The sequence below is a fragment of the Lineus longissimus genome, chromosome 16, assembly GCF_910592395.1.
Source record: "Lineus longissimus chromosome 16, tnLinLong1.2, whole genome shotgun sequence".
In the NCBI taxonomy this organism is placed as follows: domain Eukaryota; kingdom Metazoa; phylum Nemertea; class Pilidiophora; order Heteronemertea; family Lineidae; genus Lineus; species Lineus longissimus.
Window position 1 is genome coordinate 53,417 of NC_088323.1, and position 576,716 is coordinate 630,132.

At 42.4% G+C, this 576,716-nt stretch overlaps 27 protein-coding genes, 1 long non-coding RNA gene and 1 other non-coding gene across 62 annotated transcripts; 14 read left to right on the forward strand and 15 right to left on the reverse strand.

The window, feature by feature from the left end:
- Window positions 1–1,170: 1,170 nt before the first annotated feature.
- LOC135500444 (coiled-coil domain-containing protein 93-like) lies at window positions 1,171–11,389 on the reverse strand. 3 transcript variants are annotated; one of them, XM_064791923.1, is made up of 16 exons: window positions 11,274–11,389; window positions 10,583–10,903; window positions 9,631–9,884; window positions 9,421–9,454; window positions 8,890–8,982; window positions 8,455–8,502; window positions 7,993–8,079; window positions 7,704–7,718; window positions 5,515–5,634; window positions 5,187–5,249; window positions 4,835–4,990; window positions 4,088–4,343; window positions 3,581–3,701; window positions 2,429–2,513; window positions 2,041–2,154; window positions 1,171–1,701 (listed from the first exon to the last, which is right to left on the reverse strand). In XM_064791923.1, the coding sequence occupies exons 1-16, from the start codon at window positions 11,358–11,360 to the stop codon at window positions 1,648–1,650; spliced, it is 1,908 nt and encodes a 635-aa protein (XP_064647993.1). In that variant the 5' UTR covers window positions 11,361–11,389; the 3' UTR covers window positions 1,171–1,647. The 3 variants fall into 3 exon arrangements, with proteins under 3 accessions (XP_064647993.1, XP_064647995.1, XP_064647994.1); XM_064791925.1 differs by lacking the exon at window positions 8,455–8,502; XM_064791924.1 differs by lacking the exon at window positions 7,704–7,718.
- Window positions 11,390–13,797: 2,408 nt separating this feature from the next.
- Window positions 13,798–17,508, reverse strand: LOC135500640 (biogenesis of lysosome-related organelles complex 1 subunit 1-like). Of its 2 annotated transcripts, XM_064792206.1 has the most exons (6): window positions 17,186–17,508; window positions 16,794–16,866; window positions 16,503–16,635; window positions 16,124–16,208; window positions 15,706–15,733; window positions 13,798–14,573 (listed from the first exon to the last, which is right to left on the reverse strand). In XM_064792206.1, the coding sequence occupies exons 1-6, from the start codon at window positions 17,244–17,246 to the stop codon at window positions 14,468–14,470; spliced, it is 486 nt and encodes a 161-aa protein (XP_064648276.1). In that variant the 5' UTR covers window positions 17,247–17,508; the 3' UTR covers window positions 13,798–14,467. The 2 variants fall into 2 exon arrangements, with proteins under 2 accessions (XP_064648276.1, XP_064648277.1); XM_064792207.1 differs by lacking the exon at window positions 15,706–15,733 and having other exon boundaries at window positions 17,186–17,493.
- A 161-nt stretch (window positions 17,509–17,669) lies between these two features.
- Window positions 17,670–57,307, forward strand: LOC135500828 (integrin alpha-PS1-like). Of its 5 annotated transcripts, XM_064792483.1 has the most exons (22): window positions 17,670–17,862; window positions 34,578–34,702; window positions 37,225–37,304; window positions 37,649–37,846; window positions 38,095–38,266; window positions 38,585–38,883; window positions 39,583–39,724; window positions 39,851–39,939; window positions 40,111–40,391; window positions 42,725–42,917; window positions 43,212–43,364; window positions 43,683–43,765; window positions 44,016–44,030; window positions 46,171–46,315; window positions 46,707–47,051; window positions 47,354–47,536; window positions 48,330–48,359; window positions 49,923–49,949; window positions 50,870–51,139; window positions 52,307–52,411; window positions 52,863–52,988; window positions 53,137–57,307. In XM_064792483.1, the coding sequence occupies exons 1-22, from the start codon at window positions 17,678–17,680 to the stop codon at window positions 53,254–53,256; spliced, it is 3,366 nt and encodes a 1,121-aa protein (XP_064648553.1). In that variant the 5' UTR covers window positions 17,670–17,677; the 3' UTR covers window positions 53,257–57,307. The 5 variants fall into 5 exon arrangements, with proteins under 5 accessions (XP_064648553.1, XP_064648555.1, XP_064648556.1 ...); XM_064792485.1 differs by lacking the exon at window positions 49,923–49,949; XM_064792486.1 differs by lacking the exon at window positions 48,330–48,359.
- A 1,613-nt stretch (window positions 57,308–58,920) lies between these two features.
- Window positions 58,921–64,922, reverse strand: LOC135500426 (transformer-2 protein homolog alpha-like). 5 transcript variants are annotated; one of them, XR_010449449.1, is made up of 8 exons: window positions 64,775–64,922; window positions 63,842–63,859; window positions 63,341–63,436; window positions 62,710–62,912; window positions 62,254–62,521; window positions 61,765–62,002; window positions 61,022–61,146; window positions 58,921–59,947 (listed from the first exon to the last, which is right to left on the reverse strand). XR_010449449.1 is itself a non-coding variant. In XM_064791886.1 (7 exons), the coding sequence occupies exons 1-7, from the start codon at window positions 64,799–64,801 to the stop codon at window positions 61,136–61,138; spliced, it is 861 nt and encodes a 286-aa protein (XP_064647956.1). In that variant the 5' UTR covers window positions 64,802–64,922; the 3' UTR covers window positions 59,954–61,135. The 5 variants fall into 5 exon arrangements, 4 of the variants coding, with proteins under 4 accessions (XP_064647956.1, XP_064647957.1, XP_064647958.1 ...); XM_064791886.1 differs by lacking the exon at window positions 58,921–59,947 and having other exon boundaries at window positions 59,954–61,146; XM_064791887.1 differs by lacking the exons at window positions 58,921–59,947; window positions 63,842–63,859 and having other exon boundaries at window positions 59,954–61,146.
- An 885-nt stretch (window positions 64,923–65,807) lies between these two features.
- LOC135500255 (little elongation complex subunit 2-like) lies at window positions 65,808–75,975 on the forward strand. Its single transcript, XM_064791586.1, has 14 exons — window positions 65,808–65,996; window positions 66,218–66,860; window positions 67,395–67,514; window positions 67,784–67,927; window positions 68,089–68,226; window positions 68,457–68,616; window positions 69,753–71,295; window positions 71,962–72,482; window positions 72,718–72,869; window positions 73,103–73,232; window positions 73,846–73,930; window positions 74,262–74,312; window positions 74,497–74,580; window positions 74,720–75,975. The coding sequence occupies exons 1-14, from the start codon at window positions 65,965–65,967 to the stop codon at window positions 74,961–74,963; spliced, it is 4,047 nt and encodes a 1,348-aa protein (XP_064647656.1). The 5' UTR covers window positions 65,808–65,964; the 3' UTR covers window positions 74,964–75,975.
- Window positions 75,976–76,061: 86 nt separating this feature from the next.
- On the reverse strand, window positions 76,062–81,867 carry LOC135500256 (aladin-like). Of its 3 annotated transcripts, none has more exons than XM_064791589.1 (12): window positions 81,814–81,867; window positions 81,159–81,289; window positions 80,673–80,800; window positions 80,370–80,558; window positions 80,015–80,173; window positions 79,625–79,829; window positions 79,164–79,288; window positions 78,811–79,056; window positions 78,395–78,462; window positions 78,099–78,171; window positions 77,320–77,404; window positions 76,062–76,500 (listed from the first exon to the last, which is right to left on the reverse strand). In XM_064791589.1, the coding sequence occupies exons 2-12, from the start codon at window positions 81,264–81,266 to the stop codon at window positions 76,336–76,338; spliced, it is 1,551 nt and encodes a 516-aa protein (XP_064647659.1). In that variant the 5' UTR covers window positions 81,267–81,289; window positions 81,814–81,867; the 3' UTR covers window positions 76,062–76,335. The 3 variants fall into 3 exon arrangements, with proteins under 3 accessions (XP_064647659.1, XP_064647657.1, XP_064647658.1); XM_064791587.1 differs by having other exon boundaries at window positions 81,147–81,289; XM_064791588.1 differs by lacking the exon at window positions 81,814–81,867 and adding an exon at window positions 81,621–81,643 and having other exon boundaries at window positions 81,147–81,289.
- Window positions 81,868–85,609: 3,742 nt separating this feature from the next.
- Window positions 85,610–106,244, forward strand: LOC135500882 (phosphatidylinositol 5-phosphate 4-kinase type-2 alpha-like). 6 transcript variants are annotated; one of them, XM_064792573.1, is made up of 10 exons: window positions 85,610–85,925; window positions 89,433–89,530; window positions 91,099–91,195; window positions 91,560–91,712; window positions 92,014–92,160; window positions 92,666–92,728; window positions 97,001–97,039; window positions 102,289–102,402; window positions 102,700–102,955; window positions 103,230–106,244. In XM_064792573.1, the coding sequence occupies exons 1-10, from the start codon at window positions 85,806–85,808 to the stop codon at window positions 103,412–103,414; spliced, it is 1,272 nt and encodes a 423-aa protein (XP_064648643.1). In that variant the 5' UTR covers window positions 85,610–85,805; the 3' UTR covers window positions 103,415–106,244. The 6 variants fall into 6 exon arrangements, with proteins under 6 accessions (XP_064648643.1, XP_064648644.1, XP_064648645.1 ...); XM_064792574.1 differs by lacking the exon at window positions 92,666–92,728 and adding an exon at window positions 94,371–94,403; XM_064792575.1 differs by lacking the exon at window positions 97,001–97,039.
- A 92-nt stretch (window positions 106,245–106,336) lies between these two features.
- LOC135500883 (protein Abitram-like) lies at window positions 106,337–108,841 on the reverse strand. The gene is made up of 5 exons (XM_064792579.1): window positions 108,724–108,841; window positions 108,300–108,351; window positions 108,010–108,139; window positions 107,613–107,759; window positions 106,337–107,406 (listed from the first exon to the last, which is right to left on the reverse strand). The coding sequence occupies exons 1-5, from the start codon at window positions 108,830–108,832 to the stop codon at window positions 107,227–107,229; spliced, it is 618 nt and encodes a 205-aa protein (XP_064648649.1). The 5' UTR covers window positions 108,833–108,841; the 3' UTR covers window positions 106,337–107,226.
- Window positions 108,842–109,048: 207 nt separating this feature from the next.
- LOC135500642 (uncharacterized) lies at window positions 109,049–122,339 on the forward strand. The gene is made up of 12 exons (XM_064792209.1): window positions 109,049–109,163; window positions 109,575–109,695; window positions 110,205–110,293; window positions 110,410–110,519; window positions 110,736–110,863; window positions 111,283–111,421; window positions 117,568–117,689; window positions 117,941–117,976; window positions 118,484–118,549; window positions 118,927–119,082; window positions 119,466–120,701; window positions 121,088–122,339. The coding sequence occupies exons 2-12, from the start codon at window positions 109,585–109,587 to the stop codon at window positions 121,166–121,168; spliced, it is 2,274 nt and encodes a 757-aa protein (XP_064648279.1). The 5' UTR covers window positions 109,049–109,163; window positions 109,575–109,584; the 3' UTR covers window positions 121,169–122,339.
- A 1,413-nt stretch (window positions 122,340–123,752) lies between these two features.
- Window positions 123,753–140,437, forward strand: LOC135500303 (sorting nexin-13-like). Of its 3 annotated transcripts, XM_064791688.1 has the most exons (22): window positions 123,753–123,877; window positions 124,062–124,180; window positions 124,343–124,535; window positions 124,682–124,919; window positions 125,207–125,314; window positions 125,615–125,703; window positions 125,942–126,025; window positions 126,313–126,454; window positions 126,714–126,826; window positions 127,420–127,815; window positions 128,051–128,189; window positions 128,353–128,387; window positions 128,995–129,033; window positions 130,131–130,248; window positions 130,747–130,895; window positions 131,711–131,815; window positions 132,041–132,151; window positions 132,489–132,500; window positions 135,203–135,361; window positions 135,669–135,892; window positions 136,793–136,974; window positions 137,638–140,437. In XM_064791688.1, exons 2-22 carry the CDS (start codon window positions 124,062–124,064, stop codon window positions 137,910–137,912), a joined length of 3,030 nt encoding a protein of 1,009 aa, XP_064647758.1. In that variant the 5' UTR covers window positions 123,753–123,877; the 3' UTR covers window positions 137,913–140,437. The 3 variants fall into 3 exon arrangements, with proteins under 3 accessions (XP_064647758.1, XP_064647759.1, XP_064647760.1); XM_064791689.1 differs by lacking the exon at window positions 132,489–132,500; XM_064791690.1 differs by lacking the exon at window positions 128,995–129,033.
- Window positions 140,438–141,014: 577 nt separating this feature from the next.
- Window positions 141,015–145,855, forward strand: LOC135500328 (transmembrane protein 180-like). 2 transcript variants are annotated; one of them, XM_064791724.1, is made up of 5 exons: window positions 141,015–141,110; window positions 142,287–143,421; window positions 143,689–143,843; window positions 144,100–144,183; window positions 144,716–145,855. In XM_064791724.1, the coding sequence occupies exons 2-5, from the start codon at window positions 142,480–142,482 to the stop codon at window positions 145,005–145,007; spliced, it is 1,473 nt and encodes a 490-aa protein (XP_064647794.1). In that variant the 5' UTR covers window positions 141,015–141,110; window positions 142,287–142,479; the 3' UTR covers window positions 145,008–145,855. The 2 variants fall into 2 exon arrangements, with proteins under 2 accessions (XP_064647794.1, XP_064647795.1); XM_064791725.1 differs by lacking the exon at window positions 141,015–141,110 and adding an exon at window positions 141,880–141,898.
- A 661-nt stretch (window positions 145,856–146,516) lies between these two features.
- On the reverse strand, window positions 146,517–149,853 carry LOC135500720 (kelch-like protein 10). Its single transcript, XM_064792352.1, has 7 exons — window positions 149,302–149,853; window positions 148,821–149,052; window positions 148,362–148,509; window positions 147,950–148,119; window positions 147,336–147,607; window positions 146,971–147,062; window positions 146,517–146,657 (listed from the first exon to the last, which is right to left on the reverse strand). Exons 1-7 carry the CDS (start codon window positions 149,836–149,838, stop codon window positions 146,540–146,542), a joined length of 1,569 nt encoding a protein of 522 aa, XP_064648422.1. The 5' UTR covers window positions 149,839–149,853; the 3' UTR covers window positions 146,517–146,539.
- A 5,723-nt stretch (window positions 149,854–155,576) lies between these two features.
- LOC135500416 (uncharacterized) lies at window positions 155,577–161,252 on the forward strand. The gene is made up of 4 exons (XR_010449442.1): window positions 155,577–155,741; window positions 155,848–155,927; window positions 158,261–160,264; window positions 160,508–161,252. It is a non-coding gene; the product is annotated as an uncharacterized LOC135500416 (long non-coding RNA).
- Window positions 161,253–164,069: 2,817 nt separating this feature from the next.
- Window positions 164,070–168,225, reverse strand: LOC135500695 (leucine-rich repeat-containing protein 4C-like). Of its 3 annotated transcripts, none has more exons than XM_064792309.1 (2): window positions 168,074–168,225; window positions 164,070–166,295 (listed from the first exon to the last, which is right to left on the reverse strand). In XM_064792309.1, the coding sequence occupies exon 2, from the start codon at window positions 166,254–166,256 to the stop codon at window positions 164,778–164,780; it is 1,479 nt and encodes a 492-aa protein (XP_064648379.1). In that variant the 5' UTR covers window positions 166,257–166,295; window positions 168,074–168,225; the 3' UTR covers window positions 164,070–164,777. The 3 variants fall into 3 exon arrangements, with proteins under 3 accessions (XP_064648379.1, XP_064648380.1, XP_064648381.1); XM_064792310.1 differs by having other exon boundaries at window positions 168,104–168,212; XM_064792311.1 differs by lacking the exon at window positions 168,074–168,225 and adding an exon at window positions 167,527–167,671.
- Window positions 168,226–169,001: 776 nt separating this feature from the next.
- Window positions 169,002–169,073, reverse strand: Trnaq-uug (transfer RNA glutamine (anticodon UUG)). The gene has a single exon. It is a non-coding gene; the product is annotated as a tRNA-Gln (tRNA).
- Window positions 169,074–172,082: 3,009 nt separating this feature from the next.
- On the reverse strand, window positions 172,083–176,197 carry LOC135500311 (solute carrier family 40 member 1-like). Its single transcript, XM_064791700.1, has 8 exons — window positions 175,788–176,197; window positions 175,393–175,448; window positions 174,892–175,051; window positions 174,463–174,705; window positions 174,005–174,205; window positions 173,457–173,729; window positions 172,723–173,199; window positions 172,083–172,553 (listed from the first exon to the last, which is right to left on the reverse strand). The coding sequence occupies exons 1-8, from the start codon at window positions 175,993–175,995 to the stop codon at window positions 172,255–172,257; spliced, it is 1,917 nt and encodes a 638-aa protein (XP_064647770.1). The 5' UTR covers window positions 175,996–176,197; the 3' UTR covers window positions 172,083–172,254.
- A 589-nt stretch (window positions 176,198–176,786) lies between these two features.
- LOC135500685 (uncharacterized) lies at window positions 176,787–184,741 on the forward strand. Of its 2 annotated transcripts, none has more exons than XM_064792296.1 (5): window positions 176,787–177,137; window positions 182,489–182,629; window positions 183,073–183,351; window positions 183,859–183,942; window positions 184,037–184,741. In XM_064792296.1, exons 1-5 carry the CDS (start codon window positions 177,069–177,071, stop codon window positions 184,181–184,183), a joined length of 720 nt encoding a protein of 239 aa, XP_064648366.1. In that variant the 5' UTR covers window positions 176,787–177,068; the 3' UTR covers window positions 184,184–184,741. The 2 variants fall into 2 exon arrangements, with proteins under 2 accessions (XP_064648366.1, XP_064648365.1); XM_064792295.1 differs by lacking the exon at window positions 176,787–177,137 and adding an exon at window positions 181,559–182,044.
- Window positions 177,905–181,290, reverse strand: LOC135500684 (uncharacterized). The gene is made up of 7 exons (XM_064792294.1): window positions 181,154–181,290; window positions 180,501–180,585; window positions 179,598–180,301; window positions 179,216–179,423; window positions 178,880–179,061; window positions 178,616–178,756; window positions 177,905–178,228 (listed from the first exon to the last, which is right to left on the reverse strand). The coding sequence occupies exons 1-7, from the start codon at window positions 181,193–181,195 to the stop codon at window positions 178,196–178,198; spliced, it is 1,395 nt and encodes a 464-aa protein (XP_064648364.1). The 5' UTR covers window positions 181,196–181,290; the 3' UTR covers window positions 177,905–178,195.
- A 1,858-nt stretch (window positions 184,742–186,599) lies between the features above and the next one.
- On the forward strand, window positions 186,600–192,193 carry LOC135500314 (dnaJ homolog subfamily C member 1-like). Its single transcript, XM_064791702.1, has 10 exons — window positions 186,600–186,754; window positions 187,070–187,218; window positions 187,611–187,782; window positions 188,254–188,385; window positions 188,822–188,990; window positions 189,286–189,419; window positions 189,667–189,786; window positions 190,047–190,110; window positions 190,376–190,773; window positions 191,051–192,193. Exons 1-10 carry the CDS (start codon window positions 186,602–186,604, stop codon window positions 191,123–191,125), a joined length of 1,566 nt encoding a protein of 521 aa, XP_064647772.1. The 5' UTR covers window positions 186,600–186,601; the 3' UTR covers window positions 191,126–192,193.
- A 3,112-nt stretch (window positions 192,194–195,305) lies between these two features.
- LOC135500540 (mucin-5AC-like) lies at window positions 195,306–238,172 on the forward strand. Of its 5 annotated transcripts, XM_064792063.1 has the most exons (62): window positions 195,306–195,429; window positions 195,845–195,955; window positions 199,833–199,973; window positions 201,647–201,681; window positions 202,310–202,330; window positions 202,627–202,699; window positions 203,479–203,600; window positions 203,963–204,058; window positions 204,325–204,516; window positions 204,944–205,012; window positions 205,282–205,497; window positions 205,833–206,028; window positions 206,326–206,459; window positions 206,923–207,035; window positions 207,402–207,561; window positions 207,890–208,121; window positions 208,611–208,956; window positions 209,264–209,570; window positions 209,888–210,058; window positions 210,296–210,533; window positions 210,761–211,042; window positions 211,514–211,761; window positions 212,076–212,272; window positions 212,525–212,632; window positions 212,824–212,960; window positions 213,392–213,537; window positions 213,852–214,137; window positions 214,471–214,868; window positions 215,449–215,898; window positions 216,121–216,306; window positions 216,768–216,943; window positions 217,260–217,656; window positions 218,118–218,293; window positions 218,617–219,576; window positions 219,881–219,989; window positions 220,326–220,715; window positions 221,166–221,353; window positions 221,871–222,023; window positions 222,286–222,430; window positions 222,663–222,713; window positions 222,872–224,026; window positions 224,384–224,516; window positions 224,879–225,118; window positions 226,107–226,981; window positions 227,555–227,587; window positions 227,827–228,062; window positions 228,582–228,759; window positions 229,127–229,342; window positions 229,846–229,959; window positions 230,814–231,067; window positions 231,390–231,501; window positions 231,737–231,955; window positions 232,490–232,542; window positions 232,721–232,778; window positions 233,047–233,108; window positions 233,444–233,560; window positions 233,749–233,853; window positions 234,328–234,462; window positions 234,682–234,816; window positions 235,027–235,198; window positions 235,588–235,746; window positions 236,199–238,172. In XM_064792063.1, exons 2-62 carry the CDS (start codon window positions 195,894–195,896, stop codon window positions 236,417–236,419), a joined length of 13,089 nt encoding a protein of 4,362 aa, XP_064648133.1. In that variant the 5' UTR covers window positions 195,306–195,429; window positions 195,845–195,893; the 3' UTR covers window positions 236,420–238,172. The 5 variants fall into 5 exon arrangements, with proteins under 5 accessions (XP_064648133.1, XP_064648134.1, XP_064648138.1 ...); XM_064792064.1 differs by lacking the exon at window positions 229,846–229,959; XM_064792068.1 differs by lacking the exon at window positions 204,325–204,516.
- Window positions 238,173–238,715: 543 nt separating this feature from the next.
- LOC135500193 (uncharacterized) lies at window positions 238,716–435,362 on the reverse strand. Of its 3 annotated transcripts, none has more exons than XM_064791446.1 (10): window positions 435,275–435,362; window positions 268,436–268,690; window positions 264,770–264,868; window positions 263,832–264,070; window positions 262,868–263,006; window positions 262,413–262,588; window positions 257,867–258,017; window positions 255,955–255,990; window positions 254,287–254,343; window positions 238,716–252,945 (listed from the first exon to the last, which is right to left on the reverse strand). In XM_064791446.1, the coding sequence occupies exons 1-10, from the start codon at window positions 435,330–435,332 to the stop codon at window positions 252,851–252,853; spliced, it is 1,305 nt and encodes a 434-aa protein (XP_064647516.1). In that variant the 5' UTR covers window positions 435,333–435,362; the 3' UTR covers window positions 238,716–252,850. The 3 variants fall into 3 exon arrangements, with proteins under 3 accessions (XP_064647516.1, XP_064647515.1, XP_064647517.1); XM_064791445.1 differs by lacking the exon at window positions 435,275–435,362 and adding an exon at window positions 361,981–362,074; XM_064791447.1 differs by lacking the exons at window positions 255,955–255,990; window positions 435,275–435,362 and adding an exon at window positions 361,981–362,074.
- A 45,434-nt stretch (window positions 435,363–480,796) lies between these two features.
- LOC135500315 (uncharacterized) lies at window positions 480,797–510,510 on the forward strand. 3 transcript variants are annotated; one of them, XM_064791703.1, is made up of 6 exons: window positions 480,797–480,998; window positions 506,018–506,083; window positions 508,425–508,584; window positions 508,966–509,102; window positions 509,324–509,474; window positions 510,058–510,510. In XM_064791703.1, exons 2-6 carry the CDS (start codon window positions 506,035–506,037, stop codon window positions 510,488–510,490), a joined length of 930 nt encoding a protein of 309 aa, XP_064647773.1. In that variant the 5' UTR covers window positions 480,797–480,998; window positions 506,018–506,034; the 3' UTR covers window positions 510,491–510,510. The 3 variants fall into 3 exon arrangements, with proteins under 3 accessions (XP_064647773.1, XP_064647774.1, XP_064647775.1); XM_064791704.1 differs by lacking the exon at window positions 480,797–480,998 and adding an exon at window positions 500,074–500,161; XM_064791705.1 differs by lacking the exon at window positions 480,797–480,998 and adding an exon at window positions 502,026–502,328.
- A 3,891-nt stretch (window positions 510,511–514,401) lies between these two features.
- LOC135500574 (uncharacterized) lies at window positions 514,402–520,510 on the reverse strand. 2 transcript variants are annotated; one of them, XM_064792114.1, is made up of 12 exons: window positions 520,332–520,510; window positions 519,278–519,392; window positions 518,702–518,802; window positions 518,463–518,608; window positions 517,854–518,015; window positions 517,374–517,504; window positions 516,958–517,060; window positions 516,447–516,578; window positions 516,168–516,253; window positions 515,728–515,814; window positions 515,294–515,386; window positions 514,410–514,537 (listed from the first exon to the last, which is right to left on the reverse strand). In XM_064792114.1, exons 2-12 carry the CDS (start codon window positions 519,346–519,348, stop codon window positions 514,423–514,425), a joined length of 1,227 nt encoding a protein of 408 aa, XP_064648184.1. In that variant the 5' UTR covers window positions 519,349–519,392; window positions 520,332–520,510; the 3' UTR covers window positions 514,410–514,422. The 2 variants fall into 2 exon arrangements, with proteins under 2 accessions (XP_064648185.1, XP_064648184.1); XM_064792115.1 differs by lacking the exon at window positions 515,294–515,386 and having other exon boundaries at window positions 514,402–514,537; window positions 520,332–520,509.
- Window positions 520,511–524,878: 4,368 nt separating this feature from the next.
- On the forward strand, window positions 524,879–532,467 carry LOC135500299 (uncharacterized). The gene is made up of 10 exons (XM_064791684.1): window positions 524,879–524,896; window positions 525,508–525,643; window positions 525,904–526,121; window positions 526,371–526,555; window positions 527,096–527,250; window positions 527,497–530,825; window positions 531,016–531,176; window positions 531,349–531,423; window positions 531,636–531,727; window positions 531,974–532,467. The coding sequence occupies exons 1-10, from the start codon at window positions 524,879–524,881 to the stop codon at window positions 532,003–532,005; spliced, it is 4,401 nt and encodes a 1,466-aa protein (XP_064647754.1). The 3' UTR covers window positions 532,006–532,467.
- Window positions 532,468–533,298: 831 nt separating this feature from the next.
- LOC135500543 (large ribosomal subunit protein eL27-like) lies at window positions 533,299–535,114 on the reverse strand. The gene is made up of 5 exons (XM_064792077.1): window positions 535,078–535,114; window positions 534,568–534,651; window positions 534,137–534,306; window positions 533,779–533,889; window positions 533,299–533,406 (listed from the first exon to the last, which is right to left on the reverse strand). The coding sequence occupies exons 2-5, from the start codon at window positions 534,646–534,648 to the stop codon at window positions 533,358–533,360; spliced, it is 411 nt and encodes a 136-aa protein (XP_064648147.1). The 5' UTR covers window positions 534,649–534,651; window positions 535,078–535,114; the 3' UTR covers window positions 533,299–533,357.
- Window positions 535,115–535,340: 226 nt separating this feature from the next.
- On the forward strand, window positions 535,341–539,020 carry LOC135500555 (snRNA-activating protein complex subunit 1-like). The gene is made up of 9 exons (XM_064792087.1): window positions 535,341–535,614; window positions 535,944–536,072; window positions 536,294–536,434; window positions 536,605–536,709; window positions 536,930–537,051; window positions 537,248–537,371; window positions 537,525–537,672; window positions 537,962–538,045; window positions 538,369–539,020. The coding sequence occupies exons 1-9, from the start codon at window positions 535,414–535,416 to the stop codon at window positions 538,836–538,838; spliced, it is 1,524 nt and encodes a 507-aa protein (XP_064648157.1). The 5' UTR covers window positions 535,341–535,413; the 3' UTR covers window positions 538,839–539,020.
- A 498-nt stretch (window positions 539,021–539,518) lies between these two features.
- Window positions 539,519–546,536, reverse strand: LOC135500602 (proton-coupled zinc antiporter SLC30A9, mitochondrial-like). Its single transcript, XM_064792153.1, has 15 exons — window positions 546,234–546,536; window positions 544,985–545,559; window positions 544,283–544,585; window positions 543,937–544,054; window positions 543,630–543,805; window positions 543,333–543,421; window positions 543,120–543,178; window positions 542,775–542,877; window positions 542,353–542,544; window positions 542,060–542,099; window positions 541,690–541,761; window positions 540,933–541,143; window positions 540,553–540,745; window positions 540,217–540,330; window positions 539,519–540,076 (listed from the first exon to the last, which is right to left on the reverse strand). Exons 2-15 carry the CDS (start codon window positions 545,100–545,102, stop codon window positions 540,032–540,034), a joined length of 1,833 nt encoding a protein of 610 aa, XP_064648223.1. The 5' UTR covers window positions 545,103–545,559; window positions 546,234–546,536; the 3' UTR covers window positions 539,519–540,031.
- A 1,604-nt stretch (window positions 546,537–548,140) lies between these two features.
- Window positions 548,141–554,931, reverse strand: LOC135500771 (solute carrier family 23 member 1-like). The gene is made up of 14 exons (XM_064792421.1): window positions 554,875–554,931; window positions 554,585–554,674; window positions 554,262–554,419; window positions 553,422–553,510; window positions 553,052–553,155; window positions 552,553–552,734; window positions 552,011–552,131; window positions 551,478–551,634; window positions 550,905–551,054; window positions 550,375–550,478; window positions 549,854–549,983; window positions 549,404–549,547; window positions 549,055–549,150; window positions 548,141–548,852 (listed from the first exon to the last, which is right to left on the reverse strand). The coding sequence occupies exons 1-14, from the start codon at window positions 554,929–554,931 to the stop codon at window positions 548,518–548,520; spliced, it is 1,917 nt and encodes a 638-aa protein (XP_064648491.1). The 3' UTR covers window positions 548,141–548,517.
- Window positions 554,932–555,636: 705 nt separating this feature from the next.
- Window positions 555,637–565,143, forward strand: LOC135500522 (metalloprotease mig-17-like). The gene is made up of 12 exons (XM_064792043.1): window positions 555,637–555,801; window positions 559,777–559,949; window positions 560,226–560,291; window positions 560,741–560,873; window positions 561,246–561,445; window positions 561,856–561,933; window positions 562,264–562,424; window positions 562,641–562,793; window positions 563,167–563,322; window positions 563,697–563,832; window positions 564,127–564,298; window positions 564,627–565,143. The coding sequence occupies exons 1-12, from the start codon at window positions 555,726–555,728 to the stop codon at window positions 564,764–564,766; spliced, it is 1,644 nt and encodes a 547-aa protein (XP_064648113.1). The 5' UTR covers window positions 555,637–555,725; the 3' UTR covers window positions 564,767–565,143.
- Window positions 565,144–576,716: the final 11,573 nt, after the last annotated feature.

The window sequence follows — 576,716 nt, forward strand, 5'->3', positions numbered from 1 at the left end:
TTAGAAAACTTGCCGTTTTAGGCAGATTTGCGATGATTGAAACAATACATTAGGGGGCCTACCTCATAATTCATGTACTCGAACGCCCGGAATCGGTATGTGCTGGAGTTTGAAAAGTTTGGGTGCGGGGTATGATAATGATGATAATGAAAATGTTTACATCTGTACATGGATGATTAGATAACAAGACAGAGCAGAGCAGCCAAGACTGATGTGGCCTGGCTGTGACTGTCTCATCGCTCTCATCATGTTGGCAACACGGTGGAGCAGCCAGGACTGATTCGCCTGGCTGTGACTGTCTCCTCTCTCTCACCATGTTGACAACTTGGCAGAGAAGCAAAGACTGATGTGGCCTGGCTGTGACTGTCTCATCTCTCTCATCATGCTGTCAACGACGCTGGAGCGGCCAGGACTGATGCGGCCTGGCTGTGACCGTCTCATCTCTCTCGCCATGCTGTCAACACGGTGGAGCAGCCAGGGATTCGGCCTGGCTGTTACTGTCTCATCTCTCTCACCATGTTGACAACTTGGCAGAGCAGCAAAGACTGATTCGGCCTGGCTGTGACTTCATCATCTCTCTCACCATGTTAACAACTTGGCAGAGCAGCCAAGACTGATGTGGCCTGGCTGTGACCGTCTCATCTCTCTCATCATGTTGTCAACACGGTGGAGCGGCCAGGACTGATTCGGCCTGGCTGTGACTTCCTCATCTCTCTCACCATGTTGGCAACTTGGCAGAGCAGCCAAGACTGATTTGACCTGGCTGTGACTGTCTCATCTCTCTCACCATATTAACAACTAGGCAGTGCGGCGGAGACTGATGCAGCCTGGCTGTGACCGTCTCATATGACCTCCCTAGTAATATTCAAAATGTGAACTCCATCACAGCATTTACGACACTACTCAAGGTCAACCTCTTCCATGAACATCATCAACATTGAATTATTGTGAAGCACCTTTGAACGGCCCAATAAAGGACTGATTCGGGCGCCATACAAATGTGGTTGATAGATTGGTTGAATAGCAAGACTTGTGTAACAATCTAGAAATGGGTTGTGAAGAACTTGACACAGAATTTTTAACAAATAATAAATGTCCTCACACTGGCACCAGTTCACAGCCAGATCAGCTTCATGAAGAAACCAGAAACAAAAGTAACAACCAACTACATCTTTTGCAAACCAGCCATATTCTACTGATAAGGATATAGAATGTCACATCCATAACATGATAGCGTCTAACAGTCTCCATCAAACATGGCATCAAGACACCTGATGACAAGAATCCAAAAGTACATTGAGCATTTTCTCAATTTTCCAGTTCAAAGAGCACTGTTCATGATATTTTGTCATTTCATGCCCTCCATTTCTATAACCTGTAATTCCCTCATGTCGTCCGAATGTTAGGGGTATTATCATTTCTCTTTCATTGGAATCATGACGATGATTTACATACATGGTGTTATTATTTCGTCTGACGTTAGAAGTAGTAGAAGAGTTACAAGGCAAATTTAGTATGATTTGGACCATTCTATGTTTTGGGTTGACATGGCAGAGCCATGCCGCAACCGACTGAAATCTCTCGCCCAACATCTTCGACTAGTTCCCTGGAATGTACCAGGTTCAAGCAAGATCGCGGAAATGTTCATTAAGAGCCTCGTGTCTGCAGCTGGTTCAGAATCATCTCATTTTTTCGACATTCCTGAAAGAAACCAAAAACACATTTGGATAACATAGGAAAGTTAGGAATTCAAGTCAAAGACCTTGTGTTTGTAAAGTGACTGACAACAGCTCTCTCACTTGATTGAATGTTTTCTTTTCATACTCGGTGAATATTTGGCTAATTTTTAGCTTTCTTGAGAACAACCCTGACTACACAGAGTTACCATTGCTGCTATGTCTCAATACGACAAACTGTTGTTGACTGAACAGGAAGGACACCTCATTACAGTGACTGAATTAAATAAGAAACACAGCTGATCAGATCAAGTTGACTTTACAGAGAGGGTGGCCACAACTGAGCACATTCAACTGCATTTACCTCTTTGAATTCCTTGACTGTCTTGAAGTAAAGCCTCTGTTTCTCGACCAGATCTAGATGCTGATCGTTCAACGCATCTCTCCTCATTTTCTCATCTTGCTTCTTTTTCTCCACCTGCAACAAGAGGTCAAGGTCACGCTTCGTCACACTCAGCAAGGTCAAATGTCAAGATTGGAAAAAGGAGAGAGCATGGAAACAAAACAAAAAAACACCTTTAGGACATACACCAGTTCTGTTAAAGGCCTACACTGTTCCTGTACAAGTATTTTTCCATGGTGTCACTTTATGTGGTGTGTTTATCTTGCACCTGCCAACACACTTATAGTCAACAGTAAACAATGACTCAACCATGCTGCCTACATCAAGTTCTGCTTGTTCAACTCGTTACCTTGATTCTGTTTTGTTTGATACCTTCGACGATCTGTTCAAACTGCTTCAGAAACTGTTCCTTGTTGGCAGCAGATGACATCGCTCTGTAAACCAATACAACAAACTATGAGTAAAACACAACCTTCGAGGGCCCGCCAACACTCGAGGACTCCACCAACGTTCAGGGGCTACACCAACCCTCAAGGGCTACACCAACCTTCGAAGGCTCCACCAACGTTCGGGGGCTACACCAACCCTCAAGGGCTACACCAACGTACGGGGGCTCTACCAACCCTCGAGGGCTATACCAACCCTTGAGGGCTCCACCAACACTCGAGGACTCCACCAACGTTCGGGGGCTACACCAACCCTTGAGGGCTACACCAACCTTCGAAGGCTCCACCAACGTTCGGGTGCTACACCAACCCTTGAGGGCTACACCAACCTTCGAAGGCTCCACCAACGTTCGGGGGCTACACCAACCCTTGAGGGCTACATCAACCTTCGAAGGCTCCACCAACGTTCAGGGGCTACACCAACCCTCAAGGGCTACACCAACCTTCGAAGGCTCCACCAACGTTCGGGGGCTACACCAACCCTCAAGGGCTACACCAACGTACGGGGGCTCTACCAACCCTCGAGGGCTATACCAACCCTTGAGGGCTCCACCAACCCTCGAGGGCTCCACCAACGTTCGGGGGCTACACCAACCCTTGAGGGCTACACCAACCTTCGAAGGCTCCACCAACATTCGGGGGCTACACCAACCCTTGAGGGCTACACCAACCCTCGAGGGCTCCACCAACGTTCGGGGGCTACACCAACCCTCAGGGGCTACACCAACCCTCGAGGGCTCCACCAACGTTCGGGGGCTACACCAACCCTCCAGGGCTACACCAACCTTCGAAGGCTCCACCAACATTCGGGGGCTACACCAACCCTCCAGGGCTACACCAACCTTCGCGGGCTACACCAACCCTCGAGGGCTACACCAACCCTCAAAGGCTCCAAGCTTTAACAACCAGGCCCAGGTGTATGATGCAGTGTTATGCAATCCTGTTAATATCAAAGTGTCTTACGGTATAACTTATCTATTAAGGACACCATCGGTACTAACAAGTACTGTCCTTAATAGAGAGGTGTTCGCTAAGGGTGGTTCCACTGTACTTACTGTGTGAAGTTATCGTGTATGGAGTTGAGCAGGTTGACCTCTTTGTTCAGGTAGAGCTTGGTGTCAGCCAGCGTGTTGTACAGAGTGTAGAACTGCTTCGTCTCTTTGTGGGTGGCAGCAACTGAAAATGGACGATATCTTGATAAAACTCTCCATGTTGAAACATTAGACCCACACCAAAGTTAGTATGATTTCCCACACCGAAGTTAGTATGATTCACCACACAAAGTTTGTATCATTGATGTCTTAGGGTACCCCAAGCTCTGGGCATTTCAGCTGTAGTTGTGTGCCTTGGTTCCACGTCAATATGGCTGGTGCGTTTCATTTTTAGTCTGGTTTTATTGCAGAGTTTCTATCTCCTAGTATGGCTGCCATTGCCCGGCTATTACATTAGACCTCAGTGTTATCACCCCAAGACTGGTTGCCTACCAAGGCAAAGGAGGCCAGTCTCTCTCCAGATCCTTAGTTAACAATATGACATGTGTCATCAAGGAGTTCTGGACAAACCTTGGTTGTAGAGCTCGACGAATCTCCGCTGGTACTGACTCAACTCTGCTCGTGACGGCACCTCATCTATCTTACGCTGGAGAGCAGAGATCTCCCGCGTTTTCCTTGCCAGCAGCAGCCGTATCTTATGGAGCTTCTCCTTGTCTGCCTGGTATTGTTTCTCAATGAGTTGACTTCTCTCCATGTCCTCCGATGATTCATCATCCGTCCCAGCCTTTAACTTCTCAATGTTCTCCTGAAGGCGCGCCATCTCTTCCTGAAAACACAAGACAGACACTGCTGACTCCTATTGACACACCTGGAGTTGATACATAACTGACCAGCTGCCTGAACTGCTGTCGGTCTCCACAAAGGTGATCAGGGATTGTCTGAGAGAAGCCCCTTCACCCAGAGCCAGCCTAGAACAGACATAACCGCTCTCACCTTGTAGAGCCCCTTCACCCAGAGCCAGCCTAGAACAGACATAACCGCTCTCACCTTGTAGAGCCCCTTCACCCAGAGACAGCCCAGAACAGACATAACCGCTCTCACCTTGTAGAGCCCCTTCACCCAGAGACAGCCCAGAACAGACATAACCGCTCTCACCTTGTAGAGCCCCTTCACCCAGAGACAGCCCAGAACAGACATAACCGCTCTCACCTTGTAGAGCCCCTTCACCCAGAGACAGCCCAGAACAGACATAACCGCTCTCACCTTGTAGAGCCCCTTCACCCAGAGCCAGCCTAGAACAGACTTAACCGCTCTCACCTTGCAGTGTGCCTTGAACTGGTATTCCTGTTTCTTGAGGTTCTCATTCATAGCCACCAGAGAACGTAACTTCTGCAGGATTCCTTGGTTTTCTTCCGTCTCCATTTGATTCAACACCTCCATTTCATTGTCGATTCTTGCACCGTAAGCTTGAGCCTGTAGTATGAAATTTAGAAAACTGTAGAATGAAATGAGTCACATGGTAGTGATCTAGTAGTTCAAAGGCAACATAGACTGTTGTTATGAAGTCATTGGTCTACTCTGTGCGGGTACTTGACCTTCATGACTGAGGTTATCAAACACTCCTAGAGAGATGTTCATTCATGGTTGACAACAATGACAGCCTACTCACCTCTTCCAGTTTCTGCTGCATCTCAACGTACGTCTTGTGAAGGTCGGCATGTTTGCTCTGGATCTGGAAGAGATGCAGTTATGAACATTAATGAGGCATGAATTAATCTCCTTTAACAGAGAAGAGGTAATCGCAATGTATCCTAGACATTGAGGTAAATCTTCCCTGGAAGACAACAGGGCTGACCCCAAGGTCAATTATGCACTGAGAGCTCTCTGGGAATAAGATAGCAGTAGAATAGGTCAGTTCAATGCAACAGGCCACTGTTTGCCAATAGGCCTAAACGCCTGACTGTGGGTTCCAGCACATTGTGTACTTGTCACTGTACCTGTTCCATCTTGGTGTTCTGCTGTGCGATCTGCTTGTTCATAGCATTGACCGTCCTCTTGTGTTGTTGAGCTCCACTCAGCTTGGATTCTCTCTCAATCGACCCCTCCAGCTCAGCATGCTGTCAAAAGAATTGTCATCAGACCTTTAGCAAGCAAGCGATGAAGCAACACTCAGATAAGCTAACTGTGCACTCACCAACTCCTCTCCCTAAACATCACAGTCATTCAACGATACAGCACCAACTCCTCTCCCTAAACATCACAGTCATTCAACATCACAGCACCAACTCCTCTCCCTAAACATCACAGTCATTCAACGATACAGCACCAACTCCTCTCCCTAAACATCACAGTCATTCAACGATACAGCACCAACTCCTCTCCCTAAACATCACAGTCATTCAACGATACAGCACCAACTCCTCTCCCTAAACATCACAGTCATTCAACGATACAGCACTAACTCCTCTCCCTAAACATCACAGTCATTCAACGATACAGCACCAACTCCTCTCCCCAAAACATCACAGTCATTCAACGTCACAGCACCAACTCCTCTCCCTAAACATCACAGTCATTCAACGATACAGCACCAACTCCTCTCCCTAAACATCACAGTCATTCAACGATACAGCACCAACTCCTCTCCCTAAACATCACAGTCATTCAACGTCACAGCACGAACTCCTCTCCCTAAACATCACAGTCATTCAACGATACAGCACCAACTCCTCTCACTAAACATCACAGTCATTCAACGATACAGCACCAACTCCTCTCCCTAAACATCACAGTCATTCAACGATACAGCACCAACTCCTCTCCCTAAACATCACAGTCATTCAACAATACAGCACCAACTTCTCTCCCTAAACATCACAGTCATTCAACGATACAGTACCAACTCCTCTCCCTAAACATCACAGTCATTCAACGATACAGCACCAACTCCTCTCCCTAAACATCACAGTCATTCAACGATACAGCACCAACTCCTCTCCCTAAACATCACAGTCATTCAACGATACAGCACCAACTCCTCTCCCTAAACATCACAGTCATTCAACGATACAGCACCAACTCCTCTCCCTAAACATCACAGTCATTCAACGTCACAGCACGAACTCCTCTCCCTAAACATCACAGTCATTCAACGATACAGCACCAACTCCTCTCCCTAAACATCACAGTCATTCAACGATACAGCACCAACTCCTCTCCCTAAACATCACAGTCATTCCACAATAAAGCAAAGTACTACAGAACAGTGAGAGATGCCCAACTGATATATCTCCCGATGTTGTCGCATACCAACCCTTTTTAACCACATGTGACAACTTCAAAGATGTCTTTCATTTGTTCATCTTGGGGGGTTTTCTGTACAATAGGTAGAAAGAAACTTCAAACAAACATTGCTGTTGTGGACTTATGTTACGTATTTCAATTTCAAGCTACCACTTTGGCTTTGATAATGACATCATGGGATGGTTGAAATCATGGAGGGAAGAAAAGCTTCTTCAGGGAATGATCATGTCTTCATATTCAATGTGCAGCCAACAACATGTTAGAGTACGACACCTATCCCTAACTAGCTACATAGCTGTCACAGGCTTCTTTGAGAGATCTCTTGATGGTTACATTTCACTTGTTACTAATTGATAAGACGAGGCAATGGTCAACTATATTTATGTTAGAGAAAAGAAGACTGTTACATGCACCAATAACCACATGATCATCCTGCAATAAAGTGGTCAGGATAGGAGAACCTACCTACTCGTCATATTGAAAATAAAAGGTAGCTAAATTATGTGCTTCATTACTATCGTTTGAAAAAAGTACAGTTAATAAGAGAAACAGCCAGAGTAACAATGCACCTGTCACCAAACAATAAACAAGGGTTAACATGTAAAAATGGAAAATAGATGCAAAACAAAAGTGACATTGATTATTGTAGAGTTGAGATTAAGTGCAGCTTTGTGTGAACCGAGAACTTATTCCTTTGTCAGAGTGTTATAGATGACCCCCCCCCCCCCCCCGGAAGGCTCAATACCCTGTTTAATCATGTAGACCACCTCCCCAAAGTTCAGGAGATGAGCTCCAAACTGGCAGCAGAAACGATGGGTCACATAGGAATAAGCTCAGTATAACTCAGCAACAACACTTATTGAAAGAACACGTTGAACATTACCTGAACCTCTGTACGCTGAAAGAACATGTCTTGAATATTGAAAACAGTAGATGTTCAAAGGCTGTAGTGGCAAACACTTCATCAAATGCCTCTGTCATTTAATCATGACCACAGCTTGAATCCAAAAGACGAAAAGTGAAAACAGACATGATGACCACTCATGCGTGATCCTCATGATCAATAAAAAGTTAATTCAACCAAAACATCAATACTTGTCCAGAGTAAAGTAAATAATGGTAACCTACTATTTAAAAGTCATGGTTCCAACAGAGAGAGAAAGACCACCTACCTTGTCCGCATATTCTGAAGCGATCTGGTGGATCTCCTGTGATTGCATTCCGACGATCGATCCTACAGCACTTGCTGTCAGTTTACCCTGTAGAGAAACAGTGAACCAAAGTGAAAGTGTCTCTTCTTCCCAGCAAATACTCTCTTCATCTGCCAGATCAATGAAAGCCAAGTCACATACACCTATTCTCTACGAAAGAATCTCTGGTGGTATCACTGTTAAACAAACTACTAAATTTTGAAGACTGATTACGTGCAACAATAGTCTTACCCAAGCTTTCATGCAAACAGAAATATGCAAATGGGATAAAAACTGGCAACAAAAGACAATCAAGAGGCAGCTATTTATTGGAGAAACTTTCCCCCAGAAATCTTGGCAATGATTTCAAGGGACTCAATTCAAATCAGTCCAGTTTCCCTTCAGATGGTAGCGCCCCCTCGGCTGATAAAGGTACTAACTCACCTCAGTGCCGGCTGCCGCCATGCCACTCATCAGAGCTTTGATTCGACGCTAAGAAGCCAAAACAAAACACAGGTATAAAGATGCACAAACACCAGAAGACTTCAAGATCATACTACAACAAGGATACTACAGAGGTGTAAATGAATCGTCCATTGCAACTCAATAACTAACTCATCACTAATAAAGCAAAAAAGGAGACTTGATCACAGCAGCTGACAGATAAAAACAAACGCCATAATCTTCTCCCTGAAATCAAATCATGAAATCAACAAAGGTCTGGGCTGAAACGGCCATCTCGAATACTGCCATCGATGGATGAGTGGACGTCATCGTAAATCCATCACAAAAGCTTTTCGTCCCAGACAGTTTTCTGTAAAACGGAAATAGAAATGAGACTTTCAGGGCTGAGCAGGTAATATGAAATGTGAGTTTCACCTCTTCTTCTTGTCTTATCTCCCCTTCCAACACATCATCCTCCTGTCCACCAACACCGCCAGCAGCAGCCTTCTTTGCAGCAGATTTATCATCCTGAAAAGAGGCAAACACATTTCAAAATCAGGATTATGCCTGAGCCTCTTGGTAGAGTGGTTAGTGCACTTGACTGACAATCAGTCGTCTGGACACAATCTTTCACCAGTGCCAGCTGATTAAGGTCAACTAATGTACATGCACTGAAGAGAAACCTTGGGGTGATTTGCAAAAAGAAGGGGATTCTCCTTCTCCTTTTCTTCCATTGCTAGTCTGGTCTAGACCAAGCAGCACCACTTGGCCACAGAGCGGGAAGAGTACAGCAGTAAGACTCACTACATGAGGAAGGGGTGCCAGAGCATCAGCCTTTGCCATTACTCCTCTCAGGCATCAACAAATCAACCAACAGGATGCAAAGTAAACTTGCATTTGTTCACGCTTGTTTGAGATTTGTTCATGGTTGAAAGACTTAATTTCTTATAAAGATTGTTGCTTTACCTCTGTCTTCAACTCACGACTGTAACCATGGCGCCTGAAGAGAGAACAAGACTGTTCCATTACGTCTGTTTAACTCGGGCAACATCCAAAGTCAACAAATATTTAAATATCAATCCACTTGCATGACTGGCTGGACCATGCAAGACGTCACAATCAACAGAGCATCAGAGCTGGGGAGTGAGAGGCTGGGATAGTGAACTCATGACTGACCTTCCATATTCTAGTAGCGTGGACTGCACCCTACTCTCTTCCTCCAGCAAGCTAGCAGTGTGAGTTCGACGGTACTTTCTGGTTGGTTTGTACAAATCCTTCACTGCAGACAGAGATGCGACTGATTTGTCCTTGATTTCCTTGAAGATGTCATCCTCAGGCATACTGTGATTCTTGTTGAACTGTGAGACAGAAAACGCTCGGATGTAGTCACCCATTTCCTCACGCGTCTCAATTGCCTTCTTCACCAGCCACTGAAATCACAAAGGGTGGGCGAGTGTAAACCGAGTATGTAATGACAGTCCAGAGAACTCTTAAGTTGGACACCCTCTCTGGTATAAAGACATGTCTTCTCTCGGCGCTCGTCAGCAGTTCAATCAAATACATAGTCCAGTCTGGTTTATAAAGTCAACGATTTGACATTGTTGCATCATCCGGAAACAGATGAAAACTGATTGACTTACCTGCACCACAGGGTAGATGTATGAAAACTGATTGACTTACCTGCACCACAGGGTAGATGTATGAAAACTGATTGACTTACCTGCACCACAGGGTAGATGTGGATGAAAACTGATTGACTTACCTGCACCACAGGGTAGATGTATGAAAACTGATTGACTTACCTGCACCACAGGGTAGATGTATGAAAACTGATTGACTTACCTGCACCACAGGGTAGATGTATGAAAACTGATTGACTTACCTGCACCACAGGGTAGATGTATGAAAACTGATTGACTTACCTGCACCACAGGGTAGATGTATGAAAACTGATTGACTTACCTGCACCACAGGGTAGATGTATGAAAACTGATTGACTTACCTGCACCACAGGGTAGATGTGGATGAAAACTGATTGACTTACCTGCACCACAGGGTAGATGTGGATGAAAACTGATTGACTTACCTGCACCACAGGGTAGATGTAGATGAAAACTGATTGACTTACCTGCACCACAGGGTAGATGTGGATGAAATCTAAACCCTGGATCTGATGCGGCTCAATTCGGTGCGGACACTTCATTCTTGGCAGAACTGCCACAATCTTTTCAGTCAGTGCAATCTTCTGACCGATTGTAGAATTCTCCTGAAAGAGCAAGTCTACGTCCAAGTCGTAACTACACGTGGTGATACACCAAGTCATGCCTCCAACCACTTTGTCGAAAGGGGACAAGCCTTTGATACGAGCGCGGAAGTAGCCGGCCGCCAACAGCAGTTCGATCGTCTGAACGAGTTTGATGTTCTGTTCTTCATCTTCTCGGCTCTCTGCCTGAAACAGCAAGAAAAATAGAATCGTTTCAGTCCCTCTCCTTCCACAACATCCAACGCCAGCGGCGGGCACTTCCAAGTCAAGACACAGCCCGGTTGTAACTTTGTTGATGCTGCTTGCTTTGTTACGTAAATGCAAGTCATCTAGGCCACTAGTATCTCAGTTTTATATTTGAAGTAAATACATAATACATGTAATATTCACGCATTGTTCATAGTGACAGGAAGATGAGTATTCAGTAGAGTATAAGCCTGTCTCAGGAAGGAAGTGTGCAAGATAAGATTAACGTCCAGCATTAAATACTTGTAATAACTTGCTCAACCTGCATTATCCGAATTGAGATGACAGACATCTGCCAGACAATGATTACCTCCACTAGGTTTCCATCAGCATCATAAACAGTGGTCAACTGTGACCCTCTGCGAGACCTGCCTTCCAAAACACTCCCACTAGCCATTTTCAGTAGGTGGCAGACCGTCAACTGCTGCCATCTGGATCCAAAATTAGAACTGACAAGGAAGTGTTACCCCGGCATCCGGTCGTTTCGCCCCCAGTCGTTTCGCACCTATCGAATTAGATTCGCGCTCACGACCGACAGTGACTGTTACCATAGTGACTGTTGCAATAGTGAGACAGCCACTTCGATTAGGCTGGTCACTCGGACTAGGGGTCTCGGAGTAACTCTAGTAACACCATGTTGACAACTTGGCAGAGCAGCCAAGACTGATGTGGCCTGGTTGTGACTGTCTCATCTCTCTCATCATGTTACGGTGGAGCAGCCAGGACTGATTCGGCCTGGCTGTGACTGTCTCATCTCTCTCACCATGTTGACAACTTAGCAGAGCAGCCAATTAGACTGATTTGGCCTGGCTGTGACTGTCTCATCTCTCTCGCCATATCAACAACTAGGCAGTGCGGCGAAGACTGATGCGGCCTGGTTGTGACTGTCTCATCACTCTCATTATGTGGTCAACACGGTGGAGCAGCCAGGACTGATTCGGCTTGGCTGTGACTATCTCATCTCTCTCACCATGTTGACAACTTGGCAGAGCAGCCAAGACTGATGTGGCCTGGCTGTGACTGCCTCATCTCTCTCACCATGTAGACAACTTGGCAGAGCAGCCAAGACTGATGTGGCCTGGCTGTGACTGCCTCATCTCTCTCACCATGTTGACAACTTGGCAGAGCAGCCAAGACTGATGTGGCCTGGCTGTGACTGCCTCATCTCTCTCACCATGTTGACAACTTGGCAGAGCAGCCAGGACTGATTTGGCCTGGCTGTGACTGCCTCATCTCTCTCACCATGTTGACAACTTGGCAGAGCAGCCAAGACTGATGTGGCCTGGCTGTGACTGCCTCATCTCTCTCACCATGTTGACAACTTGGCAGAGCAGCAAAGACTGATTCGGCCTGGCTGTGACTGCCTCATCTCTCTCACCATGTTGACAACTTGGCAGAGCAGCCAAGACTGATGTGGCCTGGCTGTGACTGCCTCATCTCTCTCACCATGTTGACAACTTGGCAGAGCAGCCAAGACTGATGTGGCCTGGCTGTGACTGCCTCATCTCTCTCACCATGTTGACAACTTGGCAGAGCAGCCAAGACTGATTCGGCCTGGCTGTGACTTCCTCATCTCTCTCACCATGTTGACAACTTGGTAGAGCAGCCAAGACTGATTTGGCCTGTCTGTGACTGTCTCATCTCTCTCATCATGTTGTCACCACGGTGGAGCAGCCAGGACTGTCAAACAGTTGTGTGAGCTCACTAGAGCTTGCATAATAGCATAAAACGATATATATATAACCGTCATCGGATGCGCATCCGATATGCCACGAGATCCTTCACCGTCAATTCCTTTACCGTCATTGGATTAATGCCACCAGTCAATTCCTTTACCGTCATTGGATAGATGCCACCAGATTTTGAGACTTTGTAAAGGTTAATTTTGGGGATACGACCAATGCATGCAAGCACCGTGCTAAATCTGAATTCACCATGGTGAATTCAATATTTAGCATGGTGAAATCAGAATTATAACAGCTGCTATCATCAGCTTGGTTGTGACAGGTTCTCGGAGGAGTGAAGTCGGCTCGTAACTACTATTCAGATATGGAACATTGTAGCAGCTACTGTCGTCAGATTCGTTGTGACATGGTCTCTACAGGGAGACGAGTGAATCATTTTGGTGACCAGTATTCAGGCCATGGACATCGTGATAGCAACTGCAATCAAACTGGTTGTGACATGGTCTCTACAAGGAGACGAGTGAATTGTTTTGGTGACCAGTATTCAGGCCATGGACATCGTGATAGCAACTGCAGACTGGTTGTGACATGGTCTCTACAGGGAGACGAGTGAATCATTTTGGTGACCAGTATTAAGTCCATGGACATCGTGGTAGCAACTGCAATCAGACTGGTTGTGACATGGTCTCTACAAGGAGACGAGTGAATTGTTTTGGTGACCAGTATTCAGGCCATGGACATCGTGGTAGCAACTGCAATCAGACTGGTTGTGACATGGTCTCTACAGGGAGACGAGTGAATCATTTTGGTGACCAGTATTCAGGCAATGGACATCGTGATAGCAACTGCAATCAAACTGGTTGTGACATGGTCTCTGCAAGGAGACGAGTGAATCGTTTTGGGGACCAGTATTCAGGCCATGGACATCGTGATAGCAACTGCAATCAGACTGGTTGTGACATGGTCTCTACAAGGAGGAGAGTGAATCGTTTTGGGGACCAGTATTCAGGCCACGGACATTGTGACAGACACTGCCATCAGATTGGTTGTGATGGGGGTCTCCACAGGAATCATTGGGAAGGTGGAATATCCATCACTGTGAAGGTCATCATGAGAGTGTTGATGAACAAAATCACCCAAAAACAGGAATAATGGAACACAAATTTGTGACCCGTCACAGCAAAACCAGGCGCTTGTCGCACAGAAGATGAGCCTAAATGACACCTGCAGATAATGGAAGTAATTGATGTGCACATATTTCACAAAAGGCAAACAATAGAGAAATGAACAGACAGTCCGTCTCAACCTGTCAAGCTCAGAGCGACATGCGCCTGGTTTTGCTGTGATGGGTCACATTTATGCAAGTAAATCGATCAATATGGCAAAATTCCACTATTTACAACTAATTCATGTACAAATTTTGATTTGACAGTTCTCTTTAAACAAAGAAATGAAAATAACTGAAGAATGCACGAGTCAATGTGCACAGACTTGAATAGAGCTTTGTCAAGCTTGATAATATCACCAGTGCCAGAGGCAGTATTAAAGTATTACAGAGGTGCAAACACCGAGGACTCTCTCTCCACACATCACATTATCCATTGATGTGGGACTTGGTGAACTCAGTCAATGACTTGAAAGCCTTGGAAACGCACACAGGGTACCATTCGTCTTCAGTGCCTGATGAGTCTAACTACTGTAGTTTGAAGTGGCTCCTCAAGGGAGGAGAACAACTTGCTGTTACATCACAACTTGTACTCCTATGTTTATGAATGATGAAGTCCTCCCAGTAATGTCTTTAATCATGGCACCATGGTGATCACCAAGAATCTCTTGATCTTGATGGCCGATTCAGCGATCCTGGGGGTAGTATCGATGGCTCCAGCAGCGCTGATTGAGGCCGCCCGTACGTTGTTACGGCTCGCCTGCAAAGAATACAACAACATCAATGTTTTCCAGTCACCAGTTAACAGTAGTCCAATATATCTTTAGAGGTTGGCAACTTTAACCATTCTGATTGATTAGTATGTAACAGGGATAAAAATATCATAGAGATCGACCTGATCAAGACAAAATATTTGATCATCACACACTAGATGAAGAAAAGGGCATGAGAACATCCATGAACTTAATACCAATCTCACGATCTCTGGTACAAGCCTTCACGATCTCTGGTACAAGCCTTCACGATCTCTGGTACAAGCCTTCACGATCTCTGGCACAAGCCTTCACGATCTCTGGCACAAGCCTTCACGATCTCTGGTACAAGCCTTCACGATCTCTGGTACAAGCCTTCACGATCTCTGGTACAAGCCTTCAAAGGAAAATCGGTTCACTTTTTCTGACTGAGGAAGAAAACACAGGATGTGTTTTCAACCCGTTTGGTAAAAATACAACAGCACACAGAAAGAAACATAAGACCACATACATGTGAACTGGAAATACAATTCACTCGTGTCTCAGAGTAATGCACATTTCCAAGAATGGGCACTAAAACCTAGGAGTTTGGTGAAAAAAAGAAGCATACTGTCAATAAGACAAAACTGTGCTCCAATAAAAAGACAAGAGCAACTTAAATGAATACAATGACACACCGAGGACACACAGGATTACATACCACTGCTGTTCAGCTGGATGGGGGCATGCAGGATCACGAGAAAACAATTATTATCTTGGCACAGAGTTCTCAAATTCTAATTCAAGACAACAAGAGTAGTTCTGAGGAGCCGATATTAAAGTTTCCTCTCTTACACTGTTAAGCATGCAAACATGTTACAACTTGCGTATTTCTGGGGGCATCAGAAAGTACCATAGATGCTACTTTTGTTGATGTTCCTTTTCTGTGCAATAAAGCAGCATTTCAGTAATGCCCATTACTGATAAAGAAGGGAAGCAACAACATCAAGAGCTATGTTCTATATCACTGCAGAGAATCAGTTAGAAGTGAACAAAGGATTCTAAAGACACGTAAGAGCTTTCCCCAAAGCTTATAGACAAACAGAACCCCTCTTCAACAAATAACTGATTCTGCCACTCAACAACATTTAACTCCACCACCTTGGTTTTTCAGTGGCCAGAAAGCTTCCTGGAAATACAAACTGATTAGTTCAAACATCACGTCTTCTCTGAAAGTGACACAAGAGATTAGTTAGTTAGTCTCCAACTTCTCCTTGTTACCAGGAAGAATAGACGACCACCAACCATGCTGTTAAAGCAGACATTTTGGGCCAATGATAGAATGTGCTATTAAGAAGGGCAATGAACTAACTAGTTAACAGTAGGCATGGTAGGGCTGGAACATTTGATTCATAGACAAGGGAGATGCCTTCACCACAAGATTACAATGACCAGCCTGCTGACCAAGTTACAATAGTTTACCTGGTAATCAATGCTGGCTTGCCAGGCATCATAGTTCCAAGACAGCTCTTGGTTTACAATTGTTATTTTGTTTCTTGAGAGATCATTCAGTACAAACCTTTGTATGAGAACTCAAGAGCGCTTGATATTGTCCTCATGTCCGTTTCTATACTTCTTGCCCAGTTTTCTACATCACCAATTTCCTGAAAAGTAGTTCCAATACAAAACTGAAGGGCAGCTTATTATAGTAGAGTTTTTAATCTGGAGCCATTTTCAGATTTAATTTAACCATGATTTCAAAACTGATCAAATCTCATGTGAGGCTGATTGTTGCAGACTTTTGACTCATCCAAACAAATCAAGGTTATCATTCAATTTCAGTTTCACATTTCAAGTGGCGTGCGAAAGTGATTGAATCTCATTTCTTTGCTCAATCCACAGAGTTGGCGTGCCATCCTAGTCACTATCCTTCTCCAACAAACCCCTCTAAAGCTTACTTTTAACGACTGGTTGAATTCTTCCACTAACTTCAACCACTGTGTTGTTTGTTTGGCGAAGTGAGCTGCATTTGCCTGTAAAATCTTGGTTTCCGTGTCCAGCTTTTTTTGATTGACATACGCTTGAGCAACCCTGAAAATACAAGACGAAAGTCTCAAAACAAGAAAATTTGGTTTCAACGATAGAACTTCCATCTAATTCAAAGACCAATCTGTTGTTACTCATCATTATTTGTAACCTTTAATACTGAAGCTTTAAGTTTTCAGTTTAAGAGAGTAAGAGTCACAAACCCTGAGTTAAGATGGTCAACCAAGGCATGTGTCAATGATGTCACTGCTGTAGTTACTTCTTTTTTCTTCTTTTCTGGAAAAAGGATGGAATACAATGAGTTGGATGCATACATTTGTTAAAGCCATTGAATACCCCATATCATGTGCCCGTTAGGCGGCCTATTGATAGAGATTGCTCAAAATCGAAAAGAATCAATCATCAGCCTGATGAGGGGAATGAGCAGTCAATAAGCAGATTGCGTCTTCTCTAGAACATGACCTATTGCTTCTTATAATTATAAAGCCACCGAGCAGCTCATGACAGCTTTATGGCATTGCTGATGATGATGATGACTGATGTTGATGAGAGAGGACGAGTCTATGAGAGAGTATTAATAACAGACTGGACCCACCTTGGCTTTCTTTTCTGGCCGACTGTTTGGCCTGGTGGCCTTTTACCAAACTTGATAACATTTCTGAAACTTGGTCTGAGGGTTAACAGCAAAACATCTTTTCTTAGAGATTTTAAATTTGTATTTTTTTTGTTTTTTCTGATTTCAAAGGCAAGAACATGAAGACATGGCTTGGAAAACTGGAAGAAGCACTCAAGCAATCTGAACCAGGAAGTGACTTGCAACACCTCGGGACTATCTTAAAAACATCCGTGAAAGAATATAGTTTCAATTCTGTTTATCCAAATGTTTGGCATGAATTACACCTAAAACACTCCTTGAAATCAACAGAATCAAGCTAATTAAGAGAGATGATTAATCAATGAGCTATATTTCTAGTTAAATAGGTAGCTTTAGCCAATTAATTATTTGTATTCATCCGCGCATCCTCGTCCTCACTATTGGACTTCCCCCGGCACGAGAATGGCAGTGAATGCGGGTTGCATCCCAAACATGGCGGACGTGAAGAATTTAGGTGGACTTTTGCTCCAAATAATCTACTTTTCCACCGGATTACTCGCTTTTAATTTGGACACAAATATTCCAATCGTTAAGAAAAGTAATTCTCCGGGTGACTACTTTGGATTTTCCGTCGCCCAGCATCAAATTCCTTCTCAAGGAGCCGTCACCGGCAGTGTGTAAGTTTGTTTTAACTTCGGAATAACTAATATCGGAGTCATATGTGCATGTAGATGTAGGCCTAGTATGTTGTGTATTGTAGTGCATGTTGTACATTGTCGAGGCCCCATGCTTGATCATCTCATCTTATTTGCACAAAATTCGAATTTCAAAACATACATTTATTTGTACAACATAGGCCTAGGCCTATATGCCAGCTGCTAAATAAATTTGTCTTTTTTCGCTAAATTCAAAATTATGTGCAATGTTATCTCAACTGTGACCTGTGGTAACTTTTCTCATTTTTTCCATTTGTTATTTATGACTACTTCAGTAATTTAAGTTCCTGTTGAAGCTGACACTAGTACCACTGAAAAAACTAAAGTGTTACAAAAATGGAGCATTGGGGAAAAAGCAGCCCGCCGCATAGCCAGCCCAACTAGGACTCGCTCAGAATTTCTCATCTTCAGCGAAACCGAGACTGAAATATTCACATTGTGTTCAACTGCATTCATTTCTCATTAAATTCATCAGTTACCGATGTATGCCTTAGAGGGGGCAGAATGGCACTGTTGAGACAAGAAGCCTCTCCCACAGCCCCAGGAATATTGGATAGAACGGCACTGTACTGGGTCCCAGTAATAAATATTGCCTCAAGGACATATGATATTGTTCTGGGACTTCTGTAAGATTAGTTTTCTCCGCCAAACCCAAAACTGAAGGATCAACAACCTGTGTTTAGTCAGAACTTTGTAAGTAACCACTGTACGCCTTAGAGGGGGCAGAATGGTACTGTTTAGACAAGAAGCCTCTCCCACAGCCCCAGGAATATTGGATAGAACGGCACTGTACTGGGTCCCAATAATAAATATTGCCATAAAGACATATGATATTGTTTTGGGACTTATGTAAGATTAGTTTTCTCCGCCAAACCCAAAACTGAATTGGATTAACACCTTGTGTTTATTGGCTTAACATATGCAAACACTTCCTAATGAACCCCCTACAGGAGACAAGTGGCTCTTTGTCTCCCCGACTTTGACACCCTCCTGCGAACATATCAATAGATCAGCCAGCGGTCCTTGGTGTCGCCGCGTGGGTTGACTATGCCCATTGAACTTGTTTGCATATGCCAGGAACCCACTATCTGACATCCATAACAGTAATATTCCCTATTCAAACTGTTACAGTCGGGTGCTACACCACAGTCGGGATAGTGGGGCCAAATATATTTAAAACTTACATTATCCGTTTTAAACATAGGTTGATATTCTTTTAATTTTATAACATCATTTAAATGTAACCCATATTTCACCAATGATTAGCTCTCTGCCAAACCAAAAACTGAAGGATTGGAATCTTGTGTTTATTGGCTAACAAATGGAAACACTTCAAGTGGACCCCCTGAAACACTATTAAATAAATATTTATTGCATTGGCAAAATTGTAGACAAAATGTTTTGTGAAAAATTAGAAAATGGCATCATGTTCTAGTCTTCTATTCTGTAGAATTTGTTTGGAAGGTGTGATTGTGAACTGAGAAGGTATTGAAAAGATGGCATGTTGCAACAGTGCAGATGACAGTAAGTATTTACCGGTAGATAAAACATGCTTACATGTGAGGTGTAACCACTGAGGGTAGGGCTGTAGTGTCCCTCTCCACTAAAACTGGGCTCTGATTTTCAAACACACCCAGTCTCTGTGCAAGCAAAGTTAGGAATGATTCAAACCAGTTTCTGCCAGTTAATCCTGGTCATGTGACTCATGCTCATGACCTTTATTCTCTAATCTGGCTTTGTATTGTCTTGGTCTCACTGCAGTACTTATAGCTTCACTGTGTGAGCAAGTATGTCTGATTGCTTGTAACAATCAATAAGGGTTTAGGTGACACTCACTTGGGGACCGTCTCAAGATGTGTTGAGGTGAAGGGGGTGAAGATGTTTTCACTCCTGAGCGATCTTCCCTCAGCCTTTCAGTACAAGGTGCAAAGGTACATGTAATTGATAGGCCTGGAAAGTGACTAGTTCAGTATCTGATACCACGGCAACATATTTGACCTAAACTTCATTGACCAATCATGAAAGCTAGCTTGAATTGAAGGGTCTGTCTCCATACTGGCCAGTCTGACTGTTTCATATAGTCATAATAGTGGAGAGTGTTGTAAGCTTTGATTGGTGAATGTAAAGAGAAGCATGTCTGGTCCTGTCAAACATCAGATGGTCACTTTCTCTTGAGGAAAGATAACAAAGTGGTTATTAGTGACTGTGGTCACACACTTCAGCTCTCAGTTTTGCAGTGCTCTCATTCAAAAAGTTGAATTTGGGTGTGAATCGTCTTCCTGGCAGAGCTGGGAATTCAATGGTTTAGGGATACTCATGTAACTCATTATTTCAGGCTAATGGATTATCATAAATGCCATTAGCATTACTCCTGGTTTACTCATCTTATATGTTGGTTTGAACACATCTGAGATGGTTTATAATGGTTTCCTCAGCAGGTATGGGGAGGGTGGGTGAGTTACTGAGTAATAACACAGGTCGCCAGGTAAAGCCAAGATGATCACCTGCCTCTGCCAGTACATTAGTATCTTGGTGTACAACAGGCCGACATGTAACAAGCACTATCACCAATTTTCAATTCAGTTCTAGTTGACAGAATCAAAAGAATTATTGGCAGAATCATCATGTAGAACTTGTTTTCATCAAAGCTATACCCTGGTTGGTGTTATATGTGGAGATTGTCCATTGTCATTGTTCAATGGTCTCTTTATTGGAGGATTATGTTACGTCATCTAGCTCACCTTTAACAATGATGTGCAATCATGCAGAATCGTATGTGTAGTGTCTGTGGTTACTTTCCAAAACCTGACTTATTTGGGGCTCAATAGTACACCAAATGCAGAGGAAGACTTTATTTTGTATTTATTTACACAAGTCACAGACTTACATGTTTGAATAAAAATAAGCTGTTACTGTCAGTATCGGCCAGAGGCCACCTAAAACTCCTACTTGTCAAGATATGGGAGTGCTCTGTTAGCTTTGATAAGATCGTATCCTGTTGTATTCAGAGAAAGGTAACAATTCATTTGAAGTGAAATATGATCTGAGTTGTTGAATCTCTGTCATCTCATTATAAACCTATTACACAGTATTGATTATCATTATCCTGTTTGCCTACAGGTGATTCCTGGTTGGTGCCTCCATGTGTTGTTGAAGGAAGATGCCACATGAACCTTCTATGTTCACCAAGACTGCTGCACCATCAGTCTGCAGAAGTCTCACATGTGATCGCGGACAACATACATAAAGTGTCCTCTTTCTCATCAAATGTGTTGGTTTCGCTCCACCCAAAACCACCAGCATTCAAATCAAAGTGAAAACCACCAGGTTTGATTGAGAAGACAAGGTGGCAACAGGTGTGACATGTTCAGTATGGAAGATTTCAAACTAATAAGCTGCGTAATGATTCTCGCTCTCATTCTCAGTTCACAGCATGGCCTGGTTTGCTCGTTCAGGTCTAACATGTCTGACATGTCTGCAAGGGTTCACTCATCCCTGGGCAGACGGTTCACTCATCCCTGAGCAGGCGGTTCACTCATCCCTGGGCAGGCGGTTCACTCATCCCTGGGCAGACGGTTCACTCATCCCTGGGCAGACGGTTCATCATCCCTGGGCAGACGGTTCACTCATCCCTGGGCAGACGGTTCACTCATCCCTGGGCAGACGGTTCATCATCCCTGGGCAGACGGTTCACTCATCCCTGGGCAGACGGTTCATCATCCCTGGGCAGACGGTTCATCATCCCTGGGCAAACGGTTCACTTATCCCTGGGCAGACGGTTCACTCATCCCATGGCAGGCGGTTCACTCATCCCTGGGCAGACGGTTCATCATCTCTGGGCAGGTGGTTCACTCATCCCTGGGCAGACGGTTCATCATCCCTGGGCAGGCGGTTCACTCATCCCTGGGCAGACGGTTCATCATCCCTGGGCAGGCGGTTCACTCATCCCTGGGCAGACGGTTCATCATCCCTGGGCAGACGGTTCATCATCTCTGGGCAGACGGTTCACTCATCCCTGGGCAGACGGTTCATCATCCCTGGGCAGACGGTTAATCATCCCTGGGCAAACGGTTCACTTATCCCTGGGCAGACGGTTCACTCATCCCATGGCAGGCGGTTCACTCATCCCTGGGCAGATGGTTCATCATCTCTGGGCAGGCGGTTCACTCATCCCTTGGCAGACGGTTCATCCCTGGGCAGGCGGTTCACTCATCCCTGGGCAGACGGTTCATCATCCCTGGGCAGGCGGTTCACTCATCCCTGGGCAGACGGTTCATCATCCCTGGGCAGACGGTTCATCATCTCTGGGCAGACGGTTCATCATCCCTGGGCAAACGGTTCACTTATCCCTGGGCAGACGGTTCACTCATCCCATGGCAGGCGGTTCACTCATCCCTGGGCAGACGGTTCATCATCCCTGGGCAGGCGGTTCACTCATCTCTGGGCAGACGGTTCATCATCCCTGGGCAGGCGGTTCACTCATCCCTGGGCAGACGGTTCATCATCCCTGGGCAGACGGTTCATCATCTCTGGGCAGGCGGTTCACTCATCCCTGGGCAGACGGTTCATCATCCCTGGGCAGGCGGTTCACTCATCCCTGGGCAGACGGTTCATCATCCCTGGGCAGGCGGTTCACTCATCCCTGGGCAGACGGTTCATCATTCCTGGGCAGGCGGTTCACTCATCCCTGGGCAGACGGTTCATCATCTCTGGGCAGGCGGTTCACTCATCCATGTCATCCCTGGGCAGACGGTTCATCATCCCTGGGCAGGCGGTTCACTCATCCCTGGGCAGACGGTTCATCATCCCTTGGCAGGCAGTTCATCATCTTTGGGCAGGTTTGATGCACTGGAGGTTTCATTATGAATGGACTGGTTCAGTAATGGGAAATCTTTCTTACAGCTTGGATTTGCAAGCTTTGTATACATTCTCCACACATGTTAGATTTGCCTTTTTCTGCCAGAGTAGGCCAACATGTCATGCAGTACAAGCATATTTCACCACTTGTCAATGATCATGATGACAGAGAATTTTAATAACAGGACAAGAATGCTAGATTGAGTCATTACCACTCTGGCCGAGACAATTATTTTGACCTGATACATGCATCCGTAATGAATACCCCAGTTAGAAAAAGCTTGGTCAAGTACTAAGTAGTCATTCAGTAGACATGGCCCAGATAGGCCTGCTTCAAATTGGTGCCGAAATCAAATGCAGCAACTCTTTCTGTCTCAAAGATGGGGAGAACTTGTTGGTGAAAGAATGAGAAGGGCGAGTTACTCCACCATCATTTAATCATCCAGCAATGTGATCCCGCCAAGTCCCTCTTTCACTCAATTCAACGAGTAGCAGAAATGTCCACTTGTGAAGCAAACCACATTTATCTGTCAACGTTTGAAGAGCTATAAAGTACATTGCAGCACCATCCCCTCTCGGGTGTAATAATGAACCTTGTAAATAGAGTCAATGGATATTGATGGAGGTAATGAATCTGACTCATGCGTTGGTATCGCGAGATCAGGCTTAGATCAAATCTCGATGAATATTTCCATGTAAGATTCATATCTGTCTTGTTATAATGAGACCAGAGGATGCTCAAAACCAAGTGAGAAGTTGTGTCTTTAGTTATCTTGGACTCATTACTTTACTTACATTCAGACACACATCTTATTGACCATGTAGTTGGGTTCAGGGCTGCATCCCCAACCATCAAACAGTAGTCGGGCAGCTGAGCTGTTCAGAACAACTCTGGTGAACACTTTTCAAAAAATACTTGTGTATGTGTTGCCAGTTAAAAAAAATGAATTTCAATGATGAAGCTCTTTAACTAGCTCATTGGTCCAACTTATGTTGGATCACACAAGTCTAACCTCACAACCACCTGTCCCGAGGTGGTCAACAACAGCCATATTATGTCATAGTTTATATTGATTTCTAAAGTTCCTTGTCTGATGGTGTAACAATTGGATCAACCTGAGATTAGGCTGATACATGAGACATGTGAGATGTGCCAGTAACCCTTCAGCTGAGACTTGTTGTGACAGCCGGGCCAATGTCACCACATCGCTTGAGAACATGTTGCCAATGGTTGGACTTCATTTGAAGGCTTAGTTCATTTGTGAAACTGATTCAGTCCCGTTGATCCAAGTGTGAGGCGTCAAACTCAATTGACCCGAGCTACTTCATTCCTTTTGTCTGAATGGATTTACATTGTGTTGGTGTTTAGCTAGCCAAGCTATTACAGTGCAATTCTTGACAATGAATTCACTCTTGTCATTTAAGGTCCTATTGTGTCAGTATTAAATGGCAGTTCACTTATAATGAAAGTGTGTTTTGGCCACTCCTGAGGCCTAATGACTACAATCATGTATGAGACAAAAGTCTATATGAAAAATGTTAAGAATGAAAATGACCGGACTGCTAATATTGTTTTGCCAGCCTGGTGGGCAACTTTGCCACTCTCTGATGGCTGTTGGTGTAAAGATAATAGAGTTGATGGAGTGAAATCATGGTGAAATGAGAAGCAGAGCTTGTCAGACTTGTCAGGGTGGCTGACATCATCGGTCTAACATCATTGGCTCTGCCTCCACTATTTGGCTGATCCTCGTTTGAATGCCTCCGAATGTACTATTGACATGTACTCTTACAATACATCCCTCGAAATGCAACCGAATGACTATAAGGGTCAGCTGGCAGTTGGTGATGATTCAAAGTCTTGTGGTCCATACTTGACTCATTTTTTGAAGCAATTGAAAGTTTGTGAGACTGCATGCAGTGCATTGACCACTGCTTACACTGCTTAAGTTGAGATTTTATTGCCACACCCATAGTGCGATTGGAATCTTTGGAAAGCAATCCTTGGCACCTTCACCCACAGGAAAGTGCAGGGTTGCCCCAGAGCACTTCTCCGTATTCCACCATACATGCCCTTGTTAGGTGCCATGCCTGCTCTTCAATTCTCCCTTATGGCTTTCTAAGTTCTAGGTCATTAGAGTAGGCCCTGAATTCCAACCAAAATAGCAGTAAATGTTTAACTTAGCCTGACATTTTGTTTTCATTCTTTGGTAACACTTTCCTCAAGTGTCATCAGACCCCCAATAAGTTTGTGTGTGTCTTGGGCTTCTCTGTGTGCCCTTGGTTAACATTCAGATCTCAATCAGCAGTTATGCCTTGTTTCGTCCTTTTGTAGTAAATTGTAGGAAAAGCAAGGATCCTTCATTGGCGTCTTTTTTGTGAGGACGGTCAAGGTTGTGATGGGGGATATGTCATTCAGACCTCAATGATGAGGTAAAGCCTTGTTTTACTGCCCTTTTATAGGACAAGCAAGGAGCCATCGTTGGCCAACTTGATTGTGAGGATAGTTGAGGTGGGGATTGGTCACTCTACTCCTTGAGACGTTGAGTTGGAGCCATCGTTGGCCAACTTGATTGTGAGGATAGTTGAGGTGGGGATTGGTCACTCTACTCCTTGAGACGTTGAGTTGGCCCAAGAACAGCAACATACCAAGTGACTCCATTCCAACCGCTTGTGATACGACTGACTCCCCGCTCCCAATCACATTGTTCCTCCTTTCTCAACTGGCTCAATATCGTTGATAACTTATGTGAAAGGAGGTCGACCCCTCCATGGAGAGATATCTGTTGGAACCCGATGGGGTGCGGGAATCTTGCTGAGCATGCCTTCAAACAATCCTGGTCTTTCTGTTTGATAACGGCCATAATGGTGGTAAGATAATGTGGGCAGAGGTTAGTCAGTGTGCCATTCTTAGAAAACTGAGAAAAAATTTACGTCTACACTCATAGACTACCTTCGATTTGAAAACTTGCCCACATTGCTTGACTAACAGAGGTGTGTTGGTGTGTTTGGCTTATTATCTGCAGTGTATTTTGCGCATGAAGAGAGTTCATTCATCGGCTAGGCTTACAGTTGAGACGAACAGTTCACCTATTTCTCACAACGACACAGCAAACATTTCCACTGCATAGTCATACTCAGACAGAAAAAACTTCCACTTTCTTATTGATGCTATGGTATGCTAATATCATCCAGCCGAGGCTATCATCATTACCGATATCATCGTAACCGCTTCTGATGTTGCATTATCGTAATTTATCAATAATCGTGGCGATGTCTGGCTTGGAAAGGTATGCAAACATGGCCTCATTCCAGAGGAGGCTTCTGAAGCGCTTGCCTAATGGTCAAATACAAACTTCATCACTTCCTTCATTCTTGTGGATGCTGCGGGATTCTGTATGGAGCATTCTTTCTGTTCTCAGTTGTAGGCCTATCTATTTTACTTGTCTATGGTCAGGTATATTGACTTCACCTACAGATGCTCTACTTTTCTGGGTGCTTGCAACATACAGCCAGATCTTTGCAAGCCCCGAAGCCTGCAATATGGGGTGCTTGCAACATACAGCCAGAGCTTTGCAAGCCCCGAAGCCTGCAATATGGGGTGCTTGCAACATACAGCCAGAGCTTTGCAAGCCCCAAAGCCTGCAATATAGGGTGCCAGTGAGATAGGTGGCTACCGTTACTTTGGAGAAGTGATTTGGCCCAAGTCGTTAAGTGTACTTGACCTTGATCAGTCAGCTGTCAGAGTGAGGCTGAATATGGTCACCTCAGGGACGGCATTGCTCCACACTCGTGAGTTCTGTATCACATGAGCCAAATCGATCCAACACCAGTTGAATTCATAAACGAGGACTTTGGAATAAACTAACTAACAAAAGCGCACCATGTCTGGCAAGTTTTATCAAAGAGGAGACAAACGAAGTGTCATCTCTTTCAGATATAACATCTTGTGATAGACACAGTGACCTGTGAAGCCCTATTGTGGTGTGTTCAAATCGTTAAGTGTTGAGATATCAAGCTGTTTATGATGTCTGCTCCTTTGTGTTCAACAGTGGCATTCTTGAGGTTCTCAATCCTGACATCAGCCAGGAATAGTTCACCCCTGGATACTGCCAAGGCAAGATGACTGATTCTCTTCAGGGCAGTGTGACCTGCAATTGTTAATGCTGGAGTTACGGGTAATACTGGCCAGAGGCTATTTGATGTTGTGTTGGGCTTGTGGCATCGTGTGGTGTGGTTCGATACCTGTCGGAAACCACCCAACATGTGACCTTTGGCCAGTCACTTTGTAATAGTTGCGTCATTGAATGAGATGTGATGGTGTTGCAGAAGTTCAACCTTACATCGCTCATATGTCTTGACCGTTCATATCTCTTGACAATGACAAGTGTCAGGGATTGAATCGCTGGACTCCTGCAGGGAGCAATATAACCCAGGAACAATGGTAGAAAGAGTTGACTCATTTCTCTGACATCGGCACAAAGGACCTGGTGAATATTAGATGCTGAACCAACATGGTGGTCTTACGCTTAGTGGCAAGGACCGTAATACTATTTGAATGTTGCACATCGCCAGATAGAGCATGGCAGAAGGTGTACCACTCTGTACCAAATGCCTCTCCTTTTGCCACGATTCATCATCTGTTGATGAAATCTTTACTCCGCCCAAACAACTGATTTAGTCGTGACTGGAAAGTAATAACATGTTCTATAAGAATAAGTGAACAAGAAGAAAGCTCAGCCAGTCTCTGGTTGCGATAATGATGTTGGTTTGGACCCGTTCCTGCATACCTAACCTATGATTTCCTACATAAACTGAATGAGTTTAGACAAGCCTTGAAATCGGATCCCTTGCAATGAATAATGTAAGAAATCAACAACCAGCGAACCTGCCTTACAAGCCACAGCTGTGGCTGGAGGGAATTGCTATGCAACCGAGTTGGATTTGAGGTGAAGAGTGTCAGCCCATGATGCTATGTGCGAGCGGTAGCCTTCCGATACTAAAGCAAGAGGGGGGAAAATGTTCCATGGTTGTGTGGAACTTGAAGTGAGCAATCGCATGCTGATCACAGTGGAAGCTCATATATCACCCGGCCTCAAACTTAACAAGGTTTCGTATTGTTGATGTGAATTAGTTCAGTAAAGTGGAACAGTTTTGTCATGTTTATACTCTTTAATAAAATGATAGAACTGCATGCAGCATTGTTTGTGCTTCATATAACTGACGGGGAGATGGATGGGACGGTGAGGAGGGATGAGGCGGAGAGGAGGGATGGGGCGGAGAGGAGGGATGAGGCGGAGAGGAGGGATGGGGCGGAGAGGAGGGATGAGGCGGAGAGGAGGGATGAGGCGGAGAGGAGGGATGGGACGGTGAGGAGGGATGAGGCGGAGAGGAGGGATGAGGCGGAGAGGAGGGATGAGGCGGAGAGGAGGGATGAGGCGGAGAGGAGGGATGAGGCGGAGAGGAGGGATGAGGCGGAGAGGAGGGATGAGGCGGAGAGGAGGGATGGGATGGTGAGGAGGGATGAGGCGGAGAGGAGGGATGAGGTGGAGAGGAGGGATGAGGCGTAGAGGAGGGATGAGGCAAGAGGAGGGATGGGGCAACTGATAGCAGATGTGACAAACAGTGGAAATGGCGGTCACTAAACACTATCAATCAAATGGCACTATTTATCACCAGTATTTACTAACAATGTTACAGCCAGGGGTGTGGCGCCATGCTGCTCATGGTCATCCTCCATAACTCACATCTGATGTTGTAAGAGTTGATAACGACCTTTCTCTATTCGTGTCGATGACTTGATTTGCATGTGTGATTCCGATGAGGGAGGATATTATTCAAATGATTGCGATCAGTTCATGATTATGGTGATATCAGGACATGCAGGAAGATATCCATGCTCCTCCAGTCAAACGTAAAACGACAGCCAACATGTTGACATAGTTTGGACTTTTGTCATCTGGTGGTACTAACATCCTGTGATGGCTGCGAGAGAGCCAGCCATTCTTATCTCTGCCTTGTCTCTTGTTCCTGAAGGCAATCGTCTGAGTTCTGAGTCGATGTTGATCTGATGCGATCGTTAGCCAGTGGACTCGCATGGCTTGGCCACAAAAGTCTCCATGAAGTCACATTCAACACCAAATCATTGATTGAAGCTACATTTGAAATGGATGTGTCGTAGGATTGAAGTGGTCGGCCAACACAGGAAGTGCTCTGCAAGCATGGCCAATGTCAGTATCATAAAAGGATGATAAACTCAGTAGATAAAAATGATAGAAAGATACTCTGGACATACGCATGGTTCCAGACCTCCATCTGAAGATGGCTGCTGGTATGGATGGTGCTGGCACACAGAGCCAGGGATGTCAACATTCATGTTCAACCTGGTCAGTACCAGTACATGGGCCAGGGGACCAAGGGCTAGGGTACCAGTAGAGTGGTCATAGTTTAATTTCAAATGGGTCTCAGTCTTGATGGAATATTTTTCGATCTTCCATTACTTGACCAGTTTCCATCCTCATCATGCTGGGTTTAAATCACTCTAAATAACATGAATAGAAATCAAATGACCATCCAATGTTCAATGTCCAAGCCAATTACTGGTGTATATGATGGTTTAATCAGTGTGTGCCCTATCATATCTATAGGTTACCGCTGCGCTGAAACGAGTGTGCATACATTGTTCATGTGCAGTTTGAGGCAGCATGTCAGGCGTGCGTCAGTATGCCTTCAGTTGAGGAAGAGATTGTGACTTGACGCAGAGTATGATCTGCCCTCAACACTCTCTCACTAACCTATGCATGCTCCATGCTCAGGATGGCTTCCAGCACAGATCAATCATGGTTTGACCCTGAATGATCTGCCTGCAACAAGTGAACCCATCCTCCACTACATCTCTCTCAGGTGAAAATCAGCTGGGTGCCCATACCTCTCGTTCAAGCAAGTATCGCCCAAGGTCTAAACCATAAAGAGTAGATCACGTACATGTTTCATGGAGAAGTCAGTGGAATGGTTTCACTTATAGAGGAGCCCAAAGAAGATGCATTGGCGTGTAACCTTCTAGTTGTTTACTATCTGATGTAGGGCTTGTGGGAGGAGCATGTGGATGGTCAATGATGACTCTGACTTGATGTAGGGCTAGTGGGAGGAGCATGTGGATGGTCAATGATGACTCTGTGGGAGGAGCATGTGGATGGTCAATGATGACTCTGACTTGATGTAGGGCTAGTGGGAGGAGCATGTGGATGGTCAATGATGACTCTGACTTGATGTAGGGCTAGTGGGAGGAGCATGTGGATGGTCAATGATGACTCTGACTTGATGTAGGGCTAGTGGGAGGAGCATGTGGATGGTCAATGATGACTCTGACTTGATGTAGGGCTAGTGGGAGGAGCATGTGGATGGTCAATGATGACTCTGACTTGATGTAGGGCTAGTGGGAGGAGCATGTGGATGGTCAATGATGACTCTGACTTGATGTAGGGCTAGTGGGAGGAGCATGTGGATGGTCAATGATGACTCTGATGTAGGGCTAGTGGGAGGAGCATGTGGATGGTCAATGATGACTCTGACTTGATGTAGGGGCTAGTGGGAGGAGCATGTGGATGGTCAATGATGACTCTGATGTAGGGCTAGTGGGAGGAGCATGTGGATGGTCAATGATGACTCTGACTTGATGTAGGGCTAGTGGGAGGAGCATGTGGATGGTCAATGATGACTCTGATGTAGGGCTAGTGGGAGGAGCATGTGGATGGTCAATGATGACTCTGATGTAGGGCTAGTGGGAGGAGCATGTGGATGGTCAATGATGACTCTGATGTAGGGCTAGTGGGAGGAGCATGTGGATGGTCAATGATGACTCTGACTTGATGTCAAACTTTGTGATCATGCTTAGGGTGCATTGACAGTCATCGTCATTGCCGACAGATGGTTCAAAATGGTGATTATATATCTCATCAAAATATTCATAGAACCCATTATGGTCCAAATCCCAACCTAGATAGCTGGTGTATTGATTTTGTGTGCTGCAAAAAGAGCATCTTTATTGTCTGCGGTCAGCGTTGAACAACCTAAAATGAGGTCAACCGCTCTGTCAGAATACAATGCCATCCCGCCCCCATGGTATACAACCACTCAGATAATGTCATTATTGAAAAATAATCCCTTCCAAAAAAGCTTTTGTCCTCGAGCAAAGACACTCTGCATGACTTCTGCTAGCTTGGGAAGCCTTCATGAATAAAAAACATGTCAACGTTTGTTGGACAAAAAGTATGCCACATCATATAGAAGCTTTGTAACTGCATCAGTCCCTCCCTGTGGAGCTGTGAATAACACTCAGACAGTTCAATAACCAACGGTTTTTCTCTCTCGAAAACGTGTGGAAAGCTTTCTTTATTTGCGAGTTGGTGTCAGAGTGTCTCTCTGCGGGTTGCTCTGTTGCTGGGTAGAAGAACTGCAATGCTCTGCTTTGTGAAATATCCAAGTTCTCTATGAGTAATTGAGTAACAAACGGCATGTTTTTATGTCCCAGTGCTGGTTGAGCACATGATTGCTGTTTTCATATAATAGCAACTGTTTTTATGTCAGTCCCTGCAGTTAACCCAATAACTGTAGAGTTTACATGTAAAACATGCATAGATGAGGCGGCTACTGGCCAACGACCACCACAAAGCTCTTGGGCCCCTTAATGGTGGAACTCTCTAGGACAGCCAACCTCTTGGCCCCTTAATGGTGGAACTCTAGGACAGCCAACCTCTCGGGCCCCTTAATGGTGGAACTCTCTAGGACAGCCAACCTCTTGGGCCCCTTAATGGTGGAACTCTCTAGGACAGCCAACCTCTTGGGCCCCTTAATGGTGGAACTCTCTAGGACAGCCAACCTCTTGGGCCCCTTAATGGTGGAACTCTCTAGGACAGCCAACCTCTTGGCCCCTTAATGGTGGAACTCTAGGACAGCCAACCTCTTGGCCCCTTAATGGTGGAACTCTCTAGGACAGCCAACCTCTTGGGCCCCTTAATGGTGGAACTCTCTTGGACAGCCAACCTCTTGGCCCCTTAATGGTGGAACTCTCTAGGACAGCCAACCTCTTGGGCCCCTTAATGGTGGAACTCTCTTGGACAGCCAACCTCTTGGCCCCTTAATGGTGGAACTCTCTAGGACAGCCAACCTCTTGGGCCCCTTAATGGTGGAACTCTCTTGGACAGCCAACCTCTTGGCCCCTTAATGGTGGAACTCTCTAGGACAGCCAACCTCGTGGGCCCCTTAATGGTGGAACTCTCTAGGACAGCCAACCTCTTGGGCCCCTTAATGGTGGAACTCTCTAGGACAGCCGACTTCCCAAATCGAGCTGACTGTCTAGTTACCTCATGTTTCTAAAACTTGCTAAGTTTCTTTTGGTTTAAAAAAGAATCGACATGAATGAAGCCCTACAACACACACCACAAGTTATGATCAGTGCTTTGGGCCTACATGTAGAGCATAGCTAACAGCCAGTATGTGACTTGAAGTGTGTCTAATTGGCCCATGAGTAGGCCTATTGTGACACAAGGACAGCCAACAAGACGGAAGCAATTAATGCTAATTAGGCTGACATTGAAACTCATCTGAGAGAATATGCTCTATAAGTGGCAATGAATTACAACTACTATTCTCAGAACAGTTATCTTGACCCTTGGCTAGAATACTTCTGGCTTAGAAAGCTTCTGGGAGCATTTGAGAGTTTGTCATGATGTCTGATGAGTTGTTGGGCTACATGTTTGATCATTCCAGGAGCGCTGCACTAAGTCAGCAACCTTCTGGGAAAAGGCTTTGCCTCATGTTTGATGATGTGGTGGACTTGCTCAGTGGCAGAAACAGAAACCGAACACTGTGTTTACTGAGTAAACAAAAGACTTGCATGCTCCTCAAGAAATCAGATGAAAAAAACTCTAGGGGAAGGTTTGGGAGGCGTGTAGTTTACGTTGCTTGTGGTGCATAGGTATGCAGCCTATCTGAGGAGGATGCAATGGCAGGCTGCCCATAACTAGCAAAAGCCTCTCCTTTGAAGGCACCCGGTAATAATGGGTGTAATACTGACCTGACCTTGAGCACGGTAAAAAAAGATGCCTGCAGGCAGTTTACTGAAACTCATTGACCCCATTGACAACTCATGGCTCCATGAATAAGATATAGGCCTACACTTGGCCTAACTGATGAAGATAAAGGGATGTTATTGATGTGTCTGTCTGGGGTGTGTAAAAGACCCCTCTTACTGTACTCATGGGTGAACTGTATCTACTCAGTTGCCAGACAGGAACTTGATGTTGCTACTCTTCTAATGGAGATATTCCGGGTAAATTCCTCCACTGAATCATTTCACAGGAATGTGTAGCAGTGTTTAATTGGTGCTGTGATGGCCAGCATGTGCACATGGAATCATTAACCCCATCAGACTATGACATCTCTTTGGAGGAATGGTCTTTTTGGGACACCAAGATCATGTTATTGGGATTTTCATCAACCATTATTCTACCAAGATTTGAAATGTTTTGCATTGTGAATTTGACAACATCAGCCCTTTGAAAGTCTTACCCAGCCTTCTTCCAACCAACCTGATTTTTCAGCAGAGAGGCACATTACTTCCATCATCATCAGGAGGAAACAAGTACTCGTTGCCATCGTTATAACCTTGACACAATAAGATAACTGTGCCTTCCAGCATGTTCAAGTTGAAATGTCTCATCTCACTATCGGTGAAAGAGAGATTTGAAAATCTATATTTTGCTTTTCAACCTGTAGTCTCTGGTATTGAGTATACAGTATTCCATGGTTGAATCAAGTATGTGTACATGATGGATGTAATTACTATCAGTCTAAACTCAAGCTGACAAGTACCATATGAAATGTGGCGGGCGCACTGATGGAGATTGCCTTGATAAATGGAGCAGAGTTCACTGTGGCTTTTAGGTCACTGATAGACCAACAGAGACTGTTTGAGGGTTAGAGCTCCCCTGATAAAACATTCTGCAGAGACTCTAGTACGGGAGTTCCCTGGCCAGATCAAACTTGCCCACATAACCAGCCTAATGGAGACTACAAACAACTCGACTTTATCAACAGACCGGGTGTGACTGTCGAGCGAATGGGACAGATTACAGGGGTTTGGGATGGGGCTCCTTATCGCAGATGTTCAGGACTTGTCCTCAAGAGAACCCTGTGACTGCCTGGGTATGCCCTGATAGCTGGTGGGGGGGACCTACTGGATTGGCACCTAGATGTGTCGTCCCAGCTGTAAGGTGGCACCTACCATGCACCCTCGCCACAACCCCTCCCCACTTGAGTAAAAGGGAAACGGGTTGGTGACTGGTATGGCTATTTGAGTTGTAGACTTTGCGGAAGTTGTGGGAGTGAAGTGTATCTGATTCTCAAGTGGTGCTTGAGGTGCACTCGTCATGAACCAGGTATCTTCACGGAAGTGACTGTTAACCCATTTTATAATGAAATTAGTTACAAACTCACTGATTATGTTTCCTTCTTACTTTTTCCAGTAGGTCAAATGGAATCAACTGTGGCATGTGGTGGCCAACTGAAATATCCCATGATAGACTGAAACCCCTTGGAGTGACACTTATATTAGAAGAAGGCTAACCCCTTGAGGCATTATGCCTGATGGCCACCTCAACCAAGACCAGCACAGAGTCTCTGCCTGGCTAATAGACCATGTCCTGCCATGGCTCATCAACGTGTCCGCTCCTCAAACAACTCCACATCTTGACATGAGGTCATGTTTTCTTGCTGTTTTCACAATCAAAGCTAATCAAGATGATCTCTTTCTTATTTTGCAGACTTCTAGTTGGTGCTCCAAAGTCTGATTTGGTTGGTGGTCCAGTGCGGAATACAGGCGTGGTCTATCGATGTCCGGTGACTACATTAACAGCAGACTGTACCCAGTTACGAATAGATGCTGAGCGTAAGTTCACCATGTCTGCTCATGTCAGAAGTCGTCCAAGAAAAGACCGACTATCAGATCCATGTCTCTGTTCACAATGTCACATCCTTCATGTCCTATAGTACACACCCATCATGCCCTTGTGGTAAGCACTGAATGTGTTTGGACGTGAACACTTGGTGTATTGTTCACAATGTCACATCCTACATGTCCTATAGTACACACCCATCATGCCCTTGTGGTAAGCACTGAATGTGTTTGGACGTGAACACTTGGTGTATTGTTCACAATGTCACATCCTTCATGTCCTATAGTACACACCCATCATGCCCTTGTGGTAAGCACTGAATGTGTTTGGACGTGAACACTTGGTGTATTGTTCACAATGTCACATCCTACATGTCCTATAGTACACACCCATCATGCCCTTGTGGTAAGCACTGAATGTGTTTGGACGTGAACACTTGGTGTATTGTTCACAATGTCACATCCTTCATGTCCTATAGTACACACCCATCATGCCCTTGTGGTAAGCACTGAATGTGTTTGGACGTGAACACTTGGTGTATTGTTCATAATGTCACATCCTTCATGTCCTATAGTACACACCCATCATGCCCTTGTGGTAAGCACTGAATGTGTTTGGACGTGAACACTTGGTGTATTGTTCACAATGTCACATCCTTCATGTCCTATAGTACACACCCATCATGCCCTTGTGGTAAGCACTGAATGTGTTTGGACGTGAACACTTGGTGTATTGTTCACAATGTCACATCCTACATGTCCTATAGTACACACCCATCATGCCCTTGTGGTAAGCACTGAATGTGTTTGGACGTGAACACTTGGTGTATTGTTCACAATGTCACATCCTTCATGTCCTATAGTACACACCCATCATGCCCTTGTGGTAAGCACTGAATGTGTTTGGACGTGAACACTTGGTGTATTGTTCACAATGTCACATCCTACATGTCCTATAGTACACACCCATCATGCCCTTGTGGTAAGCACTGAATGTGTTTGGACGTGAACACTTGGTGTAAGCTTGTAAGAGACTTAAGTCTTCTGTGATGTATGCTGTTGATGTTGTGTCACTAGGCATTGGTGAGCTTTCTGGCACTTGGTGTTCTCAACCATTGGCTCATGAATGGAAAAATGAATTTCAAAATTGTGCGACAACATTTTGGCCGTCTTTAACATAACTTGTCATTATTTCATAGAATATGATGGTAGAGGAACTACAGAAGGTAGGGTAACGACAGTCAGTCGTTCACACGATTCATGTGTGGGATATTTTCAAAGAGAAGGACTGGAAAACAATCACAGGAGATGTTTGATTTTCTGTCCTTCCCTTGTGTGTTTGGCCTCTTTTTCAACTGATGAAATCAGAGGGGATTCGTCACTTGAGCTTGCCATTCTGAACTTGCCTACGCTGCAACCTCTGGGATGCAACAAAAAGTGACCATGTTTTAGCACATTTCCCCAACCAGTCTTTTGAAAAAGAGGCCTGATGTGTCCTTCATCCAGATCGATACCTAATCATCACCAAGTGCTTTTGATTTGATTATCTGTATTATTGTATCTTCATTCACGAAAAATGTGTTCATTTAAAACATGTTACTTGTTTCTGTTAGTGTGTTGAGTGTGTCGTAACAGTCAGGTCATGCTCTGTGACTGGTCACGTGTAGGTATTGAAGTCGACTGATCCCGGTACAAAACTTGTTGTTTAGACAGATTGTTTGATTGTCCATAATATCACTTCACACTCAATGAGACTATTGCACTGCAAACTAATCTCCAGTTTGAATTTGATGTTCTGTCTAGATCTTCCTAGCACTAGATCGGTAAAGGAGAACTGAAAACCTGATGATAGCCCCAAACAATGAGCACACTCTTGTATCATCCAGTGCCAGGTTCAGTAGCCCCAAACAATGAGCACACTCTTGTATCATCCAGTGCCAGGTTCAGTAGCCCCAAACAATGAGTACACTCTTGTATCATCCAGTGCCAGGTTCAGTAGCCCCAAACAGTGAGCACACTCTTGTATCATCCAGTGCCAGGTTCAGTAGCCCCAAACAGTGAGCACACTCTTGTATCATCCAGTGCCAGGTTCAGTAGCCCCAAACAATGAGCACACTCTTGTATCATCCAGTGCCAGGTTCAGTAGATGGAGTTGGTATATGCCACCATTCCATTGGGATCTTGGAACAGTTGAAAGAGCTGCCATTATGTGGTGGAAGAGCTCACACTTCAACCTGGCTTGCTTCTGTGTACTCATGTACCTACTTGGCTAAAAGATACTCTTACCAGCAACACATGGAACTGACGAAATGATGGCGACTTAGAGTTGATGCAATGGCAGAACATGTAAAAGAGAGTCAAGACTTTGAGTGGCCTCATGGTACAACAGAGTTCAGGCTTCTGCAGTTGTTTGTAAAAGGTGGAAAGTTAGTTGGTGCGAAATTCAACCCAGCTGCCACGAAATGGATGTGGACAGATCGTTGGATGATATAATCATTTCAAACTTTTGATTTCAGCGCCATTAGATGGAGAGGATAAAGAGGATGAATGGCTGGGTGTGACGGTAAAAAGTCAGGGGCCGGGCAAAAAAGTCTTGGTGAGTGGGGAGTCGTGTTTGTGGGTCAAAAGCATTGCATGAATAACATGGTTTGAATGTGTGAAAAGCCTGGTGAACAAAGCTGAATTGAGTCGAGACAGCAAGAGGTTTTTAGCTCATGAAAGGATTGGGGTGAGCTGTAAACTGCACAGTTTGAACAATTGATGTTTAAACAAAAGGTTATGAGTGTTATTACCTTGTCATATAATCAGTGATGATGATATATCAGATGTTTTATGGCATGTAATTTGATCGAACAACAGATAACTCATTAAAGTAATGACTTTTGGAGATCATTGTTATATGAGACAATGATTACTAAATGTGACTTTTCTCTATTGCAGGCGTGTGCCCATCGATATAAACATATAGGACCAAGTCGTACTGACATCCAGTTTATATGGGGTCTTGGTTTATGTTACACGTTATATAACACATTAGATGAGGACTCAGTCCACAATCCGTGCAGTGGACGCTCAGTGGTCAGTGGCCATGAGGAGTTTGGAGTCTGCCAGGCTGGTACTAGCGGATTTCTTACCGATGTAAGCCTGGTTGTTATTTAACCTTAAAGGGGCATGTGAAATAGAACTAATTCCTATGTATTGAACTTTGAAGTCCTATAAATATCACTTTTTATTTCACCCTCAGTATATTTAGGCCATCTTAAAAGGCATACCTCATGTGTCCCGCTAACTACAGGCCATGTCCATGGTAGCCAAAAACAATGGCATGTTTTAAAGTTTTTGATTGATATAATAGCTGCCATTTATTAACAATTCATTTATTTTAGGATGATCGTATTCTTATTGGGGCACCTGGGCCTTACAACTGGCGAGGTGCTATCTTCAAAAATTCTATTGAAGACAACCTCAATGCTGACACCTGGTGGTATAAAAGCACACTACAAAACCAAAAACGGGCGACCGATCTTCCCCCTCCTGTTGATATTTACTCGTATCTCGGTAAGTCAGAGAGTGAGCATGTCGATTGTCTCATAGACGACGCTGTAATCAGACACTAAGTTGACATTTCAAGTCGAGTACAGGAGTTGTAATGAAACCAGGTCTCCACTCACCAAACCCTTGGATTGACAGTCGATTGCCTGACCCAGTACGCCACTGTGCTCAACACGATATCATAGCCTATTGCTTGCAGGTTAGACTGAATGTAGAAACTGTAGGCCATAATGTGCATGTAGTACTTTCTTGCTGCTGATATTGCAGTGAGTGTGGGAAACATCTCTGTTGAGCTATGTTTGAAAGAAGCTTTCTTTCTTGCAGGTTACTCAGTGACAGCCGGTAAATTCCTAAACAATGAGATGACGTACGCGTCAGGGTCGCCACGCGCCAACGAGACTGGCCGTGTTGTCTTATTCACCGAGAACAAAGTGCCCAAGTATCTTAAGTTTGAGCCGCAGCATATCCTTAAAGGCGAGCAGTTTGGGTCGTACTTCGGGGCAGAGGTTCTCTCGATTGATGTCAACAATGATGGACTCCTTGATCTGGTGATTGGAGCTCCGTTTTATCATGGCACTCGTGTTGGTGGCAAGATCTACATCTATATGAACTCATTGCCTCAGGTAAGCTGGTAAACGCTTTTGTGGATGTTCGTGTTGATATCTTGGTCATGAGCTACAAGCCTGTGCAGAAAGATACAACCTTAGTTAGGCTGTTGATGTCATGGTCATGAGCTACAAGCCTGTGCAGAAAGATACAACCTTAGTTAGGCTGTTGATGTCATGGTCATGAGCTACAAGCCTGTGCAGAAAGATACAACCTTAGTTAGGCTGTTGATGTCTGGTCATGAGCTATAAGCCTGTGCAGAAAGATACAACCTTAGTTAGGCTGTTGATGTCATGGTCATGAGCTACAAGCCTGTGCAGAAAGATACAACCTTAGTTAGGCTGTTGATGTCATGGTCATGAGCTACAAGCCTGTGCAGAAAGATACAACCTTAGTTAGGCTGTTGATGTCATGGTCATGAGCTACAAGCCTGTGCAGAAAGATACAACCTCAGTTAGGCTGTTGATGTCCATGATTTCAAATAGCTGAAGAAAGAGGGGGCTTGGATTTAAGGGATTCCAAGTGGGCTCCAAATGGGGATGGTTTAATAGGGGGCTCCACATGGGATGGTTTGGTCCAAACTCTTTTTCTCTTGTGTCATTGTGCATCGTGTGAGTTGAGTTTCTAGCACCATACGTATCGACCCAGTGACTCTGGGAGAGGTCAGTGTTTATTGCCTTATGTTGATATCTGATTGTTTGTATGTTCTCGTTCAGGGCATCACAGACAAGACAGTGCCGGTCGAGATCACCAGCCGCAACATGAATGAGAAGGAGTGTATGGAACTTGGCTGTGAGCACGCTCGGTTTGGATTCTCACTGGCCAACCTGGGAGACTTGAACAGGGATGGATATGATGGTGAGGTCACAACCGGGTTTTGTTTTCAGGAAAAGTGCTTAAACAATTGAATTCTATCGGATGAGAGAACTCTGGTGTTTTAGTAGTTTTGTAAGATTGTCTTAAATGGACATTGATTTCTTTCAGACCTTGCTGTTGGCGCCCCCTATGAGGGGAATGGAACAGTGTATATCTTCAATGGTGGAAAAGATGGCATCAATACAGAATACTCACAGGTTAGTTTGCATGAGACCTCAGAGCTGAGTGGGAAGTGGGAACGTCTGCCAGTTGACGCCAGTTGATGCGTGGATTAGATCCAGGTATAGACAACTTCTTTTACCAGTGCTGCTCAGTCACCCACAACCCTAACCAACCATCCAACCAACCAGTATTTCTTCCCTTTGCAGAGGATCCCAGCCTCCAGCATCCAAGGTCCCTCGGACCTGAAGACGTTTGGTTACTCACTCTCAGGTGGACAGGACATGGACCACAATGGCTACCCAGATCTGTTAGTCGGTGCGTACGAATCAAATCATGCCCTTCTCCTCCGGGCGCGACCAGTCGTGAACATTTTCTCTGAGTTTAAGACGTCTCCCAAGATGGTCAACCCAAAGCAGGAGACGTGTGCGGCTGGTATCTGCTTCAAGATGGAGCTGTGTTTCAGGTTTACGGCTGAACCGAAGAACAAGTAAGTTATACTCTTCACCACCAGGGGGATATTATCTTCAGTTTGTTCTTATGAATGAGCATATTGTAATGAAGACTTGCGGAGGGATATCTTTCTTCTGTGTTGACTTTGCTTTGTGTGTCAAGTTTATTTGACTTTCCTTTTTGAATGGAATGACCTCCTTCACATACCTATTCCACATCTTCCTGCATGATCGCTTCCACTAGACTCCCTTAGGTTGTCCATGTTCTGGGCAGTCACTCGGGCCTGACCTCATGATGTTACACGACTTGTCCCATTACTGTATATATTCATGTCACTTTGTTGTATAAGTTTGGTTTCTGAACTATCGGAGAACGTACAGGATGCCGGAAATGACGTCATTACAAATTGGCCCACCTTCATGATGGTCAAACTGATCCAATGGGTCACACTTCATCATGGTGAAGTGTAAGGTGTCGACGTCATGGTGAAGTGTAAGGTGTCGAGGTCATGGTGAAGTGTAAGGTGTTGACGTCATGGTGAAGTGTAAGGTGTTGACGTCATGGTGAAGTGTAAGGTGTCGACGTCATGGTGAAGTGTAAGGTGTCGACGTCATGGTGAAGTGTAAGGTGTCGACGTCATGGTGAAGTGTAAGGTGTCGACGTCATGGTGAAGTGTAAGATGGTGACGTCATGGTGAAGTGTAAGGTGTCGACGTCATGGTGAGGTGTAAGGTGTCGACGTCATGGTGAGGTGTAAGGTGTCGACGTCATGGTGAAGTGTAAGGTGTCGACGTCATGGTGAAGTGTAAGATGGTGACGTCATGGTGAAGTGTAAGATGGTGACATCAACCAGAAGTCACGTTACTGCACAAGCTCTATCGTTTTGCTGGCTCTTATTCTGAACCACCCTGTATGATACACGTTGCATGGTTTAATGCACCACGCATGACGTCTGCTTGTGATTGGCTGACCTTGTTTTCTTTCTCTTTCTCCGTCATCTAGTCAATCTGGGTTTGTATTCGACTAAGCTTTCTACCCACCTCCTGCATGCTTATAGAAGCAGGCTGCGTTTCTTCCAAATACACCAGTCATTGTCTCACTTTAACATCCACAACTCCTAAGATTTCTGATAAATATTCGTCTTCAGTAAATACACCGATATTGACCTCCCTCGGTTTAAGAAGTTGTATTTGAAGGAAGCTACAGTCAATTCTGATGCATACATTCAACAAACTTGCTGTGGATATCCAGGTGGCTGGGTTAACTTGGATACAGACAGAATGTCGTGTCGAGGATGAACTCATGAAGTTATTGCCATAGGCTGGCAGCTTGTTTGTTGGATGTATGCTCTCCACCTCATGCCATATCATAGTTGCCCTGTCACTGTCGCAACTCCATCATCTATTACAGAGAATAAAGCCATTCATTATATTTAACCTGTTCATTTTGTTGACCTTGGTTGACGGGCTTATAACACTCATGTGGTACCTCATTAATGCCTTGTTCTCAGCTGGTGAGAGATTGGTTAGTATCTCCATGCAAGTGGGCTCTTGCTTTTTGGGGGGGATTCTCAATGCTAGACTGTCAAGTATAACCACTACATGTAGTAATACGTCTCTATTCTTAAGGCCTGAGAATGGTCTCTTCAAGCATCCCAGCTAACTGTAACAGTTGCCAGTTTGTGTCAGCTACACCTAATAAGCTCTTGTTATAATTCCTTGGGTCTTTTAGCAGCTAAACTCTATCCTAACTTGACATAAACTAAGGTCATTGTTGAAACATACAGGAGGAGTGTGGTGAAGATTTATAGAAATGTAATATGTCTGCCTGTATTTGTCATCCCCCTCCCCCATGCACAAGCACACACCCTGGAAGAAACTCACAGATACAGCCACAGGGGCTAGTCTAAGTAATGTTGAGATTGGGTCCCCCCACAAGCCAACACATGAGCATGAAGGCCCCCCCCCCCCCCCCGAATCTAGGGAATCAGTCTCACTCCATTAATGGTTGCACTTATAATGTTACAGAGGTGGTGGGACCACTCATTTCATACACACAGGTTATGCTGATCGCAACCATATATTTATTCAACATGATGTGAATCTGTTTTCCTACTTCAAACTCTGATGACTTCCAGCCATTGGTTTGATATCACCTTGTTTTATAAGCAGTTGAGTTTAACCTGTCGGCATGCTGTCACATCCATTCAGCTAATCCCAGTGAGAATGATTGCCCTATCTTCTAGAACCCCCTTCCCATAAAACCTACATGTAAGGAAACAGTCAGTATCCAAAGGTAAGCAAGGAAACAACCTAAAAGTTGACAAATATTTGAAACTTTAACCTCATCTTTGAACTGTTTTTGTTTTCAGATTTGCAGCAGTAAGGCCCACCATACATTACACAGTGATCGCTGAGAGATACGAAGGTGGCTTTTCATTCTCCCGTGTCATGTTCAAACAGGCACAGGATAATGAGAAACGCTACCAGGTGTCTGGAACGCTTCAACTCTTCACCCAAGATCGCAACATGAAGAAATGTATCAACGAGGAGGCTTTCATTGATGTGAGTTGTACTAGGAACACCCTAACTTACCACCAAGAGCTGCTCGAACACGGGCACACCCCTCCCTCAATCCTCAGGGCTCTTCTATCATGAGTAACAGGGAGTTTTAAGAATGATCTATTCAGCGCCTGTTAAACCACCTCCTGATTTCAACTGTAACCATTGTTTACATCTGACATCTCCTGACCTCCCCAGCACCCTGACAACCTGTTATGACGTAACACTGACATCTCCTGACCTCCCCAGCACCCTGACAACCTGTTATGACGTAACACACATTTTGATGTTTTTCAGCCGGCAACAAAGGATCTGTTGAACCCTATCAACTTCATGATCACGTACGGCTTGGAAGAGAAGATCCCACCCCCACTCATCCCCGGACAACCACTCCCTGAGATCAATGACTACCCTACATATAACTCCAAGGATGCCACACAGATGTACATGGTATGTTGTCCTGCATGCTATAAGTTTACATAGGTGGGTTTATATACACCAGTCAAATGTCTCTGACTTGAGATTCTGCCTCAGAAAGAGTCCATCGCCAGCTACTGTTCATTCTTGGGAGGTGCTTGCTTGTGTAGGCACCAGGTATATTCAAAGGACAAATACATTCATGACTTTCTCCAGGGAGGTGCTTGCTTGTGTAGGCACCAGGTATATTCAAAGGACAAATACATTCATGACTTTCTCCAGGGAGGTGCTTGCTTGTGTAGGCACCAGGTATATTCAAAGGACAAATACATTCATGACTTTCTCTTTCAGCTTGACTTTGAGAAGAACTGTGGCAAAGACAATGTGTGCCGGAGTGACCTTGAGGTGACGTACAGCATTGACAACCTGGAAAGGTAAGTGTACTACTTTTATGAGCATCTCCTCTTATAAAATATATAATGATATATACACATATAATGATATATAAAATCTGCTAAAAGTGATAAGGTGGAGGTCAGTGGATTAGACTGAAACTTTGACCATTGTTGAAACTTTGACCAGTGTCAGCCATTTCCATGGCTGGCACTGATACTGACATAAAAGGCAACGAAAGGCAAGTTTTCATGTTGACTAATTCCATGTTGTTGACATATTTCATTGCAGGCTTGATTTCGCACGGTATGTAACTAAGATGTTATGCATTTGCTGCAAGTAGACAGGGTGGTGGTGATTGTACCGTGTGCCTTGTGTTTATGCTGGGGGCGGATACCTTCATAGCTTTAAGACCACCTCGTACCACACTCTAACTTTTCTAGTGTTGGTTACCAGTGCTTTTAGATGGAAGGTGCCATGTTTTTCCTTTGTTACGAGAGAATATTTACCAGGGAGGGTTACAACATTGACACTGAATGCAGTGAGGAATCTCTTCCACCTCCATGTGTCTCCCGTGCACAATCAGTCCCATTCTGCATGGAAGCCAAAATGATCTTTCTTTTCTTAAGAAGCTTTATTGGACAATACAGCAAACACTCCTTCTTATTTCTCTCTTCAGTTGGCCTCGTCCACAATGAAAGCACTTTCTCTGTTTTCTCTTACTCTCCGTTTTACTTGGGACCTCTGTTTAAGACCTGACTTGCCGTGTTCCATTCTCTCCTTTGTACATTGCACCAGTCTCTTCAGCATTGACCATCCCGACATTTGTTCAATGCCTCGACAATCTTCAGCCCATACCTCCCACCCCAAGTTGCCCCAGACAATCTTCAGCCCATACCTCCCACCCCAAGTTGCCCCAGACAATCTTCAACCCATACCTCCCACCCCAAGTTGCCCCAGACAATCTTCAACCCATACCTCCCACCCCAAGTTGCCCCAGACAATCTTCAGCCCATACCTCCCACCCCAAGTTGCCCCAGACAATCTTCACCCCATACCTCCCACCCCAAGTTGCCCCAGACAATCTTCAGCCCATACCTCCCACCCCAAGTTGCCCCAGACAATCTTCAGCCCATACCTCCCACCCCAAGTTGCCCCAGACAATCTTCAGCCCATACCTCCCACCCCAAGTTGCCCCAGACAATCTTCAGCCCATACCTCCCACCCCAAGTTGCCCCAGACAATCTTCAGCCCATACCTCCCACCCCAAGTTGCCCTGCCTCTCACAAGTCTCACCTTATGATTCTATGATTGGTTACTCGGACGATAAAGCCAAAGATAACTTGTGGCCCATCTCTGTCTGATCCCAGGTACAGGTGCTATCAAAGTACACAACAGTTACAGTGTGACAGTTGGTCCGTTATTCTCCTTCCCCAGACCTGTCACATCCCCAGTGACAGGTACTATAGGATGTAAGGTACACTACCATGTGACAAGCACAGTTGGTCCGTTATTCTCCTTCCCCAGACCTGTCACATCCCCAGTGACAGGTACTATAGGATGTAAGGTACACTACCATGTGACAAGCACAGTTGGTCCGTTATTCTCCTTCCCCAGACCTGTCACATCCCCAGTGACAGGTACTACAGGATGTAAGGTACACTGCTGTGTGACAAGCACAGTTGGTCCGTTATTCTCCTTCCCCAGACCTGTCACATCCCCAGTGACAGGTACTATAGGATGTAAGGTACACTACCATGTGACAAGCACAGTTGGTCCGTTATTCTCCTTCCCCAGACCTGTCACATCCCCAGTGACAGGTACTATAGGATGTAAGGTACACTACCATGTGACAAGCACAGTTGGTCCGTTATTCTCCTTCCCCAGACCTGTCACATCCCCAGTGACAGGTACTATAGGATGTAAGGTACACTACTGTGTGACAAGCACAGTTGGTCCGTTATTCTCCTTCCCCAGACCTGTCACATCCCCAGTGACAGGTACTATAGGATGTAAGGTACACTACCATGTGACAAGCACAGTTGGTCCGTTATTCTCCTTCCCCAGACCTGTCACATCCCCAGTGACAGGTACTATAGGATGTAAGGTACACTACTGTGTGACAAGCACAGTTGGTCCGTTATTCTCCTTCCCCAGACCTGTCACATCCCCAGTGACAGGTACTATAGGATGTAAGGTACACTACCATGTGACAAGCACAGTTGGTCCGTTATTCTCCCTCCCCAGACCTGTCACATCCCCAGTGACAGGTACTATAGGATGTAAGGTACACTACTGTGTGACATCACAGTTGGTCCGTTATTCTCCTTCCCCAGACCTGTCACATCCCCAGTGACAGGTACTATAGGATAGAGTGAAGGGTACACGACCGTGTGACAAGCACACACATGTTACTCTGTCCTGACTTGACTCTGTCTCCTTTCAGTGAAGGACCTAACAAGTACGTGCTGAGTCTGGGTGAACACTCTGAGGTTACCTTGAGATTCCATGTGAAGAATCGTAAGGAGGATGCCCACGCTGCTGAGTTCCATCTTTGGCATCCGAGGGAATTCAAATACAGACTTAGCACGGTGAGTGATCTCCTTGTTCTATACTGTGCTAGATAACCAGTTGTGGGTAGGAGGCTGTTGTTGGTGTGGCATCAGCACATGGTCTGCAGGTCATTCGTGCTAGATAACCAGTTGTGGGTAGGAGGCTGTTGTTGGTGTGGCATCAGCACATGGTCTACAGGTCAAACTGGCTGACTTCAACAGGAAATATAATTGTCTTAATGAACATCTCTGTAAACTTGATTAAGACTTGGTCGGTTTGATTCATTTGGTCATCTGTATTCAAGACACCTATGTTCTGCCTATCGAGTCTGTGTTACTTTTCTTTACCTTTGAAATGTTTTGGAAGAGATTGAAAAACCGATAAGTTTTTCTATGGTTAAACATGCATGTTGTCTTTGACTATTTCCAGGATATTGTCTGCAATACTGTCGAAAATGTAAAGCATTACTTACTCTGTAACCTTGGCAACCCAATGAATTCTGGGAAAAGCAAGGATTTTGGCATCACGTTCTACACGTACAGTGTGACAAACTCTGAGAAGGATCTGCCGTTCAACTTCACCGTCAATACAACTAGTACCGATGTGAATAGTAACATTCAGATGTCCATGTCGATCAGAGTGGTGGTCAGGACTGATATCCTTATCAGGGGTGGCTCATCCCCCGAGCAGGTCTTCTATGGCGGAGAGGTGAAGGGAGAGAGTGCCATCAGGATTGAGAAGGAGATTGGTAGCCCCCTCGTCCACAGCTACGAGGTAAGCTAGTGTGCAGTTAGTCATCTTGTTAAACTCCAGTCACATCACTGTGTCACTGCTCTATAAACATGAGTTGATGAGCGGGAGTCTGCTGGCTATTCAGTTACTGAAAGCTCTCGGCATGTCGTGACCTTATGGACGAGCCTCAAGGATAGGTTTGGGTGGTTTTTTATGGTAAATGATCGCATCATTTTGTGTATTTGAAAGGCCTGATCTGAATGGTTTGGTGTTCATGCTGTGGTTAGTTATGTTTGCTGAATACAATGATAGAGAACATCTAAGGATGTGTCCTTTTGTTTCAGGTGATCAACACTGGTCCTGGTACCGTACCGAGCTCCTCAGTGGATATCTTCTGGCCGTATGAAGTAGAGAATGGCTTAGACCAAGGCAAACATCTTCTCTACCTCATGCAAGAGCCACAGGTTGAGGGTGCTGATGGTCGCTGTATCATGCAGGAAGGCCAGGTTAACCCTCTCGGAATAGCTGTAAGTAGTTCATTCTCTGCGTAGCTCTATCTGGTTTCAAACAACACCAGTTTCAATATAGGGAAATGCTCATGAACGTCCTTGACCTGTGGTAAAGTCAGAAGGTTAGAAAAGTGGAATAGATACCGGTGTATTGACTGCACTGGACAGTTTGTTTCTGTCTGTCTGTTTAATGAGGCCTAACAAATCATCCTGACAAATTATCCTGCAAAGTATCCGGCTTGTCATTTTTCTCCTAATTGAACACAATGTGGAGGATATCAATTTTGTTTTTAAAATGACCTACAAAGTGTTTGTTTGTTGAGTGATTATTTGTGACAATGTTTGGTGTCAATAACAACAGCATATTCTTGGTCTGTTTGATATAATTCTCTAAACCACCAGCTTTCCTAACCTTATCCTGGCTGTTACAATCATGCTTTTAAATCCAATTCTTGCTTTTGTTCATCAGTTGAGTAAGTCATTCATCAGTTGCTTTCAGGTTCATCGTCACGACCTCAACCTTGGGAAGGTGGCACAGGTCATAAAGAAAGAGGCCATCTACCATGCTCTCCACATAAATGAAAGCTTCCTATTTCACTGAATGCCTTTTGGAAATGAAAATCTTTAGTCCTTGGTACTTTTAGTTGATCGTACTTGCATCTATAGATATGATGCTACCTGTAGCACCAACATGAAGTCACTGACTGACGTTACTTCAGACAGCCAGCCCAGTTTGATCCATGCCATCTTCCCCGCGTTTCTTAGCATGATTCATAATAATAATGATGATTTTTGCTTGATGCTGCGGCAGATTAACGAACAGCTGATGCTGAAGCCTAGTGTAAGTGATCTATCCAATGCCACCATCGTGTCTGTCTTGTTTGGTTCACGGGTCAAGATGAGGTGTCCACGATGTCACAGTACCCATCTGTGAGACTTACCCAAGTGTTAGCTCAACAAATATCATCTCCTTCCGTAAATATCATAACAATAGTAACATTCTGATTCAATGCCAACATTATTGCTAAGGCTGATGAAGTGGCCAGGCCGAGGCCGTCTGGACGCAGACTACTAAGAAACTGCTATTGGGTATTGTCTTGTGGACACCTTGAAGTGAATACCTCATCTTGACGTGCCTACCTCCTCATCATGGACACTGTATTCCAACCTTGAATGTCCTTCAAACGAAAAGTGACTGCTGCCAGTTTCTTATCCTCTGTTAAAACTCATCCCACAAGAACTAATGTGAGGTTACTGCAATCAGCTACTGACAGTGACGTGTCTCTCATATGACTTCATGGTTGGAAAATCTTTAGCTTGCTGCAATGACCTGAGGATTGCACATCTTGCAGGTCAATGAGCTGAGGATTGCACATCTTGCAGGTCAATGAGCTGAGGATTGCACATCTTGCAGGTCAATGAGCTGAGGATTGCACATCTTGCAGGTCAATGAGCTGAGGATTGCACACCTTGCAGGTCAATGAGCTGAGGATTGCACATCTTGCAGGTCAATGAGCTGAGGATTGCACATCTTGCAGGTCAATGAGCTGAGGATTGCACATCTTGCAGGTCAATGAGCTGAGGATTGCACATCTTGCAGGTCAATGAGCTGAGGATTGCACATCTTGCAGGTCATTGCAGCACTTCTTATGTGTTTGTTCCCCTTGTCTTCTCATAACCCATTTTATGTTTAATAGCTGTCACTTTATGTTATAACTAGAATCTGTTGATGGCCTCATGCTGAAGGGTTTTGAGGGCCTCATGCTGAAGGGTTTTGAGGGCCTCATGCTGAAGGGTTTTGAGGGCAAGGCATGAAGTACTGACATGGGCGCCAAGGTAGAAATGTTGTCATTGGTTATAAGTCTGCAATTAAGACATTCTAATATCCTTGTTATCATGTTATCGATGGGCTGCCAGGTCATGTTGGCCTTTTGTCAAGTCAAATAAGCAATATTGAAAGCGAAGGCAATGAATCAGCATGAGGCCTGCTGTTAGCAGTATGTTGTTGTGTCCTTGCCAGGTGGAGGGGTCAACACTAACCTGGCTCTTTATGTTGGAGCTCCCCTCCTCTCACGCACGACTCAGGCGAACGAGTTTACAATCCCCAATAGCGGCCTAAAAATAGGTCATCAATTGACGAAATAGGAGCCATTGTTCAATGGTTTTACAGTTGAATGTGATCAAACTACGTCATTTCCGATTGGGGATTGTAAATTTTAACCGGCTCAGGCCTTGAGAACTAAGATTCACACTGTGTTTGTACCCTGTATCTTGAATGCTGTGTTGATCAGCAGTAGAAAAGTAACAATGTTTCATGGCCAACTGAGTTTTCTTGGGGACTATCTCACAAGCCACTCACTGTTGAGGTGCTTATTAACCTATTCCACTCTGATTACACACACAGCGGTACACACCAGATAATGTAGCACAGGTAATGTGGTGAAGTGTCCTCATTACAGCATCCCACAGGTTACTGGTGGTGGGCAGTAACAAAGTTGATATAGCAGATTCACTTGGTTGACACCAAGGCCTTTCTCTTGGCTTGTTGTTAAGCTGTTGCTCAAATCCCCTAAGTGACTGAGTTAGATGAGAAGGTTTGTCAGGTAGGGCCGCATGTCTTTGGGACCATTCCTGTCGAGCCAGACTGCAATCTCTCAGGCAGTTCAGCTGTCACTCAAACCCCCACTGGCCACGTTACTCATTGTTGAATCATAAGTGCTACTCTCACCCAAGCCTGGTGCTGGTGTGTCCATCACAGTGTATCATGTCAGCTGCCTGCAGGGTTCTGATGGAACTATAGGAGAATGTCCGCTTGACTTAGTAATGCTGTTTATCTTGGTTTCTTTTGCTATCATTCCTGGTGTTAAGTGTGAAACGATTAGCCAATAGTGTGATTAGAACTTTCAAAGTTGGATTTAGTTTTTTGTTGTTGTTTTTATGCTTCTTTATTTGTGTCATCTTGGTGGAGTTTAGACCTCATTTGCTCCTGGCATGTTTTAACTTCCAAATGCATGCACTTATTGTAGACGATGTGATGTTGATTGCTTGGTCAAGGTTACTTTGTGGCCGAGTTTCTAGATGCTTGGCTGTATTGTGTGGCAGTGGTCCCCTAAACTAGAAATAAGTTACATCTTTGAAGATCTGATGAGTATAGCTAGCTATGAAAGAGTTGGCCATTCATGTGGCTGGCTCATTGCCATGGGACAGTAGTGAAGTCACCAGGATCATCCCAGATTTTCCTCCATATTACGGCCATTCATGGAATGCCATACTCCACCTTAATCAAGTCATTTAACTTCCCAACTGTTACCTATTTCCTCCTTTAATCTTTGCCTTCTGAAACGTTTCCAGTCGAAAGTGGTCACCAATACCTCATCCCCAGCCTACACTCTGGCCGATGGCAAGTCAAGGAAGAAACGTGCCGTTGTCATTGAACCAGTGGAGGTTGTTGGACCCGGTGGCAAGAAGATGATGGTGGTAACACTTGACTGTGATCAGCGCTCAGCAGGATATAGCACAGCTAAATGTTTCAAGTTTACGTGCCAGATAGGCACGCTGTTAAAAAATAAGCGGGCAGTTATTCGGATTAGAGCGAGACTGTGGAATGCTACTTTTATAGAGGTAAGGATGAATTAGGTCTAGACCTATGGTCAACGTTGCTACTGTACAACTCATGTAAGGTTTCCAAGTGATTAGCCAGCTCAAGAGTTACATCAGAAACCTTGGCTGTTTCCAAGTCTTCCTATTTGGCCTTCAGAGCTACATTTGGTGAAAGCTGTGTAACCAATCCCACCCAACCTCAAGCTTAGTGGAGTCCTCTCAGTGATTGAACGTCTCACCCAACCTCGAGCTTGGTGGAGTCCTCTCAGTGAGTGAATGTCCCACCCAACCTCAAGCTTGGTGGAGTCCTCTCAGTGAGTGAATGTCCCACCCAACCTCAAGCTTGGTGGAGTCCTCTCAGTGAGTGAACGTCTCACCCAACCTCAAGCTTGGTGGAGTCCTCTCAGTGAGTGAATGTCCCACCCAACCTCAAGCTTGGTGGAGTCCTCTCAGTGAGTGAACGTCTCACCCAACCTCAAGCTTGGTGGAGTCCTCTCAGTGAGTGAACGTCTCACCCAACCTCAAGCTTGGTGGAGTCCTCTCAGTGAGTGAACGTCTCACCCAACCTCAAGCTTGGTGGAGTCCTCTCAGTGAGTGAACGTCTCACCCAACCTCGAGCTTGGTGGAGTCCTCTCAGTGAGTGAACGTCTCACCCAACCTCAAGCTTGGTGGAGTCCTCTCAGTGAGTGAACGTCCCACCCAACCTCAAGCTTGGTGGAGTCCTCTCAGTGAGTGAACGTGTTAGTGGCAACAAGACGCCCAGTGTTGGAGGGGTATATGGAATGAATAAGAAACACAGACATAGTGTTCCCTGAAGTAAACAGCTTGTGTGTTGGAGGGGTATATGGAATGAATAAGAAACACAGACATAGTGTTCCCTGAAGTAAACAGCTTGTGTGTTGGAGGGGTATATGGAATGAATAAGAAACACAGACATAGTGTTCCCTGAAGTAAACAGCTTGTGTGTTGGAGGGGTATATGGAATGAATAAGAAACACAGACATAGTGTTCCCTGAAGTAAACAGCTTGTGTGTTGGAGGGGTATATGGAATGAATAAGAAACACAGATATAGTGTTCCCTGAAGTAAACAGCTTGTGTGTTTCACTCACCATGGTAAAGGCTCACTCCCCATGGTAAAGGCCAATGAAGGATCACTTTCTCTCTAACTCATTTTCCCTTTCCCACAGGATTACCCAAATGTGGACTCCGTGCGAATTTTATCCAAAGCTCAAGTCAAGTTAGATCCCAAGGATAACATTCAACAGGAGAAGGAGTCTAATGATTTAGCTTATGTGAGTAGAGCTCAACAGTCTTCAAAAGTTTAGGTCTAGGATTTGGTCAGTATGTTGCTGTGCATGTTCTAAGAACGGAAAGCTTAAAGGAAGTGGGAAGGGACAGAAAGGACAGTCGTGTTTGATTTCACTTCCAGCCAATATTGGCTTTTATATGGTCAGTTTGACTCAGTCTTAGGTTGAGTGGATGTCACATATTCAGCTGTGGCCTTCACATCATGACCCCCAGACTGAATCATTCTCCGTTGTCCTCCCACCAGAGTGAAGTCTTGGAGGTGAAAAAAAATATTTGGACTTAGACATTTTTTCATCTTTCAGTCAGTTCCAAAAAAAAATTTCACAAAAATTTTCAAAGTCAGAAAAGTTTCTGGACTGATGATGTTTTCTTGCCCAGCCATTGATCTAAGGAATCCTCTTGTGCCATACTTAGTTATGTTTTCACTACTTGCAGGCATTAACGGTAGCATACCCCGAGAGGAAGGAAGCTGCCAAGGAACAGGTGCCGTTATGGATCATCATCGTGGCTGCCATCGGTGGCGTCTTATTACTCCTCTTACTCATACTCATACTCTGGCTGGTAAGTCTTTCTCTGCCGCGTGGCCTGTTAGCATGGTGACTCTCTCCCCACAGCTAAGGCTTCTATGGGTAGATTCTTAATTTGCAGGATGTAAGATCTTTCTCATTCTTGTTGTTGCCCAACTAAATGATCTCTCCGTCTCTTCCAGCTTGGTTTCTTCAAGAGGAAGACTCCAGGTGAAGACGTGGATGATTTGGATGGACCGATGCATGAAGTCACCGTCTCAAAGAAAAATAAATACAATGATCATAGTGATGGTTACAATTAACACCGGCAGCTCAGAGGATAAGAAAATCTCAACTCTTTCAATTATTATGAATGTTGTAGCCAGGCAATGTACAGGCTGAGGATGGCTCTGGTTACAGGGTATAGTAGGAGGCTTGATATCAATTAAAAAACCTTTTGGACATCTGTAATCTAAATTCTTCTTTTCAATTAAAAACCCCGCAACAGACTGATTGTCGTAGTCATCCTCAGCCACTAAAGATCCTGTTTACTCATGCCATTACTGTAATCGTTAAAGGATGCAGAAGTGATTTTAGAAAGTGGCGTTACGATGTGGCTTCAAATAGAGTAGAAGCGCCACCTATGTCAAGGTTCTAGCCCCTGGGGAATCAGGCAATCAAAGGATAAGAGTTGACCAAACAAAAATCTCAGTTTTCAGTAGAATTGTTTTAAACAGTAAATCTCTAGTCGGAGGGTATCGTGTAAATATGAAGGCCAACTAGGAAATCACTCGCTCTCAGTGATGGTCATTCTGCCATAGCAGACCTTAGGGGTGATTCTTAGGGACTTTGATTGAGGGTATTCAAGGCCACCTGTGGGAGGATGGTGATGACATTGGGAGAACTGATTTTAAACTTGTAAATGATGCAATAGTTGTAATCAAGGGGATTCAGGATTGCAATTTCTGATGAGAATTTTTATCATGGGGGGGGGGTGGGGTTAATGGGTTTATTCTTGTAATTATGATGATTTTAATGAGCATTACGTTACTGCAGTAATGTCATACCAGTTTGTGTCTTTGGGTAAACAATGCTGGTGCCACTATGAATATTACTGCTTGGTAGGTGAGTTCAGGGTATTGAGTGAACATGCCAATCTCACCGAGATATCATGGACGTTAGATGGGTGCCACAGGCAATGCCAAGTTCTGTGAAAATGTTTGTCGAGGAATCTTTCAAGACTATTTAAATATTGAATCAACATTTATAGACATATGATAACGCAATGTAGTCAGTGCCACATTCCCAAATAGGGGGCGCCTCTAGTTGATCTATTTATAGACATTTGCTAGTAAAATAATTGACAAAATAGCATTAGTGCTTTTACTAGGAAATATTTTAGTGCTAATTAATTACATATGATGTGGGAATATAAATATTTTCATTAACGTGTGGTCTATTGTGGTGCAGAAATGTCATGGGCATTTGGTCTGAAATTGGCAGCCAGAATCTGTCCATGAAATAGTATTTTAGTTCTAAAAAGGCATCCATTGGTCTCTCCTGGTGTTGTAAACGTATCCTCGTGTCTACGGTGAATTGTATGTAAATTAATGCAAATGACTTTGCTGCTGATTTTTCTACTTCTGTCTTCGGCCTCCTTCACTAGTTATGCAAATGCACCAAACTGCACCAACATTCTGTCCCGTTATTGAGAGTCCATTTAGGGTAGCACTTTGCCATTTTTCTCATACACATATTTTGGTGGTATATTATTCTCCACAGTTTTTCTGGTAAATTCTTTGGTAAGCTAATCAGTATTCTACTATGTGTCTCAGTGTCAAGTTCATATTGCCCTTTATTGGCCAATTTATCAACAGATCACATGCCTATGTCTTTAGACCACATGCCCATGATACGTGACATGCAAGTTTTTTAAACGTCTGATTCTACTTTGAAACTGTAATGTTTGAATGCATTTATAATAAACGTGTACATTATCTCACTAAACACTGTATATTTTAATCGCATATAAAGACACCACTAACGTCTGTGTACATATTCATTGATGACACTGATATGATCTGTCTGATATTGAGATCTTTTATCACCGAATCTCTTAGTCAAGTGTTATCATACAAGATGCCTTCCTAGGCCCGTTGGGTCTTTAACAATTAAGAGTTGAATTCACTTCCTTCCTGATCAGCGCCTCTGCTGGTTGAGCTCGGTTGTGTGGCAACAAAATGGCCGACTTCTTGTGTCAGTTGATGATTCTGTCGTAATGTCAGACGCCTCAATGAAATCAACAGGGGCTGATTCCATAACTCTGTGATGTTCAGCCAGTCGACCACAAGAGGCGCTCATCTAGAAAGAGGTTTCTTGGTGATTTCACACTGTATAAAACATGCACTTAGGTTATCCAATATTGAATGTCTGATTTGAAGGCAACTCATGTCTCTTCAGTCAGTAGAGTAGTTGCCTGTGTTAAAGGGGCAATATAAACTGGGGCTAGGAGACCCATTGTTGGCCTCCAAGTGTGCTGGACACTCGGTCTGGGTGGACTTGGTGAAAGAAGTGTTCCTCTTTCAAGAGTCACATTATATAAGACCCGGCCACCCGGCACCGACGATCATTTGGCCCTTCATTTATATCATCATAAAGACCCAACTCCACATGTCCCGCTGCGTATGCGCGAGGCCTTTGTTATTTTATGCCACATAGTTACATTTGTCATGATACGCAGTGTGAGACACTAATGTGGAGGAAGGCCTATTGTCTATGTCGATTCACTCTCATTTTCATAACTCTTGTTCATGTTTCAACTCTTCTGCTCACTGGCATGATGGTTTTCCGTCGAGTCTTGTGGCGCCATCTGTTAAGGTGCAAGAGAAACACTTCGGTGACACGTACGTGGAGAGACTGTAGTGACGTCAACCACAGACTCTCTGACTTATTTTGACCTGATATCATCTCCACAGGCACTCTGCCAATCTAACTTGGTCTTGTGAGATCCATTTGATCCAAAGTGGCAAAGATATACACTGCACTGATCACCAACCTGGGCTGATCTGAAGTGACCATCTCGTCCACTCTCGTCTCCTGTCAGAAGAGTTGATGGATGAAAACAGTCCATGCAACTGATCTCTTTATTGTAAGCTTTATATGTCGCTGTCATTTTATAATATTCATCAGGAGATTTTGATAATAGACTATTACGCCATTGGTTAGAGCCTGCTGAAGTCGTAGGTGGTTGTGAATGTTGCTGGCCTTGCTCCCTTTTGAAAGTCTCATGTTTGACAAGGAATGAATGAGCCTGCATGGCCACTCTGTGTTAATGGTGCTTAACCTCAGACAAGGCTGGTAGATCTTCACACCATCTGTGACAAAGCTATTTGTAATGCTGTTGACCCTTTTCTATCCACGTACAACGGCAATAACCGATACTCAGTATTCTCATCAAATTCTTCCAAAGATATAACTTCTATTTATTGGCAAGTTCCTTGTGTATTTTAGAGACATGATTATATGACACGTTACTAATATTACTGTTTGTAATTGTTGCCAAAGTGAGATATCAAAGTTGTGATTGACTGTACCAACGGGTGTGGTAAAGAAATGAGAAGGTTGCTGAATACCTTACCCCGTACACAGAAACGACGGTGTCCTGAAATAGCCTTTGGTAGACGGTGTAAGAGTAATAAGTTACCCTTGGTGGTCGATCGTAATTGCCTCCAGATGATGTTTTTGGAATATATCTCACTTCGTGTGACATATTTGTAATGGCACATTTGTTATTGAGAAATTCACTTGATTCGTTTTTTCCTCATATACATTACAGAACTATCTACATATAAGGTACGGTGCTACTTAGTGTGTTAGCCGTGTTAAGTACATTTACACAGCTGGAAGCAAACATTACATATGCAGTGTCCTATACAAGGATTGTAAGCCATCGGAAATCATTGCTGTTTTCAGATTGTTCATGCACAAGAGAGAGTCAGGTGTTGGTTTGGGAGTTGGTTATGCTTATCTTAGTCTTCTCCCTTTGGTGGGGAAGCAGTGCATCCACGTGGAATCCACTCTCATTGGCTGATTTATATATATGATCAGTACAAGCTACATGTACACAAGTCCTTCCCAAAGCATTCAATCACGTCCTAAGGAAGCTTCTTCGGAGGGATATTGATGCAAGATATCCAACATGACGTTTCCTGGCTTGTAGAAATGATTACTATCGAACCAAAGAGACCACGGGATGAGTCAATTTTGTAAATTGAGTCGATTAGTTTTTTTGTATTTTTATTACTCATGCTTTGTTATATGAATGTAGTAAACTTGTGATTTCGAAAAATAAATATTTATAACTATAACTATAAATGCCTCTCGGATCAAAATAGTGACTGTAGCCAGACTCTACAACATCTCCATTGACTGTCACCAGGCAAACACTAGTTGTCCTCATCAGTAATCACTGTCACCAGGCAAACACTGTAGTTGTCCTCCTCATCAGTAATTACTGTCACCAGGCAAACACAGTAGTTGTCCTCCTCATCAGTAATTACTGTCACCAGGCAAACACTGTAGTTGTCCTCATCAGTAATCACTGTCACCAGGCAAACACTAGTTGTCCTCATCAGTAATCAGTGTCACCAGGCAAACACTGTAGTTGTCCTCCTCATCAGTAATCACTTCTTCACCTTCTTCTCAGTATTTCACTTTTAAACAACACTTATATAACACTCTATCTATCATTTGCCTCCTTCACAGTTACAACAGGCTCCAACATCTTGAGCAAGGCATTTACAAGTCCTGTTCGCTTCAAAGACTAGTCAACTCAAAGGAATTTACAAACACTATTGATGGGTAAGATTTTGTGACTCAAGTTCTTGCACTATCCATGGCAAACTAATGCAAGTCCTAAGGTTTTTGCCATTATCAAACGCCTGCAAATATACATAATTCAGGAAGAAGCTCACCACATCTTCCACATTTACTTGGACAGCATTGCACAACTCTTGGTGATCCGGAGTAACATGACATTCTTGTCCTGCCAAATACTTCGAAATACCATGAACCACTCTGCATTTTGAACTGAAATTGGCACACAGTATCTTCAGATACCCAAGGCGGACATTGTTCACTTCCGTCACCTGCTTCAGAGAGACAAGGAGCTTGAATGTCTCGGTCGTCTTGTGCTCCAACAATGGCTGCGGAAGTCCCAGCCATCATGCCAACTGGAAAAGTGATGTGTCAATCTCGGCCATTATAGAGCTCAACAGGTGAAACATCCCAGCCCAGTTATTGTAAAGTTGTCCTTGCTGTCACAGGAGTAGACATCCATGGTGGATGTGAAGGGAGGGGACATTGTGAAGATTTCGTTACTGTGACACGAGTGGACATCCACAGAGGATGCAGGGGACAGATACCCAATCTGGTTGTTGTCCTCGTGTGAAGGGACATCCAAAGAGGATGCGAGTTGTCTTTGCTGTCAGTGAATGGTGGTTGTGAAGGCAGGGGACTATCTCCCAACCAGATTGTTGTCCTGGCTGTCACATGAAGGCACCTCTATGGTGGTTGTGAAGGCAGGGGACAATCTCCCAACCAGATTGTTGTCCTGGTCGTCACATAAAGGCACCTCTATAGTGGATGTGACGCGGTTATCACATCAATGAATATCGCCAGTTGGTGTGAAGTAAGGACAGTTCAACAACCGTCAGGAGATATATGAAACTCAAACTGTCACAACCATTTACACTCGGCCCATCAGTGCACAACTGAATTCCTTCGAAACTGCATGGTCTGACAATTTGAGCACCTGGCCCAATGGTGGATTTCCCACGATGGAGACCAGGTTCTTCCTGCCTGGCACCGCTATAGACTCGGTTACAATCCTAATGTTGAATACATGTTCCTTGGAGTAGAAGTGTTTCACCATTCTTTAGAGTCCAGAGTAATGCTATCACAATAACTAATGCTACAAATTGTTCCAGATTTATCTTTATTCACTTGCAATAAATCAGCGATACAAGTTAATCGAGGAGTTCTTCAGGAATGCAATTGTTCTTCCAGGCCACGAATGCAGATGGATGTTAGCTTGGAGATCACTTCACCTGTTCCTTTGGAGCTGATGGCCACAACAACACGATCAACAGGTCAGCTTGCAGCCTCATTTTCTAAACATATCTTGAATACTTACCTGGGCGTGTTTAACGTTTGTCAGCTGTTTCCACGAGAGTCAACTGTTTATGGATATAACACATTACACAATGCCCACTTTAAATGAAGCGTGGGATTAAACCTAACTACCAGATACGATTGTAACTGCTATAAGCTCATGTATAGGAATACTTTTTTATAAGGGACAGCCACATTGTGAATGTCGCAGACATATATTATGGGGATGGCTGGTGGCAACCATGATTGTTAGGTGTTGGGAGGACATTGTTTTCAAACTACTTTGGGAGCACATGACGGAGGAAACCTGGAAACTTAGGCCCCCTACAAACGCAGACAATATTTGAAATTAGCAGTTGTAAAACGGCTAAAAGTGACAGTTATATACCTGAATCCAACTCCAAGAGGTAAACAATGGCCTACACATGATCAACTCCAGCAACTCAAAGGAAACACTTTCCAAGTGTAAAGGTACTGTTTTTATGTATTGAATATTAATACCAACTTTCTATGCTGTTACTCCACCAACATTTCATATCAGACTAAGATTTGTAACAATTTGATAAGACACCTTTATACCGACTAAATGTCATAAACTTAACATATTCAACAGACCAACGATATAGGCCATTGTTTACTCTCTGAGCAGAAATCTTCTTTCTTCAAACTTCAATCTCGAACTCTCCTCTTCTATCTTCAAAAAACTCATTTTCTTTCTTCAAAACCCTCATTTTCTCTCTTCAAACTTCATTTCTTCAAAAACTTCAAACTTCACTTTCTTCCAACCTCACTTCTTCAAAACTTCATTTTCTTTCTTCAAAACTTCATTTTCTTTCTTCAAGCCTTGATAACGACAAAGAATAAGATTAGAATGATGAAGAGAAAGAACAAAAGATCACGTGTGACAATGACTTGATGTTTTATTAGCAATTAATACATTCACTCTCGTCTACATCATGATCTATCTGCACTACTTGTAAACTAACGAATGATGACAATGGTACAGTTCATTGTAAAGTTAATATTGAAATACCTCAAGCAATTATGGGTCCCTCTGAGAACATTTCAAAAGAAGCCTTGAATACATTAACAAGCAGCTACAGACATAGGCAATGCATGAAGGCAGAGGTCAGTGAAACTCGACCAAAACCAAACTCTTTACAGCTTGTTTGATATGAATGAAGAACCAAAAACTGGACTTGAAGCATGAATAAAAGTAACATGGTCGGCCAATGTCTTGAATGGCTTGCCACAGATGATATGACTGACAAACTTTTCTGGAATGCAGAATTAGGCGCTGGTATCGATTTTGACTCAGCCTAATGGTTTTCCAGCTTGTGAAGTAAAGAAAGTGCCCACGTCATATATTTCATCATGAACCAACATTTAAAAAAAACAGAGGTTAAATCAAAGCATAGAAAGGCACAGAGTGTGCAAACTACTGTAAAGGCACAAAGTCTTCTCATACTAGAAGATGATAATGCCATAGTTACAATCTATACAACACTATACAATAAGCAGCAGAGAGGTTGGATCCAGCCCCTTCCAAACTGGTACAAGCTAACAGAGACCTAAAAGTTACAAGGGTAAAAATGCTACTGATTTCATGTTACTTGAATGATGAGGCAGAGTTTATCATTGACCATCTCTCAGTATCATGAAACCAGTCACTTAGGAAAGATGGTAAAGAAATGATGAATATACTGGTATACTGCAAATACACTGCACTGTCAAGAGATTAGACGACAAGTGGTTTTCTTTGATGTGTTCCAGGTCAGAAAGACAACAACTAAAGTGTGCATGGATCTGTCATTTTAGTGATTAGAAATGGAAGAAAAATAGTCTTGAAGAAGAATGAAATATTTACAATATTGTCCCAATTGAGTGCATTATGTAATGATTGACTGCGACACTGACCTACACTGATCCAATGTGCTGCTGAAGATCAGTGACCTTCACTCATCAACAACACTCTCGTTCAAACATCAGCAATGTATCGTATCGGTGATAGAGGGCGCTGTTGTCACAAACTCAATAGCGGCCTGAAAGAACAAGAGATCTCATTGAATATTTATTCCCAACAGAGATGAGGGGATACAAATGATACTGTAACATTTTGTGGCAGGTTATTAGCCCCTGCAGTGCCGACTGTAAGCCATATAACTGTGCTGTGGCAGGTCATTTGCCCCTGCACGGCAGCAGTGCCGACTAAGCCATATAACTGTGCTGTGGCAGGTCATTTGCCCCTGCACTGCCGACTGTAAGCCATATAACTGTGCTGTGGCAGGTCATTTGCCCCTGCACAGCAGCAATGCCGACTAAGCCATATAACTGTGCTGTGGCAGGTCATTTGCCCCTGCACGGCAGCAGTGCCGACTGTAAGCCATATAACTGTGCTGTGGCAGGTCATTTGCCCCTGCACAGCAGCAGTGCCGACTGTAAGCCATATAACGGTGCTGTGGCAGGTCACTTGCCCCTGCACGGCAGCAGTGCCGACTGTAAGCCATATAACGGTGCTGTGGCAGGTCATTTGCCCCTGCACGGCTGCAGTGCCGACTGTAAGCCATATAACTGTGCTGATCTATTTTGCACAATAGTCTGCCCATGCATTATCTTCTACGGCTCGGCTGCATCCAGTCGTTACAATAAACACTACTCACGTGGTGAATAAGAGCGTGACCTTGACCTTGAATACCTCCGTCTGCTGCCCCGGTATCCTCTCTCTTTATAAGGCGATGGCGAGCGCCCTCTATCACCTCGATATCGACTGCTGTAACCACTGCCTGTGGGTTTACCAAGGTATATGCCAGGGGTGGGCGTATGAGCACGCTCAGTGATGGAGAAATCAACTCGAATACGTCGACCGTCGATTTCTTGACCATTACATCTTTCTTTCGCCTGAAATAGTGTTTATAATTGATACATAAAATCTCTACTTATTTTTGTCAATTCAATCTCTATATTCCCCAAATCAGCTTCACATAATTGGCTCTGGCGTTTAACGACTGATGGCATTGAGATGTTTCAGCCTCTTCTTTCTTCCAGAAAGATTTCCCATCCACCAGTAAAGGTGATCTTGGTTACTGGGTGGTGCAAGTATGGTTGTTGCTTTTCTGGGCCACCCTTTATAGCTCAAGTAGATCGCTTACCTCAACTGCATCTGCAGTGTTTTTGAAATATACGAATGCAAATCCTCGTGACCTGCCCGTCTGATGATCGTAAACGACCTGCACCTCATCAATCGGTCCGTAGCGATTCAACACCTCCCTCAAGTCTTTCTCCTGGGTGTACAAGCTCAGGCCAAACACACCGATACATCGACTCTGCTCTGGTTCATCTCGTTTACCAACATGGCGGCGTCTGTTTGACATCGGTGATCGGCTCCGACTTCTATAGTAACCACCTCGGCGTCGGTCACTGAAATGATTCACAAAATTGATCAACATGCAAACTTAATCATTGCAACAGCCTTGATCAGCATAGCCAGGCAGATTGTGTAGCTTTCCAGTTCCACTTTGCTGTCAGCTTAATAGTTCCAATGGTTCAATGACCCCACACATCATTCAAAGAACCAAAATGGCCAAGACAGAAATGAATGCACTTACTGGTACGATGAACGGTACCTAGGACTCCTTGATCTCGACCTGGAGCGAGATCGCGAATAACGTCGACTGTAACCATGACCGTAGCTACGTGACCTTGACCTGCTGTATGATCTACGATATGACCTTGACCTTGAACGACTGTAGCGTGGAGATCTGGATCGAGATCTCTCAGATCTTGGACTGTGGGTATGAGATCGCTTTTCCTGCAAAGAAAAGGGTCACCACGGTTGCTAAAGATGTAACAATTTCATGGCGTAGTGGTCTGTTCTACCGAGGTCATTTTTGCCCATTAGCCCCCTCGTGCAATGTAAGTTGTAACATTGGTTTGAACAGTTAACAAGTTATTACTATTACTAGTAGCACTAAATTGCCCTAATTTTAACCATATATAGTAATAGTAATGGAGGGATTCAGCCATGACGCAATGAAGTACAAAATTGCCGCCATAACTTAGTTTATTCAAACACGTAGTTTGACTGTTGTGTTTTATGTGGAATAAGCAAATAACCTTTTGGAGAACAGAACACTAGAAATGTCTTAAAAGTAGAACTGTCGAATCAAAAAATGAACTTTAAATAACAAAGCAAAATATAAACCATGCCATGCTGAGATCATATTATCACTACTTAACTGTTATACTATCATTGATCTCAGGCCTTTCCTTTTTAATTCGTGACATATCAGGCTTTACATCTTCAAGGGAGCTATTTTTGGTATCCCATGCCCGCTGAAAATCACAAGTCGAAACTAACCAAATTAGATTTTCTGTAAACTAGCCATTTTAGGCAAATTGTTCAAGTTTTACTCATGCCAGGAAGGCCACCCCACCTCAAACACAACTTCCAGCATGTCGGCACACCTACCATGCCTACATTCGCCTGAAACACTGTCATATAGATTAACATGATTCAAATGTATTGTGTAGTTTTAATTAGAAGTAAACTGGCAGAACAATAGCAAGTGATTTTGGGATGTTAAAGGAACCCTGATATTCCCTGGGTGTCGCACTATTGAGATCCAAACCAAGAAAACCCAATAATAAACGAGCTAAGCTGTTAGAATGTGGAGGGTAACAACCCTACCAACTCCCACCTGCATGACCAACAGTTTAACACAACCACCACTCACTTACCTTTCGAACCATTTCGTCCTGAAAGTTTACAATGACAATGCCAAATGAAGAGTTTGAAGAAAGTGCCCCTCCAGACCCACACAGCACAGGATTCGAGGCCAATGTCGATAAATAAATTGAATATTGTCATTGCGGGTTAGGTTTAGTTAGCTCTTCCGGGTCCCAAATCCCCAGTTCAGCCAATCCCTTCCTGATAAACAAATTCGGAACGAGTTTAGAATCCCCGATCACACCCCAAAAAAAGGTCATCGGTTGACTAACCAAGCACCACTGTGCAATGGATTTATAGTTGAATGCGATCAAACTACGTCATTTCCGATCGGGGATTCTAAAGTTTAGCCACAAATTCTTGTGTCCAAGTAAACACTCAATGTAATGTTAAATGTACAGTGCCCGATATGGACAAAAGGTTCCACACGGGCCACATGGCCTGGATGGCAATGTACACTTCCACCTGGAACCAAGAATTTGTTTATCAACTGTCAACAAGGGTATGGCCTAAACTGGGGGAGCAGACCGAAACGAGTTTACAATCCCAATTCACAGCCCAAAAACAGGTCATCAGTTGCCAAAAGAAGCGCCACTGTTCAATGGATTTACTTAAATGCCATCAAACTACGTCCTTTCCAATTGGGGATTGTAAATTTGAGCCATTACGCCATTGCATTACTAGACCAAACAATTTCTGTATGGCAAAGACATACCTCATCTGGCTCTAGGACAAACGCGTTTGTAGGTTTATGAATTATTTTACATGCGGCGCTCCATATTTATGCCATGCACTATCCAATACACATTACAATGTATTGGTCCTTACCGTCCATGGTACGGTGTGGAGGACACATACTAGGCAAATCAATGAAAAGAAACCACATAATTCACACGGACTCTCCGCACTTAATGCAAAATGTTTGGGTTATAACTATTCTTTACCTCTCGATAGTCTTCTCTATCACTCATTTTATACGGTTCAACTCTCACTGCGTGGTAAATAATCGGTTTTGAATGGAAAAGAACTGGACGAAACGACAAGTTTTACACTCCAGCGTCAATCCGCAATTTCCCTAAGTTCCGATGTGGCTCCCCATCATCAATTGACCAATCAGCGTGGATCGCATCGGAAAGTAGTACATTCAGATATCAATGCGTGGTCTCACTGTCCAGTAGGGGTACGAACTGCGCAATCAGAATGTAGTTCCTCTGATATCATGAAGTAAAGTAGTTTCTGGCGAACATTCTGATGAACTGTCAACCTCATATGGAAACCGGCGTGATTTTGGGGATCCAATTAACCCACTGAGCCAAGAAACGCGGTGGACGCGTGAAATTAAGACAATTATATTGCCAATTGGGCACATCCTGAGAGTATCGGGTGTTCTTAGCGCTAGATCCTACGTCCCGCACTGTGGTGAGAGAGCAACGAATTCTAAAATTTCTGATATTCTCAGGATGATTGGGCCGGACAATCACGGAAAACCCCAAATATTATACATTTCTTCCTGAATAATTCTTACAGTGACCATTCTCCCGTGAAAGACAGTTGCTTACGCTACACAAAAAAATTCAAAAAATCGAGGGTCAACCATTGAACTTATGAGATATGTTGAATTTTGCACAAATCAGCGTAAAACGCACCAACTGGCACTTGACGGCATTTCAACACGGGGCCGACGCACATCCCAAGTTCAGTGTACACATACGTCGGCAACAACAGTAAAATGCGTAGTTTCTTGGTAGCCACCTATTGGGTAGCACTTCAGGTTTTTCCCAAAACAACTGCTAAATTAACACTTGCGTACTGTGAGAACCAAGAAATCAATGATCTTTTAGGAACTTTGGCTAGGGCTTGCCTGCGCATGAATGCCTTGTTGTCATGGTTGTGCACCGCCTCGCCAATCTCCGTACATAGACAGCGCATGCGCTGTGTTTGGAGATTGAGTGAGTATTTGGTCACGTGAGGGAAAGCCTGAGCGTGATCATCACCCAATTCTTCGCCCACGTGTATTTGTTTTTTTTGGTCAAAATTCGTCATAAAATCTTTTGTCCTGGGTCGTTCAAATGATGACATATTCTTGATTCTCAATTTATGGCCCACTTGATACACAACGCTGAATTAGATAGAAATGGGCGACGAATGGTCTCAAGGAATCAATTGGTAATTTTTGGTCAAAATTATATGGCGTGCCATATCAGCAATATAAATGATCAATCATATTGGCAAACAAGAGAAAAACTGACTGCTGATTACTAAGATTCCGCTAATTGACATGAAGGTGATCTTATTGGCCTCTTTGATGACGGACTAAGTCCTGCTTCTATTTCAGCCATAAACCGAGGTCAAGTGGGTTTTTCCTCCTAATCTCATATTTTCTCCAGGTTTCAGTACATGGCGAGTTCATCGTGTGGGAAGAACTTCTTCTTCTCTAAAAGCAGTTTCGATCAGTATTCGGCCAAAAAAAGTTTTGAAGAATCTTTGGATGAAAGGATTGCTGATATCACCAAATATAAATCGAACGAACCTGTTGAACAGAATGATGCAAAGTTTCCTGAACCTGTTTGTGCAGCCAGTCATTGCAGTGACACCCATGAATTACCAAAGACAAAAGAGACTTGCAAATGGAATCCAGCTGAAAGTGCCCCCAAAAGTGCCCTCCATGAGAAAAAAGGTGGTCTGCCTCCAGAGAAAAAAGTGTTTTCCCCTCCTGAGAAAAAAGGTGTTACCAAGGAGTCGGATCAGGATGCTGTTAGCTGGAAGCAGCATCGACTCAAGATAACTACCAGGCCAGACTTGGATAAGCCGGGATCAAGACAGACGAGACCAGACATGAATGTCATTTCAGAAACACCCTTCAAGTATTCATACTTGGCTCCTCTGAAGAATCCCCGGATACCATATCCAAGGGAGTCCAGCCTCACTCATGAAGAACACAAGAGATACCTTGAGCTGTTCACACATTTTGTGGCCTATGTACCAAGTAATCCGACTCCAGCAGAAATCAAAGATATTCTCATTTTCAAAGTAAGTATGAATCTATTCCTGCTTTTAGTTTCTATCATCCTTCATTAGTACACGGTATTGTAGTGGAGTTTTGATGGGAAACAGCCAGGGTCACCAAAGGGAGTCCCGGAGGCAGTTATTGGAATGAAACGTTGAGCAACTTGAAAAACTCAAGGAAGGACCATGAAGGATCAAACTTCTGTTTGTTTTTGAAAGATGAGAATTGAGGAAAGGCTATTATTAACTCGTTCATGACAGCCTAACTGTTGTTTCATGAGAAGCTATTGAGTGTATTCATAATATCAAATGGTCATCAAGCTTCTACTGATGAGATATATAGTGTATCAAGCTTCTACTGATGAGATATATAGTGTATCAAGCTTCTACTGATGAGATATATAGTGTATCAAGCTTCTACTGATGAGATATATCGTGTATCAAGCTTCTACTGATGAGATATATAGTGTATCAAGCTTCTACTGATGAGATATATAGTGTATCAAGCTTCTACTGATGAGATATATAGTGTAGGCCTGATGTTCTCTGTTGATACAGGAGCTTCAGATGAAGGTTGGTGCTGAGCAAGAAGAGTTCATGAAGTATCTGGAGGAGGCAGCGGACAAGTGTATTGAAGACTATGTTCACATTCAGCCAGAGGCGCGAGAATTTAGTGAGGTGGGTTTGGTTTTACCTGCTGGCTCGCACATTCCGGATTCAAGCTCAACCTATCTGGAGAGCATCACATGTCTGAGTTGCATATATTCAGCTCTCAGGGATGGAATCTATATTTGGCCATCTCTGTCAGCTAGATATCCATTTGCTCTTGGGTGATGAGAAGAAAGTAGGTGCCTTGCTCAAGGACACATGATGTCCCAATTATGAGCGCGGTGCTCTAACCGCTATGCTACTGATCTTCCCAATCTATGAACGGCTCTCCATTACAGGCACTTCTGACAACAAGATTGAAGCGCTCCTCTCACTATCCTCGTCTTTACTTCCCCTCGGAGACGATATCACTCCAACTGAAGAGACCATTTGATGCCTCCACTGCTCCGGTCCTATCATGTCAAGCAACACTTCTCCAACTGGTAAGTCATATGACTTCTTCAGTAGTATCCAGTGGCCTACTTACTTTTGTGGTAGTTTCTATGAAACCATCTGCTCCTGAAAGAGAAGGGTCAAGGGAAAGAGAAGGATCAAGGGAATTATGTGTGATCCTGTTAACTATTTAACTTCACCTTGTTTGCAGGGTCCAACACCTAAAGTGGTCCTGCCCACGATCTCACACCAGACAAAGCCGAAAGCTTCTCTTGAGTATGACAAGTTATGTAAACGATATCCACCGAGGGAACTCAGCGAGGGAAAGACAAAGGCATGGAGCAAGGAGGTAGGTAATGATATCAGAATCATACTGGACAAGTTTATTATAAACGGTGTTGATCGCGTTTGTTGACTAGCTTCTATACCAATTGGGCTTACTCAAAGTAAGGCTGTTTTAACAGCTTGGGCTATGTTTGATGTCGGACACCTTCATCTACCACCCCTCCCCCAATCCCCCCCGACCTGTACATTTATTAATGAGATAATTGATCTTCCCCTCCTGGCCTCATATTACAGGATCTGAGCTCTGATGTGAATGCCGAGAAACTCGCAATACAATATGGCGCGGATGTTGTCCTGTCAGCAGGTGGCGTGACTTGCATCATGAACAATCATGGCCCGGCGTACGAACGGGATTGGGAGATACCAATTGTCATCAAGGAATATGTTGTTGATGGTAAGTTTTCGCGGGTTGAATTGTTGTTGTTCCACAACTCTAAGTCTCTTTCATTACCTGTCCACTCATTATAGTATGTTTGACAATCACGTTGTCGCTTTCAGGGTCACTTCCACCTCTCATTAAAGAATTCCACTGTCCCGTCAGAAATAACCCTTGTCTGGAAGTGGAGATTATAGAGTTTTGAGATTACAATATAACAGTATTATTGTACTGGACCTGCCTCAGTGTGTACCCACTCGACCTGCCTCAGTGTGTACCCACTCGACCTGCCTCAGTGTGTGCACACTCGACCTGCCTCAGTGTGTACCCACTCGACCTGCCTCAGTGTGTACCCACTCGACCTGCCTCAGTGTGTACCCACTCGACCTGCCTCAGTGTGTACCCACTCGACCTGCCTCAGTGTGTACCCACTCGACCTGCCTCAGTGTGTACCCACTCGACCTGCCTCAGTGTGTACCCACTCGACCTGCCTCAGTGTGTACCCACTCGACCTGCCTCAGTGTGTACCCACTCGACCTGCCTCAGTGTGTACCCACTCGACCTGCCTCAGTGTGTACCCACTCGACCTGCCTCAGTGTGTACCCACTCGACCTGCCTCAGTGTGTACCCACTCGACCTGCCTCAGTGTGTACCCACTCGACCTGCCTCAGTGTGTACCCACTCGACCTGCATCAGTGTGTACCCACTCGACCTGCCTCAGTGTGTACCCACTCGACCTGCCTCAGTGTGTACCCACTCGACCTGCCTCAGTGTGTACCCACTCGACCTGCCTCAGTGTGTACCCACTCGACCTGCCTCAGTGTGTACCCACTCGACCTGCCTCAGTGTGTACCCACTCGACCTGCCTCAGTGTGTACCCACTCGACCTGCCTCAGTGTGTACCCACTCGACCTGCCTCAGTGTGTACCCACTCGACCTGCATCAGTGTGTACCCACTCGACCTGCCTCAGTGTGTACCCACTCGACCTGCCTCAGTGTGTACCCACTCGACCTGCCTCAGTGTGTACCCACTCGACCTGCATCAGTGTGTACCCACTCGACCTGCCTCAGTGTGTACCCACTCGACCTGCCTCAGTGTGTACCCACTCGACCTGCATCAGTATTTGTATCATATCCATGATTTCTCTTTTCAGAAAATGGCAAGAAAGTTCCAAGGAAAGTTGTATTCATTGATAAACCATTAGTCCCCAAGACTGTGTGTGCTAGATACTTGAATACACTCTACCATAAATACGCTCTGAAGGCTACACTGATACATCAACAGAGCAAACCACCGGCCAAGTTTAGAACAAAGGGAAAAGATGTTGAAAGAAGTAAAGACAATCCTGACATGCCTGATAATTACGAGGCGCTGGAGTCGTACGCCATCGAAGACCTCGAGACGTTTGGGACAGATAAAATCAACATTGGTTCAAAACCGACAAGTGTAAAGGAAGTGAAGAAAGATCAAGTTGATTTAAAAAATCTGGCGAGGACATTGTTTTGTGGGAGATCAGGGTCAGGGAGTGAGAGGGGGAAAGTTGGTGGGGATATTGATCCTTTGTCAGGTAGGAACAGCTGTGAGGAAGGAGCCATGGAACTTGGTCCCTCAGTGACCCCGCATGCCGGTGTGGACCAGGTGGTTACTGATCAGGGTGGTGTAACCAAAGAAGGTGCTGATCATGATTCTCCACAGAGTCCAGACATGGAGTCTCCGCAGAGCCCGGAATCTAAACACAATGATTCACCACAGAGTCCCGATTCTAGGTGTATCGAGTCTCCTACGAGTCCTACCTCACATGACCAAGCTGTGGTTGATCTGGACAGACGATCTCCCCTAAGTCCTTCTGCTGAAGCTCCATTGAGCTCACGAGACTTGTTCTTGTCTGCTCCCAGGATCATCCCTGTGGAGAGAATAGAGAGTGAGACTAAAAAGACATTGAGAGGCACAGAGGTGTTTCTTGGTGAGGGTTCAGGGGCTCAAGGAAGGGATGCCACGTCAGAAACTGATGGCAATCTTGTTGTTCTGGATGACAATGAGAAAACTGATGTGTCTTTGAGCAGAGCAGATGAGAACAAGGCTAAAGGTAGAAAATGCCCAGTACGGAGATCATTGCGAGGGAGCAATGTTGATATTAATCTGTGTGTGGGAACGAAAGCTTTTGTTGAAGATGGCAGTAGTGAGGAGAGTCCAATGAGAAGAGCTCGACAGAGTACACAGAGCTCACCTGCTAAAGGTGAAACAAATGTGTCAAGGGTAGCAGATACAGAGAGTGACGAGGATCTTGGTTTAGTTATGGATGTAGAATCTGAAGATAATGCTAGTCCACCTCGACGACAGACACGCCAAAGGGCTAGGAGGAGGAGGAGATCACGGAACAATGATGGTCTTTTAGACAGCAGTGACATTCATTCAAGTGCTGTTACAGATGAACTTGAAACACGACCAAGAATTACTCGATCAACATCAGCTGTTGATATGAAATCTTCTGCTACTGGGTCAAGGTCACTGAGATGTCGTGCGCATGATAACAGTGATGAAGCTGTGACTACAGTTACGTCACCGATGGCTAAAGGTAGAGTAACGAGAGGCAGGCAGTCCCCAGTGTCGACTTCTGAGATGGAATGTGGTCTCCTCTCGTCTGGTAAGAAGAGACAGTCTGTTGCAGATCATGGCAGGGAGATTCCAAATAAACGGTAGGTTTTTTCTCAAAAATGCAAAAAAATAATTTTTCTGTATTTTTTGTTTTTTCATGAAAATTTAAGAAATTATTTTTTGTCGATTAATTTTTTTTTAATTCTGAAAAAAAGTCCAAAAATATTTTTATCAAAAAAGCATTTTTACACGTTTCTCTGTATTTCTTGTTTTTTCATGAAAATTTGAGTAATGATTATTTTTGACAAAAAAACATCCGACAGCGAATTTATTTTCACATGCCTGAAAATTTGAGAAATTATTTTTTGTCAAAAATAATTCAATTGGTAAAAAAAACATATTCCTGTAACACTGCTCAAACCACTTCAAAATTGCTTTTTCCAGTAAAATATTTCTTATCCCTAAGTTAGGGTTTAGTTTGAGACATGGTGTCAAACATTTGATGTCTTTCTCGGTGTGCCAGAAATGCATTACCCACAAAATAACATTTTATCATCTTAGTATTTCGCCCCATACCTAACCCTAACCCAAAGTGCTTGAAGGTTATCCCACATCAGGCTGAGAAGCGGAACCCCGAGTGCTTAGGGTCGGCACCTTATTTAGGATTTGGGTTACAAGTGGCTGATGTATTTCCACTTAAAGCTGGCTGCTGCAGCCTGGCTGTGCTCTTTAAGATTTCTCGCTGAAAACCTGTCACCTTCTTGCAGGTCGACTAGGAATTCTGGCCAGGGTCTACCACCAACACCACCTCTTGATCTTCCTCAGCCCAGAAAGAGAGGACGACCCAGGAAACACACACAAGAGACACCCACAAAACAATCACATGGTGTTATGGAGGAGATAATCCATATGCAGGTCGGAAATGAAAAGTCGGCTGCAGATATTATGAGCTCTGATGAGACCAAGGGTCCTGGGATGCCTCCTGAGGGTAGGAAGCTGTTACCTCATGTTACCATGATTACACATTATGATGATGTTGCCTTGGAAATGGATAATAACTCTGTAGGAGAGAAGTCAGTTGATGAGCGTGTAATTGGGTCAAGATCTGAGAGGGATGGTGCCGAGAATAAACCAGAGAGTTCAATGACCTTGCACATTACAACAAAAGGTCAAGAGAATGTCAAAATCAATAAGAAGGTGAAATCTGAAAACTCTTCAACAACATTGGACGCCATCTTGAATCTCCAGCAGCAGATGCTGCGGCCCGGAGAGAAGATGAATCAAGAAGGTGAGTAAACAGACTTGGTTATAAGGAAGAAGATCGCAATCAACAATTGAAGTGACCTTAACTTGTTTTAGTGTACAACACCTTTTGCCCAATAAACCATGTTGATTTGCGGTCACATTAGTCATGAGATTTCATATGAGACGGTGGATGGATCAGAACTATCCACCATCAAGTGTTGAAAGTCGATGTTCCGAGGGTTTTTTTTCTGATGACTCGTCTATATACTTGATTCAAGCTCAACAGAGAGACAGACAGACATCAGTCCAGCAAACGCGGCCGTGTTCCCAGGATAATAATGCCACCTACAGGTTGTGGTCACTGGCTGATCTGAACTTGATCATCCGTACGAGTGATCATGGTTTCCTGAGAGACCCATCCTCCCTCAAGGTTTGTCTTTGTCACCATCAGTAACTCTTCTCTTGACACACTCTGTCATCTCTATATGTGACTCCATCAAACACATCTACAGACATCTGATCAAGGTTCATATCAAAGATCATAGCAAGGCACGAGATAAATGTTTGGCAACAATAACTCTTGTTATCATATACCCTAAATGCACAAGCTAGGATGCAATCTGTCATGCAAAAAGCCCCTCGAGCAGTATTCTTATTCTCCAGGCAAAACCAGTGTATCTCTTCCCAAAGATGGAATACCAGCCGATGTTTGGAGTCGAGCAAGTTACCGTCAGTGAACAGGCCAAGATGTGGACGTCAGCATTCTTACGTCTCAACTGTAACATTATCAGAGGTGAGGTGTGGCGTATGTTTATCTCTGGTGAGGTGTGGCGTATGTTAATCTCTGGTGAGGTGTGGCGTATGTTTATCTCTGGTGAGGTGTGGCGTATGTTTATCTCTGGTGAGGTGTGGCGTATGTTTATCTCTGGTGAGGTGTGGCGTATGTTTATCTTTGGTGAGGTGTGGCGTATGTTTATCTCTGGTGAGGTGTGGCGTATGTTAATCTCTGGTGAGGTGTGGCGTATGTTTATCTTTGGTGAGGTGTGGCGTATGTTTATCTCTGGAGGTCTTTCTATTAGGGTCTGAGTGAAGTCAGTCTTGATACTGTAGTATTGCTTTCTAGTCACCTGTGTTTGTGTAAGTATTTCACCGTGTCTTTGCATGCAACTCATATTCTGTAGAGAGACTCCAAGCAGTCAAGAAGCTACTCCTGCAACACACACAACAGAGCTGTGATCAGACTCATTCAATTGACAGTTGGACACCTCAACCACTGTGCTCCCAATATCTTGTCATAACAGATGTTTCCTTCAAAATGAAGCGAGTTGAGTGCATGTGGGCTGTAAGTTAGCTCATTATTCACTCTTTAGACCATCTTCATCTACTTCATTCTGTTTCCATTGCAGCACGTATTTGTGCATTCACGTCAGAGATCATGATGCTCGAGGATGTGGAGCCCTCCAAGATCTTGCCCCCGAGGGGGATGTTTGAGTAAGTAGTGGCTCATATCTACATCACCTTGAGACTCACCAAGCCTTGTTATCGTGGGAGATGTCAGCAAACTCCACAACAAGATGACATTGTGAATCTGTGGGAATCTGACTGAAAGGAGATGACGGTGTCTTTGTATGCTCTCCTACAGGGTTGTCATGTTCTCCACACACAACATATCTGGCCAAATATGCATCTTCACTTTAAATTTCGAATGCTGGGATGGTAGGGTGTGGGGGCCTGGTGGTAACAAAGGTGTTCCCCATGTTTGGAACAATGCACTTGTCACCCTGTGCACGTGGATCTAATATTGTTCCCGATATCTTTCCAGACCAGGTGTAGCCATGCAGAAGTTACATACGGTATTGGACAAGGTTGTGTCGTGAGTATCACATTGAAGATTGTGGTTTGACATGAAGACACCCCCCCAGTCAATCTACATAGTTACTTGTGGAAGGGAGGGGATGGTAAATGATTATATGAGGTCATAGGCTCCTCACCGTATTCCTCCCCTAACCCCTGAGGATATTCATGTCTTCTTTAGTTCTGTTTTCCTCTCTCTCCAGACTGCCCCCTGGTGTGCACATCTTGAAGCATTCACCCGGAGAATCACACGCCCAGATTCTACAACATATTCTCTCTAAAAAAAGGTAAGAATGTTTGTCTGTCATATGTATCAGACTCTCATTCGCTCGTGGACTTTGTTTGGAATCACTCTGTCGGATTAGACTGTAAACAGCCTTGTCATCATCATGTCATAATAGAAATTATTTCAATGTCTACTTTCAGTGGTTCATACGACCTTCACCAGTCATACATCATCGGTGATCTCCATGATGACGACGATCCTGTCAAATGGGTACCGCTCGATCCAAATGTTATCCTGCCGTTTCATCGCTGGTTGTATAGGATTCCTGCCACCTTCAAACCAAAAGGAGGCCTCATCAACTTCTCAACGAAGAAATACGATAATACTCTCGGCAAAGTGGTCAAGAAGATGAAGAAATCAAGGGGAAAGAAGAAGAAACAGTGATTGGTTTTCTGGTGAATAGAGACAATAATCATGAGAGAACAAGGTGGATTTTCATATAGTATATCTGAAAAAATGGATGCCAGATATTTTGTGAGTGAATTGACTGCCCTCTGTAAATGCTGCTGCGTTACTCTTGTGGTTAAACCTATTGTACATTATACATGTAAGGAAGGATGAAACTATCATGTTGTGAAAAACTGACATCTGTGAATGAAGCTTTTCTGTGGTCACTTACGACTATCTCTTTTGTTCAAATTACATGCAGATACTAGGACCGGTCCACCCAGGTGCTACATGGTATGTGGACTGGCAGCTGATGTTCCTATCTAGGTAGGGTAGATACCTTGATCAGAGACTTTGGTCACTCACTAGCATGTCAACATACTGTTGTTGAGCAAGCAATGAACTGCATAGCAGTGTGGTGTCATTTTCCTGTTTGAATATGAGGCTCATTTGTGATTGGATGCCAGCCTGGTCCTTGGCCACTATACACTCACTTGCACCTTTAGTTTGCCATTTCTATTTCATATTTGATTGAAGAATTGGCTCGCTTGCTTATCAATATAGATGCAGTGCATGCCACACCTGCCAACCCAATCACAAAACCTGCACTGAAATATGAAACTTGCCCAACAAAGGAATGTCTTCATGGAATGACTGGGCTTGGTCGGAACATTGGAGCCGTTGGTCATGTGTGGTCAGACATCCCTGCTGTCTTCCATCATGTCACAACCTGATGTGCTCTGATGAGACATCCCTGCTGTCTTCCATCATGTCACAACCTGATGTGCTCTGATGAGACATCCCTGCTGTCTTCCATCATGTCACAACCTGATGTGCTCTGATGAGACATTCCTGCTGTCTTCCATCATGTCACAACCTGATGTGCTCTGATGAGACATTCCTGCTGTCTTCCATCATGTCACAAGCTGATGTGCTCTGATGAGACAGTCCTGCTGTCTTCCATCATGTCACAACCTGATGTGCTCTGATGAGACAGTCCTAGTGTCCTATATGTTGTTTGTTGAACAGAAGAATTAATATAGATTTGTACAAAATGAGTCTCTTTAATTCTTAGAATAGATTCAAAAGAAAACAATACAGATAGGAAACCAGGTTGAGATGAAGAACAAGAGTGGTTTACCCACTATGCTTTCCAAATATTCAACAATGTCATGGTCTGGGACGTTTATTTACAAAGCCACATCTCCAGTTCAGCTGCCTACATCATACTTGCTCACTGGCCTTCATGATTGTCAATTTCGTGAAGTCCTGCTCGTAATTCTGCAGTGCCTCTCAAAGTCCTGCAGTGACTCTGAGTAGAGTGATTATTCAGTACCTCTCAATCCTGTAGAGACTCCGAGTAGAGTGATCATACAGTACCTCTCTCAAAGTCCTGCAGTGACTCTGAGTAGAGTGATTTACTATGACCATGTCCACTGAATCCGTTATCAAGATAAATGTTATTATGCAGATGGATTCCTCGTTCAGAGACGAAATAGAGCGGGATGAAAGACACTCGTCCACTGGACCAAACCTGGAACCATAAGAACACTTGATTAGAGATTCACAGTTAAAATGGTATGTATGTTTCCTGGTGATTCCCACCCTTTCATTGATTGGCACACTAGTCTAGCCAATCAATTGTATGGTGGTGATGAGATCACTGATTGGCACACTAGTCTAGCCAATCAATTGTATGGTTGTGATGAGATCACTGATTGGCACACTAGTCTAGCCAATCAATTGTATGGTTGTGATGAGACTATGACATCAAGTACAAATACCCCTGAAAATGGAAGGGCAAAGTGAATCGTGGCCTCCGATGCTCATGAGACAGGTTACATTTATTGGCCAACACATGTCCTAAACACTAAAATCCCTACCGCCAAGCCCATCAATACATGCTTACTGTAAAACTGGCAAGAAACTGTCCTGGCTTTCTAGATGAGTGCATCACTTTCATATCAATATGGTCCACTATAACATGGTGCAATCTGACGGCTCCTGACTGAGTTAACAGTATTCAGCAGTATAGACTTACCAGTCAAGACGGCTCCTGACTGAGTTAACAGTATTCAGCAATATAGACTAACCAGTCAAGACGGCTCCTGACTGAGTTAACAGTATTCAGCAATATAGACTTACCAGTCAAGACGGCTCCTGACTGAGTTAACAGTATTCAGCAATATAGACTTACCAGTCAAGACGGCTCCTGACTGAGTTAACAGTATTCAGCAATATAGACTTACCAGTCAAGACGGCTCCTGACTGAGTTAACAGTATTCAGCAATATAGACTTACCAGTCAAGACGGCTCCTGACTGAGTTAACAGCATTCAGCAGTATAGACTTACCACAGTCAAGACAGCACCATGAGCAAATCTCGGTTGGAATGAAATCACATTTGGGATCTCGCCGACCTGACCTTGGACAAAACCACTAAAAAAAGAAGGCATAAATGTGAGGAGAATATTTGGGATGTTTGAAAAGAAAAAGACCTTTGTTTAGATGTCTTTGCACTGAGAAATGAGCTCAACTGGACTTGTACACACTTGATTGAAATAGGTTTGGGTGGCAACGTTTGACTTTGAATTTACTGAGTAACAAGTAACAAGCATACTGAGTAACAAGCATACTGAGTAACAAGCATACTGAGTAACAAGCATACTGAGTAACAAGCATACTGAGTAACAAGCATACTGAGTAACAAGCATACTGAGTAACAAGCATACTGAGTAACAAGCATACTGAGTAACAAGCATACTGAGTAACAAGCATACTGAGTAACAAGCATACTGAGTAACAAGCATACTGAGTAACAAGCATACTGAGTAACAAGCATACTGAGTAACAAGCATACTGAGTAACAAGCATACTGAGTAACAAGCATACTGAGTAACAAGCATACTGAGTAACAAGCATACTGAGTAACAAGCATACTGAGTAACAAGCATACTGAGTAACGAGCATACTGAGTAACAAGCATACTGAGTAACAAGCATACTGAGTAACAAACATACTATGTGGAAGAGAAATGTTTGCTTGTTTGTAACTTTGCTGAAGCTGACAGACCAGAACGAGCTACTGTCTTCACCAAGGTGAATTATATGAAGAGAGATGAGTGCATACTAACCACGGCACAACCTCCAGCACTGGGTGAAGTTTGGTTCGGAATACCAACACCAACTCTGGACTGCCAGTATTCTCTGAAACCAAAAACAAATAAGATTCATTGTCTGCATCTCATTTGAAGAATAATGGAAAAATACTTTGTACATCTTCTCTCCTATACACTATGTACAATGGACCTTAAACTATTGTATCCGACATTATCCTTCCTAAAAGAACAGACAAAAGACCCCCAAAACTGATTTGATGCTGCCTGAGGCAATGTTGTGTCACATGAATTAATGTTGGAAACATCGTTACCTTTGAAATGCACAGCTAACCTTTCGCCAGTAGGATCCCAACACAACGACTGCACCTGCCCTCCAAATCTAGAAACAGAAAAACAAATCCGATGGAAATACATCGCAAGACTTTCTTGGCAAATTTACTAGAGGTCATTCCTCAACGTCAGTCAGGTGACAGCGGCCTCTTCACCATGACATCAGACTAAAATCTATCAGAGCATGTCTTATCACACCGAATCTTTGGTGGTGAAGTGGTTGGGCTACTAACACGATAGTGGTTAAGGGAATTTGGCACGGTTAGAGGGGATAAATCAGATACCATGGTTACAGTAGCAACATCAGTTACAGTTGTGACGAGGGGTACATGTACCACTGAGCCACTGGTAGCCTGGTCAGGAGTTGTTTATACTTACTAATGAGTGTTCAACTTACCTCACTGTTTCATCACCCAGATCCATCACCACTTCTTCCAAATTGATACTAGCGATAGCCATCTTTGACCCACCAATCACAAAGCTCTTCTCATTCACCGCCTTGCCAAATGTAAGGGAGTATATGATAGGTTCCTTTGCTGTGGCAAAGAGTAGGACTGAACTGTCAGGACTCCAGCAAGCAGTCTGACATTGACCGATTAGTTTTGACCAGCGTTCACACGTCCAACTTTGGCAGTCCCAAACCCTAAAAGACAAAGAGACATCAATACAGCTTGACAGACAAGCACCAACTAGATCCATGCAACCTATAAGTAATCAGGTCAATGAAGAGAATCAAATGTTATACCCCACCTGAACATTGAAGAAGGTGTAGCAGCAAACAGTTTGCCTCCATCTGGTGACCAGTGCAGTAAACTAACACCTCCTCCACCAAGGCGACATAATGGTACACACGTCTCTAGACCAACATCCCAAACCTAGATGGAAGAATAAGACAGCTTGTGATGGTCATCTAAACAGGAAAGAACTGGATTTCAACAAAGATAGGTCATTTACACAATGGTTTTGTACACCTTTCACAACAAGAAACTTCCCAGCAAGATGGTCAAGATTGGCAACTGTCAGCTTAGCTTGAGGAAACCAGCCACTTAGAAGGACATCACACAGGTCTTGTGTATGCGAAGAAGAAAAACGATCACTGTTTGCTGATTTCTGGTTGAAACAACGAAGCAGTCCATGTGTGTGGTAACATGTATAAGATGGATGGTCTCAGCTAGGCGTAGGTTAATCTTGCAAAAGTGGCCTGCACTCACCATCATAGATGTATCTGCTGGCGAAGCTGATATCAAAGCGCCACCTTTAGGACACCAGGCAATTGATGTGATCGGACAATGGCCGCTGTGACTGAGGACTTGAACTGATCCAGTCGATGGTCTAGTTGACAGCGACATTGGGTCGACATGCCAGATCAGGATGCAGGTTTGGCAGGCGACAGCAAGAATAGACGAGGAAAATGGTCTGAAAAAGGAAGACAAAACACTGAAGACAAAAAATGCCTCTTATTCTCCACAGATCCAGCTTTCATTTACATTACAGAAGACACAAAAGATTCCTAGGCAGCGAGTTAATGAAAGATTCTACATTTTCAACAGCAGATACACCCAATCGCCACAAATATCTAATTTTAACGAGAGATACATTACCTCCAAGCCAAATCTGCCACTCCTTTCTGTAGCTTATGTTTGAGTAATGGAACTATGTCGGATTTCTGTCGATAAACTCGGATGGAATTGTCTTGTAGGCAGACGGCGTACTTGACCGTGGTGGAATGCCAGGCAAATACACGAATGGGACTGTTTCTCCTGAAGGAGAATTATTGAGGAGTGTTACGGCAACACCACTGGTGATCAGAGAACAGGTTGCAGAAGTTCTGCTGCCAATTCAGCCTCTCTCTTTTTTGCTAGGCAGATTGGCAATTAGGCAATAACAGACCAATCAAAAGTGGATCCTGTCGTCTTATCTTGGAATACAACTACAAAAATAACTCCTCCAACTTACCAGTCTAAGTTCCTCGAGAACTCTGCAATCATATCTTCCTGGGACATGGTGAGATGGGGGAAGAGTGAGCCATGAAGTGAGCTGCTCCATCTGACCAGAGCCAGGAGACGAAGTGATATCTTGGACACCATGTTTCCTTGTTTATGATTGGAGAATTCTTCCAAGACACCTGCTATGCCATGTTCATACCTGGAATAAGAATGACAAGTCATTGGATTTACCTGCACAATCATCATTTGCATTTTTTCCACTTTCAACTGGCACAATAGCCATTCTAGGGAAGGGATCATCTTCAAATCTTACCAGGCATGCAGTGTCCTCTTCCATAAAGTTTCATTGTGCTCAATGAATGCCATCCGCGCAGACTCCTTTGAAAGATTTGGGCGAGCCAACATCTCTCTTGAGACTTGGAATTGTGGGTAATCAAGGCCCTGAAGATGAATACGAGTGTTTTGTATTAGTTTGCTCATCATAAGATCTGAGAAGAAGAAGAAGGGCTAGGAGCTGGATATTAAAGATGTTGAGCCGACATCCACTAAGTTAGTCTAACTCAAGCAAATATTCCAATATCAGTTTGTCTTCCAGCCACAGCTCCACTCGACTGGGAACCAGCTTACAGCATACTATTTTCCTACCAGAAACCAATATGCCAATGATAAAGAACTGAAAAAAGTTGCTGATTTGTGCAGCATTTTGGAATTCTTATTTTGCTAATATTACGACAATGGCATATGACAACTACATTGGTTTCTCCAACTAATACCTATCTGTGCGCACCTGCATACTGACCACGGCCACTGCTTCCTCTGCCGTTACAGTGACAAGCTCTCCATTTCTCTCACACGCCGTCACAAAACCAGGCGGTGGGGGAGCATTGAAGCTACCTAGTAGAGACATCCTGTACAATCAGATTTCAACACCTGAAAAACACATCAATGCTACTGTAAGTGTAGGTCATTTTGAAATCTTATGTAGACAAATACAGTATTGACCATGACAAACGGTTTCAAGCCCAAACTCAAATTTGCTCATTTCTCAATCGGCCCCTCTTTAGTCTTTCCTCCGAATCTGATGATGGGGGGGGGGCGAGGGGGTTGATCCAGCAGCGGACATTTGTCTTGACTCTTGCTTGGCCCTGCTACAGCTTAAAGTCCTGTGGTACAGCCTAGAAGCAGTGTCATCATTGGCGAAATGGACCAAAGTTTGTGAGGAGCTGAGTTTCGTCCAAAAATAGATCTGTTTACACACTACCGCAATGGCGTATTGCAGGTACACGTCAACGGGTCATTGATTGTCGGACGTCAGTTCGCCAAGAAAAACCAAAGGAATCGAAGGATTCATTGAACTCATCAACACATCATTAGTTTTCAGTGAAGTGCAACTGTATTCCTAGGTAGGCCTAAATCACTTTGGTATATAGAGAGTAAGATTACAATTAACTCACGTTAAAGTTTGAGTTCCGGGGAGGTAGCGTTGTCAGTACGTTGGTTTAGGGGCGCAATAACCTAGCTTATAGCGAGCAATTAGTACACTAAGATTTCAGTGATTAACATAATAGTTGCAAGTATTTGGCATTTTAGACTCGTAATTCGTGCTATAATAACTACGTTGTAAACATAATGCTCAAAATTGATTCATGAAAAAGTTGTTAGGGCAATATCAAGCAAGCAGTAATGGAAAAAAGTGTAATTCCATTAACTGAATATTGTTTTTAGACACTATAACATTTTAGGCCTACTTTTCCGTAAACCACGAGAACAATGTATGTGAAAAAAACAACACATATAAGTGAGGCGCCGAGTATACAGTAATTGTAAGGTAAAGAAAAGCTCGGTCTCTAAAGTCTGGAGGTCCGGAGTCCGTAACTGTGACGGTCACGAGAGTGATTTGTCCTTACGGATAGATCGAGAGGGCGGTTTGGGGTTCCGCCGACGGTGCTCGCATGCATTAGTCGTATCCCCGAAACCTTTACAACGCGAACAAAGCTCGTGGCATCCATGACGGTATAGGAATTGACGGTGAGGTAACAAAAAAACTCGTGGCATATCGGATGCGCATCCGATGACGGTAAAGAAATTGACGGTAAAGGATCTCGTGGCATATCGGATGCGCATCCGAAGACGGTAAGGGAATTGACGGTGAAGGATCTCGTGGCATATCGGATGCGCATCCGATGACGGTAAAGAAATTGACGGTAAAGGATCTCGTGGCATATCGGATGCGCATCCGAAGACGGTAAGGGAATTGACGGTGAAGGATCTCGTGGCGTATCGGATCCGAAGACGGTAAGGGAATTGACGGTGAAGGATCTCGTGGCATATCGGATGCGCATCCGAAGACGGTAAGGGAATTGACGGTGAAGGATCTCGTGGCATATCGGATCCGAAGATGGTAAGGGAATTGACGGTGAAGGATCTCGTGGCATATCGGATGCGCATCCGATGACGGTTTTATATACATATATATTATATAAATTTTAGTTTTACACTATTATGTAAGTGCAAGCTCTAGTGAGCTCACACAACTGTTTGACAGTCCTGGCTCCTCCATCGTGCTGACAACATGTCACAGCCAGGCAAAATAAGTCTTGGCTGCTCTGCCAAGTTGTCAACATGGCGAGAGAGATGAGGAAGTCACAGCCAGGCCGAATCAGTCCTGGCTGCTCCACCGTGTTGACAACATGATGAGAGTGATGAGACAGTCACAGCCAGGCCGCATCAATCTTCGCCGCACTGCCTAGTTGTTAATATGGCGAGAGAGATGAGACAGTCACAGCCAGGTCAAATCAGTCTCGGCTGCTCTTCCAAGTTGTCTACATGGTGAGAGAGATGAGACAGTCACAGCCAGGCCAAATCAGTCTTGGCTGCTCTGCCAAGTTGTCTACATGGTGAGAGAGATGAGACTGTCACAGCCAGGCCGAATCAGTCCTGGCTTCTCCACCGTGTTGACAACATGATCATGAGAGAGATGAGATAATCACAGCCACAGTACTTCGATCGTTTCTCCTCCGCACGTGCTAGGACGTGTCTGTCGGAGCAGACAGCTATCTCGATGATTAGGACCTCCTTTTCCTTCTGATCGAAGACGCCGAGCATGTCGGGGTGCCACTGTTTTATACTATAGCCGGGCCCGTGGGGGCTAGCGAGTCCCAGAGCAATCTCAGCATCTTTCCAGAGTACGAGTGGTCATTGGAACCGGCTTCTCGAGATCATATACCGATGGTATCCATCAACATGTGTCTCCTTGACTTCTGGTTCAACTGCTGATCATCACGTGGATGTTCTAACAATCCAGCATGTCCAGGGAGTTATCCAATACGATCTGAATCTCAATCTTTCGCAAGGAGACACTCTATGTAATATAACGACAGTACCGGTACCACTGCAGGTGCCTGCGATGGCTGCATGGGAGGATAGGTCATGTCCCATACATCAACAATCGGTGATTCTCAATTTGGTCACCATGGCATGCATGCATATCTTAGAATTAATTAACTATGTTGCATATATACATGGCTGTAATAGCTAAATAGTCAAAATTAGCAAAGATATGCACATGTCAGTGTGCTACGAGTATTAGGTCAGCAGGCGTTCGTCTATTACGCGATCACGACTACTTCAAATACCTTGAGCAGAGAAACGAAAGTTTGATACCTAACTAATTTCTGAAAGATCAATAATTTGGTTTTGCTAATGTGCCTTCACTAATATGTTCTTTCGTTTTCATCTCAAGAAATATCAACCTGAAAGTGATCTTGATTTTATCGATATATACCTCTTACACTAATTAATATTCTAATGTAAGAGTTTTTTAAATATATTTGTCATAACAATTTTACAATACCCAAAATATGGGTCATACCAGCAGACCACAGGCCTAGTCTACATATTGGCCCCTAATATAAATCAGATACTTGGTCCTAGTGGTCAATTGGACAACTTACCACTCGGAAGAGATTGTCCCCATGTTTATTAGAAATGTCTTTAGGACCGACTGACTGATGAGACTGTCCATATGATTATTGGAGATGTCTCTTGGACAAATTTCTCTTCGAGTAATTTCTAATTGAGGAGCCAGCACAATTAAATACTCCATTGGCATGTGTGATGTTATCATCAGTATCTTTGTCACAATTCTGTATCCACTTTCATCTCGGTTGTGTTGGCATTTGTTTCAGGTATCGCACATTCCCAGAAACCCAATGTTCTGTTGATTGTTGTGGATGATTTGAGACCAGCTATTGGCTGCTACGGCTGAAAATCAAACAACGAATTTGAGGGCTTCTTTCCAAAATTACACTGTAGACAAATTGATCAAGTAAAGTATTTTTATGTAGATATTGACGTCATTTTGGTGGCACGTTTAAGATGACTGTGGTCCCAAGTAGTACTCAAGTTGTACTTAAAGCGTTGTCAGGTAGATATTGTGTACTGCCAGTCTCGTGAGATCAGATAACCAGCTGGCAGAGGTTGGTTGTTCCATCGTCCGTCCTTGTGAGATGATTACCACGGTACAACAAAATCAGCTGTCTTGTCTCACCCATGTAGAACGCAAGTGTAATGTTGTCGTGTACAGCTAAAGGACCCTTTGAAGGTTGTGTCAAGGTCTTCGCAACTTGCCCAGTTAACCAGCTGGAAGAGGTTGGTTGTAGTCCTGTCGTCTCCAAAGTTTATTAGTGGTAACCTTGGTATAATGTTTGTTTATTAGTGGTAACCTTGGTATAATGTTTAAGTTGTGTCAAGGTCTTCCCAACCTGACCAGATAACCAGATGGCAGAGGGTAGTTGTTTCAGAGTTTTTAGGTTGTGTCAAGGCCTTCACAATCTGAATAGATAAGCAGCTGGCAGAGGTTGATTGTTTCGACATCCCACAGACAAAAAGATATTGGGATTTCACCAATCGCAATTGCAGTTGCCTGTACCAAGACAGAAGACGATAGTGCCATGGCCTTCATGATTTTGCTTGGGTTGGGGAGCTCCTGCGTTCAACATGATGAGCATGGTAAATCTGATATCGTAAGGCCGCGATGACTACAAGAGTAGAAGATAGACTTTGCCCAGGATCACACTCTTGATGGCCGACGAAAGACCAGTGACCTGCCAACAATCATACAGCAGAAGACCAAACGATTCCTTCTTTGTAGATTTGACAACCTTCCTCTGCCCAACAAAAAGTCTCAGGGAGCGAAACAACTTCGATTTGGATCGAAATGTCTGGGACGAAAAGGTTAGGGGCCGAAACGACCGCAATTCGTTGCCCCAAAGCGGCCATATTGGTTACTTTTGAGAGATTTGTAGGAGATTTTGTGCTAAATATTCACTGTTTATGACCTTAGACCACTTCTTTCTTCTCGCTGTAGGAATCCTAGACGTAGCTTAGATGAAGCTACATCTGTAGACTTTACAATATCTGTGATTTACCAATCGGGACCGTTGCAATGGCCACAGACTCGAAGAAGAAAAAATTCAAGGCTGTCCCTCAAAAGGTGAAACTGTTTCGGCCGAATGACCACATGTCTGTTGGCATCAGTGTGTTTATGTGGGGAGTAAATCATTCGGTAAGTTGGCTCATTAACACTCGTAGATATGTCCATTTGCTGATTTTCATGATCATAGCAAAATAGCCTTGGTTTTTTTGGGTCGCCCTAGTATATAGGCACATTTGATAGTTTGTCTGCCGTGATGACTACCTCACCAATAATAATAGGCCTATGTCAGTATGTGATGTCTTCTCTGTCTGGGACTGCATCATGTGCACATCAGATTATATAGATAACCGTACAATACAACATAACCGGTTACGTTTTGACTTGTAATTTTCACCAAAAGGGTTTCAAAGTAGGGAGAAGGCCCGAGCTGTGAGTGGGGTTCGGTTGGTAGACAGGCATAACGCTCTACCTATGTAACCCACTGGGCACACCCTTTTATAAATAGGCCTAGTGATAAAATGCTCACCCTTACCTTAACAGTCGCGGGGCGGGGCTAGGGGGAATCAGTACATTATACCTGCCGCGTGCGTATTTAGTTGACTAAACGGAGCGATTATACCCGTGCCCTAGTATCACTAAATCACGAATCCATCTACCGACCATATGTGACCCGCTCTACCAAAACTAGGCGCTTGTCACATCTGAACTTGACAGGTTGATACGGACTTGTTGTTCATTTCCCTATTGTAGACCTTTTGTGAAATGTGACCAAATCAGTTTGTAATAGATTTCACAAAAGGTCTACAATATAATAGGGAAATGAACAACAAGTCCGTATCAACCTGTCAAGTTCAGATGCGACAAGCGCCTAGTTTTGGTAGAGCGAGTCACATATTGGAAATAACAGCAGGCGATGTTGTGTGGTAAACCATGTCAGACATTCACATGTCATGTGAACATTCCTTGCTCAGTCTCGCACAATGACATTTCAGATATCATTATCATATTGTGCTTCATTGCCAATCAACTGAACTAACATTTGACATGCATCCACAGGATTCTAAATAAATTAGAATCTAAAAGTGACTAAAATGTTCTGATATGTTTTGGAGTGTGCCAAGGTCACTGACGGTGATCCTTGTTTTTCAGGTAGCCTACTGTCATAACTGTTTTCTCTTTTGAGTGAAGCTGACAAGCTGTAATGAATTAAGAGTTCTTTGGTATCTCTGGTAAACCCATAGCCAGTGATCAATTTGGCTCTGTCCCAATCAGCGCCTTGTCGTTAAGCTCTGATTGTTTTCATTTGTTGGGCAACAAAATGAATAGGCAATTTTGAAACTGGACTTTCAGCAAATGTAAAAAGTGATGCTGATGGTTAAAGGATAACAGAATGGGGATCTTAAAGATTTCACATATGACTGGACGAGCTTTGGTCATGTAGAGGGTGTGTACAATGCAGGCCTACATTGACATACTGAGTGTTTGCACTTACAAGCCTGTAGTTGATTCACTCATTCAGTCGGCTGTCATATGCTGCCTTTATATTAGGCCAACATGGTCATAAAACCAATCTGTTGGTTATGATTAGTTGGTGATCATTTGAGTACTTGTGCACTCTATATTTTCACTGGCAGAGACTGACATGACAAAGCCTTTGTCAAAGCTGTCAGGAATCAGTCCACGCCTTGCTGTTGACTAGTCTTTCTGTGGGTCAGCACAGTGCTGGATCAATGCTGTCCAATCAGTGGATCAACGGTGCCCAACCAATTGTATTGACGTTTCTAGAGCAGGAATAGATTTCTGGTAACAATAGACCCGCCTGATCTTTTGTGACTGGTGAAGTTGAGGGTGCTAGGATTAAGCATTAGGCATTACATTCTCTAAAAAAATTAGTTTCAAGGAGACAGAGTGAGTCAATTGTGGCCTGTAATTGGTGTGTATTCCATATGCACTGTATGCACTGTGGTCTACTCTATTGTACTCTAAGCAATGACTCTAATCAATCGAGCAGATGTGACAAGTGAACCAGTACATCTTGTATTTATGTTATACATGACCCCATCAGTTCAACTTCAGCGACATAACAAGTGTGTCTTGCATTACAAGACCGTCACCAAATTTGTCCTATTTCGCAATACAATGTAGGACTATGAAACAAAAAACCACCTTCCTTCCTGGTATGACAAGCTTGCAATGAGGACATTGACACCTTGCCAGTCAGAAAGTACTTTCTTCACTATTACTAATGTATACTGATCGAAGAGCTTTGTACCATCATCCCTAATGCTAGAGGATGCTTTGTACCATCATCCCTAACACTAGAGGATGCTTTGTACCATCATCCCTAACGCTAGAGGATGCTTTGTACCATCATCCCTAATGCTAGAGGATGCTTTGTACCATCATCCCTAACACTAGAGGATGCTTTGTACCATCATCCCTAACGCTAGAGGATGCTTTGTACCATCATCCCTAATGCTAGAGGATGCTTTGTACCATCATCCCTAACGCTAGAGGATGCTTTGTACCATCATCCCTAACGCTAGAGGATGCTTTGTACCATCATCCCTAACGCTAGAGGATGCTCTGCATTGGATTTGTTTACTATGAAACAACTCATACCAAACGCTACAGAAAGAGAAATCAATGTGTATGTACTGTATGTGTGGGTAAACATATCCAAGGCTAGGATTTCAGAATGAAAATATGCAAGATGTGCATACTTTTGCTGCCTGGGGGTTGGGTGTGGTTGGTTTAGGTCACGCAATGAGAGAGTGTTGATGTTGATTTTGAATAGGAAGATGTCAAGGTATGGCAGGTCGAATCAAAAGTCAAAGAAAATGCTGAGATTTCATTATAAAGTACATGTTTGCCTGAAAGTGTAGCATACAAGTTAGCATGGAGGAAATACAATCACTCCTAATTATTGCCAACATTCAGGCATGTTGGCCTTTTAAAAGTCTTTGGCATATTAGGTCAATCATTTCCTCTCTCCTCAACTCATTAGGCAAGGCAACCATTAAGTGGTGTGATCAGGTTGCAATTGGCAGATGAGATAGGAAGCCAATGAAATGCCTGGCTTTAAATGTAAACATGTGTGATGATACTGGTCGAGTATTACTATCATGGCAAGGTCCTGGCCTAGAGCACTTCAGTCTGACTGGTAATACATCACTATCATGGCAAGGTCCTAGCGTGTCTGGCAGTGGTTATAGTGATATGTTGAGTGTCACTGATATTGTCCCTGGATTGTTGATCACTGCCTGGACACCAACCCTAATGACTGGAGCTCTAAGTGGTGGAGTTCTAATTTCATTTGGAATGAGCAAGGGCTTCCGCAGGTGTCCTCTCTCTCTCTCTCTCTCTCTCGTATACAATTTGTAATTACTCACTGTTTCTCTCTCAAATTAAGGCTAAAATCAATTAGTGGCATTTAGCGTGTCTCTCATGACCATAACGATTCAGGGCGTTTGATGAGAGCTAGCATCCGTTGTGATCGTATCTGTTGGGTATGTAAAGCTGTGTGCTATAGTAGACTGGTTTGAAAGAGTGGACTCATCCCCCCTGCCTCTCCCCACTCACTGACACAAGACAAACGTAACAATAACATGTGGTTTGTATTTCTTATCATTTCAGATTCAAGAGTTGAGTCATGTGAACTTGCCAGTGATGTTGATGCCAGATGACTTCAAAGCTTACAGCAAAACAAGAGTTGATAATCATTTGTTCAATAAGTAAGTGTTACCACTCGTCCACTGTGCTCCACAATTCACACCAGTTTGCTTGATGGCAAAAAGGCGTTTATGCCATTGGTATAGGCCCTTCTGCTCAATTTTCCACCTCGGTTTTGAGCACCCTTGCTGTGGTAGGTGAGACAGCCAATGCCGTCAAGTTTGCTGTCATTTTGTGTGGCGTCTTATAGAATCGATTCCGTCACGTGCGTGCTGGTGTATGTTTGTGGATGTTTTCTTGTGGTTACTTGGCAGAAACTGTGCTTGCTTTGTGCAAAGATGGTCAGTGAATTAGTTGGAATGATTGATACTATCATGGATATCTATTAGACTTAGATAACAAGTTTGTCCTCAATCGGTGCTGCTCAGCTCACAAATTCCCTCCCATGCTCATTTCACAAAGGCAAAGTTGACGTTTCCTAACTTGAAGTTGATGACTCATACATTGTCATATGTTTTTATAATCTCCTCAATGAGGCGCTTTATGACTGGTTAATGGCCAGTGTTAGTTGTTCAATACAGATCATCCAGCCCATGCTATGCCCATGTCAATTTCATCAACAAAATGTTGTGTATTTTATGTATCAGACCGTCTATTACTGCTCCCATGTTGGTGTACATTTCAAGGGAGTACACTTGTAAACCATGGGAGTGGGGACAGATTAAGGCACACAACATTGATTTTGTTACTGGGTTAATTTGGGAGCTAGATCCTGACTGTTGAATGTAATGGGTTGCTAAATTAGTTCTGTCAAGAAATATTATGATATGATGCTATTGCTATGCGATAAAGACCTGCTTAGGCCCAGCTTATACTGATAGCTCAATGTTATATACATATTTCACAACAACTGGTTGTCCATTGCATTAGGATGTGACCCTGATTGGTGGAGGTCTTCATCCCAAGTGCTGACAGCTGATCAGTCGATTCTAAATGTGTGGAGACTGATTTTGCCTGCAGTTCCTGTATAATGATCAACTGTGTAAGGTTTTGTTTCATCCGAGCTACGTCCTTACACGATGCGTTTGATTGGTGTATGATTTCAACCTGACGATGTATTAGCGTATATATAAGATGTTGGTTGCCATAGCGACTGCATCCATTCTGGCTAATCAGGTGACAGCAATGTAAATGGCAGGCAAACGTCTCTGAGATAAGGAGGAAGTATCAGTTCACTCATAATATCATCACTATTGTTAGCGATGAGAAAAATTAATAATAGGAAGGATATTTTATCCCGAGGTGAATTCTCCTGTATTGATGTGGTGCATTGCTTATCGAGAAAAGCTGTGGTATAATGACCATACGAATATTGACGAGAGGACCCCTTATTCTCAATGTGCAGCCCCTCCATCTTCCTGTGATCTGTCTGTTCTTTTCTGCCTTCCAACCTGAGTGCTGGAGACCATCATGTTTGTAGGAATACCTTCATGCCACACCAAGAGAAACTATTCACACCACATTGAGTTCTTCCGAGATCCTTCGAAAGATATCATAAATGCAGTTTTCTATCCGGGATACTTTCCCTAGGTTTTCATAAATTCAGTTGTTTGTGCATTTTATTTTTCAGAGAGAACATGCCGAGTCACTTCAAAGTCAAGGAATACTGTCCAGTTGTGTTTCGGAATCTGAGAGAGCGATTTGGTATCGATGACATTGACTACAGTGTAAGTAAAGTGGGGGTCAGATTGTGTAACTTTGAAGAGAATGATAAGGGGGACTGAGATGGGGTGTGTGGAACATTGAGGCTGGCAGGAGGCTGGACTCAGAGCAGAAGCAGGTTGAGAAAGGTCGACCAACAGCAGCAGGTGATCAGACTGACATCGTAACATGGCATGGTAGCTTTGCCCTCAATTCTTCACCAATTACCTAATTCTGCTAAGGTTGTATCTGTCAGCCATGTCAACTAGTGACTTGACCTGAGTTGATTTGATGATGAACTAAATGATACAACTCAAAGGAGCTTATAGAAACCCAATGTTCATGAGATTGAGTAAGTGTTGCCTGAACCAATCGGTTTCCTTGTTACAGAATTCCCTGACCAAGAAGCCGCCACAGCCCCTGGATTCACCGGGTCGGAGCGGCTCAAAGTTTTTCCTCTCGTACGACAAACAATACTTAATCAAGACGTTGGTCAGTGAGGAGGTGGAGCAGATGCATCATATATTGAAGGAGTATCACTGTGTGAGTAGCAACCATAGGCACGCTGATCACTTTGGTAGCCTTGGAGAAAGTGGCCATTTCAGTTTGAGAACAAGTAGTGACTGTCACATGTCAAAAATGTCTTTAAAGCCTAGAACATGGCCCAGGACCCTCAGATGAAACTGTTTGAGACTTGAGAAAGGGTGTTGCTGGTTTGTTGCCATTTTCTGCCCACCTCAGTTCGATCAAGGAATCCAAGCTGGAGTCGTGCCTGATGCCATAAAGAAGGTGACATAACTATCAGCTTTGATCTTCCATTCAACGGCCAACTCGTCTTTTTCAGTATGTGGTGGAGCGTCACGCGGTCACCCTTCTACCACATTACCTGGGCATGTACCGGTACACCGTCAACGACCAGGAACACTACATGCTCGTCATGAGGAACGTGTTCAGTCCACGCTTAATGATTCATAAAAAATATGACCTCAAGGTAGGTAGAAAACGTGGAATGACGAGGTAACCGGCTCACTGACTTCATTTCAGCTGCATTCAGTTCTTATCCAATTATGATCCAGGTTTGGTATTAAAAACGAATGCATTCCTGTTTAAAGTTTGGCCTTTCCTGAACATCTTCCCGATTTTAGTCCAACCTTAAAACAGTCTGCTGCTTTGTTGAGGTTTGGTGTAAAAAGTGGAAGCAACACCCTGGTTGACTCCTTCCTACATTTCACATCTAGCTTGTTACTACTGCCATCTGGTGGCTGTATGGTGAACTGAAAGCTTTGCTCATCCTGTGTGGTGGAGATAAAATCGCTGGATGTCATGGAGCCAATTTCAACATACTAGTAGCAGAAGTATATGATGAAGGTGCTAATACCCCGTTTATACCATTTTGTTGCATGTCCCCTTCTGGTACCTTAAACTTCGGGGGTCAGCTATTGGTGGACTTTCTTCACATTGTAACGGCTGCTTTTATTATTTTGATCGTTTACTAGGGTGTAGGAAACGGCGTCAAAAATCAGAGCGATAGAGAAAAACCTAAAAAACGGTTATCGTGGGTAAATATTGCTGTGGCCTGGAGATGCACTCCAGGTGCCTCACCAGCGGTCGAATGGAACTCATGTCACTAAATATACCGGTGCAGACATTTGCTGAGTTGACATTTAAGGCTTGACGTCGTGACGCATGTTGTGTACCATACAGTAAGGCTTGACGTCATGACGCATGTTGTGTACCATACAGTAAGGCTTGACGTCATGACGCATGTTGTGTACCATACAGCGCACAGTCTTATGCCAGTAGATCACCCATCTTGCACCTCGATACTTCATGACCGGAGTTCCATGCTGCCGCCATCATTTGCTTCTATATTAGGTCTGTCGCCACAGCTATTTGCATAACGTGGGGGTGCTCCTTACCACGATTCTTGGTGTTATTCTATCTCTGGGTGAAGAGGAGCAGATATTTTGCCATACTAGGCATGGTCAGAAACCCCAAAATCGTATTTTTTGCTCTTTAAAACAGATTTTTTTATTCCATTTCCATTTAAAAAATCTAAATTTGTCAGAGCTGAAGAAGCAAGGTGTCCCTTCAGAACCAAACCATTGGCTGCAGTGAAACGTTGGGGCAGTCTTATGGTAAAACTCAATTTATATATAGCTTTGGAAGTCTGCTGTTTAATCTCACCTACAGGTACTGATAATGCCTAGAAACGAGGTTTGTGTGTCTTTGTGTAAACCGTATGGGAACGTCTTTGCATAAGGTTTGGTGACTGTAGACCCTGTTATGTTTGTGAGCCTGAAAGTGAATCCCATCGTTCTCTTTATGTTTGTTGGTAGAGTTGGAGATAAAGTGCTCCTTGATATATAAATGATAAACTGACTTGCTAAGCTTGCCCTGTGATTGTGAAAGATAATGAGATCGTCACCTGACCAGTCCGCGTCAGAAGGTGAAGTTCTCCTTTGGAAATAGTGACAATGTCAGGCTCACAGAAGTAACTGAGTAGACAGTGTATGGCACTCGGGCATGTCAGCTACCATGCTGTGATTTCAACAATGTCAGGCTCACAGAAGTAACTGAGTAGACAGTGTATGGCACCTAGGCATGTCAGCTACCATGCTGTGATTTCAACAATGTCAGGCTCACAGAAGTAACTGAGTAGACAGTGTATGGCACCTAGGCATGTCAGCTACCATGCTGTGATTTCAACAATGTCAGGCTCACAGAAGTAACTGAGTAGACAGTGTATGGCACTCAGGCATGTCAGCTACCATGCTGTGATTTCAACAATGTCAGGCTCACAGAAGTAACTGAGTAGACAGTGTATGGCACCTAGGCATGTCAGCTACCATGCTGTGATTTCAACAATGTCAGGCTCACAGAAGTAACTGAGTAGACAGTGTATGGCACCTAGGCATGTCAGCTACCATGCTGTGATTTCAACAATGTCAGGCTCACAGAAGTAACTGAGTAGACAGTGTATGGCACCTAGGCATGTCAGCTACCATGCTGTGATTTCAACAATGTCAGGCTCACAGAAGTAACTGAGTAGACAGTGTATGGCACTCAGGCATGTCAGCTACCATGCTGTGATTTCAACAATGTCAGGCTCACAGAAGTAACTGAGTAGACAGTGTATGGCACTCGGGCATGTCAGCTACCATGCTGTGATTTCAAATATGACGCCATTTTTCTCTTCAGGGTTCAGTAACTAGGAATCCAGTCAATCACTCAGTAAGAATCCCCACATTCACTTGTTGTTTTTAGCGCCGTTCGACACTTCTCCTTTCACTGATGACGATAACGTTAAAAGTTGTATTGATTAACCCCCTCTTTCATGACAGCGTTTTTGCAATGTCATCAGTGTGCTCCCTCTTCTCTTCATTAACCAGAATTAGTCGCAGACGACGCAAGGATTCTCCAACTCTGTCTCCACAGGTGTAGCATTGTAGTTTCCAAAGATTTCTCAAGTATTTGACTTACTATGACTCCCATTCAACTTTGAAGGACTATTGAAGTTAACTGGATGAGAACTGCTGAATGACTGTCCCAACAACTGTCCGACATATGGGTCAAGTTTTGATATTGCCAACATCACATCATTTTGACACAAACAGCGTATCTGGCAAGAAGAGGATTAGTTATATAAAACACTGGATACCATTGACCTATGTCATTATGTCCAGAATACTTGTAGTTGATAAGTCTGCCATGTCCTCGACTCATATTCTACTGTAGTCCTTACCCAGTAATGCAGTATCATCAACTCTCGGCAAGTATATGGCGGGACGACTAAGAGTTACAACATAAAGTGATTCTTATGAGTAGTTCTCCTGTGGGACGTATTCTGTGTGTCCTTCCTTGTTTTGTGGTGAGTTCTCTCTTGGTCAGTGATCTCTAGTTCAAGAGAGTGATCTATGTTAAGGTTGGAGGGGGGGGGGGGGGGTGCTTTGCTTGCCTGTAGCCAGGAGTAGGTGGTCACTGAGACTGCTAGGGTTGAGTCAGAGATGGCTCCTCTACGCAGTCTTTCGTGGGCGTTGAAAGCGTGAATGGTGCTAGGAGAGTAGACTACATGTAGTCAAACTCTAGTGTGTGTGTCTAATGCCTGTCTCTATTGACTGGACATAATGGTCAAGCTGAGAACTTGTAGTCAAACTCTAGTGTGTGTGTCTAATGCCTGTCTCTATTGACTGCACATAATGGTCAAGCTGAGAACTTGTAGTCAAACTCTAGTGTGTGTGTCTAATGCCTGTCTCTATTGACTGGACATAATGGTCAAGCTGAGAGCTTGTAGTCAAACTCTAGTGTGTGTGTGTCTAATGCCTGTCTCTATTGACTGGACATAATGGTCAAGCTGAGAACTTGTAGTCAAACTCTAGTGTGTGTGTGTCTAATGCCTGTCTCTATTGACTGCACATAATGGTCAAGCTGAGAACTTGTAGTCAAACTCTAGTGTGTGTGTCTAATGCCTGTCTCTATTGACTGCACATAATGGTCAAGCTGAGAACTTGTAGTCAAACTCTAGTGTGTGTGTCTAATGCCTGTCTCTATTGACTGGACATAATGGTCAAGCTGAGAGCTTGTAGTCAAACTCTAGTGTGTGTGTGTCTAATGTCTGTCTCTATTGTCTTCTCATAAAGGCCAAGCTGAGAGCTTAACACCTTGTAACCATTCACTTGTTTGGAATGGGCTGAGGGTTCACTGAAAAGAAAATGACAATGTCTGAAAGGTTATTAGTAGTTGCTAGGTGAAGTCAAGTGGAGAGGGCATGAACACAGTCCAGTATGGGGTTGGTCTGAAGCTGCTAGGTGAAGTCAAGTGGAGAGGGCATGAACACAGTCCAGTATGGGGTTGGTCTGAAGCTGCTAGGTGAAGTCAAGTGGAGAGGGCATGAACACAGTCCAGTATGGGGTTGGTCTGAAGCTGCTAGGTGAAGTCAAGTGGAGAGGGCATGAACACAGTCCAGTATGAGGTTGGTCTGAAGCTGCTAGGTGAAGTCAAGTGGAGAGGGCATGAACACAGTCCAGTATGGGGTTGGTCTGAAGCTGCTAGGTGAAGTCAAGTGGAGAGGGCATGAACACAGTCCAGTATGGGGTTGGTGTGAAGCTGCTAGGTGAAGTCAAGTGGAGAGGGCATGAACACAGTCCAGTATGGGGTTGGTCTGAAGCTGCTAGGTGAAGTCAAGTGGAGAGGGCATGAACACAGTCCAGTATGGGGTTGGTCTGAAGCTGCTAGGTGAAGTCAAGTGGAGAGGGCATGAACACAGTCCAGTATGGGGTTGGTCTGAAGCTGCTAGGTGAAGTCAAGTGGAGAGGGCATGAACACAGTCCAGTATGGGGTTGGTCTGAAGCACTGCTGGATGATGACTGTGTATGGTGTGAGACAATGTGTGTGTAGATTGCAGGATCAGACTATCATGTTAGATTTTCATTATGAATCATTGGTGGGTTTTGTACCAAATAATCATTTTCGTTGCACGATAATGTTAGGAATATATCAAGAGGTTTTCTTTAGTTCTATGTCATGTTCCTCTGTGTTTACTTTAGGTTCTTTAGGCTAAGAGAAAACTGGGTGATTTGATTATTGACGTAAAGCGTCAGGTCTTATGACTGTGACTGGCCATGACACTTCCTCAACTATCAATTATCATTAGTATCAAGCTGGTTTTACATGTTAAAAGTCACTTTCAAAGGTTTTCCACATAAAAAGCCATGATTCAAAGTTAATTCCATGATTTCTATAGGTTTTCCATGTAAAAGTGATGATTTGTGTGGGTTTGCATAAAAAGTGATGATTTCTACAGGATGCGTATGTGTCTTGCTCTATTCTAGGGGTCAACCGTAGATAGACAAGCCAGCGATAAGGAAAAGGTAACACACCAATGCAGTTGCATCTTTTACCACCAGGAGGCATTCATTTCATCATGTTGTCTATGACCTTGACCTTGTCTTGATGTTGTGACCCTGAGTGTTTTCAAGTTAGTTCAGAGCATGCGAGTTCAGTTATAAGATTCTCACTGATGTTGTTTTTCTTTATACTTTTGAAGCTTTTACTTTGATTTATATAATGAAGTTGAGAAATTGGACATTGAAGCCATTCTTCAGAACTTAAAGGGAACTAAATGTAAACCAATGGGAGTTTCTAAACTATAGCTTGCTATTAATGAACAGAATGACCCATACCGGTATTCACTGCTCTCTCCAGTTTCTCTCAAGCAAGCACACCTCACTACCTCAGTTTCTCAGCCCGTTGAGATCATGACATACTGCCAGACTGACGTCGGCAAACTCATTGGTTGGCAGTAGGGACCACCATTTTGGCTAGAACTTGAGAACTCCTTCAAAATGAAGTGAATGGAAGTTCCAAGGGTGGGAGTGTGTTCTTTGTCTTTCAGAGAAAGGCCTCCCATGTTTTCAATTGGCTTTCACTTCATTTTGAAGGAGTTTTAATTGCTTTAGGATTTCCAGTTCTAACCAAAATGGTGGTGCGTGCCTCTGCCCACCGTTGCTGTACGAGTGTTCTCAATATCTCAATATCCACTCTCTTTTCACTCTCCTCCTCTCTTGACAGTGGAGCAATTAAAAAATAGATGTTGTAATTCAATCATTTGACTAAACTGAAAACATCCCAGGCATTGAATTATGTCCCAGAAAGAGTGCTTATGTTGTCCTGATTTCTCATACTGCTTTAGAAATCTCAGCCAGAATAAAGATCCCCACTTTCAGCAAGACTCTTGGCTAACCATTAAATCGTTACTCATCATGACCAGCCCAGGTGGTGTGGCACCCATGAGCACAACGACCCCACCCCATCAGTTTGATGAAGTGAATCCTTCTATTCTACTGACTGTAGCTTTAAATCACTAGAAAATCAACCGCAACTTCTAAAATTACAAACCAAAGTTTGCCAAAGTCTCTCTTGCACCGTTTGATATGCCATGTTCTGCTTCTGATGTGAACTTTCCAGTGATGGTGGTGCTTGCAAACTGTATTACCTGTTACGGACTTCATTGAAGCAGAATGGGATAACAGTCTGTGGAGAGACTTTTGCGTTCTTGCTTGGCCTGCCGTTTCTAACCTTAAATGCTCTGCAACTAAACAAATAGCATGACGTTTCTCAAACTCTTTATCCTAGAACTACTCACTATAGTTGGCTTTAGATGTTCACTTCCTGATGTCAAGGTCGGAATCACCGCTGGGAGGCAACATATGACAGCTTACTTAATCCATCATACCATAATGCATTAAGGCACTAAGAAAACCTTTACATGTGGTGAAAAAGGAGTGAATGTCAGGCGGCCTCCTTCTATGTTGACTGTAGACTTTCCTGCAGTCACCTTTCATGTTGGAGTGATTTGATACATAAGCATGGCTAGTCCAACCTAAGGCCAGTTGTCTACTCCAGATGATATTCTTGTATGAAGTTTGAATCCTCAGTAATCATTAGAACCTGACTCATGTTTGTTATCTTCCATAATGGTTCTGTCTGAGTGTTAGGCGACTCCTAGTTGTGTTGTGCTTGCCTCTGTCTGGCTGTCATGAATGTGGAATGTGCATGTGCACCGTGCCTTTGATGTAAATAATGCAAGAGCAATGACTGTTATTCCTAGTCTGCATGGTAGTGACACCTATGTGTGAACCTCATACAGTCAAGATACCTCTCCTTGCATGTCACAGAGGATGATTGTACCGCTGGAAGAGTCCTAGACTTTATGTTGGATTGTTGGTGATGCAGCCTTCCAAAGAGGGCGACCCCTCCCTATGTCATCTCACAGAATGCAGGAGAGCATATAGTGGTCGTCGGTGTTTGCTTCCATCTTGGCACTGCTGAATGTTGTGAACTGTTAGAGTTCATCAAGGCTTCTCAATGTTAGTTTATATAGGAGAGATTGCTTGCATCAGGCCCCTGCCCCATGTTCATGGTTCAGTCGCCTCTTTCCAAAGAACAGCAACTGTTTCATATGTATTTGAAGAGACTGTCCATTGTTACTAAAAGCTAAGCTTGAGGCCAGTGGATCATGCATGATCGGTCAAAACAGAAGTATTGTGCTTCTTCTCTGTGTTGCTTTCATTCGCTTGATCAACTTCTACTGTCAAAGGGACACTTGTTGACACACGACTCAAGTGAACCAGTTCTGGGCTTGACAAGTCTTGCAGCTATTCATGGTCAATTGGCAGACTGAAATCAATGCCAGTGCCAGAGGCCATTTCATTGCAAGGATGCCTTTTGGCTTATAATCACGCCTGGAACTTTATATCAAAAGTGGATGAGTCGACGAGGATCCCTTCGACAAACTCTCTTTCATTCCTTCCTCTCTGCTTCCCATTCCTTTTCCATTAACCCTTTCTGATGAAATGATGCATTCCTGGTCGTGACAACGAGAAAACCTGATGAAAAACAAACCACTGATTGTGTGATGATCTCCGTGTTCTGTATTTCTGCCCAGTTATAATTTGGCGTCTGTCGATATTGTGCGTAACAAGTTGACTCACTGCATTATTGTTGTGCTGTGGACGTCTCCCCTTCAAGTTATGAATAGACTACTCATTCTCATTACCGGCCCATTATGTAGTGATAGGCGTTTTTGAACATTTCTTGTTTTGCTTTACATTTTAATTTCAATTTCAATTTTCAATTGTTTTGTCTTAAAATATTTCACCCTATTGTGGTTCAGTACTGGGAGCAACAACAAATTAGGCAATTTTAGCACTTGAAAAAGTTCCTAATTTGTAAATAAGCAATGTTTATTGCTGCAACAGGATCATGTTTCTATGGGTGATCAATGGCTGCATCAGTGATGATTGATCCTCTCAGTAGTCAGGAAGTGGGGAGGTACCTAACTCGAAGTCAATTCCATGATCACTTTATAATGTTTCAACTAAAGGTCATTTCGTAGTAGAACTAAAATTTATTTTAGATTTTGATAATTGCGAGTTTAGCCGTAGATGTCACCTCGGGTTGTCTGTGAAGACTCGATGAGAGAAGAAGCTTTCTAACTTTCAAATGATAATAGACTGCACTAGAACGAGAAGCATTTGTGGACCAATCTTTGGTCAGACAGGGTTTACGTTGTCATGTGACCTGCCAATGAGTGAAGATTCCATACTTCATGTACTTCAGGCAGACAATTTGTAAGTCCAGTAATTCACATCAGATGTCTCTGCCATGAGCAGGCAGCCTGATGAGCCGTGCTCCCTGTACCGTTGGGTTGCCTGCAGTCTAACTGATGAGCCGTGCTCCCTGTACCGTTGGGTTGCCTGCAGTCTAACTGATGAGCCGTGCTCCCTGTACCGTTGGGTTGCCTGCAGTCTAACTGATGAGCCGTGCTCCCTGTACCGTTGGGTTGCAGTCAGAGGGCTACCTCCGTCTATGCCTCAATGGAAGGGGCTGTCCTTGATATCATTAATACGACGTTGTGTTAAACTTTATTTGACATCCAGCTTGATCTTTTGAAGTCTGCAAGACTAGTCCTTGTTGTAGCGTAATTATAATTCTGTGCTTGATTTGGCATGTGAGCTGTTGAAAAGGGAGAGGGTGATTTGTCCGAAGATGTGTAGCAAACGAGAGATCTTGTTGTGAATCACTGTTGCCATGGTGAGGCGTTGTAAACAACACACCGTCCTCCATGGCCGAGAGATGAATGGCACATCTCGTGCGGGCCGAGGACCACCAACAGGGAATGCATCATTTCTGGTCATCGTTTAGGCAGTTTCGATAACCACATTTTCCATAACTTCTGTTGTGTAATCTATTTACCAGTTTGCCGCACAAACTTCTCATGAGTCACCTCGCCCTCACAGCTATCGTTTCATTCTCACAAGGAACTGGTCACACCAAACACATGCCCGACAGCAATCACTCATTCCTGTTGAGATTTTGCCACTGGTTGCCAAGTCCTCAAACCAAACTCCACATACACCCAATGCCATCTAGTGTTTGGATGGAAACCAAAAATGGCCGCCCGCCCCCCAAAATGGTGCCTCCTTGAAGAAGGTTTGTGATGAAATGGTTTGGTGTGAGCGCTCCTTCAGTGTGTCCCTTTGACTGTTTCTCACGTTGTTCACAAACTGTAGAACTTAATAAAGCGTCCGCCGTGTAAGATTAGAAAAGGCCGAGATATTTATCTACCCATGGTCACTGCCAATGTAAGTGTCAGATGTCTTGTTTGGAAGAGCTTTCTTGTCACGGTGGGCCGGTCAAGTTATTCAGGTTATACCACAACCCAACCTCGAATGGATGAGTTATCATCCAGTGGCTTGAAATGACCATCTCTAAACACAGATCATGTATTGGCCTTTTCTCATATGACACGGTGGCCACTTATTGCATCTTCTAGAGTATTTCTAATCAAATAGCTCCTGTTTTGAGTTTTGCTGGCTGAGTTTTTGTTGCTTGTTAAAGCTTCTACCTGCTTATTAGATTGTTTTCCTTGATGTTTTACAAACCACCTCTAAGAATGCGGTAGTCAGCTGACAGCTTGCTACACTGAAAACATATGTTGGTGTCTAACAATTGATGTCATTCAGACATCTGTCCAACTTTATGTCACACCGGCAAATCGGCTCAACAAAAATTTAACAAAACTCTTACACAACGTAGATTTTATGTTTACTCAATGAACATTCTATGTTTGTAGCTCCAAAGTAAATTCATTGTTGGAGGCCGGACAGGACGTCAGATTTATGTTGGAGCAACAGAATTCAATGTTGGAATTTTTTCTCTCAAAAATTTCAAATAAAATAAAAATTTCAAAAAATGTTTTTTTTTGTTTTTCATGTAAATTTGAGATGTAAGTTTTTTTCAAAATAATCACAAAAAATCATCAAACAAAAATTCATCAAAAATTTATTTTTGTCAAAAACTCATTTTTATCAGAATTTTATCCATTTTGGAGAAAAAAAATTTCCCAACATAAAATTAATGTCTGAGCTACCAAGTAAAGTGATGCCAGATGATGCCGATTTCAACTGGATTTGTAATTGAGATTGATTTCTCATTTCAAAATGTCACCTTAAAACATTGATTAAGATTTCAAATCATCGTAAAGTGAGCCGTGTATTTTGGCTTAAGGATCATCACAACGTGTCAACATTAACAAGTGTTCTATTCTATCTTACAGGCAAAGGAACTGCCAACCTTCAAGGACAATGACTTCGTGAAAGACGGAGAGACCATTCATATAGGAGACCAAGCTAAGGAAGCACTGATTGAGACGTTATCGGCTGATGTGGAGGTGAGCATTGATTGAGCAATACTGGCTGCACGGCTCAGCTCAGGTGTCGCTGGGGCACCTCAATCCATCGCATCTTCTCAAATCTAAGGGCTGAGAACTAGCATCATCTCTATCACGGTTTGACCCTTTTCAACCAGTATAGATGTATTGATCATGATACACTGATGGCCGCCAGCAGGTGACTGACTCAGCTAGTCAGGTAGTGGCTCATAGTCAACACCAAGTGTGTGGGTGATAGACAAGACAGACATGCCTTTGGTGTGTTGATAGCTGCTCTGAATGTCTCCCTCGTTTCAGTTCTTATCCAAGCATAACCTGATGGACTACAGCCTGCTGATCGGTATCCACGACTGTGAGCAAGGAGAGGAAGGCGAGGAAGAAGACATTGACGATCCGGAAGATGAGAACGGTGTTGTGGAAGATGAGTCAGACAGTGTTGGTAGTGCTGGGGGTATCCCTACTCCACCAGACAGCCCCACAGCCTCTAATCCTCCTCCTTTTACAGGAGAAATTGACCCAAAAATAGAAATCTTTGGCATCCCAAGTAATGAGGGTGAGTGAATCTTAGTTTTCTTATGGTGGCTCTTGTAGGAGGACTTTAGGCAGGGGCGAGGCATCAGGGTGATGGTCTCTGTAGGCCCACCAGACCATCAAACGAGCCCTCAAGTGTATAATGGTAGCACTGAGATAGGTACTAGGGTTCATGGCTGCAATCTAACGTCAACTCAAGCAAAACACCTAGGCTCCTTCTTCTGACCAAATGTCTCTGAGAATTCACTCGCCCTGAAATGCCTGTTATATTTCATGCCTTGCCTTCTCATTTCCAGGTGCACCAAGAAAGGTTGTGTACTTCATGGCCCTCATAGACATCCTCACACATTACGGCGTGAAAAAACGGACGGCGCAGGCAGCAAAGACTGTGAAACACGGCGCAGGGGCAGAGATATCGACAGTGAAACCAGAACAGTATATGAGGAGATTCCTTGAATTTGTCACCAAAAATATCCAATAGTTGCTGGCACCACCTGTTGAGTGATTGAGGAATGAGGATGAATTTGACCGATGTGTGTACATGATAGGATCGGTGGGCATTCATGGAGGACATCTAGTTGCCTGTTCATCATTGAGTGGCTGCCGTTTGCCCAGTGGACACCATGAATGAACCTGGTAGAAGTGACAGTCTTTCCTGTTTCTACTAGGGTCAGGTTCAGCCAGTTGTTATGGTTGTTATCTTGGGAGATTCGTTGGTATGCTCACTGTCATAGCTCAACCAAGTCTTGCGTAAGTGGAACGTATAAGAAAACTGTTTCGTTCCTGATGTCCTCTTTCGACTGCATGCCAGTCTTGATGTGCACAGGTTGGTGAGTTGATCAGTCATTATCAACAATGGAATAAAGATTCGGTATCTATCTTGTAAACGTGTCGGACAGCTATTGAAGCCCATCCTTCCTGACGAATACTCTTGGGTGGGATGTCCTATAGCCTTGGGATTGAGGTTGGTCGAGCCATCCGTAAACATCCGGTCCTGATGTGATGCATAAAGGTTGGCTGATCCATCCGTAAACATCTGGTTATGATGTGATGAGACATGACGCCGTCTGCCGACACAGCCATTTTAATATGTTCCAAGACCGCGATTTTGTACCTAGACTAGGTTTGTAAGGTTTCTATATAAAGTCGATCTTTAACGTCTTGAAGCTTTGTTTGGTTAGTCAGGTGTAAACGTGTTGATTCAGCGTCTCATCATTCCTCAAGCAATGAACAGGGACTGTAAACCTTATCAGAATCACTTGGCACATTCACTCTCATGTGCACGTCGTTTAAAACCAGAGGATGGGAATCGGTCATCACGAGATGGAGGAGAGGTGAGGTTGCTTTCAAGTTGACTTTGATGTATACAGCTGTGGTTGATTGGTGTCAAAGTCAAGTTGTAAAACGTGATGGAGGTTTGACAATGTACAGATGGTGTTAGGCCTCGGTGTTACATTCAGCTGTATACCTGGTCATGATTCAAGGTATAACGAGTGGACATCACAAGAAGCTTGGTGTTCATTGGAGGTTTGACAATGTACAGATAGTGTTAGGCCTCGGTGTTGCATTCAGCTGTATACCTGGTCCATGATTCAAGGTATAACGAGTGGACATCACAAGAATCTTGGTGTTCATTGGAGGTTTGACAATGTACAGATGGTGTTAGGCCTCGGTGTTACATTCAGCTGTATACCTGGTCATGATTCAAGGTATAACGAGTGGACATCACAAGAATCTTGGTGTTCATTGGAGGTTTGACAATGTACAGATGGTGTTAGGCCTCGGTGTTACATTCAGCTGTATACCTGGTCCATGATTCAAGGTATAACGAGTGGACATCACAAGAAGCTTGGTGTTCATTGCACGCTAAAATAGCTTAGATTATTGTCCCTTTAAGGGCCGGTTGCACCAAATGAGTTTGCAGCTGCTTCACGTTCATTCACAGGCACTTGATTCCTTTGCTTCCTTTAGTAATGGCATCAGTACCTGGTTTAACAATTGGCCTTGCTCCAGTGCCTGTGCGAATGTGTAACAGTTGTGAGTCCACTTGATGTTCTCACTTGTACTCTGGTGATTAATGTAGTTGCTTGGCAAGTAAAACAGTATCTGCTTCACGAGATCCCTGGCGCTGCAAACATGGACAACGAAATGCTACCTGATTGGGTATCGGTACGGCAAGTCAACTGTGTTTGAATTTGCTGTTTGGGAAGCAGTGATTGACGTCTCGGGTGCTGGGGTGGTTGTGTGTAGATGAATGCTGGCTAGTCAGGTGGACATTTGGGAGAGATGTTTGACGGTTGATCTCTGAACAGAGGCTTCCTGTTTAGTGGTCGTATCTTGTTGCCAAGGTGTTGTAGCCAAGCCTGCTTGTAGTAAATGGTGGCTCTTCTGCCCTAACCATGGCATTGCACAGTAGTATAGGTGAGAAAGGTCCCTGCTTGCTATGAAGTTGGTGTGTTGTATCCTATGTTTGACCATTCTCACACTATCTGCATTCTTTCCCTTAATTCCATTTTCTTTACAAATGCTACACCCTGGCTATGTTCAGAATGAGAGCTTCTCTCAATCTATAGTCTTGGGAGAAGTCTTTCACATGATTAAAGACAGATAGTCTGTGTGTTACAGTCCATGCTAGGTGTGTGTACTTACTTGTGTGCCCACTTCTTACTGTTGTGAGTGCATTGGTTGGGGGGGGGGGCTCTTTCTGTACCAATAGAACTGCCTTTACCAGTGTGGCAGCCTGTATTGACCAGTTGTTGACAGGGTACTATTGTGCTAATATCAGTGGCTGTTGTAGTTGAGGTTCAACCATGCCGCATGAATACGCCATCAAGCCTACTAGGGTTATATATCTACCAGGCTGTTTTATTCTGGTCATATTATGGGATGTTGTATTATTTTGTTTACTTATCATCGTACAACCTTAATGAAACATTTGAGTTGATAATCACTTTCAGTTTGGATGGATCTCCGTTTAAGGGTATTGTGACTTCATGTTTTCAGTGAAATGAATCGTTCTTGTAATCATGTTATGCGATGCCACAGTTTCAGCAGTGTCTGGTTGTACATGTTTATTTGGAGGGTGGATGAATGCAGCTGCCAAGGTGTTGTGGAGGTAGAGCGAGGTAAATCAGGATGAAGTAGATTGAGTCAAAACATTTGATGGGAACATCTTCCAGCTGAAACTCTGAACATTATGAGAGGCAAAACTTGGCTGTTGCTTTCCTTCTCGACCCCCTCTTCACCTACACTGAAGGGACTTACACAAGTCGTGTCAGCAAGACTTTATTAGCATTTAAAATTGGGAACCGGAAATTTGGGATTACGTTTTGTATTCTTGCGACTCGTGTGAATGTCTTTAGAAGAGTGATGACACCAATATAATAACAATGTAGTGTGTGTACAAATTTGTGAGGACACTTTGATGCTGCCATTATTAGCTTTGTACATACATGCATCTAGGTGTAAAATTAGTGAATCTTATTGACAGATAAACATATTTGAAGGAACGAAAGGTGTTCTTGTTAGTTTGTCCATGACCAGCACTTTGAGTGACAGCGTAGATAGAATATACCAACGGTCCCTGGATGATGTGACTGAACTTGTCAAGGCTGCTGGGGATAACAATCTAATGACTTGGGACTGACAGCAAGTAAGAAAGTTGCCACCATTTCAAGGACAACTTGTAAAGAGACATTGACACAACCAGGTCAGCATCAACTGAGATATTTCAGGTATGGGCAAATTCTCCTTGCAATGCTTACGAACTCTCCTGCAAGTGTATGGACAAGGGCACAACTGGTTCACAGACAATTCATACCATGTTATGCCAACTGAACCAATACTGTACACACTTCAGAAAGTCACAACCAGTATAGGTCGAGAAAGCAGGCAATTATGGTAAAACCAGTTTATAGCCAATCTTACATAATTCAAAATATCTAGCGAATGCAATGAACAACAAACTTTATGAGTCAGTTTCTGATATTTTATTCATTAGAAATCATGATTGACCACATCGGCACACTTCTCCTGTATGCTCAATCTTAGAAATTTGTCCTTCAGAAACACGATGACCATGATGTCCTAGTGCCAATAACACCAACCATGTCAACAGTGCTCCACCAGACCAAGCCCTTGGTGAGTGTTGACACCAACCTCAGGCCACCAGGATCCCAGCTACTAGCACCACATGACAACACACTTCAGTACAGACCAGTGCTCCATATTCCAATGCCAGTAGAGCATGTATGATCCTAACTAACAGACTCTGGCGTGCTGTATCAAATCTGTTCATTGCATTTGCTCCTGTGCTGTTTCCTCTGTCTTTCCTTCCATCACTACTTGTGCCAGTTCATTTTCCCGTCTCTCTAACGCTTCCTGGTATTGTTCTTTTGTGAGTAAAGTCTCCATCTCCTGTTTGAAGAAGCGTGGTTTAGGACTGATGATTGCGATGAAGCCATCAGAGTTGTGCTGTCATAAATGAAGAAGAAAAAGATGGTCACCGTCTCACTGAGAAAAACAGAAAATAATGACAATATGTTTTGATATTGGCTACCTTGACCTTACACAAGCTAGCTATTAGATAATCTTACAAGCAGTAAAAACACCTGTGTCACTCCTTACATGAAGTTCCTCTGTACCGCATCTGACACTGAAGGACTGCATTGGATTCTTACCTTTTCTGTCAGCCAGTTTGGATTTTCCACTAAACTATCATTGACCTCTATTAGCTTCCCTCTGATACATGTGTGCATGATATATTCCGTCTCATCACTACAGGTCACTGTGCATAACCGTGATGTGTCATGCATCCCTTGGCCTCCCTGAAATAAGACGAGTGAATTACACACAAGCGGGCCTCAAAGTTAGATGTTCTCTCCTTGCAGGCTGTGGTGACAGGATGTATTGCATGTGAGGAAGCTATGCAAGTTGAGGCAGTAGAAAATTATATGAGAAATGAACCCTTTTGAAAATCACCATCACTATCACACTCTTTATTGGCAAGCAAATGGGTCGGACCATCTGTGACTCTTTCATAAACATAACAGAAGCATCTGTTCTTTGGTTACTTACTCTTTTATATTTGCCCTTCGGTGCATTGTCAAGTAGATTGGTGCCTGGTTTAACCTGGAAGTCAACTTTAGTCACCGTCTTCTTATTCAGCAGCAGTGGGTGTGATGGGGCGATAGTGATAATACATAACCTGCAAGAATTTGAATAAAAGCAACTGTAAAATGGTAGCAGGTTGTCCTCTTAAATTGATCAAATTGAAATCTATTTTGAAATTTAAGCAAAGTAGTTCAAATGACAAGCTTTCATACCAACTCCCAGATTCTAACACCTTTTTCTTTCACCTTGCTTACCTATTTGAATGAGATAAGACACACATGTCCTCTCCTTTCTGCATTTTCACATCTGAAAAATAAACACAGAGCATCATTTAACCACACACAGTAGCCAAACTGTTTGTCACAGAATACCAATGCAATTCAAATGAAATACCATTGAACATTGTTGTTTTACCAAACAGCAAAAATCAATCTGCCATCTGGTAATTTTTTGGTCAAATTGGTTTCTCAGCTTAACAAAAACAGCATGCAAGCAATGCTAACATTAGCTATGGTATACAGAAAGAAGACAAAACGTAAACAAAAAAGAAGATGAATACACTACGCAATGTACACAAAATGTACATACTTACCTAGGCATTTCGTTTTATAGTTAAATTTAGGTCATAATATAGGTCATTTGTGGACAAAGTAAGCATTTTATTGTGCTATTACATACCTATTTTGTAATGCGGTACATAGTATCGCTCCACCACCGACTTATATTCGATATTTTTTGAAAATTCGAAAATTTTTGTGTCAAATTCATGTTTTATGGTGGCAGCCATTTTGCTCAACTAATTTGCAGACCAAAATATAAAAAGTTTAAAAACAAATATTTAGCATATTAATTTATTTTTCTGTAAAATAAAAACAGAGTTACTCTTTATAACCTACGTTGCAAAACTTAAAGTGAAAATAATGTATCATATTTGAAATACAAAGAAATTATATTCGGACTCCAGCATGCATGCGGCCCAAATTTGGAAAAAGCAATTTGCTACGCCAATTCTGATTGGTTGCGATTTGTTGTTGGCCAACAGCCGGGAAGTTTGTTGCATGTGTTGAAATTTTGTCTCCAAAAAAGTGGATTTTTAGTGCGTTTTGTCGAATTCCATGGTGGGTTTTTTGTTTATTTATATTATAACCATTTAAGAATCGTGTTGATTAGCTGATAAATTGCGAAAGAAGCATTTCAGACCTTCAATGTTGACATTCTTGTCGATCAACTACAACAGAAGACTAGCTAGTAAATGTACTATGGGCCTAGGCGTAATACAGAACAGTAGAGATAAAGAGATTGCTGCACTGCAGAGAATGCATGCAATGTCTTCATACTTGTACTCATAGTGCATGAGATGAGTGCATTCTCATTGATCATTTGTTTTTTGAATGTCGGGATACCCACTGGCACTGACTGACCACAGGCCCTGTACTAGGTATTCACGGTCAAAGACGCCCGACAGTGGCTATGGTCATGTCGTCTGTATTGTCAAGTGTACCGGTAATCAGGTTAACAATCATGTTTAGATAGGAACTGATGATGGAGAGGCGTACAGTGAAGGCAAAGGGCATCCCTGATTTCAAGAAACTTCACCAGCAGTGGGATGAAAGAATGAAATGTACCCGTCAGTCCAAGCCAACAACAGTGGTAGGTATCAGTATCTAAAACTAAAGCTAAACATTACCTATAACAAGATCTCGGGAGCTACTGTGGAAACAATATGAATATTACACTTGAACATAGAACAGAGATGATGTCCTAAAGTGCTGTAAAATGATGACATTGACATGTGTTTTTGCCAGTTTGCCCTGGCACCTTGATGTTTGCTCTTTCTCTTTGTGATCTACCTGCCTCATGCTGTGTGGCCCTGTTCCTCACACCTGGTTGCACACTTCATGTCAGTAAGTGGCTTATGCCTAAGGAGCCTGCATTACTAATCCTGCTGGTTTGGCCGCAGTCATTCTTCAGACCTGCGGGAAGGAAAGGCCAATTGGAATAAATCTTGGATTGAAAATACACTCCCTGCGGTACAGTCAGTTAGTTTCTTGTTAGATGAGATAAGACCTGACTTGTCTTGAATACACTTTCCCACTGTGATAAAAACACAAGAATAAACCCATTGCGATCTTTTGTTATACATTATTCTGCTTTTTCAGACTAAGAGCTTCTCACTTGGTAGAAAGAAGGAAGAAAAAGACGACTGCTTCACTGTGCCAGCCAAGCAAGAGACAAGACAAGCCATAAGGTGGGTAAACTGATGAAGACTTGCTTGTCTTGATGCATTCTGTGATGTACAGATAACATATACAGTATTTCAAGCTGATGAAATCTGGGCTCATTTCCATCTGCATATTTTTCCAGGAGTAAACCCAATACGAAATCTTCAAAGCGCCAGATCCTCGACGGAGTGCAGAAGGAAAACCTGTCCCCCGGCAAGAGAGTCCGGCCAGCACAGTTACAGAAACAACAAGGTAGGCTTGTGTAATGTTTTGAAGGGGGTGTCGTTTCAAGGCTGGAAAGATCTGCAATGCATCCTTCCATCTTGGACTTGTAGGAGGATATTATGTCAAGAAGTTGGCTACAAATTGAAGACATACGGCAAGTTTTCCTCAGTTTGGTATTCAGATTGTCACTCCAAGTCCTCCGATTCCCTCCATACCATCTTGTATTCTCTTTTCACTTTTAAGGCATCGAGTTTGAAGAAGACAAACGAGCGTTGAACTGTATCCTGGCAACAGCCAATGACAACATGACCTCTAATGCTGGTCATCGGCAGACGTTTGCTTTTGGCAGCAAAACACCACAAGCTTCGCAGGTGGGTACCATAGTTACAAGAGAAATGGCACTTGATTAACACCTTCAGCGCCGAACTACGAAGATCTACGTGGCCCAAATCCCCCCTCTTTGAGCTGGTTATCGAAGTTGAAGAACTACGCCATCGCCATCTTCAGGGCACGGTAGGAACTGAAGACAGTTTGGTCTTTTCAGTTCCTACCTTGCCCTGAAGATGGCGATGGCATAGTTCAGAACTTTAAATGACTTCATGAAAGAACTACGCCATCGCCATCTTCAGGGCAAGGTAGGAACTGAAAGGACCTTTTCCTGTCATTTCAGTACCTACTTTGCCCTGAAGATGGCGATGGCGTAGTTCTTTGTAATATTGCTTCCCCCTGCGGATTCCAGGGTTTCCCACATGATTATGATGTCTATTTCATGAGATATTTCTTGTTTCAGGACCCGGTGAGGAATTCAATCTACAGCTCAAGTCGGCCACGGACTCTTGGCCAGATAGAAAAGGCAACGATGGCACTCACCTCACGCCGAGCTACGGCTGTAGGGGTGAAGGCCGAACGGACCATCAACAAAACACCAGGTAACATACACTTCAGTTTGATATGAACAGTTGCACACTGGATGAGACATGAGGGGAAGCATGCAGTATAAGACTGAGTGCAGGGTTGTATTGTCATTTGACCCATGACGAATCCCTGGACAAGCACATGAAGCTATCCATCGATTGTGTTGAGGGGAAGCATGCAGTATAAGACTGAGTGCAGGGTTGTATTGTCATTTGACCCATGACGAATCCCTGGACAAGCACATGAAGCTATCCATCGCTTGTGTTGAGGGGAAGCATGCAGTATAAGACTGAGTGCAGGGTTGTATTGTCATTTGACCCATGACGAATCCCTGGACAAGCACATGAAGCTATCCATCGATTGTGTTGAGGGGAAGCATGCAGTATAAGACTGAGTGGAGGGTTGTATTGTCATTTGACCCATGATGAATCCCTGGACAAGCACATGAAGCTATCCACCGCTTGTGTTGAGGGGAAGCATGCAGTATAAGACTGAGTGCAGGGTTGTATTGTCATTTGACCCATGATGAATCCCTGGACAAGCACATGAAGCTATCCACCGCTTGTGTTGAGGGGAAGCATGCAGTATAAGACTGAGTGCAGGGTTGTATTGTCATTTGACCCATGACGAATCCCTGGACAAGCACATGAAGCTATCCATCGATTGTGTTGAGGGGAAGCATGCAGTATAAGACTGAGTGCAGGGTTGTATTGTCATTTGACCCATGATGAATCCCTGGACAAGCACATGAAGCTATCCACCGCTTGTGTTGAGGGGAAGCATGCAGTATAAGACTGAGTGCAGGGTTGTATTGTCATTTGACCCATGACGAATCCCTGGACAAGCACATGAAGCTATCCATCGATTGTGTTGAGGGGAAGCATGCAGTATAAGACTGAGTGAAGGGTTGTATTGTCATTTGACCCATGACGAATCCCTGGACAAGCACATGAAGCTGTCCATCGATTGTGTTGAGGGGAAGCATGCAGTATAAGACTGAGTGAAGGGTTGTATTGTCATTTGACCCATGACGAATCCCTGACAAGCACATGAAGCTATCCATCGATTGTGTTGAGGGGAAGCATGCAGTATAAGACTGAGTGCAGGGTTGTATTGTCATTTGACCCATGACGAATCCCTGGACAAGCACATGAAGCTATCCATCGCTTGTGTTGAGGGGAAGCATGCAGTATAAGACTGAGTGCAGGGTTGTATTGTCATTTGACCCATGACGAATCCCTGGACAAGCACATGAAGCTGTCCATCGATTGTGTTGAGGGGAAGCATGCAGTATAAGACTGAGTGGAGGGTTGTATTGTCATTTGACCCATGACGAATCCCTGGACAAGCACATGAAGCTATCCATCGCTTGTGTTGAGGGGAAGCATGCAGTATAAGACTGAGTGGAGGGTTGTATTGTCATTTGATCCTTGACGAATCCCTGGACAAGCACATGAAGCTATCCATCGCTTGTGTTGAGGGGAAGCATGCAGTATAAGACTGAGTGCAGGGTTGTATTGTCATTTGACCCATGACGAATCCCTGGACAAGCACATGAAGCTATCCATCGCTTGTGTTGAGGGGAAGCATGCAGTATAAGACTGAGTGGAGGGTTGTATTGTCATTTGACCCTTGACGAATCCCTGGACAAGCACATGAAGCTATCCATCGCTTGTGTTGAGGGGAAGCATGCAGTATAAGACTGAGTGAAGGGTTGTATTGTCATTTGACCCATGACGAATCCCTGGACAAGCACATGAAGCTATCCACCGCTTGTGTTGAGGGGAAGCATGCAGTATAAGACTGAGTGCAGGGTTGTATTGTCATTTGACCCTTGACGAATCCCTGGACAAGCACATGAAGCTATCCATCGCTTGTGTTGAGGGGAAGCATGCAGTATAAGACTGAGTGAAGGGTTGTATTGTCATTTGACCCATGACGAATCCCTGGACAAGCACATGAAGCTATCCATCGCTTGTGTTTTGATTGCTGTTGTGATAACAAACCAAGTGTCACCCCACTCCTGGCATTGAGCCCGCAAGACAGTCACTAAATTAGCTGTGCAATCAATCAGATAAAGGTCTTCCCACTGACCTTGTGGGTTCAGTTTTTTTAGAGCACTCCACACAATTTTGCTGAGGACAGCAAAACTCGTGTCCTGTCGCTAGATCAGGCCTGCTTGAGCCTGGAATATAGTCACCCAATCAAGATAGACCACTGACCTTGCAGGTCTAGTTTTAGGGCAATTTGTGATGATATCTCACATGCTATTAATCTGGTAAGGACGGCCTTACCTTGGGCTTTGGTCTTGAAACTTCTACGGCTTTTGTTTTGCCTGTACATGTGAGTACCGGTATATGTATTGCTGAATTGAAGTTGTTTATTCCGTTGATTTTGCAAGTGTTTTTTCAGCATGTTCAGGGTGGAGTGTGACTGCGATGAGTTGTGTATGATGTCTTTCCTTTCAGCTTGAAATTGAAGAGTGACGAGAAAGGATGTCACAATTGAGTGACGAGAAAGGATGTCACAGTTGAGTGACGAGAAAGTATGTCACAATTGAGTTTGTCGCTTTCAGTTTTATAGTTTGTTTTTAAATGTTTAACAAGTGAGCCAGGTGGTCCAGATAATGTTTCAGGGGTTCAACAAGGTGTCTTCTCCCTCACAGTATTGGCACGGTTGGATAGGTTTTTATCTCTGCTAGTGTCTAGAAGATGAGGGGATTCCCACTTTGGACTTGTTTTGCCATCAGTCACAAAGCAAGTTGGCCATCTTCCAGACAAACCTACTTGACTTGTTTATCCTAGAGACCATGGTCTCCTTTCTCTTGTCTTGTTTTGGTCAAATTACTAACTCATGACTGTGGTGTAATCAATAAAGGTAAAGGCCTCTTAAATTGTGATTAGAACTTCATATTGATGAGGAAAGTACTTATCTCAACTCAAACTTAGAGTTTATCTGACAATAGTTACATTTCAATGATAAGTCGGCAAGCCATCAGGCCTGAAAAGTCCTCATGGCCTCTGTTGATTAATTCACATAACAACCAACATTGACACACGCCATGAATTTCATAATTCCAACTCCTTTGGCTGAATGCCAGCTGATGACCATATTTAGAGAAATCCCCTCACTTCCACTGCTTGGATGTTATTGATTGAATCAGTTAAACAGACTTGTCTATTGTGGGTTATTGAGAGCTGTCCATATTCATGTCATACTGATAGCGACAAGGGTGCACAGCATCAGAAGGAAAGGTGGGCTGTGCTTCTGAAATCCTCTCCTCCCCAAGTGTTTTCAACCTAGTTCACAGCTGGCTGGTAAGCAGAGATTTTCTTATGATTGGATTGGACTCCTGGAGTCTTTGTGTGGTAAGAAATGTGGTCAAATCGAAAACCCATCACATCCTCAATGATTTTGGTCTGGTGGCATGACTTTTAGTCTGGTGGTAAATGAAGGGCAATGGAGAGCACTGCTGTGCTGCTTTCATTTTCCTCTCCTTTTTATCTATCTTATCAAGAAAACTTTGAAATGACCTTATTTAGACCAAAAGAAACTTGGATTTCCCCTTGTTCCATAACTTGGAATGTATTGATTTCATGATTTGACCGGCCGGCTGTGGGAGTGCCACCATCGTTCTCCTCTTCTGTGCTGACGTTATGGTCAAACGGAACGGTAAGCTTTCTGTAAAAAGTTGGAACATGGAGTCTTCCATTTGCTTTCTCTTGCCACTTTATCTTGGCTGGCTGTGTTCTCTCCAAGATATCAACATGATGCATGAAGCAGTGAAACTGTGTTCTTCTTGAGCATTCAACCAGATAGGTTCATGTAAAGATTCAATATATTACTTGTTGTGTTTAACATGTATTTGACAAATGACTTGTTGCTCTTACTGCAAACATCAGTGAACAGTCAACTGTTGTGGTGAGAGCTTTTTTCAAATATGTCCTCCTCAAAACCGAGGCGTTGGTAACTTTGGGGAAGAATGTAAACAGGTACTTGACCCAAACAAGGGCACACCTCATCGTATTTGGTGTAATTTACACGCCTGAAATGGCCACAATAAACGATGGCATTCAATTTGTGGAGATCAATTCCAGCTTGGCATGAGTCCCATTCTCCTGAGCACAATGCCTACTTGAAGTGGCACAATGCAATATAAGTACTGATTGTTGACCATAATCACCCGATCACTACACTGTGGACCAACAAAGGATTTCTTATTCAGCTGCAATTCTTTTCAAAATGAAATAAGATGTTGCACAAGAGCCAGCCCACTGCGGTGAACATGATGTGGGCTGTTAAAAGCTGTATCATCTGGGCTTCCTTATTGCGTCATGTCCCATATCAACATGTCTCATCAATTGACATAATTGTGGAACATGAAAAACTTGGTCAAGAAGGCAAAAATGTCACTTGTTGCCTGTTTTCGAGATTCCCCCAGATTTGGTCTTGTTGGAGGAAAAATGGACCCAGTACTTATGCTGTATGAACTTTCAAGCCTTTGATTGTATTTTAGAAAGATTTGAGAGAAATTTTTGGGACATCTATCTCTCTATCTCTATGGCCTGGGGTATGGCTATATCCGGCTTTGCAAATCAAGATTAGTTCTGATCATGAATGGATCAGCTGACTTGGCTGACACTGCACCACCTTTGTGATCTATGGTCATGTCAGCATGCAGGGGGTGGCACGTCTGTCGTTGGATGGCATGGTGCCAGCAGACATGAGAGTTGGCCCGGAGCCAGTGGAACAGGTTGTTGTGACGGGCTTGTTTACTTTATCACATGGTTACTGCCTTCATTAAGGAAACTAATTAACAAAATTGAAGGCTTTTTTATTTTTGGTAAAATTTCATAAACGGGGACCTTTCTTTAAAAATGTAAATTTTCATTCAAATCTAAAACCAGTCCCAATCATAAGCAAATTTCACAAGCTTTAGGAAGAACACTGTCATTTTCATGGCAATTGAGCAACAAATTCTCATTCCTGGTTACACCTGGCTTATGTGCTCAGGACAACGTACATACAATTGACCCACTCATTGAACGACATGAACATGATAGTTATAAAGCATTGGATCTGTTAGAACTTGTTTAGATACATTATAAAGACTTTATATAGCTGTGATGTAATGGGCATATTGACTTGTTCATAATAGCCTCATTGACTTTAGTTTGTCATGTGGAATATAAAGGTTTTAGAGGCTGTGGTGTTGGATTTGGTGGGTTAGAAACTATCTCCAGTTTATGATGGCGTTTTGCAGATAACATCCGGTTGGTAATTTGGGTAGTTGATACATAATGATAGGACATTTTGATAAACAACATCTGTTGTACTTGTTGAGGAACAATTATGTGTTGTGGAACCTCCCTCAGTAGACACCTCTGTAAGCGGGACAACGTGTCAAAAGGACACTCATGTTGAATTGGTCTCCAATTAGTCGTTTCTATTCCACCTCTATAATCAGGACACGTTTGTATTCGTCTGTTTTGAGGGGGTCTTGGAGAGGTTCTCCTGCAGGATATAAATAGCCATGATTCAGTTAGCTGGGGCCAGACCGGTGAGAAGTGTTGACATATTGCCAACTTTATGAAGGAGTTAGAGCAATGAACTGAATAAACATGAGAGGTCGTCATCTGTTTCGACAACTCGTCTATTATTCATGGCGACTACTACGATAGTACTATACTCCTAGTAAAACCAGTCGGTTGGGCTGCGTTGACCTAGTTGTGAGATTCACAGCATAGAGTTCTCATCTCTTACACTGTTGGGATTGCTTTGTTTTGAGGAGCTGGGAAGGTTCTGTTTAATGATCTGGAGAAGTGGACTTTATTGTTACAGTAGGTTGGCTTTATTCATTGCTAATTTCTTCCTTTTGAAACTTTCTGATGCAATATTCTTTGGTTTTAAGTGATTAGAAGTGTTTGAATTTTGATTATACTTTTTGGATGTGTCAAATTGTTTGGCCTTTTCTTCAGTCTCACCATATTCAAGGCTGCAATCCTGGTCGGCGCTTTTCTAATCTGAAGCAAGTTACGAAAGCCAGGAAGTCACCTTCCAGATGAACACCCTTGAACAAATTGAAGCTGAATCCTCAATCCCCCTGATGGGCTCACCATCATTCTTGGGTCCCGAATCATCAGGCATTATATACTTCCAGCTCCACCACCACCTGACCAGCGTCATTCCATCTACATGCGCTGTGACGGTAAGACGCCGCGCTCGTCCTCCAAACAGCTAGGAACACCAGCTAAAGTAGCCAAGCTAAAGACCCCGATGACGGTAAGCTTTCATCTTCATATTCTAGGTCAGCACAAATGAGAGAGAAAAGTGATCAAATTCAAACCTCAGAAAAAAAGTTGAGGTTTTAAAAAAAAATTGAGAAAATATCCAATTCCACAATTAAAAAAAAAAAATTAAAGGTTTTTAAAAAAAATGAGAAAATATCCAATTCCACAATTAAAAAAAAAATTAAAGGTTTTTAAAAAAAATGAGAAAATATCCATTTCAAATAGATTTTATAATTTTTTCAGGCGAGAAGAGTTCCAGTTAGTAGTTCAGTCACCAAGGTAGGTCATGTTATATTTCACTTGATCCCTGATGGTGACTCACCATTTCTGATGAGGGCCAATCAGCTCAATTCAGTTGGTTGAAGTCCATTGTGAGTTGATCTTTGAACAACCACATCTTTTGTTTTCCTGAAATCCTGGTCTGGATTCCTGCCATGATTCTACTTGATTGAATAGCCTGTTACTAATTGGTTGAATGTTACTTTGCATGGCCCACGTTTGACACCTGTCAATCAAATGATTGTTAATCATTTGATTAACATGTTGACATGGGTCACTTACTCATGAATATTCATCAAGCATGTCACTTTGTCAGGAATTGATTCGTTGTCCAAAAGTGAACCAGAGACCTTTTAATTCTATCCTTGTAATGTTTTAATATAAAATATTTGCTTTGCTTGAATCGACCAATTATAGTATAGTCTCCATGCTGCACAGAAGCAGACTCCCTTGTACATACAGTGGACTTGCAAGCCACTTGGCAATAATTGGGTGTTGTTTTTCTAGCCTCCAGGATCTTCTGCGAGCTGTGTAAAGTGGGCAGATGTTTTGACCCCCAACAAAGCCGTGCAGGTGGGTAGTTGTATGAAAACATGAAGACTGTAAACCTGAAAATGTTAAGAGCAGGTCTCGATTGTAGTCGCCTACCTTTTAACAATGCCCTCCAAAGTTGCCTGATTTACAGTACCTGGCTACTCAACTTGTACTGGCAATAACTGACATCGATCAAAGAAGATACAAGAAACCATGTTCCATGTGTAAAGCCTAGTCTCCAACATTCTGATTGGTATCAGTCGATGATATATTTTGCACCAAACTGTCCGATTCCTTGTGACTTCGTTGCTCAACTTCACAGTTTTGATGCACAGCAATAGAACGTGTCTTTGAGATTTGTAAACGTTGGGTCTCCTCTTTCATTCTCCTTTGTAATACCACATCTCTTGCTCCAGGATCCTCTCAAGAGAGCTCTGTTCATGGATCCATCATGCACGCCACCACCCTTGAAAGAGGAACCGAAGACATCGAACCAGTCGACACCCAACACGAGTCAGGACGCTATGTCACAGCGGTTATCACTCACGGATACAGATCTTAGAAAGTTTCAGGTGAATTCACAGTATAGGGTTGGTCAACTGTCAAATCACCTGAGAGTCATACGGCCCGGTGGGGAGGTTGGTCAACTGTTAAATCACCCGAGAGTCATACTGCCTGGTGGGGAGGTTAAACAGAAAGCTACCCGGCAATAGGATCTTCTTCCCAGAGCAGCACTAAGTTTCGGTCGGATGGCAGCATTGAAGAAACAAGGAGATGAAGAGCAACACTACCTTTAACGTGATGTCAAAACCTAACTCAGTATGAACTGTAGAGACATGGTGGCCTGATTGTAAACCCAGAGATGAACCGGGGTTTTAACTCGACTCTTGTTCTTCTTTATTGGCTTTGTTAAGACCAAAATGTCATGGTAATGCAACTTTTGTTGTCCTTTCAGGAAATTGAGGAGAGAGAGCAGAGGCTGTTAGAGGAGATCAACATGATGTCTCGGCAACGTCCGATGTCAAACCTCGAGAAGACCGAGGTGGAATCTCCGCAACACGTCACGTCAAAGGAGAACATTGATCTATGTGCTGCGTCGTTTCGCAAATCTGCTGACAATTTTGCACTGCACCATAAAAATGACTCGCGGAAGAATCAGAGCGATAGTTCTGAGTTTAGTTCAGGGCCAAGCCCAGATCATGAATCACTTGAGGGGTTGAAAAAGGCTGGGAACCAGGTTGGACATAGTCCTCTCTCGGACGTTGACAGCGCTGTTGATATGGCATCTATGCACAATTTGACAATCGATGAGCTCAATCAGAGTTTGAATGTTTCACAGATGCAGTTTGAGCGTCTAGAATCAGAATTCCGGACATTGCAACATGTTAGTCATGACGATGGTGACATCATGAAGAAGCTCCAGCAGATTGAGAAACAACAACACTTGGTTTTACGGCAGCAGCAGGATCTGCGCAAACAGATGCTGGAGCAGCACCAACAGCTGCAGGAGCAGCAGAGACTCATCACCCAGAAACAACTGCGTCTTACGCCACCATCTTCTTGTGCTCATAATGACACTAGGACACCGTGTTCAGTGACATCTGGTGCTAATCGTAGATTCTCAATGTCAGAGAATAGTCCGTTTGCGTTGTTTAATCGGTGCCAGTCCATTCAAAAGGATTCAAGCAAGGAATCATCTGTCATTCCTATGCCGACGTCTGTCAAATTGAGCCCAGCTGTGATCTTGCCTGAGAATGCAAGTTTACCGTTGCGGACTCCGTTAGCAATGGTGGACAGTACACGTTGCTATGGTAATCACACTCCAAGCAGATACTTTCCACCGTGTCGGACTGGGGAATCAGCTCGTACCCCACTTCAAAGTGTCCAGTCAGCTTTCAAACAAACGAGAGTTACCAACTCTGAGCCAGAAAATAGCCAGGACAGTTTTGAAATAGGATGCGGCTTCCTCAATATGACACCATACACTGCTGCTACGACAAAACTACGGACTCAATTATTGGCCAAAACTATTCTGTCTGCGACGTCCAAGAAGTTCCAGAATGCTCTCCTCGATGAGGAGGTGGGCTTGTACACGTCATGTGGCCGTCTGGTGGATAAAGAGAAGAGGTTTCATATGTGCTGTCGGCTGATGAATCCAGTGGCTAAGACCTTATTGGAGGGTGACCACATGGTGAGATGGCCATTCATGGGTTTACTGGGCAATTTCTGGATCAAAAGATACCTAATGAAAATGGTTTACAGGGTTTTAATTGGCACTTATGAGTCTCATGTTTTTAAAGTTAGATAAGTTGTTTGGCAGTCAAATTTGGTAATTAAGACATGCTTGATGCATTCTCCCACGCTTGATGCATTCTCCCACGCTTGATGCATTCTCCCACGCTTGATGCATTCTCCCACGCTTGATGCATTCTCCCACGCTTGATGCATTCTCCCACGCTTGATGCATTCTCCCACGCTTGATGCAGTCTCCCACGCTTGATGCATTCTCCCACGCTTGATGCATTCTCCCATGCTAAGTCTTTGGTTTACCTCTAATGTTGTTTATTCTTATTTCAGCATTTCATCCCAATCCATGAAGAATCCAAGTGCCACAGTTACACACTAGAGGGCTCTGCTTTCAGTACATTTACGAGATGAGATGACGTGTTCATACAGTTGACTGTCTAGAGCGTATCGTGACCAGTTATTGTGCAATGAGATAATGTGTGAGGTTGATGCCGATTATCTTGGACTCTTTGAGAAAAAGTCATAGGATCAATTGAACGTTGGATGTTGTCACTTTTCAGATGGAGCTTGGGTTGCTCAGCAGCCAAGGCTTTCCCTCTCTTATCATCATGTTCTAGTTCTCGGGTGTGTTCAGATCAGGGTCGACATGCGACCATGGAAACTGCCAACGATCTTTGTAGTCTAGATATCATCGCTGAACGAGTTTCATTCTTTAAAAAAAATTGTAAAATTCGCTGTGTGTTAAAGAAAATGTCGATTTAAAAATTGCAAAAGATATACATTCTTCAAATTTGATATGGAGACACCTTTTGGGCAGCTGTATAAGTTGACCCAATTTAGGTCAATTGTGACCTAGTTTATCAAGTTCACAGAGGTCAAACTCTAAAAGTGTCCTTTAGGCCGAAGTTACATAGACCTCATTCGTTCATTTCCCAGGACTCATTTTCCCCTTTTGCTTTCTTTCCCCTGTGAATGCACGGCCTTGTGGCGTGCATTCACCGAGGAATGAAAGAAAAACCCGGAAAGTGACTCGAGGTAAATGAACGAATGAGGTCTATGTAACTTCGGCCTGACAGAGCAACATTTTCATAAGTACCTCCATATGTCATTTCATCTGCAACTAAATGGTTTCTAGTTAGTTGCGTAGTTGTTGGAGCCCGGGGCTCATATTCAGGAGGTTGTGGGCTCTTTTCCATCTGTTTTTTCTTTGTATCCTTAAGCAAAACACTTTGAAACTCTACCTGAAAAATGGATATCATGAAATATTGATTATGTTTGATTTCCCTTGTAATCCCCAGGTGTGATTATTGTTAGGTTCCATGCTACTCTACCTGTTTCTACTAACTTATCTATTGTAATTTATAAAACTTTTTTCAAAAACTTTGTTTTTTTTCTGTTAATTCCTAAGATTGGAAAGTAGCCTACACCTGCTCCCAGTTTTAGTCCACACAAGTGCCTGCTGATGTTGGAAAGTTGATGTATAAAAAGCCTCATTATATCATATACTGTATAACATTGTAATAATACTTTGTGTTCTTTGCTAGTAAATAAACGTTTCATTTTCAGTATTGTCTGAAGAATACGAGCGTTTTTGTCTTAGTTTCTGTTTGTTTGCCATGGTTGTGCCTATGTCCTGATCTGGTGTGAACATAGCGTTCAGTAATCCACCTGAGGGCACTCCGACTTGGGGCCTCTATCCTTCCTATTCGTCTGGTTACATTTCTGCAGGTGAGAATATAGAGCGACGGTAAAATAAACGGGCCCATTGTGGTGGAAAACAGAAATGTCCTCGTATTCACTTTCGCTCTGACATGTCTGATGGCATGTCTAGCTGGCAGGTGCTGCCACCTGAGCTAAGAGAATGGAACTGACGGCATCTCTAGCTGGTAGGTGCTGCCACCTGAGCTAAGAGAATGGAACTGACGGCATGGTTTACTGGTAGGTGCTGCCACCTGAGCTAAGAGAATGGAACTACACGATTGTGTAGCACTTTCTCGAGAATGGAACATACTGTCTCATTGACCGATAGTCATTTCTGCAGGTGAGAATATAGAGCGACGGTAAAATAAACAGGCCCGTTTGGGTGGAAAACAGAAATGTCCTCGTATTCACTTTCGCTCTGGCAGTGCTGATGGCATGTCTAGCCGGCAGGTGCTGCCACCTGAGCTAAGAGAATGGAACTGACGGCATCTCTAGCTGGTAGGTGCTGCCATCTGAGCTAAGAGAATGGAACTACGCGATTGTGTCGAACTTTGGTCTCATTAGGGAGTTGTTTTTTTTATTCATGCGCGGCCAAGCTCTTACCGTAGTTCCTAAAATCATTGATTTCTCGGTCCTTACAGTATGTCAGCGTTGATTCAGCAGTTGTTTTGGCAAAGACATGTTTTTTTGGAGTTTCTAAAACCTAGAGCGCTACTCAATAGGCGACTAACAAGAAACTACGCATTTATACTGTTGTTGCCGACGTATGTATACACTGAACTTGGGATGTGCGTCGGCCCCGTGTTGAAATGCCGTCCAGTGCCAGTTGGTGCGTTTTTCGCTGATTTGTGCAAAATTCAACATATCTCAAAAGTTCAATAGTTGACCCTCGATTTTTTTTTGATTTTTGTGTAGCGTAAGCAACTGTCTTTCATGGGAGAATGGTCTCTGTACGAATTATTCAGGAAGAAATGTATAATATTTGGGGTTTATCGTGATTGTCCGGCAATATTGCCATTTGGGATGGTGAACATAGCTAGGAGCAAATGCGACGCTTATAATTTATTTAAAGAAATAAAATGCCCGATTTAACATCCTGCAGAATCAGGGGAATCGGGCGTTTCCAGTGATATACGACACAAATGGGTTGTCCTCATGCATTCACTTTGGAAACGCATTTTAAAATAGATGTTACGTCCTGTTAATGGGGCACGTCATCATCGCGTACATTTGGGAAAAACTCCCTAACGAGACCTTTGATACTACTTCTTCACTTTTCGTGATCCGATAGACACAGAAGTACCACGAATGGTGGACGTCCGTAAAAGTTTAGAGGAAACTCCCTCCGTTTTGACAGCGCAAATACCTTATTTCGTGGCAAAATTATCAGTTATGGTGTCGTGACATTAAAAACAAAAGGTAGACGATAAAATAGGCGTTGTTTATTTGGTTGAAATGAGTTGTAAACGAAAGAAAATAGATGATTTTTGCATGCATATTTTCTGGCATCCTCTGGCCCCATCTCATCTGATCTCTCTTCTCTGTGATCTCGATTGATCTTGAGATCGTAAAAAATAAGCTATTGAATTTGTGTTTCTTTCAGATGAAAGTGCAGAACGGCACGTTTGGTTGGGTAATCCTCGGGATGCTACTGTTCCTTGGTACCTTTGGTCTTCATGGAGGGTTCTACCTGGCACTTTATGGCCTTGCTCTGATACTCGGGTAAGATTTGACATTTGTTTATTCTCTTGCAAAAAAAAAAATGCAAGTACCCAAAACTTACACCATAGTTGGCTTTAGTTTCACAGTTCGCTGTATCTTCTTGTTCTGTGTGTCCATAAAAGATATCAAATCTGTAAATTATTACTTGTGTTGTAATTCCAGGGCGGTGGTAGCTTTCCATCTTCACGGCATGACCAAACTCAAAGAAGAAGAGTTGACATCGAAATACCAACGACTGCCGAAACCAGACATTGGCATCAAGAAGCTCGTACAGGAAGTTAGATCAGCTCAGACTAAATATAAAACAGACAAACGCTTGACTGGTGCAAATATTATAGATGAAGTTTTACAAGAGGTAGGGCCTAGGCTTGGTTTAACATCAAGAATATACTTGTTAAAAAGTGGAGTAAATTTTGTCTCAAATGAATAGGGCCTACAAGTTGATAATGAAGAAGGTGTTACATAGTATCTAATGCATGCGTTTGTGATGTGATTTTTCAGGTACTGTTCTATCTATTCCGAGACTATATCAAGTCCTGGTACAGAAAGATTAGCGATCACGAGAGTTTCCCTCACGATATTCGCCTAACGATGCAACGTGTTATCATTGCATTTTCTGAACGATCCAAGCAGGTTGAATGGGTGCCATATTTTACAACAAGACTTGTAGATGATTTTGCATCACATCTCCGTCTCTACAGACGATCACAGGAAAAAGTGGCCATATATAGAAAAGATGGTAAGACAGTATGGTTGTTATCTTCCACCATGCCCGTAGTTGATATTAGGCAGAAGCTCATAAACGACAAACTGAGCCAAGCTTTGCTGACAGTGGAATCCTAGTGAACCCTAGGACACCAGCCAAGTCATTATGGACCATCTCTATTCATTTTGTTTATCTTCCTCTTGAAGTTGTTGCTGAAAGGTTACAGCACTTATGACTGTTGTCGTGGTTGACACCAGTTATTGCCAAATAAATATGCCGTCTTGGAATAGCATGTCAAGTATCAAGTCATTATGTTTCAGAATCTAAACCGCCAGCAGACCTGGAGTCAATCTTCTTTGACCTCGAGGTGGACATGGAGGACAACATCACACGTGACATGATCTGTACTGATAGGGAACATGAAAGGCGTAAGTTTCACCAGAGCTGTAGTATTCTCTCATAAAGTTTGGAGCTGGCTGGCATGGATGGGAAAATCAGCTCTGACTTGGTGTCTCCGTTGAGTAGGTAGCGAACGAGGAAGCTGTGATGTGACAGGTAATTTGTCACCCTCATTTAGTACCAGTTGTTACCTGAGTGCTCATTGAACTAGTTGACCAGGTCTGACTGAATGTAGCAATAAGGAGCCTGGTAGCGTGGTGGCTAGAGTGCTTAACTCGTGGCAGACCTCATTGTCCTGCTTGATTAGCATCTACCTTGTCTCTCTTCAGAATATTTACAAGATCTGAGTGAAGTGTTACTATTTCTTCTGCTCCCGCCTGATGACTTCAACAACAAACCATTCCGCTATATTCTGCGCGTAAGTATGTGCTTGGTAGGGATTCATGACCTTAAGGTGGTTACAGAGCAAGGCTTTGTCTGACGAGTCTTCAGCTCTGCAGCAGACATTCACTTAGTAAGTAATGGTAGCCGGCCTGCTGCTGAGTGTGGTACACCAATCTCCCTGAGATTAAAGTAGTGTCTGTAGATGCACCAAGGTGACCCTTCGTAATCCCCTCGTTGATGTGCGACTTTCACATCGTTGTTTATCATTCCAGGAAATTCTCGTGAATTTTATATTCCTTCCTACCATCGAGTTGGTGTCGGACCCTGACTATGTCAATCAAACTATAGCTTGGCTGGTAAGTTTGGCAGGATCGTTGAAATGAAGTGCCCCTGACTGAAATTGGTTCTGAACATCTCTGAGTTCAGGCCTCAAGACATAAGCTTTCATTTCTATCAGTTTCTGATAAGAGAGATGCCATTGTACTGTTTGTGGTTCATTGGCAGCAGGCTCTGGTCTAAAAACCTTATTGAGCTATCTCTGCCAGGCCTTGGGGTCTGGAAAGGCGGTGTTGGAGGGTGAAAGCACTGAAGGATATCCACCAACCACATAAAGCTTACCTATAAATGCGGCTTTTCTTTGCAGTGTAAAGAGACAACATTCACCAACGAAACCTTCATGGCCATCATAAAGATGTCTGACTCTATAGAGGAGCTTCAGGCTGTCAAAGAGAAGGTCGACCTTGACATCGCACGCCAAAGGTCACGGGACACGGGTGGCGAGGATGGTATGAGATTATAACACTCCGTGACGTGCAGGCTGAACACCTGGCCCTGCTCTCATCTGGATTATATTAGAAGATATGAACAGAACAACCATAATGTCTCAGACCCTCCTCCCCTCTGTTTCTGTTTATAGTGATGTGGTCAGGCCTATCACTCCTGATGTTTTGCTTTACTGACATACAGACAGCTGAGTTGGAGACAGGCAGGAGAGGTGAATGACAAGTTGAGCAGTATTTGTAAATGATTCTAATTCTGTTTCAGATATTGTAATCAAAGCCCAGCTTGGCAGCTTGATCCATGTCAAGGAGGCGTGTGAGTTGAGGATCCAGAGAATTCACGACGGGACGGATGAATTCATCACCGAGGCATCAGGGGTGGGTGTCAGGAGAAGTGCTTGAATTCTGTTCTATTGCGTTGAGTGGTCCACCGCTGGTCATTGAGTGGTCCACCGCTGGTCATTGAGTGGTCCACCGCTGGTCATTGAGTGGTCCACCGCTGGTCATTGAGTGGTCCACCGCTGGTCATTAAGTGGTCCACCGCTGGTCATTGAGTGGTCCACCGCTGGTCATTGAGTGGTCCACCGCTGGTCATTGAGTGGTCCACCGCTGGTCATTGAGTGGTCCACCGCTGGTCATTGAGTGGTCCACCGCTGGTCATTGAGTGGTCCACCGCTGGTCATTGAGTGGTCCACCGCTGGTCATTGAGTGGTCCACCGCTGGTCATTGAGTGGTCCACCGCTGGTCATTAAGTGGGCCACCGCTGGTCATTAAGTGGGCCACCGCTGATCAGTTCTATTACATTGATCTGTCCCATCTGCATTGAGAGATGTCAAGATGTACATTGTAAAGATATCCTACAATTCAATTACAGATTGACTTCTATTGCAGTTCTCATATTGGTTGTGATGGAGTTATAACTACAATACACCCTGTTCCATTTACTATTTTGCTTGGCCTTGTTGTTTCAGCTTGATGTGAGCAAACTGATGGCTCGCGGCCAACGTCTCTACAGTCTCCCGTTCGATGTCGTGCTCAACAACAACGTTGCCCTTGATTGCTTCATGGAGTTCCTAACGAGTATCGGCGCCAGTGGTTATCTCAGTTTCTATTTCAACGCGGATGGTTTCCGCCTCACCATGGAACAACAGATGAACAATGCACGCATCAAACAACTCATAAATGGAAACACATTAGAACCTGATGTGGAGAATTTGCGTGAAATGGCGATGGTGATTTATGACCAGTACTTATCTGAGAAGTCGACACAGCGCATTAAGTTGGACAGTGATCTCGTCAAACGGACGTTGCAGCGGATTAAAAATGGTCCGATTGATGATGAGGTGTTTGAAGAAGCTCAAGCAAGGGTTTGTGTTTGTATTCTTACAGCTTGTCGCTTGCAACCAGCGCTCTTAAAGGGTGACTTTAGGTGGGTCTGATTGGTGGTCCCCAGGGAACTGGGTCTGACTTAGCCTTGGACACATTCCCTGTACACGTTGAGGTCTTGCCTATCTTTGCCAATGAGAGCGAGGACGAGAGTAACAAACAAAGTAAGTTGTGCCAACTTGGGAATCCTCCACTTGAATGATGGTTTTGTTGCAGGTTGCGGACATTCTCCAAGAAGATAAGTACTTCCTCGCATTCCAGAAGAGTCAAATGTATATCAAACTCCTCGCTGAACTTGACCTGCTTCAGGACGGCAACCGCTCAGATACAGAAGACTTTGGGACCACAGATGATGGTAAGACCTTCTTTTCATAAGAGTCATCATTGACCTGTCCATGTACTGCCTCGGAGGGTGAATGTAGAACACCTAGACCTGCCAACCCAGTGGTGTTTAACTAGGATGGTCCCTCGGCCAGACATGCACCTCATTTATAGGTCTCTCTCTTGTCTGATTTCAGAGTCACTCTCGTCCAAAACAAGTAGTTTACACGCAGTGAGTATGCCTTCATCTTCAGTGGGATTGATGGAATGAGTGTGGTGTGTTATACTCTGATGATTCCTGGGCCAAATTGAGCTCCAGTTGACCAGTGCATACTGGTTGTAGATCAGGGAGAGTATAAGACTGGTGTGGTGAAAGTGATACATGTATTGATGAATTGTACCACTGATGATAATGAGAACAACCCTTAACACATTGAATACAGGTTATAAGTTGAGCTTGTTCTGGTCTGAGTTGTAATGGAACCGTGTTGAGTATGAGTGACTTGAAGCTTTGGTCTGAGTTGTAATGGAACCATGTTGAGTATGAGTGACTTGAAGCTTTGGTCTGAGTTGTAATGGAACCATGTTGAGTATGAGTGACTTGAAGCTTTGGTCTGAGTTGTAATGGAACCATGTTGAGTATGAGTGACTTGAAGCTTTGGTCTGAGTTGTAATGGAACCGTGTTGAGTATGAGTGACTTGAAGCTTTGGTCTGAGTTGTAATGGAACCATGTTGAGTATGAGTGACTTGAAGCTTTGGTCTGAGTTGTAATGGAACCATGTTGAGTATGAGTGACTTGAAGCTTTTTTCATCAGTACTGAGTCCTGTTCTGTTTCAGAAGCTTAAAGATTTACATAATATAATGTACCATAACCAAGTAAGTCCTGTCATGGTTAGCTTTGAGGATTTGGCAGTTGGTCAGTTTTTCACTAACTTGTTTGTTTACCTTTGTTGCATCATGAATTTTTCCTCATTTTGTTTTGTAACTCTGGAAAAGCACTGTGCATGAAGCCAGAAACAAGGCCCTGTGTATAATCCATGCCACATTGCTGTGTGTTAGAATGAGGAATGCCAAGGGCTTCTGGGTGGTGAGCTATGTGTTCTGGCTTGGTGCACCTTTGTTTCTCAAGAGTGGCTATAAACACCTGCACGTTGGTCCACGGGAACGTCCATACTGTAGAAGGGCACCTTGTAGCTGGCCCTCGGTTAGTCACTTCATTCTCTTATCAATCAAATTTGCTACATCGTAGCAGGCCAAGTTGAGTTGACCTTAACCTAAGCTACTTTAGGGTCTGCCTATAGTTGGTGTTGAATTTGAAATTGCTGTGAAGTTTTAACGAGATGGATATTTGCTTTGCCCAGTATAGAAGTTGTTGGAAGCCATGTTTGTCCCACTGGTGGCACTCTGAGACTTGTCTAGTGTCTGCTTGGTGGACTTGTGCATGGGCTATGGACAGCATGTGGGGAAAATCTCTGTTTATGTTACAGTGCAGATTGCGTGGTGACTCTCTCTCCTGTCTGTCTTGATACCTAGTTCTCCTGGTCATGCCTGTCCATTCTTAACTTACTCTAGTTCACATGTTTTGATCATTTTTTGGTTTATTTACGTGTTCAACAATTTTTCAAAGTTTTTCTGTTGAACTCAAAATACGCTATTTCGGCAGTTGCCAAAAAGAACCCAGTGCAGTTATGAAGAAGCCATATATGTGCTTTGATGTTAGTGGCAGGCTGACAGGTTCCTGGTCGTGGCTGATGTGTTTGTCTGCTTCTACTGGTGTCGGAACATGGTCATGCAGGGCTGAATACTATTGTTACTTAATCCAGTGATCCTGCAGAGGTCACAAAACATTGATATCCTGGCCTTGCAATCCTTGGGACTTTCAAAATGAGAGATCCAACAGTACTCTTAATATCCATGGCCAACTCGTTTCCATGCTCACTTTGTGGTGATGTCTGTCTTTCACCTTGTTTCAGTCAACAGAAGACGTGGCATCCGTCTCATCCTGTGACAGTTTATCATCAACGGAGGTCACCACGCCCACTGCCCCTAAGAACGTCTGGTTCAATATAACAGCTAGGATTACACAAACAGGTACGGCTGGTTCAATATAAGAGCTAGGATTACACAAACAGGTACGGCTGGTTCAATATAACAGCTAGGATTACACAAACAGGTACGGCTGGTTCAATATAACAGCTAGGATTACACAAACAGGTACGGCTGGTTCAATATAACAGCTAGGATTACACAAACAGGTACGGCTGGTTCAATATAACAGCTAGGATTACACAAACAGGTACGGCCAGCCACTTTCTCACCAGAAGATCAGTTCTTCACTGGTGCCTTGGTCAACCAACAGGCCTGATCTCAGTGCTGTAGGTAATGCTTGTATGGGGCCTAATCGAGGCTCGTGAAGGTTAGCATCTCTGGTGCCCCGATGGTTGAGAGCAGTACAGTGTCACATCTACAGGTGATCTAAACCATGGGCTCTTGTCGGTCTACACTTTGGCCAACATTGGCCATGTTGCCAGTTGATGGTGCACTAGTAAGAGACTGTCCTTACAAGGAGTGATGTGGTTGTGTTTCCAGGTATTGCAAAGGACGATGCAACAAAGAAGGAGTTTGCACTTTACGCCGTCACAGTGACCAAGACTAACTACGATGGCTCGGAAGAGGTGTGGAACGTCTACCGTCGTTATAGCGATTTCCATGATCTCCATCTCAGTATAAAGGAACGGGTAGGTCAGCCTGAGTTGAGATGGCTTTAACACTGTATTGATTTCAAGGTTGTCAGTAGAGATCTTTAGGAGACGTTAGAAACCAGATTCGGTAGGGCTTGAACCTCGTCTCCAGGTGAAGCAAGGAAACATGGAATGTGGACTGAGTTAATATTATCTTCAATATCATTATGCGCATGACCGGCTGATGTGTGACAACATACATCTGTCCAAAGTAAGCCTAATCCTTCTTCTTCTTAACGTTACATTATCTCTGATGGCTTTTCCATAGAGCCAGGTCAATGTCTGTGATAAGCCAAACCAAACAACATATGGCAGGATATATCTGAGCCGATACCCCTTGACAAGATTGCTATAACATCCAGTATCATCAAATTTACAGAAAATCAATAAGTATATCTCCAAAAACTACAACGTGAAGGTGAGAGTATTAGGGTCTCCTCAAATGATTCCCCTTGATCTCTATTCTTTGTGTTTCTAACATCTAAACCTATCATCTTCACAACCTCATAATCTAACTCTTCATACTAACCCCGTCCATCCTTGTTGATTCTGGTCTAGTTGTGGAGGATCTCTCAGATCTCTGCCCTACGTTATTGTCCTGTTAGAAATACCATGGCTGCTGAATTCACTCTTCCGAATACGGGGGTGATTCTGCTTGTTAGTTTCTTTGAAGACATTAGTGAACACAGACATCTCCATTCTGTGAAGTCTTCAGCGTGTTCTGGGATGGAGGACTTGACGCCCAAACTATTAGTTCCATCATAACATAACAAATGAAGTCAAAACTGATGTTTGTTATGTTGCTATTTCAGTATGACGAGTTGAGCACTCTGACGTTTCCCGGCAAGAAGGCGTTCAACAACATGAATAAGGAGTTCCTAGAACGACGACGAAAGGACTTAGATGGTTACTTACAGGTAAGTGGGGGCAGTGTTATGAAGTGATTGGTGGAGACATTGGCATGACCACGCACCTTGAGAGTTGAATTGCTGGTTAGTCACGGTAGGATATGAGCTCAATGTCTTCAGTTGTTCATAGCAATATGCCCCCCTTGTTTGAGCAGGGAGTTGCTTGATGTTGTGATGGCATGTTACAATATTACCTATGCATCAATCTATCATGGCATCATCTCTTTCTTGCAGACGTTACTTCATCCCAAGATTGTTGCTTCCACGCCAGGCCTTCAAGACTTCCTGGCTCAGTTCTTAGACCCAGTAGCTTGGGAGAAGGGCAAGAGTGAGTTTGTGAGGAAGGTAACTATCCTAACACTTGAAAGGGACAGGGAACATAGGATGATTCTGTGCAAGAAATGTCACGCTGGCCTCGTCAATGGGTTGCAAGGTGGCTAAGCATACCAGTCATTTCTTGACAAAGTAGCTTTTGACGTGACTTACTGCACATTTCTGAATATAATTGAATTCTCACCAACTTTTTCTCTCATTATGTGTCCTACAGTCAGGTGTAAGCATGAGCTCTTTTTTTGTCAGAAAATTTGATTTTGTTATTTGGTATCAAAAGTTAGACAGTTCATAGTTTTCATTTTCATCAATTCTTCATTATGGTTTCCTTTCTGATTTCTCACCCCACAAGGAACCGAATAAGGTAATAGGTGTGGGCTCGCTTGCTGTGGAGATCATGACAAGGTTGTCCGAACACTCATGCAAAAAGCAGGTCAATTGAAAAACGTTTTGACCATGTATGTCTCAAAAAGGCTCTGGGCCACATCATGTGATGTGATGTGTGCTAGCCAGCCCTGAACCAGCCTAATCAAAAAGATTTGACACTGCTTTGGTCGTTTTTGTATCAATAAGGCTGGTTCTGGGCTGTTTGACATCATGTTGAGACGTGTGCCAGCCCTGAACTAGCCTAATCAAAAACCAATGAGATTGTCCGGTCTGCCTTGTGTCTATGAGTCACTGAAGTTCAAGATGTAGTGATGTGTGTTGTGCCTGGTGTTGTAATGCACAAGACTTCTGGGGGGGTTCACTACTGGTTGGTCTGATGTGTGTTGTGCCTGGTGTTGTAATGCACAAGACTTCTGGGGGGGTTTCACTACTGGTTGGTCTGGTGTGTGTTGTGCCTGGTGTTGTAATGCACAAGACTTCTGGGGGGGTTCACTACTGGTTGGTCTGGTGTGTGTTGTGCCTGGTGTTGTAATGCACAAGACTTCTGGGGGGGGGGTTCACTACTGGTTGGTCTGGTGTGTCATGACATACAGTGATCTGTGTACAGCAATGACCTCCTGCCATGTATTGATGCTGTAGTGAGCGTCATCATGCACTAGATAGGCCGTCGTAGTGAAATGCTTGATGGTTTCATGTAGGGCTTGTTAGATTAAACATTTTGTTCATGCTTTTTTGGTGGAATGACCATTCGGTTCTGGCCCCTATTTTCAATAGTTGTTTACTTCTAGTTCTAGGGTATGTTACTGCCTACCTTTTCTAACTTCTAGTTCATGATCCTGGTGGCTACAGACATTTCCCACTGGGCCACTCCTGTAGTTCACCACTGGGCCACTGCTGTAGTGAACAACTCCAGGGCCTTTCGTCCATGTGGTACACTGTTGTGCAACCAAATCATATTAAATGATGTCGTACAATTCAAATGACCATCATTTCCAAAAAGCTAGAAATAGTGTTTTTTGATCAACGGTTTCAGGCAAGTGATCCACAGGAGACGAATGGGCCTTTTGATTTATTGAAGAATGCTGCATTGGTCTTACCCAGAATGTCCCTACCGGTCTTTGTTATGGTCTGTTGTGAATCCAATGATTTGGCTGCATTAACCCTCTCTTGTTTAGTATTAACAATATCGTGTCTAGTAAAACTAAAATGATGAGAATGAATTGATGAGTTTATTCCTGTGGTGTATGAGGAAATGTGGAATACTATGTCAAGTTGATGTAGTTGATGGTTCAATTCACCATCTTTATTTGTGAATTGTGAATATTGGTCATGGACTCTGCTGTTTAAGGATACGCCTTTCAGGAGTAAACTCTTCAAACATTTGGTCGCTTTCACAATGACAGAACTTTGGATGCCAATAATTACCACAGGTTAAAATACTGTCAACATCACAATTCATTGTTCTTCACAGTTTTGTATTGATGTCGATCAAGTGTAGACACAGCACCTGTGTGTATTGACCAATCAAGGGTTACACTCACATCGCAGCACCTCTTGGCTTCACTATGAGGTCATGTGACATCGCAGCACCTCTTGAATTCACTTATATATGAGGTCATGTGACACCAAGAGGGAATTGCGACTAGAGACCTTGATAATTCATGATGCACAACTAATTATTTAATTGTTGTGTGGTATTAACAGTGTCTACAGGGTGTCTCAGAATGAAGAGGCTCTGGGTGACTTGCATGACGTAATGGGGGACATGAGGCTTGTAATGTCAGATGGATTGCACCAGGTGTCACCTGTGAATGGCTCTGTTAGACTTCCTGGCATCAGTCCACCCATGTCATGCAAGTCCACAATACAAGACAATGCTTTTTATCATATTTTGGTTGTGAGATATGTTTTAACTTCAGGATGAGGACTTAGCCTCGGAACTTCTCATCAATCTGGCGTTTGTTAGTCTCGTTAGTGCCTTAAACTATTTGCTGACATGATTTGTTGGTGACGCTGACTTAGGGTTTGGTCTGCCTGACAGACGTTGTCACTATGCTTGTTGCATGTTACACACTTGGCGATTTCAACTTGTGAAATGTTTGAACTGACACTGTCTGTCTGCACTCAGTAATTACTTGTAGATAAAGGGGTGAAGGGTTAAAGAATCTTCTGGAAATGAAAAGAGGTCGTACCAAGACGTGTTTGTGGTAGAAGGTCGCCAGGATTGTGCACCCGTGTTGGCTTTTCAAGGTGGAGCTGACCAATGTTGCCTATTTCAGTATCGTTTAAGTAGCTCTTGTGAATGAGAGGTAGTTTCTTTAGCCTTGGTGTGTTGTGTGTCTAACATTGAAATCTTCATCTAAACCTCATGCGCATGGCATCCAATGTGTGTCTTTTACTTCTGTGTTCTAGTCTTTCAAAAGTACGATACAAAAAGAAAATCTGTGTTTTTGGAGAACGGATTTTGTTTGAACCAGTTTGTTCAAAATCATTTTATTTATTACGAACAGCATTGAACTTGTTGAGAACAGTAAAAAACACACTCTTACTAGGCTGTGCAAAGCCACTATAAAAACTGAAACTGTCAACTCAAGAAAAAACTTTCATTTGAACAGGAGCAAATGTTTCTTGTTTCATGAAGAAGCTTTCGTGAACTCATCAAGTTACCTTTGTCTTCAGATGGACACACTGGTGAATCCGCTCAAGAATTCCGTGAGGAACGTCGGCAATGCGGTCAAAGCGGTGCCAGAGAACTTCGTGGATGGTGTTACGAAGGTGTCGGACGGTATCAAAGGCATCCCGGGCAACGTCGTGGGTGGGTTTGGAAAGTTATTCAAGGTACATTTAGAATTCTTCAGATCTGTTAACTGGCCCTGATGAACGCAGCTTCCAAAAGCGACCAACAGGAACTGGCTTACGACTGCATACTCTTTGTAGCCGAACCCGTCCAAAAGGCCATGATTGGCTGACAGCATTGCTCCGGTCAAAATTTGGTGAGCGAGAGAGCAGTTTCTGCCACCAAGGCATGTAATACATGAAATCACTGAAACGAGTTATCATTGGCTCTTAACTAGCTCCTCACACATCAGCCTTGGAATAGTCATCAAGATTATTTGAGCCTCCATTTCTTCATTTCCATTGTCAGGGTCCCAACGCACCAAACATGTCCACTACAAAGGAGCTATTAGACAGTGGTAAAGTTGGTGCAGCAATCGACATCGACGATGATGATAATATTCCACTCCGAATCATGTTGCTACTCATGGATGAGGTATTCGACCTGAAGCATCGTAACCAATGGTTACGGAGACGGATCGTTCCCATACTCAGACAGATTATCAAGGCCACATTTGGAGACATGATCAATAGGTGAGTGGCCCATCTCTCTGCATTTGAGATGGCAAAATATCAGTGCCAGTCCTCAGTGCTTATACATGTGATACTGCCCAGGATGCCCAGTCCTCAGTGCTGAGTACTGGTGCTTATACATGTGATACTGCCCAGGATGCCCAGTCCTCAGTGCTGAGTACTGGTGCTTATACATGTGATACTGCCCAGAATGCCCAGTCCTCAGTGCTGAGTACTGGTGCTTATACATGTGATACTGCCCAGAATGCCCAGTCCTCAGTGCTGAGTACTGGTGCTTATACATGTGATACTGCCCAGAATGCCCAGTCCTCAGTGCTGAGTACTGGTGCTTATACATGTGATACTGCCCAGAAAGCCCAGTCCTCAGTGCTGAGTACTGGTGCTTATACATGTGATACTGCCCAGAATGCCCAGTCCTCAGTGCTGAGTACTGGTGCTTACACATGTGATACTGCCCAGAATGCCCAGTCCTCAGTGCTGAGTACTGGTGCTCATACATGTGATACTGCCCAGGATGCCCAGTCCTCAGTGCTGGGTACTGGTGCTTATACATGTGATACTGCCCAGAATGCCCAGTCCTCAGTGCTGAGTACTGGTGCTTATACATGTGATACTGCCCAGAAAGCCCAGTCCTCAGTGCTGAGTACTGGTGCTTATACATGTGATACTGCCCAGGATGCTGAGCGTGAATCCAGAATGTACAGGCCAAAAGCTGGGCTAATAATGAGAAGGGCTTTGAGGGATAAAGCTGCTTTGGGTTTAGTGCTATAGAGGCCTTACAATTCTTATCATTATCACATACTTGAAGGCTTGGCAGGATGCCCTGTACTAGACAGGAGCTGGCACTGGCAGAATACATTTCTCACATTAAACTTTTATGCTGACTCATTTATTTTTCAGAAAAATAGTTGATCATGTCGAGTGGTTGACATCATCAGAACAGGTGGCGGAGTATGTGAAGGCTTTGAGAGACGCCTTGTGGCCGTGTGGGGTACCGGCAGAGATACGCTCAATCAGAGATCATAACACAAAGATGCGAACTCGGGTCGTGTGCAAAGCCAAGATGTTGGGCAATATATCAGGTGGGTAGGTCAACTAGGCAATATATCAGGTGGGTAGGTCAACTAGGCAATATATCAGGTGGGTAGGTCAACTAGGCAATGTCTCAGGTGGGTAGGTCAACTAGGCAATATATCAGGTGGGTAGGTCAACTAGGCAATATATCAGGTGGGTAGGTCAACTAGGCAATGTCTCAGGTGGGTAGATCAACTAGGCAATGTCTCAGGTGGGCAGATCAACTAGGCAATGTCTCAGGTGGGTAGGTCAACTAGGCAATGTCTCAGGTGGGTAGGTCAACTAGGCAATGTCTCAGGTGGGTAGGTCAACTAGGCAATGTCTCAGGTGGGTAGATCAACTAGGCAATGTCTCAGGTGGGTAGATCAACTAGGCAATGTCTCAGGTGGGCAGATCAACTAGGCAATGTCTCAGGTGGGTAGGTCAACTAAGTCAACGGGCATTCAGATCTAATGAGTGTAAACATTATGCTAAGGAAGATGCACGGAGCAATAAGCTCTTATCAATATGATTGCTTTGAGGTGAATAATGCCTTCTTCTATGCATGTGAACCTCAGCTGGGATCAACGGGAGGCCGGATAGATCTACTCTGGTGGATGTAAACAAAATGTTTGCATATTCGGATTGCTTTAATTGGAATGCAATTAATGAAATTCCTTTTATGTCTTCAGATGAGATTAAGACATTGATGGGCTCAGAATCAACGCGTCTCGGTGTTCAGCGAGTTTTCAACTTATTTCAACACAAAACGTTGAATAAACGACTTGTTTACGTGTTTCTCGAGGGATTCATGGAAACTTTATTCCCAGAAAATAAATTCCAGGATGTGTTCCACAAAATTCATTCCCAGTCTCCTCGTGTGAAAACAGAAAATGCTAAAGATGGCCGCCGGTCAAACAGCAACAAATCAGGGACGAGAATCAGAAACAAGAAGACGAAGCGATGATTGTTGTCTTACGATGCTGTGTTGGCTTATTAAATACTGCCTGGGCTTGATCAGGCCTTGGGGGGATGGAGCGAGGTCAAAGCGTGATGGTCCTTTGAAAGAGATCCCACTGTGGAAGCAGTAATGCTGAGTGATTGAACCATCTGTCTGAGTGATCTTCTTGTGAGGCCAAGATGGTAGAAACTCTCCTCTGTCAACCCTCTGTCCTGTAAGACTTCAGATTGAGGTACTGATGATGTGGTGGTGCTTGATTGCTGATATCAAATCATTATCAGCTGATATCCCAGGATCATGCCTCTGTCCATCAAATCATTATCAGCTGATATCCCAGGATCATGCCTCTGTCCATCAAATCATTACCAGTGAAGTGTACATTGCCATGCTAAACTTGACTGAAAATGCTTAAATTCATTCATTCCATTATTTGACTTGTTTTCTGAAATGTCTTGTGTGACTAAATTCAGGTTGTGCTTTATGATGTTGAAGCTTTCATGTCCTGCCTGTTATGGGTGTAATGTTTTAGTTTGAGATTAATAATGATTTTCCAATGACCAAGTGATTTAACACATTGATAACAGGGAGCTGCGTGTGCTGGTAATGGGTGATGGAGAAACTCTATGTGATATTAATTGGTCATCTTGTACTTGTTTGCTCTACGGGGATTGGTGGGATGAAGTCTGGAGATGAATACTTGCTCACAAATCATAAATTTGATGGCAAATTGTATTTCCAAATTGGAATAATGCCGTTGTGATGTCGTGGCTTTTGAGTGTGTTTGGTATAAAACAGTAAAGGATTTGATGAATCACTTTGATTGAAATTTCCAAAGACTTCAAAATTTGTCCATCAAAATATGGAGGCTCTTGTTGCATTTGGATGATTTGGCATCCCAACTCACTTCATGTAAACTGGTTAGTGTAGAACTCTGTATATATCAGCATCAGTATATGTATATAATGTACATTAATATTATTGAACAAAATATGTGTCATAGACAATCTATTAGGGGTCCTCGAAACAATCATCTGTTTTTATTATCGGAGTGATTTGTTGCATTTTGAGTCTTGTCAAAGCAGGTCTGTACTTGGGATTATTGATCATCATCAGGGTCAGAAGGCTCTCTCGGAGTTGATGTCCTTAGGGAGCAGTGGGTTATCCACAACATGGTCCAGCTTGGAACTTGACTTATCGCTGACTTTGGACCGTCAGCTGAAATCCTGGGTGATGGGCTTCTAGTAACATGGGTTATTTGTGGGGGCTTTATGTGTCAGTTTGTCTTGAGTGTTACACATATAAACAGCCTTATTTATGACAGTCTGTGCATCGAGTATAAATGACTCCACTAGGAGTCCTGATATCATTGTATTAATTGGCAAGGGGTGTTAGTTTGTTCAAAGCTCATAGTCTATTTTTAGATGCTGTTGTTGTTTGTCCTATGAAATTTATTTACAACCTCCGCCTTGGGGGCGTTGCTAGTGCTGCTTTGGCTTGATAGGCAGCCACCTCTGGACTTGTCACAGGCTGCACCGTCATAGCCAGTGTGTGTTGGCATCTTTGATAGATCAGTGTTCCTGCCTGTCAAACACAAGGTAGTTACTACAGCGCCAGTGGCAGAGGTTGAGGTTTTTCAAATTGACATGAAGAACCCAGGCCATTTCACTCTTTCAGTACATTTCAGCTTGGGGTGCAATAGATAGAAGCTATGTTTTGTGCATGTCATGATGATAGTTTTATTACCCAGTGCTACAGAATTTATCAAGATGTCAGATATGATTATTTTAATGTGTTGTGTTGCCTCCATTGAGATGTTACCTGTTTTAGTGCGAGATGTATTCATAATAATTCCATCCTAGATATAGTCCAGTCAAACTAAGTTTTGACAGGACTACCACAGTGATTGTGATCCTAAGACTGGTCCTGATTCAGGTGCGATTCATTCTGCAGTTAAAGGCCTACAGTGTGCATGAACATGGTTTTGTCTGTGCCACAGTTCAGTGTACTTAATGGCAGTGGTGAAAGTTTATGTACTTACATTATTGAAATTTCGAATAGCAGCACAGGTGTGTAAGGTTGCCAGAGTTAGTGGCTACATTCCATGTATAAACGGACCGAACTCCCTATAAGTGTGAAATTCAGCTTATTGATGTGATAATTTATTTGTTGGCCAAGAGCGATACCTGATGGTACCATTGATGTCCATGTAGCCGATTGTTCTAGGGTAAGGGGTGATCTTGTTGGTGTGGTGTGGTAGTAGGCTGTCACAGTAGCTCAGCTTTGGCAGGAGAGTAGTAGAGCCTATTTCAAGTATGGTCTGCACAGAACATGAAAAACGCCTGAAAATGGCTGCGGAAATTTGCTAGTTTTTGGATTGAAATGCTTGTTTTTGGTGATTCTCTCCTGACAGTGGTGAGGTTGTGGCCTGGACACAATGCCATTTCTTTGATGAATTTGAGACCAGTGTTGTTGGAGTTATTGATCATGTTTTATGTAGGTATACATACACCAGAATAAATGAATCCTAAATGAAGAGGAACTTCCATATTGCCTTCATTTATGTATTCTATTGGGAAGGATGAGGGCTGGGCTTGACGTTGACCAGATCTGGTCGAAGAAGAGATGATAAAAGAGAAAAGCCTAACATGCAGATGCCCGGTTTTGCTTGATTACTGCTAGTTTATTTGGCTACTAATTGCTTGCATTCTGGAATCATCCACCTCTGCCACTTCGTCTAGTGAAGTCCTGATCAGTGAGGACATAGTCACAACCACTCTGATGTCAGTGGTACAACTAGTAGTAAAAAACATGGCCACCATCAAATTGGGCAAGTGTTATCACCCAATCCAGATTACACATCCAGAAAGGGCCAAAATAATGGCCTCAAAATCTCGTATGTCACATAACAACCAGTTACTCAAAAATGAAGCTGCACATGGCACACCCTGTACGTTTTTGATAGCTAGCAAAGTTCAGCTAGTGACCGAGAGATGGCGATAAAGTCGACCTGGAAATAGACTCTTTCACCAGTCTTCTCCATTCACTCATTACAGAGACTGGTACTTGACGGCATTTCACTCGTCATGAACGGCTTCCGGTGTCCAGTCACGAGCCTAGGAATACCAGTGTGGTCGGTATTGACAGTCGATCCACTGTATGGAAAACTCCAAATCTTGTTTCTGGCTGTTTTTTCTCTTGGACAAGGTTTGCATGTTATATTATTTATGTTATTTCATGCATGCATGTTTACTTTGCAGTTGACAATTGTAGGTTCAATGCACTTGTTGATGAGACAGGTTTTTAAGGTGATCCGAACCCCGGGATCCGAACTACCACCTCACCATGCTTTAAAATACACTGTAGATAAATGAGCCAAAGTTCGGCTATATACAGGATGACTCAAAATATACTCCATTATTTCAACTTAGGCCAAGGGAATGAAGACCATAGATTACCATCCTTTGCGGGCATATGCTTGATGCGTAGGCCTATATCACTGGTCACAGCAAAACAAGGTGCATGTCAGACTCTGTGTCACACAGACAGAACACAACCTCTGAAGCCTAGTGTAGTTGGCAGGATATCGGGCTAAACAATCGTGGGATAAGCCAGGAAAGTGCTATGAGAAGGGTAAGCTAATATGCTTTGGCCTACTCATACCAGTCCTATTGCTACTATAGTCTACCCGTACCCACAACATAGAGCTGGCAAATAGAAGATTGAATGAACGAAATAAGTATACAGCTTTCAAGCTTCAAGTAACCATTCATAGTGGTAGCAGCTGCTGGCTCTGATTCTGTAATTGCTCTGTCCACCATATAGACCATGTTGAACGCAGAGCCTCAGCGTGCTAGAAATCATTCATCAATATAGCGCCTCACTTATTGATTAAGGCCTGTGTATGGACATTATCTGTATTGTGGCCGGGATCATGGTCGAGGTCACTTATACTCACTGAGCTGACACACTAAAGTTGAAATTCATTGGGACTCGTAATAGTTCTAAATAAACCTTTGGTCGTTTTGGTGTTCTGTCATGTCTGTGTGTGTGTGTCAATCATACTAAAAGTGTGAACATTTATGAAAATTTGTCTCCCTGTCTCCGAGTGTGGGTCAGTCAAGGGTGTGCACCACTTGATGAGCCCATGACGACATTGACGTGTAGGCCTATTAACTCAGCCTTTGAAACATAGATTTTGCACCTGTCTATGTCTGTTGATATACAGAGCCATCGATTGTTGCCGCAGCAACAAGTTTCTATGGCCTGGTTTTGCTCAGCTGTCCTAATATGACACCAACTGTCACTCTATCAGGACACCTCCTCTTCAACGTAAATGCATAATATTGTGGTCTTAAAATTTATATTTGGTTCTCTTTTCAGGTACCAGGTATCCTTCCATTTCAAAAAGACACCTTGATGAAAGATACCTGTGCATGAGTGAGTGCAACCAACTCCACAGTTGGCCCAATGAGACAAAGCTGCTTCTCACTGCAAATACTGCAAAGCAAATTGTGGACAAACTTTCTTCTGCTGAAACTAACTGAATCTAACTGTTTTGTGATTGGCTGATTAAATGAGGAAGATTTATTGTCCGTTTATTTCGTCAGCTTTCAAATCGACCATGGTGTCATTTCCCAAACTCCACAGGAACTCTGTGGCCTATGCCCTCATCAGTTTAGCCTCGGGGATGATGGGCTCCATATTTGGTTTCTACTACGTCAATATCTTCTTGAATCGTTACAAGATTGAAGAGTCCTGGTTCCAGGCCAGTCAGGTTCTCTACATGATCTGGAACGCTATCAACGACCCACTGTTCGGTTACTGGCAGGATAACTTCCAGGGCGAGTGCTTCAAAACACGGAGTTCAGCCATCAAATATGGTGCGTTGCTGTGGGCGATATCCTTCCTGATCCCATGGTTCCCATGGACAAGTGATCCTGCCAACACAGTCATCATTGGGATTCATTTGACTGTGTCTTTGTTTATGTGGGATGCTCTCTTGACCTCCGTCCTGTTAGCGCAGTGTGCTGTCTTTACGGAGATGTCCAAAAAGACCGAGGATCGTATGAGGCTCGTCCGCTACACCCAGGTCGCATCGTTTGTTGGTCACTTCTCTGTATTTGTTACCGAATATTTCTCATCCAATTTGAAAAATTATCGAACATTTCAAGGCATGACTATCATCATCGCCATCATAGCATGGCTGTTGCTAAGATACGCTGGCGACAATGTTCTGACGGAATACGATCAAACGCTGCCAGACGTCAATGGCGACAAGGAGGTTGTGAAACCTGGAACAGGTGGAACTGGCTGGCGTGCATATTTTAAACTAACGTGGCAGATCATGAAGAACGGGAATTTCGTTTGCTTTGTTCTAACAAACTTCCTGACCATATTTTGTTCAACATACAATGGGAACTTTTCACGAATCATCTGCAACTATCTGATACCGGAGACAGACCTCTCATCGTTCTGGCGGAGTGCCCTCTATGGTTCATTCATGGTAGTACCCTCGGTACGTTTAACTTGACATGAACACTTGATATCAGTTTAATACTTACATGGTAGTTTAATTGGGATTGAGAGCACAACAGATTCAGAAAGGATAGCAACATCGTAGATCACGTACATCAACCTTCTCTAAACTGTTGTTCTCTATTCGAGGTTGGCCATCATAGTCTCCATTCTGTGGCAATATGGGCTGAGCTGTTGGTAAACACAACTCTCGCATCATTACTTTGTATTTATGTTTTTAATTCAACCTTGTCTCCCTTCCACACAGTTGACGGTATTCCTGGGTTCAACGGTTGTTGCCAAGGTTGGCTACTACAGGATCATCAAGTGTAACTTCATCCTCCAGATATTAGTTGCAGCTACTATGTACTTCTTAGGACGTGAACACACCTGGCTGCTGGCTGCCTTCTTCCTCATTGAAATGTGAGTCGACAGATGCATATGGAATGAGTTGTCTAAGTCTAAATAAGATTATAGCCTTTTAGCGCCCCGAAGTCTGCAAGCCTTTGATTTTAGAATCAGCTGGCATCATCCCTTGGCATTTTCATGGATTGGTACAGTAGAATTGGTCGATAGGCCTGATAGACTTTGGTAAAAACCACCTTGAGACCATGGATATTGACCCCTAGCTCCTGCCTACAATCTCCTTTAACGTGATATGTTACTGTGTATGTTTCAGTACGATATCTGCATCTTCATTTGCTCTCTACAACTTACCATTGTCTGACATCATTGAGGAAGACAGAATCATGTACGGCCGAAGGTAAGTTCTTACAAAGTCACTCTCAAATCACAGCAAAGGCCAAAGCACAAAGTCACTCTCAAATCACAGCAAAGGCCAAAGCACAAAGTCACTTAAAGAGTAAGTAGATTAGAGCCTGTGATATATCGAGTAAATGTCTCACAGGTAAACTGTATTTAGAAAGGCTTTCTACTTACTCTTTAATGTCTATGAAGAAAGTTTCCACTTCTGCACTGTAAGCAGTCAGCTTACATAGTATCGTACCCAGCTAGGTGGTCTTTCGAGCCTGTTGGTATAACTACCTAATCCTGCATGTCCCATCTACGACTCTCCAGATTGTGTTAAGCAGCTGCAACAGCTTCCTCGAGCCTTATATCAATCGGAACCGCCAGTATTCACACTCGAGACTAAAACACTTTGCAACAGCATAGTTGTGATTTCGCAACTGTTACTACCGTCCCATCAAAGTTGTTCATACATAATCGGTGCTATATATTTTTGGCCGGACTATATCTGCGATCATGAATAAAGGAGTTTCCGCGTCCTCTTTCAGCCACCCAGTCTCCGCCATGGTGTACGGAACCAACGCTCTCATCACCAAGTCGGCTAATTCGTTTCCCCCGATGGTTGCGGTGATGGTCTTCAACAAACACGGTTACAATCAGCTGCGCGATGGAAAGTTGAAAGTTGGTCCAGAGCAGAATGATCTCTTCGATACCATGTTCTTTCTGACTTGTCTTATTCCTGTTATCATGGGCTTTCTCCAGTTGATTGTTTGGTCGTTCTATAGGATTCGTAACAGTCACACGGTCGATGCTAAACACTTGGAGGCAGCCACTTATTAAAAACGGCTATGACATTCATGAAGGCATTGAGCTGGCAAAGAACACTGGTTGAAAGCAAGAATATAAGCATTAGATTTGTTACATGTTATATCTTTTCAAAGAAAATGTATTCTGGGGATGGCAGGCCGATAACTGTGATTAAAAATGCCTCGATGGTCAGTGCAGTACTTTCAGCTGGCCTGAAATGGCCAGTTGAGTGTAGCACAGCACTCCTTGGTTTTCACAGAAAGGCTTTCAATGTGGCAAATGAATGTGAACTGCTTTGAGACTGTACATTTGTACACTCTGTAGTGCACTCTGTAGTGCAATATAGGAACTTTCATGCTGTAGATGTTAGTATGAGGTGGACATGGGTGGGTAACTTGGTGCTGGGTTTATGATTCCTGAGACAGAGGTTGAACGTTCTCTGTCACATTATTACATAGAGTATGATCTTGTCTAGCCTGATGTGGCAAAATGAGCCACCCTGACTCCAAAACCCACGATCTATATAGCAAGAACCGGACCAAGGGAAAGGGGGTTTGCATTGTTATTCCAAGTGCCATAAAATTGTGTATGTTAATATGTTATTTGTCTGACAAAGTCAGAAGCCCTATTTAGCGAGGATGCAGAGACAACTGCCCCCCAGATGTCAGGGCTGATTGGGACAGTTAAGCGGTGTTATGCTCCCCCCCCACCTGAGGGTTGAATACGGCCCGTTTGTTATCTTTGTTTCATTGTACTTAATGTGCCATATGTTTCTGGCAGTCAGAACAATAATGTGTGGAGAGAAATAAAAGCTAGACTAGTGGGTATGAAATGGACAAGAGGAATTATATAGATCTCTTGGAAATATATGTATACATGTATCTAGTTTTTGTTTGTCAATTATCTCAAGATGCCTGCTAAGCCTGCAAAGAACCAAGTTTTGAAATGTTGATCATGTGGTTTTTGGTATGAATCAATGCAGGCTATGGCAATCTTGGATTAGGGGTAATGCCCTTATTCAACCACCTCTGCAACCCTTGCCCATCATGGCACAAGAAATCCAAGCCGATAGGGCGACTACTTCTGCAGTGACAGTCCAGAATTTCATGTGAAATCACCCAGGGCTCGCAGTTCATTCACTACATTCCCAAGGCAGTGGCACCAGTCATTGCCCACGTCCGCCACTGCGAGAAGATCATTGCGATGCCACTCTCCGTAACCTCTGGCATTGGAGAATAGCTGCCCGCTTAACCCATAGTTCCCCTTTAAAGGGACAGTATAGGCAGCAGCTAGGCAGGCAAGACCAAGTTACACAAAGTCGCCAATAGGGGTCTCTCAAATCTCACAGTAGGTCGAAAAGATTTACGCTTGTACGAAGGAGTCTGACATGACCCAGGGCCCTTACTCTTTAGTATAGTAGTCACTAGAAGAAGCCCAAATTAGCCCCTCTCCTAATGCCTATAGTCCCCCTTTAAGAAACCTAGGGTTTTACACTCGACGATGATTTTCAAATGATTTATTTTCATTAATTTTTGTCCAAGTTTGCCTCATGTAGGCCATGATAACTAGCTCCTGTTGATCGTATTCCGTTCCTTGTAGAGGTAGTCTTGCATGTTGGAGAGGTCGGCCAGCAGACAGGCGGACAGGGCACTGCGGAACAGGTTCATATCAGTGGCGTCATACCTGAAAATAGGAAGCCACAGGACCTCAAATCAATTTTCAAATGGAAACTATTGACTTCAGCCCGAAAAAAACATGCAGAGTCGCAAAGCTTGAACATTTTTGCGTGAACAATATCATGCTGTAAACTCGGCCAGGAGCCGTCAAAATCTCACGAGATCGCAAATTAAAAAGCACCCTCATTTCCAACTGCAACGGCTCCTGACCGTCCTTACTGTAGGGTTTATCTGTCACGCACAACAGTGTTGTACCCCTCTGACCTCCGGAAATCAGAATCTAAAGCTAGGCTGGGTTGGGATTTGAAATTGGTCCTTACCATTCGTCTGTGACAGGGTCGTAACATTCCACGTTGAAGATGGTTGTGACTCCATTGAAGCCGCCAATAGCGAAGACCATATCGTCCAAGACCTGCGGAAAAATATCGACAAGTGAAAATTGTCAGAACAGGAGAACTGAAGATGCTGCCCTGGCGGGATGAACCGCTGCAGACGAGACGGTTGTGACTTTCAAATGGCGGTCACTGAGTTATTCGTCAATTCTAAATGAGGCATGGTGTTTGGTGGAGTTTTAGATGATAATGCACTACAGACGGATTTGGAATTAACATGATTTAAACCAGGGAGTTGTAAAGACACGCCTTCCGGTCGAGTCGCAGAGAAAACCCGGATTGAATTGTCTCACCTCAATAGCAAAGTTGCTCCTCGGGTTGTACATCTCGGGTATTGAAGACCACTGGTTGGTCACGATGTTGTATCTCTCCGCGCTGTTCATTCTAGTGATCCCGTTAAAGCCTCCCACCGCGTACACGTAGTCCCCGAAAGAGATGACGCCCACGCCTGACCGTCTGTTCCTCATCTGTGGCAGCACAGACCACGTGCCCAGGTTGATGTCGAAACACTCTGCCGTGTTCATGCACTCTTGGCCGTTGAAGCCTCCGCAGATGTAGAGCTTGTCTTAAATCACGAGAAGACATCTGTTAGACGTCTTCATAACCAAGCCTTGGGGCATTTTATAGGAAGTTTCCCCAGCATGTGTTCTCGTTGTGACTTTGTCCTCATAGGACGGATTCAGAACTGTATAAAATGTGGCAGCACGTGGATAGGACGTCTTCTCTCATGTCTGCTTAAAATATGTCCTCAATCACAACACCCCCACCACAATAGATTGAATCAGCCACACCTTGACCGTATGACGCCCAAAGTAACACCAGGAAAGAAACTATTTCACAAAGTTCCCCATGGGCCTGGACAATGAGTTTTACGCTGGGCTGCGCATTGTCAAAATGCGGCGCTTACCATTTAGTGTGGTGGCGCTGGCGTCGCTCCTCTGGTGGTTCATGGGTGCGATCATCGCCCACTGATTGGTGACGGGGTCGTACACCTCGGCCGTATTCTGTCTCACGTGACCGTCAAAGCCGCCCATGGCGTAAATCCTATTGTTTTGTACAGCCACGCTGACGTAACATCTGAAAACAGAAGATTAGTGTAGATCAACTTGCAGTGCAGTGTGTGCCAAAATGTCTCACCTTGAACTCGTATCCAGAAAACTTGTGCCATCGGCGATCAAAACATAATCTGTCTTATCAGTCGCTGTCTTGTCGACCATCTTTGAGAACATAAGCCGCCATAACAGGCACAATCTCAGGATGGAGGATTGCTCCAATGGTGTGATGCGCCCTTTGACCAGATTAGGGCATGACAGTCTCACCTCTTGCAGTGCATCGGAGCTCTCTCCGCCCAAGTCTTCTCTGTGGGATTGTACGCCTTCACACTGTTGAAGTAGTCCATGCCATCGAAGCCGCCCACGACATATACTGTCTGGAAGACTGTGGCACAACCATGGTAAGCTCTCGGGCCTAAAACCAAAACGCGATACAAATATGACGTTGATCTGATCACACTGGCAGATTCAGAAGCACTGGCATCAACTAAAATCAGCTGACGTCCATTTTTGTCAATGTGCCTTGACTATGGACCGCAGCCCTGGCCGGTTGGTGCAACGTTGATCAAATCCGATCTAACAACAGGTTGTTCATAGTCCTCACTATCATATAGTCCAAGGCTTTGGTGTGACAAACCCTCGCCAGAGACAGTGTAGTGGATGTGACAAACCATCGCCAGAGACCGCGTATTGGATGTGACAATCCCTCGCCAGACACAGCGTAACTCTTACCATCTGTTTCGTCGCAAGCGATCCACCTGTCCGCACGTGTGTCGTATGTTTCAATCTTATTGGTCGGGCTGCCTCCGCTCCAGCCACCCACAACAAAGATAATCTCGTGCGGAACACGTGGCCGCGCGAGTGGATTGGTCAGGTCCACCTCACGTGACTCGTCCATGTCTAAGTCGTAGAGGAACTTCAGGGTGTCGATGACAAGGGGCTTGCATACCTCGTTATCCTGTTTGGGAAGAGACGACAGGACATAACACAGGTGCATCAGATGGCCCGTGAACTATCCATTAGGAAGTGCTCAACGAAATTGCCTATTGTTTATTGGCCTTTGGTTCCAAAAGCCCGATGCATCTCAATACGTCATCGAGCCATACGGCAGGACTAAATTAACCACGGGACTAAATTGATCTCTCTGACAACCGCGCCTTTTAGCCAGGTGATACACCGAAACAACACAAGAGGATGCATTCCTTACCTTGATATACTCATGTGACTTGACCTTCTCCACGAAATACTGAGTGCTGAGGAGTCCCAGTCGTACCCCCTTCAACAGGTCAACAATGCTAGACTTTCGGTTGTCCGGCTCTGCGTTGATCCACTTTACAACCGTATCGAAGACGATCTCTTCATTCTTCACGTTCAGGTGGTCATCGGTGATAACATCCAAGAAAGCAGTCAGGTCGAGTTCCATTAGCTCTTGGCTTGACTTCGACACTTCCACGAAGTTTTTCATCAGGTACACATGCGCGGCTTTGTCGAGTTGTCTGCAAAAGAACTGGCGCGCAAAGGCGCGGAAGCCGACGCAATTTTCCGGCGAGAGTTGATGGATGAGGAATTCAGCGCATTGCTTGACCAAGCCCAGCATGTTCAGCTGATCTGCGGCTGGGAGCAGGTGAATCACGTTCTCCTCTGTGATCTCGGTTTTCCTGGTGTAAGCGTACTGGATCACCGCCGCCATCATGTCGTCCTCGACGCCAGGGACTGTGATGGCTCGCTTGTCGTCTGCCAGCATCCCATTAGTAAATAAGGCGAGGAAGTATTGACTTGCAGAGGCAAGGATTGCCCTATGGACGGGGAACTCTGCCCCGCTGTCGGTCTTGATGGTCGCATCAGTAAGTTGATTGGTTTCTCTCAGCTCATTCAACACATTACAAGCACTTGCACTGATGCGCTTCTCAGGTGTCGTGTCCTCCGCAGGCTCAACTCGAGTTATATCCATTTTTTCCATCTTGCTTTCGCGTAAAGACTGAAAATGCTTCTGCTTTCATTGACGGAGCAATTTCTGCCTTGGTTACGTCTCCTAGACGACGACGGCACGACACAATACATTACGTCATCGATATTCGGCGCAATTTCATTGGGCTCTGCAATCTCCCGGGCGCTGGGCCAAATTTCCAATTTACATGCACCCGCTGAAATTGTCACATAGTCCCTCTGCCACAGTTTGATCGTCCACACACTGATCCAGTGTGTATAGTGCGCTGCTTGTAACATGGATTGAAAAGCCTTCCTGTTATGTTTCGACAAGACAAGTAAAAAGAAAAAAAGAGAAAACTGTGGCAGATTCACCGGGAGTCGAACCCGCGACCTGCCGATCCACAATCAGACACCTTTAGACCAGAACCGTCAAGGCTTTCGTGCTCAAATGGAGATTTTATTCGCCTCTTATATGCGGTATGCAAACGAGCGCGCAGCAATTGCGACAAGGTCGCGCAGGTGGCAAAGTGATTTACCGAAATAGATCCAAGTAATCGTATATTTCGATAGTTGTACAGATTTTTCTCAACATATCGTATTTATATACCTCAGTGATATAAAAGATTATCTTTGCAGTTGATTTAACGTTTGAATGGCCTTTTTTAAAAGTTTTTAAAAATCGAGGTCAGCAGGGTCAGAGCGAATCAGTCAATTGATTTGGAAGACTCCGGCAGGGTCAAGAGAAATAGATGTTGGCGCCGATGATGTCGGTAATATGGCGTATTTCCACCTCACCCGTGAGATTTGTTTTCCTCACGTCATGAGCACATTGAGGTTGCACTGAGGTGCCCTTACCACCGGCAGATAGCCAAATGCATCTAGTTTCTTTAATTGATGTGAAAACACGGGGTCATCTCGGCGTCCCCACTGTGTAGTGCTACCTGAACTGCTGGTGAACCGTGCTCGATATGTACCGGCTACCTCTCTCTCCATCACCACCGACGATAGAAGAAGGAGCTAGCTATAATTTGACCAATTGTAAATATACATCAACGACCATCGCAAGTGTACCCCTTTAACCATCTAGGCACCAGTGGTTTTCAATATCCTCCACCTCTCGATATGACTAAGGAGTATAAAAAGCCTGAAGCTCAGGATACCCTTTGACTTATTCTGATTGGAAAAGTCACGGTCCGACACTAATACTTTTTTGCCCCAATGTATCCTCGAAAATGCCAGTTGCCGATCGATATATCCTCGGTAGTACTCGAACGCCTGGAATCAGTATGTGCTGCATTTTGAAAGGTTTGGGTGCGGGGTATGATAATGATAATAATGAAAATTACGACATCTGTACATGGATAATAATAATAATAATAATAATAATAATTTATTCTATTTGAGTGCTACATTAATGTAAAAAAGACATTTTCTAAGCACTGTACATGTGCAGGAAGGAAAAAGGGATGCAGGATGGTTAGATAACAAGACAAGGAAGAAGAAAAAAAGAGAAAACTGTGGCAGATTCACCGGGGGTCGAACCCGTGACCTGCCGATCCACAGTCAGACACTCTCAGAGCTAAACCGTCAAGGCTTTCGTACTGAATTAGAGATTTTATTCGCCTCTTATATGCGGTATGCAAACGAGCGCGCAGCAATTGTGATAAGGTCGCGCAGGTGGCAAAGTGATTGACCGACATAGATCCAAGTAATCGTATATCTCGATAGTTGTACAGATTTTTCTCAACATATCGTTTTTATATACCTCAGTGATATAAAAGATTATCTTTGCAGTTGATTTAACGTTTGAATGGCCATTTTTAAAAAGTTTTTTTAAAAATCGAGGTCAGCAGGGTCAGAGCGAATCAGTCAATTGTTTTGGAAGACCCCGGCAGGGTCAAAAGAAATAGTTGTTGGCGCCGATGATGTCGGCAATATGGCGTATTTCCACCTCACCCGTGAGATTTGTTTTTCTCGCATCATGAGCACATTGAGGTTGCACTGAGGTGCCCTTACCACCGGCAGATAGCCAAATGCATCTAGTTTCTTTAATTGATGTGAAAACACGGGGTCATCTCGGCGTCCCCACCGTGTAGTGCCACCTGAACTGTTGGTGAACCGTGCTCGATATGTACCGGCTACCTCTCTCTCCATCACCACCGACGATAGAAAAAGAGCTAACTATAATAGGACCAACAGTAAATATACGTCAACGACCATCGCAAGTGTATCCCTTTAACCATCTAGGCACCAGTGGTTTTCAATATCCTCCGCCTCTCGATATGACTAAGGAGTATAAAAAGCCTGAAGCTCAGGATACCCTTTGACTTATTCTGATTGGAAAAGTCACGGTCCGACACTAATACTTTTTTGCCCCAATGTATCCTCGAAAATGCCAGCTGCCGATCGATATATCCTCGGTAGTACTCGAACGCCTGGAATCAGTATGTGTTGACATTTTCTAAGCACTGTACATGTGCAGGAAAGAAAAAGGGATGCAGGATGATTAGATAACAAGACAATTAAGAAGAAAAAAAGAGAAAACTGTGGCAGATTCACCGGGAGACGAACCCGTGACCTGCCGATCCACAGTCAGACACTCTCAAAGCTGACCGTCAAGGCTTTCGTGCTGAATTGGAGATTTTATTCGCCTCTTATATGCGGTATGCAAACGAGCGCGCAGCAATTGTGACAAGGTCGCGGAGGTGGCAAAGTGATTGACCGACATAGATCCAAGTAATCGTATATCATGATAGTTGTACAGATTTTTCTCAACATATCGTATTTATATACCTTAGTGATATAAAAGATTATCTTTGCAGTTGATTTAACATTTGAATGGCCTTTTTTAAAAGTTTTTAAAAATCGAGGTCAGCAGGGTCAGAGCGAGTCAGTCAATTGTTTAGGAAGACTCCGGCAGGGTCAAAAGAAATAGTTGTTGGCGCCGATGATGTCGGTAATATGGCGTATTTCCACCTCACCCGTGAGGTTTGTTTTCCTCGCATCCTGAGCACATTGAGGTTGCACTGAGGTGCCCTTACCACCGGCAGGTAGCCAAATGCATCTAGTTTCTTTAATTGATGTGAAAACACGGGGTCATCTCGGCGTCCCCACCGTGTAGTGCCACCTGAACTGCTGGTGAACCGTGCTCGATATGTACCGGCTACCTCTCTCTCCATCACCACCGACGATAGAAGAAGGAGCTAGCTATAATTGGATCAACAGTAAATATACATCAACGACCATCGCAAGTGTACCCCTTTAACCATCTAGGCACCAGTGGTTTTCAATATCCTCCGCCTCTCGATATGACTAAGGAGTATAAAAAGTCTGAAGCTCAGGATACCTTTTGACTAATTCTGATTGGAAAAGTCACGGTCCGACACTAATACTTTTTTGCCCCAATGTATCCTCGAAAATGCCAGCTGCCGATCGATATATCCTCGGTAGTACTCGAACGCCTGGAATCAGTATGTGTTGCCATTTTCTAAGCACTGTACATGTGCAGGAAGGAAAAAGGGATGCAGGATGATTAGATAACAAGACAAGTAAAAAGAAAAAAAGAGAAAACTGTGGCAGAATCACCGGGAGTCGAACCCGTGACCTGCCGATCCACAGTCAGACACTCTAAGAGCTGAACCGTCAAACTTTTGTGCTGAATTGGAGATTTTATTCGCCTCTTATATGCGGTATGCAAACGAGCGCGTAGAAATTGTGACAAGGTCGCGTAGGTGGCATAGTGATTGACCGAAATAGATCCAAGTAATCGTATATTTCGATAGTTGTACAGATTTTTCTCGACATATCGTATTTATATACCTCAGTGATATAAAAGATTACCATTGCAGTTGATTTAACGTTTGAATGGCCTTTTTTTAAAAATTTTTAAAAATCGAGGTCAGCAGGGTCAGAGCGAATCAATCAATTGTTTTGGAAGACTCAGGCAGGGTCAAAAGAAATAGTTGTTGGCGCCGATGATGTCGGCAATATGGCGTATTTCCACCTCACCCGTGAGGTTTGTTTTCCTCGCATCATGAGCACATTGAGGTTGCACTGAGGTGACCTTACCACCGGCAGGTAGCCAAATGCATCTAGTTTCTTTAATTGATGTGAAAACACGGGGTCATCTCGGCGTCCCCACCGTGTAGTGCTACCTGAACTGCTGGTGAACCGTGCTCGATATGTACCGGCTACCTCTCTCTCCATCACCACCGACGATAGAAGAAGGAGCTAACTATAATTGGACCAACAGTAAATATACGTCAACGACCATCGCAAGTGTACCCCTTTAACCATCTAGGCACCAGTGGTTTTCAATATCCTCCGCCTCTCGATATGACTAAGGAGTAATATGTAAAGAGCAAGCTCGAGTGAACTCACACAACTGTTTGACATGGGGGAGCCCCCCAAACCCCCGTCCTTCTGACATATTTACCCAGTACATTGGGGGATGAGTCCCCCAAACCCCCTCCCCGTTCTCTGAAAGTGACAGGTTTTAGTCAGTAAATTGGGGGGAAGCCCCCCCCCACCCCCCCCATTGGACTCTAAAAATAGAATTCCTTGGAGACGCTGAACAATAAGGCCCCATAAAGAAATAGTCCCCGCCCCGGTAGCTGTCTCATATCTGCTGACAGAAGCAGCTGTTTGTGGTGAAATAATAATTGAATGTATGTCATGACACCCAGGAGCTTTTTCTCATTTCTGAAACAGTTGCATGGTTGGAATGAATTTCCAAATCAGTCCGTCAAATCTCTATGCAATGAAAATTGAAATGTCACAACTGTCTCCACCGACGTTGTCCTGTATGTCCTAGGTCGCGTTAGGGAGTTTTTTTCCAAATGAACGTGATGATGATGTGCCCCATTAACAGGACGTAACATCTATTTTAAAATGCGTTTCCAAAATGAATGCATGAGGACAACCCATTTGTGTCGTATGTCACTGGAAACGCCCGATTCCCCTGATTCTGCAGGATGTTAAATCGGGTATTTTATTTCTTTAGATAAATCATTATGGAGTCATCTAGTGAGGTGGTAGAATGGAAAAGAGAAAATACTTTATATGAATGGGTGATTTTGATCAAAGAGTGGAGGCCATTTTTTGCGTGTTATATGTATATGTGTTATGCACTATCAGTTGATCTGCGCCATCGAGCGATAGCGCTGCGCTTTCTACGGATCGGTAACTAGCGCGGGCATCGATAGATAGCGCAAGCATCGATCGATGGCGCGAGCCTTCTCCAGGCATAGGCCCCTGAATGCTAATTAGCGGGATTATCGGACTAAACAATGGGATTAGCTAGGAAATAATATATAGGGAGTTAAAAAACTTGAACTTGAATTAAAAATGTTTTGCCATGTGTGAATACTACTGGTTATAAATTTCAACAATCATGTTACGTCACGTAGACTCGTTTGAAAATACCACAAAAGCCAAGTTTCCGCGAAGTTATGTCACTTGTTGTCCGACTCCTGTTCATCCGACCGCGACCTAAGTATATGACCAATCAGCTTTAAATCGTGAGCATTTTCGTGTATGGGTCAATGAATTTGATTGAAAATCACAATTTGAATAGATGAGTGGTTTGGTAACCTCTCTGACGTAACGTACTCAATACGAGGCGTTGAATTTGGCTGTGCTCCTGGTATGACACACCGGTTTTGGGAACACAAGCGTTCAGTTGTGTCGACGCCAAGTCGAAGCACTGGTTCAATATTGGTGAGTTCAGCCTGATTTCTCAACAACTTTTTCTCCCCAAATTTTGCGACTATTGTCTGATACAATTTACAAACTTATCTTATCTTTTCATTTTCATTTCTTGCAGACGCCAGACACGTTGTCCTGTCTAGCACACCCAATGCTGCCCAACCGGTTTATCACAAGATACGACGTGAACACCACGTGGTGAGTTATTTTTCTCTATCGAAACTTCCTTTATCGCACATACATGTGTTCTTTTGAAACTTCTCATCTCTGCAGCAGTGGCGGATCCAGAAATTTGGGAAAGAAGCGGGGATGGGGGGGGGGGGGGGCGCTGCCCCACCAATGAGAACTCATGATAAAGCCGAAGGTGCAATCCTGAAAATGAGGGGGAGGGTTCTTGAGGAGAGGTGCCCTAAAATATCAAAGAGGGATGACTCATGCGGGACCCCTAAATCCGCCACTGCTGTTCTGAATAATTCCACACTCGGCTCAGCTGACCTTTGAAAGGAGGACACTGTTAGCCCATACCCTATCTATGGTACTATATCGTTCTGGCAGCAAGAAAATGAGACGATCGGTCATGTCTGCCATGCTTTATGACGTCACACGCCACGTGCTTGGTGCAATGTGTCACGTGCTCATAACACATTCTATCTCTGAACCAATCAGCCCTTGATACTGTGACATGTGATATGTATGATGAGGACCTTGACCGGATCAGAAAGATAAGGCATACAATCGAAGTAGTTCAGAGACATTTACATGAAGACATGACAGAAATTACCAATCGTCTCATTTCACATCTATGCTGCCAACTTCAGAGCTTTGATAAACCCTGCCAGTTGTTCCCAGGCCTGTGTTATGAAATGACCACGGTTTAGTGATGCCTACCCCCTCTTGTATTCAGTGGTATTAAATGGACAACTGTGGCATGAGATATGGTGGTTTTTCCTACAAAAATGGCTTCCAGTAGAACCGTGACTTCTCAGTCCAAACAGGAAAATTGAAATACATCATTGAACTGCAATAAACAGTGCACAAAAACTGGGTGTAACCTTAGGCCTGCCTGAATTTCACGGGTCATGTCCAAAACTGCCTTGCACACTGGCGAAAATCGTTATTTGAGATAAGTGGCGGCGCATGGTGACAAGCAGAGGTATTATCCTCCTGGCCAGGTAAATCCCACGCCCAGGTTGTCCCTTTAAAGCTGACATGCATGCATAAAAACCCTAACGCAAAATTAGAAAAGACGGAAAGGATGAAGTGGCGAGGGTTCCGAGTTCGAACCCGCTCGAGGAATATTTTTTCTTTTTTTCTTTCTCTGTGACCTGTCTCGTCAATGAACTTGTGTTTGTGCAGTCAAGTGAAACCTGTCGCTGGTCGTCTATCATGTTTCAAGTGCAGTTGTCGTTTCTTGGTCGGGCGTTTGTGTTTTCTAACTTGGTCGTTTGGGGTTTTTATGCATGCATGTCACCTTTAAGTATGTTTTGGCGTGGTCACGAAGATGATAAATGTGAATAATGACACCAATGCATTGGCCCTGCGGTCACGTGGTGGCTTTCAATGATATCCTTGTGCCGTCGTAGGAGGCTGCTGAAAGTCGCAGCAAAGCAGCAGCGAACAAAAGACTTAGGCTACTTAAAATTTCTTTCGGGAGCAGTATTAATCTGGTCACCATTGAGTTTTACCTATAGCTCTTATAAAGATGGTGTGGGAAGATAAATTTCGGCCATTTTGTTACCATTTTAATATCTAACTGTATGCGCCTGCTTAATCGCCCGCCCGCGAATTTTTTCCTGAATCTTTCGGGCAGTACAGTGTACATTTGTACACAGGTTCTCAGCCAATCAGAATCCGATAAATCTGTGTCGTCATCGAGGCGTCATCATGAAACTTAGAAGTAAGCTTGTATTGTTTTGTGCTTGTTAATCAAATTTGAAGCATACAGTATAAAAATATACTGGAGGAAGACCATACACACGAGGCAGTATCGAAAGACAAGTCTCATTGCAGAGAAACATATTCCTACTGTAGGAAGACCATTCACATGAGACAAGTCTCATTGTATATTCATGCTCAATATGATATCTGAAGGACTATCCCTTGGATCTTGGAGATGGGCTATTGTTATTGTCCTTTCTGTAGGTATGTTGCAGGCAGCAGAAATAACTCAAATATCTAAAATCTAAATAACAAGGGAAAAAAAGGCGTTTTAAAAATAAAATCTAAAGTGTAAAAAAGAAAAAGAAAAATGTTGTCCACAACCGGATTCGAACTCGCGACCTTTGGATCGAACATCGTATTCTGCCATTTTTGACGAGCGCTCTACCAACTGCTCTAAAGTTGCTAAGACTTCTGACGTCATGTATTTGTCGAAATCTGATTGGCTGAAAGTCCCTGTACAAATGTACACTATAGTGCCCAAAAGGTTCAGGAAAAAAAATTCGCTACCCGCCCTTTTCAGATAGACAGTTAGCCCATCTATCACTTCGATCTATCTGCCGAGCTGTCATGGCCAATACTTTTTCTTTCAGAATCTCCGACGTCCTTTGAACTTTCAAGAAATGGTTGGGTTTGGTCAAGGGACTGGTATTGGATCTGATATATTATCATTGTTGTCACACCTTTTCGCTAAATATGAGGTCTTGAAAATGCTTGGTATTGCTCCTTGTGAGGTGTTACCCAACGTTAATGACGCCTGTCTGTATAAGTGGTACATACTTGACACCTATGGCGAAGGATGAGCCAGTTATTTTCGAGTTTGTACTTTGGGTGCATCTCGTTCCTCGGGTTGCATTGCGCCCGCGACCCCATAGGAGTTCCTGGTCTTGTCTCTTCGCCCCCAACCCCGATAAACTCTATGTGCCGTGAACGAATGCTCATCAGGTCGACAGTTATTTGACGACGTAAATCCATCCATATTAACTGGCGCTGCGGCTGCGCTCAATAGACTTCGTTGGGGAGTCTGAGCCTGATAGGGTGTACCAGTCCAGCCGGTTATGTACGGTTGGTATGCTCTATGATATGGATCTCCATCCACCTGTCAGCTAGGGGCAGACCCCAGTGTCTCAACCCTGGGTCTCAGAGGCGGTAACTTCTAGTCAGGCAGCGCGCTATGTCTGGTTAGGCGACATGGGTTACCAGGAGCATCCACAGCCAAAATGGTTTGCACATGGAGGTCATCGCGACCGACTTGTGAGGGGGAAGAAGTGATGTCCATGGCGGTTTCAAATTGATCTGACGACCCCCGCGTCTTCTGGACACGGAGGGGTTCATGTGGCCAAATCCTGTCAGCTAAATCCTATCGTTAGCATCGTTCGCGGTACATGGAAACCAAGGGCATGGAACCCTTTTTTGTCTTGGTTTAATTTCTCTGAGGATTTCAATGATGATATATATATTTAGATCCACAGGTATAGTCGGTACATGTGGCGACTCGCCATATGAACATTTTAATAGTTTTTTTTCGAGCATTGTAAAAAGTTATGAGAATAAATTTCCCCTTTGGACGTGTTTTTTTTACCAGAATGACATTCAAAAAGTTTGTCACTGGAGAGTTTCCCCATCCCCCACCCCAGCCCTAGAATAATATACAGACTAAATAGTATCTTTGGACTGTACTGGTAATATAGGTCAGTCACGAAAAATAAAATATATATTGGACTGTACTGGTAATATAGGTCAGTCACGAAGAATAGACTATATATTGGACTGTACTGGTAATATAGGTCAGTCACGAAAAATGAAATATGTATTGGACTGTACTGGTAATATTGGTCAGTCACGAAGAATAGAATGATATTGGACTGTACTGGTAATAGAGGTCAGTCAAAAAAAAGAAATATATATTGGACTGTACTGGTAATATAGGTCAGTCACGAAAATATCTGAAAGTCTGTGCCCCATTGTTGACGAATATAATATCGTGAGGACTTTATCAATAGTCACGGTCCCTGGCCCCTCCCACATAAAAATCATTAGCAAGGTCACTGCAGGCAATAGCTTCAGCATTGTTATTGTATAAACATGTCTTAAACATTATAGACGGCCCTATTTGTGGGGTTACATTGGGTTCTTGCTGGGGTAATGATGTCCATGTCCGATTCTGCGTTTTGTGGACTTGTAAATCAGTCCAGCAGTGACATTGCGTTTTGTGGACATGTAAGTCTGTCCCGCAGTACCAAGTTTCACCCCAGCAATTACCAATAAGACCTGCACGTGACCTTAAAGTAAATAGCTATGCAAGTGTGGTCGAGACAAAACGCGATGTATGCATTAGAAGAAGGAAATCTGCGAAGAGTAGCTGGAACTGTCTGTCCAGCTCTCGTTTATGAAACAATGGGCGATTCGAAAGACGTCTCCTGAACAGATCGCCCATTGTTAACTGAAGCAGCATTCGAATTGTCTCCAATTTTTTCAGGTGGATTGCTCCATCTCCTGTGATTTCGCTGTCCCGTCCCAAGAATCGAGCCAACGCGATCGAGTCCACTTTTGAGAGATAAATATTCAGGATGCCAGATTTGTGGAACACAATTGAGGTAAATGAGATAAGCATGGCTACAGTTGATGAAATGAGGCTTTAGGTCCGTCATCATGTGACTGATATTGGGACAAACCCGAGGCAGGTTTACCACCATTGCCTCACAATTCAAATTAATTTATTCATCTTATTAGTGCCATGATTTAAAAAAAAACGTCATGAAAAATGATCAAATACTTCAATTTCTTAAATTGTGTATTTCAATGTTTCTTGGTATATAAATCTTTCCTTTCTATTCCAGACCAGTAGTGAAGAGCCATGATCAGGGAACAGCAGTTCCCAACGGAATTGACCCTTTTTCTTGTTGTAATTCATGCTGTTGGCTCAGAATGGGTTGACACTCGCCTGTTTTCGACCCTGAAAATTAAACAGCAAACATTGTTACTCTTTGTTAAAAGTGAACCTTGCAAAATGTGTGCTTATTCCTGAAATCAATAGCACTTCATGTATGTACTCGCTGATCCAGAATATTGCTATTTCTTGTTCCGTTTTCAATGTGGCAATCCATTTACCGTATCTGAGCTATTTCACAGCACAAGAAGTGCAACATTACAACAATGGAGCTATTTCTTGATCACAGGAAAAATGTGTTTCTACATTGTTTTACTCAAATGATGCATGGATGAGCCTTATTGACATAATTGTTTTCAAGAGGAATTGGTTGTAGGTTTTCTTTCTTTTTTCTTAAGGCAGGCCTGATTTAACAAAAGGCCTATATTTTAGGTAGGATATTATTTATACCATAGGCCCATATCAGTTTTGAGAGCAATTTCCTCTTGAAGACATTAAACGTCAGTCGAGTCTCTGCACCATTTTGATTGGGCGGTTTTGGGCTAAAATACAGTACAAGAGAATGCTCCATTGGTGTTAACAGCATATGTCATTGTTTTGGTCAGCAATCTGTTCTTGCCACCTTGAAAGCGGTCACGGATACTTATGACTTGTATATTGTTCAATTGTTATTATTCTATTATCATTTGCCCCCCCCCCCCCCATCCTCATCGACACTCACAGTGCACCACCCTCCATCCCGCACTGACCCAACATATCTGATCCCTTGACACGCTTGCTCAAGCGGCGTCAGCAGTATCAACGTTGTGTTATTGTATTCCAAGTTTTGCATTATTCATATGTATGTACTTGCCAAATAAATGTTGTCATATCATAACCTTCGTCTCTTGTCCTTCGGTCAATAAGTGTGCTGATCACTCCTTTTTTCTGATTCCGCATGCCGGCCACTAATTCTAAGTTTTGTAGTACATGTAGCCTATATATTATATACTTGCCCAATAAAAGTTGCCATATCATCAGGCTTTGTCTCTTGTCCTTCGGTCTCTCAGCGTGGGGGACACTCTCGAAAAGTTAGATTTATGCACTTACCAAACGACACTGCACCTTCCTCATCAAAATACCTCACGCCTGCGGACAGGGACGAAATAGCCCAGTCTGTACCGTAACTTAATTTGCATCCCGTTTCAATCACGAATAACACATCGTCAGCCTTTGTCTCTTGTCCTTCGGTCTCTCAGCGTGGGGGACACTCTCGAAAAGTGAGATTATTAAAAATAACTGTCGCTCAATGTGTGTATCTATGTGTCCCTGGAGTTCGAAGGATGTGACATTACAGAGCGTCCGATTTTAGTCTCGTAGAGAGACGCGAATTATTCCAGGACATTCAAACTTGTGTTGTATCCTATCCTTACGATGTATATTATGGTTATCCCTACCGAGGTTACCGAGGTGCTAAAAGCCCTGTCTCTTTAGTATTGGATGAGGCATCCTGCAGACAGTCCGCTGTACGCTCTTGAGAGAGACACTGACACCCCATCTCTGCCCAGAGTAACCCGTGCTTAGAGTAACTGGTAAACCGCAATCGTCTGTTGAAGATGAAGCATTGCTGGTGTTTATTCATATCATCTCCTCAAACACCACTCGAGTACTTCTTGGGTGGTACCTGATACGAGACAACTAACTGAGCTGTAACTAACATGAAGTGCTGTTTGATAAGGGCACATGAGCTGTGTCCCTTTAGTTCGAAGGATGTGACACCTCACAGTGTCCAATGCAGCTCATTGAGACAAAAAGACACTAATACATTCACAGGACTTTCAAACTGCTGTGAGCGTCCCTACAGCAGTATGGGCAGTGAAGCGGACAACCCCATTGCTCCAGTGTTAGTCTTGGGGGTAACTGATTTGGCATTACCTGGTATGGGCAACTCGTCTTGCGAGGGTGCAGATCGTGTGTCCCTTGTACTTTGAAGGATGTGACATACGACAGAGTGTCCAATGCAACTCCGCGCGAGAAAAAGACGCTAATACATTCCTAGGACATTTAAACTGCTGGGGGCATCCCTACAGAACAACGAATAGGAATAGCATGGGTGAAAACTCGATCTGTCTTCGATTTTTGGAACAACGCTGATAATCTGTAAGTACTAGGACCCATCAACAGAAGCTAAAAGCCGATCGCCGCATCGCGTATTTCCACCTCACCCGTGAGGTTTGTTTTCCTCGCATCATGAGCACATTGAGGTTGCACTGAGGTGCCCTTACCACCGGCAGGTAGCCAAATGCATCTAGTTTCTTTAATTGATGTGAAAACACGGGGTCATCTCGGCGTCCCCACTGTGTAGTGCCACCTGAACTGCTGATGAACCGTGCTCGATATGTACCGGCTACCTCTCTCTCCATCACCACCGACGATAGAAGAAGGAGCTAGCTATAATTGGATCAACAGTAAATATACGCCTGGAATCAGTATGTGCTGACATTTTCTAAGCACTGTACATGTGCGGGAAAGAAAAAGGGATGCAGGATGATTAGATAACAAGACAATTAAGAAGAAAAAAAGAGAAAACTGTGGCAGATTCACCGGGAGTCGAACCCATGACCTGCCGATCCACAGTCAGACACTCTCCGAGCTGAACCGTCAAGGCTTTCGTGCTGAATTGGAGATTTTATTCGCCTCTTATATGCGGTATGCAAACGAGCGCGCAGCAATTGTGACAAGGTCGCGCAGGTGGCAAAGTGATTGACCGACATAGATCCAAGTAATCGTATATTATGATAGTTGTACAGATTTTTCTCAACATATCGTATTTATATACCTCAGTGATATAAAAGATTATCATTGCAGTTGATTTAACGTTTGAATGGCCTTTTTTTTAAAGTTTTTAAAAATCGACGTCAGCAGGGTCAGAGCGAATCAGTCAATTGTTTAGGAAGACTCCGGCAGGGTCAAAAGAAATAGTTGTTGGCGCCGATGATGTCGGCATTATGGCGTATTTCCACCTCACCCGTGAGATTTGTTTTTCTCGCATCATGAGCACATTGAGGTTGCACTGAGGTGCCCTTACCACCGGCAGATAGCCAAATGCATCTAGTTTCTTTAATTGATGTGAAAACACGGGGTCATCTCGGCGTCCCCACCGTGTAGTGCCACCTGAACTGCTGGTGAACCGTGCTCAATATGTACCGGCTACCTCTCTCTCTCCATCATCACCGACGATATGTGGCGGTGCCGGTGTAGAAGTTTAAAATGTCCTAGGATAAAATGTCCGGGAACAAAGGATTCTATTATGCGCTTCAATCTCTGAGCTATTGACGGTCAGGGTCTCTATAGAACCATATTGCAGAATACAATAGGGCCGGACACTTTTTCCAGGGGGGACACTTTTTACTTTTACACCGGTCCTGCGAGGTTTTTCAATGAAAAAGACGCACACCACTGCCGTACATGTACCTGTGAAAAATCACATCCGCACAGTAATATCAGTATAAAATGGAAGAAAACAAGACTAGTTTCATATAAAAGTTATTTATTATGAACAGTTTGAAGAGCATGGTAAAGCCACATACATATGAAAGTGATACATGTACACATAAGCTATGCATTGAAGTCTCTGGTGAAATATACATGCCTTGAATAAAATTAACATGAATTAGCATCGTGTCCTATTTACAATCGATGGTGAAATTTCATATATATATTCCGGCCCTCCCCAATAATAGCAGTGACAAAAACTAACCCAAGCCACCTCTTTGTCTCGCCTGAGCAAACGAGATATTTCATGAATTAAAACGAAGATCTGAATACACATGTGTCTTGGATACCCAGTGCAGAACTGTCGTGTTAGCTGGACAATGATTAAAAGCGTCGTCTTAAAACCCTTTTTAGATAAAGATTCAATACGAAGAAATCAGTTCACAATAAATAAGACTCATCACGAGAAAATCCGCAACCAATATGAATTTACATGCGAGGAGAGTCACTAACTCAGTGACCAAAAAGAGCTCCTCGACCCGCCCCATCACATCAGTTGGCATACGAATGTGTAAAGTCCTCTCATGATCGCGTTTCCGACTCCCACCCTTGCAAAAATCAAGTATTTTCATTACCAGCGGCTCAACGCAGGGTGTCGCACAACCCATGTCTTCACACACGATATCTTGCAAGACCGACATATTAACTCGGGGTTAAGCTTGTTTACATAAAATGGCTTTCATCCTCTACAATCGCTCCCTTTCTCCGTTCTTGCCGCTAACAGGGGTCGTGACGTCCTTGTAAACATTGTTCCTAAAGCGAGGCACAGTTTTCTTTCGTCCATCTTTCCTCTTACAAATCTTGTCTCTAAAACCCCACAGAAGAGCAACTAAAATGATACAGAAGCAAAACGTCCCCAGGACGGCCCCAGCTACGTCCCCTGGGCCGTAGCAGACGTTCCGCGACCGGCACGTCCCCACGTCTGCGGCAAAAGCGGAGACATTCCCAAGACTGTTGCCAGCGATACACTCATATTGTCCAATCTCCGATGCTAAGGTTATTCTTATTGTACTGTTAGTGTGTGTTACACCGTACGATACATTTGAGGCAGAGACCAGAGTGCCAGAGGGTGCTTTCCACCAAATCTTTGGAGCAGGGTCACCTTTCGCTCTGCAGGTGGCCTCTGCCAATTTCACTTCAGTGCCCAAGATCTTTACACCTGAGCATTTAAACTCATCTTCTGGGAAGTCCTTCAGCAGAACATCTTTCGGTGTTGTACAGCGCACCGCCGTGAAACACTTGTTTTTCTGCTGACACGTTTCGTTCGGCTGCGCAAATGTTTTCAACCATTTCAAATCACAATTACAGTTGAAGGAGTTTGTGTTCACATTGATGGCATTCACTCTGTCTATGATCTCAAGGAACTCCTCCCTCAGCCCCGTCATCGCGTTGTGTTCCAGATTCAAGTCTTTGAGGTTGGTTAATTTATTCAACATGTCGGGTGTGACCTCTCTGATCATATTCCACGACAGATTAATCTCGACCAGTTTCGTCAACGACGACAACAGATCTTCGTCAAATGACTTCATCCCATTTCTGCGCATGTCTAAAGTTGTTAGACTTTCGGCAAGAGGACGCAATGTGGCACCACCTAGCGTCTTTAGTTTGTTGTTACTCAGGTTGAGAGATTTTACACTTGCCTCAAAGAATGTCTCAGCCTCAATCGACTCAATATCGTTTCCGCTCAAATCGAGCACATCCACCCTCAGACCCCTGAACGTATAGTCCTGCAGGCGTTTTAATCCATTCGAAGACAGTTTCAATGTCTGCAAAGTCTGCGCTTCTCCCAACATGAAAGAACCCGGATATAGGCCGTCTAATTTATTGGATTTCAGAGTTAGAGATGTCAATTTTGTCAAATCCATGAATGTTCCAATAGCTATTCCGGTAATGCCACAACGACTGAGAACAATTTCACTTAAATCTTTGAACGTTGAGAAGCTGTCGCGTACAAGCTCCCCGAAGTTGTTATGGTCCTTGGGAGAGGTGGAGTCTATAGTCAGTGACGTCACAGTCGTGGGTATTCCAGCTGGAAACGTAGCCTTGCTTATTATACATTCGACTTTGTTGCCCTTGCAGTTACAAACACCCGGACACTGTTGTGAAAGGGCACTGGAGATGATGGTTGTCATGACGACAAGGAAAACTGTCACCGTCGACTCCATTTTGTTTTACGATGTCACGTGGCTGATATCGTCTGTTCTCTGAAATAGACATATTGGGGACGTAATGAATATCAGTGTGAAAGCATAAAACCGGGAGAATGGCTAAGAATAGGGAACCACAAAGTACATATATAAACGTAATTAGTCGCGTTCCCTTGGTTGCGGGCTTACTCCGATGATGTTGACGTCATTAGAATCTGAAATATGACCTGTAACTTCGGAAAACTACATGTAGGCTACAAGTGCTGGCCAAAAACTTTAAAACACTTCATACCATAAAGAAATAATACGTGTAAATGGTACACTAAGGTTTATGCCCGATGACGTTTCCCAATATCGATCACTCACAACATTTTGTTCCAATATTAACTATAGGCTAATAGAGCGAGTGGTTTGCGTCTGGTCACCCAGTTACCCAGGTCACATACTGACAGGCAATTATGAAAATGATGGAAGCACTATCGTGTTTGGCTTGCTTTGATTTCATGCTGGCTACAATTAGGGTTGGATAGATGTGTTTATGCTATCATGGACAGGGTGGGCCAAACGAAACGACATCAAGGAGAAAATGATGCAGATGGCAGTCGGGGCTGTCCTGCTTGGTTGGTAATTGACAATTTGTTCACTCCGACCTTAAACGACTTGGAAATTGGCACTCCCGATTTGATTAGACTGTAATTGGTTAATGTGTCATTGCTCACACATCTGCAGAATGTTTGGTTAGTTAAATGTTTCCCGGCGACAAAAATGGTCTTGGCCTAAAAAAACTGGATTTCAGACAATGCTGAAACAGAGTATGCAGAGTGGAAGTTTCATGATGTTGCACTGATCAGTATTCCATGCCCTGCCCCCCCCCCCCGAGATAGATACCTTTCATAGAAAGTCAAAGTTTAGCGCGCACCCTAGACTCGTGGGTGCCGCGGCTCCCCGGCGTGATCAACATTCTTGAGTGTTTATGCTCACCACTGAGACTGCTTACATGGCTTATGTAGTAAAATGGCACCGTGGTCAGCTAGGAAGAAGGAGAAGGTGAGGAGATTTGTGTCCCCAAACCCCCTCGCCCTTATGTTCGGACTGTTACGTGCCCCCTCAGGTTCACCCTTGATCGAGACCTTCAAAGTGTCCCTGCCCATGAGGCAGTATGAGGAGGGCGTTGTGGAGGTGCCCCGAGACTAAGCGAGAGTGCATAACAAGGTGATGATTCTATGGCCTCAGGAATGTCTGGTTGTGCCCCCTGGTCGTGAGGACAGATTGAGGAATTTAGACCTACCTTATTAGTAATGATAAACAGTCCCTAGGCCTATCTAGAACAATAGTAACATGGATCACCGGTTGTGCACACGGAATAAACGAAGAGGGATATGCACTGACTTGAATATATAAATATGTCGGTGTATAATGTTACATAGTAGCCATATACACAGGCTGGTCTATGTAGGCCTAGTACAATGGTAGGCTTATCGAGTTCCTATTGGAGGCAAGTTGTGTTGTTATCGCGAAGTTATAAATAACAGACGGCTAGGCCTATTCCTGGATCATACAATAGTAGTACAGTTGCAGTCGATACCGCGGAAACAGCTTAGGGTGGCCTCCGACACGTTCAGTTATCGAATGCCTCATGTTGCAGAATTATTGTAGAAACTGCCTTCAGCGGTTCAACTCGGCTTGAAGACAAGATCAACTGGTACAAGCGTACCCGGTTGAACGACCTAGAGGTCTCGGCTGATTATCATAGGTAGTTTAAGGATATGACAAAAATGAAAGTCCCAAAATATTTGTTGAAACGCAAAATGATTGCTCAGTAGGCCTATACTTACTAGAAATAGATCAGAACCGAATTCATGCACCTTTTCAGTAACTCTCCGGGAATTAAACGCGTCCTGTCCTATAAAACTTGTTTCTGCAATGTCCTGTTTGACTGCACGGGATCGGCCACATACTCGATCCAGGTCACAGTCCGCGATGTGCGTAGATTATTATTTGCATGACAATATTTAATGTCGAATCAGAGCGAGCACAATACATGTATATCGTGACAATCACTGTGTACATGAGTTACAATGAGAGATTGTTCGTTGCGTCAGTGTGCTTTTCATGGCGTCTGACCGAAGGACAGTGCGTGTGCGTAGAATTTTCTGATAGTCTCTCTGATAGGATATGGTTGTGACTATACTTCAGACCGGCTCGTGTTGTGACTGTCTCTGTATGGTTCTCTCTGGTAGTCTATGGTTGTGACTATACTTCAGACCGGCTCGTGTTGTGACTGTCTCTGTATGGTTCTCTCTGGTAGTCTATGGTTGTGACTATACTTCAGACCGGCTCGTGTTGTGACTGTCTCTGTATGGTGCTCTCTGGTAGTCTATGGTTGTGACTATACTTCAGACCGGCTCGTGTTGTGACTGTCTCTGTATGGTTCTCTCTGGTAGTCTATGGTTGTGACTATACTTCAGACCGGCTCGTGTTGTGACTGTCTCTGTGTGGTGCTCTCTGGTAGTCTATGGTTGTGACTATACTTCAGACCGGCTCGTGTTGTGACTGTCTCTGTATGGTTCTCTCTGGTAGTCTATGGTTGTGACTATACTTTAGACCGGCTCGTGTTGTGACTGTTCGTCGCATAATATCAAAACGGCGAGAAAAGACAAACGCTGGTGCAGATGATGACGTCAATCAAGAGGACAGATCATGACAGATGCGTAAAAAACTACATAGAAGGAAATATCGTAATCAAAATTGCGCAAAAGTATGAGGTTCCACCGAGATTTGAACTCGGATCGCAGGATTCAAAGTCCTGAGTGCTAACCATTACACCATGGAACCACTCACTGTGATAAGCTGCTGGGAAGAAAACATGATTGTTCACAGTTTATGACGCCAACAGAGGTGGCGATTATAATCCATGAACAGATGAAGGACACACCAAAAGCCAATAAAGACAACGAGAAAGACAACGTTTTATTGTCGACATTACTATGTATTATTCCTGATAATTATAGAAAGTGAAAAATAATGGGTTTGTTTCTCAACAATGATAATTAAATTTCTCTGTTGGAATCATGACGATCTGAAGAACGGTCAAAATGACGCAAAAAATGCAAGGGGACAATCGTAACAGTGCGCAGCTTCAATAGCGTCGGGACGTTGCGACGTCGCGACAGTGTTGTCATTTCGTCGATGTCTTCGTTCGTCTTCACAATCACAACAGCGGTGTAATTTCATGATTTTGGCTTTTGCGGACAGTTGGAAGCACTTGCTTGATATTTGGAGAGATTAGGTAAGGACCAAACGATTATTTTGTGCTGACAAGCAGTAGTTTTGTTAAATGCTGTAGTCTGCAAGGTTGGGACAATGTCGCAAATTGAACGTACGAGCGTTGACGGAGATACGCTGGATGGTCCTTGCTTCAAAGCTGTGCCCGTGTCGCCTGTGATAGTTCATCTGCGAGCGGAAGAGCAGTGTTCCATAGATGAATGCATTTCAGGATCGAATATATCCGAGTGTAGTGAAAATGGTGTGACCATTCTTATAAATCCCATAGACACTGAGTACGCCGATAGGCCTAGATATCAAGAGCAGAGGAAAGAACTTGTCAGCCCAGTTGTTTCGGAAACGTACGTATATGTCCAAGCAGATGAAGTCGAACAATATCAAGGGCCTTCAAAGAATTCTTGCCCTCAAATGCCCATGGAATGTCAGTCATTCTGTAGTGATTGTGCTGCTTGCTCGCAATGTACTTACGACGTGACTGGTCAAGACTACGTACAGTCATCGCCGTACGGGTTCAACAACAGCGCGCAAGCAGTACCATACGTAGGGACCATCCAGGTCCCATCCACAGACGGAGCCGCCGATTTAGTGAAACCCCCACAGTACCTTCAACAAGTCGTGTATGCCCCACCGCCATGCATCCAGGAACAAGCCCAACCTATCTATTTTGTCCCTCCTCCCCAGGCAGAGGAATGGGTCGTCACAAACGGATACGACCAAATGAACTTTGACGCACAACCAGCCGACATCTACAGTCAGGCAGACGTCGACTATTACTATCAGGAGCCGTTGGAAGACTTGCCTGCAATTCACATCTCAGGGGTTGGGATGATTACGGTTTTACTAAGAGACGACCTCGCCATAGAAATGACGCTTGACCGCAGTATCCGAGCGATCAACCAACGGTACAACTCGGTCATCTCCGTCACAAACGACGGCAGAGAGACGTGTGTCTTTCACAAGGGCGCCACCATCAAACAAAAAAACAATCAAGTGGACGCTGAATTGTTCCATAGTCGCAGAATAACCATGAACGACACAGACGTGAATTTAGCCTTCGAGGACATGGCGTTCAATTTGAGTCGGGATACGATTTCTCCGGTGCCATTTTCGGTGTTTCCAGAGTTTTCGGAGGGTGACGATACAGTTGGTTTGATCTACACGTCCACTGGCGTCCATCCACATCTGATCCCCGCCTGCGAGGAGGCAATCAAAGACTCGCGATATACGCGCGAAAAGAACGGCTGCGTCATTGTTGATGTCAACGGCGTGCGCATACGACAGGAGAAAAATGGTGACGTTATCATCTTATCCGCGCCAAAGAGGATAAGAATGTCCCCGACGACTGCCTGGATCGGGATTCAGACGGATTTTGTCTCGATGAGCATTGGCGAGTATTGGGATGTGAGTATTCAGTGCGGCAAGAATGTACTCAGCGCGAGCAACCAGCATATGTTTTACGTCAACAACGGCTGGGCAACCGCTGGGATTGACGTCAACAAGAGGCTGTTCACGTTCCGCCAACCAGACAAACACCACAGACGGTATGATGGCCATCGCCGACCGATGTACCCTGGCATGAGGCCGCCACCGCCACGGTACTTGGACCCGCCACCACCATTCTCAGGATTCCGGCCTCGCGGCGGTCCTCCAATGAGATACCAACGACCACCTCACGGCCCGCCCATGCGTTGGAGTGGTCCTCGTGATATCCGCAAGATTCACCCGCCAATGTACCCACCACCACCACGCTTCTACAGAAACCATGGAAACGACAGAGGTGGCAGACGACATCACTCCGAAAACCAGACCTGGAGACATCGAGACAGGCAGCCGGAGCCGCGAGAGGAGCGTCCTCAGTCTCCAGACAGTAGCGAACAGACTCCAGGCGTGGAGAAGACAGAGAAGAAAGAACATCCACAACCGAGGAAGAGGGTGAAAAACTTCAAGCGGGAACAAACGAGGGATACCGAGGAGGCTGAGACAGACGTCGATGCCACGGATTGAATGCATCTCCCAACATGTTTGTTTTAGATAATGTTCACATACTACACAACATGAGACCGGTTCATGTCTTAATCGCTCGCCGTCATCATGGTCACAACCGTCAAAGTCTTATAATCGGCACCAGCAACAACGTTTAGCGTCGTCTAGTCCTGCGTCCGGTGGCAAAGCCATCATCAACCCAAGTGGACGACGGTGACCGATTAAGGCATGAACCGGTCTCAACATACGCTACAACGAGGATGGACAATTCGCCATGCACTTAAAATGTTGTTGTTGTGACTGCTGGAAATGAAATACATACAGTCTGCTTGTGCCTTTAGAACGGTTGGAGGGCCATGCGATGTCACTGAATAGACCATGGAGTATTTTAGAAACCAAGAGGAGCCACGTGATTGGTTAAACCTCTCTTTCGCGACCAAATGAAATCGTTTCTTGTCTCCTCTGGCCGCCTCCTCCGTAGGTAAGAAGCTGGGATGCCGCGTTATGGTCAAAAGAACAAGGCAAATCCTTACCAAGTAATACCTTGCCATTTTTGGCGAAATAAGAGTACAAATGTATATTGTAATCTTTATTCATATCATCCAGTGTCTTGTAAGTAATTCATCTTCCATCAAATGAAATATATTTGTGAATACGTTTTGAAAGTCAGTTAATGCCGACTTGGCTGTTCCAATATTTTCAAACACAGCTGCCGTCTTGTCGCTTTCCCTTGATTGTTCTAATGTCTTCAAAGTATCGTCGTCTTGGCGTCCTTCCCTTGTTGTTGCTGTCCTCCTTTACTCTTCAACCTCGTCACCTGCCTCACATAAACACAATACAGTATCATGCCGAGGCTAACAAAGCAGAATGACATAAGAACCAAGAAGCCAAAAGTCTCAGGTCTTGGCGCAACCATGACGATTGCGTACCTCACCACGTCCATGAGCATATTGATGGAGCTCTGCACACCGTTCACGGTGCCTCGCTCAGACTCCTTTACGTTCTCGAGGAAGAGTTGTGTGATGGTCAGGTCGGCGCTCCATAGCCCTGAAAAGATGAGACACGGACCTTAATACACATCCGTGGTCTAATTTTCCATCAGGAATATCATCTGAATGTAACATGACCTCTATATCTCTATGAGAAAAATCATCCTATTACGACTTGACTTACGTCCGGATCGGTTAAGGATATCACACTACATTATCATACTTACCAAACCTTGAAGCCACGATGCCAGCCATGAGTAACCCCATATGCGCCATACTTTTGTCGCCAGAGGTGGAATTGAGGCATGTCTCATTTGAGAATCCAACACTCCCATTTGATGACGTTCCAAGGTCATCCAGGACAAAAATATCCGCCACAGTTGTAGTTGCTGTGGCGAAGTTCGTTAGGTTGCCATGGAAACTCAGGTTGCTATGTTGTTGCTCAGCAACTGTACAGTTTTGAAAAGTGCCACCTGCTGCTGGGCGGAAAAAGTTAACAAAGGGACTCCCCGGAGCCCCGACCGACGCCACGCACAGGGATAAGCAGCTGACCTGCCATCCGAGGGAAATCACGCCAGTTTTGATGAGACCCACTCGGGACCTCATAAACTGGAAGCCGAATGTCCCCAGGAAGCCCATCCCCGCATCGAGTGCTGCTACGATGCCGATTGTCGATTCATTGAGGCCCTGGGCATAGGCGTAACCTGTAAATGGACAAACTTATCATTATCATGTTGCAGATTAGTAGGAAAATTGGTCGGTCGAGAAATGATGCCGTTTCTTCTGAAACATGCAGCGCTCGCACACCACAAGACGGCCACACAAGTACATGTATCCTGTCGCATGGCCTGCCGGTATGCGAGTCTATCTTCTGTTGGTGTGACAGCATCAAAGTGCCAAATGATACGGTTACCATAGCCAATGCAGAAATGAAGGCGGCCTATGACTGCACCATACTTACCGGCTGTTAGATAATGGAAGCTGAGCACGGTCAGGTAAAGAGAGGCCAAGCCAAGGCCGGCGAATCTTATACTCTGCCGCCAGTAGCATCGCCAGCCTTTGTACAGAGTTATAAAAGAGTCGAAGATGCGCAGGAACCGTTGACGGTGGATGGAGACTGTCTTCTGCGGTCTATCACTGGCTGATTCGACATGGTCCTTCGAACCGGATGGACATTCTTGATGATTGGAGCTAATTGCTGTTGTTGTGTCTCGGAGTTTGTTTCGCTTGGCGCCTACACAAAGAGCACATATGGCTGCATTCATAATAGAAGATTCATACAGGAGATGCGACGTCGACTGATCTTTATGAAGATTATTTGGCAATTCGCAGGCCTACTTCAAGAACAGATCACAATCAAAATCATGTCTTCAGTCACTATATATCCGACTCTCTTAGCCCAGTGAACTGCCTGCCGATGTACATGTATCGGCAAGGAGAACTACCGCGGCGACATCTCTTGCCCGATACTACGTACTGTGGACCCTAATGACTTGGTGAGCTACATACCGTTCTTCCTGGTGGAGAGTGAAGGCACAATCCGGTAAACCTTCAACAGGATGAAGTACTCCACTATCGTGGCGACCACATTGAAGCCGCAGATGAAGATGGTGCTGGTGAGGAGGGAGGCAAAGGTCATGACGTGGCCGACAGCCAATGGAATCAACACAGCCATGGCCAGGTCGATACGATGGAAGATGGCGTTCATTCCTGCGAAAAAAGGGTACAATTTGTCACATCCATGGCTACTCTCCACCGCCAGTGCACAGTCTTCAGTTGGGACGGAGTGACCTTGGTCCCATCAAACATGTTAAACTGTCCATCGTCTGTCAAGATAATTGGTGAGCCATTCGTCATTCTATGGCCCAATCATCGATGGCATACCAAGGTGACATTGGCTTGAGTTACCAGACTGTTGTCGTTTATTTAGGGTTGCAACTCTTGCATGATAGAGAAGTTGTCCTTACTTGCTAATACTTTGGTTTTTTGTCCACTAATCTCGACGACCCAATCTCGCTCAATCGCAATGACATTCCCTGTCGTCGCCAGGTACGCCACGTCTGCGAAGAGCACGACTAATCCTTTACAGAGGACATTCAGCCATCCATTCCAAATGGTTGCTATGGCATCAGGGAATGCTATCATGAAGCAGAGGACAACAGCTCCGATCACAATACTCATGTTCCTGATGATGACAGTCGTTCGGGCAACTGAAACAAAACATACAGCAGTTGATTTCATGAATTTATCATTGTCTTCATGAGATGTCACAATCGGTTTTGCGCTAAGCGGGGACAACGTTCTCTGCTACATGGAGATAGCACGTCCTTTCACACCCACTATGGCCGGGGATGAGACTGAGTTAAGTCATGCCGGATCTCAGGAAGGTAATATACCTTTAAGTCTGTTGTTCCGATCCATCCAGTCTCCAATGATTGCCCCGAATAGGATGACAGAGCCCCCGGACGTGAAACCGACGATGGCTGTCAGCAACAGTGAGTCGTGGGTGATGCTGACCATAAGAACTCCCAACGCGAAGGTCCACATCTGCGTCACCTGGAAAGGAACAACCTCAAAATGGATTGTGCCGTTTGGTAGGCCAACCTGAACATCAGGCCAACAACGTGTGCGAGGGGAGGAGGATATACGACTGACTCTGGATTTTCGAAGATGTTAGTAGGCCGGACGGCGCTACTTTTTGGTCAGAACCTCCCAACGCAGAGAGCGGTTTTGGGTGTCTTGGTAAAAGAAGCAACCAATGGTGGAAACGTCAGGAACCGTCGTGAGTAAGTCGGGAGAACCTGCCTTGTAATTGTGAAGTCACTGTCAACGTCTTGGTACCCATTTTGATACATTATTGATACATACCAAGAGTCTTTATGAATTATTGTACATACCCATCCCGAGAGGATTCGACTGATGTAGATGTAGAAGAAGGCGCTTCTGATCCAACCTATGGAAGAGGGAAACATTCAAGTAGAACATGGAGTACATATCAGTAACTAATGCTCACAAAGTCCTATTAGTCGCATCCTTCGTTAGACTGTCCGCACATAGCTTGACATTGGCGTAGCTCTTCGTTCTCGAAAAGTTGTCCTGGCCTGTTTCATGGACATCCCAGCGACAGACATCTCGGGTATCGTAGCTTTGGGTGCAAGGAGGATGGCATGGGAATTTCACGAATTTCACTGTTCATTTTTGCTTCCGAAACGCGCTTTCGGACATCATTCTCGAAAATCAGCCCATCTGAGGGCCTCGGGGAGACACCTATGAGGACAGGGTGTGCCCTTACCTTTGAACCGTTCACTAAACGATCCCTTGGATGTGACATCAGTCCCTGATGTGATGTCACGGCTTTCGTCTTTCGCTGGACCGACTTTTGCATCATCGTCGAGCAGAATGTCACATTCTTTGAGACTGTCCTCGCTGCTTTCCTCGCTGCTCGCATATCCAAGAAACTGTTCGCTGTTCTCTCCTCTTTCGTCATCGTCGTCTGACATCGCGGAGGAACAATCAGATATCCATAATCCACACCCAGTTAAAATGACGAGGCCTTTTTGTAAACTGTTCTCGCAGCTATTCGTTACTAGGATACACAGGTCCTGGCGCGTTGATATCTCCTCTCCGTGTCCACTCCAATGTTTGTGCCTTAAGGATGTGACATTCAACAAGTGGAGGAGGAGAAGACGGTCAAGTTCTTGCCTTTGTAACGACTGGGACAACCTTGTGTGGATTTTTCGAAGTTTCAATAATATCTCAACCAAATCAAGAGAATCATATGTGGGGCAGGTCAATAGATTATTATACACTATTGACACATCTGAACGGTTTTAATCTATGGTTTAATTAGTAGATACTACACCTGTGATTCATGTTAAAGGGAGCTGGGTAGGTCAGATTAAGTTATAGAAAGTCGACAATAGGGCGAGTCTCTACCAGAATCAAACATGATCTACACTCCGGACGTACTGGACCGGCCTCGTCTAAAGGAGATCCAATTAGGATGACGCAATGTCCCGGGAGTCTAACACGATTCAGTCCCCTTACTATGCAAAGCCACATGAAGATGTCCAGTTTGACCCCCTGTCTTCTGCCTATAGCCCCTTTAAGTATAATTCGTCGAGTGGTTGGCAAGTTTGAACAGAAATCAGAATGGGATAGATTTGAGGTCGAACTAGAGGTCAAGTCGACAAGGCCTACCTGTCAACATATTGACAAGACAAAAATAAATCATTCATATGAACATCACGTCCTCTGGTGGTCATCAGTGTCGACGACAAGTATTGTCCCAACTGTCCCGGCCTGTTTGAGGTCTAGTCACAACCACTAGTGTCTAGTCACAACCACTCGTGTCTAGTCACAACCACTAGTGTCTTCTTTGAATTGTTCAATTGCTTCGGAGACCCAACCCCGGATGTAACAGTCTTAAATGTCCTAGGATAGAATGTCCATCGACAAAATGATTCTATTATGTGCTTTATGCCTTTATCCGCCTTTTTTTAATTCATTGGTTCAATTGTGCCTCCCTCAGCTCTCTCACTGTGCAGAGGATGTGACCCTAGGGTACACGTAGATGGGACTAAGGACTCCACTATCTCTATCTCCTAGACTCCTCATCAGATGCATCAAAACAGTTGCCAGGGTAGGTACAACGTTGTTATCTTTGGTTGCCATTACGGCGAGCGAGATAAAGACAGTCAGATCCAGAATTGGCTGCTCCACTGCGCTTCAAACTCGGTGAGAGCGAGAGATGATACAGTCACAACCAGACCATATCAACCCTGGCAGTTTCACCGTGAAAACAATTCGGGTCGATCCAGTTGTTAGTCTCTTTCTCTCACCGTTAAGACAAGACAGTGGAGCAGCCGGGGCCGCAATGGTCTGGTTGTGACTGTCTAATCTCTTTCACCATGTTGTAAGACGATTGAGCTGGCCACAGTCAAGACAGTGGAGGTGCCAAGCCCTATTCGGTCTGGTTGTGACTGTCTCATCTCTTTCACCATGTTGTAAGACGATTGAGCTGGCCACAGTCAAGACAGTGGAGGTGCCAAGCCCTATTCGGTCTGGTTGTGACTGTCTCATCTCTTTCACCATGTTGTAAGACGATTGAGCTGGCCACAGTCAAGACAGTGGAGGTGCCAAGCCCTATTCGGTCTGGTTGTGACTGTCTCATCTCTTTCACCATGTTGTAAGACGATTGAGCTGGCCACAGTCAAGACAGTGAAGGTGCCAAGCCCTATTCGGTCTGGTTGTGACTGTCTCATCTCCCTCTCTCCATGTTAAGATGGTCGAGCTGCTGACCAGAATTGGATTTGTCATGATTGTCTCATTTCTCCCACAGTGTCGGCAACACTGCGGAGCCTTCCAAAAATATTCAAAAAGACTTGCAATTTAGTAAATATACCTCTCTTTAATTCAATCGACTAGATTATCCCAGGATTCTACAAATGATATTCAAATAAAAGGCAAAAATAGATTGCGTGATTTTGGACGGACTCGATGATTACACCTCAGTACTCACAATGTGTGTAAAGGATAACCTTCGTTAACAGTAATATCAGTGCACCACTAGACCAACAGAGACTTCTTCAAGAAGTCCTGGTTGGCTATTTCAAAGTTCTCATCAGCTCCAGCGAGTGGACATCGTTACAATAAGTTCAAGTCCTTTCGAATTTTAAGGTGTACTTCTTTGAACTTGCATCATGTGTTAATGCCCTCCCATAACATCTTGACCTTAAAAATGTGAGAGAAAAAATCAATAAGCAGTGAATGACTGACAGCGGACCACCGACAGCGGACCACCAACAGCGGACGACTGACAGCGAACGATTGACAGCGAACGACCGACAGCAGACGACCGACAGCAGACGACCGACAGTGGAACACCGACAGCGGACGACCGACAGCGGACGACTGACAGCGAATGACCGACAGCGAACGATACTAGTAGCGCGCTGCCTGTCTAAGCCCACAAGAGTCACGGCAACCAGTAACTTAGTTATAACACAATGACAACTGATAGAAACCAATCGGCAGCCCGATTCCATTCACAATTGTTCTAGCTACATCACCCTCGGCTCACACTGCTGGTGGAGGAAATACAAGTGAAAACCACCCTACCTTTTCCATCTCCCCGCGCAGCCCATGCAGCGTGGCCTGAAGTAGCGCCACCTTTTTAACCTCCTCAGAATGCTTCAGTTCAAGCTCGTGGCAATTCTGTTTGTATTCAAGTTTATGCATGTTCAACTGGGCAAGAGATTCCTGAAAGAGATCATTACAAGATGTATGATAACAGAAGTGATGTGGGATATGGAGGCTTGACCGTCCAGCTACAGCTGCCCCATTGAAACCATCATTGAACTGTTGAAGTTCTAATGTATTTACCTGCAATTGTGTTATTTCCCCTGTTATTCTCTCTTCTTCCTGTTCAATATTCTGACACTGCATCCTCTCCTGCGACAGGTCTGCCACAAGTTTCTCAACGTTTTTGTCGGAATCTTCTAGCTCACACGACAGAGCTTCACAGCGTATCGAAAGTGAACCATATTCTTCTTCGTAGTCAGCACCTTAAACACAATGACAAAATAGAACTTCACACCTTGATGGTTGGCTGTATCAAGTGTGGTCTTTGCTGGAGTTGTTAGGCTACCCAATCACAGAAAGTGACAAGCATGTGAATGATACAGGTTTGATAATGTCTTGGCCACCAACAAGTCTTACCAGATGTGTAATTGCCAGCTGAATATTCAACCGTCGGTTTAGGTTTTCTCTCCTCCTGGTGGCTGACAATGATCTGATGCAGCATGACATTTACGGTTTGTGATTTGATGTCAGCTCCGCACATGGGGCAGAGGACACGGGAGACCAGGCATGATTTGCAGCCGGTATGACCACACGGGATTAACAACATTGGCACATATGGTGAGACCTACAATAGCAAATGTATCTAATGTTACATGAGTTTATAACAGTGACGAACTTTATCGACAAATCTGATGTGGGCCAGCCTTAATGGTCAAGACCAAGAAAGTTTCTTTCCATTCTGCTGCTAAGATTGCTTTAAGACAGCCATTCCCTGCTGGGAATAGACCCCAAAACTTACCATCAACTGTCGACAAACAGGGCAGATATGGCTGTCGTACTGATCATCATCCAAAAGACTTTGCTGTTCACTCCCATCCCACTTTGATGAAACCTCTGACCTCACCGTTGGCTGAACACCTGTATCACCTCGAGAATCCCACTCATTTCTCCTTTTATAGTATGGTACATCTTCCACTTTTTCAGCAGTGTACAACTGATTTCTGACACGAGATACAATGTCATCTGCTAAATTTTCTATTGTATTTTCTGCACTTAAGGAATCACTTTGTTTATGAATCAACTCTGGAAAACCTAATACGACATCATTATTATTTGTCCTCTCTGTTTTGACCTTAGACACAGAGTCTTCATCAATAGGCACATTTTTCACCTTCAACCAATGACGAAACTTGTCCTTGAAATCCTTATTGTTGTGATACAGTGAGTCATTGGTTTGTTTTTTGTTGGTGAAAGAATCAAGACCACATTCTTTCCTAGTTGGTAGAGGCACGGAATTTTGCGCGGAAACTTGGGAACTTTTGACTTTTTTTGTATGGTGGAGTGATAATGATGGCTGTTTTGGTGTCGTAACATGCCCCCTGTTTCCTAGCTGCTGTTCTGTTTTGTAGACCTGCCCCTTATATCCTGGTTTCCCAGGACTAAACGTTGTGATGCTTGGCTTAGCATGCTGCTCAGATAGAGTTACTTTCTTTTGACCAAGTCCTGGAAAGGAAGATATTATCATTGTCTAAAACTTAAAGCCACAAATAAACCCGACAAATCTGATAAGTACAATATCAGAGGCAAATTTCTTTGTATGATGTTCCCTTTTACATAATCTGAGTAAGGAATGCCACTGACATGTCCCTCCATTCTGAACAGAATGACTTTAACCAGTTGATCTCCATACATTACATCTTACCACTTGAGGTTGCCCTTTCTCCACCTTCCTTGGAATCGGAGCGTTGTTTCATCCAGTTTTGCTGCATGCGTTTTATTTCCTTGACCTGAAAACGAATTGATAAGAAAAGTTTTCAGACAAACTATATCCAAGAGCAAAGGCCCTCTGCAGTTGAATATGTAGTCTCACCGTGGGGCCCGAGGGCCTTCCTTTTCCAGGCTGGTGTCACGAGTAACGTCATGATCGTAGTTTCCATGTATAGAGGTCACTTTGTGATTTTATGAGGCCATCTTCTGTGAGTTTGGGACCAAGTCACCACCCTCTGTTGGGCCTCATACGTGATGATACGTCAAAGTCGCTGGGCGAGGTTTGTCCAAGTTCACTTGAATGTGCCATAGTCTAAGACCTAACTTCTCCAGGTGTACTGTAGGTCTCTACCTACCCAAAAATGTGTAGGTTCTTGTACTAATTGTCAACAATTTGGTCTCTGGGTCAATCTGGGAGGCAGGGACACGTCTGACGTCACGCCCCGAGTGGTCCACCCCACTGGCTAGTGAGACCTACAGTACAGATGGCAGTTACATAGTTTATACATAACTCCCCAGAGGGCGCAAATCAAGACTTGATTGGGATAAAGCACAAGTTTTCAAGCTAGTTCTCTCGACTAAATTAACCTTTTCATTGATCTCAAGCTTTTTCGAGTTTCTTGCTGCCATTGCGTCAAATTTGAAGTACCACACGCGTTATAATAAATGGAAAATAAGCAATTATTTCCACAGTTATCCAAAACATTTTATTAGTCCGCCATTTTGAAACAAATCGTCGTCTGGACAGTCGGACGCAAGGCCACGACATCCTATTTTTATATAAAAAATTGAAATAGTCGTCAGTGGGCTTTCTCAAGGTGATGAGTCGATGTGTATGAAATTTCTTTTCACCATCCTTGTTAATCTTGAAGTTATAAGGCATAAAGCTGAAATTTTTCAAATTTGCATTAACATACAGGGTGTCTCATGCATTTATTGTGCTATGTCTAGACGAAGTTGAAACTTGGCCAGATGTATTCTACAAGAGACAAGCTATTCAGAAATGTACAGGTTTGTGTGAGAGTAAGGTACTGCCAAGTCTACAGACGCTGGAACAGGGGTATGCTTGAAATGACGACGCGTCATTTTTGGAGGCAGGGAGGCCTGGCCTCCGCACCGGCTAGTGAGACCATAGGCAGCCAGGTCCCTACTGTAAAATCACCAAGGAGCCGTCTGAACCTTTTGGCATCACCAGTGGGACCGGAGCCTGGTGTATTATCCGTAGGCCTACCATCCTCGGTATTGGGGCGAGGTTGTGAGCAGTTAACAGTCCGTATATTCATACACTAGCCGTTAAAAGGTGACAGAGGTGAATTACCATACTTCGCCTCGGCATCGCGGAGAGTGGCAGCGACCAAAATGGCTGCTGAAAATAATTCTTCTGAATATTTGCAAGAGATTCTTGATGGAATCACGCGTCAGAGTGGCTATCAAAAGAAATATTTCACACTGAGACAGAAATGTGAACAAATACACCAGGTTAAGATAAGATTTATTACTTTTTATGGCCAAATTTTAGCTAAATTCATGTCTAAATGCCACCAATGAAATTTTGTTCAATGGACAATCCATATGATATATGATAAATGATAACAGATAATGGCCATAATGCACTACCGGGGACCACTTGTAGTTAAACCATAGGTGCAGTTCTTGTACATGTATAACTGCAGAGGTGCAGCTTCTGGCCACTACATTGCTGTCCACAGATGCAACATCATGAGGAAATTGCAGGTTAACATTAGCTTCTCCGGCTCTAGCCCCTGGCCGGCCCTGTGCCTGGGCCCAAGTGCCTGCGGAGTGTGGTGCAGTGCCGGCGACGTACTGCCGCCATCTCCGACTCTGTCTGTGATATGATAATCTGTAGGATAATTTCCGATTGAATCAGCTTCACTTATGTAAACAATGGTGTGTTTCTTGCAGGCAAATGAGAAACTGGTGAATCGCCTTTACTATGCGAAGTTGATGCTGAAGCTCTATAAGAAGGAGAGACGCTATCTCATGGGGAAGCTCGATGATATTGGAGACAATTTCAGGGATGTCCAGGTGCCCGTCATGTGGGAGGTAAGATGTATTGTATCATTGATGCTGTCTCTGAACTACCAACCATTGAATGACGTCATCAAAGCTGGCCGAATCAGAAGATCTGAAATCATTGCTGATGCCACTGATTATTGAATTGATTTGGATTTTAAAGGAAAATGGGCTCCTTGGCCTTGGTCCTCTGCACATGGCCTCTATCAACACAGATTCATTTGAGACCTTGCTGGGACCAAATGAGGATGTATGGCATGATAAGAACTGTTTTGTAATAGCTTTAGTTCTCTGTACGTTCAAGTGCTGTAATGAGTTTGAGCGGATGAAAGAATATCAAAGAGAGGTTTTGGCTGCTGTCAACCAGTCTGACACTTTCTACTCTAAAAATGTCCTGATTCTGCCTTTTCTTAATGTTCAGTTTAAAATCTTTCAAGAAACTCAGTCGATTTATGTTCTGCTTACACTTCCAGGAAGGGCCATCGATTGAAGAACTCCTCGGACAACCTCTCCTTGACTTGGCGACTGGGTCGTGTATCGGAGTACACAGCGAGAATCAACATTCTGACGGTCAGACCGACGAGGGTGCTACAGCCTCTGCTACACCCATGTCACCAAAAAAGACTAAATTTGAAATAAAATACGAAAAAGAATTGGGTTTATTGACACCTGTGTTGCCACGGAAACCAGTGCATGTGTTTGTAATGTTCTCTGATCAACATAAAGATGCGATTCGAGTGGAGTATAAGGATGTAAGTCTGCAGTTGAAACTATGAGGGGAGATGTACATTGTGAGCTTAAAGAAAGCAACCTTCATTCAGTTGAAACTATGAGGGGAGATGTACATTGTGAGCTTAAAGAAAGCAACCTTCATTCAGTTGAAACTATGAGGGGAGATGTACATTGTGAGCTTAAAGAAAGCAACCTTCATTCAGTTGAAACTATGAGGGGAGATGTACATTGTGAGCTTAAAGAAAGCAACCTTCATTCAGTTGAAACTATGAGGGGAGATGTACATTGTGAGCTTAAAGAAAGCAACCTTCATTCAGTTGAAACTATGAGGGGAGATGTACATTGTGAGCTTAAAGAAAGCAACCTTCATTCAGTTGAAACTATGAGGGGAGATGTGTTGATATGATTGAGTGAAAGTTTTGGTAGGCAGAAGCAGATATGTGGCGATTATAACTGGAAGCGTGTTGATGGCCAAACAGGGTAATACTTGCTCGGCGCTCACTCATTCAGTCTTGTTTTCCTTCCAGGAACATGGCACTGACATTGACCAACATGAGCTGAGTCGCATTCTGGCTGAGAAGTGGAATTCTTTGAGCATGGAGGAAAAAGCTGTAAGTATATAAGAGTAGGGGAGGATTCTAGATGAAGTAAACACGACATTGCATGGGTTGACATGGATGTTCAATCTGCTCTTTTCTATTTCAGATTTACCAAGAAATGTATGAAAAAGAGAAATTACGTTACGAGAGACGACTTCGAGAATATGAACTTTTAAAGGGGGACGATCCTACGCTGTTGTCTTCAGCTTGTTCCGTAAAAAAAGAAATTAAAAAGGAAGTCATGGATTCCTGAAGAAATCGTAGCCTCAAAAAGATACATTACTGAACTCTGTTCTTATGGTTGGGGCATTGGTGAGGTGACATGCTCGTCTCCGCAGAAACGGACGTCGTGCCAGAACTATCTCTGATCTCGCATGTGCAGGTTTCATTTTACTGGCCTTGCTGATGAAAGTATTGTGATGAGAATTAGTGATTGACTGAGGTGTGTGCACGGGAAATCTTCTTCATAGACAGAGAATACCCAGGCTTATCATGACTGCCTCCAAGGATATGAGACTGGTTACAAAAACATGTAGAAAGAGTTATCCTTTACAAACAAGAGGGAAGATTTCGTGGACTTCCCAGTTGGTTGATCATGGGTGAGACACCAGTCTGGTAACCAACATTTTTGATCAGACTGATGTAAAGTTGCATTTTGTTCAGGCATTTGGATTGATCTGCATTTCAAGGAGTTGCCATTTTAGTTTTTGATGATGTTCAATCATGTCACTTGACACTACTGCATATTTATACAATATTTATTGTAACCGGATTGTTGAGAAATGTTGGAACTTTCCTACCAATTAAAATGTTTCATACAATCAATGATTTCGTTGGCACTTTGTACATGTAGATGTCTCCAGTTGGGAGTAGCTGTGGTCCCAGTCTCACTCCCAACGTGTACATGTAGATGTCTCCAGTTAGGAGTGGCTGTGGTCCCAGTCTCACTCCAAACCTGTACATGTAGATGTCTCCAGTTGGGAGTGGCTGTGGTCCCAGTCTCACTCCCAACCTGGACAACAACTGTAGCCAGCCAGGTGGACGAGGTGGTCGGCAGTGTCTGGTGTCCCCAATGGCGGCTTAGCCAGCAAACTGGGGATGCCGACAGAATCTGATCAGGATAATGGTCCTCGGTCGTCCCACCTCTGCAATTGGCAATGGAGCAATACTTCTAACTGTCACATCCCAATCAGGAGTTTGGGACTCTTAATCTGTTGGTTCAGCTAGCCCGAAGGGTACATTTCTTATTCCCTCAACCCTCCTTGAAAGGGTGTCCTCGCATTGTCTGTCTCCACCGACCCGCCCTCGTGTCTAGCTTGTATAACTGTAGGCTGTGCTTGTACAGCTAGAAGTTTACTTTCGTCAAGATGTGCTGCAGACCACCCTTAGGAAAACGTACTGTGAGATGTGCGAGACCCCTATTATTGGCGACTTTGTGTAACTTTATCTTGCCTGCCTAGCTGCTGCCTATACTGTCCCTTTAACACCTTCAGCGCCGAACCACATAGATCAACGTGGCCCAAATCCCCCTCCTCCTTTGAGCTGGTTATCGGAGTCTCATGGACTTCATGAAAGAACTACGCAGTCGCCATCTTCAGGCCAAGATAGGAACTGAAAAGACAAGAACAGGTCCGTTCAGTTCCATACTTGCCCTAAAGATGGCGATGGCGTAGTTCTTTCATGAAGTCTGAACTACGCCATTGCCATCTTCAGGGCAAGGTAGGAACTGGCAAGACCTCTTCTTGTCTTTTCAGTTCTTCTTGTCTTTTCCCTTGCCCTGAAGATGGCGTTGGCGTAGTTCGTACTGACGTACATGAAGTCCATGAGACTCCGATAACCAGCTCAAAGAGGGGGATTTGGGCCACGGAGATCTACGTGGTTCGGCGCTGAAGGTGTTAAGGTCTCATTAGGGGGTTGTTTTTTTATTCATGCGCGGCCAAGCTCTAACTGTAGTTCCTAAAATCATTGATTTCTCGGTCCTTACAGTACGTCAGTGTTGATTCTGCAGTTGTTTTGGCAAAGACATGTTTTTTTGGGAGTTTCTGAAACCTAGTAGCGCTACTCAATAGGCGGCTAACAAGAAACTACGCATGTATACTGTTGTTGCCGACGTATGTGTACACTGAACTTGGGATGTGCGTCGGCCCCGTGTTGAAGTGCCGTCCAGTGCCAGTTGGTGCGTTTTTCGCTGATTTGTGCAAAATTCAACATATCTCAAAAGTTCAATGGTTGACCCTCGATTTTTTTTTATTTTTGTGTAGCGTAAGCAACTGTCTTTCATGGAAGAATGGTCGCTGTAAGAATTATTCAGGAAGAAATGTATAATATTTGGGGTTTTTCGTGATTGTCCGGCCCAATTGGCAATATTGCCATTTGGGATGGTGAACAGAGCTAGGAGCAAATGCGACGCTTATGATTTATTTAAAGAAATAAAATGCCCGATTCAACATCCTACAGAATCAGGGGAATCGGGCGTTTCTAGTGATATACGACACAAATGGGTTGTCCTCATGCATTCACTTTGGAAACGCATTTTAAAATAGATGTTACGTCCTGTTAATGGGGCACGTCATCATCACGTATATTTGGGAAAAACTCCCTAACGAGACCTAACATCCACTTACTTTCACGAAATCCCGTAATGGCGCTGCTATTCAAGATGGCAGCGACCATGAAATGTTGCCGTGGCAATTTTTACGTGATATTTTTGCTTTTCTACAGCTTATTATCACCTTCTTGTGCTTGGGACAACGATGACTTTGAAATATTTGATGTTGTTGAGGATGTGAATGAAAACTTTTATGAATTGCTTGGAGTGAAACAGGTAAAATTCGTGTTCAAAAGTTCTTACAAATCTACCTGTACATTTTGTACTGTATCACAGTGTATGACTGCAGTAGCTTAAAGTTGGGGGTAACCGGTAATGTGTATTCGACTCCCCATTCTCCACCGTTCTGGAACCGAGAACAGGTGAACACGTTCCCGAGTCTCGAACGGGTTAGTACTGTTGTCATAGCTACCCCGAGCAGACGAGGTGGTAGGAACACCATAAATGTTAGTAGGAACACCATAAGTGTTAAGGATGACGACAATAAAGAATTAAGATTTAAGCTTCTTCTTTTGTCTTCGTTGTATGTAGGGTGCGTCAGGTAGTGAACTCCGCCGAGCATATCGTCAGCTGGCCAGAGAACTTCATCCCGATAAGAACAAGGCTGATAATGCTGAGGAGAAGTTTCGACAGCTCGCTGCCGTTTATGAAATATTGAAAGATGAAAATAAGCGGAACAAGTAGGTTGAAATGTTATGGCTTTGATGTCAATGAGTTTGAGCTTAAAACTGATATCAGTTGTAAGCTTTAACTTGCAAACATGCCACAGCTTCAGTTGCATTTGCTGGTGGAAAAATGGGATGACAAATCTAGTATGATCGTTGACTGAGTTTGGAGATGACAGAGAAGTGAGGAAAGGGGGTGTACGGATATATTGCTGTCTTCTTCTTGTTGATATACAGGAACACAATCTTGTTTATAGACGATCATGTCTTGATTGGTTAAGCATGATCAATATGTGCTGACCAATCAAAATGACATGCTTTCAATAGAGTTTAGATTAACCAAGCTTTTCTTTTTGGGTTATGGTGCCATTTCTTATTTGAACTGACCACGTTCATTGTCTTCCTAGGTACAACGAGGTCCTTGAGCATGGGTTGCCCGACTGGCGTCAACCGATCTTCTATTACCGTCGTGTCCGCAAGCTGGGACTCCTGGAACTGGCTGCACTCCTGTTTGTCATCCTGACTATCGGACAATACTTTGTCAAGTGGGCCATGTACTTAGAGAAAAAGTTGGTTATGGTAGGTTGTTGTTAGCACTGTGGGTCTGATCTGAAAGAGTCGACATCCGCAGAGGCTCCTAAGTTAGTCCATCACACCGCACCCCTCCCTTAGTCATACCAAAAACACATTATTTTGAAGTTATGTGTTTTTGGTAATAAAGTGCCCTGATTAAGAATTGCTAATGATTCTGTCATAAAAGTTAGGCATAAGTTTTAACTCTCAGTATTTACCTCGATCAGTTGATATAATTCTAAAGAAATTGGGGATTGTTTTGGATATTAGTTGTCCCTTTCACTACAATACAAGTGTTGACTGCTTAACCCCCTTCCTAACCCTGTTCTGATAAATAGATACATGGTGTATGAGTCAGGAATGTCAACTTCAGTTCATTCATCTTTGAGAGAAAACGCAACAAAAAACAAGCCTGTGTGGAGATTTAGCTGTGTAACTTCAATTGCCTGTGTTTTCACCTTTGATTTCAACCCTCAGGAAGAAGCGTTCACTAATGCAAGGAAGAAGAAAGACAAGAAGAAGCTGAGGTCAAAACAGGCGAGGGATGATGCGGAGGAAGAGGAGGAGTTGGCTAAAGAACAGTTCCTCAATCTCCTGCCTAAACCACAGGTTGGTCAGCTTATTCTGTATTCATTGCCATCTTCTGAATATGAATATTGATTGAAAACCAATGGGACAGTTCATGGGGTGGTCGTATTAGTACTTCAAATAATTGCTCCTTGACAGTGTCATCAGGTCTTGACTAAAACCTCACCCATTCAGTGACCTACCGGCCGAGGTTGTATCAGTGACCTACCGGCTGAGGTTGTATCAGTGACCTACCAGCCGAGTTTGTATCAGTGACCTACCGGCCGAGGTTTTATCAGTGACCTACCTGCCGGGGTTGTATCAGTGACCTACCGGCCGAGTTTGTATCAGTGACCTACCGGCCGAGGTTGTATCAGTGACCTACCGGCTGAGGTTGTATCAGTATTGCAAGGACTAACAACAGGAGAAGGAGAGAAAGTTACAGAGATAGAATGATATCATCATTTTCACTCTGCAGTTTCGAGACCTGATGCCGTGCAAGCTTGTCCTGTTCATCATTCACGTGGTGACACACCTCCCTGAGATGTATCAGAGTTACAAGGATTACCAGCAGGAGAGGAAGGAGCGCCAGCTACAGAGACTGGAGGAGGAGGCTGAGGAGAGCAGTGAGGAGGAAGAGGTAGAAGGTAGGTCATTTTCCTCTCCCTCTTGCCAAGGCTGGCCAAATCCTGAAGTCAAATCGAGAAATATACAATAGTTCCAAAACGTCAAACGTGATCCTCCCCATTTTCCACCATATCACAAGCTACAGATTGATAGATTGACGTTTGAATGTCATAACTGAGGTGATAACTATATGTCATAACCGAGGTGATAACTATATGTCATAACCGAGGTGATAACTATATGTCATAACCGAGGTGATAACTATATGACATAACTGAGGTGATAACTATATGACATGTATCGTTTCCTTTGCAGTTGTAAAAAGAAAGCCCAAGCGTCGCGTCAAGCAAGAACTACCAGAATTAGATGAAGAGTTGTATCGAGAGAAACCAGTTGTTTACAATGAGACCAAGGCATCGTTAGATGAGAATGATGAAGAGACAACAAAAGTACGGAGTCGTCTACATATTGTAATAGCTCTCGTAGTAAGGGGGCGCCATTGTCTTTCCTGCCGCTTGTCTTTGGCTCTGTGAACCTTCTAGGAAGTGTTGAACTGGAAATATACTTCTGTGTGAATGTACACCTGACTGTTATTCCATTTTAAAGGATTAGATTGACTGCACTTATTCCAATCCAATTATAATTCAATGTACTTCACAGTTCTAAATGTGTATTGTGTTTGTATTCTTGATCCAGGAGGGTGAATGGAGCAGAGAAGAATACGTCCTGCTTGGCAAAGCTGTTACCAAGTTTCCTCCAGGGACGGTGAAGCGCTGGGAAAAAATGGCAGAGCTTTTATGTCGGCCTGTCTCCGAGGTAAGTAGATGAGGGCTTCCAGACACACAGCAGGTAATACAGGAGTTTCTACTCTGGATTGTTCTCCTGCAGTGCCACATGGTGCCGAGGTATCACATTTCAGGACAATCCAACTTTGGCTCAGACAAGAAACTGACTTAGGTGTGGTCTATCAATGCTGAAGTTGGGAGCAGTCCTATAACATCCTTATGTCCTTACGACCCTTGGTGAACAATCAGTTGATGTCTGTTGTTATATAGTTTGTATGTTGTTATTTTCAGGTCATAGCCAAATCAAAAGTTCTTAAAAATACATATGGGACGACGATAGACCCTTCAATGCAAGGTGAGCTGAAACTGATTGAAAGTCTCAGAGTCTGAGGCATGTTGTCATTACAGCAGTTGACAAACATACCTCTTAAAGGGTTAAATGGACTTGTCTAGTTGTTCAAGCGTGAGCCTTTTTGTGTGAAAGACATCTTTTGTGGAAGTCTACTGAATAAGTTACGAATTCTGATGCTGCTGTCAGGCAGTCTGTGGCTGGTGCCTGTTACAGTCGCACCTTCTCTTGTTTGATCCTGACTTCGTTTATATTTTCTTCTTGATTCTAGGAACGACAGGCCATGAAGACTTTTCCAAATCCGTCCAGTCCTCGATATCAGATGGGCAAATATCAACAAGACTTGACCTAGATAACCAAAAAGACAAAAATACTCAAGAAGAGTCTCAAGTTCGACGTCGACAAAAACCCAAAAATCAAAAAGCGACAGATAGAACTTTAGCCGTTTCAAAATCAGAATCTCAAAGTTTTGATGCCAAAATGAATGGTACTACTGATGTAGCTGGTGCTACAGGGGGTCACACTGTGGCCAACGATGAGAGGGGTGATGAGGTGAAAGTCTGGACACAGAACCAACAGAAAGCATTTGAGTGGGGCCTGGCACAGTATCCGAAGGGAACGCCTGATAGATGGGAGCAGATCGCCAAGGATATCACTGGGAAGACCAAGGTAAACATACTACGTGTACTCAAGCATGGGTTCTCCACAATTACCACAACGCAATCACGTTGCCATAAGTTTCAATGCATGCTGTCAATTGATATAAAGTTGGCATTTTCCTTAAGTTCATCGATTGTTAAGTACGTAAGCTACTATCCCTTACAAGTGTTAGGTTTGTTACCTTACATGTCACCACCACTAGTTATGAAGAGAACGAATCCCTCGTTCTTAGTAACTTTGTTATCGTGTTGATGGAGTCCTGACTGACAGTTGTCTTTCCTTGCAGGATGATTGCATTGAAAGATTCAAGTTCTTGGCCGAGATGGTGAAGAAGAGAAAGCAAGCCCTGGCTACCAAATAATGAGATGTTTGCTATGCTATATTCCTGTGTACAGACACTAAGTGAGAGGTGATATCTCACTTGAGAAACGTCTTCAGCTAAGTTTGGGATCATATTGCACAATGAGCATGTACACTACTTCTCCCTTGTTTACAAACAGATCACTGCATTAAAGGGGGAATACAGGCAGGAGCTAGGGGGCCCAGGTGTGGTATCTGTTAGACTAATGTGCCCAGTTTAGGGGCTGGGAGTGCTCTGACATGCTGAGACAATAGGAGAACCTACAAGGATGGAGAGTGCTGATGTATTGTGAGATACCAGAGACACCTGTTGGCCACCTCGAGTAACTTAACCATACCCACCTGGCTCCTGCCTATAGTCCCCCTTTAACAATTCAAACAAGCACTGGACCTTTGACATTCTGCATGTATTCAGTCACACCTTTTCAGTTCAGTTTCCTGTAACGAAGAATGATGTCAACAAACCTTGATGATGTTGTCCTTTCTAGAACCATCACCCTGCATGTTAGTTTATCAAAGTTTTGAAGGCAGAATGTGGGGGGAGGACAGGGAAAGTCATCTGAGACCTGACCTGAGTTAAAGAGACGTCCTTGATGAAATGCTAATAGGCCAAACCTGTCTAAACTTGTGCTTGAATGTCTTGAATGTCCTCGTGTCTATTTTTAAAGGACAGCTTGTTATATTTTAAGGCGATTTTTGTTTGTCAAATAGAAGTCATTTATGGGTTTGACTGGGGTCAGACGATAACCCGGTTTCTGAAGTGGAGCAGAAATGGTGTAGGGCCTACCCACTTCATGAAAGGTCATTGTTGAGTGTCCATCATTCATTGAGATATGTAGGTATTCACAAATCAATAGAAAGGTGTGAGAATCTGACTGTGCTTGTGCAGTGATCGTTGTGCCACTATTCATTACCATGTCAATTGTGATTTGATGGCATGAAAATATTGGTAATGTGAAATGTAAAATGCAATATATAGTGTGATAAAACTACTGATGTGAATGTTTTGGCGAGATAGAGTGTTGGCTGTGACATCATTGGTGTTGATTGAGAATGTTAAAGTATGAAATAACTGTTGAGTGTTACTACAACCTTGTGTTTGTTTATTAATGATCTCCCGTCTACCTGCCTGGTGAAATGACAACGCTACCAGTGGATCAGCACTCCTCGGAGAGACAGGCTTGAGGAGGCACATTGTGCATGTAAGCTTGCCAGGATTCTCTATCGTGAGATAGAGTAGGAGACCAAAAGAAACCGATGCAACTCTAAATACCAATCTATTGATAGAGCTATTGGCTGCCACACTCGTCAGCATAGAGACAATGACCTAGCGGGCGGTAGCAAGCTGTGCAGTGGGTTGTCACTCCGTCTTCAATGCTGTGACATTCCTGCTGTCACAATCATAGTTGTGACACAACACATTCATGTCTTCTGCGTCTTTGTGGTGTCTCTTAGCCCAAGATGATTGTGACATTGTCTTAATGACAGTAGTGCTCATGTTGAGAAGTTGAAGACGTCTGGTTTCCCTTGACAAAATGCCCTCTGCCCCTATCGCGTGTTTACCAGACAAGAACCTAAGATCACTACATCAAAGACCAAAGACCTAGTCGAACTAGAAAACAATATGTGCCACCTAGCGCCAATTTTACAATCTAAAACATTAATTGCGCCACCAAGTGACAATTTATAAATTAAAAATAATAATATGCACCACAAAGCGGCAATATTAAAAACTAAAAAAATAAAATGCACCACCAAGCGGCATTTCAAAAACTAAAAAGCGCAACCAAGCGGCAATTTACGAACTAAAAATCGCCACCTAGCGCCAATTAAATATTTACATTCTAAAAAATTATTGCGCCACCAAGTGACAATATCAGAAACTAAAAAAATAAAATGACCACCAAGCGGCATTTCACAAACTAAAACGCGAAACCAAGCGGCAATTTCACAAACTAAAAATTGCCACCGAAGGTCTCGTTAGGGAGTTTTTCCCAAATGTACGCGATGATGACGTGCCCCATTAACAGGACGTAACATCTATTTTAAAATGCGTTTCCAAAGTGAATGCATGAGGACAACCCATTTGTGTCGTATATCACTTGAAACGCCCGATTCCCCTGATTCTGCAGGATGTTAAATCGGGCATTTTATTTCTTTAAATAAATCATAAGCGTCGCATTTGCTCCTAGCTCTGTTCACCATCCCAAATGGCAATATTGCCAATTGGGCCGGACAATCACGAAAACCCCCAAATATTATACATTTCTTCCTGAATAATTCTTACAGAGATCATTCTCCCATGAAAGACAGTTGCTTACGCTACACAAAAATCAAAAAAAATCGAGGGTCAACCATTGAACTTTTGAGATATGTTGAATTTTGCACAAATCAGCGAAAAACGCACCAACTGGCACTGGACGGCATTTCAACACGGGGCCGACGCACATCCCAAGTTCAGTGTACACATACGTCGGCAACAACAGTATAAATGCGTAGTTTCTTGTTAGTCGCCTATTGAGTAGCGCTCTAGGTTTCAGAAACTCCAGAAAAACATGTCTTTGCCAAAACAACTGCTGAATCAACACTGACATACTGTAAGGACCGAGAAATCAATGATTTTAGGAACTACGGTTAGGGCTTGGCCGCGCATGAATAAAAAAACACACTCCCTAATGAGACCTAATGTCAATTTCAAAAACTAAAAAAAGTCGCCACCAAGCGGCAAATTGACATACTAAAGGAATTAACACAGGGCAGCACATCCACGTCAGAGCTAAAAGTAAACGGCGGACATCCACATTTTCGCTCAATGATTAAAATCTTATTATCTCTAAAATAGTACACTTAACTTCGTTATTACGCTCTTATCTTTCAGTAAGAATTCTCAATGAGTTCGATTTGATGCGCGATATTTTGATAATGTCAGTTGTGTCATCAAAAAATTCCATGCGAGTCAAGACCTTTCCGTGTCTGTTTTCGTTGTCAGGATAAACAAATCAACAATTTTATTTTAAATACTTTCCCCACGTCATTGGCTGTGCTCGTCTGTGGCATTTGTAATTCATTGAAAACATTAATAACTCGATCGATTTGGAAAGTTGAGGGTGTTCGAATCCGGTACGGCAGGGTCATTGGCAAGCCTGTCTTCTCCACGGTGTCTCCTCCACGGTTGCGACCGTCCTCGGAGAGGATGTGACTTGAAGAATGACTGATACCGAGCTGGCGGTCTTTGGCTGCCTAATCAAGACCGACTGGGGTAAACTGCAAATAATCAGGAGAGATGCTATGTTGAGAAACTGTCTGAGACAGGCCTATTGGAAATGTTATGTCACCAAGTTGATGGTCTCCACGTGACAAACAAGTATGCTCACACGGGAGAACCGTTATACTGTGAGGTACCGTGAGGTAGCAGAGGCACTAGGCTGTGGGTGACTTTAAATCTTGCTGCTCTCTATGGTCTCCCTGTTAGGGACAATCACCTGTCGGCTCCTATGTCGCCGGTTTTTCGCCATGGTCATTGACCCGATTTAGTTGGGACACACTGATTACTGTTTAAATACTTTTTGAAATTCTGAGAAACTACTGCTGGGTATGAACAGAAATTGTCAAAAAGCGTCACATCTCCGCGTTTTGACTGGTTATAAAATCTCGTTGGTCAGATTTTCTCTGAAAAGGGCGAAGAATTCGCCCTAAAGTTGACATACTTGTTATATGGCCCAACACCTGAACCCGGCCCTGATAAAACGTTTTTCTCTTTAGTTTGTCAACATCCGCGTTATAACCAAATACATCTTGTTATCTCTAATGATGATTCTTTTCGAATTTATCTTGACATCTTGGAGGAGAAGGGATAAGTTGTGATGTGTTGCATGTTTTACGAGAAGAAGCACTTGACCACAACAGCCAATAGAATTACATCTGATAATTAATGTATTGCTTTATTTAACCGAATACCGAACTTTACGATGATCATGTCCATCTAATCGTGATTATGGAAAATGATAAACAATTTTTAGCGAATAAAAACGAAATAAAAAGCTCTCCATGGACACATTGTGACTCTCAACTATTCGTAAAATAACTTCACTGTGACATTAAACTTTATCAGATTAACGACCCAGTTTATCTAAGCAGAGAATGCGATAATTGGGGACGGGCTTAAGTGTCTTAAGTCCGTGGACTTCTGTTTAAATAGAGCTATCACTGTTAGCCCACTGTCTACTCTGATTTTGGATTTGATCTGGACGGACCCACCCTATAATCGCATGAGATTGCAGTGACTTCCTGGGACTAAAATACACCGTAATTGTCAAATTTTTTGGTAGATTCGACTGACTGTTTTTAGAATCGCCACATCCAATGGGAACCAAACCCTAGTCTTCCTGACTCGTGTACCCAGTAACATTGCACTGGACTGTAGATGACAACGAGGATAAAGGTTTCACCTTATTCAGCAGATTAAGGTGATACCTTAATCCACGAGAATTTTGGTTTTGCCAAGTCTTGCAAGTCTCTGGGACCAGTAGCACTTGCGCCAAGAGAACCAGGGTTCGACTCGACAGGAAGCTAATAGTGTCATTGTCAATTTCATCAAATTCACAGCTCGCTTTTACGAAGTGACACTGACTGTTGCATTTTCAGTAATATACGTATTTCCATCAGGACTGGTTCTCCCTGCAGTTTAATTTCAGTATAATTATTCATTGGATTCTAACAGGTGTGAGCCCAGTGGCAGAGAACGTACGGACAAGTCCGGATACCCTAGAATGAAGCCACGAATTGCCGTGGTCCTTCTTGTGGCTTTCTTAGCTACCACGTCGGCGAAAAGGTAGGTTATCCTAATGATGTTTATTTTCAGGTTGCTATAAAATTGGATGTAAACTTAGTGAGTTGTGTCAACAAAACTTTGAAGGTGTAACATTTCCGTGGATAGTTCTACATAAATTTGACTTCATTGATGATGAGGCAAAAAATTAAATCGAGACAGTAACTTTCAGTCCTTACACTACAAAAGATTGAAACAAAAGACAAGGTCGTTGCGAAGGACTGATTTTGGGTTATGAAGCGACACAAGCACCCGCGTACAGCTGCAACTTTCATAGTCGTGATAGCTAGGTCCATGTTGGTTGTCCCTTTGTCTCATTCTGGTGCCTGATGGTTGTGACAAGTAAGGACACCGAGTCCGTCTCCGCCAGCCCTGTATCTTATTCCCATTCAGGGAGAATGGTGTGTTTTATCAACATCATGGATGTGATTTTATAACCCTGCTCAGATGGGGCTTTTATCAACGCATGAGCATTTATGTCCTTAAAGAGACGATAGGGAGCCAATAAGGCGGGTCTCTCGACTATAGGGAGCCAATAAGGCGGGTCTCTCGACTATAGGGAGCCAATAGGGCGGGTCTCTCGACTATAGGGAGCCAATAGGGCGGGTCTCTCGACTATAGGGAGCCAATAAGGCGGGTCTCTCGACTATAGGGAGCCAATAGGGCGGGTCTCTCGACTATAGGGAGCCAATAAGGCGGGTCTCTCGACTATAGGGAGCCAATAAGGCGGGTCTCTCGACTATAGGGAGCCAATAGGGCGGGTCTCTCGACTATAGGGAGCCAATAAGGCGGGTCTCTCGACTATAGGGAGCCAATAAGGCGGGTCTCTCGACTATAGGGAGCCAATAGGGCGGGTCTCTCGACTATAGGGAGCCAATAGGGCGGGTCTCTCGACTATAGGGAGCCAATAAGGCGGGTCTCTCGACTATAGGGAGCCAATAGGGCGGGTCTCTCGACTATAGGGAGCCAATAGGGCGGGTCTCTCGACTATAGGGAGCCAATAAGGCGGGTCTCTCGACTATAGGGAGCCAATAAGGCGGGTCTCTCGACTATAGGGAGCCAATAGGGCGGGTCTCTCGACTATAGGGAGCCAATAGGGCGGGTCTCTCGACTATAGGGAGCCAATAAGGCGGGTCTCTCGACTATAGGGAGCCAATAGGGCGGGTCTCTCGACTATAGGGAGCCAATAAGGCGGGTCTCTCGACTATAGGGAGCCAATAGGGCGGGTCTCTCGCGTCTAACAGTATGTGGAAACTATTCACGCTTGTACAATGAATATGTTTAGTGCTGAATCTGACAAGACCAGGTGGCTTCACAGTGTATATTAGCCACTTGAAAATGGGCATGGAGCGCGGTGAGAACTGGTAGGGTGTCAAGCTCTTAATCTAAGGGTCGAGGGTTCAATCCTCAACCACTGTGGTCGATTGCCTTGGCCTTCGCATGTCGATACAAAGTAATTGCTGTTTGAGCATAATATCATTGTCTGCTACGTACGTTGTATGTAATACATGTTGGCATCTGTTCGGGATGGATGAAATAAGTAAAATACATCATTATAACAGGTAAATATCAATGATTATGGATGAAGTCCTAGGGTTGCCTTAGTGTAGTCGAAAAAAAGTCCTGTTAAACTGAACAAATGAGCAATGTGTCCACATAACTGAACACACTGAAGACAATAAAGAAAACAGCAAAAAACGATTAGCAATGCCGACAAAAACAACTGCCTTGTGACATTTGTGCTTTCCTAGGGAGTACCCGTTGGATTCTAAGTGTCAGGTCAAAGCTTTGCCGTTGACCCTATCAATTCGTTTATTCAGTCGGGGTCAAATCATCCTCGCGGTGTAAAGAATCTCGATTATATCAATGATACTTTCTTTTCACGTCGTCCTTGACTTGTAGCGATAGTTACTGTCCCCTTGTTGACTTAGCTACCCCCTGCCTATTGCTCCAGGTGACCGTTTCAGAGCTGTTCACGTTAGTATCAAAACCAGAAACCACTAGAAGGTAAAATGGGATATCATCAATGGTCATACTCTGGCAGTGTCCTAGATCCAAACTCGCACCATCTACTTATAGTTGGCTGTCAATATCATCACCCTGGATCTGGGGGCAAGTGTCAAACGAGAAAAAAATCCGACATTTACAATCTATCAATGATCTGTTCGATTGACTTGACGTACACTTCAAGACAATGATTGATCGGCACTTTGATCGAATTCATGTTTTTCTCAACGAAATACCAAACTTCAATCAAGTGTCATTCAATCATCCACTCGTGTTTTTTGCATTTTCAGAGAAAAGATAAAAGGGTTTCGGCGGGCTCACACCCACAGATTTTCAGAGAAAAGATAAAAGGGTTTCGGCGGGCTCGCACCCACAGATTTTCAGGGAAAAGATAAAAGGGTTTCGGCGGGCTCGCACCCACAGGTTTTCAGGGAATAGATAAAAGGGTTTCGGCGGGCTCGCACCCACAGGTTTCAGGGAAACCCTACAAGATTCTTAAAAGCTCAAACACAGAAGAAAATCATCCGAATCTCATAACATGGTTCCTCGCTGATGGGTTATCTCAGTAGATGTTTTGAGGATAGCCTATTGTCCTACACCAATCAATGTTTTTTGTTAGCATTAAGTGGGAAATCTGTCACCGCATGGCTCCTGTATAATGACCCTTCACTGACTGGGATAGTTCAGGTATCACTTAAGTCTTTCCCCCAAATACTCCACATTTGGAGTAGGCTACGGACTTCTCACTAAAGTGCGCAGACAAATGCCTCTTGACACCAGTTATCTTATCTTCCACTCCATATGAATTGCTACTTTGGTTGCCTGACGACGAAATCACAATAAAAGAATTTAATCGATTGTTGGTGAATGAGTATAGACATGTTAGATGGACTGACGAGTGTTGGTATCTGATTATCAACTCGTTGAAGCTGGTCATGGAGTTAGAAATATGGACTCTCGAGGGTTGGTATCTGATTATCAACTCGTTGAAGCTGGTCATGGAGTTAGAAATATGGACTCTCGAGGGTTGGTATCTGATTATCAACTCTTTGAAGCTGGTCATGGAGTTAGAAATATGGACTCTCGAGGGTTGGTATCTGATTATCAACTCTTTGAAGCTGGTCATGGAGTTAGAAATATGGACTCTCGAGGGTTGGTATCTGATTATCAACTCTTTGAAGCTGGTCATGGAGTTAGAAATATGGACTCTCGAGGGTTGGTATCTGATTATCAACTCTTTGAAGCTGGTCATGGAGTTAGAAATATGGACTCTCGAGGGTTGGTATCTGATTATCAACTCTTTGAACACGACTTCCTTGTATGTACGTTTAGTCCTGAATCATCATGCCAAGACATGGAAAATTCCTTTAGAGCGTGCTGGTCGCTTTGGCTGTACCTTAAACGTGTTGACTACATAACCTACTGTCGTAATCGGCGAATTAGCCCTCAAACCTTACACGTCTTATGGTCATCTCAGTGCACTTGTACAACAGGATTAACGTCAAACACTGTCATATCAGGATCATTAAAAACAATATATATGAACTCCTGATGTCAATTATGTTACGCCTTGAGTTTTGAACCACGGTTGATTCCCACATTTTGATTTGCTGGGCACCCATTTATCCTTATATCCTGCAGCAAAGGCAGCGTTCACCTTGCCATGCTTACCATATGTACTCAGTCGGTTAGTTAGTCCCAAAACTATTTTGACTTTGAAAATTTTTCAAAATTTTGAACTGACTGACAGTTGAAAAAAGTTCTAAGTACAAATATTTTTTTCACTTTTTTTTGCCGACTCAGTGCTCAAGCCAACACTTCAAGTTGTAACTGGCCTGCATAACTCACATACTTTCTGTCTCTATTCTTTCAGTTCTCATCGCAATAAGAGAGCTTCTGATTATCCACTCTTTGAAGCTGCTCATAGATTTAGAAATATGGACTATCAAATTTTGGTACCTGATTATCAACTCGTTGAAGATGGTCATGGATTTAGAAATATGGACTCTCGAGGGTTGGTATCTGATAATCAACTCGTTGAAGATGGTCATGAAGTTAGAAATATGGACTTTCGAGTGTTGGTATCTGATTAGCAACTCTTTCTATTCTATTTCTATTCTCGTTGAAGTTTTCAGGCAATCTATTCTCGTTGAAGTTCTCAGCCAATTTTGCCTTTTAAAAGGCCTAAACGCTAGTTAGCTACAGGGCGTAACGTTACAGTATGATGTGGTCGTTGGTGATATCCTCGCTCTCCACAGACAGACAGTCAATCTGTTCTGTTTCTGCCATTATCATGCAAAGTGTTTGAACCTGTCCATATCCTGATATCACACTATCAAAGCATGTAAATCAGTCCCGACAGTTGAGGGGGCCTAGACTGTTACAATGGTATATCGGCACGAAGCTGTAACTCGGCATAATTTATACTTTGGTTACATGCATCTGCATGTATCAGCCACCTGTTATGGATTGCATTGAATGACTTATGAATATGTATCTCTGTTCTCCGCCTACAAACTACTCATTGGCCTACTTAGAACCGCCTTAAAATCTGCCTTACGATAAAACTATCCATCAAATTATCTTGATCAGGTCCAACAAGCATTGCTGGCGTGGTCAGATGTTTGGGACAGGTCATTGTGAACCATCAATCACCATTGTTTCTTTGGTAAGGTTCATGGGAATCAGAACCATATATTGGAAAGGGGGCCAACTATTCTCTCAACCAAAGTTATTGTCCGGCGCCTCTACCGAAAAAAAAATCGAAACTGAAATGTGCCTTTCACGTTCGAGGGGTGTTCAGTATACTTTGGCTGTTACTCTATACAAAAAGTTCACATCAAATGATTAACCACAGACATATAGCTATCAGGCTTTGCCTTTGTTTGATATCTACAAAAATATTGTCTCTATCATATGCTGTGTAGGTCAACTCGTCCACTGGCAGAATTGGCAAACACGGGGTAAAAGGGGTGTCCTCAGTGACGTACTTCGCTGCGATAACAATCTCTCCTATCTCTCCAAATGACTTTACCGACTGATCAAAATCATAACAAAGATTAATTTAACTTAATAACTTTTTCTATTTATATTGAGAGTTATGAACATGACTTCCTTGTATGTACGTTAAGTCCTGAATCATCATGCCAAGACATGGAAAATTCCTTTAGAACGTGCTGGTCGCATTGGCTGTACCTTAAACGTATTGACTACATAACCTACTGTCGTAATCGGCGAATATGCCCTCAAACCTGACATGTCTTATGGTCATCTCAGTGAACTTGTACAACATGATTAACGTCAAACACTGTCATATCAGGATCGTTAAAAACAATATATATATATGAACTCCTGATGTCAATTATGTTACGCCTTGGGTTTTGAACCACGGGTGATTCCCACATTTTGATTTGCTGGTGTAAATCTGGGCACCCAATTATCCTTATATTCAGCAGCAAAGGCAGCGTTCACCTTGCCATGCTTACCATATGTACTCAGTCAGTTAGTTAGTCCCAAAACTTTTTTGACATTGACAATTTTTCAAAATTTTGAACTGACTGACAGTTGAAAAAAGTTCTAAGTACAAATATTTTTTTCACTTTTTTTTTCCGACTCAGTGCTCAAGCCAACACTTCAAGTTGTAACTGGCCTGCATAACTCACATACTTTCTGTCTCTATTCTTTCAGTTCTCATCGCAATCAGAGAGCTTCTCTTGAAATACGTGAGTACCCATCATGACAACAAGAAAATGGAAACGCCAAATCTGGTATTCGCTTTGCGATTTTATTTTCCTGTATATGTATCTAACTTTACATGACGATTGCTAACTGAAAACCTGTTGTGTCGATATCGAGGTTGATATTTTGGACAACGAATCATTGGCGATAGGCCTGCTTCGACTGAAGACAGTACATGTAATACTGAGAGAACTGTGATACCCAGTGTCGCCTGTCGTTACGATGTCGAGACAGCTCCGACATCCTTAGAACTCGGTCCTTCGGTTTTGCTGTATAATAAATACTGTTTCTTAAAGGTTCCTCTTCGTCTTGTTCAGCTATCTCCTCGACTTGCGTTTCTTTCTTTCTTTATATTGATGCTAAGTGTTGGTACATTTATACTTGACTAAGCGTTCATTCCTTCAACACCAGAGTTGCTGCATTCCTTTCATACATCGGACAGGCCTATCAGACTCCAGTGTTGTCGTAGGTTTCACTGAGACACGTACCGTAGCAGACTCAGATATCTTGAACGGTGGACTTATAGATGCCTAGCACAGCGTTAAGGTGTCTGTGGACTTGTGTAAATCGAATATCCAATGCAGCTGATAGTAAATATCAATCTTTTTTCAGCCCGTCCAGGAGGGGAAGTGGGTAAGTTGTTACAAATTTGTCATAACAAGCAAAAGCCGGCAGACTTGATGAGCCAAGGTTACTCATCATATGAACGTATTCGTTAAGATACAAACATTAATCAAGCATCCGCTAAATAGTCGAGGACTTACTTAAGCCCTCGCTCCTCTGAGAGCATAGGCCGTCAACAACATGCCCCCCACCATCATCTGTTACTGGTGATCCTCTCCAGTGCCTGCCAAGAGCGACCCATGCATGCTCTTCATATCACTCTCAACAGAGTTCTGAATCAATCCGAATTGGTCTTCAATTTTCAGAAACTAGCAGCTGCGGCAAAATCAAGGCTCCAAAATATGGAAACGTTAGGTGCGAGGAGTTTGGATTTAATCTGTAAGTAGAAGAACATACAATAACAACCATGCTCTCTGGGTGTTTATTGTGATCGGTGTCATGAAGATAAAAAGATAAAATATCCTTTGATACAGCCGTCGAGGAACCTACAATATCCTTTGATACGGCCCTCGAGGAACCTACAATATCCTTTGATACGGCCCTCGAGGAACCTACAATATCCTTTGATACGGCCCTCGAGGAACCTACAATATCCTTTGATACGGCCTTCGAGGAACCTACAATATCCTTTGATACCGCCCTCGAGGAACCTACAATATCCTTTGATACGGCCCTCGAGGAACCTACAATATCCTTTGATACCGCCCTCGAGGAACCTACAATATCCTTTGATACCGCCCTCGAGGAACCTACAATATCCTTTGATACGGCCCTCGAGGAACCTACAATATCCTTTGATACCGCCCTCGAGGAACCTACAATATCCTTTGATACGGCCCTCGAGGAACCTACAATATCCTTTGATACGGCCCTCGAGGAACCTACAATATCCTTTGATACCGCCCTCGAGGAACCTACAATATCCTTTGATACCGCCCTCGAGGAACCTACTGAAACGCGGTAAAGGCCAAGAAACAGATACAGCACGTCTATCTTGTCTCTATGCGAATTCAGCTTAACCACTTTCAGAAGAGCTGCAAGGCAGAGACGATTAGAGGGTAGACCTTTAGTTCGGTAAATGTGGTCGGGTCTGGGGTAGGTCAGTTACAGCCAATTCAGTAAGAGTTTCCACTTACCTGACTCTGTTACCTTTACAGGGATTGCAAGGGGACTTGCAACTCCGGCTATGGCTTCCCCGATGGCCAGATCGAGATGACCTTGAGCTGTGGCATATTCACTGGGGAATGGCTTGATGGCAACAAGTTTGTGGACTGTGTCCGTGAGTATTATGCTAGGATCCGGTCGGCCACTCCAGACCAGCCGGGCGACAATCCTTACCCAAGAATCATATTAGAGTCATAGCCAGCAGGATCTCGGTCAAGTTTCATTCGGTTCAAGACGTATAGTGAAGTTAAACATCTTTGTGCCTGTCCCGATGACTTCAGGGGACCATTCCTCTTTATCTCGTCATCAATTCTATTCTTCTTACCATGCCTTCATTAGTCACATCTATCGGCAAGGAGAATTGTCTGAATGGAGGGAAATGTCCAGCTCCAAATACAAGCTCCTGGCCTGAGGTCGTACGGGGCTACTCAAGTCTATCACGCTGTCTCTCATTCAACTCACGTATCTTCATTACAGCTATCTGCAAAGAAATATGTTTGAATGGAGGCACATGTTCAGGCCCGAATACCTGCTCCTGTCCCGAGGGCTTCAGGGGACCACGCTGCCAGTACCGTGAGTAGAAACACCTTCATCCTTTCATGTAAAAGATTCATTATTTACACATTATGGTTATTTTGACAGAATTGACTGGCGTATCAATACTTGTTTATATGTTGCATGACATCAATGGTGTTTCGGAGCCTTATCAGGTCTTTGAAACGATGCGATGGTTTCGGGAAGGTGTTTTTCTATTTGCATGAAGCGCATGGTTTAGTATCAGCAAACGAATAAACGAAACGTGACAGAACAAGGCAAATGGTAACGTTTGTTACTTTTAGCAATCGACGCATGTAAGACACCGACGGCGCCAGTCAACGGTCGGATCATGTGCAGTGAGGATGAGGAGGGGACCATGTGCACAGTGGCATGCCACCCGGGATATGAATTCATCTCTACCCCTGCTGCAGAGTACAAATGTAACTTACTGGGCGAATGGACGCCGACGGATGAGGTCCCGGACTGTCTCTTCAGTAAGTGAAACATGTTTGAAATCCGCTGGGAAAACGACCAGTCGAGTAGGAAAAACTTAACGTTATTGGGAAGGATCCCAAATGCAGTTAAAAAGGCACCACGCTCTCCTGATTCGTTATGACGGTAAGGTTTGGCAACTGAGTCAAGGTTTGGACTGTGTGTTCTTTCTCAGGTGTGGTGATGGCCTATTTGCGTGGTTTGGACGTATTCGGTGGTTGGTTATGTATGATGTTCGTTACTACCTGACAGGTCAGCTTCTTGATGTTCAATGCCTTATGGTTTTTAAAGGTAAAGCCAATCTTTGTATTGGTTTCCTCATGTCATTCAGATTCAGATCCTGAACTATTAATATAAACATTCAAAAGTTAGTTTTCTAATCTCGAACGAAGTTAGAATTCACCAACAACAATGTCCTTGATTTTTCAGAAGTGATCCCCGTCACAACGAAGTCGCCTGTCATTACGACGACCACACTGATGCCATCCATTAGCACGGGTAAGTCCGGCAAGCGAGAATTCAGGCACCTTGTCTTATGTCGGCTGGCGGACTGCGGGTGTGAAAGAATATGATCATCGTAGTCATGATCCTATACCCTGAAGCCCTGAGGCTTTTGGTCGTTTTTTATTGGAAGAGAGTATCAGCTGTTCATGGTTCCACTTCTACCTATCTGGAACAGCTGAGCAGTGGTGATATTTGCTTTAAAACCGAGGTAGCAATCAAATACCTAGCCAAGTTTAAGCAAACTGTCCTTCCTTGTTCTCCAGCTCGTCCGAAACCCTTGGAGAAGCCAGGCCAGTGCGTAGCATGGTCACAGGACAACTACAGGACCTTCGATGGCTTTCACTACACCTTCGCTGCCTCGTGTCCCACTTATCTCTTGGCCGGGGACTGCAAGTTCAATACCTTCAGCGTTAACGTTCTTAATGATAAGGACTGCGGACCAAGTAGGTCTTGCAAGAGGGAAGTGGACATCTGGATGGGTAAGTCCAAATAGCAAACTAATGTAGCTAAGACTTGTATTGATCGGCAAACTTCTTTGGGACCCATTTTGAAAAAGATTGTGCTACGGACATCAGGCCACCAAACGTTTATTTCCGATGTTTCTGTTCTGATGTGTGCAAGTAGCAACTTACTAGACGGCAGCTGTCTGGGTCAGTATGAAATTTCGTGAAATTTTTCATAAAACCTGCTCTATACCACATACCCGTCGCCAATGAACCTCTCTTACAAATCACTTATACGACAACGTTGCACTGAGACTTGGAATCTCTGATAGCGGCAGGCGTCAACTAGCATTTTCTTGTTCGAACTATAGGCACCAACAAACTCGCCTTACGAAAGGCTGCCGATGGTCCCCACGTGACCTACAATGATGAACTCCTGGTCCTCCCACAGAATAAACATGGTATCATCTCTGAGAGGATTGCGTCCTATGTCTATATCCGAACCGCCCTCGGTTTCACCTTGAGGTGGGATGGCAATGATGCGATCTATGTGGACGTGGATGAAAGGTTAGTGTCTAGATACTGAGAATTGTGATTAGATTAGGCAGGCAAATGCTCGAACAGAGCTTCCTCAGGCCTTTTATAGTTCCTACTACACTTTCCCTGATTGTTCACACAAGACGTTCGCTGCATATCATTTCGGCCCTGGTCTTCCTACTAATAGAAGAAAGCATTCCCTGTCGAGGCACCGGTTACAGTTCTTCACGTTTTAAGGATATGTTGGCGACCACCAATCTTATTTCATATGATTTTGGCACACGCAATTGGGCAACTTGGTATTTTGCATCATATGTCTCCTTTCAGTCTGAAGGATCACATGTGCGGTCTTTGTGGAAACTTCAACGGCAACCGATCGGACGAGTTTGAGACGAGTAAGGGGAAGCTGACCACGTCCGTCGACGTTTTCGGGGATAGTTACAAGAGGATCACCTATGACCGTAAGTGTTGCAGTTTGTTGATCCTTGGCATTCGCGGATACAATCTCGATATTTTAATCTACTGCCATTAACCTCAGCCGAACATAACGCAAATGCGAAGAAAACACTTTTACTATCTATCATGACGTAAAAAGGATAATTAAAGTAAATTTTTATCGTCCGATATGACCGGTAGAGGCTTTCATCGGGCTTTACTCTTAAACCGTGCTCGACCTCGGATGAGCTACACAATCAGCGCTAGAGGTAAAGCACTTTTAGCATGTAGTCATTCATAAACCTGGTGAAGGGCAAGGGTCACCGAGAAAACGGCGACGGCGAGTTTCACGTCGACTGTGGGATTCGAGGCAGTGACGTCCTGACTATTCCTGACCACTTGCCAGTAGACCATCTCGGCTTCTTTGGCGTTGATTTCCTGAGAGGTAGAATTGGCGTATGACTGCAACTTCGTTCATGATGATTTCAGAAAAGTGTGATCTGAAGGAGAAGCCCGACACGTGTCCTCTGCAGCACCAGAAGGACCATGCGAGGAAAATCTGCGAGGTTCTCAACTCGGCAGTGTTCGCGTCTTGCCATGCTGTGAGTAGGCTGCCTTGATATCTGGAGTTGAAATGTGGAGTTACTGGTATTTGACTGGTCTACGATGATGAGTTGTATTCTGTGAACTGCTTAAGAAATAGCAAATAATCAATTTGGAGCTGACCACCACCAATGATAACACGCTCGTTCGTATTAACTGGTCGATTCAAGTTTTCGCTACACCATTAGCCTTCTAGGTCAATACCTCAAAAAACAAGGCCATGTTCCGTGAAAAGGAAGGGAGTTTGTGGACGGAATATTAGACTGCTCTGCTCTGAGGGAGCACTGGACGGATAGGGGACCTGAGCATCCCTAGGGTTCATTTGCGATGACATATTAAAGTCGACATCTCTCTTGTCTTTCCAGTCCGTGGACCCGAAACCTTACATCACTGCCTGTGAACACGACTATTGCACATGCGACAACAGCAAGCTCCAAAACTGCGAATGCAACACGTTGGAGACCTACGCCAGGGCCTGTTTGAGAGTCCACGTGAAGCTTGACTGGAGAACAAGGGACAGATGTGGTACGTATCGATCCCGAATTTCTACTTACCAAGGCTTCTATCTCATAGATCTTTCAGATTTAGATTTCTGGCTGACAGTAACATGGAATTTGTCAACTACTGCCGACCGATCTCGATGGCCTCGTGGTTAAAGCATCTGCTAAGTTCGAAGGTTCAAGGTTTCCGTTGTTGCCTGCTGGTTAACTTCCAGCCAGGGCAGACACTGCCTTCACCTGGCATAAGAGATTGAGATGGGAAGTGAAGAGTCTTATGAGCCAAACTTGGCTGACCCTTTATATTAATGCAACTAGTAGCCTAACTCATCATCGTCTCCATATTTCACTTTCAGGTATGAGCTGCCCCTACGGCATGGTCTATAAGGAATGTGGCGGCTCCTGCCCTAAGACGTGTCAGGACAAATTCTACAATTGTTTGGATGACCATTGTGTGGACGGGTGCCACTGCCCAGAAGGCAAGAAGCTGAACCATGGGCAGTGCGTGGCGGAAAACATGTGCCCTTGTATTCATCAGAGTCAGACGCATTTGCCAGGGTCTTTGATAAGGAAGGATTGCAATACATGGTAAGCCAAGCCAGTCGATTTCTAAAGGGCTAAATTTCTAATCGAATTTTAGAAATTTCAATTGCACTAGGGTACTGCATTTCTACTTTTCTGAGCCACCAGTAGACACAGACGGTGAACCCGTTTAAAAGAAGAACAACTCCTGATATTTTATCTCTATGTATTGTTCGATTCACTTACCTTAGCTACCTAAAAGCTGGTATGAAGCAGTCCTTCTCCATACATGTACTCTTCCTATCATCACTTTAATGCAAACGCAAACGCCTATCGAATTGTTGGATGAGGCGTTGTTATTTTGGAGTTTTCGTCAGAACAGGTAGGGATTACGGTAACCCATTAAACACAGATTACTTACATGAAGTCAACTGACATACATTGAGGATTGAGGCAAAGGGAATCTAAAGAGAGTCACTCTCAAGTCTCCACGAGTAGCTCAGTGCCAGTCTACTGGCTTATCAGATTTTAAATCCAATCTCTCATTGCTTCAAGCCGCTGCCAATCAGGCAAATGGGACTGCACAACAGCTCAATGTGAAGGTATCTGCCTCGTCGCCGGTGATCCGCACTTCCTCACTTTCGACGGTAAACGCTACGACTTCATGGGCGACTGCTCTTACTACCTGGTCTATGAGAAAAACTACAAGATCATTGCAAACAATGAGAAGTGTGGAGTGGGAAGGAGCTCATGTGTCAGGTCTGTCACCATCATTTCGGGAGGGACGACTATTGAGATGAAGCAGGATAAGTTTATCTATGTCGATGGCCAGGAGGTGAAGAGTCTACCGTTTCAGAAGAACAACAACACCGTGTTCTCTGCCTCTTCCATTTTCGTTAAGGTGAGTGTATATTAATCTGTTGTGTCCATCACGCCAACATTATGATTTCAAGGTCGCCCCCAGTTACCTAGTCTTAGGTCTTTACAGTCAGTAGCTTCGCATGAGACACCCACCTCGTGACCGGGAGGTCGACGGATGGACACGAGTCGCTAGCTCATAACTGTGACTGGTCGGTACGCTGCCTTTCGGTGTATCAGTTTGGAACTGATACGTATCTCGTAAGTCAGGTCTTGTTTGTATGTCGGGTATGATGGATGCAGTAGAATCTTAGAAGCAATCCATTGCATTTCTATTGGTTACTTTCTAGGTTCTTCTGGCAAATGGCCTCCGTGTCGCTTGGGATAGTCGGACCCGTGTCTACGTCTACGCACCACCGAAGTTCATTGGCAAGACCATGGGTCTTTGCGGTACCTTTGACAACAACCAACGAAACGACTTCCTGACCTTGGAAGGTGATATAGAGGTGAATGCGGAGGCTTTTGCTAATAAGTGGAAGGTTGATCCGCATTGCAAGGATGTGACTGATGGAGATAAGGAACCGTGTGATAAGTACCCACAGAAGAAGGTCGAGGCGCTGAATAAGTGTGCCATCCTCAAAGGACCACTTTACAAAGGTAGGTAACAAACGATTGATCACTCCGCCATTAGCGAACTTATTCATGGTCCGGTTACAGAGCAAACTTCGGGTACACAAGTCTCTGATAGAACATTATATACAAGGGCAGGTCCTAATCCTTAGCATTCTATCTCATTCGACATTTCGTCGCCAAGAGTATGAAACTTGGTGTTTCAACATGGTCTGTGAACAATGAAAAGGAAGATATTGGTGATGCCTATCGGTATGTTTTGTTGGAAGGCAATGTCATTTGAAGTGACATGAGCTCCCGTTATGTTCATGGAGATGGCTCACCTTTCGTTCCTTATATTTCAGCCTGCCACATCCATGTTGATGTCAGTGACTACTACAAGGCCTGCATGTTTGACATGTGCGAGTGCCAGAGGGACATATCCAGGTGCATGTGTCCATCCCTTGGCACTTACGCTGATGATTGTGCCAAGAAGGGGATACTCGTCAGTTGGAGGCCTGCTGTGAAGGAATGCGGTACGTTGACGGCGACCACGTTGCCACGTTAAAGTTATCTGTTCTCGGGTAGCACACTGGAGCCACAGTTGACTTTGAATAACCGTAGTGTTAGTTCATTTGTTATTGTTTCCATGTGATTTCACTGTCTCTAGGGTATCTATGGAACTAGTCTTAGGTGAATAATTATCCATCTACAGTGACTTTCCTTCAACTCATAGTTTACCATACAATTTACAATATCTGTTTCTTCTCCAGCTGTTACCTGTACTGGGGGCCAAACCTACCAAGTCTGTGGTAATGGCTGCGGTCGGTCTTGCCGTGACCACTCCCTTGGCCTCTCTTGCTTTGGCTCCTGCGTTGAGGGATGTAACTGTCCTGCAGGGAAAACCCTGAACGATGACGGTCTTTGCATACCGACTGATCAGTGCAAGTGTCAGTTCGATGGCAGGGAGTTTGATCAGGGTTTCTTGGCGAAGATTGCAAATCAGTCTTGGTAAGTAATGTCCATCGCGTGAATCAGTTTCACTTCTTAATCAATCTTGGTAACATTTCCTTAAAATATACATTGTGTGCACAATATAAAATCTATATTTGGTAACATTAGCGTAAAAATTGTGTTGGGCGTACAACATAAAATCTAGGTTGGGCAAACGTGAATATCATGTTGGGCACAATTACCTGTGAATGTGATCGTGAATACTACTTTACTTCGTACTTTAGCGAATGCGAGGAAGCCCAATGGAAGTGTGGCCCTATCCGACCAAACTGCACCGACGTTTGTCCCGCGAACATGGAGTTTGCTACCTGCCATCCCGAGTGTCCTTTGACCTGCTCACGTAACAGTACTGAGCTGTGTGGAACGACCTGTGTCCCTGGCTGTGTGTGCAAGAAGGGTTTCGTCCTGGACGGGAACCGGTGCATCAGGGAGACTACATGTCCTTGTCATCACGATGGGAAAGATTATAGCGAGGGTCAGACGATAAATAGGGATTGTAATACATGGTAAGTGGAAAGTTTAGCTTACATCAGAAACTATTTAAAAGGTTGGCTGCAAATCTATTGAGCCCTCGTTTCTGTTCCTGTTAGTGGATTCAATTCCTGAATGATTCAGTATGTTTTTACGAAATCGATATGTTGTGAGTTCTAATCGAAGTGAGACAGCTAAAAGTCTTGACTGAGAAACCACAAAGATGGTCCCTGCCATGTCCGTAATCTGGAATTATCACAATTGTTGAGACAGAGTAGCTTGCTGAGAGTCACTCTGTACTCTTTCCTTGAAGTATCACCTCCTTTTCCTTGATATCCCTTTCCGTTTGTTCACTGGTGCAGTTAGGATTCTTGACAATGATCACTCTTATACAAGGAAGTGATGTTCCGATAATCGACAATTTAAGAAATAAGAAACAAGAAATGATACCTCTTCTCACTTCTGTAACCATTTTAAGCATTGTTTTTCTACTGATTATCTTCCAGTACATGTCGATCACGTCAGTGGGTGTGCAGCCAAGAGGACTGCCCAGGCATATGTTCAGTCTATGGCGAATCACATTACACCTCATTCGACGGCAAGATGTTTGAATTCCAAGGCGCTTGTGAATACTTCTTGGCCATCAGCACCAAGGACAGCAAACACCGGTTTGCAATTACTGCGGAGAATGTCCCATGTGGAACGACCGGTGTGACTTGTACGAAATCAATCAAGCTTGACTTTGGCGAGAGAGGTGAGGTTGTTTACATTTGTTATTCCAACCTTCTAGTGGTGATTCGTAGATAAACTTGACAGACTCATTGACTCATTTCATTGAAGAAAGCTCGAAGCAAGCATACCTTTTTGAGACTAGAAATGAAATTTAATGGCAAGAAATCAATTTCCGTTGCATGATATCAGATATGTCTTCAATTTTCTCTGAAATATGATCATTTTCCCTTTGATTTTTATATGTTTCCCTGTGATCTGTTATGTGTTACAGCAGTACGATTGAGGTTGTGTATTCTTATTTCGAACTCATGCTGAGGAAATCTTGCTGTCTTTCAGGCACGGACTACCATATCAGCATTCACCTCGTGCGAGGGAAGAACCCTGGCCAGTCCTTGCACACCTCCAAGGGGACCACAATTATCGTAGAGGAGGTCGGCCTCTTCACCATCATCAGTACAGACTTCGGCTTGAGGGTCATGTGGGACAGAGGAACTCGACTGTACATCAAGCTGAGCTCGGAACACAAGGGCAAGGTTAGTCACGAGTTAAGAATCACCACAAGAGTTTCACAATAGCCAATGGAACTTTGGCTGCTGATCCTGCAGTGTTTGGGTCCATCTATTTCAGTAGGTAGAAACGCCGAGTGGTTGGAAGAGTACGCTTGATGGGTTGGAAATACCCATCGCAGTGATTCGTTTGGCTGTCTGTTACTTTGACAGTGTTGTAGTTACTATATCCAATAAATAAAAAACATTACTAACCTTGATCTTTGAAACACTTTTCAGGTGCATGGCCTGTGTGGTAACTTCAACGGTGACCAACAGGATGACTTCCTTCCACCACAGGGTGGATTCCCTCTGGCTCTGGCCACTGAGTTCGGAGATAGCTGGACGGTAAGTCAACGACACAGTGCATGCTTTCAAGTATCTAGTCTCTTGTTTGATTGAGACAATTACGCGAGGAACTCAATAATGCAATTTTGCAATAATGGGGTCGCAGTAGGGTGTGGTAATTTCTAGTCGCCGCCATTCGACGTGGGGCTAAACCTGCCACTGGAAGCTTAATTGTCATCTCCTATTTCCAGGTGCAACCATATTGTCCCAACTCCACAATCATCAAGGATACATGTGCGAAGAAACCAGAGCGGGAACCCTGGGCCAAGGAGAAGTGTGGAGTTCTTCTGACCCTCTTCCAACCTTGTCACGCTGCTGTACCCTATAGGTAGATTATCCTTTGTACAAGACTACGATTTGACTTCGACTTTGCCACGATCTTGTCGAATGCTGGACTGATTTGAGGAACCGGTTCTACTGAGTGCACGGCAACTTACAGTTCTCTCCTGAGCATGGTGGACTAGGTTACTTGTACTCTGCATTGTCTTGTTTTTATGTCGTTCAGCAAGATTCTTGATGGTCCAGCATGTCTAGGGCTGCCGTCTACTATCCCATTCAAGGTGGTCTTGTGGCGTTTCTAAACCATTTAGAGGGAACGTTTACTTTTGGCATCAGACACAAGAGGATGCTGTCATGTCATCTGAAGTGCTGGATAACCAGTTCTCTCACCTAGACGCTGGTAGTAAGGGCCGTTGGTGATATGGAGGTCATAACAATTATACCAATCCTCCGTAAACGAATCTATTCTCTTATTTTCAGACCATACTATGATAACTGTGTGTTTGACTCGTGTGCTTGTGACACTGGTGGTGACTGCGAATGCTTGTGTACTGCTATTGCTGCATATGGCATGGAGTGTTCGATGAAAGGCGTGGTTATCCCTTGGAGGTCACAGGAACTCTGCCGTAAGTTGAGGTGGTATCTACACTAACATTCACGGAAGTAAACTTAAAATAAAACCGGACAGGCATTCCTGGTCTCTTATTTTCGTAAGTTAGCAAGTGTGTATCCATATCTCCAAGTAGCAAGTATCCAAAGAAAGTTCATCAAATCTAGCATGTTATGGAAGAGAAGACAAAGCAAACATGCTAGACTAGCCTGATGCTGATAGCGTGAGTGTCAGGTTCCAGACAAATTGTCTCCTTGGATCACTTCGACATGTTCGAGGTAAGACTAGTTTATAGATGATATTGCTTTATTAACAATCCCATTCTTACAGCGATCCAATGCGAGGAGTGCGAGCGCTACAACCCGTGCATGAGCCAATGCCCCAAGAAGACCTGCGACAACCGCGAAGTCTTTGGCATCTTGAGCGCTGATTGCAAGGACGAGCCATGTGTTGAAGGTTGTGACATTCCGTGTGAGCCTGGCCAGATTGTCTTCAACGACACAAAACCTTGGACGTGTATATCTGAGGCCACGTGTGGCTGTGTTATTAATGGGTACCATTACACGGATGGAGAGAGGGTCAAAGATCCCTCGGTGTGTGATCCTTGTCAAGTATGGTGAGTAACTCTTATCACAGTTTAACAAGTGATCATGAATCGTGATCGTGAATTTGGGCTTTGTAATCTAAGTCTAAGGAGGCGGAAGCCAACTACAGTAGGGAGCAATGTGCTCCATTCCGTTACATCTATAGCAAAGTAATAGCAAATCAGCTTTATCTGAAACGAAATCATTCATACTGTATAGTCGTAGAGTGATGGTTTTACAACACCCATCGAAGTAATGTCAACGGCCTACCTCTGACAACTAAAACTAATCAAAGACTTGCCAAAAACCAAATCGCGACAGCCATAAGTAGTAATGAATCTGAGTGACGTTCCATCTAACTTCAGTTTCTGCCACAAGAACAAGATCTCCATCAACGGCCAGCCGTGTACCACCACCACAAAGGCAACTACGACAACCACAACAATCACAACCACACCTCCCCCGACTCCTCACCCACCACTTTGTGACAAGACAGGCTGGACTCCTTGGATGAGCTCTGTCATCCCTTCAACCACAAACCTTGGCGACGTCGAGAGCTACGACAACCTCCGTATGGTTTACCAGTTCTGCAACCGGTCTCAGATTTACAACATCCAATGCAAGCAGCAAGGCCAGAAGCTGGGGACAACTGATCATCACGCCACCAAGTGTACCATTGCGGATGGCTTTTCATGTTACAACTCAGCACAAAAGCATCCTCCGTGTCCCAACTATGAAGTGAGGTTCTTCTGCCAGTGTGAAGGTAGGTGCCTTTCTTTACCGCTTGGTATTAGACGCTAGGGGTATACAGGGATGGGAAGACTTCATCTCTTATCGTTAAAACAGGTGTGCAGAGGTCTACATTACAGCACTGATATAGACATAGGAATCGGTCAATCAGTAGTTTATACTTTTGTGAGACTTTAACTTGTTTCGGAATAGGGTGAATAGATGTTTCCTTTCACGAGTTTTGTTTCAGGTTAATGTTAGTTTCCTTTCAAGTTTTCGGCAGTATTGGGATATTTTGCTTGTTTTTTAAATTATTTTAGTTGCATATTCACATCATTGGAATGATGCTTACCAATTATGATGTTTTGTCTGCATTTCATGTCCTTAAGTTGTGTGCATGGGAAAAGTTTTCCTCTACTAGCAATTCATTGACCTGGAATTCAACTTGCAATTTGGGCAGCATGGAGTGGGTGCATTGCTTGGAATTTCGGTTTGGTATTTATGCGACACATGCTATTACAGAAACACAATCTCACTTAACTCAGGAAGATTCATCTTGCTCTTACTTATGGTGAAACAATACTTGCATGGCTTGCTAAAACTGTCTCTTTCAGTCACTACTACCGCAACTCCTAAACCAACTTCTACTACTACTTCTACAACTACAACTACTACTATTATCACAACTGCGAGCACCACAACCACAACACCAACAGTAACCACCACAACGAAAGCGCCATCTACGACAACAACTGGTCCTCCTACCACAACCACCACTCCAAAACCTTGCGACTTCTGGTCAAACTTTATCAACCGATACCAAAGAATCAATGGAACCGGCGACTACGAAAGCTTCACCGCTGCTGAAAAGAAAGCTTTCTGTTCTAAGGGTTACATTACCCACATCAACTGCAGAGGCGTGTCTCCAATAAATGGTTTGGTAAACTTTAAGGAAACAGGCCAGATAGTGACATGTGACCTGGATAAGGGGCTTGTGTGCCGCAATGCAGATAATGTCCAACCATGTTTTGACTATAGGATCAGCTACTTCTGTTCTTGCACAGGTGAGTTCCTTCATATCTCTTTACAACACGCCACTACCACTTGTGATTTCCTTTGCCAATATGACCTTCTGGTTCTACCTTAGATTGTTTTGGCCTGAATGAACACTATGTAAGCCAGTGTCAGCAATAACCTCTAGCTTTATTCTTCTCCCAAACTGTTTAGCCTCGAGGTTTGCAATGTATCATGCGTTCTGTTGGACTGATTTGTCGTTTCTTTTTCAGAACTATCAACTACTCTGCCTCCACCACCAACAACAACTTCGACTACAGCTCCGACCACTACTACAACTACTACTCCATCTACCACCACTACAACACCATCTACCACCACTACAACACCATCTACCACCACTACAACACCATCTACAACTACTACCACTACAGCACCAACTACTACCACTATCGGCGGTGAGTAATATCTTCAATAGTCACCCGAAACACGGTGTGAAACTAGAGATCAGAAGAATCTTTATAACATTCTTCAAAAAAGGTCTTAAGAGACTTGTGTATTGTAAGACAATCCTTCAGATGGATTCCCTGATTCAGTTATTATACCTAACACCTGTCCGTTTGACCATGCTTGAGATGGAAACTATAGTATGACAGATTAAGCCCATTATCAAAAGAAAATGATACCTGGATTTGAAGGTCTTAGTTTTCGCTAAACGGTTACTCCTGCTTCGATACGAGGACAACATCTGCTCTCCTTTTGGGTTGTTTTCAGCTTCTCCATGAAGCTGATTGTGCTGCTGGCAATTTCGCCTAGTTTAAAGTTCATCCCTGCTGGCTGTCAGTCACAGCCTTCTCACCAGGACCGAGAAAGAACTGTATTTAGCCAACATATTCCTATCCCTTTATCTTTCCTGCAGCTCCAGTGTGTATCCCAGGATGGACAAAGAAATTCAACACCAACTTCCCGTCGAAGGAATCGGGTGGTGATTTCGAGTTGATCGACGAGATTGAAGAAATCAAGAAGTATTGCTCTAAAGACCAGATCACTGACATTGGCTGCAACATGATCGGATTCAAGGGAGCTGTAGGTCAGGTAAGTATCCATGATTGGTTTATATCCACTCAAAATGTGTTTGATTCATGACATGACCACAGTTTATGATGATTAACACTAGAAATTGTTGTAACAGTATCTATTACTGGTCGATCATCCAAAATACGCACCTTGGTGCAACAGAAGGATCAACTGTTAAAAAAGGGAAATTACCTACACTTCGTCATTACTAAACTGCCTGATATCATTTCCTTGCCTAGTTATACTTTGCCCGATGTCTGATTCTGTGCAATGTCTCATCAGTCTTTTTATTTCTCCTTCCTAAATTCGTACACGATGGTCTTATCGTTTTCAGACTATCCGCTGTGACAAGGATTATGGTCTTGCTTGCCGTGACGAAGACCAAGCATTTGGAAACAGGTGTGGTGATTATGAAATACGTGTGAAATGTAGCTGCGGTGAAACTACTACTCCAAAACCAACGACCACTACTACAACTACCACCACACCATCTACAACTACGACTGCACCACCTATTACAACTACCACCACGCCAACTACGCCTACAACTACCACCACGCCATCTATATCTACGACCACGCCATCTACAACTACCACGACACCATCTACAACTACCACCACGCCATCTACAACTACCACTCCATCTACCACCACTACATCACCATCTACGACAACTACAACTACAGCACCAACTACCACCACTACAGCACCAACTACTACCACTATTGGCGGTGAGTGATATCTTCAGTAGTCACATCATACACGACGTGAAACTAGAGATCAGAAGAATCTTTATAACACCTTTCAGAAAAAGTCTTAAGAGACTTGTGTATTATAAGACAATCCTTTAGATGGATTCCCTGATTCAGTTATTATACCAACTACCTGTCCGTTTGACCATGCTTTAGATGGAAACTATAGTATGTGAGATTAAGCCCATTATCAATAGAAAATGATACCTGGATTTGAAGGCCTTAGTCTTCGCTAAAGAGTTACTCCTGCTTCGATACGAGGACAACATCTGCTCTCCTTTGTGGTTGTTTTCAGCTTCTCCATGAAGCTGATTGTGCTGCTGGCAAGTTTGCTTTGGTCAAAGTTCATCCCTGTCGGCTGTCAGTCTCGGCCTTCTCACCACGATTGAGAAAGAACTGTATTTAGCCAACATATTCCTATCCCTTGATCTTTCCTGCAGCTCCAGTGTGTATCCCAGGATGGACAAAGAAGTTTAACACCAACTTCCCGTCGAAGGAATCGGGTGGTGATTTCGAGTTGATCGACGAGATTGAAGATATCAAGAGGTATTGCTCTAAAGACCAGATCACTGACATTAGCTGCAACGTGATCGGGTTCAAGGGAGCTGTAGGTCAGGTAAGTATCCATGATTGGTTTATATCCACACAAAATGTGTTTGATTCATGACATGACTACAATTTATGATGATTAACACTAGAAATTGTTGTAATAGTATCTATAACTGGTCGATCACCCAAAATACGCACCTTGGTGCAACAGAAGGATCAACTGTTAAAAAAGGGAAATTACCTACACTTCGTCATTATTAAACTGCCTGATATCATTTCCTTTTCATTTTCTTTGTTATACTTTGCCCCATGTCTGATTCTGTGCAATGTCTCATCAGTCTTTTTATTTCTCCTTCCTAAATTCGTACACGATGGTCTTATCGTTTTCAGACTATCCGCTGTGACAAGGATTATGGTCTTGCTTGTCGTGACGAGGACCAAGCAGTTGGAAACAAGTGTGGCGATTATGAAATACGTGTGAAATGTAGCTGCGGTGAAACTACTACTCCAAAACCAACTACCACCACACCATCTACAACTACGACTACGCCATCTACAACTACGACTACGCCATCTATCACAACTACCACCACGCCATCTACAACTACCACCACGCCATCTACAACTACCACTACACCATCTACAACTACCACTACACCATCTACAACTACCACCACGCCATCTACAACTACCACTACACCATCTACAACTACCACTACACCATCTACAACTACCACTACACCATCTACAACTACCACCACGCCATCTACAACTACCACTACACCATCTACAACTACCACCACACCATCTACGACTACAACCACGCCATCTACAACTACGACTACGCCATCTATCACAACTACCACCACGCCATCTACAACTACCACCACGCCATCTACAACTACCACTACACCATCTACAACTACCACTACACCATCTACAACTACCACTACACCATCTACAACTACCACAACGCCAACTACGTCTGCAACTGCCACCACGCCATCTCCGACCTCAACTACCACGCCATCTATAACGACAACTACCACTACGCCATCTACAACTACCACAACGCCATCTACAACTACCACCACGCCATCTACAACTACCACCACATCAACTACAACTACCACCACACCAACTACAACTACCACTACATCCACCTCAACTGCAACTCCTGTGTGTATCCAGGGATGGACGAAGAAGTTCAACTCACATATGCCATCTAGGGAAACGGGCGGAGACTTTGAGCTGATTAATAGTATAGATGAGATCAAGAACTATTGTCCATTGGAAAAGATTACTTCGATCAGATGTAATGTGGTTGGAGGGAAGGAACTTTTTAGACAGGTAGGTGATGATGTCTGAAGGAGAGACATAAAGAAACATCATCAGCCCCAAAAATATTTTGGCTTTTGAAAACTTTTCAGAATCAGAAGGATGAAAAAAATTCTGAGTCCAAATATTTTTTTCACTTGTTTCTTTTCTGCTCAAAATGAATAAACATCATCAGCCCCCCAAAAAGTTGCCTTTGAAAATTTGTCCGAATTTTGAACAATTTTGGCGGGAAAACAGTTGGGTGAATTGGTTTGTAAAAAGTGAGTTTACGTGACTGGTATCCTTAATCAACACCTCCTATTGATGATTTTTCCAGGCTATCACTTGCACCAAAGAGCTCGGCCTTGAGTGTTTTGATGCCGACCAGCCAGGAAGTCAATCGTGTCACGATTATGAAATACAGGTCAACTGTGATTGCGGCGAAAGTAAGTAATTTTCAGAGGAAAATCATTTTCCTTTCGTTTATGTGAGATGTGCACTTTTAAAGACTTGATGTCAATTAAATGATAGCTATCCAATAATACTTACCACTAAGGAACTGAGGACACGTACTGATAGGGATGACACGGACTAAAGTGAGACCAGCAAGAGCGTTAGTGATTCAACCAGGCTGTTTTAGCAATTATGTTGATGGCAAAATGATATTCATTTACGCCATACTTCATCCAATCTGTAGATTGGTAAAGCGTAATGTTTTTACGGAAAGTTCCCTATTGTAACGTTTTGACTCATTGCAATCGATTATCTTTTTACCTGCACAGGACCACCAACAATCACAACCTCCACAACAACGCCATACCCCACACCTCCTAAACCTCCGAGCACCCCAACAATCCCACCCACCACACAGCACAAGCTGCCCTGCGACAAACATGGCTGGACGAAGTGGATGAGCATTGGCGACCCGACGAAGGAACCAGGAGACTTCGAAAATCTCGACGATCTCGTCATGATATACAGGTCATGTGGCAAGGAAGACGTCACGGCTGTTCAGTGTCGAACAGTTTTTAATGGCACGGATTACAAGTATTCCGGGGACGAGGGTGTAACCTGTGACAATGTGACTGGTTTAACTTGTTTGAATTCTCAGCAGTCAGGGGGACGATGTCAAGACTACGAGGTCAGCATTTTCTGCGATTGTGAAACAAGAAGTAAGTACAGATCACTGTGGAAATATAAGTTAGAAGCAGAGTTTGCATCGACAGATGAGTGTTTTGCGCATATGGCTGGTACAAAATGACAAGGCCTACTTGATGATGATCCAATCGGAGATGTAGATATTCACCATCTTCGAGGAATTGTTGTCAGCTTGATGGAGCTGAATGAGAACCCTAGACCTTATGCAGAGCCTCCCACTTGGGCAGTGATAATGATTCTAGGTAGTGAGGATTCCTCTTGACATTAGCTGTAACCTGGCACTCATGTATCAGTTGCTGAAAACACATTAGGCACGAGCTGGGGTTAACCTTAACTTGGTTTAGTCTGCAGAGCCTGGTTGCTCAGTAAGCGTCGGCAGTATTGTTTATAGTGTTAAGTCCAAACGCTACTGCAGTATGCAATGATATCGATAACGCTTTAATCTTTTGCATTGTTTATTTTAGTCCCACAATGTCCGGAGCCTCTGACCAATGAAGTGGAGGTTGCCGACGACCGCCAGCTCAGTGCATCGAGCATGTATAATGGGGATCCCCGTCACGGTCCAAACAGAGCTAGGCTCTCCAGCGATAAGGACGAGAATGGGTTTGGTGCGTGGACAGCGGATGGAAATGACCAGACCCCATGGATACAGGTATGTTGAGACTCATGTTGACGATCACAGTTGTCGAATCAATTTTTGGTCATGATATCATTTAAAGATCTCGCATAAGGCTGCGGTAGACTCCACGTGTTCACATGTAACGTGTCTCTGTTCTTTTTGCATGGGTGACAGGAAGAACAAACAAGTCATTTCCAAAGATCGGGCTATATACGATTCACGATGTCACTTTTCACCCTCACGTCGTGTTTTCAAGCCGTAGTCAGTTAACTCGTGACAAGTGAACACGACAAGTGACAACGTGAACCCCATATAAGTCCGACTTAATCAGTCACAATTGAAGTATCGCTACTACATCCTTTGGCAATACAGTAATCATTCACCAGCGAATGTCTGATTCAGCTGGGATCATCTTGAATAGGAGTTCCGCATGCTACTGCTATCAAGCATAAAGTGCAGAGCAGATGTTCGCGTTGGCGTTTCGGGGTTTGTGAAAGAAACCTCCTCGAACTTCTAATCCATCACCAACAAAAAAAATTTTCCATGGCAGATTGATCTTCTGGAGCCCATTGAAATCTACTTCATCATCACGAAAGGCCGGCCCAATGCTCCCCACCAGTGGGTGACCAAATACCAGATCTCCTCCAGTGATGACAACTGCGAGAATCATCAGTTCCTGATGGCTGCTGATAGGAAACCACTGGTCGGTAGTTTCTGAAATAGGGCCTGGTTGTTCGAAAAGGTCGGACTCAGTTTAACTAATGAAGGGCACAACATGGTGACCAGACTGTGACAACCAAGACGGAAAGGCCACGTTTGCACCTCTCACATGGAATGAAGTCCTACCTTATGCACATATTTTCACATTGCCTTGGCGTACATGGCTTTAATCAGTTGCTCGTAGTTTCAAATCACTTGGAACTCTGTACCGACTATCAATTTCAAATATTATTTTCACTTTATAGGTATTTGAAGGCAACAGTGACACAAACACCCCAGTAAGGCACACCCTTGCAGTCCCAATCAAGACCCGCTGTCTGAGGCTTCATCCGATCAAGGCATTCGGCGCCTTCAGTTTGAGATTCGATGTTCTAACTTGTCACCCGAAAGGTTAGTTGTTACATAAGTCACTTCAGAAATCAATTGTTGACAGGATGTAGACAATACACCTGAAGATGTAGAGTCATCTTACTGGTCGAATTGTCGTCAGTATTTTTGTCTTCCATGAGATCCACCTCTCTGTCTTTTGTTACCAATTGATGTTTTGAACTTTGCACCCTTCATAACGAATAATTTTCTTCGTCCAAATATACGAGTAAACACTATTTTAATCTCTCCACAGTGACAACAACGCCCAAACCGACACCACCATTGAAAACAACGACAACACAAGGTATGTGATGTCAAGGTCGTTTCATTATCTTCTTCATATACATTCTATCCTGGGACATTTCAAACTTCTACACCTTGACTAATTGATGGCCAATTTACACCATGGATCGACACTTTCTCCTTCTTATTCCTTACATTCGTTGATTTTGTTGATTTCAGCTACAACAACCACGACAGCTCTCGTCACACCCTATCCACCCAAATGTATCGTGACTGGCTGGACGACATGGATGAACACAGCCTCAAAAACAGATGGCGACTACGAGACCATCAGCAACCTGAGATTCCACTATCAGTTCTGTGAATTCCCCACAACAATAGAATGCAGAGTGAAAGACACGAAAACATCCTACATTGAGGCTGATCAGAGGGGAGTGACTTGTGATGTCAATAGGGGCTTGGTGTGCGAGGATGCCCTGCAGAATCGTACCACCTGTTTGGATTATGAAGTCAGACTGTGGTGTCAGTGTGAGCCGACAACAACTACCACACCAACGACAACAACTACCTCGCCAACTACCACAACTACGCCAACTACCACAACCACGCCAACTACCACAACTACACCAACTACCACAACTACACCAACTACCACAACCTCGCCAACTACCACAACCTCGCCAACTACCACAACCACGCCAACTACCACAACCACGCCAACTACCACCACCACGCCAACTACCACTACCACGCCAACTACAACCACCACGCCAACTACAACTACCACGCCAACTACAACTACCACGCCAACTACAACTACCACGCCAACTACTACCACAACTACAGCACCGACTACCACAACTCCACTTGTACCAAAGTGCGACATCTGGACACCAAGGTTTAACAACATCAAGCGTTCGATTTCTTCTGGCGATTTTGAATACAGGGACTGGACGCAGTTGCAGTCATATTGTTCCGGATTTATATCCAAGATTCAATGTCAAACAATAGTTAACGGTCGCCTGCTTAACTATGATGAAACTGACCAGAACGTCACATGTACTTTAAAGGATGGCTTGAGATGTTACAACGACCAGAATTATGATACTCCTAATATTCACGGCTGCTACGATTACTTCATCCGTTATTATTGTCAATGTCCAACCACTGCGGCGCCCACGACAACAACTACAACAGCTCCAACAACAACAACAACAACTCCGTCAACAACAACAACTACTACAACTCCGTCAACAACAACTACTACAACACCGTCAACAACAACAACAACATCAACAACTCCGTCGACGACATTAACAACTACGACTACAACTCCTTCAACAACAACCACAACTCCTGGGCCTACCATTCCACGTGAGTAGAGAAAGGTGTTTACTTGGCATTTCAGAGCCGGTTATAAGTAGATTGTTATGGATCTTAGTCTCTGAAGTTTCTCGGGATCACTGCGTGGAGATGGACCTTAAAAGTGTACGAAAATAAATAATGTACTGTAATGAGAGAAAGAAAACCCAAGTTATATATGCTAAAGCAGCCGGCGAATGTGAAATCAGAGTCTTTCTATAGAAAGACTCTGGTGAAATGAAGCTAGTACCACATTTGTAAACTCATGTTGGCCGAGTACCTTGAAGGCGAAATAACTTATTTTGTGTTTGCATCGTTGGGCATATTTAGGTTCAGATAACTGACAATCGTTTTGCCTTTTCCACACAGCTTGTGATGAGATTATTGGTGTAAGTAACCCAGCGATGGTCCCGGACAGTCAGTTCACCGCCTCCTCCTCACGCGACGACCAGCACAAGCCATTCATGGGTCGACTCTTCGCTTCGAATTCATGGATTCCGAGGTAGGCCTACATTGTCATCATCATATCATCATCTGTGGCTTCCTTAATCTTGACGATCTTTGCATGCACCTCTACGAGGAACAAAGAGAGCCATGGTAATTGAGGAAGCAAATGTTTAGAGGCTAGGGGAGTGCGACACCTGGACAGTGTTTTTGATTGTCCTGAATATGCCGAACGTAAACGTTATGTTCGGCGATTTTCCTAAGCAATATTGGGTCTAGTTCCAGTTGATTATCCATCAGAAATGTCGAATCTGCATCATGGCGTGGTGTTTTTGGACTTCGCTTTGGTCAAACTCTGCTTTCGGAAATGAGCGAATGAGATGGCGAGATATTCAAACTGAGCTTTTCGATTTTTGAAAGGTTTACACAAGAGGAAGAATGGATCAAGGTGGATCTTGGCGCGCGCACCTTGCTCTCCGGCATCATCACCCAGGGCAACACGGAGAGGAACACATGGGTGAAGAAGTACTACGTCTCCTATGGCCAAAGCTCTAGCTTCATGCAGAGGTACAAGGAGAATGGCCTGCCTGTCCTATTCACTGCAAACACTGATGCTGACACGCCAGTCAAAGTGTTCTTCTCACGGAATATCACTGCAAGGTATGTTCTGATTCACTTTCAAAAGACATTCACCACTTTCACGGGCCTTCCACCATGTGATGGGGACATTGCAGGTCACTGCGTCGGTGACGCTGGATTGTTGTCTTTTGATTGGTCAATGCGGAACTTGTCTGGCCATGTTTAGAACGACCGATCAGCCAAATGCCCTCAGATATGATAGACTACATGCAGGCCGCAGTGGCGCTACCGTATTCACCTACATAGCAATGGCCATTGCGACCATAGTTTGAAATCGAATGCCTCCTCATCAGACAGTTCCTCAATACATGTATGGTTTTAATACTAGCAAAGCGGGAAATTGTTTTGCATCTTTAAACTCGAAAAATAGCTGCGTGCTCCTATAATCATCACAGGGTGTTATGTTCATCGCCTCATTATGTATCTTATGAATTCACTTTGCCGATATTGTAAAAGGGGCATATTTTAAAGGCCACTGTAAAATGGTACAGATGGCACAAGAGACGCAATTCTGTCAAGCTTGTACGTGAAAGGAAATACTGAAAAATATGTATTGACAACAACGGCCTCATGGCATAGTGGGTAAGACGGCAAGGATCAAGTGGCGAGGGTCCCGAGTTCGAACCCGTTCGAGGGAAATTTTTTCATTTTTTCTTTCCACGAGAGCGTCTCTGTGACCTGCTGTCTCATCAATGAACTTGTTGTTTGTGCAGTCAAGTGAGACCAGTCGCTGGGAGTCTATCATGTTTCAAGTGCAGTTGGTCGTTTGGTGGTCGGGCGTGTTTTCTAACTTTGCCGTTAGGGTTTTTATGCATGCATGTCAGCTTTAAAGATCAATAAGAATATGAACAATGTACTAGCCAATTGGCGGTTCCTCTCAACCACAAATGAAAGGAACCGCTGTAGTGAATTTGTAAAGAATGTGGATTCAAACATTTTTTGCTTTAACACCATTGAAGTGAACAAACAGTTTGGTATTCTAATATTCTAATGTTCGTCATGGTTTTAGGTTTATCAAGATCCAGCCTATTGAGTGGCACAACAACATCGGATTGCGATTTGATCTTCTGGGCTGTGCTCCACTTACCACTCCAGCTCCCACAACCACCACGACCACCACCACCACCACCACACCAACAACTACCCCTTGCATCAAGTGGACCCAATGGCTGAGTTCGGCGACCCCAGACGCCAGCGGAGAGCTAGAGTTCTTAGACTTGGCAAGACTTCACCACGACTTCTGTCCAAATGATGCAATAATTGATCTCGAATGCAGACGGACGGATGGTTTGCCGGAAGAAGCGTCTAGCCTCTGTGACAAGGCGATTGGAGAATCTGGTGGTTACATCTGCTTGAATGAGAACCAAAGGCCAAATGTGACCTGCTCGGATCATGAGATCAGAATTGGCTGTCCGTGTGTGTCCACAACTCCGGCAAGAACAACAACGACAGCTCCGTCAACAACAACGACTACAACTCCGCCGTCAACAACAACTACTACCACAGCTCCGACAACAACAACTACGACAACTCCATCAACAACAACTACTACTACAGCCCCGTCAACAACTACTACTACAGCCCCGTCAACAACTACTACGACAACTCCGTCAACAACTACTACGACAGCTCCGTCAACAACAACAACAACGACAACTCCGTCAACAACAACTACTACGACAACTCCGTCAACAACTACTACTACTACAGCCCCGTCAACAACTACTACGACAACTCCGTCAACAACTACTACGACAACTCCGTCAACAACAACAACAACGACAACTCCGTCAACAACAACTACTACGACAACTCCGTCAACAACAACTACTCCTAAAGCTCCGTCAACAACTACCACAACGACTGCTACTACTACTACTACAGGTATACAATATCTTTAACTTTAAACAGTGGTGACGTTGATCTGTGCATTACTTTTATTCAGAACTTTTAAATTCACTTTGATTTCCTGTGTTCTTAGTCAAACTGTTGTTATTTCATTTCAGGCTAACAAAAAGTGCAAAAGAAGTGCAAAACTAGAGTAACCCCAGCTATCGCCATTAAAGACATATTCCAGTTCTCGCAACAACTAATTAACAACGTACAACTAAAACGTATACAACTTCACAACACATACCACAATGCCACACGTGATCAATATCATATCCATAACATCAAGACTCATTTCAGATTACTTACATTTGTTACTGGTTCGTCTGGTGAAGGGTATTACTAAACTTTTAAGCGGTTTTAGAAGGGAAAGGTGATCTGCATGTGGGGTGTGTGGTGTGGGCTTTGACACTTGTGTGTCCATACAATTTGTTTATGAATAAATATTCATATCCTATGTGCCTATCACATGCGATAAAGACATCAGCAGCTCACTGATGACCTAACCACACCTCATTACATTAACACTAGACTATTGTATGATATCTCTGTTCTTTCTTGTTCCAGCTCCACCAGCTCCACCAAATACAACCACCACTCGTAAGTACTCAACAAATTGATATTGGCCCTTTATCTTTTAGCAACTGGTTTTTTTTACATAGTAAGCTGTCAAAATTATAAGTAACACTTGAAAATACGTTGACCATATCATTTTGAGATCAGAAAACAAAGCTTGGTAGAATGCGTTTGTTAGTAATAAACTGAACAGCTAGTGCAAAACGTTCTTGCGATTTGAGTTTTCTTATCAAAACATTGTTTCATTTTGTGATTGTTTCTAGGGGTGTGTCCTCCTGGCGAAACTTGGTCCAACTGTGCTTACAAGTGTAGTGACCTCTGCAACTATCAGAGGGGCAAGCTGGAGAATATAGGTCTGTGTGAGAAGAACACGGACACGTGTATCCAGGGCTGCACGAAGGAGAAGTGTCCCCCTGGCGAGTTGTACATTAACGACAAGGGAGACTGTGTCAAGAGGGAGGCGTGTAATTGTATTGATGCGAACGGCAATGAGAAGGTGGTAAGTTGGAAGATGGTTCGGTCACAGTATTATTTGTGATGACCCACTGTCATGATTTTGTAAATAAAACGCTTGGTCCTTCCGATATGTCTTACTTCCTTCACAATATACTAGTCGTCTCTTTGAATATTCTAGAAAGTCTCTCCAAAAAATGCACGAGATGGGTGAATGAGTTTACTCTGTGTTTTCATGCAATCCATAATGGCACTGAAACTGTCACTTGTTCTTCCGTCTTACTACAGGCCTAAGTGTTCCTCTCCATTCATCCTGCTTCTATGTGTCAAAAGGGCTCTTTGTTTCCTGGTTCGATTTGCCCCATTTGTAGGGGAGGAGAGGCAGGTAATGGTCAAGGTGCCCAAGAGGTACCGGGAATCAAAATACGCCATACCATCCGACAAACTGGGACGACTAGAACCCGGGACCTATAGAACCCACATCGGAACGTACTTTGCCCAGCTACAGAGACTCCGAGTCCTTTCCAGTGATTTTCTGATGTTCATTACCTGTATTATATTTCAGACCGGCGAAGCATGGGCCAAAGGGCCTTGCACATCCTGCTACTGCTTCAACAGCACCGTGTCATGCTACACCGACGTTGATTGCACCAGCACGACACCGGTACCAGTGAAGGTCCAGCCGAACTGTACATGGACTGACTGGATGAACGTGGATGATCCCAACGACCCCGGTAGCATTGGTAAGTAGTAATGACATCTCCAAATTAGAGGCCTGACCGGTCGAATATGATCAAGAAGACCGAAACCGAACACTTCGGAATGTTCGTGTGAGCATTTGGATCGTCTACTCAATATAGCCATTACCCCAACTGCACAACCGCAAGCGAGGCAAATCTCTGCAGGCAACGTATGGTACAAGACCGAAGTACGAATCCAATAACCACAGCTGGTCAATTCTTGCTTTATGAGCGAGTATTGTCTTACTCAGCCTTGGCGTTTATCCTGCAGCGAATTTCCAAATCCGTCATCAAGCACCAATACCATATAGGGAAAAAGGCTACAGCAAAAACTATCCATTGAAAAGATCTGTTTAATCGTATGTTTCAGGTGATCTTGAGACCCTCGACAAACTCCGTAAGACGAACGTGTTCTGCGACAACCCCACGGAGATCAAGTGTGCAGAGGCGACGACTTCTACCAACTACGCCCTCCTCGGCCAGGTTGATACGTGCAGAGTTGACAAGGGCTTCATCTGTTACAATTCGGACAACCCTGCAACAGGTTGCAACGACTACAAGGTCAAGTTCTACTGCCCTTGTGGAAGTAAGTGTGTTTTAATTAAGTTGGTGTTTCTCAAAGCATATGTGGTTTGAACTAAGCCCCTACCTCTTGTTTTGACAAATTTGATGCGCCCAAGCCAACATCACCGGGTCAGTGTTCAGAAGAGAACCATTATGGCAAGTCTGACTGACTTTATAGGTGGGTTCACCTGTCATGCTGTCCGCTCAGAGACACCCAATCATAATGCTGACACTATTGCAGGAACTAAATCGATACAAGTACCTTCTTTTCGTTGCTACGTTTGGAGACTTCACCTTGCAAACATCAACAACCTTCGAGCGTTTTTGCAAGTCATGACTGTATCATGGACTGTTGGTAGAGTTCTGGCAAAAAAAGTCATCAGTGCAAAGCATATAATGCTTGAGGTCAATCCGGATACGTCTAATAGGAGACCCCTGCTGAAACTTCTTGTTACCTTGACTCACATTTGGAATACCTAATTTCTCAAGAACCCACTCAATCAAATCAATGCTGTCTTTATTTAGCTACGGTTAAACCAAATGAACCAGACCGCAATACGACAACTCCGAAAACGACCCAACCATCAACAACCACTGCTACAACATCTACAACAACGACAACAACAACCACAACTACAGGTATAGGGAGTCAAAATAGACAGGTTAAGAACTCGAACGATAAACGACAATGACATCATGTCATTTATCATTAGTGTTTTTAGCCTCTCTTCAAACACCTATACATACCGGCTACCTGCATATATCCTCGCCACTCATAACCTGACCACCCAACCCAGTACATTATCGTCACCATTCAGTATCGTCAACACTCAGGTTATATATCCTCACCGTCCAGTACACCAACACGTCTTTTATGTCATAAGAGTAGCGCTCCGGATGAAAAAGTAATATACGTTTCCATTTGAGGCGCTTAACCATCAATATGCTAATGTGGTACTCGATATGTTAATGCATTGCTCTATGACACCAATACCTGCAACACCTCTTCTTTGTATCATGCCGAACTCCGTCAGAAATATTCACCACATGTGGCAATAGACCTCGCGGGCCCTCGCCACCTCCACCGTACCCCTCACCACCCATTCATCCCCAACCTCGCACGGAAATTATTGATAACCTTTCAATTCATACCAGTATCGTCCTGTCTTGAATGTATATTTAGCAGTCGATGTATTCATAATGTCAGCATGTTATGCACTGTGTCTACCCAGTTAAGTCGGATGGGAGGGAAATGTACGAATGGCCTATTTTCATGCAATAGGCCAATGTGTAACAGATGCCGCTCAGCCATCTTAATAGCGTCGACTGAATCTTGTAAGCAAAACAACGTGTTCAGAAGTTTTCTTACCAAGACTGAGATAGGTTATAGTTTTGAATGAGTGTCTTTTGCAAAGAAGAGCAATTGCCCGTTTTATATATCGAAAACATTTACCAAGTTTCACAAGATAATCAAGTCATATGCTTTTCTGCAGCGTCAACCAGCACGACACTTCCACCATTGGTGGCGTGCCCCCACGTCAACAACACGGACAAGTGCCCGGCGTTCTGCCCTCCGAGGCAGCTCTGTAACGGCGTCAAGTGCGTGTACCCAAGCCAATGCCCTTGCTACATTGATGGCAAGATCAAGTACCCTGGCGATATGACTGAGACGGACGACTGTAAAATCTGCTCGTGCTTCAACCGGACTGAGCATTGTTACCCGAAGTCCTGCCCGACGTGTAGGACGGTGAGTTGAAAGCGGCTCTTATTATTACCGGTAGATACATAGAGCATTGTCGGACATTATATGAATGGTGTCCCGATTGAAGATCATAGAGAATGCGGCCAAACTGTTGGGGGGGGGGGGGGGACTGGGATCGGACCAAGCTCCAGACAGTGACGTTATCATCGTACCTAGCATTTCGTCCTTGCCCCAGTAGCGGATACCACCAGGCATGTGATGTCTATGGACTTGAAAGAGATATCTGCACATCGAAGTTAAGCCTTTATTACATGTGATATTGTGTGTCATTACATGTCTAATGTGTGTTGACCTTTTCATTCGAAAGGGTACGAAAGAAGTCCCGTTCACTCACGGGAATTGTGAATGCAAGTGTGAGGTAATCACAACAACCCGTCAACCTACCACGACAACACAATCAACGACGACTACACCACCAGGTATGATAAATAATGTGGATTCCTTTCAACCAACAACTGTGGCGGGAATATGGTGCTTGAGGTAGCATCATTGTGGGAGAGTATGTTACGAGTTGTGTATATGGTCCAAAAATTCAACTTATATCAAATTTCTTTTAAGTTTTCAATCAGTAACTTATATACCTAACTTCATAAACTAATGGTTCATATTCTACAAAATCAGCTTCTTAACAACTCTGTCTTCCCTTGGTTCCAGATCCATGCCTCAAGTACAACTGCACCATACCAGTGGTACCAGAACTCAAGCCTGGAGAGAGCGTGCATCTGGTGCCTATCCCCAACACTGAAAAATGCTGCCTTAAATACGAAGTCACATGTAACACGGTGAAGTGTCCAAAGTTTCAGCTGAACTGTACTTTGCCGAAGAGAGCAGAGAAACAGGGCCTTGGAGACTGTTGTCCACGATTAGAATGCGGTAAGGATAAGTACCCTTTACTTGCTGGTCTTGAAAGGTAATCTATACCTGGATGCTGCATCCCAGTAACATTTGACTCAGAAAGTTTCATAAAACGAATGCCATGTATTCCCCATATTCCCTAATGAGTGGTGATGCCATTCGAGCCTAATAGGGTAATTTCAAAACCTTTATCATTTAAACTCCTCAATCATCTAGTACATGTATATCTGAAAGGGTAATTTCGAAGGTTTTATCAGTCGAACTCATCAACCACCTAGTATCTGAAAGGGTAATTTCGAAGGTTTTATCAATCGAACTCATCAACCACCTAGTATCTGAAAGGGTAATTTCGAAGGTTTTATCAATCGAACTCATCAACCACCTAGTATCCGAAAGGGTAATTTCGAAGGTTTTATCAATCGAACTCATCAACCACTTAGTATCTGAAAGGGTAATTTCGAAGGTTTTATCATTTGAATTCCTCCACCACCTACCTAGTATCCGAAAGGGTAATTTTGAAGATTTTATCAATAATTATCTTGTTCTTTTCAGTATGCCCACCTCCAACTGAGTGTGAAATTACCGTCCAACCAGCTTGCCCTCTGGTAAGCCAATCATCGCAGTTAACTTAAGTTTTATTGAACTAGTTACTTCATCTCAGCCTTTGAAGAATCTATTTGGTATCATCTTATGCCATTTAAACTAGTAAAGATGATTTTCAATAGTGCATATCCAGTGATTCAAATCGCAATCATTACCAATGCATTACCTTTCATTTTGTAGGGCTTCGAGAGTCACTCGTTCATGGACGAATGTGGATGTGTTCATTACAAGAACTGCAGTAAGTGAAACCAACACAAACCTTCTCGTTCACTGCCTCTGTGACTTTAGGGTTATCCCGTTAAGATCAGGCATTGGGTTATGAACACACCTGAAGAAATATATCAGGAAAGGTAACAATCTTTTAGCTTTTATGATCATGTTAACATCAAATGTAAGGTTGGCTTAATTATCATTTACGTACGCCATTGCATTCTCAATGGTTTGTGCATTCGCGTTTGGCACATATGGAAAGAAACCAACGGTAACATGATTTGAACTCTTTGCAGCGCGTGTGCCGGACATCTGTGTCTACACATCTAAGGTCGATGGAAAGGTCGTGACCTACAAGGTAAGAACAGTGGTTGAAGAAACAAAACAACACTTATAAGGTAGTGCCTTTTCAGCCACAACGAAACTAGCAGGAAATAGTCCGGTTCCTGATTGTTTCCACTGGTTGAAACATGTGTGGATTTGTTTTGTAGTTATAGAAATCATTTAAAAAGTGTGAATTGATTGACAACAAACTTACATCAAAAGTTGTATTTTTCAAGAGTAAAGATTGACACCCTACTTTCAAAAGGGATCTAAAACGAATGTTTTAAGATTGTGATGAACTTTCTGGTGTCATACAGCGGTTGTTCTTTACACATGACATAAAGCCATCAACGATCCTCTTGTTTTCAGCCCGACTCGAAATGGTCTGACGGGAAGTGTAGGACATGTGAATGTAAAGAGGCTACAGCGAATTCAAACTACTTTGAGGCGGAGTGCGAGGTTCAGACCTGTCCTCCAATACCAGATGTAAGCACTCAAAATGGAAGCCACTTGTTTTTCTTGGCAAATTTTCGCTAGACTTCTGCCTTTGGATTTCTGCCAATAATTTCTCCCTCTTACAATGTTTTTGCACGCCGTTAACGGGAGCACATCAGTTGTGTGCATTGAATGTCCACGCACATGTTTGGGGCTAATTGCTGCATAACATCTTTCAGGACCATGACTACGTGATGCCGGTCAATCCGAATGTCTGTTGTCCGCCAACCGTCAAGACCAGGTGTAAGATCCAGAAGAACGCTACATACGAAATTACACTCAATGTAAGTAACACTTCTACATCATTCCAGTTCCACAGTTCGTTAAGATGCAACTAGTTATTTGATTGAACTTGCTGTGTCGAGGTGGTGTTCATACATAAATATATACTGCGGGTATTTCTGCAAACAGTGGACGGTTGCCGAAAGCCAATGTGAAATACAACTCTGTTCGAAGGAAAAGTGTCTACTGTACAAAATATTCTGCTGATCTAAGGTCACCAGTCACTTTATTCTTGCACTTAAATCCAACATAAAAGAAAGATGATGACGCTTTTCCCGGGCTGGGGATTCTTGATTCAGCTGAGTTGTCCGCAGCCTTCAGTCTTGCAGAAGAGTTTGGAATTCGAATCGTGTAGTTTGCTGGACTGAATACTGACGATTTCATGCTTGATAAGATGACACCTTTATCAAAGGGTTTGGGTCTTTTCACTATCTCCCCACATTTTAACTATATTCTTGTGAACATTTCTTCTGCAGGTGAACGAAACCTACCACAACCCATCCGAACCATGCGTCCTCCACAAATGCGTCGCTGGGTCAGGCAACACTCATGACGTGGTCTTGGTTAGCACCAACTCCTACTGTTGTTCTTTCAACGGAACCCAGAAGAAGGTAAGACAAAGAGATTGTTAATACCAAGTCCGCAGCCAACTTGATTCGAACAGCTCGGGCCTGGTGACATTATAGGGCCTATTTTCAGCACCTCTTACAACCTTGTCACCTTAGGGGAGCCAGACCTATTGACTACGAGCCACGAGTGCAACTCAACCCAATGTGAGGACTTCACATTCACACTTACAAACTGATAACAACGGTTCAATAACCTTTCAGCCTGGTGAGACGTGGACGCATATCACGAGCCCCTGCAGTCTCTTCCAATGTGTTCGAGGTGACGAAACCGATGATATGGCATACATTACGACAAAAGACAGCCTGTGCTGTGAGGTGAATGGAGTCAAATACACGGTAAGCAATGCCAGGAGCATTAGCAGGGTCCATGAGACCTCTAGTGTCAATTGGCCACAGCGGAAACTATACTGTTCACTTGGAATATGGTGATGCCTTTACTGAAACCTAGGCTGATGAAGTTAATTTTCAGTTTGAATATGGGGTTTGTGGCAATGCTGTATTGTATTGGGTGATTAGTAATACAATAATCTTCTAATCTTCTATTAGTCTGGCCAGAAGGTCCCAACCACCCTGAAGTGTTACGAGGCTGTGTGTCGCGTGTTGAACGGAGCAGCCAGTTTGGTGGAGTCGACCATCTCCTGCATCCCGACAACTACAATCTGTAAGGCGAATGAGAGTCAATTAGATGCTACTGGATGCTGCAGCAAATGTGTACCACGTAAGCTATAGAAGTTCAAATTGGATTTGTTATTGGCTCATTCGGTCACATCTTCTTCGTGTTCATGCCTACCTCTCCAACGAATGCAGTAGTCATTCCATCATATTGTGCTTGTGCCGATACCTATGGTCTCCTGTCATGTAAATGAAGGTTGACGACACTGCAAGGGTGCATCTTCTTTCAGCAGTATTACCATGGTATCATGACTAGATCGAGACTTATACGTGAGACTTGATATTGCAGCGTCAGACGATACAATGTTGACAAAGAAAAAGAATACATCATAAATGTTTGATCAGTCGCCTCGAGAAGAAGACCGCTGTTTTAACATAGTAACTTTGAAAGCCAGCTGAACTGTTCTCTCTGACCTCTAAAATCCTTCTTTTTAGCCGGAACTAATAGCAAGGTCTGCAACAATACGTGCCAAGCCAGTCTCTTCACGGGACATCCAGTCGATACGATCGGTTACTTCAATGTCAAGGATCCAGTTCGCGGTGTTTGTAGAAATCTGGAACCGGTCTCTACCTTCGATTTGAAGAAATGCATAGGTGTGTAATACCTTTAAACCTGATTGGGTTCTATTATAGTGAATCATTTGTTCAGCAGAAAAATGATGATGACTGTTGTTGTCCTGACGGGTGAGGGACGAAAAGAGCAGGGCTGACATCACGGGTGAAGCCCTGGGGATGAAACGATTGATTGCATGTCACATGTCTGAGACAGACAAGGTAGCTGTTGTAAATGAGATCAGTGTCTCCTTGATATTATTATCCTAATGTTCTGTGACAGATTAAGATCGCTACACAAAATGCCTGTCGATAAAGAGTTTCAGTTGAATCTTTCCATGGATGCCTTTTTCTGGGCACTTGATATCCAATACTAGTTTTGATCAATGATTTGGAACATCGTTGCCTACATTTTCTGACACAACATTTGAGGACTACATTTAAAGCATGTTTGAAGGTTTGGCCACGTGTCGAAATGTGTTTGCCTCTTTCAGGGAGCTGTGGCTCAACCTCGGTAATCGCTGGAGACCATAACCGCTACTCTAACCAGTGCGACTGTTGCCAGGCGTCAACATCCGAACAGAAGGAGGTGAAGCTCACGTGTGCCAATGGAGCCACCCTCAAGTGGGTTTACAACACACCAACGGATTGCGGCTGCTCCAAATGTACTGGTGGGACGACGCAGCGAAAGAAGAGATATAGTAATCATAACTAACTGATGCGATAAATGCTTTAATATATACTTTAATGATTTGCAAGAAGCACACTGACCATTGAAAATGGAAAGACGCCATGAAACGGGACGTATTGTCTTCGTGGAATTTAATCTAATGTATTTTGTTGGTTCAAATGTTGCCAGTATATTGGCAAAGGCTCATCGGAGGATTTGCTGTGTTATGTTCTTGCGGTTTTTATATCAATATCATGGCGTCTTCCCAGTTTGACTTTAAAGAAAGGTCAAGATATTTACAATAAGTTTACCCCAACATGTACAATTTGGTCAGTGTGTGAATAGAGGTCGGGGCATTTGATGCCCGGGATAGATCAGAATCACATCTTTATCTATCATGTGAAACAGCTTTGTGGTCAGGCAGGTCAGCCCCAGGACAATAATCTTCTGTTCTTTCATCTTCTGATACTTTGTGATCTTGTTATAAAACAACTCGGCCAAATGGATGAGTCCTGGAGCAAAATGTCCACATTATATTCAGCAGACATTGTGCTAACTATTCTGTTATTGATTATATATGATATGCTTTGTGTTTGTCGGTAGTCATCCTGATAGTTAGAGTATTGACTTCATTCAGTTAAACGATTACATTTATTGAATTATGTGAGATGTCCCATCTGTTGACGAAAGACTACTTGTCTAATTTAGATATTGAAGGAATTATGCTGAATTATTGATTTAATACATTGATATGATGACCGCAAGGTACATCTTACTGGGAAACTAGGTCAATGTCTTACACTATGATTCGAAAATGTTTAGGATGAATATATGAATGTGATATTGTAATGTAATTATGTAAATGATTGAAAACATGTGATAATTTGTTTGCCTGACAGCTGTTGGTCCATTGACTGTACTCCCCATTAGAAGGCAGCGCTAGACTGTGACTGTGACGTCTAACTTGACGTCGAATAGTTCCATTACAGAGCATTTCATTTTACATAACAAGTAAACCATTGTGAAGATTGGCCTGTTATTACATCCTTTAGTCGCCTTTGAAATGCACGATTCATTATGATACAGTGTCAGCTAGGTACTGCTTCCAAACGGGAGGAACAATCTATTTTGGCAACCCGTCAAAAAGCGCTAACACACTAACAGGCTGAAGGTGCAGGTGAATATATCGTGGTCAAATTGATCAATCTATATGCTGCTGTCCTTTTACTAATTAGCAAATTATAAACGGTGTCTCAGGGAACTAATTTAACTGGAACAACCTGTAAAACTCTTCGATTTTTCCCGATGGTTTGGTGAAGGAAGAACACCCTACATACATGGCAGTCTGTATGCTATGTAGGCCCCTGTCCTTAAATTGTGATCATATCATGTACATACACTATACGTATAGAAGGTGTTAGCATATATTAAGGTAAAGCTTGGTCTATATTATACTGGCATAGTTTGACTGAATTTCAATGTCAACCACCCATGGTTTCATTGCGTGTTTTTTAATAGGCATCTTTCAAAGGCCCTGGACAGCAATTTACATCTTGACTTTGAACGAAAATAGCTACCGCACGATAGGCATGGCCATTCTAACACCATAATTACGATCAGGTCATGATGTAAACAAGCGTGTCCTGAGCCTTTACGTGCTCAAGACAGCAGTAAATGGTCCGTTGTATGAGCCATTTGTTGCATTCTTAGGAGTTATATGTCTGGTTCTGTTTTAAACACGAATACCATTCAATTCTTATGATACTTGATCAACTAATAAAAGAATTGTGTTCTAGTACACTATACTTGTTCACTCAATCGTTTTGGGATGTTGGAGCAGGCATGTTTCCCAGTGCTGGTTCTGGCAGTAAGAAACTCTTAACAGAGATGCAAGGGTTTTGATACTGTACAGATGCTTGAGCTACCTCGGTTACGAGATATCACAGAGTTAGGTAAGGTTCATAGCGACTGGCAAACAGGCTATTTTAAAGTGTCAAAGTCAGGTACGTTGGACCCGTCTTGTCGAGCACAGTGAGATAGAAGCTCTACCAGAGGCATAAGTGTCCAGATGCTGTCCTAGATACATAAGGTTCGTCAGTTATATCAGCTACTTTAAGGAGGCTATAAGAGCTGCCAACTCTTCCGGAGACATACACAAGGGTCCAATGCCAGACGAATGGACTATATTCTAATTAACAGTCCCTAAACTAACCAGGTTTGCCGTCCAAGGATACGTGAGCTACTCCCAGTCTTACCTGGGCAGGGAATACGTTGTATTTCGTCAAGAGCAAACCTGCTCCAAGAAGGTGTCTTGCTTTGAAATTGAAAACTCGAAGACACGTTTATTTTCAAAAATGCTGATTTAATATCAAATCCCGAAGCAGCTTTGCACACCCATTGACTATTATTCTCAGTTTTAAAGCTACAATTATTTACACTAATCAATTTCACCACATGTATGTCGCAGCACCTGTACATTTTACATACGGAACGCACACTATGTACGGGCAGTACGGCATACTTGGGTTTACACTAAAGGTCATTATGCATTGCCACTGTTACACTAAGTTATACCGTGTAAACATCGTTCTTTTAACAGTTTTTACTCTGGAGAAGGACTAATTTGAAACAAAATATCACCATCACCAAGAGCTTGATCCCAGTTGTCCAAAACAGGTTATATGTATCACTATACTTAAAGGTAAAGCATAGGCAATGGAGGGGTTAAGAAACCTTTCAGACTCCCCACTCGCATTGGAAGTCGTGTGCATATGCGTTTCCTTTAACGTGATCTCCTACAGTTAAGACCATTAGACTGAACGCCAAGTTAAACTTAATGCCATGTTGTTATGAACAACATGCTCTAATGGTGAACTTTCAAATGAATGGTTATGTCAATATTTCTGACAATTACTTATATGGTTCTGGAGCAATCCTCGGCAACACGTGATGTTCGAATCAGTCCTACATCAGGTAATACGTTCCATACCCTACCGTCGCCAAAGGTTAGAGTAGGAAGCTTAAACGTGTTTACATGTGAATTAGGAATATCTGTGGAACTGAATGAATACACTAGTTTCAGTTGTTTAAAATCAGATTGATCCGCATGACATCTCCCGCAGAATGAGGAATGCTAACTATACTGCCACCTTTTGGCGATACAGCCCCTTATTGTTGACTGTGTTGGTCGCTGCATATGTCGCCTGATTGTTTCATTTGTCACAAATGCAAATCCTGCTATTGCTTAGAATAATCTATGGATGCAGAGAAAGACTACGACAGGATTAGCAATTGGCTTTGTAAAGATGAAGCAAGAGTATTCTGTGATCAGCTTACATGACATAATATGGAAAAGAGAGAGCGCCTGTGGCACACATTGACAAGAGAGCTTAGGGCCTTTTTGGTGCACACTGTAGGTTTCTCAGACACGATCAAGAATGAGCTAGAGGGAAACAACGAGAAGGGGGACACAGCACGATATTGATATCTCACGAGTTATGTATATTAAGTAACAAGAGCTGGTGCCGAAGATATAAACAATTGATTCTCTATTCAGCCGGAATTGTTCAGGTATTGCGGCACATGGCGTCCCCAAAAGAGTTCAAAACAAAAACTACTGGAAAATTTATAAAGAATGAGAAAACAACCAAGATGTACATTGAGAAAATGGCATGAAGCCGCCTTTGGGCATTGTATTCATGGTCGATGCACACCACCTGTCGTCAATAACAAAAACCCTTTTGTAACAATATCGGCGAATCCTAATGAAAGTCCACCACCAGATCTTGAGGAACAGCAACGTGCCACCGTATCTGGTGCTGGTGTGATTAATAATCACAGACTCATGTGGTAATATTAGTGTTTCTTGGGAATAAACCCTTACGATAACATTAATACAACAAAAGGATGATAAGGTATAGCTTACTCATAATATAATAGAACCATCTTTTGCCGGCTTGAATATATTAAGTGTGTAAAGTAACAGACTCAGAAATCCATATACATGTAATCATCGCTATCTGGCATGTCTGGATAATAATATATGAAACGAATTTAGAAATTATTCAACGAGGACTCAACCAAAAGGTTAAGAAATAAATGGTAACATAAGCAACGAGCACGGAATGAGTTACATATACGTAATCAGTAATAGACACCATTTACCCATCAAAAATAGTTAACATTGATACCGTATACCAAGCTTCTAATATAACTAAGGTATCGTTGTTGACTTGAGTCCATTTCACGAGGAAACTCAGATTCTCTAGGTGATTTCACAGAGGCAACACAGCAGCTGAACAAAATGTATTCAAAGTCTAAGGTATCTAAAACAATCACTCAGCCTAGCCAAAATACGGACAATGCCTGGCCAAGAATGAGCGTCAAACTTTTCGACCCAAGTCGGGCTGTTTGCGTGCAACGCCAGCCTCACATGATATGTACTCCAGGCCAGGCACAGGACTTAGCTTGGCGGGAACACGATTGGTAACATTTGTCAAAAGCCAACAGGTTTTAAGTGCTGGCAGCGCGTCAGGGCGCACCCTGGGGCACCCCCCGGAAGTTAGACTTTTGTGAATACGTTTTGGTTAGCTGGGTTGTTCAAAACCATGTTAGCTTAACGTGAAAAATGAAAAGGGATACACGAAAGAGATTAACATCTTTATTGTTACTTAACGTGACGTTATAGATTATTCAAAGTAACGTTAGCTTTGTGCTGTTGAACGTTTCAAAGGAAGATGTTATCAAATTGGTAATAATATGGGTTATAATAGGTTAGTATCATCCTTTCGTTAGATCAGTTATACTTTTTCAATGAAACGCACAATGACCGGTACATCTCACTATACCGTTAATAGCGTATTCAACCTTTGAAAAGATCACTGCAAGAAAACAAAAGAGCAAAATCTTCAAGACAGAGGTAGTATTCCAAATCGTTGGTATTAATGTTCTCATCATTATCTTACCTACGGTTGCTATCTCAGACGTCTCAATACATACAAAGATAGGCATAAAGTGTTTATAAATGGCGTTCAACGATATATTTGGTTTGCACTATATTATCAAACGCGCTTGAAAAACCTGCAGGAGGAAGCAACGCCATATCGACATACCTGTTCATAACTCAATGCAGTCATTTGAAGACGCAAGGTAACTGATTGTTCATTGATCAATGTATTTTCTGCTAGGGAATATTATGACAAGTACAAATATTTGCTACTTTTAAAATACCATCAGGAAGAAGTATATATTGAATCTTTGCTAACACATTAATACCTACCATTGACTCAATTGTATAAGCTTGCCATGTACTAGGGAAGCGGAGACTTATGCTATCTTAGAGCTCAGTTAATTTCGGTGATTAATTTTTTTTACAATATCTTCGCTGGGGTTTGTGAATCAAATTACTAGTATCTCCTCACCTAAAACTACAAAAAGGAAGCATTATTTTTTATCTTGAGTAGCTACTAAGGGACTTATACGAAACGACCACTTGGATGAGAGAGTGGTGCACTATTTTGTTGCTATTGTGGAAGGTAATTAGCTCTATTTTCCATGACTGACACGACAGCGACATTTCGTACCAAGATCAAGCTTGTTCGCTCTAAGCTTATTTGACCAATCGATTAGAAACAACAGATGAAACCACACACGGTGTTGAGGTTTTCACATTGTTTAGGAAAGAGAAAAATAAAACTCACTCGTGAAATGCAAATCTCAATTAGTGGGCACTCTACTGTATTACAATACATGAATACAATGATAAAAAAAGTCCTGTATAGTGCTACGCTCGACATTAAACCCTTCAAGCAGTCGTAGATCGACTCAATGTCATGTAAAACACAGCTTAAGACATATTTGACGATGTATGGATGTGAAAAGACAACTTGCGCAAATCATGATACAAGAACATTTTCATACAACTCACCTGGGTGTCATTAGAATTCATTGGAATAGCATTAAAGGAAGAAACGTTAGTTAAAGGCAGCACACATAGGTGTAAATTGTTTTATTTTTGTATCGTGATGCTAAAGACATCTACCTCAGTCTGCTCCAAACTAAACTTCAACATGATAAGATACTACTGTTGGACGTCTGCAGAAGCAAAAACCCACAGTGATAGTTGATATAATTTCATAGCTGTCACATGACTAGATCCTGGGTTTTGAAGCAACTTTACTTTATCTTTTGTTTGACGAGTCGGCCTTAAAATAATGTCGCCACACATTCACGCGGGCCATAAAACCCGGTACTCGAGCTCGTGATGAATGTTCGTCTTTAACCTTCCTACTTCCCTTTAGTCAACAGAGCCTTACTTGGTTATCATTTCCTTTTATTCAAAACTGAAAACTTCACATAACTTTAATCGGACCATATAACTGTATTAAGTAAAGTACGCTGGTATAAGACCCGAAGTGTAAGATCGGGCACAGGAAGAGTTGAGGTCAAACATGCTAAATCAAACGTCGGGGTCAGTACCTCGACCACATCACGTTGGGAACAGTGCTGCCACCTCATGTCCAAACAACACCCCCTGGTGAGTCACTGTCGTATTGACCAGATTTAAGTTTAATGACTTAATAGCTAGAGTGTATTGTTGATGTGTATATTGTTCACGTTTTATCACATTTCGTTAGGATAGTTTAGAATTGTTATTGGTAAACAGGCGGCGAATAATCTTGACTTACGATTGCAGCTTTCTCAAAAGGGAAGAGTTGAACACATCTGCGCAACTTTAGATTTCGTGAAGTGTTCTTGATTATTAACGGCTAATTCACAATCTATTTGAAACGTACATAACATGTGCTATAAGATTATTCTTTACATGATTGCTAAAGCCTAAGAAAAGGTTGATTGTTTTGTTAATGGGCCTACTATTCGATAGACCCGTTTTATTCGCCCAGTCAAAGGTCTGACATTCAGCGTCGCGATGTTCCTTGATGTATAAAGGTCTTGAAATTGAAACTTAAAACCAATTTGAAAACGACACTGAAGTGCGCCATTTCGTTAGGATAAAGAGTTCTGACATATCATCATTTGGCAAATCTCGACAGTTGTGCGCGGTACATCAGTGCGTCTCACGGCAGCTGAGTGTGTTGTGCACCAATGCATAATAGACATGTTTAGACCTTCTAGAGCTAAGACGTTCCTGCTACCACATTACTCTTACAATAAAGATATTATTCTTGCTGGTTTTCGTTTCCAATGTTCATAATCGTTGTAAATTACTCCACTTAATGTTATGACTACACTCAATGTAAATAAGGTAATGAATAGACGACATCTTCCTCAGCATTACTAGCATTCTTGTTCACAGTGATTTGCTTATATTGGTGAACGCATTTGGAGAACTCGAAACAATGTAAAATATAATGTCGGTTGAAATGGGTTAAAGCTAAATGATTGGTGATCATCAATGGGAGTTTAACTACACAGAAGACACAATATAACTAGAATCATAACGGAATGATCATGAAGGTATGACTGCACATGACCATAGTCATACCATTACATTCATGCATTTACTCTATTTACTTGATGTATATATATATGAATAATATGGGTAGAACAGCCAGATGAAAATATCTGATAAAAAGACAAAATATTGATAGTTATAAATAAACAAAACAAAAAGGTTACTAAGCAACTTCTCAATTCAATGTTTAAACCCGGTGACTTTTCGCACCACCGCTTCAAAAATGCGCGTGCGCAACACAAATGCCACCTGAGGTCAATAATCACGCATGATAAAATATTGCCTGATACAAGACTAGATTAGAGCGAGGTCATATAAGAAGCAAGTCCCACGTAGGTTTTTACATGCACACCATCTAACATGTCTTAGCCATATCGAGTCAGCTACTGCACTATGTTTTAAAATACTGGTATTTGTATGTCCGTGATTTGGGGGAGGCGTTAACTTTCAACGACATTTTCGATTTTTTTTCAAACGGAAAGACTAAGGCTACAAAAATCTGAGATTCTCGCAATAGAGCACCCGTCGTGGCTTTGAAGAAGCCGGCCAATGAGGTTAACTAAAAATGTCACGTGACCCCCGGAGGATATGACAATATCAGGTTGAGAGCGGGTCCTAAACAATATACAGTATTCCGGCCTGGGGACGAGTGCATTGGTAATCTACGTGGGAAGAACTCCTGGCTTAACACTGCCATGTACCAGACCACGTTCTTGGCTATACACGACGATACACTGCGGTCAGCTTTGATTCAGAGATTGCAAGCAACGTGCACAGAATATGGAATAATGTCGACAACAAGAAAAATTGGTTATGGTACAAGATTGGAGAAAATACTAGCATAATGTAGAAATTACTCTTAACAAAAACAAGAAATGTGCACGTCACCTAAGCAGTGCATTTTTATTCATCGAATTCACCGGGCGGTCGCCATGTTAGTTGGTTTGATTGCTCGATGTAAAAAGTAACAATGTGTACATGGACCTGCAAACATCAGCACCACGGATTTATTCAGGTTTTTGGAGAACCAAGATGGCGCCCGGTTTTTGATTCGAGGAATTCTGGTAAGTGAGTGAAACATAACCATACACAACATAACGTGTGTGGTTGGCACTGTCAAGCCTTGACACGAAGCGATTCAAAACAATTTCAATTCTAGATATAACTATAACGAGTCATCCTTATAAGCAAAAGTCGGAAACATGAATTGCTAAACTGGTTTTTGTTTACACATTAACTCATACATCAGATATCAATTTCAGCATTATTTAACGATGCTGGCGCGGCATTATTTGGAAACAAACTAAACCCTTCTCCTCTTGTTCTCGTCAAGTATAACCCAAAAAGGGGCAGCAGGAACAATCTTGCCACCCAATTCATCTGAATAAGACGACCATTGCTACAATAAAGTTACCGGTAATTTAATCTAATACAATAACATCTTGTTTATTTTGTACACTGTTCACATCTATTTACATCTTTACAAATACACGCGGTGTACGGATAGACATGTCGCAAACATATCAAAAACATGCCACCCTTTTGTCCCCAAATCCGGCCGCACATAACGCGTGTTTTCTAATGTTCCACAGCCCATTAATTCATTAAACATTAACTCTGGCAATATCTTTCGATCACAAAATGCCACCCAATATGCTGATCCAGTACGAGAAGACGGTGAAACACTCCCCGGATATGAAAAACACGCGTAAAGTGCCGGAAACTTCAGAAAAACCCTTTTGTATTAAAATTAGAAAATCCCGGTTAAAACTTGATCTGACCCAGAGGGACCGCGATGCAACACGCCGCCTAACGGTGCGATTTTCGTGTAATATGGTGACAATAAAAAGTTTACATCAAATGCTTATAAAATCTGAAGCCGGTTTGGTTAGTCTGGACTAAATATACTTTCTTAGTGGAAATGGTATATAAATGGCAAAAAATGATATCCTTCAAAGTATTTTCCAGTTAAAAAGGTGTCCCATAGCACACTAGCTGTGCGACACTGTTTCTTTATGATGCAATAGGTGAAACACCAAAATGGCTGATGAGGTTCAAGACCTTGCCAATAGGCGGCGTTGTGAAAGATACCAACATCACCGAAGCAAAGCCCAGAAGCACCAGGAGCGAACAATGGAGAAAACCGTTTTGCCTTCAGGATTGATTTGCTATATACAATTCAAATACGACACACCTATACATTGTGACGTCACGCCATTTTACAGTTCAACAGGTTATTGGCACAACTGAAACTACCGACAGGAGGGGTAAAATCGAAATGACCACCCCCGTATATCTCAATTCTTTCGAGACCCCCTTCTCATGATGACAACACATCGCCTACACCGGTTGTATAATATCGTATATAGTATTGGAAAATTCTTGAATGTTTTCCAGAAAATATTGATGATGCCTAGCGAACAACGTTTACGCGAACTTGGTCGACAACTGATAAGGACTTAGTCTCATGCAGCAGGGAGGTTAGGTTATATAGAGGATGGGAACACCATGAACTCATTCGGTAGAGCGAGACTAATCAGACTGTTTATCAGCCGGCGACCATATACGCACTTAATCCATCATTTACAGAACATTTGTGACACAGTACATTTGTATTTCAAGTTTGGTGACTTCATGATAATATACACACGCATTATTTACAGCGCTGGCCATACAATGACTACATTCTTATTTTTTCCAGGGACAAATTGCCCAGAAATATGACAATTTACATCTATGAAATAAAAAGCAACTGAAACATCAAACGTGCCAATTAAACGTAACAGTACTGATTCGGTATGATAGAACTATAACTCAGACATCGATAGTTCTACCCCAAGTTACACGAACCTGAGGCTCAACATTTAGTTTTGATCCAACCAGCCAGGTATCGTCGCAGTAGCATATACTATCTCCATCACCTAGATCCAGATTTACTGTACATATTGCACAACAGAGCACGTGTTACTGATTATAGACCTTCAACTAATGTCTTGTTATTCGACGTAAAGATATATTGATTGGTTAAAATTGACAGAAAATAAAACAAAATATAGTACATGTACTTGGTACTAGTGAGGCTTGATGACAAATTGTCTAATATGCCTGAAATTGTGCATCAGTTTCCTACCAAGGGTCTCTATGGCGTTTCGTATTTCTTCATAAGGTCTTCGTCTAAGAATGATCTGGCCAAAACCTTAACAGAACAAGAATACTCCGTCATACAGTCAAGTATCAGAGCAGGAACTTTACTTGTGTGATGATACGCCACGATTCTCATTAAAAGAATATGGTGGGCTCTTAGAAAAAAGGTCACGGTGATTTTTCTGTTGTAGTACAGCAGATACACTCTTGTGATGCACTAATTAAGATGATGCAGGTGGTAGAACCAAATATCATGATGAGCAGGTGATCAGGCAAACCCGAGATGGATTTAAACAAAACTTACGAAGTTAGCTTTGTTTAATCGCTATGGTGACCAGGATATCATAAATAAACAAGGCTCAATTATTATCACCAAATCAGTAGGAGTGAGGATACCAAGCTTCTACACAGTCTTGGTCGGAATTTTGATCCAGAAAAGGTTAAAACATTTCCACGTCCAATCAGAGGCGTTGATTTTAATTTCTGCAGTATATGTCAGTAAATGAACCAATCAAATCTAGACACGATCGGATGGGGCCAATCAAAGCTTAGATTTCAGAAAATGAACTAATCACAACTGGTTGTTTTGGATTGGGACTTCCGATTGTTGTGAAGGGCTGTTGACAAAACGTTTTTAGTCCATAGATCTTACACCAGAGATGAGAGTAGGCTTATTTTCAGCCACTCTTGGAGAACATTGACGACTAAAAGATTCTCTACGCCTTAATAAACGATCGTCATTGAGAATTAAAGATTATCAAAACGACCTATGTCTCACAATTTCATCCGAGAATTTTGTTTCAACCTCTGCCAGTGGGCGCTGCAGCCACCTTCAGGTTTTTGCTAGGCAGTGCCCCACGGAAGGGGAAGAAACGTCTCGCTGGAAATGCTTGGGAACATGTGGTACCACAGAACACAACAGTACAGCAGTGAATCAGGTTAAATATCTTATCGCTTTTCACATCAATGATAGAAGTAAAACAACTTAATTAACACAACAACTACACAATAATGGTTACAATAAATAATCAGCGGATAGTTCATAATACGCGTAGTATACAAATATCTCATTTCAACACGTTCGGTGCAATGTTATAGATTTGACTTAAAATTTGCCATATAATTTTTCACAGTTTTTTTTGTGCAATTTGCGAGCATTCGTTGACTTTGAGTCATCCTTTCACTTTGACCTTTGTCTATCAAATGATGATCTTATTGTGCATATTATTAGACCTCTTCTAAACGAGGATATCAGCTGAATCAACAAAGCCACATGATAAGCAAGGCCGCCAAACTAGTCTCGCTCAGGCTTAATAACTGAACAGGTTGTATTTGTTGTTGTTGTTGTTATTGGTAAACAAGACCAGAACCTATTCTATCTTTACCGTGTTAAAGCTGTCGCACCTTTAGCACAACTCCCTAAAACCTTACAATTGAAAGGATAACTCAAGTTCACATGAAAAATGCCTTATCGCCATACATTATCTTTATCGAAAAATAGTGCACACGTCATGATTACAACATGGATTGGGTTTTGCTGGCTTGGAATAATAATTTGTAAAATGTCAGGTTATTTTGCAAATATAAATAACTAATAAAATATGTGCGGAAAATCACAAGAAATGTCTATGGTTATAATGTTAATATCGCCATCTTTCGGAAGCAGAATGAACTACATAACATCACCACAGGATAATTGCAGTTAACTAAACATTGACTAAATAGTAATATAGATAATAGGTAAGTAATCGTTAAACAATAATCAGTAGGACAATAGAAATAAAACGCAATGTGGTAAACATCCTTATGAAGGCAAAAGCCTTTGTTCCTCAGGAGCCAGTACATGAATACATACTCTCTGATGATATGGTCATATCGCCTGTTTCGTTTCGCACAGCCTTCCATAGTCCCATTATTATACACACTATAATTCGAGTACCTTCTCCAACGCAAATCCTCCTTGTAACTATAGCTCGGTGACTATTGGAAACTTAGACAAAATGAGGAAAAGATCAGGTATTGTGGAGCTATCGAAAGCTGGCTTGCAATGATATGGCATTCACATGGGCCATGAATAGGCAACCACGTTCAAAATGTCCTACTGGCACGCCATGCCAGACGAGTAGGCTGTGAGATTCATATGAGTTATGCAACCATATTGTGGCATTAAATTACAACACAGGGTCTATCCTGATAAATCGACTGCACTTTGGGATTACAATGATTTGGTCAATTTTCTGTAAATATGTACAAGTGGTACTTTAATAAATGCGTTATGCATTGCCATAAAAGTCGTCTAGACCGGAGTACACAGTTCCCGGCCATCGTTACACAATAAGTGTTCTTAGTTGCCGGCTGATATTGTCTCATTTTTCTCTCACAGCCCTCTAACAAGACAATCGAGAATAGATCTAAAAAATTCTAACTCAAGAGACTTATAGCTTCACAGTGGTTTAAATCGCAATACAAGTAAACAAATAAATAACTGTTGTTCAGATTTCTGGTTATTAATCAGTCTGCACCTGCCTGGCATTTGTTTAATACTGTTATTTTTGACATCAAAAAAGTGTTCATCAGAGAGTGCCAAATCTGGTAAAATCACAGAAATGGAGAAAATGTTAATCTGCATCCTGCATGATTATATCTGGCACATGTTGGTACATTGTTTACTTTGTTATGGTAATCACTGTTCATTTTACTGGTTTCATTCCATTAATCGTTGAGGGCGAATACAACTGTTGGCGGTGAACTCAAAATAAGACAAAAGTAAAACCTGACGCCATATTCGTTTGTGTGTACATAATTTGCACGCAACCTGCTTGCAATTAGAGGTCCACACACCAGTGTGATGAAATCTGGCATTTATGGTGTTTTTTATTGGTTTACACAATAGCATAATGGAAAACATGTAAGTGTTCAGTTCATTTGCATAATTAAAAAATCTCAAGTTCTATTAAAATCTCAAATTTTGTAGGAAGGAACATTGTCTTTAATGATTAATTAAGGTATCAGAAGACGTTTGTACCTTTAAATAGATGTCACACTTTGAATTTATTTTTTGCCAAGAAATCTGCGTGTAGTTATAGGCCTAATCATGAATTATGTGTACGGTATCATTGAATCAATGGCATGGCGACTAAATGACTTTTCTATCGGAAGGAATCCAACGACTTCTATTTATTTAGACAATGCACGAATCATGATATTGTATTGTTCTTCACCATATAGGCTCTTTCTATGACTTGCAAAAATATACTCCAAATTATGTGCTTCAACTCAACACACATGTATATATGGTGTTGATATTGTCGACAAACTCGTATCGCCTGATCAGAAAACAACAGCAGAAGGTAAATAACATTGGTATGTCAGAACAAATCTAAAATGAAAACATCAAATAAAAGATAATCGATAAAAGAATCATAGAACGTATGTAAAATGGCTTTGATGCTATCTTTGGAAAAAATGAACATTTTGGACATCTAGGGGCAATATCTCATTTTGACATCAAGTACAAATATATCTATTAATCGACTCTGTTTAACAGAGAGACAGTGTTGGTGGTTTCCCGTGTTCAACAGGTTTCATGTTAAGTTAAGTTTCCGAGAAAACAACTGACATCGGCGGTTCCTACTCTCGTAGAAACCAATCTTAAGACCAAACAACGCATAATAGGTTTGCTTTGTATGGACTTGGCACCACGACTACACATTGGGTGATATGAATAAAAACTAGCAAATGCTTTTATCTAAAACTCCATGTACATTTACACTAGCCCTTTCTGTACAAAATTGAAGTAAAAGCATTTGCTAGTCTTTATTCATATCACCCAATGCTTCCTTTCTGATGAATTGAACGGTGACTTTGAGAAGCATGTCTTAGATACCCACAATATGTATCCCCATTAACTCTTTATAAAACGTGTTATGCATTGCCTAGTCTTACATTTTTATCTATGGTATTTTCTGCGTTTTGCTATGGTAGATAGGGTATTTTTTGTCATATTCTTTTAGACATAGATATATTATATCTAAGTATAAACTCACCGTTGTCAGAAAAGGATTGGCCGAGGAGAGGTTGTTCAATTCAGCTGTAGCACTGGTGCCAAAGTTTATTGAATTTAACACGGGGTTTAACTAAGTTATCTCTACATTCTAATCTCACTTATAGAAATTCAATCAGTATGATGAAAACGCACTAGAAATCATATCGAAATCATACGCATTGTTTTGTACTTGCTCTCAGATGATGAGAAACGTCATTACTAAAGTTTCTCTCTGAATTATATTAAACGTACCTAAAAACTTCTCATCATCTTGGAGCAAACTATAATGCCGGTACAGGGACGCTACCAACTATAACGCACATCAGAATAAGCCAGCTTTATCAGTGTCAGCCAGCTAAGTGCCGGTAATGCAGGGAGAAAGTGAACGCCAACTGTGTAAATTATCAATTTAAACAACCCACCCCTGAAAATCCATCTTCAATGACAAAAATACTCTGAATGTTTGTTGCGAAATACAGAGGAAAAGGAGTAAGTAGACAAAATCAGTAAAATACACTGCACACATCCATGGCAAATGCCACGTCAGACATGTTGATTCATAAGACTCTCTGGCCGGCATTTTAAACACAGTAACACAGATGCAATGGTTAAAATGGCTGCCAAAGTTGAGGTGAGCAGATCTGGAACCAACACAGAGCATCTGAAAATCTGTGCCTGAAATAGTGCCAGAAATCGATTAAGAGAAGAACAAGAGGCAAGAGCCTCGCTCTCATTTATGCCAGTTTTTTTATATAAGCGGAAGAGGGTGAATTAGTTATAGACTTTTGAATAGCTTTATCATGTTAATCATCGGTTTCTGTCATCCGAAATTATCAGAGGTTACTCTACAGCGATATTGACCCCAAGACGCTGGGAAAACTTGGAATATATATAGGCGACGAAAAGCTGTCCAAAATAGGTCGTTACCCTCTCCCTCCCCAGCACCATCGACAATGCCTGCAATTAAAAAAAAACACATCCAAACAACAAGAAGGTGGTGCTGCAGATACCACCTAGATGGCTTTGACAACCGAATACCCGCAGCACGTCACCCAGCACACCTCGTCACAGTCTTGAGGTCAATCCCGCAGCGAGATCGATCTTGATAATTCAGGATGGATATTTTGTGGACTTGGGAGAACAAATTGTTTTCTCCAAAATTATATTTTACAAACGAAACACGCAATGTCTAGACTTGACGAAGCTCTACCTGAGTTATTTACAAAATCTTCTCGTCAACCTCGATTATTATCCCTTTGTCATAAAGCTGTAGATACGAACATTATCTACACATCGACGACTTGGGTATGTATATATATGGATGTAAAAATTCAAACCGATTTCATGATAATTTTGCAGTAATCACACAAATGCATTTAAATACGAAAATGACCATCAATGCTTTGCTTTTTCAGACGAAATTACGTTGAGGTCAATTTTGACATATCTGGGATAGCTGTCATTGTAAAACAGAAAATAAAAAATAAACAGTCATAATGCAGTTAAAATAACAATTTGCATGAATGCAATGACTTCTGCTGGGATAGGATGGCTGTTCACAATTACAACGACTACATTTTCTCAATCCGCTCTTTCGATCGTCTGCTGCACAATTCACCGTAAGATGATGCGCCAGCATTATCCTCCAGAGTCCCGTCGAAAAGAGATCGTGGGTATCTTAGTCTTGTGTGCCCGATTTCTTCTGGAATGTTTTTGAAACATTTTCTCTCAAAAATCGTCGCAGCTTGTTTCTCAGTATACCTCGGCGTCGATGTCAAAAATATATCAAAACCTTATCACCTGGCAGCATAACTCAACATCGCAGTAACATAAACAGCATTGCCATCATAACGGTGAGGTAAATACTCGATGATATGGCCTTAGATCCCTGGTGGGTACTTTTACCAGCTAAAAAACACGAGAGGATACAAATTACTTTTACAAACGACTATTGGCATGAAGGGGGTGGTCGTATTAAACCGAACAATCCTGATCTACCGTTATCAAACCAAAAGAGAGAAGCCATTATCGCAGATACGAAATTCCTGTCCAATTAATAGCACTGGCGGGCACAACTCAACTTCTAATGGTGTGTACGACTTATTTGCCCAGGGTGTACCGCCATCTGATCAATGTACCCACTCTCCAGGATGAGAATCTGGATTACCTTGATGTTAACTCAGAATCACTTAATGGTCTGGCTTCGGGCCTCATATCTTAATTCAACTTTGAAAATGAAAAGTTTAGGGAAGCGACGGAATAAAATTTAAGGAGGGTGTTCTTAAAGACCAGGACAATGAATTCACGTTGGAGTTGATGACTAAAGGATTCGTAGAGCAATCTCGAAACGTATATTTTCAAGTATACTTTCATATTTGGTGAAAATGTTTAATTTTATCGTTAAAGCTGACATGCATGCATAAAAACCCTAACGGCCAAGTTAGAAAACACAAACGCCCGACCACCAAACGACCAACAGAACTTGAAACATGATAGACAGCCAGTTACTCGTCTCACTTGACTGCACAAACACCAAGTTCTCCTGAAAGAAAAAATGAAAAATATTCCCCCAGCGGGTTCGAACTCGGAACCCTCGCCACTTGATCATTACCGTCTTAACCAGTATGCCATGAAGCCGTTGTAGTTAGTGAACATATTTTTCAGTTTTTGATTTCACGTAAAAACTTGACAGATTGGCGTCTTTTGTGCCATTTGTACCATTTTCAGTTTCAAAGTGGCCTTTAAAATTATTGCCCTTTTACAATTTTGGCAAAGTGAATTCATAAGATACATAATCAGGAGATGAATATGACACCCTGTGATGGTTATAGGAGCACGCAGCTATTTTTGGAGTTTTAAAGATGCAAAACAATTTCCCGCTTTGCTAGTATTAAAACCATGCGTGTGTTGAGGAACTGTCTGATGAAGAGGCATTCGATTTCAAACAGAGGTCGAGCTACACATCAAGTGCTCTGTTGGTAAATACAGTAGCGCCACTGCGGCCTGCTGGTAGTCTACCATATCTGTGGGCGTTTGAAACATGGCTGACGGTCGTTCAAAACATGGCGGACGGGTGTTAGTCTTTCCTAACTTGGCCGTTATGGTTTCTATGCATGCATGCTTTAATGTAAAGATAAGTTAGATAAGTTTAATAGCCGACCATTCAGCAACGGCAATTTTGATCCAATACTATATTGTGCTACAGTCCCGGGACTACATTTGCAGCGCATTACAATGTCATTTACTTACCATGACCGTACTTCGGCGGCGTCTTAATCGTACTGTAAACAGGTCCTTTAGACTGACCTTGAAAGAGAAGAGAAGATATCGAAGGTTTAAAAGGAAACATGTCTTTCTACCAGCTTCAAAAGTCTGTTGTTTGGGGGCAACTCGCATATGTGGAGCTTTTCTCTTTGTCAACAGAAAAATATCACTAAATGCCCAGTCTGGCCGCTGCCACAGAAAAAGTCTTAACTGCACGATGCGTAGAACAATATTTTTCAGGATCTAGTAGGTATCCATGGTAGGCGTCAGGCATCTCTTCTTGAAATAACCTTCGGGAGAACTTTTAGCTGAAAAACAGGCTCAAAATACATTTTTGATTGCGAAAAGTTGAATTCAGCTAAAAGGTTAAGAAGAAATAAAGTGTGATGAATATAAGGCAAAAAGGGACGGGAAAGGCGGTAGAAGCGGCGAATTGCATCTCGCGCCATACATGCAAATTATCCTGATACTTAGGCAGGGAAATTGCCAAGAGCAGCGAAACGACTGTCAGCGGAGATTGACAGCTTTTTGTACACTTTATGCAAATTTGGGTATTGAGGAGGAGTATAACTGCCTTGAGTAATGGAACAATACACTGAGTGTGTATCGGTCGAGATGTATCATTAAAGCATGGTTTAAAAAGATCAAGAACTCAAGAGTCGCATGTGGGATGAAAAATGTAAAAAGCGAATAAAACATCTAAAATGCTTATTCAATTCAAGCGAAAATGCGGCGAAGCATTTTTCTCAAAATATTGATAGAGCTTTGAGCGATAAACTGATGTACTAAGCAAGAAAACAGCTGCAGGCAGAGAGGCAATGCAATGCAGACTTGTGAAAAAGTCAAATTTAAAACTAGTAAAGCGTAGCCAAAGGTTTCCATTAGTCATGTTAGTAAAAGTCCGTGTTGCCTCGGGTCTAAACCGGTTTCTGAATTAGCAGTACGTTCCTAGATGCTGTATCTTTATGAATGCAGCCAGCCAGTGGGAAAACGGAAATTGATATACTTTTAAAACTTTTAAAAGGTCTGAAAACATTCCGAGTTTGCTAAACTACTTACGTTGATTATTTGCGGCTGAATTAAATGATATTGAAGTTGATTTTGGTTAAAAGTGTAGAATGTTAAGTAAAATGTTTACAAGAAAAATACCAAAAACTTGGCAAAAGCAAAGGAACTCGAATGGTGTACTTCGCCAGAAAAAACCCATTACATTGTATATATCATGGTTTGGCATCTTTCTTTGGCGCCACTGTCGATCATGACAGCAACAGTCTAATCGCTATGGCTACATGCAATTGACACCCAGGCCATTATAACTACTGCTCAGTCCAAACACATTTCACCACACACCGACACAATAACACATAACAGGATTGATGTTGCAGTTAGTTGCTAATGCTTCGGGATACTAATTCTCAATTAAACGTCACCCATAATGCCACTACAATTTACAGAGAAACAAAAAGGGGGTGCAAGCTCACATATCGCATTCAAATCTACATCAAATGCATTGGGTTATTACCATTCAATGACAATGACATGTTATGACGATTTCGCTAACAGGGAGAGACAACTAGCTCTTATTCATGAAGGTCGCTATGATGCAGTGGATGCAGGAGACGCCAGCGGAGACAGAACTCGAATCTTGTTTACCTTTTGCCTGTTGTTTTTGTTTGTCCCGTAACTTTCCTGAAATACATACGCAATTTAAATGTTCTGTGATCGAAGATAGGAATTTAAAGAGTTTTATAAACTTCGAAGATAAACATTTGAAAAGTTTTATGATGGTATGTATTGTGACTGTGTCCTGCAGTTACAGGTATCAGAAACAATACACAGCGGAAATCAGCCGTCGTTATCAGCCACTTTTCCTTGTTAATTTGTGACAAGAGAACGATGTTCGTTACTCTGGCCAGATTAGATGGTTGAGTCAAGACGGTGGTTTGGCGTGTGTACTTGGATGATAGTAGCGAAACTAATTTGTAGGATTTTTGTAAGTTTAGAATAGCCTTCAAGAATTTATCTCAAATCTATTTTTGCCAATTTCAAAATCCAAGCATTAAACGCGTTCATCTGTAGTTGGACAGTCTACATCCTCCTAGCGACAAAAGAGCCTCCGCCAAAGGACGATCACGAGACAAAAGAGGCTCTACAAGAATGCAATCACGTGTTCTGGAAAGGAAACCTGAATGCTTATTGGAGGGTGTGTACACGTCATTAAGCGAGCTCTTAAGAAAAGATGGTGGAAACTCGCGAGAATCCCACGAAGCGTGCAGCTCACGGAAGCATGTATTTTGCGGTAATGATGTTTTAATACGTTGCCAGGGGCACCAGGTTCCGCTTCTGGCATTATGCACGATTAAATGCGGTTTCTGGATTCCTTCATCCATTTTTCATAAATCCTTCAGAAATTGATTCCGCTTCGATGCAGATTTTTCGTGCAGAAGTTTCCCAACAGCACCTTGTGTCATTTGCTGCTTTGAGAGACGTCTTTCGAAATACAACGGTGACTGCTGAAGCTGTTATCAGTTTGGAAGTAAATTCAGTCTCCCTTGCCCTGCCTAGAGAACGATTGAACAGGGATTTATGGCCAGAGAGACAACGTCCTTAGATGACGACCGTAGATCTTTATTTCCCATTTTCAATCTTCAATTCGACTCGAGATTCTTTTAAAAACGTTTGCAAAAGTACAGGCCTCAACACGGAAACAAGATACACACAGGATGACTTATCAGAATCGCATCCCTCTCCCACCTTATACATCACTTTTTCTCTCGAATATGAGAACGCGTTGATATTCAAAAAGATACAGCCAGCTCAGAAAACAGGCGGGTTCTTGTTTCAATCTCTCGCTGGATCTGCTTGCACTTGAGCGCTGTATCGACGGCTAATTCCAATACAAAATAAACAGGGCAGAATTTCATTTGGAAAAGAATTCTTTGAAATAGGATGCAATATTGAGAAAACATTTGCTCATCCTGTTTCAATTCTAATTGAAGTGGTTTTGCAATATTCCTTTCGTTAATGAAATGATCTATTACAGAACATCGGACTATTTAATTATTTTTGTGATATTGAATTTGATATTGCATTTCTTGTCAAAGTGTTTGGTTTCAAAGTGAAAGTGAAATGTGGTACCTTGGATCTGGTTTCAGCCACTCAACAACGACGCCAGATCGCCTTGGTTCAGCATTGGCTTTATCGTGCAAATACCCGAGCGCAGGGTATTGGAGAAGAAAGATCACTTTTGGTTTACGGTGACAGCAGTTTCGATCGAATATCGACACCAGACTACCAGCGGAACATCAAAGTTCTGTGAGTGATACTCTTCGATGAGGTAGCAAGTTTTTTTTCGTGATTTGAGCGTATCGGATGCCTTCGAGCAAAAAAGGGCTGTTGAAGTTATCTCGAATAGAACCACCAATGACTGGAATGGGATAGGGAGCTGAAACCTGTAAGCTGTCGTAAGCAAGGTGAGCGAGGTCTCAGATCCCCTCTCACATTGGAACTTTCCTGCTACGGAGAACAATCACACGGGTGCTGACGTCATAGAAAGTATACTCACTCAAAGGTTTCCCTGTGCTGCCCTCTTTTAATATGATTCTAGCTAAGGATGAACCATACGAACTCCTCGCCACTACTGCATAATCGTTCTTGAACTTGTTCTCGTCCACCTCGTTTATTATCAATGTGGTATTGAAAGTATCCTCATCGATCTGAAAGGATAAGAGAATACAACCGTTATGCACATACAGTGGAACCCCAGTAACACGACCACTCATGGGACCGAGGTTGAATGGTCGCGTTACCGGTGTGACAGCGGATATAGTCCCCCTGGAGTCATAGTCCGGTAGCATTGTATTTAAGCAGCATGATCTATTGTACCGCTAACCCTAACCAAAACATTTAGCAATGCGGGCTATTGTTACACGGACTATCAGCCCTAGGACTACTATCCCTTGCACACCGGGTTGGTCGCGTTAGTGAAGTTGAAAATCCGGGAAAAAATGCATGATTAAGTTTTCTCGCCAAAATTGTTATACACTAAGCTTATTCTATTATAAACAACTTAACGTCGGTAATCGCAGCATACTCGGAGGTGACTATCAGGCTTTGTAACTAGCACTGTAACTTCGACTGCAAACGAACGCGGCTCAAGGGACCGATAACGATAATAGCTTTGGAACTGATGATGTTTCTCCTTTTTTAGCAGAAAAACCAATTGAAAAATATATTTGGACTGAGACATTTTTTCATCCATCAGATTTGAATTTTTTCACAAGTTCAAAATTCCTCCAGGTCATCCCACACCCAAGTTCTCCCTCTAAATCACAGTGAGCTGTATCAGTATTCATGGTATTATAACTTTATGTTTGAACAAGAACAGAATGTATTGCGTCAACAAAATACGTTTACTCTACCCAAGGCTGTTACAAAACTCTTAAGCTATTTCAGTGATATTCCATTCATTGATTGCTAATGCCATGTCTACGCGAACATCAGCAGAAAAATAATGCACTACTACAGCCTACGAGACAACCTGTGGCTACATTTTGCAATCAACGTGACAGTATTCTGCCTAAGATGGCACAATAGAAAAACTTTATCTGATTTCATTTCATAGTTACATATTATTCATAATACTGTAGCCCCTGGTGGTAGAAATGTTGACGAGACTCCTGAGGCTAAATCGTATTGTCTTACCTAACCAATCTCTATCTCAGAGTTGTATCATTAAGTTAAGTAAGATACATTGTCTATTAATATTAAGGACAGACACGGTATAAATGCATAACCTATCCAGCTTTCTCGATTACAATGATGATGAAAGTCATTGTAAGTTCTCCAGAAGTGGATTTCGTATAAGTTACAAAACTAACTTCTTTGCTATCTCGAATTGCTGTTGGTTAAGAACTATTTATACCTATTACTACAAAGGATCTGTTGTCTGTCATGATTACGCAACAATTTGCAGCTAACTTCTATAAATGCAACATACAAGGCATTTCATTGTCATCAATATTGCGTTGTTGTTTCTTAATTGAGTGCGAGGTACAACGACCAAAGTCTATGAGGAAGGTACTGTTGCTGCTACATTGCATAATAATGTTGCCGTTGCTTAACACGTTGCTATAGACCACATCATATATCTTCCCGGGCCAACACTCAGCATCACAGCCTATCACCCAGCAGACCATCTCTCGCCTCATCAGTCCTGTTGCGCCTTATCTTTCCCAAACCCGCAGCCAAAGGTTGCCATTCTCTCTTGCAAGAACAAGCGCCTATCTCCCAGAAACCACACCACATATCTCATCCCATTCCGAGTATGTCACCCAGGTTAATATGCCTCTAATATCATTGTGTGCCAGTAATTGAAACTGGCAAGCCCAGGATTAGGTTTGCTTGGGAAAATATGATTTGGTTTCCATCATGGAGGGAGATACGAGCACATATTACTTCTTGGTAATGATTCTGCAGAAGCGCCTTAAATGAGAACAAAAGGCTCGGTGGGTCCCTGCAGCTGGTTGCTTCGTTCACCGTAATCAAACGAAATAGACCCCGTATTACATTCTTCAATGCTTATGTTTTATAAGTTCGTAAGCCTTACGAACTGAGCGTATTAATTCCTTTGATTTTGGTTCCCTTTTATAACTGGATAATCAATTCAGTTTTGTTTCGATCGCAAAATAGCCCAGAGGAAAACACAATAAATATTCGCCTGAAGAGTGAATGTTAACAATATTGAATACCTTTTGTGATTCAAATTAAATAGATGCTTTCCATTTGTAACCATGAGCATTGTTTCTGCATGAATATTATGGTACCTGTCAGAAGGTAAAACCACCATTGAGTTTTTTCAAACAGTGTCTCTATACATATAGAGCTGCCTCCATGTAGCGAAATTTACCTTTAAAGAGCTACATGACAGTTTTAAATCTGATACGCTGAGCTACAGGTATGAACGTGAAAATAATAATGCCTCAGGCGGCTAGTGTTCTTTTCACGTCACCCATCTAACCCAATACCGATATGAAACTATATCACCAACAGAACACAGCTAAACATCGAACGCGAGGTGCCCATTTGATCTCGCAAAACTGGCTATTCCGCAAATGATGTGAACATGTTTTAATGGTTTTGATAAGTTTGGCCTTCAGCTTCAATTGATTCGAAATTGAGTTCAATATTCAGTGATTCGACTCAAATCCTATATTTCGCTTGAGGAGAGGGAGAATATAGACATGACTAAGGGGGTTCATCGGGCGTGATGAGGCCTGGCACGAGGAGAGGGAGTCTAGATATGACTTAGGGGGTTCATTGAGCGTGGCCTGGCACGAGGAGCAGGTGTATAGATATGATTAAGGGGGTTCATCGGGCGTGTTCAGGCCTGGCACGAGGAGAGGGAGTCTAGAAATGACTTAGGGGGTTCATCGAGCGTGGCCTGGCACGAGGAGGGGGTGTATAGATATGATTAAGGGGGTTCATCGGGCGTGTTCAGGCCTGGCACGAGGAGAGGGAGTCTAGATATGACTTAGGGGGTTCATCGAGCGTGGCCTGGCACGAGGAGCGGGTGTATAGATATGATTAAGGGGGTTCATCGGGCGTGTTCAGGCCTGGCACGAGGAGAGGGAGTCTAGATATGACTTAGGGGGTTCATCGAGCGTGGCCTGGCACGAGGAGCGGGTGTATAGATATGATCAAGGGGGTTCATCGGGCGTGTTCAGGCCTGGCACGAGAAGAGGGAGTCTAGATATGACTTAGGGGGTTCATCGAGCGTGGCCTGGCACGAGGAGGGGGTGTATAGATATGATCAAGGGGGTTCATCGGGCGTGTTCAGGCCTGGCACGAGAAGAGGGAGTCTAGATATGACTAAGGGCTTTCATCGGACGTGATGAGGCCTGGCACGAGGAGAGGGAGTCTAGATATGACTAAGGGCTTTCATCGGACGTGATGAGGCCTGGCACGAGGAGAGGGAGTCTAGATATGACTGAGGGCTTTCATCGGGCGTGATGAGGCCTGGCACGAGGAGAGGGAGTCTAGATATGACTGAGGGCTTTCATCGGGCGTGATGAGGCCTGGCACGACTCTTTCTAATGGGATGCTGGTGAAGGATGGAAAGACAAGTGGAAAGTCGTTTTTGTTGCACGACACAAAAGACTGCATGATGCCGAGGAAAGGTCTGAAGTAGTATGACAATATTCGCCACGACAAGAGGAAAAATGAAACTCCGACCAGATATGTGCACAAGACAAACACAATGATGAGTTATACTAGATACTATAGCATCACCTTGATTCAGTGTGCACGCCCCATTTTCAAATAAACACATCAACATTCATGACACGCGATCTTTGCCAACATTTGAATATGTATCCTAAAATCGATTCAGAAATCGCACCCCACGAGAATGATGTTCTATTTTCCAAATGTATTGAAGAACTAAATCAATATTTTCCAATGTTTTGTAATATCTGGTGATTTAGATCAATATGTTGTTATGATAGAGTGTGGTGTCATTTTTATCTGTTTTCCATTCTGTCATTTCAAATAAATTATCTATATCGTGTCTAAATTCAGACGTAGTTTGTATGCGTGTGGCGCACTAATTCAAATGTGCAACGTTGATTACTGACTATGTTTGGTTATTATTCCGAAAAGCTTTGCATTGTGCAATATCGTATTTGGGGTAAATAAACAGGTGTTATATCAGCGTATTGTATTGGCTACTAAAGAACATTATGGTATATATTTTTCGTACAAATAGATAGATTGCAGGAAACACATCACCAGCATTCGCGACAGCTGGTCTTCGTAAGCTTAGCGATGATCTCTATGCAATCATGTATTCTGAAGACATCGTGTAACCTATGTTGCATGATCACAGTCTCGTGTCTTTAGCAGTCGTTTCGTCGTCCGCATGCTAGCCCGTTTGCACTGGTGGCAACAGATCCAAACCCGTAAAGTGAGTGGATTCGTTGGCAGTGAACATTAACATTCGAAAGTCTCGGGATTTTGGCATGACCGAGTCAACCTTGAGTCTTTAAAACCGCAAAAGCTGGGGATTTAAGTTTAAAAGTTACATGAAACACTCCATCATGCTAAACCTGTACCTTTTCTTGGCTAACTTTGAAATCTCTGTTGGTGTCGCCGTCTCGCATGTTCATCTTGCCTATCCGCCACTTGATGACATGTGGAGCTGGGTTCGCTTTCACCTGGCACATGATGTGGAAGTTGGTCTTTCCTCTTGCTGTTATCACGCGGCCTGGACATGTTATTTTTGGTTCATCTGAAAAGAAAGAATAAGTCAATATAGGATATGTTAAACCAGAACACGATAACACATTCGGTACATTCCATTCAACTGTCTTTGTCTGGTACATTCAGTTGAACCATCACTATGTAAATGAGAGATTTGTTTTGGCCATTGTGTCTAGCTGGCGGTCATATGTGAAATCCTAGATCACATCGAAAAGAGCAGTATTTTATTGGACCTCTATATACACAGTCCACCCGTTATTGACAGTCAAGTCCATCATTGCTCAGAAGCTTATCACAGCAAACTTACAGATTAATTTTAATGTCTTAGATGTGGTAACTGTGCTCCCTAGCCCCGGCACCGTGGCGACACATCCTATCTCCTTGCCGTTGTCCTCTACTCTAAACTTACACGTCGTACATGTCAGCTGGTAATTGTATTTGAAATCCTGAAACGAAAGGCGGACGTGTTTTTTCGAAATTCTTCTATTTATCTCAACGGGAACTTATTATTCGTACATATTGTACCCGTCTTTTTGTCAAGAAAAATCATCTCAGTTTACTTCTACCACGTTGCGTTCACCCCCACCTCACCGCCGCTTTGTCAACTCGCCAATTTGCCACTTAGATTGAATATGCTTTTAACGAATTACCATATCTATATCTATCGTGATTGAAAGGCTCGCGGCTAAATTTGAATCGAATGAAAAAACGATTATCACATTTTACACTTGACGGATCGCAGTAGGTGATTAATTAAAAAAGTGAAATTGTGCGTATCTATCTTGAGTGGCTTTTTGCACTTTTTAATAAGTTTCCTCTACTTCTCTGAAATGACATCATGCGATGCAGCCATTTGCTTTGACCTTTATGAACATTCTATCTGCTTCTATTTACAGATATTTTTTCCAATGACTTTGATTATTCGATTGTAACTCTTACCATTTTCCATATGTTTAATTCTATGTGCTTCTATTTACAGATATTTTTTCCAATGACTTTGATTATTCGATTGTAACTCTTACCATTTTCCATATGTTTAATTCTATCTGCTTCTATTTACAGATATTTTTTCCAATGACTTTGATTATTCGATTGTAACTCTTACCATTTTCCATATGTTTAATTCTATCTGCTTCTATTTACAGATATTTTTTCCAATGACTTTGATTATTCGATTGTAACTCTTACCACTTTCCATATGTTTAATTCTATGTGCTTCTATTTACAAATATTTTTTCCAATGAATCTGATTATTCGATTGTAACTCTTACCATTTTCCATATGTTTATGAAGTACGGGTGAATCACCGAAATTGTCTTCTTGGTGAAGCGGTCAGTGATATTCTCGTTTCCACGCCCTAAGTAGACATGTATCCTAGGAACGGGATTTCCTCCCACAGTCTGACACGTGATGTCTGTTGGTTTCTCGAGTTCCATAACGAGGTTCATGTCGTTGCTGGTGTCGTTTGTACCATTCCGCACATAAATAAGATCAATGCCACTGATATAGTCTGAAAGGCGAGGCAAGATATAACTGATCATAATCAACCACTAGCTACACAACCACTACAGCTACCCCGATCCCGATGGCCAAGTAGTAAGGACGAGTAAATTCAATTCATAGTTTGCCCCGCGTGAGTTCTCCTCATCAGTTCGTCATCGACGTATTCAAACATCTCAATGAGAGGCTTTTTAATGATGAGGCTGAAATCTGAAGTCAACGGAAGGAAACTGACAAAGGAAATACAGGGGACCATTCGTCAGTAACAACTGACTGAGTAATGACCTCATTAACGGGTGTAATTAATTACTATGAATGACATACATGAGGGTAGAAATGACAGCAATATTCTACACTGATACCGCTCTAATACCGATGTTCATTCATATAAAATAATGTGTTTTTATTGACCGAAATGATTTGGCAGTGAAAAAACCTAATATCTTCGCCAATGGCGAGTGATGTATCGTAGATTGGTTCACCATTTTTCTAGATGACAGAGATGACAGGGTGGCGAATAGAATATCGGTTATGGCCGCCACTTCGACATTCCCTCGACCAATCAATGCTTTGCCATTATAAATTCCATGCCTTAGACCACTGAAATACAATGCACTGGAGTTATGGTGGTCCACACAGGTCGTTACATTTGACCAAGAGGAGATGGTCGCGAACTTAACTCAATACAGGACAAACATGTTCAGCGTACCTCTGACTAAAACACTTCTTGATATGTTACCCTTGACCTTGTGGCCCCCCTGGTCCAGCACTTCGCACACAAATGTACCGTTCTCCGCCATTGTAGCACCTGCAAGACAAAGAAATGAGACAAAAATGGTAAAGGTATGTGATTGATATCTGCTGAGAATATGTACCGGCATGAAAGGCTTCTGAAACCGCTAGCGAAAGTGATGATAGCAACGCAAGTATCAAATTGATGGACCAATTATTAGTCTATCGCCAATATCTGCAAGTTATCTACAGAAGCTTGAGGGATTCATTGCAGCTTGTGGTAGGGCTGTGCTGGACTCGGTTGCTCAATCGACATACGAGTTAACGTTGGTTTTAAGTCGTACCGCTGGTCTATGTAAGGAACCAACAATCTTGCAATCGTTTCTCAGAGTGCCAGTGACGGCTACAGTACAGCGGCCCACCATTCAGTTACATCAGCAGAAGCAAAATATTCCGGTTGATTTTTTCCACAAATTTGTAAGGAATGCATACACCGTCCTCTCTTGCTTTTCATAAACGAGTTTCCATCATTGCCTACGACCATAGCATCAGTAACGAACACTGAGATGAGGTGTCTAAAATATTCCAGCCGAGCTGTCATATCAAGAGCAGGATACACGGAGAAATCAGGGACAATCATATTTGGTTCTCCACGCGTCCTGATTGAGGCAGTGATAATCGTGCGGCGGTATCAAGGAGCCATCGCCAGCACGTAGAATGGGAATCACTGAAACTCAATCAGACATGTGGGGCTCAGATTTTGCAGCTGAGGTAGAATGTGGTAGAAACTGTTACTTCGTTTCCTTCAAAACTAATAGTGTCTAGTGGTTCTTCTTTAAGGAGAAATACCATAATAGGAGAAGATGCATTCCTCTCTGGCTTACACCTCTGGTCTACGAAGAATGACTAGGGCTGTCGGTTCGTACCCGAGATAACACGGGAAAGATCTTCTAGCTTAATGCTCTTTGACGAAGCCATTATTATCGTTTGACCCAAATCCACTTTCACCCAAATCGCCAGAGGCGAAACATTTCAAAGAAGTAATGAAAATCTCGCCATGCATTACGGCGCCATTGCAAACCGCTATGCCAATTTCCGGAGTTTCTCTCAACCAATATGGCCGCAGGGAAAAGGGCGAACCCAGGGAATATCTTCTCGACGCGGACATCGCTTTGACGACGTAAAGTTTATCTTATGGGCCTTTGAGTGAATAGGATTATAATTATCATTATAACCTCCACCACGCAGCACTGCTTCCGAAATTGAAGGTGAATTTGAAGGATAGTCCTTCCACTGCTGAAAAAGTTAGCTGATGTTGCTGCAATGTGTGAGTCCTTCAAAGAAGCCGCAACCTTGCTAACTGCCGACCCATGTTCCGCTGGCATATCCGTCCTGCTCAGAGCCAACCATTGCTCTGTATCTTCAACAATCCTAACCATTAAACAAATGCAATCTCGTCGCAATGCGAAACCATTACATCACAAGAAAATAGAAATTCTCTGTTCAAACAAAAGCCAATCGCGAGCTAAATCGTGATCCGCTTAGAAATCCCCCAAGTGACTTTAACCGCAATAACTGCTGGCGGCCATTGTGTATTTTTTTTGCTGACATGAAATATCGCGAGGTTCAGATTCTGGCCAAATAAGAGCGAAAAACCGCCGATCAGAGTTGCGACTCCTTAGAAGTGCTGGCGTGCATAGAGAAAAACTTGCGTAATCACCTCTTGGCTATGGCGAGTGCATGCCATCGCTGCGGTATTCAACTCTGATGAATAATAAGAGGAAATGCAATAATGGATGTGGAAGCCAGAAACATTATTGAAATTGGCAAAGTCAGATCAAGCCATTGACCGACGCTCTTTTCTGCAATGATCGACTGATGTTTAGATCATTGCCAATAGCGAGTCAAGGCGGATATTTTCCTGTTCGTTTTCGCCCATGCAATTCTTAATCCGAGAAGTATCCATTGCACTGCTATACTTTAGTTGGTCATAGCCAAGTCGAACCAAGAGAGGTGTGGAAGACTTTTCAGATGCCCACTCCAATTTACAGCCAGTTCACATCCCAGAGTCTAACAGATCGTTCTGAACGGATACATTCCGTTTCTTAGAATATTTTGTCTATGGTGAAAACAAACATTTCGAAAATCTTTGAAATGATTTTGAGCCACCTTCTCGAATGCTATGATGGCAAAGTGAGGGAGGCTATTGTTAGTTTGTATTGGATTCTTGTTTTAAACATCAAGGAATGGAGGTATCACCATGCGAAGTTGAAAGTGAAGAATCTTACATTTACACCACCAACGATCCTTTGGCAGCGCCTGACGAATGATGAAGTGTATCGACGTCCTTATAAAAACGGCCAGCTCTTCAATCAATGCATGCAGCCATTGATTCAAAGTCGCGCGAACGAATTTCAAAACTTTTATCGGCAGGTTAATGGGAAAACTAGAATTCGGTTGTCCGCTTCTGTCAATAACATCTGCTAAATTGATGAAGGATTTTCAAATTGAATAGAACACGAATATGAGTGCAAGGTGGGCGGTATCAGTACATTTGGATGAGTTCATCGTGTGTTGAAATTGCATCGATATTGTTATAACGAGCCTGTCTGGTTTTGAGTTTGACAAATTCCACTCGAAATATTATTGAAAAGTTTCGATTTCAACGTTTCAAGGTATGGAGGCGAATATGGTCACCATTCACGGATGATTTGTCTGCCATTACCAGACGCAATCTTCCCGGGGCATTTGGTGAAATCTGAATAATAAAACCGTACGTTGTTTGTGACAGAAATGCGTCATCATATACAATATTGACTTGTAGTACGTCTGCAGTTAATTAAAAGATAGAATTGAAAAACCCACAGGGCACAGTTATTTGCTAGACCTCAATACGCATGGGATTTTCTTTTCACTAAAAAATAATCAATTTAAACAAAACATTTGAAAACATCCTTAGTTTCACCATTCCCATTCGATCGGATTACATTTGCTAAAAGCTAGGATACGCCCGATATATTGACAAGTTTTGTATCTGCACTGTTTATTTTTTTGGTTTACATTCAATATTTCAACAGAACAAAAACGCAATTATCCAACAGTAGAGAGCGTTTATTCTACCTCACATCACCAGAACATTCAAATTTGCGGGAAGTACCATCCAAAATGCCGCACTGCATTGAACGCTTTTTAATTCCGCGATCGAGTCACTCAGCTTTTCACTTATGTGGATGGTTTTGCCTGAGATATTCTTCCCGAAGCGTTTGCAAGTGTTTCCTGGTTTACCATGCGTTAGATTACCAGGTATAGGTGGATTTGCAAAATACGATTCATGTCATAGTTAAGTAATTCAAGTAATTAAGAAGGTAGCAAAATTTTGCAATTTACTGTATGAGTGATGGGTCTAATCTGCTTATAATAATTGTTTTGTAGCTTTTGTAAAATGTTCATTATTCATGTTCTTTTCTTTTAATCGTCTTGTATTTTTATCACATAAAAATCCAATGTAAATGTACTTTTATAAGGAGTAATAAACAATTTGAATTTGAATTTGAATTTGTCATAAGTTTCAGTTAGACACTGCGGTGAGAATTCCGTTGGGAAAATCAACAGCACAAAAATGACAACATACGGTTATCCCTACCTGATATTTTTAACTGAAGATCAAATAGCGTCTCGGTATGCGTCTGTATCTCTATAGAATATCTTGATGGTATCTCAGTCATTACGATGGTGTTAGCACTGATGATGTTGTGGCCGCCTTTCACGAGCTTCACCCATTGTATGGTATGGTGCAGCCCGTTGAAGCCGGCTCCCTTTATGAAACAGTTCAGTGTGATGTTTTGGCCCCTGTCGACGATCAGGGGCGCGTCTGGGCCGGACACCTTGAAGCCCACACCTGGAGAGAAAAAACAGAAGGCTATGAGTCTAAGAATGGTAATCGGGTATATTTGACAAGAAGGAGACACCAGAAAGAGCATAAAACTGAAATAAATATAAAGGTAAATGTTTAAAGAACATGTAAATAAGATATGAATGATCAGGCTCCACAATGTTAAGAATGGTGATCAGAGGGAGCAATAAGGAGGAGCATCGCGCATCTGAAACTTGGCACTTGGTGTGATTTACATGAAAGCTAACAGCAAACTAAATAGTGTCGCTGATAGCCAAGAATGGTGACTGCTTTATTGAATAGAAAGAAAGCTGCAGTGACGTTATTATTGTGAGGTATTACAAGTTTGAATTGAAAAATGTATTTCATCTCAATACAGATACTTCTCTGATGTTAAATCTGCAAAGTAAATAACTTTAATCATACTTTTGGGATACGGCAGGCATTCGGCCAAACGTTCACTTTAAACATCGCAGGTCCTTGGTGGATTTGAAGTGGATCATTTGGTCATTATACCACAGAAAGTCTTTGAGCATAATTGAATTTCAGTGTGAAGCGCTTCATTCGATACAGGAAGACTCATCCACCAGAACATAATGAGAGGAAGTGTTTCACACTCAACGGCTTCAAAAACCGATCATTTATGTTTAAATGAACACACATATCGCTGATAGCAGGAAGAGGATGCTAATTAGCTCAAACAGCCATCTCGAGTTGATAATTAGGCATGCATTAACAATGACAGAACCATCGTTAACATGTTATCGGCGCCGGGAGGCACAGGAGGATGTCATCTGGTAGATGTACGATTTGTAATTTCCACTAGGAGCTGGTTACTTTTTTACTGCAACGCTGTCGACAATATGCACTTCCGAGTAAACTGAGCAAGTCTACCGTCAGTGATGGTTATAGCTAGGCTCGGAGATTCAGAGCTCCTCATTTAGCATCCATTTTTACGTTGTAGATAGTTCAAGACATTAAGTGGTTTGGCTGCGTTGAAGCTTTGTAAGAAAACGCCAAGTCGAAAATGAAAGGAAGGCGCCCCAAATAAATTGGTGTTTAGAAGTAATATTGTTCTCGACAATCCACTTAGAGAAAGAGAAGTGTTTCTTCTGGTAGCTACAGGCTGCGTCGTCAGGAATGGCATGAACGCATCAGTTATGATTAGACTGCAGCTATCCCATTATGATCTTATTGCCACAATAAGCATATCTTCCAAAACGTCACTCGTAAAATAAGCGGTTTATTTCCATGGCTGCGCCCCTTCAAATGGCCACCTTGCGTGACAAAGAGGTGGCCATAACGTGCGAAGAGTGTGTGAACAAGCTCTCATCATGAAAAGGCAACACAGAGCTGTAGGTTTATGACGCGGCCAATCACTTTACCATGCGGACATTGTTGTTTACTGTGACACTATAAACCATCTCGATGCATCCACGGTCAACTGAGAGAAGAGAATCACCACTTGGATCGAAATAAAGATCCATTACAGGATTACACAACATTGTTAGGTTTCCACAGGTTATTTTCAATGATGTATGGGGCAAACAGCTTTGTTTGTGTTGATGTATGGGGCCATTAGTTAACCGTATCTGTCATGGCGGCTGTAACTATGGTTCTCGATGCGATTCGGCATGCGAGAGGTCTATAATCTTGTTTGTGGTAGGATGATCAGTTGCTCTGAGTCATGTGCTGATTGTCGACAATTGAGATAGATTTACTGTCCTGGCGAGGTCTCATCGGATCCAGCGCAAAGTGGTGGTTCTCAGTCGAGAGACAGTCGTCTGCAGAGGGCGTACCTCTAGTGCCACGGCAGTTGGCTGGACGAAATGAAACACGCCAAGACAAGCTGAGGTGTCTTCAAGAGTACAGACATTTCACCACAATAGCAGATCAGCATATTCGATGAACACAGTTCAAAATTCAGCTTAATGTCGGTAATCGCAGCATACTCGGAGGTGACTATCAGGCTTTGTTACTAGCACTATATAACTCCGACTGCAAACGAACGCGGCTCAAGTGACCGATAACGATAACAGCTTTGGAACTGATGATGTTTCTTCTTTTTTAGCAGAAAAACCAATTGAAAAAATATTTGGACTGAGAAATTTTCACAAGTTCAAAATTCTGAAAAATTTTCAAAGTCAAAAATTTTTTGGGGCTGATGGTGTTTCTTCATTTTGAGCAGAAATAAAAAGTGAAAGAAATATTTGGACTTGAAATGTTTTCATCGGGGAAGTCGCCGACCGGGGTTCCACTGTACTCAAATAACCTACTCTACAAGTTATGAATTACCATTCCCATCCAATATAAGTGATGACTAGACAGCGATTGGCATGTTTCCGAGCCCAACAACCAGGCGAGGGCGACCACCTACCTTATCTCCTTCATACATACTCAACACTAAGAATAATTCGAATATTTTTCATGAAATTGCCAAGAAATAAATGGCCCGCTCGAGACCGGGAGAAGGTGTAATGGCCACAGATATAATGAGACATGTCATCCTTAATGCACTTGGGTGAGATTGAAATTAAGCATTTCGAGTTGGATTGTGTAAAATATCTCTAAGCACAATCATTTGGATCACTGTTGGTGAAGATAGAGATGCGGGCAAGCTTACTGCGCTACAAAAGCAAAAAGGCAGTAAAGGATATTTGACAAAAGCAAGTTGATGATAATATCAGGTTCGTCTGAATCTCCCGACGTGCGGTTTGAGCACCCCTCGTCCATTTGCACTATCTGTTCAGCCAACTTCAAGTTTTGGTAATTGACTACAGAAACTAAAATGACCATTCTTGGAGACAGAAAGCAATTTATGTTGTAACCATACACAAAATGTGGGTGCAAGGATACTTGCTGCTGTTGCAATCTTTGCATCTGACTTTGAGGGATGCAAATTGCCTCCAGAGTCAGATGGCATTATACCAGGCTGGCTTTCAACTCTTTTGTGTCACGTTATTCTTCTGCAAGCATACGGGAATTGCTATGCCAAAGTCATGCTGTCATATGGGTGAAAAGTACAAGGCAATTTGCAACCAACTTAAAACTGTCGAACCCATAAACGCGAAACAAGCAATGACATTTCGTCCAAATAGCCATTTTTCTGGCCGAGGGCACATCATCAATCTCTCCAAGCCTCCAGCCGTCCAACTAGCCATCTATAAAAGCAAATACCATTTAAAGTTGATGATAATAATGCGATGGTCTCATGTACAGGCGATGGAGCGAGTCTGGGCCTGTTGGCAGGTTATTTGTCAAACCAAGGATGACACGATTTGTCTCCAGGTTTGATTAGCTGTGGTCGAGATACTGGCTTTAAGGGATGCTCGCTACGTGGCTTGTTTGTTCCCTATGATGGGACATTAGCCGGTGATTGTGATCAGGAGTTAGTATCCTCTGGCGCCATTAGACTCCAGGCAATCCCTGCTAGGGCGTGGCCTGATGGCTGGTTGGCCGACTGGGAATCCGAAGGATATGATTTGACGATAAGATCCATCCGCCAAAGACAAAAATGGACTTTTGACAGAATTGAATTGCAAGTTGATTGGACAGATGTCATCGCACAGTTTGCTTTCCTATTATCGAGCACATTGTGTAGGCAAGGACACATTAACAACATGATGGCAGTGTGTTGGTTTCGAAAATCAAATCGATGAACCCATGCACCATTATGACTCACATCTTCGTTACTAGTATAAGTCAGTATTGCATCATTATATCTCTTACAGTCGGTTAGATACTAGTGCAGGGTTACTGAACAACATATCCAAGAGACACAATTTGAATATACTCCTTCATCTAACTCGGTCACTGCTCTCATACGTTTCGGTAATAGCTCATACCCCGACGATTGGGTAACCAAATCACCCCCATGCGTGAAAGAGTTAATCCACGGGCCAGGTTCGATTAGTTCCAGTGGTGGAAGATGGCCAAAGCATTGCAACTCAATTATAGCTAAGGACATGGTCTATCGGCCAACTGATACTAACTAGCTTTCCCAGAGTGTTTATTAACTGAAGAATAAACTCAATTAGGAAGAGAGTTAGAGCTTGGGAGGCGGCAAGGGAAATCCAGCCAATTGGATATTTGTTATTTATGCTTTTTAATATTCTTTATCACTATTGACGAGAGGAAGAATCCTTCACCGTTGATGACTGACTCACACGGCTGGTGGTATGACATAATGTACGTCTGGTTGCATGCGAGAAAGGTGACTCTTTTTCACTCCAACCATCTCAATTATAGACCGACAGTAATGGAGATTAATATTTGGTGTCCGGGCCCATTTCTTCAAAAACGCAAGTCACTAACGTGGCGTTATCACCCTTAGAATGGTCTGACAGAACGCCAGGTTAAGTTAGCGCTAGCGTTAGAGACAACATCATAATAACAGTTCAGCATGTACAACGTGAGTTTAATTATTGAAATCCTGAAAATCCTATCAAAAGAACCGCTTCACCAGCACCCATCTTCAAATTATCAGCTAAATCCGCGCCATTCATTCAATAATGAATAAAAGCACGGTCGAAAAGACACAATTAATCACATGTTATTGACAAAAGAAGCCACACGTCTCACCCAATTGAAACTAATTACCGCAAGATTAGATCCCGAATGAAATATTGTTGATTTAATCCAGTAAATTCTACCCAAAACCAAATCTGGATCGTGACTTAAATTACCGGCGAAGCGGCCCTGTCACGTTCCCGCTTATCGCCTTCTGCCTTACTGCTTCAAAGCTTTAGATCATCCATATTACTAATTTGGCGGTTTGAGTGTAGATAAACTGGAGCCAAATATACGGGTTTTAAATTTTGTTGCTGCGTTTTTTGGGTTGGTGGGGTGGGGTGGGGAGTATTGATTTTATAGTAAGTGGCCAAGCACGAAATGAGACGTTTCACTTACAGTTTCACTTACGATATAACCCAACTCTTCAATGGTGTCTTTTAACCAACGCCAACCTCAGCTCTACATTTGCTTTTGGAATTACCTGACGAATTACTTTATGAAAGAAGTGACTAGTCCTCTGGGAGCCTCTGCCGTCTCATCACCACTAATTGAAAGAGCCCAAATCAATATGCTTAGGACAACACCACAGAATCTCAGCCAATTGCTACCGTCCACCAAGGCTAATATCAATTATTGGCCAGATGATGTACAGGCTGTTCAAAGACTCATGGCACACGAAATAATTCGTTCAGAGGCCAAGTCTACTCTGAAGTAGAATTTTGGGTTTTTAGAGGACGGAGCTGATCTAGACGTTTAATATGTCAAAACCACCCGTTTCTCTATAACGTAAACAGCAGATGTAATCTTGGCAAAACTCCTGACGCAAGGCAGCATTGTATCATCATTCGGGAGTTAGGTCTTCAGTTGCACCGAGGGTGTCAGACAGATTTCAATTGAGCTGGCATTGACCTCCCACGGACACTGAAGTCAAGCTACCTCAAGACTATACTGCAGGTGACAGAGCTGGCATTGACCTCCCACGGACACTGAGGTCAAGCTACCTCAAGACTATACTGCAGGTGACAGACACTGGATACTGGTTATCTTTTGATGCAGACATACCGATATATCCATTCCCCTCGCCGGGTTGCATTGGGGTATCAGATAGAAAACGAAACGATTCAGGGGTAAGGTTAACTCGTATCGCCAGTGCCAGACACACTTATCGACTTGGACATCAGTCAGAAATATCAATCCGGCCGGTGCAGGTGCGCGTTATTTCCTTATTGAACACCAATGATCCTTTAGATGGCCGTCATTCCTGTGAGAGGAAGTCAATAGGAAGTCCAACCATACGCTCACGCAAGTCTGAAGCAAGATGTCTAATGTCACTTTGACAACCAATATATAGTCGAATCAAATGATACATGGTCGAAATTCAAGTGTAGTATTATTCAAGTAGGACGTTGAGGAAGATTTTAACAAACCCTTTAACGGTTAAGATCTTTAAACACAATCGTCTGATTTGAAACCGCCAATATACATGTACATCTCACGTCCGCGTGTCCGTTCTCCTAAATACTAATGGGGTCTGACCGGCCCATCGCGTGCTTACAGACCATACCATCAGGAAAGATTGAGAGTCATAATTGTACAATCCCCATCAATTAGACCTTCATTTCATGTCGTTAGCCTCCGCTTGATGAGCCAGGTGTCATAGGGGTATCAGTCCGCTGGACCATGCACAACCAATCACCCTGGACTAATCCGCGGATGATAAAGTACTTCGGCTTCAGTACTTTTAGTATGGTTATGAGTATATAGATCACTTTTATGATTTCACAATGCGTCTGGCTGGTCAATTACTGCAGGCTAATTAATCCGCTGATGGTGGGGTAGTTTTCCTTCGATTGCTTTTTTATTGGGGTAATAGAGAAATGATATCTCTGACCAAACTCTCATTCTCTTTGAGGTCAATGCCGTAATGAATGATAAAGGTAACTGGAAAGTAACCAAAAGGAAGTACATATCAATCAAAGAATTTGATACAAAGACACGTCTGTATTTGTTTCCTAAGCAAACAGCACACATTTTCATGTAGCTAAAAGAAAAAAAGTGACATTTCCTCAGGTTTGCCTGTAAATAACAATCTAATGTTAACAGCTCTGAACTTTAACCTGACGAATCCGTTTAAAAAAAATTAAGTGAAATATTGAAATATGTGACATTAAATCTATTGTCAGTGTGTCTGAGACAGAATAAGTGACATTAAAACTTGCAAACTATCGACAAATACATTGCATCATTAAGTTTTTAAACCACGTCGCATGAAACATTGACAGACTAACAGAACCTTATCTGAAATGGAAAATCAATTCGGTATGATATAATTTGTCAATACGGAAATAGGGCTCATACTTCCTAATTCAAAACAAAATATTTGTGTCTAAAATAAAACTTATTACCACGTTATTGAAAATCATGATGTGGAAGTGTCACTTCAGTCTGAGAGGATTTGCCAAGTTTTGAAACATTATCAATAACAACCTAAATTGAATCCGGTAGATATAGAACTTTCGATAAGTAGCCAGACGCAGATGATGTTACGGCGGTCAGAGGCGACGCTGCATTGATATGATGGACACATTAGATCGCTATCAGTTTATGGAAAAATAGATGACAACGTGTAAGCTTATCCGATGGCAAAATACATTTATTAGATGAGGTTTGAACTTTCCAACTGTTTCGGAAGGCACGCACAGTGCGGTTGAGGCATTTGTCAGTTAAGATGAAGTTCAGCGTGGATAAGAGAGGAGGCAGCACAGCACAAGTATAGAGCGACTGGAAAGACTCGCAGAGGCTGATGCCGGTCAATACTTATTGATGATGTTGGCCAATACCATTGTGTTATGGTAGGATCATTGATAACTAGAAGAAAGGCAACATAATTAGCGAAGGGACTCAGTGGCTAGAAAGGTATCGATATGCCAAGATTGTATGAACAGTGGCTAGAAGGGATCACGAAGCCGTTTTAAGGTGTGGACCTTATGGTGCAGTGGTAAGATTATACAACATTTACAAGATTCTTACAATTTTACAATTTACAGTTTTAATTAAGAATCTTACAGGAATTTTGTCAAGATTTGTAAAATTACAATTTTACAAATTACAGTTTTAATTAAGAATCTTACAGGAATTTTGTCAAGATTTGTAAGAATCTTACAGGAATTTTGTCAAGATTGTTAGAAACTAACAAGAACCTTGTCAAGTTTGTAAAAATCCTACACTAATCTTATCAAGATGGTACGAACCTTCTAATTCTTATCGGAATTCAGACATGGGGAGAAGATTAGTTCAGATGATGTTTAGGCTAATCAAGAGTCAGATTTGTAGCAGAATATATGAAATCTGGCGTAAAGCGGAGGCTAAGACGTTTCCTTTAGTTCAGCGAGTTTCAGTACTGGTTCTTCTTGTTCGTACACATCGGATTGGACCACGCCTTACAGGCCAAGACTGATGTTGTGAGACAAGGTGGGCGTTCATAAAAGATGAATGGAGTAAGCTATAAGCTGATTATTTTACACAGATTGTAGGCTATTAGGTTGTCAACGTCCACAAAGCGGATGAAATTGCTTTATCTAAAGGAGTCTTAACCTTACAATTTCACAAAAAGTACAACGTAATGACGCCTTTATACAGGTAATACGGAGCTTTATGACGCTATTTTTGGCCTGGTTTTTTAACTACCTCTACGAAAGCACATATGTTCTTTGTGTATTTTCTATTGTGCCGATAGCGATATCGGTAAGATTCCGCTGTGACATTTAACCCTTAGCCTTTTACAAGTCTAAGGTAATTGGAGAGTTTTTATTGAATATATACTATCGAAATAGTTAAGATTGTGTAAAGGTAGAGACGCCATGTGATCTTTTGAGACGAGGGAATGTTCTATCCCACTATTCGCGTAGTTAAGATGTGAAACAAACAAAAAGCAAATCCATAGTTTTTCGGCGCAATTGAAGTGGAGCCCCTAACGTTTATTTCAAAGTCCATTTGCCACTACAGTTTCATAGTTTGGTGTTACATTCTTTGGAGAATTTGTATTTAAATAAATCGGAGTTTGGAACTTACATCGTAAGATAGGTTTAGCACCTACCTCACCCAAACCTTAAGACTAGAATATTCTACATACTCCGCACTGACATCACATCTTGCAATAGTTTACAAACATTGCTGGTATATGGTATCAATTGAATTCCTTTCCGTGTATCATTTCTTGAAGAAGCACAGATTTTACTTTCCAAGCCAGACATCATCACCTCAGCCCAAACGACAAAACATACTGCTCTAATATCAATATGTGCGTCGTATTCAGGTATTGTTTCTCGAAGAAACCACAAACGTGGTTGTTACCCATGTTACCCGCCTGATCGAGTACACAATAGGGAGGCCGTAGACGTACACGTATTGGCCATTTCTGTTCTGATATTTAATTTTAAGGGTATTATTACATATTATCAACACGACACTAACATCACCTACTGCCTCAGCTGTCTGAAGCACTAGTAGCTAGGTATCGATATTAGTTCTCATCGACATTCTTTCTCCTCAGGGAAGCCAAGCAAGAGGATACAATTTCGAGGTCGGGGAGGTGTTTGCATTCCCCGGGTTGCATTTGTGAGGCAGATGTGAGACCATGCATACTCGACATTGGCATCGTTCATAGCCATATATATCACCAATCAAAAAGTCATTGTGTACGTATCACTTTTTACTTGAAGAAGCCGGAAAAGGTTGTTACCTACCTGAGTAAACAATCACGAGGTTCGTCGGGATACTCAGTGAATGAAGGAGGAAGGATGTGATGGATGTCTTTTGGATCAATTTGTTTGCACCTTTTTGTTTGTGTGTTTCAAGGACATTGAAAACAAATCATGATTTTTATATTGGTGGCCAACGAAACTTCCTCACGTTAAGATAAAAAACCCTTAATACTTGTTAAATCAGAAACTAGACCAGATTAAACAAGAACAATGGGAATTTAATGGCAAACCACGCTCCAATGAATACTTGATAAATCTAATTATCGCAGAAGGAGATTCGAATAAAATAACATTATTTCTAGTTCAGTAGCATTAAGCTATTAAACATGGGCGAATCTCGGGAGTAGTGATTCGATTTTTGCCCGAGATGTCGTCGTTGGTTGTACGTTAAGGTATCGATGTGATGGTTTGAAAGGTCAAGGTGAGATTTCAGAGAAGAACGGCTTGTGATGTTGTGTAGTGTGGCTGCCATCTTTATTTTTATCATCTTCATTGTCAGAACCATCGGTACAATCACCACAAGGCCGTGAGAACACCGGTATACCCCCTCAAGTGTAAATTGCAAGTAAGGTGAAATCTGAACTGGGTGAGCAGGATGGGGCGATATATAACGTGCCATAATTACTGGTTCTTTATGAGTCTGGGATTAGCATACTCTATTTCAGCATGTGACCAAATTGACGGTTGACACGACTGCTCGAGTCATAACGTATTCAACACACTACACAGATGATACATGATGATACATAAAGCATTATATTGACATTTGAAACGAAATCCTACCTATTCCCAAAAGTAAAAAGACACCAAACATAGATTACCTCAGACCTTTTCCGATATCAGTACATCATGGTTGGCAATTAAGGCTCGAATTGCCCTGCCACTGTCCGACACGTGCTCCTAATAAAAATGGTCGCCAAGGGACATCAGCAGTCCCGACTCGCCCGGCTTGAATAGTGACCCGTCATCTTCTGAGATCACATCAACTCCAGGGCGTTCTAATACAAGTTAATTACGGTGAATTAATATATCCTGGCCGGTTGATGGCCTCCGAGACCGTGCAGACCATTCCAATAGCCAGTTTGGGAAATCAAGATAAAGGTAAAAAGTTGAAACCCTGTGGAATGCAGAAATGGAGCGAAACCTTAACAGAGAAAATGTATGATGAGCCGACCTTCTTTTTGGACGCACCCAAGAGTTGAAACAATATTGTCATTTTTGCCTACGGTGGACGGGTGGAGTCTTGTTGGAGGTACGACTTTCAAGAGGTTCAAAGGCAATATTTGGCGCGGTTAGTTCACCAACAATTGCCAGTTTGCCCATCTAAAAATGTTCTCATGTTAAAAATACAGCAGTACAAAATACATCCAAGAACCTTCTTTACACAAGCTTACATCGTCCTAATCGCCTTCCCACGCGAATATCCGATCCCAATGTGACGTCACGACCCTGACCTTAAAGGTAATCTGTAGCCACTTTTTAATAAGCAGTTCAATTGAGATTGAATGAAATTAAGTGGTTTTATTGTAATATTGCATGCTAATTAGCAGGCTAATCAAACCAATTCTGACTAACTGAATTAAAAATAATTGAATTATCGCGCCGAGCTTCATGCAGTTTAACGGTGCCAGCCACTGATTTCACTTGAAGACAAACCTAACACGTTCTTCACGGTGAGCGCTCGATGTTTTCAAGAAATGGTACTATTGTGTACTATTGATTTGGTACAGGCTCTTGCGTTCTGAAAGTAACACGACTGAATTGGATTCGACCCGCCCAGGTCAAGACAGTCACATCATCTAAGACTGCGATCTGTTTGAAGCCGAGCCACGAAAGGCCTGGTCGAATGATCAAGATATCCAGAAGAAACAGCCGCTAACGGAGGGAACCCTAAAGGCCACAGCCCGATTCATGACATCCACCGATTTTAGAATTTGATGCTGTTTCCAAACTTTGAGAGGAACAATTATCGTTCAAACTTTTTACTCAGCGCTGTATTATTTTAAAAGTCTCTTGAAACCACTGTATTGTAATCAAAGGTAGCATTCAAAATGCCTGCACTAGATCCTCGGATAAAACCAATGACGGTTAAAAACATCAAAGATTATCTCAGAGTTAACGAGTAAAACCTCTTTCATGACAAGGGATTGTTTGTGAAAACAGAATCAGTAGATTCCATTAGTGTTATCTGGTTGAAGTCAAGAATTGAAAAGCATTCGTTGATTTGAAACGCATTGGTGCATTTGAACCTGGAGTTTCAGTAGATTTACGAATAACTTGCAGTTGTTTTACTGCGTTTTTTTTAAATTTAATAAAACCGACCTTTTTCGAGACAATATCACTTAGAGTTTGTCGATTTTAGATTTTCCTAGTAGGTTAAGAAAAACGTGTGTTATGGAAAGCAACGTTCTGAATAACGACTATAAACGCACTTCCTACAGTCGTCAACATTTCCTTACACATCATAAACAACAACCATGGCACAGTTTTTCTTGATCGTGACAAACATCACGATTATCATTCCATGTCCAACATCATTATCTATCGCGGCCATTTGTCCCAAAAACCGGAACCTAACCGTATCACGATCTACGTCACTTCCTGCCAACGGTTGCTACGCGATTTATGATAGGAAACAAGGAAGGAATCGATCAGTGGTTCCTGTTGGTTACGATCGTCATACGACACGGCCATATTAGCGCACAGTGGCGGAAGTGCCAGTATCCCTGTCATGTGTGGATTAGGAACTGATGAAAACAGATGTGGTCAGATTAGATCTGCGGATTTCTGGGGGCCTAATGGTATGTTCATAGCCATAGTGTTGCCATCACTTCAACAACAGAGGCGTTGGCTGAACGCTACTGTATGAGGCCTTTCGTAGAGTAGGCTGTGAAGCACAACCTTTAACAGTTGGCTCTTATCGTCAACACTGTGAACAGATGTCTACTCAAAGCTGGCGATGGACAGAATTCTCTTTTCTCTGCAACGGCATCTGTTGAATGTTTTAAAGTTAAGGTGGCATGCCTCGTGTTCAAGCAGTTCGTAGACACTTGTAAATTATTTGAACAAGTCCTTAGAAAAACTCACCAGTCCTCAGCAGAGATTACCGCCAGAGCAGTGTCTGTTTAAACTCTCATGAAGGTCTTAAACATCAATATGCACATATAAACAGGAAATTAAGGAGTTTCTTTAACAAGAAGTATTAAATATAGAGTGCATTAACACATGGAAGTGGGCATAAGTAAAGAGTGCTTGATACTGCAAGAAAGGAACCAGGTATATGGAGTGCATCTCTGCAAACAAACACAGAAGTAGCATGATGCTATAAATGGAAACTGTGACATCGGAAACCGTAATTAGCTACGTGAATATATTTTGCATACATCTATGCGTATATTATGCAGTGAATTGAGGTCTGAAATGCATTATACATCTATAAGGAGTTTCTAGTGGATGGGCAGTGTGAAAGTTGTGCGGAAGACGGGCACTAGCTGGTCCTACCGTAATGGGTTCAAGAGAAAGACGACTGCCTCAAGACCCGATGTAACGCTGTAGGGACAGAGACAGCAGTACACAGGCCAGGACATGCATAAGGTCCAGCACCTCGTCAACAGAGAAAAATACCGCAAAAAATATTTTTTCAATATTTTTTTCCCAAAAAATGCTAAAATATTATTTGCTGTATTTTTCTTCTTTTTTTATGAAAATTTGAGATTTTTTTCCTTCAAAATATTTCCAAAAGGTTTGTTGGGAGTTCAACGGTATTTTAATAGAAACATTCTTATACTACTAAAAATTTCGATTGACCTTACATCGTCTAACATTTCATTTCGTATGCATCAGGCATACCAAATTAAATAGCTACACAGAAGGCCAAGCAACCCCAAAGCGTATTCAATTAGTGCTAATTTTGCGTTGATTGGGTGTGACGTGATAGGCGAAACCTCGAGCACAATCCGGATTTTGGAATCCGGGTACTATACCAGCTATCCGGGTCAGATATTGGAGAGACTCAAACAACAGAAAAAAATTATAGTGGCTGCCATGAACATCACACCAGAAGTCAACTAAACGTTACCAAACATAGATTTTATGTTGGATGTATAACAGAAAATGCATGTTGGGCAGAATTTTTTTAATATTTTTTCCCAAAAAATGCAAAAAAAATTTCAGCATTTTTTCTTTTTTTAATAAAAAATTGAGAATTTTCTTTTTCTTCAGAATATTTCGAAAAAAATTCTCAAATAAATTTGTTGGGAGTCTGTCTAGCAATTCGCCCCTTTTATGGCAGAGGCATGGCTTGGGGGCAACACATTAAGTGTGCCTTCACAGCGCACTGCAATATTGACTACAGCCTGAGGGAGAGGTTGTCAATCATAACGCTTGAAAGCGACTTCAAAATATTTAAAAACAACCAACTCAAGAAGAAACCCGCACCTTCTTTAAGCACGCTTTAGGTGGGACATAAATCATGCACGGATCAGAAGCATCGGATTAAAATTTCATGGCATTGTCAGATGTGATGATGTATGATGTCAGCTGCTAAAAGGATGTAAGTAGGCTGACAGGGCCAATTATCAAAGCTCAACTCCCCAAACGGGTATCGATAATAATGTTTTTTAACAGACAGCCTTAGAAGTGTCTTAAAGTGTGACTGCAGGCACTCGTGTGATTTCAAATGATTCATGATTTTCTCGTTCAAAGCACAACCAGCAAAGGTGGGAGTTTGAAAACTAGTAAAGAGAATGGAGAATTTCGGAAAGTTTAGAGACCATGTCGAATGGACTATTCACCATATTTTCCCTCAAGGGCGTTGTGCATTTAAACACCCTGCTCGCTTGTACTCACAACCCGATTCTATGGCAAAGGCATTATCAGCCTGATTTGCCTGGAAAAGCTTTATGAAGTCTTACAAAGCGCCTATAAGGCATTAGTGCTTTAAAAAAATGCGTATGCAAGTGTTTTGTCAGTTCTTACATGAGGAAATACCTATGGCCATAGCATGTTGATGATATCTGACAAACAACACGATAGCCTTAAGCAAGACAACTGGATAAAGTACTACTAATAGAAAAGAAACGAGTGTATATACGCCGTATTTAAGAAGAAAAAGTAAAAAAAGGTTCAGGAAGTTTTGACAGTGTTCGTAAACATGGTATACATCAAACTATAAACTCTCCAGGCAAAAGTAGGAGTTTTTGTAAGCCACTATATGTGTGTTCATTGTGAGGCGCCATGTTTGGCTATTGTTCGTCGCCATGCTGAAATATATTTAGTCGTTATACCAAATACCAAATACCAAAGGCCAAATACAACTAGAGCCACGGTTAGTGATGTAACACCCCAGGACGATCGAAAATGCAGATCATATTCTTATAAGATATTCGTTAAGATTTTATTCAATTTCGTGTACACGTGCACGTACATGTACATTCGTTACAAGATTCCTGTAGGATTCTTACTTAGATATTAGCTAAGAATCTCACATGATTCCTGTAACGAATGTACATGTACATGGACACGAAACTGAATAGTCATTCAGTTTCGTGTCCATGTACATGAAGGCTTATAAGAATCCTATCTCTATTATTGACCTGCGATGATACACATTTAAGCCTGGCAAAGAAAAATTGGTGATATCAAATACTGTTTTTTTTCACAGAAGTTTTTGCCATGGCTGTCAAAGACATCCACCGAAAGTGATCAACCTAGCAGGTTCTGCTTGAAAAATGCATGGAAGGAGCATCTCCTTTCAGATTACTGTCAGTGTCTTACTGTTAGTGGCCTTCTCGCCAGGGGCAACAACTTATTACAACACATATTACACAATAATGCCATGTTCGGGCACTTAGCTACGTTCCCAATGCAGAGGCAAGATTTGTATCTCACTTGACATATACTACAACTGCCCTATAGGCTTATCAAATGCATGAATGGACAACAAAATATCTGTTTACCTCACAACGTGATAGCGAGCTGAAGTGATGGCTACATTTTAATGTCATTTGATCCAAATATATTATGAATGATGTCATATGATGAATACAGCAGTAACTCTTTGGTCGAACTAAAACTAGAGGAGATCTTGATGTGTATCACTAAAACCTGAACTAGTAATAATACTTGTTGAGCTTGAAAATAATAAGGATGAAACATATCTATACGAATGTTGAACAAATGCTTTCAGTGATGTCTGTCATTTCTCAGTTTCCAACAACACGATGAGAATCAGGTGACAATACACCACACTTTGACACTTCGCCACTGTCCATTTGTTATTATACACTTTCATACGCTGTTGATTACAAGGGCACTCAGCCAGCTACAGGTAATGTACTGCAAACACAGGACGCCTGAAAAGGAAAAAAACAAACAAGTCAGTCTGATGCTTTTATAGGTAATTGGCTCGAAATGAGCGGAGCGCATTGTGATCCTGGATGCTGCACATAAAAACAACACTACGCTACCGTAGCAATTACCTCGTCTCTCCCGCGGGGGTTACACTAGTGTCAGCACGGCCATGTTCCTGATTACCTTACTGCTGCTGACGGCATGGATTTCCCGAACACACAAGGGGTCATCAACGGTAAAGATGTTGCACATCGGTTCACAAAAAATTACACACACAAAGCTGCGAAAGACGGGGAGATACTGAACTGAATAACACAATTATTTTGCAGGAACATGCCAAGGAAGCAAGGTTCTACAGTATGTAAAATCATGTAAGCTTACTCGATGGACTTTTTCACGTGGTTATTGGTGATGATTAAGTTGAAGCAAGTTTGATGTGTTGTAGCGTGGTGCACTGAAGACAAAATCTACTGTTTATTCTCACTTAGTGGTTACTTACACAAGGAGCTTCTGCTGTAGCCACAGAAGTTTAGGAGGGTTATCCAGCTCACTCATAAGGAAGCCCCCATCGGCAATGCCAACTATACCATTTATCCACCCAATTAGGAAAAAGATCACCACATAAAAAATAAAGATTGCCTCATCGGGCATGAAATAATCCTGAAGAAGCCAAGATCAATCAAAGATTCAAGTGTATTCTCAATCTGTTGTAATTATACCTATCGCTTCAATCAGGAGTTGGCATCTGGCTGGATTTTAAACTGACATGATCACTTTCCTCCGGCGCCGTATGAGGCTGAACATGTCAAGGAATAACTGATGTACGTGTCTCTGTCAGGGGTTCATCAGGGGTTTTATACAGACTGCCTCAATGATGTTAAAGCTTCATTGGCATCATTCATTCCCATGGGGACATTCTGAACTATAGTGAGTTGAACCTCGCTACGAGGACTCCATGTGGTGCACGAATGCAAAGTTCATATTTCTCATCAGCGTGAGAACGTGATCTCAAGACATCAACGGCGTAGATGCTTTCATACTTTTTATGATGTGGCGCATCAGAAAGAGTCTGAAGCAAACTGAGAATTCAACGGAACCGAGTTTATTATGTTTTATCATTAGGCAATATCAAATTCCACTCTTTCGCCATCTCATATTTAATTGGCATCAACTCTGTGTATCCCCTTTGCTATCATAGGAAAGTCAAGCCTAATTAGATTTGTCGATATACAGAGAAAATATCGTGTTAGCGAGAAGAAAAAAACACGACAAAAAGCACGATGTTGATACTATACGAATTTTTCTCGAGCCCGTGTTGCAAGTGCCTCTACTGCTTTCCCAAGCAAAAGAGTATAAAACTATAAAAGAATTTAGGCCTATTAGTGGTGGTGTCACAGAACGGAGGTTCTCCTCATGAAGTGAAAAGAGGCTTAATGATTGCTCCTTTCAGCCTTCGAAAACACGCACTGCAAAACGACGAAGACGAATCTTAGGTTCATGGAGTGTGTGGTACAGTATAGTCAAAGCAAAGTCATTTGTACCATCGAATATTGGTAAAGACATGTGGTTCACAAGCTTCTTTGGTGAAACAGACGATGCTTCAGGCTTATAAACATCAACAACTTACATTTATAGTTATCATCTAAAATCTATTCGTTCGAACCCAATGCATATCTTGGTACTACGACGTACTCCATACGGTCGTACACTCTCAATGCATTATGTTACTTTATCCTACAGAATAAACTCTGGTTCCTCCATTGCAGCCATCTTGTCCAAAGTCGCCTCAAGTAATCGATCTTTCTTCAACCATTGAAGTCCCAACGACCATGATTACCACCCAAAGACATGATAACATCGTCCACTCGCTAATTAGGACCAAACATAAGTTAATTAGCAGGGCAACTGATGTTAAGAATGGCGTGAGATGTTAGAAGCAATATGAATAACAGTTAATAAGCATACAAAGTCACATCTTGATTTAATTCAGGCTCCCCAGTTCTTGTTTGCCAACTTGTTATAGAAAACCTTGCGGGTCTTTTTCGTAACGAGATCGTGCCGTTTGCACAGTCCGCTGACAATTTTCCGCTGGTTTGTGCCGTTAATCAGATAATGATATTATCAATGTGGTCAGCATATTGCATATGCACTTTCATAATGGAATCTTGGTGTTTGTGGTTATTTGGCTGGAATATTGGCCATAACAACTAGGAAAAGCCTCTGGGGATCGACAGATTGGGCTGGCAGAGCCCACAGGCTGGATGTGAAGAAGCTGACCACAGTGGCTCATTCGCTAAGGAAGAACAAAAAAGCATGGTTTTTGCAAGACGTTCTTCAAGGAAATGCTGTCAGAAGGTAAGGTGTGGTATTTCACCATCAGGCTTCAGTGGTAGCTACTGGAGCTCTTGAGGGAATGCTGTGATGCTTACTTGACATCATCAATGTGCTCCTGACAAGTTGCGCGACAACTGTTTAAACTGGTTCTTGCTCTTACTTTATAAAGCTCAGTTGATTTCACGTTTGTTTGGTGTAAAGAGATATCTACTGAAAGCCGGGCAATATACAATCATGAATCGTGAAGAAGCTGATTGTAACTTGTTAGAGAGGGTATGTCTCTATATAAAACACGTGCAATTCAGTACTTAGGATTTCTTGGGGTTCGAGGTATGCTGGAGTGCGTTTTGAAAACTTCTCACGTCACCATAACTGTGCTCTGGCAGCTGTTAGTGCGTTCGACTACAGTTACGACAAATTTGAAATTGAACGTTACTCAAGTGAGCAAACGCTTCCGCTTCAAAACATGAAGCATTGAATTTGGATTCATTTCTGCATCGGCTTAGAATTCAATGCATTTATCCAGCGGGTGTAAAAAAGCTCCAACAAACATCTCTTCATCTTAGTCAGGATTGGAAACCTTTGGTGACAAATCGTGCATGATGATAACACTGTCTGTAGGTGACAACTGAATTTCAAGCCAGAAATATTTCATCATTATTTGAAATGGAATGCTCCAAAGGGCTCCTTTGGTGACGATAATTCGGTTTCCTAATTTGAAATTTCTTGATTGAAATAAATTCTTATTCTCAACATAATGGAATTGAGTCAGAAAATGAACTTGTTCATGGTTTTCTTGGATGTTGATAAGATTAATCAACAACACACCGTTGGAATAATGGAAACGAAATGAGGCTGTCATCTTTCGAAATAAAAGTAAAAATATCCTGTTATACTATCAAATAACTGAAATATTGTTTTGATTTATATAACAAGGTGTATGGTTATAACGAATTTACGACTATATGACATTTCAGGGCATTTCTGTCGAGTAAGTAGATCTTTATATAGCCACGCTGAGAAAAATATTGTACAGATAAAATGTCCTTCGCATGCAGCAAAACATCAAAAGATTGGCTGTACTCATGATCGCCTTGACGATATTAATAACAAAAGACAGGGACAAATCCGACAGTATAGTTTTTATGTCACACAATATTAATATCCTGTCGCCCCTCGGCGCAAATCTCCGACCATATTGTCTGGTGTAACCATAGAAGAAGGGCCGCATTGGTAAATGAAAAAAAATCATTATCCTGATACCCTTCCAGCTACACATTTTACGGACAGGAACCAATAGGACAAGATAGTACAGCTGACCTGATTGGTGAATACCTGTCAATGCTAAAACCATGACCAATCAGTGTCCTTGATAAAAATACATGTATCTACACTTTGGTAACTGCATGACTTTCCCCCTCAAGCTAGATGTCAATGTTATGGACACAGAATCCACCGCGGTCGACCTCCTTGCCTTAGTCATCGACCTTTAACGTATGGAATCTAGAGAAAAAGACCATAATATCAGAAGTAGCCATTCTAAGAAACTAATATCACGCACGGGGACCGACAGAGGAAAGAGCGAGCACCACACGCGTGTTACAAGGTTTAATTACATTGGACATATTGGTCCGTGCCGGCTTGTCAGGCTCCGACAGGGATTTGCTAAACCATCTCTGGGTCGCTGGTTACAAAAAGCTTTTTAATTAATACGTCAATCGTAAGTGGAAGCTGAGATGGTTTAGAATGGAATGTCCTCATAGAGGTCCTGTGGTGTGTTTTGTCCGTTGATTTCCTCATAAAATGCGTGGCGCCTTCCGGTCGGCAGCTATACACAGTGCTTTGACGGGCTTAAGCTCGGGTATGTTGGTTTTTCTACAGCAATTCATGTCTTCTGTCTGTCGCATGTTGGTGGAGGGGTCAGGGATTTCGTGATCGACATAATCGGGATTCGATCGACTCAAGTTCAATCAATATGGTCTGATATGATGAAAAATACACACAACTATGTGTAGTATATTTCGGTCACGTCAGGTTGGAATATGGGGCTCGGTTCCTCAAAGTGCAGAATTCGCCTTATCCCTAAAGGTTTCTTAAGTATCCTTAAGATCAACATTTTCTATGTTACGACTAACGACTCGGTTAAAGCTAAAATGCGGCCGGTGTAGAAGTTTAAAATGTCCTAGGATAAAATGTCCGGGAACAAAGGATTCTATTATGCGCTGAGCTATTGACGGTCATTGCCTCTATAGAACCATATGCCATAATCTGTCAGAATACAATAGGCCCGGACACTTTTTCCAGGGGGGACACTTTTTACTTTTACACCGGGTTTGGAACCACCCGGCCCGGGTATATCCTACGAAACAACCACAGACGATAAGCCGGAACGAGATATCAAAACTTAATCAGATCGAAAGGAAATATACCATCTATCAATGCCAAGCTGAGAAAAATAATAGAACTACGAGACAAAACAAAGATCACGGTAACTACAGTTATAGCAGCAGTGAAACGTACAACCATAAAAACCGTTTCAAAACAAAGACACTAGCACATGACTCGCAATGAAATACACAATAAATCTCCTCTCTACTTAGGGTGAAACACGAACCTTGAATAGAGTATGATTCAGCAGCCTTCAAGCAGTGCAAAGAGACTAATTACACCATTCCAAATCAGAGAATGTTTTTCACCGAGCATGTATTCTTTGTGAGAGTTGATGGGTGGGACAATAGATCTACCCCGCAGAGTGACAATCCCTCAAACAGCTGATGAACCACACATTTTATTCTTATGTTTGCTAAAGAATAACTCGGATGGAAAATTTGCAATCTGATTTGGTAATGTGGGAGACGTAATGACTTGAGTGAGGCGTTAAGGTTTTATATTTGAGAGCGAATGTGTGGTTTCGACAACAGAACTGTCAATACTACTTCTGGTGTCCCTATTTTGGTCGGAATGATTGATCATTCCATTAATGTTAGATATCATAACTTATGTAGGCTTAAGGAGGTAATTCGGATTAGTGGTTATGGACTTGCGGTTGGTTTAACGGTTTCTCAAACCAAGGTCAGAAAGAAGACCAGCTCCGCTGAACGTTAACAATGAAAGACAAACATGGCAGAATAACGCATCACCATAAGGGCGGAGTCATACTCTGTGCACGGCCATCGGTGTTCAACTCGCCTTCAAAATCTGGACGCTAACGTAAGGAACTACGCTCAACAGATTTTGACCGCGCGTTTGACGCCTGAGGTTTTGCTTCGGAGTTAGAATCCGTCTTTGAGCTCTCCTGCCGAAATGTATATAATTGCCGGAAGCATACGCTAACAGAGAGTCACCCTCTCTTGCATTTGAAAAAAGTGACTGACTGGGGACTTAACCAACAACCTTCTAGGTGACCGGCGGTTATGTTGACCTCAGCACTACGCCACTCCGACAGCCCAAAATTAAAAATAGGCATTTGTACCCGATACCAGCCACAATAACATTAATCACGCAGCCGTACCACAACACTGAACGCCACCACACTTTTTCTTATGTGTCCTTAGCTCCCTGGAGATACCTGAGAAGCCAACTTGCTCATTTCATTACCAGAGCTATACGAGAGCCACCGGCAGCGTCGAGTGACAAGAATAACAGCGGGAATGACCAGCAAGTTGCCTATGCTCGGCTCAGTAGCGGCAGAAGTGGAATTTGCTTCATAATCTCACGAAGAAAACAGCGACATTGTGGTGCACATGACACATGATGTTCACAAAGCGCGATTGGTTCTATGTTCCATGCCCAACCCATAAGCTATCTTATCAAAAGATGTTGCATAGAATAGAATCAACAACCACTGGCGACAAGGTTTGCTGAACCTTCCAGATGAGTACAATAATCGCATCATCTGTCCTTCGTCTGTGATGTTTTCCTAACATTATAGGCATGTTCTCGGCAGAGCCATGCCGTCTACGGAAGTTTGTATTTAACGGCTCATACACCTCTTAGCTTTAGGACATGCTATAGCTCTGTCTCATGCAGCTCTTATGTATTCTCTAGGGTCCTGTCAGTCAAGCGTGAGACATTGCGTGATCATGTCATAGACGTATATCACTAGAAATCTGATATGTTTATCTCGGAGGGCTGGGGAGCTCTCCGGCGACTTCGATCTTTATCTTGACACGGCAGGTAAGCAGAGTTCACGTTCACAGGCGAAGCTACAGGCACGGCACGATTTTCTCGGGGGGAAGCTTAACAACATCACCATTAGTTAGCTGATAAGAAAGGAGAAAAAAGCCGAGACCTTATCGAATAACCTTGGTAGTTGAACTAACTGGGTGTCGAGGACGACCTTGCTGAAGCAAACACTGAAGCTATCAATGGAAAGCTGTCCATCCGATATCTGCAACTTCAGAATACTGAGGTCACACCCTACATAAATGCCCTGTTGGCTGAAAGTGCATGCAACGCCACCATGGCATGAATGGCCGAGATATGTGGGGAACCATTGTACGTAATAGCTTCCCAGACGTCGCCAGCGTTTCCTCTAATGCAACTGCATTGCAGTTTAAGGTAGATTGATACCAACAGGGCCAGCACCGCGAAAAAAGCATGTCTCTTGCGCAGTACAGCTACTAAATGATGAAATGACCCCGCACACACACGGCTGGCCATACCATAAGAAGGTACGAAAGATGGCTCGGAGTAACAAGCAGGCCGAGCGAGGTTTTTCTCTTGCCAACTGTTAAGAGGACGATGAATATTTTAGAGTTGTCTTTACGCTTGCTGGAGAAGAGCAAATCGGTATTGATTTGTGGGAATGATTTGAGAGTCACCTTGTTTTGGGCCATTAGTGTCGGTTGATGGCAACATAGAGCACTGAGGTCGTCGCGCCTGGTTTTACATAGTCTGGTGTGATAGTCAGACACATGGTTTTCTTTGGAATGTGGTAAGAAACGGCTATTTACAGGTGCATCAGAGTCCAATTGGTTTAGGTTCTTGCCATTGCCTTAACAGGGTAACACATGGGATCAAGCTACTAAACGACCGAGACTAGGGAGCCTTTCAGAAGATCACGGCACTGCTCATCGGAGCAGCCGCCACATGTTCCCTGCTCGATACTCTCTAACTGTAGGCCAAGATGTTCATCGCTAGTTTAGTTACCATTCTATCGAATCCCAACTCGCAAAAGTACACTTTCAGTAATTGTTCGCTATTGCTACCTAAACAGCATCATGCTTAATTAATCAATACAAGAATAAGTTAAGAGTACATCCGTCTTGTGAACATCAAGACCCCTGCTGGTCATTATGGTGAATGCTCCAGTTTCCCCATCGCGTATCGTTATATCAATGCCGAACTATAGTAACACACAATCGATCACTGAGAAGAAGAAAAGACTAAAAACCTATAGGAACCTTTCGCCATAACTAGCCGGCGATGTGGTATGCCTCTAATGGCCTGTTTACAATAGCAGGTATCGTGTTTATGGCTTCTACGTTCTCCATAATCCATGTTGGCATTATTGGTGAGATTTAGGAAAATGATTATGTTTTTGTGTCATTGATGGATTGTGACTTAGTACATGTTGCGGATGTCGATTGATAAAACCAACGTCCCGGGGTAACAACTGTGGACAAAGACCTGGCATAATGTAGTAATGTTTTCATTCTTGGTTTCGTGACGATGTTGTTGTAACCTGCTTGGGGACATCATTGAGGATGAATTAGTGTAGGTTCCTTGTGTTCTCGAGGTATTTGGTTCGTGGAAGGGTTTTTGCTGTAAGATGCATGCATTAGAGATATGCGAATGGTAAATGACCTTAAAAAGTGCCCATGTTGAGTAGAAAACGAGACCGCACATCACTTACTCCAAGACTACGCGATGTTGGGGCCATAAGGTCGAGACGACGAGGATGAAGACATCGAAAACAAAGTGTAGAGATGGAAGTTGACATGAAGGCTTCAGTCCGATTCGTGACTGAGCTAAGAATTTGCTGCTCTCGAGAAGGGCTGGAGTGGTAGAGGCTGCCAATTCAGACCACTCATTATTGTGACATATCAATGTGCTATGTTCTACATTACCAATCAGGACATTTCTCTTTCTTGGCAAGGCTTCACCATCTGGGAAATTTCAAATCTTACCTGCAAGCAGAATAACAAGGTAGACATTCATTAGCAAAATGGCATGTACTTGCAATAAATGATAGGTTATCAGATTACTGCTGTGACTGTAGACTGTATGGGAAATCAACATTATGGCCCTGCATCTTGCATATCAACCTTCGCCTTACCGAATGTAACCATTAGCTTGAGACGAGCACGTTGCTTTCATCAAGTTACTATTGACAGGTCAAGGGGTTCAGCAGGGACCAATATCAACTCTCGGGTGATCAATTCCGCCGCGGTAACCCCACTGGATTCACCTGCACCCACAGACAAACTCTCTCAAGCTTTTCCGTGCCCTTTACTCATTCTTACAGAAACCAACTGCATTCCAAGTGAAATATCGGTGAACTCATCATGCAAACCGTCGCTACATATCGGCGAGGACAGATGTTACTAAACACGGATCACTGAGAACTTGATTATTTGCACCGTGAATGCGGATCGATGCTCAAAATCGATGCCTGGCTCTGGATAACTGATGCACGCTTGGTCAGATCATTAAATCCAGTGTCAAGCATCTTTTCCGAAATATTGTAGCATTCATAACCCTCAATGATTCACCAGAACTTGCCGTCAAAGACACCGACAAACCTGATACGTTATCTGTCGAAATCTCCTCACTTGATTGGTCAATCAGCTGCTGTGCGATCGGTGTGAGTACATTCTGTGCTTTCATATACCCTGCAAGTTAAAGCAATTGATTCTAGAAATCATGTAACATCTGATTGTGACTTTGCGTTGACTTGCACTGTATATTCTTGTTAAAACATCACAGATTCTGTTAAACAAACACGTCAATGGCAAGGTTGGTTTATCCAGTGCTGCCGAAGGAACTTATGCAGGCTTATCCAGGCCTGTTGTTTCAGGCACATGAAGGAAGGGGTGGCATTATCAAATGTGACAGTTATCACCTTTCTTAATTGCACTGTCATTAACCACAAAACATTCTGTACTCGCAGCGTGGAAAATCGATAACCTCTCTTTGATCATGTTTAAATCGTTCTTGTCATATGCACGGACGGCTAAGGCAAGGTCATGTTTCGGACCCTGCACATTAATCCACAGCTGGACCTCCCACCTAATGTCTTTTGACAGCCTTTCTTGCACCAGCTGACCACTCGATCCATTAGCACTAAGTCTTCATGCACCACTTTCCGTTTAATGCGGACATTTTCTGCTGCACTCATTCAATTCATCACGGCAGCGAGAGCTCAGGAACCATCTGGTGTCTGAGACATCTCAAGGTAGTTTGCACTGAATTAATGTGGAGGTTCGTCAGCTGCATGTAATGGTACTTTTTTGTTGATTAAGCACATAATGATGAACAGAATGAACAGAAAACTATTGTAAAGAGGAAACAAAGCATAATCAGTTCTTCTCGAAAAAAATGGTCGCCGTTGATCAAATTGCTTGTGTCATATCTCTTTGTCACATTGCTTTTATGAAGTCCTAGATATGTAATTGATAGCATAATGCATGTGATAAGGTTGACAAAAACAACCTCATCGTATTATACAATGACAAAACTCCTAGGCTTGACATTAGGCTTTGGGTGATTTGACAGGTTGTCACTACTACAAAGTAAACATACACCAGCCGAATGGAAGCCTTAAAACAATAAAGGCTCGGTATTTTCCATGCGCATGCGTTGTTTTGTAATCATATATTAATAAGTGCTTTTTATGAGCTTTTCACAATGGTTACCCATGACAGCCAACTGGTCTTCAACTCATAGACATGTTGCCTTTACTTTGGTGAAGCAATCGATCTAATTATCTATCAAGAATATGTTGACATCTTCGTTCAAAGGGAAGCAGACAAACACCCAACCTTTGTAAGAAGATATACAGCACGAGAATAATTAACTGAACCAAGAGTTTGATTCTACCCCACTGTGAAATCTGATGACTGTGATCCTTCCTGAGTTTCATTTGAAATGACGTAACACCATATGCCTTAAATAACGATGAAGAAAAGGTAGATTCTATTAAGTCTTCTAACTTCAAAGGTAATAGGACAATGAAAACACCTTTGATAGTGACTTCAAAGAAAGGAGCTAATTACTACACACCTTTCTTAATCACTGCTTGTCTTGTATCAGTGTTGTAGCTTTGGTTTCAATGGATCTGTTTCAAACTTGTGTCATGTTGCTACCAAGAAATATCAAAACGACGCATCAATTTGAGATGAAGTGATGAGGAGAAGCTTTATTTACATTTGACGACGCAATGGCTTCTGCTGTGACATGTTAATTGGCTTGCTTCTTTGATCAAATAATGTCTGATCTACAGTCAAATGTTGTTGAAGGGCATAGTGTATTCTATATAAAGTCAAATGCTTACGTATCAATCTAACTTCTCAGTCTAAGGTAGGCGCAACAGTTTTTACCAGTTCTGTTTGCAGAACTTGCTGGAAGTTGTTTTGGGAAGTAAAAGACTGTTTTCCTTTCAGTCATACTAGTAAACGCAAATAGCTAAGATCTAGCAGCTGTCACTGCAATTAAGACAGATCCGACTTCTTCAACTCATATAATTATTGTATCACTTTCCGTTGCTGTAGAACACTTATCAATAAAAGATATATATAAATCTGCTGTTTGAGCCTAACAGCTGAAAGCAGACGAAGTAATGGAAATCGCTGAAAAAGACTGTTCGCAACTAAAAATGTACCAAATGGATTAGAAGAGGCTGAAAAGAATGAAAGCCTAAAAAGTGTTACAAGTAGAAGCCACGTAGGAAATCCGGGCTCCGGCAAAAAAAGCTGTGAAAGAAATACCGAGATCGCGCTCGGTCGCCTGTGGCTGTTTTAGCCGTGGACAGTTGTGTACTAGGTATTTTTAGGTCAACAACCAATATACTACTTCGTTAAAGAGCGCAACTATCTTTTTCTTCATGTTTCATTGACAACGGAGACCACTTTGCGTACAGCTAAGTTGAGAGTATGTACACAAGCTTATGTCCACGCGGTACTGAAACAATCGCAGAATAACACGTTTTTTCTCCAAAAGAAGTAAAAATCTCATTCCGATCTCATGTATATTTGATAAGGCATTTCCTTCACCGACATTGGGATAAAAACCACCACTTTGGAATAAATGTTTAAAGAAACTGTGTCGATAGCGAGGATAATCATTATTTTATAAACACCTTGGAACGCCGCAGAAGCGATACTAGTGGACTATGATTGGCAGAAGAATCCAATGGGTTGTCCGTAGGCACGAAATGATGAGCTCGTGAATTCATTTTGAGGTGGAATGTTCGTAGTATGTAGATTGCATGATGGCTGTAGGCTGGACATAAATGAAATGGTAGGAATTTGTATGACGTACCATGGGCTGAAGCTAAGGTTGTGCGAGGACACGGCGAGTCGCTTTAGACTCTCGCACGATCTGGAGAGAGCACGAGGGCACCTGGTGATATATTCTGCGCAATTTTCAATTAATTGGTTCGTGATACTTGTGTACAACAAATGCTTGATTGAATCGTCCTGATGGTGGTGCAACAAAACCAAAATAATGATGAAGCTGAGTCTGTAAAGGAATTTCCAAGGTTTCTTTCTCAGGCCACAAAGCTACATCCCCTTGAAGTCAGGCACTCTCTCACCCTAATTACCATACAACTACACGTAAAAATTGCATAACCATCCTGAACAAATAGAAGGAAAGAATTCCTGATGGTATCGCCTATAGCAGCAAAGAGATGCCGGTGAAAAAAAGAACATTCTTTATCCAATATCACAGAATGACTCAGTAATAAGCTGACTATTTTCTTGTTGATTCCTTTGAATGTCCGAGTTGTCATGTTCGATAGAGACCGTTATCATCCGACATGTCAACATTCTCAACACTAAAGCCTTTGTACTTGATGCCTGTACCGGACCCGCTGGCATATAATGACAAAAAGTGAAACAAATGTCATTTTGTTCCTGCATTTGCAGCGCAGTAATGAAGTCTTTTTCTATTAATGACCGTTGATCAAAGGCGGAAAGCTGCACGAACATGATGCACATCGCGGGAAAAATCTCTCGCGGGGATTTGGCGTAATGATCAACGTGATGTAGGGAAGATAGCTGTATCTGCTATCTTGATCTCGATGGGTGGGGGGGGGGGGGGCAGCGATCCTGCAAATCGGAAGTACTTGTATTTGTGAAATGAAATTGACTGCTTGAGATAACACTGTTAAGAAACCTAACGTGGCCGTCAGATAGCGGGAATTCTGTCCGTAGGCCCTACTCATCTGGGAACAAAGCTTTTCCTTCACACGAATTCGCGAAATTACAACGCCCGCAAAAATCTTTCTGTTTCCTCAACTTAACACGCAGAAGAAGAACTTGTCAAGTCATGGTATTCCTAACTAAATAATGCAAAGAGGATGACAGTCTGGTTTTTATGTCTGAAGCCTTAGGAATGTGTCACGAACGCCATTAAAACGTCGGTCTAATCAACTTTTCAAACAGTAAACGCAATTCGAGTGTATTGGTTTTGATAAGAGAGTTAGTATCGAAAATATCTGCTCTTTGTGAGACGGGAAGATGACTGAGTTTCTGGACATGTATGGGGATCGATGTTGACACAGATTTGGTCGAAGAAACCTTCAAAGACTGCTTCCTGTTCCTGGCTATATTTAGTACCTTCTAGTCCCCCTCTTACTTTCCTGGCATTGTACTCTGTTGGACTTCATCTCGACTGATAGCGTGTCCTGCATCAGCGACACATGCAACTCTAACGAATTTCTTCACAATGGGACTCACTTTCAGCTACAGTCAAGACGGGGTTTGTATTCCCCCTTTTAACGTTGACTTCGCGAAGTAAGCTTAACGCTACTTGCGCTAGCTACGCTGCGGCCTCTTTCCTTTCACGTGTGTACAGAGTTAAACGAAAAGCATCTTGAAGCTCGAATACAAGGTATCAAGTAAGCAGCATCTCTAAACTTTCCAATACTGGATCGATGGCTGTAATCTAGCATCGGTGGCATCAAACAGATTTCAAAGGTTCTTCCAATGACAAGTAAACAGTGATATACTCTTAATCCGAGCTGATTTGAAAGGGAAATTGAATTCCTATAAGATGACATTATTGAGCTCTGAACAATAAATTAGTTGACGTAAGATCGACATTAGAAGTAAATTAGTTTCTCTTGGTAATCTAGCGCTCAGCGGCAGCACATTAACTAATCATTACACCAGGGATAGGTTCTTTCATTAACATGCGGATGACGATGATGCAACTCATACTTAAAAAACGGTGAACGGTTGCACATTATCATGTGTAATGGCTTGTTTCCGTGTTTCATGCGAGTGATTACCAATGACATTACAAAGTTGAACTCAGGGAAGAACAACATCGTCAAACTAGCTTTATACATGAAAAGTAAGATAGTATTCGGGCTGTCAGAGTGCCGCAGGAGTGGTCACATCGATGTTTGAAATCATATCACACAGCACTCGCCTTCCACTACTTGACTCGCGGATGGCCAATAAGCAAAGCCAACAGACTCATGAGAGGATATGGAATTATGTACGTGGAGATCATCACCTATTTTTAAACACATGAACCAAAGAATACACGAAGAGTAGACTCAATGAAAAGAAGATGCAATTATAACCCCATTAGTCATAGATATCCCCCTACATTCTACATCATTCACACAAACTCCACACGCCGCAGAACGACAATTCCAACCTTTCAATTTCAAAGAGAAGTGCCTGGGAGCCAAACACACTACAACTCATCCTTTTTACATTAAACACAAGAAACAAGTCACTAATGATAAGCCACGGGCTGATAGTCAACTTCCCGCGGTGTCACTGGTCTAATTAGACCAAATTCCGGGAGATTTTACGCAGCCAGTCTTCAACGGATGTACATCGCCTTTGAAGAGAGTGCCTCCTAGCAATCTGGGCTTGTGAGAGCGAAATTGAAATATCTCTTCATCCAGCCTTCGACCTGGTTTTGCCAAGAGTGACATTGCTCAACATGTTCGAAATGTTTTAATTGGGCTCTCTATTGTCTGTTTAGACAATGATTCAGGTCGAAAACCCCTATAGGATTCGTACATGATTCTTAGTTAAGATCTTTGTCAGATTTGTTTACATTCTTCGCTAGACTCTTGTGAGATTCTTAGCTAAGAATCCTATAAGAATCTTGTTAAGTTTGTACATACATGTATGCCTGTCACGAGATTGAGAAAGATTAACTATGAAACTTATTAGAATCTCATGGGGATTTTAGACCTAGGGTGCATCTCTTGATAGGATGCTCTAGTTTACCAGGCAATATGGTGCACGCCAAGAAAGAACAGTTGGTGGTTTTTAGCATGATTATAGTGTCGAGCACTATCAAACAGACTCTGAACTGCCAACTGTTCTACAAGAAGATCAACAGACTTGTAAACGGATTACCCCCTTCAAGGGTCAAATCGTCCTTAAATGAGACGCTAAGTTGACACTTTTCCCACGATAGAAGAATACGCCGATGAAAGCATTCTGTGTGAAACAGTTGTGGGAGGTGAAAATCCTCACTGGAGCAAACGCCGAGAACAGAGGTGAAAACAAAGAAGAAGTAGAAGAGCCAATACACAATCCAACTATCTTTTGTTAACCTGCGCTGACGGTGAAGCCAAAAAACATACAGCCCTCGGTCGTACGGAATGGAATAGAATATAGAATACGGTATAATGATAGTAGTAAGAAGACGAACGGTTTACTCAGCTCATTGCAAAAATACGATGATAATTCATGGTGATCTGATTCACCGTTCCCTAAAGCAGGAAATTGAGACCTTGTTTTGGTTCTGCCCAGCAGGGAATGAGTTCTTCATAGTCAAATACCCAAGAGGGAACATCTCATTAGAATAAAGAGATTTTGAAGACCACAATTTTAACCCTTTATTAGCTTGGTTTGTCTCGTTGCACGGTATTCAAAGAGGATAATACAACTAATTTATCGCCTGAGGGACAAATCAAGAAGTAGAGGGCTTTGCTCAGAGTTTTAATCAGCGTATGAAGAGTGATTTTGTATCAGCAAACTGCCCTGGAGTCGAATCCACCAGGAGTTACAGAGGCAAAGGTTTCCGTCAGACAAACACTGAAGGATCCCAGGTGTTCTTAGTTTTTATTAGAGCGGCTGTGGAACACTGGCTTGAACAAGAGGTCCCTGGTTCGAACGCCACAGTAGGCGTGAGACGCTAGGCAGGTCTCTTAGTCTAACTTGCTGAACTCCACCCAGATCCAACAAAGGGTACCAGTCAGCTTGTTCAGGTTGTAGAGCAGACTGAGCAGCTCATTAGAGTTGAAAGAGTTTCAGGAGAGACCGGTGTTAGACGGTGGAGTCGGTTGATAACCGCAGTTGACATCAGACTATAAACCAGAACTCTAACATCGAACTTTAACTAATTGATAACGAATTGAAGTGGGATTCGTTCAGTACCAAGTTGCATGATAAACCTTTTGGATATACATGTTGCATTATGATACCTGTAACATAGAATGGATAGTTTGAGTGTAGTAGACAGTGCACAGTGACGAACATTCCAGAACAATTTCTAGTGCACAATTCCTAACAAAACGCACTACCTCGCCAAGGCTAACAGAAATCAACTCGATTCTGGACCCAGCTGCATGAGCCGTCATACAGACTCACAATGAAGTGGAAAGATGCTCAATTGGATGAAGTTTATCAAATCTTCGTGATCGATGGTAGTGGCAATGGTCTATCTATTGGTCCACATGAATAGAGATAAACTCATTCAAATGATGAAATGGGGTTTTCAATAGGATTTTCAGTGGGATTTCTGTGGAGATCAGATTGTTTAGTACATGCCATTTTCATGCGGGACTCTATCCTTTCAACAGTGGAGTGTGTGCAATACCTGTGTGTTTCGACAGCGGAGGGTAGAGGTGAACACCTTTCTTCGCACTTTGAACTAAGTGTGGATGAATCAGTGACGAAGTACCACGGCCTCAGAAAAGCCTACCTCTTGGATATGAAGGGCTGCTCAAAGCACCACCTTGTTGAAACCAAAGCAAAACCAAAAGATAGATCCGATAGATCAGATGAAGATATCTACCCACATAGGATCTCCACGCAACAGACAGAAGACAATTCTCACATAAATATCTGCATATATCATTACATCCAGCCGAACAGTCATCAATATCTCCAAGCTTTGTTTTCATGTCCCATTAGTCATCTGGGATTTCAACACACGTTCACCTTGCCACGGAGAGTCATCCATTTTGGAAGATGGGGCTCTTCCTATGTTTCCACAAAGGAGATAATAAATGTGATTGATTTGCGGCAATTTTAAAATACAGTGGAACCCTGGTCGGCGACCACCCCGCTATGAGGACCAAGAATCACTGGTCACGATTGGTTTCCTCTTCCAATTCGTGCTCCAAGCAGTACATGATATAATTGTCGAAATGCTCAACAAGTTCATACCACAATAACATCAGCCACAGCAGCAGCACGTCACTGTGAAAGTACAATCCCATGTCAAGTTATGTGATTTGCGATGCTGTAATACGACACCAACGATAAATATAGTATTGAATAGTGCATTCTATTATGATATTATTCCCTGTATTATCTGTTACATGCATATGAGAATAGCTCGTTTAGTGCTTGTACTTTTTTAGCCTAGTGATTTCCTTGATGGGTGAACCGTTACTGTCTGTGGGTGTGGAATGAAAGTGGATATCACTAGAAACGGGATACTCTGATTCCGTTGTACGCAGTTGTCAGTATTGTTTTACGACGTGAGTATTGGTATTTATCATAGCCGTGCGTAACACAGCTTCTGTAAAGGGATGATATTTTAGTTGTTTACTCATTCATACATGATTTCAGCATATGTTGAGAGGAAAGTAAACAAAAAGAACGGCTGAACGTATCAACTGCTGAGTGACGTAGCATTAGTGCCAAGTCATATGGCCAATATCTTAACCAACATATTCCCAGAATAAAACTGAGAAAATCCTCTCATCTGCATCACTCATCTCAGCCGAGCACCTTTCTTATCAATCTTCATAAATGACCGATATAATTAGATCAGCACCATGCCAGATGGGACGTTCTGATTGAAAGGGAGGTGCAAACCTCTGATATAGAACTGATTGAGACGCTCTCAATTAGACTCCTGTTAGTACTTGGATTTGACTGAGTGGCGACCCTCACAAGGGGTCAAGGCCAATCGGCAAGATTGCGCAGTAACTGTGCTCGACAGATGGCGTCCGAAACATAGCAATGGGTTCTTTAGATCTGACATGGCTTGGCGGGTTTACAACGACAACCACAACAATGAGGATGGTCATCAGATATCAGTGACATGTAATATATTAGACAAACCGATATTTTTCCGGAACCAAACAAAAGACTCTCAAAACACTGCATTTGGTGAGTTTTGTTTATTTGCTGCTCAGTTGGTTGCGACAATACGAATACTGACCAAGAAATCATGGAAGAATCCTGTGCTCTCCTTTATCGCCCATCTATTCGTTGTGCATCGGTGACAAAAAGGCGCTCGAGGCTAAATCACAGTTGCGAGACCAAGCATGCCAGGTGAAGACACAAGCCACACAACGCTTCAAGATCGGACGACATTTTAAAGAAACCCTAATGAAATATCGAAGCTGAGGGCGATCGGTGTATCGGAAGTGCTTCAGGCTGATTGCTGCATTCATGCGGCTGCTTCGTCTCTCAGCCCGAGGATAGACAAGGTTTTCTATTTAATGGCTCACGATGCGGAGATTTGGCTATTCTATCGCTTTGTTTGTGGTCATTTTGCTGAAGGGAAGCCTGGAAGTGGTGCCGGGCAGGTATTGATTTATGTCTAGGAGTCCAGCTTGAGGATAGGTCCAAAATTATGTGATTTTAGAAAGTCATAGAAAGAAGACCAGATGTGAAACTGTGAGCTTCTTTATCATGAAAAAAACGATAAGGATGATTCAATTCCATTTGAAATCGATTCAAGGTTAGTTCGCTTGCACATCAGACCTTGACACAATTAAACCTCAATGAAAGCCCATCACAAAGATCCGGCATGCACTCAACACTTCGCAACAAAAATTTCCTCACAAAATCCACACCTGAACGAAATTGAGCTTCACGATGAAATAAACGGGTACAAGATTAGAGACGCATTTGCTTTCACTCTGAATTAATAGAGTTTAAATCCGGCATTTACTGAATAAAATTCTATCTCCCTTGAACATTGTCAAAAATCACGCTCAGAAAATTGCCATAAAAAGTAAATTTATCTTAGTCATCATTTCGCGCGTACCAGCTGCGGCCTGCGTTCAACGTTTAGTGGTATAACCATCTCTTTATAGGCTATCATGACAAACTAAATAAACGCGACATGAGGCCAAATAACATCGCACATGATGCTTGGTTTCTAATTTGCAGAATTTATTGATGCCGGTGTCGCAACTGGAAAGATAATCATGTTTCGTTAGCTTTCCATTTATTTTACATAAGAACTAATACATTGTGCAATGGTTTCTCGAGGATTCATTTGTACCTATTTACTCGGCCAATTGACCAGCGTCGTTCTGTGTATTGAATGTGGTGATTTGATAAGGAACTTGCCTTGGAAAGCAATATCTGGCTCGACACATCTGTCTGTATTTATTAGTGATGCAGTCGTAGGGTTTCACGTTTGGTATTTCGGTTTCAGACACCGTGGCCTTTATAAATACGATAGGTAAGACTGCGGTTTATATGGATTCGAGTAAAGTTGCTATCGAATTCAGGTATTTGTTATATATTTGTCAAGGAAAAGTAATGTCATAGTGTGTCGGAAACCCCATTTGCAAGAGGCATGTCAAGTTTCTTTTTGTGCAAAGATCAAACTCGTACCACAACGGCCGACGGAGGAATATTGTCTGAAAGGACAGAAAAAGCTGACCGCTTGTTATCTTGCTTGCTTGAAATGTCACTTCTCAGGATTCAGGGGCAACTTGAACTAAATTGGATCAAGACTGGTGAAATTGTTTGAAATATCCTACGATACAGTGTTCGGCCACAACAGATTCTATTACGCGCTGTGGTATTTACGGTCATGATTCTATAGAGCCAAATACTTCAATCCGTCAACATACAATGGGGGGAGACACCTCTTCCAGGGGGAAATGGTAGACTGCTTCACCGTCATATCTCTCTCGTGCGAAGCTCGAATCCACGACTTCGCTGCTTGACGCAAGGTTAAAGAGGCACAGAAAACCAGAGAGGCGCAATCACTCTCCCATAATTAATTCTCAGGCAGAGGGGACTCGCATCGAAACCCGATCCAGAGCCCCTGATTTAATCACAGGATTGATGCGGGCATAAAACACAGCGTACCAAGGGAGATGGAAAGATGTAATGGAATATCCTTAATGTCGCCTGGATCTCTCAGGACCGATGACCACTTTGTTGGGATTCTGGTTGATATCAGACCGTCGGGCTAATAGGTATTAGAGGTGGGTGCGGACGGTCGAAGCCAGCAGGGGCAAGCATACCCATTGTATGGTATAACTTATTTAGGATTTTAAAGAAATACCTCAACACGACAGGCCTGCTGTAGTTGTTACTACAGTGAAGAACCAGTTTCTACTCCACCGCGAACCAACCACACATTTGACACGTGCTGCCATCTTTGTTTGTGACTTTTGGCGGACATTTTTACAAGTTATTAAACATCGTGCAATGCATTATCAAACACTTCCTGTAACAGGCATTTCCACTCTGCAGCGACAAGACATTATATCATATTTCATCACCATAAGTGGTGATGATGACACTTAAATATATTTCATAAATGACTTCCAACTTGGGATAATCCAACAAAATGGAAAGTCAAGACATCCTGAGATAATTTGTCATGGTGCAGATGTTTAAATTAATTAGATAATTTTAAAGCTTCATAAGAAACGAAGTTATTCCCACAAGGCCATTTTTAGACAATTAATCTCCATCACGGGTTATGTTTAATGTGGAATGAAGATGACAAGGTGAACCCAAACGCAAATTTGGTTATGTTGTTGCAGCACTGCTTGATTTATGACGTCATAACTTGTAACGGCTCACGTGATTAGTGTAAATGACACGTAAAAGAGCGCTTTAATGGCACTCAAGAATCCGCGCTTGTGGTTTTTCAATTTAGTTCTTGAACTGTTGAAATATTGATAGTATCAATAGTTTAAACCTCGTTGCATGCAGGTGCTTCTGACAGCGCGGTGTCCTCGTAAAAAATAACAGAAGAAGCGTTATGGAACATAACAGATGATGATCTGGGATCAAAATCTCAATGGGATTCATTCCGTAATTCACAGCTGCTGTGGCTCCGGTGACACGTTGGCAATTCAAAATTGATAAAACACTCATCACCATGGAAGGTGTCTCAAGTCTAAGCTAAATACATCTGAAGCGGAACCAAGCGAAATCAAAGCAATTCTCATTTCATATGTTACTTGGTTCCTAACTCAAAGATGAGTCGGACAGATAATCGAGGAGGAATCTGTCCCTTAATTGGAGAACTATTCCTATTATACAAGTCATGATTGCCACTCTAACTCTCCACAAAAGGCCGCAGTGACGCCACTAATGAAATCCTGTGCGAACGCACCATGACCATCGTCTCTAATTGGAAGTAATGATGTCATTCTCGGACGATGAATCGACAATTATGATCAGAACATATTTCCTTAGCCCCTCCATTTTGGTGAAACAAATTATCTTCGATCGATTCGACACCGTTCAGGAACTCAACTTGACAAGTTCTCAACTTATATTTAAAATATTTAGGTCACGTATCCATAATATGCCAAACTTGTGTAAAACCTTCAATCTCCTGACAACACAGGTAACTTCGTTTGATATCTGCGTCCAACCAAAAAGGCCCAGAGCAAAAACTTGAGATCAACAGATGTCTACTATGCTTGAGATCAGCCTTAGGACAGTGACTTTCAGAAAATAACTTGTGAAACTTTCTTTTAATACCTCTGGAATCAAAGGTAATTTTTCGTTGAGTTTTGCGAGGATGTAATTCCCAAATCGTAATAATGTTTGATGTTTGGTTATCAAACAATGTATTGGCTTTTACAAAGAGAGCTTTCCAGGGTTGGCACACCGAGTTATGCAGCCCAAGGGCAGATAAGTCATAAACGTATTATATGCTGACGATTATAAACCATTACTAAGCTGCAGAATGGAGGATAGATCCCAGTTAACTAGGTCTTTAGCAAAGGTCATCGACCGAGACCGTCTCAATGTCATCAGTCCGAGCAGTAATGCATTTGATTCTAGTAGTTATGCATTTACAGCAAGATATGCTTTTAATTTCTAATGGGTATTTTGCCTTTCCTTCTAGAGAGGCAATCAACACTCATCTGATGGATATTTGTAGCCTGCGTCTCCCTTATGTACTTGCATATCAACACTGGGTACACCTCGTATCACTCGGCTGCAGGCAACAAACAAAGCTACTTGATGTGAGGTTAAATATTTGGTCATCGTCACCGATGGATACAAGAACACACTATAAGTGACCGCAGCATCAGAAGTATGACTGAGAGTCCAGATACCAATTACACAGGTTGGAAAAGGTGCGGCCATTATCGCATTACGCCATTGAAAAGACGGCAGAAAGCCATAAACTTCTCTGAGCATCAATTCCCAATCTGTTCAGGACTTCAGTGGTCGATCATCATTCATTTGCCTAAGTAGCTCAGAAGCCATCAGCGCAGGATTCCGGAAGGGCTGGCCCATCTCAGAGCATTATCACAAGACTGCAACCCCTGATTTAATTTTCCGCTTTCCGGATGACGTCTTGTTGGTATTATGAACATCTGATGACCAATTGGGCGTTATTCTCGCCAGTTATCTACCCATACTGTAGGAGTTAGCCTGGGCTATTCGATTTATAAGTAATGTCAGGAACTTTCCAACGGTGCCCAATCTAATTAATATATCAGTTACGGGCCACAGTCGACTCCACTGGATCTTTTCTCAAATTCACCAAAACTTTTCTCCAGACATCAGTTAGCTACATAATCCACCTGGCCCATCCCATCATATCGAAGGCATAACAGCCGAGCCCTCTAAGTTACCAGTCTTCTAGTCTATAAAGTTACGTTTGTACTTGTCAGGTTGGTGATCAAACAAATGTTTTAATGTGTGAACGCGTACGTACTTTACCGCTAGCTTTGTAACTACAAACAAAGTCCATGCGACTTCGACAGTCGCCCTGTCGTAAACTTGAACCAAGAACATTCAAAAGGATCAGATCCATAATCATTATTTACATATTCAAATTACCAACTGATACTGTATGATACTTTTCCATACTTTAAGCCCTGGGTACTAGAAGCGCACATAAACCAAGTCACCAGACTCAATCCGAGCTCCTTATCACAGGGGATTAAACGACTCATAGTTAATCCTCTTTGCAGATCAAATCTCCTCCGCAACAAATATGTCTCTCGAAGAGAGACATGCATAAACCATGCAAAACCTATCCCATTAATCCTGTACAACTTAGACGTCATATTAGAACGATTAATTCCATAATCGCTTCAATCCATGTGAGACCTGCCTTCAAAGATTTGACAGTTTCTCCACTAAGATGGCATTAGCTTTAGCTAGCAGAGATAACCACGTCATGTTGAGGTGGACACATGGCTAATAGACTTAGCATCACAGCCGGTCTGTACAGATAGTCACACTGAGTATTTGGCAAATGCTCGGCACAGCCAGTGACAAAAGACTTAAGAGAACAAAAGGGTAGGATTATGTGGTGTTCTTTTCCCATCTCAGCTTGTTCAAGGTGATAAGTAGACAATGACAGAATAATAGGCTTGAAGGTAACTCTGATTACGACAATCGTTCCTTTGAACAAAGGTGTACACACGTTTGTAATAGTGGTGCATATGTTTTGAAGTTATGAGCGACTTTTTTCTACGTCTGGAGAGCCCTTAATAGGAGCTTGAATTGCTCATGTATCATATGTTTACGGAACCTGGCCGACCAGTACGTCTAGTACGACTAGGCCATGCTGTAGGCCATTATTTAGATGAATAGGTGCCAAGATAAAGAACGAGGGATGTCGAATTCGGTACCACACAAAACAACCTTCTTCAAACCCTAATCAAAGCACTCAACCGACGATAACCACCTTATATGATACCACGATGCTCTGACCCTTATAACAGCTTATCTCTCATTCTGAGCAGAAGCGTTTAATAACCAGCTAACTTATAAGCGATCAGCATGGCCATTAATGGATCTATGGCATCTATGATAGCAACTTTGGGTTGATTGGATGAGAAAATAGGGAATGAGCGCCATGAGAGGCTCATTACGGTTTTTTGGCTTTTCGTGCCAATAGACACCGTTTCTTTATCAGCTGATTAGGAACTCATTAACGGTTAGACGACTACACGAACAAATACTGGGTAGCCTGTACGAACGTTTTCCAGATAAACATCAGACTGTCCTTAGGGATTCCCAAATTCAAATTGAAAGTAGTCTACCAACATTTGATAACACTGCACACGGAAAATGCCAATGTTACGTTTTCAAATGCAACCCATTCTTGCCTTGATATGCCACAAGATCGCCCTGAAGGAAATCTGACCAAGAACTCGCAAGTGAGTGGCCTCAACATGATAAATTCGGTCACAACTTCATCAAGTCAATGCGTACTGTACAGCAATCATGTCGGTTGATGATGTTGCTCGAATTATGGCCAGGGACTCCTTTGGGACCGCTCTAGTTGATTAACAAACTCCTTGCCTTGCTCCGAACACTACATGATCTAATTGGACGGGGTGACTTTTCCCGGCTACCTTGCATCAACCCATCCACCTTGTCGGTAACTTCCGCACAGGACAAACTACTTTTTACATCACTTCGGATCCGGACATCGATCTGAGGTGACTCATCTCTCGCGAATTATCCTCAAGTTTTTTTATCCTCATGACAATGCAGGCGATCATAAACACCAATCAACTGCTAAAACGTAGTGTCAAATATCTAAAAGCTTTTGCCTTTAACATTTTTGCCACGGAGCTACATTAGGAGGTGGTATTTCTATGGGTAGGGGTGTCCAGTTTCATGACAAAATGGCTCAATGACATGAAATTGGTAGGTAAAAAACATGGAATGGCACATTACGAAAAGTGGCACGCCACAGAGGAGTGATGAAACTGTGGCACGGACATCATAACGGTGGTGTATAAAAACTGAATCGAGAAAGCGATTGATGGTACGAAGATGAATGATGACAGAACATTGCACTGCATCTATAGAACGATGATGAGAAAATTATCTTCAGGAGGCACCTGAGATGCTGTCACCTTGAATATTAAGTACGCCATGTTCACAGTGTGTTGTCACGAGATATTGCATTTACTTTGAGCTGGCACGTTTGGCTTTTCTTGAAGGCATTTATCTTTGGCTGAAAGTTAGAGAAAATGTCAACCTAAGGAGCTCCAATGTTGGATGCATTGACTAATCCCCATCATGGTATGACTAGCAAGGCTCAATGAGCCTTTGGTATGGATGCAGCCGTCTGACTTGGTGGCCAAACCTTCATTAATGCAACCCAGTATGTTGACCTTCTTATATAAATGAGTTACAGGCAAGCTGCCGGAAATGTACACACGCCCATTAGATCCAACAAGACTGCGATAAACGTTGATGAATCTCATCAGCATTTTTATTTTCCTAGAACCAGACATCCGTACCTTAACTAACAGCAAATCGTTTAACTGTTTGACGTACTACTCGATTGACGCCTCGTTCTTCCCCATTATTCATTGTCAATTGTCCAGGACCAGGTGTATTAATCCCCAATGAGGAGTTATGAGTCACCAGGTCACTTGCTCACCATTAAGAGAAAAACATCGCAGTAAACTAGTGTCATTGTATTCAAATTAGCAGTAAATGATCGGTGATTGTCCGGCTGAGAATATCATTACCATTTAATGCCCTTCTGCTGGTCTTCTACTGGTCATTTGAAGCCATAGCTTCTCTCGCCTCAGCAAGTCATGGGACATCGATACCGACTTTGAGGCTTATCTTTTCTATTATATGGCTATGAACGTCTTTGACTTCCCAAAGCCCATAAGAAGCGACATGTTTGTCTTTGTCTCAAGGTCAGTTTCACGTCCAAAAAGCATCATCTTATCCGCTTTCAGAAGCGTTTGCCAGATGACATCGAGCCGTTTGTCGATTTCATACTCCTCTCTGATTGACAAAAACGAACTTTTATGCGATGTGATGTAAATGTCGAGGGTGTGACCGACAGCTCCATGATGATGCTACAGCGACTGAGGTCAGCTCCTTTGTATTAGCACAGTACGGACAATATGGACTTTCAATCCGACAATCAAGGGCGTGGAGGAAATGACACCTTCACCTTCAATGACGCGTTCACCCTCAAACCCGGCAAGTGCCAAATCTAATCACTGCTGACTAAAACAGCCATAGATTCCCTCTAAATATCTCTAATTGCGCAAGGCATTTTTTACATCCGGCCTTTGTCCGGAGACGCCCCACACTTCAAGTTACAATGTTTGAAAACGGACGCTGGCGGAAATGAGACATTGTCAACCCTAACGAGTTGGTTTGATACGGTTTATTCAGGCTGGGACAAGTGATTCATGTCTGGCTAGCATTACTATGGGTCATCAGGAGGCAATGAATGTTAAATGTCCAGGTCCACTTTGATATTGGAGAGAAGTGATCACTGTTGGACCTTTGTTTCTGGTTCATCCAAAACGTGGTTGCATATCTGTGCTGGATGAACACTGTCGTGGGCACTGTAATAGGTTCTCTTGTAACTTGGGATACGGATAAACTAGTTCCGGGAAATACGCAGGGTTCGAACATCGCGTGGTTGTAGTCAATGGTCTATACTGGTCAAGGGACCATATGAATCCTCGATTCTGACAAAGAGTTGGGAAAAGCAGAGGAAAAAACGCTTATCTCACCTTTTGCCATAAAGTGCTCGGAAATTAGCAATGATGTGCTGCGTTACGCTGCGCCCAGTAAGTGATATGATTACTCTCAATTTCTCGACCTTGTCACGAATTGATGCCCACTTTCCGTAATAAACCATCTGAGATCTATTAGCTTTAGCACTCTTCCAAAGGTCCACTAATTAACCCCGGAGTAGCTTAATGGATGGCCATAAAATGGACATCTAATTTTTCACTCGCTACATCATGGGGGAGAAAGCAGGAAAAAAGGAACACTGCCAATGAAGATACGACGGTGAAGAAATGATTGCGGAACTAGGTGGAAGGTATGATTTTGGATGTATTTCTTGTAACCTTTTTCAAAAACCTGCTCGCATGTGCTACAATATATAATAGTTTTCCCGTAATGATATTAAGGGGGAGCAAAGAGACTACGCAAATGGCCAATCATCTGCCATTTCATTGTTACCGTAAATGAAACGGCTAGAGCTTGCGTGATCAGAGGAAATGGTCAGCGCCTGTGATCTATTCACTGCTATAATGAGGTATAGATTTCAACTAAAGAAGGTGTAATATTCGGACAGTAAACTGGTGAGCATCTCACCTGCTTGGCCATAATGAACACGTCTAATAAGAGTGCAATTGATTAGGAGCGCAATGGGAGTTTAAGGTGTGAATGGCATGATGAGATCTCTGCTAGTTAGGCCACGTCTGGTCATTTAGTTTGATGTAAGTTGGCGGCGCAGGTAATGATTCCCCTGATCGATGTGTCATCACAAGCTTCTCCTTCTGACCTGATGTCGCCATCATACGTGCAGTGGCGCATCCCGGCAATACAGGAAACTAGTTCTACCCATCATGCTAAACAACCACGGAAACAGGATCCGCCCATTCGAAACCCGCCGCAAAGCTAAATGAAACCAAGAATGAGCAAATGGATGCCTTATCCACTTTAATACATCACTAAAATTAGACTGCAATCATAGGGTTATCTGGGAAATCGGTTGAGATACACGTCACCCATGAGAGTCGATGCACCAGATGGCTACATCCCCAAGTGAACGCAGTATATTCGGGTCGAGCGATAAAGGGCAAGACAACATCCACAAAAAATTCTAACGTGAAACTATCATCCAATTTTCAACCAGGAAGTTCATCCAGGTCGCCTCAGCAATAACAAAGTCAAGGTGATGAAAAAGAGACGACTTGATAACGCAGCAGCCATTAACATCCTGACGCAACCGAAGAAATCCAAGACCACAATCATGACGAACGAAACAAAAGGTCACGGTCACGAAATAAAAAAAGCAATCCACCAGGAAATAACATAACGACTTCTATTGATTTGCAATTCCTGGCTCACTTCATCTACAAATATTTTCCGGAGGTTGCTCGCGATTATTGCCATTTTTTCCAGTTAGTTTTTAGGAGACGATTTGGCGCAGTTTTCTCGCAATTGATTTCCGAATCAGTTTGAAAGTGGTGGCATTACGCTCGCATTCAGATCAAAGCGATTCCGCATGGTGGGTTTGAGTGAATTTCAATAATCCCACGCTACCATATAATTTCACTCTCCGACATCATGCACACAGTGCGGACCTGAAAGAAAGCACATCTCGCTTGGGTGAGTCCACCTCTCCACATGAAAGCGAAGAGCAACTCAATTAAATTATCACTTTCAGAATGCCTTGGAGTAAAAAAGCCGGGTAGAGTCGTTGATGAAAGTTTTATGTCCGCCCGAGGGAGAGCCTGCTCAATCCAGCTGCTGTTCGTGGCGGCGGGTAAGAATTTCACTTTTCCTCCAGGACTTTATAATCCGGTTTTGAAAGTTGGAACTGCTATTGATTTTAATGTGCTGTCAGTATGATTAGTATTAGTCATGATGCCTCTATAAGTCACGGTATATAAGTCACGGGACGAATAAGGGACAGCTGGAATGTTTTTGTAAGATTTGTGTAGACAAAATCTTCGAATTCGTCTTTAGTCAGAAGCAAACCTTTCCTTAACACTTTCTGGGTAAAGTTTGTCAATGGTCGGGAAGAAATCCGTCTTTGGTCAGAAGCAAACCTTTCCTTAACACTTTCTGGGGAAAGTTTGTGAATGACCTGGAAGACATCAGTCTTCGGTCAGAAGCAAACCTTTCCTAAACACTTTCTGGGGAAAGTTTGTCAATGGTCGGGAAGAAATCCGTCTTTGGTCAGAAGTAAACCTTTCCTTAACACTTTCTGGGGAAAGTTTGTCAATGACCGGGAAGAAATCCGTCTTTGGTCAGAAGCAAACCTTTCCTTAACACTTTCTGGGGAAAGTTTGTCAATGGTCGGGAAGAAATCAGTCTTTGGTCAGAAGTAAACCTTTCCTCAACACTTTCTGGGGAAAGCTTGTGAATGACTGGGAAGAAATCCGTCTTTGGTAAGAAGTAAACCTTTCCTTAACACTTTCTGGGGAAAGTTTGTCAGTGGTCGGGAAGAAATCAGTCTTTGGTCAGAAGCAAACCTTTCCTTAACACTTTCTAGGGAAAGTTTGTCAATGACCTGGAAGACATCCGTCTTTGGTCAGAAGTAAACCTTTCCTTAACACTTTCTGGGGAAAGTTTGTCAATGGTCGGGAAGAAATCAGTCTTTGGTCAGAAGTAAACCTTTCCTTAACACTTTCTGGGGAAAGTTTGTCAATGACCGGGAAGAAATCAGTCTTTGGTCAGAAGCAAACATTTCCTTAACACTTTCTGGGGAAAGTTTGTCAATGACTGGGAAGAAATCCGTCTTTGGTCAGAAGCAAACCTTTCCTTAACACTTTCTGGGGAAAGTTTGTGAATGACCTGGAAGAAATCCGTCTTTGGTCAGCAGCAAACATTTCCTTAACACTTTCTGGGGAAAGTTTGTCAATGACTGGGAAGAAATCCGTCTTTGGTCAGAAGCAAACCTTTCCTTAACACTTTCTGGGGAAAGTTTGTCAATGACCGGGAAGAAATCCGTCTTTGGTCAGAAGTAAACCTTTCCTTAACACTTTCTAGGGAAAGTTTGTGAATGACCTGGAAGAAATCAGTCTTTGGTCAGAAGTAAACCTTTCCTCAACACTTTCTGGGGAAAGCTTGTGAATGACTGGGAAGAAAGCCGTCTTTGGTAAGAAGTAAACCTTTCCTTAACACTTTCTGGGGAAAGTTTGTCAGTGGTCGGGAAGAAATCAGTCTTTGGTCAGAAGTAAACCTTTCCTTAACACTTTCTGGGGAAAGTTTGTCAATGGCCGGGAAGAAATCAGTCTTTGGTAAGAAGTAAACCTTTCCTTAACACTTTCTGGGGAAAGTTTGTGAATGACCTGGAAGAAATCCGTCTTTGGTCAGAAGCAAACCTTTCCTTAACACTTTCTGGGGAAAGTTTGTGAATGACCTGGAAGAAATCAGTTCTTTGGTCAGAAGCAAACCTTTCCTTAACACTTTCTGGGGAAAGTTTGTCAATGACTGGGAAGAAATCCGTCTTTGGTCAGAAGCAAACCTTTCCTTAACACTTTCTGGGGAAAGTTTGTGAATGACCTGGAAGAAATCCGTCTTTGGTCAGAAGCAAACATTTCCTTAACACTTTCTGGGGAAAGTTTGTCAATGACTGGGAAGAAATCCGTCTTTGGTCAGAAGCAAACCTTTCCTTAACACTTTCTGGGGAAAGTTTGTGAATGACCTGGAAGAAATCCGTCTTTGGTCAGAAGCAAACATTTCCTTAACACTTTCTGGGGAAAGTTTGTCAATGACTGGGAAGAAATCCGTCTTTGGTCAGAAGCAAACCTTTCCTTAACACTTTCTGGGGAAAGTTTGTCAATGACCGGGAAGAAATCCGTCTTTGGTCAGAAGTAAACCTTTCCTTAACACTTTCTAGGGAAAGTTTGTGAATGACCTGGAAGAAATCAGTCTTTGGTCAGAAGTAAACCTTTCCTCAACACTTTCTGGGGAAAGCTTGTGAATGACTGGGAAGAAAGCCGTCTTTGGTAAGAAGTAAACCTTTCCTTAACACTTTCTGGGGAAAGTTTGTCAGTGGTCGGGAAGAAATCAGTCTTTGGTCAGAAGTAAACCTTTCCTTAACACTTTCTGGGGAAAGTTTGTCAATGGCCGGGAAGAAATCAGTCTTTGGTAAGAAGTAAACCTTTCCTTAACACTTTCTGGGGAAAGTTTGTGAATGACCTGGAAGAAATCCGTCTTTGGTCAGAAGCAAACCTTTCCTTAACACTTTCTGGGGAAAGTTTGTGAATGACCTGGAAGAAATCAGTTCTTTGGTCAGAAGCAAACCTTTCCTTAACACTTTCTGGGGAAAGTTTGTGAATGACCTGGAAGAAATCCGTCTTTGGTCAGAAGTAAACCTTTCCTTAACACTTTCTGGGGGAAAGTTGGTCAATAACTGGGAAGAAATCAGTCTTTGGTCAGAAGTAAACCTTTCCTTAACATTTTCTGGGGAAAGTTGGTCAATGACCAGGAAGAAATCCGTCTTTGGTCAGAAGCAAACATTTCCTTAACACTTTCTGGGGAAAGTTTGTCAATGACCAGGAAGACATCCGTCTTTGGTCAGAAACAAACCTTTCCTTAACACTTTCTGGGGAAAGCTTGTGAATGACCGGGAAGAAACCTGGTTTTGGTCAGAAACAAACCTTTCCTTAACTCTTCCTGGGGAAAGCTTGTCAATGAACAGAAAGCTAAGATGTAAGGACAGGCTATATTGTCTTGAGTTCTTGTTTTCCAGGAACACATAGCCCAGTCAAAGCAGAACTGCCCGTGTTGGCCAATCATAATACAGCCGTCCCAATCCGACAAGAATATCTCCTCAAACCGAATTAGTTGTCGGAAAACAAGTAAAATTGGTTTGTAGGTTTGGTAATAGACTCGGGAAGTGGTTTATTACATTAGTATTGGCGATGGAAACTTGGTTATGAGGACACTGATTTGGCTGGAGTGATGATGAATGGCCGGACCAGCGTGACCTCTTATTGATTGCAATATAACTGGCGAGTTGGTGATTGGTTTCGGGAACGTAACAGAGGGGAAGAGCGACTGCTCAGCCTGATCCAAAGAGAAAGTCGGCTCGCTTAGGTAAACGAAGCCAGCTTTATTACGAAGTTGTATTTGCGACATGATTGGTTTTAAGGGAACACGAGGCGAATCTTGCTCAAACAGATGATGCAAGGTCCAACTTCCTTTGCGGCCAGCATTGACAATACCCTAACTCTAACCTTCTATGTTACTGCTCCAATCTGGATTGTTTAAGATGTCCGCCAACTCTACAGTCGGTTTGAGTGTTTCATGTTCAGTTTCTCATATGCTCATTTTTCTAAATAAAGATAACACCATACCTTTTTTCACATACACAACGTCAAGAGTGATGGGACTTACCTAGAAAGAGAAATAAAAACAAGTTAGAATGAATAGCGATAAAGTTACGGCAGGGCTAATGGGCAAGTCAAGTCAAAATGATACTAGAAGTGACATGGTGGTACTGGCAGTATCAGTGCGCACTGACTTTAAATAAACATTACCAACCGCACTGTTTTCTGTAGAAAGGACTAAGGCGAGTAACATGAAAGGATATTGGATCACAATTCTCGAGCTCTTGGTTCACCTGAAACCTAATAAGTTTTGGTAAATCTACTTAATTTCTAACAGGGTTAAGAATAATCAAATTCCCGTTATCCTATTGACTATCATAGGGTTAACGTGATTTACGCAGCCCTGCTCAATGCCACACAGCATCAAACCCTCCTATCTCCTCCAGTCATTGCCAAGGCTGAACAATTCGCCATTTATTTACCGATTTCACTTCGTATCGATAGTTGTATACGTATAGAATAATCGATCTAATCACCCGATTTTCCTATATGTAGCCAATTTCATTTCGAAGTATAATATGTACCCATAAGTACAGATCGATCAGCCTTAATGTAATTACAAAGTGCTTTCCATTTCTAGAGCTGCAACTGTCCTAGATATCGTACGAGCAATGCACTGCAGTGTCTGTTAAGTAATTGTGGCAGCTATGATTGTCATGTCAAGTTGGCAAAGACTACGTTGGATAATGTTTGTGTATTCTGCAGTAGACAAAAAGTCCTGGTGTCTCTTTCTTTGGCGGACTATCATAAACAAGCGTTTCATTGTAATTTTCAAAATGATAGAGCACTGCATCATCCGACCAGGCGGAATTCGATTTGGCGTCTTTTTTTCAGTGGAGCGAAAATGATCAAGATTCTTATAACTCGTCTAATAACGTGTGACTTTGCGAGAACATCAATAGGACGGCAGATTCGCGAGATGAAATTGAATCTGGGACAATGTTATAACGGCGCGAGGTTAATTAATGTGCATCACTATGACGTACTACGGTTCACCACGTGAGGCCAAATCGAATCTCTGCCTTGAAAAGATTTACTTTATCAAAGAAGAGCAAACGAGTTCGTCTTTGAAGAAATCTGGTAATTTAATTGAAAAATGATTGATTTGTGGTACTGACAGTCGATTTGTCAATTTTATTGTGGCTGTGTCTTATTTGCCCATAACGGCATAACACTGTCGGTGTAGCATTTGCGATACTGCGAGGAGACCAACGACAGAACTCCTCATCTCATATTTAACACTTTTCGTTGGATTCCTCCTTCGTGTGAAAACCCGCACCGATTTAACAGTCATTCACAAAGACACAGAAGAGAAATTGAAAAATAACGTATTCATTCATCATGAAGTGGTATTTCGTCACTCGCCGCTTTAAAGAACTGATTAATGGGCATCCAAACTGCTATTTGAGAACTGGTATTGTTCCAGTAATAAGTCAACGATTAATATCTATGTTTTACCAGCCTGTCAGACTATACCCCAGAGCTTCAATCGTGTTTAATAAAGTAACACGCATTATGCTTCATGACAGGTATAACGTGATGGTTGCTGCAGGCTAATTATGGAATGAAACGTGAGCTAATTAATGACTAGTTTTTGCTGATAAGTGGCTCGTTGTAAAATAGCACAACCTTTCGTCTGGCTCACAGGGCGAGTCGTAACTGGGCGTGGAGGAACAGGCTGACTATTGTCATCTTTAACCAACACACAATACCTTTAACCCAGAATGCAGCACCAATAATTATAGGGTGTACCCAACATCAAATTTCCACTTTTGTTATAGGGCTCAGGCGGAAAACGACTCGAGGATAACTAATTATTACATCTCGTTGCACTTTGCAAAACTCTTTTCGATAATGTTGTATAGTATACAGTTGATAGACATGCTAAAATATGAAGCAATGAATTGACTCTGGGAATGTTCTGGTAAGGTTTTGATTATTACTACTGTTGTAGCCAATGGCCTATACCAGTTGACAGTTCAGTGATAGTAGATAATGGGCACGGGAGATGGAATGAAAATAAACGGATTCGCTAATGTATTAATATAAGCTGTATTGTTTCCAAAGCCTTACGAGATCTAGGGAAGCTGTAAGTGAAATAAATAGTGCAACCTTCCGGACACAGGTACACCTATGCACTTAGTCTGACCTAAATTGGTAGGGAAAATGGCTGATAAGAGATCTATAGACCGGGGCTGAGCTCTAATTCATCATAATCATTATCGGTGCAGCTATTGAGATGGCTAGGTCCCTGGTATTCCTTTCAAGCCCAGAAAACATTATATAGTGATATCATCTAACAATGGGTACTTTCTTTCATCATCGGCTACAATTACCATTGGTAAGTTCATGCACTGAAGTACACCACTGCAATACAAAGGCTCAAAGATTAATCATAACGAAATCCACCTACTTCCCATTTGCCAAACCAATACTTCTGCCTCCCACAGTAAAGATTCTTTTCCCGATCACAAAGTCAATTTTTAAATGGGAATTGTCTCAGGGATGACTCCATCGGTAGGTGTACTTTTGCATTAATCGAGAGTGGTTGTGAAGTGGTCTAACTGGTGAAACTTTTCACTGGGAATTGGCAAACCATGGAAACAGCGGTCGAGTTGCAGTAATAGTGTTATTGTGTTTGGTCTCGTTCGTACAGGTTTCGCCTGGGACAGGTGTACAGTGGCACAGTTTTAGTATCTTACTTGAGGGGACTGGGGTGCATTGTGATTTAGTGCATCAAACAACATGATATTGTTTTGTAACATAAAATCTCGAAAAAACAGAACCAGCGTAACGCATCTGACGTACACCACCTGGAAGCTATAACTAGCTAATAGTTGTAACCTGACATTTACAGTAAAAAAGAACATGTTGACATTTCCAGAGTGGAAGCTCTAAGAAAACTTACCTCTTAAGGTTTTTAATCAGCTTTCATTAGTTAATACCCTCGTGTATCGTTCGACTTTATTTTTCATATCAAATGCGTACAAAGTGATCTTTGAGACGGTATTATACAGACGCGAATTTTTGACGGACACTAAAGGTACAGCTCATCTGTGAGAAATCTCAAGAAGAAAGTAAAGTATGATACGCTTTTACGAAACTATATCCATTTCTGATCATGCTTATGTAGCAAGGGATCTGTCAGCAGACATTTTCTCACTGACAATAACTCTATCGTGTTGAGCAGGACAACGTGTTGGCATCAACTGCAGTAAGTCACGTGGAATCAACACAGTTATTTTGCACACGATGATAAGTAGTCTTCAACGTGTTCGTTTTTGGTTTGGGATCCGTTTCAGTATAAACAGCACTTCATATTCCGCTCATGCAGCATCCCCATCACAGCCTTCAGCGTCTTAGCAGCAGCAAAAGGAACTTGCACGTGCATGTAATATACCTTTGTGAGTAAGTAACTTCCTTAAGAATAAATCACATGTAGGCGGAGATCAGGGAATACAGTAGTTATTCACAGTGAGTGATTTATTCTGAGGATAATGGGTTGTGTCTCATTGATGAATCTAACGCTGTTAGTCATTGAGGTAGCTAAGGTTTTTAATTCGTAATTTTCCTCTCTGATTTATGTGCAGGAAGTTTTTTAAGGAGACCTATTAGCTAGTGAAAGATAGCCTTTTACAGAATTCACCATGACATATTGTTTTTTTTCTTCACGAGGCTCCGTGATGGCAACGTTCCTTCATCGACCTCAAACCTAGTTTGGGGAATCTACCAGCTTCTGACACCGAATGGGTGTGATATATGATGCAGTACCAAATTGACGTCAGACAACCTGTCTCAACTTTTTTTGTAATGCTTCCAAAGCCTCCCCGTCAATGCAAGCTACTTGGACGTCTCTGAGGAGCACCATCAGATCATTGTCAGCACGCTCCCAACATATCCAAGAGACATCAGGCCATGACAGGGTCACGACAGCCCGGAACATGCAACAGAATACAGTGAGCTAGTATTGTAATGAATTCAGGCAGTGCACAGGGATCTGGTACGGTTCCCATGGGGTGTTCGATTACGATCTGAGGTAAACTGATTTCATAATTTAACGTGCCATGCTATGATGACAATGGTGGCTCTGGTTTGAGAGTGAATACTGGCTAGATATTGGCAGTGGCGTCAAGGCAAATTGTCGCATACTTCTTATCAGCTTCACTACTTGCTGGGTAATCTTCTGAGTTTAGTATCATGGCTTTCATGGGTCCATCATGATCACCGGTAAAAGGAGTATGACGATCTACCGTGTGGTCTCTTACAACAACTGACCAACATCACCACATATCGCAATGAGGACAATATGCTCGCACTACCTCTTTCCCTGCAACAGGTTTCTTTGCCACCCCTTCCACATGGCCCAGCATGCCTACGGCAACATCTTGGATAACATAAGTGGCCATAAGTGTCGTCAGCAGGTAAGATTGTTGGGCAATTTAGCATACATGTGATGGTAGGGGAAATGTATAAACATGTGGAATAACAAGTACGGTTATGTTTCGTCGACATTATACTAATTTAAGACATTAAGAACACGATCTTATATACACAGCAACTAAGAAGTTCAATTTCACACCCACATAATGTTATCGAATTTAAAATCTTCTTAGAAAATCAGACGACCTTTTGCTAAAATTTAAAGTATAATATGTAGGTGTTTTGGATACAGAGAATGTGACCTTAAGACACCCACCCAGGTCAAATATCCATTTGAGATTCTAATGAGATTCCCATACACTTTGAACAATTATGGCTTTCAAAACACTGAGTGAAAGTTTAGAGGGAAAACCCTGGCAGATGTGAATCCATCATAGGCGCCAAGAAGCACATCCTCTCTGCTGTGAACACGAACGAGGTTGCCAAGCACGACCGTGTTCTTTCCTTTGTAATTACCCGCCAAGTGGCTGTTGAGTTTTTGTTTGTTTTCTTCAAGGAGACGTCGTGATGGGATTTACTTTATCTCGAGATGAAATAACCCGCCTTCGTATGCCAAGTGCGTGTTTCTGGTGTGCTTACTCTTTTTGAATTTAACCCATTCCATCACATGGGACTGTGTACAGATAATTGGTTTAAAGGTGACCCTACGGCCAAGTTAGAAAGCACTAACGCCCGTCCGCCATGTTTCAAACGCCCTCAGATACGATAAACAATCAGCAGGCCGCAGTGGCGCTACCGTATTCACCAACAGAGTACTGGGGCCAATGCGACCACTGTTTGAAATCAAATGCCACCTCATCAGACAGTTCCTCATTACACGCATGGTTTTAAAACTAGCAAAGCGGGAAATTGTTTTGCATCTTTAAAACTCGAAAAATAGCTACGTGCTCCTATAATTATCACAGGGTGCCATGTTTATCTCCTGATTATGTATCTTATGAATTCACTTTGCCAAAATTGTGAAAGGACACATTGAAAAGGCCACTCTGAAACTGAAAATGGTACTGATGGCACAAAAGACGCCATTCTGTCAAGCCTGTACGCCAAATGAAAACTGAAAAATATGTTCATATGCAAGAAAGTCTCCATGGCATAGTGGTAAGACGGCAAGGATGAAGTGGCGAGGGTCCCGAGTTCGAACCCGTTCGCAGAATATTTTTCATTTTTTCTTTAGACGAGAACGTCTCTGTGACTTGTCTCGTCAATGAACCTTTTGTTCACATTAAGAGAGATTGTATAGAGAACCTAACATGGCTTGTGTAGAGGTCTTTGTTTTGAGCTTAATCCATTTCTATTCACATGAATTGAATGGAGAACTTCATTTGAAGCGCAACACACTTCCAATAACATGGATTGCGTAGACAGAGCACGTTGTTTCTGGGTTAACGAATTTCTGTAAACTGAGATTGTGTAGAAGGGTTTGTTTCAAGCTTGACCCATTTCCATTAACCCAGAACTGTGTAGAAAGTAGGAAATGTACGATATCACCCACTGTATTAGTTTTTTCATCTGTTACGGCTTATGATTGGATCTATTGCTTTGACAGATACGGCTATCACACGACGTCAAAGTAATAACACCTTCTACGTGTACGCAGGAACCTTTTTGTTATTGATTCTGTATTCAGTATTATCATAGGAGATGCCGTTATGAGAGTATACGTTTGGATTCGAATATAAGGTTGCATGGCACCGAGAATACTTCTAGACCCCTGTGATATTGTTAAGAGCCTACATGGAGCCAAATGAAAACATCAGACGAACCATTCGAAAATTTGATCAACATTACTTTCAAATGTAACATCCCATCAAATTATCTTCTGGGTTTGTGAAATTACCAAAGATACTCGCATATACTCGAGAAATCCTTTAATCTTCATTTTACTCACGCTGCAGTAGATGCACCATAATTGAATGCCACTTACATTAGGAGATACGCTGTAATCATCGCATGAAGCATCGGCGACAATTTCAGAGTCTCTAAGTATAATTACAATGCAGCAGCATCAGCCTTTGAAAAGAAAAAGGGAATTGCAGATGCCTTGAGTAAGATTAATGGAAATGGGAAGTTTCAAGGAGTGAGAGCTACCAATCGTGGATAGCTACCAATCATGGAATGCTAAGGAAGCTGTATGCGATGACGCAATCCATTTTTGCCACTGCGTAGCGGGCCCGGATGGTTTGATTGGAAAATTCCAATAAAATCAACTTTGGACCACATCGGATTCGATATAGGCCACACCCCTGGAAATAGATGCATGTAAATATTTCGTAGATGCGAGCAATCACACATTACAGAATGTAGAAACTATTTCATCAAAAACTATTAATAAAATTAGCAATTTTCTGAAACAAAACGTTGTCCCATCTAGCAATTAGACAAACAACAGACCCATTACTATGCTACACAGCCCACACACTTATTTGCTTGTTTTCGTTATAAAAAAACAATGCTATCGACAAAAACAAACATTTTATCCAACAAACCTAATGGCATTGTCTCCCGCCTATCGATTGAGCGGAATACAAATCACTTTGAAGCAAATGTGCAATCAAATAATACAGAAAACATCACTGATTTAGTAATGACACATTTGTAGCAATTACTGCAATGAATAGCGCAGCATGATCGATTCCATGGACCATATACCTGCGGCCAACTACTGCTGGAGAGATTGGATACAAATCACTCCATTCTCCAGATCGGAACAGCTCTTTTTTACAAATAATAAGTCGAAATTAGAATCTATTGATCTGCTTTTGGCCTCCGCTGATCGATGGCATATCAAAAAGCCAGATTATAAAAATGTCATTAATGATGGCTGGATGTCAATCAAATGCGCATATCACAAATGGTCTTCGTTGCTTGGCAGTGGGATCACAATGCGGGGTTTAACTGCGCATCAACTAACTGCCTGTAGTCTAGACAAAGCGTGGCGTAATTGAGTTGCCGCTGACTGGAAATCTTTGCTCAGAGGGATATTGTATTGCAATTAGTTGTAGGATGCAGCAAACTATACTCATAAAGACTTAAGTCCATGAGCCATAACGACTGGGAAGAATACTAGCTGAGGTGATCATCTTTCCTCTTTTAGAATCGTACTTTCAAAGCGGCTAAAATATCATCATTATACTTTTCCAGAAATTTGGCCTGGTATACATATGATAAAGGCTCGCATCTCGAGCGAGTTCACAGATGATCGTGATTCTGAGACCAACTTCTAGTGTGACCCCTTTTGCTAAACTCCCTATTTCTACTCAGTATCATGCCCCAATGCAGGAGATCACACGACAGCAGGGTGCCACACACACACGGCATCACATGTCCCAGTGGGATTAAACTGAGTATTCCGCGGCTAAATCCCATCACTCAACCCGACCACGCTGATGCATTGCCCTGACATTCTTTTTGAATCGCCAAAGAGCAAATCCGCCAGCGCAAGTTGATATATCACCAAGCATTTCATCTTTACTTTAGTCAATTCGACTTCAGAGTTCACGCCTTGCATTCTAAATTACACAAGTAATGCTGCAGCTTAAGTTTTCCACCTCCGCAGCGAGAGAGGTATTATGTGATTACCCGGATGTAGGCTGAGACAAGCAGGTGTGAGGCAAACAAAGAGGAATTTGATTTCCTATGCAAATCTCATTAGAGTTCTCAATGAAGATTTCAAATCTTGAGCAATGAGGTTGTTCGGCTGTCACTTCTTGTAAGGGTTGACAATCGTTGATCAATTGATCACCTTCTCGAGGTTTTTCTGGCAGTTTCTTTTGATTTGTGTGGTTATCTGCGTTGAGATTGAGTCGAGATGCTTTTTTCAGCCCAAAAAAGAGAAATCTTTTCTGCAAGAATATTTAAGTTGTGAATAAAGTTGAGACATTTAAATGAACAATGGATGCATCATTGTCATGATTTTTCGATGCTTGATGTAAGGAATCCCCGAAAAATGTTTTTTTATGGACTAACAATATTTCAAAATGAGGTAAAATACATTTACGAAATCATTGCATTTGTCGCCCTTTTCGAAGAGATAACCAACAGTTCGTGGCTGAAGCAAACATTGCGTCGAGATATATGATTCCTTGTTCAAGTATACTGCTATTCCCCGAGTCACCCATGGTATTCCGTTTCATTGAAATATTTACCATTCATATTCGCATTGCGGTTGTACCATCCTCAGAGGGTAGATTCAAGGTAACACTAGTGTTACACGTAATAGAGGTACGATACACTATTGTAAATGTACTGAAAAATGCCACGGGCTATAAGACACACGGTGGATGGATCTAAACAATCATGTAAAGTGCCTTTTCTCATGGTTGTTAGAACAGAAGAAAATCTTTTGTTCTCATCAGGTTTGATTTTAAGCCATTTCAACCAAAATCATCTTTAAGTTATCCACCGATCAAATGGAACTAACAAACCTTAAACGTCACAAACACATTTTTTTCAACTTTGTTTCATCTAGGGAAGTTTTTTATACTAGGATATATAAGTTTGTAAAAAAATTCGTTCTACGTTGTGACAATGCTTGGGGCAATGCTTCAGCTGGCATGAAAGAGCCATATTATGACAAGATAAGTCACCATTTCAGTTTAACCGAAGAAAAATTAATGGCCATGGAATAGGTATGTAAACATTACAATACAAGAGAACACAAGAATATCGCCTGTGAAAACAGATTTTTATCTGGAGTAAGCAACTCCTTGCGATACCAGGCCTTTATCATAACCATGAGTTCTGTTCGCCTCAGGGCAGGCAACCAACTCACGAGTAGGGCGTCGTGCAGCCAAATGTTTATGATTCTAGTCTTTCTTGCCTCAAAGGTCTGCTAGTGAAATATCATTGAATCTTCTTCATCGTATGTATAAATTAGAGACGAACTTTGGAGACTACATGGATTATCAAAAGTACAAAAGCGTTTAAGATTAAATGTGCTTAAATGTGCTTCAATGTGCTTGTAATCCTAGTGTAATCCAAGAAATATTTAAATCTACCACTTATCATGAAATGCGCGACTTGACATATCAAAAGTGCTTCAGCAGTGTGGTATCCCTTTACCTTTGATAGAAGAGAATGACTCAACTGTAACGATAATCAAGCTCTTTGATTCCTTTAAAATATCGGTTAGGTTAAGCTTTATATCAATGCACACAAGCTATGTATTAATGTACACATCATGAAAGAAGTTACATCTACTTCGTAGGGGGGTTTAATTCCAGGGAAGGACTCATCACAGATTGTGAGAGCTGATAGACTGTTACAGTGACAGTGTATAATGCGACGTGAATACGCATCCCCGTGTAGACAAACCCTTGACTCTACACACTAAGGAAGCGTGTGTATATGGCTTGAGATTGAGGAAGATACGTCCTAGCTTATACACTCTGCCTCTGGGTGTACATATGTGCACAATAAGAGGCCACCTTGAGATGGATTGGCACATTGTGGTTTTCGGCTGATCGACCCTGTCATTGCGAATTGAGTCAAAGTGTCATTCGGCTGTCGAGATCAATCGATGCATATGATCTTGGGGACCATCGATCGTGTAATAAGACTGTCAAGAGTAAACTAGGTTTGTCTTTGATGCGAGCCACTCGATACAGGATGAGGAGTCAATCCATAGGAAGACCACATCACATTGCCGGTGATGCTGTTTTTGGCGTTGAGGTGAAGTAAATACTTGAATGTAACTTGAGCGACTAGCAGTCGTGTCAGCAAGGCCCGGTTGTTCAAAGCTCCACGATCTGCCAAGAGCGGTTTCGCGGCCGCCAAACCACTGTTATATATCTTAGCATTTCGCCAGCTTTTGCACTAGTAAGCATTGCTGCCGATGGAGCTGTGCCAAGTTTTAGCTGAACCCAAGTGTTCGCTACGGTCACTAAAACTAAAAAACAGCGGTCGCTTAACAAACCTTAAGAAGGGAAGGCTGCTTACATGACTGAAAATCTCTGCTTAAATCACGACATCTTTTATTATAAGAGGGAAGCCAGATTCAAAACCAGTAGTTAAATGTCAACGCATTCTTCTCTCTGTTGCCTCCAGATACAATCCATACAGCCTTGGGGCTCAATCAATCCCATTATGAGATACTCGACCTAAATAGTCAGATTGCTCTAACCATGGCGTGTGATGGTGCATTTGTCTACACAAGGGTTACTGATCATCAAAGGCGTTCACCCTTTTGTTCATGGCACGCGGAAAATTGAGGCATTTCCTTCTTTGTATGTTGCTTAAGAGATGGATTGTAGCATGAATTGGTTTATGATACGTTTGTACCTCTGAATAGTTCGTCATACGATGGCATTGTATTGAGACTGGCACGTTTAGCCTAAGGTCGTATAACTGATACAGGTTGATAAGGTCGAGGTATTCAGCAGCGAACAATCAGCTACGGAGATTCGTGGATGTCGATCACACTTCTTGATGACGCGCCTTTTTAAAACCAGACACATCCAATGGAAAAAAGTCACAGAATCAAACACTTATGTAGAGCCGAAGCCCGATGAAGGTGCTACCCACCGAAGTGATTTCGAAACAACCAAGTTTTAAGACGACTCTCGAAAACGACAATGCTTAGGCAATAAAGGGAGAGTTTCAAAGGCGTGGGGAGATCATTTCACATCATAGAAGCACATCATGCAATACCAAGACCTATTCAAAGGTCCTATGTGCTGTTAATTGTCATTTGTATGTTTTCCAACCTTGGTGAAGGATAGTTTTAGATGTGCACTAAACCTACACATTCTTCAGCTTACTCTTCTTCGCAACGTTGTAGTTCGATCCTCGGGATAAGAGGCTGGCATCACTCAACACAATCAATCTAATTTCATATTCTTATTGACATAGCTGACGATACGTTCCTAAATCTGCTCAAAGGGAAAGACACATCTAAAAAACTGCACTCAACCTTCCCAACCAAAATACCCTAGGGTGACATCATAGGTACCACCACTCAGTGCAAGGACGCCATATTACTGAATGTCAATCGAAAAGAAACTGTAAAGAGATTCTCAATCAACTCTTATCATCATTTCGAATTGCACTTAGGTCTAACGAGGTTTTTGTACAAGTAGGAGGCAACGAGGAATCAGGTGGTTTTCGTCTCGATGGATGTTGTTTTGAGAAATGGATTGGGGCATTGAAGGTATAGTCTGAACCCGTCTTTATGATAGATTCACATTGTAAGTATGTAATGAGTTGAAGTCACAAGAATGATGTGATAAGCTCTGGCATCCATAGCTGAAACCAGAGCTGAAGGTAGAGCTTGTATCAGATCTGACTGCGGACTATACATACTAGAAGTCTGATAAACAGAATGTGTACCCCAAGCACAAAGTCAGTCCCGAGTAGTTGGCCGCTCCTTGGATTTTGATTGGGTTCGTAACGGGAAAGGATACACTCGAATGAGCAAGACAGAACTCACACCATCCTGCATGCTTTACAAAATAAGTAGATGTCACATGATCGCCAGTGGGCCAATCAATCATCACCAGTGCGATTTCGAAATGGTTTGATACCAAAACCCACATGACTGATAGTAAGTCTGCAGGCATTACGCTACAACATTTCCGTCATGTTGTAACGCCGATCATGTGTCTTTTTGGTACAAAGCCACCAAAATTGATTCTGTCAGCAAGATTGATCGGCTCTAGAAATCACTCAGGCATACACGAGTGATTTCTCTAAGTGCATTTTATCACGACTCTCGCACTATTACCACTCGTGGTGAAGTGGAACCCCGCCTTGAGAAGGCTCAGACGTCCACTGTACGACGTTTAGCGATCAACGTCAAGTGTATGACATTTAGCAGCGTGCGCCAAGTACCTTCTTGACATGGCTGAGGACACCGCTAGACTTTGATCAGTGAGACGAATCAAATGACCTACTCCGGATTACTTTATATATGGATTAGTAGTACTCGTGATATTTCTTTGACGATGAGTTATGTCGACACCTTAAATCGTTCTTGTCAGAAGAAGGAATTCAAAGAGTTGTTCATATTCTGTTTGTGACTTTGTCCTCAAAAGACCATGAGACAAATGAATAATACGATTCAACAGCGAATCTCTTCCGTGCAACACAGCAATGATAAAGACGATTTGTTTCGTATCACCATTTACAGTATAATAAATGTGCTTAGATCGGCCACTTGCTGAAGGAACAGGAAGAAGTTCGGTACATCTCAGAGCCTACGAAAATGTGCTTTGTAAGATATAGCCGAAAGACAAAAATAAAGTAAGAATGTGTAGGCGGAGTCGCCATAAAACACTTTTCTTAACGAAGTTATCAAAAGCGTAATCTGATTTGCACGCAGTCTCAATAACGGAGACAGTTTGCGAAGATGAATTTCATAACAGTGATGAAACATTGACCAGAGGCGCTCTGGAACTTAAGTGAAGTTTATGGCGTCTATGTGAAGGAAAGAAGAACGTGGGGCGCAATGCTGCGATGGCAAGTGTATATAAAACAGGATATTTCATGTTAGGTTTTGTGCGTCACAATCAAGAACAAACCCTACTTCCTTTGGTGATATACCTGTCAAGAAATAGCGAAAAACAATGTCACTTTGTTATTGTCTTTCTCTGCTTCACAACACATTTCGTTTGCTGCGCCTTAAGCAACGATTTAATAACTTTGAGTGACTTGGTTAAGACATTGACTATTGACTTTCGTAGCTAACACAACATAGCGTAAATACGTCTCCCTAGCGTTGTTTTCATTTATAATTTGTTTCATTCTAAAACAATAGCCACGCAAATAGCAGGCGTTGTGCAAACACTCATGAAAAGACGTTACGAACATGTTCCTGAAGCGATGCTTAGCTCGGAAATGCCATGTAGTTTCTTGTTACAGTTGATCGTCGTTACTTTCACAGCGTAAGTACTGAATGCCACCACTAGTTAGTGGCTTTTACCGACTTCTTAACAGTTTCTTTCTCTAACTATTTCCTGATTTATCCAACAAAGTCCGACTTTTCCGTGAAAGGTCTACAAAACCTACGATTTATAATGGTTTAGGCGAGAACGCCTACAGCGATGATTACAAACTCGTATGTTACCTGTCACATTGTGGGTGTATTGGAGAGCTTGATGACAGCTCGATAAGCTTACTAAGATAACTGGTTGCACATATCGCTGTAGCCAAAGGATGATGGCTTGGTGACTTCAAAACAATGTGGCAGTTAGATGTCTCTTCAGGAATACTCTTTCTGGTCGTAATGACAGGATCTAAACCTAATCCAGCATACAAGCGAAGGTCAAAGCGGCGATTATTGGGTTGTACGTCTCCGAAACACAAAGGAACTAGGTGACCTGTTTGCCTCGCTGTCACACATCTATTGACAACAACCTGCAGATACGGGCCAACTGCGAAGACAACTCATATAATTCATTTCTAATCCGACAGTTTATGACGCAGGTTATAATCTCCCTCTATAAAGCTTTCACTAATGCGCAGCTCTGATGCGACCACTAGCCGTTTTTTGCACGTTGTATCACTGCAGACCATTTATGGATGTTTTGCCCATAAAACAGTCTTAATCCGCTATATTGATCAGATTCATGAACCTTTTACTGCTACAGGCAAATGTCGGTCAACTTCTGTCCATTTTCTAACTCTAGAAAGGCGATTAACTGTTTATTTGTTTAACACTAGGATTGAGATACACAGGAAAAAGTAAGCGAGAAAAATCTGTGACTAATGATGTCATTAGGTAACGAGTATACTCATCCCGTAGTGCCTTAGGTTGATAGACCAAACACCAGTCTCGCGACGGTTGAATCCAGCGCCTTTCCTAACAGGCCTCGGACTCGTAACAATCTCTGGTGCATTGCTAAAGCTAGTCCGGACCATGATTGGCTTGATCATGAAGGGACACAGTGTGACTGCTGTCTTGGGTTGTCTGCTGCATCACCCACTTGCCATCCCAGTAACCATCTCCGTAATGCCACACCAATCATAGTCAATATACCATTACTCTTCTTGAAGAGTTTTGAGAAAAATCCTCCAATACATCACTGTCTCACAGCGGTCACTTTCCCGCTCACGGCTTCTTAGTGGGATGTGATGAATGGACGATAAATACCAGTTTTGCTAAGAATCGGCAAATAATGGCTATGATTTATAGATCAATTTTCCCAAAGCTACAATTTCCTTGTTGGAAGAAAAAGTGCACTTCGAATAGTTAGTGGAAAATTCTCTCGTCGGTCGATCGACTGTGCAAGCAGGAAAGCATAATATCATTAGGAAGTATTAGAGGAATGTGAACCTTCTCAGTATGCGACATTTAAATGTCATCAGGCCTACGATGTAACAGAGGCTCTTCATCTGAAGCTGGTATGTGCTCAGTCAGTACCTTGTAGTAAAAAGATAGCAGTCCTTTCAGTAAATAAGGCTTACCTGTAAAGTAGAAAGAACGAAAACTATACGAACGTTTTGGTAGGAAATAATGGGTTATGCATTTCGATTGCTTTTGAAATGGAGAAGACAAAACGCATGTACTAGAACTGCAAGAGAAAACAGTATCAGTAAGACAAGGGCGGTCAGATATCCCTCGTTCAACAATATCAGTAAGTTAGTTATGACCATGCCAAGCTGCTTCAGGAGAGAAATTACATATTTAAAGAACTGACTGAGTGTTGTTGCGATTTTGATCATGATTCACGAACACAATTATTTCGAACAATACGATATTACTTAAGAAGAAATCAGCAATCATGAAAAATACGTCCCAGGTGCAGAATAGATCAGCCAATTCTCCAAGTGAAAATATTCCAATTTGTATCTTCTCATTTAATGAACACATTCCTAAATTGAATATAGTTTAAAATTGTTGCAATAACAGATGCCATCGCGGTCGTAATTGACTTACGTGGCCTTAGGCAAGATGGTGGAATTTCAATTTCTCTTTCAAATGACAGGTCCAAAGGTCATTTTGCGCCAGAGTCATCCTTACCTGGGGAAAGATATTAGCGTCATTTGTTAGCGTGATACAGATTCCTGACACTTCAAATTCATTTCAATCATGTCTGCATTATTTTTCAACTTCGAAACTGCCCCAACAGATGCCAAAGGCAAAAGCGCACACCAGGAATTTCAATCCCGTTAAATGAACTTGATGCATTTGAAGGTCATTTAATTAATGAGACGTATCCCAATCACGGTAGATTGATATGCAGGCACATGCTGGGCACACTGGTTTCATCAAAAGAAAAACAAATGTGTTACATCTTCTGCAGCGAAACATACTCCGACACGTACATGCACTGAAAGCTAAATGTTGTTGTTGACTGTTTTGAACTTAAGTGCCCTTAGGGTTTTATCAGAATTAGATTTCACTTCGCCGAACCTGTTCGATTCTAGGGCCTAGGGCGTATTGTGAGTAGAATCCAGGTTCTAGAAATGAATACTGTGATGTTGAAGGTCATTTGAAATGAGATATTCGATTCACAACGGCAGAATAAACAAATAGCAGTCGAGAGGGAAGTAGCATATGACCCTGAAGCTATTTATGGGAAATGGAGTAACATTTCAAGCGCTGATAATTCTCTATTGTTTTGATGCGTGTGCAGATTCTTGTAAAGATCGACAAACATCATTTGCATGCATACAGTCAGCTGATTTGTCCCCTCGTCTTCTCAAGAATGCAGGATGGGCCCATTGGTGATAACACGTGCGTACAAAGTGCTGACGTAGTATTTTTGCAGTACTTTCAAAGGGAGTTAATCAACGCATAAATCATCACATAATGACAAATACGTACTCCAACAAGTCGTATTGAGAACGGACCCACTACAACCACCTTCTTCTCACCCGTCCACTAAGAAGAACTAACTTGGTGAATCATTTTTCATGTGATTCAGGAGATGGTCAGCTCCCTGAGACACCATGCTCATGTCCAGCTGGCTTTCAAGGAAGGCTTGACACAAAGCACCACCAGCGAACCAAGAGCTGTAACGCTGTGCACCCTTGACTGATTAAAAGAGGCAGAGGCTGATCCCAATAACCAATTTTCCTCTTTCCACGTGGTCGGCTCAGCTTAAGGAATCTCATCATTGCACTATCCTCTCAAGCAGTCAATCCTCTTAAGGACCGATCAGCTAAGCCTTCTTATCTTTATTGTACCACACAGCACTGTCCTAGCAGTTTACCAGATTAAGGCGAAGAAGCGAAGACATCAAGTTTACTCTGCCAGTGATCGGAGGAATGAAAGTGACCGTTTGGATACATTACCCAACAAGTTCAAGGTGTCATGCACTCTTCAATAACACACAATATCTTGTTACAACTGTTACACTCTACACAAAATCATCTGTGAGTTTTGTTTAAAAAAAAACATGTAAACGGCTTCCAGTAACTCTGCTGCCTACATCAATGTGTGTGTAATTCAACACCCTAAATCTAAGAGGCACTCGGCCTGGATAAATTGATCATTTGTAACTCCAAGAATAGGTGATCGAACATTCTCGACTCAGACGATAAGGTCCACTATCAAACGATTCTGCACTCGCTCGATATTGACTTGAGACCGTAGACCAGAAATAACAAAAGAAAACCCACAAACGTGTTTCAATTTCATATCATTATTCAGGAAAATATGCAGCGCAAGTCAAAAGGTAAAACTGCATTGTATGTATTTTCAAAGAGACAGAATGTAAACCAATTACAAAGGGATTGAAGCTGAATCGCCAGCTTTCATATTCACGTTCAATCATCCACCAGCAAAGCACACGCATATTGATGGCTCCTAATAGCAGTGAAAGCCTACCGTTATTCAAAATGCCGTTTTTTATGTTCGAAGGATTCAATTAGGAGACAAGGTACACTGTACATAGAGGCAGGGGTTGAACATCACTGCTCACATTCGTGGATATTGATTTTTTTGGTATAATCAATCACACTATAGCAGACTAACTCCATCATCATCTAAAGCTTAACTGATTGAGATCTGCTTACATACAAAATCAATCAAAAAACCTTTGAGTCACCTCGAGCTGCTGCTTCTAAAATAACATCACATCAAAAAAGAAGTCCTTTACTGACACACCCATCGCAAGATACTGTTACGACAACAAAATAATGAAGAAAAAAGTTCAATCAATTTAAACAGACGCAGGTTAAAGCAACAGAAACTACGTAGGAAGTTTACAACAACCAGAATGTTCCCTCTGGCAATCGTACTAAGAAAGTCTTCCTCAAATCTTTCTCTTTTTCCTAAACAGATTCAAGTTATAACATCAACCCCAAAGGTCACCGTCTAATGTGTGAAAAATATCAATATCAAGTTCAAGTGACACTGATTTTCCCGTGAGACCTTAATACTGGAGGCGGCTAGACAAGCCTCGCGTTAGACAGAGCAGGAAATAGACATATCAACCACAGGGATGGAAGAAGGAACACTTGGAAGGCAAGAGTTATATAGCTGGTGTTTTGGGCGGTTAACACCCTTTCCTCCCTGGGTACTTTGAGTGTCAGAGTGGTATGTTTAACACTGCATACATAAGGGAATGTGAAGTAGCTAGGTGGCATCAAGGGTAGACTGTCAAGCATTTGTTGTATTCTTAACCAAGGTAATACTCTGGCTACTGTTTTTCCTATTCATGAATCTCACATCGGTAGCACTTCCCCTCTCGCATCTCACAGCAAAGACCACTTTTACCACCTTTTGCCAGAAGTGTGACCAAGCGCATAACTAGACATCAACACCCCCAGTCCACCGCTATTTATGACATATAAACTGTGAGCCGCGAGCCATGCATAAATAACAGGAACAGAATCATGAAAAATATCTGCTCGTTTTATCTGATAAGAAGATATGGCATGAAATCAACACTAGTATTCCATCCCAGTGCCGACTTGTATCATTCTCGTTGGTGAAACTTTATGATACTGCATGAACAAAACGACCTAAGTATGAAAAATCTCCCCTCTCAAACAATGGAAAGAGATCGTAGTCCGATATAAGGCAGAAGTAGAGCTACCGCCACAGAACTGAAAAATATAATCCTGATACTTGTAACACTAGCTGTGGGTCGAATTTATCTTTTGAAAGAAACATATCATACGGACAAGAGATGGCTAATTTACATAAGGTTTGGATAATATCCTTCTCCCATTGCAGAGCAAAGGATTTTTCGTACTATATCGTCTCAGCAGAGACACTGGCATTCCCTGCACCTAATTTCACAGACAACAGCTTTGTTGATCAGCAGACGGGCAATGTCAACAATCTACTCTCGAACTGCATGTACATGTCCTGACTGTCACACATGATAGAATTAACACTAACATCAACTATGCCAACGACCAGCTCACAGTCTGCAACTGCTTACTCAGTCAATAGATGCTTTGCTCAGCACTAACATCTACTTCCCCTTATACAATCAATTGTCGCTTCACCAATATCCAACCATTTGTAAGCCAATTAGAAAGAAACCCGTGTCAGTGCGCAAATCGCTGAGTGATTGAATTAAAATCTCGCCAGCTAATAGACTGAAGAGATAATGGTGTAGTTGCTCATCACGTTAGCACCGGAGTTAAAATATGTTTAAGGCTTTCACGTCGTCAGTGGCACTATAACAAAGTGGTTTTTCTGCTAAAATAGAAGAAACATCATCAATCCCAAAGCTATTATCGTTATCGGTCCCTTGAGCTGCGTTCGTTTGCAGTCAAAGTTATATAGTGCTAGTAAAAAAGCCTGATAGTCACCTCCGAGTATGCTGCGATTACGGACGTTAAGCTGTTAGTCATAGAAAAAGCTTAGCATATACTATTTTATCAACTCTGAAGGATGAAAAAATTTCAGATAATGTAACTCAGTATGCAAAGCGAGAGGCAAAGTGTCCTGCTGATGAAAAGGCAGACATTTCACCAAAGTTTTCAATGAACACTTACATTCGAGCGGAATGAATTTGTTAGGTAAAAGAGAAACTCATATTCCTTTGAAATCCAGAAGTTTCTATCGAAACTTTCGCAACGAGGTAAAAACCACTTTGAACCGATTGATATCTATAACTACATATCCTGTCCGATGACCACTTTACAACTGATATGACTGCAAAGAAGATTCTTGACACAACACATTAAGTTCTTAAAGTTGCCAATCGCACATGATAGCTGCAGCACAAATAGTGCTTCGTTTGTCAGCTTTTTTCTTCTCAACTTTCCTCATCCACCACTAGGCACCTGAACAAGACATCGAAAGAGGTTCTTCAATTCACATTATCTACACCTACGCTGGCTTGAAACTGTCCAGTACAAGTTCTTCACTAGTACCCAGACCTTTGAAATAGCAGAAGCTACTCCGAAAACATTAGCATCATGATAGAAACAGATCTGATATTGGTTTTCAGAATACAGATGCCCTGTTTGACACGCAACTCTGATCTGATCCCTTAACAAAAATTGGTTTTGCAAAGTTTTACAACGTGGATCGTATCGAAAGTGCACATCGCCAACACATTGTCATACAAATCAAGCTAGGTGCAGTTGTTATCTTTCAATTCTCTTATATTTTCTCAAAGCAGCAGGACATCTTGTGTTACATTTGTTCAGCTCTGAAAACCCGTAGTTAACCAGGTTCACTACGTCCCACCTCTCATTCCTTTTGATGCCAGATTCAATCCAAACCCCACAAGTCACCTTATTCAGCCCTGTTGGTGTCCTTTGTCCATTGGTACATAGAATATATCAACAGTGGTCTGCCATTGGTAACAGCTCAAAGCCTTTGTGTAACAGACGACAATACACCAATGATGAGACTTCTAAAGCCTCAATATCTTCATCAAACGATCGTACCATTACAAACCGTTTGGTCTTACAATCACATTAGCTGAACAATATCTTCCTTTGAACCAATATGAGTTTACCAAGTGGCTTATATTTGTCATTTTAACTTATTCGTCTGCTAACATATGAGTGTACATCATTATTCTAAACACACTATTGTTTTACAAAAGGTATCTGTCTTATGACGTTTGTATACTTACTTTGATCTACCTACACTTATCCTATATCCTGCAGAGTGCCATTTCAATCATACTGGATTTAGTGCCAACAACTTTGGAACAACCCAAATATGATCCAATTAAACTCTGACACATAGTCAATCCATTCCCCGGTTAGCCCCCTCCCCACCACCACCCAGCAATCAAGCCCGACCTCCATCTTCTACCACTCATTATCAGTATCAGCACAGACGAGACAGAAAATCAGATCAATAAAACTCAAAGAGCCGCCGATTCGATCTATCAATAATAACATCGAATTGAGGACGTTCACGGTCACGTGCCTTCCTTAATTGATTTAATCAATTAGTGAGAGTCTTAGCCTTTTGTGAGACAGGCTTCTTTGACTCATAAAAGTCGATTATTTTGTCACTAGCATTGACATGTCAGTTTTTTAGGTCTCTTGTTCTTTATGATGTTACGGCCACGCCCAGTAGACATTGTATGTTACTAGAATGTGGCATTGCAAACGGATATGAGGTTCAGGTGGAGCAACCAACAACTCGTGATATCAAATTGGCCAAGATTCAATCACGTCTTTCTGATAGTTTGGTACAAGAAAGACATCGATAACATTCTGCATCCCGGATTGTAGCAGATGGACCTTCAGGTCAATGACGTTAATATGCCCTACAGATCCGAGCTGAGCAAGTACACAGGTAACAACGCCTTCTTTCGTGAAAAATCAAATATCTGAAAATGGATCTGAAACTGGCTTGAATATCACCAAATCGTCCTTAATGCCTACACGTATCAAACATGACATACGTGGCATTATCATCCATGATATAAACGATTCTCAAAGCTTGATATCAATGTGACTTCCTTATCTGATCACTGCTGATCATTGTGCATCAATTACGTACAGAGCGCAATGATGTGATCAGATAACTCCCAGGATGAAATATCATCATGCAGATTAGTCTCGATTCTGATCGATCAGTGGATTTATAGGCTTCTATTTATAGAAGAGTAATCTAGTAATCAGTTTCTTTGCGGCGATATGACCTTTTCCTAGTCTTATTACCACAATAAAGCAACCCGTCGCGTGCCCAGGTGCCGTTATGTGATGCCGATCCGTGTTTAAGTAATGCAATTCTACGTAGTGTGGCATACCGCCAACTCTAATGACTGCCAATTCCACATTTTCAGGAATGCCATTCAATCATACCATCATGAGAACATGGGTATAACATTCATTGCAATACCTGGTCAATTGTTAGTTGGCGGTAGGTTGTGTCTCCCCACCTGCCTTTAAAAAAAGCTTCCACATATGGGACCGCTGGTTTAAGGTCGAGTACACGTCGAGTACACGCTATGAGGTCATATCCAAGATCATCACGGCTAACAAAGCATCGATGGTATACTTTCATAGCCTCGATGTGTGATGCTCATGAAACCAACTGAGCTTCTGGCTTTCTTCGACCGCATTTGCCATACATGCATTAGACACCAACAACGGCAAACTCTTGATCAAGATCTGCCTGCAGCTATGCGATCTTGGGATCAATCACTCTGCATCGCCACGGTAGATGGTCTGGCCTCGTACAGCTGGTCCACTGCAGCAGTGGGACAGCGAGCGGGACTGCGGCTAACACCAGCAACTGGGCTCAGGTTTTCATACAGACCTAATCGAACTCTGATCTGAATCATCACCAACAACGCAGCCTTGATGATCAATAGTTTTGGTATACATAATATGGTAGGCTAGATAACTTTCTCTGTTCCGTTCTCTGGTCAACATCAACCAGTCGAGTTCTTAGATGCAGGCAGTTCAATGGACACACCATAGACATCATCGGACCTCGATTGGTCGTTGTACATCACCCCACTCCAAAACCTAGGTTATGAGCAAGTGTGTGGGTTGCTTCTAAGCCATATGAAGGTCAGTGAGATTGTATGCCATGTACGAAGCCAAATGTGACAGTGTTGGTCACCATATGACCGCCTGTTCCTATTGGTATGATTGGCGGGGCTCTCATATCAGTTTGAAAGGTAGCCATACTAAGGTCAAGATACTCAGCCCACCAAATTTCCCCAGCTGCCGCAGAGCTTGCACCAATCGTACAAAATCAACAGTCAATAACCTCCTTCCCTGCTAACTCAACAAGGAAGTATCATGACCACAACAAACATGGCATATTTACTTCCCTCCTTGACAAGACGATACAATCCTTCATTCACGGGCGCGTTTGCCTTTCTTTAGACTAAGTCAACATTACTTTGTATCGATTCGACCGGATTCTGTTACTGAGAGAAACTCTAACGCAAATGATGTTTGCCTTCTTGATACGCTTTCGATTGGCGGTGTCTGTGATTTCTATCAGGTTCACGGAACCTATGCCACTAAAGCAAAGAATGACGCTGTGAGGTTGCAGCAGGTAAATCCAGACTATGTGGCTTTCAATATGCTAGTCTCACTATCAATCAGCGAGGTAAAAAGCTAGCGGGACTGAAGCTACCAGTAAGTATGACAGCAACATCTTACTATGACATCCTTTCAAGCTTTTTATGCTTTCTAAAAGAATGTGCATGTATGTATATCATTACAATATGTTGCCTCACGATATTGCTGCTTATCTTACGAATGTATGGTTCTGGTTAATCCAATACTACAGTTCCCTTGGTGACCTTTGTCTGTACAGCAGGCAATGATTCGCTATGGAAATTGACCCTTTCAATTTAATCCGATACACTTCTGTAAAACAATATGTTAAGGCCACTTCAAGTTTAGTTCAAGACGTTCACACGCAGTGTTTCTAACGGAAATCTGAAATATGCAAGTACATAATAGAAAATCCATTGGCACCCACATTTAGGATATATATTTCCATCCTCGAGACAAGCTTTTTTCAATGCAAGACAGAATCAAGCTACATGAACTGGTTGAAAACGAAATCGATCAATCATAAATTGCGATTCTTTAAATAGGAGGTTTCATGGGAGGAAACCCATTGGACCCCAATAGAGACATACGTGTATGCAAGATATAGATTCGGAAGAGAATCTAAGAGGAGAAGCGGTTTTTAACGGACGGTCGATCCTACCTTGCTTGTCCAAACATTCATTTGTTAAGATTCGGTCAATAATATCTTACCTGAAAGAATAAAAATAAACAAACTATGAGTACGATGCGTTGTTGTTGTGACTGGTGGCCATGGAATTAAAAACCACGCACACAAAACGTTTTTAAAGTCAAGGAAATAGGAAGTGTGAGGAAAAGGGTTACGCGGAACACCTTCAAGTGCAGATATGAATTGACCTAATGCAGATATCCCCGTGTCAGTTTTACCATAACATTGAGATATGGATCCTAATGCCTCCCCTTTCGATATCCGATATCTCCCTTAACAATAAATATCAATTTGCTGACGAAGAAAGCGCCAAATACAGGTTTCATTAGAGGCTAAACGACTCCACAGGGATGACTGCTAAAATTAATAATTTAAATTGAATTTTAATATTGCGACTTTTATCTTTGAGTTTAATTCTGACCTCATTAGGAGCGGGGCGTCGAGGGATTCGGTGAGGTTTAAGGGTTATGAATTTGTTCAAGTAGACTACTGTCTCAATATTCAGCAAGGCATCTTTACACAAATTCGCACATGACCAATGTTAGCTCTACCTGAATCGAACCGCTCCCAGGTTTAAATGTTCAAGTCCTGAAGAGGTGTAAGACAGCGATAGCCTAACGACGACACATGAGGAGGAAATCCCGTGATTAAGTCTACACTTCTTATTACTGTAACATTCCATAAAGTATTTCTCTCGAACCGTCGGAATAATTTCTATTCAGAACTATAGAAAAATCATCTTTCGAGGTGAATGAACAGTCCAGTTTATCAACGATATTTACTTCGTACCTTACTGGAGGTGTTGACTGTCTCATATAAACCATGCTTCTTTAATAAGAAACCCATTACTTTGAGACAACGGACCATACGCACACTTTAGATCTTTCAGGAGTAAATATCAATCCAGGTTATCGTACGCCTTCAAACAAACTAAGCCATACATTTTTGTTGCGCAACCTTTGTCAGTGAGCTCAAGAGTCAGTCGCAGGGAAAGAAATTAGCAACACAAAGGATGGGGATGATTATGATTTGAGATTTTGGCTGCAGAGCTGGTTTTTATAGAAAAAGGTTACTGATATCTTCGTATACTGCATCATGTAAGAAGTGAGTCAATGGCGGCATTGTATATAGCACCACATGGTGTTATACACATGGTGTGTAGTTAACTACCGGTATGAACTCGGACTCAAAATGGCTACCAATCCTGTAAAGATGGACTCATCGTAGAGGTTCATCAGAAAAGGAAGACACAGACGATGAACTGCACAGAAAACACGGAACAAGTCTACTTGATAAAAAGTCTTCTAAGCTACTACAACAGGAGGTGGGACAGTCAGGGCTAGTTCTAGGGGTTATGCTGGTTTTTATCATATCAAAAAGACAGGCGTGTTGCTGCAAACCGTCCAAAACAACTCCAGACATTGTAGATATGAGAATGAGGCTGCAAGTATTGAGCCGAGGCTGCAATCTGAGACAAGTCCTGACTGCTTGTAATGGGTTTGATGTTACATGACAGACCATCACAATGTCAGTTCTTTTCGTATTCTGAATTCACTACTACCATGACTGCAGTCAAAAAATCGCCAGTGTTGCCTTCCTTGACTTCCTATACAAATAGGCCCTTCGAATTACCCTGCCAACCCTAAATCTGTTCAACCTCGTGTGTATCAACACACTCCATGTAGTAGGAAGGAGCGTACCTTGCCCACAATGGAGGTGTACAGTACGCTGCAAAGCGTCACACAGGCCCAAGCTGCTAAAGGATGGTCCTGTGCAGCCTGAAATGTGAAAGAAAGCGACAACAATATGGTGCAGAACATCGAGCTTGGTCTGGTGAAGTGGGAAGAAGACGCATAGAGTATGATTATGCACAGAGAACTCCCATGGCTCGAATTTCCCTCGGCTTTGTGCGATGTGACCGGATCGAATGGACATGCACCTTAGGCCGAAAAGCGTCAAAGTAACTAAACGACTTGCCCAAGCCTGAAACATGAAGAGTCGTAGAAGAGTTGTATTCAAGAGTATGGTGAATCGCATCTCAGAACGTGCAAGAGGAAAATCATTATTTTGAGTAAGGAGGAAATACCATGACCATTGATATCAACTTTTAGTATCAATTTTTGTGGGACTTGATCATAGCCTGAAACTAGCAGACAACAGGAGCTCATCAGATCAGTAACACGAATAACGGCCATTTACAGCATGTAAACTTCTCTTGCCCTTCATTCGAGAGTCTTCCTATATTACTACACTAGTAAACTTGACCCCTTCTACCAAGCAAGCTACAGGTAGCTTAAAAGGGGTCCCCTTCCTCTCCGCCTATCGCCGTTAACTCATTCCCACGTATCATGTAATAGTAGATACTGACAAGTAATTTGCTCTAAGATTACAACCCTATCACAAATCGTATAGGTGGGGATCAGTGTAGGATCAATAACGGGGACATTTGTAAAGGAGAAAGAGAGGCTTTCGAAGTCAGATAAGCAGTCAAGAATCGATACAGTCCTGCTCGTTGTACATAAACCTTGCTTTTTATATTTACCTCTCAAAAGCACCGGCGTCAAATTTCGCAGTGTTATGAAAGTTGGATCAAAATTCTGAAAAATTTTCAAAGACAAAATGTTTTTTGGGCTGAAGATGTTTCTTCATTATGAGAAAAAAAAAAAGTTAAACAAATATTTGGACTGAAGACATTTTTTCATCCTTAAGAGTTGATAAAACAGTATACGCTAAGCTTATACTATCACTAACAGCTTAACGTCCGTAATCGCAGCATACTCGGAGGTGACTATCAGGCTTTGTTGCTAGCACTATATAACTTCGACTGCAAATCTATGTATAGATCTCCTAGAGTTGAAAAAGCAGTGCATATCTTTGATGATTGTTCTCTGCATCATTACCCGAGACTTCAAGAAGGCATGTAAGCGAATAAGGGACCGTCGACTGGAACAAGATCAAGGAGAGATGCATTAGAAACCAAGGTTACTATGTTTGCTGACAACGGAAGCTAACTCAGGTAGCAAGGCAGGAGAAATCTTTGATAAGGGTCTCTGCCAGAATGGCTGATGCATGATGTGATGAATTATACACCCAGTTCTTAAGTAAGACAACGCTAAACATGTCTAGAGCAAGCTCCGTTGCTCTCATCAACACTTTAATATGCTTATTTGGATGAATCGCCATAAGCACATTTCCACTGGTCCACGTACACTGTCACTGACAATGGCCTCAGTCCAATCTCCTCTGCAAAACGCATTGCATGGAGCCAAGGTGCTTCTCTCCCCTGAAGGAAAGGTTGTTACATAAAATGACAAGGCAGAGTCCAAATGACAAGGCAGAGTCCATTGTATGTGACAATGCACGTAAGACCAGTGCGACGACGTTGTTATGAAGTTGACATTGTAGGTGAAGACAAGTGTTTCTCGTTGCGTAGAAACTACGTTAGGTTATAGCAGTGACGGTCTATTGAATGAGGACACATATCTAGAGGACTCGTGCCATCACCAAGACATTCTCTTTATCAACTGACTACAGAAACGACATCTTTCTTTCTCAGATCTTCAGACACGAACTCAATCTCTCAAGTTGCACCGTGACAAAACGTTCTCATGTTGACATCAATGGTGTTTGATTCTGATCGTGCTTGATCAATTGATGAAGCAACTAACAGTCATCAAGTTACCTGGTGTGATAAAGGAAACACACATTGATCTTGCTAGATATTACACTGTTGTATCCTTTGAAGGCAGAGTGGGAATGCATATTCATATTTCAATATCAATGTGCCCTCATATACACGTGTTTGATTCAAAGGAATATATTGATCGAATCTCTTCTTTAGGCTGTGAATAGAAAATATGCTCCACCCCATTCCTTAAAGAATTCCCGTCATAGTAGTGTCTGGTTTGTTGTCTGGTGTCAATTGCGTAGATGTTAACACCCGACTTTAATTGGCCTTTTACCTGATAACCCCACGTCTATCCCGAGACCTTTCAATGTTTCAGTAGAGCCAAGATGAGCTAGTGCCCATTTGTAATCCTACCTGACGATGGCAAGGGTCTCGCGAACGGGGTTGCAGGGCCAGTGTTGTTACTGCCAAATCACTGCACCTCATGAACAGAGCACGGCTCGACAAATGCTTCATGGACCTGTTGCCGTCTCACCCCAAACACCCCAGGCAAATCTTCCCATACATCAAACGATAACGACTGTTTGTCACAGCTCACAACTCCCAGCGGGGCTCCATCATCGTCCGAATCTAGCTCTGAGTGTTGCAGCGAATTGATAGGAAAAATAAGGTCACGATACGGGCCATGATAAATACGTGTAGCGAGGAATCTTGTGCGTCAGAGATCAGAGGGGATGATGAAATACACAATATGTAGATATCTCCAGGATATGACTTTTTCTACATGTTATTGATTTCTTCCTACGGAGGGGATTAGGTTCTGACAGGCTCTCTAACAATCTGCCTGGGAGTCATCATTGCTGCTATATAATGCAACAAGAACCTTGTGTACAACAGCAGTATATTTTGGGTGGGTGTTTCGTGTGACAGGCCTGTATCAAACACTGCAGGAAGGGAATCGATGGAGGACTGCACAGACAGGCATTTTGTACGATCCGCCTTTTGGGGATTGCTTTTAAAGAAGTTGGCAACTTTGATAAGTCAGCTCACCTGTCACATGAAATAAGGGGGTTACGTCCATCTACACTAATCTATTCCTTTGCTCTCTTCTGGTGCATCAGAAGTTCCAAGGCGATGGCCTCAGGTAGAACAGGCTGAAACTGACGTGAATCAAAACTCCAACGTTACACACGATATCTATAACTGTGACAATAGACGTAGTGCACATTAGTTGATTGCAAGAGGTTTAGCTTTTTTCTGTTGGATATATCCATCCATCAATGTGATCACCTCCATCTCAGATCTAGATATTACTTAGTCAACTCGAGGAGATCATGGGATATTCTCAATATAGAACCTGTTGATAAATCAGTCGGGTTCATATTTCTCACTTCGTACAATCTATTCAGTGGTTTTCTTTGGTAAGACGCGCGCACTTTAAGTAATCGCCTAACGTCGCGGCTCATAATGGTAAACAAAGGTAGCAGTCTATCAGTAGTGTAGGTCTTCTTATCAGGATTCCCCAAGGGAACGATACGATACAAGGCTACTGTAATATGAACTCCAGCCCTTTTGACGTCCCAGTCATGATATTGGGATCACCGGCCTGAGGCAGAGGACAAGTAATGAGCTAATTGTTCAACATGGGTCTTCAATCAGATGACTTGTAGGCAGTTAATACAGTAGTACGTATATAGACTGTAAACATTGTCAATGGGAAATTAGCTGTGGTAGCCTGAAGATAGGACACACAGTTTAGGGTTTCAAGACAACATCCTCGTAGGTTGAGGCAGATTTTGAATGAAAGTACAGATTCACCAGTGATTTTAGTGCAGACTAACGTAGTATACCGACCAGGCTAAGAGTGTCGGTGACGACATTTATCAGCTTTAGGATGATGAAGATTTGTACTTTGTACCTACATGGGAAGGATAGAACGTACTGTCGCATCATCAAAGTTGTCACTATGATTAGGAGCCTTCATGAGCGGCAATGCCTTATCGAAAGAACTAGCCACCGAATCAAATGACCACCGTTCAGAATTATTCAAGTTCTCATGAACACATTGCAAAATACAGATACAGGACTTAGAAATGTTTCATCCTTCAGAGTTGATACAACAGTATAAGCTAAGCTTATTCTCTCACTAAACAGCATAACGTCGGTAATCGCAGCATACTCGGAGGTGACTATCAGGCTTTGTTACTAGCACTATATAACTCGGCAAAAAGGCCCTTTGGTCGGGTTAGAGGGGTAAATTTGGTTATTTGGACCGCCCAACCCAGTGGTCGTGGTCGTGGTCTGGGTACCGGGGTGGTCGTGTTACCGGGGGCCTTGTTATAGTAATTAATTAGAGAGGAAACCATTCGGGGTCGGAGATTCTTGGTCGTCATAGCGGGATGGTCGCTGACCGGGGTTCCACTGAATGTACTCGCCTCACAATATCCTATCTATCATGAGACTCACATCACACTCACAGTCCGTTGAGACGATAATATAGTACCAATCATCAATATTTCATTCAGGCAATAAAATCTCCCCAATGCACAGAGATAAACATATCGTCATATAGAATACGAGATCAAAGACAAAAACCAGGTAAAAAACTTTGCCCATTCCCAGCGATCAGCACAAATACTAATGCAACCCTGCAACTCTACTTTAATGTACAATCAATTATCTTGGTTTGAGATTACAAAACATGTGACATGTTTCCCCGACTCCTACCAGCCTTAATGAGTTCGTGCTGCTGCAAACAGCTCCAGTTTTAGATGATGGGTCATAGAGAGAGTGCGATTTTTATTCGGCTTTAATTAAGGAAGGAAGCGTGCGTTGCTTTTTAGGTTAGTGGACGGATGCGCATCCGTTGGCGATGAATGGTATCCTTCCAAATAATAGGCTGATTGGCTCGACTTATTCGAGTATCCTTACACGATGAGCTGTGGTGGCGAATGAGTTCTATTTTGAAACCAAGTGGCTATATTCTGCGTTGATGATATCAGAGCTTTTTCATCTCGGTTAAAACAAGAAGAATCCGTACAAGGTAAGGTGAAGCTTAATCGCAAAGGTAGTGGCCGATTCTTTCCATGCCTTCATAACGTAACAGCGTTGTTGCTGCACGGCATCGCTGGAAACCGGTTCTGCCATTGCTTACCAGCAGCAACAACAATAAAAAAGACAACAATCCTTGTGGCCTGAACATATTCAAGTGGAGGCAGTGGACCCTCTTGCCCAATGCACCTTCTCTAATATTTGACATCTTCCATCATCATGTTGTATATATCGCATCCTCCTCACCACAATCTTCCTTAGAAGCATAAGTGTAAGTGACAGCTATTCCCGGCCATTGCCACGAGACTGACGATACTTAGCAATAACAACAAAGACAAAGCCCCTTGAACCGTAGGTAACTCCGACCCTGGCCAGACGCGACAGCGCTGCCTCGGGGCCTTCTCCTTTCAATGATGGTGTGAGGAGTCGGCCTTGTGCCTAATGTGGCGATAATTCCATACTATCATTGATCGCGTAGAATCAAGATTGTACTCGACTACGTGAAGAACAAAGCAATATTAACACTTGCGGCTATTGCTTTACTGTCATCTCTGAAGCAGCAGAACTGTGTAACCTAAAACTCGTAGTGGTCGTGTTCATGGTATATTTATCGTAGGTCCTTCTCAATCTGATGTTCTCCAGTCCTATAGGTTATTTTGAAATTTCACATTCGCCAGAACAGTTCAACACTACAGAAGACAGAAGGTTTATGGCTCACAATCCTTTTCAAAGCCACATTCCTCGGCTCATATCTTTCAATTGCTCTTCAACTCTCTAGGGGCATATCATCAGCCTGGACCAGTTGCTGCCGGACCAGCAATCCCCATTGAAGACATTCTAATGAATGACACGTAAAACCGTCAGAGACCACACGACATATTATGTCAATGCTTCTACTGTGCTGACATGAAACTACTTCCCTGCCACCTTTGTGACCCAAGTGTGAACATTCAAACTGTTATCCCACTCACCATTCTGCTCACCCGCCAGCAAATGACTCTCAATGACCGCCACTTGATTCTTCAACACCACACATACACACACTACCAAACATTGCAACTCGAGTGCCCTTTATTTCCTATTTGACCGTGATAACCCATAACAATGCTTCCCCGGGGGAGGGACAAGGGTATTAATCATAGCACACATCCTTCATCCTGATGTGAGGGATCAAAGGTAGACGGGAGGTATTGATTGGACGTCACACAGCGGTCAGTCGATGCATCACTTGTGTCCCTTACATGATGAAGGGAAGACTTGGCATCCCTTACTTTGGAAATTTGGTAGGTCGTATCAAGTCCGTCATGAAGAGAAGAAGAGTACGATCCAAGTTTCTTATAGCAATGAGGATAACGTTATGGCGCATCCGAATTGGTTTGCTCACAACTGGTTCACAAAAGTTTATGGCTTGCTAAGAGTTCACCTGACCAGACTCAATACGCAAGGACATTCCAGCAGGGAACGATTATCAAAATTGTATAATTGACATTATGGTGCATTTGCTAGGGAAACGCTTGATTGTGTCAATACCGCATTTAGGATTGTTCCATCATTAATGGGGCACTTTATATAGATACGGATGCCGGTAATTCACTTGCTATTTTGAGATGGTGATCGCAGCAGTAATCGTGCAGTGATTACTCGAAGCTACAAATGGAACAGAACTTGGATGCACAATATGCAACACAAACAGGCTCCGTCGATGCCAATGTAATGGACTTCCCTGTAGCATATTTTGCTACTCGTGATACAGGGGCGTGTCTGGCGTACCCATTCCATTTGGTTCGTTGCCAACTCATATCATGCAATCGGAAATATCTTAGCTAATGACACCATTAAAACCTTCTAACTATTACCGAATACCCGTGGTGCTTTTTTCCGTTGCATGCCTAAATGACAATTGGCCTATCTAGTTCTCTGAGGCTCGAGTCACGCTTAGCAAAGTTATTAGTGTAATGGTATTAATGACACAGTTATTTCATCGATTCCTTGTTCAAATAGTTAAAATAGTTCGTGCTTTTGTGTTCGTTTGAATCAATTAGAAGAGAGAAGTTGGTCATACAAGACCATTGCCAGTGATGTCTGCATGGAAGATGAACAGTTTGGTTGTGATAGCCAGCTTCACGTGCTTTGGATGAGCTTTATCTCAAACAGGAATCAGATCACCAACAATGCATATGATATTGATAGACTCCGCATACGTAACATGGCATCTCACATCAAATCGGCTGAATCCACAAGTTTGGCAGTGGCGACTAACTCATAAGTTCAGTGTATGTCATGAAACGAATGAAGCGTACCAAAAACAAAGTTAGTCATATCATCCTTAGCCTCATTTCATCACACATAATTCTAGCAACAGTTTGTCCCCGCCCAAATATCTTAATTGCCTATATGTTATTTTACGATAATTTTGCAACTACTTATTTCTCAGTTACCAAGTCTGTAATTTCATCACAAACTATATCTGTGGTCTTTGATGTTAGTTCCTCAGTCGATTAGCGAAAACACATCGTTTTTTTATTGAGCCAGAATAGATTGTTTGGTCTCCGCCCAATCATTTGCCATAGGGGATGCAAATAATCAAACTAGATATATCTTTTAGATATTCTTTTGAATACGGCATTACTCCAGGCTAAAGCTACATCCGTCAGTCAGTTGTGCGAGGAGAAATGTCTTTGTATAACAAAGAAATATTTACAGCGTAAACACATTTTGCTTGTGAAAAACGAAATTTTATCAATCTTGAAATCCAAGCTGGTAAACCTTTTTGGTGAGGTACTAACTTTCCTTCTGATCCTCTGGAAAATCTCTCGCATGACGCCTCGAAGTTAAAGAATGCTAAAAACGAGATTCCACTCAGGTATCAGCTTACAAGGGTATGTCAGCAATCATTCTCATGTATCATCTTTACTGAGGCTGTTATTGTCGGCGCCTTTGTCATAAAACGCTGTGAAAGTGACAAGAAAAAGATCAACTTTAACGAGCTTTAGCTTCGAAATTCTACACTGGAAATTGGAGAGAGGTCCGATAGGCTTTAGTGCCACCAAACCAAAAAAACAAGGGCGAGGTGCTGCAGTTTTGTTATGCAGCTTCGGATACCATATTACATCTTGTTTGGTTTACAACATCTATTCACTACACTTCTTGTTAGATGGCGGTGAAATTCACTAACCAAACTAGAAAGGTTTCAAAATGACATCAAAACTCTGAAAAACCTTACGTCTTTGTCGTAGCAAGCAATACACTAGTGACAGTCGTCCATAGTTTGACAAACATAATAATTATGCGGCTAGTGTTTAGTGTTTGACTGTTTTATCTCGGATGATCTGACTGGCCTGAGTTAAGTGCTCAGTTATCGAATTCAGCTGAGAACATAAGGATATTGCTGACAAAAGTATTGATGTGGTTCATGAATTGGCATCAACTCTTGCTAAGAATCACCCATCACCCAGATATATTACCAGAGTCCGGTGCATTCAAACAATAAATTAAAACCATCCGAAGCAACACATCGGGCGCGTGACCTGGATAAAAACATCATAATGTCACACAATGTTGACCGACTCGCACATTTCTGAACACCATGTGCCAATCGCACAAAGCAAACAGAAGTGACTGCGCATCAAAAACGAGTAAACACAGAGTATCAATGAATGCAGAACGACTCTGCCACGTTCGCGGACATCAATATTAATAGCAGTTTCCCACAAAATAGCAAATTTACAAAACTTCTATCGAAATCTTCAATCCATTAACTGTATCAACAGATTTGTTGAAAAGTGGTCCCGAGTGTTTAGGGCAATTTATCATGGTCGCCACAACGTCATTATGAGCGGAATCAGACGACTCGCGCGTAGGGACTGCGTCCATCAATGTCAGGCCATGGCAAGATAAGTACTTTTAAGCCTGTTTTAACGTAAAGATATACGAACGGCGTTGTTGTTTCCAACACATAATGACAAATAGGATATATTTCAATACTATGATGCATAATTCCCAGTACTGAGGTAAGATAAGGCAGTTCAAAGCATCGAAATGGGCCCAGAAAACCCAGCTAAGAATGGCACCCAATTAAAAAAGGTGATCATCGGATGTGTATCATTTGTTTCAATGGAACCCTTGAAAAGTGTAATAATTCACATGACACCAAAATAAAATGAAGGTATAGCTCAATAAGCCAATTAAAGGCTTTAATTTCGATCGGGAAGATGCCGCCTCAGGGAGTCAATCATATTGAACTTCACCCTGTATTGAGTGTAGTCTCGAGTTGCCTTCGTGGTAGCACGCAATGCTAAATAAACTAGTCTTATTTCATCTCGGTGCGTGCAATGAAACTAGCCGCATTTTGAGGTTTTTTTTATCAAGCTCATTAATTATCTGCGTATCACGCGATACGAATCCTTGGTTATAGATTCCCGGCTTTGTCAACCGTTGATTTACAGCCGCCACTGAATATGGAAACACTTCAAAAAAAATCAAAACGGGAATAATTGATGGCAAAAATCTAAAGCTTGATGAAGCGAACTTTAAGAGGAATTTTTCGTTCCAAGTGGGTTGGTTGTGGTTGTTAGACCGCATTGTCAATCTTTGATGAGCCATGCTGACTTTGCCATGCATGTCTCCATCAAAAGAACAACTCGATGAGCCGCTTGTTCTTTGCGGGAGTCGGTCTTTTAGAACGACCCAGTGGTTTATCATAAAGTCTCTCTGATCTAGCGCTTCTGCAAAATCTTGATATTCCTTGTTCCCGTTATAATAATTATTTTGAGCAGTTCTGCGGAAATGAAAAGCTGAAAAAATCCGACAAACGGAACTGCAATGCACTATTGCAATGAGGACTTTCTATGGTTACATCCGTAATTTGCTTGATTTATGTCACAAGGAAATATCAAACGTAAGAGTTCAAATAGAAGACTGGTATATTCTAACGATAATGCAGTATCAGAAAAATAATTGGCCCTGAACTCTGTGCAATTAGACAAATGGGTTTTATCTAACCTTTCATGTGACCATCTTGGCATAAAGTTTCTTGTAGATAAATATCAAGTTAAGAGGACTTTCAGAGACCCGTTGTGTGATTTGCTAGAAATTTATAATCGGAAATGAGAAACCTATCAGAACAGCCTACATAAATGGTTAAACATCAGGAATAGTAGAAAAATATCTGTTGAAAATAACTGATACACGCACTCAAACTGGCCGTTTCAAACCATATCACCTTCTCATTGCCTGATGATTTATCCACTACTTGAAAGCCGTCCAGGAGATGCCGTGTCCGGATGATCCACACAATGAAGCCCTTGACAGATTCAAAATATCATGCGAGCAGCACCTTCATCCTGGTGACATGCTAATCACTAACATTGACAAAACACCTTGATCCCTTTGTTTATATAGAGTCAGCACAACCACTGGCCATTGCCTCGTTTATCATGTCAACTCATACAGCAGACTAAATTATTTGTAGTCTTTATAAAAGACTTGATAAATGTACAAATGCATGCAACACAATAATGACATCAGTAAACTTAGGTGGTTCAAATAAAAGAGTCGACCTCCAGTCAGACGTCCTTGTAGGCATCGATTCCTGTGAATCATACTCATCCAGACACCATCGAATCCACTCCAATTAATTCCAAACCATTTAATTTTCCAAAACGTTGGTCAATTTTCGATCTAATTTAAGCAGGAGTGGAAGGGGATGGCGAGGTGGTCGGCGGCTGAGCGTAGACACGTGCTGGCCGCCCGGGCGGCCAGTTGCCTAGGGGAAAAGACTGCCCCAGGCTATCATACTTCGGATTATTATCGGCAGCAATGTTGCGGGATAAGCTCCGCCATGTGGTGTACCTGTCTCTGGGCTATGATCATGGCCTGGGGACAACATGCGACAACTCAAAGCATAGGCATTCGATATGTAGCATTCACAGGAATATACTATCTTGAAGATCTTCGAAAAATGATGACTTTGCAAAGAACTGCTTTGAAGTGGCACAAACGAATGTCACCAGGTTAATTTACATGCATAGTAAACTACATGTACCGTCAGGTCGAATAGAATACCCATTATACAACAGAATTACAACAATGTCATTCTCACCAGTATAAGGATAATGATTTGAAAAACATTGTTATTTGTATATCTTTGATGCACGCGGTGCACTTTTTATAAATAACACCGCGTAGCAATCTGCAGCATCGAGCGGTACTTCAAAGACAATCCTGGAAGCTAAAATATCAAAACCTGTTTGAAATTCGACCCCAGTTATAGCATCTTATGCTGAATATTACAAGTTTGAAAAGCGTGAATCATCGCATTTCTGAATCAATACGGAATCAGTCTATATCTGCAATAAAACTGATGACATAGCGCACAATGATTGTTCAGTATTATTCCCTCGTTTAAATCAATGTTCCTTGATATTTGAGAACTTCAAATTACTGTATTGTCGTCTATTGAATAACACCAAAGGTATTGTGTGCAAAAAGCATTGTGAACAAGGGATAATGACGATATGAGCCCAAATAGATAATGGAAATAGTTAAGTCAACAATAGTTCGAAAAGGTATGCCAATGGCAAATGATGCAAGCAATGTCGATACGTAGATTATCACATGAGTAGAATCCAACATTACCATACATACCATTTCACCTAGTATTGATAAGACTTCCAGAATAAATGTAAATAGTTTCGTTGTTCAGTAAAGAATATCATGGTAGGATGACAATGCATCCTGAGACGTAAGCCGATATGCGACTCTTTCTTCGAACAGAAAATATCTACTTTTTTATAACCAGTTAGTTTCCGTCGAAGTCTGAAGATCTTTTTAGGCATTAAAAAATGAACAATATAAAAAGAACATTCGACCAATTCGCGGTAACATCAGTGCAGTGTGTGCTAATGCTGGGACTAAAGCCTCATTATGGAAAGTCGGCGATAAATGATGGATTCTTTGAACAATTTGAAAAGCTCATTTGTTTTAGCATAAAGTTTCCTTCAAGGTCGAGTATTGATTTTCTTAAGAAGCCAATTATTCAACTTATCGACTTAGAGAACAATGCGAAGATGAGTAATAAAGAATTGAGGATTAGGATGATATCCTTGATAAAGTATTACAGTTAATGCCAGAGGTTATATCATTTAACTCTTTAGCTATGGAATTTCCTATTGTCGTGTGTATAGTCGATTCGCTCAGATTCATCATCAGGATCATACCTAACCCCAGAACTTCAAGACTTACTCCGAATAAGTCTCAATGATTAGAAACTCGTGAGGCTTTCTGGCGGTCCACAACGACCTCCAATACAACATGGTGGTGTCTAAAGCGTATTCCAATGATGTTTTAGTTGATCTACAAAAACTGGTGTCATAACGTGGCAGACTCTTTGAGACTCAAGAGGACTGAAAGTAACATTGAAGAATTATGCACCAATTATTTTCCATAACTGCTGCCCTCGAGGGACAAATAACTTACCATCCAATAGCATCATGAAGCACAATGTCCTATATTCAGGACCCAAGCAATGGAACCAGGTTAACAAATCTCATACTTAATATACAACTGGGTATTGACATTGCAAAACGGGTGTAAGCTCTCTAAGAGACTATATATTCAATTTTAAAGTACTTGGCTTACGGCCATAGCTCCAGTTATTGCATCTTATACACACAGACAAGTACACGTACATGTGATGATATTAAAAATCAGCCGCCTCATAAGCATTCCAAGTAGAGTACATGCGACTAATGAAATATATTGAGGTCTTATGCTATTTTGACAAATTTAAGACGTTCATATCGCTTGAGCTGTAAGACTTTAAATGACGTTCTGAATTCAATTTCGTCTATAAGATTTGAAGGTCGTATTTTCAAAGAGCTCTTAACTGCTTTCATATTGAAGTCAATGTTATTAAAGAAAGATGTATGAATGCGGTGAACTTTAATATAATGCTGGCGATATGATGTTGTTCACTTGGTTTGTGATTCAAGGATGGAAGATTTCAATTTTGGATATAGAGTTAAACGTTATTGGTTCTTACTCTCCGGAATATAATTATTAAAAAGATGGAGCTAATTTACCCAAGAAACCGCTGGCAGTAATCCCGATAAATATTTTTTTTAAAAAATATTCTTGGTCAGATCTTATTCAACTTTGCGTACAAGGTTCGTCTTGTTCGTTGAAGAACCCTACAGGAATATTGGTACAATTGTTGACGCTTTTCAAAAACATTTTATGAACAGTTCGATTAATAACGTTTGCCAATAACTTATAAGCCATGGATGACATCAAAATCTCAAGGCGAAAAGCAGTAATCCTAAGGAACTTTTCGAAATCTTCAAATGACATGATGAGTGAATTGAACCTTACGTAAACTGCAAACAAAGATATCTCAATTCTGTGATACGTCACATCATGAGGTCCTCAGGACCTGTCGTGTAATCTCCTAACAATCGGCATTTAACGGTTTCTAGTCAAAAGGTGATTTAATTTCAAGTCTTTGTGGAGCAGTGATGCGATCCTCGGCATATGTCGCTGCGCAGGGTGGGACCTAATCACGCGGAACGATGCTCTAATGTGATTTAATCCAAGGTCTCCAAGGAGGATGTGGCTATGTCTAGCTCCAAATGAAGTTGGCAAAAGGTCATGTATATGATATTGCACAATATGTATAGACAGGTTTGTTCTACAAGGACAAGATGAGTGAAAGACATAGTCAAATTAATTTCATGTCAACTGAAAGGAACATTGAGAAAAAAATAACCCGAGAGCACAGCAGGATCTGGGAAAGAATGAAATGTCTTTCAAACGGGCAAACAGCTGGCCTTTATTTGGAGGGGGAGGGAAACTCCTTTTTATCATTGTTTACATTGATTCTCTAAAGTAGGAAACATCATGCTGGATACAGGCTCCAAGAGGTTCTGATATTTACCAAGCACTTGAAGGCCCGGCCAGAGACTGTGACTACACTGCAACGTAACTAAACTGGTGTTGAACTTCTCCAAAGTCAGACAAAGGCGCTGCTCTTTTCGAAGCCGAGGCAGAGCAAGGGGTGCGTGTTCAAGCTTGCAAACAAGACTAACCGATTTCGACACGTGTCCATCGTCGTAGCAAGTCAAACACAGTGACCTAAACACTGGATTAGAGGATGCTCATTTTGCAGCCTTGTTTGTTTTGAATGACCACAAGAGAGACGTGGCTGCTGTTTGAAGTGGTGGAACGACATGGCAGCACATCTTGGCCACGTGTTCATTTCGACGACAAGTGAAGCACAATCGATCAGACTCCTTGACATTCGTTTTGTGTTCCATCTTAGATGGATATCATGGTACGACGTGTGCCCGTTTGTGGCTCTCAACTTGATCTCCCATGGACTTGACAGGGCAACCGTCCACAAAGAAACCATGCATGGAGCAGCATGTGCCATTAATGAACTTTGGACTGACGCCCATTTTTATTCAAGCAGTTGAAAAAAATAATATTTGGAAAAAAGAACTCAGACAAAGACCAATTTGTTTGTTAGATAACTATGCGTCCTGTAGTTTCTTTATCTAACACCCAATTGTCCATTCCCTACGCGTCTGTTACCTCGAAACACTCAGGAATGACAAATGAAAGGCGAACTCTACTGACCATGGTCACCATGAGAGGGAGAGAGGTCGTATAGGCCAGACACACGCTTTAATCATTTATCCTCAGGCTAATAACATCCTTTGAAACTGACCCCACGAGAGACATGTTGACTGTTAAATGCACTGTACGGCATTACCTTGACGTTCACAGCAAGATGACTTTCATGGCCTTACTAAATCCGCTACATCTTTAGCATTGCAATGACAATGATCCACAGCCTCCCTGAGAACAAGCCCGGGGCCCATAGGACAATCAATACCTAATACAACCCAGTCTCAGCAAATCATTAGACAAGAGTCGGTGAACCCCGTTTGTGCAGCTATTAATACTCCAAAGATCAGTCCCGGGCCTCATCTCTTCTCAGTCTATTAAGAACTCAATTAAAACTCACTGCCTATTATGTGAGATGAATGAGGTAGGTTGCTATTGAGAGATCCGTATCTTTGTGATAGGATATAGACAATTTGCTGCAGGCTGGGGAGGCGATGCTAGCGGTGCTGTAATTAGGGTGGATTAGTACAGAATATGATGTCTTATCTTAGTGAAAACTCTTGCAATACGCTGGAGGAAAGATGCTAAATGTTCTTCAGTGCAATTTGTGTGGATTAGCACTGTAGAAGATGTAGGATATAGCTTGGGAATGTGGACTATACCACAATATGAATCGGTTCATCATTATTATCAACAGAGGAAACGGAGCATGGCAGTTGCTTTGGGATGTTGTATGTATGGTTAGGCTGTAATATGGGTGGATCAGCTCTGTGAGACAATGCGGGATAACCTCATAAAAACCTGCTACACAAACATCTTCAAACTCAAGTCTGCACTTGACGAGATTGGAGGTGGAGAATTAGCCTAATGCAATAAACACCTGAGCCATTCCCTGTAATGTAGTTGATTTCGCAGACTCACCGACAATTGGTCATGCACTGGGTCCAAGACATCAATACTGGCTGCAGCCTCAATTAAAACAGACGCCCACTAGTCATTGATAAATGTGGCAGGTATTACCCTTGTGAGATGACCATCTTCATTCTGGGCTATGGGCCATTTACCGCAGGCAGGACATCGAGTCACTTGGGGATACATCCGTTAATGCTAGAAGATCTGCTGAATTAAACTAGCTTTAGCCCTATAGCACAAGGAGCTTACCAGCATTAGATCATCGTCTTACACAATGTAACAATGGATTTCCATGATATTCATCCCAAAGCCAGAAGACAAGCAAACAGCTGCACTGGTGACATCTAAGAAACTGGTGGAGGGAAGCTAAAGATGGGAGCCATGAAGAGAAGCGGGTTTCAAGCCTAAATTACTGGACTTGCTTGGGGAAAGCGAGGCAGCGTCCTTACCAGAGCCGTCCTTTATTTGGCGTAAAATTGGAAGATGGCCGAATGGACGTTTTAGTCCTCGCAGAATCTGAAAGATTCTTTTGCATCTACCCAAGCCCTTGCCAGTGGCCGGATAGAGCCGGCCAGGCAATACTTTTACAAACTGAGTAGCCACGCGGATTTGCCGATCAGTTCCATAGAAGATGAAAGCGACACAAAACTCTGATGAAAGGGTACCCGACGGTCATCAAATAACATAACTAGTCCGGTCATTTTTCTCCTGAAGTGTAATATTGAGAAGCCCTCTGTCTATTGGAAATATATAACCTTGAGGTCCGTCACAACAGGGCTTAGTGACACATGACCCTGTCCTTAGTTGGTCAATGTGACCCTGAGCAAACCGCTACGTATTGCTTTATACCGGTATACGCTGAAACTACACGCTAAATCATAGATTAATCTTTAGCCAATGCATCGAACTAAGTTAAAAAATACACACATCGGCCACGCTTTCGCTTTCAAATTACTCCCAATCCACCCAAAGAAAATTAATAACCGTGAACTCTTGGATGCGGGCTGAGTAAAGTGAGTAGTTAGCTTCTTAATGACAAACATTATCCTGGTAATTACGATACTAATTAGCAGTTTAAAATCCCCTGACGGTAAGGATCCGTTAAGTTGAGAGGTGAAATTTGACTTTTGTGACGGTAAACTGACGGTAAGTGTTAGAGGAAGCATTAGGATAATGGTGTCCTCGACTGATAGGCTGTGTACTTCACAGGTAGATCTGTGTTGCATTGACAGTTCGTTCAGTACACATCCCGGCTTGTTTCGCTGCCTTGTTAAGTTCAATTTCATCTACCGGGTTTGTGACAGTGTTCATGAAGCACACGCCAGCATGAGTGTGTATTGTAACCCAATCTTTGACAACCTTGCCCACTATACTTGCTATGATACAGTAAATGGACAATGACCTTCAAATCAAAAGGTATCTCGCTGCAACTACATACATAATGTCTCAGCATTTTACACATCGTTATGCCAGGTTATTCTGAACTGAAGTATTCTGTGACATCAACAGAAGTATCCAGGCCACGCCTACAGCTTTGATAGCTACTTCAACAGTCGCATACTACAATAATTTACAAGCTGTATATATTTACAACTTTACTGTCATTGTCTATGATCCATATAACATCCGCTAACATCTGCTGCTGTCATGAACCTAAGATTTATGGCAAATATCTAAGAAAGTATCATGGACATTCCACATATCATAAAGTTATGTCTTGTAATTCATTATTCTGAAACGTATGACAACGATATTGTCTCGGTGTGTGCCATTGATGTAAGTCTGTATTTCGATGGCATGTGCTTTCATAACGAGCGGCATAATTTGAGCGGGCAGTGCCAAACGCTGTTATGTGACGTGTGCTTCACAGCATATTCAGCTGCCAACATCCACATTTTAAATCCACTTCTGAGCGGGCAGTGACAAACGCTGTTATGTGACGTGTGCTTCACAGCATATTCAGCTGCCAACATCCACATTTTAAATCCATTTCCGAGTGATCGAGTGAATGTTATTTTCTATAAATTCTAACAGCACACAAGAACAGGTTGGCTTGATACTCAATTTGTTAAAGAAGCTATACCAATAAATCAATACCGGTAAGTGTGCAGTATATCATAACTATTGGTCCTATTAAGGAATGAAATATTTCACACACGATCGAGTACTGGAAGACGTGTCGTAATTACAACGAGATAAATTCTGTGACAATTCAATCACGGATGTGATGTAACATTTTTAGGTCTCAGTTTTCTCAAGCATGAAAGCTGATGGTTTTCAACTATTCGAAGTTTTGAGTGGCAGCAGCTGTGTACGAAGGCCTGTAAGCATGTTCTCCATTAACGCATGGTCAAGTATCATAATACGTTGCACTTCATCGAAATGCATAAAACTAACAGTTTCCTCTCATTTGTTCAGCATACACAATGAAATGAAAGGTCAATATAGCTAAGTTTTGCGAAGTATCCCGTATTGATTAGGGATTATCAATGATACAAGTTACAACACACAGTCTTGCAGTTAAGTCTATCATTCACGGAACACTTCAAATTGGTACCTTGCAGGATGAAAACATTGCCGAGGAAGTCATATATTCTTATATTCACTGCTTTAACGTTTATTCTTTCTTCGATGAGAAAGGTTGTTCTATCACAGAACCTCTTGTTGACAGCTGCCTTAGCTAAAGGGCAAATCTCTTTCATGCGAAGGCTTTTATTGTAAATCGGCTTACTGCAACCAACAAAGACCTTACTTAATAGACAATGGCAAGGTTGAGCTATGATTAAGTCAGATTGAAGGTTATCAATGCCCTAGGTAGATATACGCTTCCGACTTCAGCCAGCGTGGGATCGATACGTTTGAGGTAGAAAGTTCCCAAGCAAGGCTGACACAAAACAGCACCAACATGTAGCTGACTTAACCGGAACTGATGAAGTGGATCCTGACAGAACAGAAAATTGAATGCTTTGAGTCCCTTGACTGGCTACATACTAACAATGTGCATAGAGGTTCTGTACTCTAGCAAGAGCATATTCACTGTAATTAGTGAAAGCATTCTACTTCTCCCCAGGTTGACAAGTTTCGTATGACTTCATATCCGTTTAAAATTATGATTTGCAAAGATGCAAAATTGCTCTAAGCAGAAAGCATTGTAAGAAATCAACAACGCCTTATCATTTTATTCACTGTCACTGGTGCTTCAAGCTGTTTTATACTTCCTCTTGAAATGGTTATCTATTGAGAAACTCGCAGTTGTATATGAAAGATGCCGCAAGCCTGTTTTATTAAAAGACTCTGACTCCATTATTAACTGTATGCTTCAGTCATAAACCTTCATATACCGAAATTTACCGGATCAAATCTTCTTTAAGAAGGTAAATATCATACAGTTGAATATATACTCAACTTTCTTAGCGACCATCTGATAATTTATACTTTACTACAAAAGCACGGGTAATAACAACCTTCATTTAGCATTTCCACATCAATCAACCACCCTAATAATAGCGCAATCATTGTAGAGCTGCTTTCCTAAATAATTCCAGTTGCAATAATTGCTAATTATGAAACAAGGTATAACTACAATACTATGATACAATGATACTCTATACCTGTGATGCAGTTGTCCAACTAGGTCGAGGTTAGTGCTAAGAAGGATGTCAATTCATAGCAACTATCAATGCCATACGCCCCCAAACTGTTTACAATGGTCACAACGATTACCTAGACAAACAAGAAAGCAAGGAAGCAAGGAAGCAGAATAAGCTTGACTTTGCTGACAGGTAGGCCTATCTATGGTCTGTGCTGTTTTATCGGTTGCAGGTTTTATTACAAGACACAATCATGATTGTTTGCTCCCACCATGGAAGAGAAGTTCATTCTTGACTTGACAATGGCCTACACGCTGATGCCTACATACTCAAGGTTGGCGACAGTGGAGTGAGCGTCTTTGCAGGTTTGAGACGTTATTCCCGCATCTACTCAGTGCCATTTGCACTGGAGAGTAACCGATAGTGGCCAATCAACGGGACCGTTGGCTATACTTTACCTGTGTGAAATCGCATATCAGGGACTAGACCAAATTGTGTCACATATCATTATACTGTATCCACGAAAGATCAGCAGAGTACAACTTTTACATAGAGATTGATATCCAACACGCTGATGGCGTAAGATTATCTTCACATGAAAACGAAGACTTGCCTCTAATTGGTTTCTGAGCGAGCTCAACTTTTTACAAGGATGATGTGTCATGCGAAAAGGTGTTGAGATTTTTTTTATCCAATTAGGATGATACTTGATCGAAGCAAGACTGTCCTTGAACAGGTTGGTTTAGTGGAAGAAAGCCATAGTAGATGTAGCTTCGTGTAGAACGCTGGTACTTGACACATAATACCTTATCATCCTTAAGCGTTAGGAAATGCAACGCGGTCCTCTTAACAACAATTAGCATCTAGAAGCGACTTGCATCAATAACCAATGTAATCAAATCCATCAAGAAATACATTCTTTGTGTCATTTTGTTCTTCTCTATTGATCTTGTGAGATTGGCAAGAAAATGCTGTTGAGGATTTTCAACACTAAAAGGGTTTGGAATCAATTTATCACACTAATAAATACTTTGCTTAGAAAAATATCATATGTTGTTCTTTTTCAATCGATACAAGGAAATTGCTTAACCTATGAAAGATTTGCCGAGCAACAATCCAACACGCAGTTATATATTACTTCTGATATGACACACCTTGTTTGACTTTATCTGTAGTGACATCCCGATACATTCACAACCAACCTACACCAGTTTCCGCAATAGACAAAACGCACACGAATCGAAAGAGTTCAGGAAACTTGGTCGAACCGAACTATGTGACATTGTTCAGAGATTCGTCCAGTCTAGCGATTAAGGCGTACAAACCAATTGAAATGACACTTCATCATCAGACCTAATATCAGTAAAAGTAGATGGCAGTGTCACTCCTGAAATTCGAGAGACAGAGGTAGTCTGAGTTTCCAAGGCTGTCTCAACACCTTCCACTCAAGTGAATCACACCCCAAAGTTACACAACTGACATCAAAGATACATAACGACTATAAAACAAACTGAAACTAACACAAAGCAACCCCTACCTTGATTCACGAGTATAAATAATCCAGAGAGAAGGACGATGATATGTTCTATAGTATCCATGGTTCTCCCATGAGGATCACGCCACGCGGAGAGAAGATATCCGTGGCTATAAAGCCCCTGACGACGATCACACAACTGATACTCAGATCGAAGACACACACTCTAAACCTCTGCAGCATCAACCTCGCCGCGGAGGGAGCACGCGGATTCGCTCATTTGTATGCAATTAATCCCGTGCCTATGATCGATTTGCTACGCCATGTGCGGTGGATCAGTCGATGATGGATGGTGTCACGGATTTGACGTTAGTGTGAGGTAAATCACGGTGGTTCCGTAACTTGGGTAAGTCACAGATTTGCCTGATCAGGCGGCATGTCCTTCTTGGTTCAGAGGATTGTCTCCTGACCTACATTAATTTTAGCAATGTAAAGACTATACACGCACATATCTAAAAAACTGAATAAAATATCAAATAATGATCGTACCTGGGAGTACCGGCACTGCCACACGTGTTGGAACAAGCATCACTTAAACATAAAACATGCTGCAGCAAACAACAGTCCACGCTGTTACTTTTGATACATCGTTTGTTACGAGATGAAACAGAACTATCAATTTCATTTCTAAATGCTCTCCTAAGCAGCATTAAACATTAGGTGGTTGCAAAAACACCTGCTTGAATAAGTAATAGATACTCCGGTTTAATTCCTCAACCAACTCTTAGATCAAATTACGACAAGGCTGAAGAAGAGATAGATATGAAAACGGTTTTCACTAAATTAATTTCTGCCTCTACGTGTTCATGTAATGTAAGTAGAGAAAGACATGAAAGAACATGAGAGGAAAATGACAAGGCACGAATTCGCACGTGCAGGGTTTCAGAATAATCAGCCAAGAGTTACATTGATTGTGCTTGTATGAAGCAGGTTCACTGATTATCATTCACATTTACCATATTTTTATAAGATGAAGGAAAACGTCGGGTTTCAAATGAGGCATGCAGCCTTCAGAGGGACTAATCTGTAAGTGTAATTGTATTGGCACGATTGCAAAGAGTAGTGTTTAGTGAGACTGACGTAAAAGGGCCAGTTTGTTAACTTGATGCATTTGTGTCGGACCAATACATCTTTATTCTAGAGAAGATTCTTACAATATTCTAAAATGGCCATGAGCTGCGGTCCGTCGCAACGGAGCACAATGCAATTACTCCTTAAACATACATCTAACAGTATTTGTCAGTAACTCCTTCTTCTCAAATCACATAATCGATCATTGGTGTTACCTTAACACACAAATATGGCTTTAATTATGCCAAAACTCCGTGTATAAGGGCAATCTATCCGTACACACTTGTCGCATGTCTTTGCATCGTGGCAAGAACACCATTTTCCACTCTAGACAAATTACTATTAACTCTAATAGGCTGCTCTACTGCAGGATTCGCAGTGGATTTTAGTACTTGACATGCTTGCTGGTAATTACAAACGTCGATCTATATATGGCCAATGTCGAGGTGATAGTTGTACCCAGCTTTTCACAGCATACGGTTACCAAATGTTGTAAATGCTGTCAACCCTAAAAAAAGGACGTACAATATCTGAAGGAAGGAAAGATGAAATCTTTACTGCTAAAGAAATCAAGAAATCCACCTCCCTGCACCGAGTATTCGGGAGGTTTACTGCTGTATGCAGCATCAATACGCCTGTAAATATCATATTGCATTACAGAAGTGAACGTGACAGTGGCAATGCAAAGGGTCACGACCCCATTTCCATAGCGAGGCTAGATGGGTGCGTATAAGATGTGTACTGGCATACGGCTATCAATCGGATTACCGAGTATTGATGACCATTCAGGTTCACGAACGGCAGAGCAAATTGAGTTTGGGTTAATGACGGGCGATGCTTTGCATTCGATGGGGGTCTTTAGTCCTTTCCGTCTCCAGTTTCACATTTACACATTAACTTCATTAGGGAATCAACAGATTAAAGGCGAGCTATTGAGGTAGCGAGATGGTCATGGCTAATGCATGGAGTTAGAACGGAGAGCTTGACATTAGCTGGGGAATGTACGCAGAGAAGATTACAGGAAACCGACGAAAACGACACGGAATGACCATATTGATCAACAGATGAAAGGCGAGCTATTCAGGTAGAGAGATAAGGTAGCGAGATGGTCCTGGCTGAAGAACAGTGTTGCAATGGAGGGGTCGGCGGTCGAGCGGAAGGAACTGCTGACAACATCACAAATCACTGTAAGTTGCAACCACGGGTGCAATTTTTTGAAATATTACATGTTATGAATTGGTTGACAGCTATCAAGATGAATAATAGCTCTTCAAGTAACTGTAATGACACTTAGCACAACACACGGGTCACGCAAATCAAACAGAACAAGAACTGATTAAACTTCTTGAATCTTCCAATGTGACCATTGACATCATCTTCACCAAACGTAACCTCCTTGACCGATGACTACAGACACACTTAAGGCATTCAAGTTCCTCTGATCAAACCCTTTAAAACTAAAGCCTCGTGTTTGCCAGGTTGCCAGGTCGAATGAATTTTATCCGATTAGCAATTGTCCAAACCCATCTCCTCACTCATACGATACAATCAGTCTAAAAAGCGTACTCGTCAAAGGCAAACACTCCATCAATTGGCTGAACCACATTGAAAAAAGCTCGCAACTATCTACTGAGAAGACCTCTCGCCAGTTCACAAACCATAGCATCGATAGGTACTCTCGCCAAGCGAATTCTAAATCTGAACTCAAGCACCACACTTCGACCTCATCCAGCAAAACCCTATCAATTAGAATGTCAGTATGATGTTCCACCAGCACACGACACTGACACTTCATACCCATCATTTACACAACAAAGGCAACCTCAAAGCTAGAGTGGGCTGGTCTATTGAAACTGTCACGGCACTGTCAAGGGTTAGGCAAACCACATGAGGGCAGATACACCCGCAACATATTCAGAGATTTGACAGATTCCTGAGCTTATGGAAAACTCGATGGAGTCATCATCTTTCGGGGATTTTTTTCAAGCGAAATTGTCATAGATTGGAGTGACTAAACATGATTGCTGTGATGATGAAGATCATGATTGAGGAAGACTTCAACCGCTGCAAAGCTGTGTTGCACCTTGGCCAATAGTTCGTAATCTGTTATCCTAAAGGTATTGCAGGCAAACTCTGCAGTAAGAAGCTCTTTGCCTTTTTTATTATCTGAACTTCGCAACCTAACGTCTTTTACTAGCCCACCCACAAAATCGATTATCCATGTTGGCTCAATCTGAGTAGTCCCTCGGCGGGTTATTGATATTCCATAAACCTAACTGATATGGCGGATCATAATGGCATTTACGACTCTCCGACTCCATCTGTGTATTGAGGTCCATTTATTCAGGGGGCTTTGTTTTGGTTGGTGGTAGAGCAAATACTATTCTGAAATGGGACAAGCTCTGTCACAGTTTTGTGTGAATAGTATGTACATGTATGTAAACCGCTCTTTGCAGATGCATGTTCGTTCTTCATGTAGTCAAAGCTTTATTCAGTCGGTAATGTAAAGGAATACTGGCTAAAGGACACCACCCTGACCACAAAGCTCTGGGCCTCTGTGGTGGAACCATCTAGGACAGCCACCTTTGCCACTGTCTAGCACACATCTCATATATCAGAAAGCAGAAGAACTCAACCTCATCTATGCAGAGTGATAGAAATTAGGAAACCTCGACTTCCACCAATCCATTCCAATGATAGATTCCCTGTGATTATTCAGCACGTTAGCACATCCGCCATTCTCCGTGTCTCTTGCCGAGACTCAATTACTGGCGACATCACCCCGGCGTGTTACAACTACATCACCTTCCGCCAAGAGAATCAGACCTTAAATTCCATTTATTTTAACAAATTGCGTCGTTTTAGAATTACATGGCGGAAGAGGGCAGGAAACAGTGCCATGCTGTTAGCTTACCGAGGCCATGAAGTGAATGCATTATCTAGGGTTGTGCTGGAGATTGATCAAAGTTGTGTTTAACCGAGACGAATAAAGGTTACGGCGATCTTACTGAGCGACGACTCATATTGGCAGCCTCATAATGCATTGTAGAATGATGCATTACCCGATGCACTTTGAGAACCACAACATCCGGTACAGAAGAAGTGAATATCAAGCTAACCACACTCAGCCTACTTTTGTAGTGGAGTTTCAGGTATAAAACGTCGAAATCGAAAAATACTTCACCAAACACTTTACTGCCATTTGGGGCTAGATTCTTACCTAAAATGACACAGAAGACAACATTCACTACACACGACCGTATACCATTACCATATGAAAATCATGATATGATAACTTCATTAAATTCCAGGTCAGGGTGTGTAATAGACACTATTATATCGAACTTGCACGCAGGTATTGTGAGGCCATGCTTATTGGGCAGTTGCGAGGACAGATGAGGACAATGCCGCCGCGCGGATACGGCTAAAGAGGCGTGGTTACAACAACACACAACCATCAATCCGCATCGAACGAGGCGAGGTAATAAGCAGTGTAACACAGCGACAGAAAAAAAACTCCAAACGATTTATGGTTCTCTTGAGACTCTAACCATATGTAATGGTCAGTTATCTGTTGTAAAGATGCCACGTGCTGCGCAGGCCACAGGGGCTGATTATTGTTATTGGTCAAGATGATCAAGGGGATATTCGAGGAGTCGGCGACTGGAATAGTGATGCGGGTAGCGAGACGAGTTTGGTGCCATAAGGACCACGCTGGAGATGTGTCTGATGCACACGAAGAGAATGTCATTCCGGACTACAGCCAGGTCGTAAATACAGATAGGATTCTTAGTTAAGATCTTACTAGGTTTTGTGTACATTCGGGCAAGATTCTTAGTTGAAACCTTAGCTAAGAACCTGGGAAGAATTCATCCTACGAAACGGAATACGATTTCAACCAAGTATCTTATAAGCGGATCGAGTTATTCCTGGACGGAGGTGAGGTGTGATTGGACAAGGGTTAGAATCCGTGATGGAAATGTCAGAGGTGTTTCTACTACTTCTTTGTAAAGAGCTGCAGGAAGAAACTGGCCTCTAAGTATCCATCTATTGAACCATACATCATATCTACATCCCACACAGTAACCCCAGCTGAGCCCACAAATAGATAACCAGAGACGGGTCATAATATGACTAATGTAACATCACCTCATCATCATAAAAATATTCATTGCACGAAGTTATTTTATAGCAAATTGACTCCAAGGTCAACTGAGTGAGACACAAATTATAAGTGGTTCTATCGACCCAACACCTTATTCATTTTTATTGCGCTCAACTGCATCAAAGTTATGTTTACAAAGACCCGATGAAAATTTAGAAGCCGCAGCTCTTTGTTGAAACTTCATCGCCCTTAATCAAATAAATTATATTAACTCCATTAAAAAGGGAATCTACAACAACATGAACAGGGCTTTTCACGCAGGAGGCAGTAGATTGAGTTAGCAGTTAACTCAATTTGTGGGAAAATATTGCATTATATTACATCACTGGGACCCAGGGGTCAGTTTATGCTGACGTCAGGACATTTTTCTGCACCCAGATGGCTATCTTCAGTTGTTATTAGCCTCAGCAACCCTCAGGGAACTCAATCAGAGGCAGACGAGATCATCAGCGGTTGGATATAAAACCAGCACCGGCACAAAAGCCAGGTTGGTCCGTGGCAAACCCAATCAAGATCAGGCGAGATTGAATGCGGTTGTATATAAAATCAGCACCGGCAAAGTAACCAGGTTGGCATTGCCTGCAAGAAATCACAAATAATGAGTTTATAAGTGATGATTGTATTACGTGCGGCAAGATATTCCCGGAATATCTCATCCGTGAATTACCATTAAGTCGGTATTGTTCCTTTGATTGAGTTTTATTATCTGATATGTGATGCGATATACGCCTAATGTTCGTGATGCACTCGTGATCGACAAGAGAAAAGTTCAAGAATGCCATGCTTTACGAAACCTAATCCTCCGCCATCAAGGCTGTTGACGATTCCAGATAGTCGAAAAGTTTTGAAAGGGACTTTCAGAGGCAGAATATAGAAGCATTGTTATAATAGATGCCATTCGTTTCCTTCAACAACTGATTCGACATGACAGGAGGAAAATCAGATTTTCGCCCTTGCAGTTTTTTTAATCATCTGAGATAAAGCGGTCTTCTCAGATTTATACAAGTGCGAGAAGCAATTACGATCTTGCCAGTTGTCATGAGCGCGACCACCTGCCCAGCCACTGACAAAGAACTTACACACCATCTAGAGGATGTGGCAATGACTGTCTGTATTTTTCCACGCAGCAGGATGTATGCAGCCGTTCCAGCTGATATGTCTGGCAGATTGAAAGGAAAAAAACAGCCTTCTGTTTGGCATCTACATGAGAGTATGGTTGGTCATAACAGGACAACTTCTACATCACACTTCAATAACATCCCCTGCTTGGAGATTATGTCTCGTGTTCCGTTTTCAGGTGGATTCGATATATTGACTAAATTTTGACAACAACTACGTTCTCATTAGAAGCCTGCTGAACAACTGTCATCATTGCCAGTCACATTTGACTGAGCCATTCTTAAGTCGTGTTACTATTGCCTTCATCTGGCTTACCTCCGCTACGAGTATCGCTAAGCGTCAGTTGGAGCTAACATCACCGAAAAAATCTCGCCTGACCTTCGACAAGCTTCAGTAGCAATACCGTGAGAACTCGTCAGCAGCCATAACCAGAGAGGTTTTCCCCTCCGCATCAGCCTCTCGCCAGTTAGGTAGTCAAACACAACCGAAGCAAAATGGTACCTGGTCCGACCTTAACCATGTTTCACTACCAATACCAAGGTACCTCGTCAGGCAATATGACCAGGGATATTCCAGCATTAGTCTTCCTTCTGTCTCACCATCTCGCCAGTTAGCAAGTCAGACAGCAACCAAGCAAGGCGGTACCTGGCCCGACCTTCGCAATGTTTCACAACCAATACCAAGGTTACTCTTGAGGCGACATAACCAGGGCTATCAGTAGTCTTCCTTCTGCCTCACCATCTCGCCAGTTAGCAAGTCAGACAGCAACCAAGCAAGGCGGTACCTGGCCCGACCTTCGCAATGTTTCACAACCAATACCAAGGTTACTCTTGAGGCGACATAACCAGGGCTATCAGTAGTCTTCCTTCTGCCTCACCATCTCGCCAGTTAGCAAGTCAGACAGCAACCAAGCAAGGCGGTACCTGGCCCGACCTTCGCAATGTTTCACAAACAATACCAAGGTAACTCGAGGCGACATAACCAGGGCTATCAGTAGTCTTCCTTCTGCCTCATCCTCTCGCCAGTCAAGTTGTGAGACATCATCCAAGCAAGGCGGTACCTGGCCCGACCTTCGCAATGTTTCACAAACAATACCAAGGTAACTCTTGAGGCGACATGACCAGGGCTATCAGTAGTCTTCCTTCTGCCTCATCCTCTCGCCAGTCTAGTTGTGAGACATCATCCAAGCAAGGCGGTAGCTTCACCATTGCCTGACCTTCACCATATATTTCATTAGCAATACCAAGGTACCTCTTCAGGCGATATGACCAGGGATATTCCAGCAGTGGTCTTCCTTCTGCGTCACTCTCTCGCAAGTTAAGTAGTCAGCCATCACCCAAGCAAGGCGGTACCTGGCCGACCTTCACCATGTTTCATTAGCAACACCAAGATAAGTCTTCAGGAAAACATAATACAATGATTTACTTTCCGTCGTTAAGAGCAAACCCGATTAACCGTGATATGCAGGAAGCCCACCTCATTTCACGCCTCAATGATATTTTACGGACTTTACGAGATATTTTTTATTGCTTGGTAGGTTCGCTAGAGATGTCACAGAATCTGTCAGGCGTGGGACGTGATGGAGTGAGCGCTTTGAGCAGTTTGTCTTCTCAGTATAACTTATTCGTTTGCGTTTTGTCTCTGTAGCATTTCGTTCCTAAAATCTCGACTCCAACCGAGTCCAGCAATGATATGATAATATCTGCTCAGTGATCAACGGATTCACTCCCTATATTTCTGTTTTCTGGAAATGATGGCCTGAGAACATTGACCAGTTTATCTAATTAAAGCTGACATATATGCATAAAAACCCTATGCCCAAAATGACCAATGATAGACACCCAGCGACTGGTCTCACTTGACTGCACAAACAACAAGTTCATTGCTCTCGCGTAAAAAAAAAATTCCTCGAGCGGGTTCGAACTCGGAACCCTCGCCACTTGATCTTTGCCGTCCAAACCGCTATGCCATGAAGCCGTTGTTGTAAATGAACAATTTTTCAGTTTTTTATTTCACGTAAATCTTGACAGAATGGCGTCTTTGGTGCCATCTGTACCATTTTCAGTTTCAAAGTGGCCTTTAAAACAATGCCCTTTTACAATATTGGCAAAGTGAATTCATAAGATACATAATAAGGAGATGAACATGACACCCTGTGATGGTTATAGGAGCACGCAGCTATTTTTCGAGTTTTAAAGATGCAAAACATTTTCCCGCTTTGCTAGTATCAAAACCATGCGTGTATTGAGGAACTGTCTGTTAAAGAGGCATTCGATTTCAATCAGCGGTCGAGCTACACATCAAATGCTCTGTTGGTGAATACGGTAGCGCCACTGCGGCCTGCTGGTAGTCTACCATATAACATGGCTGACGGGCGTTAGTGTTTCCTAACTTGTCCGTTAGGGCTTTTATGCATGCAGCTTTAATGTGATATATTCGTCGTCTGATTTTCGGTTGTCTTTGGGTTATCTTATATGGAATCACAAAGAGTCAACGAAGTAAAAAAGGAAAGATAAGGGCCTATCATTTGTGTATGGAAACACCCTTTTCTGCTTGAATACCGACTCATCCTTGAGTTTATCTCAAATGTATGATATATTTATTGGTCCTGTCCAGTTGGGTTATCTATATTGTATCGACACGACGCTCTTTGATGTGTTTTTTATATAAGAGTAACATCAGCTATCGGCCGATCCTTTTATTCTATGACATGAAGGATTATCGGCTCACTGGACACCAAGGACACTCACGCTACTGACAAATATTTGTCGGTACAGGTAATGACTTATAATCGGCACCACAGCAAAATGAGTCAGCAACTAAGAAGGTGGTCAAGGATTACACTCTCAACTCAGTTGCGATGTATCTCGCGGGTAACATCTTGTGTCAGGCGTGTCATTAAAGTTGTGATATGAACCAGCAACACTCGATAAGGGAATCAGTTTGGGCAGTTTAAACACATTTATTGGATCAAAATTATTTCAGGTATACATACATGTGGTCGTGGAAGAGCCCCATGTGGGTTCAAACGTACGCGGGCCAATGACTTTTGAACACATAACCTTGTTGACACCATACACGACGTTACTAAGGGTGTAATTCTCTAAGTCTGACCTATTTGAATTATCCATCTCTCTGACTTGGCCATTGCTTGGAACAAGTTAAATCAAATAACGAAATTATCATATCATACGCATATATCCAACTGCTTTGATATCAATAAACGTCTTACCAGATCAGCCCCGCACAACGACATTGCCGTCTCTTCAGAGGAGTTGAGATTATATCCTTCCTAAAGGTAATCTCGTTGAGTATGGCTTTGGTCAATCGTCTTACAGAAATGGTATTACTATCCTGTCATATTGGCTAACCGTAATACTCTTAGATACTCTTAGCTGCGTTCGCTAACCAAACTGTGCCCAGGTGTGGTCTGAGGACAGGCCAGGATCTAAGGATCAGTTTATCTGATAATGTCCTCATTCTATGATTCCGCGGGGTCATCTCACAGACAAAGCCCTGAAACAGCACACCACCACGTCTTTTACCAAGAATGATGACTTTTACAGATGCGGTGCTGTAAATAAAACCAATTTTTGGATACAACTTAGAGTACCTCGTGGTCAGATCTTACCCCAACATTTCCCTTAAGTCTAAGACGTTCGATGGTGATGTATCAGTCATGATCACTGGGGCATGACGACGAGGACTCATGGGTTTCTAGCTGGACTATGGTTGGCATTTCACATTACATACATAACGGCTACCATTAATTGACATGTCAATCATAGGATGACTTGGCAAGATTTCTCACTCTCGCGAGACTGGCGACAAACGTGATCATAATAGTTGGGCTGCAGACCAAAATCTGCTGATTTAGGGAAGTGTGGTTGGTGACGCGGATTTAGGGAAGGAAAACTGCTGATAGGTAATAATGCGGAAGAAGCGTCCACGACTTGCAAGTGTAAGCGTATCGCCAAATCAAGGCTATAAATGTTCATAGTAGGTAGTGTCACATTCGAAATGTGAGCATTGGCGTCACCTGAATCAATTTAATACGGACTCTCTCCAGATAATGGACAGTCCCAGCTTTCCAGAATAAACAATAAGGAATGTATTAGACCGTACCGGTTATTAGGCTCGTGTACTTGGTCATGTCTGAGAATCGTCTGCAAACAGCCATAGATGTATTTGCAAAACGACACGCTACTCATCATACATTTCATCATCATCGTGGAACCACCAGGGTCCAAACAGATGTAGGCTGTCATGGTCCCAAAGTTTACTCGCAAGTTCGAAATTAACACACGTTACTATTGAATTTTCTCTTTATATGTGTCTACTACTGCACACAGAACTACGTCAAAGTTAATTGGTAGAATTCTCCACAAGGGAATCCCCCCTACCACTGTCTCTATTGTATCATTAAGAATCAAACAACATCCAATGAAGAATGATAGCATGACTAAGATGGCAGCTATTCTTTGTCGCACTGATAGTAAACTAACTAGCCACTTCACGGTGACCCTTGGTTCATAACAATCAGCCTCAACAAACAAATCAAGGCGTTTAATGCAGGGGCAGAATGCTCTCTAATGAAGTCTCGGCTTGATCTCTTAACGAGTCACAGAGGGCAGCGTGGCCATTGCTGACATTCCTGTCATGGAGAGTTGAGAATTTCAATCGGATAGAGATCGATTTTGTTTTGGCTCTGCTGCCATCGTAGTGGCTTCATGGTTTTATTCTTTCAGACTTTATTCAAGGGAATTTTGCACACGATTTATCATTCTTTTTTAGATTACTTAGATATAGCTGCCGTGCGAACGAATGTTCAACCTTCCCCACATCAGCTACCACAAGGTGCATCCCACATCCAAGTTTCCAGACTACAACATGTACTCTTCTGGCTCCATTAAAGGTTACATATAAGCTTATCTCTCCATCCAGCCCTCTAGTAATGAACAACTCTGTACAAGCCTCAATACAATGATGTACCTGACAGCTCATCTCCCCTCGTCTTGGCAACATAATGTACTATGAACCCATCACCCAGAAGGTAACAAGCAAACATGGCTAAATCCAGTCCCCTCTAATGATAAAACATTCCATTACCAACGAAAGGATCAAGAAAACAATCTAGTCTGTTTCTTTTAGTTCAATAGAAAGTACATAATAACATCAGCGACCGTTTCTTTACAGAGGAGGCTTTGTAAATAGCAAAGCTAAGATATTGCTTAAGAAAAAGTGCGATCGGGATGAGTATTGACAATGGGAATGTCTATAGTTATGTATTGGCAATATGTATTGGACAAATAGATCTCTCGTTGACATTCATCATATGCTGTAACCTGACATGCTGGCCTTAGTACAAAAACAAAAATAGGCTAATCCGCTGACGTATACGGCTACTGTCAGATAAGCTGGCAGGAGAGACAATTAAATGCTTTAGATAAAGAATGCGTTTATTAAAAGTGCAAAGAGCATTTCGTATGACATCATGCAGTAGCATGTACGTACAGAACTCTGAGGAGAGACAACAGAAAACGTTTTGCAATATGCTTCTCATCCGTTGTTAACAAAACCAAGAGTACTGGTTAAACATGTCCATAATTCATTTGATTTAGAAAAAGGTCCTTCATTCGTGGCGTTTTTAACACAAGCAGGTTGAAATCTAAAGCATTTTGTCCGTGGGAGACTGGAGCTCATTAGAATTCAGTTATGTGCAGAGATGAACATAACAGCCTTGTTAAGAAACTAACCGAAGTTCTGAGAATCTTTTGAACTCCCTTGAAATTCCATCCACGGTAGGCTGCTTATCTAATAACACGCCACTAGAATCACTGGTCAAACAAACACTTCCTTTTACCTCTCATCTCGCTCTCTCATCCCAATGTTTTCCTCTAGAGAATGTCTTCAGATGGTAGAGAGAAGATTGCACGCCTTGTACATCATAGACTATAAACACGCTAGGCAAATACTGTGACCAATTAGCAAGTATTTGTCCGAGAGAAAGAGAACGAATTGGTCGCTTAATGAGTGGGTCGAAGGAAATGGATGGATGTGCCATCCTAGTCGATCAAATAGAAAACCACTTAAAGCTGTTCTAGAGCTCCTTGCATGACAAGCTTTACTAACTAGCTCAAGGTAAGAATTCAACTTGACGAGCAAGGATGAGCTGGTTATTCGGATTTGAGAAGCTGAGAAGTTCTGTTGACACACATTATGCAGAGCAATTCCCGAGTTATCGAGGGGTACATTTAGCACTCTGTTATACCTCGCCAGGCTCTATGTCCCTTCTCGCTGATTAAGATTGGTCCATTAAGGCTGGATTGCATTAGGGAAGGAGTAACTTATGATTTCGTATCGGAAAGAATAAAAAAATTGGTTGAGCCGAGGTGCAATATCGTCCACTAAATGAAGACAAATGGTACCTCGACTCAATTGTCACCAATTAAGTTTTTTTCAGTGAGAGATTGGGAGCAAGATCGGTTGGTTCCAATAGCATGATGATAATACACCGCTATACCAGTACCATTAGAATGTATGAGGACCCAACTGCTTGCACACATAGATCACAGAACACTCCTTCACCTGCCAATACCGATTCACCAACCGTCAGTGACACAATCCATTCCTATGTGCAGATTTACGTGGAACAGTATCCTCGTCCGATGAATTTATCAAAACCAGGGTGATTGATGCCATGCCCGAGAAAGGACTCTCATACACTTGACTGTGAAAGACGCCATACAAACTGAACATCCATCATTCGCAGATTCAATTTGCTCTGATTGTTCCATGCAGGGAAGAGTTTATTTTAACACCGGTGGAGAAATGACGTGGGGAGGTGAATGGTTCTGCGGTTGTTCTGTAGATGAGTGAACTGGTGAATGGGTGTGGTATCATGTCTCAGAGTGAACAATCGTAGGAAATATGCCAGTTTTACCCATCGTTTATACTTCAGGGTTTCCAGCCCATTGCACTGATATGACAGCAATGACATTACCAATGCGTCATGTCGTCCATGACGGCCACATACACCGTTGATACTATATTGGCATGAGGAATCAGGTAGACATCCATTCAGAAGAATGAGATCTAAATGCCACATCCATTGCACAATCTCCGTCCCCTAGCCTCAAATCCACCATGAATAGACAACTAGCATCGATCGCCATTCATAGGTCAGTTTCTCTTCATTGATCTCAATGACATTCATAGGGCTTCTCATTGTCCGGGAGAACATCATAGAGCTTCCTGTTAGGGCATGAAGAAGTCTACAACAGCAAATCCACAACCTCTGTCTTTGGAATGAACATCAGTAGACAGCCAGCAGCAATCGCCAGTCAAAGGCTCGACTTTTTCTTCATCTCGACACCTCAGTGATATTCGAGTAGGCTGACCTGGTATTAGGAAGCCTGCCACAGCCAATGCAAAACCGCTGTCTTTGGAATGAACTCGAATAGACAGCTAGCATCGATCGCAATTTTTCATGTCCTCAGTGACATTTACAGAACTTCGGACTGCCCGGTACTGTGACAGAGTTTCCTTTTGTATTGTACAGGTCCAACAGACCTGGGGCAACCAGGCGTTAGACATACTGAAAGAGGTTATACTACAACACTGAGGCGTCTATTCTGAACTAAATGCGTAGGTTATGGAGTCTTCGTCAGCGTTTTGAATATGCAGTATCTGACCTCAATGTGGACCAGGCTTTGATTCAACGCCAAATTGACTGCTCTTCCGACTTCGATTGCGGGGTTTGATTTCAGAGTCTCCTTCTCCCAATTGTCTTGCCACCCAAGACTGCTTGTAGAGTGTCATCGACTAGCTTTGTTCCTCGGAGTGCCCTTTCTCCTAGACGAGATGCCGACCAAAGCTTCAGAGGTCAGTCTACCCCACAGACCACGATTCCAACTGCTAAATCGGCTGCGCCAGACCCTCATATTAAAATTGACCACGAATCTTTTGAAATGCCACACGACAGCAAACTATCATTCAAACTAATCTAATTGTATCTTGAGATAAGCATTTCAATACTTCCTTGACGTCACAAAGATAAATGAATCACCATCCGGGTCAATGAGCAACCGAAGCAACATTTGTCGTTTTAACAAACGTCTTTCGATACCGATTACAGGATTATTGCGACTATGAGGAGTCTCACATGGCCTGAAATTGTCGCGGAGTGCTATGGCAGTCTCCACGATTCAATCGATCCAAGTCCGTGGGTCAGTTTCCTACGATCGATCTTTTAGCCTCAATGGTACTCAATGGCTCCCCGTTGTCCTTCAGGACACTGAAGTGTTTCCTCCTGCTAAAAGGACACCATTCAAACTCACCTCCCTTTGTCCTTCAGGAGACCGAACGATTTCCTCATGCTTAATGGACACCATTCAAACTGACCCAATGCGACGGAAATCCACCCTTAACATTCTTGATGTAAGTCGGTCAGTTGTGATACAGATTAGCTGGCTCTGAGGAGTAAGGAAGTATCTCTCAGCGGATCTGGCCGACCCACGATAACATAGATTCTCTCTTGGTTGCATTATTCCCTGCTCCACTCCTGCTTAAGCAAAGGTTGTAATCGAATCAGATGCTTTCTTTTAACAGCCTAGTGACACGTCGCAGAGACTGAATTGAATTAGACCAAATGGCTCCACATGAAGCATAGGTCGCCTTGTGCCCTCCATACACCTCCGTGACATTAGCAAGGACATCACTTCATAGGTCGCTATGTGCCCTTGCCTTGTTTTCTACGGATCTGCTTTCAAGAGACGAATAAGTACAGTCACAGATTGATTTAAGTAGCTTTCTGCATCAGCTATCTCTGGTTCCTCTGTTGACTCTTCAACACGTCCCGCAAAACTGACAAAACGAACCGTGAATATCGTCTGTAATAAATACCTAGCTAGGACATTGCCTCAGAGGAGGCAGATAATGTGAAGAGATAGCTCCCATGACATTATCCCGAAATCGACCTCGGCGCCGGATCTGTCACTGACAGTTCCGGGGATGGTGATGACACGGCTCGCGTGAACCATGAAGCGCCTCCACTCTCCTCGTACATACTCTGGTACTTGTTAAGTAGTTGCGGGTTGAACCGTTATTAACTGATATTCACTCGTGTTCCATTCTTGGACGGAATATAAAGAAACCATTTCGGTAGAAAATTGATCTGCTTCTTTCTCAGTTTGTAATCAATGGTTAGTTTTTATCTATGCATTTATCATTCGATGACTGTAAAGGTGACATATCAGTAACATTAAAGTGCCTTTTGGATCGTGAAACATTGCTACCTAAGAACACCTGTGATATTCAAAGAGTGTGAATGATACATGACGCTGATTTGTGCGCAACTGACTGCCGATGGACAGTATTTTTGTTGCTGTATCGACAAAGTCATATTTCATGAATGACTCTCTTACGATACGTCCGGACACTTCCCTCCAATCTATCAGTTTTTACTCTTAGGTGTAAGATTGGCTTCTTCTTAGTCTTCTCATATGACGACTGGAATCGCCAGACCGTTTTTTTGCAATGCGTAACACGAAACAAACCCGATATCACAAGCTCAGACACGATTAGATCAAATGAGACTGTCCTGGGTGAGACCAAACTGATACGATATGCAAGACGAGCGTTCAAAGGAAGCGTAGCAGCAAAATATCGCCAGCGTGAGGGATATATCTTAAAGGTTTTTCAACATTTCGAGTTCTTAAACGTTTGGCTCAAGTGTTTAGGATCTGTTCATGACATTCATGATTCTCGAGACGAACACCAATTTGCACTAAGCGGTGATGAGTAAAAGGCAGAAATATTCTTTCACTTTTCACTGCACAAACCTGAATACCCTTTTCACCACGGTCACGTCCCAAAAAACATCACTCTCGGAAAATATCATATGTGGGCTGCACTCGACGCTAACAGTGGCTAATTCAATTGTGAATTGGCCAAATCAGATGCTTGTATCAACCTGGTCAGAGCTGGTGGAATGGAATCGGCTCATTATCAGGCCATATCTAGACATATTCTTGGTTAATGCCTTGATTACGTTAGCCAGCTGCGGCTACATGCCGTTATTACCACTAATTGACTGGTCTGCAAGTGACCAGCTCTTGGCTTCCGTTAGGCAGGGCGGCGGCTTAACACTTTCCTTGTCTTGAGTCACCCATCAGTGTGCTCCTTGTCTGTACTGACAAATGCCTGATCATTATGATTCCGTTAGGCAGTGCAGCATTATCTAAGAGTAACGTTGTCTGACAGTCAATTACTAGTATGCTACAGGCCATCTCCAGAGGACGAGGCGACAGGTTAAGACACTTCCACTTTTTTAGGAAGACACTTATCATAACTTGACCTTTTGCTATTTCAGAATACTTGGCCTTTAAATAACCTTTAGGGTTGTCCAAGGGCCTGGCAAAAGAAACGACGTATCTTAGCAAGGCAATCATTGCGCTATTTGGTATAATTAGAGTTGCCAATGCAAGTCATCATACCACCAGACCTAGCAGCTACAGCGTCAGGTTTACGACATTTGAGTCTCCCAGAGGTCAGCTGCTCAGGCATGAGATATCTAATTTATATCGACGTCAAAGGCCACCAATATTTCGAAACTGCCGACCATGTGCAACCAGTTGGTCTGTTGACCACTGACCGCTGACCACAGGATCGATGATATAGGACTGTCTGGGGTCAATGGTCCTTTGATTCATTTTCGACCGACAACATTTGCGGCCATTATTTGGCCGGCGTGATCAATGGTGTGCAACCAGTTGGCTCGGTTGTCAAGGGTTGAAGAAAACCGCTGATTAGGACATAAACAATATAAAACCAACCAACTAATTTGTATCGCTGAGAGCTTATCCTCGATTGGACACTGCAAACAGTACGACAAGTCCGGTACGACATCGGCATGGCGTAATACTGCAAAGCTCGCTGGTAATCATGCGTTATACCAGCCTCGAACTCAGCAGGTTAGACAAAACCCGCCATCGCTTGAGGAAACATAACTCCCAATCACCAATGGTACAAGTGACATTAAGTGCAGCAAAACTCCTCACAAATCACACCATATCTCAAACCGGACAGCTACAAATCACATGACATGCCGATAAAATCACATCACATGACGATAAAATGGAGGCCATTCCCTGGATCCCATCTGGTCGGAATTCGATATATGATTGTTGATTATGGGAAGATAAGAAAAATATTGAATCGTTATCATTATATGTATGAGATGATTCAGGCAGTGGTGCTGCGGTTTCAGTGATAATGAACTGCAATGTGGCACAAGGGATTACCGAAGAGAAAGGGATAGAATTGGCTGGGTTTATCGGTTTGCAATGAGACCACGCTAGTTACTCCCATTGTCTTATAAGATACTTTGAGTTGTCATAAAGCAAATATAACCGTTCATTGTTTATCATGAAGCTGCATAATGCCGATTTATCACGTTCTTCAATGCGTGCTGTGGACGAGATGTTCCGAAAGTGGATCATTCTGACTATCTACGGTGATGTAGCCTAATGTTCATTATGCCTGAATCTGAGCTCTATTTTTGAAAGTGTTCAAGGCTACATGTTTTTAAATGATTTCGTTGCATATTATATATATATTTCAGGGAGTCACAGTATAATCATACCAACATAATCTTTCAATCATAAAACTGCAACAAAAATTCAACACTTCGAGCAAGACTCGTCAACAAATATTCACAACCATGATCGATCCCTTTATAATGATCCATGTTTCTCATCTGACATTTTTTCCCAGAAAATGGCCCACAATCAAATCCATCATCATCAGCCACTTCCGAAATAACATTTATCAAAGTATCTGTGGGATTGAATCGAATAATGTAAGGTAAAATATCCGTTGATTAATGATTTGGCAAATCACCGTTACAATCCTTAAGTAACGGAACTCGTTCAGAATTTGTCAAAGCTTTTCATGTCAAAAAATGTATATTCCTGAAGAAGTTATGATGCAACCACCATACTGCTCGAGGGCAAGCATAACCTGATCCAATATGCTGAGTGCATGCAAAAACGCGTATTGATCGCAATGAACTTCAGGCGAGATGAAAGTTCATTTCGCCCAGCGTCTAATGGCAAACAGAAATCTCTCGATGCCCGATGAAAACACACTACTCTTCAATAGGCCCGACCAGACCACCATACTGGCTCTGCTATTCTTTATTGAAAATGCGGCATCTTCACTACCCTAAGGCTTATCAAGAATGCATCTACTAGTAGTTTCCATCCATTCAAATCAAATCACTGCACTACTTACTTATAAATGACCTTCCCCGAAGACATATAATTAGCACAGCCACGTCATGCCCAAGCTAATGGCCATCCGCAACTAGCCTAATGATTGAAACAATTTAGTGCAGCGAGCCCTGTGCCAACTAGGGAGAGAAGAGTTTTCCTCCGGCGGAAAGATGACACTTAACGACTGTGAATAATGACATCGCTGAGGGAAACATCTCTAGACGTGACATCGGCGATTTGTGTTCTTGTATCTTTGGTACTCGTACATCGGTGTCTTGTTCCCCTTCGTGGTTTTCGTACGTCAAGCAGCAGCGAGCATACATGGATGTCTCTATGTCTCATCTTTGTACATTAACAAATCGGTTCACCCTCCTCCTCGCGGCTGCAAAACTGTGAAGGTCGTCACAGGTAGCGACCCCTATGGTCATTGGAACAAACAACACAGCTGCCCATTCCCGTCTTCTCTTTGATTAGCCTCGTCTCAGTAATAGCGGGCGGTGGTGATACAGTCATCCATGTGCACAAGCTAACCAGCTCATCATTACAAGGCGCCATTTGGCCAAATTGAATTCTTGGATGGGTCGGTTAATACCAGTACATTCCGATAAATCTGTCCAGTTGGCTCTGGTGTATATCTTGTCTCATGGGTGCTTTCATAACGCTGGTGTGGGCTATTTGCTGATGGCACTGGGTCAGTGTGGAGGGTGTGCTAAGATTAAGCCAATGCATAAACGACCGCTTCCCTACCCGTAATCATGACTAATTCAGCACGGTACAGATGACTACAGTAACATGTGTGCACTGGAACAACTAGACAATATTATGAGTGATCATCCTACTAATAAAATCAACTGAAAAACAAAATTTGACCAAAAAGCCTGAATTCAGAACCCTTGTCTTACTCTTCGCTTGTCTCTCATGGTTCGTTAAATCAATATTTTCCAGGCGTTCTCAATTAGGAAATAGACGACAATAGCTACAGAGGGTGACTAAGACTTAACTACGATACGAATAGGTGTAAAATGGGGCGGAAATGGGATCACATACCGAGATTTTGACGCGCAACCACCAGATCGTAATTTGGACATGACCAAGACCGACTCATCCGCACGGTTCTGCTGTGAGTACCGTGAACACCCTCTTCATTTTGCTATCTTCACTCTCAATGATGCAATGCATTAGTTGGTTCCACATTTTCCAATCCGAGGCGGATGAACGTTTCGCTTGCTTCAACCTGCAAGCGTGTATTGTGCAGATGGACCAAGCGTGCCAACAGGGAATGAAGCCATTGGATCAAAGGGATAAAATATCAATTTTGGCGGGAAAACCTGATCATGTATTTTGTCGCCGGATTTTCAACTGCACTAACGCTACCATTTGACCTCGGTCCCATGAGTGGTCGTGTTACCGGAGTTCCGATGTAATATCCGGATTTGTGGTCACAAAAGAGATGGACCTTCATGGCAAGAATAGGATGGTCACTTCAATTATGTTGCAACCAGCTTAACTAAACCGTGTTGTCGACAAAGGAGAATTACTGCAGTGATGCATTGGATGAAACCAAAATATAAAGCAACCTACCAAATGGAGCTCGTAATGAGGCCATGTGATCTGAGAATGTGATGGTCACCTCAATTACCGACAGGTCTGCTAACCCGAAAGGATTTACAAACCGTGTTGTTGAGAATTTGAATGTTCTTGCACGGGATCGTTGAGCGGTTTATACAAAATTCGTTGCTGACCATACTCGAACAATACGCTGCTTATGATAATCAAGCAAAGGTGCTTATGCCATCTAAGGTGAGGCTTTGGCGACAAAGGAAGATGTTTTTTTCCGTCTTCTTGGCATGAAAAAAGATAATACCATCATTGTATGCAGGTCCAAAATAAGATCCGATAAGATAGTAACACCCGCCTTCATTAACAAATGTTGCAGATGCGATCAGCTTATCGGGAGCAGTTCCGGACTGTGTTTAGATGTTGAGATAGATCGGCCTTGCACGGAAGGTTTTTAGCGACAGTTCTACCAGTGTGAGCAGACCATTCGTAGCGAACCTTACGCTGGTCAACTTCATTAATAAAGATTCCTAATGCGATCAGCTTATTGGGAACAATTTTATATATTTTCATTGATGATGAAAAACAGGAACAAGGAACAGCATGAGGAAAGGTAAAGACTTCGTCATCTAGTTGTGCTCAGCAAAACAATTTATGGCAAAGTGCACTGGACATCTCAAATAGGAAAAGTTCCTAATGCAATCAGCTTATCTGGAACTATCCAATCGATGTCACTAAGAAATCAGTGCTGATGACTCGCCCCGCCTGACTTGGTAATGACTGTCATCACACATGGAGCTAATTACTAGAGATAATAACCAGCAATAAAACCTAGTATGGCTAATGAAACGTTAGACCAGATTATGATCTAATTTCCCTACAGATTGCTGACCAATCAGCCACGGGAGGGAACCGTAGGGATGGGCATTATTGTCTCATCACGAGGGGTAGCTTTTTGGCGCCAACAAGATCCGTGCCTGATGATTGGGTTGATGGCATCTTTATGACATCATCTAACTGGTGCGTTGGGTAAGCCCTCACCCATCCCACAGTCGGGGTAGGGAAACACAGAACGAGCCAGTACTTTATTGCGAAGGCGTAGCTTCTTGGCACTCTGAAAATAGACAGACTGGTGTTTCGTCTCGGAATGTCATGCTACTTTCAAAATAAAGATTGACAGATTCCAACGTTGGAGACTAGTCTCGTTATTTCCTGATGCTCCTAGCCCTAACGATAGTGCAGGTACCGTCATTTAGACGACAGCGCCATTACCACAAGGCCATCAAATCCTCATTTAGTCTCCAATAGTATTTTACACTCACGAATTCCGTCCATTGATCTTAAAGTGCACATGGATTCATACTGCTACAAACAAACTATGAAAGTCACGAGGGAGCCCATTCTCCAGTAATGACTCCGGCTAAGATAGTCGTATTTCCTCCCCGCACTGATGGCCAGAGTGAGGTCAGAATACAAAGCTGCAGAGTGGGGATCAGTGACACGCAAGTAGATGGGGCCATTAACAAGCGAAGTTCCGTGGAGACATGGTATAAAACTGCTTGGTCTCTCTATCAACCCAACAAGTTACCATTGGCCATTAACAGAGTCTTGGCGTATCACTTGATCATAGACATGCAGTCGATGGGGCCAATTGAGCAAAGGCACAGCTGGAGCTGAAGCGCCGTGAAAATTGTTACGTGTTGGCAATGTCAATACTAACTCGTGATACCCTATGGATTTCCCTCCCAAGACCTGGTGAGATCACAGTCGTGATACACTTTTCGAACTCAGGAGGTGAGTTTACGATGAGTTCCAACCATCCAAACGACGCATTAGGAAGGTGACTCTGTAACTGGCAATGACCTGATGCCAGCCGCCAAAGGGTAACATAGGTAAGGACCAACTAGAAGTGGATAACTCGAAACCACATAATCAAACAGCCTCCAAACGAGCTAAGGGACCGCTTCACCTCATCTGACTCACGTGATGACCTGTCTTTATTAGCCAAATGCCAATTACAACCGTATAAACAGGTGTTGATAAGGCTTTTTCAGCTTGTAAGTCAATGTATCTATTAGGCTGACCAATAATAAGGGTACTGTAAAAACGATGGCCATCATTACTCTCGCCTCCTTAGTCATCATGGTTGTCCGCCAGCTTTTTAGGTTTTTTTTCTCTCAAAGTTATACTTCTCATCGATGCACGGTCCATCAATAATGGGGAAACAACAATTGGTGTGTTTCATCATACCTCAAGTCTTACCGTGGAATTGGACGTGTGATGTTCTCTCAAAAACCCTTGATGTGTTCAGTTGCCAAATGCTGATCCCACTGATTCCATTCCTTCGAATATGAGGCAAATATCGTTATTGAAGCAATCTCCATGTAGATCATCCATGTAGCAATCTCCCCCTTAGGTGGAAAAGGGATTGTATGATGGCAGACTAAGGTAGGTAGAAGCCATGACCCGTAAGCCCTCTCAGATTAAAAGCGAATTATGGACACTCTATCCAAGGTATCAAAAACTAGTTCATTGGTAACCAACGCAAAACCAATACCATCAGTTGAACTATCTACCACCAATACTAACAGCAAGACCTGTCATATGGTGCCAGAAAAGCATCAGTAATTCACCATTCTCAACACAGACCGCCACTCAGAGAATTCCATAGCAGACACAGAGTGAGATGTTGGTCATCATCATACGACTGCAATAAGCGGCGTAATCGCTTACTTTTTCCCTATACAACTATTCCCCAAATGGCCATTCCTCACGTAGAGCCACGAGAGACTCATTTTTAGCTACAGCCGATCTTCTTTGCTCCATTTCTCATTCGCGCTGGAAAAAGATAGCGTAGTTTGAAAGTAAACGATCACACGATTGACCGTTAGGGAACAGTTGTTATATCGCTTTATCGTAAAGTGGTGTTTGTGGGATTAATGGGTACCGTGGAGAGTGTATAGAGTTATTTGCTCAGATAATAGCATGTTTTTTTAGCAATTTTTCTAAAAGAAAAGCGATACGTTAAACATTTTCTTAGGAGATGATGATCGAAAATATGTTCTCATTGGGATCCACTGGTTGCACTTAAGAATTGATTCTTGTCGAAAGTAGTCTTGATGTGGCTTGATAAGCCGCGTTGGGCGGATTAATCGGCACCACAGAGGGATTAGAAAGGTATTAGCGATAGACAACGTTACATCTTTTTTATCCTGATATGAGCCAGTGATCGCCCACACAGTGAATAAGACAATTCGTGTCGAATGCAAGCAACTGAAAGTATCACAACCACTATAAATACTATAGACACTTACTTCTCCGCGGGAATATTTCACCATCCCAGTTCACCATGGTGAAATGCTGTCAGTTTACCATGGTGAATTGTGCTCAGCCACTTTAGGCGTTTTTCGAATGTAATGCCATGGACGATATGACTAAAGATCTTTCTATACTGTACCACTGTCGACTCGCGTACATTTCATAACTGTTTCTCAGTGATACCACATTGTTAAACCACACTGCCCGCATTGTAAATCACTTTAGTTGAAGCGATGAAAAGTGATGTATCTGTCTGCTTGCATCACATATGAATGCTTTATGAGGAGTCGTATATCATTGGATGAAGCGGTTTCTGTTCAAGCTTATTCAATACCAAACCATGACAGCGGCACGTTTACAAGGAGAGAGACAGCGCGATCTCACAGTGTAAACAGTGTCGTCTATTCCTTGCAATGCACTGCAGTCCACTTACGAAATCACCTCAGCCCACAGATTATTCAAAGAAGTATTTCATGTTTCTCACCTGGTCTTTCAAAAGCAATTTAGCCAAGATATCTCAGTTCTACTCAGTAATCTACCGCGGCATGCACATCGATAATATTATTCCTCCTTAAAGATGGATTTTCAAAATAAGTCATTTCGAAAATCAAATCGAATAATAACAATTTGTACAGTTCACTACACAATCATAAGGACTTATCTCAAAAGTAAAGATAAGCAGCAAATTGATATAGATCTACTGGATGGGTTCACTGCTAGCTATCCCGCCATAACAACACCTCGTCATCGCAAAGCACAAAGGCTTTACTCTCTTCACTTAACACTGAAATAACAGTCGGGTTCTGTCAAAAGGGATTCCATTATCACGCCACTGGGATTCAAGATGGATTTAGTGAAGTCGTGTTACTAGTTTAGTGTAAATCAATAGACGAGTTAATACATGAGATGATGAATTAATGATATGTTCGCTCTTGTCAACAGATTGTTTGTTATCATCGTGTTTAGCCTCCTTTCGACTCCTGTTTTATTTCCGTCATTTAGTGAGTATATCGGGTACTGACCTACACAATGTATTTCACATTTGTCATCTGATGCAATTCATTTCCCTCCCAGTTACAAGTGAATCGATTATACGTATCATACAAGAATGCAGTAAGATGCAAACATTCAACCTTAAATAGAAGCGTCTATTCATGAAACTCCAATTACATTCAGCAAAAAAATTTCAATAAAATTTCTTGCGCAAAATAATATATAGATTATTCACAGATTACCAATGAATTCTAGAACGTCTTGTTGTCTCACATTAGCTATTCCGAAAGGCTTTTTTCAATGAAAACAAAGGCAACATTACACGACAATACTGTCTGTTTCCTGTCGTGCTTTTTTAATATTTAATTAGCACAATGTAATTTATTGATCGAATCATGAAATGAAACGAATAGCAATTGTCAATTGATGGTGAAACGGTACGGAAGCTTTCTGCCTAACCGACGGCATGAAAGTCGACAATTTACTTCACAACCCTACCTTACCTTATTCTTTTCATTGAAATGGATCAATTCATTTCAAAAAGAGCCTCTAAGCAGAGTTATCGAGATGTATCATTAAAGCGCCCATATCTCTCTCGGATTCGTGTGAAATCTTAAACTGAGGGTGTGGCAATAGATTTGCCTCCGGGGTTAACTGCTGAGAACTTTACTCATCACGAAGTTTCAGTCAGATATGGGCGAACATCCTAGCCTCAGAAGACAGCTCCAGCAGTATATTTATTACACATGTTATTTTTCGTCAGCCCTTCAGCCCTATCAGCACATGAACGATTAACACCGCGGTTTGCAGTATGATGCCAAAGGTGCGCGAATGCCGCCATTAGTCATGCAACTGGATGCAGAGAAAGAAAAACATGCCCATCTATTTTACAGAAACATCATTTTATAGACGAAGTTCTTCGCGTTGAACAGCCTCGATTCGATAAATCTATATTAAACGTAAATTAATTACCTTTCTGGCAGTATCCTGCTCATCCTGGCGAAACACATTTTGATTATCTCAATTTTTATTTACACTTCGTGAGCCTTCCCAATTGAATGGGTTTTGGTTGAGATTGCGACATGAACGCGAATGATGAGCAACGAATGAGAAGTTGAATGTACTGTAATGGGTTTGGAGTCGTTGTATTCACAATCTGAGAGCAGTATCAGGTAAATGTGATTGTTATCCCTCAGAGGAATATATGCAGGCGCGTTTCTCTGTTACCCTCTGGGACGGATTGGCCTCCCCTCCCCTTCCAGCTATGATCCCAAAATATCACCAACTCTAAACAAACCACAAACTAAGTAGATCGACAAGGTAACGATCTACAGACCCGTGTCAGATTGAGCGTTTCAAACGACGTTAAAGATAAATGAACTCACTATCTTCACCTTATATACGGCATCATTAGACTCCCACTTGAACAGTTTAAATGCTTACCTGAAAGAATAAAAGCGAGGAACCATTAAGACAACATTCAGGTACACGGAAGAACTAGGATATGTCTCGCTGAATAGAAGAAGGTATCATTCTGTCAGTGCAAGAAGATGTCAAGTGCAATTATCTCTTCCATTTCGACGGAAAAGAGGACTAAATTACAACAAAGCTAGGTCCTTGATGCAGTAGCATACACCTGAAATATTGATGATATACAGAATGAACTATGCACTCTGTGTCTACATTATCATGATGTATCATTACAATTCTTGGCAAGAAGATTTCATGACAGTGTACTCTCAATAGAGTAATCAAAATCAAAAATAAATCTTGATTCAAGGAATAGACATCCAGGGACATTAAAAAGCTATTACTCAAGGTTTCCAACTGATTATTACACCATTGAAGATGCGTTAAGTCGTGTACTGAGAGTACACCAGGTATCGATATGGTCCTGCAATTTTTAAGTTACTAATTTCCTATTAACGATAAATCGCTGAAGTTGTTCGCTTCTACTATGTTTCGCCATGATATTACTTTTGATCAAGATGGTAGGCATCCTCGCCTAGCCATTTTAATCTGCGGACATGACAAATACGGCCTGCAATATTTTAAGTCGTGAACATCCAATCAGAAATAAATCTTTGAAGATGAAATCAACCTCTCGCGAATATCAAAACGCAATAACAGAGACTCGGTCCTCCGAGTCGGTCGCCGAGAAATCTATCTTTTAAAGAAAACATTCTGATGGCGGAGGAGTAATCAATCATCGAGTAATTAAATCACTGCCTTCCACTGTTGGAGAAATTCATTGGATTTTAATCAAAAAGTTCAGTGATGAATTTCTATCACCATACAATTAATCCATGGATGGTTACGCAGATTTGCACGTGTTGTTTGGAAGAGAGACTAATTTGGTTTAACACTTTCTGCTCTGCTTTTTAGGATGCTCCGTCATTGAAAAAAAAGAAAAACGGTTTGATTCTGCAGTTAAAACCGATGATAAGGATGGGACGAGTTTAATGGATGGAGCAAATCTTTTACTCAAGAGGAATGCTTGATGATAAGTTGTTTGGCAATTGTGTTGTTCATCGTGTTGAAGGCTTGTCCGTAGCTGTTGTAGCAGAGTCCTCCCATAGTTGATATTGTGCATACAAACATTCAAAGCTGGGCCTACAACAGGTCCCGATATGTGGATCTAAGTTCATCATCACACCATTACGCCATTCAGTCACTGGCCTCTCAGCAGACCGTACTGGTATCAGCTAGGAGGGACATTATGCCCATTGGCAATTTGACTTGTACAAAGGGGTCGGAAACACGTAAAACCAATCACTCGTTCAATGTGTGATCGATACGACGGCCGAGGTCACTGGAGGATCAGATTATGGTGATATTGGCTCCCTGATTGAATGGGTACCCGGAGACGTGGTGTGGCTACGTTTTGTGGAAGAAAGCCACGACCATGGACATCCGTGACTGAAGCCAGGTTCCATTGTTGGCTAGTTGTTTTTTGAGGTTACACACCTAAAACCTCATGCCATTGAAAGCTTCTTCGCTACACCCCGTATACCAATCACCTCCTCTATTATCAGTTATCAATTTGCAGCATCACCTTTTGCAGCTCGCCTCCCTCGAAAGAGCCAATTAGTTTCTCGCTGCATTAGTCAAGGAACTCATTTCAGTCTACTTGGCCTCCTCAGGGGTCATATTGATGTGAGCATGTAATCTTAATAGACTTCCAAGTCTGTTGATGCTGCAGCGGGTAGTGATCTCAAGGACACGCAATATCAGGTCAATATCATCTCGGATGATCAGTTGGTCATTTTCGTTGGATATTGACGTATTATTGGATGGCTAGGCAAGGAGAAGGAATTGTTTGATTCTTCTTCTCGAGCGCGATGCTCAATAGTCTATAAACCTGATATGTGCTGATATAAGAACACTGAACAGGAAATAACTCACACCACAGCGGCCGTAATGTGGTCATTCACTGAAACATGATATCAATGGAATCAATAGCCTTTCATTGTAAGTTTGCACAGAAAGAAGGGTAGCATCTGAGACCGGGTTCAGAGACTGTCATTTAATGTCGATGAGTCAATGAGTAATGCAACTGCCACTGATGGCTATATCTTATTTCAGTGGTTCTTCAAAGTGTAGGCGTAATAATGGTCAGCTTTGCAAGACCAGTAAACACAGTCAACTTCTGTTGGCTCTGACGCCTGAAGAATCCAGACGACACAACCAAAATGTTTCATGATTTTCAGCGCGTCAGCCAGCCAGCCATCCAATCTCATCTCAGTTAGATTATTTTTGGATCTATACACTGCCACAGTTAGTTATTTAATTGCTTAAACTGTCAGTTGTGACAAAGGTTTTCTTCAAAACATCAAAAGAATGGCTTTGTGGGTGAGTCACCCGTCACACTCTCTAAATGAAAAGTGACTAATTTGAGAAGTTGTTTTCAGGAGTGCAGTTATGACAGATTCAGATTTGATGGGTGGGAAACCACTTGAATATTGAACCGTGGCTTCATGATATGTCTTGCTGTCAGTCACGACAGCTGTATCTTGCAAAGGAGTCATGCCGTCAAGTATGCCAAGCACCCCCCTCCAGCTGATTTGAACGAAAATCGATACATTATTTAAGAAATTTAGAAAAAAATGTCGCAAAAAAGTTGCTCTTTTGCTAGGTTTCATCGAGTTTAACCTAACACGTCTTTTTGTCTTATCCACCGAGCATGCTAATGCCAATTTAGGCAACCTTTAGACAATCATTACCATTCTACTTATATTCATATGCACAAGCAGTTAAGCTACATCAATTACCCTAAGTAAATCACGACTAAATTGGTTTCATTTGAAGATATTCAGCATCCTTTAGGTGAAATCTTCAACTGAAACGCACCCCTTCCGATCCACTTAGCAACTCATGACCTTTGAATAGAATATAATGATCCTTAAAAACAATTTCGCCGGCAGCACAAATTAAATCTGAATCGTTAAATCGACGGTGATGTCTATGGCTTGTCTATAAGAGGAATGTCAACATATCTCTGGAGGGATGGAATTGAAATGAGATTTCAAAGGGAGAAGATCAATACCTTGATTTTAGACAATGCCATCAATGACTCGAGAAGCAAATGATTTCTTGTCATAGGAAGCATCTGTGTTTTTCATCTGTGATTTCCTGGACACCATCTAATGTGTAGCTAACGAATGATGTTGCTACAGATTCAAAACTAATCTCAAAGCGACACCATGATTACAATTAGACTCTGTTAACACCAGTCTGGAGTCAAGGATTATTCAAGATGATCAATCATGCAATTGATGAAAACAACAGAACATGAGGGAAAGAAACTTCATGAACTGATTTACTCCCGTCACTCCCCAAAGCCTGATTGTAAAAACACCCAATGACTAACCCCATCCAATCACAGGGAGAGATGTCAAAATCTGCCAAGATTACAGTTCGATTCTAATTCAAAGAATTCAATGCATTAGCAGCAAACATCAGGGAAATCTCCATCGGGTTTGAGGTCACAATCAACAAGCCTTTTACATAATGGCGCGAACTCTGACGTCTCAATGCCCCGGATCTCAACATGCGCTTTAATCCCGAGTCATGGGCACACGGTCTGATTGTGTCACGGCCACCTTTGTCATTTGGTCCTGATGTAATTTCCTGCTTATGTCCCTGCTGATAGGTTCGTGACTTGGTCGGAATTAGCTTATTGAATGATGTAAGAAAAGAACGCATCACGCGTTTGAGTGTAGGCAAATATGAGGTGTTCATTCAGAGAAAAAATTGTCTTGTGGCGTCTTGTTTCCCTTTGTGGTTTTCGTACGTCAAGCAGGAGCGAGCATACATAAAGGCCTCCATGTCTCACCTTTGTACATTGACAAATCGGTTCACCCTCCTCCTCGCGGCTGCAAAAACTGTGAAGCTCGTCACAGGTAGCGACCCCTAAAATTCAACTCCGAAGGAGGAAATAGACGACAATAGCTACAGAGGGTGACTAAGACTAAACTAAGATACGAATAGGTGTAAAATGGGGCGGAAATGGGATCACATGCCGAGATTTTGACACGCAACCACCAGATCGTAATTTGGACATGACCAAGACAGACTCATCCGCACGGTTCTGCTGTGAGTACCGTGAACACCCTCTTTATTTTGCTATCTTCACTCTCAATGATGCAATGCAGTAGTTGGTTTTACAAACCTATCCTAGATCCTAACAAACCAAATCAGAGATCGAAAAGCCTGAATAATGTCAACTCTGTCACAATCACAAAAACAGATGAAGACACATTGGTCGAGTGAGCGAAGTTGATACAGATCAGACATATCTTACTCATTCTAAAGGATATAATCTAGAGTGATATGAAAATCCATTAAAATCTTTCAACAATATTTATTCCTCGCCGCCCAGCTCTCCCTGGCGATTTCTTGTCAATAGGGCAAATGCTAGCGAGTAAATGAAGCAACCAAAGTGATATTTGAATGTATTGCTTGGATGCTTCACCGTAAAATGATTAGTTTATTCTCTGTGCGTATGACTGAGGGTTCAGAGGGAGGACAGGATTAGACTGGCTTCGAATAGATTTGTATTCTTCATGTAAGAAGCAGTTCACTCTCTGAGACTAAGGATGTGAACACTCGTCTTCAGGAAAGTCCATCAAAGCCAGTGGCAGTTGCTATCATCCACGCCGCAGTTGGTCTTGCTATTTGGTCAACAAAAGTGATGAGTGAAGTTAGCCATTCTTATCAATATTCTCTATCATGCAAGCTATGAACGACTACACATAAGCCTTTATCAGGGTTAAGAGTCACCGGAATGATGAACTCAGTTAGCCCTAGAAGTGCTATGGTTAAGGCTGTCCATATTTTAGTTGCCGGCATAATGGCGTCTAGACGGTCATTATAAGATATAAACCCTCTACAACCACTACTGTCACCAAAGCCAGGAAGATATATCTCCTTGGGATATATGAGGTTGAAGCCTTGTGTATCCTCTCAACAACCATCGAGTAGGCGCTCCACGTTCACTCATAAAAAATAAACATGTCCCTTGAGTCTGACAAATAGGGGAAGATTATCGGTGGAACTATTAGAATACTGATCGAATATAGTCGCTGAGGAATATCAAGGCGATGTAGTAGGACAACGGGGAACATGGTGACTGTTCAAGGGTGTCAGACAGGTACGATTCACACATTTTACCAACCCAAATAGCCCTACCCTAGCCATATCCCTTTTCGAGTTAATTTACTTTGTAAAACGAACCTCCTGCAAAGTACCATTAGCATAAGTTCGGAGAACATCAAGAACGACTGAGAACGCATGAAGTAAAATAAAGCCATATCGAAGAGCTTTTTTCCTGACGATGACATGAAAAACTACTCGCTCGTGATACATTGCATAAGTTCCATCAGCTTTTTAAAGCACTGCAGCAAGTTCATAAGGCCTTCGCTTATCACGTCAAAACAAACTCTAAGTGCTTTTGCAAAGCTACTCCAGGACATAAGGTTTTCACTTTCCATCCCTTAGAGTAAGGACATTATGATTTCTCGGACAAGTTCTTCACATACTTCAGCACTCGACGAAATGATGAACTCGACTATATGATTCTGCCCTAACACTCCGGAACCAAACCATAACTGAACGCCGTATATTTCATGAGCTGTATCCACTGGAGGTCTGGGGTGCTAAACTCCACGGCGGAAAATTGATTATGCAAAGTTCGTAAATGTTTGGCTTCCATATATCAATTTTATGAGGCAGAATCTGAGTCGGATCAATAGTCGGTGATTTTAGATTAGTCGCACGAGGACATGATACCCAAGGAAGGTGATCTTGACTTGATTTCAACCCGCCACTTTAGGACATGCATGGGGTATTGGGACCTTGACTGCCGGCCTGGGGAGGCTACGGCTGTCATTTAGTGATTTAAGATTAATCACACGAGGACATGATAGTCAGAGAAGGTGATCTAGACTTGACTTGAAGCCCGTCAATTCTGGGTCTGCATGGGGTGTTAAGACCTTGACGGACGGCGTAGTTAGGCCGTGGCTGTAATATGTGATTTTCCATTGGTAACAAGAAGACGTGATAGTCGAGAAGGTGCATCTGGACTTGACCGCAGCCCGTAGGTAGGGTCACGACAAGACTGGTGTGAGGGTTTGACTGTTGTCTGACTTAACTGCCACCAAGCCATGATGTCCTGTTGGCGGACCTGGGAGCATAGCAAGTTGAGGCCTGCTATACCAATAAGAAAGGAAATTCACCGCTGCCTTTTGCTTGTGGTGGGCTTGCAAGTAAACTCACATACGTCCAATATAAATAGATTGTGTCAGAATGCATCGCTTGTCCCGCTGCGAAGGAATGATTCACTGCTCAACACAGCCAAAGATACGTTATAAGTCATAAATCCATATTCCCTCTATCTCTAACAAATCATGAATAAGCTGAAGCCGAAACCGCTTCATTTAGATTAATTGTCAGCATTACAACGAGACTGCGGCAGTAAGGTCGGAGTTCAGCCATGTTTCGTTGCTTTTGAGTTATTATCAATGTCATTACGCAACGGGAATATAAATAATGCCATGATGTTCTTGTTTAGCTGTGATGAATGGGAGATTAATAGAGGCGGGCCCGTTTGAAAGAGTCCATGTAAGCCTTCGACAATTACGCTAGTAATGACCTTCGAACTGCATGAAGGCACAGAAGAGCAGCTTAAACTGTTTTAAACATGAGATGTATATCAACGGGTATTCGTCACGTCCGTTGATGGAACATAGCACGCCCTTGTTCTGCTCTGATAAATGGGAGAATAATAGAGAATGCCCATTTGATGAGAACATGTATTTGGTATCCATTGATATACCTTCGTCGATGAAGCTAGCAAGGACCTTTGGAATGGCAGAAAAAGCCGATAAAGAATGCGTGTTTAAACATGGGCTTCGGCGACTCGGCTACCCAGGATCTTGCAGCCGTATTAGATGTCTATTTGATATTGAATTCAGTAAACGATTAGTCGCTAAGCTCTGTTGACAACTCGAATCCCTCAAGGCAGAGCCGGTGACGCAATGGATTGGTTTGATAAAGAATGACATTTTTAGTACGACCGCCTCATTAGCCCCCCCCCCCCCCCGCACTCAGGCTATGGACCTTCTCGTAACATTAACCTAAATAGCTATGCTACTACAACTATGGATGTCTCGACCGCGAATATATTTGACATCAGATGTACTCTTGACTTAAAGATTCACCTCTAGTAAAAAGAATCTGTTCGGTTCTCAGACGAACACCTTCACACATGGGTTGAGTCTCCCGGGCCAGGACCGCCGAGAAGACAGACAGGAATAGGAAATTGTGATACAAACAAATCAGACGCTGGTTGTGTATGACGCTGGTCACGTCCGCAGTGAACGACTTGTGTACCTAATCACCACTAGTCAAAGAGAGCCATCCATCAAATCTGGATCGATTTGTGGCTTTCGTAAAAAACAGCGGTGGTGTATGTTACGCCATTTGCCTTTACTATCTGGTCGTCTCAATTATGGCCGCCAGAAACAGCACACTCAAGAAAAAACCTCTCAATTAATGCAGTTATTTCTTTGATTGGAGACAAACTATCAAGTGGTACGTTGGTTCTTCCCGGGTCTAATGCTGTTGACGAAGGATCCCTCCATCCATCAAATGGTATGGTGATGGCCTAAGTTTTAGTAGAGTCTAAAAAAATGTTGGGTGAGCCTTACGTAGCCGATAGATGAATTCGTTCAAGGTGTGGTCAGTCGATATGATGATGTTACAATATTTCAGATGAGCCACAGAATCAGTGTCAATACTTTGAGCCAAAAACAACATCCATTCTTGTCCTAATATAAATGATCAAGAAATATCTGAGCCGTAAAACACAGGGTTTTGAATGATGCAATCATATAAAAGAGCTTAAGGGGAAACATTTTACAATTGGCCAACAATCAGCGCGACTAGCTTGTTTAAAGACAACGTGGTGAGCACTTAAGGCAAATGCTGCATCAATAAGCCTTTATGTACCCCGAAAGAAATATAATCGGGCAACATAGAAACGACTTTGGTGTTCGTTCATAGCCTGTGGGTGAAATGTTGAATTTGATATCCACCTTGAGGCAGTATCACGTGCCTTTGTTCTCGGCCGCTAATTGGCCAATCGATGAAAAATGAATTATGGGAAATTGATATTCGGTTTTGATTCGTTTTGTTGTTTCTGATATGTCTATTGGTGTTGTCTTTTTAACAAGTTTAAGAGCTTGTTGATATCAATTCTATTTTAGGTGGAATTATTGGATGATTTAGTGTTTATTTTAAATAACAAAACTTTCCAAAACAGAACTCGACTATACTTTTGTCAAATAACCTGAGCGAGGTGCTCGTAATCACAACAGCGGACGGGTGGCAGAGAAAAAAAGAGATGGGAATCGTACTGGGATGGTCGACTCGTTGCTTGAGTCACGAAATACGGATAAACAAATTCCGTATCGCAAAACCACAAAGGACGGCTGTTAGTGGTCGAATCCCTCGTAATGCTTGATGTAATTATTTGATCTTATCGACAATATTTTTCAGTAAAATTCGTAATCTTAGCTACCCCTGCCCATGCTGCAGTCTCGGCGAGGGTGCAGGGTACACAACAGTCACATCTCACTCAAGGGTATTTAGTGAACAAACAAGAGCAGAGGCCAGAAATAATAATCTGGTGAAATAATGATGAGGTTTGTGCAACATTACACAGCGAATTGCTCTCAAGAAGGTCAATATTGTGAGATCAATAACATATTACACTCAGAGAGTGTAAAAAGAGGGATCGTTAATTGGTACAAGTGTTGACTAATGTTTTAATACTGGGTGTGGGTATTCCACCGGCGGCTAGACTGGCTGCTACTGCTTATCCTAGATGTGGACTCATGGTTGCCACGTGGAGACATTTTGCGGAATTTCAAGTCCAAATATTTTTTCCACTTGTTTTTTTTCTGCTTAAATGAAGAAACATCATCCGCCCAAAAAAATTTTGTCTTTGAAAATTTTTCAGAATTTTGAACTGATGAAAAAAGTTCAACTATGAAGGATGAAAATTTTTCTGTTTTTTGTTGTTTTGTTTTGTTGTTTTTTTTCTGCTCAAAATGAAGAAACAGCAGCCCCAAAAAAATTATGGCTTTGAAAATTTTTCAGAATTTTGAATTAATGAAAAAATGCAACTCAGAATGATGAAAAAATTTCTAAGTCCGACCTCTGGCACGAAAGATAACAGTCTTTCAACCTCGTGTAACTAGTGCGAGAAACCACTCCAAGATCAATATCTATATAAACAAAATTAATGAGGGTCGAGTGGCGACCAAATGTTGACATAGCTTATTGAGCTAGGAGACTAAATATTGTACGACTCGCAACAGCTTACAATAGTTTAAGCACCATTTTGATGATCGACTTGACATTTTTCCTTCACGCAGTTCGCGTATGGATATTATAGAAGTCTATTTGATCATCTCGAGTGAAAACTCAACTCGTCTCAAGAGTCTTTGAATAGTTTTTACTAAGCTTGCCTCACACGCAAAACTAACCACAACCCTTTCGAATCTGGCAACGCAAAAAGCTTCTGAGCCTATGGGCGGACCTTGATTTCCAACTACCAACACACAATAACACAGAAAATATCACCTAAGTTAAATAAACACGATATCTGAAGAGACTCTGGATTAACTTTTATACCCTTGATCCGCCTGATGCCTGAACTGCAATCTTTCGCTTCACCTTTGAAGCTAACACGCAAACATCAACAAAAACGTGTCATGAATATCGAATTTTCCGGGCGCCTTTCAACCACACATGAGTTGAAAGCACCAAAACGGTCACATTTTGCATTTGCGGATATCCGTCATATAAAAGTCAAGATTGCGCTAAGTGTGCATAGCGCGGAACGATATGCTACAACAGAAATGCATTTCTTTAAAAGCGTGTTTCATGTTTGTAGAGCCTTTTGTGAAATCGCTTCGATCGGTTCTATTTATGTCGCGAATTATGTAAAACTATGGCGAAAAGCGTGGTCGGTGAGATGTTTTAAAATCTTCTTGAAGCTCGACATTTGAAGTCAGAGGTGATGGTAAAGCAGTCCTTAGTAACTTCACCTTCATTATTATAGAATACAGATGTCTCAAGTGAAATTGGTTTAACAATAGTTCTTCCCCGAGATTTAGAATTCTGTCTGCTCGCACTTACCACGTAAGTGCACATCAAATAATGATCTACAGTCAAAGGCGAACGCTTCAGATGATTAATTGATTGAGTGTAAGTTAATTATGTATAGACTAATGACCTTAAATATCAATTAATCTATACATAGAAGCCGACTAATTGTAGAGGTGAGGTGGACGGGAATAGTGAAAGATGTCGTGCGTATTTCAAATAGGTTCAAGTCATATTCTTCTACGCTTGTCCTAAGCTTTAGGTTATTTACTTGACAACTTGTTGTCGATTTTACGATAGTTCTCCCCAAGATGAAGCACTGCCTTCATGTCAATCAATTCATTCTGCCATGGCAACAAAGTAAAACATCTCGGACCAACAATGACGATATCAGCAACTTGTCCATTGACATTAAATTCCGTACAAGCTTCCCGAAGTCTTCTTGTGATGTCAATGACTGGCGGGAGGGGGGGGGGGGGGGGGGGGGTAAAGATGACTAAATTCACGCTCCATTTGTCTTAGCCAAAGCCTACGTTCAAATTATGAATGTGAAGTCTATCCTAACTATGAACCCATTTGAAGTAAAGAAATTAAACCAGTTTGGATGTCCACATGGTGATGCTCCGACTGCGGGAAGAAATGTCAAATGGTCAACGAGATACGAGATACGAGATACGAGATTAACGAGATACTGATATTCATTGTACAAAGAGTCTTCTGAAAAGATAACAACTATAGCATGCAATTTCACAGACATACTTGACAAAGACAAATCCACCAGTCCTGTTAGTTGTCTGAAATTCTATAAAGGTACACAGACTGTAAATATTTACCACATCTACATCAACTAACCGACACTTGCCGATACAAAGCACTGTGGTTAATGTTTTCCGGTAACCAAGGAAACCTGTTGGTCTAATGCGGCTCCAGTGAAGTGCACTTCCGGTTCCGGTAACAGTAGACCAGAGGCAATATGAACATCGGCTAATATTAGTATAGCATTGTAAGCCGAGTTGATGATGGCCTTTGGTTGAAAAGTATTTTGTTTGGGGAGATGGGTAGAGTTTCTATTCAAACATAGACAAGTAGGAGGTGATGCATTTATCCTTTTCACGTCAACTGTTGTCATGGTCGAAGTTTCACATAAAGGGCTTCTATGTCAGAAGATGACCATTTTAGTTGTTTAATCTGATTTGACTTGAACAGGGCCGTCAACCTAAGATATGCCAACTTTCTTGAGAAATGGCGCCCGCCTCATTTGAAATACACTCCGTCAGATGAAGCTGATCATGTGCATGTTTCGAAGCATTATTAAATCGTGTAAACCCTTAATCGGCCGAGGACACAAATGACCACTTTAGACTAATCGTCTTTTGAAGTTGCTGACTTTGACACTATCTCTAGCATACAGCTGTGATTCTTAACCAGTTTAGCAATTCTGAATCAAAGGTAAGACCAATAGAAAAGGTTTAACTAGAATGTTTGGAGCCGAGATTTCGATTGGATTGACCTGTCTATTGAGTTAATCATCGACTATTGATGTTCTCTGTCTGTCTGTAGACTATTGGGATAATCTTTGCAAGTGAAATGACTAATTTGTACATTGCATGTTGCTGACTTAGTAAAAGGAAAGCACGGAACTTAAATTAAACAAATAAAAGAACACTTTGTCGCTTCCTTTGCGCCAATTAAAATATCACGTGAACTCCTTGTGCGTCTGTGGGATAGCTGCGATGGAAGCTGTAAGGATTATATTTCTATTCAAAACACTTCTCCATTCTGATAGAACTTAAACCAGTGAAAAGCATCTTAAATAATATAAAGTCAACTGCCCTCCGACATCCACAACGCTAAAAGGTAAAATAAATGCATTTGTTATTAGCATTTTTCGCCTTTATTAGTCACGTTTTTTTCAAGTTGTTATGTGGCGCCTATCACAGTTGTTGATCGAGGTTTCTTTATCATGTAGCCCTGTAATGAAAAGAGCGTTCCAGAACACTGGTCACGCAAGTTTTAATGTTTTATTATGAAGTCTGATTACTCTCGAGTGAGCTGCGGACAACACTCAGGATGTGAATTATTCATATAAGAAACAAGGGCGATCATTACGACAAGCCTGATTGCTGCGCTATTGCTGTGACAGGTATATCCTAAAAAGAATGTTGGCTTTTACCAACGCGTTCGGCAGCACTGTCCTGCCACCGCCATCTCCATGTTCTTAAGATCCGCCTACCCATACTCCGTTTTTATTGATACACCCTGTAGATCCCGACAGAACCATAGTTTCCATCATAAAAAACTCCCGCTGGATCCCGACAGAACCATCATAGTTCCCATCATTAAATCACAGCCGCATCCTTTTAAGAGGATTGAAGTGTCTAGAACATTCAAGAAAGCGAGAAACAAATGCTTCCATATAAAGGTAATCCTCATTGGTATAATGCACGTCTGCAGGGGGTATCAATTTCCCCCAATTACGCTCTCAGTGTAGAGTTGGATTTCGTATACCGTAAGATATGATAGAAAAGTGTCACGATTAATAAAAGAAGTACGTTCATAACCGTTTGTAAGTGCAAACTGGTGAGGTACATCTCGCATTACGACTCATCATCAGGATGATATTTTATCCCTTTGATCCAATGGCGTCATTCGCTGTTAAGAGTTTTTTTCAACGGATTGAAATGACCACTGCACGTTTTATTTGGCACGCATGGCCCATCTGCACAACACACGCTTGCAGGTTGAAGCAAGCGAAACGATCATCCGCCTCGGATTGGAATTGTGGAACCAACTACTGCATTGCATCATTGAGAGTGAAGATAGCAAAATGAAGAGGGTGTTCACGGTACTCACAGCAGAACCGTGCGGATGAGTCGGTCTTGGTCATGTCCAAATTACGATCTGGTGGTTGCGTGTCAAAATCTCGGCATGTGATCCCATTTCCGCCCCGTTTTACACCTATTCGTATCGTAGTTCAGTCTTAGTCACCCTCTGGGTTAGGGTTAGCACGTCTCACATCCCATGACCTAAATACCATTGATCGTTAATATGTGATATGCTAATTAATTCAGATTGTTTTTCTATTTCAAAGGTTAACCGTACGGGTGATCGATGAGAAAGTTCAGATACATTTGTAAATCTTTTTTTTTCTTCAATATTGTCAGCATATGGAATTCAAAACAAATCACAATGCCTCAAAGAAAAATCATCAACATGTCTTTCCAATTTACGGAAAACCGATAAAAGCCGAAACGAGAATGTCATTTGTACACTAGGCATCAACATTGACGGAAAAAAATTGTATTGTGCTGAGACATCTTTTTTATCGGTGAACCCGGAGCGAAAACTAAATGAATTTCTCGTAAGATACAGACTCGTGTGATTCTCAAGGAATGTTCTCCTCCAGAATGGCACATAAAGAAACGCTTGATTGACGAACGCACCATGTCTAGTATCAGTAATTCGCCATTTGGTGGTTGGTAGGCACATAACTTTCTTTACACTGAAACCTAATAATCAATGACTACTGTCTCAACCATGCATCATTTTCTCAACTAAGAGAGTGAATGGTGTTAGTGGTCAGCAAAAGACAGTCACCTCGACCGCTTTAGTCAGGTACAACTGTTTGAGGCACTACTTGTATTTGATGTACATATGTACATCAACAAGGAAAGACACTTTCGAAACATCTCTCTACGTAATGTCCTAACCATGCACAGGTAATCCATCGCCATTGTTTTCCTTACAAAGGGCTTCATTTCCTTCGCATGTTGATGGCTTATAAATCAACATTGCATGACATTTCTTCAGCGAACAACTCTTGATTATACTTGAAAACAATTTGCTTAACGGAAGCAAATTGATTGGTCTCAGCGATTATGACTTTCTCCCATGATGTACAGTCCAGACTAGGGGAGCATGAACTGCTTCTCTGGACACAGGAAATGGGCTAGGTGTCCTCACGGAGTGCACGACAATGACTTGCTATGGCCTTGCATGTTGTTTGTATTGTGGTTAGACATGCAATGCACAGTTAAGGACACTTCAAGAGAGTCTTGCCAAGGAAGGGATGCTGTATGGTGACAGAGACGGTCTTCAGTGAGAGGAAATGGGTTCTGTGTCCTCATGCAGGCAGTGCGACAGAGACTGTCTTCGGAGTGAGGAAATGGGCTTGGTGTCCCCATGGATTACGATTACAATCACTTTATGCGTCTTGGTGGTCAAATACATAACCAACTTAATCAAATTTACTAGCATCGGTTGTGAGTGGCGAGAATCTGGACGGGAAATTGAGTGGATGACTTCCCGGAGACCTTGTTATCGTCTCACGTGGAACTATGCTGCGAGCAAGTAGTTGCACAATGTAATGTTAGAACAGATAATGGGTGTTTCTCCAGGTTTTGACAACAAATGGACGAAGTTCTCTGCGGACACTGTTGTCCTCAGGGCTAGAGATAAGAGGCAATAAAAGCAAGAATATGAATATGTAATACGTTTTTGAGGAAGCAACGCTAGTTGATCTTCACGAATCAAACGCTTATGACATCAGTAAACAAAGATGGTTCGCCTACCTGTTTGCGAAAACAACAGAACTCCAACAAAGTACACGAAAACTTGGCAATGCATATCCATTCCTCTTTTGATAAGCTTAGATTCAGTGATTAGCCCCTAGCAATGCATAGGGCCAAATGATCATAGCTCTCGGCTCTTAATCGAACAATCATGCTTCGACCACTTTGGAACGACCACGAGAAAAGGTCTGAGCGATCGATACTGCAGAGGTGGTAAGAGATGACGGTGGCAGAGTTTTTTCTTACTGATAATTGATTTGGGATCAGTAAGATGTTTCCTACAGAATGGCAATGATTTCGTAGATTGAAAAACTAAACAAATGTTCAGCTCATTTCTCTGACAAAGCTTCGATGTAGAGCTACTAAACATCGTATCAGCATTTTAAACATTGGAAGCCAGAGACTCGCCGTAACATCAAAATTGTCATGATAAGTTTACACTTGTGTATGTATCATGCGCTCACTTTAAGATGCAGAACGCAAACAGAACCGCATCATTGTTTAAGTATACCAACAATGTCTCACTTTGTACCATACTGCATCACTCGCCAGCGAGTCGTACATTGTAACATCAAAGAGTATCATTATAACAAACCTGAGGCACGCAAGTTCTGCCCGATGTTGCGGGCTGTCTGTCTAAGAAAGCCCTTTAGACGAGACCAACTTCGAAAGACAGATAATGGCACTGTTTTATGAAAACCTCTCATTGCCTCAGTGATAAAGTTTGTGACAAAGGAAATGTTCAGATGATCTGGTTGATGCTGTCTCTTTTCATGTCACCGTCTATCAATGCATGATGGCCAATCGTGTGATCCTCTTCTTTTTGCGTCCGTTTGTTTGACTGGTGACTGAATGCAGTGCTACCTGGAGAGTTCTGAAGCACAGCAAACACATGGCCCTAGAGTCTGGAGACAAAAAGGATTTGTATCGCAGACTGTACCAGCATTCTGGGAAGTATTTCTCAATATTCACAATCCTTCGAACGAGACAAAAGCCAAACCTATCTGTACCTTGATACTAACACTAGAACAGGCGAGTGGCCCAATAACAAGTATAACCTTCAGTCATGGCCTGCAGTCGTCTAAAAACACATAATCATCTGGCGCTATGTAGTCACTGTGCTATAAACTACTCCACTACGGGAACTTCTTTGTGGCGACATATCGATGATTGAACACCTGACCAGCCTGTGTAAGCACATCAACGGAACAAATGTTTCCTTTCTCTGGCAAGCAACGACTGGAGCAGAGAATGGATTTCAATCGATAACTCGAGAAAGTGATATCCCAGTTTCTTAAGTTGTTCAAACGATATGGTTCAAACTGAAAGTAAGATTGTGCTTGTCTTCGACCAGGTGCCTAGACCAGTTCTCAGACATAGACAGGTGGCAAGCTTATATGGTATTGAAATAAGAAAGGCAGAGAGTATCACCAATATCACATTCCTTTTTGCTCTTTTGGAAAAGCAGATTAACATGGACTGTCATTTTATCATAATTTCAAAGATTATGTTACAAAGTTATTGGTGAAGGAATTCTATAGGGTTGAGTTACTGCATTGTCGCAAATACAATATCATGCCAGATGCGATGTTCTCAAAACACAACGGAAGGTAGCTAAACGATAACTGGCTTGACAAAAGGTTTCTTTAAGTACACAAAACTGCTAACAGTCGTTTATACTTAGGCCCTCGAGAGTGCGAGAATAAGATAATGCTGCCCATAGCGTCCATGTAAGAAGCAAAAAACACACCAGCCAGAATGACTTCTTCTTGCACAAACGATAAGTAGGACCAACCAAGCAGTTGGATGTTTTTATGTTTTCTTATACCGCGCATCTGACCAAAGACTTTCTTCACGTGATTGCTCTCATGATGACCATCATAATTGTTCTTCGATCGGAGCAGGTGTTGGCAGTGGCGAACATATCATTATCTCTAAAGATAATCAACCCATCGATTGTCGATCGGCTTACTGATGATATTGTCACCTGAAACGTCCATGATACTGATGAGGGGCTATCATTAGCAATGGGGAATTGAATGGTGCTACCGATTGTATAGAGATTTAATGATGCCAGTGCAATGGGTCAGACATGTCATGCTAAATAACCAGAGGTGATCTGGGTTGAGATCACAATTGTGTGATATCAGATTTTTCAGCACGATAAGAAACCATGACTGATAAAAGCCGTCTAACGCCCCTTTCACTTCTCAAGTTCAAAATTCAGAAAAATTTTCAAACCCAAATTTTTTAGAGCTGATGTTTCTTCATTTTGAGCAGAAAGAAAAAAAAAGTGAAAAAATATTTGGACTCAGAATTTTTTTCATCCTTCAGAGTTGAACTTTTTCAAAAGTTCAAAATTTTGGAAAATTTCCAAAGCCAAAATATTTTTGGGGCTGATGTTTCTTCATATTGAGCAGGAAAAAAAAACAAGTGAAAAAAATATTTGGACTTGAAATTTTTTTTCATCAGTAGCACGACAAATTTGCCGCCATCAATTTCTGGGTCGTCATTGCGGGGTGGTCGCCGACCGGGGTTCCACTTTACATTGTATTGAAATAAAGGTGAGCTTTGAACAACACAAAAATCAGTCTTGCCTCAAAAAAAGTAGTAATCATTACGCGTGTCTGCAGCATCCTCAAGTGGGAAAGAGAAATGCAATTAATTTATCCTGTTGTTTTTCCTATTGTTCAGTCATCATTAGAATTCACGAAGCATGAGACAGTAAAACAATAGGCCATTGTTCAAATGACACCGCAAAGGGCCGTCAATTTCAATTATAATCATGGTTCTTCCAATAGAGGATTCGCAAAGGAATGAAATGTATCATGAAGTAAATTCAGTTATGCTGATAGATACTGTGTGTACGTAATGTACAGGAGACTACGCGCTAATGTACAGGTGGAACTGCTCGCTTGTAGTGGAACTGTAATTGACAAGTGTTTTTTCATTCTATGGAATTGGCTGTTTTCATTGGCATATAATGAACAGGGGATAACGTGAAATGAAAAGGCGTTTCCCTCTGCTTTGGAATGGAACATCTATTCCTGACGCTTTAATTGACAATCGCAATCAAAGACGGGTTGACCTTTTCAAGCGACATAACAGATTCCCGCAATTTCATCGCTTTTGACGTCTACGAGATGATTGTCATTGCTTTAGCTGATGAAAGGCTGCTGTCACTTATAATTCTCTTTCTTGACCTACAAAAGCCGCCTGGGAGGTAGATTTTAAATAACAGGAGATCGGTATGTCTTGGGATTAATGGTTAAGATTGTTTTGACCTTTCTGAATCTTCGAGTGTACATTTCAAACCTTCGAGAAGAGTTTTCAACAGTATCTAACTCTGAATTGATACAATATGTCGTTTTCAACAGGTTATCATGTCATGAAACTGATTTATATGTTACGACTATGGTTGCTTATCAGAGCTGTAAACATCTACTTTGTGATTTAACAAAACGAATCGAGTTCTAAAGTTACTGCCAGGGTGGTGGCACGAAAGGGTATAACTTGATATAAAGGTGTTTTGTTAATAAAAGTGCTGCCAGTTTGAGAAGGAATCGTTTGAAAAGTATATAGCGCGATCCCTCAAACGAATTTATTGAAATTCTCTGTCAGATAGCAGATTATGCAGCTCAAAAGATGAAATGTAGCAAATACGCCATTGGATAGTTGTCAGTTTAAAGCCGATTCTTAAACGTCTGACTTTGAAATGGTATCATGGATGTTCAAAGCTGGCCTTGTAAAGCGAATACAGCGATTATTTTGGCCCATAAAAGAAGAAAAGAAATTGTGACGAGGGTTGGTTTGCAAACGCGTAGGTTTTTGCTATTGAGTCTTCTTTGGTGATATTACAAAGCATAGACTATATATGCTTGATATAACCTAGAAGATGATGTTTTTATACATGTATTGACTGATATTACGATATCAATGGTATTAGTCCCTTGATACCCGAATTAAATAAAAATACATCTTCTCGATTCACTGGCAAAACTTGACCAAAAAACTGCACCGAATGCCTCAAAATCATTTCAAGCTTTTTTGCCAAGAAAGTTTCGCCCTGACGCAAGCGAAGTGTTGATTTACCTTAATGTTTTGGTAGTAAAAAGTGGAAAGTTGCAACCGATATCGAGGATTTGACGATAAGAAGCATCCAATGCAATGCAATTCACGACTAACACAGACTTGATGGCAACATTTTGTCTCCAAACCATTCAACAACGACCGTAAAGATACTAAGTATCTTCACGACATCACGGTCTCTTACGTAAGAGATTTCCGGCAGTGTACCCTGCCAGCATCGAGCCTACATGGTCTCACGATGCTGAGACAATAGAACAACCATTCCACTGAAGTCACATCCACTTATACACCATACCCTGAAGGACAAGTCGCGCTTTTACCGCGCGAGTACTGCGGGCCATATCGCGCCAGTACCACCAAACAAAAGCCAAGACAAATGGTGTTCGTGTTCCAATTCAACTGCCTAAGAGGGATTGAATCTTGAAATCATTGCCTTAATTAAGCTGTCTTCACCACATGTACACCTCTAGTGCTTGCGGAAATGATGGGAAGGTTTCATCGCTGGTTCATCAAATAAAGGTATGGATATAGTCGTGAGGGACCTTTGAAAGGTTCTCGTCAGATAACGGTCTCCTTAATCAAATGTGAATTCATTTAGAAGGGACAGCTAAAGAACAACGTAGCTGCTTCATTTCATTGAAGACAGAGTTTTTGACTTCTTAACCACTGAACACCAACCAATCAGATGTCACCATGGTCAAATGAGCTGAATATACTAAAGGTACACAGCCTTTCTGTTGTTTGTCTCAAGATGCAATCAACTATGTGTCACTACATTTACAATCACTAGCGATTTTGAGTTAGATTCTTCAAATCGACATACACGTGCCTTTGACAAAATTGTCGCACTACTGATAACTTTCCCAAACGATAAATCCGTCCATGATCTGACAGTCTGCAATTTTACGATTCACAAGGGGAAAAAACCACAATAATGAGGAATTGAAATCGACACAGCCATCTCAACTCAAATTAAAGCCATCCTTATTCAATTCTGTCAATGATAAAACTGATTTCCTTTCAATCAAATCCAGGGTGCGACTTGGCTGTCATGACACCTCTACAAGAGGACCGGGCTCACAATATCACATCTAGCACTAATGCAATTTCCTTTACTTAACACTTGATTACGTTTCACTCCAAGTTAGTTTGACTACATGTGTATTTTAGTGAAATGATGTGCATGTTATACACGCAAAACAGGCAATGTGTTACTGAAAATGATGCTTTTTATGGTTCCCAGCCCATTTGGCCAAAGTTACAAATGCAAAGGGTGAATTTCCCCACGCGAATTTGCAGGCAAGTCAATTTGGAATTAGACCACTGATCAGTTCACGGTTACTTGAAAAATGTCCCTGGTGCATTTAGCATGAGACCTGTCCATCTAAGAGCAAATTACTACGCTCTCTCCCCTAAATCTAATTTGTCCCATTCTCTCTTATTCTATGCCTCATCAGGAATACATTGCTACACGCTAGACAAAATCTGATCCGGAAATTTGTAATTTTTTGGTCGAAAATGTTTTCCGATATAACAATTTAACATGGTGCGTTCTGAAAAACGTTTTCTTGATACCAAAAAGGGTCAGGTTATCGGACCTGATCGAAAGTGGCTGTCATAATAGTAGCTGTTATGTTTCAAACGGTTGTTATATTTCATAACATTTTCATCTTTCAAATGACATCATTTATAAAGAGCTCAGATTCATAAACGCTTGACGACAAAGCGTAACAAACACTATAACACCACTGATAGTCTTTTGAAGAATGTACTTGACATTGAAATATAAGTGGTTTCGTTCTTCTTCCTTTCCAACTGACAACCTCATGACCTCAACAACTTAATATTCAACGTCTGAGAACAGCCTATTACCCAATACCTCAGTCAACCACTTAAATGCGATTTTCCTCGGTACCTCACGATTCACTGAACCGTAATTGGATAAGTTCGAATTTCGCAAATTGAAGACGGAAATGTGTAGCTAAATTTGCTTTTTTCGCGGGAAGTGTAGCTTTTTTCACGGGAAATGAGATATTGTCACTCGTGTCATAGGTTTTTCTGTAATTCAAATTTACAGTGAGGGGAAATCCGCGAACAGTTTCGCGTGTAAACGATTTTAGACAAAAATATGTTGACGATCTTACTTCTGTGCTAGAGTAACATTTTTGAATGTCGTTCTGGCCGACGGCGAAGCTGCAGTCGAAGATGGCCAGCTGGGAAAAACATTCAGGCCAATTGTATTCTGGCGAATACGGCTGGAAAGAGACCATGACCGTAAATACAAAGAGTATGTTAGAATCCTTTTCTTCCATGATATTCTATCTTAGGACACTTCAAACTTCTACACCGGGTTCGATTCCCCATTGGTCCCGGTATATTCATGTTATATATAGTGCGACTCTTTTCGGCTGCATTAGTTTCCTCCGGGGTATATGGTTTCCTCCAAATTTACTTTAGAAATCGACCAATACGTCCATCTCAACTCTACATCTTAAGACCAGTAGCAGAGATCAAGGAGTTTCACTAGAGGCTATCAATGTCAACGATAGTAGTACCGTGGTGTAAAATAACAACATAGAAGCATTCTTTTACAGACGATTATTGGTTTCTTTTGTGAGAATGATTCTGACTCTCCATCATGTACCCGAGAGGGTTCAACACAATAACATGTCGAGGGATTATAATTGCCTTGGAAAGAAGCACTCTCATTCAGTCGTCAAATGGTTCACTGATATAGCACATGATACGTGCAATTGTAATCCGAAGTTGCTCACAACATAAGCTTTCTCGTCCTTCGCATAGCTTTGATGTTTAAAGCGAGTTGTTCGTCCAACAAAAAGGTACAAGACAATACTCCTTTAAACAGCCCTTGTACTACACCTAAACAAATCAAGCCAACCCAAGGCGCCTTAGCTTCACGTCATCGAAGAGACAGCCAATGTCACACAATAAAGTACATGAAAAGGTAAGCGCGTCGCGTGTCCAGGTTTAGTCATGAAACCAGAACTAAAGAGAGCAGGTAAGTTATTAGTATGACACAGATACCCATTCCACCAGCCATGCAGCAAGCGGTACTAAAATGACTTAGTCAGCTTTCTTTTGAACCAGTTCTGGACACTAGGCAAAGATGACATCAAATGATTTACATCAATTTATATAAAGTGTAAGCAAACATCATCGACGTGACAGTGAAGAGGACCAATAGCTAATGAAATAAATCATTTACTCATCATTGTTAATACAACACTTGTCACCCGTTTCTCAGGACGATGCAGATATAACGAGACAGTTTCTGGCAAATAAAACGCACCCAATACTTTCTTACATTAGCGACAAACCCACACCATCAAACCAGAAAGACAATCAAAGCATCGCGACGAGACAAATCGATCCGACGAGTACAGTATTACCCCTATTAGTCTAATCGCTGTCTTCAACAAGTGTTTCAAGTGTCCTCAACGAGTGATCCACGAAGACGAAGACGTAGACGCGGTACAGAAGCACATCGTTTCGACACACTAATGAAAAATGCTCGCCTTGAGCTAATAACACGATTGAATACTCTACATGTCTGCAGAGACGCCAAGTCGATTGTTTTTCTGAGACATTTTTCTGTAGAAGATGATCGGAAATTGGTTAGATGTAATCTCATCCGAATCTTGGTTGTGACTTTCGTTCCTAAAAGACTGAGTTTCGATGAATGGAAATAAGCAACTTTATAGGAGAGTTTTCTGCCACTAAACCGGCAACTCTACATGAGCACAATCGGAAGGAATCCCAGTAGAAATGGGCTAAGGTAGCATGGTTATCAAAGGTTCTTGAATATTATCAATTAACCTCGTCAATAAAAAGGAAAATGCGAGCAAGGCCAAGTCGCCCTCATCAGCGTGAACAGCGCGCCGCCCATATGACTTGACAATATTTGCCAAGGAGAAATGACATTGCATCCTCGGTAGCCTAATAGATCTAAACCCATTGCACGAATTCCACGATAGCATCTCTCCGCCTCCTCCAGCGCTGATATTGTCAATAGGGGCTGACTGAACAGGCTATGGAGAGCTCCTGATTCCAGATATTTGATAGAATTTCATAATTACTTCGTGATTGGTTGTGTAAGTGGCTGAGAAGTGGAAAGCTTCAAATGCTGTAGCGATGTCTGCCGTTATATTCGGGTTTCTTTACCTCTTGTGATAGTTTTAGGATGTCTGATCTAGAAGTATGGATTACTACAACTGGTATATGAGACACCAAGACACAGCAAATGATGTGGTACGATGTTGAGCATCTTGTCTATGACGGGAGGTAAAGAGTTGCATCTTATGCAAAAGAACATGCGGTCAACTTGTTGATTGTACACTATACCCATCAAGGGTCCTCGTGGTTCCAATTCAGAGATGCGTCAAGTGACTAAAACAAGAAATGGCGTTTCTAAGGTCAAAACCTGATGGATTGGTTAAGGTTCATTAACTGACATAGTCAAGATGAAGCAAACTGCTACGCTGTAACCACATCAAGACAAGAGGTCACTACTCCATCGGGGAAGAGTTGTTTGCAAGCCTGATATTCATCGGTCGACACTTCTCACAATGTCATACTTAAATGTATTCCCTCTCCTAGCCGTAACCAAACGCCGCAGCCTTTCAGTATCCTGGCCACGATTCCAACAAATCACATCCCTACTTGAACACAAATAACCTTTCTATAGAACCAAGGCAATCAAGAGAAATAAATCTTTCATCAAATACAAACACACATTTAAGAAATCGATGAGAAATTCCATCTGAAATGATGAACTTGTGATCGAGTTTGTGCATATTCTGATTGAGAGGCAGTTCTAGGTATTGGCTCGTGAGTCACTTGAACTTCGTAGACGTGGTAGATGCATTGGCACAACTTAAGCAGAGGATGAAGATCATCTTTCATACATGTGACTGTGCTTGTTCCCCACAGTTAAGTGTTTCCATTAAACAGCCAACTGGAGAGACCATGAATTACGTAAGGAACAACGGAGAAAAACGTGGCAATCAGTCTCTCAGCGTTCCAAAACAATGTGTGGAAACACTCGAAGACGGCAACACTCCAAAACGTTTCGCCGGGATACAATCAGGGATGACTGAGTAGTCGACATATTTGTAGGCCTATTGCCCTGCCATTTCCGCTGGAATGCACTGCACCACTCTGAGATTGACGAAGAGCACCTACCAGAGTGAACGTCACAGTCAATTAACAAAGTGGTTTTTCATCAACAGACACTAGGATCATTAATTACCTCAGCCAATTGACCCGTTCTTAATTACATTCGGATGATCATTTGTCTCTTGAAAGCCCCTTCCTGTCTCTATCATTAGAGTTCGCCATTACACATGATACGAAGGCTATTGAGTGAAAGAGACGGAGGGGAAATCAACATACTAATCCGTAAGGTGGCGTGCAAACAACTGGCCTCCACTGACGTAACACTCAGAATGTGACATCAACAAAGGCTGTGTGAACTGCCACTTTTAGGATTCCACAACACGTCTCTATTATTATACTTTCGACATAAATATACAACCTCCCATGACGTCTCCCATGATAAGTAACTTCCAGTTCGAAGATCGCCTTAGTATAAAGTGCTTGGAAAGTTGCATGTGCTCTTCTTTTCTTCAGCAAACCAACACACGGCGTGCCTGGTCAATACCCAATTTCCAAGCCTACCCAGTCTAACCTACGTAATGAATGATACTCAGACCATTCCATGCTGCGCATATCTGTCAATGAGCCATTACTGATGATGAATTGTCCAAGGCCCCAGCATCGCCTGTCAATTCGTGCTGTGATTTTTTTGTGGAAATTATTATAACCTCGTGTGAGAAAAACTGAGCTCTGTTAGCTGGACACATGTCAGAAACATCTCCGTTTCCGATGGACTGCATTCTGGATTAACCCTTTTGCTTAATCTGAGACATGACTGACAGTGGATTGTTGTACCGTTTTTTTCATTTCTATCGCACGTTCTCCAGGCAAACACTGCCGACAGAGGCTTGATTGCAGTATTTCACCATCTACTGCATATACACTATACCGAGGAAATTGTAGTATCATACGAAAAAAAGAAAGAAAAATAGCGGATACTTGTGACGATATAATCCGACAACTGGAGCCATGGAATACATGTAGTTGTAGACGATCAGAACTGATTTGCCTCTAACCCAACCGTAACAAGTAATGTTGCCTACAATGCATTCCTCTCTCCGTACCGGGCATCCACCGCAGCTCCCCTCAATGTATCATTTTCAAATTGCATTGACCCCAAATAAATCAATGAAAATTGGACAATGCTGCAGCAACTTCTATTATTTTCATGACATAATCGTGTAGGGAGGGGTCCCAGCGGCCACGGAATTGGATCACTCCTCAATGATCGCTGCTAATGCGTAGGGACAAGTTTGACGTTTTGATGATGGATCGCCGTCTTAATACTGGGTCCCCTAGTTTAAGATAATAGAAAACAGGCAGCTAGTCAGGCTGTAATGATTCGTGGTATTAATCTATCATTATTTTGGAATGGTGCAACAACTGTAATAGCTTGTAGTGGACATTGCTGCTGGAATCGTTTCGCTAGTCGTAGTTTGTTGTTGTTCCTTTTCAGTCAAATGATTCTCCTAAGCGAGCTACTTCGATGCTTCGGCGGAAATCTCTCAGTCACATCCATCCATCTCAGTCTAAGACCGTATCCGCGATTTACCCAGCTGCAATGATCCCCTAGCCCCTCCAAGCAGGAGCGTTACCAGCCAGGCATCCCACATTTCCACGCAGCCTGAGATCAAGGCAGTGAATTGTCCAGCTCCAATGATTCCTCAAGCTAGCCGCCTCTAAGCTAAGGTCTCCACCAGCCTGAAATCCTACAACCCCACGCAGTCTGAGACCACGTCAGTGAGTTTCCCAGCACCAAATATTCCCAATGCTAGCCGCCTCCAAGAAATAGCCATGACCACAGCCTGGCATCCCACATTTCCACTCAGCCTGATATGATGCCAGTGACCTGCCTAGCTGCAATGATTCCCAAGCTAGCCACCACCAAGCAATTGTCCTCACCAGTCTTGACACCCCACAGCCTGAGATCATGTCAGTGATTTGCCCAGCACCAATGATTGATTTCGTGTGATTTCCTGTAATTCCTGAACAGTGTGCCACCATCTTGGCTGTCCTGGTGTGATAGTGAATGCCAGTCACTCAAGATGTATGCTTTATAACCCAATACAAATACAGTGATTAATTACATGGAGTCAGTAGTGTTTGGCGACATTAACACTCCAGGGGTGGATGGTACTGCTTTTTCCTGTCAGCATGCCATCAGACTGCAGAATAATCGGAGGGCCATATAATTCGCTAAAGTTTTAGGTGTCCGCAATGTTCATCAGTGTAGAGGCGAATGGACCGCCAGGAGTTATAACAAGATGTTCATTCAATGTGTTTTGGGATGCATATCGTGCATTCCATAATGGTGTTTTCTCCAGAGATTTATGAACAATGCTCTAAGAGAGGCCGAGTGACAATCTCTATTACATTACCCACAGTGAGTATGATAAACGATTCAATTAAAAGCCATGGTGGACAGAACTTGCTTAATGTGGCTGTATCCCCCATGCAATAGTTGCAACTCACCCCCTCACTTTCATAATTGATAAGGATGCCCTACCTAATGGTTGAAAATCGCCAGATATCAACATTAATTGAATAACCCAGTCAGCTAAAGCGTATTTCATAGTAAGATGAGCTAAATACATGATCATCTATAAGTAAAACAATGTCCGGCTTGAAAAACTGAGTATCAGTAATGGGAGCTAGGGGACCAACTTAATGACCGAATACGACAACATTGTACGCCGAGCGCAGGGAACTTTACCACGAATCGGTTATTTTACGTCGGTAAAATAACATCATGGGTGCAGAGGGAGACAATAAATGGACAAACAAGTCCAACTGGGGCATTATCAACGGGGTTTATATGCTTTAGAGCATCGTACTATTAGCATTTGACGTTTTCATCAACGATAAATGGGCATCCTGGGAGACTGCGATTATCCCATTGTGGTGATGTGAGTTAATGCTGCAAATTGAAGCTTTGGATATCGGGGACGTACATGTAGTAGTAGAGATGAATAGGCGTAACAACTATACCAAGGTTGACGCCATAGTTCACCTTGACTTTGAACTATTAACTGTTACAAATGAGATCCATTTGCATTAAAAGTCTACCAGAATGAGCGCCATGGGATGACAGTGATATCATTTATACCAACCATTTCCGAAAAAGTAACTTCCAAACGGGTTTAACGACAGAGTACATCATATTTCTCATGTTTAGGTCAGCTGTTGAAGACTCATGCTTGGTGATCACAGTATCACAGCAGGTGAAATGCCATTGAGCATCTTACTCAAAAGCATCACGTTTTCAAGATCGCACCAATCATAAGTGACTTCAGCCTGATTATGGGAGCTGATACTTGTTTAAAGGAAATGAATGCGTTCATTGGGAGGTTACTCAAAAGCAACATGATTTCCTGCTTGTTGCAACCCGACGTGGATAAAGGCTGGTGTTGATTATTGATTATAGGAAATGAATGACCCTCAATACAGTTCATCGATATATTGCTTACTTCAATCGGATATTCAACGTCATGGCCATTCTTTGTACTACATGGAAATAAATGACCACATTTTGTGTTACGCTTGATTTGTAACACAAATGCATAGAGGTATAAGCAGCACTAGAATATTCACAGTCACGTCTCCACCTTGTTGTACCGACGACAACAACAAAAAGACCGGGAAACCATTTTGTATTATTCAAGAAGAATTACGGATGGAGAAATATCATCTACCGTCATGTAACGACCATGTTAAGATGAATAATTTACATCAAACTAGAATTAGTATCTATAGATGCCTGCTCGCCTCTTCTTCAAGGAAGATCTAAAATCGACAGTTCATCAGGCACTGACATTGCTTTCCGTAACTATCTACAAACATTTCGTCAGCCATCAAGTGACAAAAAGCAAGCCCTAGAACGTTGACTAACACTTGACGTACTAATGAGACCTCCAATTAGCTACATCTCCTAAAAGAACCGATGCGAATTCTTTGGGAACTCCAGATCTACCCACAGGTAAACAAATGAACAGAGACAAGAAAATCAATGACACCGGTACTTCATTGGAGTACTGGTCTTGATCTCGAAGAGAAGAAGACGACAATTGCTTCAGAAATACAATACGTCTCCTTACCTTGCCGAGAGTGCACAAGTAATCCTACAACCACTAGAATAATATCCGCCGACCCCATGATACTCGGGCGCAGTTCCGACCAGATATCCTAAGTGAGAGACTCCGGTGACAACCACTGAATGATCCAACTTGGTGTTACACAGTTCACTCGAGTGGCAATCAGCTTTGAGATCGATAAGGCAGGGTGGGCTAGAGATTTGTGGAAGACAGCTTCCTAGAAGGAACCGAGACTAGGGAGAGGATCATTGCAGGATGAGAAAGATGCTTTGTCACCAGCGAAAAACAAAACGCCTATTACTTCTTGAGGATTCACCATAATAAATCGCCGTGTCGTGACAATTTCAATTTCAAAATCATCTAATGACATACTGGGTACCTAATCAACCAGCTAGATAATATACGTAACTGATTAGTCAAATTGAATTGAAAGTTCTTACCGAGTCAACCAGAAAGATAGGCGATTTGATAAGTGTCGTTGCTGTCGCCATTTTCTAATTGCTATTTCAAACGTATATGAATATGTTTCTTCATTTTAAGCAGAAAAAAACAAGTGAAAAAAATATTTACACTCAGAAATTTTTTCACCCTTCAGAGTTGATAAAACAGTATACGCTAAGCTTATTCTATCACTAACAGGTGAACGTCGGTAATCGCAGCATACCCGGAGGTGACTATCAGGCTTTGTTACTAGCACTATATAACTTCGACTGCAAACGAACGCGGCTCACAAAGCCAAAGTAACACTTCTACCGAAATGTATGGTTTAGTCAGCCGAATCTGAATTCATACCAAAACTTGCATAAAAAACAGAGGCTACTTTGCTGACAATGACAAGGTTTGGATCGTGAACATGACAACTGCTGTGCTCCTATCGTTTTCACAAGTTGGTGTAACAAGCAAATGTATGGACGACGATATGTATTACTCCTTATGGAGCAACAGGCAACGACACCACACATGATAACATACTGACGCATATATCAGTTTCCATCTATCAAAGATGTGATAGAATACAACTCGCACAAAAGGTATCATTGACATTTTTAAGACACATCATAAAGCTTTCTCAGGGGAACATCCACAGCATGCAAAGTTGCTTTTTACACCAATTCAAAGAGGCCCCATGTTCCTTCTGGTTCTAGAGTGTGTTGCCTTTGATACGCTGATATGGTAGATCTCTTACTGAGTCTAACAAAACACAGCATGCAACCCTGCAATGGCACACCATGATACTCAGTCCCCTGTCGCCCCGAATCATAAGGTGTTGCTCTTGAGACACCAGCATTTCTGTAACTGAACACAATGAGGCATGAGGTACTGCAGTAGCATTAATACCAAGACGTCCCTGTCTCCCCTAATCATAGCGTCGCTTCCGAACAAAATTATCAAAAGATTAAAATTATGTATTATGAAAACTTCGATATAAAGTATTATCAACAGTCGATATGTAACGTGTTTTGCAAACATCGCAGGGGAAGAAAAATCTATTTTAACTCATAAAGGCCTAGTAAGGAACAAAGGTATCACATCAATAAAAATACCTTATAGCTGCTTCATTATTCATTCGCTCCCGGCACTGAACATCACCTAGAATATCCGCAATTATTATAAAAATGTAACGAAAATGTTGGGAAAAAAACATCGCCTTAAGGTAAATTCTTTGCCAATTTCGAATTTATCATTAAGTAAACAATAAAACAGTTTCAAAACGTTGATGAAAAACACAGTGCTAAAGTTATTTTGCCTGATAGGTATACGCTCAAATGTTAATTTCTAAAACCATATATTTAAATTGTCTATCAATAGCGTCAAATTATCGGGACTATTGTGCACTGATTTCGTAAACATGCATTGCATCAGAATAAGAGGTTTGACCCTCGATATCAACAATGAGCCCCTTAGTGCAAAAGGTATATTTTTCTGTCTAAAAGTATATCCTTCGTCAAAAGTGCAGCCAGTTCTTCTGGAGCCAAACCGTATCTATTTCTAAGGTTGAGATGTTATTGATCGCCTCTGATAATAGCTATTGATCTGCGATGTTACAATCGAAATGAGAAATGGGTCGTTAGAAGAAATGTACGGTCCATTGGTTCCCTTCCCCGCTGCTCCCTGCTTGGTTAAAGTCTATACAAACTTGGTTAAGCCTATGATGCGTACTACTTTGGTTGAATGGCCGTGACCATTAGACTTAAGTAAGTCAATACCCTAGGAACAGTAAGGAAGCGTAGATCATGTCCGCCAATGTTGCCCACTTTGCTTAAGTGCGATATCGCAAAAGGCAAGCTGTCCATTTCATGCGTTAAACGTACTAAGCCATCAGTTTTAGCGAAATCTCCCTCCCTTAGCTTAGCTTACCGGTATACGGCAAGGCAGTAAAGATCATTACCCGGTTAACATGGCAAACACGCCAAGGGCAGTTGAAGTCATGCGATGAGGAAGAAGTACATCCCCTAGAGATCCCCAATTAAATTCCATCAAGAAGAAGGCGCTCAATAAAGGTGAACAAGACAAACATTTTATCTCATTTTCCTCTTGACTAAGCTTCTCAGTCGCTTTGCCGCTTATCTAATGATAAAGAGAGACATACTTGTAAGATTCCATATTTGATCTTGAAGATGTATGAGCATGATGAAGAGAGTTCTTGTTTTATTTGGATTCTATTTCATCTCTTTATATGAAGGGTACAAAGGCTGTTTCAGAAAACTGTCAAAGAATTTTAATTTCAGATTTGTACACGAAGTAGCATCTTGCTTCAACGTCTTCCATGTCACTTCTTTTGTGATCACGAGGGATAAGCGTGGTCGTACATGTGTAGAGGTAAGAGTTAAGGACTGGCGACCACCGAATCGAAACCCAACTGAGGTACTGAGTCCTTTCCCGTAGAACTCCAAAGTTCTGTGAGCAGAGTAGAAGGTCCCCTACCAGAACATTCTGGACAAAGCGCTTTGAACAAGGATTGGTTCATCGCACTCTCAACTCTATTATTAACTGATCAAAGCAAGACTTCCCAAAACACGATTTATCGTAGTATCATTTCATCTTCGTCTCCAGTTTACCAATTTACCATAAGGTCGTCACACCACCATCCCTCCTCTCTTCTCTTAGTCTTATTATTCATCTCTTGGTGGAGGAATTTTCCGCTTGACGTATTCAAGCATACACCGAACCTATCACTGTGATTGGTTTAAAGCAATTGCTCCGTGTTTTAGAATTACGGGTAATGAATCTGGTTTTTATTCGACAGAAGCCATGCTAGTGGGTGTAGTGTGACTTTCCTTGAAGGTAGGTCGGCAACATAAAAACGAAAATGAACGGCACAGGAAAACCGCATCAGCGGCTTTTTTAGATCGAGAAGAAGCATTGTTTGTTTTCCTTGAACACGAAAAGTGCATTGGAAAAACTTTTTGTTTTTGATGCATCTAGGAGCTGACATTGACAATGTCCTAATACGGATAGTGTAATAACATTTTGACAAGAGTTCTGGATTTTCTGAGAGAAAGGGAGCACCCATCCAATTACGGCGTCGCCCTCCTTCTTGACAATGATTGCGCGGCACTGATTCGTTATCAGCATCATTATGTATGAAGCCATAAACACTACAGCCCCTGACCCAGGAGGCTGATCTATAAACGGGTTAGATACCAAGATTATAAAGCTCAGAGTAACAATACCATGAGTCGCCATCTCTGATCAATTATAACTGTAACTGTGCCCAAACGACTCAAAGCATTTATCGCCGGTATCGCCTATTATGACATTATCTTTAGGGTTCTTGGAGGGGACAATAGGCTGATGACACATCAGGTATCACGGGGTATGTCTTCGAGAGTCATGTAGGTATTCCTATGGAAGGATAAGACGCCGTAAGTGTGACTAAGTCAAACAGTGTATTGTCTTTGTCTCGTGTGTTCAAACTTTGGTTGTGAGATTGTAAGTCAGGCCGTAAGTATACGTAGAACACAGTGTAAGGTCTTCTATCAGAAAGGATCAGAAAAGCGTGCATGAGGCATTGCATTGGCGTAAACCTCCACATTGGTAAGCAGGGATTCATACAGTCAACAACATTCGGTGTAAGGTCTCTAACCAATTGTAGCGTGGACTCTCAAACTCGGAAGGGCGGGGGCTCCAACATGACCTATGAACACCCACCTTGCAAGGTCAGCCTTCCCCTACCCCCATCATTATCAGCGCATTCCCTGATTCGATCGGTCAGTGATAAAGTACTGATTTCCGTTATACGTGAGTCATGCACCAGGGACGTCGTCTCCCCTCCATTATGGGATAGAACAGGAAATTTCATTCTTATTGATACGGCGTGAGTTGGTCATTAGGGAAATGTAGCTCGGTCAAAGAAAAGTAGAAAGGTATGGGCACACCGAGTAGGGTACCACCGTCAAAGGGAGCTTGATAGGTATGGGCACACCGAGTAGGGCACCACTGTCGAAGGGAGACTGATAGAGATGCTCGGCTTCTTCTCCTCACCACGACCAGACTGACTGACTTGAAGTATTTCCCACTTTTTTGGCAATTAAACAGTTCGAACTGAAAATGAAATAGATAGTGCTCGAAGTGGAGTGGGCGATCTTCGCTGTGTTATGGCGACAGTCTTTGATAATTTTAACATCATGACTGACAAGCTGTTGGAAACATCAAAGGCTGACATGATAAATCGGCCATTTTGTTTCCCCACAACAATGCTGAACCACTAGAGGCGCTGATCATGAAAAAGGCGAACTGGCCATATTTTCTTCAACGTACTCATGGTCGATTGAGCGAAGTTTTATTCGACGATGCTCTCTGGCCGTCTAATTCCAACACTCAGACTGGCAGCAATTGTAACGCTCCATGAAGCCTGGACACAGATGGGTCCCACTTTGATGTAGAATCATCCATTGGTCCCTCAGGATTCTTATGTTCACTCTTGGTCGTTCTCCCTTTTTACATGGCTCATGCCATCAGTATGTTGAGCCATAAGCAGAGAACGAGTTAGGGTCTGGCCGACTTTTAAGTGGTCACAGTATACGGCAATAACCATTCATACGACTGCGTTGACTGATAGATACGATTTGCCTCATCCGGCACTATCAAAATATTTGTACATTTTAGTGTCGCCTACCATACTTTGCACCTTACTATATCGTTTTATCAACATTCGAATTCTCGCCTATACTTTTCACTTTCTGTGTCCGAGACGAGGGAATCTTCTTTCTACCCACCTAATCGCTAATATGGCCGTACAGTGACTAAAATGATATTACTAATCTAAGACCAGTGTCGTGACAATTCTATAACCATATCTATTTTCCCCGCGTCTTTTCTCGCATCTTTGCAAATTTGATTTCCCTGAGCAAATAGACAAATCAGAAAGTCAACGCCTCAGCGGGATTTTCGCTTTCATCAAATATAATTTAGCTTTTTTCTTAGACTGATTGGTGTATCGTGTTTGATGGTTTAATCTGCTTGTCCTCGCCTGATTGGCCTATCAGTATTGCATTTCCTTTTGCTAATAAAAGAATTGACATAGGCAATTAGGTGAAGCTGATAGTGAGAAACGTCGGAAACGTTATTGAATATTGTGCTTGTTTTCAGGGAAGGAATTTTACAAAGTTAGAAATTAGTAATTGAGCAAAAGGCACGATCTGAAGGCAAGAATCAATCTTTAATTCAAAGACAGAAATTCTCAACGTACTGCTTTTAGCCAGTATGAATCATGAAAGCCAATATAACTAAACAATTTAAAAGGCACCTGGCCAAATCATGATACATTTTAGATCCGCCAGCGCTGGGAACTCGCGACGATGGAGTGAGCAGAAAGTTTGCTTCTTTATAATCCCTGTGGCCTCTCACTGTTGCATCACTACGTTTTATAGTTCTCTGCCTTTTCGGACAACTTTCCGAAGACAAAGTTCAGAAATGATGAACGTGTGTTATCGCGGTAACGTACTACCACAAAGCACTTGCCACCTGACGAAAACCTCTCCATAGCAGCATCCTAACGGAAGCCTATTCTAAGTGATGTCTCACCCTGACACTGTTCTCGTGTGAAGGCTAGAGCCTCATGTGACATTCACATCTTTTACACTTCAGTAGGATGTATAATTGTAGCCTCAGGACACATCTTAATGGTGAAGACGAGGGCCTTCTCGGCTCGAAGTACAAAATGCTCAAAATGAAGAAACATCGTCCGTTCAAAAATTTGTTGGCTTTGAAAATTTTTCAGAATTTTGAACTTGAAAAAGTTAAACCCTGAAGGATGAAAAAATTTCTAAGCCCAACAGTTTGTCACGTTACAGTTTTGGCGGGAAAACTTAATCATGCATTTTGTCACCGGATTCATCAACTTCACTGATCAGGTTTGCTCACATACTACTCGCGATGCATCTACCAGGTCAAGGTCCGATGAGGCTAGTGAGCGTCTAAAGACATTTAGCTAGATATTGACATACTGCCCTGAAAAGGCACTTCACCAATCCTGCCACTTCCAGATGCTGTTCGTACTACATCCGCTAGTCGAGAGTACCCAAACGCGACCATTCAACCTCGGTCCCATGAGTGGTCGTGTTACCGGGGTTCCACTGTATATGCTATATCATGAAGGTCTACCCTAAGAGATGCTCTTGTTTTCAAGACAGGAACCCCTCATTTGAAACTTTTGCAATCCAGAACCCGCATCGCGAAAAATCCATACTACATGTACTAACATCATATGGCTAGACAAGGCCTTGACCTCCTTGATCTCGCTTCCCCAAGTCCCTACTTCCCCCACAACTAATTGTAGCTAATTTTAGTCACCCTCGGAGGAGTACCGTGGCTGTCATTGACAGGCAAGTATGCGAATAATTCCCTGGTCGGAGGAGATGCGCAAGACAGGTGAGACTCCGAGACTAGAGGATGTGAAGCATGGAAAGCATCTTATTTTGCGAAGGGCGTTCATATCGGAACACTGACACCGGACGTGGACACCTTAGTTGATAATAAGGGCTCTTGCTGGTTGAAGGAGATGCCCTAGATTCGGTGTCAGAGACTGGAGGATGTGTGTCGTACGAACATCACCTGGTAGTGGATTGATCGGTGAAGTGTCTTCATAGCGTAGCACTGACACCAAACCTAGTCACCTTGATTAACAAAAGGTCTCTCTTCGATCAAGTTAAGGAGATGCCCTCGTTTGGGTACTCTCGACTAGCGGATATTTGTAGTACGAACAGCATCTGGAAGTGGCTGGATTGGTGAAGTGCATTTTCAGGGCAGTATGTCAATATCTAGCTAAATATCGTTAGAAGCTCACTAGCCTCATCGGACCTCGACCTGGTAGATGCATCGCGAGTAGTATGTGGGCAAACCTGATCAGTGCCTTACTGTCACCGTCTCCTGGCCATACAGTGAAGGGAGTGCATACCTCGTGAAATCATCCCATGTTCCCTCAAAGTCACAGTCGGATTTATAATGGATAGCACACCAGGGAAATCATTCACAAACTCAAATTTGCAAATTTTGAATTTAAATGCTTCTGCTGCGTAATCGATTTCTTTGCTTTGGTGATTAAGCAATACCGTTTGAGGCATTCTTCGCATCGATAATATAGATTTATAAAAGGGTTTCTAATAAAGTTTCTTTACTGAAACATTTGCAGACCTGGTGCCCAACACTGCAGCACATCTTAAAATTTCTCCGCATCTCTACTGCGCTGACCTTTTGACTCTGGTCTTATCTGAACAAGGGAGATTCCCTTATAATTGTTACAAGGTCTTGGCTAGTAGTAGAGTAACGACTAGCCTCCCACCGAGGAGTTACTAATCGCTTTCGTGCAATTAGAAAGTGTCATTTTGACGCGATGCTTGACTAGCAGTCCCTCGTGGTCAGTGACTGAGTGAGCGATATCACTGAAACGAATGCTTCTCTGATCAAGATACGACTGGAAGTTAAATGTATAATTGCGGTGTGATTAATCATAGCCATTTAGATCATGTTATTTCAACTTATTCACAAAATAACCGCCCCTAACGATGCCAACATGAAGTTGATTTCTATGAATGAGAAACTCGTCTGTGTTTCTTTCACTTGATCGACATTTTGGAAGTTCGTAAAAGAACTCTATCTCTGGCCTTTACCATATATACAGCATGTTAATGATGGAAATCGTATGGAAAACCGTGACCTTGTAGCAAGGAAAGAGTTCTCTTTACATTTTGGATTCTATCTTCTCACAAATCTTCATACAGCATTACTATTTTGGCACCCAATGACTTTGTTTCACTATTGAAGTCACCTCCCCCTCACTGGAAGCTACAAACACCTTCATCAAATCTGACATGTCCGAGGTCTCGAGATCCAGACCATATCTTGTTTCATTACCACCCAATACCTTATTCAGCGCAAAGAAGCCATTGATGGTGAGGATACCGAGTGCTGGGTTGAGAACCCCGTAATTGGCCTCATCGGACAGAGTCACACAGCTTGAGAACATGTCTGTTTTATATCTTATCATATCTCAGCAGCCCTGGATGTCTCAAAGCACTTGTTAGCCTGTTGGAACATCTATTCATGTGTATTACCATGTAATGATCAGAATCGTGTATACGTTTCTTATTTTATGGGGAAGAGGGGGGAAAATGACAGTTCCTTTTATTAGGTTAGTCAAGATGATGACTTTTTTCTGCGGGGGTATTGTAAGTAGCGGAATTAAGTGGATGGTGGAGTACATGCTTCGACACCTCTATGGAATACACAAGGTGTACCAACAAACATTCATGTTGCCTGCTAGTAAGACCAGTGTACAAGTCCGGGTTGGCAGTGCCAGGAATTCTGATTTGTGGAGATGACATTACAACCATTCACCTCAACTGTTGGAGAATTTTCAAGTGATAAATGTGACGACTATGACAACGATACTTACTGGCTATGCCAGTACAACAACGTTCCAAGTTTCGGCTTGTACGGAGGTGAAAATGCTTTATCTTAGTAACAAAGACGATTACACGGCGCACAAATTGAACAATGGGGCTTAGCGATTGACTTGCTGGATAAAAAGGTGATTCAATTACAAATGACAATAGTCAAAGTAATGACCCCACAAATTGAACATTAGAGGAGAATCCATTTTCGTCTTCAAGAATAAAAGAAGTCGGTTCCGATCAAGTTGTACATGTACTAGAATCACAGTGGTCCTTGGAGGTCAATTAGACGTCTCACACCAATCGCTGCTAGTGTAATGTTTTATCTTCTGACTGGAGCTAACTTAGCAGGTCTCAGGAGGCCATCAATCTAATTGGTTTATTGAGTTAGTTATCTGCGATCTTACTACGTGAAGCAGGCGAAAAACGTGTCAGTTTAACACTTCGCGTTACCACTATACGCTCTTACGTTTACTGTATTAGTCTCATTGGGTGACACAGAACAGGATCGAACATTCACGCCCAATCACACAGAGTAGGGTGCACCGTTCACTCACGGTCACACAGAACAAAGTGCAGGATTCATGCACAGTCACATAAAGCAGGGTGCAGTATTCACCTGCAGTCGCATAGAACAGAATGCAGCATTCCTTCCATCTGAGACAGGGCATGTTTTTCAACCAAGGCATCCATGAATGAACAAAGAGACATGCTAAAGGAATTGATAACAATTAAACTAGAAGTCCACCAGGCTAGACCATAAGCAAGCGATATCATTAATGGAAGTTGTATCGCTTTGTCATTCTGGCAGTTTCTGCCTTCTTTTGTTTGCACAAATGTGTGAATGATACTAGTGCACAATGCTGGCGGCAAGCTGGATAATTTGAGCACGTTTAGATATCCAAACGTACTATACCATGTTTCTCGTCGGAAAAATTTTCCATTCTGCCCGAGCAGCCGCCGCTGCTTCATTAAAGTGTCTATTTAATATATGGACATGGGAGATACCGGTTTATATAAATTTTTATCAAGTTCTCTTAATTTCATGTTAGGATAACTTATTTGGCTTGTTTTTCTTGAAACAGTTCAATGTTAAGGTACAAGAAACTTAAAGTGGAACATTGCTGACGACCTCGTCTACCCTGATTAGGCATCCCGTTACACAAACCCGATGTCATATAAACGACCAGGATGGTCCCCATACATAAACATGTCCTAATGTCACGACCAACGTGACCAATAAATGACCGCCAATCAGCTGGAGCTCGAAAGATCAAGAATATAGAGTATACTGAGAAAACTCATTGCCTAAGGCGAACAGACACGATAACACACTGCTAACATGGCTAAGGATGCTAGCCTATTCCCAAAATGTCAAGTTATTGCCCTTTCTTTCATTTTAATTCTGGATCAGGTGCTTGGTAGAAAATATATGGACGTTTTATCATGCATGTACATCTTCTAACCTCGAGGTAACAGAAATCTCTGCCTTAAAACCATGTTTTGATGGTTGTGGTTTTCGTCTGCCAAGTACCATTCGTCTTGTTTAATCGGAAAACGGTCATGTTATAGTTCGTAAAAAACAGCTCCAATGTTAGCATTGTATTGCGGAACATATTTTATATTACGATACAACAACAAACGGAAAGGGAGTGCACGGAATCTATCCTGTCGCATCTTATTCCTAATTATTTATTACCACCTACCTACATGTGCATAGTGTAGTATTTTAATAGCATCTCGTATTGAGTTCAGCTTATGATTCGGAGCCCAATTGATGAGCCAAGAGGACACGATCCAACTGTAGGATTTCAATTGCTATCCCATCAGCGACCTTTTTAACATACTGCGTTCATTGACGAGACAGGTCACAGAGACGCTCTCGTGTAAAGAAAGAATGAAAACTTATTCCTCAGCGACCTTTTTAACATACTGCATTCATTGACGAGACAGGTCACAGAGACGCTCTCGTGTAAAGAAAGAATGAAAACTTATTCCTCAGCGACCTTTTTAACATACTGCATTCATTGACGAGACAGGCCACAGAGACGCTCTCGTGTAAAGAAAGAATGAAAACTATTCCTCGTAAGTAATATGGCAGTGCTTGAATGAATACGGAGAGATATGTTTCATGCAAATCTCCTCGGTAAGAATTTGGGGACGGATGCTCAGTCACAGCTACAAACGTGACATTCAATGCAACGTCATCATAATGCTCACCCACGTCGTTCACCTTTATTCATTTGCTCATATCCCATTGTTAGGCTTACACATCAAATATCCAAGAAGATTTTTTATTAAGAAACTAAATCTCATAATAAGACCCGATCCAATTCAAACACAGCAATTTCAAACAATGAAATATTTCTGTCAACATCAAAGAAACCCAACCCAATTTCCAATAATCCGTTTTGAAATCCCATTTCTACAATTTGAAAGGTTTACATAAGTCCTCTGCCATAACAAATAACTACTGTATAAGCCAATCAGAGCTGATCGCGTGTTGGCGTTGTCTATTTTTCCAATATCACTGAACAAACGGTAAAAGTAAGTAAACCCGCTATCAATTCAAACAGGACTCTCATATTTCAGGAAATATGTAAAGACACTGCGCGTTGGAATGCTCTGTTATTCATTATCATTTAAATACACACAACATATACAGGTTTTTTAATGAATATTTCATAGGGTGAAATTGAAAAGCTTCGAAGCACGTTTTCAAGGCGTAATATCAACGACGCATTAGAAATCAACTGAGTACGATATGTACTTCACATGTATGGTGCATTCAAACTGTGTTTGGTGTTCATAAAGTATGGCTGCAATTCTTAAATTTCACCATTAAAACGCAGGTCCCACCGGGTAATGATACTGAACTTAAAGCGCTCCTATTAGCAACCATAATCATAACAACATTAATCCCACAAACAGATATACATAGAACACGTAATCCCGAATTAACGATCCATCAGGACCGGATTATGAAATCATCTACAATTAATTTCGGTTGAGATGGTCCAGATTGGAGTCACAATCAGGCTTATTCTTGTCTCAATTGACAATCAGTTTATGATAATGGCGACATGATGAAATTACCAGAGTCTCCTGATTGGTAATTTGCTCGCAGTGATCACCTGGATTTCGCGCCATATCAAACCGGAAATGATACGTGATTGGTAGATTGGAATTCATCTCGAAGCAAAATGGCATACGCTTATAGATGAATAGCCACTCAGGTGTGGTATGAAAATTATGTCTTTTACAATGATTCATAAATGGCCTTTGAACAGTACGACATTACGCAGTCAGCAAAACGTGACACAATCTTTTCAGTTTGATGTGTCAGTGATTATCTCCATCTATAAAATACTTCAAACTCAACCCAAATTTTCAGCTCAAAAATGACGAAATCCGATATTCAATTTGCGGTGACAGGGGGTGATAGTGGGAACTCGTGGATATCAAAGGGATTCTAGAACCTCTTTGAAACAAATTTCCTTATTACCTTATAAGGAGTCGAACCATCATGTAAAAGGCCCCATCATCAAAATTTGGTTCCTACTGCCAGAAAAGATGATGTAGTAATGCTTTCACATTCTAAGCCTTTATCAATTATTGGTATTGGTCACCAACTTTCATCAGGAAGCTCCCCATAAGAAATGTACCTCTTTAACAAACAAACAAGACCGTCACCTAATCCATGTATCTGTTCATTTCACTTCTAAGCTACAACTAAACAAGCCTAATGTGCGTTTGAGAAGAAATGAAATGTCTGATTCTGCCGACATGACAGAAAAGAAAACCTTTCGAAGTTGAAACTTTTAATAGCATATACTGTGATGTCAAAGAAATGTACATCCTACAAAGGCAGGCTAACCCAAGGCATTTTATATTGCACTCGTTCTTCTTCTTCGGTAAACATGTACACGTATACCGGATTAAAGGAGTAGGCGGGTAATTAAAGTACTATTACCATGGTGTCAGTAGCCCAGTCACCTTTTGCGCTACGATATAGGTTTTTCATCATCAAATTTCACAGAAAAGTCTGACCTCGGGTGACTAGGGTGACTAGTGTGACGAGAACAGATTCCTACAAGCGCCAGGTGTTGTGCAAGCTTAGAAAAAAGAGGAATAATGCGGGATACCTTATTGTCGAAATAACTTGGAAACACGTCAAACATTTTCTGGAAAAAAAGTTTGTTAATAAAACAGATAAAGAACAAACATGCTTAAGGATGATCTGCCGACTCATTTGAACTAAAAAAACACAACTTTCTCCACAGCTAAACTGCAATGCTCTTGTAAGATTCACAAGAAGTTATAGACAGAATACGTTACCACAAATAGGCCTTTAAGGCCGATCAATAAACATGTCAATATTCTCTCAAAAACAGGAAAATCCATAGTGTTGTGCAGTGTTATCACTTATAGGCGATGACAGAATCACCTCAGACGACATTGCTGAGTTTCACACACTCCGACACTGATTAAACGAGCAAGCTTGATGTAGGTAACTTTTGAAATGTTTTTTTGAAATTCTATCAGTTTGTTTGATGCAAGTAAAAGCAAGTTTCTGACTCATGATTCTAAATCATAACCCTGGTTCTGTTAGTTTGGGAATCTTTTGAAAGACATTAGAAGGAACAGTGAGTCACCTGATCCAAGCCTGTTTGCCTACGAGTGTAATGCCATGTGGGAGTTGTAGTTAGTTTAACCAAAAAATCAGTGGAAAAAAAGTTGCATTGATGCTGCCTTATCGCCCGAAAAGTAATGTCATAAAGCTTCCAGCAAGTCTTATTCGGTAAAGGTTTTGTAAATATATTGAAGAATGAACACCCTTTTCCACGGGCATTTTTAAGTTGAAGGTAATGCCGGCAAATAATCTATCTGAATTAAATGATAGAAACGTCCTTAAGATCATTAAAATGGCATTCGAAGTAAATACAGTGGAACCCCGGTAACACGACCACTCATGGGACCGAGGTGAATGGTCGCATTACCGGGTCGGTCGTGATAGTGAAGTTGAAAATTCGGGGACAAAATGGATGATTAAGTTTTCCCGCAAAAAATGTAAAATTTTTCAAATGTCCAAAATTCTGAAAAATTTTCAAAGCCAAAATATTTTTGGGGCTGATGTGTCTTCATTTTGAGCAGAAAAAAAACAAGTGAAAAAAATATTTGGACTTGAAATTTTTTCATCCTTCAGAGTTGAATAAATCAGTATATGCTAAGCTTATTCTGTCACTAATAGCTTAACGTCGGTAATCGCAGCATACACGGAGGTGACTATCAGTCTTTGTTACTAGCACTATACAACTCAATTTTTTCATCCTTCTGATTCTGAAAAACTTTCAAAGCCAACATTTTCTGGGGGCTGATGCTGTTTCTCCATTTTGAACAGAAAAAAAAGAAGTGGAAAAAATTGTTGGACTTAAAAACATTTGTATCCTTCAGTTGAATTTTTTTCATCTGTAGCATGATAAATTTGCCGCAATCAAACCGGGACCGGCGATTCTTGGCGTTATAGCGGGGTGGTCGCCGACCGGGGTTTTACTGTATAGGGAACTCTTTGTCTTTTTAAATGAATTTCTTACCCAAGTAAGCTCATTCACCTACAGTAGAGAACTCCCTTTTGAAATGAATGTATAATAAACAAAAACTACATGGTCCTACCTTACATTTTTGCTGATGCCAACATTTTGGTTGACTTTGTCGTTTGGCTTACCTGCAATTAAAACAAAGATAACACGTCGTCAATCGGAGAAATGATACTACTGAAAAGGAAATCAAAGCAACAAACAACCGGGTCGTTCTTGGACTGTTGAACCGATCCTTGAAAACTACATTGTTGAGAGTTGACAGTTAACATAAGGACAGAATCAGCTCTATAAAGTACATGTATGTCAGGCGATTTTCAATTGTCAGAAATTGCCGCCCGCTCCATCACCTGAAGTCCTGCTCCGACCGGTAATCGAACCCGTGCTCACAATGGTCAATGGCGCTCATGGTAACGCAGCCATTCGAGCTACCCGGTCTTGCCCTGAGCATTTAACAAAACGGGCTCAGATCATTATCACTGACAATACTGTTACCACACATTATCTCAAATCCCTCACCCGGCAACCACGTTTCAGGGATTTCTATAAGCTTTCGACACCCATATGAAACAAAATGCCACTTCTCTAAGTCAACATTTCAATCGTTTGAAGTCCTCTTCCAACCGATTACTAGCTTCCCTGTTTCTGACAACTCAACGCCGAGGGCTGAGTAGTTGAAAATTACTTTCTAACTCACCTAGTGATGGTTATGATTAGCTGTGAGAATCTCCCTTTGAGTTGGATGTGTCGATGGGGAATATGAAGCGCACAAATGAAGACTACAAGAAGGTATGCTGATTATGAAGGTCCATTATTCTGCTCATTTATAATACCATCCTCAAAACGTGTCCGAACGTTTTCAAGCAGAAATGGATTCACTGTACGCTTCCTGTTGCACTTGCACACCATGATTGATAAAGCAAAATGAAATGGCCAGGGCCATTGTGCTCACCTCATGTGGAGGAAAGATGGATAAAGAGCATGGTATTGTGTCATGTAGTGTTAGGTTTGATGTAGGTCCAAGCAATTACAATTTCCCCAAAATGGCCAATTTACAGTACATTCGACCTCTGTGACCTTGAAAAGTAGGTCAAATCAAAGAAGACCCGGGTGACACATTGAATGGTTGTTAGAATTAGATGTACCTATGATATAAAATTGGTGCCAATCGGGCAAGTCATTACTGGGAATAATGGCATTTTGAAGAATTTAGGATTTGGCCCCCTCCCTGGAGGCCAAACGGCAAATCAGATCGCACCAAACTTCGGTACCTGAGATCACCTGACCAAGGGGTACATGTGTACTTAATTTGTGATCAATAGTCATTGCAGTTAAGAAACGTGCCATAGTTACGGCCTGACAGCGAATTTACGCCATTTGACCTTTGTGACCTTGACAAGAAGGTCAAATTAAAAACATGTGTGACATATACTGTATGGTGGTTAGATGTACCCATGATATCAAATTGGTGGCAATCGGGCAAGAAGTTAAGGAATAATCACATTTTTAAGGTTTTTGGATTTTGCCCCCTGGTGGTCAAGTGGTGAATCATATTGGACCAAAGTTCGGTCCCTGAGATCACCTGACTAAGGGGTAAATGTGTACCAAATTTGGTATCAATAGTCATTGCAGTTTAGAAACGTGCCATCGTTACATCCTTACGGCCAATTTACACCATTTGACCTCTGTGACCTTGAAAAGGAGGTCAAATCAAAAACCCGGAGGATTTATGATGCACCTTTGCTAGAAGTACCTACCATATTTTTTTCAAAATTTCCCGACTACTATTAAGGGAGATATTGCATATTTTCACTTTTAACGTTTGGCCCCCTGGTGGCCAAACCATGAAACAAATCGGATTGAAACTTAGTCTCCAAGGTGTCATTACATAAGGGTACATGTGTACAAAGTTTCAACTCAATAGCTCTAACAGTTACGAAACGTGCCCTGCTAACGGACGACGGACGACGACGGACGACGACGACGACGACGACGACGACGACGACGACGACGGACGACGGACGCCACGGTATGGGATAAGCTCACCTCTGCTAAGAGGTGAGCTAAAAAACATGTACATGACATACTGTGTCGACGCTATTGAGCCGGTTGAAGAGTGCCTGTTGAAAAAGCCTACATTACGTGTAATAGGCCTACCGGACCAAAACCGGCTAAATAGAGTCGACACAGTAAATAGGCAAAGTGACAAGCCATCACAATCACGAGTTTTTATATTTTTGTGTTTCTTCTTTAGTTCTGCAGATGACAATGATAAGAATATTTCGCCCACATGGCTTTGGGGTTGGGACAAAGAAAATGAAAAATGGACAACGATATTGCTGAAAACAGTTTGGCAAATGGCGATATGTGTCATAGCTATTATCCGGCCTTTCATGCCATTGCAGTTTGGTGTGTCTCCTAAGACACCAGCTTGGCGATCCGTTAACTTCCGAAACAGCAGCAGGTTGACCACAACTCCAAGCCAGGAAGTGGGCTAACTGTTCTTTGTCGACCATTTCCTTCCAAATATTATGACATCATATGGGCATCTCTGTCTTTGCCACCCTTCTAACGGGTTCACCCAGACTCAAACACTGCGCTGTCTTCCGGCGCCATTTCCCGCCGACGTTTAAAGTCATCCCGCAGCGTAATCAACCTGGCTTTATTAGATTTCACGTTACGCTATGAAATTTCATTTTGGATGCGTCGCTGTCTTTTCTTTGATCTTCAGTCTAATCAAGTTGGTTTATCTGTTGCTGTGGCTTGCGAAGATGAGTGGAATTTGAAGGATGGGGTAGAAAGACGCAAGAGAGACGCAAGAGAGACACACGGAAGCTGGTAAAAGGAAGGACATTTTTAAGTTAAGACTGTTTTTCTTTCAGTATTACATCTTGCTAATAGGAACTGTGTCACATTTGGTTGAATAAACTGCTGTGCCTGACGTGACCAACCATCGTCAGCAGTGTTACAGCCATTTGTTCCGATAAACCGATAATAGTACGAAGAATGCAAGTACTGGCGAGATCATACTTATAACTACGAGGCTAGAACATCTACAGTCCGGATCAGGAAACTGAACTTACATCAAATCGAACTCAACTATCAACTAGACAAAAAAGGTCCTGGAATCAATTATCATTCATGCTGCAAGTGACATGACGTCATAGTTTTGACAATCGCCCCTGGCCTCTTACTTAACCTTCTTGACCACTGATTCTAGGACAAATGGACATAAAGAAGTCTGTCTCCTCGGGTCATTACTGCACACAATGTCGCCTGTTCACCAATGGAAATCGAATCATTTCCTGGACACGTCACACAGAGGATGAGATAATTGCAAAATTTTAGCAAAGTTCTTCAATTAAATGGCACATCCGGCGATTACAATTATGTGATGACGATAATTCGACTAACTTATAAATATGTCGTCTCACTGGTATTTGGCTGATTGACATGGCAGGTCTGAGTTACTTGATTGACGAGTAATAAATTATCATCTTATGTGATTTATTGTTCCCTTCCCGTAGCTGTTGGTCGATGTAACACTCTCCTGGTCATGAGAGTGGGTTGACCATCACTTATTGTTACTCCTCGATTGAGAGCACTTACTAATTGGTGCCAAAAAATGAGGCGCTGTGAAGCCAAAGAGGTAAACTATGAGTGATTACTACCCGCCTCCCACAAGAAGCTAGATGCAACGCCATAGTATCTGTTCCATAAACTGCAGGTTAACTCTAGGTCAAATCATTTGAGACACATCCGCTGAAGCTCATCATCAAAGCCACCACTTCCCTGTAATAATCTTAACGTCCGTAGCCTTACATGAAACAGAAGAGAGGCTTCACGCCGCGTGTCCTATCCATTGTGACCAGCCATTAACTCCGTGTGTCTACGTCTTAACCTAAATGGGCAAACGTGACTGCTAATTCGTGTAGCATGACCCCAGAGGCTAGATGAAGACCCATTGTCACTGCTCTCACATGGTGTCTGTAGGAGGTTTTGCATTGACTTCAGTGTCAGTAACAAGATAAGACTTGGCAACATTGTCCCTATGCCTTTGCTAAGCTAACTCATTTGTGGCGTGCTTTCTATTGCAATCATCATATTTGAAAATCGTGAAAATAATCTGAAATATTTCACCCTGACAGGTATGATTGTGATGAACTGATCTAAGGCTCCTCTATCACCAGAACAATCTGAGTACATCTCGTACATAAAACAAAGCAATTGCCTCCTAGAGGCAACATTAGCTTACATCTCCATTGTTTAGTAGTGCATCAGTTCTAATTACCGAAACACCTGATGCCTGCTTAATGACGAAAGAGCAATAAACTGTAGCTTTGTCTTCTCGATGCAGTAGATGAGCGCAGCCACTATATTTATGACATGCTTCGTTAGAATTATAAACAAGATGAAGCACACAGGCAGCTTGTTTTTACGATCACTGTATCAGTTTTGTCATTGCATTATGTTCTTGTGTATTCATTGCACATCAAGTGTCATTGTGAACCTTCAATAAGTGCTATCAGATATTATCTAAAGGAGTGCATATTGCCATAGTAGGTGATTGATAAGGCTCACCCGTATATCGTCAATGTCAAGTATCAGAATGACTTAAAAGAGAAATAACGAAAACAAAAGCAAAAAACATTCACATATCTTGCAAGGTTTAATAAAGTATTTGGAGACCATGTCTTCACTGCGCCTACCTTGGTTGATTAAGAAGAGTAATCCAAAAGCGAGCGACACAACATCACTTGTATCCATGATGCCACGTGCTAACGGACGCTATATCCTACACTTGAAGACCGAAAACTATCAGAGAAGTCACCATCAATGAGAGATTTTGCTGTTCAGCTCTATCGCCGGCACCGAGACTGGCTTTCTCCACAGCAACGACAATGCGCCATGGTTGACAACCTCGTTACCAGGGATAACAGACATCGTTTATTGGTTACGGATGCTGTCTTACTCTGTATCGCAGCTTGTGCCGCCTGGCGTCATCCTTGTATCCAGGATGAGATACACCTCGTGCCTTTTGCTACAGGCAACTTCGATATTACCTTCATTGATTAAGTTGATGTAACCTCACGTCAAACATCATCACACTTCTAGCGACCAAAGGGCCGTGTACCCTTTTCGTTTAATCACCAGCGTTGTCAGCCTGGTCAGGGTGGAGTATGCTCACCAGGTTTGATAGAGCTAAGGAATTCCAAATCTCCGCAAAGTTACAGTAATTACACACTTGCTGAGATGCAGAACTGGTGCTGTACAGATTTGTACATCTGACCTCTTTGTTGATGAAACAAAATGTCAATCATAACCTTCAGCCAAGGATAATGTCAGATTACACATCTACATGAGCTATCGGTGGATATGACGGAAAAAAGATTTGACCCATCACAGTGTTTTGTCCGTGGGCCCTTGAACAACACTATCCCTCCATGTCAACACAGCGGATATTGCATTTTTTATCCCCCTCTTCGCTTCCTTTGATTAGTTTTTGGGTCTGATAATATCTGCTTTGGTAAGATGGACACCGTAAGAATATTAGGGGTACTTTGCTGCAGCCAGCATTGTTTGTAAAAAACAGTTGGGACGGATGTTCTTCGAGGGAAGCAAACATTTTTTTATCGGAGGAAATAACTGTCCTTGGGTCCATGGTCAAGGATTACCTGTATCACGACAAGGGATGTATGAAAGCATCATGTTGACAGGTAATGTGTGTCTTCCAATCTACCCTTCTTTGGACGATAGGGCTACCGCACAAGTTGTATGTGTTACAAGTTGTGGTAATGCTTCGATATGATTAACGTGGGCCAGTGATACTCCTTCCCACACGAAGAAAATACAAAAAAAGCCAAGCTGTCCAAATATTTTTTACTTGTTTTTTTCTGCTCAAAATGAAGAAACAGCAGCCCCCAAAAAATGTTGGCTTTGAAAATTTTTCAGAATTTTGTACTTGCGGCTCTTAATCTAAGAAGCAGGCACGTCTTGGTGAAATACCACCAGTTCAAGAATGCAGGCACTAATGGCAACCAGGCCATGTGGTCATAGCACCTGCTCTGGTCCTTTTCGCCGCCATCCATTAATAATCCATCTGGCATGGGATAAAAATCGCCTGCCATAAGACTCTTCCCGGTGATATCAACCTTTCGAAACGAATCGAAAATACGAATAGGTCAAGAATATGTCTGAAATATGTTCATTTGAGGAGTCCAATTTCGCCACAGTGACATATATAGAACCCGTATTTGAGAACGACATCACACAAGGTTGCCCTCGAAGGTCACGTAATTGATTATCTGTCACTCAGAACAGCGCAATGTTTCCTAGGGATTTTCCTCTTACCCAAGGTGCTCTGGCTTCTTTGAACGCGCCTTACAAAGTGCCCAACATTGATAAGTTATTAGTCTCTGCATACGGCGTGGTTTGAGTATTGCCTCTAATGATAGGTTTGTACTTTGAGCTTCTAGTCAAGCTGATCTCTGTCAACTATCCTCTGGTGAGGTTGAGCTTTCACCACCATTATCTTCATGGTCATCATCATTATGATTACAATTGTAGACTATTCCACACCATAGTTCTATCGATAACGTTTGGCCTTAAACTTAGTTGGAACTTCCTAAATCCCCGTATACCAGTTGCATCTCTGCGCGTCCAGTAGATGGACAATTCACGGGCAAACTCACATTACCTCATCAGAACTTCAGCGGAATGACATTACAACAGATTATCTGACGAGATACCAATGAACAAGCATTGAAGTCTCTGTATGGACCATCGCATAAAGAGCTCCCAAGGCGTGGATGACCGATTACGGCTGATCAGACCTCACCAAATGATTGTATAATTCGCCTCATCAGTCCTGATTGCGGACGATTGCAAAATTATCCTGGCCAAGGTATCTTTGAAGGATAATATCAACTATCGTCACAAGCACGATCGACTTGGTGAAGATATTATTGCATTTGTCGTTGTCTCAGTATCCCAGTCATGACCTGAACTCGTAGCTGCCTTATAGTGCAAATTACTGCGAGTTTCAACCTTCAGTTGTTGAAGAACTAAAAAGAAGGATGTGTCAACACTCGATAAAGTCAAAGCAATGCGGTCAAAATCTTCAAAGAATCATCAGCTTCCACTCCTCAAATACCTATACAGAGATCATAACTACTCTGAGCTCTGACACCTCATTGTCACCTCCGAGAGGCGGATACCAGTTCCCATCTCCTGGAAGCAGACACGGGAAGTCTAATCGATCTCCACTTGAGGCGAAATAATCACAACATTCGCTCCAACAATTTTGAATAGAATCGACAAATTTGAAGAATTCCGATCATCTGATTGAACTTCAGTCGAAACGTAAATTGTTTCCTAGCAACGGCGAGTATTTACTCCATTTTGAATATAGTTGGCCCCAGGAAATTTCATATTCATAATAGCAATATTTAGAAGCTGAAATTGACAAATTTATTCATTGATAACAAATGGAACTAGTTTACTGTGACTGTGGAATATTTGCCATTGTTGGCAGTGCGTGAAATGTGCCGGAAGAGTTTTTCTTTCACGCTGAAGGCCCTTTAAATGTTTCGTGGCGCATTTTGATATGGTAAGAAATCAAAGTACCACAGTACTTTGATTTCAAGATACAATGACACGCATCAGAACCCGAGACGAGTTGGCCTGTGTGACCCATACATCCGTGAATGTGGGATTTCTGCTCAAACATGGGAATACGTCCCGGAGGGGTACCAATTAATGAACTACTGTTAGGAAGCCTGGTTTCATTGATTCAGGTCACAACAAGCAATTGCCGAGCACGTTACATGACTTGTGTTGAATGACTGAAAAGTGTGGAGTGCTTTTATATGCATCAGCTTTATCTCAACTACCTTAACATGCTTCAACAACGTTACGCTCTCAGTGCTCAAGCTTTACCTGACGTCTAAAAAAACCTGAGTGACACTATGATTGATCTGGGAAGAAAAGACACAGAGATTTATTTTTTATCGCAGGATACATCTCTAAGGTGTCAAAGAAACATGCCCATTGCAGATGGCAACGGCTAATTACTTGAGTGGGCATGACATACAATTTTCACAAATCTGAAGAGCGTTATGAAGGCACACAATCCTTGGATTAGGATTGGGTCTGGAAAAAAAGTATTTATTTTTGTCTGAGCCATTTCATCGTTACGAGCTCCTCCTTCAGCATCGGTTTAGAGGAGAAAAGTTTAACGTATGGAGTTGCCGTTAGGCCACTGAAAGATGATGCCAAGGTTCTCGTCACTACCCTCACCTAATTTTGAGCCTGCACATAAACAGTTCATAACTTTGAACTATTTTTCCACGAACTCCATATACAATTTTGCATTTGAGCAAGATGTATTTTATTCCCCCGCAGCCCTTTTGACCTGGAGTTACAAAGAGAACTGCTGCATACAAAGAGCGTTAAGTGCCTGAGTATCTGGCAAGCGGAGCAGATTATCAAATAGTGACAAAGTACTACATCCTTAGCTAAGACAGATATTCCACCCCGAGCTATCCTTAGCTTAGGTTTGCTCAGAACTGAGTTCTTTTCCCTTAGGCTCTAATGGCATGCAATGTTTCTTCACGGTTCTGTAGCAAAAAAAACCCCAAATCTGTCAGAATGACACGCGCACGCTCTCCTTAGATTACTTAACACAAATCAAGCGTTCAGGGCCGATATTTTGAGAGTGAAAACTTCCCAGTAATTCATGGACAGTTTTCTAAAGCTAAGCACCAATTGCGCACTACTAATGAATGTGTGTTGTTCGTTTCCGCAGCGTGAAAAACCTTACTGGTAAAGATATTTCTTTCCCTATGGCTCCAAATTCATTGATCATTACAAAGTAATTCGTCAGCCCTGGAATCCTTTCGCCAAGGCATGAGATGCTCGGCTTAATCCTGAAGAGCACACATATCTTTCTTAGGAGTCCAATACTTACCGGATGGCTGGTTACTTTTTACCGAAGTTATTGGAATATTTGCGCCTTTTAGATAGAAATAAGAAATGCTGTGATTATTTCCAACATGTCCAAAAAACTTTCTTGGCGAGTCAACTCAGGTTACTTTTTTTTCCAAGACGCCTGTAAGTGACACTGACTATCTGATCGTTGCACTGCTCTTTTAAAGCGTTTTTAAAGATATTCGTCAGATATTGGCATACGTCTTAAGCATCTTTTGATTTTTCTGGACATATTTACAGGTTGTTTTATTTTTGGTGGAGGCATTTCTAACTTTGTCTTCTCTTCAAAGACCAGCCTAAATTCCGAAGGCCGTACAGCTTTATATAAAGTGCTTAAATGAAGACATACCTTTTTATTGATGTTTTCAATTTGAGTGTGGCAGCACATTCAACTAACTTTTTCAATATGTTCATTGGTTTTACTTGTGAAATATTCATTGCCTCGAGGTCATTCATGTTACCATTATCATTCCATAGGTTTTAGTACTAAATTTACCTCAGTTAGTTACACAACATCAATAGAACATAAAAGCCTGTGGGTATCTGAGATTACAATAACAATACATCATCCAGGTTACTTAAGCTCGGTTCCAACCTGCTACTAGACTTGCGTGCGAAGTGGGCGATGACTCAAATAGGCCAATTTGCATAAAGGTATTACTAAGCACACAACTGACATGACGTATCAATCTGTAAATGATAACAGTGATGCGTTACTTAAACGCCACAGAGGCATTATTATTTAGTGCATAATGAAATGGTCTGAACATTCCTAGCTATCATCGTCTCAGCTCAGCTAGCCTCATTAACTGCCAGCTAAACCTGACACTGGTTCGCAATCCTGATTCTACCCCAAGTATTAAAACCCTACTTCGCCATACATTCACAACCCACCGCTCAAAGAGTCGAAAACTAACGTTAATTCTTCGGCGATAACAAAAGCCCGCAGGCTCTGTCATATTCAATTACAATATCATTTTTAATTGCTGTTTAACTCGGCATCCATGCAGCGAAATGTGATCTGGTCAAATGGATTTTTGAGAAGAAACCAACAGAATCGCTGCCCCGGGGCTTGAAATTAATTCTTGCCTCCTCCAATTTTATGCGTAGCTATCATGAAAGGCCATATCCATAGTGCTCAAGGCTGGTTAGATATTTCAAATATTTCTATCATTTGTCATGATTTACATTTTTGGCAAAGTGCTGTAATTTCGAAATCGCTACGAAAAGATAAAAGCTTCACATGAACGGCTTTGAACATGGTCCAAGAGCTACTAAAACATTAAAGCTAATAAATTAATAAGAGTTCCACGGAAACCATACACCATCACATCATTGATTCAAGAGACTTACAGTCAATCAATACAACACCAAGCTAAATTTTAATTTGTTTGCTAGAAGGATACGAAGTGTTTGCCCACACTTCACTTGCGTAGAATGTACAGATTCTCCTCTCAATGAACATTTTGTCAATGTTTGAACTAAAAGCACTTGTAGCTCTATCAAGTGAAATACATTCTGACATCGTCATTTTGAAACACTTCATATATTTCAATATAGTTTTCAAGATAAAAAGAAAAGCCATTTAATGAACTAGTAACTTGGAACTATCAATCAGTGCGTTTTAAGCGCACCAGGCTAATACACCAAAAGAAGGAGAGTCCGTTGATGACATTATTTGTTATGTAGGGTGTCTAACTGCCATGTAGAAAAGGACACATGTTCAATGTGTGACCTTATTCTTGACAAGAGACACCGTTATAACGCGACGCAAGTTAGCCCCGATGCTTACTATCACGGCGGTACCTTGAAAAAACCCACATCTTCTTTCTGTAAGTATTTTACCAAGCTGACGAGCGCTTCAAGTCAGCATTATCATCAGACAAAATACATTAGTGCAGGACTTTGATGTAAACTCGCAAAGAAATGGACATCATCTGAACGAAAGGACGCGCATTAGCTTGCTCAAAATAACATCCATTAGGATAGCGCCAAAAGCAAATGGGTTTGTTAGAAGAAATTGGTGTCACTGCTGGCTAGCCTTTTCCCTGAGTCCACTTTGGTCAAAAGAGGGAAATAATGATGTGCACATCAGCTAAATTGGTGGTATAGTGTTCACTATAAACCCGTATTTGGGTCCATTCCGATCAAAGGGGTTAAATAAGCAATCCGCTGAAACACGGACAAGTATTTCAAACTGCAACAGGGCTGGGGAGGTCATCGTCCGAGAATGCTAGTAGCTACTTCTGGTCAGGCCAGATTCGATTTCGTGTGTAATGTACCATTAGTGAGAAGCCGATAGCAACTCATTTGTCTGTTTTTATGTTACAAATGTGGCTTTGTGAGGGAGGAAGATTTTGAGGAACAAATTGGTGCCAGTACTTGCAGCCATTGGTCTCTTCTAATCAAAAGGGTATATTCTGACTTGGTAATCGCTGGCCTTGGAGAAGTAGTCAGTGTGGTTTTTTATGTTGTGAAAGAGGTAAAGTGGTCATTGTGTACAAAGCTAGCTACTTCTTGTTAATGTTGGTCATCGGATTCGATTCACCATGTAATGTACCATTAGTTAGAAGAAGCTACCAGCAACTAATTAACTCGGTTTTTCTGTTGGGGTAGACGCTACGGGAGAGTCATTGGGATTGGATGCCTTGTCTTAGTGGTAAGATTTCCTGTGCGATACTTGTGGTTGATGCCCTGAGCACGCATTGCATTCTGACACTAAATCAGCTGTTGCACTTGGCATGACGAAATTCTTCAGCGTAAGATTGTCAGAAGAGATCAAAAGCATGATGGGCTGAACATGGGAATGCCCAGAATCATTTGTTCTGACAATTGAAACGCCCATTATACAGAAAAGGTAGATTTACCGCTTTCATGCTATTTTTACAAACGCATCCGAGTCTATGAAAGAACTTCATCACCTATGATTAAATACTGACATGATAGCCTGCAATCTTCTATTTGAAATCAAGTATCGCTATTGCATCAGCCGTTTAAGATGATAATTAAAGACTGCAGTATCGACTGTATTATCGACCGAGCCGTAATTAACCGCCAATCGTATGATTCTGACTGAGATCGTCGATTAAAACAGACCCTGGCAGTGTTCGAAAGTTAACACAGAGCGGCGAGCCTGAGGGAAGAGGGAAACACTTAATTCGACTCCATCAAGTAGAAACGCATATATTTACCGCTGGCCATTTGAGACAACTTGAGAGTAGGCTCAGTGACACTGGCTAGATCTCGAACCTACGACTTCCGAATCACAAGTTAGACGCCCTTCCACCGTGCCACTTCCACCCAACGAAGTATTTATAATGCAGGATTGACACGCTAATTACAAGACGTTTTCGTACAAAACTTGAGATCAAAGGAGTTTTATAAATGATGAGAACATCGCCCGTCCAACCTTTGTAACACACAAGACACGCAAGTCAACTTTGATCTACCCAAAACTTAGGACCTGTAAGAGAATGAAGCGGCGGCCAGATCTGTTTTCGTGCTCTATAATTTCTTTTGACTCGTCCTGGCATTCAGAGGAATGGCTAATAAACGAATATGACAAAGCAAGAAGCTTGTTTGAGAATTGAAATGGTGAGAGGACCATTTCATCTGAGCGTTGTAGACGTGAGAGATTATCTCGATTGTTCTTACCAGAAATAAGGCATATGCATCTCAGGGGTATGATCTTCAGAGAAACCCAGTGGGTTGCATGGCTTGTGATTAGCTGTACACCAGAACGATCACAGGAGAAGTGATGCACCGCTTTAAAAACGGCCTCCTTAGACTCTAACGATAACACAGAAGCCTTGTTTGAGTATGGGTATCTTTCCGAACATGATTATTTCTAGTAGAGATGAGATATAATTGCTTGTCAACGTGTCAATCGGGTAAAAGCAGCATGTGGCTCACCAATACATTTGCCTGAACTCCCGTGGTCTCAGCTGCAACGAACAAACAAACACAAAAACTAATAAAAACTCAAAATCTCTCATAAGACTACTAAGTATTTGCTCTGACAACATAGCCTATAAGTATTAGGATGACATCTTCTGGCGTCTGTTGGTGCGTTCCTAAGTTAACACGATCTGATAGTGATATTGTTCGGGCGTTTGCAGGTCGACAAATTACACTTGTTACAGTGTCATAAGCGCCAGAGACTAATATATATTACGTTATTTATCGCATATTAAGGAAGAGAATTGAAAGGAAGAGGACAAATTTGATGAGTTATATAGATGTATTTCGACTCGACATTCTGCTGTTTATGGCGCTGTGCCACATTTTCCCTTCACGTTTTCCTCCTCTGGTAATTTAATGAACACTATCCAACATATTCAAGCTACTAATGATCGCAAAACGACCGATAACAAGTAATGGATTTTGGTCAACATCACTTTATGAGAGATCAATTATCCTCAAAAAGAAGCCACTGGTCATTAACGCGGATCAATAGCACGAAAAAATAACACTTTGATGTAGGATTTTTATTCATAGATGATAATAATTGCAATCGGGCTTTTGGTCTTTGAAGTGTAATGCATGGAGACCAGGTCGATGTCTGATGTTTTATCCATGAGGCACTGCTTCCTGAGGTTTTGGCACTGTAGAAAAGAGGACTACGGCCTGAGAGAATTTTATAGTCTACAAGCCACGACAACGACAACGCCTCTGATACTAGCCATACTGCTAACTCAAATGGAGTAGGATGTATACATAGATAGACCGTTGTCATCCGCTGTTCCACATTCCTCACTTCTTGCACATGTGTAACACATTCCAGATTGCTCAGAAAAGAAACATTCTGATTCCGCAATGCGAGGCAGTGTGTCATCTCTTGCCAGTGATTGGGTTAATGAAATGCTACGCCACCAAACCCAAACTGGAGAACCATAGCTTTAAGTTTCTGCTTTTCTAACCCGAGGCTGACTTGAAAAGTACAACGTCTCATCATGACTAGCTGTCATTAAGAGCTTAGCTGTTCGAGCCAAATGAGTAGAATACTGATGTCAATAACCTCTCTCCATAAATACATACCATTATAATGAGGATAATGATATGCCCTCTAAGCGACTATCTCCTTACGGTATGATTTGAAAGACACAAATTATTTTTAATATCATAGAGATACATTTCAGCTATTAATCGTTTTCCCGGGACAATGGTAAACGTATACTGCAATATCGCACTCTGCAACTTGAAGGCAATGATTGATCGCAACTAAAAACGATAATGTTTGATGAACCTGATGCAAGCGCAATTCATTGATTGTAGAAGTTGTTATCTAATGTTATTGCCCAGGGCAAAGTCACAATGATGTGCGAGTCTCAGTGCTGAAAACGCAAATCTACGTGTATTTGAAATTTTGGGATTCGTGAATATTCCTTAAGAAAGTAATATTTTCCCGATTTCTATGTTGGCAATTTCTTATTTAACCTCACCAATGCCATTGCACGCTGAATGATTTTCTCAAATGACTAACTCAACTGTTTTTCTGATTGAAACATCAAACGTCGAAAGCATTATTTGAATCTAACCAATTCTGCTATGTCTTTGAAACACAAAAGAAATCATTAAACGACGATTTCGCTACTGACGTAGAAACAGGAATTAATTTATGAAGCGGAAGATGTACTGTAATTGAACTGTAATGTAAATAAACGGATCAAAGCTTGACGTTCTTATTGGCTTGGCAGGATCAAAACGCGTGTATCGATCAGCACTTCATAGAGGAAAAGAAGTAGTACTGCTTTCCAATCTCGCAGTATCTTCTTTCGAGAAATAGAAGTGTTGATTTTCATCTTTTAGTAAAATATTTCAAGAGAGTGATATGACGATTTACACATCGGTAGTTCCAGCTTTCTCAGCGAATGCTTGTTTCGAGAGAGATGTCACATATACGGATCAACGGTTTGGATGGTGTTATTATTTAGTTGACACGGCCAAAAATGCTTGCATCGAAGAAGAGAAAGACCATGGCGACTGAGATTGGAAGATGCATTTCAAGATAACATGATGTGTGGAGTAGATAACCTGAGCAGCATAAGGCCTATTTTGTTAAATATACAATGGTTGTGCAGTAAACATGGTGAAGAGGGGCAAAAGTGTTGATGAGCAAAATATTCAAATGTGCGTGTGGCTCTACACCAACTGACAGATGCATTACCATTCCAACCGAAGGAGAATCCCCACGTCGAACACCCAGACAAGATTCTTAATTAATATCTCTTTCATCTTCATGCAAATGTACACATTATTCAATAAAGACATGGCGGTCCCTATTGGGTGAAAGTGACACCACCTGCTCATATTACTTTCATATCAAACGACCTTCAAGATATACTTAGGTTGACTCTCGCCAAGCCCGGCTTACTTGCCATTATGGCCACTGGTGATAAAATATAATGTTAGCGCACCTGCTGTAGATCGCTGGGATTGCTTTATACGACTTTCATCATCGGGTGTTGTGGCTAGCCAAAGGTACACTGCAGAGCATGACTGCACAGCTTCATTCAAAATGTGGGCTAATTCCTGAAAATATGGCAATGATCAGAAATAGGCCATCAAGTCAAAAATAAAAAAAACATCGGGCCTGATAAACGTTCATGGATGAAAAATGGAAAGAAGACCTTTAAAAAAAACGAAAATATACATTCGCCGGGGTTCGAACCCGTGACCAGCCCATCGATAGCGCAGCGCTCTAACCGCTGAGCCATCAGGACAGTCATGTTTGACCGCAGATTTTCTGCAATCTAAAGACAGGCCTAAGGGTCATACGCGCCATGATTGTGACTAGGTCACGCTGGCGGAGGAGTAATTTGGTACAAATAGTTCCAAGGTAATGGTATAACTCACTATTTCTAAAGATATTTCTTAATATATCGTATATATATAGCTCGGTGATATAATAGAAAATGTTTGCAGTTGATTTAAATGTTTGAATGGTTTAAAGAAAATATTTTTAGCAGCGAGGTCAACAGGGTCAAAAGAAATAGTTTTTGGCGCCAATGATGTCAGCAATGGGAGATTTGAATCAGGGAGTTCATGTTCGACCGCAGATTTTTTGCAATCTGAAGACAGGTCTTTGGGTCATACGCGCCATGATTGTGACTAGGTCATACTGGCGGAAGAGTAATTGGGTGACTGGGGGCTGGCTCTGCGGCCGTCCTCCGCCGGTTTTTTTGAGTCTTGATGTACACTATTGTAAACATACAAATTATGTTATGTACGGTATTTGTGAATCTTTTTGTCACCTTCCGTTCTTTTGTTATACGCACCACAATGTTATCGATTATTACATGAATAAAGATACATAATAATAATAATAATATGATATAATAATAAATATTTGAACAACGATTTTGAAAGAAGAGGCTCGAAAGTGATTCGAACTCACAACCTCTTGATCAGGAAACCGTTTGAAATGCTGAGAACATTAAACGAGACTAGCGCGTATTCAGATGTGAAACCACGCCTTGGACGCTGATTGGCCTGTCTTAAATAATCATCCAAAAACCAATTATTCAATAATGCAAGCAATGTTGTACTTTGTTTGCATACCGAACATCTATTCTAAATTTGAAAAATTCTTTACGCCTTTTTTCTCAAATTCGTCTATGTTATTCTTGTGAAAAAGAATATTTTGAAATGTTAGAACAAAATACAAAACGGTTTGTTACAGCCTGGAGGTAGTACACGCCCATCAAATAAATAGCAAGCAGAAATATTGGGAAATGTCAACTTTTTAGATTTGCATTTAATTGGCGAAGTTAGATGAAGCAGATGCAATTGCATTCTCTTCGTAAGTTTTCAAAAGATTGACTGAAATTGCAAAATAGCATATGGGTTATCGATCATACAGCGCTTTATAACAACCCTTCTGTGTGGTGAAATCTGTATATTTCTTACATAGATCTGGGTATGAGATTAGCTAAATGTGGATGAAATGGAATGGATATCGATGGATACAATTTCCAATATTCAACGTCTTTTTTAATTTTGTGACACAGAGCTTCTTCAATATGAATTTTATTACACTGTCCTTTATGTTTATTTATTGCCAATGACAAAAAGATAAATGTATGGCAAAATATCATGAGTGTAAAAGAACAACTTTATTTCTTCGATGTTACGGGAAAAATGCATTTGTCATAAAATGCAACGATCAGAAGTTTTTACAATGTATCCAATGAGTTTTAGCAATCTATTCAGGGAATAGAAACTACTAATGAAGATAGCTTGATGTGTTCCGACAACTCTCAGCGAAGGCGTCAAGTCATCTCTGCCCAAAGGTCCACTACAGCTTTCGACGACCTGACACCTCCCCGATGTCAAAACGACATTATTACAAGACAGACACATTTGTCAATTCGAAAATGGCATCCTGCTATAGACATTTACGTTCAAAGGCCCTTTTCTCCATTGAGCCACACGTTGAGAACAGGCACAATGACGTGGATAGATCAGGCTTCATCTGTCACTGACACTGATGTTACTCGGGGTCCTTTTAGAGTTGCACTTTGTCCATAAAGAAGACTGTATGTTCCTTGAATAATATGACCCTTATGCGTTTCACTTTCAAGTCATGAAATATTCAGCAGTTTGTTCAAACAATCCACAATCTGAAGCACACATGGGAACAGCTGTGATATGGGATGACAAAGATTAGCCTGTTCAACAACCTTTTCTTCATCACACCTTGAATCATCAATAAACTGCAATGTCGTCTCGACGATACAAGGCATAAAAGCGCTTGTTGAACGCAGGCACCCAGATGAGTTCACAAAGGTTCAGGTCAAAAAGTTTGCACAAAGTTGTTATTTCTGTGTTTGTTTACAAAACATCTTGATACTGTTACCCATAATGTTATCATAACGGTACCCGGGGAAGAGAAACAACAAGCAAAACAACATATCGACCGCGAAAAAATCCCTGGATGTGGCACAATAGTCAGACAAGACGGACGCATTATCGGAAGCGGCAGAGATATGGTTTCCTTTGCTGTAAGCGACGCGAACGTAACATCGTTATAAGATGATGTTTTACAAAATCTTTAGTTCCGCTACCAATAGTATTTTTCCATGTCGTCTACTCAGAAAAAGCTTGTCAGAGTAAGAAGCTGAATATTTGGAACATGGTCGTAACATCGGCAACAGTATCTGCTAAATCATTCATAAAAATGTGTGTTCCTGAGTATCTCTTGGGCAATGTTCCCGCATAAGAACCATTCTGTATGGTTAACGTTGTTGAGTATCATCGTGTTTTACAGCCGTAAAAGGAGCTTCAGTTCTAAAAGATTCAGGGAAGATAAAGATATCCAGAAGAAAGAGCATGTTGCTTCGGTGTGGACATTTCTGTACATGAGTATCCTAGTTTCTCATCAACACTAATAAAAGGAAACCCAGTTCAAAAGAAGGACCTCAGGCTGGTGGAAGTATTCGAACATCCTCGACGCTGTATCAGCACGACTATGAACCTATTCTTGCTATGGGCACACCAATGTCTCCGACCAAACATGAAATTCCCCTGGTACCTTAGTCTTTCAGCCAACGTAATAAATAACCCATGCCAAGCCATTCAAAGGGAGGAGAGATTGATGGCCGCGTAGATATCAGATAAAAGGTGGATTATAGCCAGTGGACCTGTGACGGGGAGGGAAAAAATGCATGACCAGATGAAATTCGCAGACCGTAGATAATACACGGTGGCTGTAATAGGAAAAAAAATCTACTTTGTTTGAAGACCATTTCTGGGCCCTGAATACGCCTACTTGATCCCGGAGGCCTAACCCCTCCTTTGATATGTTTTCTCGAAAGGTTTTCTTACAGATCAGAATCATATTCAGAGAGACCTATGTTGACAACAGAAATGAGATGGTTTCCTTAATACGTGATTCATTTGGGACCTGTTTGTTTAATCGATACCAATATCCATTTCTGGAGAAAAGCCACATGAACAAATCATCCAGCTCCCAATAAATGTAGGCATAAACTCTCAGCGGACAGGCAAACATTCCCGCTCTGCCATGTTATTGATAGTGAGCAGCAACACGATAGAGAAACTATTCACAGCATCTACTATATGGTTTTCGACCCTGATCTTTGCCATGTACATGCACACACACCAACACACGAGACAGTATCCTTCCCGAGCCACCATATTACCCTTACAACTCCCTGTTGACACTCTCCAGCAATAGCGTTCTTTCAATATTCCCGGCACGGCTGGCTTGTTCGGCTCAATCCTATATTGGTATTACTCCAAATTGGTTCCCTTTGAACACGGCGTATCATATGGCTCAGACATGGCTAAAACTGCCCATCAGACCTTATAAACATCTTGTTGTTGGACAAAAGTCAGAAGACACGGACAACGACGTCTTAATCATTTAGTACTTTAGCTTGACCCCAGTCCCTAGTATTGAATACAGAGAGGCAGAAGTCACACAGAAGTGAGAAGCAGTGATGGGGAAGGATCGCAAGTCAAAAGCTGGGATGTTAATCAGCTTGAATGCGCGATACATGTTGCACAGCTGGAACAGAGGTAGCAGACAACTTCAGAAATTTACTTGTGCCTGACCAAAACCTCCAAATTGACCACCGTCGGATGGATTACCATTACGTCGATACGGCCATGGAGCGCTTCATCATTATGATGAGGATACTATGGAACTGTTTTGATTCTGGATGTGCCGCCAAGGATTCGACACAGCCATTAGCGGAAACATCCATAAAACGATGGCCAAATCCTGTATGTTCTAACCCCAGACCAAAGGCATCTTTGATCCAACAAGAATATCAATATCCTTACATGGTGGTTAGGATAAAGTTGTGGGGCTTTGTGACAGACGCTGTCAGAGGTATGGTAATCCAATAAGGAAACGTCCCATGCTAAAAAGAAGCGTGCTGTTGAAATGAATGTAGAATCAGCAAGTTCTTAGCGTTTGTTGTCGTTCCTCTAACAGAACATAGTAAAAGAAAAACTCTAAGAAGTTAAATGGTTCAGTGCTAGAAACATCCAACCCAATTTGTTACACATTCATACTGCAACCACTGAGATAAGGGAATTGTGTCGCATCCGCTGCGAAGAATCGGTGTTACTACACCACCTATTCGTCAACACGTCAGACCAACCATTATCCATTCTGCCAGTATCGTTTGAGATTTCAGCAGTCATCCATCTCAGTACGCCAATCCCCAATATGTATAGGTAAACCAGACTAATGGTTATCCCCTCTCAAATAACAGTTTACCTTCGATTTGTCTCTTTCTGAGAAGGATAACATTGGACATATATTTGGTAGTTACGATAAGCAATATCTACACAGGGCTCTTTCACTTGTTTTTTTTCGCTCAAAATAAAGGAAGATCATCAGTCCAAAAAGTTTTGGCTTTGAACAGTTTTCAACTCTGAAGGATGAAAAAATTACTCGACAGCAAGCCAATTGTTTTTCTCGGGATTCTTCTAGAAACCAGTGTGAATCGGTGCATTTTGTTACAGGGTACACACGTTATACATGTAGACTGACTGGGTACACTTTCTTTTCTCTGTTATTTCCCTATTAATGGACCAACCCATCCTCCCCATTCCACCTAGGCTTGTTACGACAGTACATCGATGTACACTGCTGACTCGAGAACCCTACCGGCGGAGATTCTCTCATCATTGTTTTTGTACATCTACCTATCCATTATTGATATTGGCGGATCCTTTTATCTCGGAGGTTAAGGTCATATCTAATACGTTCAGGTTGGCGAAGGGCAGACAGCTGATCGATTTTTGCCAATGTCTGATGATGTGGTTACGGGTTGTTTGCACGAAACATTAACGCTGACATTCCTATACTACCCAGGCTCAACGCCAATTAGCACATCCAGAAAGCATTGGCAACAGTCTGATATGGGTTTATTTGACGGCGGCAAACTAAGGAAACCTAACTTGGATGTCGATTACAACTGGATATTTGAGGACGACGTTCTGTACGCTGACATTACTATTGCTAGTTAGTAATATGCCTTACTGGTGACAGTCAGGGTAGTCTTTGCCAAACAAAAAACAGACAATTTCAAAGAGAGTGGTCAATTTGACAGAGCTTACATCACCTCGCTACGCATAGTGCTGTCTGTGATGTTGCTTTAATTTGGCACCAGGGGACTATTTCACCGAACATCACATCGTATCACAATGTATCACTTTAGTCGGGGAGGGACTAGCACCCGTCTGCGACTGATCCGGTAATCCCAGATACCATCAAATCTACCTCATCTCATCTGGGCATCAGCCCCGATACAGACGCTGCAACAGACACTAGTATCAACAAGTATAAGCTCAGGCTAAAGCGGAGATTACTGTCCAATCCCACTGGGCATCGATTTCCTCTTGATGGATCATTATATCTGCAGCATCGGCAATCAGTGGGTATTGTCAATGGAAACTTTGGGTAACCCTTTAGGCCAGCAAGGGCCAGGGTTCTACCCTGATACGGTACGAAAGACCGATTCCGCATAATAGTCAACAGTATACACTTCACGAAACAGTCTTCAGTTCGAAGCAACATGTGTCGTACAAAGTAATGTGCTCGTTCACCTGCCCCACCTACCCCCAAGTCATTAGTTCACCACGTCAGTACAAGAACTAAACAAAAATAGAACGGTCTACGTACTCTCAAGATGATTCAACCAGGAAAAAGCAACTTTTGACGATGGCTTGCTATATGGTGGTTGTTTTTCTATTACTGCTCTAAAGCAGCTTACTCGACTTCTTTCACCATCATCGACATTTTTATCATCGATACCAAAACCTGTGTGCGTAAAGGAATTGAAAAAGGCCATCCATCGACAAAAAATTGATAAAAACTACAAGCAAAATAATCCAGGCTTGCTTACTTTGGCTTTTACAAGATCAAACTTCTTTCAGTTAAAGCAGATTTAGTCAAAAGCTATATGCGCAGATTCGCTTGATGGATTCAGAAAAAGAGGTCAGAAAAGAGATTGTTAAGATGCTCAAAAGCAGGAAAGAGGATGATGTTTCGTCAGACTTCTTAAACCTCGCCGTCAACGCATTTGAGGAATTACTCTCGTTATTCTGTGAATTTTTGTTTCTAGGAGGCAGGACCACTATTCTTACAGAGGCTTCTGGATATGGACAATCAGCTAGGCGGGAGTTATCGGCGCCTCAAGCTATGCTCGATATTCCGATAACCTATCAGCGAACAATGCAGCTCAATTGACCAGTGGGCGAGACGGTGGCGGCAAGACGGGCGATCGGGGATCGTTGTCATCTTTGCATAAGGGTAGACCTCTTTAGATGAGGCCCTCTTCGTCATTACAGTTTAACTCATGCAGGAAGTGAAAATCAGAGCTAGACCTGAGCTAGACCAGAGCTAGACAGCTAGACCTGTTGGAAGGCTACCCTCTGTCCTTGTTTTCTATTCACACGTACATTCGGTAATTGTGAATAAAACACTAGGAAATATATGTCCTAGCTTTCCCAAGAATACATTGACTTTACATTTCGGCGGATGAGTTAATGTTCTGGCAAGGCTCGTCTAGCAACTAGCGATTTCATAACTTGGCCCCCTTTTGCCTTATCATCACCATCAAAAAGGTACACCCAGTGGTCATGTTCAAATAGACAAAACCGCTCAACTGCTAAAAGTTTTAAAAAGTAGGCATTGACAAGCGATCTAATGACAGACAACATCATTCCTGCTGTTGGCAAATTAACATGTACGCCTTCCAGCTTGGAAGGCGTACGAACTAAATCAAAATTTGCTTGCTAAATAACAGAAGTTTTGAATTTCAAACGAACCAAATCACGACGGGAATTAGGGGATTTGAATTTCTTCTCTGTCTGTAAGGCACTAATACGAACGCATCAAGTGTCATAAATTTAATTTGTTTTGTTAAGATATAAGTCTGTGCCAGTGTGTCAACTTGGCTATGATCAATTGAATGTCAGAATACGGCTCTTCCCAGACAACAAGTGAAATTGATTTTGAAAATGAAATGTCCCTCTCACACCATTATCTAATCATGGACGTAGCCATCATTTCCAAAGGAGAAGGGGTCGTTTTTTGAAACGAAACAATGCCAATTTAACAGTTAAATTATCAAATGGTTAAAGAACCATTGTCGACCTATCTGTTTCCAAAGGAGTATCACTCACCCTAATATTATTTCCAAACGTCAAGGGTTTTGAGTACAAAATGCCTCTCTCCTCACCTGTACACCCTAATGTCGACAGACATTTCCATCATGGACAATAAACATTAAAAGACCGAGAGGCAGCAGTTTCCCCATGGCCTTGTGGACTTCCCCAAACCTGGCCTCACCAAGCGAAGCCCTGTACATGTCAACACTTATGATTCACTAAGGGAATTCGTTTAGAGGAATGTACGCTGGGTGCTAGATAAGAGGCTCGGATTGTATGGTACGAGCACTGTAAGGGTTGTAGAACTGAACGGAACAGCTTGAGTATCAGCAGAAGTGGTGGGACTGCTGTTAGAGTGAGAGAACTCTGCAGAGGAAAGACTACAGGAAGGACCAAACGAAAAGACCACAAGAGAACAGGAGACGAGCTCTGACCCGTCCGAGTGACAGCATGTATATGTGAGTCACGAGGTTGCAGGGTAAATAGTATGGACAAAGGGTAAGCATGAAGACAATTAGTTCCCGTCACCTTACCAAACATCTGTGCAATCCGGATAACTGAAAAGCGAATAACTGCAGGTCGTCGCCAGAATCACCAGAAAGATGCTACCGGCGTTATGACTAGTGATACGCATGCAAAATGCATAACGTTTTGCCACAATGGAATTTTAAAAAGTGGCCCAGGTGCTGACGGAAAGAAGTGAGGATTTATGAAAACGTATCGAGAGTTCAAATGATCCGTGGGTTCAAGTCACTGGAGTGTCGTGGTCACCTACAGTTCGTTGCCTTAATATCCCGAAGCTGTAGCCAACTCCTCAAACGATGTCATATGTCTACGACAATTGAAATCTGGATCATTTTTTGCGTTACCCGAGGCCTCATTGACTATTAAGAACAACATATCAAATCACGTTACGCATGGACGCACAGAAAATCAAGATAGTGCCTGCAGCTTCGGGGAATTGGTCCCGCCTACCCTCGTCAGGGGCGTAATGAGTTTTTTTGGGAAAATGGATTGTTTGGTAGCAAGACCGTATGTGCCATTGGCATATAGAGATACTTGGGAGATAAATTGACCTTACGTGTCTAGAGGCAATGAAAGATGATGAAATGTCGCCAGGCTCACTCAGGAACCAGGGTTCCATAATATTGCTCTAGTATCTCCGTGGTTAAACTGGCCAAGGGGGATAATGTTTTGTCGTAGATCATCTAAATCTTGAATTTTCTTTTCTCATATTTATTGAGTACAACTCTTCGACGCTCGTCGTTATGCTTGAAGCTTGGAACGCTGTATCGTTGGTCTCTGGTACATGTAGTATATAGCAATAGCTGTTCTGTTATGAAACCGTTTGAATTACGCATCAAATGAAAGAACAGAATCATAGAATCACTTAACTATTGCCAATGTCTAAAGACATTACATCAACGGCGAAACTGTTAGTGAACATGACGGGTCAAAGACCTGAGAGGATGTGTAGAGCTCTCGATATAACCGACACTACAGACAGTGGGTTCCGTAGTGGTGAAAGTTTCAGCTCAAGGTAACAGAGTGAGGCGATGCTATACAGTTGTCCGGTCACAACAGGGCCGGGAGGAAATGGGGTAAGCCATGAACATGACCTGACAAGCTGAGAAATATGGGCAGGATGTCCTTTGAGACGATGGCATATCTTACCCTGATAATGTTACAGTCTGATCACGTCCACGGAGGCAACATCGGCCAGACAATAGGTATTTGCATGTACTCACGGGCCTTTGATATCTCAGGCTAGCTCGAGGAGTGGCGGGATTTGATAGATCCATTTCTCTCCGATGGACCAATGAGATCAATGAATATTTGCTCTTCTGGTTGTCGACTGTTTGAGCTACGGAATTGCGGCCCATCAACACTAAGTCGTGCCGAGAAGGACAAACACGATCGTGGCGACAGTGTGAATTGTGGTCTGATGTTTGATATAAGCTGTGTGGGCAAACATATGTGACATTCGCATATGGCTACCCAGAGTCGACTGATAGCAATTACATTAGCAATATTTTCAAATTGAGGTCAAATCCGGTATCGTTGCCAAGTTCTTTCACCAAAATATAATATTTTTGGTGCATGTGACTCGACGGACTCCCTTGCCTCTCCAGACGCAACAGGCGGCCTACAATGACTCCCCACCCTCTTCAGACGCCGGCACCTTGCCCCAAGTAACTGTCTGGATGCTCAAGGAAATAACCTCTCGGCGTTAATCAAAACCAACTTCCTCTTGAAACCTCAGTTTGGTCAATTCGTCTAGCCATTACCGTTACACTAATCCTTACCTCAACAATTACCGCTACACTAAGCAACCCATTTTATGTCCCAATACACACCAGGCAAGTTTAAGAGCTGTTGATCCTGGCATGGGTCTGGACGGGCGGGTATGTCTGCTTGGATAAATGGAGGCGACAAGCCACTATAAAGACGATCCATACGATTCGGAGATTTATTTCTGATATCAGCCAGGCATCGATTCGTAATAAAAGATTTGGAGGGATCCGTTTTGGAGAGGTCGATGGTTTTGGTGTGGAATTGGGCTGACAGTTGTGGAAGGAAGAAGTGGTGCGCGCGGATAGCTTGCAATCAGAACTCAAGACTTACGGTGAGAATAGCTGTTAACCTGGGAAGACCTGACAGGCATGTACCGTAGTGTCGCAGCAAGAGGGGACAGGGGGCGGCTAATGCGTCCATCTTCAGCCGTACAGAAACACATTTGCACTCAAATTTATTAGCGCGATAGTTGTGTAATGCATCCTGTTCGAAGGTATGCTACAACATAAGACAATATGTTTTCCTTGGCAGCCAGTCTCTTTGCTCATGACCTTCGTCATCCTGCTGAATAATAGCTTTCGGATATACCACGGAATAGAAACCGGCCCTCTGGCAAAGTATCAGCGAGGGAGCAACAGCATAAAGATTTAGAAAAGTAGCCATGGTCGTAAAGCCACCACGGCCCTCATGTATTTCATCTGTGGTCACCTTGTAACTAATCCTTCTCTTTTTTATCAGGAAAGATCAACGTATCGATAACAAAGTCGGCTTGGCCAAAGAGACATTGAGAACGCTTTCACATCAGCAGAGCAACTGGTTCTCAGAATATGATCGGACAACCTTGTCCGTCTGAGCAAGGCTATTATTCCCACATGATACCATTTTCATGCTACGTCTTTTTCTTATCACAAGCCCACAAGACTCGTTTGACCTATTTTTATCTCACCATAATGTTGCAACCTTATTCACCATAACCAATACTTTTTTCATTTGGTATGTTTTTTTGTATATCCACCGGCACCTCAGCTAGTCATGAAAACCTGTTGTATTATAACAATGTTTTTGCGATTGTTTCTGGTAACTTATTTTCCATAGCAGGTCTGCTGGATCCTGAATTATATTTCTTTCCATCGCAGGACCACTGAAGCCAGCTGAGCTATCCCCGTGACATTGCCACCTCGGTCACCAGCAAGATAAACAGCTAAATCAATGGTCACGGCTGCCCTAGGTTAAGTCAGATCATGACATCTGTGATTCGGGAACAGAGAAGACAATACCATCATCATTAGGCTAAAATCACCCCCAGCCCATTAGGATATAGAAAGATATCCTCCAGGCTACTGGTTTGTGTGTTGATGATAGGGCCACCAGGATGGAAGCAACCTGTCATTAAGTGAAACGATTGCCGAAAGGTAACATGTTTTAGTGCATAATTTACTTCCAAGGCCATGTAAGAATTAACAACACGTAACTATTTCATCATATCATTCGGAGCAAATGCTTTGCCCTTAAAGGGGTAGGACAGATCAGCCATTGGCTATTGGCTCTTGAGTTTCAGATGAGCCACCAAAACGGGAGCAAATTCTCAGATGAAACGACTGACAAAGCAATATTTGCCTTTGGTGAGGAGGGGCGACTTGTATAACCTATGTAAAAATATACACTAGACCTAACTCTGTCATAACCATTAGTGCCAGAATCAACGCCGGACCATTTAAGGAGGCAAAATGGACAGGAGAACTGAATTACCTGTGGCTTTTGGATATAGTGGTGATGATAAACTCTGGATAGAATCAACATGGTCTTGTTTTCATGGCAGATTTAACTTCTTAATACAGAGCTCGAGGTCGAAACAACCACTCACCATACCCCGTTTGAGACCAACATCCTGGTTGATTTTGAGAGCAGATTCGACTCCACAGCATGCGTAAGAATTAGACAGAACGCATTTTCTCACATACTAAAATCAACGCAGCAATTGGCATGGGTGTTGATGATAGACCAATGGGGACCTACCTGTCCCTGCCTTTAAAGAATTTACTTCATTTTGAGGTCGAGTTCGAAACGACATAAAATATCCTGCCGAACTCTAACCTAACCTTGCTGTAACCAAGTTGAGAAGAAACTTAAAACGTTTCTACACCGTTTACCACACAGAGTTAAAAAGATGAAATCGGATTGAAGAAATATCAGCGCAGCAAATTTGCGTTGCTTGTTCGTTAGAGATAGCGAAGGAGAAAGAAAGTTGCGTCAGCAAAAACCAGCAAGGTCTCTCCCCAGCAGTGCTAAACCAAAATCGATATCACATTTAAACTGTTTACAGCATCGACCGTTTACTGAAATTAAAAGTGATTTGATTTAAGTTCAATTATCATGTTAGATTGAGTGAGAAAAACGATGTTACTACATCAAATTTGTGCGGCTTGTTCGTGAAGTGGTGCCGAGGTCATGATGAGAGATCGAATAGTCATGGTTATTTCATTATTTGATGATATCTGCCGTGAGGAGACGGGCGATGGCATCGAAAAGCTACAGCATTTGGACATCGTGAGAGGAGTCTAAGTCTTCATATTAGTATTAGTACGATCAATTAAAGTTATCACCGTGTTAAAACGATTCCAAACACTTTGGATATCACGGTGCCAGCTGCAACATCAGCCGAAGTGTGAACGCCATTCACAATCATGTACTTAGGTTTGTTATTCGCCAATTCTATCATTTAACAAACGAGGCTCCAATTGATCCACCTCCTACAATCTGTGGTTCTCTTCTTATTACGAGTCGTGCAAAACCAATATTTCTTGATCACCATGCTCAATGTTGACGGAAGCAAAACGAATGTCGTACTTGTTCCGCATTTCTCCCCATCCAGCACCAGCAGATGACCTGCCAATCTCATTTTCAGAAGAAACGAGGGTGCCACGCCGGACATGTGACCGCAATAACCAAGGATTAATCAGCAGAATGGTGGCAAAAAATCGTGGCAGTATTATGTGATGAAAAGCAAATTGCAACGCAAGATCGATTGAAGCGGCTGGAGCAATCTGTTTGGTAAACACCAGCTGCCGGTACTGCTGTCAATGTTGATGGAATTCACCATCTCGAGCCATCAAGATATGATCAAAGAACTGTCCGGTGTCGGAGTGGTCAAGACAAAATCTCGCATATGTACTGTAGTTTTTACTACAGGAAGCCCGTGAGCATTGGCAGATTATCCACATCAGTCCCACATACACACTTTGAGCCCCCCCCCCCGAGATATTTCTAGAGCATGTTAAAAGCAGCAGATCGCCCAGAGCATCGCGAAATGAACAGAAATGGAAAAAATATTTCATATCCATAATTCTAAGTGCAAACATTGAAAACCGACACACTTCGCAATTCAAACTTAGCCCGAAACGCTACCATATTGATGCTTTCATTGCATCATGTATTGCCGGGGGCGAGCAAAAAAACTGATGACAAAGCCAATTCAGTCTTCTCACAAAGCCGTCTCACTTTGCATTGTCCTTTCTTGGTATTCCTCAAGAACTACGCATGTGGAAACTACACAGGATATTTACATATACTAAGAATATTGAGAAGCGAGATGGGCTATGAATGCGATAGTATTTTGCGAAAACATCATTAATTTTTCAATGGTCGATAAACCTGCGGTGAATAATTCCAACGTAGGAAACAACTCGTGGGTAGTGGCTGACTTGTGGCGGCATCTCTGAGATGAAAACAGAAATGGGCAAATGATAGCTTGATCTGTCAGGGAAAGGTATTCCCACTCAAAACATATGAAAAGGTACGTTTAATGATTCGATCCAGTTTTTTCTGAAAACTTCAAAATTAGAGCGCTAGAAGCTTGGTACGGTGTCTAGGAAAGAACATCACATGATTTGTTTTCAACATGAAAAAAAAATTCAGGAAATATCTCGATCGATGGACTTATTATCTCGAGCAGTCGAGATAAAATAATTTGGACGATCGAGATATTATCTCGGGGATCCAGTATTTATGAATGCATTACGTACACCAACATATACAAACCAGTTTTCTTCGTGACAACGGTTACTGAATTATGAAATTCCTCTTGGGTTCCGAAATTAGATTAAAGAAAAAACAATTTTTGAAGAAATCAGCTGAGTAGTTCTCGCACAGTGTCTCACAAGGACGCGGAGATTTACCCGTAAAAATATTCCATTGGTTATGTACCTCAACCTGTACAAAATCAATCCAGAGAAAAAAGCAAGAGCGCTGAGCGTACTACTTAAATACATTTCACACAAAAGTCTAAAATTAACAAGCTCGCCCACTGAGCTCTTTGGTGTTGCAAATAATTAGCAAAGGAAAGTATATTTTCGTCTTATATGGTGACAGGCGCCTTGATCTATTAGGCGTGCCACCTAGGGCGCTTTGTGAATGTCATAGACCGACGCCACGGGGATGTCAGCGCACTTTTAACTGCCTCCTTACATCAAAAAGATGGAAAGTCTTACTTAGACCAAATGAGCAGTTAACAAATTTCGCTCGAAGTGAATACAGCGGCGGAGGTAACCCTTTCAGGATTGAAGCTTTCATGGAAATTAGCTAGTTATAGTGCGCCAGACTGCTGAAGGTCAATGTTTAGAAAGGTTGCCGAGTCATTAATGAGATTGGTGTGAACATGATGAGGGAGGACCTGTTCTCATTCTACCTTTCCTAGCATAGAAACAGTCAATGCCGGGCAATGATAAACCCAATAGTGGAGGACAGAAAAAACATCAAAACGCAAGACAAGGTTATTAACTGCTTGCTAATGATGTTGACTTAACAACAACAGACTGCTGAAGCAAAGACTAACTGCTCTGTGTCTAGTGAAAGAATCTGCATGGGAAACATCAACAGCAACAAGCTCGAAACTTTATCTTGTTTATAACAGTCGAGCGGAAAGTTGATGCGAGACAATATAATTAACTGCTCGCTAATGATGTTGACTTAATAACAACATATTGCGAAAGGCAGAGACTAGCTGCTCTGTGTGTTGTGAAAATGAAGTATCTCTTAAGAATGAGCACTATGATAACCGCCAGAATGTTTTTATTAGAATTGTCATTCGTCAACTTTAGAACTGAACACAGCAACAAATCAAACACATCTCTCCTGCCATTGTCTCCAAACGAAGCACCAACTCGCGCCAATCCGTCCAAATATGATGACCTTAAGTCTCGCCTTCTAATTGAATTGCAATGACAAGTGGCCCAGCCTTGTCTAAGAGCTCATCAATCTTTCTTGTCTTGATCGGTAATGAATGGTTCCTACTCAATCAAGAGGAAGGGGACTCCTTATTGATGTCTACCGCGAAGGGATCAATCAACGCTTGTTGAACTTCCACTGACAACGACAATCGTCCTACTAGACCTATTATTTGCCCTGATCAAATTACACAACACAGAAGGCCGTGTGTGACCGTAAAGATATAATGGGGGTTGGTCGATATGTGTGTCTGAGATGTGGTCATAAGTGGGTTTCTGAGGTTCATTTTTATCATAGCAGTCTATCTGGTAAGAAACGAAGAGAAGGCAGTGAAAAAAGTAGGAGAATATTAAAACAGGTCTGTAGGTTTGTAAGGTCACTGTCATAGCAGTCCACGCTGTGACAAGGCTAATATGCCGTTACACTGGTTACATGGGGCCGGTTTGTAAGGTCACTCTCATAACAGTCCACGCTGTGGCAAGGCCTGAAGAAGGTATTGGGAATTGGGTTTGCTAAGAAAATCTTGCGGAGGGCGTGGCTGTCCGCTTCTGAAGCTGCAGCAATGTTTTTGAGATTTGAAGCAAGTTAGTGGGAAGACCTGAGAATAGAAGGAGAATATTTGGGACAAAGCCATACACTAGGTTTTTTAACAGTATTATAGTCCACGGAGTCCGTTTTTAACAGCAATGTTTGTATTCCCAACCCTATTTGTAGCAAGGCGCGAGAAATCACTGGTTTCCGGATGAAACTGAGGAACCCTTATCTCTACAGCGCATAGCTCAACTTCTCATCTATAATCAGAACAAACACAACTCACCATGTATCATTATACCAAAGCTATCTATTGTCAAGTTAAATCAAAACCCAACTTTCAAAGAATACTTTTAAAGCAAAGTTCATCTTTGAGTGTGATGAGACACTATCCAGACAAGGCAACCTTGTAATACCTGGATCCTTTTAGTCTGAGAGATAAAGAAATAACAGAAATAATCATTACTGTACGTCCGACAGATATCTTGTCTTTGAGTATGTTCTTCTTTAGCTATGAACAAGGCCAACACGACCCCGGGCAACACTATCTCCAATTATTTCACTGATATACCCCAAGCTAAACCATCTGCCACATGTCATTCCCTTCATCCCCTGAGAACTAGTCTCTGCAAAAGCCATCGGAAGGAAGATCACCGTTCCTGAACTGAACATGTACGCATCTACGTAATTATTGATTAGAAAAGGCAAAGACAATGTCTATGACCTTTCTTTCATAGATACATGTACTAGCTAGATTAGAAAAAGTGTCCGAAAGCATGTTCTTTTAATTAATTTCTCTTTTGGGTATATATGGTTTGGTTTTTGAGGACTCATTGGGCGAACATGAACCTTGTCCGTGTATTAGACATAGTGCCTATTCCTTATATGAATTGGTATTGCTGTAGCCATTTCCCAACACTCCAGCCATCACTCCTGTTAATAAGTATCCACTGTATTCAATCAAAACCAACATACCCCTCGTGGCTCAAACGGCGCTAATATCACGGCCATTCTCTGCCAAGCTGTTTTGGTAATCTGTTCCAATAAACTGTCGTTGCGGGGATTCTACGACTAACATTTGCTATCTTTATGAGGATGGCCGGTCTCCTGGTGCATGGTACGATTGTCCTATGTGACTTGATGAGTGTAAACAATGCCCAGTTGAAAGGGCTAATACCATACGTCCTGAGGAACGTAGACTATGGGTTAAGATCGACCATCGTGCATAAGACGCGGCGGAATTTCTTGCCACTTTAGCTGTGACAGGATGGACGTTCTACAAGAGACAGCCAAGTGCCTTTTTCTCTCCATTTCAAGAGAATTGGAATGGGATGGGGATGGAGATGCATTTCTCACACTGGTTTCTTGCATGTCAAACTTCATCAGTTTCACACCAGACCTGAAGAAGGTTACACAGTTACTAAATACATGTTACAATCTCTATTTACACAGAAATGGCATTCGACTTCAAGAACACTTCACAGGCCTTTCACTTGACTTACTGTTTACTTTATCATGGCCAAAAGCTAGTGGCACAGGACTGAAACATGTGCCTCTGACCTTTCAGTGCGTGAACTGATCGAGCCACACAACCATGCCAGCCACGATCAAGGACACGCCCAAAACCGATTTCACGACATCTGCTATCGATCGCTGATTAGCGACATACGGGCCAATTTGGTCAACCAATCGAAACCCCATACACCATCTCCGCGGCTGAGATTCAATTTGCATAATTCCCCTATTTGAAGTCATCGCAGATAGGGGTATTGGTGGATGGTGTTGAGATCCTATTGCAGGAAGGATTATGGTCGGTTCCGCGAGGACACACGGGTCACCCATAAGAACATATTTAATAGAAAGAGCATTCAATGACGACTACATATTCTGTATGTCACATTTGGTTAGTGGGCCAAAGATCAGTTCGGGTGAGATACCCAGTAGTGTATTAGAGAAATATCCCCTTCACAGGAAAAAAACAAACTCAAGTGGATTTGGTCTTTTTTGAATCTGAACATGTACATCGCCATTGCACTTGCCTCTAAGGTCATCAGCCTTGGGCGCATTGTCCATGAAGTAAGATAAGGATATTCAATTGATTCCTCGTAAAAGAATTTCTCTTGAGAATTGGCAGTACAAACGTACGGATCTTTGGCTTGGCTCGGTACAGGCGAACCAATCTCTGACCATGTCGTCCTTGAAACTCTCAGACAGAGGACATATCTATTTTAATTGGTCTGCCTGGTCGATAATGAATATCATCTAATAGAGCATGATATTGATGACTGGCAAAGATTTGCGACGAGGAAATTGAGGAATTAGGAACCAATATCAAGATATCAGGAGGATTTGAATTGAAGGAAATCAGACTGAGCATTCCGATGTGATTGAAGAACTGTGTTCTACAAGGAACTGGTTCCCCAGTGTCGAATAGAAAGAAACAGGTAACGATGGATGACATGATCGTCTAACACCTGATATCATGTTCCTTTTTGACAAGGAGCTCTCTGTCTTAAAGGAGCACGGTGTTCGGAATACAAACCTTACATTGCAAATATAAACATCAAAGTGATTTTGACTTAACCGTGTTCATTTTCCAAAAGCTGTTTGTAATGTGTACCTAACGTCTACTTTTGACTTCAGGTTAACAAAGGTTGATATACACCGGGTATACCTTGATGTCGTTTCACTGAGTTTCTCGAGAGACTGTGGTCTTATAGAGAGACTGTGAGTTCGTGTAGAAACTCAAGACTAAAACGGAACATATCATAGTGTTTTGTTTTTCGTTTTGTTATCCCAAACCAACATTTAAGATATTGTCTGTTCTTTATTTATGCTATGAACTATCTGCGAAGCCACAGCGGGTGACGAAAAAAAAAACAGCAACAAAGAGAAAAAATGTACATTTATGTCTAGTTTTCAATGTGATAAAGTACACCGGAGTGATCCAGAATGAGAACTTTTTGTTCTGACAGTATCAAACAAATGTTCAACTCGAGGCTTGAAACTGAAGACAACAGACTTCGTCTTTTGTGTACATTTGGTTTATCACATAAAGTTTTCGTCTTTTTCTATGATATTAGATATGAGATGGAGTCCTTGCTATATCATCTTTGAGTGGTTATCAAATGAAGCTTTGCCACACAAGGAAGAATATAAGGCTAAGGAGTTGGCTCGAATCTCAAAGTTTACATCTGTCGCTCTTTCATATTTGACGTCTAATACTAGCTCGTGTTATCCAGTGCACTGGTTGACAGATAGCAAAAAATGAATCAAAGAAATCACGCGGTGTGGTCTTCTCGGACTGAGGTCCTCTCAATGGTGTCCTGCTTAGGTGTATTAAACTAACTCCCACGACATGAATAGTTTGATAACGACACTACCCTCAGATGGACCTCTCCTGCCTGATCATTCATAAAATCGAGATCTACTCATGATAACCGCAAGTAACACAGATATCTAACGCATTAGTTCTTTTTGTAACGTCAGATCATAACACATGTCTTTTGTCTTGGGTGGACATCATCAACCATAGACGAACCAAAAGCAAATACAGAGCACCGAAAAGCTTTTTGTTTTACCATAGATGGTTTGCCTTTTAGCTCGACTGGTGTCCACAAACACACTCCACACGTATAACGTTTACCGATTATGATCACGAATACCGTACATTGATTCACAGTAAAGAACAAGAGTTAAGTAGAGATTTACCAGTTATGTAGCAGGCCCGGGTGTGTACAGGAGATATTGAAGTTATAGAACTCTAGAATTCTCCTGCCTTAAACTTCCCCTTCCCGCTCCCACGTACCACATGGCGCTAGAATTCCCAACGAATCGTAAAGCGTAAATACTAAGCGCTCTGTTCCACTAAGTGTGATGAATCAGACTCTGTAGCTAAAGGAGTTGGTCATATCAATTCCATTTGAAGATATCTATTATCTGAAGGATGTTGTGGGTTTCACACAGAGTCTTTAGCCTCGCCAACAAACGTAACTTCGCCCGAGGCAGCTCTTACTCCGTAAAGGCTTTGAGGAGTAGCCTCTTTCTCCGCATGGCAAGGCGTCTCATACAAAGTGCCACGATAAAGAACATTATTATTTGTGGATTGTGGTTTATTTGGCAAACCAGAGACCACTGACTATGCTTAGAAAGATGTTTAGCTCGAAAGATGTTCGTGGCAGCTAGACAGTCGTTTTTACTGTTGGGGTTTGGAAATACACGTTTTGATTAAAGCAAGACCGATCAGGTAGTTAAATATGGATCTTTATATAAAAAGTCACTCTTCTCTTGAGTGAGAAACCACGTAACGTGCTGAAACGCCTGAGTTGGAAATGTTGGGATTTTCCATCAACAATGTCCTTACATGCCTAAAGAAAACCTTGTCCTCACGAAAGGAGAATTTTCTTATAGTGATTCTGCTACATTGTGTATCAGCCCGTCTGCAATGGAATTGAAGATTCAGCAGAAACATTGCACAATTGATAGGCAGATGTTTCCTTTAGCAGATTCCAAATACACAACCAAATGTCATGCCCGAAGATAGAAAAAGCAAGCCATACATATTGACTGGATGAGTAGATTTACAAGTGCTTCAAGGGTGTTGGGGGTTGGGTCCACAGCAGCTTTATGGGTTTATCCTTGATTGGTATGCATTAAACCACAGAAGCAAAAAGTGCCGGCATCTCGTGAATGTAAGTCGTCTGGTAAAGTGGTGACTGGACGTGAATAAACTATGACAGGGAATGAAAACAGGATGTATGGACGATGTAGTGTTGATGCACTGGCGATGTGTTGCTATCATGTGAAACGACTGAACAGCCATTGAAAATGTCGTCTGTCTCGACGTGACGCCGTTACAAGACGCGAGTGAAATATGTTTGGGCTAAAGTAGAACTTTACTCTGCAGATAGGATTTGTAAGCTTACTTAGCGCATGAAATTATAGGATAGGACACGGATATAAAGCTATTAAGAATGTTTCACACCTCTTGAGTGTTAGGCGGTCCAATATCAAGTGATTGCTGGTCAGTGAACAGTTCGTTCATTTCCCAAAAGCCGTGCCATCGCGCAATATATTGATTTGTACTTTGCCGTTCATTTGACGCACCGTTACACAAAAATCAGCCAACCTTGGTCATAGCAGTGGTGCTCAGCGTTAAATGTCATATATGCGCTCATCTTCGAACAAATATTGCCTCCTTAAGTACAAGATGATATCAACTATCTCATCTCTAGACTATGTAAAGTCTGTCGGCATCTCATGACTTTATCAGCACATGGAGTACGCCCTGATTCAATTAGGTATTCCGAGGGGCGTGCAGGCTCATCTTTTTCAGCGACCAAGATGTCGAAAGTAATGATTTTTATGACGTGAGTGTGTTTTCAAAATGTTGAGTATCTGTTATGAAAATAGTGCTTTTAAAATCACTTTTTTGTGACGTTTTCTTGAAGTGAAATTTGACCCAATAGTTACGTTGTTGGCCCTGGAACTCCACTGCATGCTGCACCAAGGATACTGACCTGGACACATTTCGCGCTCAACACATTTTGTCGATAACATACTAAGAATGGCCGCGAGCGTTCATATCCCAGAGGTGGGTCCTTAGAGGACGGAGGTGGGGACAGGAAAGCTTCTAGCCGCATTATGATTAAAACTGCCGTTGTGTTAAGCGTCCCTGGAGATGATATTGTCCTTGAAATGCGTTGGTTTTAAGAGGAGACTATATTGGCCCTCGTTATAATATCCTTTTTGTTAAAGTAGCAGCCTGCTGGGTTTCAAGGAGCAGCCCAAAAAAGGGTTCACTCTTGCTCGAACTGGGGCGACCGCGCAGTGACAAGACTCAGCTTGGAAGCCATTACTTTTGGATTGAGAGTTTGACACTCACCAAGAGACTTTATTCGAAGCCTTAAACACCCATTCCAACATAAGAAGTCACTTAAGCACGACTTTGTTTGGATAGAGCGATTGCCATTGCGGCCATGGGATGGGGAAAACCACCAAGGCACACATCCCTAATAGAGATGACCATGAACGCATTAGCCACTGGGCAAGGTGAAGACGAATGGAGCTGATGACCTCGAACTCTGGCGTGGTAATTGACGCAATTATTGCTTCTGCCTAAGAGGGAAAACAGACAAGCCATCTCCGTTAGATTAGTCTATCGCAATGAGTGCTAAATGTGATTTCGAAAAAAGACTTTGGGGCAGTCGTTTTCATCTAAGTGGACACAGTGTATGCAAGGCACTTAAGCAGCTCAGGGAACTGCCAATTTGTCCATGTGTTACTTCACCCAAGGACGCTTCAGCATCGTTCATGAGCTTAGATAAAGTCTCATGACGTTAGATACGAAATGAGCACAATAAGGGGTTAATAATATACATGCCTTGAGGGACTCATACAATCAAAGTAACATCTGTTCCGGTATAAATACACATTTTCAATATTTCGTTTGCGTCAGCCGGACGTTTAGACATCCTGTGAAAGTAAACTTTCCATGTTCACCAGCCGACTAAACTAATACTCTTGTCATAAGTAGTTATGTTCGATATACTGTTGGAAACCTCATATCCGAAAAACGATATTGGCAACTCCTTAATGATGGTATTGTCTTGGCTTCTCCGGGTTTCAAAGCGGACAAGACCCAGACAGACCAGTTTCACCTTAAAATCACCCAGTACTCAAGGGTTGAACCATAGACTTGTTTCAACCGATGACCATGCCATTTCTATATAAGTCAGCTTCTGTCATTATTAATCAGTTTAGCCGCAATACCATGATCACGGATACTTATCAATAAATGACTCGGTTATCAAACGTTTGATGACAATCTTAACGGTCACAGGGGAATACCTATCGATTGAGAGGACAACTGATACATTTCTCTCCTGAGAACTCACGCAAGATCTTTCATTGAGGACATCTCAATGTTCAATGGTAATCTTCTTACTCATCTAATGCATTCTAACCACAATCGATGAAAGCAACTCAGCAGTTATACATATTACGTCCATTCGTTTCGTTCGCATAGTTTTGGACTTCGGGATATACTTTAAGCAGACACGAATAGACTTAGGCTAAATCCAGTCATTTTAACAGAATTCACACTTTAGCATCTAGCGACCTTAATTCATCAAGAATGTGGAAAAACACTGACTTTAGTTATCAATGCCTCAGATTGCATTCCCACCAGCTATTGGTGATCGGAAATACGTCAAAGACAGGCTCCAGCAGAACGTATGAAGTAACAGATTTCATAGGATTTTTGCGCTAAAAATACTAACATGCTGCAGATGGAATATATAGTATACATGTATATTCATGTCGCATTTCTAAACATTATCACATTCCAAGGCCATATATCACCAGATGGGAAAAAAACATTAACAATAACGTAACGTAACCTTTACCTCAATTCTGATTGGATTTCAATAGGACAAATTATCCGAGAACGATTTATTACGGGTCGAACTATACGGGTCGAATTCACTCTGGGGACGAATTATAATGGGACGAATTAGCATACACTTTAGCCTAATGCTAGCTTTTGCCCTTTCTTTAAAAATGGGAACCAATGGCACCTGACCGCTCGATAACATCTACAACATTGTTTAGGTACGCAATAAACATAACAAAGATCATAATGATAATCACTCTTACCTTGTTGACTAAGGAGGAGGAATCCTATCACGATCGCCAGCATATCCACAGCTTCCAAAGATCCAGAAAGATTCCGAGAATCCAGAATGAATCACCACCACAAGTACTTTCACACGTAAGTCTAACAAAGTACTTGTTGACTAAGGAGGAGGAATCCTATCACGATCGCCAGCATATCCACAGCTTCCAAAGATCCAGAAAGATTCCGAGAATCCAGAATGAATCACCACCACAAGTACTTTCACACGTAAGTCTAACAAAGACGTACTCTAAACATCGGTTACATAGTGAACTATCTTGTCCGCGAGTCCAAATCACAGTCTAAAATCAGATTTTTACAGTCTAAGACATTTAAATGTCACGCAATGTCCAATGTAGGGTGATCGGGAAATTAACAACAATGACAAATTCCCACTATCTTTTCAAATACAGAATAATCTTTCATAAAGAGTCCGAAGTGTCCCGATTAAACAAATATTTGCCAACAGTTCAAGATATCATGAGATCTATCAGTCCAAAGAGTCCGAAGTGTCCCGATTAACCAAATATTTGCCAACAGTTCACAGCTCATGAGATCTATTAGTTCACATAATTGTCAGAGTTTAATGTCTAAAAAAATCGGATTCAGTAAATGAAAATCGGGTTTAAAGACAAGTACCACAAATTTGGAAAAGACGAAAAATCTTTCATAAAGAGTCCGAAGTGTCCCGATTAACCAAATATTTGCCAACAGTTCACAGCTCATGAGATCTATTAGTTCACATAATTGTCAGAGTTTAATGAAATCGGATTCAGTAAATGAAAATCGGGTTTAAAGACAAGTACCACAAATTTGGAAAAGACGAAAAATCTTTCATAAAGAGTCCGAAGTGTCCCGATTAACCAAATATTTGCCAACAGTTCACAGCTCATGAGATCTATTAGTTCACATAATTGTCAGAGTTTAATGAAATCGGATTCAGTAAATGAAAATCGGGTTTAAAAGACAAGTACCACAAATTTGGAAAAGACGAAAAATCTTTCATAAAGAGTCCGAAGTGTCCCGATTAACCAAATATTTGCCAACAGTTCACAGCTCATGAGATCTATTAGTTCACATAATTGTCAGAGTTTAATGTCTAAAAAAATCGGATTCAGTAAATGAAAATCGGGTTTAAAGACAAGTACCACAAATTTGGAAAAGACGAAAAATCTTTCATAAAGAGTCCGAAGTGTCCCGATTAACCAAATATTTGCCAACAGTTCACAGCTCATGAGATCTATTAGTTCACATAATTGTCAGAGTTTAATGTCTAAAAAAATCGGATTCAGTAAATGAAAATCGGGTTTAAAGACAAGTACCACAAATTTGGAAAAGACGAAAAATCTTTCATAAAGAGTCCGAAGTGTCCCGATTAACCAAATATTTGCCAACAGTTCACAGCTCATGAGATCTATTAGTTCACATAATTGTCAGAGTTTAATGAAATCGGATTCAGTAAATGAAAATCGGGTTTAAAGACAAGTACCACAAATTTGGAAAAGACGAAAAATCTTTCATAAAGAGTCCGAAGTGTCCCGATTAACCAAATATTTGCCAACAGTTCACAGCTCATGAGATCTATTAGTTCACATAATTGTCAGAGTTTAATGAAATCGGATTCAGTAAATGAAAATCGGGTTTAAAAGACAAGTACCACAAATTTGGAAAAGACGAAAAATCTTTCATAAAGAGTCCGAAGTGTCCCGATTAACCAAATATTTGCCAACAGTTCACAGCTCATGAGATCTATTAGTTCACATAATTGTCAGAGTTTAATGTCTAAAAAAATCGGATTCAGTAAATGAAAATCGGGTTTAAAGACAAGTACCACAAATTTGGAAAAGACGAAAAATCTTTCATAAAGAGTCCGAAGTGTCCCGATTAACCAAATATTTGCCAACAGTTCACAGCTCATGAGATCTATTAGTTCACATAATTGTCAGAGTTTAATGTCTAAAAAAATCGGATTCAGTAAATGAAAATCGGGTTTAAAGACAAGTACCACAAATTTGGAAAAGACGAAAAATCTTTCATAAAGAGTCCGAAGTGTCCCGATTAACCAAATATTTGCCAACAGTTCACAGCTCATGAGATCTATTAGTTCACATAATTGTCAGAGTTTAATGTCTAAAAAAATCGGATTCAGTAAATGAAAATCGGGTTTAAAAGACAAGTACCACAAATTTGGAAAAGACGAAAAATCGAGAAATTGAAATCGGCAAAAATCGAATACCTCCACTTTGTTCCGACGATACGCACGATTAGCTGGATCATTCCCTGGAAGATCGATAACAGCTCGAACCTCGCCGTTTATTAGGACCGACCAAGAGATATCAAGACTGAGCCAACAAACCGTCGATCAAATGCGAACTGAAATTATTAATATTATTATTATTATTATTATCATAAAACATTTCTATAGCGCCCTATTCATAAAAGCAATTCTCTGAGGCGCTTTACATTTAAAACATTCATTCATCACAGACATGACATACGAAATATAAAAACACAGCTCCGAAAGTTAAGCAATACAATAATGACGCCGTTACCCGTAACGGCGACGGTTAAAGTCAATGACTGATAACTTTACCCTTAAATACACGTTGGATATCACCAAATTGATAAGCATAAGAATTGACAGATGAAAGTAAAGTATTGAGATATTAGTGGGCATATGCCAGGGGCGTATATTTAAGCCAAAACTACTGCGTGTGTCATAAAAAACAACCCAATATATAACATTATGTTCGGCTGAAACCAAATCAGGTTCCTAATCAGACTCACAGACCACCGTGGGAGCTTTTCAACCAAAGGTAGGACATCTTGTTTGTGTCTCCTGGTATAGTCCACCACCACCAATTCAAAAAATGTTTTTAAGTTGCAATTACTTTCGAGTGGTGGTCATTAATTAGAAACCTAACTGTGACTGCAGCATATATACCAGTATGTAATGCTGCCTCTTCGACGCGCCAGTGAACATCGTACCTAAAGGGTAAAGTTCTACGCCAAATACCTCATCATGAAGCTAATCCGCAGTATCGTGCGCTAGCTCCCGCTTAACTCAATAGATTAGCGATTGAGATCCCCTGTCACCGACTCCGCCGTATTATGTAACCACAATCACTCGATAGAGGACCACTCACGCTATTTGTTGGTTGGTAATTAGGGTCTTAGCCGGTAAAAGGGGTCCCTCGTGTGTTTGAGGCAGGGAGGGACACATGTGACCACAGATATGGCTTTGGTCAATGCATCTGCGGTTAATGTAAGTAAAATGGGAACAGGCCGAGGCTCCTTGATGTCGGAGGCCAGGCAAACGGTTGGCCGAGACCTGAAGATCAAGCTTGTCTCGAACCACTATTGATGTCGGTTGAAGCAGCTTCATTCCATGAGTAGTAAGATGGTCCGCCTAGTAACTTTAGCCTGAACTAAATCGGGCGCTTGGTTGAGGATGGGGAGCTGAACGGCAAGGAAGGTTTTGGACTGACATTGTCGCCTCTCCTCTGTAGGGAAGGCAGAAGCTCAGAGCAGCCTAGCCTGAACTTATTTGAAGACCGAGCTTACATCTGGCAAAGGGTCGTCGCAACAGCAACTATCGCCTCTCCGGTGCAGGCATAAGATGCAAGCTAAGAACAGTCCAGCCTGAACATAGGCTGTGGCCGGTTTGATGGACAACAGATGAGACCTGATGCGAACGGTCATTCAAACACACGCCGTCGGCTCGCAAGGTGGCTAAGATCTTTCCTTTGAAATGGAAAAGACGCTTAAAGTCAGCCAGGACTTGGGCTTGTACACTTGTCGGTGATGGTGATGTGGTGAAATTGGCCACCAGGTTTTCTCATGAAAATCATTAGAAATTTTATCACCGCCATTGATGACGTTGAATGACATTCTGCTGTCGCCTTTACATGGTCAGTATGCCCAATGGTTTCAGTCGATTCTCCCAGTGTAGTGGAACAAGCGACAATCTTGGGACTCCAACTTCCTTCAACCAAGTCTATCATAATGTAAGGTTACGATGGGGAAAAATCCATCAGTTTTATTCTCAGCTGGTGACACCTACTATAATCTCGCAGAACCATGCTGCTTTCAAATATTGGTTTCTTCATCATCAACAGACTGGATAGTAGTTGATGATAACTTCAGAAAAGGACCGGGTATTGGTATCTCTGTATTGAAACTGACCAACCATCATCATAATTTAAACGACTGAAAAGTTGGCACTGACTGCTATCTGCTTCTCCATATCACAGGAGGGCACACGGTCTCATATATCTCTGGCTACATTACTAGTACTGCTCTCTACGAATAGCAATGAGAAACTACAAGGACATGTTATCATACTAACTGCAGCTTCAGCCGTGACCATGGTCATACGTTTATGGAACCATCTTTTAGTTTCTTTATAAGATGCCTTCAAGTCTTTTCAAAGAGTTAGAGGCAAATCGCTCATTCGAGAAAAAACTTTGGGTGTTACTGAGAACCTGAAAATGTATCCTTTATCTAAGTAAAGAGCTTCAGAGCAAACCGAAAAGGTTTGTATGTGAATGCGATTTGAAAAATCAAGGAAACAAAACGTGTTTCTAATTAAGAGTGTGGGCAACTTATATAACAAAAACCAAAACATGGCCCTTGGTCATGTTCTAAACTAAAAGAAATCTTGAATAAGAGAAAGTAGGTTACTTCTCTTGAGCTTCATCTGCTAGAGGGATGCGCGGACAAATAGAACTTTAGAAATTTATCTTTATATCATTTGAGGTTACCATTATACAACTCGTCATTCAAACCAAATTTAACCGATCACTGTGAAGTATCAACGTCAAAAATCCGGTCAATTTTGCATGAGAAAAGTAATGAATTGGTAATATTGGCCATATTATGATAGTAATGGATTTGCCAACACAACGCAATAGCTTGTCTCGTCAATCAAGCAATCTTTTTGCTCATCACACAAATGAGTAATTCAAGCTATCAGCTATTTCAGTGGCACAGATACACAAAGGAGAGTCTGTGACTACTCCCTGGAGCTTGTTTTATCAGGAAGTGGTGAATGTCAACAGTAAGATACGTCATGTAGGTGCACGTACTATAACTGCGCCTTTACTTGCTTTGATGATAAAACCAGCTTGATTTTCGTTGTAATGTCACCTGTTATTATGCGCTTCATTCTGGGAATTTCTCTTTTCTACTGGTGCTTTGTTGTCAAAGATCTGGCTTCGCTGTGACTACCTTTTGGCGGGGAGCAAAGAGATAAACATTACTAGTACGTGAGAAAGTTTTAATGATGTTATAAACCTCCGATGCTGAGGGGGGTAGGGCTTCTTTAAGGAATCTTGCCGCGGTAACGAGATTGACACAAACTGTTGCATAGCGGCCATTTGCCTCAAAGACGTGCGAGAACGTTACAAACAAACTTGACGGAGCTATTTGCGAAAAGGCATTGAGCATTGTTCAGAGTTGTGTATTAATTAAAAACGAGTTAGAAGTTTTCATCGCTTATCATTCCTGAGGGCATTAAGAACTTGCTGGAAAATTTGAGGAAAAGACTGTCACACCGAGAAGAAAATGACTGTATTTAACGAGGGATGTCTAACAACGGCGAAAAGTGACAAAACTCGGAACGTGACAACATTGCAAACAGCCAAAACCCGAAACAACTGAAGTTAACAGCGACGTGTTACAGGAACTCATATCGGATTAGAATCAGCACACAAACAAAGTCGCCGAAACAAACTGCCTGTTGTTACCTCCAATTTTGAAGTTAATGTTCCAGTTTTCTTTGTAAAGTCAGGGAATAGATTCCGTCCCGAGGTCAAATAGAGAAACACATTGATGATTTGTGAACACTGCTAATGAATTGAAGAGGATTTAGTGACCTTCAGTGAAAGGATAAGAATACTGACTTTGGATGCAAGATTCTGCCACTGGATTAGGAATAGACTAAAATTGGAACTTTTCTAAAGTTCAAGACTCAGATCGACCACAGTTTGACAGGTAAGTGAAAGGGTTTGGTAGCTAACCTGTGCAATGTTTGGCGATTAAACCACAAAAATAAATACCTCGAGTTCGATATCGATAAGTAAGCTTAACTTTAAAATGCCATGCCAAAAATTCTTTTTTGCTTGTTTTCTTTCTTGCTCAAAATGAAGAAATATCATCAGTCCCAAAAAATATTTGGCTTTGAAAATTTTTCAGAATTTTGAACTTGTGAAAAAAGTTAACTCTGAAGGATGAAAAAATTTCTCAGTCCAAATATTTTTTTCCTGCTCAAAATGAAAAAAACATCATCAGTCCCCAAAACTATTTGGCTTCGAAATATTTTCAGAATTTTGAACTTGTGAAAAAATTTAACTCTGAAGGATGAAACGATTTTTAAGCCCAAATATTTTTTTCACTTGTTCTTTTTCTGCTCAAAATGAAGAAATATCATCAGTCCCAACAAATATTTGGCTTTGAAAATTATTCAGAATTTTGAACTTCAATTTCATTAACGCGACCACCCCGGTAAAGCGACCATTCAACCTCGGTCCCATGAGTGGTCGTGTTACCGGGGTTCCACTGTGCTATCACTGTGCAGAGCATGGAAATTCTAACACGTTCATTTCATTTTCAGGACTTTCACCAGAGCGGACACCACCAACGATCACACACCAAGACAAGATAAGAATGAAAAACTTGAGCATCTTATTGTGCACCGTCCTGACGTCAGTGTTGCAGACGTCAGAGGCAAACATTCCTTCGCCGTATGAGAATAACTGTCGGACTCATCCATTGATTATGACCATCTCGTTACCTGGATGTAGGTCACGGCGCGTGCTGACCTTCGCCTGTAATGGCGTATGCCATTCAAGGTCAATACCTCAATACGACAACATGGCGGAACGTGTGCAAATGGTGACTCATTGCACGTGTTGTAAACCTCATAGAATAGCCAAAAGAGTAGTCATCTTGACTTGCAAAGGTGGAACGACACAGACAAGGAATGTTTGGGCGGCTATGAAATGTGCTTGTAGGCCCTGTTCTGATCATCCACACGTTCAATCTGATCAGCCTTATGACTATTCAGTGGAGTAATTTCTAAATTCGGATCATGTTTTATTTGAATTTCTCAGAACTGCCCGCCTACTAATGGTGACAAGAGGATGATTTCCAAGTTTCTCACTCATAATTTGACTGTGTTGCAATAACTGGACAAAGATGACAATGCCTAAATTCAAGATTGTTATGCCATGGTTGTACCCACTGAGCCTGTCAGAAACGTGGGTGTATCCCTCAATAAATGAATGACATAAGAACAGGGTTTGTTGAAAAGCTTTAACAGGCCTGTCAAAATCAAGACAGATTTTGAAATTTCTCAGTGTTGAATCCGCCAAAACTCTGATACATGTGTTCGACACTTCCCATTTGGATTATTATAACTCTCTGCTTGATTGATTTTCAATGATTGGTTACAGGAAGGAACAGTCCATTGACTACCGCATGTTATGAAATTACTGAGAGTTGACATTTTCTTGGCCAAGTTGAGTTGGCTGCCCTACATAACAAAGGAAATGGTAAATGGACTCTTCTTTTCTGTTCTGTAACAAGTGTACCATTGTCCGCGTGAAACAAGGCTGAACATAGAAGCTTTTCAGTTCCACATTTTGCCTTCAGAGGGAGATGCAACTGCTGCCAAACCCTTCCCTGAAAGCTCAGAGAAATTGACAACGCAATCGAAATCCAATCCTGTGCATTTAGTCTACTTTATGACATCTGTGAAGCTAGGCAGACTGGCATAGACCAAAATTTCTCAAGATGAGAACCCAAGTACATCAAAACCTAAGCATAATTGTTTAAGCTCATAATTCGTTGAACCCCTCTCTGTTACTACAGTTGAGGCAGTAGACGTTTTTAATCATCTGAATATTGAAAAGCTAATTCGTCTATTACTGTCATTTCCATTCCATCCATTAAGATTAAATTACTCGGTGTTGTTATTCAGGTAAACATACAGGTTACATTCTGCTGCAAACTGACAATAGACTCAACGGAATCGTTTTGGGCAGGTGAAACTGATGGGTGAACTGGTTGCAAAGCACTTCTTTTGCCCGGCTAGTTCCTACCGCCGGCCTCAACTCCGTTGGTCTACAAAGGATCCTGCCAGTCTGTTGTCAATTTCGCACGGTGTAGCGATTTTAATCACCAGGCAAGCTTCCCTTTAAACGAAGTTTAATATTTTTCTGCAGTCGTTGATATTTATAGGTTTCTATTCAAAAGGCACTAAGAAACATCGAGAAGAAACCGTGGAATTTCTTCCACCGATGCTCTAACTTGTACAAAAAGTAGACCAGGTTAGATATAATGAATGAAATGAAAACATGGCGTGAAAACAAGGTATCACATGGTTACAATATGTGATGTTCTTTTAAACCTGCAGTCAAAGATAACAATCATCCTAAGCAGTTAGGTATGGAACGCTTACTTTTATCATTAGCAGCCAGCCAAAACAATGTGTACCTGTAGCAGGAGAGAAATGGGCCTGATAGAGCTCACGAAGTCGCCAATAGGTGTCATTACTATCCCACATCCTAACACGCTTACTCTTATCATAAGCAGTCAACTGAAGCAGTGTCGTATACCTTAACTTAGGAGCCACGTTGACTTGATTACCGCTGATAGGTGTCTCCTCGCCCATCAGGTATGGAACGCTTAAAGCCTACCGAAACATGTCCTCAAACGAAGTCTATTGGCAGGAACCTGATCGGCCTGGTTGGGGACTGGTTTCTGGAGGTGACAATCACGTATAGCAGGCATATGGAGGAACTGGCCAATGGTGCTGACGTCACTACAGCATACCTCCCGAGTTCATCCCAGGTCGCCTTGAGATGGTGCATGAATGATTGATTGTTTACTTGCCTCTGCAAGAGCGTTTACTCCTATGAGGTAAAGTGTAAACACCCCTGCTACCCGTCATGCTCAGCGCTATGTCTACACAGGTTTTACCTGCTGCGCCATATTCCATGCGGCAGAAACTGGTCTACAGCTCAGTTAAAAGTGAGTCAGACGTGTCGTACATTCCGGCTAACCAAAGATCTGGAGCTGGCCCCAGATGGACTGGCCCTCAATGGACAAATTGAACGTTCAGTTCGTTCAATTCTCTAAGATGGCCGCCGAGAATCCCAAATCGACGCCATGTTATCTAAAACTTATATTTAGCAGTGGTAGACATAGTCGTCTTGGAACCGATGAAGGGCCAGGTGTTGGGCCCGGGATAAAGGGTAGCGCCATTCAACTACAAGACCGCCAAACACAAAATGGCCGCCAAATTAGCCGAAACCTTCCCTTTCTCCCAGTGATGAAGCATGAAGCCACTCCATCCTACTGCATGCTCAGGCTCCTGCTTTAATGATTGGGTTCAGTTACCGCGGACTACTATATTGCACCTTAAGTAGTGATTGATCCCTCCCCGTGTTTACACTCACATGGGTCGTGTTCACCAACTTGTGTACCTTCTGTACACCTGATTAATTACAATGTTTTTTAAGCAAACATGAGTCGCCCCGCATTCAGCATGATTCAGGTAGCAATGAAGTGGCGAGATTTGAACTTGTAAAGGGGCCGGAGAGGCTTGTTGAATTCGAGTTCAGTGTTGGCAACTCGTCTTGTTTTGTAACGGTTTCTCACAACGCTAAAACGATCAAATGATCGACGACCTACAGGTTCGAGACATAAGATTAGAGTTAATATCCAAGCGACACTGGTGATATCCAAGCAACATTTCCCTTTGATGGTTTGTATAGTTTCACACCTCCTGAGGTAAGAATATCTACAACTCCCGCATAGCCAAGTCCAAAGGTTCACCGCACAGAGTCAACTCTCCAGTCTAAGAATATAAAGAAAACACTAGACAACTTACTTCCAGACAAAGGTGAAAATAAACTGAAAATCGCATTCAAAGACAAAGCATGAGACAGTGACATTTACGAGGAATTTGTTTTTGTTGTTCGTTTGCGTCATTAAACACCCAAGGAATCGACAATACCTTGTTAACACGTTAGCTGGTATCACAGATAACTATATCTCACCACTTTCTTCAAGAGGATGTTCTTTTACCTTCCCACATGTTGCCGAACAGGTAAACTTAGGGAAACACGTATTTTACGCTCCAACGTAATGGTATAATGCAAAGCTCGGTAGGAGAATGATGCACATTCGTCTCATTGGTCTCAGGAAGATGCCCGAAACTGGTGATCATTAACACAATGCCCAAATCGTCACTTCACTGGTAGCAAGGTAACAAGTAGTGTGACAAGTGTAGATGCACGGAATTAGCTGGCACTACAGCAGGGCAACATAGTGTAGTAACTCACAACCACAAGCTACGAAAAGTTACCATACAACTGGTCAATAAGTTCCTTGCTGAATGAGTCGCTTTCGTGTAGAAGTTGTGGCAGAACAAGTAGAAGTTGGGGCGGAACCTTGATAAAAAAACCCATGCGTCATGTTGCCTAGTCTCGCTGAAGAACATACTTGCTGTAACTGGCCAATCAACGGATGTTCACAAGATGGCGTGACAATCATTTATGGGTCGACTGTATATGCTTCGATGCTGAATCCACTTTGCAACGCATCGTTTAAAAGTATGTTATGTTGTGGAGAGTCTCGACCATCCACAGTGCAGTGGCGGCGTGGAAGTGCACACGCCAGAACAGAAACCCGATGAGAGTTTCCTTGATAAATCTCAAGGACTCGGCCTTGGAATCAAACAGAACGCTTCCATTCAATGGGCATCAGTGTACCGTATACCTTTTTTCAAGGATCCTGGAGATCGCGTTCTAACCCAACTCCTGATCAAGTGAAACAGCCTCGCGTGGTCGTCCACCTTGGCCTCCATCTTGAGTACTGGCGCTCCAAAAGCTGATAGGTTCCCCAGAAACACTTGTCTTGGTTTAACCAGCGACTTCAATTTCTCTTTGTCGGTCGGACATTGATACCAGCAACCAGTCGATGATCTATGACAGGCAAATGATTCGCGGCTGTCCGCTTGATGAGGAGCTCCGTGGTGAAGTTCAGAGTGTTTCAAAAAAGCAAACAAAAAAGAGATATACCCACTGTAGAAGTAGGAGTGTAAGCAACGGCCTACATTGGGTCAAGACAAGTAATTGTATTCAGTGACGTACTGTTATCTCATTGCCGTTTGTCTACATAGATCCCGCAGAAGCAAAGTCTACGCTTCCCTATACGAGTTGACATACTTAGTAGTTTGAGCATATCTCTGCCTTCTCCACCTGATAGATCGTTGCTGAAAAAGTATCACAATTGAACTACCGATTCTTCAATTCCGTATCATCGCTCGGCTCATCCCATCAAAAGATTCCACCATTGTTACGCAGGAGTGACGTCATTAAAGTCATCAGCTGGCCTGATGGATGTTGCCGGCGATCAGTCTGAATCGAGACTCTGAACTCACCACATCACACGAGGCTGTGGGAATACCTGCTATCTGTGTCGCCACTACAGGCAAGTGGATAATAACATCAGCAGTTCGTTACCTTGGGGATAAATGGAGATGATCGGTTAAGCGTCATAAGGTAAGACATCTCCTTTATAAGTTGTCTTAAAATGTGTCTTGTCATTTTCAGGTTGCGCTTGCACTGGCCGGGGGCAGCGTGCGATAACTGAACTGTTCGGACCAGGTCCATTTGGGGACGACTGGGGAAATTTTGGATTATGTCGTGTTCGTTTCATCAATGTTGTGTTATAGTGTAAACCCTACATTCATTAACGTAAACCGAAAAAGGCTCAACAACTATGTTAAGTTTATTATTCAGAATTCATATCAGAGTAGCCTTCCGTACGTGTGTCGGTACTCTTGATTATAAGGGACACCAACCCCATGTAGGACTTATGTTCCGTACGCACAGAGCACAGTTTCATTTCGGTCAATAGCAAAGATGAGTCGAACTCCATCTTCATTCCGATACCACCAACCACAACTCAATAATCGTTTGATACACGACCCCCGATTCAACACCAATGAACTGCCAAAACCAATATTGTTTCCCGATAACATCTCATTTGGTTACGCGCCGTCGATTTCTTCTTCTGATTTCGGACATCGCCGACCTCAGCGGGGCAACCAGTTGCTGTGTGAGTGCTCTCTATGCGTTCTTGTTGAGATTGCAGGGATATCAAACTACTAACGCATTCCAAGCATTAGAAACACTTTAACTACACTAACAAGTGAAAGGTAACGGACAAAATCAGCAATGTCCTGCATCAACCCTTTCTTGTCCAGATATTCAGTACTTCATTGAGAAAAATGAGAAAAACAAGCAGGCCTAGCATTTATGATAGAAGTGGTACAATCGTATGGTTTGGTGGGACATTTCTTTTAAAGGTATGCGAGGGTTTGAGACAAGTCAGAACATCTGTAGGCCTACACACCGTGTATGTTGGTGTCACGAGCCCACGCGAGACAATATTTTGATTATGCCAATCTCTTTCTGCGATGATTAGCTATCAAATTCTCGTCTTCACATACCACTGGCATACCAGAAACCGTCTCGGACGTTTTACTTCGACGACAAGTTCAGAAATGCTGTCAGTTTACAAACTTCACGTGGTGCTGGAGGTTCTGGTAAACGCGTATCTCCGTTATCAATATTCATTGTACTAAACAGAACTATCTACAAGCTGCCTTTTAAAGCTCCTTATAAAATAATACAGAGCTGAGTTGTTCGAAACAAGAACCTTGACGTTATCTTACACGCCAGGTTACTGACAAAATACAATGTAGTTCTTAACAACCGGGCCGAGATCGGAGTTGTTCAAACCGTTCTTGATAACGTCGTTTGGTGACTTCTACTATCCCAAATTCTATTCATAACCGGAGCCCATTGCCCTGTAAGAGCTTGAAAGACAAAAAAAGACGCAGACGGTCACAATGAAAAACGTAAGTCTGTCTGGCGTCACTAGAGTCATGATAATGCAGAGCTGAGATGACCTGTTCGGGTCGTCGATATGACCCATAAAACACAGATAAACCTGATGGCGTTTCCATGAAATATAATATAACTCAATATAACTCAATTATTTGTTCATGTGCTTGGATTTCATAGCTTTCGAATCCAACAGCAGGTTTTGAATGGACTTCGAACGGGATATTTGTAAATCAATGACAACCGCCCTTTCATTGTTAAAAACGTGATGAAGCCTCGATCATTCCGGGTAGGAAATATCCTTTTTCACCAAATCTCCTTTTTCATCGTGATTGATAATTATATGTCAGTTTGTTGCTCGATGCAATAATATACTACACTGATATTTATAACAATGGTCGAAGGCAGATGTTTTGTAGAAAACAGACATAAAATGAATTACGCTATCTGCCGCAGGAATCGAAGAATACAGCTTTTGTCAAAAGACAAGCATTAATCATGTGAGTAAACTGATTCATGCTTGCACATGCTCCCGGGCCAGACAATTCACTGTCATAAAGATACGCAGGTTATCGTCGTTTGATAGTGGGCGTTAATGGGTAAAACACTGCTTTTCGTGTCTGGTTTACTACATATTCACCCTGGCGATTGCCAGTGTCTGGGAAATCCTAGCCCTAGGGCTGAGATATTCATTGCCATAAAGTGTCAAACATTGTATGATTACCCCACGGCTTCTGCAGACAACCTTTGGCCTGACCCGGTTGACTCTGATTGAAACCGGGGCACCAGACCATCAAGGTGTTGGATGGCTAAAATCTGCACTGGCTGACCGCCCGAAAGCGATATATTGTAATTTTTTATTCAAGGTTTTGTTAATAGGACCACATCGACGTAAAGCACACAGTCATTCAGGGACTCACCCGCCAATGAGAACCTCTGAATCCCGAGCTTCGAAAGGAGGGACCACCGTATGAACTAATCACAAAGGAGTAGGCAAATTGGTCAAAAAGGCAGATGAAACAGCCTGCACCACATGGCGAAATGCTTTTGCACTGTTTACTTCAAAGAATTTCATTCTGATGACTCGAATATCCCCAGACACCTGACACGCCAGTCACAATCTTATAAGTGTTTTGGGTTTTATGAGACCTAGATTCAAAAAGAAAAAAGTCTCAACGAAAAAAAGTCTCAACATTTTAGGTAGAAACGTCCCTCTTTTGTTTGTCATACGTTCTCAAAATAATAGAGGCAGTGGGTAGATTTGACGCGGGGTCAAAGATATGGAGTGTAAAATGCTGTCTTTGACATTTTGTTTAGAGAAATTTGCTCCAAATCCGACATGGCTGATGACAAACTAAAGATGCAGGTCAGTTTTACAGGCCAGCTGCAACTGGTGGCCGACTTTCTGAAGAAGAAAACCATCACCATTCATTCAGTGTCCGGTACAGAAAGCAGAGATCGACATATCAGTCCGCAATGGTTCGTACGGTCTTTATGCCGCAGAACACACCCATGGAATGAACCAATGCCCCGATCGTCAAGTCCTACAATGATCAACCTTTCTGTTCACCAGCTTCTTATCTCCTCCCGTGCTGGAGAGGGAGCACATCACAAGTTGAACACAAATATACCACTTTTATTGCCAATTCAGTTGGCGCCTCTATGTTCATTTTCTCCAAGTGAGGTAGGCAAGGTCCACCAGATGTCTCGGTCCCATTCAAAGAACAAGCACCCGGAAACACTCCTCACCAAACTCATAGCCTAATCAAAAAAATGCCGTGTCAAATCTGACTTCGTCTCTTGATAGGTCTTTCTTTAAGCACCGTCTTTTTTCATCACGAATTCCTTTCACAAAGTACATTCATTCATCAGACCACTTTTTCTGCTCAAGTATTTTCATCTCTTTTCCAACTGATGGGCACTGATGAAACTAAATCTGCTCTGATAAATACGTAAGGCCTGTTTCTGTCGCTATGTAAACGTCTGAGGTGCCAACATTAATAGGCTAGGAATTTATAAACTTATCAACATAAAAGAGCGTCACGCGTTCGTCAAAATATCCAAGCAGCATCAAGGAAACTAAAGCCATACACATTGGAGAGGCGTTCAGTCCGTCCTGCCTGGAGTTTAATATTCATCCACCCAATGGCAAATCATTCACCCCCGCCCCCACCCCTATCTCCCCTCGCGTGTCACAAGTTGAGAATTTTGAGTAGGCTTTAACGATATCGAGTGGAACTCTACCTTGCTTGTCATACATTATGAATGTTAGCAGCTGACAGTAAAGAGTCTCTTAGAAAAGGATAGCTAGGAGTTGAGAAGATGTTGTAAAAATGCTCATAGAATACGGCAAGATGTGGAATCGGCATAGTTGTATTTGTAATCCACCGTTCTTGGTTCCATAAAAAGCACTTTATTCCAAAAGCGAATGTCAAGGCGGAAGTCTTACAATATTCCGTACCAATGTAAAATTAGAACCTTGTGATTGTACAACCTACTTCATCCATAACTATCTCTCGAGACTGTAAATATTATTCCTTTTATTACAAGTTAATGAATGAAAGCACGCGTCAGTGATATCACATTATGCCAACTGATATATATTTTGATAAGTAGAGTGTAAATAACTGAATTAGTTATATCACGGTTATCTGCATATTGCACCAGTGTTTCTTACCAAGAAGGTCCAACCTCACCTGGCAGCCTTCAAATAACATCGCATGATCTATGTCGAACAAACCTTCAGGATATTTACTTAAGACTCCAATCACACCCGTCATCTAATTCATCAAATGAAGAAAAAGCATGAGAATGATTGCATTGCAAACTGATCCACTGATTCAATGGAACAGCCCTAATTCTAATTGCAAAATAACTCTCAAATCGCCCACCGACATTTGTTGGAGTGCTTCAAATCTCAGCGATAACCACGCCATTCTTTATCCGTTCCACCATATCGGACCATGGACCTTTTCCTGAAGAGGGAAAGCGGCCAAATGACGGTGCGGCGATCACTGGCCGATAGCATTAGCTTGCAATGAAACCTTTGCATTGAGTCCTACATTGAGAATGAACCAGCACATATCGTCGGTGATGATGGAGAGAGCGGTAGCCGGTACATATTCACTGAGAGCACTGTTCACTAGCAGTTCCATGTGCTCATGACGTGACGAGAGCAAATCTCACGAGTGGGGCGGAAATCCGCCATATTTCTGACATCATCGGCGCCAACATCTCTTTCTTTTGACCCTGCCCGAGTCTTACAAAACAATTTATAGATTGACTCTGACCCTGGTGACCTCGATTTTTACAAACTTTTAAAAAAGGTCATTCAAAAGTTAAATCAACAGCAAAGATAATCTTTTATATCACTGAGGTATATAAATACGATATGTTGAGAAAAATCTGTACAACTATCGAAATATACGATTACTTGGAACTATTTCGGTTAATCACTTTGCCACCTGCGCGACCTTGTCACAATTGCGGCGCGCTCGTTTGCATACCGCATATAAGAGGCGAATAAAATCTCCATTTCAGCACGAAAGCCTTGACGTTTCAGCGCTGAGAGTGTTTGACTGTCGATCGGCAGGTCACGGGTTCGACTCCCGGTGAATCCGCTGCAGTTTTTTTTCTTCTTCATTATCTTGTTATCTAATCATCCATGTGCAGATGTCAAAATGTTCATCATTATCATTAGCATACCCCGCACCCAAAATTTGCTGAGCACGGAGAGGTACCTTAGTCGGACAAGCTACCAATGAAGATCCTTGAATCAGATTCAAGAAGAACAGAAACTACTGATGCAAGTTCGGTATATGGAATATAAGTTAATTAATAAGCTATTAGCTAGCCGGCGCTAACTAGCAGCTTACGTTTCCTCTTGTCTTCTTTTTATGATATGCTAGCTTGATATAGAAGCAGCGGTTGTGTTGCATCTGGTCTAGGCTATCAGGCTGAGCTGTCAGTAGCTTTGATGTTGGCCTTCGAGGGTGCTTCAGTTCTTGAATGAAGTTTATTGGATGGCATCATTGGCCTGTCTAAACAATAAGTCCTCAGACAAACATAGCACATGTATTACCCTAGTCCCGTAACTAAAAGCGCAACTGAACCGGATTGAAGCTGGAAAGAACGTTACTTCATTGTTAACCTATTAAATGGAATTTTCAACCTCACAGAGGCAAAGTCTCACAGTGGTTACGATAACAAAGGCAGTACGTTTGCCGTGCCGAAACCGCGAGAAATTGTACCAAATGAACCCACTAGCCTTTCTCTTAAGCAAGCTCCAACTGTGAAATGAAAATCGCCTCCGTAGTGAAATAGTAAACAAAGCTTTAAACGCTTCTGGTTTCAAGGAATGAAGCCAGGAAGGAAATGTTCTTGGTTAGTGGTTGTGGGCAGAGAGGCTGGCTTTAATCAGTATCATAAGAACTCCCGCTGCAACCCTTGGTGTGGTGCTGTGATCACTGAAACCTGTTCAACAGCAAAGGTCGGAACTGGTTATACGTGTTCTCACCAACAACACTGAAACAACGTCGACAACGAGAAAAACGACTTAGTTTCAAATCCTTACTTTGCCGCGCATCGATTTCGTTCTAGTTTTGTTGGAACCCAAGATCGACGGAGAGTTGGACCTGTTAAACTTCCTGGGGCGATCTGAACTCCTCTCAGGTTAATATGTCACACGTTGGATTCTTGAAGATCGGCGGTAAAGTTACGCCCATTGCGATGTTTGCATCTGATGCTATCACAAAGTGATGCTCGGGAAATCGGCATTATCACCCCGAATCAGCTCGTTATTCGAAGGCGACAATTCGTTGTAGCATTTACCCCATGTACAATCATATCAAGTCGTACAGCATGTAAGAGTGACACTGCAACTTCAAACAAGTGTATTGAGCAGCATTCTTCGTCCAACCTCGAGAATAATGTTACTTACACTGGGTTCATTCTCTATCTCGTAGCGGTTTCAACTTCGCGCTCTGAATAGCTAGTATCGACAATATGAAACATGAAACCGACAGTGAAGACGGTAAGTCATTATGATCGGTATCAGAATGGTAACCGACAAAGTTCTTTCCTTTCCCAACCTGAAACCGGTCCATTTACTGGTAAATTAAGGAGAGGATTGATAGAGGAAACTCGCTTCAGTTGCAATTTGCTTGATATACAGCGGTTTCCTTTCCACCTGCTTCCAAGCTTTCTTTTCTGTAAATCAGACAGTTTGAAAAGTCAGAATGTTACGAGGTCCAATTAACTAATACTTGGATAGTGCGGTTTTTGTCTGCAGTTTCCGTTCAAGTTAACAAGTGTTCGAAAATCTTATATCGCACAACTGGCCCTGACACACGCCCAATAGATTAAGAGGTGGAGACATTCTTTGCAGGAACATTAGATAGCCTAGGCGCGCCTAATACAAAAATCGACGTATGGAATCAAAATCAAACCCTACCAGACAGTATGAAACGATGGAGGAAATAGTGCTGGCGATAAGAGTTACAGGTACCTTGATATTCATTGACACAGGCCTGTAAGCTCAGAGAAATCTGCTTCGGTAAGCCAAGCATGAACAGTGCGAGATAAAGTATCCTGTTGATCGTCTATGTAGCTATAATTGTCTTGTTTATCTCCAGCCTCACCTCTACTCTATTGTTTGAGTACTTTAGGTGTTACACGGCAATGCAATGACAAGAACAACACGGAACCCTTAAAGTGCGCTGATAACTTCTGTTTTTGTTTCTTGGTATGTTCTCCTGGGGGATCGATCGTTCAGTTCTTTGAGAATAACCAGGTATTTCACGCTCTCTTCAGAGCAGGTTAAGACAACAGAGCTTGTTGCCCAAAAAGTAGTCGACAAGAAAATAATGAAACACTGCAACATGGGGAAGAATTAAGTAGAGGTATACAGACGAATGCTATATACAGTGGAACCCCGGTCGGCGACCACCCCGCAATGACGACCAAGAATCGCCGGTCCCGAATGGTTTCCGGATGAAAAGATTCCTGAGTCCAAATATTTTTTAACCTTTTTTTCTGCTCAAAATGAAGAAACATCATCAGTCCAAAAAAATATTAGGCTTTGAAAATATTTCAGAATTTTGAACTTTTGGAAAAAATTTAACTCGGAAGGATAAAAATATTTCTGAGTCCAAATATTTTATTTAACTTTTTTAAATCCATGTCTTCCCTAAAAGGACACACGGGCCAGAATTGACAGAGATCCAATGATGAAATTCCAACCCCGAGTTTTATCAATATCCATCATATCAGCAGTAGATTCTGATTGTAGCCCGGATTGATCGTGGTTTTGACGCGTGACACTTCCAATCCAACAGATACTAATCCACAAAGTTCGCTACATTCGAAGGCTTTCAATTAGGTTTAATAATCGACGGAAACGTGATGATGCATCAAGTCAGTAGCTTTTTTGAATGAGCTGACGGAATATTAGTAACCCGTTATTGAAATCATGAGGCACTGTTTATATTGCCAGTAGATTTGAAAGGATTGAGCAGCTCATCACCTGTATGGAGGTATCGCGAAAGGTTTCCGGATAGTCAGGATATACACTCTAATATATTTGGTTTTCCAATTTTGATGCTGTAAAGCCCGCTACACACGAGGGATTTCTCACCAACTTAGTTTGTTTTAAAATTAAGAACAGGTGCACAGGTGACTGGAAGTTGAGAGTCGTTCACCCACTCACACGAAAGACATAATCCCAGCAATATTTAGGTCCTGCACTATTTAGGCCAAAAGAGTCAAAATATGGCCCAACTATGTTGTTGACTGAATCACACGGGGAAATTTCTCCCCCACACTCCTTATATAAACAAAAAAATCCTTATATAAACAAAAGATGTCGTCGAGAAATAGAACAAGTCGGTAGTGCAGCCAGCAACTCCAACCAATTGGGCAAAGTATCAGTTACCTGGTCTGGATACCTGTTATGAATTAAAATTCCAACTAAGTTGGTGAGAAGTCCCTCGTGTGTAAATCGTTTAACTTATTTAGTTTAGTTCGATAGTTTGATATCAATCTCATTGGGAAATCTCAAATTTGAGATCCCAAATCAGAAGGCATTTTGAGAAATTTAAGAATGTATTTGGAGACCAACCTGATGATAAATCGAAGAAATTAAAGTGATATGTTGACGCTGCTTATTTTTAAAGATACAAACAGTTTGGTCAATTTGTCTTTGCATTACCACGTTTTAAATGAAATCCTTTCCAAATGAGTAGCACTGATCTTGGGACAGTCGATGCGTACCCGACGCTAAGCGTACCCTATGTGCAGACTTCGTTTTGAACTGGTCATATTCTATTTGATCATATGAGTCGCATTATATTCAAATATACCGTCGACACGTTATCATAGATGCTCTACTTATTGAGCCTCAGGATAAGTGAACATAATGTAATAATATCTATTCATGATTTAAAATCGAATGTTGTCTTTTTTCAATAATAGACACTAGTCGAGTTTAGCACCATGCACCCTGTGAACTCCTCAACTTTCCCCGCGGAACAAACATGACAAAACAATACCCAAAAAGATTATAATTTAAAATCAATATTCCAAACAGTACATTAGTTGAATTGAGGAATTTCACAAAAGACGAGTGGGTGTGTGATTCAAGTAATTTATCGGAATTAGATCTCATTGGGGTTGAATAAAGTAAATGGTGTTTGTTGTCATTCGATCTTGGGTTATTTATGGGTGTATTTATGGGCACGTGCCGGATAACAGTGGAGAAATGAGAGAAATCCCTCACGATGTTGCCAAAGATCGAGCTAAGTCGAATTGATTTTATCAGTCGTACCAAGAATTAACTGTTTGATAGGCTTGGTTGCAGGTAAAGGTTGATTTTTATGGATTTTAGTCTCAGCGGATTTTGCGAATAATATCGGGTATTTTGTAAAAATAAAAATATCAAATTTTCTCATTCAAAAAAAAAAACAAGAAGAGTTTTCGTAGATGCCGTCGACGTTTTTTAAGTGACATCGATTGTTACGACTGAACATCGAAATTACTTGCACTGAGATTGGGCATCACCTCTGAGGAAATGCATCTCCCCCTTAAAAAACCCCATTACGAACCTGACCTAGCAGTGAGGCAGTCTATGGATGTCATATGGACAAGACAAACGACAAGTTTGCTCTTCCGTCGCACCGGAAATCAACGGAAATGATGTTCAGGACATTCGCTTCCGGTTTGCGGTTTTTGAATGTCATCCGAACATTCCTGCAATATCCTGGCGATATCTTGACCGCGAGGTGATGTAGGGACAGTCACTTTATGGTTTGGGTTTCGTCAAATCATGGCTGCCGTAATGGTCAAAATAATAAAATGGATAATTCTCAAACATTCATTGAGTCGTCAAGAGGCTCTCGGGGTCAGTCAGTTAACGGCTTCAATATCTCAGCAGCAAGGAACCTCAGATTACAAAAGAGGAGGGTAGGGTAAACCAATTGGCCGCCTGAAAACAGAGGGCTCTTTAGCAGCATGTTTTAAAGGAGGATCATTCCTAACCTGGTCGACGAGAACACGAGCGCAATCAAGCGAATATCTTTTCCCATCAACTATCAGCAACGCAAAAAAACACTGCCCTTGGAACGAAAATGACGAATGAAACTACCAGACATTTTTGATAACGGCACTTTGATAAAGACTTCCCACAGACTGCGTGTAGTCGATGCAGCTAATATTATCCCTCCAGTGACCCTGGATCTGCAATATTTCAAAATTCGTATAAATCAGGTGACAAAAAATGTGATTCAGAGATATGATAACTTCCGGCTTGGTTGTAGACTGGTGAACCACACACGTGATTACGAGATCTCGTGTGACTTTTGAGGATGAATAGACCATTTGGTAGAGTCTTTGGTGAATGCAATTAAAGATATCCAAACTTCTTTATCGGGAACAGAGAAGCAGACAGTCTTGCGATACGCAGTCTAATGGGTAGTTGTAGTATTGCCAACCAAAGTTAAGGTACAGAAAACGGACTCAAGTTCAATTTCTTCTACCAGGTTTAAATGGAATTTAACAGTAAAAGGCATCATTTACCGACATTAACTGGGGCACCCTGGACAGAGAGAACCTACCACCGGCATTGCAAAATCCAGTATTGTACTTGTTCAACCTCCTGCATCAGTTTAACAACCATCGTTTTACCCCGAAGGTTGATACTTCTCGACAGAATGTTTGGCTTCACTGCAGCCATCAAAACGATATTAATATTGGCCACCCTAGTTCGCTTTCACTTAAAACGTCGGCAACTTGAATGAACTTTACAAACAAACTTCACGAAATGGTGAAAGATTGTAAATTCTTGCTGTATACGTTCGTTAAGGAATACAGCTGCCGACATTATATACTGACAGTTCTCTTACTATAGGTGCGGTACTTAAACGTCGTTTTTTCCCCCCATTAACCATCAATAGCAGGATTTTATCCATGGGTTTGAGTTCGCGGCTGGAATGTTTCAAACCACGCCAGTCATATAACCGAAAAAAACAAGGCAGCGGGCAACTGAAGATATAAACTCTGTTATACATGAAACAGAGACCATCAAGTTGTTCTTCATTCGGAGATTCGGCGAGCAAGAACCTTCCAGCGATTCCTCCTGAAGCGTCTGAGAACGGACTATATAGCTGATAACATTCTCTAAATCAACGGGTGTTTTCAAACCTTAAAACATTCCCCGCCGCAAAAGATTTCCTCATTATTTCAATTGGTTTGATAATCTCTTCATCTCCGACTCAGTCGAAATGTTTTCATGATCTTCTTTGCCTCGATTCCTGGATTGATTTACCAAGCTATCTGACCCATCAGAAAGCTAATACATTTACTAAAACTTTGCTATTTTCTCTTCAAAATGGTTATCTTTGAAATTTAAGTTGAAAGAGCATTAAGCTAGCTACATATAGCTTTGTGCGTGCATTGATTATAGTGGTTAAAATCGTTTACGCCAAGAATCCACGGGTTGGATTTAATGCTTTGAGTGAGCACAGAGTGTCTGATGATAAACATAATTAAACTATATTGTATTTACATCCATTATACCCTTCGTAGAAACTAAAACCTTCATGACACTTGAATGAAATTCAAACTTGAAACTCATCAAATATTAAAGGCATCCACCATCATCACCGTGGATGTATACATACATCGAGACAAGCACATGAACACGCATTTTCCAATTTCAAAAGTTCTACAATTTGAAATCTGTTTTTCTAGTTAAGGTTTAGTGTGCCGTCCGAGATAGTCGGCAAAATCGAGAAAAAGATAAGTATAACGTACACGCAATTTCTAAAGATAAACAATGTTCATCAAAGTGAGTTAATGTTGTCCACGCGTGTGATGGTTGTTCTTTCCTTACACACAGGGGAGGGGAGATAGGGCTTCAAGGGCTCACAAGGAGAACCCATTCTATCTCAAAAGCTTTTATTGAATCAACATTAGAGGTTGATATGGCATTGTCTGTTGCCTAAGAGTGCATTATTACGATGCACTAACGAGCTGTTAACGTGCTATTAAAGCCGTTGATGCAGCCGCAATCAGATTGTTTTCAGTTTTAACCTTCAGTAACTCTTGTGTTTAGAATGTGTTGATTCATATTGCGAATCAACGTAAAAACATGACATAGTGCAACTGGGTCTAAAGTTTGATATTTGAATTGTAATATTTACCTTTGGTAAGAAGTAGTATGCCTGCTGGCTGCATTTGAGATTGGTATCAAACAATACTAGTAACTGTGTTCGACATATTCTGAACCATTATGCGTTTCAATAGGAAGATTAAGATGGTAGACGTTACCATGGTTAATGTTGCTCAGGACTTGTGATGGCGAATGTCTTATTTGTCCTTCTTTTAATCACAAAGTATTTCCCCCTTGAGAAAATGTAATGGCATATTGAGCATAACAGAGCTTTTGTTCTGCAGACAGTGTACCCTACGATATTTCAAATCACACTACACTAGTCGTTGCGATATTGCAGAGCTCTTTAGAAAAATGATTTACCTTCCAATAATCACTTCTATTTAACAATGTTTTCACAAGGAATATCACTAAACAGAAAGTACCACTCTACCCCTTAACCTATCAGCTACATAACCCATTGTTTAGATTAGCAAGGTGTCTCGACTCATTTCTTCTATTAGAAGGCTAATTATCTAAATTACCTTCACTGGCTTGCTTTTTACACTGCTTTCATTTCTTACAAGACAACCATTCTTGGCATTCGACTGCTGTTATTAGCCCAGGATTTTCTTACTTCTTCCTTGCTTTTTCTTTTAACATCAACAATCTATGTTTCTCAAGCTGGTGGTGTTTTTGACATTGCTTGACATTCCAATGATTCTACTGCCTGAAAAACAACCATTCTTGGCAATCGAATGATTCATTTAGATTGGCTTTCTCTTTCGTTGTAATCATCATATATACTTAACATACTAGTAGCTGATTTAGCATACTGTCCATCAGCGTTACTCAGCAAACACATCAGAAATGTTTGATGAACTAACAAAATGCTGATGATGTCCGCAATTTCCGAATGCTAAGCTACTTATCAATACAGCTACCAGATAGTTGGATAGGGCCAGACTTGCATGGCATCCAGGGTGGTTTAGGATCAAACAAGGCAATTGAACTAATTACTTAAGTTACTATCAATATTAGCAGTTACTTATTGGAAGTGTCAGGTTCGTGTTCATATCACAGTGTATCTTTGGTATTTCTGATCGAGATTCTGAATATAACGATTGGTATCACAAAACAAAGTACGTGTATATCAATAGATAATCAGATGGTATTTGCATGACATATATAATGGTTGTATTTGCATGACATGAAATACAAAGCAGACAGTGAAAGTAGACGGAAAAGAAGTTTGATGCCCCGATCAGGCCACCAGCCCAAGCATGAGGCGATCCTCACCGCTGCTCTTTGCAATATCTTGTCTTGTTCCGCTTTTTGTGTAGTTCAGTTGTAAGTCTTAGGTTGACAATATCTGCTGAAGTAACACCTGCAGACATACCTCTCTGGTGCTGAGGTGCAGAACAGGAAGTAAGTCAGATGTTCGGGCCTCTAAAGAAGCAGATGAACTTGACAGGGTGGCTTTTTGCCATTCCTTGCGTATCAGGTGGTAATCTCCCACACATGAGATGCAGTCTGTATGCAAACATAGAACACCCTCTAGGCATAGCGGACATTCTCTAAACAAACTACATTCGCCCCGATCTATCACGAAGAACAAGAAGTCATTCGAAACAACTCTGGTATTCGCGCAAAGAAATCTGTGTTTTTACCTATCTGGTACAAGTTTAGCACATGGGAATTTAATCTTTGATACCTGTGATATGTTTAACAAGATGTGAATCGGCGACTTCTCGAGCGTGAAGGCCAGCTCTCTTCTTTCAAGGAGGTGCGAATTGTGAGATGACATGATGGCGTCTTGACCTATCAGAGGGAAGCGTCGGTAGCACGTTTGACCTTGAAACTTCAAACTCTTCAAAAAAAGTCACTGAGGCATTCCACATCACTATTTTAATTTCTTCCATACCAATCACCGGGAAAAAAACAGATGTAGATTTTTTAATTATTGTGGAAACAGTCAAGACCTTTTTAAGATTATTTACATTTGCAAGATTTTAGGAATTTGTAGACCAGTTGAAAAGAATTTTAGCCATCATCAATCATATAGGAGCATAATAAAACCGCCATCAGTTCTGTTTTTGTGGGTTAGGAACTTCTACAATAACATGTATGCTAAGCCTCCTGATTAAACTTGGTGATGACAGGCCTACAAATGCATAGAGCTTTCTATTTGAACACCTATTAGATAATCACCAGCATAGATTGGAGTCAATATGTTAACAATTTATCAATTATCATCACGAATTGATTGGAGAATAATTGGCAAAAATAATGGCGCCTAGTCTGAAACGCATTAATTCATCATCATCTCTGGACCTTCACTACCGTTGTTTTGAGTCAGCGTATGTGAATATCAAATTACTTAGGGATTGACGAGGTATGATGGACATTTCACTGGACAGTTTTATCCGATGTACTTTGACCCATTTTGGCCGCTCCGCCATCCCTCTCGCACGGCTCACTCACGTTTTGTAGTACGGGTAGAGTAGGGAAGATATTTGGGCTTGGTGAAGTAGGACTGCGATATTTGAGCAAAATCTCTTATATTCAACTCAGGGCATCCTGAGAAAGAATGCTGTGGGTGATTCCAAACAAAGCTTCGTAAGTGTGAGAACGTGGGACAATAACACTTAAGTGATTTTAATCGAGAGACAACCGCATCTAAAGGCGTGATATATTACACCAATAGCCCCCTCCTTTTCCACTAATACAGCAGGCAATCACATAACGGCCTCGGAGCAATGACTAGATTAGCATAAGGTGATGACCTTTTTAAACTTCAGGCCTTATAATATCTCCTGAGCATATCGATCATGCCTGGCAACCCCGCGTGCAACAACCACACCTGACAGCAACAAACTATACAAAAACTCTCATTTCGGACCATAACGCTTTTCAATATCAATATTTAATCCCAAATATCGATAATACTAGCCAACCACTAATGGATTCCATTGGGTCGATGAGAATAGTGGATCGGAATCTTATCTTGATGCAGCGGCGCGTGCGATATGAGTTGATGCTTTGTACGCAACCGTGATTCCGGTGAATGTCCTGATGGGTCCTGATGGCGTGGGACTGTCACGACGGATTGAGATAAAACTCGTGGTTGTTTCCATCCCCGTTCCCCACATGGATACGATCGGCTGTTGCTGAAGGTGATCAGGTGCTTGAAGTTAAGGGGCAAATACTTCAATAATGCATTTGAATAGCCAATACGGATTCAAAGTTTCACGTTGACGTATCAACTCAATGTTAGACGACCTACTTTTGATTAGATCATAGTCAACATTCTTGAGAACTGGAGCCAATATTCCCTGTAATTGGTTGATTGAGAAGACAGTACCGGGGAGGCAGGATTGCGGGCCTCTGGTCTATCAATAAGACCAGGTGTCTCTCAAAATGGCTTCAGGAAAGTAATGAATAATCACATTGTGGTTAGTTCTAACAACAAAGACATCATCGGAGGTGCAATGCTCTTCAGGTCAATGCGACGCGGATGCGATGTCTACACAATGTTTTTGCTGACGCTAATGTTACCATAACTGTGCACATTAAACTAACAACCAACATAATGCAATGACAATAATGATATGATAACGGAATCAAATATCATGCAGCAGAAGAAACAGATGAATTATATTAAGAATGAATGACATCTGGTTGTGGATTCACCTGAGTCTACCAGATGACGGAATTGGCCCATTTTCATGCAATACTTGACCGCTTTGTTTCCTGTGTACAAGTCAGTTGTGAGAAGATTTTAGTAGATAAACGCTGACCTGATCTGCTTAGAGAATGTGTGACAAACATACGACAGGACCAGGAACCACTCTGAAAGAATCATTGACTCTGCCATGAGCGAGATTCATAGAATTGACTGATTTCCCTTTCTGCCCAGAGTTTGTTCACTGTCGTTTCTGGCCTAAAAATAGCTACAGAATTTGTTGATATTGTCTCAATAATCGACCAGTCGACTATCAATAGACTGAAGTCACTAATGCAACAACCTCAAACCTTCATTTAGGCAAAGCCATATAGATAAAGGCAACTTTTAAGCAAACTTGGATGCCATTATCGATGTAATATTAGTTAGAACATATGCGGAGCCAATTAAGTCATAACGTGACTATGACAACACACTTTGCTTGTGAGATGTAACTCTAGCACCAGCCGTCACCTGTCTATGACGTAATAACTGTTGCGTCAATGATGTTTGATATGAATTTAAGGCCATTTTATACATTGAATTGAAATCTGTGTGCAGTATATGGAAGATGTATGTATGCTGGTGGGGCATCGAAAATTTAAGGATTATTTGACCGATTCAAGGAACAAAATCATACTCATATGGTTCATAACACAAGGAAAAGTGTGCACGATTTTAGGATATTTATAGTGTGGAGCTTATTTCGCTATAAAACTGATACGGAGACTGGTGCATACGTCGCACCATAACCAGTATTAACATGCTATGGCCATAGAGTTTGCGGATTTCGTAATTTGGCAGGAATTGGGGTAAGCGGACAAAAGAGTTTTGTACTAAAAAAATCTGTTTTATCCCACCCTACCCAACACACAGACAAAGGTTTTCATGGTAGATTTCCCACGCTTGATTAGTCTAGTCATACTCCTGGTTGATTCAGAGAACACCTGATGGTGTTTACTTCCAACAATAACCAGCAGTAAGCAAACATACCACCTAACCACAAGTAAGCACACGTATTGTGTTTGGCAATGAAGTAAAAGAGATACATGTACTTTTTTAAAGTAACCTTCTCTGTTGATACTCTAAAGGCCACAGAGATACAGGAATTATATGCGAATGTGCAAAAGGACTCCAGTAGCCTTTTGACCTAGGGATGCGTCCCAACACAAAAAGCTGACACATCGTATTGAACTCAAACAAACCCCTCCTTTGTTTTCTGTCTTGAATACCTCCTGACCCCATAGCACCCATATCAAATATGCAGATCAAATTACTTTTTCCCTAATTAGTAATTAATTGGACAGATCGCACGATTCATCGAGATTGATTCTCGATAAGGTGAAAACCTCAACGACGTTGATAATATTTGAGGAACCTCGTAACAATCAAGCGCAAGAACGGCTCTGTGGCGCGCTGGACTTCTAATTCAGAGGTCGTGGATTCGAGTCCCACCTGAGTCAATGTTTGCTTATGCATTTGCAGCACACTTTTAGTACTCTAGATAGCAAAGCAAATGCAACTTAACCGACTTTAAAAAAATCTAATGCTTTTTTGCTTTCTTGCTAATTTTTCATGAATTCGCGTCGAGATCTCTTTTTCAAGCTACTAAGAAAACCAAGTGTAACTTTGACATTGTTCAAGACGACTTAAGAAAACAATAACTCGGTTGGGCAAAGGCCATACTTCTCATCACTAATGCTGCATCTGGGCGGAACAGATTACGTTTGTTGCCATGGTTACCGCACGAAATCACCACAATTTATGATAAGAGCCATCGAAATCGAACTCAAACCATAAAATTTACCAAATCAGAATATGTAATTAAGTTTCAGTGATATTTTGCTAAGTGATGTATAGGCATGCTCAGCCATGCCAGAAATCGAATGTTATGATTTAGTTTCTGAATTCTTGAGTAAATGTTTGTGTAATCCTTGTGTGTTTCATTTAGATTGATTAGGTAGATGTGGATTATCAAAAAAATCTCGATGGAGACAGATCAGGTTCTCCAACTTGGGAACATCATACTCTTAATACTTATAAAGGTCGTTTCTTTACAAAAGTGCATTGCACCTTACATGCTCGTGACTCCAGATCGTCCTATTCATATAAAGAAGGTTTCGCAAGCCTTAGCAGATGACTTGATACGCCATTGACCTTCGTACTTCGTATCTCGTCAATGTGCCATCATGCCCAAGGGTATGGAACGAGGCCGCTTCCACTGCCTCCGGAGTCAATAACCAATTTCTGATACTCAACGTTATCGTGATGGCAACCAATCCATGATTCACCTATTCACATATTTATAGGCCTAATCGCACATTTTGTCAATGGGTGAAATTCTTGATATTGGTTGGTACAAAAACATAACCACTTGGTAAGTCTAGGATTCACCTTTATAAAACACTGATAGTGTAGTTCAGAAAGTGTAGAGGTCCGACCCCATTCTCTCTCCATTCATGTCACAGCTCTATCACCTTTGGGCTATTGCGCATGCGTGTAAACGAGCCCCCTATCGGATTGTCTGCCGCAAGAAAAACCGTCGATAAAATGAATAAATATTTACCTCGATCGGACACTTCTTGACAGCAACATAATTTTCTGTTGATAAACAAAGTTCGTTTTGCCCGGAATCACCACATTTAAGGTTATATCAACCCAATAGTGGTTTTGCTAATGGTACAAGGTGGCGCTACTGTGCACGGGCTTGAATTAGCTCGGTGCTGACTAATCTTGATTCACACTTGAGCTTCAGCAGGACTAAAAATAACTTGATAAGGGATATCGCTTTAGATTTTCAAAACACACAATACTCGATTCCAAAAAATCAATATAACATTTTATCAACAGAAAATTACAGGAACTAGCAATCAATTGTATTATCGATTGTTTTCAAAAATTAATTTAAGATTTCATGGTTTTAAGTATAGACTGAGTCGTCTAGTCCACAGCATGCCCGGGACTTGAGTACCAAGAATATCCGGGAATCGAACCCGGACCTCAAATGCAAAGGCGACAGATATTTTCAGACTCCCCCTCCTCCCCCGTCGGCTTTCCCAAAAATCTCGCCAAGCAGTATAAATATAAGAGGAACCAAACATTACTCGTTACACAGGGACACCCCACAAAAGGGACTTGGGCTCCGTCCGAAAGTGTAATAACGTCAGGAAGACATTCTCACAGCGCCTCTCGCGGTCTAATCACGAATCCCGATCAGTAATATGTCAAGAATTTGCTCTCGCATTCCTTTCATATGATGACAGCACCAGACACCTACGAACTGTTTACACTTTTATCATAATTAGTTCACGGAAATATTTTGGTTGAGAGTTTGAAGTATTACAAGAAATTCCTCTTTAACATTGCCTATTGGATTTGTAGTTCGCGTCGAGTTGAGTTCGATTCTTGTGGAGTCTTGCTGCTGGACTAGTTCGGAGGCTGTCAGAGGTTCGTAATCTTTTAATTCAAATGAGGCAGGTTTTGGCAAACAGTGCGAATGACGGTGACTATGCCGTTATCCAGTCACTTAAGAGTTACGCATGTTTCATCTCTCATCATCGTCATCCGATAAGGCTAATGTGGCCTCTAGTCGATTTACTTTTTAAATAATTCATATTATACCCATTTTTGAAGGCGTGGCAAAAGTGAAAGGACTGTGTTCTGTTGCTTTCCGATGAGGCAGTATATCTCGAGGGGCATATGAGTGCAGGCCTACCATAACACGCTTAAATAAAACTACATATGCGTAATGAATTATTACATCCAGATATAATTAATGTGTTAATCACGACATTGTTAATTATCAATTAAAAACGCATGATCAAAGCGTGTTTAAATATCAAGAAAAAACACTGACATATCAGTGAGTCAACCCACTTTTGAAGTTGCGCTCAATATTTACTAGGGGCTCTAGTTATGACAGTGACATGTACCCAGTTAATGGCAGGGAACAAAATATATAATGTACTTTGTTTAGTACAAATTTAATTATTAATAGTATTGTTTACAAATTTGGGTTGCCTATATACAGAACGATGCGTCAGACTGGAAACATGCAGAGGACTTAGAGTTTGATTTGATGCAATCCCACATCCAAAGAGACTCATATGAACAGAAATCGATGTTGTCTAGGCGTGGCAGTCAACCATCCCATACCTTTTTCTTGTATCCCTTCAGACACGTCAGACCTTTTGCGATACCTGTGTATCATCAACTCACTTGCCGGAGGAACCACACACTATTACATCAAACCACATCCCTCATTGTTAAGCATTATTACACCCCCGCCCTTTCTCTTTCTTTCTTTTAAATGGTTGCAAAGAGATTGCGTCTACCCAGCGGCATCAGCAGGCTTTTCATATAAAGTTCATATAATTCATATTGCGTGGGTGTGAATCTTTATGGGAATACATGTGATAAACGAATAGGAAGGGCTGGGGCATCTTTCAATACACGAGAGAGGCTTGATGATTCTGAGAGCGAAACCTGGAGATCCTACACCACACCAAACGCAAAACTTAAGCATTTTCTGTGGGTTAGCGAGTGACCCTCGGATTAGGGATGACATTTCCAGGATCGTTCAGGCCTCGAAGAGCCGATCTTTGAAATGCCCTCGGAATGTGGTGCTATTTCTCCACGGAGAGTATAAGGATTCACAACTATAATACCACATCGAAGGTATATAATTTCAATAACATTTAATCCTACCACAATGAAATTACCCTATGAAATTGCTAGTGTTTGGCCGCCAACAGTTCCAAGAAGTTCCTGCCGTTACAAGTTATTCATTTGTAAAATAATCAAGTCCTCGGAAAAACTGAAATTTGATATTAATTGAAACCTCAGAAAGTGCGACTCGGAGGAAAGTTTCATCTTGGCTGCATCCTAGGCTTCTCAGCTCCTTTTTCAGCCCACAGGGAAGCATTATTTCTTCGACACTCAACCTGTCTGTGGCGTTACCCGGCCCCAATTCACCACGATTATCACATTGACACAAAACCAGATGATCACCTACTAAAAACAGCTTGTCTCCTATAAGACACCACCCCAAGGGACGAAATGTCAAAAGCCAAACAACAAAATCTCGTTAAGTTCCGACTTAAATTATGCTACAAAAGCTACTGTCTGAGTTGTCTGTGCCTTGAATGGGCGATCCGTCCATCCTTGACGCTGCGACCCATCTCGGCAGGGTGCTTATTGTTGTCTTTCCCGTCATAAGACACATTACAGGTGGATTGAGTCCGGGAGCGCATAGCTTGGCTAGCAGTCACCAGTTTGGTGAGTGTTCTCTTTTAAAAACTTGCATTTTCTTTCAAACGATAGGAGGTGTCTTTATTTCATAGTTTTATGCCATTCGCTGGTGTTTTATGCTGAACATGTCTCGTTCATCACTGCTTACAGGACTTAGATGAAAACTTAATAGGAATAGCAGTGTTCTTGACTGGCTTCAATCGACAATGTTCACAGCGTCAACCTTCAGAATATACTGGTCTCTGTCGTTATTAGTGTTTAAAAGAAGCCCTCCATCTGAAGGAATTTGATATTCATCAGTTTTTGGCGGCATAGAGCTGGATTACACTATTGTCATTGGTAATCAGTACGGTTCAGACTTTTGGTAAGTACTCGTAATTGTGTAGTTCCATGGCTTCAGTTTCTCATACGTTTTCCAACCATATAGGTGATATTAACAGTAAATGGGTCATTCTCTACCGAGTTAAAGTTATTAATCATGATTTCCAAACATTGGAGTTTAGTAAAGCGTCCTTGGCACTTTGTCCACAGAACCGTATAATGATACCCGTAAATAGATCACGGGCATGACGGAGCCTCCTTCAGCATTCTGTTCATATTCCAACAGTACAATTGATGCTGAGCAGGGCCTTTCTTGTGTGTGATGCTGATACTATCTTGAGATCTGCTGGACAATACTTGTGTCCTGTTGTGGATTGAAATCATCCCAAAGGGTCTCAATTTGATGAGCAATTGTTTCCTCAAACGAATATAGCATCTTCACGACTTGTCAGCTTAAAGGTTTCTGTCAAACTCTCAACAACTCTCATGGAATTGTATTGACTTTGAATTTATTGAAATCTGCCGAACAACTCCGTCTTGAATTTGATGCCTCGCCCTTCCTTCCCTGCTGAGGCCAAAGGCAATCCGGACTCCCCATTTCCCTCAGCCCGGGCCCAGTGAGCAACTGTATAATGATTTCTGCAAATAACAGCCATTTGTCCTTCAGGATCCACATAAGGAGGGTACCGGATGTTTGCATCAGGCGTGGATACGAGACACACAATGATGGTGGGGTAAGGTCGAGTTGCGCGGGATGAATACCCGACGACCCTTAACATGATGTGGAGGCGTAATGAATATAAATGGATCTGAAGAAGCCTTGGGCTAAGCCTTAGATACAGAGTGCAAAAAATGCCTGAAAAACCCTAAAGACATTTTCGAGAGTAACCTAAACGCTGGCACTATACTGCACATTGATTCCTGGGCAAATACGGGAATGTATGTCCTGACATTTTCAATGGACAATGGTAGCGACTTCGTCACTTTTTATAGGTTAACATGTTAGTCATATTTCGTAACAAAAAATAGGTTTGTGCCCTCAGCGTCCTACGAGTCAAAGTGTTATAAATCGTTAGGCTTCATGTTTGCAAATGTCGCAGCGTTTCAGAGCCTAGTCTACATGTAGCTAATGAAAATATCTTGGGTCGGGCACCTCGATGTGTCATCTAATGTCTTCTGGTGACACATCACAGTGCATTATTGTTGGCGAGAAAAAAACCCAGATTATCCCTGGGTTACTTGGAAGAGATAAAACCTCTCTGGGGTCATCTTAAGAAGTCCTATGGTTTGAACTCGTATCAAAAACTGTGGGGTCGGGCATTAGCATTAACAGATTAACTTGTGTGATGTTGTTTCGGACGTCATTAAGATTATCCTTTTGTTCTGAAGTATGTCGTAGTTTCTTTATGATAACATTGTCATCGCTATTAAAGGCGAGACATAACATGTATCTAGAAAGGCTACATACATCGGGTCATTCAGAATAAAACTACCTGTCTTTAAAGTTTATATCTGAGCGATGGACGCACAGAAAGTAAATCAGATTTGTGCACATCTTGGATCAACTAATACATATCATTATGCAAGTGTCAACACGCTAGCTGCTGTACGCTTTACACGACTATGAAACCTTTAAAGCTGTAGTTCAATTGAAAGCTTATGAGCTTATGAGCTCCCCTGTGCACTGGCTCACGGCCTAGCTCTGGAGTCAGTCCGAAGGTGTACACCATAACACGAGTCCAAACCCCGAGAGACAAGATGCACATTCTTTTGGCAGACCTATCTTTTTCTCGGTCCATATGATTTTGCCCAGGGTCCCACGTTGTGACTACACAACCATAACCATGGTTTCAACAGCCCATGACAGGAACGGGCAGTGTTAAATGAGGCGAAAAATACTATCTTGTCCTCATGTTGTTACTGCCTGTTACGTCGCTACGGCTGAGTAGAATAGCTATAAGTCCATATTTATATGCAGAGTTACATACATCAAGTTTGTACACCCGCTTTTCGTAGAAATAATGAGGGATTCAGGGTCGATCGCGGAGTCATCATCATACTGGTATCAAAGTTGAGGAACAGTTCGTTTAACAAGGTTCCACTGAACACGCAGGGGTGTCTTTCACTCCAAGATGGAGGCACAGCGTACCCATCCAATACAGGGCAGCAGTCGTATTCAGCTTGGCATGGTGGCCTTACCAAGAGCAAGCCATTGATGCAAAGCATCATGACCTAAGTCTGTATGAAAGCCTCTCCCTAAAGAGGATCTAAATGGCATCAAGTATTTGAAAACGGAAAGAGGCATTCAAGTTTATGTAGAGGAGGCTCTTCCAAAGTCCTTCATCGTTTCATACCAAAACAATTTGACGATGTCAATGACACTTTCAATATTTTAAAATCAACCCACGATCATTTTTATGCCGTCTCGTAAAAGCCCCTGAGATTTTGCCGAACAATCACGAGACATCAATGGTAATGTACTCAAATACTTGAGATATTAGGCCATTCAATTATAAGTCGAAGGCCTTACAAATGTCGTTTTATATTTGATATCAACTCGAGTTCTCATGCTGGGACCCGCCATGTCACTCAAGTATTAGCAACAAGTATGTTCGACCGACCAGTATGCCAAACACCATTCTATCATTCGCATCTGTCAGAGGAATACAAAGCAAAGAGGATATTGTGGTGGTCAAGTCGATGGGAAAATAGAGCCAGGGGGGTCAAACATCGAATGAGCAGTCCCGCGGTCTTCACCTCAGGCAAGTGTCAACACTCGTCTCAAATCTCGGTCCATACTCAGATGTATGAGGCAAATGTTATGAATTTCTTTTGCAAAGTTTATAGTGCGGTTGATCTCCAAGTATGTTAGTGAAAGAGAACTTCATATCAGTAAAGGTTTTTGTTGCGACTTTTAAGTTTATAACCACATGCCGACTAACAGTGTTGGGTCGTATTACTTCACAATCTTGACCCTCATGTTTTAGACCACATACGCCTTGGACTGGCGGTTGGAGGCCTTTCCACAAGGAAAAGGGCGTATCGATGTCAAAACTAGATGCTAGAAGTGTTTTGTAAACAAACCAAGGGGAGAATCTTATTACAAATCAGTCGTCCCACATGAATGATCTACTGCGCTGATGGTTGCGCCATTTCTTTCCCGTTCTCTCCAACTGCTGTGTTACGGTTTGGAATCAGTGGTACACTTTACTAAGTTACAATCTCATGCAGTGTTTCGAGAAGTTTACCTGTTTGCTCTTTCCTTAACCTGTTGGCGTGAAAGACACCAATTACCTCTAATTAGTGAACCAGACGCACAAAAAGAAACGACTAGGTTATTATTCACATGGGCAAACATGGGCAAAACAAGGAACATTGCAAGAAAAAAGCCAAATTCTGTTCAGTACGTCAGAGCAGGGAGACGTACCGGGTAGGTCAGTGAGGTTTGGTCAGACACAACTATTGAATATTCGAGGGTCTGTCGGATGAGACAAGACAAAAGCCTTGGTCCCTCGACCCTTGGTCGACGTTTGCCTATAGTGGACTCCATAACCCCCCCCCCCCCCCCCCCACCCCTGCAGAAATCCAGTTATCTATCCAGTTCGTAGTTTCAGAATAAAAGAAGCGCCTGAAGAGTCAACGTACGGAGATCCATTGTAACAGCTTTTTAGAACCTGCAACATTACAATATTAAAAGCTATTTCATATTCCTTTCTTTCTATCTCTTTTCAGATTATCAATAAGGGAGCATGCTACCATCAGACGTGATACTGGTGACCGTCATGGTCTTACTGGGAGGTAAGTCAACATAGTATTTGAATGAAACAATCTGCATGTAGTTCCATGTCATCGGGTGTCTCTGTGCTCATTCCGAGTTTCTGCCCCGTCCATTGCCATGGAGCCAAGTGAGAAGTCAGCATTTGACTGGAGGAGAAGATTATGAATTCGACTAGTTATCGAATCGCTGTGTTCCGAGACACACCCATGACCATTTCGTGGACCATTTTGTCAGGATATTGAGTTGTCTAGATCAAGAAGTGTCCGAAGATATTAGTCGATACGGTCATATCTTCATCATTTCATATATGCCGGCGCTGGCAGAAAGAACGCCAGCGCATATATCATAGGGAGAGAACTAGCCAGTACCGTAATGGCAAACTGGTAGGGACAAGAGGGCATATTTCCTATAGCAGGGGAACTGGAGCAGTTCAAGAGTTGGCGATGCTATCTCATGATGGCTCAAGGGTAAAATGCAAATGGGGTCCGGTGGGTACATAAGGTCTGTTGAGGGCGATTTGAGTACCACTAGATGTTGTATAAAGAGGTGTTTTATATGGTTCGGGGTGCTCTGAGCCAAAAGGAAGGGCACTTCGAGTACTGGCAAGGCTAGGACAGGCACTAGAGTAGCTGCTGGAACCCTGAGAAGGCAACAGTCGTGGTTAGTTATAAGCAGTATTGATGATTATATGGCCGCAAACTTGCATCCTGTTTGATAGGATGTGGATTGAAGACAAATGTTTCTTTGCGGCAAATTGTCATGATACAGATGAAAATTTTTTTGGGTTGTTGCATAGAAATCACCTGCTCGAGGAGTCAGAGTGCCCGCCGGAGGGTTGCCTACCAGAAATGAGCGGTTTTCGCTGAGTTGTTGCGATGCGAGAAAAGCTGAAAGCACAGAATATCATCATCAATCTCTTCAAAGAGCAAAGCTACAGCCCTCTATCCTATTTCACTAGGCCTACTGAGAACAAAGACGGGCTGGTATCCGACCATAGATGCCAGGTCAACTGTCCAATGCATCCTTTAGGAATGGTGTGGACAAAATCACGTCGAGGATTTCCCAAACAGCCCGGATAGACAAGTCATCTTGGAGATCATTCACTTCCTCAGGATAGTGAAGAATGTTTAAGCAATGGTGTGAATACCAAACATTTCCGAGCTTTTACGTCGACGACCTTGAACGATCCCTGGATGGCTAGTGAATAAGAGTCGATACCATCGTGGAGTAGACCTCGATCACAAGGAATGATCAAGTTGAGAAATGTACATGTACCCTTAGGCAGGTCGTAAAGACATGACCATTGTGAATTGGTTGGATTATGAGGCAGCAACTCATGCGCCCTAAGTGAAAAAGGTAGTAGTTTTCTAAATGACCGTTTAAGGTGGTTTATCATGTGAAAACATGAGGGAATGACTGAATGTGGTACTTCTACACGGTCATTACTTAGTGTAACTGTTCCTGGAATGCTAGATGCCATTTCGTGGTGGCTTCACAAATGTGGTATTCCACACTTCGAAACGAGGATACGCCCACACATTACTGCGAGATTTGTTTGACTTCTTCTCCTCGCCAGCAAGGGCCCATTAAGATTTCCCAAAGGCGCACGAACAACAATGACATCACAAAGACTTCAGTTTCACTGAGATTTCTCCATATCCTTTTGTTGAGAGATCCACTGTGACTGATTCACCTTCGTCGAGTGAAGAATCAGGGTGAAACCTTACAGGTCCCAGATGTCTAATCATCTACACCTTCGTGTGATATCTCAATGGCTTCATCAGGATGGCTTTCCCTTTGAAATGGAAAGGATATCGCAAAAAATGATGTTTGTGAATCATAGGAATTTCTTTAACAAGGCACTAAAGCGATGGTTCCCCATTATCCTTTTGTAGATTTGGCGTAAATTGTGACAAAACTGTCCCGTGGGGCTGATTTTGATGCATTTCTTTCTGAAATATGTCGTTATGAAAAAAAATCATTGCTATTCTTCTTTCGTTAGTTCCGGCATTTGTTCTTGTGGTGCTGTGGTGGTGCTCCTTCATTTGGACATTAATTTGGGGCGGTGAGGGGGGGTTGCCTTATCACATGGAGAAGCTCTACATACCACAAGCTCATCATGTTCCTCCCCAGTATGAAGTCATTCGCTTGCCTTCACATATGCACTTGGAATGACTATTGAATCCCGCTTTCACATCTCATTCAAAGGGGAGAGGGAAATTGAAGTTAAACGGCTTGCCCAAGACAACAAGTGACGTAGCCCAGATTCAACAAAACCTTGGAGAAGAACGCGCAAACAAAGACATTGAAGTCAACTCGAAGACAAGTAAAATTGACAGCCGAATTTTTCTCTCATTCCAGTCACAGTCCGCATCACAGGCACTCTCGACGAATGTCCATCAGAGAAAGATATAAGCCAATGTTTAGGTGATATACATATGCAAAAAGATGATTTAATAAACGGAAAAGTATTTGGCGGTGCGTCCAAGACACCTTTAGATGAAATTCCAAAATACTGCCGGTGAGTTCACAACATTTTCCTCCTCAACAGTCGGGGCCAACACGAAAAATAGTGATTGCTATATATCCGATCATTAGATATTTCTTAAATTCGGCCCTTCTTTCCTTCAAGTTTAATGCCTAGAATTTCAAAATCAACCCAACTTATCCAGTTTACTGGCACCCATTCTGAGCTTCCCTTCAATGGAGAAGGAAACTGTCCTTATGAGCAGTTAGGTTTCAAAATCTGTAGTTCGCCTCAGTCCACCTTCACTGGCAAGCTACTAACTGGATATTCTGACTTGCCTCTCAATTCACGTCTTAACTTTTGTGGTTTGCGTTTTCACGTACCACCAGGTTAAGGCATATTGTTATTCTCATCAATGTAATCTCAACCTTTCAGTCGCATTCCGTCATCCTTCTCCTGCCTACGAAACAAAATATCAACCTGTCCGACAAAACACCTGGCGCAGTGGACGCACTATCTCAACATAGATGGACTGCAGAGAACTATGGTTTACATGTGCCAAAACAATGATGGTAAGCTTGTCACTATCACACAATCTCTAGCAAGGAACTACGACCTTCTGCCACTGCCGAGCTGTTGTTGTCTCGGAAAATGTAAGTGACCCGTCTTGTGGATGGAAAGGACATCCAGGTGGAGACGATAGTTTTGAGAAAAGAGCGTCACCTCAGTCCCATGAGTGGTCGTGTTACCAGGGTTTTACTGTACTTTCTAATAAATTACTTCTTCCTTTCAGTTTGGTCTTTGGTACAAAGGAACTGCACGTCACAAGCAGACTACAAGCAAATTAAATATGCCTGTACCAGAGAACAGATTCTGTATGCTCAACTCGATATGGTGGCCAGGGAGGTGCTTCTCTTTAACGACCAAAGGGCAACTAGATGCAGGTAACTAACCCTAACAACATCCCCAAAACCAAATAATGTGCCTCTACGAGCAGTAGAGATCAGATCCTGTATGCCGAGTCACTCAGCTACCAGTGAAACTACTGTGCAGTGTCCGCGTCTGTGTCGTTTTCACTGCAGCATTGCCATAAACTAGGAGATCTTTCACAGCATCGAAAGTGAATCTGGACCCTACTGATGACAATTAATGTCTCTTAAGATACAAATTAATGGCTCGTTTCAACTAAACGAGCCATTAAAACCACATTTTGATTTACAGCTCAGGGATGATGATTAAAGTTCACAAGTCTCATCATTCGTCCATCAATATTTCAGGATTCTTGCCCTTCGGGGACCAATCAGATATGCAAACAATAGCCCCGGGAGACAGTAATGCTCTGGGAATTAATCGTTTTATTCCAAGGGCAGATCACTCCTTTATTAACCTTGCACCGTCAAAGAGATAATTTACACTTTTAAAACATTCTTTGATGATTTGATGATAGATGTCTGAGCCCAAGGTCAACCACGTTATTAGTGACGAAACCATTCTGTTATTCACTAGTTCTTTCCTTTTCATTTGCAGCAATCGACGTATTGATCTCTACTGCGACATTAAAGCTTTAAACGTTACGTCATGTGCTCTCGATGACGACCAATTCTGTGCCGGACTCGTCAACTCACTTCTTCGTATAGACACGGATTGCACCTGCGACCACTCCCTAGACAAAGGATACTGTCCACCTATCATAGACATACAAAAGATTTGCAACATACCAGCATTAGTTTTACCAACATTTAACCCAATCCAAACCACAACTTCTTCAAAAGAGGCAGCTTATGAACTTGTAACAAAACCTACAGATAAAATTGACAAAAATATTGTAAAGTCTGAATTAACTGAAGACTCTATGTATGGGAATAGTGGTGCTCCGCACTCATTATACATCATCAGTTCTAGTCAGACTCTGGGGTTGATATTCCTCATCTTCTCAGCACAGTTGTTCTCCATTTGGTAGTAAATGCTTTAAAAGTATAACGTTGTGTTTGAAATTTGGGTCTTTAGAGGTTGTGACACAATTATGTCTTTAAGACAAGGCTGGATGTGACATCAAAGGGCTGTCCCCAAGCAATACGAACCCAGACCACAATCTGCTTGAAAGCAGGTAGATATTGTGTACACCACCATCTTACAATATGGAACAGTCAGTACACACAAAGGTTGTGAAACAAGATAGGAATTATGTCCTTGAAACAGTCCGGGTGATTCTCCCCAGCAAGGCGAGACAGGGAAGTCCACCTGTTTACAGTGGCTTCACCCAATGCATACAACCATGTGAAGCGATGGAACTCTCAGAATGGATGGACAATTGATGTGTGCCTTAGATAAAACGAATGCAGTCCTAGTATTAATGATAGGACTAGGAGAGACACACTAGGATTGAGCAATAAGGAAAGATAGCGTTACAAAGAAAGAACGGTCTTCAGAACCAGGTAAGCAGATTTTTGTAGTGAAGATCAACACCTTTATGGTTCCTGATCCTTCAACTTGAGTTCTTAGACAAAGGGTTGACAGGCAAAGTGCCCCGGACCCTAATGGTTGTGGATGTTACAGACCAGGTGTCCAAGTAAATGACTGACCTCAACTTTAAGAGGCAACTGATTTTGCCATCGGTTGGTGGCCTTTATTTTTAGAATGACGTCCAGGGGTTAGGTGATTTTATCTGTCATTTATGATGGGTAGGAAGCAAGTACCGGGGTACGCTTCAACATGTTTTGATTTGGTTAAAGGGGGCAGTGCTAGGGGTTAAATCGGTCATCTTCAGGTGATCACATGTTAGGGGACTGGGTTGTGTTGATTTAGTACAAGATGTAGGTATAACTTGTACAAATATGAATTGTTCTGATGTATTGTGAGCTGAGCCATCAGAGTAGTCACTTCAGGTGAGCTCATCTTGAGCTGACGGGATGGGGGAAGCACCAGTATCTTGGTGAAAAGGGCCGAGTTGAAAAGCCTTGAAATGTTTTACTCTCTAGTGCCGCCCAACAGGGTAATGAAAAGGTCAACTATTTCACATTACAGAGCCATGTGTATTTAGCTTGTACATGAAATGTATGCTTTGATTTAGAGCTGTGTATATAATAGGTTCTCATTCTGCTTATTAAAATTTAATATAATTACAAGTAGATTTGGTTGTTGGTTGTTCTTTTCACCAAATTCCATGCTGGCCATGGACTCCCATCAATCAAATCTGGGACCCCAACATGAACAGCTGTTGAATGAATAGTTTCATATCAAATTGCAGATGAACACGTCAGGTAAGGGGTCATACTGAGAGCTTCAAAACAGGAGAAACGGGCTCCCACTTCGATGTCGATTACAGATTATTGTTACAAGGAGGATCCGTCTATGGACACCAAGCCAAACTGTATAGGACTAAGGCCGGAGAGCAACAGCCCTAAAGGGTCCAAGGAAAACTACAGCCGCCACACTGTGGCACCAACTGTCACTAGGATTGCATTGCAGGACAATGTCAACTTTGACATCATCACATACTTTCAGGCCCCTGTGAAAATCAGTGCTACATTTCGAGATGCCAACAACCTATTTATATGGTCACATGTAGGACAAGGAGCGATGCAGGGTGGTAATGTCATTGCCCAACGCTAAGACCTATTGGTCACAGGTAGGACAAGGAGCGATGCAGGGTGGTTATGTCATTGCCCAACGCTAAGACCTATTGGTCACAGGTAGGACAAGGAGCGATGCAGGGTGGTAATGTCATTGCCCAACGCTAAGACCTATTGGTCACAGGTAGGACAAGGAGCGATGCAGGGTGGTAATGTCATTGCCCAACGCTAAGACCTATTGGTCACAGGTAGGACAAGGAGCGATGCAGGGTGGTAATGTCATTGCCCAACGCTAAGACCTATTGGTCACAGGTAGGACAAGGAGCGATGCAGGGTGGTAATGTCATTGCCCCACGCTAAGACCTATTGGTCACAGGTAGGACAAGGAGCGATGCAGGGTGGTAATGTCATTGCCCAACGCTAAGACCTATTGGTCACAGGTAGGACAAGGAGCGATGCAGGGTGGTAATGTCATTGCCCAACGCTAAGACCTATTGGTCACAGGTAGGACAAGGAGCGATGCAGGGTGGTTATGTCATTGCCCCACGCTAAGACCTATTGGTCACAGGTAGGACAAGGAGCGATGCAGGGTGGTAATGTCATTGCCCAACGCTAAGACCTATTGGTCACAGGTAGGACAAGGAGCGATGCAGGGTGGTAATGTCATTGCCCAACGCTAAGACCTATTGGTCACAGGTAGGACAAGGAGCGATGCAGGGTGGTAATGTCATTGCCCAACGCTAAGACCTACTGGTCACAGGTAGGACAAGGAGCGATGCAGGGTGGTAATGTCATTGCCCAACGCTAAGACCTATTGGTCACAGGTAGGACAAGGAGCGATGCAGGGTGGTAATGTCATTGCCCAACGCTAAGACCTACTGGTCACAGGTAGGACAAGGAGCGATGCAGGGTGGTAATGTCATTGCCCAACGCTAAGACCTATTGGTCACAGGTAGGACAAGGAGCGATGCAGGGTGGTAATGTCATTGCCCAACGCTAAGACCTATTGGTCACAGGTAGGACAAGGAGCGATGCAGGGTGGTTATGTCATTGCCCAACGCTAAGACCTATTGGTCACAGGTAGGACAAGGAGCGATGCAGGGTGGTAATGTCATTGCCCAACGCTAAGACCTATTGGTCACAGGTAGGACAAGGAGCGATGCAGGGTGGTAATGTCATTGCCCAACGCTAAGACCTATTGGTCACAGGTAGGACAAGGAGCGATGCAGGGTGGTAATGTCATTGCCCAACGCTAAGACCTATTGGTCACAGGTAGGACAAGGAGCGATGCAGGGTGGTAATGTCATTGCCCAACGCTAAGACCTATTGGTCACAGGTAGGACAAGGAGCGATGCAGGGTGGTAATGTCATTGCCCAACGCTAAGACCTATTGGTCACAGGTAGGACAAGGAGCGATGCAGGGTGGTAATGTCATTGCCCAACGCTAAGACCTATTGGTCACAGGTAGGACAAGGAGCGATGCAGGGTGGTAATGTCATTGCCCAACGCTAAGACCTATTGGTCACAGGTAGGACAAGGAGCGATGCAGGGTGGTAATGTCATTGCCCAACGCTAAGAAGAAGAAGAAAACAAACAAGGAGGTGATATTTTTTTCATTTTTATTTGATTGATCCTGAGTATGATAAACTTTCACTAAAATCAAGAAATCAAGAAAAGTTCTTTAAAATCAAGAACATTGTGACTGGTATTTCTCAAGCACCAATTATACCATTGCTAACATGCGATGCCAGCTCAATTTGCTAACATGTGACTCGCTCTACCAAAACTAGGCGCTTGTCGCATCTGAACTTGACAGGTTGATACGGACTTGTTGTTCATTTCCCTATTGTAGACCTTTTGTGAAATCTATTACAAACTGATTTGGTCACATTTCACAAAAGGTCTACAATAGGGAAATGAACAACAAGTCCGTATCAATCTGTCAAGTTCAGATGCGACAAGCGCCTAGTTTTGGTAGAGCGGGTCACACATGCGATGACAGTTCAATTTGCTAACATGCGATGACAGCTCAATTTGTTAACATGCGATAACAGTTCAATTTGCTAACATGCGATGACAGCTCAATTTGCTAACATGCGATAACAGTTCAATTTGTTAACATGCGATAACAGTTCAATTTGTTAACATGCGATAACAGTTCAATTTGTTAACATGCGATAACAGCTCAATTTGCTAACATGCGATAACAGTTCAAAACCACCTTATCCTAGGTTAACTGCCAGCCTTTCTGTCATCTGTAGCTCTCAACTTTTGACGAATAACAACAGTTCAAAGCGTTATCAGTAATGCTTCAATGTCCTCATCCTAAGGTAACTGTGGAAACTTGTCCACCATCTTTATGTGCCCTTAATGCATTCCTATATGTCTCCAACTCACGGCCTTCCCAATGTTTCGTTGTCAACGGGTTGAAAAACCTGGCGCAAGAAAAAAATTTTAGCAAAAAACTTCTGGTTTGATTTACATTTCAAATTTTGTATTGCTTGAATGTACACTTTTGCAGCTGGAGTGTCATGCATATCTTAGATATACATGTACATGTACATGGAAATGTATGAATACTCGCACTGGAAATGTGCTACTATAGTTTATGCTCAGGCAGTATTTTTGGATTTCTGTGGATTCTAGCAGTGGAGGACTGTTACGCAGTATGATTTCTGTGGATTCTAGCAGTGGAGGACTATCTTACGCAGTGTGATTTCTGTGGATTCTAGCAGTGGAGGACTATCTTACGCAGTATGATTTCTGTGGATTCTAGCAGTGGAGGACTATCTTACGCAGTATGATTTCTGTGGATTCTAGCAGTGGAGGACTATCTTACGCAGTATGATTGCTGTGGATTCTAGCAGTGGAGGACTATCTTACGCAGTATGATTTCTGTGGATTCTAGCAGTGGAGGACTATCTTACGCAGTATGATTTCTGTGGATTCCAGCAGTGGAGGACTATCTTACGCAGTATGATTTCTGTGGATTCTAGCAGTGGAGGACTATCTTACGCAGTATGATTTCTGTGAATTCTAGCAGTGGAGGACTATCTTACGCAGTATGATTGCTGTGGATTCTAGCATTGGAGGACTAAGTTACGCAGTGTGATTTCTGTGGATTCTAGCAGTGGAGGACTATGTTACGCAGTGTGATTTCTGTGGATTCTAGCAGTGGAGGACTATCTTACGCAGTATGATTCCGGCTTGTAATGGATGGAAAAGGCAATGAATTTTGGTACTTGGTAGTAGTAACCAGGCATGGGTAAAAGGCCGGTCTGAAACTGCAGATAAAGTACAGATAACTGACCATGTGTTTAGGTAATCGTCTCCATCACAATACCCATACATAGGAGCCATCTGTCAGGAGATCACACTATAAAGTAGCTAATTTTGCTTGACGCTTTAACTCCATGCATAGATAATAAAGACCTTGAATTAATGCTATTAAATTTGAGGTCTTTAGGTCTTATATAAGTTGGTTATGGGACCATGTTGGGAGATATCGAGCCAAAATAAACTGTACATCTAATCATCACCATTTTTTGCCTTTTGCTTTTTCAATTTTGATATCAGCAGTCCCATAACCACTCTCATATGAGACCTTTTAATCTAAAGGAATTACCTTTCCATGATTTCATCAAGTGTGGACTTCTCCAAATCTGTCATTGGATTCCAACTTGTTTTGATGTTGCTTTCCACGTTTTTCAGGCTGAACGTGAAACAGAGAGAGCAAAACAATTGAGATACATGTACATGTTCTCACAGAATAAGTCTTGTCATTCTGGTCTATCATTCGATTTACATCTTATATGTTAAGTCTGAAGTTAAAGGTGGAATAATGCTGTACCCCAGATGGAGGCCAGCCAGATGGAGTTTAGTAGGACAAATTTCTCTACAACGTTCTTTAGTTTCAACTCATCACCAATGCCATTTAGGCAAGTTCATAAACAGAGTTCTCTTCACTTCAGTATAAGACAGAAGTCTCCAAATTGAGGGTTTTTTTGTTCTTCATGATGGCTTCAATAGCTGAAGTGTTATTTCTGTGTTTCGACCTACACATACCTTGCAGAGCTGAATAAGGTAGTATGGACATCAGGGTTGGAGACGCAATACTTCAGGGCAAGGCTGGAAATATCTACACCAACTTCCTAAAACAATGGAAACACAATTTTTACCACAAAACAGACTTTTCAGTAGGAAACTTTCTTCGTGCACATCCTAGGGAGGTATTCCCGATTGGCAACCATTAAGAAAGGCATATGGACTGCATGAATTTCTTAACATGTATCAAGAGTGACTGTCTAGTGAACTCCAAGGAGAAGTTTTCCCAGTTGGACTCACCTGGCAATGTTTAGCAGCCCTAGCCGCCGCTTCCTTGATCTCGGGAGTGGCTGGATGCCACGACGGGGGTCCTCGTGAAGTCAACAAGCCCATTGATATGGGCGAGGCATTGATGATACCTACATCCTTGCTCTCAAAGAGGAAGTTAGTGAGAATTATAACAAGTGCTACAAGGGTATTCTGTTGGCCTCAGATGATGGCAGATTCATATTATTTTATCTCTGGTATAAGGACATAACGACATAGTGCTACACTGGTACGGGTTTTGGTCAATAATACAATTGTCACCTGCAAGAACTGAGTATATGTATATAACATTCTACTAGCTTTGAACCTTTCTACTTTGTGAGCACAGAATAGCAACTGAATTTACAAATTGTTAGATGAAATCATCAAACAGAAAAACTCTTCATAATCAAGACCAGGGCGACTCATTACAAACATTGCTTTCTTCCAATATTGTCAATAGAATAACTCAGTGAGACTGTTTCATGGACTGTACAGTCCTTACCTTGAAATAGGGAATGTAATCTTGCAAGGATACATCATTGATGGAGCCTCGGCAGTAGGTCAGTATGGTATCAATGGGAACTTTACTGCGCTCTAGGACCACCCTGAAAAATCAACACCACTTACTCAGGCTATTCCTTTTTACAAGCTAGGATTTGCTTTGAGCCATCCGAGAGTGATTTTAATGCAATTTTTTTATATTTTCTGTGGCTTAGTGAGTTGACCTCAGTAAAAGGGATGACATTACAGGAAAGGCAAAGAAGAAGACGACCTCAAAAAACGAAATGTGGTGCCGATTCACCAGTGTGAAGACTGCCCTGAAAGACAAGGAGCAGGCCTGGTTAAAATATGTCATGAGTGTCCGGTGAATAATACAATACGATCAATACAATACTCATGCAAGATGGCTCCACTCACCTGAAGTTTTGAAGGGGATATCCCGTTATCCCAATAAACCTAGCCTTACCACTCTCCTTGATTTTCTGCAGTGCTGGCAATGTCTCATTGATGATAATATCAAGAGATGGTGCAAACTCCATGTCATGAACCTAAAAGTCAAAAAGTGTACGAAAAATCCGAGTCGAGAAAACAGCAACTTTTATTCCACTTTGAATAAGTTATCCATTCATTCACCTAAGAAACTCTTCAAAGTCATGAATCTGCTTCACCTTCTAAAGAGTAGCCAGCAGAGCCGTCTCAGGGACTTAAGCTGAAGACTGGTATTAGTAACTACCCGTACCCTTAGAACCGAACAGAAGTTCCCTGGTTTTGACCTAATTTTTGAACTAACTGAATAGGCCTTAAAGTTAAATTTGACAGCACTGCTTCTGCTTGTAATCCTCAATGATGTCATTATAATGAGCCCATGCATTCGAAGTTCAATTGAGGGATAAATACCTGTATGATATCCACATACGGCAAGCCAAGATTGGCAAGACTTTCATCAACACTTCTCAATACTCGCTCTGCACTGAAGTCAAACATCTCTTCAATGTTGGGTTTGTATCTTCCAACCTTAGTGGCGATGTAGTACGCATTCCGGGGAATATTCTTCAAAGCCTGAAATTTGTGACAAGAAAGGAGCAGAAGCACTGCAGTTGGCCAGAATAGATTTATAGGAACAGCTGGCCATCCATTGCTGACCAAGGTTCACTGGTACAATGTATAACTGGAGGGTGGCTATCATACGAAAATATTTGCCCAGCACACACTTGTAAGGTCCAACACACGACCGACAGCTACACAACGTCAATTTTAGATTATACTACATAATGTAATCCGACATGTCTGATCCATGTCACACGAAACCACCCCTAGAATGATTGAAAAGATGTTGGAAGTCTTCATTTCTCCATACAAATAGAAATCTTGATCCACAATGAAATTGACAAACGGATACATCTTCTGAAATGTGACTAGTTTATTTTTCAGCGTTCGTTATTTTCATTGGAAATCTTGAGACCCGGGGAGAGACATTCCTCACCAAAATACACCTGGATATCCTACCTTGCCGAGAACCTGCTCAGACTTGCCATGTCCATACCAAGGGGCAGTGTCAATATAATTGACCCCATATTTCAGAGCAGCCTCAACCACTTTTAGTGACTCTTCATCATCAGTGTCTCTGAAAACACTACCCAAAGCAGAAGCCCCTGTAAAAGAGATCAAGAAATTATCCGAGTGACAACACTGGACCTTCGGGTACAGCTATAATTTAGCCAATCCAGAATTGACACAATACTTACCATAACTGAGACTAGAAATGCAAAGACCAGTTCTTCCCAAGTTCTTGTATTCAGTCTTTTTCACAGCATCCAAATCATGGAAGCCTTCCACAAATGTAGATCTGAGAAGAAGAGAGAACTACTTGAAATCACTGGTTCTACATAATAGCATTATATGTGGTTGTCAGGTATGGCCTTCCGATGCAGTCACAATATCCAAATATCATGATAAGCTAAACTTAAAATTTGTTTAGTTCAACCTAAATCTAAGAGTTATTTTTAGTTTAACTGTTTCCGGTGAACTAAATCGAATGATGGCCTGAATTAATAGTGCCAACCTCAGGATCAGGTAACCCTTCTTCTATACAACATGCACTGAGCATTTGGGTCAGGTCAGCATCCCTGGAACCGTTACTCATTGAACACCTGGTCTTCAATTATGAGTGCGACAACCACGAGTGAGTGTAATGTTAGTGTTGTCGTGACAGAGGATGCGTGGGAAAGGAAGGGAATGCAGGGAGACTATCGATAAAGTAACAGCCCTTCTGATGGCCGATCAGGGGGGAGTTATTGGCGGTGAAGGATGGATATACGCACAACGACGATGCATCGGTATGCCTGTTGTCAGCGGACATCTTTACTTTAGCAGCTTTCTGTATCAGGTTCATAAAAATATCTGCCTTTACTTGTCATTCACCAGTTCTCCACCAGACTGAAAAAGAGAAGTGATCAACCAACAATGTTGTAGAATCAGCACATACATTTTAACGTATGACCGGTCATACACTGCTGATTACAGTAATCAAACAGACCATATTTTACAAAATCCGTTATTGTCAAATCCAACTCAGCACAGCTTTTACCAACATAAAAACCTGACTCTGGCATCATTCCGAGGATAATCATGTTTATTATGCTCTCGCAGGCTTCACAAATCTGCCAGAAACTAACATTATGTACAGCACGGTTCATTGAGGACCAAAAAGCCGAGAGAATCAGGAATGTGATCAATTCCTTGGGTGATGGTGGACATTCTACCTGGTGGGCTGGTCACTGTTCACTAAAAGATTGGAGAAACAAGTCGTCACAATTCTGTTGGCGTCACATGCAATTTGAATTGCACAGCGGATGTCGCGGTTTAACATAAGTGTGTACCGGTGCTACCGAATACGCTGCATGACACAAGGGCCTTAACATCACAGTAGAAAAGAATCATATTGAATTTGGCTAAATCACAGGGCTCAGCCAGGCCTCTGATCCGATGATCATGATGGGGGACGGGCGAGGGGGTTGATCCAGCATCGCTCGCTCGGCTGGCAGCGGACATTTGTCTTGACTCTTGCTTGGCGCTGCTACAGCTTAAAGTGCTGTGGTACAGTCTAGAAGCAGTGTCATCATTGGCGAAATGGGCCAAAGTTTGAGAGGGGCTGAGTTTCGTCCAAAAATAGATCTGTTTACACACTACGGCAATGGCGTATTGCAGGTACACGTCAACGGGTCATTGATTGTCGGACGTCAGTTCGCCAAGAAAACCAAAGGAATCGAAGGATTCATTGAACTCATCAACACATCATTAGTTTTCAGTGAAGTGCAACTGTATTCCTAAGTAAATCACTTTGGTATATAGAGAGTAAGATTACAATTAACTCACGTTAAAGTTTGAGTTCCGGGGAGGTAGCGTTGTCAGTACGTTGGTTTAGGGGCGCAATAACCTAGCTTATAGCGAGCAATTAGTACACTAAGATTTCAGTGATTAACATAATAGTTGCAAGTATTTGGCATTTTAGACTCATATTTCGTGCTATAATAACTACGTTGTAAACATAATGCTCAAAATTGATTCATGAAAAAGTTGTAAGGGCAATATCAAGCAAGCAGTAATGGAAAAAAGTGTAATTCCATTAACTGAATATTGTTTTTAGACACTATAACATTTTAGGCCTACTTTTCCGTAAACCACGAGAACAATGTATGTGAAAAAAACAACACATATAAGTGAGGCGCCGAGTATACAGTAATTGTAAGGTAAAGAAAAGCTCGGTCTCTAAAGTCTGGAGGTCCGGAGTCCGTAAATGTGACGGTCACGAGAGTGATTTGTTCTTACGGATAGATCGAGAGGGCGGTTTGGGGTTCCGCCGACGGTGCTCGCATGCATTAGTCGTATCCCCGAAACCTTTACAACGCGAACAAAGCTCGTGGCATCCATGACGGTATAGGAATTGACGGTGAGGTAACAAAAAAGCTCGTGGCATCCAATGACGGTATAGGAATTGACGGTGAAGGATCTCGTGGCATATCGGATGCGCATCCGATGACGGTAAAGAAATTGACGGTAAAGGATCTCGTGGCATATCGGATGCGCATCCGATGACGGTAAAGGATCTCGTGGCATATCGGATGCGCATCCGAAGACGGTAAGGGAATTGACGGTGAAGGATGTCGTGGCATATCGGATCCGAAGACGGTAAGGGAATTGACGGTGAAGGATCTCGTGGCATATCAGATGCGCATCCGATGACGGTAAAGAAATTGACGGTAAAGGATCTCGTGGCATATCGGATGCGCATCCGAAGACGGTAAGGGAATTGACGGTGAAGGCGGGATCTCGTGGCAAATCGGATGCGCATCCGAAGACGGTAAGGGAATTGACGGTAAAGGATCTCGTGGCATATCGGATGCGCATCCGATGACGGTTTTATATACACATATACATGTATATATTATATAAATTTAAGTTTTACACTATTATGTAAGTGCAAGCTCTAGTGAGCTCACACAACTGTTTGACAGTCCTGGCTCCTCCATCGTGCTGACAACATGGTGAGAGAGACGAGGAAGTCACAGCCAGGCCGAATCAGTCCTGGCTGCTCCACCGTGTTGACAACATGATGAGAGAGATGAGGAAGTCACAGCCAGGCCAAATCAGTATTGGCTGCTCTGCCAAGTTAGTGTCAACATGGTGAGAGAGATGAGGCAGTCACAGCCAGGCCGAATCAGTTCTGGCTGCTCCACCGTGTTGACAATAATCATGGTGAGAGAGATGACAATGATTGTGGTGAGAAAGATGAGACAGTCACAGCCAGGCCAATAAATCAGTCTTGGCTGCTCTGCCAAGTTGTCAACATGGTGAGAGAGATGAGGAATTCACAGCCAGGCGAATCAGTCCTGGCTGCTCCACCGTGTTCACAACATGATGAGAAAGGTGAGGAAGTCACAGCCAGGCCGAATCAATCCTGGCTGCTCTGCCAAGTTGTCTACATGGCGAGAGAGATGAGGCAGTCACAGCCAGCAATCAATCCTGGCTGCTCCACCGTGTTTACAACATGATGAGCGTGACGAGACCTACACAGCCAGGCTGCATCAGTCTTCGCTGCACTGCCCAGTTGTTAATATGGTGAGAGAGATGAGACAGTCACAGCCAGGCCGAATCAATCCTGGCTGCTCTGCCAAGTTGTCTACATGGCGAGAGAGATGAGGCAGTCACAGCCAGCAATCAATCCTGGCTGCTCCACCGTGTTTACAACATGATGAGCGTGATGAGACAGTCACAGCCAGGCTGCATCAGTCTTCGCTGCATTGCCCAGTTGTTAATATGGTGAGAGAGATGAGACAGTCACAGCCAGGCCGAATCAGTCCTGGCTGCTCTGCCAAGTTGTCCACATGGTGAGAGAGATGAGGCAGTCACAGCCAGGCCGAATCAATTCTGGCTGCTCCACCGTGTTGACAACATGATGAGAGAGATGAGACATTCACAGACAGGCCAAATCAGTCTAGCATGCTCTAGCATGATGCCTGATGCATGATGCCTGAGCAGAAATCCCCCTCGATTGGAAGGGTCTAACATTATTTAGCAGAAATCCCGCTACAAGAAGCCTCACAGCAACTTCGGGGACCAGAGTAAGGCCTGGAAGAATTTCCTAGCCCAGTGTAAAGAGTCGCAGAACCCTCAGAGCAGCAACCCAATGAAGAGAAGTTGTTTAGGGAAAATATATGACCCAAGCCCTTCAAGCAGTGAGACACCACTTCTGAGAGAACAAGTGTGATGGTCCAAGATAAACGAGGTCCAGGTTCAAGTAGGAGTTCGGGTCATGATTTATTTCAAAAAGGTTTTAAATTTTCCATGGTTTACATTTTGGACATTTTGATATTTTCTGGTGATGATACCTCTTCTATGGTATGATATTAAGAAGTATATCAGAGAAGAGGTCATTGTAAATATATCAAAGAAATTTCTCATGTATCTAGATTTCAAAAGTGACATTGTCTTCAAATTAAATGATTCTTTTGATGTGATATTCCTGATATTTGTGCTTTTAATCCAACACCAACAGATGGCAACAGGAGACTCTGATTGGCTCCCATGAGTACGTGATATGCTTTGATATTCGACATGGATTCCTCCATACTCTTTCGATTCGAATGTGATAACCAGAACAAAATGAAGATATTGACATTAGCAAGTTTCCTTTTGGTATAAATATGCGTGCAAGGGGGTATATCAATTTGTTCGGTGTCCTCAACTTTTTATGTCAACGGTATTTCTCTGATATATGTATCTATGTATGTATGAATGCTCTGACTGTTTTCAAGATGTCATCTTGAAAAGATTCTGCAGCAATTTTGAATAAAGTGAATTGTTTGAATTAAATTAATGACTATTTTGTCTTTATTACCTTCATTGACATTGCAGTACGGGGATGCAAAATGCTGCGTAAGATTATTGTTCATGAAGGACAAAGCAGGAAGGAAAGATTACAGCAAAGCATTGGGGCTTAAATATTATGGATGCCTTGTCTTTGAAAAAGACAATGGAACAACCACCCCACCAGAATTCGTCTGTAAACAAAATGATTAAAATCCCGATATTATCAACCAGCCTTTAACAGCCTCAGCCTTGGAACTGAATGTACTCTCCTCTATAGAGAGGTGTTCCAGATGACTGAGGACATTATAATGATTGTCCTTCATGGAGAGGATGTCCTGTGTAACCAGTAACAGAACTGAGACATCTGTATTATGATATAGGCCTAATAGAATAGGCTGAGAAAAGATTTTATTTGAAATTAGTGGTATGAAATTGATGCAATCTAAAAATGAAAATACATATTAAAAGATTATCATACATGATATAAGATATACAGTAAATGAAAGCAAAAAGAAAAAAGAAAAAATATCCCAATGGCGGATTCGAACCCACGCCAAAGGATGCCTCCAGATCGCTGAAGAAGTGTGCGCAGTTTAAAGGCACGTAACCATGATTAGCCAATCAAACTCCGATAATTATTCTAAGTGTCAGGTCTCGTTAGGGAGTTTTTCCCAAATGTACGCGATAACGACGTGCCCCATTAACAGGACGTAACATCTATTTTAAAATGCGTTTCCAAAGTGAATGCATGAGGACAACCCATTTGTGTCGTATATCATTGGAAACACCCGATTCCCCTGATTCTGCAGGATGTTAAATCGGGCATTTCATTCCTTTAAATAAATCATAAGCGTCGCATTTGCTCCTAGCTCTGTTCACCATCCCAAATGGCAATATTGCCAATTGAGCCGGACAATCACGAAAAAACCCAAATATTATACATTTCTTTCTGAATAATTCTTACAGTGACCATTCCCCCATGAAAGACAGTTGGTTACGCTACACAAAAATTCCCCAAAAAAAACGAGGGTCTACCATTGAACTTTTGAGATATGTTGAATGTTGCACAAATCAGCGAAAAACGCACCAACTGGCACTGGACACATCGACGGTATTTCAACACGGGCCCGACGCACATCCCAAGTTCAGTGTACACATTGTACGGACAATGTACACATAGTACGTCGGCAACAACAGTAAATGCGTAGTTTCTTGTTAGCCGCCTATTGTGTAGCGCTCTAGGTTACAGAAACTCCAAAAAAACATGTCTTTGCCTGAATCAACACTGGCATACTGTGAGGACCGAGAAATCAATGATTTTAGGAACTACGGTTAGAGCTTGGCCGCGCATGAATACAAAAAAGTCCCTGATAAACCTCAGTTCAGTTCGGGAATTATAAATTCGCGGCTCGGCGCGGAGATTGGGGATTCCTTTAATTAAATCACGTGGCTCGACAAATCCACCAATCACGTGAAGTGCGGTAGTTTCGATTTTTGGTCGTAAACAAAAAGATGAATTTGTGTCTGTTTATTGATGTTTATTGGTTATAAACATGGACTTGGAACTAAATGTAAATGTCTAATTATTCCAATTATATTACACATCCACTAGATTCCAATGTTAACTCCTTAATTATGCCATATATATTCTAAATCGAACCCAAAAGTGACTGGAAAGATCGTGTGACTGTGTCCGTGTGCACAGCCGCGTATATATGCACTGCATTGCATGGATTTTCTGTGCATATAATATCATGAATATCATGGTAGGCCTATTCGTGACTGTACGAATTTCGTACCTTACTGCACTGCACTCTGTCATGTAGGCTGTTGTTCTGAATCTCACGATCTATCGTGCCTATTGTCACCATACATGTTCAATGCTACTGCTATTTCAATCATTCATGCCTCATATCATCATCATGCTTACCTAGCCTAGCTGGTTCTTGTGCATGGTGTAAGCAGTGCCGGGCAGCATATTATCCATTGTCCCCATATTATTGTTATCAGGTGCATGATATGGCCAAACTTTTTATTGGAACAATGTGAATATCATTAATGCAATGGCAATCGTATGCACGATGTGTAAATGGTTGCCTATATCTTCAGTTTGGACATTATTTGGATTTTTGATAAACTTCTGACAAGACTGGTTAAACACTCGTTCTCAACATTATTTCAGAATGAGAATCAAGCCTCAGCGCGGAACGAAGGAAAGTCTCGACTCGGGAAGATCCTTGAGGAGAAATCAAAACTGAATCTAAGTATCAGTAAAAGATCTCGCCGCATTCACAATGGAGCAAACAGAAGTGGCACTGGTTAGTATCGGGGATCTTCTGAATTGCAGAATTGGTGAAAGCTACGATACAATCGAAATTAACTGACAACAGGCAGAGCTCTATTGCTCGACTTGAATGGGGGATTCCAATTAGAATCAGTCAAGTGCATTTATGGTATCTACTTCCAAGAGAAAATTGTCATGATAAAGACCCTGATCTACTGTTGTCTCAGAAATATATACAACATAAAATATTATGGTATAAATATACCTGAATAGACTCGAAAATTCCTCTTTTAGGTGGCTCGATCTCTGTTCAGAGGCAGACCCTTCGGGCCAACAACCGTGCCCTTGCAAAGTCGCTTCAGCAGTACAAGCAGGAGCTCAACCATGCAAACAACATAATCCTGGAGCTGACCAATGAGAGGCAAGCGTTACAGATCAAGTGTAATGCTCTGAGTCATGTGGCTGAGCTGAAGAATGTCGAGATAGAAAAAGAGGTCCAACAGAGAATGGAGGTAGGAGGGGTTTACAAGATTTTGAAAACCTTCATCATTGTACATGAACTAAGGACAGAGTAAATAACCCACACCAAAGCAAAAGCGTGCCAGGGATTTTCTTCTGGGTTGTTGCCCTGCCTGTTCGTTTTCTATTACTTGTTGCACAGAAAGCTGCTTACCTAAAAAAAGAATTAGTTGTCCGCTTCTTGGACAATCTTTGTGCACAAAAGTGGACACTTCGAAATGAACAACATTCTTTTTCTGTAGAAAAAGATTGGTCAGCTGAAAGACCTCTTCTCAATGATTGGACACCTTGCTGGTCAAGGCATCGACACATTCTGGGGTGAGGGATCATCTCGACCGTCCATCGGGATTAGCACCAGCCGGTCATCATTGGACGCAGACAAATTAAATCAGGTTTCACCCGAGGCACTGAGAGCTGCACTGCAAAGGTAAAACTCTGACACTAATGACATGTATTGAGAATAGTTGTTTGGTGTTTCAAAGTCTAAATAGCTGTGGCTCCTCTCACTAAAGGAAAATTGAAACCAACACAATCTTCCCTGAACTGAAAGTTTTGATCTCAATGGTTTAGTGGTTGAGATATGAGACTTGTGATCCAAAAATTGTGCATGTGTGTTTTGTGTCCAATTAGGCCAAATCATGTGCGACTTTGCTTTAATGGCACCTACAGATGTAGAAGGTTGCAGGGCCGATCAAGACAAATCATGTGCGACTTTGCTTTAATGGCACCTACAGATGTAGAAGGTTGCATGGCCGATCAAGACAAATCATGTGTGACTTTGGGTAAGCGACTTTGCTTTAATGGCACCTACAGATGTAACAGTTTGCACGGCCAATCAAGATAATTTTACCTACCCGCTGTTAGAACCATTAACACTGTCACTGATCAGTGAAGACGAGATGTGCATTTTAATCACAGACTTTCATACCAAATATTGTAACCAATTTCATAAATTTTATTTCGTCAGATCGATCTACAGCAACAAATCCACTCAAGAAGCCAACTCAAACTTGATGCTTCGGGGATCAAAGCCGGGAGATCTCAGCCTAGTAATTGAGAAATCTATGTTGGATGAAATTGGGTCATTGCCGTTTGAGGAGGTTTCAACTTGTTTAGCGACAGGTATGCACTTCAGGTCGAGCAGACAAAAATAGGCCCTGTGTCCAGATATAAACTTGGTTTTCACTTGCTAGCCAGCCAGGGACCAGTATGTAACATTATACATCCCCCAGGCAGCGTTATCACATCTTGATCAACAGACACTGTCTTGTGACAAGGCCCACTTTCATAACTCTCATCGTTCTAGTATCAACACCAGCAGGAATTGAAAATGTGATGCATATTTCTGTAACCAGATTTATATTTCAGTTTCAGAGATAGATGAGCTGAAGAGAAGATCAAGCAGTATGCAATTAAAAGGTCGCAGGTCAAACTTACTCGATGTTGAATCAATCAGAAATTTCCGTGTTTCTGGGTTGAGAGCTTCTGCAGAAACTACTGAAGAATCAACACCTCGGACTTCCGACATAAGCAACCAGCGAAAGAGTACTTCTCTTGAAAAAAGTGATTCACTTGAAAAGAGCTGTGAAGCCATTCCAAGAGGTGCAGGCGAACAAAATACACATCAGGTTAATACCAGTAAATCTCCATCAGAAATGCCACTGCGCAATCCAATCCTTGATCCAGATGAGAGGCCGCTCGACGTTGCTACAGGACGTCCCGCAAAGGCGACATTTACGTTCATTGCATTTGAAAAGCCCAAGTCACCTGGTCTAGGGAATCTTGCCGTCAAGAAAGGGAAGTCTACACTACCAAGGAGAGATATGTCGACATTGGCTAAAGACAAAGCTAAGGGAAAATTGGGCGGCAAGAAAAGCGGTCCTGTTGAGAGGGGGACAGAAAAAGAGAAAGAAGTGGACCCAGGAAAGATGTTGAAGCTGGGTGTAGAAAAGAAACCTGATGAAATCGCTCCTAAGGAGAATGGAACCAATGAGGTGGAGGTGTCTGAGTCAGTCGGTACAGAACCAGAGGCAAGCAGAAATCATCTGAAGACAGTAGGTCAAGAAACGTTCTGTGTGCCAGAGGAGAAGGAAAATATTGCCAAAAAGCGAAGGGGGACATTCGCTGTTACAAAACCAGACATTGGCAAAAAAGATTCTATGAATGCTCGACGTGGTACGTTTGCTGTGACCAACCAGGACAGAGACTTGGCAGGAAATACTGATATCCCGGGGTCTGACATGCAGCTGAATAATCTGGAAGAGTCAGGCAATGAATCGTTGGGGATCCTCAGTACCACCATCTTGGAGGAGGTAGATATGGAGTTTACTTGTGCCATGAATTTAGATCTAGCTTCTCTTCCCATAACTGAACTAGGCAACAGCGAGAGGTCCGAAAAAAGGAGAGTAGAACCTGAGAATGACAACTTCCCAGCTGACATACCTGAGGCTGAACTTGAAGATGTACCAGATGAGTTGGAAATGGATGAATCTGCAGCCACTGGCAGTCAGGACAGTCACCTAGAAGAACTCATATTACCTGAAGCTCCAGATTCACACGACTCTGTGACCTCTGAGCCATGTAAAGCAGACTCTTCCAAGAGTGACGAGAGTTCAGATGATGGTAAGAAAGAGAAGAAGTTTGCCGTCTACCACCTCAAGCCAGGAAAGATACAGTTTATAGCAGGTAGAAAAGACGTGAATGGTGACTTCAAAGTGCCGAAACAGATGCCCAGGTCAAGGTCACGTGCGTTGTCTAGATCAAAGAAAAGCCGTTCAAAACAGAAGTCGAAACCGATAGAGTTACCGATATCAAATCCCCCATCAGCATATGATTTTCTTGGTTTGACACCTGAGAAACCGCTGACTAAAGGTGTATTTGACATGTCGTGTAATGAATCTGTGGACGGTGACCGATTGTCACTAAAAGAGTATCGAGAGAATAAAGGTGGCGCCATTAAGATACCACAGGCAAAAACAAAGGTTAAGCAAGAGGAAGTGTCAACCAATGAGGAGGGGAGTATGGAGTTTAGCGATCACAAGATGAAGAAAAGAGAAAGTGCTAGTGCGGCCAGGAAGTGTGGTACAAAGCTGGCCAAGGCTCAGGGCTATAAGAGACAACCCGCTTCTCACACAAACTCTGAAAAAGCTGATGAAAGCATTGTGGTCAGAAGTCGAGGCATGAGGAACAAGAAGAAGGCAGTGATCTCTTCGAGCTCAGATACGAGTTTTGTTGATGATGACAGTAACGATGAAGATTTCGCTCCGAGGTCGAAATCGAAATTGTCAAGGAGAACTGAAACTAGGATACGGAGAGAGACGGTAACAATTGCGGCACGGTCTAGAAGTGGTGGTGATGGTGCCGCTCCGGTAAGCAAGTCGTCGTTGAAACCTCAATCTGGATCACACAGACAGACAGTGATGATAACAGTGCCATCTGCCATTGGGGATGAAGAACCAAAGAAACTCAATGTAACGTTTGAGAAGCCGTCTCAAGAAGGGTTGGAAAATGGCAGAGAGGAATTAGACGTGGAGTCCAGCAACCAGATGACAAAGAAAAGTGATGACAGAGCGGGAAAACTGACAGTCTCTACTTCAGGTTTGAGTTTTGGTGAAGACAATGTACCAACCATAGTCAACACAACATTTGATAGGCTGTCTGCTGATGAAGTCATGGACACAACTTTGGAAAAGCCTGATGCGGTGAATACCACCTTTGAAAAGCCATCTGTTGGGGACTCAGAAAAGGTTGAGGAGAATTGTGAAGAGAATAGTGATCACAGGCCGAAGAAAACGTTCAACAGAAAAGTTGTCACGAATAAAACTCGTACAAAATCCAAGAAGGTTGAAGACACGAACTCTGATGCTGGTTGCTATGATGATATAGCCCCTTCCGTCAAGAATAAAATAAGTTCAGTCAGAAAGATGTCACGAAGAGGGACTGCACCAGAGGTGGAGCCACCTGTGTATGATGATGATGCCCCAACAAAGCTGAATGGTACGTTTGAAATACCACCTATAGTGGAACCAGCATTGAGTGAAGATGATCAATCGAAAAACCAGAATGAGACCTTCAAAAAGCTGCCTGTTGAAGGATCAGAATCCGATTCTCAAGAAGTGCTGAGTAACATGAAGCAAGGGAATACAACAGATGAAACCGCCGCAGAAATGACGACTATTTCCTTAGGTGTTCCAGTTCCTGTTGATGACGATTCATTTGGGGATATCTCAAACTTCTGGGATAAAAAGACACCGGCAAAAAAGAAGGAGCCTGTCGTGGTTGAAACAGAGGAACAGAATTGTTCTAAAACTAAGACAAATGAATCAAGTGGTAATAAAGAAACCACTGGTTCTCTAGACAAGGGACTTGATGTTGGGGAGGGAAACAGTCATCCGACTTCAGAATTGAATGAAAATGTCGGGAGAAAGCAGAAAAGTACAAGGAAATCAGCCAAAAGTGTCCGGGGGCAGGATGTTGATTTAGATACTAATGCAGCGCTTCTAACGGAAATTGAAGGAGTCGCCAAGAAAGTTAAAAAGGAGCCAAGATCACGCAGGAGAACCAAGCGAGTTTCATCGAAACCGGACGTGACATTGGGTGGTCTTCTCAACGAGTTGACGTCTGGTGATCAGGAGGATTTGGATATTGGTGGAATGACTGTAATGTTAGAGGAGTTGGGTGGCAAGTTGGATATCGAGGTGAGTGCATTCCTAACTCAAACTGGCATTTCCATTTTAATAGGGGATCTATCATATTCCAATCCCTCACTCCTGTCAGAGCTTCTACATGCAGAGACACAGTCTTAATCTGAAATTTGATGTCTCATCATGAATGGAACCTTGGCGATCCGTGTAATTTTTTGATTTTACGTTTCTTTTTCTGACCCAGGCAACACCAGAGAGTCCAGTGGTTAAACACAAGAAGCGATGCACAACACGGGCAGCCCTGGCAGATGTTGAAATCAATTCGCCCGTTCCTGCCGTAACAATCAAGAAGGAGAGGCGATCATCGCTGAGGTCGACCATGGAAGGTCAAGAGATTGTGAATGGGTGAGTCATGATCTGTAAATTGCATGCTGACATCTGAATCTAAATGATTGAGAGCGATAAAAATCAGTCCAGATGTGCTTACTGGCTGCTCTGAGACAAGTTTGAATTGGAACTGTGGTCGGCCCTCCCATTTTTAAGTGGTTTTTACTTTTGCTTCTCTTTTTTATTTCAGTGATGAACAACAACCTGCCAAAAGGCTTTGCCGAAACCGTGGTGCTGTATCATACAAGGAGCCATCGCTCAATGTGTAAGTTTTTGGTTGAGATCTTTGATTTTCCTATACTGGTGTCCTCGTAATTGAACCCTCGCAAGTTGTTAAACTAGCTCTGGAATTGGTACCCATTAAAAAACCTGTAAAACATGTACATTTACCATGTCACAGTACCATTATGTTGACCGACCCGGTCGCAGAATTTGGTCACAAGCCTATCTGCCTCTTGACGTTTGCTAATTTTTCAGGAAAATGCGCCAGGGATACAAATTGGATATCATCAAGTACGATGATGGCAACGTGCCGCTTGATGACGAGTGTCCTAAGAAGAAGAAGAAAGGTAAAGCATTTTGCAAAATGATCATGCGACAGAAAGTTTCCGCAGAATTTGATTAAAGTTTTGATCTCTAAGTTCTGTTGGGTGCATAATGAATTGGGCTGAGGTCATCAGTCTCCAGCCTTTACAGTCTGGCTCCTCAAGTCAGGTCACTTAGATGCAGCTATCTAACTTCAGACTGTCAGTGTGACCCAGTCGTAAGACCAATGCTCAAAATTTGCTGACAGGTTTTTCCATTCATTCTTTCAGTTCAAAAGAAAAAGAAGTCTGAAGTGAAATAAACGTCTCGATGCTTTCTGGTGATGCCGGTGCATTTGAATGAGCAAAATGTTATGAGAGTTTGTCACTGTGAGGTTGGGCGAAGGAGTTTCTTACGAGGTAGTGCACCATCAAACCTGTCTTGACAGGATGACAAGCGAAGATGGCACAAAATATAGTGACATTTGCTTGACGAAAGCAGAAATTTGGACTGAGATCACATGACAGGATTGTGGTGTGTGAATGAGTTGGTTGACTGCATGTTGTGCTGCCATGGTTGAGTGTATCGATAGGGCGTTGTGCTTTTAGCAGATCCACTTAGTTTTAGAAGGATAAGTAAACTCGATTGATGTGAATTTAGATTTTTAGTTCCCATAATTTGTTGTGTATTCTGTCAGCAATTCGATGTACATTGTATAGCAAGTTTGGAGTGAAATCATATCAAAATCTTAAATTTCTGACAGTTGAGTCAGTTCTGAAGTGTGATTTATGTTCGATGTCAAATATTATTTTTAATGTACAAGCATCTTTCGTTCAATGATTTGCCTGACTATAATGGTGTCTGGATTTGGGACCTTCCAACTGGTGTGAACAGGAGTGGTTTCCTCAGTGGCGATTCTCCACACATGCTGAAAAGATTAGAGTTCGCTCTGGTGTGCATCTTCAGGGAAGGACAAAACAAGTTTGTTGTCCCCAAAAGTGGTCTCCTGGCAGGGACAAAGGTTGGTCCTCTCGTGTCATTAGAGTAATATGGACCAAGGTCATACCTTCACATCCCAAGTTGCAGGCTCCCGACAAAGGACAAGCTGGTCCTGGCAGGCTGTGCCTCTGGACAGGGAGCAGGTCTAGGTCACACTTGACCAAAGTACAGTAGAACCTCTCTATTAAGGACACCCTCGGGACTGACAAGTGCTATCCTTTATAGAGAGGTGTCCTGATTAGAAAGGTCAAATTGAATGAAAACTACCAATTTGAGACCAAAACTAGTGTCCTTAATAGATAGGTTGTCCTTAATAGAGAGGTGTCCGCTAAGGGAGGTTCCACTGTTGTTGTCCTCCCTTGGTCAAATCCTTGGCAGGGACATCGATTTGGTCGTCATGACCGCCAACATGAAGGGGACAAACGATGACAATATTTGCTGCACTTCCAGGCAGAGACAACTGTCCCCACCAGGGAAGTGCAGTCTCAAGCTGAGTAACTCTACGACCAACACACCATACTATTTGTCCCCTCGCGTACCACAGCGAGATGGTGAAGCTCACATTCTAATTCAGCACACAATACTGTCCCTCAAATGACTCAACAAACAACACAAATCGATTTTATCTTTTTTTTGGTTATTTCTGTACATTATTTTTACAAGGCATTGGATAATTTAGAATCGTAACTTCTGGAAGAACCACTTGTTCTTGCCCGTTTTGTATCTGAAAAGATCAAGATGGAAACCAACATAAATAATCAATCAATCCCCAGAGGTGAGAGAGTCCTGTTGCCCTGCCTTTTTAAAATCCTGGCCGAAACACTACAGGAAGGAGAGCTTGACCACAGAGTAAGACAACTAAGCTGCATGGTCAGTTGGATGAAGGTGAAGAACGACTCTAACAACAAACCAAACAAAAGCAGATGTCATCACCGAAGATTTCACCCTCTCAGTTTCAATTTCAAACAAACATTTGCAATAATCAACTGCTCTGTCTGACAATAGTTGGTGTAGAGTATAACACAATCTTGGCAACTTGCTGCACCCAATAACAGATTGGTAACTTGCAATACCTTGAAATGCAAAGTGTTCTTACCTCTCTTCTAGTTTGCCTTTCACTTCCCGCCTGGCCTTCCTCTTCAGGGCGGGGTCTCTGAATGAATCCTTGTTGACGAGAGATTTCTCAAGGTTAACATCAACGGAATATCTGGAAGTGGAAAAGCGAATGACACAGTCAGAAAGGAATGGACGAAGTGACCACCAAAACAACATATGTATGTCATGATGGCATGAATGATTATCACTCTCAACTAAAGATTTAATCACTGCAGTGGGTGCCAAGAGTGCATATCACCCCTCGGTTAGTCTCTTGTGGCCTGTAAGGGTTTCAATTTGGCACCCCATGCACCAGGTCAGAGACAACACAAAGAGACTCATGAAGCAGACAGGCATACCTGGTTGGCATAAGATGGTTGAAGTTGAAGACCTTGACAAAGGCTTTGATCTTAGACCTCTGTTTAATCTTCTTCTTGCCCATCCTCTTTGTCACTTTACGTGGGTACCGGTCTACGCCAGCGACGAGGGCGTGACCATATGGTTTGTCAGATGTGCCTTCATCGTAGTTCTGGAAAACAAATTATCATTGGAGCCTAATCATTACACGAGATAGATAACTTCCAATTCATAGATAGACGATCTTTGAGCAGAATGTGGCCAAGAAGTGCAATACTTCTGAAGACCGACAATCGTTTAGAGCTCTTACTTCAGGTTATATTCAAGAAATGCAGCATCAGAATCCTTGAAATGATTGAGTTCCAAATGTCAATAACTTTTTCCCCCCACACTGGCCACAGTGACAGAGAGAAACTTTGCTTTATAGACTTACCTTTACAATGACAGCCTTCCTGCCTGCATAGCGGCCATTCAGGACCAAAACGACCTTGCCTGATTTCATAAACTTGCCCATCTTCTGTAAAAAGGAAAATATTTCGAAGTGAAAAAATAGAAAATAGGGCCTACAAAAAGTCAAACCGAGTGAGGCAGGGTCGATCTCAAAGAAAAGGCAAAGCATGCATCTAATCTCCGTACTCCACTACCTCTACGAGCCAGGACCAGCAAGAAATGTGCATTGCACACCGAGAACTGGGCAAATGTCAGTGCCCACATGCACTATACATACACCATGTACATAAAGCAATGCTAATAATGTACAATTCTGAAGACGAGTACCCTGGTTATAAAATGCATATTTAGAGCGACTGCACCATTTACACATTATTCTAAACATAACATGTTTTGGATAAGATATAAATGTTTCTATTGTTTTAGTTTTTGCTCTCGATGGGCGATTACAAGTGCGATTTTATTGGATTTTATTTTTATAATTTTTACCGACCGATATGAGCAACCTGGCCTCTAACCGGAAAAGGAACCTCCATTGAGAGAGAGAGAAAAGCAGCAATAAAATTACTTTAAAATTCAATGAAACTAGCTTTTTTCGATTTATATGAACGCACAATGCTCTCTTAATTATTACAAAAAATAACTGCTAGCGTGAATTTACTCTTAATTCTGTAAGAATCAAGAGTCACTGAAAGTTTTATCAGTGCCCAACCTACTCCGGAGACTGGCGGGTTTGATTTTAGACAAATCCAAAATGTCAGCGCCCATGTTCGGTGAAAATGAATGATTTTTACCGATTTCTGTCCTTTTTGAGCTTCAAACTCTCACCATGACGGCTGAGCAAGCAATCACGAAGAAAAATTTCTACTATCCCTATGTTGCCTCAGGAGTGCGGGCAGACTTCGACAAATTGATGGAAACGTTCAAAGGAACGAATACAGTTCGTTATGAATGTTTTTTGCAGATCTGGAGAACCATGAAAATACCAATGATTTTCTATGGAAGAAAAAGACATGACATTCTGAATGAGGTATCAGTCTACGACATTTTGTTTCTAAGTATATGCGTAATAACTGAAGACTTAGTCCGATATTTGTAATGAGCCGATACCGTTGGCGCGCCGGGCGTGGGTGTGCGGGCATGGCTGCATCGCCATGAGTGCCGCGATGACATGGCGCAAGTTTTTTGGTCATGTGTTTGTGTATAATTGTGGGTTGATCGGTCGGTTCAGTGTACACTTGTCGCATGAACCATTTTTTCCTTTATCGTCTTAAGACTTAAGTGTACACCCATTTGGGATTTTGCTAGTTTGCCGCTGAAGTAGGTTTTGTAACCAAATATTTTGACTTTCTCTTTCAGTTTGTTTACGAGTGTCTCCACATTGCTGCTGAATATTGGCTGCAGACGAATAACCTGCAAGTCCAGATTGGAGGACTATATTTGGTGTATGGTCTGTTTGAAACTCAACCATGTGATCCAAAAGTCCGGGTTAGTACAAAATCCTAAGAAAGTGATCCACTTGGCTTTTTTAAAAAGCAGGGAAAGAAATATGTTTTATTAGATATCACTATCAGTTTCACTTTCTCTGGAAAGATTCCACTGGTGAAGCAGTTCAATGAATAATAATTGTGTGGGCCTACTTGATTACTGAAGTATGTTATTGTTATGAGTGAAGATGGCTTTAGATTTGTATGTACTTTCATTTTCAGTTGATGCTGACGCTGAGAGATCAGGAAAAGGTGGACAAGTTTGTGAAAGATGTGCAGGAACAAGCTCATTATGACGTGTGCTACATCTACAGAAAGCTCCTCATGAGGAGGGCATTCTATTACAGTGCATCAAGCAAACCCGTAAGCACCATAATAGTTTCTCTTACTCTCAGTACTGCTTCGTTTTGTACCTGATGATATACACATTCTATTGCACATGTGTGTCCCAACACATGTGTGTCCCAATGGGATGTGTAAGATTGATTTCAGAATTTTGAAGTGTCAGAACATTATGTTTTCATATATTTTAGGTTGTTTTGTCCCGAGAGATTAAAAACGATGGTGTTAGGAAGGAGCTTGAGGAAAAACCAGAGAGAAGTACCATCTCTGACCTACTAGATCCAGCAAATATAAATGTAAGTCCTTGATAAGTCCTCTGTTCCATGTTATTATCCCTTGTAAAGTTGTATAAATTAAGAGATGAGATTAGTGGTCAATGGTCGTAAACTACAAGGAGAGAACCGGAAGGCCGCATAATGTTATCAGCTTGTCTTGAATTTGTTTTTTTGTTTCACTGAACTAGTGTCTTTTTGGAAGCCTTGTCTATTATTGAAGTTCTTGAATTGGACTTTTCAGCATCTTGAGGCATTGCACACCCAATATCACGTTATGAAGTGTGCTCTTGCCGGTCCAAACAGCACCAAGCCAGACCCGTCACTACGAGTGATTAACACTGATATTGTGGAAGTGGTTAAAGAGTAAGTAGAATCTCCCAGTTACATGTAAACTGCTTTCCTTTGTCCTGCCATCCTCAGAGCTGCTGCTCTGCACAATCTAGCTGGCCATGAAGGCATGTTCTATTTGTCTTGTCGGACAGCCCCGCCCCCCCCCCCCCTCCACACACACACACACTATTGGTCTCAGTTCTGTAGATTCTCTGCCTTGCTTTTGCAGCAAAGTTCGGGCATTTGAAGAATGGAAGCAGTATCCCAGAGAAATGTACCGAGAGAGGCAGAGACAGCTCCGAAAAAATTGGATAGATGACAATGATGCCGACTTTATACCAACTTCAGTGAGGGTAAATATTGCTGACATAGTTCTTCTCTGTGTAACATGTACATCTGTTGCATTGCATATGAACTTACCCATGTATGATGCATGTATATATGTATGCCTGTAAGTGTGTATGTATCGTTTCAAAGCAGTTAATTTTACAACTTTGCATTTCCAGAGAAACAGACGGGCAGAGATTAAACAACATGCATTCAAGTCAGGCGGTGTAATCAGAAGGGATCGCCGCCATCGGCAACCTGGATCAAGTCCAAAAAAACAGGGCAGGAGGAAAAAAAAAATAAGTGGAGACAGTGCTTCCACTGAGGGTAAGTATGAAATAATAAATTGTGCTTTGTCTGTTTTGATGATATTTGTGCCCTGAGTACAAGATGGCAGACGCAAGAAAAGTTTGCTGCCCACATGGCTAGATTCCGTGATTTTGAAAACTGTCTCTGATTATTTGGAGGCAGTATTGTAGCGTTGACATGTGCATGTCTCCCCAATGTGCTATTTACATGTATATGTGCTCACAGAAGTCAATGCCAACGTGCCCTGTTCATTTAATCGCTGAGACTGTCGACACTCTTTAGACAATCTTGTCCATTCTCCTTTCAGAAGAGGAATCGTCTATGTTTATTTCAACCACCAGTGGGGCTGGAAATCCTACGGAATCTTTCCCAAGTATGCCACAGTTTGATGGTAAGCAACTCCAAGTGTCCATTCATATGGAAATCCTGTTACAGTGTCATTGTACATGTATACCCAGGCAGTTACTGTTGGACTAATACATGTAAGTGCATTACACGGAGTGCATACATGTACATGTACAATTTAGGTAGGGACGGTGGAGAGAAAGAGAGCTGGATTCTTAATCTGAGGGTCACAGAGATTGTTTAATAAATTTGATAATTGATAGTCTCTTAGTCAGTTTGGCTGAATAGGACAGCCTTGACCATTGTAATACATGTACACCTTTCCAGAGGTTAGTTTAATATTTTGATACAAATGTTCTTATTTTCCAGAACTTGAAGCCAGTTCCCCTGCCAGGGGAGACACTAACAACAAAAGGAAGAGAAAGCTAGAATCACCACCGAAGTCACCTACGAAGACACCCAAAATAATACTCGGCCCAAAGAAGGGTAAAAAGTCTTGTAAGACACCAAATGACTCTTTTATTCCAAAGTCTACAAATAAAGTTACTTTGAGATCATCGCAGGATTCCGTCGCATCTGGTTCAAAAGTGGTGGGTGAAACCACTTCAGGACGGAAGCGAGGCCGACCACGGAAATATCATGTTGTAGAAAATGTCATTGTGGAAGATATTGATGACCTCAAGAGTGAACCGGAATCACTGCCTGATATTGTTTATAATAAGAAAGGACCTCGCAAGGCTTCAACTTTACGACCGGTTGCAAAGCCAGCAGCCAGAGGGCGTAAGAGGTCTGCTTCCAAGGACGCTGGCTCTCATGAGGGGAAAAGGAAGAAGAAATAGCTCTTTGAACTTGAAAACTGTGTTCTACTGATTCTGCTGCAGACGAATATATAGATTTAGTATTGCCTGTTTTGATTGTACCTTGAATTTGTAATTGCAAATTGGGTCAACTGAGGAATGTCTGCGAGTTCAACTCAAAATGCAGGTTAAATGTTCTCCTACATGTTTCATTACAATAAATCATTTTGTATCAAAATGTAAAAGATGAACTTCTTATTGTCAATTAGTGTCATTATTTCTAGTCAATGGGCAGGAGCCGTCTCAACCTTTAAGGACGTATCAAAGCCAGCCATTGACGGCCCCAACGGCTCCTGACCACTTTCACAGTAGTGCCAATACATGAATAATTAAGGTGAACCAATGCCAACAGTTTGAGAAAGGATTGTCCTCAGATGTGCATGTATTGGGTCCTCCATATCTTCATGTTGTGGTTGGAGACACTAGACCATCGACAGCTTTGGATGTAAGAAAGACGACAATAGTAGTCAGAAGGCAATGGAATATGCCTGTGACTCGGACCTAGTAGTTAATCCCTTGCCTGTTAGGAAGTCTTGATCGCCTATGAAAGGCTGTTAAGTTCTTGGTCACTTTGAGTCGCACTGACATGTTTGCATGGCTATCCAGTTCATACCAGCTTGCTGCCATGGTGCCCTTTACAGAGGAAACACTAATACCAGAAGTAATCGGATGATGTTTATTTTTCATTTAATCAAATCAACAACAGTTTGAAGGCTCCTGCATTTACCCTCAATGAATCAATTGTTTATTGCATTTAATGAATAGAACTAACACTTGGCAGTATATTCTAGCCTTATACAAAACAAAAATCACTGAATTACTTCTTTCAATCAACATAACAAAACAAAATATTACACTTCCTCAAAACAGAATATTTTGTCACATTTCATACCAAACTGATGCTGCATCTCTGCCCTCAGTGTTTGGACAAATACCGTAAGGTCGGCATACATGCATTGATTTCTCCCACGGACACAAACCTAGGTGCAATATCAGTTGGCAATCCTGAACATAGCTCCTTGGGCCTTACCACAGAGACCAAGCTGTCACTTGCATGTGCAGACCAATCAAGGGCCTCGTTCACAAGCTCTTCCTGATTTCACAGAGTGAGCTCAGTGGCAGTATAGATACAAGTACATGTATGTACAAATGTAGTCCCTACGAATGCATTCTCGCTATAAAACTTCCAGGTCCACGTGCCGCACTTCTGGAAACTTTTTCTGAAAGACCGAACGGAGAAGGATTATAAAACAGCTTAAAAAAGATGATACTAAAATATTTGAAACAGAAGAAGAGTATTCTCGGTACTGTTTGAAAATCTGGCTGTTTACAGGATATTCAATGCCTGGCTTCTACTTACCACTATCTTTTGTTCGAGGCGGTCCACCTCAGAGCCCAGGATATCAATAATCATCTCACCATGCTTCAACATCGAATCTTCTACCTCTTCTATTGTTTTGAGCTTTTGCATTTCCTGTAAGATTTCAAAACGTAATCTCATAAACAAAGCAGGAATGGAAGTCTCTTTGGCCCTAAAACAGCATTATAATGAGAAACAGGAGTAGCTTGCAATGGGCTCCTCTCTTGTGGATACAGAGGCAACGAGCCAATAACCCTAATTGTGACCAAACCATACATAAGCAGCGGCCAAGCTCCAGTCCCTATAATCAGATGATATAGAAGTTGCTATATTTACCCCAAGTAAGTTCTCCAGTTCTAATTTATCCATGTATGACCTTGTTAACTCTTTCCCATCAAAGTCGACCTCTGCTTTGAACCTGATGTATTTCCCTCCCATGTCGGTGGCCTTTACGTCATGCAAAGCCCGAACAATTCGATCACTTTCCAACAGTGCACATATCTGTACTGTCTTCTCTGGTGGAATGGCTCTGAAATATGAAAGGTTTTTTAAAGGCCTGCAGTCTTTGTTTTCATTGTATTTTTTTATGGCTCAAGTAGAAATAAACTTTACCATACATGTAGTGCAGTGTCGAGTATCGAGATGAGTATCCTGAAAACCACAAAGCGGGCATTGAGAAAAGAGCATACACCGAGATATCAACATCACTGTCTCACCTTCCAACTAAAGCCGTCGTGTTGGTGTAAATGATAAATGAAGCAACACCAGCGAGTAGTCCCCCAATGACCATGGAGCCCACACAGTCAGCCAGGAGGTTCCCCGTGTACATCGTGATGGTGAGGCAGGTAGCAGCTACTCCAACTCCCAGCACGGCAGCAAAGTCTTCAAGTAACACTACATTGTTCATAGGTTCGTAGCCCCGTCTGACTGGAATAAGAAAAGATCTACTTCAGTACATTGTTCATAATGCTCGTAGCCCCGTCTGACTGGAATAAGATGAGATCTACTTCAGTACATTGTTCATAATGCTCGTAGCCCCGTCTAACTGGAATAAGATGAGATCTACTTCAGTACATTGTTCATAATGCTCGTAGCCCCGTCTGACTGGAATAAGATGAGATCTACTTCAGTACATTGTTCATAATGCTCGTAGCCCCGTCTAACTGGAATAAGATGAGATCTACTTCAGTACATTGTTCATAATGCTCGTAGCCCCGTCTAACTGGAATAAGATGAGATCTACTTCAGTACATTGTTCATAATGCTCGTAGCCCCGTCTAACTGGAATAAGATGAGATCTACTTCAGTACATTGTTCATAATGCTCGTAGCCCCGTCTAACTGGAATTTGAATAGAAATAGAAGAGGATCTACTGTATGGTCATAGGTCCAAGCCCTGTTCAGCTTACTCTAAGCAGGGTACCCGCATGATGAAGGTGACTAACTGGCTAGGAAAAACAATTCTTGTACATACCATACTCTAGGACACTTAAGCCATCTCTCTTGGCCATTAACTTGGCTTGGTTGATCGCCATGAACAAGGTGGCTGAAAAGAATGAGTGCTTCAATTTATTCCAATCAGGCAGCTGGATCCACTGTTAACAATATGGTTTAGCCAGCTGTCAGAAAAACCAATTTATGACCAACAGAGGTCTCATGACCTTTATGAACACTCATTTCCCCTAGTTTATGAGCATTTCCACTACATTTTCAAAGTATACATCACAGTAGTACATACATGCTGGAGTCTAGCCTCCTAAACAAGCAAAACTTTCTCAGTGAAATTCTTGTTCAACATGTATATGAGCTGAAAATGACAAACTGTAATATGGATGAAACCTTACCTCCTTCAGAGAAAAGGGAACCACCAAGTAGACCAACAGCCTGAAATAGAATATCATCATCTTATCTAAACAGTGCTGAATACGTATTAGTGTTTACAATGTAGTGTTCTGCACATTTGTACCTTTAATGGCTGGCAATGATTTTATGTGTCTCATTACCAAGATTTTTATAATATGATATCTGGATCAAAATAGTGCCTCGTTAAAACGAGCAACCGATAACCTTGCCAGTATTCTCAAAGTTGGAAGATAAATGTAAAGCCCAAGAATGGAACAAACACACAGTGACTTACCCACACTGTTGCCTCAAGAGGTGCTGGATTAAGAAGACCATGAATGCCATGATACCAGGACAGACCTGCTCCGAGGCAGAAGATACCCACACCACTAATCAACGAGGATACATAGCGCATGTTGGAATAGCCGTAGGGATGTTCCGAGTCTGGCTTCTTGATTGACCGATGGATGCCAAATGCAAGGATCATCTGCAATGGATTGATTGAAATAAATCATTTAATCCCAATCACACCATTTGGGGTATTGGTCATGTCATCCTTTTATCACTTAAGTCAAACCAGACCCAGGTCCTTAGCCTCGTCAGCTTGTACACCATTACATGTAATATCTTCCCCTCCCCCCCCAGCTCCTGCTAATGGAAAACAAGATTGCAAAATTGTTACAAAGATAATGAATCTGATGAATCTACACAATGTACCTGATTGACTGTGTCCGCCGCTGAATGGATGGCCTCCGAGAACATGCTGTGAGATCCGGTGTATAACCATGCCACCAACTTGAGGAAGAAGTTGGCCGCATTGCTGTAAGAAACACAAGAGATGGTTATAAAGAGGTATAGGTGTTACAGAACCAAGCAATTCATTACCAAACATATACTGGTTCTTTCAGCCTTAGTTTTCTACATTCCAAATTGTATTCCATAATACGTTTTGACAATACTGAAAACCTTTGGTAGTTCTCTTGAAACCCCAATTCTGAAATACATATGAAGTAAGATACAATGAGGAAATAATCACCAAAATAGTTGAAATGAACCACTTACATAGTTACTGCATAGAGTACAACTCGCCCGGAGCCTGATCTGAACACACTCTTGACACTCTGCAAAACAGCAACATACCAAATTTAAAAAGTGGTTATTTCCACGATTGAATCAGGGATGCAACAATTTTCATTAAGTCAGATCGATCCAGTCCTCAGCGAATTTTCATTTTAAGAAGTCTGATCTTTCTAGACACATTAGCAAGTTCCTTACCTCTTCATACGGATCAACAATGATAGCCTGTCCATGTTTCTTAACAGCTGTTTTGTACTGCTTCATTGCCTTACGGAAAAGTGTCGTCACTGCAAGAACAACCATGAAACTCTATCACTATTCATCATCAAAATTGAAAGAATCTTATCAAGAATGTAAGAAACAAATCAATGGCATTAGAATAAAGTCACCAAACCCCCAGACAGTAGCTGTCCCTGCATGAACAATGACCATCCCCCAACCCCCACATTCTCACATAGACACATGCACCCATATCTAAATTATAGCACCACCTACTTTTATCATGAGTCTCCTTTTCCCCTCTCATTTTTGCCCGATGTTTCAGAAAGTTTTCTTTGCCACTGAATACCTCATAGGCTTTTTTTTCAACATCTGACTTCAAGTATACTGTAATTCTTCCTAACTCTGGAAACGGGCTTCTTCGAGAATATTTTGGCAGCTTTTCTAATTCACTGAAAAGAGAATGACAATAAACACAGATATGAGCAAAATGGGGTTATTCTTTAACCTAATGCATAAGAAAGTGTATTATTCTTTGCAAAACATGCGTGCCTACTCTCTGGAGGAGACCCTGCCAACTTACCTAGAAGTCAAGTAATAATCTGTGATGGCACGAACTGGAGTTGTGTAACTGTTGTCTGTATAACTTGCAGACCAATCAATTTTTGACCTCTGCTTCTTCTTCTTTTTTGTTGGTGCTTCTGAAGAAAAAACAGAACTCGAATCAGAACTTTAACCAGTAAAATTGGAATTCCTTGCCCGAGCAAATCGTTAGAAGTTCATTTCAGCTCTAAACTCAGTCTGAAATCTCTCTTTTTCGATACATTTGAGGGGAGGTCTGATAGCACACTCGGCAGATTTTCCCCAAATGTTTATGCTACAAGTATACAAGGCAATGGAAGAGAATGGAATGGGAGTGAAAAGAATACCTTGTGTAGCTTCTCCTTGAACAACAACTTTTGGCTTTTCAACCCCAGTACTTTGCAGCACTGGATCAGTCACTTTGGAACCAGCTTGATTGGGAGTGTTACCCTTTATGGCACCAGTCTGCGATGATTTTGGACTATTCTCTCTGGCAGGAGGTGGGTCTTTTGTAGAATCTGCCTCATCGTTCTTACCATCATTGCTCGAGGACGATGCCCTCACAATTATGGGTAAGAGGCAGCCATATTGACGGTACGTACGAACTGTCCGCTGTCCAAGCTTCAGCTGCCAATCGATAACATGACATCCTAGATATAAAAGAAGGAACGAAATCAGTTTAACCAAGTTGATTATTTTGATATCTTACATCTAAAGTTAACTTCATGCTAAGGCCCAGGGTCTGCCAGTGTACAATTCACTTTTGTTTCTACTAATTAATTACTGCATGTTTAAACTGAAGTTAAAGTGATCCCCTCTGCTTCCCCTCCACAACGGACCATTTCCTGTAGAATATGTAGACAACAATAATATGTTCTAAATTTCCCCAATCAGGAGTGACCACTATGCGGATGGGAGGGGGGGGGGTCTAATCATATTTTCCATCAACACCACATTGGGGTTATGTGGACAAAGTCACCATTAACAATGCATCACTGGCCCATTGATAATTGTTTTCCTTTGTTTTGTCCGATAGAAAATGTAGTTACCTTTACAAGGAAGGATACCAGCAACAACAGCAAATTCTTGAATACGCTGTCCAGTAAGTGTGGATTTGTGAAGAAGTTTGGCTAGATTCCTCAGGTTGTGTGTGTTGTAGCGAAACATAGTGATATCAATCCATACACAGCCAATTAGTAATATTAACACTACTAATGTCACTGAACGAGAATAGTGTTGGGGACAGTTTGCACCTTCAGATAGAAACTCTGGATGTATAAGATCGAACAGAGCTCAGTGGAGTTTTACATATTTCGCATGGCAAGTGACCTGTTCAAGGGCGAGTTTGATACCCCGAGTACGACCAATGCAAAGGAACATGTTTATCTGACATGGTTTAATCATTACAGTCTTGTTGTTTGCGCATTCGATGAGACCTTGGTATGATTAGAGAACTGGTCTCAACCTATTTCCAAACAAGATATTTTTAGGTCTAATTTGATGGTGACCAACTGAGTGGTCCAGTCACGAGTCAGACAACGATCCTATCTTGCAAGTTGTTGCTACTTCTGGCTGTACCGTTGCTTCTTTTTGCTGGGTCACTGGATGTCCCAAGTCATGCCCGCTGAAACGACGAGTGATCATATCAACATTGTTGTGGCGATACTCTACAACACCCCTTTTCAATTCCCAAAGCCCGTGATCACTGTTCACTAAAAGATTTGAGAAACAAGTCGTCACAATTCCGTTGGCGTCACATGCAATTTGAATTGCAGCAGACGTCGCGGTTTAACATAAGTTGTGTACCGGTGCTACCGAATACGCTGCATGACACAAGGGCCTTAACATCACAGTAGAAAAGAATCATATTGAATTTGGCTAAATCACAGGGCTCAGCCAGGCCTCTGAATCTGATATCATGATGGGTGGCGGGCGGGGGGTTGGTCCAGCAGCGGCTGGCAGCGGACATTTGTCTTGACTCTTGTTTGCGCTGCTACAGCTTAAAGTCCTGTGGTACAGTCTAGAAGCAGTGTCATCATTGGCGAAATGGACCAAAGTTTGTGAATGTGAGGGGCTGAGTTTCGTCCAAAATTAGATCTGTTTACACACTACAGCAATGGCGTATTGCAGGTACACGTCAACGGGTCATTGATTGTCGGACGTCAGTTCGCCAAGAAAACCAAAGGAATCGAAGGATTCATTGAACTCATCAACACATCATTAGTTTTCAGTGAAGTGCAACTGTATTCCTAGGTAAATCACTTTGGTATATAGAGAGTAAGATTACAATTAACTCACGTTAAAGTTTGAGTTCCGGGGAGGTAGCGTTGTCAGTACGTTGGTTTAGGGGCGCAATAACCTAGCTTATAGCGAGCAATTAGTACACTAAGATTTCAGTGATTAACATAATAGTTGCAAGTATTTGGCATTTTAGACTCATATTTCGTGCTATAATAACTACGTTGTAAACATAATGCTCAAAATTGATTCATGAAAAAGTTGTTAGGGCAATATCAAGCAAGCAGTAATGGAAAAAAGTGTAATTCCATTAACTGAATATTGTTTTTAGACACTATAACATTTTAGGCCTACTTTTCCGTAAACCACGAGAACAATGTATGTGAAAAAAACAACACATATAAGTGAGGCGCCGAGTATACAGTAATTGTAAGGTAAAGAAAAGCTCGGTCTCTAAAGTCTGGAGGTCCGGAGTCCGTAAATGTGACGGTCACGAGAGTGATTTGTTCTTACGGATAGATCGAGAGGGCGGTTTGGGGTTCCGCCGACGGTGCTCGCATGCATTAGTCGTATCCCCGAAACCTTTACAACGCGAACAAAGCTCGTGGCATCCATGACGGTATAGGAATTGACGGTGAGGTAACAAAAAAGCTCGTGGCATCCAATGACGGTAAAGGAATTGACGGTGAAGGATCTCGTGGCATATCGGATGCGCATCCGATGACGGTAAAGAAATTGACGGTAAAGGATCTCGTGGCATATCGGATGCGCATCCGATGACGGTAAAGAAATTGACGGTAAAGGATCTCGTAGCATATCGGATGCGCATCCGAAGACGGTAAGGGAATTGACGGTGAAGGATGTCGTGGCATATCGGATCCGAAGACGGTAAGGGAATTGACGGTGAAGGATCTCGTGGCATATGAGATGCGCATCCGATGACGGTAAAGAAATTGACGGTAAAGGATCTCGTGGCATATCGGATGCGCATCCGATGACGGTAAGGGAATTGACGGTGAAGGATCTCGTGGCATATCGGATGCGCATCCGATGACGGTAAGGGAATTGACGGTGAAGGATCTCGTGGCATATCGGATCCGAAGACGGTAAGGGAATTGACGGTGAAGGATCTCGTGGCATATCGGATGCGCATCCGATGACGGTTTTATATACATATATATATATATTATATAAATTTTAGTTTTACACTATTATGTAAGTGCAAGCTCTAGTGAGCTCACACAACTGTTTGACAGTCCTGGCTCCTCCATCGTGCTGACAACATGATGAGAGAGATGAGACAGTCACAGCCAGGCAAAATAAGTCTTGGCTGCTCTGCCAAGTTGTCAACATGGTGAGAGAGATGAGGAAGTCACAGCCAGGCCGAATCAGTCCTGGCTGCTCCACCGTGTTGACAACATGATGCGAGTGATGAGACAGTCACAGCCAGGCCGAATCAATCCTGGCTGCTCCACCGTGCTGACAACATGATGAGAGAGGTGAGGAAGTCACAGCCAAGCCGAATCAATCCTGGCTGCTCCACCGTACTGACAACATGATGCGAGTGATGAGACAGTCACAGCCAGGCCACATCAATCTTCGCCGCACTGTCTAGTTGTTAATATGGCGAGAGAGATGAGACAGTCACAGCCAGGCCGAATCAGTTCTGGCTGCTCCACCGTGTTGACAATAATTATGGTGAGAGAGATGAGACAGTCACAGCCAGGCCAAATCAGTCTTGGCTGCTCTGCCAAGTTGTCAACATGGTGAGAGAGATGAGGAAGTCACAGCCAGGCCGAATCAGTCCTGGCTGCTCCACCGTGTTGACAACATGGTGAGAGAGATGAGACGGTCACAACCAGGCCAGGTTTAAAGCACAAATATCAGGAATATCACATCAAAAGAATCATTTGATTTATTAAGACAATGTAACTTCTCAAATCTAGATACATGATAATTATTTTTGATATATCTACTATGACAGCTTCTCTGATATACTTCTAAATATCATACCATAGAAGAGGTATCATTACAAGCAAATAGAAAAATTAAAATGGAGCCAAGAGGTACACACGAGACTGTATGCCGGGTGCAACTATAACCCATGACCTCATCATTGATACTGCACATTAATTTCATCCAATGAGTATATAAAGCCTGGTTGTCTATGGTGTTATCTAAAAATTGTAATTGAGTAATTTAAACAAACTCAGAGTTTATCGGCCAGCAACATAGACGTGATTTTACTATGGTTCTTTTTTCAAAGTTTCCCACCTTTTTTTCCAATTGGCACCAAATGGGTGACTGGATTTTGTTCTGCGTCTGGCTGGAAAATATGTTTTATCTAAACGCTGTTTTCAGCCATCATTTGATCACCATTCAATGGGTTCTCCTCAGGATTATCAACGGTTATATCAATATCCACCACCTTTCGTTTGCGGCAACACGTCGCCATGGCAACTGCACTTGTTTCATGACAACAAGGCGAACACTTTAACCGACAGCAGTTATACCCTGTAAATGTCGGCATGAATGGAATGTGTCGCAGCCATTTTGTTTTTCTAATGAGATTCATCCCGATTGGAAAGTCGTAGCAGGCGGATATCCGGGTCTTTGCATCATCGTCTGCTGAAATCAGCTCCTCTCTCCATTTGAGAAGACCGCGCTCTTCATCAGAACCTAAAGAAAAACGGGTTCTAAAGGCAACAATGTGTCTATAATTTCATTTTGATGGACAACGCCCAACCCAAAGCCTCAGGCTTTTCAGCTCAGCAGAAATGAAGCACCGTCCTAGCACACTTAAAAAAAAGCCTGAGGCGAGTATAGGTTGACCTCTCATTGGAGATTGGTGACGCACCTCCGAAGGTGTCGCATAACCTACCTGGCAAAGTGTTGTCGAGGAAGAAGCCGGCCAACCCCCCAACCATCATGGCAGTGGTTAAAAGAACGCGGACCATTTGATCGATGACGAACACACCTGGAAAGACACAGACCGGTTGAGTAGACCAGGTTCAACAAGTCAACGATGTGAGGGGTCAAAAAGGAGTCATCTGGCTTGAAGGAAAAGAGTTAAAACATGAGAACGTGCTCAGAGAAGGGGGGGGGGGGGTGGTTTTGGCGAAATCTTGGCCGGATAAAGGGGACACAGACAAGTAATTAGGCAAATATCGAATTCCCTCTTAATGGTATCAGATATATTAGAAGCATGAAAGGCCGTAACCGTGTCGTACCTGTTGTGAGTGCATCCGTATTTTTGGCCACCCATTGCGGAATCGCGAATCCGGCGAACATTGAGAAACCAATGATGAAGAGATTTCTTGAGGAGTTCAAATCGACAAACTGGAGATTAGCAAGACCTGTCGCTGCGATCATTCCTGGAAAGAAACGACAGCCACTTTAACATAGACAGATAAAGACATAGCCAGGATGAGATAATTATTGCCTCCTGGAAGAGTTAAGTGACAGTGAACCACATGTAACTCTCGACATGGTTCCGCTGTCAGATGAGGGAGCAAAAAGAGGGGACGTGTTTGGAGAAGGAGGCTCGGAAACTCTCCTGTACATGTCGAGGAGCAGCAGGCGTTACTCCAATATTAGGATGAAAGGAATCATAGAAGGAAGCCAGGAAGAAGCCACCATGGCCCCTGACCGATGTGACAGACATGCAATTCATTACTCACCAAACATGACGAGAAACATGCCGCCTACGACAGGTGCTGGTATTGTCACGAAGAGAGCACCAAACTTGCCGAACAGTCCAAACACGATCATGAGAAGGCCACCAACTTGTACCACCCGTCGGCTAGCAACCTATTGTCACACATGAGAAAAATATATCACATCGAACCGTTTGTTATGTACCAAGCTTTTCGCAGTCAATGCGATGGCCCTGGATGTGGCTTTGTTTGGGTCTCATGTACCAGCCGTCATGACGTATACAGGAATCACATGAAAGAACTGTAATGGCAGAGAAACTAGTTTTTCTTGCCATCAGATAGCTCTATTCGTGCGTTGGATGTCATTATTTTCTGTAATAGAGCCTAACTACGGATGGAATGCAACGAAATATGCACTAACAATGAAGAAGACCGATGGCTATCATATGAAACAATCTGGAAGTGTAGAAAATTGCCAACAATGGGATTCTGTAAAACCACAATGAATAGTTTCCGGTATCATGATCAGCGACACAGTTGCGTACCTTTGTGATTCCAATGGCACCAATGTTTTCACTGTAAGATGTGGTGCCATTTCCAGTCCCCCATGCGCCTGTCAGGAGACACCCGATACCTTCCATACCAATACCTGGAAGATCAAAGCATGTTCAGCTATCGGCGCCACTAATCCGGTGTTAACTCTAACTCGGCGTTTTGTCTCATAGGCTCCGATCAGAATCAGGCCTATTGAAAGAAGATAATGCCAGGTCAAGTTAAGGTCCAAGTTAGTGACTTAAAACTTACTTCGGACAACCTAATCTCACTATCTCCAGAGTCAACTTGATGAGCTTCGGGTAAGGCCATGCGGTGACCTCTTCAAAAAGATGACCAAATCGTGCATCATGATAAAAAAGGCTCAGGCAATTACACTGCTTATCCTCATACATTGTATATGTACCGGTGTGCATTCTTTGGCGTGATGAATGTACTGTCTCAAGATGTACACAAGATGAAAAACTATCAACTTATGTCGGCAGTTTTCTACCGTTCGATCTCTAAAAGGTTTTGGATGTACCTCTATTGACAGCATGCTTCGGCGGCGGTGGAGCTCCAGACAGTCGCGCGCATGCGTAATAGTCCCCAATTGACTCCATGATGGACGCCATAACTCCTCCCATCATAGCTATGGTCGAGGCAACTGACACTGTCGGCAAGCCCCATTGACCTGTTGGAAAGAGAAACGAATTTAAGTGGAACATGATGACACGAACACTGATTGATGTCTGATGACTTTTTGGGACAATTCACAAGTGTACCCAATGTATCTTGAATTTGCATGTCGTCGAACACGGTGATCACCAAGTCAGAACTACATGTACTAGGATTTTACCAGACACGCATTCATTATCTGCGGTGAAGCTGCCGACAGACGCTCCGTCGAGCCCAACACTTCTTACGATGATTCCTCGGCTGTTTAAAGAGTCCAATCAGCATACTGGGGTCTTGTATTGGCCAGTTGGACATACCAATCCCCCTTCGGATGCTTATATAGTTGCACCAAACTATACAGTATACGCCGAGCGAAGTCTTGCTGTGGCGGCGACCGTCCCGGGGAAACACCCCAGTTAAATCAGACCATACGACCTACCCGGGTAGGGAAATCGGATCCAGTCTGCAGCCTTCAAGACACGGAGGTTGGTGTCCGTGCGGGCAGGGTAGCCCCAGCCCTTGGGATCCTCCGTGAACACATTGGTCAGAGTTAGAATGATGCAGATGATCCAGGCGATTATAACTGCGAGCAGAATCTGAAAAATCGTTCGAGAAACCTGACGAAATATCAGACCTTAGCGTCCAAAGGTGGGTGTTGATATGGTTCTTTTATGACTTTGAAATTTACGTAGAGTAGATACAATGTAGTTCATCCATGGATTTCGTCAGTACAATGGCTAACAGAGGTACTGAACTGTAAATAGCATCCTTCTCTAAACCTCATCTCCACGAGAAGGCAAACCAATGACTGTAACATCGTAGCAAGGAAAGTGCTAGCAAAGGTATTCGGCAATAATGTGACGCTTTTTTTTGTACCAAATATTTTTTAGTCAATCCAGGTCTCCGACTCAGGTCGTGCGTCTCGAGGGCGAGGGAACTGGATGTGTACGCGGCCCGTCACGTGAAACTTACTGGAAAGAGTTTAAAGACGTGCGCGAACCCCATTTTCCATCCTCTGCCGCGTGCATACGATGGATATGGCAGTGGGACGTTGGTCAGGTACTGCGAGAATAAGCAAATCAACAGCACAGTCCTGGAAATGCAGTTAGACCTGTCACCTATCGCAAAATTGAACAGAAGACCTTCATTCATGTTAGACCAAATGGTAAGCCATCGCCGTCATTTGCTGACAGAGAGCGTTGCTCGCCGACAGGCTACAAAATCTTACATGTCATTGGATCGATTCATTTGGCAATCGCAGAGAACGGATCTTGATCACTAGCTGGTGACATCGTATTTACAAATTTAATGGACTTGTTGGATTCATCGGAATCAGCGGACCGTAAGTCGGATTCAATATACCATAGTTCATGACCAATGATGTTACTGCAACTATGCATGTTATCAACTCCATCAGTTCAACACAACACACAGTAAAGCCAGCTCTTTCTTTACCCAAAGACGGATCTCCAGCAGATTATTGACAAAATGACATATTTTTACAAAATGCTTACAAGAGTGAGATCCACCAATGCTGTGAAGCGCTTGCTGTAGCCGCCTCGTGCAGCGGGAGCACCATGAGGACAATAGTAGGGGCAATAGTCAGGGGTCCAATGTAGCGGAGCAGCGTACCTATCACTCCGGTGAAGCCAATACCGATCTGTAGAAGCGATGATACCATGATGGCTCCTTGGATCTAAAAGACAATTACATGTACAATCATGGTGAAGGGGGGGGGGGGGGGGCACCCAGGCTGGTAAAACCTCGCGCCTCCCTGCGAGATCTCATGTAATGGTTGGTCGACTGCTCCGGTCAACCTAGCTACAATCCGACAGAAATTGGTGGAGGCGCGAAATGACTTGATGATACAGTCTGTAGGTATTCACTTCTATCAAACCCGCAGATCTCCATGACCAAGTCGTAACATTACTTACTCAACCTTGGAGGATCGGTCATGACAGTTAAATTGAGACATTTCGTTAGTTGATACTTTTCATATTTGTCGATACTAACCTCCCTGATTCGAACATACCAGATCTCTCTATCAAGTTCTACCACGGTGCCATTCTCGGAAGCAGCGGTCAAATTCTGATGCGTGATATTGATGGTTTCTTGAGCTTCAAATGGTGAAAGCATGGATAAGTGACATTCACCGCTGTTTACCTGGGAGTGTCCTTCAATCTACTGATTAGATTTGTTATTTGATTCTTTCTTCTCTTCACTTGGTTTAAATAATAATCCATCTGTTACTCCCTTTCCAATGAAAATTTTCACTTTTGATGAATAGTATCAAATTCACTTCACCTTAAAAGAGCTTGAGCAGCCTTGGAGCTGAATAAGCGCTAAATTAGACTTGGACATTATCATTATCATCATGTCTCACCTGAAGCGGGACATTTCCATTGCGGTTGGGACAGGATAGCAAACACGGGTGGCAAGAAGGCGAAAGATGCTCCCTGGATAATTGGGAGCCTGAAAAAGGGAGCACGGGACTGAAAAGTGTTAAACATGAACATACAAAAAAGATGCCGAAAGCGATGCGTGATGGCGCATCTATTAAGTTGCAGGATGCAGTGGTTTACGAAGCGGAATTTCGTACTTATTTGGGTGCTAGAAACGGAAACGAAATGTTTGTCTGTGTCCGTGTAAGAGTATCTAGCTAACTCTTGCCAAAACATTAAACCTATCGCACCGTCAAACAAGAAGGGCTGATCACAGCATCACCTATCACCAATAAGCCAAACACTAGGGTACATTAGAGAATTGCGAGCAATCTTGCTTTCAGATTTTGAGCTGTTTTTAGGGCCTGCCATAATCCGCTGCTGGGCAGCCAGTAAATGTTTGACTTGTTATATCAAATTGCCTTGAACTGCCCGTTGGGTCAACACATAAGGTAATTAGGTAACTTATTACCAATGGAGTCTCAATTTCAACTTGTTTGCGTGGTGCAGATGACAGAAAATTACAAGAAAAACAAACAGTTTGGACTGTGAAATACAGCTTGTTGTGTTGTCAAATCAAAAGTGATGATTTTTGCATTATCGGTGCTGTCAATAGAGATGAGCCAATCACAAGCTCTCATTGGGCGAATTCCTGGCCAGGGGTGAATCAATATCCAAGTCTCGGAACGGCAAGGATTGAGGCATGGAGAAAGTGGCGGCAAACTGGGTCACATGGTGTGTAATGGAAGAAGAAATTGTAGTACACGTGCTATGTGCTGTACCTGACTCCAAATGTGGTCTGTAATACTGTGATGATGCCCGACATGAAGAGGATGGTACCGAGTACTTGGCTCCGCCCCAGGAAGTCGTGCTCCATGCAGAGAGGAGCGGCGAGGATGAACGGGACAGAGAAGGTGGAACCAAACTGGGTGACGTAGTGCTATAAAATGAAAAAAGCCGTTCAACATGTAAAGTACTCTCATGCAAAATATTTTGGTTGATGGATGACTCATAGACATCACGTGACTATTCGACAGCTATCTAACAAGATGTTAGAGGTTATTATTCTATGTACATCGCAACCAATGACGAAGATGATTGTTACCTGTAATCCCAGCGCAATGCACGTGTACCATGGCGGATTATCATCGACACCATACTGGAGACTATTGATGCCGCCAAGCATGGCTTTCTCCTGCAAAAAAGCGAGATGTATGCATGTTTATTTGAAGTGGGCAGAGGATGGAGCCGTTTCTGAGTGTTCCCTCAATGTGAGGTTAATATTAGAAAACAAGAGATGTCATCTTCTCAGTCAAGCTCTCTATTGTACAGCTACATACAGGGAACACTAAAAAGTTATACCGACGGCCAAAGAATGAGTATAACAGTCCTCACCTGTGGAGAATGATCGTTTGGCTCGGTGTCGGGCGTCTCTGCTAACGCAGTAATCATAGCTATCCCAAAATGGCCAAACTATCCAAGGATTGAAATCACCCACCACCTCAGGCTTCAGGCAGCAAGACAGAAATATTGGAGAATGACCACTATATGAACGACATGTATCTGTTCGTTGAAGGACGATTAATTACACATGATTGTACTGACCCTAATTGAGGGCAAATTATGCATTTAAAATGGTGATGACGATGATGGTATTCTGTTTGTGTGTGCATGTTCATTTTCGAAATGTTTCAGACACCTGTGGACTTTCCGATGAAAAAAATGTAGTTCATGCAATAACAGACCAATGACAATTACAATTACAATTACAAATCGTTTATTGAATCCGTATAAAAATTTACATTTTACATAAGATGAAAGTACAATAAACATAAGTGCAGTGCAGAAAGAATGTAAGAAGAAAGAGAGCACTAAGTAATTAAAGTAGTCAAATAATACTTAGATTACTTAAGAGTGGAAGAAGATCGGTGATCATAAATGACATGTCCGACGATTGTACTAAAAACAGTTTTCATTCAACGGCAATTGCGACAAGGTCGGGTCTGCCCTAGATATAAAAGTCCAATATTAAATGAAATCCAAGTAGGCGGAGCGGAAGAATCGTTCAATGCGACAGTTAGAAAGCGATCCAAATCCATCTCGCCTTAATTAGAAACCCCTCCTTCCGCAGCGAATGGACTGCCCTGATCGGCCAAGAGCTAGCATCACCACTAGGCGAGGCTTGGCTAGGGGACCGGATAGTAAGACTTCGGTGAAACTGCTCAAAGAAGTCGCTTGGTACAATCATGATGGCATCAGTAGGCGTTCTCCTGGTCGTGGTTACATTCTACCTCTGTGGACTGTCTTTGGCTAAAGAAAAAGGTAGGTTTTTTACCTTTCCGATTTTGGGTGTGTTGCGTCTTTTGAAACCTTTGCTATAGGACCAAAGACCATGTGCCAAGGATGACGTGTTCCGAAGAAATTGCTGTTTAACGATGTTTCGAATTGCTCTGAGCGATATTTTTTTGAGTTCTTACAAATCAATCACCTTTTGGATTTACAAATTTTTTCAAAATATCACAGTTGATTATGAACATTCGACCGTATTTCACTTGTCTCCTGGTGATCGCTTTATATTGTTCAATAGTGGCAACACGCTTTGAGCTTTTAAGCAGGCGCCAAGGTTTTGAATTTACAAAAAAAATTACCATATCTTATAAAGATGTCCAGCGGTCGCTGAAGCAGTTAATGGGCATGTGTACATGTCGTAGAATGGATTTAATTTTTGAAAATCCTCAACCCTAGGCACAGTTTTCTCTGACAGTAGACATATAGTGTTGTTGTCCTCACACCTAACTCTCTTGCAAATAAGTTTTGGCCTACGGCTGGGGTTCGTGAAATCCAAGGTGGCCGCGTAAATCGAAAATGGCCGCCAGATCGTCGAAATGACGTTTCCGAAGGCTATTGATGAGCTCATATTGATTTTAAACTGGTGAGAATATATTGATATATGACTGGTCTGAGCTGATGATAAACTGCGAATACCCTTAGCTTATGCTTACGAGATGCTGATCCCCCCAATTATCACTTTCTGATCACTTTTGTTTTAGTCTGTCTTGTCCCGAATCGACCCCTATCTGTCATTGATATCATCTCTTGCAGACAAAATAAACGAGATCATTATAGAGAAGAGGCAAGAGTACTCAATATCGAAAGATCATCGGGCATAGCCTCGAGTCCAAAAAGCCCATTTGTCTTCCGCCAACAGATGAGACCTTCGCCCTAACACTTGCAGCGGTGGGTTCAAACGCGTCCATAAGACAGTGGGGTTATCACCAGTACAACGTCTGATCAGTCGGACCCATTTAGCATTATTAATATCATTTGCCTACCCATCTGCACTAATCTAGACGAACTCAATTCAACCAAGTTCGTACCGACGGCGAAAATTCCTGATTACTGTACGATTTTCGGCCAATGCGGGGTTCACGTTGAATTAACTGCGGCGCTGTACTTATTTCAACCAATCAAATGAACAATCTTAAAGCATGGTTGATGTTATCTCCAATCTATCTATTGCTAAGCCGGACGAACTCGAATCCACCCAAATGTTATTGGTGGCAGGTTAACGTCGTTTGATGGTGTCACTGTCAGCCAGTGCAGGACCGCGCTGCGGAAACTGCGGCGCTGCACTCACTATACAACAGCACTCAAAATACAACAGCCATATCATATGTTGTTATTGTCGCCAGTTGTTGTTGCCGCTTCAAAACCATCAACTGTAGCTATCTTAAAATAATGATTTCAAATTGTCATTATTGTTGCCGGTATCAAAGTGGACTGACTTGAATAACATTCGGAAAATATATCGGCTGACAATTCAGATAAAGTGTCTTTATTGGGAATGTATATGCATTTAATTTTGTAAATGTGTTTTGAATTCGATTCAGAAACTATGATCTGCTGAGCTTAATGACATTTTTATCAGTTTCCCCCAAGGATTTATTCACTTATGTATGTATTCTTGAAATCTGCGCTGGGCTTATCATCGGCATTAAAGTTAAAGTCAATATATCACTTCAGGCCGAGTCGTTTTAGGAAACATTTCGATACTCGTTCTTTATTTATGCTGCAAAGCGGAATTGTCCTGAATGCACTTCACTAAAGAATAACGACTGTGGTTTTTGAAAGACGGTCACAATACGCATCAATGAATCGTTTCTCAGAGGGATAGCCCCCCCCCCCCTGTTTTAACAGTACATTCTGGAGGAAACCTTCGCTGTCGAAGAGGGTCGCCCTATATGCCACATGAGTGTGCCGGGATCGACAGGGAATCGAGCTTGATACCTTATTAGAGGTGTCAGGCGTTGTGTTTGCACTGTGCCTCTCCGACAGCCCATTATTACCATGACCTAATGACACCAGCAGAAGGCTGTTCAGAAAGATGGCCAGCAGCCATTTTGATTTACGAGAAGCTCTCTCTGATTGGCCAATTCCGAGAAGGTCGTGTAAACACGGTAAAAACAAGCCAATGGCCCAATGGCGTCGTGGTATCAGGAACCCATCGGCGTCCTGATAGCAGTAATAAGCAGTCTCATAATCTGGCGGAATAAAACTTGATGTAACGAGTGTATTTTGAAGTGTTTCGCCAACAGCCTTATGCAGTGACATCTAATAAATAAAATTGCCACCGTGAGTAGGAGTATAAAACACAGTGGCGAAGCTCAAGCACGCAATGAGTTACGCAATGAACTTTACATATTTCGATAATTTGATGGGTCTGGCAGCTGGTAACCTCCCATATGCTCGTCTTCTTGGTATGCTTACTTACTACTCGTATACTTCACCGATACAAGACCGGTTATAAGAAAATTCCATTCTGGCAGGATACTCCAAATACATCCTTATACGATCGCGTTACCCGTTATCGCATTGACATAACCAGCTGAAATAAGTGGTACTGGACTTATTTCATGACGAATTTACTGAGAAAGTTTTTCCCCTCGTTCATTGGTGTCGAGGCGGCTGTGTGTGCCGACCACTTGCAAGATCACTTAGTGTTATTGGCTTGAGAAATTAGGTAAACAAAAAAAGCGAACACTGGCGTCGATCCAGTAACAAGGAATAGAATAAAACGGGTTAATCATCACCAAAAGAAGTGTTTTATTATCGTGCATGAGCAACTGAAAGATGTGAAGGAAACAGGGTACTGATAAAGTACACTCAAGTGCAAAAAGGCCGCAATGCATGCTATAAATCACTCTGACTTCATTAACAGTTTTGGGGATATGACAGAACGAAATATGAAGTGACCAGATTCATTGGTTACTCATACCATACTGGCAGAGCCGTCTTCAGAGATAAGTGTCAAAAACTTTTGTTAACTTGGCAGACAAGTGACTTTTCCATTCCAAATTGCCAGTTTGTGCTTGGATGTTTGAATTGGTCAAGACCTTCACAAAAGATGGCCTAAAAGTGCGTTTCTCTTTCAATATTGCAAAAGAAGTTCACATGTTGTGACTGGAAAGACAGCTATAAATTGCTGGTCGCCGGTCACTTGAGTCTCAAGAAATGCTTTTTAGATGTAAGATATACATACAAGTCCTTTTTTGCAAGCGGATCTGATTAGAACATATCTAGTGATAATTGGTGCATTCAGCATTTTGAGGCTATCCGATTATTTTGATATTGGTAATCAAAGACCCCTCATGCACCGACAATTACTAGTGTATACGAGGTCATGCAAATACGGCCCCCATAAAGTCAGATATTTATATCCACTCTGCAGCCAATGCATAACCAACCCACACTAACTACGCGGCCTGACTGACTTTGATATGCTAATGTCATGAACGTGACTCCAAGCAAAGAAAGAACCGAGTGTGGATAATCTCAAAGACTAAAGTTAAAAATTGTGTTTTGGGCAAAAGGGCGATGGTGACTGAATAATCACCAGATATCTGCCCATCAGTTCATTTGAACAAGTTTAGAATTTCAGCTTCATCAATTCAAAACACTCCTCAAATCAGCCATGTGGCCATGCTCTTACATAATGTTCCCTTATTTCCTTCTACAAGGTCAAATTCAAAGTTTACCATCAACGAAAATGGATCTAGATTTTGTGAACGTCAACAAAATCGCCATGCTTAATGAATTGAAGGTCACATTATATACACCATGATCTTTGAAAGTCTGGGAACGGTATAGAGTCGACTTCCTGTAACTTGACTTCGATAGGCGTTCCCGGAAACACCATGGCCAAGTTATATTGAAAGTCAATACCGGTATGGAACTGTATCTTCGAGAAGCTTTTTGAAATTCATCTCCTGTTTCATTCTTAGAAACCTCAATTTTCAGTCCATGAAACTGTGAACGTGCGCTCCGAGAACGATGGTGTGGAATTCGATGCCTTCGGAAAGCGATTCCTGGTCCGCCGATCTGCTGATGATGACGTCACCGAAGCTGATGACGTACCTGTGTACGCCGTGAAGGGGAACAAACTCAAAGAAGTTCATATTTCAGATGACCAGGTGGGGTTTTTTTCTACGACACTTTCCAGGTTCATATTGACAAGCCTCTCGATGGTGGTAGCTTCTGCAATGCACGGACGAACGCATGGTACTTGTAAGAAAAGTAGAGGGAAAGAAAAGTACGTAGGGACTTCAGATCACTCTGTATATAAATCTACACTGAAGTAGGTTCTCGTTCTATTAATAATGTACTATCTTTCGTCATTATCGAGGGATATTAGTTGATGGAATTTCTGTATTCGGGTATCATTTGTTCAATAAACGTTTGGTTTTCAGGACACGAAGATATTTAAGACGAAGAGATCAGCAGTGGCTGTCACAAGTGGAGAATCGCCAACTCTGGTACGTCTAAGGCTGCTTAACAGAGTTTCTCTCTTCATTGAGATGTTATACTGTTTGTTCGTTTTTGTAGACCCCAGAGAAGTGGCGGCTCTGGAAAAAACCACTGGCCCTTCTTCCTCCAACAAGACCACATTGCTACCAGCCCCCCCCCCCCGTGCCATGGCTCCTGCCTTCGCTTGTGTGGCCAACTGTCTATACTGGTCCCTCGCAGGTGACACCTGTCACCGTCTCCTCTTTCTGTTTCCCTCTCTAGCGTCCTGTCTAGAGACCATGCAGTTGTGGTTTTCCTGGATCATCCAGCCTTGTTGCCAAGAAAGATAAACTGGCTCTAGCGTTGAGATCGAAACAGATCAGTGTAACAATCATACTCGAAGATAAACTAGTATCATAAGTAAGTTGTCGACGAAGCACCAACAGAGACGGTTAACATTTTCTTATCGTTGTTTCAGAAAGGTTGGGTGATGGACGGAGATGAAATGATAAGGATCTCCCCTGAGGATTCTTCAAGCGACAATGAAGAAAACAATCCCCACACTGTGGAAATCACGGAGGAACCAACGAGTAGTATACCTCTAGATTACAGTAAGGGCATATACTTACTGGCCGCGGGGCTTGCATAGAGGTGCACGAGATGCGGATGTCACATGAACCCTTGGCGTGTTCATCTACCGTGTAGCTCTATGTAGACTCGGCCTTACCATTTAAAATGTGAAAAGAGGAACTGTCTCCAACTCTTCTGACTATCATTGCGCAAGAAGATAAGAAAGGCACCTTAGAAGATTTGGTTAAGGCACTATGATTTTCAACTGGAAATAGCATTACTAGATGGAATCGGCACTTTTTGTTTCGGTTGACGGGATCGAGTTTTCGAATCAGGACAACACCGCCTGGTTGGAGACAGACGGGGTTGTTCAACCATCGTTCACCTGTTTAACCAAAAACTGCCATTTTCAGTTGATCCTCATGTACCCTCGTCAGCAGAAGGCGACAAGGTGAAACGTGGCTTTGGTAGACGAGGTCGTCTTGACGCTTTGATTGAGTTACTGGTGGTAGTGGACAACTCCATCTACAGGAGAGTGAAAGAGCAGAAGAATGGTGACGAGAATGCTGCGATGAGAGATATCAAGATATATTACACACTTTATGTGGCATCGGTGGGTGCAATCACTTTGGTTCAGATAAAGTTGTATAACTTTACTTAATCCAAGTGGAGCATAGGTCGCCAGCAAGTGCTCCAGCTCTCCTTGGCAGTTCTATCAACTTTGGCCCAGTTATCTTCTCGTGTTCTGTCGATCGTCTCCACGTGGCCCACGGCCTGCTGCCTGGACGCCGTCTGCCTTGCAGGTTACACCTAAGCGCATACTTGTGTGGCCGATCCTTGTGCCTTGTGTTGCCGAGACGCAGAAGACCAATCCGAAATGAAGATAGCTCAGACTCTGATCGGAGATTGTGAATGAGATATTTGTGTATATTGTGACGACAAGCAGATGCTAAAAACATATTCATACCGACCAGACTATTAGGACTGACCCTAAGAATGATACTTTTGTTCCTTTCCGTTTAGATCAACCAGCGCTTCCAGAATATCAAAGACCGCGAGCTCTCCATTTCCGTCGTGGTGACTGCGATCATTGTAGACAAGGTAAGACACGGTGGTGTGTTCCGGTGAAGCCAGAGACAAACCGCGATCACTAACTCTGAGTAACCTAAACACCACGAGAGGACCAATGATATTTGGCATGAGATCACACAACTTATGTCATCACGTTACCACGCTAAGATAAGGCGCAGCTTTTTTTCGCAGCAAGGTGCACTTCAGACCAACTCGGATATATGCGCACTCAGAAGCATCTCGGGGGTGTTTCTGAGACTCTAGGAGGTGCTGCGTAGAAGCCTCTCGGAGATGACGCGTACCAAGAAGCATGTCAGAGACTCGTCCATTCACTCATTCATTCTCTGCGCTTGCTTTCAGGATCGAGAGAGCGCTCCCTGGGCGGAATACTTCGCCTTCCCGGCCCCCGACCGGTCGGAAATGAGGCTTGACGCGGCCATTGCTTTGGACCAGTTCAGGGGTTGGATCATGGACGAGCTGACCAGCTTACCGCAGTTTGACCACGCCATGGCCTTTACTGAGTAAACAGAGTTCTCTTTTACCATCCCGGCGATTTCAAAGGTTCTAAAGTACTGATATAGCAAGCTATCAGAACCACTGACTGCGATTTGCCCGCGAGAGCTGTATCAGCTAGATGTCTAGTAGTCTTACCATGCCATCTCTCGCGTTTGCATCACATTGTTCACTGATTCAACCACAAATACCACATTCAAACTAACGTTTCTTCGCATTTTCAGTTACAATCTGGTCCGTCTCGGCAACGTGGACACCACCGGTATGGCTTACGTGAACACCATGTGTGACCTCAAGTTTGGGTACTCCGTGTCCGTCATGCAAGAACTCGGCGGGTTCGCCGCAGTCGGTGCCGCAACACATGAACTTGGCCACAGGTACGGGAAGTCTTAGTGACAGTTTGCTTGATGAAGACGATACTTATATTCTCGTAGACAGCTATGAACCATGTCATCCTCTTCTTGTATCTAAGGTCTGACTTGCCTCTGTTGGCCACTGAAGTTATTTGATCTTAAAAGTCTGTAGTTCTCCTCGTCATCAGAGATTCATTTAATCATTCATGAAGAGTGGTTTGCGACTCCAAGTTGCCGCCTTCATTCATTTGATAACTCCATTTTTTAATTTTTTTCGACCACATCACTTACCGACCGATAACTTCCTCCCTAATGTCTTTTGCTCCATGGCCATTGGTGCAAGATTTGTAAAATTCTGCAAGCGAAGATTTTCTTTTCGATTGTTGTTGCATTACAGTTTAGGCTCAAGGCACGATGGCGACCGTAACAGCCGCGACTGTCCCGCCAGCATGAACAATGTGATGGCACCCGGCAACAGCAATAACGTGCGGGTCCTCAGAAACTTCTTCTACTTCTCAAGGTGCAGTGTACGACAGATGAGAGAGACAATAAGGTACTGTGATGCTTGGAGCCCCAAATATGGGAGACACTTTGACTTAAGGTAGACCATTCGACAACTATTGACAAACACAGGTTGGCCATTGGGAGAATATACCTAGGCCCACAACCGGTCTAGCTGGTACTAAAGCTTAGATGAGCTGCTGTATCAGCGCTACCACCTGAGCATCAACTTGGTATCACTTAATGCGACGAGACGGAATGAGGAAAGGGGCCTGCTTAGAGAACCGACAGTGGGGATGGAAACAGGGAGGTTATGATAGCGAACCAGAGACCCTAGCCACTAGAGGTCGTGGTTCCAATTTTTCATTACTGTACACCAGTAGCCTTTCATGTGCTGATTTGTTTACCATTCAACCCTCTTTCTAGAAATGAGTCGTCAGAGTGCCTCTTCAACACCAGACGGAGTAGCATGCACCATCGGACGATGAAACTGCCAGGGCAGATCGTGGGTGTCAATAAACAATGCCAGCAAATGGTCGGCGAGAAGTCATCGTTCTGCGCGGTAAGGAAACCTCTCGAGTTGGCATACCAGGACGCGTGCCCAATATGGCCGCTATGGCAGCCATCATGATTTTCGTTTTTTCCTCTAATTAACTGACAACGCCTTGCTTAGCCTTGTTGAATGTCACTTTCTGGTTGCCTATTTTTGGAGAAAATGAAGGTTTTGTTCGTTACCACCTCAAAACTTTTCGAATATGGCGGCTAATGCAACAATCTGGAATTCGGATAATTTTCAACGCTTTGCCCGTGTTCAGCTAGATGATTGGGGGTAACAACCGTGCTTTGGTTATTTCAGGAGGGGCGGTTTATCGGCGAGATGTGCTTCAGACTCTGGTGCCATGACCCAAAATCCGGCAAGTGCAAGACCCATGGCTCCATGGTGGCGGCTCATGGAACCTCGTGCGGGGACGGAAAGTGGTGCGTGAATGGCCAATGTACCAATGATGCCAGGGCACCCAAGTTGGAATGTACGTATACAAGGTTGTTTTTTTCCCTACTCACAACCATTTAAGCATGTTCACGCAGATACTGACCTTACTGTCACAGACGGGCTTCCTATCGGGAGGACGACCGGCCATTTTGCCAACCACATGACACAAACAGCTTCTCCACTGGCTGGATACAGTCACTGCGCACATATGCCGATAATGTGCTCTTCAAAGTTTCCGTTCTACATGGTATGGGTTCATCGATATGCAACTCCAAAGTAAGTATAGTAATTGTGCGTTAGGGCGTCCAGAAATACATGTAGACAATACACTGGCAGCATCATGTGTAACATTGTCTCTCTTTCAGCGTGTCACTTCGGAGAGATGCACAAGGAGCGATGTGCCCAGTTGATAAGACAAGACATAGCAAACTGTAGAGATGAACAAACCAAGAAAATGTGCTGCGAATCGTGCCCGAAGATGATGCGAATGTACTACAGGTTTTGAAGAAGAAACATCTCGAGTTTTGCTATATTGTGTGTCCTAAGTTTATATCATGTCTACTGCGTGTATTCTGGGAAAATATCGGATTTTATAGCAATTTGCACGGAGAAAATGGTCATCAGTCAGATGGTAGTTTGCAGGATAAAAAATGGAAGTATTTAAAAGAACTGTTAAGTGTATATAACGATTCGAAAAACAACATAACCCATATCGAACAGTCAATATTGAATCTTATACCGGAAACGCACAAAATGTTATGTTTCAATGGCGGCTCCATGAATACGGTTGTTGTTATAGAATCTCTATATCTTGCAAAAATTACCTCTATCACACTACCGGTACTTGTAAGGTCAATGTCAAATATAACACTGTTAAACTCATTTACGTATCAGTCGTTCTTTCTGCTCGCCTCCATATACAGTATCATTGTCGTGCAGGCATGTTCCTTCAGGCCAGATCTCCTTCCAGGCGGAGGCCAGTCAGTCCCGCCAAATGGAGAAGCTTCCGTTAGATGGCCATGTGTTCCGTCTTAGAGTAACCAGACTGGTTAGTCTATAACTGACAAAGTAAGAATACGGTGGGATGTTAACCCTACTTGAGCGAGAGCATGAAGAATGGCATTCTCTTCGTTAACTTGCTGGGAGAGGACAGATGAAATCCAGCACGTGAGTTTAGCACTGCCAGGCTGGCAGGTCACCTGCAATGAAATAGTTTGACAACTATAGTGAGAGTTACATGAAGAACAATGTAATGCATTGCACTGTGTCGTGCGCTGTAGTAAACTCTGTCACAAGACCAGTGTCAAACGGAAGTTCCGGCTAAATAGCGAGAAAAAAACGAAACCGTGACACGGTCATATGTCCACTGCGATCCAATATTGCGTTAGGAATCAGCGGAGGTGCAATTATTTGGGACGAGGCTGTTTGACAGGCGTATTCGGCGACGAACCAAGCGGAAATCGACTGCTCTAACCGGATATGGATTTGTGGGCTCCAACCAGCTGCTAAAACCGTTCGTTTCCGAACAGATTACTTTCCTCTTGCCAATAGAGAAATCAATTTAGGACGTGAAAGAACGTAATAACTCATCCCTGCACGTGGTTAGAGAAATCGGCTTTGATTTTCGTTCTTCGTGTTGTGATGACAGCCCAGTGCGCCGTACAAACCATGAAAGCATTTGCTCGATTCTTGAGCACATGTAACAGTAACAGTATAACTCAATATTACTATAGATATTTCTTAATACCGTGTATATCGTATATATATAGCTCGGTGATTTTATTGAAAATGTTTGCATTTGATTTAAATGTTTGAATGGTTCAAAACCAAAATTTTTAGACGCGAGGTCGCCAGGGTCAAAAGAAATAGTTTTTGGCGCCAATGATGTCGGCAATGGCAGATTTGAAATAAGATTCGAGTCGATTCTTTTGGAAGCCAAAAGTGCGGATGCACAGGGCAATTGCATTTAGAAAGCTCCGCCGACTGATAGTCAAACCATTCCCTGGAGTGCTCGAAAACCTGGAATCGGTGTGTACTTCAGCTTGAAAAGTTCGCGGGTGATGGGGTTTTCTTCATCATGATATTGATAATGATAATAATGATGATGGTTTAAGAGCGCTGGCGGATCCAGGAACTGGAAGAAGAGGGAGCGTGCACTGCATTTCTCATCAAAATTGCTGCACTACAGGTGGGTTCCAAAATTCATGGTCAATTTCAAAGATTCTATAACAATCAGGGGGCGTGCCTCTGGTGCACCCCCTTGGATACGCGCATGATAAACGTTCATGGATGAAAGTAGAAAGAAATCATTTAAAAGAAAACGATATAAGATTCGCCAGGGTTTGAATCTCATTCGAATCCGCGCCTGATAAACGTTCATGGATGAAAAATGGAAAGAAGACCTTTTAAAAAAACGAAAAAATACATTCGCCGGGGTTCGAACCCGAGACCACCCAATCTAAAGCGCAGCGCTCTAACCGCTGAGCTATCAGGGCGTTCATGTTTGACTTGAGATATTCGGCAATCTGAAGACAGGCCTTAGGGTACGCGCCATGATTGTGGCTAGGTCACACTGGCGGAAGAGTAATTGGGTGCAAATAGTTCCAAGGTAACCGTATAACTCAATATTACTATAGATATTTCTTAATATATCGTATATATATAGCTCGGTGATTTTATTGAAAATGTTTGCATTTGATTTAAATGTTTGAATGGTTTAAAAACAAAATTTTAAGAAGCGAGGTCAACAGGGTCAAAAGAAATAGTTTGTGGCGCCAATGATGACGGCAATGGCAGATTTGAATTAAGATTCGAGTCGATTCTTTTGGAAGCCGAAAGTGCGGATGCACAGGGCAATTGCATTTAGAAAGCTCTGCCAACTGATAGTCAAACCATTCCCTGGAGTGCTCGAAAACCTGGAATCGGTGTGTACTTCAGCTTGAAAAGTTCGCGGGTGATGGGGTTTTCTTCATCATGATATTGATAATGATGATAATGATGATGGTTTAAGCGCGCTGGCGGATCCAGGAACTGGAAGAAGAGGGAGCGTGCACTGCATTTCTCATCAAAATTGCTGCACTACAGGTGGGTTCCAAAATTCATGGTCAATTTCAAAGATTCTATAACAATCAGGGGGCGTGCCTCTGGTGCACCCCCTTGGATACGCGCATGATAAACGTTCATGGATGAAAGTAGAAAGAAATCATTTAAAAGAAAACGATATAAGATTCGCCAGGGTTTGAATCTCATTCGAATCCGCGCCTGATAAACGTTCATGGATGAAAAATGGAAAGAAGACCTTTTAAAAAAACGAAAAAATACATTCGCCGGGGTTCGAACCCGAGACCACCCAATCTAAAGCGCAGCGCTCTAACCGCTGAGCTATCAGGGCGTTCATGTTTGACTTGAGATATTCGGCAATCTGAAGACAGGCCTTAGGGTACGCGCCATGATTGTGGCTAGGTCACGCTGGCGGAAGAGTAATTGGGTGCAAATAGTTCCAAGGTAACCGTATAACTCAATATTACTATAGATATTTCTTAATATATCGTATATATATAGCTCGGTGATTTTATTGAAAATGTTTGCAGTCGATTTAAATGTTTGAATGGTTTAAAAACAAAATTTTAAGAAGCGAGGTCAACAGGGTCAAAAGAAATAGTTTTTGGCGCCAATGATGTCGGCAATGGCAGATTTGAATTATGATTCGAGTCGATTCTTTTGGAAGCCGAAAGTGCGGATGCACAGGGCAATTGCATTTAGAAAGCTCCGCCGACTGATAGTCAAACCATTCCCTGGAGTGCTCGAAAACCTGGAATCGGTGTGTACTTCAGCTTGAAAAGTTCGCGGGTGATGGGGTTTTCTTCATCATGATATTGATAATGATAATAATGATGATGGTTTAAGAGCGCTGGCGGATCCAGGAACTGGAAGAAGAGGGAGCGTGCACTGCATTTCTCATCAAAATTGCTGCACTACAGGTGGGTTCCAAAATTCATGGTCAATTTCAAAGATTCTATAACAATCAGGGGGCGTGCCTCTGGTGCACCCCCTTGGATACGCGCATGATAAACGTTCATGGATGAAAGTAGAAAGAAATCATTTAAAAGAAAACGATATAAGATTCGCCAGGGTTTGAATCTCATTCGAATCCGCGCCTGATAAACGTTCATGGATGAAAAATGGAAAGAAGACCTTTTAAAAAAACGAAAAAATACATTCGCCGGGGTTCGAACCCGAGACCACCCAATCTAAAGCGCAGCGCTCTAACCGTTGAGCTATCAGGGCGTTCATGTTTGACTTGAGACATTCGGCAATCTGAAGACAGGCCTTAGGGTACGCGCCATGATTGTGGCTAGGTCACGCTGGCGGAAGAGTAATTGGGTGCAAATAGTTCCAAGGTAACCGTATAACTCAATATTACTATAGATATTTCTTAATATATCGTATATATATAGCTCGGTGATTTTATTGAAAATGTTTGCAGTCGATTTAAATGTTTGAATGGTTCAAAACCAAAATTTTTAGACGCGAGGTCGCCAGGGTCAAAAGAAATAGTTTTTGGCGCCAATGAGGTCGGCAATGGCAGATTTGAATTAAGATTCGAGTCGATTCTTTTGGAAGCCGAAAGTGCGGATGCACAGGGCAATTGCATTTAGAAAGCTCTGCCGACTGATAGTCAAACCACTCCCTGGAGTGCTCGAAAACCTGGAATCGGTGTGTACTTAAGCTTGAAAAGTTCGCGGGTGAAGGGGTTTTCTTCATCATGATATTGATAATGATGATAATGATGATGGTTTAAGAGCGCTGGCGGATCCAGGAACTGGAAGAAGAGGGAGCGCGCACTGCATTTCTCATCAAAATTGCTGCACTGCAGGTGGGTTCCAAAATTCATGGTCAATTTCAAAGATTCTATAACAATCAGGGGGCGTGCCTCTGGTGCACCCCCTTGGATACGCGCATGATAAACGTTCATGGATGAAAGTAGAAAGAAATCATTTAAAAGAAAACGATATAAGATTCGCCAGGGTTTGAATCTCATTCGAATCCGCGCCTGATAAACGTTCATGGATGAAAAATGGAAAGAAGACCTTTTAAAAAAACGAAAAAATACATTCGCCGGGGTTCGAACCCGAGACCACCCAATCTAAAGCGCAGCGCTCTAACCGCTGAGCTATCAGGGCGTTCATGTTTGACTTGAGATATTCGGCAATCTGAAGACAGGCCTTAGGGTACGCGCCATGATTGTGGCTAGGTCACGCTGGCGGAAGAGTAATTGGGTGCAAATAGTTCCAAGGTAACCGTATAACTCAATATTACTATAGATATTTCTTAATATATCGTATATATATAGCTCGGTGATTTTATTGAAAATGTTTGCATTTGATTTAAATGTTTGAATGGTTTAAAAACAAAATTTTAAGAAGCGAGGTCAACAGGGTCAAAAGAAATAGTTTTTGGCGCCAATGATGTCGGCAATGGCAGATTTGAATTAAGATTCGAGTCGATTCTTTTGGAAGCCGAAAGTGCGGATGCACAGGGCAATTGCATTTAGAAAGCTCCGCCGACTGATAGTCAAACCATTCCCTGGAGTGCTCGAAAACCTGGAATCGGTGTGTACTTCAGCTTGAAAAGTTCGCGGGTGATGGGGTTTTCTTCATCATGATATTGATAATGATAATAATGATGATGGTTTAAGAGCGCTGGCGGATCCAGGAACTGGAAGAAGAGGGAGCGTGCACTGCATTTCTCATCAAAATTGCTGCACTACAGGTGGGTTCCAAAATTCATGGTCAATTTCAAAGATTCTATAACAATCAGGGGGCGTGCCTCTGGTGCACCCCCTTGGATACGCGCATGATAAACGTTCATGGATGAAAGTAGAAAGAAATCATTTAAAAGAAAACGATATAAGATTCGCCAGGGTTTGAATCTCATTCGAATCCGCGCCTGATAAACGTTCATGGATGAAAAATGGAAAGAAGACCTTTTAAAAAAACGAAAAAATACATTCGCCGGGGTTCGAACCCGAGACCACCCAATCTAAAGCGCAGCGCTCTAACCGCTGAGCTATCAGGGCGTTCATGTTTGACTTGAGATATTCGGCAATCTGAAGACAGGCCTTAGGGTACGCGCCATGATTGTGGCTAGGTCACGCTGGCGGAAGAGTAATTGGGTGCAAATAGTTCCAAGGTAACCGTATAACTCAATATTACTATAGATATTTCTTAATATATCTTGTATATATAGCTCGGTGATTTTATTGAAAATGTTTGCATTTGATTTAAATGTTTGAATGGTTTAAAAACAAAATTTTAAGAAGCGAGGTCAACAGGGTCAAAAGAAATAGTTTTTGGCGCCAATGATGTCGGCAATGGCAGATTTGAATTATGATTCAAGTCGATTCTTTTGGAAGCCGAAAGTGCGGATGCACAGGGCAATTGCATTTAGAAAGCTCCGCCGACTGATAGTCAAACCATTCCCTGGAGTGCTCGAAAACCTGGAATCGGTGTATACTTCAGCTTGAAAAGTTCGCGGGTGATGGGGTTTTCTTCATCATGATATTGATAATGATAATAATGATGATGGTTTAAGAGCGCTGGCGGATCCAGGAACTGGAAGAAGAGGGAGCGTGCACTGCATTTCTCATCAAAATTGCTGCACTACAGGTGGGTTCCAAAATTCATGGTCAATTTCAAAGATTCTATAACAATCAGGGGCGTGCCTCTGGTGCACCCCCTTGGATACGCGCATGATAAACGTTCATGGATGAAAGTAGAAAGAAATCATTTAAAAGAAAACGATATAAGATTCGCCAGGGTTTGAATCTCATTCGAATCCGCGCCTGATAAACGTTCATGGATGAAAAATGGAAAGAAGACCTTTTAAAAAAACGAAAAAATACATTCGCCGGGGTTCGAACCCGAGACCACCCAATCTAAAGCGCAGCGCTCTAACCGCTGAGCTATCAGGGCGTTCATGTTTGACTTGAGATATTCGGTAATCTGAAGACAGGCCTTAGGGTACGCGCCATGATTGTGGCTAGGTCACGCTGGCGGAAGAGTAATTGGGTGCAAATAGTTCCAAGGTAACCGTATAACTCAATATTACTATAGATATTTCTTAATATATCGTATATATATAGCTCGGTGATTTTATTGAAAATGTTTGCAGTCGATTTAAATGTTTGAATGGTTTAAAAACAAAATTTTAAGAAGCGAGGTCAACAGGGTCAAAAGAAATAGTTTTTGGCGCCAATGATGTCGGCAATGGCAGATTTGAATTAAGATTCGAGTCGATTCTTTTGGAAGCCGAAAGTGCGGATGCACAGGGCAATTGCATTTAGAAAGCTCCGCCGACTGATAGTCAAACCATTCCCTGGAGTGCTCGAAAACCTGGAATCGGTGTGTACTTCAGCTTGAAAAGTTCGCGGGTGAAGGGGTTTTCTTCATCATGATATTGATAATGATGATAATGATGATGGTTTAAGAGCGCTAGCGGATCCAGGAACTGGAAGAAGAGGGAGCGCGCACTGCATTTCTCATCAAAATTGCTGCACTACAGGTGGGTTCCAAAATTCATGGTCAATTTCAAAGATTCTATAACAATCAGGGGGCGTGCCTCTGGTGCACCCCCTTGGATACGCGCATGATAAACGTTCATGGATGAAAGTAGAAAGAAATCATTTAAAAGAAAACGATATAAGATTCGCCAGGGTTTGAATCTCATTCGAATCCGCGCCTGATAAACGTTCATGGATGAAAAATGGAAAGTAGACCTTTTAAAAAAACGAAAAAATACATTCGCCGGGGTTCGAACCCGAGACCACCCAATCTAAAGCGCAGCGCTCTAACCGCTGAGCTATCAGGGCGTTCATGTTTGACTTGAGACATTCGGCAATCTGAAGACAGGCCTTAGGGTACGCGCCATGATTGTGGCTAGGTCACGCTGGCGGAAGAGTAATTGGGTGCAAATAGTTCCAAGGTAACCGTATAACTCAATATTACTATAGATATTTCTTAATATATCGTATATATATAGCTCGGTGATTTTATTGAAAATGTTTGCAGTCGATTTAAATGTTTGAATAGTTCAAAACCAAAATTTTTAGACGCGAGGTCGCCAGGGTCAAAAGAAATAGTTTTTGGCGCCAATGAGGTCGGCAATGGCAGATTTGAATTAAGATTCGAGTCGATTCTTTTGGAACCCGAAAGTGCGGATGCACAGGGCAATTGCATTTAGAAAGCTCCGCCGACTGATAGTCAAACCATTCCCTGGAGTGCTCGAAAACCTGGAATCGGTGTGTACTTCAGCTTGAAAAGTTCGCGGGTGAAGGGGTTTTCTTCATCATGATATGGATAATGATGATAATGATGATGGTTTAAGAGCGCTGGCGGATCCAGGAACTGGAAGAAGAGGGAGCGCGCACTGCATTTCTCATCAAAATTGCTGCACTACAGGTGGGTTCCAAAATTCATGGTCAATTTCAAAGATTCTATAACAATCAGGGGGCGTGCCTCTGGTGCACCCCCTTGGATACGCGCATGATAAACGTTCATGGATGAAAGTAGAAAGAAATCATTTAAAAGAAAACGATATAAGATTCGCCAGGGTTTGAATCTCATTCGAATCCGCGCCTGATAAACGTTCATGGATGAAAAATGGAAAGAAGACCTCTTAAAAAAACGAAAAAATACATTCGCCGGGGTTCGAACCCGAGACCACCCAATCTAAAGCGCAGCGCTCTAACCGCTGAGCTATCAGGGCGTTCATGTTTGACTTGAGACATTCGGCAATCTGAAGACAGGCCTTAGGGTACGCGCCATGATTGTGGCTAGGTCACGCTGGCGGAAGAGTAATTGGGTGCAAATAGTTCCAAGGTAACCGTATAACTCAATATTACTATAGATATTTCTTAATATATCGTATATATATAGCTCGGTGATTTTATTGAAAATGTTTGGAGTCGATTTAAATGTTTGAATGGTTCAAAACCAAAATTTTTAGACGCGAGGTCGCCAGGGTCAAAAGAAATAGTTTTTGGCGCCAATGAGGTCGGCAATGGCAGATTTGAATTAAGATTCGAGTCGATTTTTTTGGAAGCCGAAAGTGCGGATGCACAGGGCAATTGCATTTAGAAAGCTCCGCCGACTGATAGTCAAACCATTCCCTGGAGTGCTCGAAAACCTGGAATCGGTGTGTACTTCAGCTTGAAAAGTTCGCGGGTGAAGGGGTTTTCTTCATCATGATATTGATAATGATGATAATGATGATGGTTTAAGAGCGCTGGCGGATCCAGGAACTGGAAGAAGAGGGAGCGCGCACTGCATTTCTCATCAAAATTGCTGCACTACAGGTGGGTTCCAAAATTCATGGTCAATTTCAAAGATTCTATAACAATCAGGGGGCGTGCCTTTGGTGCACCCCCTTGGATACGCGCATGATAAACGTTCATGGATGAAAGTAGAAAGAAATCATTTAAAAGAAAACGATATAAGATTCGCCAGGGTTTGAATCTCATTCGAATCCGCGCCTGATAAACGTTCATGGATGAAAAATGGAAAGAAGACCTTTTAAAAAAACGAAAAAATACATTCGCCGGGGTTCGAACCCGAGACCACCCAATCTAAAGCGCAGCGCTCTAACCGCTGAGCTATCAGGGCGTTCATGTTTGAATTGAGATATTCGGCAATCTGAAGACAGGCCTTAGGGTACGCGCCATGATTGTGGCTAGGTCACGCTGGCGGAAGAGTAATTGGGTGCAAATAGTTCCAAGGTAACCGTATAACTCAATATTACTATAGATATTTCTTAATATATCGTATATATATAGCTCGGTGATTTTATTGAAAATGTTTGCATTTGATTTAAATGTTTGAATGGTTTAAAAACAAAATTTTAAGAAGCGAGGTCAACAGGGTCAAAAGAAATAGTTTTTGGCGCCAATGATGTCGGCAATGGCAGATTTGAATTATGATTCGAGTCGATTCTTTTGGAAGCCGAAAGTGCGGATGCACAGGGCAATTGCATTTAGAAAGCTCCGCCGACTGATAGTCAAACCATTCCCTGGAGTGCTCGAAAACCTGGAATCGGTGTGAACTTCAGCTTGAAAAGTTCGCGGGTGATGGGGTTTTCTTCATCATGATATTGATAATGATAATAATGATGGTTTAAGAGCGCTGGCGGATCCTGGAACTGGAAGAAGAGGGAGCGTGCACTGCATTTCTCATCAAAATTGCTGCACTACAGGTGGGTTCCAAAATTCATGGTCAATTTCAAAGATTCTATAACAATCAGGGGGCGTGCCTCTGGTGCACCCCCTTGGATACGCGCATGATAAACGTTCATGGATGAAAGTAGAAAGAAATCATTTAAAAGAAAACGATATAAGATTCGCCAGGGTTTGAATCTCATTCGAATCCGCGCCTGATAAACGTTCATGGATGAAAAATGGAAAGAAGACCTTTTAAAAAAACGAAAAAATACATTCGCCGGGGTTCGAACCCGAGACCACCCAATCTAAAGCGCAGCGCTCTAACCGCTGAGCTATCAGGGCGTTCATGTTTGACTTGAGACATTCGGCAATCTGAAGACAGGCCTTAGGGTACGCGCCATCATTGTGGCTAGGTCACGCTGGCGGAAGAGTAATTGGGTGCAAATAGTTCCAAGGTAACCGTATAACTCAATATTACTATAGATATTTCTTAATATATCGTATATATATAGCTCGGTGATTTTATTGAAAATGTTTGCAGTCGATTTAAATGTTTGAATGGTTCAAAACCAAAATTTTTAGACGCGAGGTCGCCAGGGTCAAAAGAAATAGTTTTTGGCGCCAATGAGGTCGGCAATGGCAGATTTGAATTAAGATTCGAGTCGATTCTTTTGGAAGCCGAAAGTGCGGATGCACAGGGCAATTGCATTTAGAAAGCTCCGCCGACTGATAGTCAAACCATTCCCTGGAGTGCTCGAAAACCTGGAATCTGTGTGTACTTCAGCTTGAAAAGTTCGCGGGTGAAGGGGTTTTCTTCATCATGATATTGATAATGATGATAATGATGCTGGTTTAAGAGCGCTGGCGGATCCAGGAACTGGAAGAAGAGGGAGCGCGCACTGCATTTCTCATCAAAATTGCTGCACTACAGGTGGGTTCCAAAATTCATGGTCAATTTCAAAGATTCTATAACAATCAGGGGGCGTGCCTCTGGTGCACCCCCTTGGATACGCGCATGATAAACGTTCATGGATGAAAGTAGAAAGAAATCATTTAAAAGAAAACGATATAAGATTCGCCAGGGTTTGAATCTCATTCGAATCCGCGCCTGATAAACGTTCATGGATGAAAAATGGAAAGAAGACCTTTTAAAAAAACGAAAAAATACATTCGCCGGGGTTCGAACCCGAGACCACCCAATCTAAAGCGCAGCGCTCTAACCGCTGAGCTATCAGGGCGTTCATGTTTGACTTGAGATATTCGGCAATCTGAAGACAGGCCTTAGGGTACGCGCCATGATTGTGGCTAGGTCACGCTGGCGGAAGAGTAATTGGGTGCAAATAGTTCCAAGGTAACCGTATAACTCAATATTACTATAGATATTTCTTAATATATCGTATATATATAGCTCGGTGATTTTATTGAAAATGTTTGCATTTGATTTAAATGTTTGAATGGTTTAAAAACAAAATTTTAAGAAGCGAGGTCAGCAGGGTCAAAAGAAATAGTTTTTGGCGCCAATGATGTCGGCAATGGCAGATTTGAATTATGATTCGAGTCGATTCTTTTGGAAGCCGAAAGTGCGGATGCACAGGGCAATTGCATTTAGAAAGCTCCGCCGACTGATAGTCAAACCATTCCCTGGAGTGCTCGAAAACCTGGAATCGGTGTGAACTTCAGCTTGAAAAGTTCGCGGGTGATGGGGTTTTCTTCATCATGATATTGATAATGATAATAATGATGATGGTTTAAGAGCGCTGGCGGATCCAGGAACTGGAAGAAGAGGGAGCGCGCACTGCATTTCTCATCAAAATTGCTGCACTACAGGTGGGTTCCATAATTCATGGTCAATTTCAAAGATTCTATAACAATCAGGGGGCGTGCCTCTGGTGCACCCCCTTGGATACGCGCATGATAAACGTTCATGGATGAAAGTAGAAAGAAATCATTTAAAAGAAAACGATATAAGATTCGCCAGGGTTTGAATCTCATTCGAATCCGCGCCTGATAAACGTTCATGGATGAAAAATGGAAAGAAGACCTTTTAAAAAAACGAAAAAAAACATTCGCCGGGGTTCGAACCCGAGACCACCCAATCTAAAGCGCAGCGCTCTAACCGCTGAGCTATCAAGGCGTTCATGTTTGACGTGAGATATTCGGCAATCTGAAGACAGGCCTTAGGGTACGCGCCATGATTGTGGCTAGGTCACGCTGGCGGAAGAGTAATTGGGTGCAAATAGTT

Bases quoted from the DNA above. Each gene is read 5' to 3' on its own strand.
- LOC135500695 (XM_064792309.1), bottom strand. From the start codon at position 166,256: ATGGAGTCGACGGTGACAGTTTTCCTTGTCGTCATGACAACCATCATC.
- LOC135500602 (XM_064792153.1), bottom strand. From the start codon at position 545,102: ATGTTTCGCTACAACACACACAACCTGAGGAATCTAGCCAAACTTCTT. The intron at 543,806-543,936 runs GTAAGTTGGCAG...TTCTCTTTTCAG, and splicing joins GATTATTACTTGACTTCTAG to TGAATTAGAAAAGCTGCCAA. The intron at 542,100-542,352 runs GTAAGTCACTGT...ATTCTATTTCAG, and splicing joins CTCTTGAGGCAACAGTGTGG to GCTGTTGGTCTACTTGGTGG.
- LOC135500328 (XM_064791724.1), top strand. From the start codon at position 142,480: ATGAGGAAGATTTATTGTCCGTTTATTTCGTCAGCTTTCAAATCGACC. The intron at 143,422-143,688 runs GTACGTTTAACT...CCTTCCACACAG, and splicing joins CATTCATGGTAGTACCCTCG to TTGACGGTATTCCTGGGTTC. The intron at 143,844-144,099 runs GTGAGTCGACAG...TGTATGTTTCAG, and splicing joins GCCTTCTTCCTCATTGAAAT to TACGATATCTGCATCTTCAT.
- LOC135500555 (XM_064792087.1), top strand. From the start codon at position 535,414: ATGACGGCTGAGCAAGCAATCACGAAGAAAAATTTCTACTATCCCTAT. The intron at 536,710-536,929 runs GTAAGTCCTTGA...TGGACTTTTCAG, and splicing joins TAGATCCAGCAAATATAAAT to CATCTTGAGGCATTGCACAC. The intron at 537,673-537,961 runs GTAAGTATGAAA...TTCTCCTTTCAG, and splicing joins AGACAGTGCTTCCACTGAGG to AAGAGGAATCGTCTATGTTT.
- LOC135500684 (XM_064792294.1), bottom strand. From the start codon at position 181,195: ATGGCAGCAAGAAACTCGAAAAAGCTTGAGATCAATGAAAAG. The intron at 180,586-181,153 runs GTTAATTTAGTC...ATTCGTTTTCAG, and splicing joins AGCTTGAGATCAATGAAAAG to GTCAAGGAAATAAAACGCAT. The intron at 179,424-179,597 runs GTAAGTTTTGGG...TTGCTATTGTAG, and splicing joins CTGTTTGTCGACAGTTGATG to GTCTCACCATATGTGCCAAT.
- LOC135500574 (XM_064792114.1), bottom strand. From the start codon at position 519,348: ATGAACCTGATACAGAAAGCTGCTAAAGTAAAGATGTCCGCTGACAAC. The intron at 516,579-516,957 runs GTAAGGACTGTA...TTCCTCTTTGAG, and splicing joins ATTACATTCCCTATTTCAAG to AGCAAGGATGTAGGTATCAT. The intron at 515,387-515,727 runs GTAATTCCTTTA...CTTTATCTGCAG, and splicing joins CTTGATGAAATCATGGAAAG to TTTCAGACCGGCCTTTTACC.
- LOC135500540 (XM_064792063.1), top strand. From the start codon at position 195,894: ATGAAGCCACGAATTGCCGTGGTCCTTCTTGTGGCTTTCTTAGCTACC. The intron at 214,138-214,470 runs GTGAGTAACTCT...ATCTAACTTCAG, and splicing joins TGTGATCCTTGTCAAGTATG to TTTCTGCCACAAGAACAAGA. The intron at 226,982-227,554 runs GTATACAATATC...TTCTTGTTCCAG, and splicing joins TGCTACTACTACTACTACAG to CTCCACCAGCTCCACCAAAT.
- LOC135500303 (XM_064791688.1), top strand. From the start codon at position 124,062: ATGAAAGTGCAGAACGGCACGTTTGGTTGGGTAATCCTCGGGATGCTA. The intron at 125,704-125,941 runs GTAAGTATGTGC...TTATCATTCCAG, and splicing joins CATTCCGCTATATTCTGCGC to GAAATTCTCGTGAATTTTAT. The intron at 127,816-128,050 runs GTTTGTGTTTGT...GTTTTGTTGCAG, and splicing joins TTGAAGAAGCTCAAGCAAGG to GTTGCGGACATTCTCCAAGA.
- LOC135500883 (XM_064792579.1), bottom strand. From the start codon at position 108,832: ATGGCTGCCACCATAAAACATGAATTTGACACAAAAATTTTCGAATTT. The intron at 108,352-108,723 runs GTATGTAATAGC...TTTATTTTTCAG, and splicing joins TGTACCGCATTACAAAATAG to ATGTGAAAATGCAGAAAGGA. The intron at 108,140-108,299 runs GTAAGCAAGGTG...AAATTCTTGCAG, and splicing joins GTCTTATCTCATTCAAATAG to GTTATGTATTATCACTATCG.
- LOC135500882 (XM_064792573.1), top strand. From the start codon at position 85,806: ATGGCCACAGACTCGAAGAAGAAAAAATTCAAGGCTGTCCCTCAAAAG. The intron at 92,161-92,665 runs GTAGGTAGAAAA...ATCGTTTACTAG, and splicing joins ATAAAAAATATGACCTCAAG to GGTGTAGGAAACGGCGTCAA. The intron at 102,956-103,229 runs GTGAGTGAATCT...TCTCATTTCCAG, and splicing joins TGGCATCCCAAGTAATGAGG to GTGCACCAAGAAAGGTTGTG.
- LOC135500256 (XM_064791587.1), bottom strand. From the start codon at position 81,266: ATGTCTCTACTAGGTAGCTTCAATGCTCCCCCACCGCCTGGTTTTGTG. The intron at 80,174-80,369 runs GTAAGTTGGAGG...ATTCTCCTTCAG, and splicing joins TTCTCGAGGAACTTAGACTG to GAGAAACAGTCCCATTCGTG. The intron at 77,405-78,098 runs GTTAGTATGCAC...TTCTTTTTTTAG, and splicing joins GTGCTGGAGGTTGTGCCGTG to TGGTTTTGTCCAAGGTCAGG.
- LOC135500311 (XM_064791700.1), bottom strand. From the start codon at position 175,995: ATGTCAGACGACGATGACGAAAGAGGAGAGAACAGCGAACAGTTTCTT. The intron at 175,449-175,787 runs GTAAGGGCACAC...CCTCTTCCATAG, and splicing joins GTTTAGTGAACGGTTCAAAG to GTTGGATCAGAAGCGCCTTC. The intron at 172,554-172,722 runs GTAAGTATGATA...TCATCTTTTCAG, and splicing joins CATCGTGGCTTCAAGGTTTG to GGCTATGGAGCGCCGACCTG.
- LOC135500255 (XM_064791586.1), top strand. From the start codon at position 65,965: ATGGGCGACGAATGGTCTCAAGGAATCAATTG. The intron at 67,928-68,088 runs GTAAGTCATATG...CCTTGTTTGCAG, and splicing joins AAGCAACACTTCTCCAACTG to GGTCCAACACCTAAAGTGGT. The intron at 74,581-74,719 runs GTAAGAATGTTT...GTCTACTTTCAG, and splicing joins CATATTCTCTCTAAAAAAAG to TGGTTCATACGACCTTCACC.
- LOC135500642 (XM_064792209.1), top strand. From the start codon at position 109,585: ATGATGGAGAGGCGTACAGTGAAGGCAAAGGGCATCCCTGATTTCAAG. The intron at 111,422-117,567 runs GTAACATACACT...ATATACTTCCAG, and splicing joins GACCATCAACAAAACACCAG to CTCCACCACCACCTGACCAG. The intron at 117,690-117,940 runs GTAAGCTTTCAT...TAATTTTTTCAG, and splicing joins AGCTAAAGACCCCGATGACG to GCGAGAAGAGTTCCAGTTAG.
- LOC135500522 (XM_064792043.1), top strand. From the start codon at position 555,726: ATGATGGCATCAGTAGGCGTTCTCCTGGTCGTGGTTACATTCTACCTC. The intron at 563,323-563,696 runs GTACTGTGATGC...CCCTCTTTCTAG, and splicing joins CAGATGAGAGAGACAATAAG to AAATGAGTCGTCAGAGTGCC. The intron at 564,299-564,626 runs GTACGTATACAA...TCTCTCTTTCAG, and splicing joins CAGGGCACCCAAGTTGGAAT to CGTGTCACTTCGGAGAGATG.
- LOC135500640 (XM_064792206.1), bottom strand. From the start codon at position 17,246: ATGTTATCAAGTTTGGTAAAAGGCCACCAGGCCAAACAGTCGGCCAGA. The intron at 16,636-16,793 runs GTTTGTGACTCT...TTGTATTTTCAG, and splicing joins GTTGACCATCTTAACTCAGG to GGTTGCTCAAGCGTATGTCA. The intron at 15,734-16,123 runs GTTTGTACTGAA...TTGTATTTCCAG, and splicing joins TCTTGAGTTCTCATACAAAG to GAAGCTTTCTGGCCACTGAA.
- LOC135500193 (XM_064791445.1), bottom strand. From the start codon at position 362,041: ATGGATACTATAGAACATATCATCGTCCTTCTCTCTGGATTATTTATA. The intron at 263,007-263,831 runs GTAAGAGTTACA...CTTTCGTTTCAG, and splicing joins TCATAAACATATGGAAAATG to GATTTCAAATACAATTACCA. The intron at 252,946-254,286 runs GTAAGTAAATGA...CGTGTTTTTTAG, and splicing joins GCCGCCGAAGTACGGTCATG to CTGGTAAAAGTACCCACCAG.
- LOC135500299 (XM_064791684.1), top strand. The intron at 526,556-527,095 runs GTAAAACTCTGA...TTATTTCGTCAG, and splicing joins CTGAGAGCTGCACTGCAAAG to ATCGATCTACAGCAACAAAT. The intron at 531,177-531,348 runs GTGAGTCATGAT...TTTTTATTTCAG, and splicing joins GGTCAAGAGATTGTGAATGG to TGATGAACAACAACCTGCCA.
- LOC135500771 (XM_064792421.1), bottom strand. From the start codon at position 554,931: ATGATTACTGCGTTAGCAGAGACGCCCGACACCGAGCCAAACGATCAT. The intron at 554,420-554,584 runs GTAACAATCATC...TTCATTTTATAG, and splicing joins GCATTGCGCTGGGATTACAG to CACTACGTCACCCAGTTTGG. The intron at 552,735-553,051 runs GTTAGTATCGAC...ATTGTCTTTTAG, and splicing joins GGTATGTTCGAATCAGGGAG to ATCCAAGGAGCCATCATGGT.
- LOC135500315 (XM_064791703.1), top strand. From the start codon at position 506,035: ATGCTACCATCAGACGTGATACTGGTGACCGTCATGGTCTTACTGGGA. The intron at 506,084-508,424 runs GTAAGTCAACAT...CTCTCATTCCAG, and splicing joins CGTCATGGTCTTACTGGGAG to TCACAGTCCGCATCACAGGC. The intron at 508,585-508,965 runs GTGAGTTCACAA...TCAACCTTTCAG, and splicing joins GAAATTCCAAAATACTGCCG to TCGCATTCCGTCATCCTTCT.
- LOC135500720 (XM_064792352.1), bottom strand. From the start codon at position 149,838: ATGCTGGCAGACGACAAGCGAGCCATCACAGTCCCTGGCGTCGAGGAC. The intron at 148,510-148,820 runs GTTACGCTGTGT...TTTTGGTTTTAG, and splicing joins CGACGAAACAGATGGTAAGA to GCCCGAGAGCTTACCATGGT. The intron at 147,608-147,949 runs GTAAGCGCCGCA...TCGTGATTTAAG, and splicing joins CAGCGCCACCACACTAAATG to ACAAGCTCTACATCTGCGGA.
- LOC135500314 (XM_064791702.1), top strand. From the start codon at position 186,602: ATGAAATGTTGCCGTGGCAATTTTTACGTGATATTTTTGCTTTTCTAC. The intron at 189,420-189,666 runs GTACGGAGTCGT...TTCTTGATCCAG, and splicing joins ATGATGAAGAGACAACAAAA to GAGGGTGAATGGAGCAGAGA. The intron at 190,111-190,375 runs GTGAGCTGAAAC...TCTTGATTCTAG, and splicing joins GATAGACCCTTCAATGCAAG to GAACGACAGGCCATGAAGAC.
- LOC135500543 (XM_064792077.1), bottom strand. From the start codon at position 534,648: ATGGGCAAGTTTATGAAATCAGGCAAGGTCGTTTTGGTCCTGAATGGC. The intron at 534,307-534,567 runs GTAAGTCTATAA...TTTGTTTTCCAG, and splicing joins GGAAGGCTGTCATTGTAAAG to AACTACGATGAAGGCACATC. The intron at 533,407-533,778 runs GTAAGAACACTT...TGATCTTTTCAG, and splicing joins AAAGGCAAACTAGAAGAGAG to ATACAAAACGGGCAAGAACA.
- LOC135500685 (XM_064792295.1), top strand. From the start codon at position 181,925: ATGGCTGCTGAAAATAATTCTTCTGAATATTTGCAAGAGATTCTTGAT. The intron at 182,045-182,488 runs GTTAAGATAAGA...TGTTTCTTGCAG, and splicing joins AATGTGAACAAATACACCAG to GCAAATGAGAAACTGGTGAA. The intron at 183,352-183,858 runs GTAAGTCTGCAG...TTTTCCTTCCAG, and splicing joins TTCGAGTGGAGTATAAGGAT to GAACATGGCACTGACATTGA.
- LOC135500444 (XM_064791923.1), bottom strand. From the start codon at position 11,360: ATGGCTAGTGGGAGTGTTTTGGAAGGCAGGTCTCGCAGAGGGTCACAG. The intron at 2,514-3,580 runs GTAAGTACAGTG...ATTGGTTTACAG, and splicing joins ATACACGATAACTTCACACA to AGCGATGTCATCTGCTGCCA. The intron at 1,702-2,040 runs GTAAATGCAGTT...GGTTTCTTTCAG, and splicing joins CAGTCAAGGAATTCAAAGAG to GAATGTCGAAAAAATGAGAT.
- LOC135500828 (XM_064792483.1), top strand. From the start codon at position 17,678: ATGGCGGACGTGAAGAATTTAGGTGGACTTTTGCTCCAAATAATCTAC. The intron at 42,918-43,211 runs GTGAGTTGTACT...GATGTTTTTCAG, and splicing joins ACGAGGAGGCTTTCATTGAT to CCGGCAACAAAGGATCTGTT. The intron at 47,052-47,353 runs GTAAGCTAGTGT...CTTTTGTTTCAG, and splicing joins CCCTCGTCCACAGCTACGAG to GTGATCAACACTGGTCCTGG.
- LOC135500426 (XM_064791886.1), bottom strand. From the start codon at position 64,801: ATGAGTGATAGAGAAGACTATCGAGAG. The intron at 62,913-63,340 runs GTTAAGTAGTGA...TTTTCTTTGCAG, and splicing joins AGATCAATGATAGTATAACA to GAAAAGCGATCTCATACCCA. The intron at 62,522-62,709 runs GTAAGTGCATTC...GAATCATTTCAG, and splicing joins AGGTACCGTTCATCGTACCA to TGACCGACGCCGAGGTGGTT.